Here is a 576,716-nt window from a genome sequence, read left to right on the forward strand (position 1 = left end):
GATGGTTTACAGTGATGAAATATTTGGGGGAGAAATAATAAATCAAATGAATGATTATCATAATACTCAGTGTAGAATGTTATGTGAACTGTAGCTCATGGACCACACTGATGTGAATTACAGTTTTTCCTTTCACCATTTCTCCACCGGGCAGCAGTGTTCACAGAGCAGACACTAACAAGATTTAGCAATAGCCACATTGTCTATAATTTTTGAGATATTATGGAAAGGGAAATGTTACCAAATTTAGAGGAAGGAAAAATAACAATTTCACTTTTTAAAAAGGCTTTCTGAAAATTGTGTCATTTGACTAAAGAAGGGTCTGGGTTTTGTTGTGAAAGGGTGGTTTATTCAGATACAGAAAAGTGTGCCTTTATTAGTAGGAGTTAGTATGTGGTGACTTAAAATAAACTTTGTCAAAAAAGCCCTTCAATTTTTTTTTTTTTTTTTTTTTTTAGGGAGCATGGGGTTTCTTTATTTCTTTATTGGGGCATGGGGTGCACCATTCCATATACACCTCTGTATTCAGCATCTGGTCAAGTTTGGCTGGTAAAGGAGAAATAATATAGCATGTTTTTAGTTCATCATTTAACAGTTTTTAGGATATACTTGAAGGTAAAATAGAGAAATGCAGAAAAGATGACTCTAAAGATGAGTAAATATATAGCTTGTTATATCAGTGGAACAGAAGATTTCTACATAGAAATTATACAAATAATTGGCACATTTCTCTTTGAAATTTATTAATGATTTAAGACAGAAGCATACTCATAAAACTGATCAGCACTCATCTAGCAGTGCAAAATTACAGTAATATAAAATGGAGAAAAATCAGTGTTTGGAAATGTCTCTAAAGTTGGAAATAATAGGTTGAATTTAATGAAAAGTATTTATTTGAAATGTCCAGAATAGGCAAATTCAGAGACAGAAAGTAGATTTGTAGTTACCTAGGCCTGGGGGAAGTAGGGAATTGGGAGTGACTTACTAATGATTAGTTTATTTTGGGAATGCTGAAATGTTTGGGAAATAGATAATGGTAATAGTTGCATAAACTTTGAAATGCACTAAAAACCATTAAATTGTACACTTGAAAAGGGTGAATTTTATGGTAAATGAATTATGTCATGATAAAAGTTTAAAAAGACATTTGTGGTTAATAAAGTGGGAATAGAAGAAAAATTTAGGAATAACAGAAGGAAACTGAACAGAGTAAAGAATTAATATCTTGCACAGAGCCAGTGAAACTAGTTGCATTCTCATAAACTCATGCAATAAAACAAGAATAAAAATTGTTGGAGTATCTATCTATATTGTTAGTAAGCATTGTTTAACTAGTCTAACATGATATATATCATATTTAAATACTGGGAAAGAGAAGGCAGTATTATATTCAATGTAGATGATTTGATTACTTATATAGAACACAAAAGATTTAAAATGAAAATAAATTTGAAAGAATTAAAAAAGGTGGTCAGATAAAAAAGTCCACAGCTTTCCCATATGTTATCAACAAACAGATATAACAAAATGAAATGGAAAAGAGAGCTCATTCACAGTAACAGTCTAAATGAATAAAGTACTCAGGAATTAAATTCATGAGGCATGTGTAAAGATGAAACCCTTATATAGGTCTCAGGGATGGGTAATTGTAGAGGATTGAATCAAAACAATTTTGTGTATGTGCACATATGCATTTTTTTTAGGTAAAAAATATAAAACTTCTATCAGATTCTTAAATGACTTTAAGAGACAAGAAAGTTTACATATCATTGCCCAGAAAGCAGCAGTAGCTAGAATAGTGTAGTAAGAATACATTACTAGGTAGAATAGGTTGATAGACAAATTAATTAGAATGGAAAGATAAGTGGAAGCATATAGAAAATAAACAAAATTAAACACCAATATATTTATGTACTGGGTGTATGATAAAGTGACATTTATAATAATAAGAGACAATGGATTATTAAATAGTTTTTAAGAAAATAGATAATTATTTAGAAAATTTTTTTTACTTCTTTCTACATACCAACATTCAGATTTATTAAAGAGTTATATAAAAATTAAATCTAAAAAAGGTATTAGAAAAAATATATTAAGAAATTAATATTCTTCTGAATACAGGAAAATATAAGAATATAAAATGCAAATAACAAACCAGGAAAAACATCACAATATAGTTGACAAGTTTTAATGTCATTAATACATAATTCTCTAAAAACTTCAAAGAGAAAGATCAAAAGAAAAAAATGATCAAAGGCCAAGAAAAAAGCAATTTCTCAGAAGAAATACAAATAACCAGTAGACATAACATGTTCAAATGTACTAGTAGTCAAAGATATTTAAATTTAAATAACAATGATATACCACTGGCTAATACTAAGAAGTCTGATAACACCCAGTGTTTAAACTGGAGTTAGGATAGGAGCCTTACCATTCATATACTGGTGGTTGGGGTTTAAATTACCATCATGTTCGTTGAATGGCAAAGCCTTAAAAATGTACATGGAATTTGACCTATTAATCACAATTTTCAGAATGTATCCTAGGGAAATAATTGCATAAATATTCACAAATGTATCTTTCTTTGAGAATTGTTTTTGCAGCATTCTTTATAGTGGTGGAAATTTAAAAAGTATTAAGTAGGTTCAATGAATGTGGCTGAGGTGGCAGTACTTTCCCAAAATACATGTAACAATATTTCCAGTCCCACATGCTCTTTCTTAACCTTGTCAATCCCCATTTAAGTTAGAGTCTGTTTTCCTTCCCCCTTGAACCTGGGCAGGACTTGGTGGCTCTTTCACTGAATAGAATATGTTAAAAGTGAAACTGGGTGACTTTTAAAGGCAGTATAACTGTCCACCTGGTTCTCTCTTTGGAGATTTTTCTCCCTTGAAACCCAGCTTGTTGTGAGGAAGCCCAGACCACATGGCAAGGTCACCTGCAGGTGTTCTAGCAGAAAGCTAAGGTCACTGTTAACAGCCAGCATGTACTAGTCATGTGAGTGAATACAATTTCAGATGATTCCAGCCCTCCAGCCTTTGAGCCAGTACAGCTGATTCTAAGTAGAACAGAGGCAAGTTGTTAAGCTCTTCAAAATTGCACATGTGTTAGCAAAATAACTATTGTTTTAAGTCACTATGTTTTGAAGTGGTTTGCTATACAGCTCTAGTACCTGGAACAATGTTTCATCTAAAACTGGAATATTGTGAAGCCATTACAAATGAAAATATAGATGAATAAATATGTATCTTAAAATTTTAGAGACATTTACAAAGTGCAACTTACAAAGAGATCATGAGGGCATATATAATTACATATGTCTGTGCACAAAAATGCACATAAATATCCGACAATCAACACATGTATGAACAGAAAAAGAGGTTGATAAAGTATTTACCAAAATATAAATGGCAGTTGTCTTTAAATGTTTGGAATAAAGGGATTATTTATACTTTTTATTCTTGTTTGTCTTGTTTATCTTGCTGTATTTTTTAATTTTTCTACAAGTGAACATTGATCATTTGTTCAGTAAGGATGAAACAAATTTAGACTTAAATTAATCAACAGGTAAAGTGCAAAAGATAGAGAAACCTGGCTCAGTAGCTGCTCATAAGAAAAAGGCAGGTGCTTTAGTTGATTATCAGTTCAAAATCATTCAACAGTGTGCTGTAACTGCCAAAATGTTAATGCCTGCTTACGTAGCAATCACAACATCTGAGAGCCCAGAGGACTAGAGGCAACAGTCTCTGATGACACACTGAATAGATCCCACTTGGTGGTATCATGGATTAAGAAGCTCAGCAACTAGATTTCTTCCAGAAGAGATTGACCCAGACAGTGGTGTGTTCTAAAACAGGCTTATATGGGGGCTATAGAAACAACAGAGAATCCAGTTGTGTTAGAAAAGAAAAGAAAACAAAACATAACAGATACAATTGTAGAGAAGTGGCGTTAGTCTCCATCTGGATACTTTTAAAGAGCAAGAATTCAACAATAAAACTTCAAAGGGACAGGTTTGGCTCAATTGAAGACAAAACTTCCAATTAATTTGAATTATTCAAAAATTGAAAGGACAGCTAAAGGATGTAGTAATAGTCCTCAGCTCTGATGTCGAGGCTGTCAGGGGTCAGTATGTTTAGAGAGAAACTCTGCACTTCACAGGAGGTCTAACTGGGTGTCAGTTAAAGTCCTGTTCCTGCCAGAAGCTACAGCAGTCTCTGTCACAGATCAGAGTCCCGGCAATACGCTCTCTGGGCAGTATTCCCATTTAGAAGTCACTGTATAGCATGCTTTTTTTTTTTTTTTTTTAGCAGCCTGATTTTCTGAATTTCTAATCTTTGATGATTAGCACAGCTAAACTAAGTTTGGCAGTGCAGAATTAAGGACTATATTTTTGAAGACGATGTGGGTCTTAATTAAATTTTCTTATTAAAACTCTCTAGCTTTGATGGTCAGTACCCGTCTCTGTCTCCACACAGCACAAAATACACTTTGGCCCTGTCTTATGTAATGTTATTAATGTAGACAGCTCCTCTTAGTCATTCCTCCCCACAAAGCAAATTTTTAGGCTTTTTTGTTGAGATGAGCTGAGTTTAGATCTGCCTCTTGGGTATTTCTTTTAAGTGAGGTTCCTGACATATGGGAAAACTCTGGTTAGCTATAGATAGAAGAGTTTATAAAGTTGTTTAAAGAAAAAAGATATCATTGCTTTTTTTCTTCTTACTAGCAATTATGAGGAACCGATTTAAATGGAGCATTTGAAAGAAACATAATGTCCTCTACAAGTTTTGTTATGATTCTTGCAATTTACCTGCCCTGAGAATTCTCACCTCAAGCTCTCACCTCTCACTCTGAGACTTAGCCAGGACTGATAGGTTTCAGGAGGCCTGTATGTATGATAAAACTTTACCCTACCTTTGTTAAAATGTAGGCACAGTTCTCTTACAAACTTGATATTTGGCCCAAATGATCCTTTGGTCTTGAAAACAGGAGGCAAGAGGGGTTATGAAATTAAGAGCATAGTCCCAGAAAACATGTACTTTTAGTCTCCTGACTTCCATCGAGACACATTCAAATAACTGGACCCAGAAAGTGGCACTGATTCATAGGGGAGTTTTATGTATTTAAAATAATTAAATTTGGTTTGTGAAGCTGTACTTAATCTAAATCGTTCTTAATGTAATTCACTCAAAATCTTACATAATAGCAGAGAAACTCTATGTATAACATTCAGGAGAAAATAAAACATATAGGATAGATATTTAAATATTCCATTTACTGGAAACAATGTCTCTTTGGGGTATATCTAATAAAACAACTTAAAGCATTTGCTGTGGAAATTTGAAAAGACAAATTCCCACTTCGAAAAATAAAAACAGAAGAAAAAAATACAGAGATATATGAATGCATGATATTTTTTAAGTCTTCATTAATCATTTGGAAATCTTTTTTTTTTTCAGCAAAAATTATAGTGCAAATTATGGTAAAATGATCTGCACTGACTATTTACCACTAGTTGAGACATAAATCACTTTCAAACACAATTATTCCTAGAAATACTCCATATATGGCTAACTTTTGCTTTATTAGTTGTGAAAATTCCTGAATTACTTGGTGAATTGATGAAATGTCTTTTTTCTTGCAGAAGATCCATATAATGGTATATGCGGAAGAAGGATTTTCATTGATTCCTCTTTGTCCCCTTGAATGGGAGCCATTCAGTTGAATCCATTAATTCCCACCAGTGACTTCTGTTCATTTGGTGGGCAGCCCCTGAATTCTATTATTTTTTATTGATCAAGCTCCAAAGAAACTTTGATCTCATTGATAGATAAGAATACGATAGAAACAAAATCAGGCAACACTGTCCCTAAAACACTCACATTTTAGCTTAGTAGTATTCTCTGAGTATAAAGGACTAAAAAATAAACATGTCATCAAACATGATGATTCCATCATTTTCCCCTGGGAGTAGTTAACATGTAACTGATATCTGAATTGTGGATTGATTATTGGATGACAGGCTCTCACATTTGGAAGTAAAATTTGTAGTCATTACTAAGCCTATGTTGAAAATCACGACCATGTTTTCAGATCTTGTTACCCTCTCTGCCACCTAGTGATTTCACTTTATGTCAGGTTGGAGGAATGGTAGAATTTATAGGTTTTGGGGTATGATAACCTGGGTCCTATCCCAGCTCTATCATTTATCAGCTGTGTGACTTAGACAACTTACTTATTATTCTTAGGCTCTGGATTCTTTATCTTTAAAATAGGGGTGGTACTCCTACCTCATGATTTTGCAAAGATTAAGTAGTCTAATGCAAGTAACGTGCTTAGGGAAAGATCTCGTGGAGGCTGCAGTGCAGGACTCAATGATTACAGCCATTTTCTCTGTTACCACTTTGACGGTGTTGTGCACCAAAGAAAGAAGTAGCAAACCTGCTCCTTGCTCTGACTTTGCTCTCCATTAGTTTATGTGTGATTGAGCAGAAATTTTCTTTTCTGTGTGCTCTGTGGTTGCTATTGTTTATTTTTACATATTTCAGCATTCTTTTCAGGAGAATAATGTGTAGTCTTGAAAATTGACTACATAAAGTGGCATCTGCCAACTACATCCTTAAGAAATGGTTCAAATTCACAGGAACCCAGGTGTCTGAAAGTCAAAAAGCCTACCACTACAAGAAGGGTATTTTAAATTTAGTAACACAAATACTTTTTTTCTAGTAAAAGTATATCAAATAAATAAGAAGCATGATTTGTCTTTTCCTGGAAAATAATTTACACATTATGATTTCTTTAGCTCCTAGACAGCATAAATGTCATTTGGAACAAGATTAAGTCAAGAATCTAGGTTCAGTGATAAACTTGTCAATTGCATCAGTGGTTCCCAAACCTGGCAGCTCATCAAGATCTTCTGGGAAACTCTTTAAAGTAAAGACTTCTATAAAATCTTTGTGCATTGAGAGATGGCTAGGTGCACGAGGAGGTGGGGACCTGATTACAATGTGGATCAGGGAGACCTTGCACTCTAGGTAAGAGGGGAGGAAGTACCAGAAGAGGGACTAAAACTAAGAACATATCAAATTATGAGACTCCTGAGGCTGGCACATAATTCCTGTTGCTCTGGTGCTCAGAGTTCCATCCTGATTCTTTTTGAATTTCCTTAGAAAATTTGGCAAAGTTACAAATTATTAATGGTCCAATTGTGACTTTTGTGACTGCCATCAACATGTCACCTCAAAGGTGAGAATCCTAGGGCTGTGTATGAGAATATTTTGCTCCAGGGCCAGCTTAAGAGACCAGGAAGTGTAGGACCAGGAATTGCAAATATCATCTCTGACCAATATATGCAGTAAATATGTCTGATTTAAGCATCTGCTTTAAAGATGCCTCTTCATTCTGAGAATATGAATGGTTTTACGGAGAGTTTGAAGCATTATTCTAACACAGAGGGTCCATCTTAGACAACCTTCCAGATGGTCAGTTTTTTAGTACTTTGAAGTCCTAGTATGGATTTTAAAGGAGATATTTACAAAATTCTAGGACCTGTGTATGGAGTCAGAGGGCAGCAGCATAGCCTTGTCTTGTGGTATTTGGAAAAGAGCTGTACTTTCTTTAGTTTTCTTCATTTCAGTAAATGCAGGGTGATCATACATGCCAGTGTGCCTGATGTTGTAGAGTTCAAAATGGCTTTAATACTGTGCAGTAACCATCACCAGGAGGTGACACCTGGTTCCTCACCCCTTAAATCTGGAGCTGGTCTTGTGATCCTCTTTTGAAACATTGAATGTAGTAGAAATGCTACGGAGTAGCATGAGTTAAGAGCCCAGGCCTCAAAAGGTCTTGTAGCTTCAACTTTTGTTGAACTCTGTTGCCACCATGTGGGTGAGCCATCCTGGTGGATAATGAGCAGCCCGTGGTGTGTTTGTTCCCATATCCCCTGCTTGATAACAGCCAGACATATGAGTCTAGAGAGAATCTGAAGCCATCTAGGTAATTCAGCCATCAGCTGGCCCTCTGTGTGTGAGCCCAGAGGAAATAAGCTAAGCAGGCACCTGACAGACTCATACACTCATGAGCTAAATCAATGTTGCCTAAATCCAATGGGTAGTATGCTATGTAGCAAAAGCCAACCGATAGACCTGGAGCTCCTAGTTTACACCTGTTGTCATAGTATAATTGTTAATAGCATCCTTTCATTCTCAAAACTATCCTTGTTTAAGTATAAGTTCTACAGTCCATTTAAGTAAATTGTGCCACCATCTAATTATTTACCAAGCAAATTTTATATTTAAAAACGTAGATTAGTTATTGTCTGGTAAGCCCCGTAAATGAATTCCTATGTCATTTAGAATAAAATTCAAACTCCTTTTATGATCTTATGTAATCTGGCCCCATTCCCATCTCTATAGATTTCGCTAATGCCATTCTCCCTTTTGTTCCCCAGCCCAGGTTGCTGTCCTCCTTTTTGTTCCATAAACATGGGAAGGTTTAAGTTTTCCTTTGAACCGCAGGAACTTTGTTTTTCTTTCTGCTTATAATGTTCTCACTCCTGATCTTCACATTTATAAGTGCTCAGCTCAGGGCCACCACCTCTGAGAAGCCTTCCTTGACTCCACCACTCAAAAGAACTCCACCTCAGCCTTCCTCAGCACACACTTTTCATTTCCATTATGTAATTTATCACAAAATGTAATTAAAAAAGTAAATTAGTTCATGTGACACCCACCATTAGTCTCTCCCACTGACAAGCAAGCTCTTTGAGAGAACTGCATCCCAGGAGAGACCTGCAGAGAGGAGGTAAGTAAACATGTGGCGAAATGAGTGTTGTCCACTTAGCTCCGGACTTAGAATCGAGAGTTCTGGATTTGAGGTTTATCTCTTCTGTTTCTATGGTGTTTTTTTAAACATTTTTTTTTTCTTTATTGATTTTTAGACAGAGAGGAAGAGAGAAGGAGAGAGAGATAGAAACATTGTGAGGGAGAACATTGATTGGCCGCCTCCTGCATACCCCCTACCGGGGATCTGGCCCACAATCTGGGCATGCACCCTGACTGGGAATCGAACTGGCAACCTCTTCATGCATGGGTCAATGCTCAACCACTGAGCCACATCAGCCAGGATGTTTCTATGGTGTTTTATTTGAATAAGTTAATTATCTTTATGGCACTTGTTTGTTATCTTGAACATTTAGAAAATGAGATATTAAATGTGATAATGAATATGAGTTCAAGGTTGATTGGAATGTGTTATTAAATGTCAGCTATTATTATTTGCCTTTATCTCATCAAATGATATGATACATCAAATATACATATGTATTTAAAATATTTTTTATAAAGATAAAGTGCTCCCATTCAGATTCAAGGTCCTTGCTTGCCCGTAACTCTCTCAAAGGGAAAAAAGCACTGCCAACCCCATTACATCCTGTTTTGTGCCCTGTGAGTTATTATTTTTGTTAAGTCTGATTGAGTTGAAGGCAAAATAATAGTAGTGGCTCATCCTACTATAAATCTTGTCTTCTGTAATTTATTTCTTGTCTTTCATATTACAGCTTTTTTTTAAAGCTCATTTTGAAACAGACATATCGACTAGTTCTCTTTACAGGTGCTTTTCATAACAACGGAAACAATATCTGAGACTGATATCTCATCATACCACCTCAGTATAGCTTTGAAAATGATGAGATTTGCTCCTAATTTGATGTTGAATGATTACAAGACTGGAATTATGGCGATCAAAAAGCCAGTGCTAATTTCAAAGAAATGCTTCTGAATATTGGTACATGTAGATAGATCATGATGCAATTATTCTATTAATGAATAAAATGATTAATGTATAGTTATGTATTACAGTAGGGACATATTTCACAATAGCTCTTTAAAATGAGTTGATATGTAAAACAATTCAAATAAAAGAAAACAAACTATATTTTAAATATACTTTTTCTCAAAGGCATGTTGGTAGCACCTACAAAATACATATTTTTATGTTTATAAATCACCCTAAGTGCTCTCTGTCAAACATTTGCCCAGGACGACGGTGACAAGACTGTGATATTGACAATTTGGGTCTTGGCTTTTTTCTCTTCACTTGGTATCTCTGGCCAAGTGGAACGTAAATAACACATTCAGAATAGGTAGTATTTTTCCTCTTTTTTTTTTTTCAAACTGGAAGTATAACATATACACAGTAAATCTTTCTGACAGTACAAAAGTGTTCATAGTAAAATATCAACCCTCCTGACACTGTAGATCCTTATTCCTCTAGTCCACCTGAAAGTAACCTCTGATGAGTTTCTTCTATGTGTCTGTTCTGTGCATATGAACACATATTTTACATACATGTAGATGATGTTTATCTTAAGCATCAAGAAGAATCTCTTCTCTCCCAATGGTTCTCTCTTTTGGACAACTTTTTAACCTTTGTTTACCTCAAATGCCTCAGCTATATAATTGAACTTTATAGAGTTCATCTAGGATTACCTGGTTATTTGCATGAATCCCCTGAAAGAGCATCTAACACAGGGAAGCACTCTGTGATACTTATTATTGTATCACATGTTTGCCCAAGATCTTGCATCACTGATTGACATAATTATATTTTAATAGGTGTACTTAAAATTTAAATCCAAATAATTTCAACTCAAGGAAATAGTTTTATGGTACAGACTTTAAAAAGCTACACACAAATTTTTGCCAAATTTAAAAGAGTATTAAATAATATTTTAAGCATGACTAAAAAATGGCCAAACAAAAAAAAGTAAATTAACATTGAAAAAAAAAATACAAAGCTTATTTACTACAGAGCCAAATTTACCTTTTCTTAGATACCTTTACTCTAATGCTGATGGCCAGAAGAAAATGAAGCAATACAAATAGGGCTTTTATATGTTTCTTTGCATTTACTCATCTGCTCATTTATTTTGTTTAAAATATACTTACCGTGCCTGTTTAAAAAATGTTTTTTCTTTTTTTTAAACTTATCTTTATTGTTGAATATACTACAGATGTTCCTCCTTTTTCCCCTGTTGATGCCCTCCTCCCCACTCCCATCCCCCTCCTGCCTTTTCCCACACTGTTATCTGTGTCCATTGGTTATTCATATATGTATATAAGTTCTTTGGTTTATTTCTTTCCACCCCCTACCCCCCTTCCCTTTGAAGTTTGTCAGTCTAACAACCAATTTTTACTTCTTAATCCCTTCACCTTTTCACCCATTCCCCCAACCCCCCTCCCATCAGGCAACCAACAAAATGTTCTCTGTATCTATGAGAATGTTTCTGTTCTGCTTCTTCATTTTGTTTGTAGATTCAATTCTCTATAGATATTTATTGCCATTTTGTTTGTTCATACTTTTGATCTTCTTTTTCTTTAAGAAGACCCTTCAACATTTTATATAATAATGGTTTGGTGGTGATGAACTCCTTTAGCTTTTTTTGTCTGGGAAACTCTTCATATGGCCATCGATTCTAAATGATAACTTTGCAGGATAAAGTGATTTGGGTTGTTGGTTCTTGCTTTTCATCACTCTGAATATTTCTTGCCACTCCCTTCTGGCCTGCAAAGTTTCTTTTGATAAATCAGCTGACAGTCTTATGGGAATGCCCTTGTAGGTAACTAACTGTTTTTCTCTTGCTGCTTTTAAGATTCTCTCTTTGTCTTGAACTTTTGCATTTTGATTATGATGTGTCTTGGTGTGGGCCTCTTGGAGTTCATCTTGTTTGGGACTCTCTGTACTTCCTGGACTTATATGTCTGTTTCCTTCACCAAGTTAGGGAAGTTTTCTGCCATTATTATTTCAAATAGGTTTTCAATTTTTTGTTCTCTCTCTTCTCCTTCTGGCACCCCCAAGATGCGAATGTTGGTATGCTTGAAGTTGTCCCAGAGGCTCCTTACACTATCCTCATTTTTTGGGATTCTTTTTTATTTTTGCTATTCTGATTGGGTGTTTTTTGCTTCTTTATATTCCAATACAATGGTTTGCTTCTTGGCTTTACCTACTCTACTATTGAATCTCTGTACATTATTCTCTATTTCAATTAGTGCCTCCTTCATTTCTGATTGGTCATTTTTTTATGTTCTTGAGGCCCTCACTAAGTTCACTGAAGTTCTCACTAAGTTCATTGAGCATCCTTATAAGCAGTGTTTTGAACTTTGCATCTGTTAGGTTGCTTATCTCCATTTCACTTAGTTTTTTTTCCTGGAGTTTTGTCCTGTTCTTTCATTTGGGACCTGTTTCTTTGTCTCCTCATTTTGGCTGCCTCCCTGTATTTGTTTCCATGCATTAGGTAGAGTTGCTACGTCTCCTGGGCTTCCTAGGGTGGCCTATTGTAGTAGGTGTTTTGTAGGATCCAGTGGCATAGCCTCCCTGATCTCCCAGCTGGACCCTCAAGGTGTACCCTTCATGTGGACTTTATGCCCTTCTGTTGTAATTGAGTCTTGATTGCTGTTCGTACATCAATGAAAGGGATTTACTTAGACTGATGAGCTGCAAAGACTAGCTGTGCCCACTGTCCTCTGACCTCTGACTACCTTGGAGCATCAGCTGTGTAGGGGCCCATCACACAGAGCAAGACTTACTTCAGCAGGGCTCTGGTACCCACTGAGTCCACTCCTTGAGTGTGTCACTTGTGGAGGTGGTTGGGTGGTGGTACTTTGCAGTGTTCTGAAGCTGTCCACTGGGTGTGCTGGCTCTGCGGCAAGGTCAGCCTCTGCCTGGTGTTCTACCCAGGGCCACCAGGTATAAGCTACAAAGCAGTCTGCAGACTGCTGCTTCTTGTGCTGGGCTTGGAGGTACCCAGGAAAAGCCAAGTTGTGAACTTAGGCTGGCTGCTTCTAGTGTCAGGCTAGGGCCACTTAAAAAGATGTATGGGGTTCGCTGAGACCAGATGAAGTTTGTTTGAAAGAATTTAGAAAAATCTGAAGCAGGATCCAAGACAGGCCATTCGTTTGATAAAGCAACTGGCAATGGCTTGGGTGGGCCTAAAAGTTGGGTGGGGCAGGGCCTCAGGGAATCACCAGGGTGGGATAAATAGTGTGAGCCAGGTTGCTGGAATCCCAGATATGGCGACTGTCTGCCTGCCCTGTGGGGGAAGGGCTCACCAAAGGAGCAAAGGCCTCTGACAGCACGTCTGTCCAGGAGAAAGCTGGCTCTCCAGCCCTTGCCCCAATGCCAGACAACTCAGTTCTTCCCCATATGTCTCTGGTACCTTCAACCTGCCTCCCCTACACTGGAGCCTGGAGGGCGCGAGTCCAAGTAAGTTCGTGTACGGGCCCTTTAAAAGGACCTGCCTGGGGCTCCAGCAGCCTCAGCCTCCCTCAGTCTGAGTTCCTGTTGGTTTTATAGCCAGAAGTGATGGGGACTTCTCTTCCTGGCACTGGAACCCTGAGCTGGAAGCCTGGTGTGAAATGGGGACCCCTCACTCCTCAGGGAGGACCTTCACAGCCAAGGTATCTCCTGATTTTTATTCACCACACATGGGTGTGGGACCAGCCCATCTGTGCCTCCGCCCCTCCTACCAGTCTCAGTGTGGCTGCTTCTTGAATTTCATAGTTGTAGGACTTCCATTCAGCTCAATTTCAGGTGGTTTTGAATGATGGTTGTTCTGTAGTTTAGTTGTAATTTTATGTGGTTGTGGGAGGATGCAATACTGTGTTTACCTATGCCACCATCTTGACCAGAAGTCAAAAATATTTTTTTAATTGATTTTTTAGAGAGAGAGGGAGAGAGAGAGAGAAACACTGATGAGAGAGAACATCAATTGGGTGCCTCCTGCATGTTCCCCACTGGAGATTTGGCCCACAACCTGGGCATGTGCCCTGACTGGGAATCAAACTGGTGACCTTTGGTGCATGGATCGATGCTCAACCACTGAGACACACTGGCAGGGCTTACTGTGCCTTTACTCTGTATCAGACACAAATCTTGATGCATAAGAGGCAAATAAAATAATCAGAGTCTTGATTACCATGAAGTTTATAGGATGGTGGGGAAGAAATTAATTAGTGAAATAATTACATAGGTGTTATTATAACAAAAGTAGAAATGCAAGATATGTTGGTCTGTGTGTATCACCTAGTCTTATGTAAGGGGTGAACGAGGCCCTTTCAATGGAAGTTTGAAGGAAAAAGATTTTGATCTTAGAATTTTATTTCCAGCAAATTTGTCATTCAATTCTGAAAGCAACTGAAAGTTATTTTCTGTTATTGAAAGGTTTAGAAAATATACCACTCATATATTTTTGTAAAGCACATTGTTGGATGATATATTCTAATAGAATATTTTTCTCATTCTCCTTTTCTTGACAAAGCTTTTATTCTTCCTGTTTATACAGAAATCTACAAACTCAATTTGAATGCTTACACAAGTTATTGTTTACTTTATTTCTTACTTTGTAGGGTTTGTACTAGTTTTTGCTACTGCACTTTTAATTTTAGTGTGTATTATTAATAATAATATAAAATTTATATGTAATAATAAACATTAAAAATGGTAGGTTTGTGTTGTATCTATGAAATAAAACAATTATTCCAATTCTCACACCAAAATTTATTTGATTTATATCATATTGATGCCTATTGTTATATTACAAAGGTGAGATTTTGCAATTAGACAATATGCTGCAATGAATGTGTACATTTTTTTTTTTTTTTTATCCTCACCCGAGAATATTTTTCCATTTGTTGTACAGATAGAGTGGGAGGGAGAGAGAGGAAGGAGAGAGAGAGAGAAACATCGACGTGAAGGGACACATTGAGTGGGTGCCACCCGCACAACCAACCAGGGCCGGGGACAAACTGCAACCGAAGTACGTGCCCTTAGCGGGAACCGAACCCGGGTCTCTCAGGACCGCAGGCCGACGCTCTAACCACTGAGCCAAACTGGCCAGGGCTAATGTGTACATTTTTTAACCTGTGCAAGTATATCTGAAAAACATGTCGTATGTTGGATTGCTGTGTCAAAGGTTTCTGCAATTTTGATAGTTACTGTCAAATTTTTGTACATAAGAGTTGCACCAATATATATTTCAACTGGCAATATGATGAAGTCTGTTTCTCCATAGTCTTACTAATAGAGCATTTTTCAAATTTGTACCTATAATAAGATAGAATAACATCTCAAAGTAAGTTTAATTTTTTTTCTGTTACAGATGAGTTTGAGCATCTGTATATATGTTAAAAAGCTACTTGCATTTTCTTTTCATAACCTTTTTCATTTTTATAATTTAAATTTAACAACTTATTCTTATAAGAATAGTCCTTTGTCTCTGTTAGAATTATAGTTTTTTGGAAGGCGATGCCTTGTGAGTTTGTTTATGGTCTCTCTGCACATGTAAGTTTTCAGGTTTTTCTTTGAGGACTGTGGATTTTGAATTATGGTTAGAACATCCTTTCCCACTCCAGGTTTATATACGAATTCTCCATAGTTTCTTCTAATATTTCTGTAGTTTCTCAATATTTTTTACAATTAATCTTTTGCTTATCATTATTAGTTGTAAAATGTGTCAGAAAAAAATCACTCCAAATTGTATTCCAGGTTTAAGGGAGAACAGAAGTTGGAGTTCAAGGCCCGGAGAGAGATTGGGCTCTGGTGGATGCCTATGAACTTGAGGGGTGTCAGCTAAGTACAAGGGTGCAATGGACATAGAAAGGCCTTGACGGAGACTGGTGTCAGCTCTGAAACATTTCAGGTCCTAGGAGTAGATAAAGCTAGTCCTATGTTTATAGTGCCCCGAAAGAAACTAAAGACAAATTACGTCTGGAGAAATCCTCAGATAAAAGTACTTATACAATTTTGCAAGTACTATATCTATGACATAATAAAAAATATTTAGCATATCAAGGAATATGAGAAACGGGCACTGATTGAAAGAAACCCAGCAGAAACAAGCAACGGAAAGGACTTATGGGGCTCAGGATCTTAGAGCCAACAAAGACCCGAAAACAAAAGTTTATTGTGTTGGGATAAAATGTGAACTTTAAAATTTGGTAGAGAACTGGACACTGTAAAAATGGAAATATATGAGTAAACAAATATAATAACTACACTTAGAAATAATTGGTAAAGCTTTAGAGGTATATTACATACAGATGAGGACAACATTTGTGAACTAATATATAGGTTAAAAGAAAAAATTTGGAAGGAGCATTGATAGGTCAAAACTAAAAATAAGTATCACAGCTTTTTTATCCACTCGTCTACTGATGGGCACTTGGGCTGTTTCCAGATCTTGGCTATTGTAAATAAAGCTGCTGTGAACATAGGGGTGCATGTATTCCTTTCAATTGATGTAAAAAAGTAGGAACTCTTACCCTTTGCAACAGCATGAATGGGCCTGGAGATTATTATGCTAGTCCAAATAAGCCAGTCAGAGAAAGACAAATACCATATGATCTCACTAATATGGAATCTAATGAACAAAATAAACTGATGAACAAACTAGAAGCAGAGGCATGGATACATGGAACAGACTGACAGATGTCAGAGGAAGGAGGGATGGGGGGAACTGGATAAAAGAAGGTGAGGAGATTAGCCAAAGAACATACGTGCATCGTAGCCCATGGATACAGACTCCAGTGTGGTAAATGCCATGGGAAGGGGGTGCAGGGGCTGGGGGGAGGTGGGCAAAGGGGGAAGGGGGATGGGAGACAATAAAAAAAAGAAATCTAAAAAAAGATTAAAAATAAGAAAGAGAATGTAAGATACACAGTAAAGAATTCTAATGTAAGTAGGGTTGTTGAGAGAAAGAGAGGGAATACAATAAGAAAAATGTTAAAATGTTAAATGCAGCTGAATAAAAAAAAATTAATTTGAAAATACTAATGATCACTGGCAGGTGACTTCTTGTGATCTTAAAGATATTGAGACAACATGGATAGACCTGCAGTGGTGGGAAACTTTTTTTCTGCCAAGGGCCATATGGATATTTATAACATCATTCACAGGCCATACAAAAATATCAGCTTAAAAATTAGCCTGCTATATTTGGTCAGGCCAATTTGGTCAGGTGTATGATGTTAGCTGGTATTGATTTTGAGGGTCTTCTGCTGCCTGCGGGGCGGACATTCCCCTCCGCTGAAGGGTATCATGCTAAGTAAAATAAGTTAGAGAAAGAAAAATACCGTATGGTTTCACTTATATGTGAAGTCTACAAAAAAATGAAACAAATAAACAAACAAAAATCCCAAAACAAACTCAGAAACAGACCAAAGGGATGGTTGCCAGAAGGGAGGAGGATGAAGAAAGGGGTGAAAAAAGTGACTGGGAATAGAGTCCATAGTATTGTGACACATTTGCATGGTGACAGATGATTACTAGAGTTAGTGTGTGATCACATTGTATGGTATAAAAATATTGAATCACGACATTGCATACCTGAAACCAGTATTAATACAACTAACATAATAATTTATGCCAACTATACTTAATTAAAAAAAAATGAAATGATTATCTCAAAATGCTAACCAAAAGTCTATTGAGTGAAAAAATTCATTGAGAATAAAGGTGAATTGAACACATTTTTAGATGAACAATAACTATGAACACTTGTCATCTGTAACATGCCACCAAGGAAAAATGCTAAAGGTTTTTTTTTTCCAATCCTCACCCGAGGACATTTTTCCATTTTTGTTCAGATAGAGTGGGAGGGAGAGAGAGGAAGAGAGGGAGAGAGAGAAACATCACCGTGAAAGGGACACATTGAGTGGCTGCCTCCTGCACAACCCCAACTGGGGCCAGGGACAAACTGCAACTGAGGTAAGTGCCCTTAGCGGGAACCGAACCCCGGTCTTTCTGGACCACAGGCCGACGCTCTAACCGCTGAACCAAACCGGCCAGGGCTAAAGGTTTTTTTTAAACTACATTTATTGGGGTGACATTAGTTAATTGGATCATATAGGTTTCAAGTGTACATTTCTATGATACATCATTTGTGTATTGCATTGTGTGACCACCACCCAAAGTCAAACCTTTTTCTGTCACCATACATTTGACCTCCTTTACCTTTTTCTAACCCCTACCTAACCCCCTTCCCTCCGGTAACCATCATACTGTTGTCTGTGTCTATGAGTTTTTTTTGTTTATTTTTCTTGTTTGTTCATTTTTTTCTTTCACTTTTATATCCCACATATGAGTGAAATGATACAGATCTTTACTTTTTTTTAATCCTCACCGGAGGACATTTTTCAATATTTTGTTCAGATAGAGTGGGAGGGAGAGAGAGGGAGTGAGAGAGAGAATCATTGATGTGAAAGGGACACATTGAGTGGTTGCCACCTGCACGACCCAACCAGGGCCCGGAACAAACTACAACCAAGGTACGTGACCTTAGCGGGAACTGAACCCGGGTCTCTCTGGACCACAGGCTGACGCTCTAACCGCTGAGCCAAACCGGCCAAGGCCAGTCCTTTACTTTTTCTGTCTGATTTATTTTACCTAGCATGCTATTCTCAAGATTCATTCATATTATTGCAAATGGCAGTATTTCATCTTTTCTTATGGCTGAGTGTATATGTACCACATCTTCTTTAACCAATCCTCTATCAAAGGACACTTTGGTTGTTTTCATGTCTTGGCCACCATGAACAATGCTGCATTTAAGAAAGGAGTGCATATATCTTTGCGAAGAAATATTTTCAAAATTTTCAAGTATATACCTAGAAGAGGGGTTGCTGGGTCATATAGTAGCTCTATTAATTTTTTGAGGAAACTCCATGTTTTCCATAGTGGCTGTACTAGTTTACATTCTCACCAGCAGTGAATGAGGTTTATTTTTTTTCCTTCTACAACTTCTACAACACTTGTTATTGCTTGTCTTGTTGATAATAGTCATTCTAACAGGTGTGAGGTGGTGGTATCTCACTGTATTTTTTATTTTCCTTGATAGTGTAGTTGAGCATCTTCTCATATTATCTATTGGCCATCTGTGTGTCTTCTTGGGAGAAGTGTCTGTTCAGATCCTCTGCCCATTTTTAAATTGGATTGTTGTTTGGAGTTGAGTGTATGAGTACTTTATATATTTTGTATGTTAACCCCTTGTCAGAGCTGTTATGGGAGATTCAGCTAATGGGTTTTAGTCAGGCAAAAGAGAAACTTTTCCATATGGAAACTCAGAGATATAGGATAAAATAAAGAACAATAGAAATAGAAATTATGTGATCAAACAACTTTAATCTTCATTTCTATTTTAATCTAAGTTCTACAGTTAGATGATTTTAGTCTGACTGATTTATTTTTTCATGATTTCTCCAGCAATTTCCTCAAGAAAGTTCATGGTATTTCTAGGACTAGTGTATGCTACATTTTCAGAACAGTTTGTCTGGATAATAAATCCTGGGCTTATACTTTCTCTCTTTGATGATCTTTTAGTATTGCTCCCCTCTATTATGATATTATCTATTGCTGCAGAGAAATTTGAAGCCTGCCTTATTCTATTTTTACTTTCTGCTAGTTGCGTCTTTATTGTGAAGGCATAATAACTTGACTGGGGTATATAGCTCAGTGTTGATCAGTCTGGCTCACTTTGATCTAGCTGACAGTGTGCTCGTCCAGGATTTATATTCAATGAATATTTTTCTGAATTTGAATATTTAAATATTACAGATTTTTGTTTAATTTTTTTCCCTTTGGAGACTTCAATTATGAATGCATTGACTTGTGTTGCCTGTATTCTGTATTTATTACAGTCTCTAAATTCTTCTAAACTTTAATTCCATTTGTTTATATTTGGTACTTAAATCTGTACTCTCTATTTTGCTTACTTTATTTTCAGCAGTTTCTGTTCTCCTTTTATGTTCCTTCAAAATTTGTCTTCATTTTTATGATTGATTTTTTTCCTTTGATTTCTTTTCCAAGTTCTAACAGCTTACACACTATTTCCCCTGAAATCTTTGTCCTGAGTTCTTTTATTTCTGCTTTGTGACTCCCTTCACAAAAGAATGACTGCACGGAGGTTTGTTTAAGTTGTGACAAAATAGCTGGTACACTTTTCATCTTGCCTATGGATTTACTTTCTGGTGAATGGTCTTTTGCTGCTATTTCTCACTCTTTTTTAAATTTATTTTTATAATATACTCTAAATACTTAGTTTAGATATGCCACTTCTGCCTGGTTTCTAGACCTTTTGTTGGCTTATTCTTATTTTTATAGTGCTGTCCAAAATAAAATATTTTCAAGTCAGAGTATCACTACGTGAATTTTTGTGTATGCTCCTTTTGAGTTTATTTATCATTTTCTTCCATATATTTGCAGTGTTGTCATTGTATGTTGACATGGCACTAAGCTCTGGGGTGTAATAATTAACAGTAAAGGCTGTTTTCATATAGCTTATAAGATTAGTAAAGGAAAACAAATAATTGAATTCAATACAGTGCATGCTATATGTACTATAAGAGAAGAAATGTAGGATACTATGGAAACACATATTGAGAATATGAAACATTTAGATTCTTATATGTCCTTGCATATTTTAGGAAGAATAACAGATTCTCCCATAAGTTTCTAATGTGAGGAAGAGTCATGAAACTATTCCTGGAGGAAGGAATATCTAAACTGAGTTTCAAATTGAACTAAGAGTGTTCTAAGCTGAAGTAACTACGATAATATATAGAGGCAAGTAAAAGCCCCCCCCCCCCCAAAAAAAAGCACAGTATTGGCAGATGAATGAGTTTCATTGCTCTGTTTCCATTTTATGAATCCACCAATAAACATAAGGAACTCCTCATTTTAGAAGCACAATTTGGATTTTAAATAGAATTTATCAATCCCTGTTAGAATTGTCTTCAGAACCAGGAAACAAATGCAAATACTTTTAAAAATTCTCCCCGTTTAAGAGGCTTCAGATTAATAGTTAATATTTAGAGTTAGCAAATTGTAGGTAAGCTAGGATCCTCTGGCTGAAGTTCCAATTAGGATTTGGAAATTTTTTTCTTTGGACAATCCTTGTTGGTTAATGCTCCTGTTGTTATTCTTAGTAGCTATCCTATTGTGAATCATTTTCCAGCAGGATCCGTGCAGTCTTTGCCTAGCACCTGCTCCAGCTGAACTTTGAAGTTTAAAATATCTGTAGACTGAAGGGAAAGCAGCTGCTAGGGCCTTCAGTATTATCCCTTTAAAAGCAAGATTTTAGGCCCTCATATGTGGCTTCTTGCAGTTTTACAACATAGGCTGCTATTAATCTTTGTTTATCTTCAGCATTTATCACCTGCATGAGACTGTATTATCTTTCCCAATGTCTATAGGGAATGATAGTGTTTTTGTCCAGGGGCTGTCAGTTAATTGCCACTATTATAGTATACATCTGGTGAATTTCCAGCTTGTCAGTTGCTGTGTAGAACTCAGGCTGGCTTGCTAGATACTTTAGTTTGTGTCTGGGTTTAGAGAAAGAACACAAACATTAACTAATGTATCATCTTTATGCAACAAATGTCAAAATCTTGTTATGATTAAATCCTTTGAGTATTCCTTTATGTATGAAAAGGAAAACATACTTGGGCAACTGTAAATGTGTGTTTTTTTATTTTTAGAGTGGAATCTACACCTTCTAAACAGAAACTACTTAATTGGTTTGGCAAGGAAAAAAAAAAAAACTGTTAAAAGAAAATCAGAACAACTGGTCCGTGGTCATTTCCATTTATTCTGTTTCCAAATAAAAGGGTTTGGGTAGAATTTTCTTCCTTTTTATGGCCGAGTAGTATTCCATTGTATAAATATACAATAGCTGTTTTATCCACTCATCTACTGATGGACACTTGGGCTGTTCCAAATCTTTGCGATTGCATGAATGGACCTGGAGAGCATTGTGCTAAATGAAATAAGCCAGTCAGAGAAAGACAAGTACCATATGTTTTCACTCATATGTGGAATCTAATGAACAAACTGAACTAACAAGCAAAATAGAGATAGACGTACAGATAGAGAGCAGGCAGACAGCTTGTGGGGATGGAAAGGTGTTGGGGGAGTGATGAAGGGATTGAGCAAATAAGAAAAAAGGGAGAAAGAACTCATGGACACAGACAACAGTGTGGTGACTGTGGGGGATGGGGGTGGGTGGAGGTGGAAGAGGGTGTACCAGTGATAAATGGTGATGGAAAAAAATAATAAAATAAGATAAAGGAGAAAAAATTAACTAAAGTAAAAAACAAAACAGCCCCCCCCCAAAAAAAACCCCACAAATATAAGAGTTTGATACTTTTTATACCTGGGGGCATATACCTGCAGAGACTAGAAACTTGCAAATTATAATGAACTGCAAATAATAGTGTGAATTCAGTAGATAAGAATACAATATTTTTATATTAGAATAAGAGACTAATCTGACAAACACGAGTTAAGCTGTTTTATAAAACTGTAATTCTGGTTAAAAAAGTATTGTGGGTGAATAAAGGAAAGCTAAAAAAGGTAATATTTCGTTCCCAGAAACAAATCCCAAAGCCCTTGAGGGTCAAACTTGGGAAAGAAGAGATAATAGGGGTACCAAATAAGTGAACTTATTAGATATTGTCATTAAATTTCTGTTTCTGAGCTTGTAGGTTGTTTGAAGCTATTTCTTTCATGTGTACTTTAATAGTGATATGGGAATAGCTTCTACCCTTCTTCTTCCCCATCACCTGGATTTTTAGAGGTCTATTTTACCTAGATTTTTATTTTTATTTTTTTTATGTTGCATAGTGTGGTGCTAAAGAAGCTCTTGAACTTGGCTGCCTCAGTTCAAATATTGGTCTGCCACTTACTAGTTGTGTGACCTTGGGCCGGTTAATAGCTCTTGTTTCAGTTTCCTCATCTTGTTGCCAGTAAAACTGATTCCTGTGGTGTCTTGAGAAAGGGATTTCAAAGGGAACACCCCGGGAGAAGTTTAAACATAGTGGCAGGATGTATTGGGGTAAAGGGGCATAATACTAGGGAGGTAGAGGGAGGGAGGGCTTTAGCAGCGATTGTTGCAAGACCCTTGATAACCATCCATATATTTTCTTGGTTTTCAGAAATAGGCAGGATTGTTTCTAATTACCCAATCTACTTCCTGTCCCCCCCCCCCCCATGGTGCTGGGCCCTCTGGGAAATCACTCCCTTTCCTTGACCTTCTGGGATTTCCTGCCATCATCCAATCTGATTCTTTTCCTATATTTTATCAGGTAAGGCTATATCCCTTTGCGTGGCCATTTAATGCATCCAAGTAGAAAGACCTCCCCCTGAGCCATATTGGCTTCTACTGGCCATGCACCCAACAGAGGAATTGACCCACTGATAATCCTGGTACCAAGCCAGTTGTTCCCTGGGGAGATGCTCCCAGGGATTGCTCTTGGATTAAATCCAGAGGGTGGAGAATCGGGTGGTCTCCTGGGGAGGCTTGACTGTTGCAACTTCCTAGTGACGCAGAATCCCTAGTAGATTATGCTTAATATCTCATTTAGCTCCCTAGTTTATTAGGCTTAAAGTCCAATCACTTTTGCTCCCTTCCTTTATTAATAATAACTACCTACCTATGCTAACAAACTGAAAGTGGTATGATAATAAATAGAACTGATTTTATAGAGCCACTGAGAATAAATTCCTTCCCTTCCCTCCCTCTCTTCCTCCCTTCCATCCATCCCACAGTAAACACACTGTAACTTTCATTATCATTATCCTTATTTTTCCTATAAGTGAATCTACAATGGTTTCAGATCAGCTTTCTCTCACATGTTCTTCTACTGATCCACAGGAAAGGTCTTTTTACTGAGCTGACTCTGGAGCTGTAAGTGATGCTTAACAAGGCCTTGCTCATTTTCCATTTTTGGCACAAGTATCTTCTGCCTCTGCCTTTTAGGCTTTTCAGTTAACTGTGCCCCCTCTAACCTCAGGAGACATATAGTTTTCTGGGTAGTGCTGTAGAAAACCTTTTAACTAGGCTTACGGTTAGAAGGCGGTCCCATGTGGTACTGGAAACCAGTGGAAGCTGCCTTAAGTTACAAGTATTGAAAAGGAAGAAGAGAAATCTGTTGTTATTTGGGATAGAATTTTTGTATACATAAAAACCTAAAACAAAATATTGAATAGAGAAGTACATTTAATATTTGTTGCCCTATTCCACTGACAACAAATATTATTCTGTTCAGTGCAATGTTGAGTAAGTGTGGTGATAGTGGAGTTACAAACTTTTCTGTCTAGATTTGTTTATTGTTTTCTAACTTTACAATTATGGATTCATTTACTTTAACAGGTAAGGACCTATTGATATTTTCAAAGTTGAATTTTAAAAATAATTTGTTCAGTTTCTCAAATTTTCAAAGTTATTGGCATAAAGTTGTTCTTACTATTTTTTAATGTTTGTGGGATATGTAACGTCCCCTTTCCATTTGTAATATTGTTATTATCTTTTATTTTCTTGAGCAGACTTGCCAGGGGTACATCATTTTATTAGCCTTTTTAAAGAACATGATTTCAGTGTTTTATTTTTCTATTGTATGTTTGTTTTCCATTTCATTGATTTCTGTTTTTAGTTTTATTACTTTTTTTTTTCTGTTGGTGATGTTTATTTTACTTACTTATTTGTTTGTTTTTTATCCCCACCTGAGGACATTTTTCCATTTTTGTTCAGATAGAGAGGGAGGGAGGAAGGGAGAGAGAGAGAGAGAGAGAGAGAGAGAGAGAGAAAGAGAGAAAGAGAGAGAGAGAAACATGAATGTGAAAGGGACACATTGAGTGGCTGCCTCCTGCACAACCCCAACCGGGGCTGGGGATATACTGCAATCGAGGTATGTGCCCTTAGCAGGAACCGAACCTGGATTTCTCTGGACCACGGGCCGACACTCCAACCGCTGAGCCAAACCGGCCAGGGCTGTTGGTGATGTTTAGTATGTTGTTCTTTCCCTCGTTGTTGATATAAAGGAATACAGCATTGATATTCAGCCTTTCTTCTTTTATAATACTTACATGGAAAGTTTATGAGTCCGTGTAAGCAATCCTTATGTGTTTCCCACAAGTTTTATTATTTCTCATTTTAAATACTTTCTAATTTCCTTTCTAACTATTTGATTTTTATGGCTGTTTTGATACGTGCTACTAAATATCCAAAATTTGGTAAGTTTTTATATATATTTTTAATTTTTTAGCTAATTTTATTCTAATCAAAGAATATATTCTGTATCTTATATATCAATTCAATCATGTGAAATGTGTTGAGTCTTGATTTGCATTGCGTTATATGGCCTATTATATAAAATGTTTCTGAGTAGATATAAATGAAGTTCTATTGTTAGGGGCAGTGTTCCATATCTGTTATGCTTTTTTCAATTGTGTTTTTCAAATCTGACATGTTTTTGGTTGTTTGGTTTTCTTTTCTATTAATTATAATGTGATTTATGTTAATACTTTTCACTATTTTTGGAATTTGTCTATTTTCTTTTTCAGTTGTGTAAGACTTTGCTGTACTGACCCAAGTTGGTGGATCCTTTGCCCACTGCATACAGGGAGGCCATATTTTGAAGCAACAGGTTTTCACAGAGAAAATTTTTTGTGTGTGAGGCAGTCAGAAGAGACAAAGAGAAAGCCCAAATCCATCTCCCTGAATAAAGATGTGAAGCAAATTTAAAGAATAAGGTGAAGAGGGGCTATGCATATTCATTAATTCTAATTCAGGGTGTCTGATTGGATAGTTTTGAACAAAGCCGAAGAAGGTAAGTATCGTGATAGAAGGCAGGAGAGAACTAAGTAACTTCCATCCGGCAGAGTTTGTTTGGTCAGTCCTGTATGTGTCTATATTTGTTGAAGGCACTGGATCTTCTTTATTGATGGACATCTTGCTCTTTAAAGGGTTCCGGATGGCAAACAGCAGTACTTCTATTACTTGAGTTCTGACAACCTTGGTTCTTTTATGTTCTTGAAGTTATTTTGGGGTCATTTGGCTGCTAACTGCACCTGTGCACCTGCTCAAGCTTCTGGACCAGTTTGATCCAGTAGGTCTGGTAGTCTCTGGAGGCTATGAGGCAACCTGGTCTTATCATTGGGAAAAGCACTAAAAACAAACAAACACACACACACAAAAACTAGAAAGAAAAAATTATTAAGGTCTGGTTTCAGTGTTAGGTCCCCTAGAGGCTACCAGTTTCAGTGTGAGGGCATTTTCATTGCCTCACCTATTTTGGTGTTATACTATTAAGTCCATACAAATTTATAATTGCTATCTCTTTCAGTTGAATTAATCTTTTTATTACTGTGATGATTAATTGTATGTATCAGCTTGACTGGGTAATGGGTGCCTAGTTATTTGGTCCAACATTATTGTATGTGTCTGTGAGGGTGTTTTAGGACGACATTGACACTTGAATTGGTGAAATGATTAAAGTAGATTGCCTTCCCCAGAATGGGCAGACTTCATATAATTAGTGGAAAGTCTCAGTAGAGCAAAAGTTTGACCCTACCCAGAGTAATAGGTAACTCCTCTTGCCTAATTGCCTTATAGATCTTTGCATTTGTCAGCCTCTCTAACTGTGTGAGCCAAATCCTTATAAATCTCTTTCCCTTCCTATACCCTCCCCTCTAGATAGAAATAGATGATATACATAGATAGATATAGCCATAGACGATTATATAGAGATATAGATATAGATAGATGATATAGATAGATATAGATATAGATATAGATATAGATATAGATATAGATATAGATATAGATATAGATAGATATAGATATAGATCCTACTGGTTCTGTTTCTCTGGAGAACCCTTTTTCGAAGTATATTTTGTCTCATATTAGTGAGCTTTTTTTCCCCTGGTAGCCTTAGCATGACATATTTTTTCATACAAACTTTTTATGTCCTTTCATATTTAATGTGTATCTATTGTGAGCATTGTATAGCTTGGTTTAATTTTTCTAATCACTCTTGACAATCTTTTAAAAAGTTCTAAAACATTAATCCACTCAACATTCATATAATCAATATAAATACTGTTTTATGAAGAATTTAAATCTATCTTACTTTTCTCCCTATTTTTCTATATAATTGTTTTTATTTTTTCTACATCTTTATTTTCCCTTGGAGTAGTCATAGAATTTAAAGATATTTATCTTTCTATTAGTTTTGTAATTATATACATATATTTATTGTTCTTTACGTGATATCTCTAGAGGTTTTACTAGTCTAGTTTTTATTAATATTTTTACTACTACCTGGATATTACAAAGACTCCCACACTTTAAGTTTATTTGTCTACCTCCTGACTTTGTGCTACTCTGTTATATAATTTAATGATATATAAAACATATGCAAATATATATACATACATATATATGTGTATGTGTGTATATATACAGGGTGGGACAAAAGTAGGTTTACAGTTGTTTGTATGGGAAGTAACACAATAATAATAAATAATAATACTAGAATAAACTTTGTTTCACATATTCACAACTGTAAACCTACCTTTGCCACACCCTGTATTTGTATATAAATGCAAATACACACACACACACACAGACTTAAAATTCCATAAGACATTATTATTCAAGACAGTTAATATTCATTTTGATTTATGCACAGTTCTGCCCTTTTCAAACTTATTCATCTTTTTGCATTATTAGGCTCCTACTTCCTAAAGAGCTAATTTATTATATCTTTTAGTACAGTTGTCCTTGAAATAACTTTTCTCAGATGTTATTTTTCTGAAAAATCGCTTCATCTCATCGTCATTTTAAGGATGTTTTCACTGGCTGAAGAATTCTAGATTGGCATTTTAAAAGTACTTTAAAGCTGTCATTTCATTGTGTTCTGACTTGGATCCTGTCTGCTCGGTGAGCTGTCAGCCCTTTACTCTTTTTCTTTTTACAGGTGTACAGCCCACGAGCCTAGGTGTGTTTTCTCTTATCCTCTTTGATCTCAGAGCTTTTAGATATCTTTTATATGTTTAATGTTGCTGGATAGTTTTATCAATCTTGGAAAGTTTTCTGTCTGATGTATCTTCAAATACTGCTTCTTCCCATTCCTTCTTGGACTCCAATTTGATGCATGTGAGACATTTTTCATGTACCCAGATGACTCTCTTTTTCTTTTCTATATTTTTAATTCTTTTTTTTCAATTTTACCCTTCAATCTGTTTATTTTTCCACTTATATGTTTGTTACTTAATAATATTCTTTTCTGCAATATCTATGTGTTAAACATAACTATTAAATTTGTAATTTAATTTATTGAATATTTCATTTTCTAGATTTTCCAGTTTATTATTTTTAACAGAATTTAGTTTCCTAATAAAACGCTCCATCTTATTATCTATTTTCTTGGACACGTTAAACATAGTTATTTAAAAATTTCTGTCTGGTCTGGATGGTGTGGCTCAGTGGATTGAGTGTCACCCCATGGACTGAGAGGTCCTAGTTCCATTCCTGATCAAGGCACGTGACTTGATCCCCAGTAAGGAGCAGGTGGCAGCCGGTAGATGTATCTCTCCCATGTCAAGATGTTTGTAGCTCTTTGTCCCTCCTTCTCTCTCTAAAAAATAAATAAAAGTTTTTTAAAAAATCCCTGTATACTACAATATGTAAATGAACTAACTACCTCTGAATTTTTTTTAATCATTTGGCTTTCTTTCTCTCTCTCTCGGTCATTTGTTTAATGCTATCATTTTGTAGGAAAAGTTATAGAAACACTAGATGGTATTTTCTTCCTCCTTTATCCATAAATGGATTGAAACCATTTCAGAATTTTTGAGTGCAGTTCTACTTTCATTTTGCCTGGACACTAGCGTACAGTCCTTTCAGTGGGAAGCCTCGAGTAATTGCCTGACTCCTCCTGAAAGAGCCTTAAATTCTAATTCTTATAACCTCAGAATTTTGAGATTGCTAAAATCTCCACATAGCTTTTGAGCCTTTTACAAAAGCTTTTTCTTGTTTTCCTCCACCTATTCAGATTAGTTACCAGCAAATGTATCAAGGAGAAATTGTATGCAGTCTATTGCCATTACTTACTTTCGGTTTGCATTTCTTTAGATCTTGATCTTTCAAATAATGGCTGCTTTGGTAGTCCTGTTGCCAGACAGCTTTCCAAATGACTGTACATTTGAGGAGGTTTACAATATTGTATTAGTTTCAAGTGTATAATATAGTGTTTCAACATTCTTATACCTTGCAATGAGATCATGTCACGAATTCTAGTAATCATCTGTCACAATGCAAATTTATCACAATATTATTGACTATATTCCCTTTCATCTTTTTCACTCATCCTCTCTCCCCTTCTGATAACCATCCCTTTGGTCCCTGTTTCTGTGGGTATATTTTTGTTTGTTCATTTGTGTCATTTTTTTTCCAGATTCCATGTAAAAGTGAAACCATCCAGTATTTGTTTTTCTCTGTCTGACTTATTTCACTTAGCATGATACCCTCTAGGTCCATCGATGTTGTTGCAAATGGCAAGATTTTATTCTTTTTTCTATAGCTGCATACTATTCATATATATGTATATGTATATATACATAAATATGTATATTTGTGTGTGTGTATATATATATATATATATCACTTTATCCTTCATCTGTTGATGGACACCTAAGTTACTTCCATGTCTTGGCTATTGTAAATAATGCGATAATGCACATAGGGGTGCATATATATTTTTGAATTAGTGTTTTTGTTTTCTTTGTATAAATATTCAGAAGTGGAATTGCTGGGTAGTATGTTAGATCAATTTTTAGTTTTCTGAGGAGTCTCCATATTGTTTTTCATATAGTGGATGCATCAACTTGCAGTCCCACCAACAGTGCACAAGGGTTCCCCTTTGCACCCTAGCCAACACGTTATTTGTTGACTGTTTAATAATAGCCATAATGACTTGTGTGATCTTGTATCTCATTGTGTTTTTGATTTGCATTTCTCTGATTATTAGTGATGTTGAGCATCCTTTTTATATGTTTGTTGGCCATTTGTATGTCTTCTTTAGAGAAATGTCTTTCCATGTCTTCTGCCCATTTTTTTTTTTTATCAGATTGTTTATTTATTTATTTTTGGTAATTGAGTTGAATGAGTTACTTTTATATTTTAGACATCAACCCTTTATTGGATATATCATTTGAGGATATATTCTCTCATTCAGTAGATTGTTTTGTTAATGGTTTCCCTCACTGTGCAAAAATTTTATAGTTTGCTGAAGTCCCATTTGTTTATTTTTTCTTTTGTTTTTCTTGCTGAAGTGGATATATCCATAAAGATATTACGTAGACTGATACCAAAACAACTTAGATTTTATCCTAGGAAATTATATGGTCCAGGCCTTACATTTAAGTCTTTAATTCATTCTGAGTTTGTTTTTGTATATGATGCAAGAGAATGATTCCATTCAGTTTTTTACATGTATCTGTCCAGTTTTCTCAACTCCATTTATTGAAGAGACTTACTTTGTGTATTCTTGCCTCCCATGTAATAGATTAATTGATAATTGACCATGTAGACGTGGACTTATTTCTGGTCTCTCTATTCTGTTCCATGGACCTATGTGTCTGTTTTTGGTGCACTTTGTTTTGTTTTGTTTTATTTTGCCTGTATCACACTCTTTTGATTATTATAGCTTCACAGTATAGTTTGAAATCAGGGAGCATGATACTGCCAACTTTATTTTTCTTTCTTAAGATTGCTTTGCCTATTTGTGGTCTTTTGTGGTGCCATATACATTTTAGGATTATTTGTTCTAGTTCTGAGAAGAATGTCCCTGGTATTTTGATAGGAACTGCATAGTATCTGTAGATTGCTTTGAGTAGTATGGTCATTTTAACAATATTAATCTTTCCAATCCATGAGTGCTGTACATCCTTCCATTTATTTGTGTCCTCTTCAGTTTCTTTCTTCAATGTCTTATAGCTTTCCAAGTGTAGGTCTTTTACCTACTTGGTTAAATTTATTACTAGGCTTTTTTTTCCATAAAATTGTAAGTGGGATTTTAAAAACACTTATCTTTCTTATTGCTATTAGTGTATAGGAACACAATATATTTCTGTATATTAATTTTGTATCCTGCTAATTCACTGAATTCTTTTAGTAATTCTTTAATTTCTGGTGGATTTACTATGGTTTTTATATATACTATTATGTCATATACAAATAGTGACATTTTTACTTCTTTCTTAATAATTTGGAGGCCTTTTATATCTTTTTCTTGTCTGATTGTTGTGGCTAGGACTTCTAATACTATATTGAATAATAGTGGTGAAAGTGGGCATTATTTTTACCCCCTGATTTTAGAGGAAAAAATTCCAGCTTTTCACCATTGAATATGATGTTAGCCCTGGGCTTGTCATATATAGCCTCTTTCAAGTTGAGATAAGTTCCTTCTATACCCACTTTGTTGAGAGTTTTTATTATAAATAAATGTTGAATTTTGTCAAATGCCTTTGCTAAATATGTTGAGATAATCATATACTTTTTAGCCTTGGTTTTGTTGATGTGATGAATCACAGTTGTTTTGCAGATGTTGAACAACCCTTGTTTCCTTAGTATAAACTCCACCTGATTGTGATGTATAGTTTTTTAAAATATACTGTTGAATTTGATTTGCTAATATTTTGTTGAGAATTTAGCATCTATGTTCATCAGGGATGGTGGCCTGTAATTCTCTTTTTTTTTTTTGTATCATTTCTATCTGATTTTGGTACCAGGGTAATGCTGGCCTCGTAGGATGAGTTTGGAAGCATTCCTTCCTCTTCGTTTTTCGAAATAGTTTCAAAAGGATAGATACTAATTCTTTAAATGTTTGCTTTGAAGCAGTCTGGTCCTGGGCTTTTGTGTTGGGAGCTTTTTGATTACTGCTTCAATTTCATCGCTGGTAAGTGATCTGTTCAGATTCTCTTTTTCTTTCTGGTTTAGTCTTAAAAGGGTGTATGTTTTTAGAAATTTGTCCATTTCTCATTGACTGTCCAATTTGTTGGCATATGATTGTTCATAGTAATTTTTATGATTCTTTGTATTTCTGTGGTGTTGGTTGTAATCTTGTCTCTTTCATTTCTGATTTTATTTTTGTTCATTCTTTTTTGCTTGGTAGAAACTTGTCAGTTTTATCCTTTCAGAAAACCAGCTCTTAGTTTTGTTGACCTTTTCTATTGTTTTTCTGTTTTCTATTTCATTTATTTCTGCTCTGAACTTTATTATTTCTTCTCTTATACTTTGGGATTTGTTTGTTTCTCTCTTCTTTAGTTCCTTTAGGTATAAATTTAGATTGCTTATTTGCAATAAATTTAGATTAGATAATCTTGTACTTTACATAGTAGTTCCCCCAATCTTTCAAGTAACCACCTGGCACCAAACAGTTATTACAATATTATTGACTATATTTTATATGTTATAATTTATTTATATCCTTGTGACTATTCTGTAACTACCAATTTGCACTTTTTAATCCCTTCACCTTTTTCATCCAGCTCCACAATTACCCTACCCTCTGGCAACCCTCAGTGTATTCTCTGTATCTATGATTTGGTTTCAATTTTGTTTGGTATTTGTCTTTCTTAAGTTTATTTCACTTAGAATAGTACCCAGTATGTCCATCCATGCTGTTGAAATGATAAGATTTTATATTTTTTATGGCTGAATGATGTTCCACATATTAGCTTGATTCACTAGGATTATTGTATATTTGCCTTTACCAATTAGATTTTTTTTCTTTCCTGTACTTTTAAAATTTCTGATTATGGCCTGTCCTTTCTGCATAAAGAAAAACCCTTTAACATTTCTTGTAAGACTGATTTAGTGATTGTGAACTCTGTTAGTTTTTGCTTGTCTGGGAACTTTTTCTCTTTCCTTCAGTTCTGAATGAAAACTTGCCAGATATAGTATTGTAGGTTTTAGATTCCTTTCTTTCAGCACTTTCAATGTTTTTGTCACTCATTTTTGGCCCGTAAAGTTGCTTTTGAGAAATCACCTGATGGCCTTATGGGTTTTTTTGTATGTGACTTGTTTCATTCTTGCTGCTTTTCAGGTGGTCTCTTTATCCTTAATATTTGCCATTTTAATTACAATATGTCTTGGTGTGAACCTCTTTAATTTCATGTTGTTTAGAACTCTGTGCTTCCTAGACCTGCATGTCTCTTTCATTTCCAAGATCAGGAAAGTTTTCAGCCGCTATTTCTTCAAATATATCCTCATTTTAAAAAATTCTTTTCTCATTTTGCTGTTCTGATTGGATGACTTCCACTATTCTGTCCTCCTTGTCACTGATTCATTCTTCTGTGTAAACTAACCAGTTGTTGATTTGTTATAATGTATCCTTCATTTCAGTTACTGTATTCTTCAACTCTGATTGGTTCTTCATTACATTTTCTTTCTCTTTGTTGAAGTGCTTTCTGAGTTCCTGTATTCTACTCTCACATTTCTTGAGCATCTTTATGACCGTTTCTTTGAATTTGTGGCCAGGAAAATTACTTATCTCCATTTTATTAAGGTTTTTATCTGGAGTTTTTTCTTATTCCTTTGTTTGGGGCAAATCCTTCTGTCTCTCTGTTTTGTTTGACTTTCTGTATTTGCCCCTCTGAGTTGGATAGAATAGTTTTTCTCCTAGACTGTTTTCTTTGTTCATGTGATTTGTGTAATAAATTATAACAATTCTTGTTATTTCTAATTTATTTTATAAATATTTCAATTTACTGAAACATAACCATAATTGTGTATTGCTATATATTTTATTATAAATGGAGATGCTTAGAACAAATAAAAGCACTATGTTTTAGACTAGGAAATATGTCAGTGTGAAATTTCAACAAAGTAGATTTTGAAGTCCTGCTTAAGCTGCCTACTTAATGTGTGGTTATTATGCAAATCTCTTAAACTTTCAGAACTTTAGTTTCTACATGTTTAATGTGAAAATATTAACTAGTATTATTTTATATATTTTTTATCTTAATGATTTTTATTATTATACTTTTAAAAAATCAAATGACCGGTGAGTGTGTGGGGTAGCTACTAAGATAAGGGCTTAGATAAGAGCTTACCTAAGAGTAGCCTAAACACACTTTAATGAAAGCCTATTCAACTTCCTTTTAGGTTCAGTGTCCTCCATCGGTGATTTTCAACCTTTTTCATCTCAGGGCACACATAAAGTAATTACTAAAATTCTGCAGCATACCCAAAAATATAGTTTTTATTAATCTGACAAAAATAGGTATAATTTTGAATCATTCACACTGGATGGCTATTATTGTATTGGTTGTTTTTTTTTTTTTTTTTTTTTTTAATTTGAAAATCTAAGGGAAAAGAGGTCAGTGTCCCTGACTAAATTGTCAGGTATTGCATGTTTTAAAAATTCTTGTGGCACACCAGTTGAATATTGCTGCTTTGCATAGTTTGTTTATTTATTTATTTATTTAATCCTCACCCGAGGACATTTTTCCATTTTTTTTGTTCAGGTAGAGTGGAAGGGAGAGAGGAAGAGAGAGAGAAACATCGACGTGAAAGGGACACATTGAGTGGCTGCCACCTGCATGACCAACCAGGGCCAGGGACAAACCGCAACTGAAGTACGCGCCCTTAGCGGTACCCGAACACGGGTCTCTCTGGACTGCAGGCCGGCGCTCGGACCGCTGAGCCAAATAGGCCAGGGCACTTTGCATAGTTTAGACTGAAGCTTTTCCACTCTGGGATGCAAATAGTAGTACAAAAATCAGGAAAGTTTTCATAAAGTTCAGTCATGTGATTTATAGACTAATTTAGATTTATGACCCGAGAAATACTATTGATATGTGAACACTTGAGAACAAAATGTCTAAAAAGTGATCAATAAAACAAATTTATTAAAGAAAGGTTATAGAAGATTACTTTTTTCTTCTTCTTTTTGCGATGATGGATTTATTAGATAGGGGAATACTGGGAATCAATGTGCTATATATTATAGATTTAATAAGTAGTTTGATGAAATGTCAGATGGCACAGTACCAAGAACATCAATTTTAAAGTGCCAGGATTTAAATGGTCTTAATTACAAAGTAGGCAGGGTCAGAAGGAAAGTGATCAGATATAAAAAGTTATGCTAAGTTTGTCTGGAAGATAGTTTCTCTACCTTCTGTGTGCTTCCTGACATATTACATGCAATTTTATTATGATATCAGTATAGTGAATTAGTTATTTGTCATTTTGCCCTCCCCACTAGGCTGTAAGATCTTTCAGATTAGAGAACAGTATTCATCTCTGGCTCCTCAGTATCTAATAACATGCCTAGCATATCTAAAGAATTTCTTTATTATTGGCTAACAATGGTCAATTTTTTAATTAGTAAAACATATTAATTTTTATCTTTAAACTGGGTTAAAAATCTTCAAATTTTTTTTGGTATGCAAGTTCCCATATGTGAAAGGTTGGAAATGATTTTTTTCTTTGAGAAAAAAAATATTATGAATGAAAAGATCTGGTTTCAATACATTTTTTCCCTTGGATGAGGAAAAACCAACAGGACAGAAGTCACTGTAGACAAGGCAGGTAGGAGTCTTCAGTTTTCTTATTTTCAAAATAGGTGGACAAGAGTTGATGCTTCTAAAGTGTTTTGTTTTATTTGAAAATACGTCTGTGTTATCACGTCTCCCAATTATAGTGTTTTAGCTACAGTTCTCAGGAACTGGGGTGTAGAGATGTCCTTACCAGCCACCCTATTCTGCCAGTTAGTGTGGGGATCTGTACTAAGATTAGACTTTAGGTAAAGGAAGCATTTGTTTACCTAAGAGTTGTGTCATTGTAAATCTAGTCATTGGAAATGTTCTATTACTTATTTAAAAGGAAAAAAATGCATTTTTTACAAAATATTGTTGGTTTCTCAGTGTGGGATTTCCTTAGAATTAAAAGTTCTCTTATACAACAATTAATTGATTCAGAAGGGTATATGTTGAATAAATATGTTTAATAAAACCTGACAATGTAATTTTGTATTAATTGCAAAGTTGCTTCAGGTATATAACTAATTTGACTACCAGCTGACAAAAGTTTTTTATATATTTTAGGAAATATTAGCAGCTCCCTGCAAATAATATTAGCAGCTCCTTGCAAATGAAGGAAGTAGAGCAGGGATCATGGGGCTAGGCTATTATATGAAAAAATCTCATTATAAGAAAATTTTGGAGAGTCTTGGATAGAAATAATAAAAATAGTACCTTTGCAATTCTTTCAAAACGTAGATGTATTGTGCTGAGAAATTAAACACCCAGAATTAATTGTAAGAACTTTAGTAGTCATGCACATCAGAAAAAGAGACTTGAAGTATTTAAAATTTTTCCACTTATTAAAACTTGTTTCCTAAAGCTAATTATTAAACAAAGTTTTGCCTCTTTTGACAGCATAAAGGTAAAACAAAAATGCAGATTTTACTTCTTTAATATTTTTCCATAATTATGAGTTTTCACTTACTAATACTGATCTTTTCTACATTCTTAACATAAAGTAGGGATATGCATAAAATAGTTAAAATGTGGAAATAGAAAATGTGAATGTTTATTTGCCAACGCAAGAAGTAGTCCAAAACCAGCATAAGAAGTCAGACAATAATTCAATGTGAACTTGAGATTACATATTTGCAGATACATTTTCAATATGATGGGGATGCTTGAAGATTGTCACCATATGGCAACTGACTTACTTGTACCTAAGATCTCTCAAGTAGAAAACTTAAAGTGGTAACTCTTTTTTAAAAACAATATTTTTTCTTTATTGATTTTAGAGAGAAAAGAAAGGGAGAGAGAGAAACATTGATGAGAGAGAACATTGATTGGCCACCTCCTGCATGCCCCCCACTGGGAATTGGGCCCACAACCTGGGCATGTGCCCTGACAGGAAATCAAACCAGTGACCTCTTGGTGTATGGGTTGACACTCAACCACTGAGCCACACCAGCCAGGCGAAGTGGTAACTCTTTGAAAAATTAATTCAAGAACTGATACATAACAAACAAGACTTTTTCCTTATTTAAACTAACTATAAACAGGCACTAAAATATATATAGACTTTTTCAACTCATTGAATCAAAGGTAGATGTGTTAAATATGAATAGAAAAGCGTAGATGAGTGACAATTTTAACAAAACAAAGTTTAGTTTCTCCCATTATTGGGATAAGAACTAACATGCTATTGGAGTCTATTTTCAGCATATTTGACTTTCATCCAAAGCTGGAGGTGAGGGGACAAAGCCTTCTAGGCACTGGCCAACAAGCCATAGTTCTTCATTAATAGGGACTTTGGCAGAGTCAGGAAGAAAAAGTAAGAAAAATGATAAGGGAAAAAAATGGGAGGAAAATGAACAAATAAAAATATGAACATTAAGTAGGAGACTTTTGAAGTAGATGGTATATATGAATGGGTAGCTTTTATACCTTTTGAGAAATGTAAAATATAGCTCAAGCTTCCAACAGAATTTGTGTAATTTTTTTTCAACCTCAGCCACCGTTATTGTGTCTTCTTTTGTTTGCTGCTAGTACTACAAAATGTCACATTGTAGGAACTCCTTAAAGAAATCAATAAAGCTTCCTCTATACAAAGCATGTATATGTGGGAAACTAATGAATATTGACTACCCATTAAATACTACTATACATTTATGTGTTTATCTCTTTTCTTTTTTTCATGAAAAAAACCTTTATTTTATTTTTAAATTATTTTAATTAATTTCTTTTTACTGATGTTTTTTCTTTTCCCCCCATTGACACCCTCCTCTCGATCCCCAGCACTGTTGTCTAATGTTCATTGGTTACTCATACATGCATATAAGTTCTGTGTGTTATCTCTTTTAATTTTTATATTTTACAATTAAAGAAATCAAGGTGATCTAAATTCAACTCCAACTGTAAGGCTTATGATATTTCTATGATTATCTACTCTGATGTTTGCTTAGTTGTTAAAGATAAATAATATTTAAAATCAAGAAATAAATGTCTCTAGTAAGGAACCAATGTTGAAATCTTGCTCAGACAGTTAATGTCGTAAGGCCACCATTATAAGAAAAGGCACATACAGAATATTGCAAGTTATCCAAGCAGTGATAGGGTATTCTTGGGACAAGTTTGGCAATGATGGTTGTATCTAAGCTGAATTCAGAAATGTTCTCAGGAGTACTTTATAAATGAGATTAGGATGCAGCTGTGGTATATTCACCCACTTAAATTCAAATGTAGTTTTTCATCCTGGCCTCAGTTAAAATTCCAAGAAGCATAGAACATTGTGTCTCTTCTACATTGCCTTTACATCGCAGAGTAAAGTAATATTAAATAGTAGATATTAACTTAGTATTTTTTAAAATTATAGTCATAACTATAGAAACTGCATTCCCCTGAGTATAATAATTATGCATAGTCTAGTTCTGCAATAACACAACATTTTAAATTCTAATCTCCCAAACCAGTTTTAAGTAATCCAGAAATTTCAGTAATCTTTATTAAAATGGTAAACAGGTGAAATTAGTATTTAGTGATTCTCTAAATTCTATCTTATTTGAGTTCATATTCAAAGGGTTTGTACTGTTTTGCTGATTATAAGAAACTCATTTTTTATACGTTAACATCTCTGAAATTGAGATGCAACTTTAAATTGATGTGATAAAAAATCATTACCATTGCCCTGGCCAGTTTGGCTCAGTGGTTAGAGTGTTGGCCCTTGGGCCAATGAGTCACGGCTTTGATTATGGTCAAGGGCACGTACCTTGGTTGCAACCCAGTCGATGTGTCCCTCTCAAGTTGATGTTTATCTCTCCCTCCTCCCTCCCACTCTATCTAAAGATAATTAGAAAAATATCCTTGGGTGAGGATTAAAAAAAAATCATCACCATTGTCAGAGTTAATTGGCATGTTTTCTTAGTGGTGCACAAAAATTGATGCATTTTACAATTAATGGAATCTTAGATTTAGTGAAATTAGATATAAGGTATTGCATTCATAAGGCAATTTCTTCCTGTGGGGGTGTCCAATAATATTTAGGTAAAAATCTTTAGGCATTACTTCTCTTAGAGATACATGTATGTTTAATAAACTTCTAAAATAAAAATAAAATAATTTACTGTAAAAAATGATTACTAAAGGCAGACTTTCAGTCATGGTGATAGGTGATGGCTGATATATTTTGGTCAGGGTCTATTTCTGGCACCACTGAGATCTGTTCTACTTGCTTCAATTTTAGCTTTTACACTTATTTGTTATGTGACCATGGCCAAAGATTTAGCCTCTTTTAATCTCAATTTCCTCATCTATAAAATGAAGATGCGTGCATCTACCTCCTAGAACTGTAAAGAGAACTACATGAGATGGCAGACATAGAGATGTAGCACAGTTTCTAACACAAAATGTTAATTCTTCTTTAAAGGGTAACCTTGAAATTGCATTCTGAAAAGTGAATTTGTCGCAAGTACTAGAAAGTCTTCCCAGTGACTGGTGTAGCCTGATTGCAGACTAGATTGAGAGTGTCTTTGAACTAGACATTGCCAAAACAGTCTTGAGGATAAATGTTCTCTGTTCATTTTAGTGCGTGGTTAGCAGCACACAATAGAAAGAAAAGCTCCTGTAATGAATTGATTGCATTAATCAATCAAAGGTCTATGCCTAAGTCTCTAAAACAGGTGTGAGCATCATAATGGGACCACTTACCTCACTGTGAGATGGGTAATGCGATTAAATACCAAGATACTTTTACAACATTTATTACCAGGTGGCTGTAGGCTTAATCCCTGATTAGGAGTATAGGTAACTATTTATGAATCAGTCTAATTATTTTCTCAAATTGTCTGTCTCAGAATTTATTTATTTATTTTAATTAATTAATTAATATTTGTTACAGATGTTTCTCCTTTTTTCCCCACTGATACCCTCCCCCTGCCCCTCTCCGCTCTGTCCCCAGCTTTGTTGTCCATGTCCATTGTTCATGCATATAAGTTCTGTGGTTTATTTCTCCCCCCCACCACACCCTCATCTGGGGATTGTCAGTCGGTACCACACTTCCACGTCTCTGGGACTACCCCATTCCTCAGGCTGTTATGTTCATTATATTCCACAAATAAGTGAGATCATATGATACTTGTCTTTCTCTGTTTGGCTTGTTTCACTTAAGATGATACTTTCCAGGTCCCTCCATGTCGTCTCAAAGGATAAGAGATCTTTCTTTCTTACAGCTGCATAGTACTCCATTGTGTATATGTTCCAAGCTTTTTTATCCATTTGTCTACTGATGGATATTTGGGCTGTTTCTAGATCTTAGCTTTTGTAAATAGTGCTGCTATGAACATGGGGGTACATATATTCTTTCTGATTAGTGTTTCAGGCTTCTTAGGGTATAATCCTATAAGTGGGATCACTAGGTCAAAAGAAAGTTCAATTTTTAATTTTTTGAGGAAACTCCATATTGTTTTCCGTAGTGGCTGAACCAGTCTGCATTCCCACTAGCAGTGTACTAGAGTCCCTTTTTCTCCACATGCTCACCAACACTTGTTGTTTGATGATTTGTTGATGGTGGCCATTCTGACAGGTGTGAGATGATACCTCATTATTGTTTTCATTTGCATCTCTCTGATGATTAGTGATGTTGAACATTTCTTCCCATGTGTCTCAGCCATTTGTATGTCCTGTTTGGAGAGGTGTCTATTTAGTTCCCCTGCCCATTTTTTAAATGGGTTCTTTGTCTTCCTTTTGTTGAGCTGTATTAACACTCTCTATATATTGGAAATTAACCCCTAATCTGTTGTATCATTGGCAATTATGCTCTCCCATACAGTGGGTTGCCTTTCCATTTTGGTGGTTGTTTCTTTTGCTGTGCAGAAGCTTTTGAGTTTGATGTAGTCCCATGTGTTCATTTTCTCCTTTGTTTCTCTTGCTTTGGTGATGTATCAGTGAAACTTCTGCTGCGTATGATGTCTGAAATTTTGTTGCCTACATTTTTTTCTAGGATTTTTATGGATTCATGAGTCACATTTAAGTCTTTTATCCATTTTGAGTTTATTTTTGTGTATGGTGTAAGTTGATGGTCTAGTTTCATTATTTTGCATGTATCTGTCTAATTTTCCAACACCATTTATTAAAGAAGCTGTCTTTACTCCACTGTATGCTCTTGCCCCCTTTGTTAAATATTAATAGAGCAGCCCTGGCCGGTTTGGCTCAGTGAATAAAGCGTTGGCCTGCGGTCCAGAGAGACCTGGGTTCAGTTCCCGCTAAGGGCATGTACCTTGGTTGTAGTTTGTCCCCGGCCCTAGTTGGGTTGTGAGGGTGGCAACCACTCGTTGTGTCCCTTTCACGTCGATGTCTCTCTCTCTCTTCCACTCTATCTGAACAAAATATCAAAACAAAACAAAACAAAATGTTAATAGAGCATATTGTCTTTGGTCCATTTCTGGGTTCTCTGTTCTCTTCCATTGATCTATTTGCCTGTTCTTGTGCCAGTACCAGGCTGTTTTGATTACAGTGCCTTTGTAGTATAACCTGAAATTGGGTAATATGATCCCTCCAATTGGTTCTTCTTTTCAAAGATTGCTATGGCTATTTGGGGTCTTTTTTGGTTCTATATGAACTTTTGAAGTATTTGTTCTAGTTCTGTGAAGTATGTCGTCGTTATTTTGATGGGGATTGCATTGAGTCTATAGATTGCTTTGGGTAGTATGGACATTTTAGTGATGTTAATTCTCTAATCCATGAACAAGCTGTGTGCTTCCATTTTTTTTTTTTTTATCTTCCTCTATTTCTTTTTTCAATGACCTGTAGTTTTCTGTGAATAGGTCCTTTATTTCTTTGGTTAAGTTTATTCCTATGTATCTCAATTTTTTTGCTGCGATAGTAAGTGGGATTGTTTTTCTTGTTTGTTTGTTTCTCTTTCTGTGAGTTCATCATTGGTGTATAAGAATGCCATTGATATCTTGAAGTTAATTTTGTATCCTGCTACTTTGCCAAATTCATTTCTTAAGTCTAGTAAATTTTTTTGGAGTCTTTCAGGTTTTCTACGTATAGTATCATGTCATCTCCGAATAATGACAATTTTACTTGCTCTTTCCAATTTGGATCCCTTTTATTTTGTCTTCCTGTCTGATTACTGTGGCTAAGACTTAAAGTACTATGTTAAATAAGAGTGGTGAAAGTGGGCATGCTTGTCTTGTTCCTGTTCTTAAGGGAAATGCTTTTAGTTTTTGCCCATTGAATATGATGTTGGTTGTAGGTCTTTGATATATAGCCTTTATTTTGTTGAGATATGATCCCTCTTTTCCCAGATTGCTGTAGTTTCCCATTTTTATCAGAAATGGATGCTGGATTTTGTCGAATGCTTTTTCAGTGTCTAATGATATAATTATATGATTTTTATCTTTCATTTTGTTTATGTGGTGTATCACATTTATTGTTTTGCAAATATTGTACCAGCCTTGCATCCCTGGCATAAATCCCACTTGGTCATTGTGAATAATTTTTTTTTGACATATTGCTGGATTCAATTTGCTAGTATTTTGTTCAGGATTTTGGTGTCTATGTTCATCAGGAATATTGGCCTGTAGTTTTCTTTCTTTGTAATGTTTTTCTCTGGTTTTAGAATTAGAATTATGCTGGCCTCATAAAATGAGTTTGGAAGTCTTTCTTCTTGATATTTTTGAAATAGATTGAGGAGAATGGGTATTAGTTCTTCTTTGACTGTTTGGTAAAATTCCCCCATGAAGCCATCTGGGCCTGGGCTTTTGATTGCTGGGAGAGTCTTGATTACATCTTCAATTTCTTTTGTTGTTATTGGTCTATTCAAGTTTTCTGTCTCTTCCTGGTCCAGTTTTGGGAGACTATGTGTTTCTAGAAATTTGCCCATTTTGCTTAGATTTTCGAATTTGTTGCCATATAATTGTTCATAGTAATTGTTAACAATCCTTTGTATTTCTGTGGTGTCAGTTATTATTTCTCCTCTTTCATTTCTGATTTTGTGTATTTGGGTTCTCTCTCTTTGTTTCTTGGTGAGTTGAGCTAAGGGTCCATCAATCCTGTTTATCTTCTCAAAGAACCCGCTCTTTGTTTTATTGATCCTTTGAAGTGGTTTTTTTTGGTCTACATGTCATTTATTTCTGCTCTGATCTTTACTATTTTCTTCCTTCTACTTGGTCTGGGGTTTTCTTTTTGTTTGCTTTCTAGTTCTTTAAGTTGTGAGGTTAGTCTATTAGAAATTTTTCTTGCTTCTTGAAGTAGGCCTGTAGAGCTATGAACTTCCCTCTCAGAACTGCTTTTGCTGCATCCCATAGATTTTGTGTTGTTGTGCATTCATTTTCATTGGTTTCCAGGAAGTTTTTAATTTCTTCCTTGATCTCCATGGTAGAATAACATGCTATTGTTCAATAACATGCTATTTAGCCTCCATGTTTTTAAATGTCTTTGCATGTGTTCTTGATGCAATTGATTTCTAGTTTCTTGCCTTTGCCATCTGAGAAAATACTTGATAGATTTCAATCTTCTTGAACTTGTAGACTTAGTTTGTGCCCTAACATGTGGTCTATCTTTGAGAATGTCCCATGTGCACTTGAGAAGAATGTGAATTTTGCAGTTTTGGGGTGTAATTCTCTGTAGTATTTACTAAATCCATTTGATCTAGTGCTTCTTTTAGAGTCTGTGTTTCCTTGTTAATTTTTTGTCTAGAAGATCTCTCCAGTGATGTCAGCGGGGTGTTGAAGTCCCCTGCTATGATTGTATTGCTGTTTATTTCTCCTTTGAAGTCCTCCAGAAGATTTTTAATATATGTTGGTGCTCCTATATTGGGTGCATATATGTTTACCAAGGTTATATCTTCCTGTTCGATCGATCCTTTCAATATTATGTAGTGGCCTTCTTTGTGTCTAGTTATGGTTTTCATTTTGAAATCTACTTTATCAGATATAATTATTACTATCTCAGCTTTTTGTTCTTTTTCATTTACTTGAAAGATTTTTTTCTGTTCCTTCACTTTCAACCTATGTGAGTCTTTTGTTGTGAGGTGGGTCTTTTGTAAACAACATATATGTGAGTCATGCTTTCTTATCTAGTCAGCTACTCTGTGTCTTTTTATTGGAGCATCAAACCTTTCACATTTAAGGTGATAATTGATATGGACTTATTTATTGCCATTTTTGTTTAGTGAGGTTATATTTTTCTTCCTGTTTCTTCTACTAATTACAGCAGTTCTTTTAGCATATCTTGCAGTGCTGGTTTGGTGTTAATATATTCCCTTAACCTTTTTTTGTCTGGGAAGCTCTTTATTTGACTTTCTATTTTGAATGATAGCCTTGCTGAATAGAGTAGTTTTGGATTCAGATCCTGGTTTTTCATGACCTTGATTACTTTATGGCACTCCCTTCTGGCCTGTAGTGTTTCTGTTGAAAGGTCAGCTGAGAGCCTTATAGGGTTTCCTTTGTAGCTAACTTGATGCTTATCTCTTGCTGCCTTTAGGGTTCTCTCTTTGTCTTTAATTTTTGGCATTTAATTACTATGTGTCTTGGTGTGGGCCTGTTTGCATTCTTTTTACTTTGGGCTCTCTGTGCTTCTTGAAGTTGAATGCTTTCTTCCTTCACCATGTTAGGACAGTGACAAAAAACATATATTCAAATATATTCTCTAACCCTTGCCCATTTTCTTCCTCTTCGGGGACTCCTAGGATGTGAACGTTATTATGTTTTCATTTGTCCCACAGTTCTCTTAAGCTATCTTTCTGTTTTTTAATTGTTTTTTTCTTTTGGATTTCTGATTGGTTAATTTTTTCTACCCTGTCTTCTAATTCACTGATCCGTTCCTCAGCTTCTTCTACTCTGCTGGTTAGTCCTTCCAATGTGTTCTTTATTTCTGCTATGTCATCCTTTATTTTCACTTGGTTGTTTTTCAATGTTTCTATATCTTTACTCATGGTGCTGTATGTCCTTACTCATGCTGTTGAGCTTCTTCACGATCATAGCTCTGAACTCTACCTCTGATAATTTGCTTAGTTGCATTTCATTGATCTCATCTTCAATAGAGTTCTTTCGTTCTTTCATTTGGGATTTGTTTCTTTGTTTCACCATTTTGGCTATCTCTGGGTTTTGGAGCCTGCCAAATTTTTCCTGTGGGTGTTGGTGTTCTGCTGTTTGTGGCTCCCTTTACTGGGTTTGGATGAGCCTGGGTGGGCCCATGTTAAACACCACTGTCAAGTCTTACTTTCCTGGGTATATTTGCAAGCCCAGGAAAGGTTCATTTATCCTCTAGCTTTTTCATAGTGGCTAGTTGTCTCAGTTACTCAGTGCCTTGGAATATAGCCCTGGTGTTCTGCATAAACCGATTTCCAGATAGATGCTGGTTGTTAATGTTCCTCAATTTGCATTTCTTTGCCTCGCCTGGGAAAGGCTGACTCTCTGGGGAGGCTGCTGCTTTTCCCCACAGCTCTGGGAAGGAGCGCACTGGCCACCGTCCTTTGTGGCTGCAACTCAGCAAAACTCTGAGAGCCCTCCAAATCCTGGTTGTCCCCACAGAGTTCCAGCCCAGTTTGCCCTCTCTCTGTCATAGCCCCCAGGTGAACGACTGTGGCTATTTTAGTGCTCTGTCCCGGCTCTCTGCACTGTGGAGGGGGCTTGGTCTTTATTCCTCAGGGCACTGCTCACAACTGAGACTGCTGCTGTCTGTGGGTTCCCAGCCCACCATCCTTGTGCCTCTGCAGATCTTAACAGTGTCCCTGGTTATATGGTCTCGTCCTGCTGCTTTTCTGTTGCTTTTTTCCGAGGATTTGTCTTTATTTTAGTTGTAATTCCTGTTTGGCCCTGGGAGGTCGTCTCTGTAGCTTCCATTCACTCCACCTCCATTTTCACATTCTGTCTCAGAATTTAAAACCTCTACCATTAGATCACTTTGGTTTAAATGCATTTTTTTTTCTAGAAGGACTTTGCACAAATGCACAAGGGGAGAGAGATTTTATAATTGATTCATTAGCATGTATTAGTGTTCAGATTAGATAAGAAAGGAAATAGAAATCATGCTACATAAGTTTGATGGAGATGAGAGAAGTTTAGATAGTCTTAGGAGGAGGGCAAACTCCAGCAGCAGACAAAGTGAATAGTCTGCCTAGATGGAAGGAGCTAGGAGCCTTGTTATTGGGAAAAGAATAAACATAAAATTATAGTTCTGAAAAACAAGAACTATACCAATATTTCACTGCTCTGTCTTCAGTTACTTGCACAGAATGTGGCACAGAATAGACCCTTGATAAATATTTGTTGAATAAATGAGACATTTGTAAATGAAATATATTTTTACTGTCAATATACTGCTAAAATATTACAGAGTGTAAACTGAATTGCATTTTTACGTGCTCATGTAAGGCAAGAGCATTGCAGAACATAAAAAAATCATGTTGTATCAGGTTTTTGTTGATTTTCAAGAAATGTAAGGTGATATATAAAAACACCTAAACCTGTGCAATAAAGAAATCCTTAAGCTGTCAAAATTTTTAGCAAGTGAACCATGCCTTCTTTCATCGTTAAAACCTCATTTTTTACCATTATGTATTGAATATGATAGGCATTCAATAAATGTTGGCTAAATTAATGGGATTCTAATATACATAGTTAATTATCCAAAGCTCTGCACATATTTAGTCTAATAATCCAGAAAATTGACTATATATTTACCATTCAGACATAGCCATTGGCATGCCTCTCTCATCTACCAACAAATTAAATTTGGTTCATTTAATTGTGTTTATGTTTTACTGTGTTAGGCTTTATTTGTGAGAATGTTTCTTCTGTCAAATTTTTGCTTAGCCATATTTACATGTGTACGGACAAATCAGTATATTGCAGTGGCATTACGTTTTTGTTGAACAGCCATGAAATAGTTTATTTGCAGCATCTATGTATTTAAAGATATATTTCTGTCTAGGAAATGCCATTTTTTTCATGTAGATGAAGATGAAAAATGAGATTAAAACACTGGTAAAAGTCAATCTGTAGGGTTTTCTCAAAACATGTACTCTAGTTTCTTCCTGAGGATTTGATTTTGTTTTGTGGTGGGGAAGGGCGAGGAATAGGTAACCAGGAATGCAGTAGGTGGTTTCAGCTTTGAACTTACACCTGATTTCTATCCCCATTTTGAAGCTGAATCCTATCATGTGGGGCTAACTGAAATCTGTGCTTCATAAATCCCCCCACCCACCCACATCGATTTAATCCATGCCTTCCCTTTCTCATGCCAGCGGAGAACTCACAATCTCTTAGTATTTACTAACAGTTCTTTGTGATGTAAAAATGTTTAAAAATGTCAATGAGCTCTATATTAATCGTTAGTGAACCTTCTCAAGGAGATTTCTTCTGTTATTATTATCTGGTTTCCAAATTCATTTGAAATGACTCCAGTGAATTTAAGGGAAGAAACAGTGAGAAGAGCTCGAAAATTTAGAAACCAGTGTGAATTGATAAAGGTCTTCCTGGGAAATCTGGATTAAGAAACTTTCCTTTAACCTAATTATGTCCTCATGGTTAAAAATAGACTCATACAGAGAACAAATTGTGCATTCACAGAGTTGAGATGGGTGGGGGTTGGGTGAAAAAGGTGAAGGAATTAAGAAGTATGGATTGGTAGTTACAGAATAGTCACAGAGACATAAGTACAATTTAGGGAATATAGTCAATAATGTCATAATAACTATGTGTGGGTCCAGGTGGATCCTTGAAATATTGGGGGGACCATTCTATGAAGTACATGATTATCTAATCACTGTCTCGTACATCTGAAACTAAAACAGAATAATATTGAATGTAAACTGTAACTGAAAAATAAAAAATAAACTGTCACAGACTTCTTTTCACCTCCAAGTTGTTAACACATGAAGACAAATGTTGCATGATTGAGAAATAGTGCTTTTCAGATTATCAGAGAACAAAGACCCTTTTGGTGAAGTCAATTAAAATGTATTTCTTTAGAATATTAATTGCAACCCATACTTAACCACCACTCTTATTATCTATTCTACAAAATCCAGAACAAATTAACTGGCCAGCGCAATATTATTATCTATAAATGATTAATGAGTTGAGTTTTAGTTTTAAGGAAGAAATGACTCAATTATTAATTGCTTCAAGGAACTACGATGGTCATTGTTGTAACAGAGGTATTAACAACATTGTAATAGGTTATCTTTGATGAAACAAATTTAGAATATAAGGGGGTTAGACATCAACTTCTTATAGAATATTCAGGATCGACTGACATTGCAAAATATTATATAATGGAAAAATTCAGGATTATTACATTTATTGAGAATACAAACTTATGTGCAGTTCTGGATTTTGATTTTTAAATAAATAGGCAAAAATGGAAGTACAGTGTCAAGTAGAAAGTTAGTGATCAATATATTGAATGAATACATTTACAATAGAACATTTTTGACAGGTTATAAACATTATAGACATTGCAAATCCAACATTTGTTATCTCCCATACATTGTACCCTGTACAAACCTTTTCCTCAACTCTTTACTCTTTTTTTTTTTTTTGTCTAGATGTAAATAAAAAAGAAGATAGAAGTTTGATATTTCTACAATGATTTCAATAATAATATTTTTGCTTTTGGCAATTTTGGGGCCCATATTCTAGTTACCTTAAGGAAGTTGTGTCAGTTCTGGTGATGATTAGTTCATATTTCTTCAATTACAGATACAACTTAGTTCCACTGGAGAGAGAGGGAGAGAGAGAGAGAGAGAGAGAGAGAGAGAGAGAGAGAGAGAGACTTGAACACATTCATTTATCAAACCAGTGATTATAGTAGGATGATTTTGTCTGATCTAGTGAGGAATTTTACCTCACTATTCAAGTTTGTTATCCCCAAATTTTACAAGCTTTCAATATACATATGTGAACCAAATTTGGTCCATGGCTTTTCTGAAAATCAAAGTCCAAAAATGGTGTTTGTGGAAGCTGAGGTCGTGCATGATTAGTATATGATTTTGTTCTTGATTTTATTTGGATACCCTTAAATTAGTGTTTCTGAATTGAGGTAGAATGAGTGGAAGGCAGAGTGTGGATTAAGTGTGTATCAACATTACTAGGCAATTAGAGAATTTTTGCAAAATTCCTGGTGATTGTAATGATTCTCCTGTGGTGAACAGAAGAGGGAAGATTTGCATATGACAATATGTTTTTGCTTTTTGTTTGTTTAATGTTACAAATGCCTCACCCACAACTCCTTTCTGGTTATAAAGATAACATTCTGAGGTGAGAGAACACTTTATAAAGTGTTCCATTGGTCCAGAAATAACACTGCTTGTTTTCTCCTCCACATGCTCAAATTATTCTTCCACACTTACAAGGCTTTTGGAAGTTTCTCTGTAGGTGTTGTGCATAAGGTATGCTGAGATAGTGATATTTCTTCATTATCTAAATGTTGCAAAAGATTCTGGGCCATGATTAGTGGGTTGGTTTCTAGCTCATATTCAGATAAGCAGAACAATTAAAACCAAGTCTATGATTCTTGGGAAGAAAATGGCATACAATAAAATGATTTTATCCTAAATAATATTGCATATAGTTTGCAAAAGTCTTACTTATGATTGAATGTGGCAATAAATCAATGAGGCAGATTTTATTGTCTGACTTTTAGAGTTTTTTTTTCTCTCTTTACTTTATGGTTATATTTCTGTAGCGCTTGATATTCCGGGGTATAAAATCGCTTTACCCTGTCTTTAACAGTTTTAAATACACATGTGTACCTGAGTAATAACATAGAAACACCACTTAAACCTTACTGGCATGTGTGGGAGACTGTTTGCATGGCATCCATTTTGCAAAAATCTGCTCTGCCATCTCCTGCCCCAAGGCAGGATATCTCTGTCTGCATCTCTGCATACAATGTTTCTGCATTCCTTTAAGTAACCATTTACTCAGCCAGTTATGCTGTTTGTCTTTTGTTCCACCTGTGATATTTACATGATATTTACTTGAAATTGCTTCGGGGTGGTCACCACAGACATGCTTGGCAACAAATGTTCTTGTTTTTCTGCTCCTTGCCCTATATATACTGTGGATCTCCCCAGAATAAACTAGACTTGATCAGAGCCCTGTCTTGTCTCCATTTCTCGTGTCTCTTGTCCCTCCTCATCCTCACTCCCCCTCTAGAGTCCTCGTTGCTCGACCTGCGGGACGGGTCAGGCATGGACATTGAGGCCCAGAGATCTTTTATGCCCTAATTCCCATTTCATTGCTGTGTATGCTAGAGTCTGACATTGTCTATCATTTTCACTGTAGGGATAGCTACATCTGTAAGAAAATAGAGTGGTTTGGTTACATTTCTCTGCCCATCCCCTATTTAAATCTTATTGGTATTATTTATGTCTTTCTGGTGCACTAAGGGTCACATAAGAAACCCTTCAGATTCATAGTCTTCAAATAATTAATGGTAGAAATTGAAATGTTATTATAACATATTATGTGAAATTATCTTCCAGGTAACATTAAAATATTAGTGTTCTTTTTATAAACCTGGATAGCCATTGATATCAGTCAACTTTTACCTCTTCAGTATCTCTACTACTTAACACATCATAGATTCTCTTTAGTTATTTGCTAAATAAATCAACTGATCATGAGCAACTTGATTATTTGATGCATAGTTTTTTGTCTTAATTTTGCGATGGTCTAAGGTAAGAAAACATGTATTTATACAGATATCTCAGAGTTTGAAATTACAGAGATATTTCACTATCACTGACACTCTATTTTACTGTGCAAATGCTGTTTATTTAACAAGTATTTCTAAGTATCTAGTCTATGCTTAACCCCAGGTGTCGCTAGATTAGCAACGACAGTCTGTGAAGCATGTTATTTTTCTTCACTGCCTCCAAGTGAAATCTATAACAAAACCAAAGCCATACTTGAGTTATTTCAGAGAAAAACTATCCAGAAAGATAGTTCCATATTTTCAGGCAACTTAACAGGTCAGATGCCTTTGGGTTCTTTGCATGACTGAGTTAAAGAGCTGGAATGTATATAAAAGCTTAGTGAATTGTGCTTGCAATTTCATTAAACAGCCATAGGTAAAACCAGACTTTGTTGGCGTTTCAGGTGTAACCACTAAAGTACTTGCTTGTGATTGAATTGCCACTCTGTTGAAATACATCATTGAAGTTGGACAAGTGGCTTCTGCGGCATTTGTGGGTTATGGTTGGTTTTGATGTTTGTCCACATAAAGACTCTCAGTTTATATATATCACACTCAAATGGAAAATTAAGCTATAAAATAAGATTGAATTGTTTTAAAGAAGGAAACTAACTGCTAATAATAATAATAATGATAAAAAAAAACCTTCTACCTATGACAAAATAAATCTCAAACCATTTTTTATTGGTAGAAAATTTCCCTTAAAAAAACCTTTTAAATGTACTATACTGATGAGCTAACTGTTAAATTAATCAGTAAGGAATCACTGTTATTAACTACTGACATTATTTAAAGATGTCAATTAAAGTGAAAATATTTAAGGCATAAATTTCCTAATTACTGCTAAAACCTAAATTAACATGAAATATTAAAGCCAACATAGCATCTGCTGATGTATCATTTGGGACACATTTTCCCTTGGCTATACTTCCTACCACTGCTAAATGAACAGTCAATAATTATTATTGGGTGTCATACATTTCATAGAAACTGTCAGAACATGCAGTTAATCATGAATGATAAAATGGTAATAAAAGAGTTAGGAATAATGAATTGCAATATAAGTTATCAATGCGGGATACATACATTTCTTAAAATGTTTTATAACCTACTGGTTATTAAAGTAATCATGAGTGGTAAAAGCAGATGGAATTTGTTTTAGGGAGAGTAAAATATCTAACTCTCACTTGAAAGTGGACCTCATTTATTTGATTATCTTGACCCTCACTATACCACAAACCACTATAGAATTGCCTACAAGGAAAACTGCTCTCGATCAGGGGCCATTGTCTGAAGGCATTCATCACAGAAAGTTGTCCAGATGCCTCGCTGTGATAGGATTTCACACATGAATGCAATGAGCAGAAATTCTCCAGAGAAGTTCTAACGCTGTTTGTGGCAGCTGAACTCTAACGTTAGAGTTTTAAGACAGAATTGGTTATAAAACTTTAACTTTTGCTATAACTTTTAACCTTTTGGCACACAAGTTTAGTTGTCAAAGAATGTTTACTTTCTTAGTTCCTGAAGATGAACATATGGGTATGTTCAGCAAAATGATGACCCTAAACACCCCTATTATTACCAGTACCCTCTCTCTCATATTTTCTATTTTGCAAAGTCATACATATATAGATACATAGCTGTAATTTAGACTGCTGCTTCTAAATATAGGCTACTGCAATTCTCATTTAAACTCACCAGGCATAACTATTTAAATCATTAATTAGTAAGAAGTGGTGAGCTGTTATGCTCCATTTCACCTTTGACTGCCAAAATCGTGCCCTAGAGATAACTATATTATTGTTATGGATGAAGTATTTGGGAAATTTCTGAGATTCAGTGCTTCTGGGATGCAAAATAATATTTTATAGGTGTGAAACCAAAGAGGAGTGGTTTAACATTATATTTCTCATCCCATAATTCATATTACATTGACTAGGGGAAGAAAACTGCTCAGTTATGAATTCTTGAACATGGTGACATCTGACATATATCTGAAATGGGAGACTGAATTTAATATCCATAATTAAGTGTCAACATTCCTGCTTCGCTCTCATGCTTGGCAATATTACACTGACACTGCAGAAGAGTGGTACAGAACTTGCTGTTATGTAGCAGAGTTTTAAATGAACATATTTCAAAGCTCCCTACGAAGTAATGAATGAGAAATTGGCTTTGAATTCAACTTGGTTGTCAGTTATTTGGTACATAGATCTCATGAGACAGTAGAGTGCAGTTATACAATAGCTACTCGGAATTCTGTGTAGCATTACATGGTCATATTAAAGGGGGGAAGTGAATTACATCTGTAATAATATCAACAATAAAAGTAAAGTAAAAAATAAATAAAAATGCAAAAAAGGTAATTCTTAGATTTTTTTATCCAAATAAAAAATTTTTGATGGTTTACTTTCACATTTATGATGTACAGATAAAACGTCACAGCACTGTTGTGGAGAATGCAGAATTCAGGATAGATGGGGTGTATTTTTGATCCTATCCAAGGGGATTTATTACTAGAAATACCAAAAACATCTCATTGTACCAAGGCTTCATTTATAATAAAGCCCCATATTATGGATCCTGGGGATAGCTATACAGTATAGTTTTAGGTCTCTAGGACAAAGAAAAGCAACTGATATATATTAAAAAACAAACAAACAGTATTTTTTAACACCGGTATTGGTTATGCATAGTAATATCTTATTAAGAGTGTTGATTGAGTTAAGATATCCTAAGCTCTACGTTTGATAAATATTTGTTACAAATAAACAACTTGGATATTTACCAGGCTGTAGCACATTCAGCATTCTGTTTCTGAGAGAGCTAAGAAGGTGGCTTCCCAATGATGTTTCATGCCGCACTCTCAAAAGGTTACCTCTGCTTCATAACCCATAATATACACTCACTGTTCATGATAAAGCTAGTGCTTATGACTGAGTTTTCCTTGAATTTTTACTCACTTGCCTGAAATTTTATTTTTAGCCTCTAACACCTCTTGTCTTCACCCACTGGGGGGGGTAAAGTACTATTTTCTTTTATATTACCTGACCCTATTTCATTCACTCATTATGGGATAATCCCCAAATTCTTTGAGCCTGAGTTTCTTCAGGTAAAATGTTAGAATATTAATAACCAGCTTTATTCTCAAAAAAGAATAGATTATAGCCCCGGCCGGTTTGGCTCAGCAGTTAGAGCATCAGCCTGCGATCCAGAGAGACCCGGGTTTGGTTCCTGCTAAGGGCACGTATCTTGGTTGCAGTTTGTCCTCGGCCCTGGTTGGTCGTGCAGGTGGCAGCCACTCGATGTGTCCTTTTCACATTGATGTTTCTCTCTCTCTCTCTCTCTTCCTCTCTCTCCCTCCCACTCTATCTGAACAAAAAAACAACAAAAAAAATGTCCTCGGGTAAGGATAAAAAACAAAAAATAGAATAGATTATAGTAAATACAATTTCCTAGTACATAGTGGGTAATGTTGTCCCATAACCTATGGCTTCTATGTTGTTTGCACCCTTTATTAGAATTCAATTATATTCCCTTTCTAATTTACTTCTTTGAGATTGATGAATCTCATGGTCTTACATGAAAATTTCTACATTCAGTAGTACTCCCTTATTCACAGTTTCACTCACCATGGTTTCAGCTTCCTGTGGTCATTGTGGTTCAAAAATATTAAATAGAAAACTTCAGCCCTGGCCTGTTTGGCTCAGTGGTTGGAGCATTGGCCTGAGGACCAGAGAGTCCCAGGTTCAGTTCCCACTAGGGGCACATACCAAAAACAAAAACAAAAGCAAATAAAAAAGTATTTTTTTGGAAAAAGTAAAAATATCTGTAACAAAAATAAATTAATTAAATAAAAAATAATAAAAAAAGTAAATGGAAAATTTCAGAAGTTTTAAATTATTCTGGTAGCGTGATGAAGTCCTGTGCTGTCCTGCTCCGTCTCAGTTGGAATGTGAACCATCTCTTTGTCCAGCCTGTTTATGCTGTGTATACAACACAGTAAGCTATTCTGATAGAGACCACATTCTCATAGCTTTCATCACAGTATATTGTTGTAATTGTTCTATTTTATGTAGTTGTCATTAACCTCTTCCTGTGCCTCACTTATAAATTAAACTTTATCATAGTTATATATGCATAGGAAAAAACATAAACTATGTTTGGCACTGTCTGTGGTCAAGTATCCACTGGGGATCTTGGAACATGTCCCCTACTGGTAAGAGGGAGAATACTATATTATTTTGGAGGGGTTATTATCCCTAAATTTTTAAATTAAAATATAATTACCATACAATATTACATTAGTATCAAGTGTACAATATGTTTATTCAACATTTGTATATCTAACAAAATGTCACTATAAGTCTAGTAACCATTGTCACTGTACAAAGTGACAGCAATATTATTTACTGTATTTCTTATGCTGCACATTATACCCCCATGACATATTTATTTTATTACTAGAAATTTCTACCTCTTATTCCCCTTTACTTTTTTTTGCCCTTCCTCTCCTCTCCCATATCTCCTTCCCTTCTGGCATTGGTTTGTTTTGTTTGTTCTTTTTTTAGATTCTATATGTAAGTGAAAACATATAGTATTTGTTCTTCTCTACCATATGACCCAGCAATTCCACTTCTGGGTATTTGTCTGAAGGCAACAAAAACACTAATTTAAAAGATAATTGCATACTATTTTTATTGCAGCATTATTTATAATAACCAAGGCATGGAAACAACCTATGTATCTAGATGAATTGATAAAGAATATATGATTTGATTGATATGATTGATATATGATGTAAGATGATGTACACACACATACATAGAATGAAATATTTACTCAGCCATAAAAAAGAATGAAATATTGCCATTTGTGACAACATGGTTCAACCTAGAGGGTATTGTGCTAAGGGAATACTGAACTACTGAATTCTTGATTTTAGCTACATTTTCTTATTCTTTTTTTGAACTCTATATTGTCTTTCTTTCAGAAATGACACCAGAATTTTACCCAAGAGTTCAGAGTTTTAATCAACTCCTATCAGCTTCCCCTCATTTTTATACATCCCCAAAAGAAAGTGAAATCGTGTAGAAACTGGCAGAGCAAAGAATTGCTCACTAGTCATATAACTGCTTCTCTGGTCACATAAGACTTGGAGTGGGATGGGAAGAGTGTCTGTGGTGGTTCATGGATGTCTCTTCCTAGTCAGCAGCATTATTCTCTCCTGTATTGTGGCAGATAAACAAAAGGAGTTAACAAAGAGAAGCATTGGGCCAAATAACCCAGTGCATTTAGACAGGCATTGTTTCCAAAGGCATGACCTCAGTTCATTTTGATGCATCATGCTATTAAAATCTTTTATATTAAATAATTCAAATTTTATTTAAATATACGATGTACATATTTATTCCTTTACTATGTTTCTTAAATCAACTCCCCTTCCCCCCTTTACTATTCCCATTGCCATACTCTGGGATATATGTATGCTTTTCCTCAAATTACAAAATTAGTTTTCTAAGTAGCTTCTATTTCTCTATTCTTACCCCCTTTTAATCATTCTACATATTGCTACTATATTAATCTTTATATAATGCCATTTTTGTCTTTATGCGGTTTGCATGCTCACGCATCCTTGAGAGTTTCTTAGGGACTGCAGCACGGGTCCCAAGAATTTCCGACCAAGTGGCAGGTGGAAGGGACCTGAAGATCCTGAGGGCTAAGAATTGGGCAATCCTCCTCAAATCTTAACTTGTATCTTTAAAATTCAAATTAATTTTTCATGCTTTACTACATACTATCAGTCTTTGTTTTAATGTAATTGAAAATACTTCCTGATTAAACAGACTAATGCTCCGTTCCAAATCTTGAAGTAATTTTGATGTCCAGGAAGATGTCCGTGTTATCCTGTGACTCTAAGTATCCCTGGCTCTACCCCATTTTCTTGGACGTACGTATGAGTACACTTGTGTGAGAAGTCAGGTTGATGCAAACTGTTTTGTTGGAATTTCATGATACTGCAGAGTCTAGCTTTAACTTCCTTTTAGAGTCTATCTTCCATCAATTCTCTACACAAATCCTACACTCCAGCCAACCTGTGGAACTTATTCTCACACAGACTCATCTCTCTTTTCTTGCTTTCCTGTCTTTGTTCACTATTTATTCCCTATCGATAGCTTCCTCCCTGATCTTTTTTTTGGTTTGTTTTTTTAATCCACACCTGAGGACATTTTTCCATATTTTGTTCAGATAGAGTGGGAGGGAGAGAGAAACATCGACGTGAAAGGGACACATCGAGTGGTTGCCACCCACACGACCAACCAGGGCCAGGGACAAACTGCAACTGAGGTATGTGCCCTTAGCGGGAACCCAACCCAGGTCTCTCTGGACCGCAGGCCGACGCTCTAACCGCTGAGCAAAACCGGCCAGGGTTCCTCCCTGATTTTATCTCTGCCTATAAAGTGCTAATTAATTTTCAAACTCATATTCATCTTTTCTTTAAATACATTTAAGCTGGAAGCAGACTATCCCATGACTGATTATTTACAAGCCTTTATTGGGTTTTATTGTGGTATTTAAATACTATTGTTTGTTTTGAATAGAACTCTGTCCCCATACCCTGCTCCTTCTTTCAGAGATTTGATTTTAGTGGTGACAAAGACCTTAACCAAACTTTAGTTTGTATACTTTGAGCCACTTCTTGACTAGACCTCTGTGGGCCCAGTCTTCAGCTTGTCTAGTCCAGTTGCAGCAAGAATCCTGCTGTTATTTTATTGATAATCCTCTACTGTTGATATCTGATCACCCTGTACAGACTTCAGCAGGAGTCCTGTTAAGGGGGTTTAGCACGAATTCCCTTACCCCTGATGTCTGCTCTTTGTAATTTTCCAGGGCGCATCCCTCTGCTCCTCAGCCGCACATCCCCAGCTGTCTGTGTTGCATTTGGAGTTGAGCCTGATCTCTCTCCTGCTGTGATAGTCTTGACATCTATTACAACAGTCCTGAATAAAGTCTTTCTTATAATTTTAAAAAGTGTCAGAACACGTATTTTTAACAATGGAGAGTGCCAATCATATTAATTCACACCCTGGGCTGCTACAGTGTGTGGATATAACATGTTTAACCAGTTAGAATATTTTTTAACTCCGGTTCTCTAAATGGAGTTACATGGCCCTAAGCTGCTCAAGACTGTTTCCTGCTACCACCATATGGAGAAGCTGACACTAGACAATAAAAATGTCACATGGACAGAAACAGAAACAGAGTCCAGATCTGTCTGCTTTGAAGTTCTTTACAGTCATACTGTAAGGTCAGCTCTATTTTTGCCCTTCTTAGTTGTACGGCCACATAATTTGCTTTTTTTTTTTTTTTTGCTTAAGTGCATTGAACAAAGTTTTAGATTCTTTTTTTTTTATCCTCACCCGAGGACACACCCGAGGACATTTTTCCATTTTTTGTTCAGGTAGAGTGGGAGGGAGAGAGAGGAACAGAGAGAGAGAGAGAAACATCGATGTGAAAGGAACACATCGAGTGGCTGCCACCCGCACAACCGACCAGGGCCGGGGACAAACTGCAACCGAGGTACGCGCCCTCAGTGGGAACCGAACCCGGGTCTCTCAGGACCGCAGGCTGACGCTCTAACCGCTGAACCAAACCGGCCAGGGCAAGTTTTAGATTCTTAAAACCAAGATATCCTGATTGATATATTTACACATATAGTAATTTTTATCTACTGTGCTATGCTATTGATTTGTATTCTTTGCTCCTCAATTATACTGTGTATAACTATAATTTGTGCTACTCCACAAACCATAGGCTCTTAACAAATATTTACTGATTTATCTCATTTTCTGTGTGCTTGAAAATTAAAGAATTATAATAATTTGTTATTTTAGTTCTGTTTTTCTAAATAAGTTATTATTTAGAGCATAAAAATATGGATTAATATAAAGATAAATTCATCTATAATTTCAACATCCAGAGATGATCCTGTGAATAACTGATGTACTTTCATCCATTATTATCATGGGATCATAATGTATATATTACTTTATTTTTTCTCTGAAAAATACATTGTGAACATTATCACATAAAGACACTGTACTTTACATACAACTTTTTATTTTTATTATTTTTTTAAATTTATTTTTTTAATCCTCACCCGAGGACATTTTTCCATTTTTTGTTCAGATAGAGTGGGAGGGAAAGAGAGAGAGAGAAACATCGATGTGAAAGGGACACATCGAGTGGTTGCCACCCACACGACCCAACCAGGGCTAGGGACAAACTGCAACCAAGGTACGTGCCCTTAGTGGAAACCGAACCCGGGTCTCTCCGGACCGGCGCAGCCGATGCTCTAACGGCTGAGCCAAACTGGCCAGGGCTACATACAACTTTTTAAAAGATTCCTGGATTGTTTCTAAAGATTCTCTATTTGTTTCTAAACATATTCCCTATGTTTGTGTATGACACAAACAAGCAAAAGTAGACTAAAAATGTTAAGATTTCTTTTTATGTGTTTCTCACGTTTGGCTATTTTCTGAATGATATATACATTAAAAAAATGTTTGGTGCGAATAGCCAAATTACTTTTCAGAACTATGGTACAAATTTGTGCTCCTAAAGTAATAAAGTAATGGTCTTAATTTTTTTCTCAAATTGCAGCTAGAAACTGGCATCTTGTTATTTCTAGCTTTACAGTTTTTTATATATGCATTTATCTTATTACATATAAGATATATTTATATATTAAATTATATGTTATATATAAAATACATATATTGTATATAACTTTATCTTACAATTTGATTTAATTGAATTTATGTCATGTTGTAGCAATTTGACAACTTTAAACTTGGAGAACTTTAGAAGTCAAGGTTATTAAGTAGCAAATTAATGTAACACTAAACTCTTAAGAGAGCCCTGTAGAATGCAATTTTGGACATTTGTTACAATGGATCAATTTTTCATTAAATTCTTCAAATTATTTCAATACTTTTTGGATACAAAACCAACTGCCATTCTTATTTTTTGCCAGAAGATGGCACTATAATAATAAACTAAGATCTCTGTGTTTTAGGGAATGCAGATAAATATTGTCAAAAGATTAAAATAAAAACAATTCCTATGGCTTGACAAATAACTTTCGAATGATATGCTCACCTTTGTCTTTAATGGCTATACCTTAAAATGAAAAGTTTGCTATACATTGAAGGAGGAGGGTTTAAAATATTTTACTCAGTATAATTTTTTTCTCAGATTTTACTTATCTTTCTGTTCAAGTTATAGGACAACTTGGGTATAAAAGTGTTGCCAATTAGTGGATTTTTAATCTAAAGTTATATTTGGAATCATCTGAAAGTTGTATGTTTACACAACATACACGCATACATACATACGCTAATGCAACTACTTCTGTGCTGAGACTGAAAAAATGGAATAAAAGAAACCACAGCTAAAGCTTAAAATTATGATGATTCCATGAGACAAACCACAAAATAGTAGCTTTGGTATGTATTATTATCATTATTATTATTATTTTTAAAGACTGTGGTTTACTAGGATGAGCCAAACACAGGAAACATCCATGGCTGAGAAATACCTATTTTATTTATTGTTTTACTCGAGGATTTTTCTTTCTTTTATCTTCAGATAGAGAGAGAGAGAGAGAGAGAGAGAGAGAGAAGGAGGAATACAGAGAAACATCGATGACAGAGACACATGGAGTGGTTGCCACCCATACAAACCGCCACCGGGCCAGGGACAAACCGCAACCGAGGTATGTGCCCTTAGCGGGAACTGAACCTGGGACTCTCGGCCCGCAGGCCCAAGCTCTAACCACTAAACAAAACCGGCCAGGGCGGTATGTATAATTATTTACATTTAACAACAGTCCACTAAAATTTACTTGGGGGCATGTTTATATTGCATTTTATTTATAGTAAGACATAGTCATTTATCAGAGTTTCTGTAACAGATCAAGGATCCCTTCAACCATTACTTTTATTCAATGACATTAAATATAGGTGTCTTTAAAACATTTTGTATAAACTGGAATGCCTCAATGTGTGCTAAAAATGGAATTTTTGTTCAGCATATAAAATGAACCTTAATAAACCTCTTTCCTTCTGTATTGCTCCTGGCTCCAGAATTTCCTAATGAGCAGCAATGGGAGCTCAGCAACCATTAAGATGTTTCTTAACCTGACAGTAATTATGTCTAATAAGTAGACAGACCAGCGCATACACCAAAAGTTCCATTGAGGTATCCAGTATTACCTTATTAATCTTTACTAATGACTGGGAAACAAATTGCATGCCTTGAAATTGTTCACAAAGCAGTGGTTCAGGAGAAAGAACCAAAGAGATAGGATGAAACTTTATTAATGAGCAGAAATAGCATCAATACACGTTCAATTTTGTTTCTGTTTTGGTATCATTCCTGTAATGCCTTTGAAATCTATATAAATACATAGATCAGCAATATCTCCCTTTTTTATATAATATGTAGCTCAATAGCTGTCCACCACATTTATTGCATTTCTTCTGTGGTCAGTGTCTTCAGAGTATTCAGAACTGATGAGTACCTTTAAAAAGAATCAGAAAGCAATGCTTTTTAAAAACAGCCATTTAAGCAGGGAGATAAAATAAACATATTTGTGTAGAAAATAGCAAAAAATACTTTTTATAAAACTAAGTAATATAGTGTAAAATTATGGAATTGATTAGTGGCTATTTGATTTCTGATCAATGCCTATATATGCTGTTTAATACTCATGACAATCTAGATATTTTGTTTTTGATAAATGAGTAAGTTAAGCCCCACTGAGGTTGACTGAGTTACCTACTCGCACAGCTGATAGACCCTGGGACAGGATGTGGACTCACCTGCTCCATCTCTGGAGCCTGAGCTCTCTCCAAAGTGCCGGAGTGAGTTCTGAATCCTCCCACTGAACACTTGCACCCAACTCAGGCTCACACTCACTTTGTCTGCCTCCTAACGTCTCCTTACTCTCTTCAAATGAAAATCCTGCAGAAGATTTTTCAGTCAGAGTTGAGATTGATTTCTGTGATTCATTTGTCACTGTGAAAAGAGATTAGAGCTGAAAGAAAAGTGACTCAGATGATGGCTCATGTTCACTGCTGCATGACTGGCAGCTTCGAGAACAGAGAAAACAGACTTTTCCTTTTCTCTGGGGAATAAGCAGCACAAGAACATTTCATTCAGCAAAGCTGATGACAATTTTTCTTTAAATTGGACACCCTAATTCTCCCAGGATCACAGTACAATAATAGTCCTAAGTCCATAAAATTTCCAGATCATCTTTTCCAAAGGGGAGTGCATTCTCTTCTTGGAACTGTTTGCATTGTTTGCTTCTCTTCTAATAATGTTTGCAAAATCATGTTATGTATTTAGGCTTTTAGAAAAGAGAAGTTGCTCTCTGAAGGCTTTGAAAGCAGAGCAATTAAATATTCCTTTACCTGATTGTCTCATTCCCTCTCAACCTTCTGATTAGATCACTTAGTTCTCAACTGTCCTCAGAGTGTGTGCTTTTAAATTCTTTAGAACACATTACTTTGCTAACTATATATAAAAAAAAGATATATCATTACTAGAAAGTGTTTTGCCTAGTTTGCATTTAATTTATCTAGATTACTTATTTTGATTCCTGATTTCTAGTAAATGGAGCCATAAACAATTAGGTGTAATAATTCATGATTACCCTAGAAATTGCATCTCCAAGTCATTGATGAAACTATGTATTAATCAAACTCTAGTCAACAAATGCAGAGGCATTATGAGTTATGAATAAACCTATATCGGAAGACAGTATCACAGAGGAGTTGAAATACACCTGTGGAGTCCGACAAACCTGAGCAGAAATCAGTGAAGGCTTGGATAAATAAATTAAATTCCCTCAGCAATGGTTTCTCCCGTTTCAAAGGTTTCTCTTAAGAATTAAATTAAATTGTGTGTGCGCATTATATTTTTATATGCATATATGTTATTTAGCACACTATCTAGCACTTATTGCTCAACATAAATGACTATGTTTTGCCTTTTTTTTTTCTTTGATAATTTTTAAGTCTTTATTCACAAATCAGACATTTTTCCCACTGCTTTCATCAAAGATGTGTTCAGTTTCTTATATATAAAGAGAGTGACCAATCATCTATTGCCACAATAATGCTGAATAACAAACAAGTAGAATCCTCACTCAATAAGATACAATAGCCCTGGCTGTTGTGGCTCGGTGGTTGGAGCATCAACTTGTGCACCAGTTCGATTCCTGGTCAGGGCGCAAGCCTGCATTGCAGGTTTGATACCCAGTCCGGGCATGTAAGGGAGGCAGTCAGTTGATCTCTCTCTCTCTCTGCCCTCTCTAAAATCATTTTTTTTTTTTTTTTGGTAAAGATAAAACAATAAATACTTGTTTTTGCTTACAAGCCTATGATTTGGTGTTTTTGCTGATTTGGACTGAGCTGGGCCAATTTCTGCTGTGTCTGTGGTCAGCTGCAAATTAGTTGACTTGTGTCTCAGCTGAGTCATCTGCTTTCTGACCCACATGGTCTCTCATCCTCCAGCAGACCAGCTTCTGCTGTTTTTTCCCCCCCTGGAAACAGCATAAGGAAGTATGTACTGTTATTGAGGCATAGGCTTGTAACTGGCACAGGTCACTTCTACTTTATTCTTGTAGCCAAAGTCTCTACCTTGTAGGAAGGAGCTGCTAAGTCATAGGACAAAGGATGTGGATATAGGAAAAGGTGAAGAATTTTTACAACTTACTATAAAGATAAGGTGACTAAGAAAGACTTCTTCCAGAAGATGCTAATCTTTTTTTTTTTTTTTTCTCTTTTGCATTTGTTGCTTTCTTTCTTTTTTTTCTTTTTTTTTTTGTGATACATGTCCCTAGCTGGAACTGAACCCGGGAGTCCCTGGTCCGCAGGCTGACACTCAACTGCGGAGCTAAACTGGCCAGGGCTGCATCTGTTGCTTTCAAGTTTTCATAATTTTTACCTTCATAGCTAATGCCAGTTAAAATTATTACTTTGTACAAGTAGTAATAGCTAATCATCATTGACCATATACTGCAGGCTAGGCATATTGGCATTTCAGATTCCTTTTCCTTTTTAACTTTACAAACTTCAAAATAGATATTATTTTTATTATCTCTGTTTTAGAGGAGAGTAAGTCTTAGAGAATTAAGCAATTTAATTATGGTCAGAATGCTAACAAGCAGCAGAGCCCAAATTTGAATACAGGATGGTTGGGGTACAGAATTTGCTATATTGGGGTACCACCTTCCTCTCTTCCTTCCTTAATTCTATTTTATTGACTCTTGTATGTGTCAGCCAAAATAAAGAAATAAACAAACACTGATCAGTTAGGTGATTTTTACTTTGTAATCAATACAAATAAATTAAATTATGCCAGAAGATAAGATTTTAAGACATATCTATTTTATATATAATTATTACAAGAAAACCAGAAAATACCTTTGAGGTCCCTTTTCCACCTGCAGTGTAGCAGACCCTATATTCTAATTGCTAGCCATGCTCCCATTGCAGAATGAGCCAATTAGCTAAGTTTCTATCCAGCTTCTTGCCAAAATGTCAAGACTAGAACAGGAGTCATTTAAAGGCATACACTAATAAATGGGGTCCATTTAAAACAAGATATTTTAGGCTGTATTCCTAATTAGAAGATTGAAATGATTGTTATCCTAGAAATTGTAACATATTCTTAGTATTTTCCTAGTTTTATTAGATGTTCTGATGTCTAATATTACCTGAGTCACTGAAACATTTTTGGAAGTTTTTTTTATATATGAAATAACCTTTACACAGGATAAAAATAATTGGCTTGGATGACTATGAACTATATAAATGGACAGAATAACCGTTAACCTATGTTACTTACAAACCTTAGAATCATCTTTGGTTTCTCTCTTCCTTTTACTTCTGTTGCTCCCTACCTGTACTCCCTCCTCCTGTGCCAATTTCTCAGTATATGTTTATAAATCTATATATAACATTTCTTTCATTTTTCCTCTGTGATCTCTGCTTCTGTCATGGTTTTGACTCATTATCTTTCTTTTAGAATGAAGAACAACCTAACAGGGTTTCTTGTTTTTAGTGCCTCTTTCACTCACACTGATTGCCATTAACATTTCAAGATAAGGATCCTCAATTTCCTTATTTTAACATGGTCTCAAGTACTTCTGTTATTGATTACCCTCATCTTTCTAGAATTGTCTCTCACGATATTAGGTGACTTGGAGAAATCTACATGTGTGAGGGAAACATCTCCGTCTTACTCCGATCATCTTTAGGTGACATTAGGATAGGCTGGGGAAGTAGAGCGAGGTAGGAAAGGGAAGAGGGCCTCACACATAATTCTGACCAAGTGTACAGGTGCTGACTGCCTCTCACCACATCATCATAGAGGGATTGCATGGCTACTGCAGGCCAGGTAAGCTAGAGACTAAGTCCAGGGAAATTAGTTCACATTTGGAGCATAAGTACCAGAAAACATACTTCTCTGCAGGACTCATGCAGTCGTCTAGGATGAATCAGCTCGAGAGGCACTAAGCATATGGAACTAATGCTGAGCTTCCCAAAACCTGAATGCAGAGTTGGGAATTCTCTTTGAAGATCAAAAAAATGATGTGGGAAGGTGGTGCAAATTATGCTGATTGTATGACCACAGCTATGCTGTCATGTGATCACTTCCTATTCATCACTGGCTTCTTCCAGTGGTTCACTCATTAGAGTCTTCCCATGTGAATTCAGTAGAAGAGAGTTGTATGTGGAATTTATTTCTCATTCTTATTGGGCAGAACCCCAGTGGACTTAACTTTATAGAAAATGACAAATAGCAAAGAAAATAACATGATAACCAAGAAGCTATTCAAATGATTATACTATGTGAAAAATTCTCAAGCTCATTAATAACTGTAATTTGAAATGAGATAAAATTTATCATTGATAAAATTGACAAATATAAAAATGTTTATAGTCAGTGCTGATAAAAATGGGTTGAGGTATATATTTTCTGTGATTTCAAAGAATTTTCTAACTGTCCTCGAGGATTCAGAGAGCTCAGCTTTTAGTATTACTTCCTACACTGCTGGAGATTATAGTACAAAATGTTAGAATTTGTTTTAATGATATATATTTAAAGCTTGCTTGCTTTATTATTTATTTATTTATTTATTTATTTATTTATTTATTTATTTATTTATTTATTTATTTATTTATTTATTTATTTTTATCCTCACCCAAGGACATTTTTGCTTTTATCTTCAGACAGAGTGGGAGGTAGAGAGGAAGGAAGAGAGAGCGAAACATCGATGTCAGAGAGACACATCGAGTGGTTGCCACCCACACAATCCCAGTCAGGTGGGGACAAACTGCAACCGAGGTATATGCCCTTAGTGGGAACTGAAGCCAGGACTCTGGTCCATGGGCTGACGCTCTAACTGCTGAGCCAAATCGGCCAGGGCTATATTTAAAGTTTTAAAATATCTATATTGTTAGACCTAACATTCTACTTCTCATAATTTAACCTACCAAAATAATTGAAAATGTTTCCAAATATATACAAATAAGAATATTTATCACGACATTTTGAGCAATAGTAAAATATGGGGAACTAGCTTAAAAATACAGCAATATGGTATTGGTTAAACAAATGCTTATGTATTACTGCATTGGGCAGCCATTAAAACTCATGTTGTAGGTTTATTTCTGGGCTCTCTATTCTGTTTCATTGGTCTGTTTTTATGTCAGTACCATGCTGCTTTGATTACTATGACCTTGTAGTATAGTTTGATATCAGGTAGAATGATTCCTTTAACTTTGTTCTTCTTTCTCAAGATTGCTGTGGCTATCCTAGGTCTTTTGTGGATGCATATACGTTTTTGGAATGTTTGTTCTGGTTCTGTGAAATATGCCTTTGGTATTTTGATAGGAATTGTGTTGGCTCTATAGACTGCTTTGGGTAGTATGGATATTTTAATGATGTTAATTCTTTCTATTCATGAACATGGTTTATGCTTCCACTTATTTGTATTTTCTTCAGTTTCTTTCTTCGGTGTCTTAAAATTTTCTGAGTACACATCTTTTATGTCCTTAGTTAAATTTATTTCGATGTACCTTATTTTTATGATGCACTTGTAAATGGGATTGTTTTCTTAGTTTCCCTTTCTGGTAGTTCACTAATGGTGTACAAAAATGCAACTGATTTCTGGTTATTTATTTTGTATCCTGCTACTTTACTAAATTCATTTATGGGTTCTAGTAGTTTTTTGTTTTTGTTTTTTTTGGTGGAGTGTTTGAGGTTCTCTATATACAGTATCATATCATCTGCAATTAATGGCAGTTTTACTTTTTCCTTTCCAATTCAGATGCTTTTCATTTCTTCTTGTTGTTTGATGGCTGTATTAGGACTTCCAGTACTATGTTGAATAAGAGTGGCAAAAGCAGACATCCCTGTCTTGTTCCTGATCTTAAAGGAAACACTTGTAGTTTTTGCCCATTGAGTATGATGTTTTTATGTGGTATATCAGGTTTATTGATTTGTGAATATTGTACCAATCTTGCATCCTGGAATAAATCCCACTTGGTCATAGTATATGATTTTTTAAAATGTAATAGTTAATGCTGGATCTGGTTTGCTAATATTTTGTAGAAGATTTCAGCATCTATGTTTATTAGGGATATTGGCCTATAATTTTCTTTCTTTCTTGTCTCTCTATCTAGTTTTGGAATTAGGATAATGCTGGTCTCATAAAATGAGCTTGGGGGTCTTCTCTTGAATTTTTTGGACTAGTTTGAGAAGGATAGGTGTTAATTCTTCTTTGAATGTTTGATAAAATTTGCCTGTGAAGCCATCTTATACAAGACTTTTGTTTGTCAGAAGCTTTTTAAAAATTATCGCTTCAGTTTTATTAGTCATAATCTGTCTATTCAGATTTTTCTGATTCAGTTTTGGAAGATTGTACATTTCTAGGACTTTATCTATTTCATCCTAATTGTTTAATTTGTTGGCATATAGTTGTTCATAATATTTTCTTACAAGCCTTTGTATTTCTGTGATGTTTGTTACTTCTCTTTCATTTCTGAATACATATATTTGGGTCCTCTCTGTTTTGTGCTTGATGAGTCTAGATAAAGATTTGTCAATCTTGTTTATCTTTTCAAAAAGCCAGCTCTTGGTTTCGTTGATCACTTGTATTGTTTTTTAGACTCTATTTATTTCTGTTTTTATTTTTATTATTTGCTTTCTTCTACTCACTTTTTTTTTTTCAAGTTTCTTTTTCTTTTTTTTAATATGAATAATATTTTATTTATTTATTTATTTTGTTACAGATATTTTACCTTTTTACCCCATTGGCACCCCCCACCCTAACCCCCCTCCACCCTGTCCCCGGCTTAGTTGTCCATGTCCATTGGTCATGCATACATGCATACAAGTTCTGTGGTTTATCTCTTCCCACCCCCCCACCCCCCATCCCCTCTTCTGAGGGATGTCAGTCTGTGCCCTACTTCCATGTGTCTGGGTCTACTGTATTCCTCAGACTGTTATGTTCATTATATTCCGTATATAAGTGAGATCATGTGGTATTTGTCTTTTTCTGCTTGGCTTCTTTCACTTAGGATAATACTTTCCAGGTCCCTCCATGTCGTCTCAAAGGATAAGAGATCTTTCTTTCTTACCGCTGCATAGTACTCCATTGTGTATATGTACCACTGCTTTTTTATCCATTCGTCTACTGGTGGACACTTGGGCTGTTTCCAGATCTTAGCTATTGTAAATAGTGCTGCTATGAACATGGGGGTACATATATTCTTCCTGATTGGTGTTTCAGGCTTCTTAGGGTATATTCCCAGCAGTGGGATCACTGGGTCAAATGGAAGTTCAATTTTTAATTTTTTGAGGTAGCACCATATTGTTTTCCATAGCGGTTGCACCAGTCTGCATTCCCACCAGCAGTGTATTAGAGTCCCCTTTTCTCCACACCCTCGCCAACACTTGTTGTTTGATGATTTGTTGATGGCGGCCATTCTGACAGGTGTGAGGTGATACCTCATTGTTGTTTTAATTTGCATCTCTCTGATGATTAGTGATGTTGAGCATTTCTTCATATGTCTCTTGGCCATTTGTATGTCCTGTTTGGAAAGGTGTCTATTCAGCTCCTCTGCCCATTTTTTTAATTGGGTTCTTTATCTTCCTTTTGTGGAGTTGTATGAGCACTCTATATATATTGGAAATTAACCCCTTATCTGATACATCATTGGCAATGATGTTCTCCCATACAGTGGGTTCCCTTTCCATTTTGATGATTGTTTCCTTTGCTGTGCAGAAGCTTTTTAGTTTGATGTAGTCCCATGTGTTCATTTTCTCCTTTATTTCTGTTGCCTTAGGTGATGTATCAGTGAAAATTCTGCTCCGTATGATGTCCGAAATTTTGTTGCCTACATTTTCTTCTAGAATTTTTATGGAGTCACGGGTCACATTTAAGTCTTTTATCCATTTTGAGTTTATTTTTGTGTATGGTGTAAGTTGATGGTCTAGTTTAATTTTTTTGCATGTAGCTGTCCAATTTTCCCAACACCATTTATTAAAGAGGCTGTCTTTACTCCACTGTATGCTCTTGCCACCTTTGTCAAATATTAATTGAGCGTATTGCCTTGGGTCCATTTCTGGGTTTTCAGTTCTGTTCCACTGGTCTATATGCCTGTTCTTGTGCCAGTACCAGGCTGTTTTGGTTACAGTCGGTTTGTAGTATAACCTGATATCTGGTATTGTGATCCCACCTACTTTGTTCTTCTTTTTCAAGATTGCTGTGGCTATTCGGGGTCTTTTTTGGTTCCATATGAACTTTTGAAGTATTTGTTCTAGTTCTATGAAATATGTCGTTGGTATTTTGATGGGGATTGCATTGAATCTATAGATTGCTTTGGGTAGTATGGACATTTTAATGATGTTAATTCTTCCAATCCATGAACAGGGTATGTGCTTCCACTTTTTTATATCTTCCTCTATTTCTTTTTTCAATGACCTGTAGTTTTCTGCAAATAGGTCCTTTACTTCTTTGGTTAAGTTTATTCCTAGGTATCGTAATTTTTTTGGCGCAATGGTAAATGGGATTGTTTTTTCAGTTTCTCTTTCTGTGAGTTCATCATTGATGTACAAGAATGCCGTCGATTTCTTGACGTTAATTTTGTATCCTGCTACTTTGCCAAATTCATTTATTAAGTCTAATAGATTTTTGATGGAGTCTTTAGGGTTTTCTATGTACAATATCATGTCATCTGCAAATAATGACAGTTTCACTTCTTCCTTCCCAATTTGGATCCCTTTTATTTTTTCTTCCTGTCTGATTGCTGTGGCTAAGACTTCCAGTACAATGTTAAATAAGAGTGGTGAAAGTGGACATCCCTGTCTTGTTCCTGTTCTTAATGGAAATGTTTTTAGTTTCTGTCCATTGAGTATGATGTTGGCTGTAGGTCTTTCATATATGGCCTTTATTATGTCGAGATATGATCCCTCTATTCCTACATTGCTGAGCGTTTTTATCAGAAATGGGTGCTGGATTTTGTCGAATGCTTTTTCAGCATCTATTGATATGATCATGTGGTTTTTATTCTTCATTTTGTTGATGTGGTGTATCATGTTTATTGATTTGCGAATATTGTACCAGCCTTGCATCCCTGGAATGAATCCCACTTGGTCATGGTGAATAATTTTTTTGATGTACTTCTGGATCCGATTTGCTAATATTTTGTTCAGGATTTTGGCGTCTATGTTCATCAGGGATATTGGCCTGTAGTTTTCTTTCTTCGTAGTGTCTTTTTCTGGTTTTGGAATTAGAATTATGCTGGCCTCATAGAACGAGTTTGGAAGTCTTCCTTCTTCTTGAATTTTTTGAAATAGTTTGAGGAGAATGGGTGTTAGTTCTTTTTTGAATGTTCGGTAAAACTCCCCTGTGAAACCATCTGGGCCTGGGCTTTTGTTTGATGGGAGAGTCTTGATTACCTCTTCAATTTCCTTGGTTGTTATTGGTCTGTTCAAGTTTTCTATCTCTTCCGGGAATAGTTTTGGGAGACTGTGTGTTTCTAGAAATTTGTCCATTTCGCTTAGATTTTCGAATTTGTTGCCATATAGTTGTTCATAGTAGTTGTTAACGATCTTTTGTATTTCCGTGGTGTTGGTTGTTACTTCTCCTCTTTCATTTCTGATTTTGTGTATTTGGGTTCTCTCTCTTTGTTTCTTGGTGAGTCTAGCTAAGGGTCCGTCAATCTTGTTTATCTTTTCGAAAAACCAGCTCTTTGTTTCATTGATCCTTTGAATTGTTTTTTTGGTCTCTATGTCATTTATTTCTGCTCTGATCTTTACTATTTCCTTCCTTCTACTTGCTCTGGGGTTTTCTTTTTGTTTGCTTTCTAATTCTTTAAGTTGTGAGGTTAGACAGTCAATTAGAAATTTTTCTTGTTTTTTGAGGTAGGCCTGTAGTGCTATGAACTTCCCTCTCAGAACTGCTTTCGCTGCATCCCATAGATTTTGTGTTGTTGTGGGTTCATTTTCATTGGTTTCCAGGAAGTTTTTAATTTCTTCCTTGATCCCGTCAGTGACCCAATCATTGTTTAATAACATGCTATTTAACCTCCATGTGTTGAAATGTCTTTGCATGTTCATGTTGCAATTGATTTCTAGTTTCATGCCATTGTGATCTGAGAAGATGCTTGATATGATTTCAATCTTCTTGAACTTGTAGAGATTTAGTTTGTGTCCTATCATGTGGTCTATCTTTGAGAATGTCCCATGTGCACTTGAGAAGAATGTGTATTCTGTAGTTTTCAGGTGTAATTCTCTGTAGATATCTATTAAATCCATTTGGTCTAGTGCTTCATTTATGTCTCTGTTTCCTTGCTAATTTTTTGCCTAGAGGATCTATCCAGTGCTGTCAACGGGGTGTTGAAGTCCCCTGCTATGATTGTATTGTTGTCGATTTCTCCTTGGAAGTCCTCCAGAAGATTTTTAATATATTTTGGTGCTCCTATATTGGGTGCATATATGTTTATCAAGGTTATATCTTCCTGTTGGATAGATCCTTTCAATATTATGTAGTGGCCGTCTTTGTCTCTAGTTATGGTCTTCATTTTGAAATCTATTTTATCAGATATGAGAATTGCTACCCCAGCTTTTTTTTGCTTTCCATTTGCTTGGAAAATTTTTTTCCATCCCTTCACTTTCAACCTATGTGAGTCTTTTGTTGAGAGGTGGGTCTCTTGTAGACAACATATAGATGAGTCATGCTTTCTTATCCAATCAGCTACTCTGTGTCTCTTTATGGGAGCATTCAATCCATTAACATTTAAGGTGATTATTGATATGTACTTATTTATTGCCATTTTTGTTTAGTGTGGTTCTATTTTTCTTCCCATTTCTACTGCTAATTACAGCAGTCCTTTTAACATTTCTTGCAGTGCTGGTTTGGTGCTAATGTATTCCCTTAGCCTTTTTTTGTCTGGGAAGCTCTTTATTTGACCTTCTATTTTGAATGATAGCCTTACTATAGAGTAGTCTTGGATTCAGATTCTTGTTTTTCATGACTTTGATTACTTCATGCCATTCTCTTCTGGCCTGTAGTGTTTCTTGTGAGAAGTCAGCTGAGAGCCTTATGGGGTTCCCTTTGTAGGTAACCTGTTGCTTATCTCTTGCTGCTTTTAGGATTCTCTCTTTGTCTTTAATTTGTGGCATTTTAATTACTATGTGTCTTGGTGTGGGCCTGTTTGGGTTCTTCTTACTTGGGACTCTCTGTGCTTCTTGAACTTGAATGCCTTCTTCCTTCACCAAATTAGGGAAGTTTTCTCTCACTATGTTTTTGAATATATTTTCTATCCCTTGCTCCTTTTCTTCTTCTTCGGGGACTCCTATGATGCGAATATTATTACGTTTCCAGTTGTCCCATAGTTCTCTTAAGCTATCTTCCTGTTTTTTAATCGTTTTTTCCTTTTGTTTTTCTGATTGGTTGATTTTTTCTACCCTGTCTTCTAATTCACTGATCCGGTCCTCAGCTTCCCCTACTCTGCTTTTTAAACCTTCCAATGTGTTTTTCATTTCTGATATGTCATTTTTTATCTCTTCTTGTTGGTTTTTAATTTCCAATTGGCTTATTTTCAGTGTCTCTATGTCCTTACTCATGCTGTTCAGCTTCCTCATGATCATGGCTCTGAATTCTAGCTCTGTTAACATGCCTAATTGCTTCTCATTGATCTCATCTTCGGTGGAGGTCTCTTGTTCTTTCATTTGGCTTCTGTTTCTGTGTTTCACGATTTTGGCTATCACTGTGGGCTTTGGAGCCTGTCAAGTTCTCCCTGTGGGTGTTGGTGTTCTGCTGTTTGTGGCTCCCTCTCCTGTGTTTAGATGAGCGAGGGAGGACCCACGTTGAACACCACTGTCAAGTCTTACTTTCCTGTTTAAAGTTGCCAGCCCAGGAAACGTACTGTTATCCTCTAGCTTTTTGCCTGGAGGCTAGCAGTCTAGGTTAATTGATGAGTTTTGGGTTGTCAGTTGATTGAAAAACTCCCTCTGGTGCTCAGCCAAGGGGCTTTCACGAGGGTGGGGCAGATGCTGGTTGTTAGTGAGCCTCAATTAGCACTTCAATGGCCCACAGGGTGGGGTTGGATCTCCGAGGGAGGGGCTGCTGCCTCTCTCAGAGCCCTGGGAAGGAGCAATATGGCCACCGTCCTGAGTGGCTGCACTCAGCCAAAGCTCTGAGCGCCCTCCAAACCCCGAGTGTCCCGACACAGTTCCAGTCCAGTCTGCCCTCCCTGCGCTGGAGCCCAAGGTGAGTGGCTGTGGCTGTTTCAGCCTCTGTCCCGCTCTGAGCTGTGGAGCCGCCTGGGAGTGTAACCCGAGGGCGCCACTTACAGCTAAGGCTGCTGCCGAGCTGCTGACCGTGGGCTCCCAGCCCCCTCTCGCGCCTTCGCAAGCCTACCGGGATGGAGTCGGTGTCCCTCGTTGTATGGTCCTCGCAAGCTGCTTTTCTGTTGGTTTTTCCCGTCGATTTGTCTGTGTTATAGTTGTAATTCCAGTTTGGTTCTGGGAGACGGTCTGTGTAGCTCCGTTCACTCCGCCGCCATTTTTTTTTTTCCTCAAGTTTCTTAAGTGTAAAGTTAGATGGTTTATTTGAGATTTTTCTTGTTTTATTTATTTGTTTGTTTGTTTGTTTATTTATTTATTTATTTATTTTTGAGGTAGGCTTGTGATGCTATAAATGTTCCTATTAGGACTGCTTTTCCTTTGTCCCAGAGATTTTGGGTTGTGTTTTCATTTTCACTTGTTTCAAGGTATCTTTTGATTTCTTCCTTGATCTCATTGTTAACTCAGTCATTGTTTAGTAAGATGTTATTTAGCCTCTAGCCTTTGTGGGCTTCACAGGCTAGGATGACAGAGTCCAGAAGGTGGGGCTACTGCGTTCCCCCCAGGCTGATGCCCTAAGGAGGGGAAGGCTCCACCCAAGATAGATGGCATCTGTGGTGTGGGAGAGGGACTTAGCACAGGATCCTGGTGGCTGTCCCTTTAGCTCTCTTTCTAGAGCCACAAACCCCAGCGTTTCCTTACATTTCTCTATTCTGCTCTGCCCTTACACAGGGTGAGTGCCTTCAAATGAGATTTTGTGCTATGGCCCTTTAAGAAGGCACCTGTGTCTGTAGCAGACAGTCTCTCCCTGGCAGAGTCCCCACTGATTTTCACAGCCAAATGCTATGTGGGCTCTGCTGCTCAGCTCTGGTGCTCTGGGCTGGCAAGTCTGACATGAGTCTGAGACCCCCATGCTCCTCAGAGTGAATCTCTACAGCTGAGCTATCCCTCTGAGATTTCAGCTACCACCTGTGTGAGTGGGACTAACCCTTTTTATGTCTCTGCCCTTTCCACTAGTCTCAGGTTGCTTCCTCTGTAAATCCTTGGTTATTAGACTTCTGTTCAACTAGTCTTTGGTTGGTTATTCAGGCTGATTATTCTATATTTCAGTTGTAATTCTAGTTTGGTGCAGAAAGGAAAGTAGCTTCTATTTACTGTGCTGCAATCTTGGCTCTAGGGTTCAATACATTCAATGGGTTTTGATAAATTGTATAATGTTATATATCTGCTGGTACAGTATCATATATAAAGTAGTTTCATTGTTTTGAAATTTCTCTGTGTTCTGCCTATTCATCCCTCCCTTGTCCCTAATCCCTGGCAACCACTGATATTTTCCACTGTCTCCATGCTTTTGCCTATTCCAGAATGTCATATAGTTGGAATCATATAATATGTAGTCTTTTCAGATTGGCTTCTTTTACTTTGCAAGATGCATTTAAGGTTCTTCCATGTCTTGGTAGCTTATTTCATGTTAACACTGAATAATATTCTAATGTCAGATGTACCACAGTGTATTTTTCCATTCACCTACTGAAAGATATATTGTTTACTAACAAATGTTGGCAATTAAAGCAGCTATCAACATCCTTGTGCAGGTTTTTATGTGGACAGAATTTTCAGATCTTTTGTGTGAACACCAAGAAGCACAGTTGCTAGATCATATAGCAAAAGTATGTTTAGTTTTATAAGAAGCCACCAAATTATCTTCAAAATGGCTGTACCTTTTGCATTCATATCAGAAATAAGTAAAAGAGTTCATGTTGCTTCACATTCCCCTCAAAATCTGGCATGTTGTTGTTCTGAATTCTGGTCGTTCTATTAGGGGTGCTGCAAACTTCCTATAGTCGTTTGTTACTACACATTACTGTTGTTGTTGATTCTTTTGGATTTTCTATAAAGATAATAATGTTATCTGCAAATAAAGACAGTTTTACTTTCTTCTTTCTAATCTGTACACATTTTATTTCCCTTTTATTTTTTTATTGCATTGACTAGAATTTTCTGTATTATATTGAAAGGAATGTTGGGAGAGGACATCCTTGCCTCATTCTTTTCTTAGCAGGAAATGTTCTAGTTTCTCACCATTGAATATAATGGTAGGGTAATTATGGCTTCATAGAATGAGTTACGATGTATTCCCTCTGTTTCTATTCTCTGAAAGAGATTATAGAGAATTAGTATAATTTCTTGCTTAAGTGAACTAAATTAAAATGAGAACATCATTTTGATACACTGGTGAATCATTCACCAGTGAACACATCCGGACTTAGAACTTTCTGTTTTGAAAAGTTATTAATTATTGACTCAATTTCTTTAGTAGATACAGGTTAATTCTGATAGTCTATTTCTCTTTGTGTGAATTTTTGAAGATTGTGTCTTTAAAAAAAGTTGTTCTTTTTTAATTGAGGTTTTTTATTTTGTGGACATGGAGTTGCTCATAGTATTTCTTTATTATCTTTTTAATGTCCATGAGATATGTAGTGATATTTTCTCTTTCATTTCTAATATTTGTAATTTGTCATCTCTCTCTCTCTCTCTCTCTCTCTCTCTCTCTCTCTCTAGTTAGTCTGGCTAGAGGCTTTTGACTTTATTGATGTTTTTGAAGAATCAGATATTGGTTTATTGGCTTTCTCTATTAATTTCATATTTTCAAATATATTGGTTTTTATTCTAATTTTTTTCTGCTTACCTTGGATTGAAATTGACCTTCTTTTTCTAGTTTCCTAAGGTGGAAGCTTAAACAACTGACTTTAGATCGTTTTTCTTTTCCAATGTACTCATTCAGTGTCATCCATTTCCTTCTAGCACTGCTTTTGCTGCCCCCGCCCAGGTTTGATGTTCTCATTTTAATTCAGTTCAAAATATTTTAAATTTGTTTGAGACCTTTTTTCTTTAATGCATACATTATTTAGGGGTATGTTGTTTAATCTCCAAGTATTTGGGAGATTTTCTGGCTTTTTGTTACTGATTTCTAGTTTAGTTCTCTGGTCTGAGAAAAGACATTATATGATGTCTGTTCTTTCACATGTATTGTGTTTTACAGTCCAGAATGTGGTCTGTCTTGGTGTATATTTCATGTGAGCTCAAGACAGTGTCTACTTCTCTGCTGTTGGATGAATTAGTCTGAGGATGTTTATTATATCCATTCAATTGATGATGTGGTTAAACTCAGCTATGTCCTTACTAATTTTCTGCCTGTTGGATCTACCCATTTATGGTAGATGGTTGTAGAAATCTCCAGCTATGACAGTGGATTTCTCTCTTTCTCTTTGAAGTTTTATCAGTTTTGTCTCATGTATTTTGGTGCTTGCTGTTAGGTACATAAGGGGGTCAGTGGGGGAATAAAGGGAGGATATCTGTAATACTTTCAATAATAAAGATAAATTAAAAAATAATTCTTATGTCTTCTTGGGAAATTGATTCCTTTACTATTACATAGTACTCCTCCTCCTTATGCCTAATACGTTTCCTTGCTCTGAAGTCTGCTCTGTCTAAAATTAATATAGCTCCTCAAACTTTCTTTTGATTAGTGTTAGCATGATATACCTTTCTTTATTCCTTTAACTTACATGTGTTTTTATATTTAAAGTAGATTTATTATAGTTGTGTGTTATCTTTTTTATTCTCTCTGATAATCTGTCTTTTCATTGGTATATTCAGACCATTAACATTTAAAATGTACGCTATAGTCAGATTAATATCTACCATATTTGTTACTGTTTTATATCCACTGTTATTGTTCTTTGTTCTTAGTTTTATATTCCACTCTTTCTCTGACATTTGTGGTTTTAATCAAGTATTTATATGATTCCATCTTTTCTACCTTGAAAGTTCAGACATGATGTACTAGGTGGAAGGAACTGCAGTAAACAGGCCGTTAGTGTTGAGCTGTTGTGGGGAGAGTGGAGCATTCTATAGTCCTATCTATGATTAGGTCTCAGGCTCACGTGAGCGTCACAAGTGCCTCTGAGGTGTTTTTCATACCTTAGGTGGACAGAATGGCTGGAAGATGCTGGGGTTAGGTATTTCCCTTCCCCCAAGTCAATTAGACTTTGACAAGACCCCAATAGGTTAGGCCTGTGGTAAGACATTTTCCTTTGAGAGCAGGCCTCGTCAGAAATAGCACAATGATCAGGTGTATTTCAAAATCACCCCCCACAATCCGAACCCCAAGGAGATTTTTCTCTGATCTTCACAATGAAAGATCTAATAGAACACCAAGTAATAAACTCACAAAAGTATAAGGGCCTCCTGGAATTTTTAACTCACAGCATTTTCCACCAGGAGCCTCCAATAATAGGTCAATTATAATTCAGGCTTTCCTATTTTGTTAGTGGTTTCTGCAGAGATTTCTGCTCCAGTAAATTGTTATTCTCTGTATTTGCCTGTCAGCCTCTCCAATTTTTGGAACAGTGATTTGCCCTGTGACCTCACTTCTCTGATGAATATAAGAAGAGTTGTTGATTTGTCAGTTTGTTTGGCTTTTTACTTGTTAAGACGGAGTGGCAACTTCCAAGCTCCTCATGTGCTGCACTGGAAACTGAAAGTCTAATGAGTTTTTTACGATGAAATAAAACATGTCAATTTTCAATAGCTTCAGTGTTTTAAATAGCAGAGTATTTACTAAATATGAGACGTAACATTTTAAAAATTTATATCTTTATAACCAGCAAGAAGAGTGTTTCTAATGTTTTATCAGAAAACATTTAAGGTCATGAACAATCATGTTTTTCCCATTAATCATTAAGTTCTTTGCACAGTTCAGTTTGCCTGATCATTTTTGCAGCTCCACAAGCAAGAACAGCCTGTACTTTTTTATCCTGTATTTTATTCCCCAAATATACACGAGTTCCTCTTCTAGTTCAATGCTATACTGATGCACTGCTACACCTTATTAGTTTTTAAAACTACTGACACTTTTGAGCATATTTTGATATTGGATATGGACACTTCTTTCCACATTCTGTGATTCTACTTTTATAAATCTTCTTTATGATAAATCATACTTGATCATAATGACTTTTAAAAACATATGTTACTGGAATCTATTTGCTGGTAATCATTAGAACTTAAGGTCTTAAAAGAAGTCTGCCTCTGCTCCTTGTTTATATATTTTTTTATGTATGATTTTTGTATTAGGGCTCTTCTAGCTTTTTAAATAAATTAGAAAGTAGCTGGTGTCTTTCCAAGATGTCGATCTTTGATTATGTTTTCTAATTTCATAAGGCCATTTCTATTTTATACTCAAAACACAAGTCAATTTTGGCTCATAGAATTTATTCAATAATTATCAATTTTTTGGACATTTTCAAATGTGTTGCATTAAAGTAAGCATAGTAATTTTTATTTAAAATAATCTCAGTGCTTTATAGCTAATCATGTTTGAATCATATTTGCCAAATATTGCTTATTTTAATGGTGTTTCTAAACAAGAAGTTTTTGGTTTTGTTTGTCAAATTTACTGCTTTTCTTCTTTATTTTGACTTTTACTTTTATTAATTTTGTTCTTCTAATCTTTTGGATTTACCTTGTTCTTTTTTTATGTCCACTGTCCAGTTCCTGTGGTTTTGAGAGTCATTTTCCACAAGTCAACCCTGCTCTGCCTGCTGTGTCATGGCCACTTCAGCCTCGGCCATTAAAACGTAATCTTATAATTTGAGTGAAGACTCAGAGACCTCATTCTGCTCTCAAAATTATTCCAACATCAGAAAGATTATATAGTGGACCTTCATGCTGTTTATAAAGCTTACCTCTTCCCGGGTTTCACAATATACTGCACACCCCACCTTTTTTTTTTGGTGTTGATCAAAAACTTAGCAAGACTTCTTTGCACTCTATTTGAATGAGAAAAATAAGCAAGTCTTCATTCACACAGGCTTACTGAAATCTCATAATTTTAAACTATGTACAAACCTGAACAATGCCTTTTCAAACACTGTATGGTCTTCCTTTCTTTCTCAGTGTGTATAGTTTTTCATTTATACTTCTTTTACACATGGTCAATTTACACATAGCCAAGGTCTGGAGAAAACCTAAGTGTCTGTTAACAGACAATAACATGTTTTTTACATAACGGTAACATTGAACCTTAAAAAAGAAGGAAATTCTGTCATCTGCAATAACATGGCTGAAACTGGAGGGCATTATGCTAATAGAAATATGCCAAACAGGGAAAGATAAAAACTGCATGGTATAACTTATATGTGGTTTCTAAAATAAGTAAATAAACAAATAACAATCTCTTCCTCCCCAGGCATTTGTTTTCTCAACAATATCTAACAGTTTGTACCATGGGTTACACGATTTTCTTTCTTTTCTTTTTCTTTTTTGTACTAGATCACACCCCATGGTGCCTGGGTACTGACTGGTATACTTGCATTATAGTTTACCATTGTTTTATTTTTTTTATCCTCACCAGAGGATATATTTTGATTGATTTTTTGAGAGAGGGAGAGAGAATGGATGAGAGAGAGAGAGAGAGAAAGAGAGAGAGAGAGAGAGAGAGAGAGAGAGAGAAGAAAGACATTGATTACACTCCCCAACCAGAGATCAAACCTGCAACCTACGTATGTGGCCTGACCAGGAATTGAACCTGCCACCTTTTGGTGTGCAAGATGATGCTCTAACCAACTGAGGCACCAGCCAGGATGGTTTACTATATATTGTTGTTTTTCTCTTTGTTATTCATTCATTTTCCTTCTGGCAGCAGAACCTCATTTTTGATTCGGAGAATTTCCTGTGATTCAGGTAAGTTACCTGTCCCCTTCCAACCCCAATGACCTCGAATATATTTTATATACACTCCATTTGTCTTAAGTACTTATGTCTCTTTTTTTACATCATTTTTTTTTTCTCTAAATTTTATTCTGGTTATTTTTTTTAATTGACTTTAGCAATCCTTTCTTATGTTTGACTAATGTAATGTACTGCTAAAGTAGCCTGCGGAATATTGCTTAGAGGTTCCAGTTTATTAGCAGAGTAAAGACAATTAGCAAGAGGAATACTGTGCTGCCCATTATCCTGGAGAGACCATAAAGTCTTACCTTCTCAGTGGACCATGCCCCACCCCCCCAGGATCCCCACAACCCGGCCCTGAGTCCCCCTCTGAGCCCTTGGCACAAATCCCTATGTCACCACTTGCTCTCTCTGGACCTGCCCCCTTCATATGGGAAAAAGGCCTGCTCTCCCACAGCTGGGTTAGGGATTATGAGATAAGATTGGTGATAGTAACATTGTTTGCTATGTTTTCTATCATTTCACCCCCTGATCTGACTGTATTGTCCTCATGTACATGGCTATCTCTTATTTATCTAATTAATTTGGGTTCCCCTTAGGCTGGTTGACTGTACATCCAGGGCCACTCCCCTTACTGGTCATTTCCGGGTCCTTCCACCCAGCGGGCAGTCAATACTTTAGGCTTTTGAGGTTTAGAAAGAAGTGGGCCAAGGGGCTGTGGAATCAGGCAGGGAGATCAAGAAATAGAGGGAGTTTGTTTAAAATGTCTTCAGGCCTCTCTAGCCCAGGGCACAAGTGGGAGTCGGTAGATGGTCTTTAGGAGAAAGAGGGCAGGACAGGCAGGTGGAAGCAGCCCACCCGCAGCCGGGCTGTGGTCCTCACTCTCTCTTCACCTCACTTGGACACACAGAGAACATCTGCCACCCCTTCCAACACCCCAGGCCCCCTGCACTCTGTGACTGGCCCCCACCCTGGGGTCCCGAGAGTGAAAGAGGATGAGTGGGACCACCGTGGCCTAGTCTGCAGCAACACCGCTGTTACCTCAGTATGTCATCAACCAAACATGTGCTCAGGCCCCACTCTCTCAGGCCTGGAAGACAGGTGGGTGGCTGGTATGAGAGACGGGAACCCCGAAATGAGCACATGCCCAGCCTAGTATCCTTGAGCAAAAGAAGAAAAACAACGGGCTCCAGGCGGCCTTTGAGCCTCACCTTCCTGGTCAGGCTCGGGTAAGCCCTTCCATTTGTAGATGGAGAGAGAACCTCAGACGCACAAACTTTAGACTCTCCTTTATAAACAAACATCTATCTGCCTTTTTAGGGGCCCTGGGGAAGGCCAACAGGAGGACTTCTTTCAAGTGTGCCATCACCTGCCTGGAACAATCCATAGAGATTTTGGAGAGAAAACCAAATATAGGGATGGCTTCAAGCTTCCTCCATGTCCCCTCCTCTCCAGCTCCCAAATCTAAGCTGCTGAGGTGGGGGAGAGAGCACCAGGTGAATTTAGGGATGTTTTTAGAGGCTGGAAGCAACAAGTGAGATTTCCTTAGGGCTCAAACTCTAGTGCTTCTAGAATTCTGCAATCTGGATGAGAGTGAGTGAGCAGTGGTCCTAAGTATATATTTTGGCCAGTTGCCCATGCCCTTCTCCCTCAATAAAGAGTAATAAATTCCAGGCTATGTCCCAACTTTGTTCCTCTTCTTACCCTCCCATTCCCAGGGTCTGGCATATAGCAGGACAGTAGTCAACAGCTGATGCAATAAATGCACAGGAATCATGACCATGATCACATTTTCTCTTTTTTGGGGGTTACTAGAGTCTAAAGATCCTTTCTGCTTCATTCATTCATTTATTCATTCCCACATGTGTATACATATGAGCTGTTTCTCCCAGAGAGACTGTTCAAGGGACAGGGAGTAGAGATATAAGGGATTGCTCTGACTCACCAGCACCTCTCTGGTGAAGGTTCAGTGATGCTACCATTCTCCAAGGCCAAGCAAGGTGCCTCGCCTTTAGGGGAGTACAGTTGACCCTTGAACAATGTAGGTTTGATCTGGTCCACTTATAAGTGGATTTCTTTCCAATTGACCAACCTATTTCAATTGACCAGTGCAGTTTAATTGACCTTTGAAGCTGAAACCCACATTGTTCAAGGGTCCACTGTACCCACAAGAAGCTTGCATAATGAAATTGGATCTTAAAGATTATAAAACCTGTGTCCATTCCAGCCCTCTTCTTCCCCTTAGCATCCTGGGGCACCACAGGCCAAAACTCTTGAGACAAAATGCTCCCAAAGAGACAGGACTGGAAGCACAGACTGTCTAGACAAAGGTGCCAAACAAAGATGTAGAGGGAGGAAGGGGAGAGGAGGAGGCTGGAGGGGGGGGGTGAGGGACACATCCGGGGGTGGCAGTAGTGGATTGAGGCTTATTTCTTCTTCTGCAGCAGGTCCTGCTCATCTGGGCTCTGAGGCCATGACTCCTGTCTCTGCAACCATCTACAGAACTTTCTCCACAGGCAGAGAATGAGCCCCTTCGCCTTGGGCAGCAGCATCTCCATGTTGTATAGGGTGAACGCCTGTGGGGCTGAGGCTGAGAACAGACTCTGACTGGACTCAACCCTGCGGCCACATCGGCCCCCTCAATGGCTGGCCTGCCCTGTCCCTGTAGAGGTCCCATCTCCTCCCTGACCCACCAGGTGTCCCGGGGAGGCGCCCCAGCCAGACCGCAGACAGGCCTCAGGATTTGTTACCCTTGGCGGAGCTGGCACACCCTCACTGGCCCCTCGGGCAGACAAACTTCCTCTCTCCTCCCAACTTACCTGAAATTTAAAGAGGTCAGGAGACCTGCATACTCTGGGACCTTGTAGAAACTCCTCCACCTTGGCCCTAACCCAGCCCCCAGGACAGTCCAGAACGGGGAGTTCTTCAAAGAGACTGGAGAGACCTCCCTTGGACTTTAGGACACCTGGTGACCTTTTATAGAAAGACCTGATGGGTCAGACTAGACTGAGAGACTCGGGCAGTGAGGGAGGAGGGAGGAGTCAGGCAGGCCTTTGGGTTTGAGGGCCCCTCAGTGAGCAAGTGAGCGAGCCCACCTTTCTCACAGGGCCTTTCCTGTCGGCCTCCCCCAACCCTTTTCTGTGTCTGCCCCTGCTGGGGACTCAGCTTTTTCCAAATCATCCTTTAATCTCTCACCTGGCCCAGAATGAGTATACAAGTATTGAAAACTTATTTTCCTCACCAACTGTGGATCAGCAAACTTTTTTTTGGTAAAGGGCAAGGATAGTAAAGGTAAATATTTTAAGCTTTTCAAGCTCTAACACACCTTTTTTTTTTTTTTTTTTTTACAACCTTTAAAGATGTAAAATACATTGTTAGCTCATGAGCTAAGACACAAAATGGAACTATGGGCAGGATTTGACCCCTGGACAGAGTTTGCAGCCCCTACTCTGGACCTCTAGAGACCCTCCCCAACATGACATACATGTAGTGAGGTGCCAAATAAAATGCAGAGCACCCAGTTCAATTTGTATTTCAGAGAAACAACAAAGAAGACTTTGGGTGTAAGTACGCCCCGAGTACCGCAGATGCTGTCTCTGGCAACGTCCAGGGGAGGCAGTGTCTACGCCGGCTGTGCCTTTAACAAAGTGTTCCCAGGTAGGCTTGTGTCATAAGGTGGGTATTTTCTGCATTTCACCGATGAGAGGAAAGAACAAAATGCAAAGTGGCAAAGTAAATCACCCAGGGCAGACTGTTCGGATCATCCTGTCCATTTCTGTACCTGATCCTCTTCCTTCTTTGCCATCTCTTTTGGAAGCTCTTCTTGGAACTTCGCCTCCACCTCCTCTGGGAAAGGAAGTGAGATGATGCTGGATGGTGCCAGCTTCACCACCTTGCCTACCTGCTCAGGTGGTGAACACGGGAGAGAAAATCCATGCCCTGGGGGAGGGATATTGATGGCTTTTGAGGGTCCGAACATCATGGTATTAGGAGCAGACAGCACGTGCTTGTGTGGATGGTCCTTCCAGTTCACCAAGGGGAGGCGCCCCAGAGGAGAGTACGAAGTGTCTGGGAGAGGACACCGCCTTCTCTGCTCGATGTAAGAGCCAGATGGTAAAGGTGCAGATCCTGGTGAAACAGCCTGTGACCAGGGCCCACAGCAGGTGCAGGATCAGCAGAGAGGTCCCGGCCAGGTGGGGCATCATCGCAGTCAACAGGGAAAACCACTGGGTGATGGCCACCGGACAAGAGACGGCTTAGGCAAAATGACAGATGAAACTTACAAAGCCAATTGTCCACCTACAGCCAGTTGTGTGCCAAATGAACCGGAGAATAGAGTAGAAACTGGGAGAGCTTCTCCTTAGCTTCCCACTCCTTGCAGCACTGAACTAATTCCAGCCTAACTGAACTTAACTGCTGCTCGGGGGCGGGGCTGTCGGGGGCGGGGCTGCTCAGGGGCGGGGCTGGCGGGGCGGGGCATGTGGAAGGGGGCAGGGAAGCACCAGAAAGTGGGCGATGGGGCGGTGCCTGCAAGTCCTGTGCAAGAAGAGAGAATGGTAAAGGATTAAGAACAATGCCCCAGTGGTTGACCAACCCTTTTTGAACTTTTTAGGGCCTGGGTGTTTGGCACTAGATGGGCTATCATGTGGGGGACTGCTCAGGACCCTGCAGGCCGGAGTTGCCAGACCTCACCCCACTTGGTACCAGCTCTGTAGGCCCATCGTCACCTTTCCAGTGGTCCCAGAAGCCAAAGATCTTAAAAGTCAAAGACATGAAAAGTAACGAAAATGCCCAGAAAAAATCTTCAGAACTTTAAAGTAGCATTTGAAGTACTTTGGGTTCTATCTCATGTTTAAATTTGTATATAACACCGTCTCGACCACTGAGGCCACAGTGCCCTATTACTTTTATTAAGCTGAATGACACGTTAAGGGAAAAAAAAAATAAACCATGAACAAATGATATTGCCTGACAAAAATAAATGTTGTATCTTGTGTGACCATGAAAAGACCTGGATAGTCAGATTTTAAAGGGGAAAGTCATAATACTAACAGACGTTCCCTCCCCCCCATTCAGTTTTGCACAATGAGCATAAATTTTATCAGTTATTTTAATCATGTGGAAATAATACCTTTGACTTAAGGAATGATAGAACATTAAAGTGTTCAATTTCATGGACACCCACAGATATGTTTTTCTTGACCACAAACTATATATTTCAGAGGTTTTCTAACCTTTTGGTTTACTGCTGAGATGTGTGTGTGTGTGTGCACATTCGCACTCACCTTACCACCAACTGCTGGCATTTATGTTACTATTCATCTAATTGTATTGAATCCCAAATCAAAAATGTTTAAAGCACTGAATGACTCAATCACAGAATTTTAGACAAGATAGCTTAGTGATGTTTTCTAAATAAACACAGAAATATTAGGCATATTTATCCCATTCATTCTCTAAAGACAACTATATATAAGCTGGATATCAATATTAAAGATTAGTTAGAAACACTAAAAGAGTAGAAATGTAAAATAGCAAAAACCTAAGAAAAAGTTCTTAGAAGTTAAGTGATCTGTAGGAAGTCAGTAAGTCACTAAACGTAACATGTAGGCAGGCTGCAACCAAATCAATCAGCCAAGCAGCTATGACACACAGATTGATGAGTTACTCTAAGTACTCTTTAGATTGTTTACCTTCTTTTTGCCAGCTAGTATCTAAGATTACTAAGGTGTCCTAATTAAGAAGATGACCCTGGAACTGTGAAGCCTGTATCCTCCACTATTTTCTATATTTTGAAGCCTATGTCTTTTTAAAAATATTTTTTCTTTATTGATTTTAGAGAGAGAGGAAGGGAGAGGGAGAGAGAGATAAAAACATTGATGAGAGAGAACATCGATTGGCTGCCTTCTACATGCCTCCCCCACCCCCCCTAGGGATTGGGCCCACAACCTGGACATGTGTCCTGGCCTGGAATCGAACCAGTGACCTCTTGGTACATGGGTCGATGCTCAGCCACTGAGCCACACTGGCCGGGCTAAAGCCTATGACTCTTAAACATGGTGTTGTTTTTGGTCTTTCCACAATGCCAACTTTATTAGGGGATACCTCCCCAGTAAGCCAGCATGTTACACACAGAGAAGGGGAGCCTACTCCATAGAAGCGAGCAGAGCAGTGTCCCCTGAGAAGTCCAGGTCACCAACAGTGTCCACAGGTGGAGAGGCGGGCATTGGTCTCAAATCAGTGGTGGCATGCGGCTGGTGGAGTGGAAGTCAGGCAGGGCTCTGAGCCTGACCTGTGGTATTGCCAAGCTTGAGCAGTAAATGGTCAAAGCTTTGAGTTCTTATATCCCACAATGAGCATTGGTCACACTCATATCTGTGTCTATGAGTCTTTATCAGAGTGTCCAGACTGTGGTTTGGGGTGTTTCCGTTACACCCCTTTACCTCAGTATTGACAACACTTGACATGACTGTCATGGCCCACTCCATATGGGATTGTCAAAGTGTTCGAACAGTCCACTCTGTCATAAATATGGTTTTTTAACTGTTTTAGAATGATAGTAATTTTTATGGTGGACATTACAAACATCTAGTGTACCTCAAGAGCTCTTTTTCATCCCTGGCTTGTTTGGCTCATTGGTTAGAGCGTTGGCCTGCAGTCTGGGGAGACCCGGGTTTGGTTCCCGCTAAGGGCACGTACCTCAGTTGCAGTTTGTCCCCAGCCCTGGTTGGGTCGTGTGGGTGGCAGCCACTCGATGTGTCCCTTTCACGTCGATGTTTTTCTCTCTCTCTCCCTTCCACTCTATCTGAACAAAATATCGGAAAAAAAAATGTCCTCGGGTGAGGATAAAAAAAACAACAACTCTTATTCAGATTACCAACTAAAAGGGGATCAACTGCTTAGTAGAGAATCACAGTGGCATCAAGCAAACATTTAATGGTATAAAATTAGAAATAAAGGTTATTAAATTCAACCCAAAATAGAATCTATTATTTACTTCAGCATAAGAGATTTTAAATTTTCCTACATTTATTTGCTTCTATTTCTCTACATTTATATGCTTGTGCAGGATCAAACATACGTTTTCAATCATTGAGATAAATAGAAGAACTGTGCTGTTTGCTGGGGGAACCATTAGACACGTGGCTCTGAGCTCTGGCAGAGTGAGTCGGATGTTTCAGATATCTAAAAGTATAAAACATACACTGAATGCCATAACGTAGTAAGGAAAAAATGGAAAATGTGTCAATAATTACATATTGAACACATGGTAAAAAGTATACAGTATTTTAACATGTTGGTTTAAATAAAGCATATTCAAATTCATATTGTTTTAGTTTTCCTGTTTCAATGTGGCTACTAGAAAATTTAAATGTACATGTGTGGTTCCCTTCTGTGTCCTGCAGTGTGTTTCCATTGGGCAGTGCTGACCTACAGTCTGGGGAGACAGGATTTTAGGAGACTCACTCGCAGGTTGTGCCCGGGATGCACGTTGTCTTTGTCATGAGCAGGTCAAACAAGTGGGAAACGTTTCCTGTGTCAAGCATATGCAAGTTATTTCATTTAAAATGTTCATTTTATTTATTGATTTGGATGAGATTAACATTTAAATCGATACATTGAGTAAAACAAGATTCCCCTTCCTAATGTGGATGGGCCTCCTCCATGCACTGAAGTCCTAAAGAGTACAAAACGGCTAACCTTCCTCGAAGTAAGAGTGAATTCTTACTGTCTAACAGCCTTCAAACTAGAACATTGGCTTTTTCCTACACACAGACTCAAACTGAAACATTGGCTCTTCCTGGACCTCTAGTCTGCCAGCCTTGAATTGGAACTATTCTATTGGCTCTCCTGGTTCTCAGGACTTCGGACTCAGACTGGCAATGCAATATTTGCTCTTCTAGGTCTTCAGCTTGTTGACTCAACCTGCAGGTCTTCCAATTTGCCAGTTTCCATAATCTCATAAGCTAGTTCCTTATAATAAATCTTTTTACATATAGACAGATGATAGGTAGAAAAGGAAGGAGGGAGGGATTGAGGAAGGGAGGGAAGGAAGAAAGGAAGGAAGGAAGGAAGGAAGGAAGGAAGGAAGGAAGGAAGGAAGGAAGGAAGGAAGGAAGGAAGGAAGGAAGGAAGGAAGGATAAATGCTTCCTATTGCTCTGTTTCTCTGGAGAACCCTAACATGGGAGTGAATACCAGAAGGAAGGGACCACTGGATGCCCTCTAAGAAGGCCACCTACCATACTCCTTGAATTTTATACCATACTGTCTGTCTACTTAGAGGATTATAATCTACAGTATAAGAATTTCACTGCAGCCCTGGCTGATTTGGCTCAGTGATTAGAGCATCGGCCCACGGACCAGAGAGTCCCGGGTTCCATTCTGCTAGGGCACGTACCTTGGTTGCAGTTTGTCCCCGGCCCCAGATGGAGTCGTGTGGGTGGCAACCACTTGATGTGTCTCTCTCATATCGATGTTTCTCTCTTTATTCCTCCCTTTCTTCCTCCCACTCGATCTGAAGATAAATGCAAAAGTGTCCTCAGTTGAGGATTAAAAAAATAAATAAAAGGAATTTCACTGCATATTCTTTTTTTCCCCCATTTATCGTTATTTCAATTTCTCCTCTAACATTGTATCACCATATTTAGAAAAATGTCCTGGGCACCAGAAATACAGTAAATCCTTATCATTACAATGCTAACAAGAACTAATTATATTTAAGGAGAAAACATACAATAAATGGGGTTGGGAAAATTTGATAGATATGTGCAATAAAATGAAACTAGACCAACTTCTTACACCATACACAAAAATAAAATTAAAATAGATTAAAGACTCAAAAGCATAAAACTTCTAGAAGTAAAAATAGGCAGAAAATCTCAAACATTTCTCCTAGCAATACTTTTTTCTGATAATAGCTCCTCAGTCAAGCATCCTAGATGACAAAACACAGTTTATTTCTTGTATTATTATTCATCAATTATTGTATTTTCCAAAGAAACAACTGCAAACCTACTTTTATTCTGTCCTGAAAAAAGATCTTAGTGATTATCATTGAGGGTGAGATTATTTAAGGATATTCATTTCCTTCTTTGTGTTTTTATACTTTAAAATGTTCTTTAAAGTTTCCTTTTGCAATCAGAAGAAACCATACATTTTGTTTTTTTAAATCATTGACTTATATTTGCTCTTATTAACAAATATAAAAAAATTCTTTTTGTTTATTGCTATTTATTTTTTAATACAATACATCTAAGTAGCAACATCAACACATAACATTTATTTAGGTGGTAACATAACCACAGAAATTCTTCACAGAGGATAACAAATATCATGAGGAAAGAATGGCTACAAGGGAAGTCATAATCATGCTGTTGAGGGCTTCTTAACTAACCTCCCAAGTTTCCCATCAATATCTGAAAATCAATTTCCTTACTCCCAGATCTCTTCTCAGTCTTACAGCTGAGACTAGCTTCAAACTGGATGAGTTTGGGGATTTTGAGGGATTATTTTATCAGGATAAATCTATCCAGTTGGTGATATGTGAATGTTTACAAAACTATACTGGTAGACTTGAAATTTAAAACTGGATAGAAATGCTGAACATTTATTAATTTAAAGAAAAGGCAATTATTTAACAGTTCTGTTTATACTATTAAAATATTTATATAGGAAAACTTTCCAGAATAATTTCAGTCATCCACAGTGCATTCCATTCAGTGGCACCTTCCACGCATATGGAGAAGCTGTATAAACAAAGGAACAACATCAAGGTAATTTTATCAGATTATGATTTAATTCTATCTACAGATGTGTCAGGTTTTGAAATTAGCTCCAATCTGATTTTGCATGGAGTGCACACCTGCAGCACTCTTTAGTGGTTTGTAAGAGGAGTCTGGAGCTCAGAATGTGACACTTGGAGGCAACACATTGAGCACAAATCACCTCCATGTCAGGCTCTCTGAGAATTAAAGGCAGAGATCTAGGTGGTATTCCTTTCCCAGTTTTTCCACAAACAGGACCAACTCTAAGCTTGGTGCATAAGTCTATGTAGACTGAGGGGTACCATGGGCAAAGCAAAACAAACAAAATCAACCAAGTTATTTGTGAAATAACTAAGATAAATAAATAAAACTTTGCTAGCATCTTTAGGCAAAGGTATTTAACAATTTAAATTCCTGTAATGTGATGCTGATTACGTCTAATGATTTACAATAAATCAATTAAATGATGAACTTATAAAAGACTTTTAAACTTCTGAAGCAAAGATTCATTTAGTTTGTATTTAGATATATATCAATAATATCATGATTAGCATAAACCTATCTGGATACTTAATATTGCTTTGACATTTTTACCTATCAATTTATTTGAATAAACAAATTTTATATAGAAAACATAAAGACAAAAGGTCATAGGTCTTATAGCCATGTCAGACTCCAGGTATATGGTTTAGTCCTGTGGTTCTAATAAGACAGTCACATAAAAGTCCTTGTTAACCTATCTTAAAGAACACCACGTGTGTTAAACACAGCCCAGGCCAGATGGGGATTGCTAAACTCAGTTAAATTCTTTTATAATGTCTTTTTATTGTTGATTTGTACACTTGAAATCCACATGGTTTTGTGGACTAGTGTCACCTTAATAAATTCAATAAAAAATGTCTTAGGATTATGGTAAATGGTTTTGGGAATATATACTACAATAGATAATAAATTTAATTGTCTTTAGGGGCTTGGCAAATAGTAAAAACACAAAGGTAATGTTGGACAATGGTTGTCAACGTGCAGTCCTGGGACCAGTAGCATCAACATCACCAGGGAACTCATAAGTAATGTGAATTCTTGTGCCACACTTAAGACCTGGCAAACCAAAACTTGGGGTCGGGCCATCAGTATGTGGTTTAACAAGCTGAACAGGTGATTCTGATTTATACTCAAGTTTGAGAACATCCAGTGTAGAATAGTGGGACGTTATCGACTATAGTGAACTATATAGTGAAAGTCATAAAGCATTCAAATTTAAGGTCAACACACTGAGAGCACCAAATCAAAATACCACATATAAGGGAATAATTTAATCCATGGGACACCAGATTATGTCCACAGTTTAAAGGGATTTTGATACATTTTATTTCTAGAATGGTCAGATTTTAATTCGTCATAATTCAACTATCTAGAAAACACTTTGCTGTCCCCAATTATACATACTCCCTCTGAAGGGCACAGTGTTATCCATCAAGTCATTTGGAGTCTATGGGACTTCGTATAATGACACTGGTAGACCATGTGTGCACATTTTACAGATTGGAGTGGTTTGTCACACGCTGTTTTCTTATTGAATTGATAAATCTGTAAATCTTGTAAGGCTTTCTGTTCATTTTATAGGTAAGAAAATAAAGTTAAGAGAGGCTGAACAATGTGTTAAAGATCAAACAGTGGTCCTGTCCAGGTGACTCAGTTGGAGCATTGTCCCATACACCAAAGGTTGTGAGTCCCATTCGTGGTCAGGGCACATACCTAGGTTGTGGGTTTGATCCCTGGTTGGGGCACATATAGGAAGTAGCCGATTGATGTTTCTCTCTCTCTCTCTCTCTCTCTCTTTCTCTCTCTCTCTCTCCCCCTTCCTTTCTCTAAAATCAATTTATGTAGTAGTGGTCATGTTGTAGTGGTGGTTATGAGGAAAAGGCTAATGAGTGTATACCACACATTGAAAAATCTATATGCTTTTTGAAATAAATGTTCATATGTATAAATTATGAATCTATAACATGTAGGAAACAGGCATTTTACATATAAAATTGTAATCAAGAGCAGTATGAAAATGATTTAGTATTAACTTCATAAAGAAATGGTATGGAAATTCTTTAAGCATTCTTAATATAATTAATGCATTTAAATATGTGTAATATGCAACATAACAAAATAACTCAAATTTATTTATTCTGTCTGATTCTTTAATTTATGGATCATAGGTTAGAGTGCCATATATATTTCGAGCTTCCTTCACTAAATGAAAGATTTATAAGAGAAAGGTTCCTTTTTGCCAAGTTCCTGTTGTATTCTATTTTCTAGAACTCTTGGCGCACTGTCAATACTCAGTAGTTGTTGTATAGATAAAAGCAAAGACAAGTCATTAAATCTTTCTGTCTATTCACATCCCTTTTTTCCTGAAATTATGTCCCATAGCCCTAATTGTGTAACAACGTAGCCTGTATTGCCACCATATTACCATGGCCTATATGCATAACAGGTAGGCTAGGACTAATTAGGTCAGTCACTTCTTTGCCCTGGAAATATGAAATTTAGATGTGAAGACTTCATGAAACTGTACTTGGCATTTGAACTGGGTGATAGTAGGTTAGCTATTTTATATAAATTTTTTAATGGGCAGGTAATGATTGTCCACCTACTATCTCAGGTGATATGAATACTTAGGTGACAAGTATAAAGCATGCCCTTATGCTTACATTTATTGGGATGTACAGATTATTAAAATAATTATATAAATCATATCAAGAAATTAGTGTTATGAAGAAAAATAAAGATAATAGATAGCAGAAGGAGTTATTTTATTTACTTATTTTAAATTTCATGTTATTTTTTTAATCTCTATTGTTGCAAATATTACAGATGTCTCTCCTTTTTTTCCTTAATGACCCCTCCTCCCCACTCTTGCCACCCCATAAGTTCACCAAACTATTGTCTGTATCCATTGGTTATGCACATATGCATATAAGTCATTGGTTTATCTCTTCCCACCCCCCATCCACCTTCCCTCAGAGGTTTGTCAGTCTGTTTAAATAGGGTAGTCAGAGACTGACTCTAAGCTGGTAACACTTGTTTTTTTAGCTGGGTGGAAAGGAGGAAGGGAGAGAGAGAAACATCAATGTGAGAAACGCACATTGATTGGTTGCCTCCTGCATGACCTGACTGGCGCCAAGTGTTAAACCTGCAACCCAGATATGTGCCCTTGACCAGGAATCAAACGCATGACCCTTGGGTCTGAGGGCCAATGCTCTAACTACTGAGCCAGAATGGATGGGGATAATCTGGCAACGTTTGATGAGAGAATTGAATTAAGTGAGGAAAAAATCATATGGATGGGTTGGAGAATAATGATCTAGGTAGAGAAAACAACAAGCACAAGAGTGCAAAAACAGGAAGACTAGTTTGGCTGGAGTACAATGAGCAAGGCTGATGATGGTAGGAGATGACACTGGAGATATAGTCAGGAACCAAATCCTTTGGGATTAAAGAGTCAACATAACATAAGGACTACAGAATTTTTCTAATGTCACTGTTAAACCTTTTAAAGGTTTTAAGAAGGGAAGTAATTTATGTTGTCAAAAGATCATTCTGTGTGACAAAAAATGAGAATAGGGAAACCAATTAATTCCTGCACTGGCCAAGGAGTAACGTGATGGTGGTGGATACGCTAATAGTTAGATTCAAGATATATTTTGAAAGTAGAGCTTAGAAAATATACTGTTGGTTTGTATGTGAGGTGTAGATAAAGAGCTTATTTACTGGATGAATTCATCAGGTAAATGTGGTGCTGTTTATGGAAATGGAAACCCTTGGGGGAAAGCAGGTTAGTTTGGAATTGCAGTGGCAACAGAATCAAGAGTTTGGTTTGGGCATGTTACATTTAGGAAGCTTATTAGACATGAGTGAATACAGCGAGTGGGTGCCAGGATATGTTATCTAGAGTTCAGCAGAGTGATTAACAAGGGCAGTTTTACTGCATTAGAGGGGACACAAAGATGTGTGAGGTGAGCTCCAGAGTGAATAAGAAACAATGAAGTAAAGAAAGTGGATATAAACAAGTGCCACAATGAGTTTTTGAAAAAAGAATGAAGAAATAGGGTACAAGCTATAAGGAGATAGTAGATCAAAGGAGTTTTTTTTATTATTAAGATGGATATTGTAAAATATTATAATTCAGATGTATATATGACTATGGGAATGCTCTATTAGAGAGTGGGAAAATAATATAAGAGAAGGGATAATTTTAGGTCTGACATATATCCTTGAGCAGGTGAGAGGTGGAAATGATCTACTCCATTGATAAAAGGGTTGGCCATAGACAGAGAACAATTTATCTACTGTAATAAGAATGATATCAGAGTGTATAGGGATAAACACAGATTGTTTGGTAGGTATGATGATAGGGAGAATGGGTAAGTACTTTTCTGATGATTTCTACTTTTCAGTGAAATAGGAAGTAAGATTATAATTGATAGTAATATATGAGCAGGAGTGTTAGAGACTTCAGGAGAGAAGAGGTATGAAATTGTCTTTTCAAAGTATGTAAGAGTAAATTAACTAGGAAATATCTTATGCATGAAAGAAGAGTAAAGAAAGAATGAACCTGAAATCTACAAAGAAGACCAAGTAGTGCAAGGGAGACAGGGTGATCTTGGTTCTGTTCCACTAAAGGCTCAATTATTCATGTTGCCCTTGGGTATGTCTCTTTTCTATAATCCACCAACCTTCCCTGCCACTTATTTTGCTGAAGCTAGTTTGAAAAAATTTCAGTTAATTTTCAACAATCATTGATTATTGATGAAGATACTGCATGAAGATAGAAAAATATTATTGTGATATACTAACCAACTTGTATTGCTCCTGACAGTTTCTTTAAAACCTGTTCCCATTCAGTTAGTAACAATCATTGCCCCATAAAAACAAATGAGAGAAGAGTGCATTTGTAGCCTTAGAATTATTAAATAAAATTCCAAAGGACAGAGAGAATGAAGTTAATTCTATTAGAAAATAATTTTGGAGAGCATGAGATCAGTCAAAGGCTGTTTTTATTGGCTAAGAAAGATGGAGACAATTGTGTATAAAGTGCTTCTAAACCTTTTATAAGTCATGACATTTATAAAAAATAATAGTATTTTAGAGGTACCAAATTGTGGGCCAATACCATGCCATACCCACCTATCTCAAGGAATGAGAGGATCAAAATCTTATCACACCTGGAAGCTACTTACAGCAAAGATGGGTTGTGATATTCCCCTTGGGAAGTTCTGGTAGAGGAACAAGGAAGGTACAGACCCTGCTTAGAATTCTTCCACACTTATGTTTCTGGCTTCAACGTTGTTTTTGTTTTGTTTTGTTTTTAAACAGAGAACATTTTATGTACAGAAAGGTGAGAGTATTTGCCTTCTTATTTCCCTCCTTTCCAATTGCCTCTATTTTAGGATTGGACATGAATTGTTTTGTTGTTTTTCTTTAGGGATGTTGTGTATTGATATATATTATTCTGTGCCACTGAAAAGAGAGTATTAAGAAATGTAGATAATGTATGAAATTAATTAGCCCACAGGTTGGGTACAATATTCACTATAGAAATTTGTTGAATGAATTGAACAACTGAAACTTTAATAAGTAGAATAGCTTAAAACTTCCTGATTGGGAGTGTATTGCATCTTTGAATCTGTTAACATGGGTTTCATCTTCTTCTTGTTGAGTATGACTTTTTGTTTCTGGGTGATTTAAATGAAATAATATACCTTTTAGGAATTCCAAAGCATGTTATTAATTACTGTTAATATAAAAATTACTATTTCTTTCCTGAGATGTTTTTCTTGGCTATGAAGTTGGGTAAAAATTGTGAACATTAGGAGTTAAGTTCACATTGATGCTACTAGTGCAGGAATTAACTTTCTTCAAGACCCATGATCAGTAACAGGGGATTCCCTAATGATTTACAGTGGGTGACCAGAAATAAACCACACTATTTGACTGGATGGAGTTCAAGTAAGAAAGAAATATACTTGGGTCAATACAATATTGGTCCCAATTTGGGGATGATAGCTCTTCTAAGAATTATAGTCTATTTTGTACACTAACTTCCTCAGAGGTAGTAGAAAAAAGGGAATACAATTAATAAGAAAACAGGCAAAAAAAAAAAAATCTGTGATTATCATTTTGTACTGAGTTCTTATTGTATATAAATTAGAAAACTTGACTGAAACTAAATGTGGAAAAGTTATAAAACAAAACAAAAATGATAGAGTTTGGGAGGAACATAGTTATGATTCCCAGAAGTGTGGGACAGACACTCGGCAGGACTTAGACACACATGCTGGTGTATAGTCAGATGATTACAGGGAGAAGAAACATGAGTATTTGAATTTGTGGGTATAAGCAGAGGCTGAAGTAGGATTAAGGGGAATATTCAAGTTTTTTTACATCTTGCTCTTTAAAATATATTCAATTTTTAAAGAAATTTTTGTCATATTTTCCCATTAATAATCAAAATAAAATTTATAAATATTCTTTATTTTTATTTATAAAAGTCATTTTATTTTTAAATTACAATTGACATGCAATATTATATAGTTGCATGTGTACACCCCAGTGGTTAGACATTATAAAACTTATTAAGTGATTATCCTGAAATATCTCATACCTATCTGATACCATACATAGTTGTTAGAATATTATTGACTATATTCCCTATGTTGTACTTTATACCCCCACGACTATACTATAACTACTAATTTGTGCTTCTAAATTCCTTCACCTTTTTCACTCATCTCCCCAATACCCTCCCATCTCACAACTACCGAAATGTTCTCTGTATCTTTGAGTCTGTTTCTGTTCTGCTTGTTCATTTATTTTAACTTTTACATTTAATTGTTGATAGATATGGATTTATTGCCATTTTATTGTTCATAATTTTTATCCTTTTTTCCTTCTTAAAGAAGACCTTTTAACATTTCACGTAATACTGGTTTGGTGGTGATGAATTCCTTTAGCTTTTTCTTGTCTGAGGAAATCTTTATCTGACCTTGAATTCTAAAGGATAGCTTTACTGGGCAGAGTAATCTTAGTTGTAGGTCCTTGCTTTTCATCACTTTGACTATTTCTTGCCACTCCCTTCTGGCCTGCAAAGTTTCTATTGAGAAATCAGGTGTCAGTCTTATGGGCGCTCCTTTGTTGCTGCTTTTAAGATTATCTGTTTGCCTTCAACGTTTGGCATTTTAATTATGATATGTCTACTGTTGATTCTTTGTTAATTAATCTTCATTTTGGTGAGTGTATCCTTCATGTCTGACTTCTCCGTTTGTTTGTTTGTTTTTATCCTCGGGTGAGGACATTTTCCCATTTTTTTGTTCAGGTAGAGTGGGAGGGAGAGAGAGGAACAGAGAGAGAGAGAGAAACATCGATGTGAAAGGAACACATCGAGTGGCTGCCACCCGCACGACCGACCAGGGCCGGGAACAAACTGCAACCGAGGTACATGCCCTTAGCGGGAACCGAACCCGGGTCTCTCTGGACCGCAGGCCGACGCTCTAACTGCTGAGCCAAACCGGCCAGGGCTGACTTGTCCGTTTTTATGTTGCTGATATTCTCACTAAATTCCTTGAGGTTCTCAGTAAGTTTCTTGAGCATTCATATAACTATTGTTCTGCTCTCTGTATCTGGTAGTTTGATTTCTTCCATTTAATTTAGTTCTTTTTCTAGAGATTTCTCTGGTTCTTTCATTTGCGACACATTTCTTTGTCGGCATTTTGGCTGCTTCCCTGTGTTTGTTTCTATTAGGTAGAGCTGCTATGTCTCCCAGACTTTGTGGAGTGGCCTTGTGTAGTAGATGTTCTATAGGGCCCAGTGGTTCAGACTCCCCAGTCACCTGACCTGGGCACTTCAGGTGTGCCTCTGTGTGGGCTGTGTGCACCATTCTGTTGCAGTTGGGCCTTGGTTGCTGTTGGCGTCATTGGGAGGGATTGACCTTCAGGCCAATCAGCCGTGAAGGCCAGCTGTGACTGCAGCAGAAGAGCTGCTGTGCAAGAGTCAACCCTATGGAGCAGGATTGCTTTAGTGGGGCTTTGGTGCTCATGGAGTCCGCCCATTGAGTGTGTCGCTCATGGAGATTGTAGAGCTATAATATAGAGTGATCTGAAGTTGACCACCAGGTGCACTGATTCTGGGGCTTCCTCGGGGGTGCAAGTCAGTCACTGCCTGTGCCCTTTATGGGGCCATCTGGCATCAGCTACAGAACAATCTGCAGATGGCTGCTACTTGTATTGGGCTTGGAGGTGCCCAAGAGAGGCTAAATTGTGAACTAAGGTGGGCTGCTTTTAGTGCCAGTCCTGGGGCCACTTAGTAAAAGGTATGGAGCATGCTGAGACCAGCTGCTTCTTGTTTAGGAAATTTTAGTCGAGTCTGAAGCATGAGGCAAGAGAGGCCAGTTGTATGGAAAAGCCACTGGAAACAGCTTGGATGAGCCTGCAGGTTGGGTGGAATGGGGTGCCAAGGAATCACCAGGGTGGGGCAAACAGTGTAAGCCAAGTTGATAGACTCGGATATGGCTCCTGCTTGTCAGCTCTGTGGCTGGAAGGGCTCAGCAAAGGGGAAATGACCTCTGCTAGCACTTCTTGCCCTGGTACCAGACAATTTAGTTCCTCCTGTATGTACGTATTTCCCTTCAAGTTGCTGCCCCAGTGCTGGAGCTCAGAGGGAGTGAGTCTGAGTAAGTCCGTGCGCAGGCCCCTTAAGAAGAATGCCTGGGACTCTAGCAGCCTCTGTGTCATGTAGCCACAATCCCCGCTAATTTTACAGCCTGAAGATATGGGGACTTTTCTTCCTGGCCCTGGAAACCCAGGCTGAAGGGTCTGGTGTGGGGCTGGGGCCCCTCATTGCTCAAGGGGAACCTCCGCAGTTGTCTATGCCTCCTGATTAAAAATCATCACATGTAGGTGTGGAACCAGCTTGTTCTGTGCCTCTGCCCCTCCTACCAGTCTCCACATGGCTGCTTCTTTAATTCCCTAGTTTTATGATGTGCATTCAGCCAGATTTCAGGCACTTCTGAATGACGGATGTTCTGTAGTTTAGTTGTAATCTTGATGTGGTGTGGGAAGAGGTGAGTACTGTGTTTACCTGAGCCAACATCTTGGCTGAAACTATACATATTTTTATATAAAGTCCATCAGGATAAACTTCAATAACTTACTTGTATTTTTTGTTAAATTGAATAATCTGTTGTAGTTTTTCTTATGTTCTGGTCATTTGCTATGAAGATGCAGACAGCCTTCTATTCTTCTGTTTACAAGGTCTCTGAATTCTGCTGCTCCCCTGGCAGTCATTTGTTTCCTTTCTTTTTGCTAAAAGTAACAGAGTTATAAATGTAAGACATTTATTTAATTTGTTTAGATTTATAAAACCATGCCCATTTTCTAGGCCTTTGGGGGCATGAACTAGATAAGAACATATGGTATAATCTATTATTTTCTCATCTCTAATTATGAGGTAAGGCATTGTTTACATGTCAATGAGGAAATCTCAGATTGCTCTCCTTGGAACAGTGATTTCTTGGATAATGTTCAGTTAAATTTAATAAGGGGACATTTTATTTTCTTTAAGTAGTCCACCAAGGCCATGGTTTTCAATCTTTTAAGGATAATAGAAAACATTCAGATTTCTTTTCTACTCCTGGAAGGCCAACTAAACCATTATTAGCCACTGTTGAGCATATTGTTACCAAAAATATCTTAGTAGCGTAGTGTAAGTAATTCATAATTTATTCAGGTTACTAACAGTCATGTATTTTTTCAGCACTTATAGTTTTAATTTCTAAATGAAAAGAAGTTTAAAATGTGGCAAATCAGAGAATATGCTTATAAAGTATTATTTCATTCAGAGTCAGTTTATGTTTCTGTGATTAATGTTGGCAGAATGCATGGATTATGTCAGGCCAGAGTTTCTGAAACCAAAACCATTTCCCCCCGCCCAGAAACCAAATCTAGAAAACATGTAAAACATGGGTTAAGGATCTACCTAAGTGGCCAGCATAGGAGGCAAAAGGATGTTTCACGTCTTTGGAGGGTTCTAATTCAATGATACCAGTAAGTAGTTGAAAAAAATTCTGAAATATTGGCCAACTTTTCTCAGTGTCTTTCTACTACTTTCCTCCTAAATTCCGACTGCTGTTTGTATATACACTCCTGTGCATGTGAAAACATTTCTAAGTCATTCTCTGGTGGTAGGGTGGGTGAATAACTGCTTTCTCTCCCAATTTACATCTTAATTTTTATTAATATTTTTATCAGAAAGGATCTACTGAACTCTTAAAGTTCTTATATGTTAAAGATTTGCATTTATTTTGGCTAGAAAAACTTAATACCATCCAGAATCTGAAATATATTAGAATTACATTCTTCTTCCTGTGCTCTCTTGGACAGGTCCAAATGGCTTATTGAACATATTTGAAGACATCTTATATTTGAAGAAAACTCCATATGTCATATACTGTTAACATAGAGCCTATCAAGAAATGTAACATAATTGGGATAATTAGTGCATTAGATCCTTGAAAATTGATCTATACACATTTTTCTCATTTAATAACCAGTACTATTAACATTCAGAAAAACATAAGTTGAAGTTAGGAGAAGAAAATATAGAAAAATTCAAAGAAACTGGAATAGACATTTACTGTTTCTAGTGGTTCATCTGTGTTCTACAATTTCTCACTAATGATTTTAAATCTATTTATTTGAATAACATACTCAACAAAAGATCATGATAATAGCTGACATTAAAACTAAATTTTATATAGGCTCAAAACATTTTATACCTAAAGAGTTACTTAACCAGTTATTTCACAGCAAAGGAATATATCTATGTAATGACGACTTCCTAAACACTGTCAGTTCATCTTAATCTATGGCCAAATACGCCACCAATTTCCCACGATTTTTTCTTTTAAAAGCAGTGTTGGGGAGGCTTAACTTCTTTAAAATATCTATTGGTGCCTACATATATTTTTGTTTGCCTTGTGTCAGTTTGGGTCTGTTAAGAGTATTTAGTTGGATTTGATACAAATGTTACTTTTGTCAGTTTGGGTGCAGGATTCATGTGATTTCAGACTTTATGAGTGTTATCTATAAACAAAGAAACCTGCTATTCCAAAGTTAAAGAGTTCAGGTTCCTCCATCTTTCTAAAATTGAAAAATTTTAAATTAGAAGAGAAAAATGTTATGCTTAGTCACAAAAATAATAAAAGAAAAGTTATGAAAAAATTTTCTTACTCTATGCAGCACACAATCTCTAACATTAAAAACATTGTTAAAAATCAAGAGTTTTGTATAATTATTTTATTAATATTAAAAATATGCATGTCTATATATAGACATAGTAGGCACAGTGCCATATAATAGTTCCAAACAATTGAAGCTTCTTGAAATTTCCAAAAATATAAAGCTCATAAATAGTATTGTCACATATTTGTCGCACAAATTCAGGAGTACTAGTACCTTTTTCCCTATTTCTTCAAATTCAAGGGGATTTATTTAGGACAAATAAATGAGCATAGTACTTTAGGCCATACACCTTTTGTGGGTAGCCCCATGGAAGGAAAACATTTTTTTACACATAACATCCTTCAATGTTTTTTTTTCCTCTTCCTTTCAGAAGATATTGTTGTTAATTTACAAATCTTTAAGTAGAAGTGTCTACTTGTATGTGTATATACACAACTTTATTAGCTTTTAAATTACAGTGAGTACTTAAATATAGTGATATCAAATACTCAAAAACTGTCACTACTAGCTATTCAATTTAGCTTGGATGATCTGCGGACAGAGTACCAGAAAAGAGGAGCTGCAGATATTTTACGTGGATTCCTTCAGTATTTCACTATATACTAAGCTGTGCACACCCAGGTGAAACTCCAGGAGGCTTAGCAGAGACTAGCTTCCAGGGGTATACTATGATTTGCCATGGGCACTCACACGTGGCTTCCAACAATATGTTAACTTTCCCACTGATATTCCTTACCTGCTTGTCTGGTAGCATCCATTCCTCTCATGCTCCACCTCTCATAAGCCACGCAGTATGCTGCTCCCTGGAAGGGCCATTTCTGCCTTGCATTCCATATTATTTGGTTGCCCTGTTGCTTCAGCTCTTTGATAGTACCAAGAAGTTATTACTTTTATGGTTTATCCAGCCATGTATAATTTTTAGAATGGAGAAGGTACTCTTTCCAATTTATATATGTGAAGCAGAAGCAGAAATATCTTGACTTTTGACAAAGATGCCAAAGTAATTAGATTGGAAAGGGAAAGTCTATTCAGCACATGGCTCTGGAATAATTGAATATACATATGGAAAAAGTGAAACCCAAGCTCTATTTCACATCATATAGAATAATTAATTTGAATTGGATCATAAACCTAGATATGAACATTAAAGATTTAAAACTTCCTGAGGAAAACAGATGAGAATATTTTCATGGTTAAAGGTTCAACATTGACTTCTTAGACTGAACAAAGAAAGCAAAGCCAACTTTTTTTTCAAAAGTTAAAATATACTTCATTAAAATAAAAAACGTATGCTCATCAAAAAGACACCATGAAGAAAGGTATTGGCAAGCCACACTGAAAAATCTTTTCACTGGGACAAATACTTACAAACATGTAACTGACAAAGGCATATATATTGATATATAATTAACTCCTATAATTAGGAACAACAAAAACTCAACAAAAAATGGGAAAAAGACTTGGATACTTAAAGAAGAAATATGATGACTAATAAGCACAAAAAATCTGATCAATAACTAGTCTTTAGAGAAATACAAATTAAAACACAAATGAGTTACGTATCAATAATATCCAATATGCCTAGAATTTAAATGACTGATAACAGCAAACACTGATAAATATGTAGAGCTATTAAAACTCATAAATCTGGAAAGAGGAGGGAATGGTACAAGTACTTGGGGAAAAGTTATAAGTTCCTTACAAATGTGTATACTGTGAGCCAGCAATTCTATTCCTAGGTATTTCCCAAGAGAAATAAAAACATCAACCTACAAAAATACTTGAATAAGAATGTTCATAGCAGGTTTTCTCATAATTGCCAAAAATGAAACAACTCAAATATTTACTACCATAAGAATAAACAAATTGTGGTATATTAATAAAATATTACTCAGCAATAAATAGAGTAAAATCATTTATATAATTCAACAAGATGAATGAATCTCAAGAACATTTTATGTAAAATAGATTGGACAAATTAGTGTTCATAGTATGTGATTTCCTTATTAAGACGAGAAATTTTAAACATAGGCTGTGGATAAGATGATAGTTTTGTTTCAATTCTGACTTTGAAAGTATGTGTTCTGGGTGAAAATGTCCTTTCTTTTAGAAAATACACTGTGAAACATTTAGAAAGTATTAAAAGAATATATTCTAATACACTCTCAAAAATGTAAGAAATAAAGGGTGTGTGAGAGAGAGAGAGATTACAAGAGAGAGAAAATAATAAATAATAGCCTTGACTGGTTTGGCTCAGCAGTTAGAGTGTTGGCCCATGGACCAAAGAGTTGGGGGTTCAATTCCGGTCAAGGGCACATACCTTGGTTTTGGTTTGATCCCTGACTAACTTATTAGTCTAAATGAGTTTGATGCTTGTTAGAAATTTTTAAAGAAAATCTGACTCACTTTAGTAGTTCCTTGAAACCTTAAAAATATTATCACTACACCCAGCACACCTGAAATATGCAATATAAACTTCTATGAATAATGTAAGCAAATAATTTATAGCAATTATGAATTAGAAAATGCAATACATTTTTCAAGCAAGGAAACTACTCTATTAAATGATTCCTGAGTTCAAGAAAGGAGCAAGACTACTGGGCCTATACATATTGGTTATGTATCCAGATAGCGGATTCATTGGAAAATTTGTTTTTACATATATTAAAAAAAAGTTTTTTTCTTATTGATTTTAGAAAGAGATGAAGGAAGAGGGAGAGAGAGATAGAAACATCAATTAGAGAGAACATTGACTGACTGCCTCCTGCATGCTCTCCACTGGGGATTTGGCCCACAACCTGGGCATGTGCTCTGACCGGAAATCGAACCAGTGACCTCTTGGTGCATGGGTCGATGCTCAACAATTGAGCCATATTGGCTGGGCTAAATATATTTTTATTAGTCAAACTTAAGTTCCCTAAAATTTTTTTAGTAACTCAGAAGATGGCAAATACATCCAAATTAACTTGTCTATCCTGCTGCAATAATATCCCAGTTCTAGTATGTGATTGTTTATATTAGAGTGCTCAAACCTTTGGAGTAAAATCTCACAACTTGTTAAAGTACATGGAAATAATTAAATAGGGAAAGTTGAAGAAAAGTAAAAATAAAGACTGACTTACCATTAAAAATACTATTGAAAATATAGATTTGGGGGGATGAACAACTACTATTAATATTATTTATTGAATATTTATTATATGGCACAAAACTTCACAAATACCAGAAATACTAGATTGTTATTTGGGCTATTATATATTAGTAAGTATAGTAAATTGAGCTTCTAGATAGACTAGCATGAGCTCCAAACATGATGACAGAAGCAGACTTAAAACTAGGCTTTCCCTGGCTGTTTGGTTCAGTGGTTAGAGCTTCGAGCCTTGGATCAAAGGGTTACAGATTTGATTCCCAGTCAAGGACACTGTTATAGTTTCCATGCTTGGCCCAGGTAGGGGTTGTGTGGAAGACAACAACCAATTGATGAGTCTCTCTGACATGGATGTTTCTCTCTCTCTCTCTCTCTCTCTCTCTCTCTCTCCCTCTCTTACACTCTATCAAACACTCAATGGAAAAATAACCTTGGGTGAAGATTAACAACAACAAAAAAAGTCTCGGCTTAGGGTAGAAAAAAATTGGGATAATTTTTCTTCTTCATTTCCTTTTTTCCCCAAATATTTCTACCATGAGGAGCTAGTGAGAATAATAAGATTGAGTTTAAATGAAGCACTCTATTCCAGATTGTTTTTCACCAACTGAGAAAAAGTAGAATAAAATTAAAACTCTCCATAAATTAGGAACAATTCCTCTTATTCATCAACCCTTAAGTTCCCTCACACCTTTTTGTCCATTTCTTTTCAATTCCATTACTCACGCATTAAGTTTCCATAAGAAGCTTAGGGAATATTAAAAATTTGAGGATATTATATGCCAGGATTTTTCATCCTCAGCACTATTAACATTTGGGGCCGGAAAAGTCTATGTTGTAGGGCTGTCCTTGCATTGTATGATGATTAACAGGCCCCTTAGCTCTGCTCACTAGATACTAGTAGCACCCCATAACTCCAGTGTGACAACCAACACTGTCTTAGATATTGCCAAATGTCCCCTAGTGGGTAAAATAATTCCCACTTGAGAATCAATGTTATGAAGTAAATGTATACAGGGTTTAAAATTTCCTCACTGACAAGAAAAAAAGCAGAGCCTTTCTATTTCCCCAGAAAAACAAAAAACAAACCCAAAACATTTTAATGGATGGTAGGAGACAAAGAATGATATAATTACATACATTTCACTGGTATGTTTGTATAGCATAGAACTAAGAAACTTAAGAGAGAACATAGCAACAAATATATATTGTTTAAGCCAACAAATATTATCCTGCATACTATAGTTTTTCGTATTAAATTTAAATTAGTTGTCAGAATTTAAAATGGGAAATATATTACTGAAATAATTGATGATGATATCTGAAAAGTCAGAAGTTGAAGCCAAACTATGTCCCAGTTCCCCCTAAAATAATTCACTAGATAATGCCCTCTTTAGATTGCACATGTGCACTCTAATTTATCACACCTGACCTATTTTTTAAAGTTTTACATTACCTACTTAGTTTCTATAATCATTTGAATTTGAAAATCTAATAAGTAGAAAATATAGTGTTTAATCAAAAGCTTTTAACTTTAAAGAATAAATTCCAAACTCTAAAAATTTGGAAGAAAAAAAGAAGCATTAAAGGAGAGGGTCACTTAGTGAGAGGAAAGAAAAGAGAGAATGATTTATTATTTTCATCAATGCAAGACCTGGTATTAAGTATTATTATAGTTCTTTAGCATATTAATAGCTTATTAGGAAATCACTTGAGCTTTTCAGTAACTTTATTTTAAAACTCAGTATGATAACAAAGACAGCATATAGGATCACTATCTAGGCTTCATTTATAATACTGAAAAAATCAGATGAATCAAGCTGTGGATAAGTCAAAGTAGAAAGTATTCATATTTTTCAAATAAATAAAAACTATGGGTTAATTCTCCATGTCACTCAAGCAAAAATGCATTTCCTGAAAATTTATACTGGAATTGTTATATTAAGGATGTATATTCTCTATCTAGTAATACATATGGTACAAATTACCACCAAAATAGGTAATCTATTATTTGTTATTTTATTTCATATACCTGTTGTGGAACATTGTTCCTAAATAACATACTTTCTTTATATAATTCTTTTGAAACCAACTACAGGTATTTGTATTTGGGGGGTATAGAGTTACAGGCTGGGGTTATAACCATTGTTCAAGTGTTTATTAATACTATCCTAGAAAAATGCCCCCCAAATCATAACAAACAGCAATTCTTCATCGACTGAGATGGGACAGGGATGTTCCAAATAATCATGAAAATGTTATTTAGAGAAATATTTTTAAATCTAGTTTTTTATGTATTAAATAACTGAGAAAATTATTACTTATATGAGAGGTAACTCTGAAACAATTCTTGTAATAAATAGAAGTTCTTACCTCTAAACTAAATATTAATTTTTGGATGTGTTTTAATTTTTTATTAACCTGCTCAAATAAAGAAAAAAACTGGGTGCTCTTTGGAATAATTTTAAAAACACTTTCAAACTGTTTGCAGCCTGTTATGAAATTTAATTTTAAGTAAGTGAAAGATATTTTGAAATGTTTCAAAATATTAATATTTTAAAATAATTTAGAAGGCAGAGGTAGTCATTCATAGTTAGCAAATCATTAACTCATTCACTATAAATATTTAAAATATGCATGCTGTTTATCAAACACAGATATTGGGAATAACCCATGAAACTTTTAGTGGAGAGAAGGAAATATTACAGTTTCTTTTGAGGGTCAAGCAAGACATTATTCTACATTAAGAGTTACCAGAGGGAAGGGGTTTGGGAGAAGGTAGTATAGGTTAAATATATGATAACAGGGTCAAATATATGGTAATGGGGTCAAATATATGATAATGGAAGGAAAATTGACTTTGGATGGTAAACACACAATGCAGCATATGGATGATGTATTATAGAATTGTACTCTTGAAACCTATTTATTAACCAATATCACCCCAATAAATTAAATGTAAAAAAGAATGGATGTTTAAAAAATTTTAATACATAAAGGTTTTATACATAACCAAGAAAAATAATATTTTAGATGAGTTCTTTAATATATATAATTTATAGCAGACTGAAACCTTTTCAATTAATTTTTGATTAGCATGTTTAGTTATCAGAACTTCTTTGATGTAAAGAAGGCACAGTATTCTAATCTGGTGTTTTTGGGTTTTTTTTTTTTAAATAAAAAGTAGCTTAATGTTAGTTAGCAATGGGTTCTCCTACAAGAAACAGAAACCTTAACCTAGTAGATACTTAAATAAATGAGGTTTTTTGTTTTTTTTTTTCCTTGTAAAAATAGTTTGAATAGTAGGTGGCAATTGCCTTAGTTCGTTTCAGTTGGTGACTTATTTGGAAAGTAATGGATCACTTCTGTATTTAAGGCACCACAAAGAGGAAAAGACAGTGCCAGCCACATTTCCCCCTTTTTGTTGAGAATATGAAAACCTTTTTAGTCTTCTTCTTGTGTCTCAGAAACCTCTCCGTGGCATTCCCAACTCTAAAAGTCACTGGGAAATTGAATATTTATATTTCTAAACCTTTACAGTTAGAGTCGAACAAAAAGGTTTGGAGGCAGTATTGGCCACAATCTATGCCTAACTAATAATTTAATTTGATCACGTAATGATATATCATGTTAATGGAATTGAAGAATCAATATTTTATAAGAAGTAAATTTTCCCCAGTAGACTTTAATAAAAATTCTAGCAGGTTTTTCCGGTGGAAATTGACAGGCTCTTTCAAATGTTTTTATGGAAAATCAAAGGCCGTGAATAACTAAGACATCTTGAACAAGAACAGTGCTGAAGGATTTATATACCAGATACAAGCTTTATTACTTAAGAAAGGTAGGCGAGACTAAAGGGGCCCTTACTAAACCTGACAAGCTCAGGGAAGGCCTGCGTAGCAGCCTTGCAAATGCACAGACATAAAATAACCTCAAAGGATGGTCCGAAATGAAAACTTTTAACTAAAAGCAGTTTATGCCGAGTAGTGCTGTCCTAGGCTGGTATCTTCCCTGACAAAAGTCAATCTTTACATTAGCTGAACCTGTCTATTGTCTTTTTGCATCCTCGATAATATATCTTTGGAATATCAAAGTGATTTTCCTTTTTCTGGACCCCTCAAAGTACAGGCACCGCTCTATGGAGACCACAGGTCCCCTCAGTTATTCATTGTTGACTGTTAACTATCCTATACCCACTTATGTAAAAGAAGTATGTGTCTGTCAGTTTACTTTTTATCCAATCTCAGAGGTTTCCCTGCTTTTCTTCCTCCTGCCTCCCTAGTCTATCACCAAATAAATTTCATGTAACACACTTATATCTGCGCTTTTGATTGTGATGTATAAAATAAGGTGTAAAACTGCCTTTCTCTGGAGCACTATCTCAATCCATTGAGATTTTGCTTCCCTGCAATTGTTGTCAATTTGGCTCAAATAAACTCACAAAACTTCTTCACAGATTTGAATGTTTCTTAGGTTGACAGGTGTTCACAGAAGAATAGATGAAATGAGCAATGAGGTAGAATAGTTATTTCATAAATCAACAACACTTATATGATGTCCTGATTTAGGGCAAAAGGGACAAGATAGTGTGAAGGGAAAAGGATGGTTATTTAACAGGAGTTAGTTAAAAATCTAGATAGAAATGAAAAATAAATCATAATTTCAACCTTATACCATACAAAGAAAACTAGTTCAAGATAAATTGTGGATTTAATATGAAATCTAAAATGATAAAGCTTTGGAAACTTTAAAATCTGTCTGTCTCTGGTCCACAGGCCGATGCTCCAACTGCTGAGCCAAACCGGCCAGGGCTCTCTGTTCTTCTCTGTCTCTTGCATTTAAGAAGTACCCCAAATTGAAGTCCCTATCTATTTTGTTAGGAAGAACTGGATTTCGTTTCTTGGATATTATGTAATTAACTGCTTGAGTGCTGAGAGCTGGCTAGGTCTGAGAGAGGAACGAGTAGAGAGTGGTTTTTTAAAGTCGATGTGTTGATTGCATGTAGAAAAGTCGCCTGCCACTTCCAGGCTTTTACATCCATTTCGGGTCCAGGGAATATGCAGGAGATTTGGTGTATTTGCGTGGCCCCAGGTGGTGACATGTCTGAAACTGGTCCGACAAGTGACTAAGAGGATGCAGAGTGACGAGTGCTGCTGTCTGGGTGACTGAGCTGTGTGCTGTGGGAGTTGAGCACAGCTGAGGGAGCAGAGGCTATGCTGTGGAGAAAGACATTTTAGTAGGGTAGGGCATCAGGATTTGGAACCACAGAGATGTAGTATGAAGCCTCCGCTGTTGGCAGTGGGAAGACAACAAGCAGAGTGATAGCATAAAATAGATATGTCGCAGTCACCGGGTATAATTTAAATAATGTGGTAAACTCATTAGAATGATTATATAGGAAGCCCATAGATTATAATAAGATTACAGGAACAAATGGGAAAGTTACTTTTTAATAATGGGAAAGGATTTAATCTATCTACAATCAGATGCCAGGCTGGAATTTGTGATTAACCTGATAAAAAATAAAAGTTCTCACCATCACAATTGTTAATACATAACAAACTGTTTAAAAATTATTCTTTCACATCCTTCCTGTTAAATAGACTATTCAATACAGAAATGCAGTACTTAAAATAAATATCACAATGAAAATTATACATATTTTTGTTTAGCTCATGTTTAAACTAGTATGACTATGTGCTCTACTTTCTCTAATAAGAAACCATTCAGAGCAGCTCCAAGCAAAAGAAGGTTGCATAGGATGAACAAGCCTTTCATACTGCTTGACATTCCTCTTTTGCAGTAATTCAATTTTATTTGATATGAAGTACATCGTTTAGTACAGATATAAACTTTCTGTTGTGCACTCTTCTTCCTTGACATCAATGTCAGATTACCTGCTTATTGTAACACTTTTTTCTCTAGTTCTCAACCGTTAGTCTGCTACCTGAAATTATGAAATTAAGTTTTATCTTGTATATTAAAGATTGGTACCAGAAATGGGTACTTACTTACCTGTACTAGTCTATTTTAATATTCAAAGACATCAAAAGGAATTTTCCTTTCTGCTTTTTATTTTGAGCATATTAAAACAACACATTTATAGCATTATCTCAATTTTGTGTTATGGGAAACATTATGTAGTAGGTCAAACAGGAAAGAAAAATAACTTGATAAACAATATAAAGATAATATTAGTTTAGTGAAGGAGAATTTGGATAGAATTGACGGAACATCATCTGTCATTGCCAACGATTTTTTTGTAGGTTTTCTCACCATTGCTAAATAAATATAACAAGGGTAGAAAGATTCTGATACTGACATACCCAGGCCAGATAGATGCAGTTTATTAAAACTATGAGGAAAAAGTGAGTTTGTGAAAGTATATCTTGGAGTGAGAGTCTAATGCAGATGCCATTTGGAGTTTAAGATTTTGCACGTTCTGTTTGTAGTTCTCATCTGTTGGAGAAGCCACAACAGGCCAGAAGCACAGGTGTAATTAGGAAATTAGTGGATGAGGCCAGCAAGCAGGCAGAGTTTTTGTCTGCAGCAGTAAGTCACATCAGAGCTCATGACATCGTTGCATTCTTTTTTTTTTTTTTTTTTTCTTTTGGTACGTGCCCCTAGCGGGAACTGAACCCAGGATTCTCTGGTCCATAGGCCATCGCTCCAACCGCTGAGCCAAACCGGCCAGGGCCATTGTTGCATTCTTGTACAGCTTTTTGTTTGCCTTGAGTTCAAAGATTGTCTGTCTTTTCTTTGTATAATTTTTAATGTACATACTACTTAATCATCTCTAAACTGTTTCCCAGAACTATCATTTTTTCTAAATATGTTTAAACTTTCAGGTTATGTGCTTGGAACCTCCCTTTCTCATCATCCTAGGTTTTTGCTTTCTTCTCTCCTTTGTGCTGTCTGTGGTATTCTGATCTTTTCTTGTTGTACTTCTTCATTTTATTAAAATATATTATTTTATGGCTTACTGAGAAGGGGCACTAGGGAAGTAAATCTTTTGAAAACATGAGAATGTACCCTCACACTAGATTGAGAGTGTGGTTCAGCACAGACTTCTAAGTTGACAATTATTTTCCTTCAGTGACTGAAAGCATACTCCATTGTTTTGCTTCTGATATGGCTGTTGGAGAATTCAGTGACGTTTCTTGAACTTCCATAACAACATGCCTCGCCATGAATCTTTTTTCATCTCTTTTACTGGACACTTGCTGAGTTTTCTAATCAGAAATCCTTGTGGAATCTTTTTGGAACTATTTTATTCATATATACAGTCGGCCCTTGTTTATCGCGGTTAATCATTTCTAGACTCTACTATGATAAATGATTTTCCGCGAAGTAAGATTCTTTACTTATACAGTAGTCCCTCACCACTTCGCCCTTCGACTTTCGCAGCTTCACTCTATCGCGGTTTTTTTCAAATATAGTATAGTATATATACAGCAAATATAGTATATGTTTTTATTGATTTTGTAGAGAGAGAGGAAGGCAGAGAGATAGAAACATCGATGTGAGAGGGATACATCGATTGGCTGCCTCTTGCACATACCCTACTAGGGACTGAGCCCACAACCCAGGCATGTGCCCTGACCAGGAATCGAACCAGGACCTCTCAGTCCAGGGGCAATACTCAATCCACTGAGCCACACTGGCTGGGTGGAACTATTTTCTTTATACTATATACTCTTATTTTTGTTTCCTGTTTCCAAAACTACTTATTCAGATGTTGCATGTTCTGGACTGCCCGACATCTGCCATTTTATTTGCCATCTTTCTTTCCCCTAACGTCTCTCCCTTGTGCTGTCTGTGGTATTCTGATCTTTTTTGTTTTACTTCTTCATTTTATTAAAATATATTATTTAATGGCTTACTGAGAAGGGGTAAGAGAGAAGTAAATCTTTTAAAAACATGTGAGTGTACCCTCACACTAGATTGGGAATGGGGCTCTGTATCTCAACTCAATCTCTGAAATATCATTTTCTTCAATTATAATTTTTAAAATTAGTCAGGGATATTGTGATTTTTTATCTTTTTGTTTTGTTTGTTTTAGATATTTTCTTTTGACTATTTCTATACCAAAAATAGAACAGATCATTAAAACATGGTGAATTCATATAGGTGAGGACTACACAATAATTAAATGTGTAAACAATAGCCAATGTAGCCATCATATGAAGATTTTGATATTTAATAACCTGGGCCTATTAAAAAAAATTGTTGTATTGTATAAAAGTCATATTTACAAAAGAATGCATATAATATAATTTTGTGTATATCAAGTTTAAGAAGGAGCAAAAGTTAAACCATAGATTGGTTTGGTAATTATTCGTAAGTGATGTAACAGCAACAACAACAAAAGACGGAATCATGAGCATACAGTTGTGGTGGGTGAGGTAATATGGCAGGAATGGGTACACAGTGGGCTTTAAATTACTGTTAACAGGGAGGTTAGTACCTGGGTATTCACCATATCCTTCTTACTGAAATAAATAGAAATGGTTTAAACATTTGTGTATATGATATATTTTCCTTCAAAATTAAAGAAAACAAAGAAACTGGGGCAAGGATGTTGGATGTTTCATGTGAGAGTAGACAGAAGGGAGTGAGTCCAGCCGGTGACAGGGGATTATAAGGAAGGGCGATGAGAAGGGAACTTCCAAGAGTGATGAGCCACCAAGCAGCAGAGGCTTATATGCGGTGGTCTCCACAATCGAACAGAAGGCAAGGATGTTGATCCCATCGCCTGACATGGGGTGAGAAGGAATAAAACACACTTGAAAATGCTATAGGAGAAGCAATGTCATCAGGGGTACATTTTGAAAGGTTAAGTCAGTTATTTGACTGGGTAGAACATAGGAGGGTAATATTTGGGGAGACAATCGATGGGAGGTATAACCATTGGTTCTGAAATGAGGTAAACAGGGCTAGTCTTTAAAATCTGTGCCAGGACAGTGTGCAATGGGCTCTAAGAGAGTTTCGCGTATGATTGGCAATGAGGCTGTGTTTAAGAGGTGGGGAAGGTGAACATTTCTTTCCTTTGTTGTCAGTTTGATGGGAGTAACTGGTAGCAAAAGTGACCTCTAATTGAATGATTCTTTTTATGGGGAAGAATGAGTTTGGGGTCAACTTCAAAGCTGCTGAGTTTGGCCCTTTGACTTACGTATTTATTTTTCATCACCAGTGGCCGGGAGATGCCAGTGGATTTCTGTTTCTGACACCGGTGTATCTCAGAATTTGTAATCAATGCACATGCAGTGCCTTTAGCTGACTTTTGCTGTCACAGCTCTCACATAAGCGACTTGGGTATCTCTAAGAGCACAATGGATTTGGATACTTTTCTGCCCTTTTGTCACTCTGTGTCTGAGAACAGAGGGAGGAATCATCAATAAAAGTTTTTCCTCTATAGCTTTACTTGACTATATCCTGTACTCCCTAGAGGTTCTAGTTTTGACATCACTTCATCAGGGACACCTATCTTTGTCTCTCATGTCTGATTTATATACTTCTCTTAACTTCTCCTTCCGTGCTCCGTCCTTCTGTCAGAACACAGATCTCACTAGACTGTCATTGCAGGCTCAACGGAAATTTCAGTGTTTAGTCAGTTTCCTTCAGAAAACTTAAAATATCCTTCTCCAGTAGCCCTGAACTTCAGCTGTCTCAGGCGATGCTGTTACCAAATATTTTATTAATGCCAATCTTTGCACAGTGCTGTATTCAGACAATTTTATCACATACCACTTAAAAGGTTTTCCTTTTATGATTGATAGCTAAAACCTGACAAGGGTCAGCCATTCCACACTGACTTAATGAAAGAATAACTTCATCTTGAATTGTTGAGAAGAGGTTATAGGAACGTGTTTCCACAATATTAGCGTGTTAAGAGAAGGTAAGTAGGATTTTCTTTCCACCTAAGACAATAAAATGCTGACTGTGCCAGGCTAAGCTAAACAGGAGTATGCTGGGTCAGGATTTGGTGATGTCTTCGAGGAGCACCTTCTATAGAATAGCAATTTAAAAAATAATTCAGCAACAACTATCTTTGAGTCACTTCTGAACCAGCCTTCTGGCCAGATGTTCAGGGAGTGCTGGACCAATGGAAATGCTGCCTTAATGATGCTTCTTACTTTGGGACTGTTATACTTGTGATTATTATTCATCACTAGAGACCCGACTTTCCCATGCAGGGTCAATCATCCCCTGCAATCCTAGAAGCAGTGGGGGCAGAATTAATGCTGCATCATCTTCCACTCTCCCAACACCTAAAATGTTCTGAAGAAGGGAAGATAGGCAGATAAGTCACTTACTTTATGCCTGAGGGGTCGGGGTATTTTATTAAAATAAAAAACAAATGCAAAACAACTGGAACGGTAAAAATCCACTAAGACTGCATATTGATATTTCAATGAAGAAATTAAGTGGATGAAAGCTTTGTTCTGAAAACCATTAATGGGGTATTTTAAAAGAACCAAACATTGAATAGCACACTGTTACAGAAACTGCATGGACTACTGTATTAAATAGTGATTTATATTTGCACGAGGGGGCAAAATAGTATATGTAAGTACTTAAAACGTTCACCCTCCTCACTCAGTAGGATTTCTGTATTTGCCTCCTTGACTCCAGTTTTATTGTGATTGGCCTGGATAATGGGTGAAGAGGAGGCAACATGATTATATCTGGACCAGCACCCATAAGCCAGTGGCAGATAACCAAGTGTTCCTTTCAATGCTGGCACAGATTCTAAGCCAAAAAATAAATTCATTGATGAGCATTAAAAAGAGAAGAGATTCTCTGCAAGTTGGGTACAGTGGGCAGGAGTGGAAATGAGAAGATGCATGGACATTGAACAGTGAGAATACCTACATGGCCAGGAAGTTAGGGAGACAGCAACACAGAGACTTGAGAGCAACTGCTATGATGAGTAAGTAACTTTGAGAGATAGAGATAATTAATAGCATCACCGTAGAATGCAGTTATGATAAATTTGTAATGCATTTTGGGTGTCAGACTGGTGGGTAGTCTTGTGTGTTTGTTTTTAAGCGAGCACTGTGTTGAGATTGGCTTAGAGGAAGTATAGTTATATTCAGGGGTCATATTTAAAATAATGCACAAGGGTACAGACTAATAAGACAATTACCTGACCCATAAAAACAGAGGCTAGTCGCCCTGGCCGGTTTGGCTCAGCGGTTAGAGCATCAGCCTGCGGTCCCGAGAGACCCGGGTTCGGTTCCCGCTAAGGGCACGTACCTCGGTTACAGTTTGTCCCCGGCCCTGGTTGGTCGTGCGGGTGGCAGCCACTCGATGTGTCCCTTTCACATCGATGTTTCTCTCTCTCTCTCTCCCTCCTACTCTATCTGAACAAAAAATGGCCTCGGGTGAGGATAAAAAACAAACAAACAAACAAAAAAAACACAAAAAACAGAGGCTAGTCATTATACTGAACTAATATGAATTTACTCAACATGTTACTATAATGAGATTATTAAGATATTAGTATCTTGTTCTTTGTTACTTTAAACAGAGTCAGATAGAATAATGAATATTTTTATTTCATATATCATATACTCTATGTTTTATATATTCATGTTAGTATTTTTCAATTATTAGAAATTTGAGGCCACAGAATTGAAAGAGAGTGTGTTATACCTTAGGTGCTATATTAAGGCACTTTACATAATTGAGAAAACATTTTAAAGAATCTGAAAACACAGATAATTGGACTTGAATTTTTGGAACCCTGATTATTTTTTTAGATACCAAAATATAAAAAAATTGAAAAGGAGAAAACTTATTAGAAAGGCCATCAATAGACCATAGCAAATAAAGATTTGCTAGTTTTTCTTTGCTATTTTAAATTGCAATAGTCTCTAAATAAAAATATATTTTTATTGCACTTAATTTAATGGTTTAGAAGAGAAGACTTTTCTGATTAACAACAAATAAATTAATCTGATAATTTAAAAAATATAAATTAGTTTGAATGAAAACTTTCCCTATGGTATTATGAATAGATTTCTAATTATGAAAAATCTCATATTAATACTACTTTTTGAGAAACAGTGACTGACTTTCTTTACTCAAATCAACTTGTAAAATTAGTATTAGAATAAAATTGGAATGACTAATAAATCAATAAAAGCCTTGAAAAGTACAAGGCCAGTCAGAAAAAACCTTTGACTTTAAAGACAGTTCTGTGGATTTTAGCATAGAATGTTTGGGTTGTATTTTACAAAAATTTAAGTTATTTTAATGAACTAGTAGACAATGATATTAAAATCTAACCTTTTTTTGTACAATGATAGAAAACATTGCTAAAGTATATTTTATGACAAGCTACAAATGGGAGTTGGGTTTTGTTTTTTTTTGTTTTTTTTAAAGGGAAATTATAATTTGAGGAAAGCAATTTAATATCTTTGGGTCTCTATTATCATACCTGTGCTCTAAGATTCTGTGGATATATAAAGTGATCCTAAGTGCCAAATGATCATTATAAAAAATTGGTAAATAGGGATAGTAAAACAATTTGTGGCCTTTGCTAACATTTATGTAGGTTTGATTAGTTTACCAATCCCCACAAATTGTTCTAATTTCAAGTACCAGGTAACCGAGGTTTGAGCAAGCCACACTGGGTGAAACGTGGTAGAGTGAACTGCTAGGTTTGGCAAACAGAGCAGTTTTCTCATAAGCCATCTTTAATAGGTTAGGGAAACGAATTCTTAAAGTATAACTATGAAATTTAAAAAGAATGTAGCTCTAAAAGCAAATTTCCTTACAGGGAGAGAATACCAAACACACAGTTTGTTTGTTTGACATTTGTACTTACCTTCTTTTATTTCTATGTGTATAAAAAGTAATAAAAGTCAGTACAACATTTCGATTAAACTCTTTATTTTGTTGTTTTGTTTTTTTAATTTTCTTTTTGTTACAGATGTTTCTCCTTTTTTACTCCATTGACAGCCTCCTCCCCATCCCCTCAGCCCCGTACGCAGCTTTGTTGTCCATGTCCATTGGTTATGCATACATGCATATGAGTTCTGTGGTTTATCTCTTCCCACCTCCCACCCCCTCTTCTGAGGGTTGTCAGTCTGTACCCTACTTCCATGTTTCTGGGTCTACCCTATTCCTCAGACTGTTATGTTCATTATATTCCACAAATAAGTGAGATCATGTGGTATTTGTCTTTTTCTGCTTGGCTTGTTTCACTTAGGATAATACTTTCCAGGTCCCTTAATGTCCTCTCAAAGGATAGATCTTTCTTTCTTACAGCTGCATAGTACTCCATTGTGTATATGTACCACTGCTTTTTTATCCATTCATCAACTGATGGACACTTGGGCTGTTTCCAGATCTTAGCTATTGTAATTAGTGCTGCTATGAACATGGGGGTACATATAGTCTTTCTGATTGGTGTTTCAGGCTTCTTAGGGTATATTCCTAGAAGGGGGATCACTGGGTCAAATGGCAGTTCAATTTTTAATTTTTTGAGGTAACACCATATTGTTTTCCATAGTGGCTGCACCAGTCTGCATTCCTACCAGCAGTGTATTAGAGTCCCCTATTCTCCACACCCTCACCAACACTTGTTTGATGATTTGTTGATGGCGGCCATTCTGACAGGTGTGAGGTGATACCTCATTGTTGTTTTAATTTACATCTCTCTGATGATTTGTGATGTTGAGCATTTCTTCATATGTCTCTTGGCCATGTGTATGTCCTGTTTGGAGAGGTGTCTATTCAGCTCCTCTGCCCATTTTTTTTTTAAATTTTTTATTTATTTTTTTGTTACAGATATTTTACCTTTTTTATCCCATTGGCACCCCCCTCCCCACCCCCACACGCCCTGTCCCCGGCTTAGTTGTCCAAGTCCATTGATCATGCATACATGCATATAAATTCTGTGGTTTATCTCTTCCCACCCCTCCCACCCCCTCTTCCGAGGGATGTCAGTCTGTGCCCTACTTCCATGTTTCTGGGTCTACTGTATTCCTCAGACTGTTATGTTCATTATATTCCGTATATAAGTGAGATCATGTGGTATTTCTCTTTTTCTGCTTGGCTTCTTTCACTTAGGATAATACTTTTCAGTTCCCTCCATGTCGTCTCAAAGGATAAGAGATCTTTCTTTCTTACCGCTGCATAGTACTCCCATCAAAAATCTACTAGACTTAATAAACGAATTTGGCAAAGTAGCAGGATACAAAATTAACGTCAAGAAATCGACGGCATTCTTGTACACCAATGATGAACTCACAGAAAAAGAAACTGAAAAAACAATCCCATTTACCATCGCTCCAAAAAAATTAAGATACCTAGGAATAAACTTAACCAAAGAAGTAAAGGACCTATTTGCAGAAAATTACAGGTCATTGAAAAAAGAAATAGAGGAAGATATAAAAAAGTGGAAGCACACACTCTGTTCACGGATTGGAAGAATTAACATCATTAAAATGTCCATACTATCCAAAGCAATCTATAGATTCAATGCAATCCCCATCAAAATACCAACGACATATTTCATACAACTAGAACAAATACTTCAAAAGTTCATATGGAACCAAAAAAGACCCCGAATAGCCACAGCAATCTTGAAAAAGAAGAACAAAATAGGTGGGATCACAATACCAGATATCAGGTTATACTACAAAGTGACTGTAACCAAAACAGCCTGGTACTGGCACAAGAACAGGCATATAGACCAGTGGAACAGAACTGAAAACCCAGAAATGGACCCAAAGCAATACGCTCAATTAATATTTGACAAAGGTGGCAAGAGCATACAGTGGAGCAAAGATAGCCTCTTTAATAAATGGTGTTGGGAAAATTGGACAGCTACATGCAAAAAATGAAACTAGACCATCAACTTACACCATACACAAGAATAAACTCAAAATGGATAAAAGACTTAAATGTGACCCGTGAATTCATAAAAATTCTAGAAGAAAATGTAGGCAACAAAATTTTGGATATCATACACAGCAGAATTTTCACTGATATATCACCTAAGGCAACAGAAACAAAGGAAAAAATGAACACATGGGACTACAGCAAACTAAAAAGCTTCTGCACAGCAAAAGAAACAATCATCAAAATGGAAAGGCAACCCACTGTATGGGAGAACATCATTGCCAATGATGTATCAGATAAGGGGTTAATTTCCAATATATATAGAGTGCTCATACAACTCAACAAAAGGAAGACAAAGAACCCAATTAAAAAATAGGCAGAGGAACTAAATAGACACCTCTCCAAACAGGACATACAAATGGCCAAGAGACATATGAAGAAATGCTCATCATCACTAATCATCAGAGAGATGCAAATTAAAACAACAATGAGGTATCACCTCACACCTGTCAGAATGGCCGCCATCAACAAATCATCAAACAACAAGTGTTGGCGAGGGTGTGGAGAAAAGGGGACTCTAGTACACTGCTGGTGGGAATGCAGACTGGTGCAGCCACTGTGGAAAACAATATGGTGTTACCTCAAAATATTAAAAATTGAACTTCCATTTGTCCCAGTGATCCCTCTTTTAGGAATATACCCTAAGAAGCCTGAAACATCAATCAGGAAGAATATATGTACCCCCATGTTCATAGCAGCACTGTTTATAATAGCTAAGATCTGGAATCAGCCCAAGTGTCCATCAGTAGACGAATGGTTAAAAAAGCTGTGGTACATATACACAATGAAGTACTATGCAGCGGTAAGAAAGAAAGATCTCCTCTGCCCATTTTTTAATTGGGTTCTTTGTCTTCCTTTTGTTGAGTTGTATGAGTAATCTATATATTTTGGAAATTAAGCCCTTATCTGATGTATTATTGGCAATGATGTTCACCCATACAGTGGGTTGCCTTTCCATTTTGATAGTTGTTTCTTTTGATGTGTAGAAGCTTTTAGTTTGATGTAGTGCATGTGTTCATTTTTTCCTTTGTTTCTGTTGCCTTAGGTGATGTACCAGTGAAAATTCTGCTGTGTATGATGTCCGAAATTTTGTTGTCTATATTTTCTCCTAGAATTTTTATGGATTCACGAGTCACATTTAAGTCATTTATCCATTTTGAGTTTATTCTTGTGTATGGTGTAAGTTGATGGTCTAGTTTCATTTTTTTGCATGTAGCTGTCCAATTTTCCCACCACCATTTATTAAAGAGGCTGTCTTTACTCCACTGTATGCTCTTGCCACCTTTGTCAAATATTAATTGAGCGTATTGCTTTGGGTCCATTTCTGGGTTTTCAGTTCTGTTCCACTGGTCTATATGCCTGTTCTTGTGCAAGTACCAGGCTGTTTTGATTATAGTCACTTTGTAGTATAACCTGATATCTGGTATTGTGATCCCACCTAATTTGTCCTTCTTTTTCAAGGTTGCTGTGGCTATTCGTGGTCTTTTTTGGTTCCATATGAACTTTTGAAGTATTTGTTCTAGTTCTATGAAATATGTTGTTGGTATTTTGATGGGGATTGCATTGAATCTATAGATTGCTTTGGGTAACATGGACATTATAATGATGTTAATTCTTCAAATCCATGAACAAGTTATGTGTTTTCATTTTTTTATATCTTTCTCTATTTCTTTTTTCAATGTCCTGTAGTTTTCTGCAAATAGGTCCTTTACTTATTTGGTTAAGTTTATTTCTAGGTATCTTAATTGTTTTTGCCACAGTGGTAAATGGGATTGTTTTTTCAGTTTCTCTTTCTGTGAGTTCATCATTGGTGTATAAGAATGCCATCGATTTCTTGACATTGATTTTGTATCCTTCTACTTTGCAAAATTAATTTGTTAAGTCTAGTAGATTTTTGATAAAGTCTTTAGGGTTTTCTATGTATAATATCATGTCATCAGCAAATAATGACAGTTTCACTTTCAACTTTCCAATTTGGATACCTTTTATTTTTTCTTCATGTCTGATTGCTGTGGCTAAGATGTCCAGTAGTACGTTAAATAAGATTGGCGAAAGTGGACATCCCTTTCTTGTTCCTGTTGTTAAGGGAAATGCTTTTAGTTTCTGCCCATTGAGTATAATGTTGGCTGTAGGTCTTTCATATATGGCCTTTATTATGTTGAGACATGATCCCTCTATTTCCACATTGCTAAGCATTTTTATCAGAAACGGATGCTGGATTTTGTTGAATGCTTTTTCAGCGTCTATTGATATGATCATGTGGTTTTTATTCTTTATTTTGTTTATGTGGTGTATCACATTTATTGATTTGCAAATATTGTACCAGCCTTGCATCCCTGGAAGGAATCCCACTTCATCATGGTGAATAATTTTTTTGGAGTATTGCTGGATTCGATTTGCTATTACAGTGATACCTCGGTTCTCGAACGCCTCGGATTTCGACCAAATCGGTATTCGACCAGGAGATTCGAGAAACTTTTGTCTTGGAATCCGAACAAATATTTGGAACTCGAACTTCCGAGATGAGCCGAGTTGAGCCGAATGGCGTTCATTCGGCCCAGTGCGCCTTGCTTGCGTCATCAGTGTGAGTGCAGAGAGAGAGTCACGCTTTGTGGAGAGAGTCACGCTTTGTGGAGAGAGTCATGCTTTACACTGAATTTAACCCTTAGACATACTGTACACTTTTATTTCTTGTTGAGACTTATGTTTTTCTACATATTATATACAAATTAGGCCAGTAAATAGGCATTTTCTGGGGCTGGGAACGAATTAATCCAGTTTCCATTATTTCCTATTGGGTTTCATTGCTTCGGTTCTCGAACAATTTGGTTCTCGACCGTCCTCCTGGAACGAATTATGTTCGAGAACCGAGGTATCACTGTATTTGGTTCAGGATTTTAGCATCTGTGTTCATCAGGGATATTGGCCTGTAGTTTCCTTTCTTTTTAGTGTCTTTTTCTGATTTTGAATTAGAATTAAGCTGGCCTCATAAAATGAGTTTGGAAGTGTTCCTTCTTCTTGAATTTTTTGAAATAGTTTGAGGAGAATGGGTGTTAGTTCTTTTTTGAATGTTTGGTACAACTCCCCCGTGAAGCCTTCTGGGCCTGGGCTTTTGTTTGTAGGGAGAGTCTTGATTACCTCTTCAATTTTCTTAGTTGTTATTAGTCTGTTCAAGTTTTCTATCTCTTCCCAGTCCAGTTTTGGGAGACTGTGTGTTTCTAGAAATTTGTCCATTTTGCTTAGGTTGTTGAATTTGTTGCCATATAATTGTTCATAGGAGCTGTTAATAATCTTTTGTATTTCTGCGATGTCAGTTGTTACTTCTCCTCTTTCATTTCTGATTTTGTGTATTTGGGTTCTCTCTCTTTGTTACTTGGTGAGTCGAGCTAAGGGTCCACTAATCTTGTTTATGTTTTTGAAAAACCAGCTTTTTGTTTCATTGATTCTTTGAATTGTTTTCTTGGTCTCTATGTCATTTATTTCTGCTCTGATCTTTACTATTTCCTTCCTTCTACTTGCAGCACGGTTTTCTTTTTGTTTGCTCTCTAGTTCTCTAAGTTGTGAGGTTAAATAGTCTATTAGAGATTGTTCTTGTTTATTTTTTTATTTTTATTTTTTTTGAGGTAGGCCTGCAGTGTGAACTTCCCTCTCAGAACTGCTTTTGCTGCATCCCATAGATTTTGTGATGTTGTGTGTTCATTTTCATTGGTTTCCAGGAAGTTTTTAATTTCTTCCTTGATATCCTCGGTAACCCATTCATTGTTTCATAACATGCTATTTAGCCTCCATGTGTTCAAATGTCTTTGCATGTTTTTGTTGCAACTGATTTCTAGTTTCATGCCATTGTAATCTGAGAAGATTCTTGATATGATTTCATTCTACTTGAACATGTAGAGACTTAGTTTGTGTTCTATCATGTGGTCTATCTTTGAGAATGTCCCATATGCACTGGAGAAGAATGTGAATTCTGTAGTTTTGGGGTATAATTCTCTGTAGATATTTATTAAATCCATATGGTCTAGTGCTTCATTTAGAGTCTCTGTTTCCTTGCTAATTTTTTATCTAGAGGATCTATCCAGTTGTGTCAATGGGGTGTTGAAGTCCCCTGCTATGATTGTATTGCTGTTGATTTCTTCTTTGAAATTCTCCAGAAGATTTTTAATATATTTTAGTGGTCCTATATTGGGTGCATATATGTTTACCAAGGTTATATCTTCCTGTTGGATAGATCCTTTCAATATTATGTAGTGGCCTTCTTTGTGTCTAGTTATGGTCTTCATTTTGAAATCTATTTTATCAGATATGAGAATTGCTACCCCAGCTTTTTTTTGCTGTTTGTGTGCTTGGGAAATTTTTTTCCATCCCTTCTCTTTCAACCTATGTGAGTCTTTTGTTGTGAGGTGGGTCTCTTGTATACAGCATATAGATGAGTCATGCTTTCTTATCCAATCAGCTACTCTGTGTCTTTTTATCAGAGCATTCAGTCCATTTACATTTAAGGTGATTATTGATATGTACTTATTTATTGCCATTTTTGGTTAGTTTGGTTAAATTTTTCTTCCTATTTCTTCTCCTAATTCAGCAGTCCTTTTAAGATTTCTTGCAATACTAGCTTGGTGCTTATGTATTCCCGTAGCCTTTTTTTTTTTTTTTTTTTTTGTCTTTAAAGCTCTTTATTTGACCTTCTATTTTGAATTACAGCTTGCTGGGTAGAGTAGTCTTGGATTCAGATTCTTGTTTTTCACGACCTTGATTACTTCATGCCATTCCCTTCTGGCCTATAGTGTTTCTTGTGAGAAATCAGCTGAGGGCCTTATGGGGTTTCTTTTGTAAGTAACCTGTTGCTTATCTCTTGCTGCTTTTAGGATTCTCTCTTTGTCTTTAATTTTTGGCATTTTGATTACTATGTGTCTTGGTGTGGGCCTGTTTAGGTTCTTCTTACTTGGGGCTCTCTGTGCTTCTTGAACTTGAATGCCTTCTTCCTTCACCAAATTAGGGAAGTTTTCTGTCACTATTTCTTTGAATATATTCTCTAACCCTTGCTCATTTTCTTCTTTGTTGGGGACTCTTATGATGTAAATATTATTACGTTTCCAGTTGTTGCACATTTCTCTTAAGCTGTCTTCCTGTTTTTTAATTGTTTTTTCCTTTTTGTTTTCTGATTGGTTGATTTCTTCTATCCTATCTTCTAATTCACTGATCCGGTTCTCAGCTTCCTTGACTTTGCTGTTTATACTTTCCAATGTGTTTTTTATTTCTGAAATGTCATTCTTGATCTTCTTGGTGGTTTTTAATTTCCAATTGGTTGATTTTTCAACATCTGTATGTCCTTACTCATGCTGTTGAGCTCCTCAAGATCATGGCTCTGAATTCTACCTCTGTTAACTTGCCTAACTGCTCCACATTGATCTCATCTTTGGTGGAGGTCTCTTGTTCTTTCATTTGGCTTTTGTTTCTGGGTTTCACCATTTTGGCTTTCACAGTGTGCTTTGGAGCCTGCCAAGTTTTCCCTATGGGTGTTGGTGTTCTTCTGTTTGTGGCTCCCTCTTTTGGGTTTAGATGAGCAAGGGAGGACCCACGTTAAACACCACTGTCTAGTCTTACTTTCCTGGTTAGAGTTTCTAGCCCAGGAATGGTACTGTTATCCTCTAGCTTTTTGCCTGGAGGCTAGCAGTGGAGGTTACTTGAAGAGTTTTGGGTTGTCATTTGATTGAAAAACTCCTTCAGGTGCTCTGTGCAAGTGGATTTTCCGAGGGTTGGGCAGATGCTGGTTGTTAGTGAGCCTCTATTTGCATTTCAGTGGCCTACAGGGTGGGGTTGAATCTCCGAGGGAGGGGCTGCTGCCTCTCCCTAGAATCCTGGGAAGGAGTAAGATGGCCACCGTCCTGCGTGGCAGCAACTCAGCAAAAGCTCTGAGCGCCCTCCAAATCCTGAGTGTCCCCACACAGTTCCCGTCCAGTCCGCCCTCCCTCTGCTGGAGCCCAAGGTGAGTGGCTGTAGCTATTATAGCGTCTGTCCCAGCTCTGCGCTGTGAAGCCGCTTCAGAGTGTAACCCCAGGGCGCTCCTCACAGCTGAGGCCGCTGCCGAGCTGCCGACCGTGGGCTCCCAGCCCCCATCTCGCGCCTTTGCAAGCCTACCTGGATCCAGTCAGTCTCCTTGGTTATATGGTCCTCGCAAGCTGCTTTTCTGTTGCTTTTTCCTGTCGATTTGTCTGTGTTTTAGTTGTAATTCCAGTTTGGTCCTGGGAGAAGGTCTGTGTAGCTTCCATTCACTCTGCCACCATTTTGGAATCTGATTAAACTCTTGATTCTTTTCTAAGGTATAGTAAAGCTCCTGCTATTAAATACTCTTAGATACTCACCTGCTCCAAGCTTCATGCAGGAAGTTGAAGCTTAGTCCTGCTGTATCTTTATATTTAATCACTAATTAATTAAATTTTAGATCAAGGCCAAACGTTAAGGGTTTCATAAGGAAAATAATATCATAAACTATATTTCCCCATAACATAGATAATTTTAAAGAATCACATTGATCTGGACAGAAATAAATGTAAAATAGTAGTCTAGTGGGTATTACATGCTCCATTTCTAATATTCTCTTCCAACTCAATCTTAAATCAAATCTCAACTTTAAACTGAATCGTAATGTTGTGGTTTTATGAAATAAACAAAGTAGAAAAGAGATCCCTATACCATCAGTTCAAACTGGGTTCCTTGGGAGCATGACTTGGGAACTTTTGGTGAGGTAGGAGCCCCTAGGACAGGTTCTGGTTTTCCCAGGTGAGTCATGCAGAGAACTCAGCCTTCCTTTTCCTTCCTAAAATATTCTTCCACCCTGTTAAAATTCTAGTTCACTCCCTTACTTTTAATTACTTGCGATGGGAAGGTTTGGTCTCATAGATCTTGGATGTAGGCTGCATGTTTTTTGATGCTCAAATGAGAGAAAAAGCTACAACTGTGACTACTTACTTCTTGCCTCCTTTCAGTAAGAAAAAAAACCACTAAAGAGAAGTGCGCACCCAGCTGGTGTGGCTCAGTGGATTGAGCATCATCCCATTCCTGGTCAGGGAATGTGCCAGGGTTGCAGGCTCGATCCCTAGTAGGGGGCACACAGGAGGCAACGATTGATGTCTCTCTCTCACATTGATGTTTCTATCTCTCTCTCTCTAAAAAAATTAATAAAAACATATTTAAAAAAATTAATTTCTTGCCAGGCCAATGTGGCTCAGTAATTGAGCGTTGACCCATGCACCAAGAGGTCATCAGTTTGATTCCCCATCAGGGCGCATGCCCAGATTGTGGGCCTGATCCCCAGTGGGGACATGCAGGAGGTGCCAATCAATGTTCTCTCTCATCAACGTTTCTATCTCTCTCTCCCTCTCCTTTCCTCTCTCTCTAAAATCAATAAAGAAAAAAAAAATTTTAATTTATTTCTTTGAAAATAAAGAGGAGAGCTCTTTGTTCTTACTATATTTTATACCATTTTCTTTTCTCTTAGTACATCCTATATTTGGGGAATCCAGTCTTGTACTTTTTGCATGCTGCCAGAGGCAATAGAAGATTATTGCAGAAGTTAATCACTGGCCTCTCTTTTATTATATAGTTCTCAGATAAAGTTTTTTGACCGGAAAATGAACTAAACCCACTTCCACTGAGAAAATTATTTTTACTTATTTCTTATAGCTGACACACATATGAACAATCTCTATCTATACAGGTCGGCAAAAGTAGGTTTACAGTTGTGAGTGACAATCTTTTGAGTTAATAAAGCTATTGTAACAATCATAATCTGCATGCCTTTTTTCATACAAACAACTGTAAATCCACTTTTGCTTACCCCTGTATAATAAGTTGTAATCTGGGCACATGATTAATAATTTTGCTATCACACATGCAAACAATATAGGAGGCATATGCCTGTACCTGATATACTATAAAAATGTAAAGGAATGGCCCGGCTGGTGTGGCTTAGTGGTTGAGCATCAGCCCATGCACCAAGAGGTTGCTGGTTCGATTCCTGGTCAGGGCACATGCCCAGGTTGTGGGCCCAATTTCCAGTGGGGTCATGCAGGAGGTGGCCAATCGATGCTTCTATCTCTCTCTCAAAATATCAATAAAGAAAAAAATTTTTTTAAATATATAGGTATGGTTACCACTGAAAACAGAAATTCTACTAGAATAATGTCAAATATATTGTAAATCCTACATTATGTGTCTGGGTTGGTTGTTCATAATAAACCATTGATGAGTATGGTGGTAAAGGCGGAGATAGAAGAATCAAAGTCAAAATTAAAAAGGGAGAAGGTAACAAGGTTGCAGAGTAAGTCGGGAAGGAGAATCTGCTGAGAGGGCTGGAGTTGGGGCAAGGCATACTGTGTGCATTCGATTGCGTGAAGAGTCTGTTTCCAGAAATCCTTGTATCCGTCCTTGAGTAGCTGCCATTGCAAAGAGATGCTTTTCATATAAAAGTTTTTGCTAAAGTCAGCCCTTTTGATTTAAATAAAAATAACATTTTCATTTAAATACATTCATTCAGTGTGGCTTAGTGGATTGAGCATCATCCCATGGACTGAGAGGTCCCAGTTTGACTCCCAGTCAGCGCACACGTCGGGATGTGGGCTCGATCCCCAGTAGGGGGTGTGCAGGAGGCAACCAATTGATATTTCTGTCTCACATCAATGTTTCTATCTCTCTCTTCCTTCCTCTCTCTAAAAAATCAATAAAAACATATTTAAAAAAATACATTTATTCAAATACAGTCATTTAAATACGTGAAAAAAATACTTTCACCTTGACCAAGTATGTGTGTAGTCACTAAGAACATTGCCATTGAAACATCCTTCACACCAAACTGTTTTATTAATTTACATGGAATTTACTTATATACATTGCTGAATTTATTTATTTATTTATTTATTTATTTATTTATTTATTTATTTATTTTATTTTATTTTATTTCTATCCTCACCCGAGGACATTTTTTTGCATTTATCTTCAGATAGAGCGGGAGGGGAGAGAGGGAGGAAGACAGAGAGAAAAACATCGATGTGAGAGAGACATATCAACTGGCTCCCACCCACATGACCCCATCGGGGGCCGGGAACAAACTGCAACCGAGGTATATGCCCTAGCAGAACGGAACCCGGGACTCTCTGGTCTGCGGGCTGACGTTCTAACCACTGAGCCAAACCGTCCAGGGCAGCTGAATTTATTTTAGAGTTACTACCTAAAATACTGTTTAGGTGGATTATTCCTGACCAAGTGGACAATATATCTTGGACATTTTTGAGTGAAATTATTTTAGCCTAAAACAAAAGAGAACTATTTCTTTAAAAACCCTTAAGGCAATGTTACAAGGGATGTTAGGATGATTGCAATGGATAAAGTCAGAAATACAGAGAATCTGAAAGGCAGAGGTTGCTTATGTCACCCTCTTTGCAATGGGGAAAATGTAAAAGCTAGAAGGTATATTGTTAAAGAAATGGATTCAAAAATACTTATGCACCAAAGAAATAGTAAGACTTGCCATGGAAAGATTTTTTTACCCCAGCAGGATCCAATTTTAAAATGTCTCCTACTAGATCCTGCAGCAGTGACTAAGTGAGCCAGAATAAGAAAGCAAACCGGAGGAGAAGGACAAGAAATAGATAAGACTAAGGAAAAATTAAAGGTAAAAAGACAGATGAAATGACAAGGTCAGGGGATGAGTGTGAGTGGCCACAATCTGTATCTATGCTGGGTGAACATAAGAAGCCTGCATGAATACTTGTCACTGATTCTTCCTAATTTATCACTTACTCTATAAATATAGACCTGTCTTGGTGATGAATAGCAGTTGTATTAATTCTCATAGATTCCTTCTCTGAGCAGACCACATCAACCTATTTGACCATGCCTAGATTTAATGATGCCAAATCAACCAATCAAATAACAAATATTTTAGGCAAATTGACCTTTATAACATTGACTTCATTGGTGGTTCTATGGCTCTTGATGTCTCTAACACACATAGGAGTCTCTTGGAATTTGCCCTGGGTGATCACCAGAGTGGGCTAGTGGCACACAGTTCTGAAAAGATCTTTTAAATATACACATGGATATAAATACACCCCAGCCATCATCCTGTCTTTCCACACTAAGCAATGGCCTTATTTTCATTATTTTACAGCCTTGTCTCTATTTTTCCAGTCAAAATTGACAGGTAGGAGTGTAAAATTTAGGACATTATGATCATGTTTTGTCAAGGACACCTTTGTAGGGAACTAGCCTTCTGTTCTTGGGAAACCTTGAACACAGAATTACTAGAGCCCGAGCTGGAGAGAATCAAAGATTACCCAGGCCAGTGTTTATAGTATTGGTGCCCATCCTCTTCTCCTCCCTGTGCCTTTATCACCTCGGTATTTAGTGCATACAACCTGAACATTCTTGTGGCACTATTCAGAATATAGCATTGTCTAACAATAACATCCTTTATACCATAAGAGCTCCAACCCAGGGAGCGCCACACTGTTCTCTGATAGTCGGGAAATAACCATGCAGGGGACCAGAGGGGAAGGGCATAGACTTTATTACTTACACAATGGGGAAGACCCGATGGTGGCTTTGGGGACGTTTCTGCACTTGGTCAGGGTCAGGCAGGGGCTTATCTAGCAGTGAGAAGGGCTTGGAACAGCTTGCTTACAGGCTAAAGACAGATAAAGACTTGTTGGCTGTCAAAGATGTGGGCAAACTCCCGGTTCTGTGCCGCTCTGTTCCTTGTGGGTGCTGGCCAGGCAGACATCGTCCAACTGCCTGGGAGGGGGAATCGGGCTATATCTTCATGTCACCCTCCAACCATTCAAATCACTCCCCATTTAATTTTATTAAACTTATGTAGCTCAGCCATAACACTCAAAGACCACACGTGATTATGACATTCTGAATTGTCCTTTTGTCCTTTTAGTTATACATGTAGTTTCTTATTTTAACATTTTAAATTTATGTCATGAAACCATTAAACTACTCCAGTGGTGTGTGGTAACATGCTCTGAGTAATACCTGGTTCATTATAATTTTTTAAATGATTAAAAGATTATAATAACTGTTATAAGTATATTTGCTTAAAAGAAGAAAATTGTAAAATTAAAAAATTGTAAAAATGTGCATGTAGTGCTATCAGATGTAAAAAATAGGGCTGTGAAATTTAAAGAAACCTTGCAGGATGAAAATATTCACAGTCAATGAAATGTAGTAAAGAGTGACCTAAAAATAAATACAAATCAGTGTTCAAGATGGAAAACCATCTGAATAAGATGACTTAAGAACCTAGAATTACTTTAGATGTTTGTAGAGCTGGACAAATTTACATAACCATATCTACCTGGTCAATTACATTATTTAATGCCTGTTAGTAACTCAACTAATTTACTGGTAGAAATTTAACTAGATATTTAAAAGCTAATAATGGAGAGATGAGGGAGGGAGAGGGGAGAAAAGGAAGGAAGAGACAGAAAAGAAGAAAAAGAAGAGGGGACAAAAGGGAGAGAGGAAGGAGGGAGGGAGAAAGAGAGGGGGAAGAGAAAGATTGTGGGTAAAGACCGACAAATAATTTGATTTATATTCAATCAGATCTGTTTAACCCCAAATAGACAATAATAATAATAATAATAATAAAACAAAACAACAAACGTGTGGTGAGTGATGAGACTTTTTATTTTTGAAGTTTTTATTCTTGGGTTTTGGAGACACATCCAGAGGAAAAGTCAAAAGACCAGAACCACTATCCTTAAAATAAGCTGTGGGTAAGCGTTTGGCTCTGAATTCTTACGAATTATTTTACCTTTACTTACTCCTTTCTTGATGCTCTTCCTTTCTCCACGTAGACTTAAGTTGCTGACCTATATTATTTTTCTTCTTTCTAAAGAGCTTCTTTTAACATTTCAGGCAGGTCCACAGGCAACAAATTCAATTTTAGTTTGAGAAAGTCTGTACTTCTTTACTTTTGAATGATAATTTGATAGGACTCAGAATTCTAGGTTAGCGGTTGGTTTTTTTCTCTCAATACTTTAAATATTTTCCTCCTCTCTCTTCTTGCTTGCATTGCTCCTGAGAAGTCAGATGTCATCCTTATCTTTTTTCTCTACAGGTAAGAAGAGGTCTATTCCTCTGGCTTCTGTGAAGGACTTTTTGTGTACTTTGACTTTCTGTTGTTTGAAGACAATATGCTGAGGTGTAGTTTCTTGTAGCATTTATTCTGCTTGGTGTTCACTGAGTTTCCTGGATTGGTGGTTTGGTGTCTGATATTAATTTGGAGAAATCTCAGTCATTAGTTTTTCCAGTATTTCTTCTTTCTCTTTCATCTTACTTGTTTCTATTCATTCTTACTTTGTCTTTCGTCTCCTTCTCATAGTGCCACTGTACAAATGTCATACCTTTTGTAGCTGTCTCACAGTTTTTGGATATTCTTTTCTGTGTTATTATTTTTGTTTGTTTTTCACATATTGAGGTTTATATTCAGATATCCCCTACTGATACCCTCTACAGCTTTCCTCAGCTGTGTCTAATCTTCTCTAAGCCCGTCAGAGTCATTCTTCATTTCTGTTACAGCCCCCCTCCCCACCTCCACTTTGGGAATTTCTCGCATATCTTCTTGATCGCCAGAAATGATGCCTGGCTAAAAGTAACTGCTGTGACTAGGCCTTTAATAATGTGGTAGTAAGGTGTGGGGAGCAGGGAAGTGTTCTTCAGTCTTATGATTAGGGCTCAGTGTTTAGTGAGCCTGTGCCTCTGGTCTGCGAACAGGCTGTTTCTCAGGCGTGCGCTCCCCGCCCCACCCCCTCCTGTGTGCGAGAGAATAGCTGTAGTGGGCAGGAGTTGGGTATTTGAGTATTTTTCCCCCACATGGAAGGCTAGAGTGAGCTGGAGTTGAGTGTTTCTTTCCCCAGGCAGTTAGGCTCCGATAGTACCCAGCCGGTGAGGCTTGATTAGTTTGCCTTGAGTGCAGTTCTTGTTAAGAACTCAAGTGGTCTGATGTATTTCAAAAAGGTTTCTTTGTCCTGGCTGGTGTTCCTCAGTGGTGAGAGCATGACCTGTTCACAGAAGGGTCTCAGGCTCAATTCCTGAGCAAGGGCATGCACCTGGGTTGAAGCTGGATCCCTGGCCCTGTTGGGCCGTGTGCGGGAGGCAGTCAATCAGTATCTCTCTCTCACATCGATGTTTCTCTCTCTCTCCCTCCCTCCCTTCCACTGTTTCTAAAAATCAATGGAAAATATATCCTTCAGTGAGGCTAAACAAAAAATAATAAAAAGGGTTTCTTTTTCCCTTTCCCTGCAGGAAGCCTGAGGGGATTTTTCTCTGATATTTACTGTGAGAACCTGGTCAAGCTCCTGAAGATAATGTCTCACAGAACAGTGGGAGTATCCCTGTGACTGGGTTTTTCTGTCGTTTTAGCTCTCGGAGCTGTCCACACTGAGTCTGCAGCAATTACCAGTTACAGTGTGGCCTTACCCCCCCCTCCCCCACGTTCCGGGGTCTGGTCCTAAGTCTCTGCTCGGGTAAGCCATGACACCGTTTTCATTCCTGGGGTCAGAGATTTGCCCTGTATCCTCACCTCTCTTGTTAATCCTAGAAGAGTTGTTAATGTGTCAGTTTGTTCAGCTTTGAAGAGCTGAGTGGTAACTTTCAAGCTCCTCCTATATGGAACTGGAAACTGGAAATTGGTTTCTTATTTTATATATGTTTTCTTTGCTTGTATTGGTGTTGAATTAACATTTTTGAGGTGATATGTGAAAATGCCATCTGCTATATAAATGTATGGATAAAGAAATGCTCTGTGGTTCACAGTGAACCGCTATCTCTTTGTAAAAACACCTAATCATTAATGAGAAATATGTTTTTTCTTCTGTTAGGAAAGGAACATTATATAGAGAGGAAATACAATAAAAGCAATACTGTTCAGAAATGTAGCCATTGATTTACTTGCAATGTAACCTTTTGTGTTATGATAAACAAAGACTATAAGTAGAGAGCATTTCCTTTGGGTTAAGACTTTTACTGTCATTTCAAAAACCAAGGTGAAGTTAACCATGGACCAAAAGTTAAGAGGACTGAAGTTATTGTTGATAACATCTTAGTTCTGCTGCCTCTTGTCTTTTCCCTTAAATGGCATCTCTACTCCCTGAGGCAAGATTCCTCTGTTCTAATGCTTCTATGAATATTCTACACCTCTCCTACAGGTCTAACCTCATTCCAGTACATTACCTGCCTCTATGTCTGTCACACTCGCTAGACTGTGAGCTCTTTGAAGACAGTAAATCCATAAGTTAAAACAAATTATGATTATATTTTTACTGTTTTTAAATACTACCAACTGAATGTAAAGTCTCTTTCAGCACCTCTCCACTTAAGTCAGAACTGTTCTGGAATGAAGGTTATACCACACAATAACCAAGTGTCAAGGGGATTTTCACAAGTTAACTTGCCCCAACCCAGCTTGTGCCAGCCAAATAATTTAAGTATTTATTGAGCTTCTACTTGAGTCAAGTACTCTTCCAGAAACTGGGAATATATTTGTGAATAAAATTGGCTGTGGTTCTGACCTCACTTGAGTTTTAGTAGGATGACAGATGAATAAATAAAGATAATATAGGCATGGGAAAAAGGAGGTTTACAGTAGTGAGTACACAACACACAAAGTTTATTCTTATATTATTTTATGAATTACTGTATTCTTTTTCATAAGAACAATTGTAAACCTTGTTTTGCTCCACCCTGGAGTGTTACAAGTACAAGAATAAACACAGAGCATAATAGAAATGCAAGTTGTGACGAGGGTAATATTTTGGTTATATAGTCAGGTAAACTTGAATGATCCTTTCTAGAATACTTGTATTTTTTTTTTTCCAATTTGAGGATTTGCCTTCCCATTTAATGTCTTGCATTTCCTCTGATTAAATGCTCATTTCCACACATTTGACCTCTTTTTGTTGCTGTCTTCTCACTCTTTTCTGGCTATTCGGTCTTTACCTGTAAGACAAACCACCATCAATCTAGTTTGAGCTGTCTTTAGGATACCATATTTCTAAATAAGGAGCTGGGGACTGTAATGATGAGGTGCATAGTGGCAAACTGTTTGTGGATATACCCAGTACTTCTTCCCCTTTTTTTGTGAGATCTCCACTTCCCTTTTAGAAACATGCTTTCCTTTCAACTTAAGTACAGCTTCTTTTAAAAACTGACTGCATTACATCTGACCTGCCCATATTAGTCGGAGGGAAATGACACAGGGTGAGCTAATCATAATAACTCATCTTTCTGGTTACAGTAATTTGTATGGGAGGGTGGGCATTTATACCAAACTGAGTCAGAAATCTTATTCAAGATTGTAAAACTAAAACCAGTTGTTAAGAATTTCTTCTCTCTCTATCTCTTTTTTTCCGATCACAAAGTCATATGGATATCATATCATTTAGGATTTAGTCAGAAAAAGTACATTCTATGTCGTCCAGGTGTTAAGGGCTTTAGTATAGAAAATTAGGAGCTTGTACCTGTTGGAAGAGCTGAGGGAATAAATTTCAGATAACCACCACTGACTCTGCAGCTGATCCAGAAGCCACTGCAATTGTGGAGAGTCCCTAGGAATTTCTCTTCAATTGCTGCAATCTGCAATTGGAGACTACATTTGAAGTGAAGAGGCAAACCAGGATTCCAATGTGTCTCATTCTGTTCATTCATGCTTCTCTCTTCCACTTTCCAAATTTCGTGTGAGTATCTATATTGGCAAATCACAACTCATAGTACACAGCAGAGGGGATCCTCAGAAATGTATTTCCTTTAATTTTTTTTCTGTGATCCCAGAGTCCTTACAAAGAGATAGTGGTAATGTACAATTGATGACAGAGAATCCAGCACAAATGTGATTCTTATGTTTCACTGGCCTTTACCCATCTACTTGAGAATGGGAAAAAAACCTGAATGAAGCAATGAATGAGAGATGGGGAAAGAGCAATCCAAGTGTACATATCTAATCAGGACAGATTTCCTGTTATTTTTGGGGGCATTTAATTCTTGTGAGTCTCCCTTAGTGTGCAGATTATCCTATATATATATTTTTTATTGTTGTTAGAATTTATTTATTCAAGAAATCCAGTAGATTTATTTGTGAAGTTCCCTACAGTCTACTTGGGTTTATTGTATCTGCTTGGGATAGTTTAATGTGCTCCTCTAGTCTCTATGTTACAAATTTTATCTTGAAGCTTGATACTACTTATGTTAAATTTATTTGGCAAGCGTACATCATAGGTGTATTGTATTTTTTCAGGAGACATAAAATATTTTATTGTCTCTCTTTTTGTAATGTAGTAGACATAGATGTTCAATGTCTATGACATTTACTTCAATAAGGATATTTATTTGTTAGTGTGCTATTTATTTAAAGGGAAACACCTCTCATACAGGAAAGGCAGAATAAATATGTGACAACTAAAAATTAACTTCTTATTTTTCTCCAAAAGAGATACCTTCTTTAAAGTATAATTTCTAAGTATAAATTTTTAAAGAAATATCTAAACAAAAGAAATATTGTATATATTATATGCAAATGTGTATTTAAAATCAGATAAACCAAAGAACTTATATGCTTATATGTGTAATCAATGGACGTAGACAACAATGCTCGCAGGGGTGGGGATGGATAGAGAGGAGGGTGTCTGGGGGGAAAAAGGAGAAACATATGTAACAAAAATTAATTAGTTAATAAAAAATGAGAATAAAAGATAAAATAAAGGCAGGTCAGAAAACCTATTTTGTTACTCTCTCTTAATTATTTATTCAATCTTTATTTTCACAGTCCAAATTTTAGTTCCTTAATTACGAATAGAGAATCCATCATGGGAAATAAGGTAATGAAAATGATAGTATAGAGGGAGAAATTTTTCTCATTATAAGTACTTGTTCAAAAACCTAAAAATTAACAAAAACTAAAAAAAAAAAAAAAAAGGCCAGCCAAACATATGAATTACAGTTGTGCTAGTTTCTCTGTTATTATCAATATGTTTCAATACACAAAATAATTTTGTACTTAATAAAAACATATTCCATTAAATAGTACCATAAAATACTTTTATAAGAGTGTTCCAGAGTCATAATTTTATTAATGAAATAGCATTGTGTTTCACTACTAAAAGCAATGTTATCAGGATAGAGAATTTTGACTCTTTGTGGTGATATGGAATTTACTTTGGCAGGAAGTTCCAATGGAGAATTTGTAGCAAACTATGGAGTATACAGACCATGTTTGTTGTTATTCTGACATTGTAGCATCTTGTAGGTCATCCTTAGACAAGGAATTGTGGCTATAGTCAGTGGTTGTGACTAAAAGCAACAATTCTATGTTATAAGAGCAGCATGTAATACAAGTTGCAAGGGCATTATTTTCTTTTTTTTGGTCTAGGATTTTTGGGTGACTTACTTGTTTCCATCCTAAAATCATGTTTAAGAGCTCTTAGGTAACAACAACTCTGCCCCACAGTGTCTGCTGTAGTCGTGTTTAATTGTTCCCCTCTCAACACCGCAGAAGGAAAAAAAAAAAAAAAGATGTAGATTAGAGGACATCTCATTACCTACTGCAATTCAAAGCAGTACATCTTAAAGAAGGTTTTGTAAAGGGTGTTAAAAAGTGAGGATCTAATCATCCACACAGGACTATTAGCCTATGTAGTTTACTACCTATTGTCAAAAAGTATACTGAAATGTTTTATTTAACTTGTTAAGAATTATTTACCTAAATCAAAAATTATTTTAACCTGTAAGAAGATGATAATTTTATTCACCAGTGAAACTTATTTAAAGGGTGGAACAACCCAACGGTGTTCAATTCCAGGTCAGGGCACATGCCCAGGTTGCTGGCTTGATCCCCAGTGCGGGGCATGCAGGAGGCAGTCAAACAGTGTTTCTCTCTCATTGATGTTTCGATCTCTCTCCCCCTCTTCCTTCCTCTCTCTCTAAAAAAAAATTAGTAAAATATATTTATAAAAAAAAATAAAGGGTGAGACAAACCAATTTATAGTTGTTTGTATGGGAAATAATACAATAATAAATAATAATACAAGAATAAATTTGTTTTCTGTACTCATAACTGAAAACTGACTTTTACACATTTAGAAAACAGCAAAACAGCACATTTAAAGGATGTGTAAATTTATATTCTCTTCAGATGTGATGAAGTTAACACTGAGCTATGAGTAAAGAATTATCATGTTACAGATATGCTACTTTTCAGGTATTTAGCTGCAATAATATTTATTTTATACATTTGAATATTAGTAATTTGGCATCATAAAGGGACTTTACTTCAAAATAATTTGAATCCTAAACATGTCGTAATCTCATTTTTTATGTGGTTTTTTTTTTTGTTTTGTTTTTTTCCCTCTTGTGGACAAAAACACAAATGGGTATTGATTTATATTTGAAGGCTTAACTAACACCTAGATAGGTGCTAATAAGCAGATTTTGCTTTATGCTTCTTATAAAAAAAAAATAAAGTCTTAGTTTTAACTCAGCACCTGCACATGTTCAGGCTGTTGGGTTGCTCGCCAGGGCAGAGCTTGCTCTAGTTGAGCTAGCATTTCAGGTCGCCTCGGAGAAGCCTGCTTTCCCGAGAGGCGGGTTCATGGAAACGCACTGTAGTATGACATGTTTAAGTGGATGCCATTCATTTGAGTTGCTTTGAGTTAAACAGTTTTATGCCATAAAATGTTTACTGCCTTGTGAATGTGAACGAAGACACTCAAGTCAGGTGAAGCTATCATCTGTCTGAACATCATCAATATAACTTGAAGCTATGTGGGAAAACAAGTCTGTCTAAAACTGAATCAAGTTTCAGGGTGGAGTCTAATTAAAAATAAAACTTTATTTTTTAGTAGGTAATGAAGATATTTGTTTCTAAGCTAGGATTTCAGTTTATTATATGGTCAATTAAGGTACAAATGTTTTTACAATACAAGCCCCATTTTTCAAGAAGAAATAGAAAACAAAATGAAAAAAAAAAAGTGGAGATGATTGTTTACCTTGCATAGTATAAGAATACTATGCTCAAATAATTTATTTTCTTATCATGTTTAAGGTAATAAACTGAAACTTAATTTAAAATAAATTTTCAGGAATTCAGTAATGAATTAAATAAAGTAGTCAACTAATATAATCAGATATCGATTTAAATAAATTCAAATAAGTTAGTTATGATGTCTGTGTTAATATATGATCAAACATGGAGCCTGACACAATTCATTCAAAGAATTACAAATTCAGTTATCAATAACTCAAATAGATTACTAGTTGTGTTAGACACAATCTTAGCCATAAGTATACTTTTAAACATGCAAAAGTTTTGCCCGGCTGGTGTGGCTCAGTAATTGAGCATCGACCCATGCACCAAGAGGTCGCTGGTTTGATTCCTGGTCAGGACACATGCCCAGGCTGTGGGCTCGGTCCCCAGTGGGGGGCATGCAGGAGGCAGCCAATCAATGTTCTCTCTCATTGATGTTTCTCTCACTCTCTCCCTCTCTCTTCCTCTCTCTCTCTTAAAATCAATAAAGAAGAAAAATAAATAAGCATGCAAAAGTTTTTTGTACAAAACTGAAATGTATTAATTCTTTGTTCATAAATTATGCAAGAGTTTCCATATGAATTTTAAAATCTTAAAATAATAGGTAAGAATATTATCTATCATCATCTTTGTGACAATTAATTATATAAAACTGAGAATAAAGTGATACACACTTGATTAAAAGAGCTTAGCCACAAAGGTTACAAAACAGGAAATGTGTGACTACTTTATAATGTACACATGTCTGAGGATTCCCAGCAGTGATGATGCCTGGGTTAAACACCATTTAAAATATTTCAGCAGATTAACAGATGAATGAACAGAATCATAATCTGTTTTAGGAATGAGAAAGCTATTCCATTGCATTGTATTGCTTCCCTGTGGTGTTTATCATAGGGAAAAAACCTTGGAGTTTGGTGAGTTCTGTGTCCACTCTTCCCTAAAATAAAGATTCTGTATTATTTATTGGATTTTACTACACTAGAAAAACAAGCAAAGAATAATCTAGAATGGTATAAACTCAGATCACATATCAAGTCCTCAATAAATGGTAGCTATGAGCAGTATCACTAAATGATGTATTTTTTTTTTAACCTCACCCAAGGACATTTTTCCATTTTTTTTTTTTTTGTTCAGATAGAGTGGGAGGGAGAGAGAGGAAGAGAGATAGAAACATCAATGTGAAAGGGACACATCGAGTGGCTGCCACCCGCACGACCCAACCAGGGAAAGGACCAAGCTGCAGCCAAGATACGTGCCCTTAGCGGGAACCAAACCTGGGTCTCTCTGGACCGCAGGCTGATGCTCTAATTGCTCAGCCAAACTGGCCAGAGCTGATGTAATTTCTTTAACACAACATATCATGGGGAAGGACAGCTCAGAAACAAAATGAATGGAGAATAAATAAGGACTAGAAAAATTTATTTGAGATACAGAGTACAGAAAAGAGATACATTTATTTTCCAATATCTTGGCTTCACCATCTAAACCATCTAACCTGGAAAGGAGAAATTGGAGAAGAAAAAGGTAGATAATTCATTGTAATATCCTGTTCACTACCAATAGTCAAATATGAAAATAGCAATTTTAGTCTCCTATAATTTTGAATAGTACACTAGTATACTTTATTCTTCTCTATGTGATAGATTATCTGCATGCACTAGAACTTGAACAATTCCATTAGAAAAAACAATGAAAATAGAATGAATAAATTACCTATTTTATTTCTGTATTTATGCTAATAGAGTTGTTATTTATTATGGATTTTTTTTTCTGTCCATGACTATAATCATCTGTGACTTCATTATACTTGACAAAGGCCAAGGACAATTTGATGCCGACTTTTCTTTTGGATCAGTTGCCATAAGTGACCAATAAATATTGCTAAATAAGTTACTATTACCCTGAGGAAGCAAGGATTTTATGACTCAGAATCCTTTTTTCTGCCCTTTGTCTCATCTCACCTGAGTAGAATAGAATGCCTCAGTACATTTTGTGACAACTTATATAGCTTGATGGGTTAGTTTGCTCACTGGGTAATACAGTTACAATAATTCATACTTCATATTGTCCTATAAACGTCCTGGCCCTGGGCTTCTTTACACATACACTTTTTACATGCACTTCCAAGGACAAAATCTATCTTCAGGTAGTCATCAGCAATCTCCCTAAAAATTATTAAACCAATATTTATTTAGGGTAAGGGAGTCTCTAAGGGTCTATTCACCTTTTCAAGGGGGGGAAATTGTGTGATAGTGATTACAGTAAATTTGCAAGTTGCTACCAAGTCAGTGCCAGCTGTCACATTGACAAGATTTTATTTGGGACCTGAATAATTTCTATTCAAATAAATAAATCAGCAAACACATTTTGATGCCTCCATTTTTCAAATGGGCATGCCACAGTAGTACGAAGGTTGCTTAGCAACTGCAAAATGGTAAGGATTGAAGAGGCCAATAAAATAAGCAGTTATATTTACATAGAATGAGAGGAATCATGCTGGTTTAGACGGCCTGATGAAATTTACAGCATTCATTGTTAAAATTGAGGGCCAATTTTACAACAGTATCCTTAGTCATCATGTCCAGTGGCATTACAGCTCTGAGGATACCATCTGCTGATTTCCTACACAGTCATTCATTGTCCTACCTCTCAGGCTGTATAAAGATTTCAGTGAGCAGTTCACTGTTAAAATAGGTAATGTATAAGAAAGATTCAAATAGCTTTCCCAAGTATCCTTTCCAACCATCTAATATTTTATGGCTATATGCAGATTTGGTCTGTTGTTGTTTTTTTTTTTTCTCTTTTTGTTTGTTTTAAGAATTCTGTCTCAATGAATTTAAGTGGAAAACACTTAATATAATTTTTTAACAAACACAATTGAAGTTTGTGTTTATATAAATAAATAAAATATACTACATCACTTGAAATAGTAAGTGCTCAATATATATGTTAATGTAATAAATATATGTTTAATTACTTTTAATCAGAAAATTGTCCCCCTTTATATTAAGAAATATACTTTGGAGATTTTGTAAGAATAATCTAAATACTACATATTGGTTTGCTTTCTGATAGTTAATAAATTTATTCATTTATTCATCTATTAAATGTTTATTGTAACCTATTATACACTGAGCTCTGCCCCAGGGAAAGAAAAGTAAGATCTGTGCCATCTTAGAAACTCACAACAGTGTAAGAGTTCTAATTTTAATTATAAAGTGATGCTAATGTAGAGGTACATCCAACACTTTGAAAATGTGGAGGAAGTAATAGCCCTTTCTGAAAGTCTGGGTGAATGCCATAGAGGAGTTGACATTTGTTCTGGATATAGGACCGTGACTAGGATCTAGCAGAGAAAGTGGAGCACACATGTCCTTGAGTGTGTTTGCTTGTGGATAGACAGTATGGAGGCGAACTCGGGAGAAGGCTTTTCCAGGGAATCGCCAGTGTGACCCAGTGTGCCTGACACCTAGATTGGGTCGTGCGGAATGGAAAGACACACCACCAGAGAGAGAGAGAGTTAGATTCAGTTAAGCTGGTCTTGAAGAGAAATTTATCCTGAAAAAAAAAAGTTTACATAGAGGAAAATAATATAAATAATAGGTCTAAGGAGCTGACTTTTCTCAAATCTTTTATTCAATGATGAGTTTTCCTAGTAACCGTCATTTGTGCTGCACTAAATACACTGAGCACTTATACAAAATTAGTTATACTTCATAGAATTTCTGAATTCTATACTTCATAGAATTTCTTTATTAGCAAAGACTTGATGAGTGTTAATTTTAGTGCTGCCAAAGCTAGCATCAACTCCTCAAGGAATATTCCTAAAATTTGTCTACCTCTCTTATCGAAGACTTGCATGGGTTGTCTTTCTTCATTGCTAGTGAGAGTGGAGTTCTTGGGGCACCACTGGAATAAGCATTTCTGGAGGTCCCCACTGGAGACTGAGATGGACTAGAAAGCTTTTTTTTTGTGTGTGTGGAATTATATCTCTTGGTTTGCAAAGTCCCATTTCCCTTAATCCAGTCCTTGAAGAGGTGTAGCTGGGGATTAAGCAGAGCTAGAAGCCAAGCCAGTGTCCCAAGTTTCTGCTCCATGGTGGAGTTAAGTCTGGCACAGCGTCATGTTAGTTCCAGTCCATTAGTTCATTCTGTGGGGTACACATGGCTGTGGGCCACGTGGGCAAATGCAGGAGCATGAGAGCTCTGCAGGCTAGGAGGCAAGCTCAAGCAAGAGAGAGGGAACTCCTTTGTTCAGGAGTTTAAATATCAAATCTTCCCATGCTTTCCACGTCTATTCTAGCTAATGACTCATGTCCAGGTGTGACTGACAGGTAAGTATCTTCTCTGTGTCATCTGGACCTTATTGGGCATGCATCTATTTGGCGTTCCCTTTTTTCCTTTCCAGTTAACTAAACACTGGGTTAGTTCCAACAGTATCGCCTCTACATCCCATATATTTCTATCTTTATAAGTTTCCCATTGCTGCTAGTTCAAGAAATATATAGCTAACAGCATATTAGAAACTTAGCAAGACTCAAAAAATTTTCCTTATTAATTGCATACAGGTTTCCTAAATTGATGCCAGAAAACCACATATGTGATTTTTGTTTGGGCATCAGTCAGGTCTGAGCAGAAAATAATGGCACAATCAACTGGGAGAAAGTTGAGGTGAATGTTAATGAAATGTTATTACCTAAGTGCAGACAAGATATAGGGAAAACACAAGGGTAGCTAGATCCCTGGAAATAGTAGGAAAAGGATGTCTGCCAACCCCATGCCTCAAGTGGTGAGGAGAGAGGGTGACTGTTTTAAGAATACATGGAGAGAAGGCCCTGTCCGGAGAAGGCTACATCACAGCAGCCACTGTGACAACCAGCCTAAGCTGAATTCACAGGGAGGGACCCCAAGAAACAAACTCCAACCATACTTTCCTCCTTCCTTCCCATCTTCCGCCAATCAGAAGCTAGAGTGTAAAGGGGTCTGGATGTATACCATAGAGGCAGCTACTCGTAGAGTGGGAGGGTGGAGCATGCGCAAATGGAAGATACCTAGCGGAGTCGATCAGCTAGATTAGTTTAGCTTACATTCACTTAATGCATCACCACAACACTAAAATGATAATATAAGAGGATTTGGGGGGACAAAAGTAGTGATCTGACATGTTCCCCTACTAACTGCAGAGAGGTAAACCCGAGGCACTGAGTTAAAGGTGTGGAACAGGAAACAAGTGAGGACAATAGGCTGTGATGTGGTAGGTAACTATTCTGACAGTTTTAGACTTGGGGCTTTAGTCGAATTTTTACACTTCTAAACTGACCAGGTTGTAATTAAAATAGAAATCATAATTCTAGTCACTGAAGGAATTAACAGTCTTACATAAATAGAAATAAAAATTGTTAGTCGTTTTTTCAAGTTTTTTTTTTTTTTACTACGATATATACAGTGATTTTGTCTTCATTCTTACCTAAATATTCAAAATTTTTCTAACCTCTTTCCAAATCTGTTTAATGTTTCTTATACAGTAAGTAACCAAACCTCATTTATATCAACATTGCCAGGATCATTGGATGCATTAATCACTTAGTATTTGTTCTGTTATAGTGTTTGTGATGACTGCAAATGTTATATATAGAGCATCTTGGAGTGTGTATGTCATTATCTTATTTTATTGAACTGATATTGTACTTGTCATCCATTAGCATGACTTAAAATCCCTCTTCTCTAAGACAAATTTTGCAGTCTTAAGGAGGATTTCATTCAATATAATTTGGCATATGAGTGTCTGGGATACAGACTTTTTTTTTTAGTATGTGCCCCAAGCGGCAACCGAAACTGGGATTCTTTGGTCCACAGGCTGACGCTCCAAACCGGCCAGGGCTGGATACATTCTTTAGAAGAATAGATGGCCACTTCAAGGAAAAAAAATAGTGAATAAATCAGTCATTTTGTTTTTGGACAAAACAAATCTGTTTGATTCAATGGTCTCAGTTTGTTATTTAAAATTAAAAATTAAACTGCCATTTGACCCAGTGATCCCACTTCTAGGAATATACCCTAAGAAGCCTAAAACACCAATCAGAAAGACTATATGTACCCCCATGTTCATAGCAGCACTATTTACAATAGCTAAGATCTGGAATCAGCCCAAGTGTCCATCAGTAGATGAATGGATAAAAAAGCTGTGGTACATATACATGGTGGAGTACTATGCAGCTGTAAGAAAGAAAGATCTCTTATCCTTTGAGACGACATGGAGGGACCTGGAAAGTATTATCCTAAGTGAAACAAGCCAAGAAGAAAAAGACAAATACCACATGATCTCACTTATATATGGAATATAATGAATATAACAGTGTGAGGAATAGGGTAGACCCAGAAACACGGAAGTAGGGTACAGACTTACAATCCTCAGAAGAGAGGGTAGGAAGAGATAAACCACAGAATTTATATGCATGTATACATAACCAATGGACATAGACAACAAAGTGGGGGAAGGGGTGGGGGGATGGGGAGGAGGGGGTCATTGGGGTAAAAAAGGAGAAACATCTGTAACAAAAATAAAATTTAAAAAATTAAAAAAAAAATTAGCCATGGATGCACAAAACAGGGCACAACAGAATAGGAACTTGGAGGGTTTGAACCAGAAAGTGCTGCTTAGAAATAGCTCTCCTAAAGATGGGGAACACCCTAGAGGAGAATCCTGGCTGCAGGAAATATAGAGTGTCAGTTGATAGACCACCCCGACAAGAGATTTCCTTTCATCAGGTACTTGGCAAATAGAATTGGTGACCAAGCCAGGAAGTTAGGCAGACAGCCAACACAGAATATTTAAGAGTAGATACAAGGCACCCAACCAGGGACTGTGGTTATAGAGGGAGCTCTCAGTAGGAGGAACCAGTGAAGACTTAACAAGAAGAAAGAGCTCAACTGGTGTTACTCAGTGATCGAGCATCAATCCATGCACCAAGAGGTCTCTGGTTTGATTCCCAGTCAGGGCACATGCCCAGGTTGTGGGCATGCTGGAGTTGGCCAACTGATGTGCTCTCTCATCAATGTTTCTCTCTCTCTCTCTCCCTCCCTTCATCTCTCCCTAAAATCAATAAAGAAAAAAATATATAAGAAAAAAAAAGAAGGTCCCAAGCTCCAAACTTTACTGAGAAGGGGCCTAAGGAAAGGGATCAAATCTGAAAATTTGGATAGGAAAATAGACTCTTTGGTATTCAAACTTTCATGTCACCTTCTGCCAATTTGGTCACACTCATTCCAACATTTATGCTGTTAACCTTGCTTTAAGTGCTTTATCTATTTCTTTCTATTCATCAAAATCTCATATTTACAGTCCTGTCTCTAGTCATATCCTTTTCATAAAATGGTCTCCCATTTTCAACTTTTTCTTTTAGTTAAGTATGTTTTAACTCTTTATTATAATATAATGTATTACTTATAAATTTTCCCATGATAAAATGTATTTTTCTCAACTGAATTGCAAGCTACTCAAAGTCAGGGTCCCTGTCATTATTTCCACTATTATCCACAGTGCTGCATTAGACCCATTCAGTGAAGATTCCATGAAAAATTGTAAAATTATGTAAATATAATAATATTTGCCATTTATCACTGAAAAGCTGGTTATTAATAAAATAACCAGCTTCTAAGATTGTTAGGTTAGAGGCCATGTTATATGTTTCTTTACTTACACTAATTATATTTCCCAACTGTTCGTGCCATGAGCCTCTGCCGCAATCAAGCTGGTTTCTCCATGTCAGAATTTTTGAGGGGGGAGGGGATACTTTACATTGTCATACAGGGATGGGCACATATAGAACACTCTACAAATATTTGCATTGATATTTACATTTTAAAATGGCTTTGAGTGCACAGTTTAGGGAATCATTTTACCTATATACACAAACCAATTCGTAAAGTTAGATTTAATCCTTCTGTTGTGTTTAGCTTTTGAGGTTGACTATTTCCTGTGTCCTGATACAGTTCTAAGGCAGGACCACTGGGCACTGAAGCTGTATTCAGACTGACTTAGCTCTACGAGGCTGAACATGTGAGAAATCAAATAGAAAAGATCCATGTAAGACAGGGGTTAGTCCGAAAGCTATTGACGTGGCAAAATAAAGACAGGTAACAACTGCAAGCAATTGAGCAGAATAAAATGGATTACAAAAATACCATGAAACACTTTATTACTTGTCTCCGAGTGAGGTTGCCATTTATTCTGAGGGAGTAAAAGAAATGTGTGGATCAACAGGGTCCTTCAAACAAATACATTGTCAAGCCAGGGAGTCGAGAGACAGCCATGGATGAGGACGACAGGAGTGAAGGCCACCCATGGGTTATTTTAGCCTCCCTCCTATACCGTGGAAACACTTTCACTATCAACAGTAATTTTGTAAATTTGGTAGCAGAGGTCAGACGTAGAATACTGACATAATCCTAATGAGTTCTTCTGAAAGAGGAGATATTGGATGAAATTCTGAGTAATTCATATTTCTTTATTTATATCCTGTATCTGAGAAGTAAATTAAAATGGCATCTGTCCCCTCATATATTTAATTTTTAAATAAACTTTTTATTTCAAAATAACTGTAAATTTGCCTGAAATAATAAGAAATACAGATTGCCTATATTTTTTACCATTTCCTCCAATGACAACACCTTGCAAAACTGTAGTGTCATAGGGCAACCAGGGCATTTATATTGACACAGCTGAGACGGAGAACATTCTCCTCATCACAGTAGTTCTCACGTTGCCCGTTTATCGCCAGACCCAGTTTCCTTCTGCTCTCACCTCCACCTTAACCCCTGACAACCACAGACCTGTTTTCCACTTTTCTAATTTTGCCACTTCATCAATGTCTATAAATGGAATCAGAGAGAAAGTATGTATGTTTCACTCAGCATAATGATCTAAAGATTCATCCAGATTGTTCATGTGTAAACAGTTCTATGGTATCAATGTACTGTTGTTTTGGGTTATTTTTAGTTTTGGACTGTTATGATAAAGAACTATAAATATTCATGTACAGGTTTTTGTTTTCATTTTCAGCTTTCATTTCTCTGGGATAAATCCTCAAGGAATGTAATTGCGGTGTCATATGGCAGTAGCATGTTCAGTTTTTGTTTTTTTTTTGTATTTTTTTTTTTAAAGAAATTGCCAAATGGTATTCCAGACTGGCTGTATCATTTTATATTTTCAGTAACAATGTATTTGTAATGCAATTCCCCTACATCCTTGCCAGCATTTGGTCTTGTCATTATTTTTACTTTTGCTATTCTGATAAGTGTTTAGTGATATTTTAGGAAAAGAGTTTGAATGTCTTTTCATGTGCTTATTTACCATCTGTATATCCTCTTTGGTGAAATGTCTCTTCATTATGTCATTGGCATATGACAACAGCAACATTTTTGTCAAGGCTGATGTTAGTGGTAACTCAAAGAATTGTGTACAAAGGAGCGCAGAGAAATGGCTGGAGCTTGAGATCCAGAAGGAATCAAGAAGGCTTTTGTGAGATGGAGGGTATTTGCATCGTCTTCTCTCTCTCCAGTGTGTCACCTCTCATCCTCCCTTCAGTCAGGAAATGAGGTTGCTGTCCTGTGGTGGACACTGTGCTCACCAAATATTCATATTCTCTTCTCTATTTCTCAATTTCCCTTCTCATATGATTGGACTTTGGCTAACGTGCATGGAAGTTATGTTAACAATTTCCAGGCCAGCTCTATAAAAATATACCATGCCATCTCTCACTCCCTTCCTCTGCTGTGACAAACCTGCAAGTCTTTGGTTTAAATTGCCATTATATAAGATGAATGAGGGCAGCTAAACTGGAAAGAGTTCAATCAATGATTGATCCCTAAACATTGCGTATTTAACAAATAAGCCTTTATTGGGTTAAGTTACTGATATTTAAGGTTTATTTGTTATCACACCATATCCTAACCATCTTTCACTAATATATATCTTTCAAAGACCCACTGAAATAGCTCTTGTCAAACTTACACTGCCTACCATCTTGTTTCTGTCCTCATTTTCTAGACTTCTCAGTGTTCAACACAGTTATATATGTCCTCCTCCTGGAACTAGTTTCTCACTTGACTTTTATGACACCATACTTTCTAGTGTTTCTCCTCTCTCACTGCTACTCTTTTTCAGCTGTCTTTGCTCTCTCCTTCTCTTGTGATAGACTTATCACTGTTGGAGTGACCCTGGGCTCAACCCTCTGTCATCTCTCCTTAGGTCATTATGCAGTCCCATGGCTTTAAATACCAGCTATATGTCCATGACGCTCACATTTATTTCTCTAATTGTTTACCTTTTAAACTTTAGCCCGATATAGCCCACTTCTTACTTAAAATCTTTAATAAATATCTTGTATGTCTAAGAACATCTCAAAGCTGACACAGACAAAGGAAATCTCTGATTCCTATATCCAACACAATGTGTGTGTGGTGTGTGTGTGTGTGTGTGTGTGTGTGTGTTTAGTTTTTTCCATCTCTTGCAATGGGTCCACCATCCACCCATTTCCTGAAATTAAAAACTTAGGTGTCATTTTTTGATTGATTTTTTTTCTTCTCTACATCATCTCCCAATCCGTGTGCAGGTCTGCATGAATTCCCATACTTCTGACCAGGTCCATTGATATTCTATCAGTCACCCACCATCATTTCTCAACTTGGGTTTGTAGGTTCCTTTCAACCACTCTCATCATTTCTTCTACTTGTTTATAGCCCGTTTTCCATTCTCTATCCACTTCTAGAGAACCGACTTCTACTCCTTTAAAAATAATTTTTTTCTTTATTGATTTTGGAGAGAGAAGAAAGGAGAGAGAGAGACATAGAAATATCAGTGAGAGAGAACATCAATTGGCTGCCTCCTGCATGCCCCCCACTGGGGATTTGGCTCACGACCTGGGCACGTGCCTTGGCCAAGAATCAAACTGGCAGCCTCTTTGTGCATGGGTTGATGCTCAACCACTGAGCCATAATGGCCGAACCCTTTATAAAGTATAAATAAATCATGCCAGTCTTCTGCTAATGATTCTACAATTATGTTGCAATAGACTTAAAATCTAATTTTTGTATGGTCTTCAAGTCTCTGACCATTTGTACTTGTCTATTCAACCTCATCTCCTATTTAATTCCTTTATCTTCTATACACTGGCGATCAGACTCTTTCTTGTTCTCAAACATGCCAAGCTGCTTTTTGTCTGTCTGAATTTCCCCCATGTACCATCTTCCCGTGTCAGTCTCCTGGGATAGTCATTTTTAGGCTCACATTTTACCTTCTCAGAAACTACTCCCAGAACCTTTTATTCTCTCTTCTCATTTTTTTTTAACAGTCTTCACAAGACTTATAATGATGTGAAATTATCTTGTCACTTAGTTATCAATACATTTGTATTGTCTATTTTATTTTCCTTCCCCTCCAAGAATACATAAGCTACATTGAGGGTAAGAAGTTTGCGTGGCCCAGCCAGTGTGGCTCACTGGTTGAGCACTGACCTATGCACCAAGAGGTCACCGGTTTGATTCCTGGTCAGGGCACATGCCCAGGTTGTGGGCCTGATCCCTGGTGGGGGGGCGTGCAGAAGGTGGCCAATAGATGTTCTCTCTCATAGATGTTTCTATCTCTCTCTCTTTCTCCCTTCCTCTCTCTCTAAAATCAATAAAGAAAAAATATTTTAAAAAATAAGGAATTTGCATGCTTTTTTTCCTGGAATAGTGCTGGCCACATATCTAGTACACAATAAATTGACAAACTGATGAGTAAATGAATGGAAGATTGAAGGAATGAATACATGTCATTATGCCCTGGCCGGTTTGGCTCACCAGTTAGAGCGTCAGCCTGCGGTCCAGAGAGACCCGGGTTTGGTTCCCGCTAAGAGCATGTACCTGGGTTGCAGTTTGTCCCCGGCCCTGGTTGGGTTGCGAGGGTGGCAGCCACTCGATGTGTCCCTTTCATGTCAATGTTTCTCTCTCTCTTCCTCTGTCTCTTTCCTGCTCTGTCTGAGCCAAAAAATGAAAAAAATGTCCTCGGGTGAGGATAACAAACAAAACAAAACAAAAAATAAATAAACATCATTATTCTTTGCAGAGAGGGGTTAGCACATTAGCCGGTTCTGTGGGGCTATACTAGGAGGCTTCAGCTGGTGAACCTTCTGCTGTTTCTCACTTGGTACACGTAGCGTCCATTGCTGTGGCAGGAGACTTCATCAAGTTCTTGGTGGCCTGTTCTGTGGGCAAAAATAAGCACTTTCCTTTTTTATATCTTTTTAAATTTTTTATGGCTGTGATATTACAGTTTTCTGACATTAGAAATGTCAGGGAATCTATCTCTTAAATCCTTACCTGACAGACACCATTTGTCAACACACCCCAAAGGGAGATGCTCTGTACGAGCCATCAGAGCTCTGTGCTCTCCTTAGTCTCTTCAGGAGTCTAATTCCTAAACTGTACCGAAAGAGAGCTATATCGCCACAAGCCAAGGAGCGCTGTGGACCTAAGAATCTGTGTGCTCAAAATTAAAGCTTCGCTTTTTAAGGTGCTCCCATGTGATTTTTATCTAATATTTACTAAAGAAACAACAGTGCTTGGAAAATAAAACAAGACATTTGAATGGTTTTTCCTTATTCATAAAAAAACAGATCTTTATCATTTTGCCATTTCTTTGCAGTGGCTTTTTTTTTACTTTTAAAATGAAATGCTCAAATATAAAAAAAAGTTTAATAGAAATTAGCTAAGGAAATAAACTATTATTTGGGATGAGTGACCATTTCTTTGATACATAGTAATTTTTAGAAGAATTTGTATATTCTACTCTGCTCCTCTGGAGGGAAGGTGCAGTACTGTGACTTGTGCATATTTTTTTCTAATTTTTGTCCCTAACAAATGGTTTTGTTGGTTTGATGACCTTTGCTGAGAGCCTTTGATAATAAAGTTGAGAATTAAGATATCACCAGACAGTGACACACAGATGGGCTTCAGCTGATACTTAAAAAAATAATATTTTCACCCTCCAGCTATTTCTCCATAAATCCAGCCATAAAAAGCCTAAAGTGAAAGTAACTGAAGTCTCATAAGAAGAAAACACGTTGCCTCTGGCCGGTTTTGCACAGTGGTTAGAGCGTCGGCCTGTGGTCCAGAGAGACCCAGGTTCAGCTCCTGCTAAGGGCACGTACCTCGGTTGCAGTTTGTCCCCGGTCCTGGTTCTGTCGTGCGGGAGGCAGCCACTCGATGTGTCCCTTTTACATAGATGTTTCTCTCTCTTTCTCTTCCTCTCTCTCTCTCTCCCACTCTATCTGAACAAAAAAATGTCCTCAGGTGAGGATAAAAAAAAAAAATTTTTCAAGAAGGCAACACTTTGGCCAGATCAAACATGCTAACTCTTCTGAGCATCACTTTAAGTGTTTGGAGATCTTCTTTACATTGTACTGCCACAGGTCTGAAAACGAATTAGTGGCTGCATTGAGTCTCCTCAGAAAATTAAGTTTCTGTGCTTGTGCTGTCTCTGGAATTTGAGCAATAGGTTTCATTTTAGTTAGGAGGAAACTATACTACCAGAAATAAGGTTCTCCCTACATTTTTTTTCCAGAGCTATTTCAGGTAATCAAAAATAACCAATATATTGGGAAAGAAAATAAAACTACCTCAATTGTTCAAGGCTGTAAAGAAATTAGGGAAGACTTTGGAAATCTGTCAGTGGGACTTAAAACAAATGTTCGAACCCTGCCCACTCTCAGTGCTGAGCAGGTATGGATGTGTGTGTATGTGAGTGTGTTTGTATGTTTTTACTATTAAAGAATCCATATGAGCCCCGGCCGGCGGTGGAGCAGTTGGCTCGGCATTCTGTGCACCAGATTGCTGGTTCCATTCCCTGTCAGGGCACCGGCCTGGACTGCGGGCTCAATCCCCAGTAGGGGGCGTGCAGGAGGCAGCTGATTGATGTGTCACTCTCACATAAATGTTTTTCTTCTCTCTCCCTCTCCTTTTTTCGCTGTCTAAAAATGAAATCAATAAAAAATATTAAAACTAAATAAAAGTATCAATGTAAATACCTTATCATATAGATAAACCTGGTCTCTCAAAATGACAGAATAAACAGTGATCTCTATGATTTGAGTTTAGAAGTTCTAGGTAAGACCCTCCTTCCCTTTTCCAAATCTCTCCTATCTACCTGCACCCTGAGTTCTGACACCTTTTTAACATGTGGCATGGTTTTAAATTTGCTCCTAGACTTCAAAATTAAAATGTAAAACGATATTGACTTAGGTTCAGATAGGGATAATAAAATAGTCTGTAATAATAGTAAAAGAGATCCAAAGGCTAATGGATTTCACATATATTTAGTGACAATTATATGATAGATATATTAACATTCATTATCTTCCTTAAGATATAAAATAACCTCAGGAATTAGATAGTATTATTATGTTTTTCTCCGAGACTATTAAGATGACAGGTTAAGTAATATTTCTACAATTGTAGCGAGTCAAGCATTGCTGAAACAGGAAATCAAATCTCAGTCCATCAGAATATAATAACGCTGGGCCTGTTGCCCCGTAAGCATGGTTAGAACAGAAGGGATAGCTATTGGAGAGGAAAGAGAAAAGATTGCTGAATTACAGATAAGCTGGGTATGCTTCACAATTTTAAATGCTCATATTCACTGAAGGTATATTTGCGCACTATAGGTGGATGTAGGAGGAGTTTAAATCCTCAGAAGCTGTGGGTATGTCTTCCACTGAAGGATAGTTTATAGCTCATCCCTCAGATTTTAGTGCAGCTTGTTACACAAAAGTTGTTTTCAAACATATTGACTTTATTTCGAAAAGGGTCTAGTTCATGGTCTTTAACATTGTAAATGCTCAATAATTTACTTAATTCTATTTGACACCTACTGCCATCCTCACACACACATATATTTGTATATATTATTTTAGCAACTTATTCAATATACATATATATTTGTACCTTTTCAGCAATTAAAATAGAACATTGTGACAGGTTTCTCCACTGGTATGTGTATCTCTTACTTTACAGACTCAGTTATACCCCGTTGCTCTGTGCTTCTATACTCCTTTGTGTGTTTCCTTGGTGACCCTCATTACACTTGTCATTACTGGTTTAACATCTGTTCTCTCTGTAAAAATGTCATTCTCATGAAAGCAAGTCTAAGACTGTCTTGTTCACTGTCATGTCGTCAGCCCCTAACAAAATAAATAGTATATAGTAAGGGCATAAGAAGTATTTAAGTATTTAATGAATTGAATTGAAATTGAAATTGAAATTCAGTATTCCATTTGCATAAGGCATTTCTCCCTGAGATGAGTGACACATTAAGTCATGTTAAACTAACAGTATAATTTTCAGGCAATATCCTAGGAACCAATGTTGAACAAGAAAGTTATATATAAATGGAATAAAGATGCTTCAAAATTCAATTTGCTGAAATCAAACTTTTGCTTAGGACTATCTCATATTTGAAATATTAGAGTAGCCTGTCAGCACTTTGCAGGGACTGATTTTGAGGGATGATAGGTAATTTGGACAGGAGGAGCAGAGGTGGTGTTTGAGAGAGGGGGTGTTCATGATTATTATGCCATCAGGTCTTGATGATTAGGAAAATCAGGGGGCAGTCTGAAAAAAGGAAGGATTAAATAAAATCCATAGTGGGACCTTGTAAACCAATGCAGATGTACTGAACTAGAAAAATTAAGGCCATAACCTACTATAAAATGTATGTTTAAAAACAGATCTCATATTTTCCAGCCCACACAATGAGTACCTCTAACTTACATTTTAATTATAACCTAAAAGTATTCATGGAAAAAAAATGTAACTAAGGAAAAGTGAAATTGCAGAACTTTGTCTTTATTAATTTTTTTTAAATGTTTTTATTTAAAAATAAAATTGTTTATCCTCACTCGAGGACATTTTTGCATTTATCTTCAGATAGAGCGGGAAGGAGGGAGGGGGAGAGAGAGAGAGAGAGAAAAACATCAATGTGAGAGAGACACATCTAGTGGTTGCTACCCACACAACCCCAACCGGGGCCGGGGACAAACTGCAACTGAGGTACGTGCCCTTAGCGGGAACCGAACCCAGGACTCTCCGGCCCACTGGCCGACGCTCTAACCGCTGAGCCAAACCGGGCAGGGCTATCTTTATTAATTTAAAATTTTTATTTTGATCAACTTTCTGCTTATAAAATGGGCTGATTTACCTTCTCCCTACCCCATGCACATGGTATTGTTTCCAGGGCTGATTACGCCACTGTACTTATAATGTATCTACACTGCGCTATGAGCAGGCTACCATTCTTAATGTGGTTTCGCCTCTAACTTCAATCATTGAAAAAAACCTTCATATTTCTTATATGTGACCAGACCAAAATGATCATTCTGCCTCCTCAGTTCATAAAACGTTAGTGTTTCCAGAAGCAACAAATGCAAATGCTATTTATAGGTCACTTATCAGTCATATCACAGAAACTTTTCTCACAAATCTTTTTTCAAAGTTGACCTTTTTCTGAATCCTGTGCAAATGAAAAAAAAAATAGGTAACAAGAAATTTTGTTATTTTTCATTCGTGTGCTTTAACATTGGTGTGATTTTAATAAATGCCTAAATAAAACGACAGAAATGTGATCTCGTGAGAAGCTCATGCTTATGCCCATGGAACATGTGACTTGGCCTGGGACTCTGTATTTTGCTTATGGATTTCTTAGCCCAGTGGTAGAAAAATGTCTTCTATTTCAGCACTTGAAACTCGGACAGCTACAGAGGAAACAAACAAAAGAATCCAGCAGAACATGATGATCAGTTTCACTTATTCAGAATCAAAGGTAACTTGGACAACCGTTTAGGAAAACAGCCTATCACCAGATCACTGACCCCAGAGAGACCCCGTCATTAGAACCTTAGTGCTGAGCCTGTAAGCCTCTATTCCTCTGGTTGGGCAATTGACTCTATTTCTATTCCTGTCTGCCAAAACATTCCGTTGGAAACTGCTTTCTAACTCCCTGGACTCATAAAATGTTGTTCGAAGGAGAAGAAAAAGAGAATGAATTATCTTATTTAGCAACTCATCATGATGCAACAAGAAGACATGAAGGATTTATAGATAATATTATAAAGAGACAAAGGCAGAAGATTGGGCAGAAGGTCACAGAGCCCTGCTGAGTCCTGGAGGCCAGAGGTACGCAGAGCCTTTGCTGCTCAGTGCTGATCAGAGTGACTACTCACATCAGTTAGCAACATGGTAGAGGGAACAGGCTGGGGCTGCGTTTTCACTAAGCTGATTATTGCTGAACTTCACAAAATATTTGCTTCTATTTTATTCCAATGTAATGTGTGACGTACTCTTCTTTATAATTTTGTTGTATCTACAGAAAAAAAATAGACTCAATTAATAAATGTTTAAGTGTGTTAAAATTCTAGACTATAATTTAGCATTATGATAACTAAAAATTTTCAGTTAGTGTACACTCACAAATAGTCATTGTGTCATTGTGTATGTTTGTCCCATAGTAGTATTAAAAAACACAAAAACTTCATTTACAAATAGATATATCAGTTTATGCAATTGAAAATATTTCTTAATTTCAATGACATTAAAAATTTATGCTTTTATAAAATGACTGTACAGTGCCTCAGTTTCCACATCTGCGTGGTATGAATAAGAATTCTTTTTGTTACCTTACATGTTTGTTTTGATCTAACAATTGATGAGGAAGTGTTTTGAAAAAATTTATATAAATAAAAGGATGCTATCTAACTCATAAATTTCAACTCTGATTTTTAATTCAGATATAGCTATTTTGAGGGATTAATATTAAGTATGGTCATCATGTGTTTATCATATTTCTTGTTTAAGGCTGATTAAAGAATTTCAGGGTAATATAGACTCATTGAAGTATTTTTATTCATATCTTTCATAAAAATTCTAAGAGACCACATGCTACTCTTATCAGGGATGATTGGGAACACCAGAAAAGACTGTTTTTCTTCTTGTCATATTTCTGAACCGATAAGGGAATTCCCAAATAGAAACACTAAAATTTTATGGGCTATAGAATCTCTTAGAAGTGTTTATTCCTCATCTGATTTAGAGTACCCCAAAACTTGCTCACAATTTGCCTCCTAGGTGTAATAGACTATTTATTTATTTGTCTTAAGAATGTAAGTAAAATCCATGAGTGTCATAGGTGTTAATCTGACTAGATGCCAAACCTTAGCTCTCCAGAGGTGCCCCACTGCCTGGAAAGACTAGGCAGCAGGGAAAGCGAAGAAGCCACATTGAAAAACATATAAAGCATAAATAATGAGCAGAGGAAAAACACAGTGGAGAAAGACGAAAAAGATATCACTGTGTGAAACATATTTTTCTTTCCTCAGACGAATGGTATTCTGAACTGTTTTATAAAACCCTAACCTTTTCTGCATCGGTCTCTGTAAAAGTAAGTGTTTTTGTGACCCTCATTTGTGATGATTCTATAAATCAAAAAAATATCTTCAACGATGGAACTGTCATATCTGCTTCTGAACCATGTTTAATGGAGTCTTTTTTTTTTTTTATGCTTTTTAAATCAAAGAGTTTGCTCCCCTCTCACTTGGCTTTGCGGACCATGAATACAACAGTACATTGTGAAATGTTAGGGAGGTTATTAGCAACTGTATTATTTTTAGAAGTACAATATTTAATGTCTTGTGACTGGCTCCTTCAGGTGAAATTTTAACATGAAACAAAATGCAAACATATACTGTATGTTAAAACTAAGAAATTTTAAGAGTGTGATTTGTTTGGTTTTAACAAAGTCGTAAATTGGCCTGCCTGCCAGTTGCTTCAAAAAAGCAGTAAGAGAGAGTGGGGTTCAGAAGACATGGGCATATCCTTAATAGTTCACCTGATGTACTCTTAGATTTTGAGTAAATTAGCATTTTCCTCCAGTGCCATATCTTCTGTACACTTGTATATTTTCTCTTTTGATACATTATATATACTGTGGAAGGAAAAGTTAAGATGTGAATACACATACCAAAGTGATGACTTTCTTTATTAATCCTGCTTACCTTTTACCAACAGTAATAAGCCTCCCCCTTAACGTGCACTTTCACATACATTCAGATGTTGGTGAGAAGATAATTATAAAGGAAATCAAAGAAGAGAATAAAATAAGACAGTCATGTTGATGTGGCAGCATTAAAATATATATAGTCCTAGACAGTTTGGCTTAGCAGTGAGCACATCAGCCATGGACCTAAGGGTCACAGGATTGATTCCGGGTCAAGGGATGCACCTGGATTGCAGGTTTGAGTCCTAGACCTGGTCCTGGCACGTGCAAGAGGCAACCAATCAATATGTCTCTCTCACATCAATATTTCTCTCTCCCTTCCTTCCACTCTCTCTAGAAAGCAATGGAAAAAAATATCCTCGGGTAAGTATTAACAACAACAAAATAATAATAAAATATATACAGATATACATATAAAAGAAAAAACAGAAAATTTTGGATAACATATATCAGCTATGGTATAGAATTTACCTTCACCCATAAAAACAAAATAAAAGACAAGACAAGGCTAACAAAATTTTTAGAAACATATTCAGTATCTATAGAACTTATATCCCTAGAATCCAAAATATAAATATGTTAGTCACTAACCAAGAGCAATAAATCACTTTTGGTATTAACAGCTGTGTAGGAAGAAATAGAAAAAATGAAAGTGACTTCTGATAACATTTATAGCACAAAAACCTATGTATTTAATAAATAACATGGGATGCAGCCCAGAATCCCAGTTCGCATGGGAAGTTTAATGGACCAATTTTGGGAAAGTGGCCTAAATTGAGAAGGTGGTTCTGTTATGTAGGTAGTTAGCCAGTTATTAATAAAGGAAGGGAGCAAAGTGACCCAGACATTATTAAGCATAATAAACTAGGGGACTGAAACAAATATTAAGCCTAATAAACTGAGAAGCTGAATCAGTTATTGGGCCTGCTTCAGTAGGGAGCTATAGCATTCACTGAGTCATTCACACACTTCAGGAGACCCTCGCATCCTCCGCCCTCTGGATTTAATCCTCGGATATTCCAGATATGTGTAATTCCCTAATGGGCAGGCAGAGTCTCCCCAGGGGATTGTTGGTTTGGTACCGGATTATTTGTTTGCTGAGCACATGCGCAGTAGAAACCAATATGGCTCAGGGGGAGAAAAGCATTTGTGCAGAATAACTCTTGACATGGGCAGTGGGAACCAAAATGGCTATGAGAGCAGGCAGAAGGTAGCCTGACAAAATCTTGGAAAATAATCAGATTGGATTGGGGGCATGGAACCCTGGTAGGTCCAGGAAAGGGACTGGTTAGGGGAGAGGATCCAACTCAAGCCTGGAAAAAAACAGGAAGTGTGTTGGATGGTTTGAATGACAGCTTGCTCATTACCGAGAACCAAGAAAATGTATGGAGGATTATCAGAAATCTCAGGGCAGCTGCTGCTCGTGTCTGTCCACCCTCTACACCCCCAAGGGTGTGTGATTTTCCTTCACCCCCATAAATCTTACTGCTGCATGTAAACTTCCACATGTATGCCCTCTGATGTTCTTTTCTTGTGCCGCTGCAGAAGAACCTATTTTCACCGGCAACAGTTCCGAAACTTCAATTCAGGAATGAACATGGACAGCAGAAAGGGTAGTTGTTTGGATCAGACTGGACAAGTAAATACTCAGACTGTTAGAGTAGCAGATGGAAAGATATGAGCTGGGAAAGGCAGTTGGGGCTTGCAGAGATTATGTGTAAGAGGGGACAAACCACAAACAGACGGTGGAAGCAACAGAGCCCTATGTGAGGAGAGCAGATTTAGAGCCTCTCCAGGATGTGGTCTAACCCCAGGCATAGCACCTAGGTGAAAGAGCCTTATAGCTTAAAGATATATATTTTAAAACACGAGGGAGGGGGGTGACTCTCTTCTTGCCTAGGGGCAATCTAGCCTAGGGTATAAATCCTCTAAACTCCCAAATATCAGAGCACTCAGTTCAGTCTCGGCCAGCTGAGCTGCCCGCTCAGGTTCTATCTGAGTGTATTTCTTTCTTAAAAATAAATCCTTACCGGCTTTTGCTTCTATTTGTTGTCTTTTGCTTGAATTTGTTCCTACAAGCAAGACAATAACTGGGGGTGCAGAGTACTATCTCTGGCCAGAGACCCCCTTGACCACCACTGACGAAACTCACCAGCTGATGCTCTTTCCCAGTGCCAAGCCCTACAATATGAAATACTACCAAGACTAGAACCTGACCTAAGAAGGACAGGGACAAAGGAAAGAAAACTTCCAGAAAAGATGGGACAAGTGAACAAAAGAGGCAAATCTCAATGCTGAAGATTATATTTATTAACATTTACTATACCAATAAGAGAGTCCAAAATCATAAATATTGGAAAAGCTATTCTGGCCCAATTTCCTCTCTTATTGGTGCAATAATCCTATCTTGCTGAAATATAAGCAACATAAAATAATTACAATAAAATCCCATTCAAAATAAAAAGGCAAAAGATCATAATAAGAATAAGATTTTATAAATAATGAAATAGTCTTTCAATATGAGCTAGAATAATTTAAGACAATGAAAACTAAAAGAATCAATCAATCAATCAATCAATCAATAAGATTTGAATAAACAAAGAGATACAAAGATGTTTAGAGAAAGGGAAGATTTTAAAAGTAATTTGCAAAATATATAGAGTACTCATACAACTCAACAAAAGGAAGATAAAGAACCCAATTAAAAACTGGGCAGAGGAGCTGAATAGACACCTCTCCAAACAGGACATACAAATGACCAAGAGACATATGAAGAAATGCTCAACATCACTAATCATCAGAGAGATGCAAATTAAAACAACAATGAGGTATCACCTCACACCTGTCAGAATGGCTGCCATCAACAAATCATCAAACAAGTGTAGGTGAGGGTGTGGAGAAAAGGGGACACTAGTGCACTGCTGGTGGGAATGCAGACTGGTGCAGCCACTATGGAAAACAATATGGTGTTACCTCAAAAAATTAAAAATTGAATTGCCATTTCACCCAGTGATTCCACTTCTAGGAATATACCCTAAGAAGCCTGAAACACCAATCACAAGTAATATGTGTACCCCCATGTTTGTAGCAGCACTATTTGCAATCGCTAAGATCTGGAAACAGCCCAAGTGTCCATCAGTAGACGAGTGGATAACAAAGCAGTGGTACATATACACAATGGAGTATTATGCAGCTGTAAGAAAGAAAGATCTCTTATCCTTTGAGACGACATGGAGGGACCTGGAAAGTATTATCTTAAGTGAAACAAGCCAAGCAGAAAAAGACAAATACCACATTATCTCACTTATATGTGGCATATAATGAATATAACAGTGTGAGGAATAGGGTAGACCCAGAAACATGGAAGTAGGGTACAGACTGACAACCCTCAGAAGAGGGGGTGGAGGGTGGGAAGAGATAAACCACAGAACTTAAGTGCATGTATGCATAACCAATGGACATGGACAACAAAGCCAGGGATGGGGCGGAGGGCAGGGGGAGGAGGGTGTCAATGGGGTAAAAAAAGGAGAAACATTTGTAAGAAAAATAAAGTTAAAAAAATAAAAATAAAAAATAAAAGTGATTTCATATAACTCATGAGACATTTAAAAATAAAATATAAACCATTTAGGAATGTAGGTCTAAACTATAATTTTTTAAAAAGCAAGCAAATAGCTTGGATTATGCCTTAAGATCAATACAAAATAAAATATGCAAAAATTTTAACAGAATTGGAGAAAAGGTATTAATGAGTGAGTGATAGATATAGAAGATTGGAAAGAACATAAAGCATGTGTAAAATAATTTTCCTTATAAGAACTCAAGCAATGGGCCTAAACAAATACTTAATCTTAAAATTCAAGAAAAAAATTCCTACAATATAAAGTATTGAACCTATATATTGAAAGGATGTACAGTGTAATTGGGGAAAGCAGTAACAACCACATTTGAGAAACAATCTTGTAAAACTTTTGTGCTTAAAATAAAAAAACATTGGTAATGAAGCAAAAAAGTTCAGGTCATTTACAAGAGAAAAATAAGCATTTATCAGACTTTTTAATATCATGTCGTGATACAAGAAAATGGCAAACCATTTTTTTTGTGATATTCAAAGGAAGGAAAATAGAAACTAAGAATTTTATATTTGACCAAACTTCCTTCATGTACAAAAACAATAAACTTCTAAAATAATTCAGGAAATAGAAAAATCTTGATTTTTTAAAAAATAAGACCTACCTTTAAAATCTACTAGAAAATGAACTCCAAAATGACTGGAGAGCATGAACATAAATTTTGATAGTGACTATTGAGTATACATTAACCTGCATGACTAAGACTGACATATGGATATGAAGGAGACAGTATAGGCAAAAAAAGGGCAAATATGAAATAAATTTATAAATATTTAAAAATATAACCATAATACAAAAAAATGAGAGAAGATGCAGACAGTATATGGAAAGTAAGATAAGCTCATTTATTACCTTACAGAAATTAACAGAGGTTGAAAGGATATTAGTATAGATTAAATGCCTGAAAGAGAAAAGATGGATTAATAGCTAATCTTCATGTTGCTTAGAGTAGAGAACTAATACAGAATATCTACAATAGAAGTCAGGAATGGTACTATATAAAGGCATGGATATAAACATAAAAACTGGAAGAGAAATAGATACCTTTGTAAATAAGAAAAAATCTATCTCCATAAAAGACAACAAATAAAACAAATTACATAAAGGAATACAACAGGGTAGAATGTGGTCAAATATGTCAAGAAACATAAAAGAGTCAAATAGATATACCATGCAAACAGTGAGCATAAAGAAGCCTGTAGATTAGCTATACTGATATCTGATCAAGTATACTGCAAAACAAGACATATTACCAACATAAAGAGGGATATTTTATAGTGATAAAGGGATCAACTTATAAATTGAGACACAGCTTTGCTAAATGCTTGTGTACTAAAATATCCTCAAAACACATAAGGAAAATGAAAAAAACAAAATCCAACCATATCAATAATGTATCAAATGAAAACAATCTAGGCACAAGTCTAAAATGTTCAAGATTTGAAGATTGGCTATAAAATAAGCCTCAACTATATGATATATACATGGAAAACACTACTAATATAAGGACAGAAAATCTGAAGTAAAAATGTAAGTAATATATATATAATGCAAACACACTAACTAAAAAAAAGATTCAGTGGTTATATATTAATATCAAACAATATAGAATTCAAGACATAGAGTATTACAGGAGATATAGAAAACTATTACACATTGACCAAAGCAAGTGCCTGGTTAAGTTTAAGTTTTTGATGGTGTTTTTGTTATATATAAATAAATAAATATATATGTATATATATATATATATACCCATATATATATATACCCACATATATATACCCATATATATATATACCCATATATATATATACATATATATATATATATATATATATATATATATATACACACACACACACACACACATGCGTACACATACACACACATAAAATTTCTTTTGGAACATATATATTTAAATGTATATTCACATTTATATAGAGAATATTAAATTAACTTAAATTTAGTAAAAAGCAAACATCCAAATAAAAATGTGCAAGTTCAGAATAGACACTATACAAAAAAAAGAGAAAGAAATGGCCAATAATCACAAGAAGAGATGCTCAATATCATTAGTCATCAGAGACATGCAAATTAAAATTGAGTTAGCATTTCACATTTTAAAATTGCTAAAATTTAAAAACTGACAGAGCAGCAAAATAATTCACAACGATCTCAAACTAGAACTATCAAAGTGTCCATCAACCAGTGATTGAATATATAACTGCTTTACATTTCATATGATGGAATATATTTCTACCATAAAACAAAATGATCCACTGGTATGCTTAATAAATTGGACATATCTCAAAGACATTATAGTGATTGGAAACACGAGACACAAAAGATTACACACTTTATAATTTTATTTAAATGACAATCTTAAATTAGCAGAACAAAGTAATGCGTTACGTCACAAGAATTCAAAGGCCAACATGTAGAGGGTTCCCATTAGCTAAAAATGGGCATCAGGGATAATAGCTGCAGTGGGTTGGAAATACATCAAATATGTTAATAATCAAGAGTTTACAATGACTCAAAAAATTAACTTGTTCACATATGGTTAATGCTTAGGAACAACAGGGAATCAAGATGTACACTGACTTTCCCATCCATCTGCACCAAACAGTTAGTAAGTTCCTTTTTATAAAAACATTCCAGATAAAATATGAAGAAAACGTGATAGAATTAGGCAAACAATCACCATTTTGCAATCCTTGTAGGAAAAACGAATCTTGCCATTGAGCATCATTGACAGCTAATGTCACACAGGCAAAAAAGAAGATGGACATCATGTGCCTCTGGTGGATGTGTACACCACTATAGATGAAGTAGCTTTAACAAAAATAGTAAATCTAAATCTGTGCAACCCTTATATCTAAGTATCAGTTTTCAGAAAATACAGCAACAGAGGAATATGTTAGATGACATCACAGGAATACTATCAGCAAAACTCAGACTGTGGGGTATTACAGGAAAAAAGACTTGGTTTCTTCTACACATAAATGTAAGGGTTAAACAAAGGTAGGAAGAATTTATAAATAAAAGGGACTTAAGAGACATTTTTATTAATTGCAGTGGATTTTATTTGGATTTTGATTTGAACAAATACTTCATTAAATTCTATGAGACTATCAGGACAGTCAGGAAATATGAACACTGGATATTTACTTATATTAAGGGATCTTGTCAAATTTCTAATTATTTTAATGATATTGTGGTTATAGTTCTACAATAATTTTTAATTTTTACAGAAAACTATTGAAATTGTTAAGTCTGTTCTGTTCGGGATTTGCCTCAGAGCATCTGGCTGGTGGGTACTGGATCTAGATGAAACAAGATTGGTTGCTGATTATGGAGGCTTGGTTAACGGATACCTGGGGTATTTTATACAACTTTCTCTAATTTTGGATGTAATTGAGATGTTCCACAGTAAATATATAAATAAAGAAAAACAGAATGTCATTCTAGTCCTCAAGTTAGGCATGAATTTTAGTCAGTGAGTCACTGAACACTATCAAAGCAAAAGGGTGGCTAGTAGATTACACTATTGCATATTGCCCTCCCCATGAACCGTCCAGCAGATACTTGACTGTCTTCACTGCATCCCCCAGGCTATTAAGCACTAGCACTTTTTGCATTCCAAGTTCCTATTTTCAGTTTAACATCTATAGAGACCTGATTTTAGTATTTTCAATTTTGTCTTCTGCCTTTACTATTACTTCAAAGATCACAGAAGGCATTCCAGATACCAAATTTATTTACTTCTTTGCAGAAATCAATCTACTTAATTCTCAACATCCCTTTCTTCTTTAAACAATCTTCTCTCCTTTTTTTTTGTAAGAAACTGTGTGTGTTCTAACTTAATAGCTCCTCATTTTTTATTAACCTTGAAATATGGGCATTATGTAATAGTTTATGTAGGCAATTTGATTGACTAAGTACTGCAAGATAATGGAAGCCAAATAAAGAGGTTGTTTCAGAAGGGATAGTTGTAAAAAATTTAAGATAACAGAAATGGTGTATTAGGTTATTTTTTTGGACAGGGAGGAATTCTTGGGAGTCCAGTCATTTCTCGTTATTGAAACCCAGCAATTTCCAGACATTCAATAAATAATTGTAGAATAAAAGAATAAAAACGCAGGATAATTAATAGTACTATCTGTTGAAGAAAGTAAATTTAAATAGAAATATTTATTGGAATATTTATTTAGCTGTTTCTCAAGTGTTTCAATAAGAATATATTGAAATGAACTGAAATCAGATCACTGTAAGTACAACAGTGGAGTGAAGATCTCATCACATCATAATGAAGAATGATAGGAGTTAAGAAGAGGCATTCAAAACAGACTACATCATCTAATGGGTCAGTTTCTCAAGCAAAAAAATATATTCTCTATAGATATTTGTTAAACTTACGTATAAACACCCAGTCCATTTTCATCGTGTAACTTTTTCACTCCCTGAGGCAGAACAGAATGTTTTGATCTATCAAAGATAATTGCTTATTGCTAGTTAGCCTTATTTCACTTTGTCTTACAATATGCTATTTACTATCTTACCAGAGATATTCTTTTTTGTTTTGTTAATCCTCACCCGAGGATATTTTAACATTGATTTTTGGACAGAGTAGAAAGGAAGGAGGGAGAGAAAGAGAAACATCAATATGAGAGAGACACATCGATTGCCTCCTGCATGACCCCGACCAGGCTGGGGATCCAACCTGGGATACATGCCCTTGACCAGGAACCAAACCCATGACCCTTGGTCCACAGAACTACACTCTAACTGCTGAGCCAAACCAGCAAGATTAATTCTTTTGTATGTTTGTTGTATTCATTTGACATTGTACTACATGGCTGAGGAAATATGTTCAATTAAAGAAATTTTATCTCTCTTAAAATTTCTGCTAATTTTAAGATTTCCTCAATAGAAGTTTTAGACATTTCCATAAAGAAAAGAAAATATCTAATGTTTCTCATTATCTACTTAGCTTGTTCACAAAGTTCAGTAACTGTTGGCGACTTTAGTCTCAGAGCCTGTAAAAGAGGCTGCTAGTTTCCTACTAACCACCATCCTTTCTTCCCTCCGGAACAGAACCTCTGCGTTTTGGTATGGCAACATACCCAGGAGACAAGAACAATGGCTCTCAGTTTCTTTTCCATAAATAGGGTTTGCATGAGATATAAGTAAAAGTCTGATGGCTTCCAGTTATAAGATAAAATGTTTTGGTGATTAATGCATGGCATGGTGACTATAGTTAACAATACCACATTGTATATTAGAAAGTTGCTAAGAGGGTAGATCTTTTTTTTTTTTTTTAATATGTTTTTATTGATTTTTTTTTTTAGAGAGAGAGAAAGGGAGGGAGAAATATAAACATCAATATGAGAGAGACACATAGAACAGCTGCCTCCTGGGGATCGAGCCCAAAACCTCAGCATGTACCCTGACCGAGAATTGAACTGGGACTTCTCAGTTCATAGGACGATGCTCAATCCACTGAGCCACACCGACTGGGCAAGAGAGCAGATCTTAAAAGGACTTGTTACAAGAAAAACAAAATTGTAACTATGTGATGATGCATATGCTAAATAAACATTGTGGTGATCAGGTCACAGTACACACATATATCAGATCATTATATTGTATGCCTAAAACTATTACTTAGTTATATGTTGATTATATATCAATACACCTGGAAAACAAAAGTCTGATGGAGCATCTAAGAAAACATTTTTTGTTTTCCTCCTCAACTGAATGTAAGTCCTGGCTAATAGACCCACCATATATTTAAAGATATTCTAAATCAATTGTATTTTTTGTAGAATAATTACTTTTAGTTTTTTAAATCTTAACTTTATGATTAATTTACTGGCAACCTGCATTTCTAGAACTGTGTTAGAACTGATGCAAATTTTTTATTTTGAGGATTGCTATATAGAGACAAAAATATCAGGAGTCTCTAAAATACTAAGAAATGAGGAAAACTGTTTGGTGAGAATTTAATTACTTTGGTAGGGATAGCTATGTTATTTACCATGGAGGAATACAAGAAACATTGTGTAACCCTTAGGGATGAGAAAATAATTAATACATTATTTTTAATATAATATCGTCAAAAATAACTATGCAATTCCCATGTAAGCATACACTGAGTCTTGGAGACCGAATGGAAGCAAAATGACTGTGGCTTATGGTTCCATATCTGCTATTATTTCCTTTTAGTTGAGGAGACCAGAATTCGAGCCAGACATTCTTAAATGTCTCTCCACACAAAGCATTCAGAAAGATTGTTGTATGAGTAGATTTTGTTGTCGTTGCTGTAGTTTGAAGTTAATATGATTTCTATACTGAAAAGTAATAAAACTGCATTCTGAAAATACATAATTTAGATTTTTTAAATGAATTCGGGCCAGCCAGCTCGTGGATTAGTTGGCATATAAGATATTTTATAAAATATAAAATATTATATTTTACACGAAGTATGAGAGAGAAAATGAGATATCGAGGAGGGAGCTAGGGAAAGATTTTTTCAATGCACCTGAGATGAAAATACATTCAGAAAAGAGTCAGTTTTATCAGTGATAATGCCTCCTCAAAATTAGATTTGCTTGTTTAGGTTCAATCTGCTTTTATAGGGTTATTGAGGAGTCTGCCAACAACTTTCATGCTTTTAACAAGGATGACATGATTTTATTTCTATTAGTGGTCATGCTTTTGGATTTGTATATTAAACATATTTTAATATCTCATTTGATGTAGGTCACTTAGGCTTCATCCTTTCAATTTGCAAGACAGTTTTCAGAATAATCCTTCTGAACCTTCCTCGACAAGCACTTTCTGAGAACTTTTTTAGTTCTTTGGTGGGCAGCATGGGTGATTTCAGCATTCTCATGGAAATGTCTTTTATTTTTCTGAAATTGTAGGTTTAAAATCTTTGGATGGGCACAGAAAGCGTATATAAAATGAGAGTTGAGGTTAATAGCTGGGGAAGTCAGGGGACTACAGGAAGGGGTCGTTCTAGGGAACTAATGCAGATAGACTTATGTTTTGTTATAGCTTTTTGTTTTGTTTTCACGTCAAAATTGAAACAGTTTTGGGTTTTTTCAATTGCAAAGAACTAGCCCACAAAACCAAAGAACTACAGGTTAAAGTGCATAGTTGTAGTGGTTAGTTTTACTTTTAATGGTTTGTACTTTTCAGCACTGGCTATTTGCTCAAAACTTATTCCTTCAACTATTGTATCTCTAGGAAGGGCATGTAGTGGCAGCTGCCTCCCCCCCACCCCCCCCTTCATGCAGTAATTCCCTAACAGCTCTTACTAGCAGTGGGGCTTGACAAAGTCACAACTGACTTAACAATCTGGGGACAATTCTGAAAGAATTTTGAGGTGTCTATTTTTAAGATAATGCATTAGTTTTACTTACATAGAGTAAAATTAAGCCTGAAAAAATAATCACTAAACATAAAATAGCCCAAAGAATCTGATATATTCTGTCAAATCAACCCAAGTAATTTTTGTCCATCACTTTATCAACTAATGGGGGTGCAGTAAGGAACTCTAAATTTGGAGCTTGGGGTTCTGGATTCAAGTTCCAGCTTTTTACTTACCATATTCATAACCTTTGGAAAGCCATTTAAATTCTTTGTTCAAATTTTTTAGTCTGTAAAAATTGTGAATTTCATAACTACATCATTGAGTTGTTGGGAGAATACTTATATAATTATCATTTATTACATTTATTGTCTTTTCATATGTCAGGCATAGTGATAACTGTGTCACATGACATATCTCAATCTCCGAATGCCCCTTTGAAGTAGATAGTGTAATCATTTACACTGAAAGTGAAAACTATAACTGTTAGAATTTAGAAAACTTTCACAAGATTCCAAAGATTCCAAATGCTGGAGTTGGAATTTGCCCAAGGAAATTTGTCCAATCTGTCTCCAGAACTTATGTTTTTAACTTGTATGTCACAAAATAATTTGTAGAAATATAAAGTATAGCATTTTTATTATAAAAACTTGAACTGTGTAATATCGTTAGTTATCAAGACTGCTTGATATAGCCCTGGCCGGTTTGGCTCAGCGGTTGGAGCGTCCACCTGCGGTCCGGAGAGACCCGGGTTCGGTTCCCGCTAAGGGCACGTACCTCGGTTGCAGTTTGTCCCCGGCCCTGGTTGGTCGTGCGGGTGGCAGCCACTCGATGTGTCCCTTTCACATCGATGTTTCCCTCTCTCTCTCTTCCTCTTTCTCCCTCCCACTCTATCTGTACAAAAGAAAAAATGGAAAAATGTCCTCGGGTGAGGATAAAAAATAAATAAATAAATAAATAAAAAAAGACTGCTTGATATAGGCAGGAAGATCTTGCATTAGAATGGCTTTTTCCTGTTCAACCAGATTTTTTCTTTTTCTTTTTTTTTTTTTATCCTCACTTGAGGACATTTTTCCATTTTTCGTTCAGATAGAGTGGGAGGGAGAGAGAGAGCGAAACATCGACGTGAAAGGGTCTCATCAAGTGGTTGCCACCCGCATGACACAACCAGGACCAGGGACAAATTGCAACCGAGGTACATGCCCTTAGCGGGAACTGAACCTGGGTCTCTCTGGACCACAGGCCGACATTACAACCGCTGAGCCAAATTGGCCAGGGCCAACCAGATTTTTTTTCTATTGCTCACTTAGGAAGCCAGGGGCAAAAAATGAATGGACTGGTGTACACTGAACCTGTTGATGACTCCACCTTGAAACCTGCTCTTATTCTTGAAAATATCAAGTAAAGTGTAAAAAATATTTTTGATAAAGATGTTTGATCAAAGAGTGTGGGGAACAGTTTTTTTCTCAGCAAAATTCCCATCTGAAAGGGAAAGATAGCATATTTTTATATTTTTATTGTTCAAGTATTTTGAGTATTTTTTTGTATATTACTATTAAAGATATTAAACTTTGTGTAACATTAAACTTAAACTTTCAAATTGCTTTCTGGGTTACACCTTAAGCTCTGGCGGCAGACACATTACAGTAATCTAATATCTATGTGCTAATTTTCTCACTAATTATGTTCTTGGCATCTGGCACCATATGCTGCAATGTTCCAAAAAAATTACAATAACATGACTTTATTACTACAAATCATAACATTGGTGGTGCATGACTTAGTAAGCACAGTGATATTGGACAGAACCTTCAAACAATTATTACAGCACATTTAGTATGCATTTCATCAAAGCCTGTGCACAGTCTCAGAGAAGGTAACCAGTAAATTATACAAAAAGGACCTAACGCCACAACAAACATGATCAATAACTTTAGTGAATAAGTATTCTCCATGTGATTTTTAAATTTTGTTCTTATACTCTTGTTATTTCTTGTCTTTTGGTAAAGCCATTCTAACAGTTGTGAGATGACATTTCATTGCGGTTTTGTTTGCATTCCTCTGATCATTAGTGATGCTGAACATCTTTTCATTTACCTGTTGGCCATTTGTATGTTTTGTTTGGAAAAGTGCCTATTGAGATCCTATGACCATTTTTAAATCAGGTTGTTTTTGCTATTGAGCTGTTTGAATTCTTTTCATATTTTAACAATTAACCCCTTATCAGATATGATTTGAAAATATTTTCTGCCATTCAGTAGGTTGTCTTTTCATTTTGTTGATGGTTTCCTTTGCTGTGCAGAGCTTTTTCGTTTGATATTGTTCCAACTGTGTATTTTTGCTCATTGGACCTCGTATCTAATTAGCAAGATAAGCAGTTGTGATGAGGCAAGAGTAATTGATGGCATTGTATCCCTACCACCATGCACATCTTTTGGACTAGTAAACTGTTTTAGTGTCTCAGTGACTTCAGCTTGTTTTTCAGCTAAAGTCATTCATTGCATGTCTGTCTATATGTTGTACTTTACCCACAATTTTATGCCTTGTTAGATTGGGAACAGTGTTTCTTTGTTGTTTCTGTATCCTAAGAAGTGGAACTCTTTATTCAGCAAATTGTAAATACAAAATCCTTAAAAAGAAGCCAACAATTCTTTTAAAATATATAATTTTTACAGAAGTAAATGTTTTTAGGAAATATGGAAGTGTCGTCGTTAATTTTACTGCTGAGAGAAATGAAAACCAATGATATCCAATGAATTGTCAAATTATACACCTTGGAATGACAGCTTTGGGACCAGAATCTGGATCTGGTGCATCTAAATTTACTTTTTGATGGTGTTGAAGTTGTATTATTTACTAGGGAATGGATGGGGTACAGATCAAGGTGATGGGCATGAATATTTATTTTCACCAGAGGATAATGGAACCAAAGACTCTGAGGGGATCTCTCCTTTTGACATGTACTGCCTGTCATTGGAATTCATCCTTTGAATAAGGTATAGGAATAGCAGTATATACTCTATTAAACTTTCTGGCTCTTTTAAAATAAATCCAGGTGTAGTAGCCTGTCTTTTCTGCCACACATTCGTTTGTGGGAAAACATAAAGATTCAGCACGATAGCAATCAAAATTCTATTAGCTATGTTTATAAAAATTTACATATTGAATAAATTTGTATTAGAAATTCAAAAGCTTAGCTAGGACCATCCCAAAGTAGAACTAATTTGGATCACAATATTTATTTTCAAGCTAAATGCAAAATTGGCACAATGATAAATAAATAGTCTAAAAGAATAGAACAGAGTGTAGGAATAATGAAAACGCATACGAAGACTTTATTCATGATAAAGATGTAACTACAAAATAGTGAGGAAGGGCTGATTCATCTCAGGGAACAGTGCTAGACCATGTGTGTATACCAAAAGGGTGAAAATGCTCAATCACTGCTTCACAAAATAGACAAAATTCAGTTTCGGGGGGAATATATGTCTAAATATGAATGGTAAACAGTAAAGCTTCTTGAAGATAACAATAGAGGGTGTTTAATGCAAGGTTTTAAAATAGGATACAAATATCACCAAAAATAAACTATTAGTAATATTATTTTATTAAGGTGTGGTTAGTAATATCTATTACTATCAAAATTCATGGCATCTATGATATTTGCAGCACACAGAAAATGTGAGTTTTCAAACATTCCTAGGAAATTTTTGCAATTATGTTGGTTAGGAAAAATATTATTTTTATACTAAATCATCTGTATGAGATAATTGAGGGCCTGGAATTTGATTAAGTCAGTTTGTTTGAATCCAATATATTTGGAGATCTGAGAGTGAGAGTCTTATTTGTAGCCTTATTTCTAAAAGGTTTATTAATTATGAGGCTCATTCTTGTGGGCTTGGCTGACTAGTTGGTATTGGGAAACTGGCTGAAGGAAATGGCTTTTATTTACTTCTGATCCATCTATCTCTAAAATGGAATTAAGATAATATCCTTTAGTATATTTTATATCTCCAGGCATCTGGAAATGATTTCTCTGAAGCAGCACCCAGGCAAAAATCAAATAAATGGTTTCTCTTTAATTTTTCCATTTCAAATAATCCAAATGCACACAACTTTATTGAGGGAGCCTAAAGAGATTATTTGTGTCATCAATTAATGTATGGATAAATTCTGAGTACCTGAAGCAACTATTTCCAAACAAAATAAGTTATCTTGGTATATGTTTCTAGTGCCATGGATGGATATTTCTAATTTTACTTTTATTAGTTCAGGGCAAGTATTACTTTTAATTTATTTCAATGCTTCACATTTGCTCTTGAAGCTGAATACAGTTTTATATTTGCTATATTTGGGGCAAGTATCAGAAGTAATTATTAACTTAATTTATATCGTGTAGTCTACTTTCTGTTGTTTTATATTTCACCCTGTAGCTCATTCCACCTGCTAATGTATACTGTGTATTTTTCCTCACTTTCTACATGTCATACCACAAAAAGTAGTATTTTTGAGAAAAAATAAAGGCACCCAATCAAGCTAGTATGTAACGATCAATGTTTGGTTTCTTTATTAGAAGTGGGGAGCAATGCACTATTCTTAATAAAAAATGAAAACTGTCTCAATATGTGTACTTGTAAATGTCTATCTGAGGATATGGATCTAACAAGTTTTTGAATATTGCAAATGGAGTTTTTATTAAATAACAAGTAAATTAGAATTGGTATGTAATACATATTGAAACCACATACACATAAATTATTATGGAAATGATTTCTGAGGAGGTTTTAAGAATGTAAATGTATTTAATGATATTACATTGTATTACTTTCCTGAAAAATACATGTTTTAGTCATTCATCTGACATATTGTCAGATGTAAACTACATGAAGGACAAGGAACGAGGAAGAGTAAGATGTATGTTACAGACAAATTCAATCAGGCTCTTCATGCTGCATTACCAATATATAGCCTTAGTCCAGAGTTTGAATTTCTTAGCAATAATTTGGGTAGGTTTCTGGTCTTTTTAAAAAAATTTCTTTCTTTATTAATTTTTTTTAGAAAGAGAGGAAGGGAGAGGGAGAGATAGAAACATCGATGAGAGAAAACATTGATTGGCCATCTCCTGCATAACCCCACTGGGGGCTGGGCCCACCTGGGCATGTGCCCTGACCAGGAATCCAACCAGCGACCCCTTGCTGCATAGGTCCACACTCAACCACTGAGCCACACTGGCCAGGTGGTTTCTGGTCTTTAACTTATTATTCATTTTACTTGGAGGAATTTTAATCATTGCCTACACTAAAGCATAACATTTAAAAAGACCATGATTTTAGACAAATATAAAATAAACATATGTGAAAGAATTTATTGAAATCATTAATAGTGAAGGGACCAGTAAGAGGCTATGACTGGTCCAAAGATTCCTTAAGAACTTGGGTATTTGAAGGCAATTTATCAAAGATAATTTAGGATAAGAATGCAGAATTGGAATAATACTCTTTAATATGCAGTAAGTCATGAAGCTTTAGAGTTATCTGTTCTGGCAAACAGAAATTGTTTTCACCTTTATTGGATAGAACCTACAAATTAACAAGTAAGTTTATTAAATATGGGACATTTAATTAATAATAAATAATGATCCCGGTTAATGTGGTTCAGTGGTTGAGCATTGACTCATGCACCAAGAGATCGCTGGTTCGATTCCTGGTCAGGGCACATGCTGAGGTTGTGGGCCCAATCCCCAGTGGGGAGCATGTGGGAGGTGGCCAATTGATGTTTTTTCTCATCGATGTTTCTATCTCTTTCCCCCTTCCTCTCTCTCTAAAATAAAGAAAGAAAAAAAATTTTAAAATAATGAAATGAACTAAGCACATAATCTTAAACAATTTGTGGGTAGCTTTTGTCCATTTGCAATATTGAAAGAATGTGTGTTCCAAATTATTTGCCTTATTTCCAAGTTTTGGACAATTTTTCTGATACAAAATAGATTTTTCATATAATATGGAATTTGATATTGCAAAATAGAATTTTCTCCACTAAAAATTATGTTGCACAAGGGGTAAAATTATTTCCTAATTCAAGTGTCAGGCTACAGGTTATTAAATACCATGAAGAAGGAAGAAGAAATGTGCTTTCAGGTGGTGCAAAGAATAGAGGTGGGTGTTTATATTTCCAGTAATACGGTGAAATTGACTGTAACTAATAGAGTGTGAAATAGTCTCCCAGGGAACATAATGAAGTCCTAAAGAAAATAGCTTAAAACAGGAGTGGATGGAGGTCTTGAAAATACAAGCAAGAAAAATCACTTCTGCTTTGGAAGGTGATTTTAAGTTGTTCTGAAGAGTTGCTGCCTCTAATTTTGTTATTTTCATTCATGATTGACCATGTGTCATTTTAGTATTGATTTACCAATTTATACATACACCAGAAATCAAAATGGAATAAGATAATCTAAAGCTTATTACTGTCACTATCAATAAGGTACAGCAAATATTTGCTATTTAGGTAGATAGTGCTCTCTGGAGACATGCATTCTGGGTAAGTTGCTAAGCTGGGTTCCCCAACAGATCTCATTACTGATTTTGTGCACCATCGATGATCTAGCCATGTATCTTGTTAAACATACTGAATGCCATATGGTTTGTGATGTGGACAATTACTTTTGGGGGTCCTCACTAAAAGCCTAAACTACTTTAGGAACTTACAGAGTTAGCTATAAAGGATTTTCCATTATAAAACAAATATGTTACATTAATAAAAATAAACATGGTGCATTTTAAATAAACATAGTTATAATAAATAGAAAGACTTTCCTAGTAATTTAAATACAAATGGTAAATTTTATATTTAGAGGTAGACTTCTTCATATTTATTATCATCACTTCACTAATGTTGTTTTTAAATACTAATACTGTCAGACATCAGTATCTTTTTAAAAAAATAAATGTTTTCATCAAACCATTTGTTCATTATAAAATTAAGAACTGTTTTTCATAATAAAGGCTTATCTCCAAAATATGGGTTTGATGGATACTAGCTACAATTTTTCTTACTTAGAACTGTTTTAAACATGACAAGTTGAATACCAACACACTTCAGAATTTTTAGTCAATGAATTTCTCGATTTTCTATATTGAATTCTATTTCACCACTGACGTTGCGATTTTGTAGTATTTTTGAGAAAGTTGATTGTTTTGTTTTCTAGGTTTGATTTCTGTAATTAAACCTATATTATGCTGATATTAACATAAATTTGTAGTCATTTAAAATTAAATGACATTAAAATCTACTCATTTTTAAGGAAATGTTTTATCTTATAAAGGAAACACTTTTGCTTGCGCCCCAATACTATATATTTTATTAATGTTAACTAGTCAAGGTATATGGAAGTATTGTTTAGAAATGTTTTCTGTATAGGAAGAAGGAACCACCATAAAATATTTTTGTTCTTAAAAATTATTATTTCAACATAAAATGTACTTTAAAATTTAACTTGTGATTTAAATTTTTTTAATGTTTTGTTCAGTAACTATATACAGATGCAGATACATTTTATTTGTCTACACAAACATAGACATTTATGTAGGTTTATTTTGTTTTATTTGTTAAAGTATGAAATCCAATGTTTTAAGATTATGAAAAGCATAGGTATTTTATTCATATTTAATAGTTTTTCTATTTTTAACATACTTTAACAGAAATACAGCTAAGAAATTTCCCATATTTGTAATTATCACTATATGAAATATCACTAATTTGAGATGACTCACCAAAGAGATGAATGTGAATAAATTGAGCCTGTCTTGATGTTATGTATCTATTAAAAATGTTTTTAAAAATTGGCTGCATACGCATTTGAACAAATTTTTAATTATTAATAACCATTAAAAATTTAAGAAAATTCCTAAATCCTTACAGAATCTCATGCACATTGTAAATGAATTGTCTATGAAAGGTTATCCTTAGAAAATGAATGAGATGAAAGTGTTAAGGGGGAAACACCTCTTCCCCATTGGGTGCTGAGGGTGGAGTCCTTACAATATCTTGATAAAAAGTATTTTCGGAGACTTGTACGGGAGGAAGAGTGATTTTTATTTTCATGAAATTACATTCTTGGGTTTCCAAAGTCCCATACTAGTCATATAAGTGTAGCTGGGGTTGCAGTAAAGCTAAAGGAAAAGCCTGTGTCCAGAGTTTCTATTCCATGTTAAAGCCAGGTCCAGTTCAGCATTAGGCTAGTCAGTCCATTGTGTATGGGGGTCCACATGGCCGTGGGTCATGTGCATGAAGGCCCGGAAGCAGGAGCAAGAGAGCTTTGAAAGCCAGGAGTCAACTGCAACAAGTCAAGAAGAGCCAAGAGCACAAGTACACAAGAGAGGACACTCCTTTGTTTAGGGAATTAAGTATCCCAAATATCCATGCACATGCGTGGCTGTGTCCATTCTAGCCAATGGCTTGTTCCTAGGTGTGACCGACAGGCAAGTACCTTCTCCACATTACCCCAACTTTCCTGGGGATGCATCTATTCTCCTCCCTGACCAGTCCCTTCCCCCAGCAATATGCCGGGAATAGATGGGTGGCTCCCTGGGGAGCGCAAAGCTGTAGCTTTCTGGTGAAGCTGTCCAAATGACATGCCTACAATATTTAGCCTTCCCTTTGCTCCTTCTCTGTTATTAATAACTAGGTTAATTACAATGGTATCAAAAGAAGTTTCTAAATTGTAATACATTAAACCATTGAAATAACCAATTATTTCTATACCCATTTGCAAATTAAGAGTGATAACATAGTTAAAAACAACTCTATAGACTAATTTTCAAACAGATTTTAATGGTTGGAGAGAACCTTAAAACCAGAGAAATAGATAAAGCAAATGTTCTTTCCAGCAATCACTGTAGATCTGTGCCACATGGTTGACCATCATTACTAAGTGAATAAGACACTATTTAAACATGCATTTTGCTACAGAATAGATGGGAATAATATTTTCCTGATTAATTTTTCTTTGAAACTAGCACAATTTGTATATGTCACCATGAGTAAAATAGTCCAGGATGATTAAGGGTCCATTGTGTATGAAAGATTTCATATGGCCCTGGCCGGTTGCTCAGTGGTTAGAGCATCGGCCTGCGGTTCAGAGAGTCCCGGGTTCGGTTCCCGCTAAGGGCATATACCTCGGTTGCAGTTTGTCCCCGGCCCTGGGTGGGTCATGCGGGTGGCAACCACTCGATGTGTCCCTTTCACGTCAATGTTTCTCTTTCTCTCTCCTCTCTCTCCCTCCCACTCTGAACAAAAAAATGGAAAAATGTCCTCGGGTGAGGATTAAAAAAAATAATAATAAAAAAATTATTTTTAAAAAAAGATTTTATATGTAGTGGTTGGGATTGGAATTTACAGAAAACCATCTTCCACAAGCGTTTACCCAGAACCTAGTGTTCGTGTGTACAGCACTATGTAACACAAGAACTAAGAGGAATACAAGATTTTGCCTTTATATAAAATATATTAGGCATATATGTAAATGAAACAGCTAGAAGTTTTATAATCATAAATGATAGAATAAGTACATTCATGAATACATTGTTAGGATAAAAAAAAATGTGACTTTGTAGTTTGAGAAGAAACAAAGCTACATTAAGCTATTTACTTTTCTACATTTTTTAGGATTTACTAATCTTTAAAATATCTTGCTGTTATCTACAGTAGACAAATATTTATATTAAAAAGGGATGAGGTTGAGCCCAGCCAGTGTGGCTTAGTGCGTTGAGTAGCATCCCATGAACCAAGAGATCACCAGTTCGATTCCCATTCAGGACAAATGCCCGGGATTATGGGTTCAATCCACACTAGAGGGCGTGCAGGAAGTGGCTGATTGATGTTCTTTCATTGATTTTTCTCTCTCTTCCTCTCCCTCTCTCTGTCTCAAAAAAAAAAAAATCAATAAAAATGTATTTTTTATAAAAAAGAGGTAAGGTTGTTATAATTATTTTTAGCCTAGAAGCCACAATGATGCATTAAACCTCAGGATCCTATAAAACAGGATTAGTACTACCAGTGGATGTTCCTAAAAGCATTTGTTTTTCCTTGACCTGAGAGAAACACCACTCCTTTTCACTTCCAAAAAATTGCAGATGCTTCAACAGTAGGATTCATGATATAAAGGGGAGAAGCAGAAATCTGTAATGAAGGGAGAGCAACTTAAAATAGCCCAAGACTTTTTACTTTCTTTATTAGGTTTTATTGATTACCTTTGATGTGCATAATACCAAGCTAAATTATTTAGTTCTGCACCAAGTACTGTAGCAACAAATCCCTGACCTTTAGAAGCTTTGAATACTTGTGGAACTAGGGAAGAGGTCTAGAATCTAATTTCTTTCCTACCCACTTATGTGGCTTAATCACAGAAAGCAGTGTTTATCTTCAGAAATTTGGGAATATGTACCAAGAAGGAATACAGAAATTGTGCCAATTACTCAGTGAGTTGTTCTCTGACTTTCATACCTGGGAAAATTCTCTCTTGGATCCTGGTGTTTCTCTTGGGGATGGATGTGATTTCAGTGTCTTTCTCGGCATCATGACTTGGCACTAGGACCTTTTTGTCCTATCACAGGGTAAAGTGGATTTAGGGTAGAGAAGCAGTACTGGGTCTCAAGATATCGTCCTAACAGGAAGAGATGCCAATTGTGGTATCAAAGCTTACACTTGTCACATGGCCCTGATTTAGCGATGTGCTGGAACTGGTTCATACCAGCTCATATTGCAAATAAACTATTTGTTGTATTTCCAGAAATGTTTTGAGCTAGCTGTTAAACACAGCCATTATTAAATGTAAATCAGATAAAGTCATAATTAAATAATTTATATTAAAATCAGAGTTAATAACTACTTAAATTTCACCCCATTCTGAATAGTTTTCCATATTTTACTATTATCTATGTGCAAGTTTGAAGTTATGTTTATTGTATCTGTGTAGTGGAAATATTACATATTTGTATCTTCCATATTCAGTGATGCAATATTAATAGCTAAAAATTGTTCATGGTAGGAGTATCTAGACACATAAATTAGCAAACACTACAAATCTTCAGATTTGTCATTATGTTGATTGTCTGGACTTAAGAAAATGATGGAGAAAATGTTAACAATGGAGATAAATTAAAATTGTGTTATATCTGTAGGTATTTGTGAATAGCACAAAAGTGGAGGAAATATTTGTTCATTACTTGAAACCTATGAAGGTGATTTATCAAAGTTGCTCATGTCATTGATGAATGAGTGACGTTCTGACATACATTTGTTTCATTTTCCTTTTAACTGGTCACATAAATGAAAATATCAACCAACATTTATGTCAGAACTAAACTTGTTCCTCAGTTGCAATCATGGATTGGATGCAGGTATAAGATTTTCTGAAATAAAAATTTAAAAAATTATTAAAGGAACTCTTTGAGAATCAGTTGGTTATATAGAATTTCTAATAAACAGAATGATGTATTTATTATTTGTAAATTGTTTTCAACACATCCTTTACATCAGTAAAATGTTATAATGAATGTTTTATGTGTGTGTGTATGTGTGTGTCTGGGTGTATATACCATTTTTTTCTAGAGAGCTGTTTGCTAAACATTTACTATTAGTTGCATGATATTGGCCTTTATTTTTGTCCATCAGAGGAAAAGTAGATTCTTATTGATCCCTCTCTCTAAAGCTTCTACTTTGGCTGGCAGGACTCATTTCTGGCTTTTTACCTACGAAAACTGCCATCATTTTCTGTTAATCTTAATAGCTTCCTCACTTGTCTTCCTTATTATTTTAGTTTCCATTCTCCACATAGCAGCCAGGGTGATCTTTCTAAAACATACAACAAACCACGTAGCTTCTCTAATTGAAATCTCTTAAGGGCTTCTCACTGCACCAAGAATATGACCAGAAATATTTACCCTGGTCTCCTGAAGTCTGCATGACCTCCTCGTACTCAGCTGTCCCACTTCCTCCCTTTGCTCACTGTGCTCCAGAATGGTCTCCTGCGGTTTGTGGGATACACCTGCCCTTTCGTTCCCAGTGCCTTCTGCTCCTGCTGTCTCAAATGCACTGTTGAGAGCGGAGCAGCTTCTCCTACCCTTCAGACACACCTCAGACAGCCTTTGTTCCGAGGCCCTCCCTAGTCACCCTCACTGGTTGAACTCCACGTTACTATCAGCTCATTTTGTCCTCTTTCTTTCTTTCATAGAACTGTTCTCATCTCATAGTTACATCACTAATATCTATATCTATTTACTTGTTTATTGTCCATATCTCATGGTAAGATGTAAGTACCATGAGTGCAAACATTCTGTATCTCGTTTTCCTTGTTATCTTCCCATTCCACTGACCATGAAGAGTTGGTGCTATTTGTTAAAATAAAGGGAAGAAAGAATAAGGAAGGAAGCAACGAAGGAAGGGAGGGAAGGAGAAAGGAAGGGAGGGAGGGAAGGAGAAAGGAAGGGAGGAAGGGAGGAAGGAAGGTCCAGACAGAAGAAAATAACTGTTATTACTATTAGCTCTACTATTTTATTTTTTTACAGATCAAGTTAAATAAATCAGATCATTCCTTTTCTTGGGTCATGCTCAGCATTGTAAATTATTTTTTATTTAGTGGTACATTTGGAGCCAAAATATTTCTATATTTTAAATATTAATAGCCTGAAAATTAATAAGTAATTTACCTTTATTTAATTAGGAGCAAAGAATGATATATAAAGGAAGAAAATCTCAGAACTGAGCCTGAATCTGCGTCATTTTTTAATGTGAATCCACAAATTTAAATAATCACAAATAGAGCTTTGAGAACTACTTTTTACAGACATATGCAAGGTATGACTATTTAAGTAAAGGTTATAGGGTTAATAGGAGTGAATGTTAACATTCCCAGAAAGAGTTAAGGTATGCCTTAAGGATAAAGGAGGGGAACAGGCTCCTTGGCAGGGGTAGCTACATGAGTAATGAATCCCAGACACTTAGTAATCATCATTCTCTATAAAAGAGATTTAATCAAATAAATTATTCTTATTCTCTACTCTCTTTATATAACATTTTTTAATTTTTAAAATATATAATATTGACGCAATCTTCTGGCAAAAAGAAATATATATTAGCTTATTCCCCACTAGTACTTTTCAAACCAGAAACTTTTTTTCTAAATATGGATTTATGCCCAGAGTTGAATGTAGTCATAAACTTCATCATCTATTTAGTTGTTGTCTAGGGTCCTATGCCCAAGAAGCAAAGCCCCTTCAATTTCATTGTAACTATTAATTTAAGCATGGAGAAACTGCTATCCTACGTCACATGCTCTTTCTACATTGAGTTCTTGCATTTGTGAGGGAGATCATGGCAGAGGTAACCCTTCCTAAGACTTCTAAGCATTATTAAAAACAAACCAAAAAACTTTGGAGTTTTATATTTACTGCACACCCATACCTAATATTACTTGGATGAGAAGTAATTTTTGAAAAACAAAAGATCTATATATCATGTAAATATTGGGTGATCTAGTTTTTCACCAAAATCATAAAATTATCACCTCTTCCTATGCCCCTATGTAAGTCTCTATGTTACCCTAGTTAAATAGTGACTCAGTAAAACCCAAAAGTGCTTCTCATCTCTATTAAGTATGATCAACACATTTTTTTTTCAAATAGAAAACTTACTAAAAAGATACTCAATATGTAGAAAAAATAAAAAATTCAGAGAACAGTGGGCCTCTGCTTTTTTAGAATTTTCCACTTGTTTAAAACATTTCTTTTCTTTATTGATTTTTAGAGAGAGAAGAAGGGAGAGGGAGAGAGAGATAGAAACATTGATGAGAAAGAATATTGATTGCCCACCTCCTGCATGGGTATCGGGCCCACAACCTGGGCATGTGCCCTGACCAGAAGTCGAACCAGTGACCTCTTGGTGCATGGGTTGATGCTCAACCACTGAGCCACACCGGTCAGGTGAATTTCCACTGTTTTAAGAACTTTTGTCTAGAGTGAAGCTATATTGTACTATTGGAAGAAATTCACCAGCAATACACACCTTCTAAACTTCTAAAACAAAGACATCCATAGTAAGAAGGATAGCAGCAATGTGATTTCAGTATTGGAATGCTTTTAAAATATATGAGTCCTTGCCTGGCTGGTCAAGGAGGTCTTAGAGTTATATTCTAATTACCATAAATTATATTTTTTGTGGGATAATTTGGCTAGCTAGTTGCCTAAGAGATTATTATTAAGAAGGTAGTATGATATCACAATATTTTAATTACCATGTTGTTACAGTAGAGTGGAGACAGTTGGAGAACCCAGGGAGTCTCCCCTATTGGCCAACATGGTGGCAGGGTGAGGTTCTTTTACCAAGTACACCAAAAGCTAGAAGTATGAGTGGATAGGGCCTGGAGCATGCCAAAAACTAGCAAGATAATTGGATGGGGGAGGGAGCCCTTCCTTTACTATTCCTATAATAACGGCAGGCTTGGTCAGGAAGAGACATTGTTCTTTGAGATGGACGTCTGCCATTCTCCCAGGTTGTGTGGCTGGTAATCAGCACCTGTCTCACAAGTTTCTTTTTATTGTGGCAGGAAGCTGAACCTCTGTTTCTTTGTTTAGTTACAATTTTTGATGACTATACCAGGACATGATGGATCTTGGTAAGTCCTGGAGGGCTTAGGCGGGGGTCCCAGCTGCCTGTGGCAGGCCAACCCTGGGAGAGTAGACTGTGGAGATTTCCCAGCAGCTGCCGAGAGCTTTTCTTGTAGAAGTTGCATGCACCCCTCAATGCATCAGCTGCCTGAAATGCTTGGCTGGTGACAGGAAACAGGTTTTTGGAAAGCAGATGAACCCCAAGACTGGTTAAGTCAAACCAATGTGCACACCAAGGGTCCTCTATCCTTCCACTCAGGTTTTGTGCCATTTTGTGTTTGTGTTGTGTGGGTCTAGTTAGGACTGCTTGCAATATCTGTTGACGGGAGATATGTTAAGACTTGCTTGAGAACATTCATTTGGAATAATGGAATTATGGATCCAAGTTTTATTTATAAGTTTCCATTTTGTCTGGTGTCTTTCTATGGTTATGGTTTGGTGTTTGTACTTTCATGCCATCAGGGATTGTTCTGTTTCCACTCTTGAAGGGAGGCCCCTGGGCTGAATTTTAGCAGCTTGGTCCATGTACAGCTATGATTCAATGAAAGGAATTTGTTTTCTATTGTAACACTGCTTGGTCTAGGTATAGGTTAGACCATGGGGGAAAATGACCCCTTAATGGTTCCCTAAATGACTATACCATCATAAGGATTCAGCAAAGAAAGAGAACCTCCTACTGATGCAGAGAAGGAAGTGGAAAATAAGGCATAAAAAGCAAAGGAAAATGAGGAGTGGACTCTCTTTAATGCCCTGAACCCAGAGACCCAGGACTAGCAGCAGGAGGATTTTTCCCACCACCACTCCTACTGCTACATACCCCTGAAATAGGGCCCAGAGGGAGGCCTGGCAGGACACCCAATTTGGAGACCTGGCCGGGCACCCAACTGGCCGGGGAGCATCCTTATCCAGAGCACAATAATTCCCTTTGAGGTGATTACCCTACAGATGGAATAAACTGGGAGGGCCAGTGTGCTGGCTACTGTTGGGCCCATACTCCATTTTCTACTTCAGATTTACTAAACTAGAAGAACTCTAACCCCTCATATTGGGAGGATCCTCAGAAAATGGCAAATCTCATTACCTTCATTTTTGCCACTTGCTACCCAAACTGGGCAGATGTACAGGTTCTCCTTAACATCCTGCTAATGGGAGATGAAAGGTGTTTGCTTATAAATATGGCTAGTGAAGAGGCCCATTGCTTCCATCAAGAGAATTTGAATGGGACCCCAAATGAGACCAGGGCAATTCCCTTGACAGAGTCCAAGTGAGACCCAAGTGGGACCTAGCTTCCCTAGAACATTACAAAAGGTGAATATTGGAAGGGTTTAGGAAAAGAGTGCCTAAGCAAAAGAGTTGGAATATGAGATGTGCCGTTCAACAGAAACCAAAGATCCTTTTATTTTTTATTTTTATTGTATTGTATTTATTTTATTTTATTTTTTCCATCACAATTTATCTCCTCTATGTCCTCTTCCACCTCCACCCATTCCCTTCCAAAGCCCCACCCCCCAAGTCATCACACTGTTGTCCACGTCCATGAGTTCTCTCTATTTTTTCTTTTTCTTTTTCTTTTTTGCTCAATCCCTACACCTTTACCCTCCCCACACATCTATCAGGTCTATGGAGAGCACACTGATGCTGACCCATAGGCACCAGAAAATGTATGGATAGTAAACATGACTTTTACTGAGCAAAATGCCTATATATCAGAAGGAAGCTCCAGTGTTCAGATGGGGCATTGGGAAATGTATCCCTCCCCGTTGGTGGATATACCCTTTAAAGTTCACCATGTTCAGGAAGCACTAAAATTAAAGCAAGCTACTCTTTTTCTTAGAAACAGTGTAGTGGGACCAGGAGAGGTGGGACCCAAGAGGAAAAAGGAAACACCCAGTGGGTGCCAATCAATGTACCTGTTGCAAAGAGGAAGGCCATTGGATAAAAGACATTGGAGAAAACTCAAAATTAAAAATAAAAAGGATAGATATTCTCACCAAGAAATGTTAGAAAGGAAGGCAAATCTGGAAGCCCAAGTGCCTCCCCCTCCCCCCATTTCTGCTGATGTATCACAGGAGCCCTGGGAAATAAGCTAATTGACTTCCCTGTAGATATGGGAGCTACATACTCAATGCTAAACACAAAACAAAGAAAAGTTTAGCTGTGGTGACAGTTACTGGAGTGACTGGACAATTACAAAAATAGGCATTCCTTCAACCTCTAGAGTATCAGCTTGGGGATAAAAAACTTATGCATAGTTTCTCTACTTGCTACACTGCCTCATACCATTGTTGGGTCAAGATTTAATTTGTAAATTACATGTACAAATAACTCTTTCTCCTGAGAAGCAGCAGTTATGTTTACAAGTCCTACTGGAACATGCTCTCCAGCACCAGGTGCTCCTGATTTGTCCAGAAGGAGCAGGAGGTGAACTGTTCACACCTGAGATCTACATGCAGGTTGATCTAGCTGTTTGGGCTGATGGAACCCCAGTAGGAGAGTTAACATCCAACCCATAAAAATTAACCTAAAAGATGGAGCGCAGATCCCAAAGAAGAAACAATACCACTCAAAAGGAAGTTTTAGAGGGAATTAAACCAGTATTGCAGAAATTCTTAAAATCAAGATTTACTCAGACATGCCAGTCTCCTTTTAACATCCTCATTTTGCCAGTCAAAAAGCCTTACCTCTGGCCCTGGCCAGTTTGGCTGAGTAGTTAGAGCATCAGCCCTCAGACCAAAGAGTCACAGGTTTGATTCTGGTCAAGGGCACATACCTGGGTTGCAAGTTTGATCACAAGCCCCAGTCAGGGTCCTGAGGGAGGCAACCAACTGATGTGTCTCTTTCACATTGATGTTTCTCTCTCTCTCCTTCCCTCCCTCCCTTCCCCCCTCCCTCCCTCTCTTTCCACTCAATCTAAAATTTAATGGAAATATATCCTTGGGAGAGGATTAAAAAAACAAAACAAAAAAAGCTTCACTCTGATGAATATTGATTTGTACAGGACCTTAGGGCAATAAACTATGTTGTACAGGACATTCATCCTATGGTGTCCAGCCCTTATACTTTGTTGAGCACGGTGCCTGGGGACAGAAAATGTTTTTCAGACCTAGACTTGAATGATGCTTTTTGTCTGCATCCCAATATATGAACAGGCTCAACTATCATTTGCCTTTGATTGGTAGGACCCAGAAACTGAAGTCATGCTCCACTACTGTTGGGCTGTTTTGCCACAAGAACTTAAGAATTCCCCAACCACATTTGGGGAAATATTAGATTTAAGGGATATTCAATTGAGATTTGGAATTCTTCTATAATATGTAGAAGACTTAGTAATAGGTAGCAATACTTACAAAGATTGCTCAACAGTATTACAGTCCTGAATCATTTGGCAAAAAGAAGATATAAAGTACCACTTCACAAGGCCCAGCTATGCAAACTAGAGATGGCATACCTGGAGTTCCAACTGAAATATGGCGCAGGAGCTTGATGGGTGATTGAAAACAAGCCACTGCTACATTGAAAATCCCAGAGAACCAGAAGCAGCTTCATAGGGAATTCATGTAATTCCTAGGGATTACAAATTTGCTGAATTTGGATTCCAAACTTTGGTCATGCATCTTGGAGACATGTATACAGGGAAAACTGAGAAAATAAACCATGAAATAAAGAAGACCCTGGGGAAAATATGCAAGGAAACACATTTGAAATGGGACTAGGCACTCCCTATTGTCTGTGCTGGATTAGGGCTTAAATTAGTTATTAACTATTAGTTTTGACATAGTTTATGAGAGACTCTTCTAAGTTTCTGTTTTAGGAACATCCCCTTTAGATTTAGAACATGAATCAAAAATCAAACAATATGTACAACATTTAGGGCAACCACTAACAAATTTGCAAAAGTTTGCTCATTGTAGGTCTACCTACCTATCTGAGGAAACTTTTTACATGAATTCCAGCCAGGAGACCAAGTCTCATTGAAGACTTGGAAGACTCAAGGTCCTGAACAGCAGTTAGCCAAACAATGGACCAATCTTTTTGATGTCTTGCTGACAACACACTCTTACCTAAGGCTCATGAGAATCAAGCTTTAGATCCACCACACACAGATAAGGGGAACACTGCTTGAGGAGGACTCAGAACTTGCTGCTGCTTTTGATACTGCAAGAAATAGCTGGACCTACACTTCTGAAGAAGATTTAAAATTTCTCTTTCCAAGAGGGACAATGCGTCCCAAAGCTGAATGACAATGTTACTTTTTATTTTATTCTGTATTTCCCAGCCAGTGGATTCCTCAGCAAATTGTTCAGGGTTAGATCACGGGGAGCATTCAGTTTCTCCAGTTTCTGATTTCACTATCATTTTCCCTGCACTACTAGGTATAACCCTCACCAAACACTTGATAATTTGTCTGCATAATAGTATTACTTTGGAAACCCATCTTTTGAAATAGAAGCTACCAGCTTCACTTGTTCAGCAGAGCCATTCTCTATGCCACCTTCCAAAGACCAATCCTCTTCCCTCGAGTAAAGGCCCCCCTCCAATCTTGGCCCACCTCTTCTTTCAGTAGATAGTAAGAATCTCTGGGCCCTGGGATAGGTAAGACTATGCCCTTAGACAGTAGGAAGAAACTACAGAAGATGAGACCATCATCTACTTACCCTTGTAAGATTACAATGGTCTAGAGTTTGAAGGAGACTTATTACCATAGACAGTCAGTTGGAGCACGGGGAGTCTCCTCCACTGGCCAAGATGGTGGCAGGGGGAGGTTCTTATGCTGAGCATGCCAAGGGCTAGAAAGATAATTAGATAGAAAAAGAAAAAAGCCCTCCTCATCCTATTCCTATAAGATTGGTGGGCTTGAGCAGGAAGAGATTGGTCTTTGAGATGGGAATCCACCATTCTTCCAGATTGAGTGGCTTCTAAATAAAAGCTCTTTCTTTATACACTAGCACCTGACTCATCGGTTTGGTTTTCATTGCAGGAAACAGCTGAACTTCCATTTTTGTTTTTTTTTGTTTTTTGCTGTTGTTGTTGTTCAGTTACAATGTTTTGTTTTTCATATTCAAAGAGTTAATTCATATTATTTTTATATCTCTTACATAGTCATAATTAGGCAAAATTATAAGAGCACTGATTCTGGAATTAAACGCTCCAATTCTGAAACAAACTGGCTCTGTTGCTTTAGGCAAAAAAAAAAAATAAATCACCTTTCTCTGTCTCATTTTTAATCTGCAAAATAACAGAGTCGGATTTAATAACCTTTGAAGTGGTTCCCCTTCAGCTTTAAGTGTAATATTTTATTCATCTCATGCTGCTCTCATGGAATAGCCTTTAACCACTGAGATATGTGCTAGAATATTTAGGCAAAGGTATCATGATGTTAATAATTAACTTCAAATGCTTCAGGAAAAATGTGTGTTTGTATGCATGTGTATGTATGTATATATGTATAAGTACCTATCATGTATTTATGTGTCCATCTATCACCTATATAAATCTATCTAAATTCATCCTTCCATCCATCTGTCCACCCATCCATACACCCATCCATACATTTAGAGACAAGGATATATAAGAGAGAGACAGAGAATGGAGTTAAAAACAAATGAGAGAAAATGTTAACAATTGGTGAATATCAGAGGAGGGTATGAGAATGTATAATATTCTGAAAACTTTAAAACATTTTAAACTATTTAAGAGAAAATATAAAAAAGAACAAATAATTCAAAAATATTGTATATGAGGATTAATGACAAATATTCCTTAATGTATGACTCTGATCAAACCTGGAGGATGTGCAGCTTTCTGTCTATGATGTTGTGGAGGCTAAAAAATATATACTTTTTCTCCTACATTCTAAGTTCTTCTAGCTGGGCTAATAACCAAATTAATAGAGAGAGATTAACAGAAGAAAATGTACAGAGTTAATTATGGATGTACATGCTGAGGGTGTCATAAAATATGAGACCCCAAAGGCATTGGGCAGTTCATGTTTATATACTAGTATGAACAAAAATGAGAAAGGGGGGCAGGGGTCTGAGATACCAAAGGTAATAGGCAATTTACAGGTAGCTGAGCAAGAGTGGAAAACACATGGCAGGCAAATTTTTTCCAGGCAACCCAGAAACAAAGAGACGCAGTGGGAGAATCTTGCTGCCAGGCCCCAGACTTGCAATCTAAAGCTAAAGGTGAATTAGGTTAAGATTTTTTTTCTAGAGCAGGCCTTTTCTTTTAAATCTTAGGCAAGAAAGGAAGAGGGTCAAAGGTTCTCTCTGAGTCTTTTGTTTCTTAATAGGCAATTTAAAATCAATACCCCAAAAGGCACAGTTTTGGGGTGGCAAAGCTTTGATTCCCTTCAAGATCAAACCCACATGATGAGTCTTACTACCTTCTTGCTATTTATATGTATGGTAAGGATTCAGCATGACGAGAGGGCCTGCTGGTGGCATGTCCTGCCTTGTCCACTGGTCATATGCTAGGGGGGGCCTTGTCCACTGGCCATAGTAGAGGGATCCAGAGCATATGTGCTTTACTTTTAAAAAAAGCATGTCTCCAATTGTTAACAGATTCCAATTAATATTTTTCATTACATTAGCATTATCAGCCCTTGGGGAGGAATGGAGAATGGAATAGAAACAAGGGAGCAGAGACTACCTTCTCATTGTATAGAGTCAGCACGGGTACATAATCTATTACATTAGTGCCATAGTAGGTATAGTAGTCTGAAGGGTACTCAGTGTATGCGAATATAACCTGAACATTGCAAACATCGCATAACTTAGCACTTTATGGTTTCTACCTCAGCCTTTTATTTTATATATTTAGTATAAAGTCAACTTTAAGTTTACAGTTTTAACTCCAGCTACTCCAATACATTTAATTCCTATTTAGATGCCCCTTTATCTTTTATAATAACCACTGTGGCTTCTTAGTAAGTCTAATTATAATTTGCTTCTAAAATATATTTCTAAGAATTCTGAAGATTTCTGTTTCTCTGCCTTTGTAAAATTTTTGGGAAAGATTATATCTGCCTCTGGCTTAATTCTGTTTGGGAAAAAAAATCATTAGAAACAACTTTAATAGTACATTTTTAATGAAGTCTCTTTGAAAGTATGTTGTTACAAAGATTGACAGACCAGTTATAGATTATAAATGCTTGATTGCAAACGTTCTATATTTCCAAAACTAAATAATTTATAGATATACGATTAAAACTCTCTACTCAATTTTTCAGCAGTAGTTTCTGTTATTTTATTTTGACTTCTCAAAACTTTGAGAAGTATTTAGGTTAGTCTCATAAATAGATCCATCCTAGCCCTGGCCAGTTTGGCTCAGCCGTTAGAGCATCGGCCCATGGACCAGAAAGTCCTGGGTTTGGTTCCTGCTAAGGGCACGTACCTCAGTTGCAGTTTGTCTCTGGCCCCGGTTGGGGTTGTGTGGGTGGCAACCACTCGATGTGTCTCTTTCACATTGATGTTTCTCTCTCTCTCTTCCTCCCTCTCTCCCTCCTGCTCTATCTCAAAATCAATGCAAAAATGTCCTCCGGTGAGGATTTAAAAAAAAAAAAAAGATCCATCCTAGGCTTTAGGTATAGTTAGCTGAGAGCTACTTAATATGTTGACATTTCTGCAGTGAGATTTTATTTAAACAGGTACCCTTAAGTTAATATTTCAAGAACTGAAATAGAGGAAATGAATTATAATGTAACTAATGTCAGGTTAGATATTGGTTCAGAAACCTAAAATTTTTGTACAAACTGTGTTGAGAAGACTATTGTCAGCCAAAGTCTGGAAAGAGCACTAGAGTAAAAGAGATGACATTCGTTTGAAGAGCTGGAGCAAAATTCTGACGGGTGAGATTCCACATTAAGGAAAGAAGAATAAACAGGAATGTAAACATCTAAAAGTGTATGTTAAAACTAATCTATGTCTAGAGGCACAATTGCAGAATTGAAGGACTAAATTGTTACAAGTGTAGGTTGGGAATGACCAACATGGATGCAAAATTTTATGAGTATGGTAAGATTACTAAAGTTGCCTATAGCTTCCTCAGAACTGGCAGAGATGGAGGACTAGATCTGGCTTCCTTAGTCTTAGACTGAGGACCGATCTGGAATGCTCTCTGAAATCTCTGAACCCTGTGGGAGCTCATAATGACCACGGTAAATAATGATCCAGGTGGACAATAAATATCTTGTAACGCATTATCTTCTTTGACTGTATACTCAAACAGTAACATTTGGAAGCAAGTTTCTATTATTTAGTTATTTAAATTTATTTGTAGTATTTTTTTTTCAAATGGCTACTTAGTTTTTAGGATACAACTATTTATAAAATTGTTGGACTACAATACTTAATAAGTGGAACTGGTAAGCATTTCTTTCGACCTAGGACAACTGAAACCATTGCCTGGATACTCATGGTGCTGTGAACCAAGAATGTCCCTGGAACCTGTTTTAGGGCGTTAATAGAGTTACAAAGCCACTTGTTTCCATGTTAACATAGGTGGTATTTTAAAAAATTTTGTCTAGAATAAAAACCCCCATTTACTTTTTGAAACATAGACTTTTCTTTTTTTATTTATTTTTATTTTTTAATACTTGATTTATTAATTTTTTTTCTTATCACAGATGTCCCTCTTTTTTGGAAACAAGTTTTAGTAGTGTAGTTTTGTGTATACAAATATTTAGACTTAAAGGTGGTAAGAGACTTACCAAATTTATACAATAAGAAGGCGTCAGGCCTAATGTTCAGACTCACAGATTCTAAGTCCAAGTTCAGTGCTCTTTCTACTACGTCAGGAGGGAGAATTATTACTCCTAGATATTTCACGCCATGTGTGTTTCAGTTTTCAATTAGTCAAAATACTAAATCAACCAGAATGCTTCATTTTTTAATAACCTTGTTTAATAAAAATAATTATAGTTTTTATTGGTAACTACCCAACTTTCATTTGAGGGCATCTTATTAAGGTATTATCTTTGATTACACTAACCATAGCGCTACCTGTCGGTTCTCCAAGGCCAGGCATCTGAGCCCCCCTACCACGTGTGGAGGAAAAGCATTCGGGACAGTGGTAGTGTTCGGAGGACCTAGGTTCTTTTCTTCTGCAAAGAAGAAATTCTAATGAGAACAACATAGATAGCAAAGCAAGCAGCAGTTTATTAGCAAAGGGAAAGTACACCTAGATTTCCCAGCGGGCACTCAGACCGAACTGAGTACCGCCTCTGGTTACAAACTTAGAGCTTTGAGGGTGCTCGGAATTCCTTCCGGCCTCCTGGCTCCTGGCCCCGGGCCTTGGGTTCGTCCTGTGATCGCAGGCGCACAGTCTGCCCCTAGCCGGCAGGCTACACCTGCGCTGTTCATGTTTTGAAGCCATGCGCATGCACTTTTTTTTAATCATTTTGCCTCTCCTCCGTCAAGCGGCCCTCTGTGGAAGGTCATATAGCGGTCATTACCCTGTTTTTCAGTCCCTTTGCACGTGCTCCTCACAGCTGAGCAACTGGCCTAGGCCATATGAGGAACTTAAAAATCACAGTCAGCCACCTGGTTACCAGGGGATGGTTATGATTAAGGTTGATGTATCCATTCTTCCTCTGTGCCCTCACCCAGCTCATGTCTAGCTACCTGCTCGAACATTGGTGGCAACGTACTTGAGTTACATTTAGGAAACAGTCCTGCAACCTCGCTTTCCTTCTCATTACTGTTCCCAGCACATTAATTCTGGTCTACTTTTTAATTTAAACCAGCTGTAGGGAACTCTTGTTCATTACTCCAAATCCTCTTGGATGCATCTCTGACCACGGTCACTACCGTAGTGCACAGTTTCTTGAAGTCTCTCAAGTCTAATTTGACAGTCCCACCTTGGGCAAGGATTGCTTCTAGCTTCCTGCTTGGACACAGCTTGGCACTCTTGGAGGGATCTCATGGACACTCATGATTGGGCAACTGGGGTTAGAGTGTCAGTGTGTGGGGCTACCATTGGCCAATAGGGGCAAAAAGCTAATGGATAAACACTCTCCATATTGTTCTCTGGGCTGCAAGTTCTACATGTCCTGCAAGATCAGACACTGGTGCCCTAGCCTGGTCAGTAATGAAACAACGCATCTTTAAATTTGCTTTCTTTATTTTCTTGTTAAACCCTCTTCACCTCCATCTTTGTGGGATCAGAGTTGCGTTGCAAGTCTGTCTTCTGCTCTGCCTTTGAGGAAACTCAGGCTAACAAAACAAACAGAGAAGTAGCTTAGTTTTCTTGAAATCTAGTGCACTATTTCAATTGTACTGAAGAGAAACCCAGAGAATCAGGAAACTGCAGCTTGCAATAAACCTTTAATGAGCCCTGGCACCCATTTAGACACGGAATCCCAAGAAGAACTAGCTGAAGTTTCTGCCCAATGGGATCACAAGCTGGCAAGTTTCCTGGCCCAGCATTAAGCATCTAGAGGGTAATAGAATGAGTATCAGAGGTTTGTATTTCCTCTTGTCTCACAGGCACCTGCTCCTTCCCTTGCCCCAAGCCTCCTAAGATTGAATTGTCTGACTCTGAATTTAATGGAAAACTCTGCCCTTGGAACTGTATCTCAGACCCCAAAGCCAAGTTAGTAATGAGCCCCAAGTGGTAAGTCCATTTGCTATGCTGTTTTACGAGTTAACTATAGCCAAAGAATTTTAACTTGTGCTCTCATGATGCATTTGTAAAAATGTAGATTTACTTTATAACTAAATTCTAAATATATTTTTCTATATATGTTTCATATGTAATTATGTGTGAAATTATTTGTTTTTCCTATAAAGACTCCTAATGTGCTTCCAAACTTCCACTTTAACGACCAAAATAATGTTCAATTTCATAATAAGCAGCAATTATAGTACACGCAATGAGGGAATATACTCAATTCATCTTGCAGACGCACTTTAATTTTTGCCTTTAAGAAATTGTAATTCGTTTTATTGGAGATAACAATTGTTTCCAGTGTTCCAATTGCTAATAAAATATCAAGTAGCAAACACTTTAAATGGTATATTTTAACATCTCATTTCTTTTTTTTTTTTTCTTTCTAGAGAAGTGAATTATAAACTAAACTAGTGTCATTTTAATGGACCAGATGACAGAGCATAAAAATGTTTTAATATTAAAATCTTTTTTCCCTTCAAATGTGCCTATGTAATGTAGTTAAGGCTTATTACAGAGTAAAATTGTTGATGAATCTATTTTTCACTTTTTCTGAGCACTAAAGTACCCTGAAGGTAGACTTTTTGATATAAAAGCCATATCTAGTTGAAAGCTCTGTTTTGTGTGTTTGTTTGTTTGTTTTTTATAAGCTGGACTTCAAAGGAGAGAAGAGAAATTTGCAAATTAATTTATTTAGCTTAACTGCATTTTCAATGTCATAAGCCTTAAAAATGTAAGTATTTCTCTGAAAATGTATGCATAATTAAGCTGCATATGTATTTGCTTAGTATCAGTAAGAAAAAACAATAAATTGAAATATTTTAAATTTAAGATTATATTTTACTTATCAAAGATTAATGTTAGCCCTGGCCAGTTTGGCTCAGGGGTTGAACGTTGGCCTGCGGACCAGAGAGTCCCGGGTTCGGTTCTTGCTAGGAGCATGTACCACACAAAAAAAAGATTAATGTTGGGGGGGTGCACTACCTTTTTTAGTCTGTCCTCAGGTTGTCAACACTTTATTACCTTATCACTCATTAATACACAGAGTATTACTTAACCTAAAAATGTTTTTGACTTTCAAAACAGAAATAAAATAGCCTTTGACTTTTATTCATGGATTTACTTACAGTGCTTCTTCAGTGTTCCTGTTTGCTGTTCTTCGATCATTTTCTCTTAAGATCCATATATATGTAATCAACTTTGAGCTTGAAGGCTGCATAATATTAAACTATGCAATATTTACATTCTTTTTTTACTATTTTATTGTTGAAAGTATTAAGATGTCCCCATTTTTCTCCATTGATCCCCTCCTTCCCTCTCCTATCCCTCTCCTGCTTTCCGCAACCTAATGTCGGTGTCCATTCATTGTACATATATGCATATGAGTCCTTTGACTTATTTCTTCCCACTGTCCCCTCCCCCATCCCTCTGAGGTTTCTTAGTCTGTTCCCTACTTGAATGATTCTGGATCTCTTTTACTCCACAGCTTATTTTGTTTATTATGTTCCACAAATAAGTGAGATCAAAATACAATATGTAAGCCATATATAGTTGAAAGCTCTTTTTGTTTTGTTTTGTTTTTATAAGCTAGCCTTCAAAGCAGAGAAGAGAAATTTGCAAATTAACTTATAGATTCATCAACAATTAAAAAAAAATAGATTCATCCACAATTTTACTTGTCTTTCTCTGACTGGTTTATTTCACTTAACATAATACTCTCCAGGTCCCTCCATGTTGTCTCAAAGGGTAAGAGATCTCTCTGTCTCACAGCTGCATAGTATTCCTTTGTGTAAATGTACCACAGCTTTTTTATCCACTCATCTACTGATGGGTACTTGGGCTGTTTCCAGATCTTAGCTATTGTAAATAGCACTGCTATGAACATAGGGGTGCATATATTCTTCCTGATTGGCATTTCAGGCTTCTTAGGATATATTTCAAGAAATAGGATCACTGGGTCAAATGACAGTTCAAGTTTTAATTTTTTGAGGAAGCACCAAACTGTTTTCTATCGTGGCTGCACCAGTCTGCATTTCCACCAGCAGTGTGCTACCGTCTCCTTTTCTTCACATTCTCACCAGTACTTGTTATTTGATGATTTGTTGATGGCCGCCATTCTGGCAGCTGTGAGGTGGTATCTCATAGTTGTTTTAATTGCACGTCTCTGATGATCAGAGATGTTGAGCATTTTTTCATATGTCTCTGGGTCATTTGTATGTCCTCTTTGGAAAAGTGTCTATTCAGTCCTATGGCCATTTTTTAATTGAATTCTTCATCTTCCTTTTGTTAAGTTGTATGAGTACTCTATATACTTGGATATTAACCCCTTATCCAATGTATCATTGGCAAATATGTTCTCCCAGAGAGTAGGTTCCCTTTTCATTTTGATGCTGGTTTCTTTTGCCATGCAGAAGCTTTTTAAGTTTAATGTTTTATTAATTTTTTAATTTTTTCCTTTGTTTCTCTTGCCCTAGGCAATATATCATTGAAAATTCCACTACATATGATGTCTGAGATTTTTCTACCTACATTTTCTTGTAGGATTTTTATGGTTTCATGGGTTACATGTAAGTCTTTTATCCATTTTGAGTTTATTCTTGTGCATGGTGTAAGTTGGTGGTCTAGTTTCATTATTTCGCATGTTACTGTCCAATTTTCCCAACACCATTTATTAAAGAGACTGTTTTTTTCTCCATATTTTGCTCTTGTCTCCTCTGTTCAATATTAATTGTGCATATGTCTTGGGTTAATGTCTGGGTTCTGTTCCATTGATCTATATTCCTGTTCTTGTACCAGTACCAGGCTGTTTTAATTATGATGCCTTTGTAGTATAACTTGATATCTGGTAATGTGATCCCTCCTATTTTGTTATTTTTCAAAATTACTGTGGCTATTTGGTGTCTTTTATGGTTCCATATAAACTTGTGGTGTATTTGTTCTAGACCTGTGAAATATGCCATTGGTACTATAATAAGGATTACACTGAATCTATAGATTGCTTGGGGTAGTATGGGTATTTTAATGATTTTGATTCTTCCAATCTGGGGACATCATATAGATTTTTACTTTTTTATACCTTCCTCTATTTCTTTTTTCAATGTCCTGTAGTTTTCTGAGAACAGGCCTTTTACCTCCTTGATTAAGTTTATTCCTAGGTATTTTATTTATCTTTTTGTTGCCATGGTAAATGATTTTTTAAAAATATGTTTTTATTGATTTTTTTAGAGAGAGAGGAAGGCCAACAGATAGAAACATCGATGTGAAAGGGATACATCAGTTGGCTGCCTCCTGCACATCCCCTACTAGGGATCAAGCCCACAACCTGGGCATGTGCCCTAACCAGAAATCAAACCAAGACCTCTCAGTCCATGGGACAATGCTCAATCCATTAAGCAATACTAGCGGGGTTGGGATTGTTGTTTTTTTTTTTTTTTTAGTTTTGCTTTCTAAGTGTTTCTTATTGCATAATAATGTCATCATTTTCTGGATGTTAATTTTGTATCCTGCTACTTTGCCAAATTCATTTATTAAATCTAGCAGATTTTTGATGGAGTCTTCAGGATTTTCTATGTACAATATCATATTGTCTACAAATAATGAGTTTCACATCTTCCTTTCCAATTTGGATGCCTTTTATTATTTTTTCTTGTCTAATAGCCTTCCAGTACTATATTAACAGTGGCAAAAGTGGGCATTCCTGCTTTATTCCTGTTCTTGAGGAAAATGATTTTAGTTTTTGCCAATTGAGTATGATGTTGGCGGTAGATTTTTTACATATGGCTTATTATGTTGAGATATGATCCCTCTATTCCCACTTTGCTGAGCATTTTTATCATTATTGGTGCTAGATTTTGTCAAATGCTTTTGCAGCATCTATTGATATGACCATATGGTTTTTCTCTTTCATTTTGTTCATGTGGTTTATCACATTTATTGATTTGTGAATATTGTATCAGCTGGACATCCCTGGTATGAATCTCACTTGGTCATGATGAACAATTTTTTCACTATGCTGCTGGATACAATTTGTTAATATTTTGTTAAGGATTTTGTGATCTATATTCATCAGGGATAGTGGCCTGTAGTTTTCTTCTTTGTAGTGTCTATATCTGGTTTTGGAATTAGGATTATGCTGGCCTCATAAAATGAGTATGGAAGTTTTCCTTATTCTTGAATTTTTTGGAATAGGTTGAGGAGAATAGGTGTTAGTTCTTTGAATGTTTGGTAAAACTCCCCTGCGAAGTCGTCCGGACCTGGGCTTTGTTTGCTGGGAGAGTTTTGATTACATCTACAATTCCCTTAGTTGTTATCGGTCTGTTCAAGTTTACTATCTCTTCCCAGTCCAGTTTTGGGAGACCATGTGTTTCTAGAAATTTGTTTATTTTGCTTAGATTGTCCAATTTGTTGCCATATAATTGTTCATAGTATTTGTTAATGATGCTTGTATTTCTGTTGTATCAGTTGTTACTTCTCCTCTTTCATTTCTGATTTTGTATGTTTGGGTTCTCTCTCTTTTTCTCTTGGTGAGTCTAGCTAAGGGTCCATCAATTTTGTTTATCTTTTCAAAGAACCAGCTCTTTTTTTCATTGATCCTTTTAATTCTTTTCTTGTCTCTATGTCATTTATTTCTGCTCTGATCTTTACTATTTCCTATCTTCTACTTGCTCTGGGGTTTTCTTTTTGTTTGCTTTCTAGTTGTTTAAGTTGTGAAGTGAGATAGTCAATTAGAAATTTTTCTTGTTTTTTTGAGGTAGGCCTATAGTGCTATGAACTTCTCTCTCAGAACTGCTTTCACTGCATCCCATAAAATTTGTGTTGTTTTGTGTTCATTTTCATTGGTTTCTAGGAAGTTTTTAATTTCTTCCTTGATCTCGTTGGTAACCCATTCATTGTTTAATAACATGCAATTTAGCCTCTATGTGTTCAAATGTCTTTGCATGTTCTTGTTGCAATTGATTTCTAGTTTCATACCATTGTGATCTGAGAAGATGCTTGATATGATTTCAATCTTCTTGAACTTGTAGAGACATTGTTTCCTAACATGTGGTCTATTTTTGAGAATGTCCCATGTGCACATGAGTAGAAAGTGAATTCTGCAGTTTTGGGGTGTAATTCTTGGTAAATATTTATTAAATTTATTTGATCTAGTGCAGCATTTAGAGTCTCTGCTTCCTTGTTAAATTTTTTTGTCTAGAGGATCTATCCAGTTATGTCAGCAGGGTGCTGAAATCCCCTGCTATGATTTTATTGTTATTGATTTTTTCTTTGAAGTCCTCCAGAAGTTTTTAAATATATGACCTTCTTTGTCTCTTGTTATGACCTTCATTTTGAAGTCTATTTTAGCAGATATGAGTATTGCTACCCTAGAATTTTTTTTTTCCTCTTTTTCATTTGATTGGAAATTTTTTTTCATCTCTTTACTTTCAACCTATGTAAGTCTTTTGTTGTGAGGTGGGTGTCTTGTAAACAACATATAAATGAGTCATGCTTTCTTATCCACTCAGCTACTGTGTGTCCTTTGATTGGAGCATTTAATGCATTTACATTTAAGATATTATTGATGTGTACTTATTTATTGCTATTTTTATTTTTTATGACTATGTTTCTTTTTTTTATTGATATTAGAGAGAGATAGAAACATCAATGAGAGAGAACATCGATTGGCCACCTCCTGCATGCCCCAAGCTGGGGATCAGGCCCATGACTTGGGCATGTGCCCTGACCAGGAATCAAATCAACATCTTGGTGCATGGGTCAATGCTCCACCACTGAACCATACTGGCTGGGCATTGGGATATTTCCTTCTGTATTTATTCTGCTTATGATAGCAATCGTTTTAACATCGCTTGCAGTGTTGGTTTGATGCTAATACATTCCCTTAGCCGTTTTTTGTCTGGGAAGCTCTTTACTTCACCTTCTATTTTGAATGACAACCTTGCTGGATAGAGTAGTCTTGGATTCAGATATTTGTTTTCATTACTTTGAATACTTTTTGCCATTCCCTTCTGGCCTGTGGTATTTCTGTTGAGAAATCAGCTGATAGCTTTATGGGGGCTCCTTTGTAGATAACCTGTTGCTTTTTTTTTTTTTGCTGCCTTTTAAATTCTTTCTTTGTCTTTAATTTTTGGCATTTTAATTATGATGTATCTTGATGTGGGCCTCTTTGGGTTCTTCTTACTTGGGGCTCTCTGTGCTTCCTGAACTTGTATGAAGTTTTCCTTCACCAAGTTAGGGAAGTTTTCTGTCACTATTTCTTCAAATATAGTCTCTAACCCTTGCTTATTTTCTTCTTCTTCTGGAACTCCTATGATGAGGATGTTGTTACATGTCATATTGTTCTACAACTCTCTTAAACTGTCTTCCTGTTTTTTAATGGTTTTTTCTTTTTGGTTCTCTGATTGCATGATGTTTTTCTACCCTGTCTTCTAATTTACTGATCCAATCCTCGGCTTCTTCTTTTCTGCTGGTTATTCCTTCTAATGTTTTCTTTATTTTGTTATGTCTTTATTCATTTCCACTTGGTGGTTTTTCATTTTCAATTGGTTGATTTTCATTGTTTCTATATCTTTACTCATATTGTTGACCTTTCTCATAATCATTACTCTGAACTCTACCTCTGATAACTTGCTTAATTCCATTTTATTTATCCCTTCTTTTGTTGAATTCTCTTGTTCTTTTGCTTGGGATTTGTTTCTTTGTTTCACTATTTTGGGTGTCTCAGTAGGTTTTGGAGCCTGCCAAGTTTTCTCTGATGTTGGTGTTCCACTGATTGTGGCTCCCTTTACTGGGTTTGGATGAGTTTGGAAGGGACCAGGTTAAAGACCAATGTCTAGATTTACTTTTCTGGACAGAATTGCAGGCCAAGCAAAGATTCAGTTATCCTAGAGCTTTTGCCTACAGGCTGACTATTAGTCTCTGTTACCTAATGAACCTCAGGTTATAGCCCTCAGCTGAATGAAAAATCCCTCAGATGGACAGGGTAAGAGGCTTTCCAGTGGGTGGGGCAGTTATTATCTCTTGGATTAAAGTTACTTTGAGAAGAAAGTGGGTTCTGAAGTGTGGGTTATTGGCTCAGTGCAGGGGTCCAGGCTTCCACCTTCAGTGCTTAGTGCCTAGAATCAGGACACCCAACACTGAGGGTTAGGCCTAAGGCTCACAGCCATCACAATTTCATCTCTGCATACTGGCTTGCTGGTAGTTTTTGGCTGTTAATAAGCCTCAGGTTGCACTTCTCCAGGCTGGGTGATGTTAAATTCCTGAGGGAGGGGCAGTTGCTTCTCCTCCAGGTTAAAACCACTCTGATGGGAACACTTGATAGAGGTGGCTACTGAAGGATGAGGGAGTGGCTCAGCATAAGAACGCAAGCCTCAGCCCTCGAAGTCTAGTCCCCAGAGCCATGACTCCCAACACTGAGAGCCAGGTCCAAAGCTTAAAGCTTTCAGAGGCTTTTCTCTGCCTACTGGCTGGCTGGTAGTCTCTAGCTGCTAATGAGCCTCAGGTTGCACTTCTCTGGCCTGGTGGTGTTAAATTCCTGAGGGAACGTCAGTTACTTCTTTCCCAGGCTAAAGCTCCTCTGATGGGGCTACTTGACAGAGATGGGTACTGAAGAATGGGGGAGTGACTCAGCATAGGGGCTCAGGCCCTTGCCTTCACAGCTCAGACCCCAGAGCCAGAACCCCAAATTGTTCCACCCCACCCTCCAGACTACAGCTGCTCTGGGAAGGGGCTCTTTGAAGAAAATGGCTACTGTTCTTGGGGGAGTGACTCAGTATAGAGCTCCTGATGACCTCCTTCTCAGCTTTCTCCCAGTGCCACTAACCCTCATCTCTCCTCACACATTCCAGTCCAGTCTGCTCTCTCTCCTCTGGAGCCCAGGGTGAGTGGCTATAGATGTGGTTTAGTACACTGGCCCTTCAGGTAAGTGCTAGTGTTCCCTACACCTCTCCCTGCTGGACAAAACCTCTGCCTCAGGGAGTTTCACAGCCAGCTGTTATGTGGGCTCCTTTCCCTGTTCTGCCATTCTGTGCTGGAGAGCCAGCTTGGGGTTTTAACCCCCGACTTCTCAAAGGAAACTGCTCACAAATAAGCCCCCAGCTGCTGCATGTGGGCACTCAGCCAGCCCTCCTGTATCTCTGCAGCTCCTACCAGTCTCAATTTGGGGTCCTCTTTGCATCTCTGGTTATAAAGGTTCTCTCCAGCCTCTATTCCATTGGTTTATCCAGATGACTTGTCTTTATTTTGATTTTTCCAGTTTGGTTCTGGGAGACAGTCTGTGTAGCTTCCATTCACTTGGCCCCATTTTTCTCTCCAATATTTATATTCTTATGGAAATTCCTCTCAAGTTATTTCAGTCATTTTACTGACACAACAAAACTAGTCCTAGATTCCATACTTATTTCCCTAATATAATTTCAGTCACAATCAAGGATAGTGCTATGAAATTAACATCACACAGTCAGTGCTCAAGATGCATCTTTACACAGAGAAAAGCTTTAATTCGCAACTACCAAACATGCCATCAGCTTCCAAGGTGTTAAAAATACACTACTGCTTATAAAAAATATTGGAAGAGTGGACTTGTGGAGGATAGTTTTACTGTAGAGTTGCTTGAAGATACACCAAACTTTTTGAGAGAGGAAAAGAAATTCTTTTTTTTATAAGACACTAAGATTGGGGCCTATTAGTACAGAATAATCGAACCTATACAGATAAATTCTGATGTTAGAACCCACATTGTAGAGCTTCTGTAACAAGAACCTAAAATCTGGGGCAGTATGAAAGTGATCTCAAAACCTAAAAATGATGATCTTTACAATAGTGAAATATTTGCAAAAGCACACCTGCAGGGTTTGAGGAGTCAGATTATATACCTAAACAAAATAAAAATACCACTCCCAAAAACAACAACAAAAATGTGTGGCTTTAGGAAAAGAGAGGTTGAAATTTTTAGAATTTTGAGTACTTATAAATGGATGTATTTGGTAAGCTACTACAAGGAGGTTATGATTCTCGTAATAGTTGGCTGATTTCTAAGCAAATGTGGAGAATAGACAAAATTTGGATCTCTTGGGATTATGAAAATCCACTGTTTCTTGACTCCTACCAGCAAAAGATAAGACTAAGAAACCTTTGAGGAATAAAAATACAGAAAAATTTTTAATTGATTTCATTGTCTCAGCAGGGAAAAAAAATCAGGCTAAGGGTATGGAGTCAGTAAATACTTTCAACTGAATAAAATGACTTCAGCTAAAATCTGATAGGGGTGCAAAAATGTTCACAGCCTCAAAATATCCACATTCCAAATCACATAGATATATGGGGCCAAGAAAGCAAAAATTATAGTGAATCTAAAACTTTTCTTGGAAAGAGATTGAACATACAAACTAATTGGAATCAAATGTACAAGAAGCGTAGATTGGGGCATGCATTACATCTTAGAGAATAAAGCTCGAGACTAAGACTCTAAATCACTTTTAAGATCCCAACATTTCAGATTAAGGAAATGAGATAGATATCTCTTCAGCCACAAACATTTGCCTCAGACATGGACAAGGAGGATAAAGACAGATACAAGGTCCACAGAGAACACTGGATGACAGTCACTCCTTTCGTAGAGCATGGTCAATAACTAATCTGTAACATTTTCTATTTTCATGAGATGAAATCCCTTACAGTGCCTTCCCAGTGTGTTTGCAGAATGGATGTGTAGCAGACATCCTCTTATGTATAGAAATGTAAAGGAACAAATGGAATAATTAGTAATCATATCGCCTCTCACATTTTTACATTCTCAGTTTCTCAATAACATAAATAGACTACATCACTGTCTCACCTATTCTTCCTTCATCAAAAAGGTAGTGATTTTTTTGCCCTGGCCAGTTTGGCTCAGCGGTTGGAGCGTCGGCCTGCGGTACAGAGAGACCTGGGTTTGGTTCCCGCTAGGGGCACGTACCTCGGTTGCAGTTTGTCCCTGGCCCTGGTTGGTCGTGCGGGTGGCAGCCACTTGATGTGTCCCTTCACGTCGATGTTTCTCTCTCTCTCTCTTCCTCTCTCTCCCTCCCGCTCTATCTGAACAAAAAATGGAAAAATATCCTCTGGTGAGGATTAAAAGGTAGTGATTTTTTTCTTTATTCTGTATAAGCTATTTTTTTTTTTTAAAAAACAACTTATCTTTATTTATTGAGTGTATTACAGATGTCCCTCCTTTTCCCGCTATTGACCCCCTCCTCCCCGCTCCTACCCACCTCTTGCCTTTCCCCACACTGTTGTTTGTGTCCATTGGTTAGGCATATATGCATATAAGTTTCTTAGTTTATTTCTTCTCACCCCCCTTCCTTTTGAGGTTTGTCAGTCTAACAACCAATTTTTACTTCTTAATCCCTTCACCTTTTTCACCCATTCCCCCAATCTACCTCCCATCTGGCAACCAACAAAATGTTCTCTGTATCTATGAGAATGTTTCTGTTCTGCTGGTTCATTTTGTTTGTAGATTCAATTGTCGATAGATATGTATTTATTGCCATTTTGTTTGTTCATATTTTGATTTTCTTTTTCTTCAAGAAGACCCTTCAATATTTCATATAATACTGGTTTGGTGGTGATGGACTCCTTTAGCTTTTTCTTGTCTGGGAAACGCTTTATATGTCTATCAATTCTAAATGATAGCTTTGCAGGATAGAGTAATCTTGGCTGTAGGTGCTTGCTTTTCAGCATTCTAAATATTTTTTGCCACTCCCTTCTGACCTGCAAAGTTCCCTCTTATTTCTTATCTCCCAATGTCCCCTGTGGTTCTGATAAAAACCACTTGCCTGTGGCCACTTAGTGATGTTGGCTGATGGAGAATCTGGACATTCAGCTTTTTAGTCAGAGGAAGAAAAAATAAAAAATCACACCTGCCTATGATATCAATTTCTCAGTGATACAGATCACTTTTACTCTCAACTCATTAAAAACATTACTCCTATGGATCTGCTTAACTGCAAAAGGAATGGATAAGAGAGAGAAAAATGGTTTATTGAGTGGCCAGTATATCTCTGCTTTAGTTTGCCCTTTTGTCCTCCAAAGACTATTTTTTTTTTTTTTTTTATCCTCACCCGAGGACATTTTTCTATTTTTTGTTCAGGTAGAGCGGGAGGGAGAGAGAGGAAGAGAGAGAGAGAGAAACATCGATGTGAAGCGACACATCGAGTGGCTGCCACCCGCACGACCAACCAGGGCCGGGGACAAACTGCAACTGAGGTACGTGCCCTTAGCGGGAACCGAACCCCGGTCTCTCTGTACCGCAGGCCGACGCTCCAACCGCTGAGCCAAACCGGCCAGGGCTCCAAAGACTATTTTCACATGGAATTCCTCCTCAAGGGAGATAACCCAAGTTCTGTCCCTTCAGTGCATCCAGTACAAAGGCTTATCTCCAAGAGATATGCAGTACTGTCTACATAAGGTCAAGGAATGGCTTTGCTTGATTTGAACATTACATTGGATGTGAAAGGGAGTTAACTTGCATTTTTAATTTGGTGGTCTTCAAAACCCATTTCTTTGGCAATTAAGCAGATCCATAGGAATCATGTTAAATGATCTATATCACTGAGATGATATGTATGTCCAGATTCTCCATTAGCCAACATTACTAAGTGGACACATGCAAGTTGGTTTCCATCAGATCCACAGGGGACACTGGGAGATAAGAAACAAGAGGGAATTATTTGTTATTACAGAACTACCAGACCTTTTTTGATTGAAACATGGATAATTTATTAGTCATCCCCTAAAAATATAAAAATGGCAAGAAAAAGTCTTTTTTATTGCATTGTACTTTTATCTTGCCTTTAAGATTAACAAATGCAAGACCATTGGCAGTATATTTTAAAGGCATGGAATGCCTTTTGAAGATGCATTCATTGCTACATTTTTTTACTCTAAGTAACCTTATTGACATAAGCATTTTAAACTGATAAGAACAGATACTAGGTCAAATGGCAGTTCAATTATTTAATTTTTTGAGGTAACACCATAGTGTTTTCCACAGTGGTTGCACTAGTCCGCATTCCCACCGACAGTGTACTAGAGTCCCCTTTTCTCTACACCCTTGCCAGGACTTGTTGTTTGATGATTTGTTGATGGCGGCCATTCTGACAGGTGTGAGGTGATACCTCATAGTTGTTTTAATTTGCATCTCTCTGATGATTAGTGATGATGAGCATTTCTTCATATGTCTCTTGGCCATTTGTATGTCCTTTTTGGAGAGGTGTCTATTTAGGTCCTCTGCCCATTTTTTAATTGGGTTTTTTGTCTTCCTTTTGTTGAGTTGTATGAGTACTCTACATATTTTGGAAATTAACCCCTTATCTGATAAATCATTGGCAATTATGCTCTCCCATATAGTGGGATCCCTTTCCTTTTTAATGGTTGTTTCTTTTGCTGTGCAGAAGCTTTTGAGTTTGATGTAGTTCCATGTGTTCATTTTTGTTTTTGTTTCTGTTGCCTTAGGTGTTGTATCAGTGAAATTTCTGTTGTGTATGATGTCTGAGATTTTGTTGCCTACATTTTCTTCTAGAATTTTTATGAATTCACAAATTACATTTAAGTCTTTTATCTATTTTGAGTTTATTCTCCTGTATGGTGTAAGTTGGTGTTCTAGCTTCATTTTTTTGCAAATAGCTATCCATATTTCCAACATCATTTATTGAAGAGACTGTCTTTACTCTACTCTATGCTCTTGCCACCTTTCTCAAATATTAATTGAGCATATTGTCTTGGGTCAATTTCTGGGTTCTCTATTCTGTTTCATTGATCTATCTGCCTCTTCTTGTGCCAGTACTAGGCTGTTTTGATTACAGTGGCTTTGTAGTATAACCTGAAATCTGGAAATGTCAGTGATCCCACTTCTAGGAATATACCCTAAGAAACCTGAAACACCAATCAGAAAGAATATATGTACCCCTATGTTCATAGCAGCACTATTTACAATAGCTAAGATCTGGAAACAACCCAAGTGTCCATCAGTAGATGAGTGGATGAAAAAGCTGTGGTACATGTACACAATGGAATACTATGCAGCTGTAAGAAAAAAAAATCTCTTATCCTTTTAGATGGCATGGAAGGACCTGGAGAGTATTATGCTAAGTGAAATAAGCCAAGCAGAGAAAGACAAATATCACATGATCTCACTTATTTGTGGAATTTAATGAACTAAACAAACTTCTGAACAAAGTTAACCCAGAGACATAGAGGTAGAGTACAGACTGACAAACTTCAGAGGAGGGGGGATTTATTGGGAATAGATAAACCACAGAACTTACATGCATGTATGCATGACCAATGACCATAGACAACAAAGCTGGGAATGGGGTGGGGGGAAGGAGAGGAGGGTGTCAATGGGGGAAACATGAGAAACATCTGTACAAAAACAAATTAATAAATAAAAAATTTAAAAAAAAGAACAGATGCTACACTTGATGTTAGCCAAGAGGCTGAGAAGCAATCACATAAGCATTTTAATTGTCCATATGTATACTAAGATTATAATGTATAAAACAGTTATTTTATAAGTTGATGGACAAAATAGACCCAGAGACATAGAAAGGAATACGATTCAGACTGACAGACCTCAGAAGAGGGAGGTGGGGAGGTTGGATGAGATAAAGAAGTTATATGCATGTATGGGTAACCAATGGACATAGACAACAATGCTGGGGTGGGGGTGGGTGGGTCGAGGAGGACAGTGTATAGGGGGGGGAAAAAGGAGAAATATCTGTAACAAAAATAAATTAATAAAAATTGGAAAAAAACAATTATTTTTTAATGAACAAAAATTTCTCTTAATTATCAAATCCATAAGCATTTTCATAGCATTTCATACACCATGTACATTTTCAAGCACATTTACATGTAACTATTTATTTAATCTTCAAAACTCTGTAAGGAGATACTAAATTTCTTTACTGAACAGGTGAGAAATGTAATGTATAGAGTCCAGGTAATTTGCCCAAGCTCACACAGACAGTGAGTGGTGGATTTGGAAAATAAACCCAGTCAGTTGTAGTCCAAAATCCCTGTTTTAAATACTCTGCATTACTGCCTCAAGTTAATTTCGAGACTCAGTTAATTAGAGTGAGATCATAAAACTTTTAAACTATTAATATACAGGTTAGTGCCTCTTTAAAAAACAGTTATTCACAAATACGATTTAGCAAATAACCAAGTGATGATTTTTATTTGGCATCACAAAGCATATTTTTATTTACTTTTCTATTTTATCTTTTTTGTTATCCTCATCCGAGGACATGTTTCCATTTTTTGTCCAGATAGAGTGGGAGGGAGAGAGAGAGAAACATCGACGTGAAAGGGACACATCGAGTGGTTGCCACCCGCACAACCAAATCAGGGCCGGGGACAAACTGCAACCGAGGTACATGCCCTTAGCAGAACCGAACCCGGGTCTCTCTGGACCACAGGCTGATGTTCTAATCGCTGAGCCAAACGGGTCAGGGCACAAAGCATATTTTTAAATAAAAAGATTTTTAAATAAAAAGATTCTCTTGAGTCATTTAAAGTGTGATTTTATTTATGAAAAATCCATGCCTGAGTTTAGAAAGTCAAGTCTACCTGACCTGTGTGGAGCATAGCAATACCATTTGTCATAGTGGATTAGTGGGTTATCATCAATAGAGACCATAATGAATAGTTTTATCATTAGATACCTGATCTCCCTTTTTATTATGCCAAGAATAGAAGTGTAGTTTGGTATATTTTTGTGCAAAGATGATAATTTATTTGTAATGATTATATTGCTTTTCATTTTCATCTATAAATTATTCAACTGCTTTTTTAAAATCCTTACATGAGGATATTTTTTTCCATTGATTTTCAGATAGAGTGGGAGGGAGGGAGAGAGACACTTCGATGTGAGACACATGGATTGGTTGCCTCCTGCATGACCGCAGTGAGGGCTGGGGATCATACCCTTGATCGGAATCAAACCCACAACTCTTTGGTCCATGGGCTTACACTCTAACTGCTGAGCCAAACTGGCCAGGGCTGCTTTTTTTGTGATCAACACTTGTGTTTAAAATTTGCATTTTGAGGACATTAGTTAATTCATCATATGCTTTCATGTAATTATTTATATTTATCCAATGCTCTGAGTTCTTTTTATATGCTTTTGGCACAGGTACCCAAGAAAAATTAGAGAAATTTCTAAGAATGATTTAAGGTATACAATTCTTAGAGATAATCCTCTGAGTAACTCTCTGTTTAAAATACAAATTTTAATAAAGCGTTGAACATAGTAATAATCTTAAAAAGTACTGTTAAAGCAAAAATTGAGCCAAAGTTAAACAAGCAAAGAAGACTTGATTCAAAGCTATTATAATAGGTTAGCAAGTTCAGAGCTCAGTCTAAGCTCAACTAGAGCTTTTAAGAGTTGGTGTGTGTGTGGGTGTGTGTGGGTGTGTAAAGGGAGATCAGAGGCCATCTGTGTTTGCTCATTGGCCTGTGAGTTAGAGGATTATTTGCATTTCCAAAAACAGGGTCTCTACAGACTGCTGACTTGATTATTTTTATCTTTGAACACATTCTTGTGGGGGGAAAGATTCTTGTTGGGAGGGCTGAAAAAGTGTCATAGAAGAGGTGTGGATGAGGGAGACAGAAAAGTAAGACTAAGGCAGATTTGGTTTTTTTCCAAGAGAAAATGCAGTCTAAATCATCATATATTCTTCAATATTCCTGTTGTGCATCAAAAAAGAAAGAATGTTTGCATTGAACTCTAAGAAAGATCTACACTATAAGAAAGATCTTCTTTAGGGAAGGTAGAGAATATAGATGTTGGGTATTGATTGTTGGCACTTGTGTGATAGAAGTTTTATGATATTGATATTTAAACTGTCCTCTTCCTACTAAATTGAAATGGCTGATATGCCCCCAGCCTCCAAAGTACTTTAACTCTTATATGCCTTACATGAAAATCTTATATATAAATACAACCTTCTCTCTAGGAAGACATTCTGTTTTTCTGTAAGGTTCCCAACTAATTCTCTGTTTGGGCAATGTTTTTTATAGATCAACTTTACCTCAGCATATCTGCAATGTTAAAGTATATTCCCCAGTGTAAAAATAATATTATAGTTTCTTTACTTGACTTAGGTATATTTTCTGCCATGTATGAAGATGGGTACTTTCCCACTAAAACAGGACCACTTCTGTTCAACACTGTAATAGAAGTTCTAACTAGAACCATTAGGAATAAAAATAAGAAAAAGAAATAAAAAGCATGTAGATTGAACAGAAAAAGTACCCTGGCTGGCATGGCTCGGTGGTTAGAGTGCTGGCCAGCACACCAAAGGGTCGCAGGTTCAATTACTGATCAAAGTCAGGTACCTGGATTGCAAGTTCCACCCTCCACCCCTGTCAGGGCTTGTGTGGGAGGCAACCAATCCATGCGTCTCTTTCATATCAAAGCTTCTCTCTCTCCCCCTCCCTTCTCCCTTTTACTCTTTCTAAAAGTCAATGAAAAAAATATCCTTGGGTGAGGATTAACAAATAAATTAATAAATAAAATAAAATAAAACTACATCTATTTACTGATGACATGACCTTGAACATAAAAAATCCTAAGGAATTTACAACCCTAAAAATACTATGAAAAATAATAAATGAGTTACGCAAATTTGCAAGACACAAGATCAATATAAAAAAATCAATTGAGCCTGGCTGGTATGGCTCAATGGTTGAGCATTGACCCATGCACCAAGAGGTCGCTGGTTCAATTCCTGTTAGGGCACGTGCCCAGGTTGTAGGCCAGATCCCCAGTGGGGAGCATGCAGGAGGCAGCCAATTGATGTTCTCTCTCATTGATGTTTCTCTCTCTCTCTCTCTCCCTCTCCCTTCCTCTCTCTCTAAAATCAATAAAGAAAACAAAATCAATTGATTTTTTTTACAGTGACAATAAACAATCATAATACGAAATTAGGACAACAATTCTATTTATAAAATCATCAAAAAATAAAATACCTAAGAAAAATGTAACAAAAGTAGTAAAAAAGTTACATTGAACAATAGAAAATGTGATTAAAATAAATTTTAAAAGTTCTAAAGCATGGAAAGACATCCCTTGTTTATAGTTTGGAAGGCTCAATATTATCAATATGGCAATTCTATCTAATTTGATCCACTGGTTGAAAATGTCTTTAATCAGAATTCTAGCCAACATTTTGTGGAAATTGAAAAGTTGATAAAATTTGTGTGGAAATGCAGGTGATTCAGAATAGAATGAACAAACTTGAAAAAGAAAAAGAGCAAAACTGGATCACAACCTGATTTCAAAACTCAATATAGGCATAATTTCAATTTATTGTGCCTCACTTTAATGTGTTTTGAAGGTATTACCTTTTTACAAATTGGAAACCCTGTGTCAAGTTGGTACTATTTTTCCAACAGTGTTAGTGTTTGCTCACTTCATGTCTGTCACATTTTGGTAATTCTTGTGCTATTTTACTTCATTATTATTATTATTATTATTATTAAAGTTTCTATTGATTATTTTAGAGAGAGAGGAAGGGACAGGAAGGCAGAGAGAAACATCAATGTGAGAGAGAAACATCAATGTGAGAGCGAAACATCAATTGGCTGCCTCCTGTATGACCCCTACAGGGGAATAAACCCAAAATCCGGGCATGTGCCCTGACTGAAATCAAACCAACTTGTTTTAGTGCATGAGACAATTCCCAACCAATGAAGCTACACATGCCAGAGCTTACTTTGTTATTATTACTATATTTGTTATGGTGATCTGTGATATTTCTATTTTAATTATTTTGGGGCACCATGAACCATGCTCAGGTGAGATGGCATATTTAATAAATGTATCTGTTCTGACTGCTGCACTGACTGGATGTTCTCCCATCTGTCTTTCTCTCCTTGGGCTTTCATTTTCCCTGAGACACAACAATGTTGACATTAGACCAATTAATAAACTTACAATCACCTCTAAGTGTTCAAGTATAAGAAAGAGTCACATGTCTCTCACTTTAGATATAAAGCTAGAAATGATTAAGCCTAGTAAGGATGGTATGTCAGAAGCCAAGCTAGGCTGAAAGCTAAGCTCCTAGTGTCAAACATTTAGCCAAATTGTGAATTCAAAGGAAAAATTCTTAAAGGAAATGAAATGTACTACTCCAGTGGACACACAAATGATAAGAAAAGAAAGCAGCCTTTTTGCTGATATGGAGAAAGTTTTAGTGGTCTGGATAGAAGATTAATCTAGCTACAACATTCCCTTGAGCCAAAGCCTAATCTAGAGTAAGGTCCTAACTCTCCTTTAACTCTGAAGGCTTAGAGAGGTAGGAGCTGCAGTAAAACGGTTTGAAATTAGGTGCCACCCAGGACTGTCTAAAGAGAAGTCAGTGCCTGGCTTCAAAGATTCAAAGGACAGGCTGACTCTCTTGTTAGGGGCTAATGCAGCTGATGACTTTAAATCGAAGCCAATGCTTATTTACCATTCTGAAATTCCTAGAGCCCTTAAGAATTATGGTAAATCTTATCTCCCTTGGTCTACAAATGAAACAAAAAAGCCTAGATGACTGCACACTGTTTACAACATGGTTTATGGACCACACACACACATATACACATATTCATACACACACACATACATATATATGTTAATCCTCACCCAAGGATATTTTTTTATTTATCTTCAGAAAGAGTAGGAGGGAAGGAGAGAGGGGGAGAGAGGGAGAGAGACAGAAACATTGATGTGAGAGAGACACATTGACTGGCTGCCTTCCGCATGACCCTGACATGGGCCAACACTCTAACCACTGAACCAAACTGGCCAAGGCTGGTTTATGGAATATTTTAAGCCTATTGTTGAAACCTACTACTCAGAAACAGAAAAGAATTTTCTTCAAAATATTTCTGCTCACTGACAATGTACCTAGTCACCTAAGAGCTCTGATGGAGATGTGCAATGAGATCAATGTTGTTTTCATGTCTGCTAATTGAACATTCATTGTGAAGCCCTTGGATCAAGAAGTAATTAGTGATTCTGCTGATCAATCTGGCAAAGTAAATTGAAAACCTTTTGGAAATAATGCACAATTTTATATGTCATTAAGAACATTTGTGATTAATGGAAAGAGGTAAAAATATCAACATTAATAGGAGTTTGGAAGAAGTTATTTTTAATTCTCATGAATCACTTTGTGAATTACTTGCTATTTTCTCCACATCTACAGTTACTTGAATGGAAGAAGTAACTATAGATGTGGAGAATATAGCAAAAGAACTAGAATTAGAAGTGAAACCTAAAGACATAATTGAATTGGTACAATCTCATGATAAAACTTTAATAGATGAGGAGTTACTTCTCATGGATGAGTAAAGAAAGTGGTTTCTTCAGATGGAATCTATTCCTGGTGAAGATGCTGTGAAGATTGTTGAAATGAAAACAAAGAATTTAGAATATTACATAAACATGTTTGATAATGCAGCACCAGGATTTGCCCCAATTTTGAAAGAAGTTCTATTGTGGGTAAAGTGCTTTCAATTAGCATTACATGTTACAGAGATACTGCTGATGAAAGGAAGAGTCAATCAATATGGCAAACTGTTGTCTTATTTAAAGAAATTGCCACAGCTACGTCAGCCTTCAGCAACCACTACATTGATGAATCAGCAGCCATCAACATCAAGGCAAGACCCTCTACCAGTAAAAATATTAGGACTTGCTGAAGATTCAGACTATGGTTAGCATTTTTTAGCAATAAAGTATTTTTTTTGAAGGTGCAAATTCTTTATTTTTTTATTCTATTAGTTTCAGGTGCACAATCCAGTGATTAAACATTATATAACTTAATAAGTGCTCATCCACTAAATTTAGTACCCATCTGACATCATACATAGTTATTACAATATTATTGACTATATTCCCTATGTTATACTTTACAATTCTGTGACTATTTTGTAACTACCAACTTGTACCTTTTAATTCCTTTACCTCTTCACCCCCTTCAACCCCCTTCCACCTGGCAACCTTGACAATATTCTCTGTATCTATTACTCAGTTTCTGTACTGATTGTTCACTTATTTTGTAATTCGAATTTCACATATAAGTGAAATCATCTCACATTTGTCTTTTGTTGTCTGACTTATTTTACTCAGCACAGTACTCTCTAGGTTTGTTCATGTTGTTGTAGATGGCAGGGTTTCTTTTTCTTTCTTTCTTTCTTTTTTATGGCTGAGATTTAGTGCTATATGTCTCCTGCTTCTTTATCTATTCATTTATTGATGAACACTTAGATTTTTCCCATATATCTCGGCTATTGTAAATAATGGTGCCATGAACATATACATATATATGTCTTTTTGATGTAGTGTTTTGGGTTTCTTTGAATAAATATCCAGAAGAGGAATTATTGGGTCCTTCTTTGTCTCTTGTTATATAGCCTTTGTTTTAAAATCTATTTTGTCTGGTGTAAGTATTGCTACACCAGCTTTTTTTCTTATTTCATTTTTGTTTTCATGAAATGTCTTTTTCCATACTTATGCTTTCAGTCGTGTGTTTCTTTGCATCTGAAGTCAATCTATTGTAGACAGTATATGTAAAAGTCTTGTTTTGTCATTCATCCAGCCTTCATTATGTCTTTTGTTTAGAGCATTTAATCCATTTGGATTTAAGTAATTGTTAATAGATATGTATTTATTGTAATTTTATTATTCATATTTATCTTCTTCTTCTTCTGGAAGACTAATTAACATTTGTTGTAATACTGCTTTGGCGATGATTAACTCTTTTAACTTTTTATTGTCTGAGAAGCTTTTTATCTGTTCTTCAATTCTAAATGGTAACTTTTCTAGATAGAGTGATCTTGATTGTAGGTCCTTGCCTTTTATCACTTTGAATATTTCTTTCTAACTTCATCTAGCCTGCAAAGTTATTGTTGAGAAATCAGCTGACAGTCTTCTGGGAGCTCCCTTGTAGATAACTAACTGCATTTCCCTTGCTGCTGTAAGAGACTCTCTCTTTGTTTTTAACCTTTTGCAATGTGATTATGATATATCTTGGTGTGAGCCTCTTTGGGTGTATCTTGTTTGGGACTCTCTGAACTTTCTGGACTCATATGTCTATTTTCTTCATCAGGTTAGGGAAATATTCCAACATTAGTTTCTTACATAGTTTTTCAATTTGTTGCTCTTCTTCTTCCATCTTCTCCTTCTAGCATCCCCATGATGTGAATTTTGGTACACTTGAAGTTGTCCCAGAGGTTTCTTATACTATCTTCATCTTTTTTTTTTTTTTTTTTTGTAATCTTTTTTTTCTGTTCTGATTGGATGTTTTCAGCTTTCTTATATACCAAATATCTGACTTGATTCTCCATTTCATCTACTCCACTATTGATTTCCTGTAATGTATTCTTCATTTTAGTTAATGTATTTTATATTTTATTTAATCTTTTTCATTTCTACTGGTCCTTTTTTATGTTTTCTATCTCCATTTTTGTGTGTTTCTTATCTCTTTTTTAAAGCTGTGACTAAGTTCATCTACTCTTTACCTAAGTTCACTGAACATCCTTATAGGCAGTGTTTTGAACTCCACCTGGCATATTACTTGTGTCCATTTTGTTTAGTTCTTTTTCTGGAGTTTTGTTCTGGTCTTTCATTTGGGACATGTTTCTTTGTCTCCTCATTTTGGCTGCCTCCTTGTGTGTGTGTCTATGTATTAAGTAGAGCTGCTATGTCTCTTGGGATTGGTAGAATTGTTTTAAGTAGTATGTGTCCTATAGGGTTCAGTGACACAGCCTCCCTTATCACCTGAGCTGGGCACTCCAGGTGTACCCCCTTTGGGGCTGTGTATAACTTCCTGTTGTAGTTGAGCCCTGATTATTGTTGGCACATAAATTGGAGGGATTTACCCTCAGGGAAATTGGCTATGAACACTGGCTGTGACCACTGTGGAGAAGTAGCTGTCCCACATAGCAGGACTTACTTGAGTGAGACTCTGATCCAACTGAGTGCGCACCTTGAGTTTATCACTTGTGGAGGTTGTTGGGTGATGCTTCAACTTGGTCTTAAGCTGTCCACTGGGTACACTGTCTCTGAAAACTCCAGTTAGGTACAGGCCAAGGTCAGCCTCTACCTGTGCTCACCTGGGGCTACCTGACATGAGGTGCAAAGCTATCTGTGGATGGCTGCTACCTGTGCTGGGCTTGGAGGTACCCAGAAGGGGCCAAGATGTGAACCAAGGCTGGCTTCCACTAGTGTTACACCTGGGACCACTTACCAAGAGGTGGGAGGCATGCTGAGGCCAGATCCTGCTTTGAGAGATTTTAGGAAAGTTTGAAGCATAAACCAAGATAGGCTATTTGTATGGAAAAGCCACTGGAAACAGCTTGGGTGGGCCCAAAATTTGGGTAGGGCAGGGTCTCAGGAAATCACCAGGATAGGGCAGTATTTGCCAGTTTGATGGAGACTCATATACGACACCTGCTTGCCGGCTCTGTAGGAGGGTCTCAGAAAAGAAATAATTCTTCTAACAATTGTGTTAGTGAGAAAGCTGCCCTTCTAGCTCTTCCTGATGCCAGACAATTCAGTTCTTCCCCATTTGTCGTTTTTGAGCTGCTGTCCCAACACTGGAGCTCAGGGTGAGTGCATCCAAGTAAATCCCTGTACAGGCCCTTTAAGAAGAATGCCAGGGACTCCAAATCCCTTTGTCTCACTCAGCCACAATCCCCGCTGGTGTTTAAAGCCAGAAGTTATGGGGACTTCTATTCCCAGCACTGGAAACTTGGGCTGGGGAACCTGGTGTTGAGCTGGGACCTCTCAGTCCTTAGGGGGTTCTCTGCATTCAGGAATCTCTCATAACTTTTATCTGCTACATGTGGGTGATGCACCCATCCTGTGTCTCCCCACTTTCTACCAGTCTAGAAGTTTATGTCCTTAGTTACAGAACTTCTGTTCAGCTAGATTTCAGGTGGTTCTGAATGATGGTTGTTCTATAGTTTAGTTGTAATTTTGATGTGGTTGTGTGAGGATTCAAGTACTTCATTCACCTATACCACCATCATGAATGGAAACCTCAACATTAAAGTTTTTTAAATGAAAACATGTACATTTTAAAAATCATAATTCTGTTAGACACTTAATAGACTACAGTATAGTGTAACCATAACTTTTATTCACACAGGGAAACAAAAACAAATTTATGTGACTTGCTCTATTGTGAAATCTACTTTATTGAGGTGTCCTGGAACTGAACCTGCAGTATCTCTGAGGTGGAGAAATGAGATTCCTCATACATTGCTTGTGGAAATGCAAAATGGTTTAGCTGCTTTGAAATGTAGTTTGGTGGTTTCTCAAATATTAAACATAGATTTATCATGTTATCTAGTAATCATACTACTAAGTATATTCTGAAGAGCAATAGAATTATATGTCCATGTAAAAACTCAACTATAACTATTCAGAGCAGCATTATTCATAATAGCCCCAAATAAGAAACAGTACTAAATGTCCATCAAGTAGTGAATAGAGAAACGAAGTGTGATATATTCCTATAATGGAACACTATTCAGCCATAAAAAGGAATGGGTTATTAAAACATGCTACAATATGGATATACACCAAAAAAATTACACTAAGTGACAGAATTAAACTACAAAACCTGCATACTTTATGATTTCATTTAAATAAAGTGTTCATAATAGGCAGCATAGGAAGTGACTGATAATGGATACACGATATTCTTTTTTAGAGTAATGAAAATGCAAAATTAAATTGTTGTGATGATTGCAAAACTTTGTGACTATACTAAAGCCACTAAACTGTAACTTTTAATGGGCGAATTTTATGGTATGTTAATTTTGTCTCAATAAAGCCTTTTAAAAAAGATAAGCAGTTAGCTTATGTTAACTATTCATTAGGCATTTTGATGGTTAGCTCTTTTGAGTGACTCATCCAACTATTTAAACATAATTTTTTAAAAGCCATATTGACTTCATGTTTTACTAGGAATGTGGCTGTAAGCAAGAAAATTTAACCAATTAATGATTAATACTATGACATTCAGTAATAATAATAAAAACCACTTTTTAGTTCTTTGTTTTGTTGTAAAAAAAACAAAGTCATCTACAAAAAGTATGCCTTCTTTATTAATTTTTTTGCTAATAAATTGTTATTATGTACTTAATTTAATGTATGTTTTTTATAAACTGGCATATCTAAAAATATTCTTTTAATTTCACTGTCCTTTTCATGCCCAGAGGTGAGCAAAGAAGGAGCTTCTACAGAAATCAGTTGGAAATGTGAAGTATATGAAAAAACAGAATTTTAGCAGATGAAAATAAAACAAAAGTATATTTTGTTTCTTTAATACGTCATTAGTTAACTGTCTTTGTGGATAGTAACCAGTTTTAATAACTAATTGTATGAAAAGATAATAATATAGATGAGGTTATTCTAACAAATATTTATTTAGATCATTCTAAATGCAAAGTGTTGGGCTAGTAAATGTAAGAGGGAAAAGGGCACAATTGTTATTTTCAAGGAAATACTATTTATTCAGGGGAGACAGAGTACAGACACATAAATAAGATAAAAATCTGACTATATTTGGCAAGTGTCAAGTATACAATGTCACTCTGGCAGTCAGAAAAGCAGTAGATTACTAGGAGCAGAACTAGTTTACACAATCTTTGGAGAAAGAAGAGGTGAAGGTTTGAACAAAACCTTGAAAGATAGTATTGATCATTTATGAATATTAAAGCAGAGGCTCAGAGGGTTAAATGACTCACCTAAAACACTGTAGTAAATCATGTATCTGTATTTGGTACAAACTTTTCAAATTCCCAAGTCTAACATTATCCTATTATTTCCTACTGGCTGGAACTTTTAACTAGTAGTTATTAAGGCATAGTTATGCACAAGAAAACGCACACTGGCAGCATTTAGAATTACCAGCTGTTAATGAACTACATTAGATTGGAAAGGGAGTCACTACAGCTGGGAGCTCAAAGGAAGATGAACCCATTAGAGTGGAAGGCTGAATCCCAGTTAAAATCATGCTGCCATACCAAATGCCAAGAAAAACCCACTTGGCGTAGTCCTGCAGCGGCCTGCTTAGAGGCTGTCCCCTTCGGGAACTCTGTCTCTACTTCCCACAGGTAAACAAAATTCTGAAGTGACAGAAACCCCTCCCAAATGCACCAGGCCAGGAGCTGAGTTGATGGCTATCTGCTGGACTGTAAGTGAGGGCAAATCTCGACCTTGTCAATCATTTGGAAATGTACATTGGGAGACAACTGTAGCAGGGGCAGAGGGTTTGCTAAGTAGATAACTATAACATTTTACTAAACTCATAAAAAGGCTGAACTAAAGAAACATTACATTTTTATTGATGGAAGTAAGATATTGTAGTGATATAATTTAATTTCCTCCACTAATTTATGAGTTAGAATCAACTGGAAATAAAATATCTTTGGGTTTTTTTTTCTTAGTTTGGCAAAAGTTCTTAAAATTTTTATGGGAGAAAAAATGAGTAAAAATAACCAGAAGCATTAGGAGAAAGGAAAATAATGAGATGTTTTTGCCTCCCAGATATTAAAATATATATATTAATACTATAATAATCAAAATCAGTGTAATGTTGCTACCAAAATGAGAACAGCCCATAGAATATTTTTGAGTGAAAAAATAAATTACAAACTAGTGCCTATTGTATTAATATTCAAACTTTAAAAAAAATTGCCTATAATATCTCATACAGACTTGTCTATAATTTGGTGATATTAGAGAGGCTTATATGTTTGCTGTGTAAACTGATCTTTTGCCAGCCTCTATTTGTAACTAAAATTCCACTAAAACAATATTTTAGTTAATGAGCCATTTCAAAAATTCTTTATTAAAGTACATGTTAACAGGAAGGAAAGGGTTTTCAATAGAACATTTGCATGAATCAGAGCCCTGGGCAAGCTACCAAATTTTAGGAAGTTGAAAGTTCCCCATTGCCTAAAATAGGTTAAAATTTTTTTGGAGCTCAGAAGAATTCAGAAGAAGTTCAGAACAGGCAGATGCTTCACTATTAGTATAAAATCAACTGGGATTCGGAAGAGGCTAGGGGCCAAAGCGCTGGATGACTCTGAAGGAAAGGGACCATCTGATAGCTAAGAATCTAAGTGACACTGAACACAGGGTCATGGATGGAACCATCAACCTACGGAAGGTCCTTTCAGTCACATGATCCAGAGTTTAAGACTCACTAAATGTTAAGAATTCTGCTTATATTTTATGAAGATATTCATATTAATGCTTCTTATTAAAAAAAAATATCTTTGCTTTAAAAAACAAACCTCAGACAAATTGCTCCATAAAAAAGAACTGTATCGTTTCATATATTAATTCCCTGTATTGATTGTCACACAATTTATATACTCTGAACTTATATTAAGATTTATTGGCCATATGCACCCAGTTTTTAAAAGTGCTATTTTAAAAAGTTGTTATTATCTGGAATATATATTAATTGTACTATTTAGTTAAGCCTCTAATGAGCCATAAAAAAATAATAGTCTATTGTTATCACATCTGTTTGCCAGAAAAGAAAGATTTTCACATTTTCTATTTAGTTAGAAAAACTGGAATTTTTAAAAAGTTATCTTGATCTTTTCACTTTCCCCACTTTTCATTTATTAATTTGTGCTGTTTTAAATATAGAATTATCATCTGGAATTGATGCCTCTCCTTCACAATCTAGACTTGTAAAAGTTTTGCACTGAGCTCTGAGATAAAACAACAGTATTTTACATCTTATGTACTTTATATTATATTTTCAAAATTTTTAATGTTAATATTATTGAGGATACACTTATATATGGTATTTAGATTGATCTTTGTGTTAAGAGAACTCTATATCCAGAACCTGTAAAAAAGAGCATGGTGTATTAAAAATAACAAACAAATAATAACAACCCAAAACCTTCTACTAACAATGGAGTGGAGACAAGAGACCTGAGTACTAGTAATAATTGTGTTATGAACATCCCATGAGCCTCAGGGGTCTCAGGTATAATATGAGAAAGTGGATAACTCAAGAGCCAACCTTGGAGGATCTTATGAAAGCTGTAAATTATTAATTACACGAGGGATTTCACCTACAAATAAGCAGGACCTGCGTCGCGGCATGCGACCTGCAGACTCAGTTGTGTGGGGCCTGGGCTCTTGCTTTACAGCTTTACTCTCACCATCTTGAAACTCTTTCATTTTAAACAAGTGGCTCCAAATTTTTCCTGTGTACCTCAAATTATTTAGGTGGTGCTACCTGAAGCTCTTGAATCTGATTATAAAGCTTTGGTCGGTCTCACAAAAGTCTTTCAAGTTTTGATCCACTCTCATACCATTAATCTTTACTGATGTTCACGGTTGCTTGAATATGGAAGGACCTTCTTTAACCTTATCCCTGAAAAAAAGTGTGTCCTGTGTGTCAGAAAACATTGAATTATGAAGACGATAATATTCTTTCAATTATGTTCATTGGTTTTGAATCAGAATTTCTCAGAATGCTTCACTTTGTGGTAATTTACTTACATAATAGCTGGTATTAAACTTAAAGTGAAAAGACAATTTTTTTCAAAGAGTAAATTTGATGATGAACCATGCCAAAAATCATGTCATTGTATTTTCTCTAAGAATCAAATCCAAAGAATGCATGTTTTTACAAAGAAGAGAGGACACTCTTGGGCTTTTAATGATTAAACGAGCAGTTTCCTTTTTAGAAAAATTGTTTCTACTTATTTCCAACTATATGTCTCAACCACAGTAATCTTCAAGAACACATATAAAAAGTGTGTGACTATTGTAGCTATGGTTTGAGATTTTTTATTTTAATTTTTTCAGTAGTCTTAGACCCCAACTAAGTTACTACTAAAATATAAAATTGCATACAAGAAAATGGGTACCAGGAATCCATTTTTTATTAACATCTTTTGGACATAGCTGGAGAAAGAACACATGGTTGACAAGTTTAGGAAGAGATTAAAGGAATGTGTTTTTCTGTCTGTCACTCTGTGTTGAATTATGTGGGGCATTCAACTGAGCTTTGAGGAAATATTATGTTCATAGTTTGCTATCTAAAGCACAGTGGTCATATGACGGGCTTGCCACTGTCGACCTGGAAAGTGGTCTGACTACTACTGTTGCAGGAATAAGGAAATTTTAAGTTTTTGTCTATTCTTCAGAAATGAGTTTCCATGGGTTTTTAATATTTTGGATGCATGTTTATGATAATGACATGAGAATTTTTAAATAGATAAATGATCCAAACTCCAGTTTTAATTTTTTTATTTCACTTTTAAAAGTTCAAATTTAGATTCAATAAACTTTCATATTTCTACTTTCCTAAGGAAACCTCAGTCTTGAATAAATGACTTGCTAAATTTGAAAAGGTTTTTCTAAAGGACAAGAAGATAAAGTTATCAAGTTATGTTTGCCATCTAGTTAATTTATGTTAAATCTAAATCAGAACAGATATTTGAGCTGGTTGTACAATTTTTTTAAGAAAACATGAGTGAGAACAGCTATTTAATTGAAATAAAGATAGTTCAAGTAAATTTTCTAGACAAAATGATCGTAAGAGTAGCCTTTATTAAGACAGATCTAACCTCAATGCGTTGGCTTACTAAGAAGTCAATTTCCCATCAAATGTTATTTCTTATGAACTTCACACTAGAAAAGAGATCAGCTTGAGTGTACCCTTGAGTTATGTCCATATTTTCACATATGAGTAGTTACCATTTCAATAGAAACCTTTTTATGATTGACTATTTGACTAGAAAAGAGGTCATTCTGATAAAAATTTAAATTTTATTATTAAAACAATTCTATGAACTCTCCTCCCCTGAGTGAGAATTAATAGACTTACAATATTGTAATTCAGGAACACTAATGCTCCCCACTTAGAGGGTTAGCTCATCTTATAATAGAAATTCATTACAGAATAGTCTTCTAAGTGCCTTCAATTGTTTTTCTTATATTTAAGCAGAAGAATGTAATTAAGACATAATATTTGAAAGTATAAATATGCTGTGATTAGAGTACTCATTTTTGTCCATTTTCATAAAGTAAAAAGATGAAGTATTCTTACTTTTTGAAGCATTTATATTATCCAGTGTATATGTTTAGAGACACTGTGACTCTAATATCTAATCCAGTTATCGAAAATTTTAGAGGTAAAAACTAAAAGTATAGCTTTATATAAAACCAAAAGTTGATATATATATATATATAATATATATGTATAGGCATACATGTCATTGGTTTAGACGTTGGGGATTAAAGAAAGATAAAACAGAGAATGTTACACTTATGAAGGATACCCGTTATCTGGTTACTAAATAATGGTAATTCAGGGATGCACAATGTTTTCTTTTATCACCAAATTACACTAATCTTCTAACTGATTATATTTTTCTAAGTATGACCTGTATTTAGCCCTGGATGGTCTGGCTCAGTGGTTAGAGCGTCGGCCTGTGGTCTGGAGAGACCCAGGTTCAGTACCTGCTAAGGGCATGTTCCTTGGTTGCGGTTTATCCCTGGCCCTGGTTGGGTTGTGTGGGTGGCGACCACTTGATGTGTCCCTTTCATGTCGATATTTCTCTCTCTTTCTCTCCCTCCCACTCTAGCTGAACAAAATATCAAAAAATGTCTTTGGGTGAGGATAAAAAAAAATAAGTATGACCTATATTTTGAATATACACTTCAAGTTCATGTTGGAATTTAAAACAAAACAAAACAAAACAAAAAGTGGTATACAGTGGAACCTAAATTCTTGAACTTAACTTGTTCAGGAAGGCTGTTGAGAAGAGATTTGTTAAAAAACAAAATCATTTTTTCTCATTAGAAATAATGTAAATTGAACTAATTTGTTCCAGATCCCCAAATGATTCCTTGTTTTAACCTTTCTTATATATAGTACATATCTAATATACTATTTAATCTATAAACAAACACTTCTTTCCTTAAATTTATCAAACCATCCCCTATTAGCCTTAAATGAATCACTTTCAGTGCCCTTTCCAGGGCTGTCTTTCAGGAACTGACGCATGTGATATCCTTGCTTGTTTATATATCATTGCCTCCAAATTGCTGTCAAAAGTTAACTGCTTTTCATTAATCCCAACCAACAACAGTTTTTCTACCTCTTCAATTCTTTTTATCATTATTTCTTTCACACCCTTGGCAACATTAGCACTCTTGATGACCTCTTTATGTTTAAAACCAGAAAAATATTCATAGCACAATTTCCTGAGATGTTAACAAGGCAAGGTTTATCAATAACTTGACTCATAGAGGAACAGTTTCTTCTTTGTCACCTGGGAGATGCTTTTTGTCATGCTGATGTATCAGCATAAAAGCATTGTCAGGTTGAGAACTGAAGTTTTGTTCAAAGACCAAGACAGTTTTTCCATGAGCAACTTGATCAAGAACTGAATTGTTCGAGATAGTAGAGATTTGCGAACCAAGGTTTGACTGTCTACTGGCAATCAGTGAGTGGATCCAATTAAAAAATCAGGCTGAAATCCATATTTTTTTCTATTTTTTTCCCTGTGATACTGCCATAAGGATAGACACTTCAGTGGATTAGAAGCTTGATTCCAGAAATTTCTTGATATGTATTTAGTTAACTTATTTTCACCAAGTGTGCCACCGTCCATCAAGAAATGAGTGGTCTCTTCAACAAATGGTTCTGGTACAATGGATATCTACATGCAAAAAAGTGCAATTGAGCTTCTACCTCACACCTTGTAAAAAGATAAACTCAAGACTGACCAGGGGTATAAATTTAAAAATAAAAAACACTAAAATTAAAAAATGAAAAGCACTGGTTTCATGGGGGAAGTGCTGGCTGTCATTCTGCTTTAGGGCTCAGGAGCTGAAACACAATTTAGGTCATAATATTATCCTTGGCTTAACAGAGACCCATACCTTGTGACCCTTAGTCAAAGGCATTGTTTCTGACTGCCTCGGGGGTTAATAACTAGCAAAGGAAAAGACTAAAGTTTACAATGCATACTGTGAAGAAACAATAAAATTCGGGGGCTACATATTGAAACAAAATTATACATGAAATCAAGGCCCTTAGTTTCATAATTACGATGAGGTCTGATGTTTTAGAATTTTCTTCAAGTACAAGTAGAATATTACATTAGTTATCTGTAGGTTACAACCTGCAGACATGTCATCAAAAACATTGTTTAGCAAGACAAAGTCAATTTGTCTTGCTATTAAGCAGGGCAAATATTCTCTCATTTGTCATGGTTCACACCAACAGCTAGTATAATAAGTGAGACATGTTTTATTCATTCTGAGGAGGAAAAAATGCTCCCCTTCCCCACTTGATTCTTATGACCATAAAATAATTAAAATGACATACGCATATAACAAGAGAAATGAAGTTTCATTTGAGACACTCAGGTAATTTATGTAGGCATAAAGGAGGCACACATGTTATTCTGGACTCAGGAGAAGGAGGTAGGGACTTCAAAGGGAAATAAGGCAATTCACAGAGAGATGAAAAGAGTTGATGTTTAGTAAACAAATGTTCTGGGTCATCTGGAGACAATGGAACACAGAGAGAACTTTGATCAAATTGGTCTTGCTAGGTTTCTCCCTGTGGACCACACTTAGTTCAGATGAAACTATAGTTATCTATGGTAATAGCTTCTTCCTGGAACAGGCTTTCAATCATAAGTACTTTTAGGCAGTTGGCGGAAGGTGAAAGGTTCTTACTGAGACTTCTTGTCCTTAAAAATAACCAGCTTAAAATAATTAATATGAGGCACTTTTGGGGGTGGCATATTCTGTTCCTCTTCAGTTTGTTAATATTTCTGTAGCTGGTCCACAAATTCATTTGAGTTTCCTTAGTTCAGTAAATTCTAGCATTTCACTGTAATGTTGCCAGAACCCCAATGTCTGTGGTTTTTATTATTTTTTAATCCATCTGCTTGCACCCACTGTCCCCCCTCACTCCCCCCCCCCCCGCCCCCGGAAAATGCATGAGCAGGAGTTTTCAGTATAGAAAGAAAAATAGTTTAATATTGAATTGGCCAATAAGGAGGTGGGGACTTTACTGTCTAAAGACTTGACTCCTTGATGGCATGTAGATTATAGATTATATAGAGCAAAATCACTAGATACCTTGAGTTGGGGTTTCAGGTGATGCTGGGACCTCATTTGTCAGAGCCAAGGTAAAGGTAATAAATTATTTCTTCAAGTCTTGAGGACAATTCTGAAGTCTGCTCCAGCTTCTCTGTCTTATCTCAAGGAAAAGTAGCCAGGAGGTTGTTCCAATTTAGGGCTCAGTAGCTGAAATATAACTTAGGTCAAGATGTTATCTTTAGTCAGCCAGAGGTTTGAAACTTGCAAACATCAGTTGGGTCTGGGCTACTGTCTTCTGCTGCCTTGGGAGTTGCTCATTATCTGGGGGAAAGGCTAGGTCTCTGAGGTGTATAGACAAAGAGAGATGATATGATTTCCAGAGCTAAGATTTGAAACTAAATGTAATCAGCCCTGGCCGGTTTGGCCCACGGACCAGAGAGTCCCGGATTTGGTTCCTGCTAGGGGAACATACCTTGGTGGAAGTTTGTCCCTGGCCCCGACTGGGTTGTGTGGGTGGCAACCACTCAATGTGTCTCTCTTGCATCAATGTTTCTCTCTCTCTCTTCCTCCTTCTTTCCCTTCCACTCTATCTGAAGATGAATGCAAAAATGTCCTTGGGTGAGAATGAAAAGAAAAATTTTAAACTAAATGTAATCAAAGTCACAATAACCTTTTGAAACCAAACACTAAATGGGTGCAAGGCTGCCTGTCACGACTTGAGCCAATTTAAACAGAGACAAGGTTGAATTATATATGAGTGCTTATTCTAATAATGCCAGCAATATGGAGAGATCAGCAGGTCATCCTGAAGATTCTTCTCTCCCCATTTTTTCTGCCAGCTGGCTTATTATATAGGAGAGAGGGAAAATATGCAGCTGGAAGTGTAACAGCAGAAGGGGAGTGTAGGGGCTGTAGTCTGGCCTCCAGGAGCTCAAAGTCCAATGACAAGGTGGCTAATCTTCTTTGATGTTAAAAACAGCTCAACCTGCTCCTAGAACTGAAGAACAGTTAGTATTCCTGAAGCAAACTCCTGGAGAGGATCAGGGTCCAGGCACAGCAACCGAATCAAAACATGTCCTGTCCTTGGCCTGTTCTCAAATGTATTTTCTTTTCTGAGTAATGGATCCAACTGGGCTCTGAGACATCTTATCTTTTTACAGCTCGGTTTTTCTTCTTGTATTACATCCTCCAGTTTCCCAGGTCTGTTAGAAATCTTCTTATCTATAGTTATTAAGGTGAATAATCATTAAACAACTGTGGACCTATTCCTATTATATGCCCATCCCCTATTATTTCTCCCGTTAGTATTATCATCTTACATCTATAAGATTAGTTTTGTTTGTTTTTTTGTGGCACGTGCCCCTCACAAGAACTGAACCCGGGACTCTCTGGTCTGTGGGCTGACGCTCAACTGCTGAGCCAAACTGACCAGGGCGAGATTAGTTTTTTATGGAAAGTATCTTGTTGTTTAATTGTATTATTCCTGGCCTATTGTATTTTCCCCTTATGAATATTTGGCTCTGAACCCTTTCAGGGCAAGGGGCATTAAGACTTCTATATCTGCTTCTCGCTGAAGGGGGTAAGGCTAGAGTCCTGAGGTTCTCTCTGTGTGATAAAAGGAGAGAGTCAAAAAGGGAAGGGGTGTCTGTATGCAGGGAAGAGCAATTTTACAAAGTCAAGGTCAATCTGGTGTCCCTGGGAGGTAACAGGCCATGTCTAGGAGTGTGGTGTGTTGGACATGGGATCCTAATTATATTCTAAATATGACAAGAAGATTAAAAGCCAAAATTCAAAAGTGTGGAAACTTATAGCAACTCAAAGTCTAATGAGAAATGAAAACCCATGTGATAAAGGGAAAGGCTAATTCAACATTGTCTCAAATTAATTTGGAGGAATAGTTTCCCTCGAAGCAGGTGTGTCGCATATGTGTGAACCATTTGTACTGAAAAGGGAAAGTATTTTAATCAAATCTGATAGACTGTCCATGTTTCACTGACTTAATCATAAATCCAAACTGTTGAGTCTTATATTTCAGGAGACAGTGATGCAGATGGCTTCTACAGTGAGGACTATATTGTATAAGCAAGTAATCAGGTAAGTAAAGACATAAGCAAATATTCAATGAAAACAGAATCAAAAAAACAAAATATGCCTGGCTGGTGTGACTTAGTGGATTGAACATCATCTCATGGACTGAGAGGTCCTGGTTCAATTTCTGGTCAGAGCACATGCCCGGTTTGTGGGCTCAATCCCAAGTAGAGGGCATGCAGGAGACAGCTGATTGATGTTTCTCTCTCACATTGATGTTTTTCTCTCTCTTTCCCTTCCTCTCTCTCTAAAAAAATCAATAAAAACATATTAATAAAAGAAAACAAAATACAAAGGTCAATGTATACAGCAAATCATAAATCAGTTGAGAAGATTTCCAGATGTAAGGCTTCTGCCGGAATAAAATTGCACAGTGAAAATTTGATAAGATTGCCTGCAGTTAGAACATTTCTGGTGATGTCATCGGGTGCTGAGGCATGTATGACACACATAGACATAGCCTTAAAACAAATCTTTGAAGACAGTTAACTGTATTGGAGTGCAGTATCTACAATTGGACATGGTGATTCTTTTATTGAAACACATTTTTTTCTCCCTAAAATTACCTCATTTTTAAGGAGATTACATCAAGTCCAGTTTTAGTTTGGCCTGATTATTTGCATAAATACCATAAGAATAAAAACTGATCAAATAGATCACATATGCTCTATAAATTGCTTTGCAGGAATTTCATGAGGAATCTTCAGATTGAGCTTTGGTTTATTTTTTATGTCTGGAAAACAAAAGATAAAAAATCAGTGATACTTGTAATAAAAGCTTTTAACAATTATAATTATTTTTAGTTCATTTAGTCTCATAAACAATTTTTGTTTCTTCTAATTTTTCTTGCCAGTATTTCTGTAAATTCAGATACTCTATAGAGTTCTAATAAGTTTCCTCCAATTCAAGAGGATGCCCTGAAAATTCATCCTCAGAGATATGTAATTTAAAATAAGGCAAAGTCCTTTCCATGTATCTCTCAGAAAATGTAACATTTTTGCAAATACTTTATAACAAAACAGTGACTCTCTCTAAATGACAAAAAAAATGAAACTCAAAATGACATGGTTAAAGATCCAATTATAATGTAAGTGACACAGAACCCTGTTCTTTCTGTTCTTTATGTGAGACACAACATTCTAGAATAGCAGTCAGAACTATAAATGAAAGTACATTAGAATTTGTAGACTTCTGGAGATTTTCAAATAATATCCATAACATCCATTTTAATACTATGTGTATACAAATAGAATATAGTTATCATTTTCTTATTTGACAAAGCTATCTATGTATTATAAACATATTAAATATGCCTGATTAGTTTAAAATTTTTTCTTCATAAGGAGAGAGAACAAATACTTGAGGCACTGCAGGAGCCTATTGGAACTACACAAAGCCAGTTCTGGTTCAAAAACTGTCTCCTGAATTCAAACCATGGGACAGTTGTCAAACATATTTGATTAAAAGATCATATGTTGCCCTGGCCGGTTTGGCTCAGCAGTTAGAGCGTCAGCCTATGGTCCAGAGAGACCCGGGTTCGGTTCCCGCTAAGGGCGCGTACCTCGGTTGCAGTTTGTCCCCGGCCCTGGTCGGTCGTGCGGGTGGCAGCCACTCGATGTGTTCCTTTCACGTCAATGTTTCTCTCTCTCTCCGTTCCTCTCTCTCCCTCCCACTCTACCTGAACAAAAAATGGAAAAATGTCCTCGGGTGAGGATAAAAAAAAAAAAAAAAAGATCATATGTCATTATGAAATAATATTAAATTATTTATTCATCTAACGTGACCACAAAAGGTATTAAAGACAAATACCAGCTAGCAAAACTTGAGTTTTTAGGATTAAGGAGGTGGGTTTTTAAATAGTTCAGCATCTGATTAACATAATATAAAATAACTATTTTCATTACATATAGACAGACCTTTGCTTCCTAGGCAAATATAAAAAAAAAAACTTTTTCCTATTTAACAGACTGGAATGGACCAAATAAATTCTGTATTAGTTTATTTTTTATTCATTTACAAAATTAAATGTATTATTCAGTTTATCTATATGTCTCTTTTTGCTTCTTCCATATATACAATCTTTTTTTCAACTTGCACAGATCTTCTGCAATTTTCCTAGTCCCCTTCAGTTTTTTTTCTTAACTTATTCAGAAACAACTAACTTTAGAATAACCATCTTTCACTTCTATATTACCCAAACTATATAATCTCTTTCCTATTTAGTTATCATTTTTAATTCTTAGAAACCTGATCTTTTAGTGACAAGTAAGTAATTAATATGCCTCAGATTGGCAAATTTATGAACACGTTATAATTTCCAGAAACAGACTTTTTCTATTGGAAAATACACTTACATTTTTAAGAGGCATAACGGACACATCATGATCTTGACAACTCCTAGGAGTCTGACGAAGTGGCCGGGGGAGAAGGGAAATATCAGGTCCCTTGCTTATTCCCAGGACGCAGCTACCCCCTTGCTTCCAGGGGCTTCAGTGTAAAAAGTACCTTTTTTTTTTTTTTTTTTTTTTTTTTTTACAAGCAGGTAGGGGCCACCCCTCTGTCACTTTTGCAGCCTGTGTAAAGTCACCTCTGCAGCTCCAGCCCTCCAGGGGAGAACTTGCAGTGTGTAAAAGACTTATTTCTCAATATTTTTCTTTCTGAGTAAAATTCTGATGATGTAACAACATGAAAGCTTGTACATAAGAGATCTCATCCCATTCAAAACAGAATCAAAAACAACATTTGAAGCCCACAAACAAATACTCTCCAAAGAAGGAACTGGGACACTAGTCCTAGAATCTTATCTCATACCAACAGGTACAGCAAATGACCTTCACAAGGCCCTAACAGTGCAGACAGAGAATTCCTTGTGTCTATGAGAAAGCAGATGGCAAAGAACATCCCCCAAAGATAAGAACACTATGAAGGAATATCTGTAATCAAAGTTTTATTTCAGACAGATGTGACCTCTCCAACTAAAACTGGGTTTCTCCTATGGAGAAACTGGGATTAAAGTGAGTACAGTGATACCTCGGTTCTCGAACGCCTCGGATTTCGACCAAATCGGTATTCGACCAGGAGATTCGAGAAACTTTTGTCTTGGAATCCGAACAAATATTTGGAACTTGAACTTCCGAGATGAGCCGAGTTGAGCCGAATGGCGTTCATTCAGCCCAGCGCGCCTTGCTTGAGTCATCAGTGTGCGTGCAGAGAGAGAGTCACGCTTTGTGGAGAGAGTCACGCTTTGTGGAGAGAGTCACGCTGTACACTGAATTTAACCCTTAGACATACTGTACACTTTTATTTCTTGTTGAGACTTATGTTTTTTACATATTATATACAAATTAGGCCAGTAAATAGGCATTTTCTGGGGCTTGGAACGAATTAATCCAGTTTCCATTATTTCCTATTGGGTTTCATTGCTTCGGTTCTCGAACAATTTGGTTCTCGACCGTCCTCCTGGAACGAATTATGTTCGAGAACCGAGGTATCACTGTATTATTCCCTGTCCAAACAGTACTGCAGACGATTTATTGCTGAGCACTAGATGGCCAAAATACTTAGGCAGCAGTGATAGGGGACTCCCAGCAGTTTTACTTACCCAGTGAGATTTGGCCTCCATTACTCCCAGAGAACTCTTTCCTTTCACTAAGCATTTTTGGTGGCTGATGCCTTGAGAGGGAGCAGAGGAAGGGTCCCGAGATAAAGAACTCGGCAGCTGCTAGGAAGTTTCTGCAGTCCCTGCCATGGTTTCAGCCCACCACCAGCAGCTGAGGCCCCCAGCTAAGTGGGATACACCCCCATCTTCCAACAAATTAAACCAAGCAACAAAGAAACACAACCAACATAGATGCTCTTATGTGTACTCTTTACAGGTGCACACAACAGACAGACAAGAGTTTTAAGGCTTACAATGCGCCCTTATCTGTACAGCCACAGACTCTGACAGAATGACTTGGGTTAGGAAGCCACTAAAACAGAGCAATATCTCAACGCAGAGTCAGTCAGGGTCAGAGGCTAGGCAAGGACTGGGGGCGTGAGGGGAGGGAACAGGGTGTCTCTTGCAACCTAGAGCTGATCAGGCTTAACCCAGATAGAAGGCAGCAAATGCTTCCCATATGCATACAAAGACTTGCTCGATTCAGTTTAAGAAAAACAATGGAGATTGTCAAAACTGAAAGTGGAACTAATCAAAAAAATTTCTGGCTGTGCTGTAAGTAAGAAAAGGAGCCCCAATTTCAGCTCTGGGAGCCCCTAGTCCAGACAGCCAAAGGGATATACAATACTTACCCAGAAAAAAATCTCACTTGCTGTCCCAGCTGTGTTGTCAATTTTGAAACCGCACACTAAATGGGTCCGAGGCCACCTGTCACCACATGAGCCAAGCTAAGCAGAGACATCATTGAATTGTATATGAGTGTTTATTACAGTAATGCCAGCAGTATAGAGAGCAATAGGTCATCCTGAAGATTGTTCTCTCCCCTTTATCTGCCAGCTGGCTGATTATATAGGAGAGAAGAAAGATAGCTACATGCAGCTGGAAGTGTAACAGGAGAAGGGGAGGGGAGGGTCTGTAGTCTGGCCTCCAGGAGCTCAAAGTCCATCTTTAACAAGATGGCTAATCTTCCATGATGTTAAAAACACCTCTCTGGTTAAAAAAACCAGAGAATGGTCAGTATTTCTGAGGCAAACTCCCAGAGGGGATCAGGGTTCAGGCACAGCCACAAAATTAAACCATTTCGTCTTTGGACTGTTCTCAAATGCACACATTTGGGCTCTGAGGCGTCCTGTCTTTTCACAGCCCTGTTTGTCTTCTTGTATCACATCCTCCAGTTTCCCAGGGTTTGTTAGAAATTCTGTTATCTATAGTTATTAAAGTGAATAAACATTAAACAATTCCAGTCCTAGTTCCCATTATGTGCTCTGCCCATATTATCTTGGTTTTACTGTGTTGGGGAGGAAGAAACTTTCCTCTACCTTTTAAGGTTTTTTCAGCTGTTCTGATAATTAAATCTACATGAGACAAATTTTTTTATTTTTTTATTTTTTTATCCTCACCCGAGGATATTTTTCCATTTTTGTACAGATAGAGTGGGAGGGAGAGAGAGGAAGAGTGAGAGAGAGAGAAACATCGACGTGAAGGGACACATCGAGTGGCTGCCACCCGCACGACCAACCAGGGCCGGGGACAAACTGCAACCGAGGTACGTGCCCTTAGCGGGAACCGAACCCGGGTCTCTCCGGACCGCAGGCCGACGCTCTAACCGCTGAGCCAAACTGGCCAGGGCTACATGAGACAAATTTTAAGAGAAAATAACCAAACTTAATTTCATACATATGTATGGGAATTCCACATACATGAGTGAGTTAAAAACCCCATATACATGAGAGATTCGGGGACATAAAGGAAAAATGAGGGTTATATGACATTCTGAGCTAAGAATATGGTAAGACACCTCGGGGCTTCATAAGGGAGGAAGGTTATTCTGAGGAGCACAAGAAGAGTAGAGGGCCCTGGCCAGGTAGCTCAGTTGGTTAGAGTGTTGGCCCTATATGCCAAAGTTGTGGGTTTGATCCCTGACTAGGGCACAAACAAGAATCAACCGACAAATGCATAAATAAGTGGAACAAGTTGATGTGTCTCTCTTTCCCTCTCTCTTAAATCAATTTAAAATAGAATAGATATTCACTGATTAAAAAATTTCTCTGCCCCACAGGTAGGTTATAAAAAAAAAAAGTTATTTATGATGATAATTCATTATAGGAAAGTTCCCCATGTTTAAATTCTTTAAAGGAAAGGTAAACTTTTCTTGTGAGCCTGCAGAATCTCAATCACCTTCAGCTCTAAATAAAGTAGCACATCTTGGGAAGGCCTGTTTTTAACCTCTTCAGATTTCATTTTATTGTCCCTGATTCCTTTCCTCTTCTATAGAAATGAATATATTCCATTAGACTAAAGAACATACCCAGACGTCTCCTCTCTCTTTTAATTTGTATTTGTAGGGCAGCAGAATTCGTCACCCTAAAATATGTATCTTTTAGCATATTGATTATATTTAAGAAACAGCAGACACAGGAGAACATCTGAAAACTAGGTAGAAGATACCCTTTTTAAAGAAACATTTACATTTATAAGGGAAATTTACCTCTCTGTATCCAGAAAAGGATGACTCCAAATCTCTAGAAACTCTTATCAGTGGAGAGGCAAAAACTCATATCTGTACAACCTTACCCTTGCATACTGTGCTTTTCCTCATAATTTGCCATAACGAAAGCACATCCCCAATATCTTTTTTGTCTTTAAAGATGGTATTTAAGATTATAGTCTCTGCCATTTTGGAGAATTATTCATTTTTTTTTCTGTGGGTCTCCTATATATATAGGAGGTATACATGTTATTAATCTTCTGTTTGTTTTTCTCCTGTTAACCTGTATTATATAAACTTAATGATTAGATAAGCCGAAGAACCTAGAAGGGAATAGGGAAAAGTTTTTCTCTTCTACATAGCCTTTATAGTTAATGCAGCTTTGAACTGGGCAAAACAATTATACTAACCATTTAATGTCTTTTCAGCATATCTATAAAGGCTGTGGTACATCCACTTAATGTTATGCTTTTAAATCCAGGTCTATGAAAATTCATAGAAAATAATGTTAAGCAGAACAAAAAGCAGAATGTAAAATTATAGATTGAGCATTGTTGTTTTTTCTATAAAATATAAATAAAATTATTAGCAAAAAATATATTTGCAATGGATAAATTATTATTTCAATATTTCTACATTGACCTTATGATTTTTAAAAACATTTTTTATTAATTTATTTTTGTTACAGATGTTTCTCCTTTTTTCCCCCATTGAAATTCTCCTCGCCATCCCCCCTATCCCATACCCAGCTTTGTTGTCTGTGTCCATTGGTTAGGCATACATGCACATAAGTTCTGTGGTTTATCCCTTCCCTCTCCCCATACCCCCTCTTCTGAGGGTTGTCAGTCTGTACCCTACTTCCATGTCTCTGGGTCTACCCAATTTTTCAGACTGTTATGTTCATTATATTCCTCAAATAAGTGAGATTATGTGATAGTTGTCTTTCTCTGCTTGGCTTGTTTCGCTGAGGATAATACTTTCCAGGTCCCTCCATGTCGTCTCAAAGGTTAAAAGATCTTTCTTACAGCTGCATAGTACTCCATTGTGTATATGTACCACGGCTTTTTTATCCATTCTTCTACTGATGGACATTTGGGCTGTTTCCAGATCTTAGCTATTGTAAATAGTGCTGCTATGAACATGGGGATACATATATTCTTTCTGATTGGTGATTCAGGCTTCTTAGGGTATAATCCTAGAAGTGGGATCACTGTATCAAATGGCAATTCAATTATTAATTTTTTGAGGTAACACCATAGTGTTTTCCATAGTGGCTGCACCAGTCTGCATTCCCACCAGCAGTGCATTAGAGTCCCCTTTTCTCCACACCCTTGCCAACATTTGCTGCTTGGTGATTTGTTGATGGTGGCCATTCTGACAGGTGTGAGGTGATACCTCACAGTTGTTTTAATTTGCATCTCTCTGATGATTAGTGATGGTGAGCATTTCTTCATATGTCTCTTAGCCATTTGTATGTCTTGTTTGGAGAGGTGTCTATTTAGGTCATCTGCCCATGTTTTAATTGGGTTCTTTTTCTTCCTTTTGTTGAGTTGTATGAGCACTCTCTATATATTGGAAATTAACCCCTTATCTGATATATCATTGGCAGTTATGCTCTCCCATACAGTGGGTTGCCTTTCCGTTTTGATGATTGTATCTTTTTCTGTGCAGAAGCTTTTTAGTTTGATGTAGTCCTATGTGTTCATTTTCTCCTTTGTTTCTGTTGCCTTAGGTGATATATCACTGAAAATTCTGCTGTGTATGATGTCTGAAATTTTGTTGCCTACATTTTCTTCTTGGATTTTTATGGATTCACGGGTCACATTTAAGTCTTTTATCCATTTTGAGTTTATTCCTGTATATGGTCTAGTTTCAAGTTTTTGCATGTAGCTGTCCAATTTTCCCAACACCATTTATTAAAGAGGCTGTCTTTACTCCATTGGATGCTCTTGCCTCCTTTGTCAAATATTAATTGAGCATAATGTCATAGGTCTATTTCTGGGTTCTCTGTTCTGTTCAACTGGTCTATATGCCTGTTCTTGTGCCAGTACCAGGCAGTTTTGATTACAGTCACTTTGTAGTATAACCTGATATCCAGTATTGTGATCCCACCTACTTTGTCCTTCTTTTTCAAGATAGCTGTGGCTATTCGAGGTCTTTTTTGGCTCCATATGAACTTTTGAAGTATTTGTTCTAGTTCTATGAAATATGTCGTTGGTATTTTAATGGGGATAGCATTGAATCTCTAGATTGCTTTGGGTAGTATGGACTTTTTTTTATTTTTTTATCCTCACCTGAGGACATTTTCCCTTTTTTTTTTTTTTTGGTTCAGGTAGAGTGGGAGGGAGAGAGAGGAACAGGGAGAGAGAGCGAGAAACATCGATGTGAAAGAAACACATCGAGTGGCTGCCACCCGCACGACCGACCAGGGCTGGGGACAAACTGCAACCGAGGTACATGCCCTTAGTGGGAACAGAACCCGGGTCTCTCAGAACTGCAGGTCGACACTCTAACCGCTGAAGCAAAATGGCCAGGGCAGTATGGACATTTTAATGATGTTAATTATTCCAATCTATGAACAAGGTATGTGCTTCCACTGTTTTATATCTTCCTCTATTTCTTTTTTCAATGTCCTGTAGTTTTCTGCAAATAGGTCCTTTACTTCTTTGGTTAAGTTTATTCCTAGGTATCTTCATTTTTTTTGCTGCGATCATAAATGGGATTTTTTTTAGTTCCTCTTTCTGTGACTTCATCTTCGGTGTATAAGAACGCTATGGATTCTTGACGTGAATTTTGTATCCTGCTACTTTGCCACATTCATTTACTAAGTCTAATAAATTTTTGATGGCGTCTTTAGGGTTTTCTATGTATAATATCATGTCATCTGCAAATAATGACAGTTTTACTTCCTCCTTTCCAATTTGGATCCCTTTTATTTTTTTCTTCATATCTTATTGCTGTGGCTAAGACTTCCAATACTATATTAAATAAGAGTGGTGAAAATGGGCATCCCTGTCTTATTTCTGTTCTTAAGGGAAATGCTTTTAGTTATTGCCCATTGAGTATGATATTTGCTATAGGTCTTTCATATATGACCTTTATTATGTCGAGATATGATCCCTCTATTCCCACATTGCTGAACATTTTTATCAGAAATTGGTGCTGGATTTTGTCGAATGGTTTTTCAGCATGTATTGATAAGATCATGTGGTTTTTATCATTCTTTTTTTTTATGTGGTGTATCACATTTATCGATTTGAGAACATTGTATCAGCCTTCCATCCCTGGGATGAATCCCACTTGGTCATGGTGAATAATTTTTTTGATGTATTGCTGGATTCGATTTGTGAGTATTTTGTTCAGGATTTATCTGTCTATGTTCATCAGGGATATTGGCCAGTAGTTTTCTTTCTTTTAGTGTCTTTTTCTGGTTTTGGAATTAGAATTATGCTGGTCTCATAGAACAAGTTTGGAAGTCTTCCTTCTTCTTGAATTTTTTGAAACAGTTTGAGGAGAATGGGTGTTAGTTCTTCTTTGAATGTTTGGTAAAACTTCCCTCTGAAGCCATCTGGGCCTGGGCTTTTGTTTGTTGGGAGAGTCTTAATTACATCTTCAATTTCCTTAGTTGTTATTGGTCTGTTCAAGTTTTTTATCTTTTCCTGGTCCAGTTCTGGGAGACTATGTGTTTCTAAAAATTTGTCCATTTTTCTTAGATTGTTGAATTTGTTGCCACAGAATTGTTCATAGTATTTGTTAACAATTCTGTGTATTTCTTGGTGTCAGTTGTTACTTCTCTTTCATTTCTGATTTTGTGTATTTGAGTTCTCTCTGTTTTTTGGTGAGTCTATCTAAGGGTCCATCAATCTTGTTTATCTTTTCAAAAAACCAGCTCTTTGTTTTATTGATCCTTTGAATTTTTTTTTTTTTTTTTTTTTTTGGTCTCTAGGTCATATATTTCTGCTCTAATATTTACTATTTCCTTTTTTCTACTTGCTCGGGTGTTTTCTTTTGCTTGCTTTCTAGTTCTTTAAGTTGTGTGGTTAGATAGTCTATTAGAAATTTTTCTTGATTCTTGAGGTAAGTCTGTAGTGCTAAGAACTTCCCTCTTAGAACTGCTTTCGCTGCATCCCATAGATCTTGTGTTGTGTGTTCATTTTCATTGGTTTCCAGAACATTTTTAATTTCTTCTTTGATCGCTTTGGTAACCCATTTATTGTTTAGTAGCATGCTATTTAGCCTCCATGTGTTCCAATGTCTTTGCATGTTCTTGTTGAAATTGATTTCTAATTTCATGCCATTGTGATCTGAGAAGATACTTGATGTAATTTCATTCTTCTTAAACTTGTAGAGACTTAGTTTGTGTCCTAACATCTGGTCTATTTTTGAGCATGTCCCATGTGCACTTGAGAACAATGTGAATTCTGTAGTTTTGGGGTGTAATTCTCTGTAGATATCTATTAAATCCATTTGGTCTAGTGCTTCATTTAGAGTCTTTGTTTCCTTGCTAATTTTTTGTCTAGAGGATCTATCTAGTGATGTCAGCGGGGTGTTGACGTTGCCTGCTATTATTGTATTTCTGTCAATTTTTTCTTTGAAATCCTCCAGAAGATTTTTAATATATTTTTGTGCTACTATATTGGTGCATATATGTTTACCAAGGTTATATCTTCCTGTTGGATTGATCCTTTCAATATTATGTAGTGGCCTTCTTTGTCTCTACTTATGGCCTTCATTTTGAAATCTATATTATGAGATATGCATATTGCTACCCCAGCTTTTTTTCTTTTCCATTTGCTTGCAAGATTTTTACCATCCCTTCACTTTCAACCTATGTGATTCTTTTGTTGTGAGGTGGGTCTCTTGTAAATCACATATAGATGAGTCATGCTTTCTTATCCAATCAGCTACTCTGTATCTTTTTATCAGAGCATTCATTGCTTTTACATTTAAGGTGATTATTAATATGTACTTTTTAATTGCCTTCTTTGGTTTAGTGTGGTTATATATATATTTTTCTACTTATTCTACTAATTATAGCAGTCCTTTTCATATTTCTTTCAGTGCTGGTATGGTGCTAATGTATTCCCTTAGCCTTTTTTTTTTGTCTGGGAAGCTCTTTATTTCACCTTCTAATTTGAATGATAGCATTGCTGGATAGAGTAGTCTTGGACTCAGATCCTTGTTTTTCATGACCTTGATTACCTCATGCCATTCCTTTCTGGCCTGTAGTGTTTCTGCTGAGAAGTCAGCTGAGAGCTTTATGGGGGGGGGGGTCCTTTGTATGTAACCTGTTGCTTATCTCTTGCTGCCTTCAAGATTCTCTCTTTATCTTTAATTTTTGGCATCTTAATTCTTGCTGTGGGACTGTTTGGGTTCTTCTTACTTGGGGTTCTCCGTGCTTTTTGAACTTGAATGCTTTCTTCCTTCACCAAATTAGGGAAGTTTTTTGCACTATTTCTTCGAATATATTCTCTAACACTTGCTCATTTTCTTCTTCTTCAGGGATTCCTATGATGCAAATATTATTAAGTTTCGCATTTTCCCACAGTTCTCTTCAGCAGTCTTTCTGTTTTTTTAATTGTTTTTTTTCTTTTAGTTTCCTGATTGGTTGTTTTTTTTCTACCCTGTCTTCTAATTTACTGATCCGGTCCTCAGCTTTCTCTTCTTTGCTGGTTATTCCTTCCAACGTGTTCTTTATTTCTGCTACGTCATTCTTTATTTCTTCTTGGTGGTTTTTAATTTCCAATTGTTTGATTTTCAATGTTTCTATGTCTTTACTCATGGTGCTCAGGTCCTTACACATGCTTTTGAACTTCCTCAAGATCATGGCCCTGAATTCTAGCTTTGTTAACTTGCTTAACTGCATTTCATTTATCTCATCTGGCTTAGAGTTCTCTTGTACTTTCATTTGGGATTTGTTTCTTTGTTTCACCATTTTGGGTATCTCAGTGGGTTTTGGAGTCTGCCAAATTTTCCCTGTGGGTGTTGGTGTTCTGCTGTCTGTGGCTCCATCTACTGGGTTTGGATGAGCAAGGGAGGTCCCACATTAAAAACCACTGTTAAGTGTTACTTTCCTTGGTAGAGTTGCAAGCCCAGGAATGGTTCAGTTATCCTCTAGTTTTTTGCCTGGAGGCTAGCAGTCCAGCTTACTTGAAGAGTTTTAGGATGTCAGTTGATTGAAAAACTTCCTCAGGTGCTCAGCATAAGGTGATTTCCTGAGGGTGGAGCAGATGCTGGTTGTTAATGGGCCTCAATTTGCATTTCAATGGCCCACTGGGTGGGGTTGAATCTTTGAGGGAGGGGCCGCCACCTCTCCCAGGAGCCCTGGGAAGGAAAAAGATGGCCACCGTCCTGCATGGCTGCAACTCAGCAAATTCTCTGAGCGCCCGCCAAATCCTGAGTGTCTCCACTCAGTTCCAGTCCCGTCTGTCCTCCCTCTGCCAGAGCACAAGGTGAGTGGCTGTGGCTATTTTAGCACTCTGTCCTGGGTCTGCACTGTGGAGCGGGTTTGGGAGTTTAACCCTGAGAGCGCTGTCCGTGGGCTCCCAGCTCCCCTCTCACACCTCTGCAGTTTTACCGGGATTGGTTCAGTGTCCCTGGTTATATGGTCCTTGGAAGCTGCTTTTCTTTTGCTTTTTTCCGACGATTTGTTTTTATTTTAGTTGTAATTCTAGTTTGGTCCTGGGAGATGATCTGTGTAGCTTTCATTCACTCTGCCGCCATTTTGGAATCTCTACCTTAGGATTTTTATTCTTTTTTTGGTACGTGCCCCTAGTGGGAACCGAACCCGGAACTCTCAGGTCCACAGGCTGACACTCCAACTGCTGAGCCAAACCAGCTAGGGCTCTACCTTATGATTTTTGAAACTATATAGAGTTAATAAAGATCATTTTGTATAAATGAATATAAAACATTTATTCTATAAAATACAAATTGGAGGTAGGATCAACAGAAGAATTCTTTAAAATAATATGTCAAGCCCTGGCCAGTGTGGCTCAGTTGGTTGGAGCATCAAAGGTCATGGGTTTGATTCATGATAGAGCACATACATAGATTACAGGTTTGATCCCTTGTTGGGGTGTAGTCGGAGTGCATGTGGGAAGCAACCAATTGATATATCTCTCTCACATTGATGTTTCTCTCTCTCTCTCTTCCTCCCTTTCTAAAATAAATAAAAAAGGAAGGAGGGAAGGAAGGAAGAAAGGAGGGAAGAAGGAAGGAAAGAAGGAAGGAAGGAAGGAAGGAAGGAAGGAAGGAAGGAAGGAAGGAAGGAGGGAGGGAGGGAAGGAGGGAAGGAAGGAAGGAAGGAAGGAAGGAAGGAAGGAAGGAAGGAAGGAAGGAGGGAGGGAGGGAAGGAGGGAAGGAAGGAAGGAAGGAAGGAAGGAAGGAAGGAAGGAAGGAAGGAAGGAAGGAAGGATGTTTATTCCCATTATGGTTAATAGATCAACTATTAAGTAATGAGTATATCTCACTTACATAGAGCATGATGTTGGAGAAAAGTCACTCTTCAGTGACACCATTACTTGTGATTCTGTACCCTACCTCATCTGGGCAACAAATAGTTTTTCTGTGATCTGATGAAGGAAGAAAAATAATTTTCCCTCTACCCCTCTAGGTTTTTGGCTGAGACATCCCCTTATATTAAAAGGACAAATTAACAGAAGACAAACAAACAGAAGTTTATAACATGTATACTTTCTGTTCACATAGAAGAAACCCAGGAAAACTGAGTAACTACTCAAAATGGCCCAAGTTGTTAACTTAAATACCATTTATAGCTAAAGACAAAAGATGTTGGGGGTGGTAGGAAGGGAGAGACATTTATGTGAGACCATTATAAAATCCTCTGTGAACAAGGTTATGGGGTTGTTATGTGCAGATTTAAGTTTCTGCCTTCTCCATTGATGAGAGTTTCTGGAGATTGAATTAATCTTTCTATTCCTTTGTACAGAGAGGGAGATACTCTTACTAATGGATATTTATAAATGTAAATGTCTCTTACAAAAAGGGAACTTCTACTTGGTTTTCAGATCTTCTCCTATATCTGTTATTTCTTAAAAGTGATGAATTTAAAACAATCAATGTACTAGTAAAACATCTTTTGGGCTGGCATATTCTTTTCCCCTTTGATTTCATTCTAAAATTGTTTGTATGCAAAATATTCTAAAATATTTTAATACTCCTCTTTTGTGAGGGGGCATAAAACAAATTATATATATAGATAATGACTTATTAAGTAAAAAATATATTGGAATATTATATCTCAAAAATAATATAATTATTAATATTTTCATTGAGCATATATAGGGTATGTGATAAATCAAGTAGAACCCTTACTTTATTCAGAGTTATTAAAATCTTTACATTTCTATCTACTTGGGCATGCAAATAAAAGAGTTATTAATCTGATAATCAAAATAAATTACAGTTGACCCTTGAACAACACAGGTTTGAACTGAGTTGTTTCACTTATACATGGGTGTTTTTCAATACATACTGAAATTATATTTATCTTGCTTATGATTTTCTTAATAACATTTTATTTATTATGAGAATATATAACACACAAAATTTGTGTTGAGTATTTTTGTCATCAGTATCCCGTAAACCAAAATTAATTTTAGACTGGCATAAAAACCAAAAAGCATTTATTTGAGCAAAAGGAGCTGTAGCCTGGGAAACACAGAGTCAGGTAGCAATCTAAATTGCGTTCCACTGAGACAAAAAGGAGGCCACTTTTTATATCAAAAGTTCCTACTCATATTCCAATTAAATACATTTTATGTAAATGAGGTATCCAAATTCACATAATTCTGACTGATCTGAGGCTCACTGTCCCTATGGGCCAGCATTATACATCCTGATTTGTTGTTATGGAGCAGTTGTGCTTGGACAGGACTGGTCTTAGTCTACTGGTCAAAAGACAGAACCACAAACCTTCTTATAATAATTGATTCAGACAGCAAAAATGAGCAGGCAATAGTTAGGGAAACTAAGAGTTCAGTTTGAGGCTCCTCCCAGTATAAAGAATATGTGAGCGTGGCCAGTGTTTCTCAGTGGTTGAGCATCAAACCATGCACTAAGAGGTAGCTGCTTTAATTCCTGGTCAGGGTACATACCCAGGTTGTTGGCTGGATCCCCAGTAAGGAGCATGCAGGAGGCAGCCAACCAATGTTCTCTCTCATCAGTGTTTCTACCTCTCTCTCTCTCTCCCTTCTTCTCTCTAATATCAATAAAGAAAAAACATTTTTTTTTTTTTTAAAGAGTATGTGAGAAGCCCCTGTCAACAAATGGCTCCTAGGCTTTTATAAAATTGGAACCCTCAGTTGACCATGGGGAGTCTATCTCAACAGATAAATTCCTTTTTGAGGTACACATCATATGAGGCTTTCTTCTCAGGGTCCAGAAGCCTATCAGTAGATAAGTTTTCGGAGAGTCAAAATTATACCCAAATTTTCAACTGCAAGGGGGGCGAGCAACCCTAACCCCACTTTGTTCAATGGCCAATTGTACATCTTTTACTCAATGTATGATGCTAATGAAACACATAAATATCTTTTGATGTCACAAGTGGAAGAGAAATAATATACTTCATCCTACAGAAATAAAATGTATCAAAAGATTTCTAATGAAATGTCTTTGCTTTCTCATCCATTAGTGAAAATAATTACTGAGCAGGGAAATATACCAGCCTTCTCCCTGAACTTCTCCTCATGAAAACATTGAAGTCTCCCCAGGGTTATCAGCCTCACAGTTTAAGAATCTCTGTCCCAGTTAGATAGAAAATCAGATAATTGCAAAAACAATTTGCAATCTCCAGGTAATTTAGAAAACAGAAGTAGACTGTAGGCTATATTATTATGTAAAGTGACAAAATATAATGACTGCATAGGAAGTCTTTGTTTTTTGAAGCTGCAATATTTATAAATACAAGGGTGAAGTGAATCACTCTCCATTTGCTTTCTATCTGCTCCTACACTGGGTTAAAATTCTGTAATCAGACTGAAGTTGAGAAATAATATTTGGTTGTTTTTTAATAATCTGAGACAGGAATAAAATTAATATGAAAAATAACTTATTGTGGCAGTAAATCTTTTGGAAAATTATATTCTTCATGAGAAGGAGAATTTGTATGTTGCTAGTAACTTTGGTGAAAAAAAGAGGTCATAAAAATTAAAATAATCACAGGAATAAAAAAATACTTCTTGGCTATTCAATAACATCTGTCAATTATGATGTTTAATATTCTGACTCCAAATTTTACTTTTAGTTTGAAATTAAGCTGTTTTAGAACTAAAATCTTCTGGTTTAGCCTGTCCTGTCATTTCTTTTTCTTTTTTTTTTAATAATCCTCACCTGAGGATATTTTTTTTTCATTTATCTTCAGATACAGTGGGAGGAGGGGAGAGAGAGAGAGAGAGAGATATTGATGTGAGAGAGACACATCAATTAATCGATTGGTTGCCTCCCTCACAACCTAAACCAGGACTGGGGACTGAACTGAAACTGAGGTACGTGCCCTTGACTGGAATTGGACCTGTGACTCTTTGTTCTGCGGGCCAACACTCTAACTGCTGAGCCAAACTGGCCAGGGCTCTCCTGTCATGTCTTAACTTTTCCTGTCATGTAGCTTTGGCCTGGGGATTTATATATGAAAGAAGTTTGTTTTATTGTTATAGGTTCAAGGTTCCTATGCTGGACTCTTTAAAGGTCAACATTCAAAATGTCAGAGTTTGGAGTAATGAAGTTTTATTGATAGAGAAGGCAACAGTTTGAGAAGATAGGGGGCCTTAGGGTTTCCTCAAATCAATCTTAAGAGATCCCAGAATTCAGGCTTCTTTGATGTCAAGGAAAGGTAGAATGACGGCGGGGGGGGGGGTGGTCAAGATCTATGTGTGAATCACAAAAGTATAGGTGCCTACGGGGATCCAAGGAAGAGTGCAAAATCTCTAAATCTCTTTTTTCCTGGTCCTTTGACCCCTGCCCATCTAAGTCTTGTCTTGATGCTCCTGCAAATCTTTGCCAAAAACTCAAGTCACAAGCATAATCCCTCTAATAATTAGCATATCTACAGCAGGAGCTGTTTGCCTGCTGGCCATGGGAAAAATGCAGGCTAGAATTAAAATAGAGTCAGAGAGACTGAGCATTTCACTCTGTTACATTACATAAGGAATTGAGCAATGACTTACAAGAGAAATCATTGATGTATTATTCATGGTATTTATAGTTTATGTAATTGCTCTAGCTTAATTTATTTTTTATTATTTTTATTTTCTTAGAAAGAAACTTTATTGTTGAAAGTATTTTAGATGTCCTTCCTTTTTTCCCACACTGACACCCCTCCTCTTCACTTCTGCCCCCCCCCGCCCCACCATTACTGAACTGTTGCCTGTGCCCACTGGTTATGAATATATGCATATAAATTCTTTGGTTTATCTCTTCCCGCCACCCCACCCCCCTTCCCTCTTAATTTGTCAGTCTGTTCCCTACTTCCATGTCTCCAGATCTGTTTTGTTTGACAGCTTATTTTGTTCATTATATTCCACAAATAAGTGAGATCATATGGTACTTGTACTTCTCTAACCAGCTTATTTTGCTTAGCACAGTATTCTTCAGGTCTCTCCATGTTCTCTCAAAAGGTAAGAGATCTTTCCTTCTTACAGCTGCATAGTATTCCATTGTGTAAATGTACCACAACTCTTTTATCCACTCATTTGTTGATGGACACTTGGGCTATTTCCAGATCTTAGCTATTTTAAATAGTGCTGCTATGAAAATAGGGGTACATATATTCTTTCAGATTGGTGTTTCAGGCTTCTTGGGATATATTCCTAGTAGTGGGAACACTGGGTCAAATGGTAATTCCATTTTTAATTCTTTGAGGAAACATCATATTGTTTTCGATAGTGGCTGCACCAGTCTGCATTCCCACCAGCAGTGTACTAGAGTCCCCTTTTCTCCACACCCTCACCAGCACTTGTTTGATGATTTATTAATGGTAGCCCTTCTGGCAAGTATGAGGTGATACTTCACAGTCATTTTAATTTGCATCTCTCTGATGATTAGTGACATTGAGCATTTTTTTATATGTCTCTTGGCCATTTGTATGTCCTCTTTAGAGAAGTGTCTATTCAGATCCTCTGTGCATTTTTTAATTAGATTGTTTCTCTTCTTTTATTGAGCTGTGTGACTACTTTATAGTTAACCCCTTATCTGCATATCATTGGTATATATATGTTCTCTCATAGAGTAGGTTCCCTTTCTACTGTGATGCTGGTTTCTTTTGCTGTGCAGAAGCTTTTTAGTTTGATGTAGCCTCACTTATTAATCTTTTCCTTTGTTTCTTTTGCCCTAGGCAATATATCAGTGAAAATTCTGTTTTGAGTGATTTGTGAGATTTTGCTGCCTACAGTTTCTTCTAGAATTTTTATGGTTTCACAAGTCACAGTTAAGTCTTTTATCCATTTTGAGTTCATTCTTATATATGGTGTAAAATTGGTGGTCTAATTTCAATTTTTTGCATGTACTTGTCAAATTTTCCCAATACTATTATTGGAGAGACTGTCTACTCCATCGTAAGCTCTTGCCTCCTTTGTCAAATATCAATTACACATAATGTCTTGTGTTGATTTCTGGGTTCTCTGTTCTATCCCATTGATCTATATACCTCTTCTTGTGCCAGTACCAGGCTCTTTTCACTACAATAGTGTTGTAGTATAATCTAAAATCCAGAATTGTGATCCCTCCAACTTTGTTGTTTCTTTTCAAGATTTCTGTGCCCATTCGGGGTCTTTATTTGGGTCCATATAAATCTTTGGAGTATTTGTTCTAGATCTGTGAAATATGAGTTTGGTGTTTTAATTAGGATTGCATTAAATCTATAGGTTGATTTGGGTAGTATGGACATTTTATTTTATATTTTTTATGTTGTTATTGATGTTTTATAGAGAGAAGAAACGAGAGTGAGATAGAAACATCGATGTGAGAGAGAAATATCAATTGGTTGCCTTCTGCATGTTCCCACACTGGGGATTGAGCCTGCGACCTGGGCATGTGCCCTGACCAGTTATTGAACTGGGACCTCTCAGTCCATGGGGATGACACTCAATCCACCGAGCCACACCAGCCAGCCAGTATAAACATTTCAATGATGTTGATTCTTTCAATCCATGAATGTGATATATACTTCCATTTCTTTTATATCTTCCTCTATTTCTTTTTTTAATATCTTGTTGTTTTCTGAGAACAAATCTTTTACTTTATTGGTTAAGTTTATTCACCAGTATCTTAATTTTTTTTTGTTGCAATGGTAAATGGGGTTGTTTCTTTATTTTATCTTTATGAGTGCTCATTGTTAGTGTATATAAATGCCACCAATTTCTGGATGTTAATTTTGTATCCTGCTTCTTTTCCAAATTCAATTATTAATTCTAGTAGTTTTTTGGTGGAGTTTTAGGGTTTTCTATGTACAATATCACGTCATCTGTGAATGACAGTTTTCCTTCCTCTTTTCCAATTTGGATGCCTTTTATTTTTTCCTCTTGTCAGATTATTGTGGCTAAGACTTCCAGTACTATGTTGAATAAGAATTGTGAAAATTGATATGCCTGTCTTGTTCCTGTTCTTAACAAAAATGCTTTAAGTTTTTGCCCATTTTGTATGATGTTGGCTGTAAGATTATTATATATGGCCTTTATTATGTTGGGATATGATCCCTCTATTCCCATTTTGCTTAGTTTTTATCAAAAATGGTACTGTATTTTTTCAAATGTATTTTCAGCATCTGTTGATATGATCATATGATTTTTATCTTTCATTTTGTTTATGTGCTGTATCACATTTATTCATTTGTGAATATTGTACCAGTCTTGGATCCCAGTGACAAATTCCACTTGGTCAAGGTGAATGATTTAAAAAGAAAACACCAGATCAGTTTTGCTAATATTTTGTTTAGAATTTTGTCATCTATGTTCATCAGAGATATTGGTCTGTAATTTTCTTTCTTTGTAGTGTCTTTATCTGGTTTTAGAGTTAGGATTATGCTGACCTCATACAATTAGCTTGAAAGTCTTCCTTTTAAATTTGTTAAAATATTTTTAGAATAGGTATTAGGTTAGGTCTTCTTTGAATATCTGGTAAAACTCCCTTGTGAATCCATCCAGACCAGGGCTTTTGTTTGCTGGGAGAGTCTTGATAACATCTTTAATTTCCTTACTGTTATTGCTCTGTTCAGGTTTTCTGACTGTTTCTGGTTGCATTTTCAAAGATTGTATATTTCTAGGAATTTGTACATTTTGCCCAGGTTATCCAATTTGTTGACATATAATTGTTCATAGTATTTTCATACAACCTTTGTATTTCTGTGGTGTCAGTTGTTACTTCACCTCTTTGGTTTCTGGTTTTATTTATTTGGGTCTTCACTCTTTGTTTCTTGGTAAGTATGGCCAAAAGTTCATCAATCTTGTTTATCTTTTCAAAGAACCAGTTCCTTGTTTAATGGATCTTTTGAATAGTTTTTTTTAGTCTTTATGTCATTTATTTCCATTGTGATCTTTATTATTTTCTTCCTTCTACTTACTCTGAGTTTTTCTATTTATTCTCTTTTTAATTCTTTAAGTTGTAAGGTTAGATAGTTTATTAAAAACTTTTCTTGTGTTCTTGAGTTAGGCCTGTAATGCTATGAACTTCCCTCTCAAGACTGCTTTCAATGTGTATCATAGATTTTGTGTTGTTGTGTGTTCATTTTTATTAGTTTCCAGGAGGTTTTTGATTTCTTTCTTGATCTAATTTGTAACTCATTTACTGTTTAATAGCATGCCATTTAGCCTCTATGTGTTTGAATATTTTCGATGTAATTGATTTCTAGTTTTGTGCTATTGTGATCCAAGAAGATGCTTGAAGTGATCTTCTTGAACTTGTAGAAGCTTAGATTGTATCCTAACATGTGTTATATCTTTGAGAATATCCTGTGTTCACTTGAGAAGAATGTATATTCTGTAGTTTTGGAGTAAAATGTTCTGTAATTATTAATTCAATCTGTCTGATCTAGTGCAGTGTTTAGGATCACTATAACTTTATTTAAATTTGGAGCCCCATTGCTGAAGTTTCTTTAGTGGCCCAATATGACTGTATTACTGGAATGCTCTCAAAGTATTAGGGTTAGGTATAAGATTTATTATTATTATTATTATTTTTTTATCTTCACCCAAGGACATTTTTGCATTTATCTTCAGATACAGTGGGGAAGAGAGAGAGAGGAAGAGAGAGAGAAACATCAATGTGAGAGAGAGAAAGTAACTGGTTGCCACCCACACGACCCCAACCGGGGCCTGGGACAAACTGCAACTGAGGTATGTGCCCAAACCTGGGACTCTCTGGTCCACGGGCTGACGCTCTAACCACTGAGCCAAAGCGGCCAGGGCTAAGATTTTATTCTTATTTAATTTCTTATATCCTTTTACTTTATCTGAGTGTCCCAATTTACTAACAGAAGCAATCCCATATTTGAATATTTTAGTAATTTTCCTAGAAAATTAAATACATTGTTTTGAGTAAACAAACTATTTATGTAAAATAAATATTTAAATAAAATAATTGAAGATTATGTCTACGTCTTTCTTCAGTGTGACAATTTATATGCAACTTTAATGAAATCTTTAAATTGAGCAAACTGACAAAATTTAGTAATAGATAGAATGGGATAGCCAAAAAATACAGAATTGTAGAATTAACTAATTATAATAAGGTATGCTACCAGGTTGAAATAAATAAGAAAAAAATTAAATAACTTTCACATTGTTTTTATTTTTAATTTTTAATCTTTGCATTTATACAAGTGCATAATTTTAAGAGTTAAAATGCCCCATAAATTTTTGAACAAAGAACTGTATTCACCCTGTGCTTCTCCTCACCCCAGGTTTCTGCCTTGCAGAGCCTGACATTTTCAACTCTTTAACTATATCTTCTTTTATTTACTTTTATATACATGAATAAAATACTTATATTACTATTTATTTTTATTTTTTTAATTTTAAAATAGTATTTACTTAGAATTATTCAGAATATCAACAAAATAGTTGCTTTTTGTGTGTGTGCAATTACAGAGTGGCTTTCCGTTAATAGAATAACAATAGTTCATATTAGCTAACATCAGAGACAACTGAAGATGAAAAAAGTACCATTCCCATATATAACTAATTTGTGCTGTGCACAATAAGAATCTGCTTTAAATTTACATGCCAATTTACAATCCCTATGCTGTACCAGGCAAGGTTAGTGGCTATTGAAAATACCACCAGGACAGCGCTATCTAAAGACACATTTGATAGTGTGTTAACTGCACAGAAAGAGACACTGTACAGTTTAAAAACAAATTTTACACAGCCTTACATTTCAATATTTTTCTTTAAAAGCAGTGAGTTGTGTATAAGAGGTTAAATATTTTATAGACAAGGAAAAAACTGCATTAGAACCAACTTATTTATCATTAACATTTTCTTCATCTTCCTTCTTATTTTTTTTGCAATTTTTATTCATTTATTTTTGTTACAGATATTTCTCCTTTATTCTCCCCTAGACATCCTCCTTTCAATTCCGCCGCCCTCGCCCCCCCCATCTTCCTTCTTTATCTTGTTTGTTTCAGCCTTGACAGCTCCCTTTTTTGCACATCAGACTTTCCTGCAGCTCAGTATGCAGCACTGTCCTTTTCGTATCTCTCCTTCAGCTTAGCAGCCTTCCTTTCATGCAGCTGCTTGTCTTCTGCAGCAGTGTTGCTCCGCGTCTCTCCCAGCTTCTTTGCAACATCACCAATGGAGAGGCTGGGGTGTTCTTTGATTTTAGGGAGATACTCAAAACAAAACAAGAAAAAGGGCAAAGGGGGCCTTTTAGGTGCATTGAAATCCTTGAATTTATTTTTTTGTTTTCCCTTTAGGAATGATATAGGTTTTCATTCCTCTTTCATAGCTATTTCTTGATTTTTAAGTGCAGGTAATATACAATTTTAGTTGGAAGATGAGGACTTCTCTCTCTTGCATCTTCACCTCCCTACACTCTTTTTTCTTCTTCTGTCCCTCAATATAGTTATGTTACAATTATTTGTCAAACTAGTTTTCCCTGCTTATGTTAATCTGATTTTGTAGATATTGTTCACATAAATCTTACAATGTATTCTGATTATTTTGTCTTTCTTGTGTAGCTCTTTGCTTTTCTTGGTGTTAATAACGACTTCCCTTTCCTTTGCCTATATGCCTGTTTATCTTTGAGAACCTTTAGGGGCTTTCTCTGGTATTTGGGGATATTTGGCACCCACTCATATTTAAGGGTGGAACTGAAATATTAATAAGAAGCCCTGTACAGAACTGGGCCTAACTGATGCTGAGCTTTACCAGAAGTTGATCAGGTGTACACCCAGATGTTTTGTTGGGAGTTTGTGTTGTATAAGGCATGGCTAGCTTCTGTAACAAACTGAACCTGAAATGTGTAAAGGCTCCAACACAATAGACATTTTTATTTTTATTTTTTCTGGTTAATGGGTGATTTTTCTCTCTTGAGAAATTTAGAAACACAGTCTATCTTTATCTTGAAATTCTACTTTCCTACATGGCAGAAAGGGAAAGAGAATGTTAGAGACACCACGTTGCTTTTTAAATCCCTGATCCGGAAGTGACACACATCATGTTTGCTCAAACTGGAGTGACTAGAACTAGTTCGATGCAAAGTGGGACAGGAAATGTAATGTCAGGCTCGACTACTGCTTCTCAGTGGCAATTCAATTCTATAGATGGAGGAATATTAATTTTGATGGTAGCTGACTATCTCTGTCCCAGGAAACCTCCCTGAAACATCAGCATCTGAAGGTCTTTGCTGTGGGGCTTGTCTGGTGAATATAAATAGGATCACTACATTCTTTAATTAATACACGTCATGGCTTCTTAAACTTTAATGTGCACATAAATATACAGTACGATACAGCTTCTGATTCTGTTGGTCTAGTGTAAAATCTGTTTCTGAGTTTCTAACAAGATCTCAGATTATAAAATTCCTTTTAGTCCATGGGCCACACTTTGGGCAGCAAAGATCTAAATTACAACACTACTTCCATCTAATCTGTCCATTCCTCAGTCCAGATCCTTTTTGATTAAACTTCTCCAGAGAGTAAACATCTTCCCTAGTGTGTTTGTGTGAGTAATTTCTTGGTGGAAAGGGGTGGGGAAGATCTGTAGTAATCTACTGGCTTTTTATGTAGCTTTTCATAGTGAATTTAATGTCACTAAATATTAAAAAGAGATAGTTTTGAGGAGTGATAGTGGCTCAGGTATCAACTCTGCAAGGAATGTGTAAAAGTGATGCAGATCATTTAAAATAATGGTCTTTAGAGAGGAAGAGAAGAATATATGTTGGAAGTGGCAATTAGAACAGAATATATACCATATCTCCTGGTCTGGTGGTTAGAGTGGGTAAGGAGACAAACACCAATTAAATAAGCTATATCAGAAGTCTGATTAGAAAAAGGAAGTGGTGGGAATACTCAGAGAAGAATTTGAGGATATAGTGACTTCTAGAGACCAAAGCAGAAAAATTCTGGAGTTGTAGAAAGGGAAAGGTAGGCAAAAAAGGGTCTTTAGAACATTCTGGGAATTGAAAACTGAGGAATGAGGAATATCTTTGGGACCTGAGGTTCCTGTGGTGATTGATATAAAATGAGATAAAGGTTATAATTAGTTTAGGTCTGATGACTGCAAACACATAGTGGGAGAGTTCAGAGAAAAGGGGCATGGGTTTAGGGTCTGGGTCATGATAGGAGCAAGTTGTGGGCCTCCTGACTGATCTCTTTTGGTAGAGATCTGCAGAGGGGGAATGTCTAACCCCGAGTGTGTCAAGGAAGTTTACAAGGAAAATGAAATAATGTACCTGGCAGGGGAAGGATAATGTAGGGAGCTGTACAGTGCAGAAATCCCTCATATTGTACTCTTATTGTTTAATTACACATTTTTGTTTTCTATTTAGCATGTTTTCTGTAAAAGTTGGATAATGTCACAACTTGATTTTTCATTCATATTTCCTAAATATAGCTAATTGTTTTACCTGATATATGTGTATGATTTTGAAAATAATATCTGTAAGGGGTATGTTATTCTGTATAAAATATAGACTTGAAAAATCTCCTGAAACTTAAATCATAGGCAGATATGTTAGTGTATGCTATGTGAGTTGGTTATTAAAAAATAAATGAATCATAAATTCTATGAGCAAAGTAAATAACAAACATAAAGGCTATGGCAGGAGCCAGACCAGCCTCTTTTCTTCTGATTAACTGAAAGCCATTTATTTAAAATTGTTGCTCTGAAACAAAAGGCAATTTCTGTATTATCCTTAGGTAGTTACACATTGGTGAGAAACACAGTCATGTACCACATCTCTCCATTATGTATACTTATCTTCAAATTGTTGGTTCATTTCATCATCAATCATCTACTTCTTCATTCAGGAAGCATAAGCTAGCACAGTAGCTCATTTATGGAACAATATTTTCATACTTAGCAATGTGTGAAACTGAATTCTTCATGTTGTTAAATCCAGCACTATTTAGTACATAGGAATTATAGATATGTGTAGGGACAGACACCAAAAGGCTGAACAGGCAGAGGGTAAACAAAGACATATTTCTTTAGAATCTTCTCTAAACAAAAAGCTCTGAAATGATGATTTTTAGCTGTCTTTATTTTCCCCTAATGTAAAGGAGGCTAAGACCAGATTCCCTTCACATTTAAGACAGGAAATTGAGATATTGCAAAAGAAGTAATATCTTGTTTCCTCTTTATCATTTGTAACTAATTCTATATTCAGTTTTGTGACAGATTTCCAAAACACATAAATAAATAAAATGAGAGTTTATGCAAATTCTGGAACATTTAATATCCTGGTAAAGGTAGAATATTTTAATTATGTAAATAGTTCCTATCATTTGAGGCTCGATGGCTTCTGGGAAGCTTCTTTATCAAATGGCCCTGGCTTTTAAAAAATCTCAAATGATTTGTATACTTGTAAATTTAATAACCAGTTTGACAATAAAAAGGAATGAAAGAATAAAGGCATAAAAGAGGAATAAAAACTTGGATGTGTGGGCGGATGTTTCTGAAGAACAACAGAGCGATTTTTTTCTTTTTAACAATTACTTTATATTGAAATTCTTTCCTGTATTGAATTTTCTTTTCTGTGTACTGCTGATCTAATCATCTGCTGACATATCCATTATCTTTTATAGTCATTTCAAATAATTAAAGGATTAGTTGCATATGATTGTTACCACTTCTCTTGGACTTACTACCAGTTCTCTACGATTGCTTCATTTTAATAGCCTACAAGTTGGAATTAAAAAGCTCTAATGTCACATTGGATATAAGCTGGCTGTGGCCAGTAGAGAGGCAAGTTAAAGACCTTGAAAATGATACTATGTATTTAAATAAAACTACTTTCCTTGAGGGGAAAACATATATAAATAAAACCACAATGTTTAGAATATAGGAAGGCATGTAGGGAGAAAAAAATTGATTTTTTCTTTTTTTATCAAGACATATGCTATTAAAAAATTTCTGAAGTTTCTTTGTCAGCCACATAGGTGAGATTATCAAACACATTTTTAATCGCAGAACATTTGGGGGCATATTTTTCTATTTGAATATAATGGTATCTCAGTAGGCACACCTTTCATGATTCTAAATTGTAGAATCCAGAGAAAGATGCTTCTCAAAATAATAATTACATTTATACACCCCATATCGCTTTTTTTAAAAAGTAGAGCAACCTCAATAAAATATGTCTTCATGAAACCAAAACAAATATTTTTATATTTTTAAGATTGCCAAGAAATAAGAATGTTTGATATCGTGCAGACATTTGGAGATTGGTGTTGTCGTTGTATCTTATCCCTTATTATTTCCTCCTTCCCTCTTTCTTTCTCTCTTTCTTTTTCAAATAAAACATCTAATTCTTGGGGAAATAATTAAAATAGTCCTTCTCTTGGTGAGATGCTAAGTCTTCTGTGAGATAAAGTATTATATACTACTTTTTCCTCAAATGGCTTAGATAATGTATGGAGTGTAAAACAATACACTAGCTTTCTTTACATGCAAAATAACTTAAAACTGGCTTATGACCACTGGAAATCAAAGCCTATATCAATTACTGAAAGGCTGTTTATGATGGTTAATTTTATGTGCCAACTTAACTGGGCAATGGTTTGCCCAGGTTAGTATTATATCAGGGTGTGTCTGTGAGAGTTTTTGGGTGAGATTAGAATTTGCATTTGTGGACTCAGTAAAGCACATTGTCCTCCCCAGTGTGGGTGGTATTATTCAATCAATAAAAAGGGGAGGAAGGGAGACTATATGTATTTCTAGTTCTATTGGTTCTGTTTTTCTGGAGAACACTGATTAATGCAGAACATTTTTTATTTCTAAAAATTTTTAGGGATAACACTAAATCCTGTATTTGAAACCTCAGAATAAGAGGACTGAATTTGATGATATGATCTATTTTTATTAAGGAAGGTTGGGAATTTTTCAGTCTTGATGGCCAGGGGAAACCCAAAAGTATAGGTTGGGGAGGAAGAAAAAGAATAAAAACAAAATTAGAAGAAAGAGAATAAGGAAAGAAAAAGAGTAAAGGACATTTTCAGTATTATGGTGAATGGATGACAAATAGCATGATGGGCCTTGGGAGGGAACAACTGATATCACCTCGTGCATTTCTCTGTGATAGCAGCTCATTTGCCCACAAGCATTTATGGTGGAACCAGTATTTATCAACCTCTTTACATTAATGGGAGGAGCTTGGTTTCTAGGCTTTTTAGTTATTGCTTGGTAAAATTTTAAAAATACAAACAGCCCTGGCCAGTTTGGCTCAGCAGTTAGAGCGTCGGACTGCGGTCCGGAGAGACCCGGGTTCGGTTCCCGCCAAGGGCACGTACTTCGGTTGCAGTTTGTCCCCGGCCCTGGTTGGTCGTGCGGGTGGCAGCCACTCGATGTGTCCCTTCACGTCGATGTTTCTCTCTCTCTCCCTTCCTCTCTCTCCTTTCCACTCTATTTGTACAAAAAATGGAAAAATGTCCTAGGGTGAGGATAAAAAAAAAATAATAATAAAAAATACAAACACAAAATTACTAGGGTAGGCAAGAGCAGAACTTAATACAGGTAAAAATACAAGTGGCATCAGTTATTGAAGATCTAATTTAGCATAAGAATTAATGTAGACACAATGAGGAGTCCTCAAAGTCAAAATATAAAATGCAACCAGCAAAGAAAAAGGACCAACTCTGAAAAGCCCCATGAAACGAATAAGAGCTCTTCAAACTGCGTGACTTTTTTGAACAGCAAAGGTTAGCCTAAGAAGTCTGTTAGAAAAGTTGAAATTCATTATTCATATTCCACCAGCTATATTTCTCGCAAGAAATTAGAAGATTTAAAATAAATAAAAAGGATTCAATGATAGTGAAGTGAAGGATTCATTTGACTCTGTGATAATACCCGATGGCTTAATTAGAAAATAGAAAAAGGAACCTTTAGTTTTAGAACTGACAAATAATGAATTACCTGATATTTTTAGAAAAAAGTGGCAAATCTCTTCTAATCTCATTTAAGAAACTCTTTTCGATCCAAAGATCATTTTAAAGTCACCATTAAAATGTTTTAATATGGAAGAGTGGTACAGTTTAACAGAGAGCAAAACTTAGAGACAAGCTAAAGCAACTTATCAGTACAGTATTCATTAGATATCTATCTCTTCCCTTGAAATTATAAAACAATTGAACTATTTTTCTGAATTCCAGGAAGGTAATAGTGGATCTATAATTTTGTTTACTATAAAAATGAGTCAAATATTTCAAAGGAATCTTTTTTGTTTAAATTGTAAGTCTCAAAACTGATTTTTAAAAGAAATCAATAAAAATTTATAAAAATTTTCATATTGAATCATTTCTGAGAATGTTATAGTTGAAGTCCTCACTATATTTGTAATTTTATTGTATGACACAAAGTTCTAAAGATCTAAGATAAGACATGAGTAAGAAACAAAAGCCCCATATATATCTTTACAAATTTTGTTAAATGCATTGGGCATTGTAAAAATGCTCTCATTTCATGACTATCAGTTTTAAAGACCATACATTGTCGTACGTGGATGAATTTTAAAATGGCTCTGTCTACACTCAAAGTGTCTCCCCTGCACAATTGTAAGTAATCTACCGTTTACCAGGCAGAAGAATATGGTGTTTAAATATGCAGGCTGTGCTGTGATCATTTTAAGTGAAATCCAACTTTGCTCTTTTTTTATCTTCTCATTTGTCTCCTTTATGGAATTTGAAACACAGTGGAACTTTCCTTGTAGTCTTATTGTGATGAATAAAGTGTATAGTTAGAATGGTGAACCAAGAAATTTCTCAATAAATATTTAAATATTATTAAGTGAGGTGGCAAAGCCATGCTATGAGGGGAAAGGGAATTGTGCAAAATTGTTACCTCTCTACTATATTATTACTTATATGTTCTCTGTAATATGATATATAAGTTCTACGTTTCTCCAATTATTGGCCTTGAAATACTGAAGACTTCTGGTGTAAACTTACTGTAATTCAGTGTTAAGATACTCTTGCAGCTTCAGTTCCTCTTCTATTGCCATCAAAAGTTTAGAATTAGGTTTCATTTCCTAGGCATTCTTGTTCAGCCCATAATGCTGAGACAGCAGCATAGTCACTTGGGGAAATTTAAATTTCAGGCATTAAGTTCTATGAGATTAAACATTTTTATAGTTTTGAACTGTCTCCTATTAGCAAATCTTCCACAGAAAACACAATGTCATATTTGAATAATTTTAATATATTGAGAAAGTGCCAAGTTAAAATATTTGTCATTATTTTGAGTAAAAAATAGCTGGCATGTGTCTTAACTGTGTCCTCCACACAAACACTTAACTAAATTGTGTTGTCAGCAAGTCTGTTCATGCCTTTGTGCAAATGCTATGGCAACTTCTCAAACCACTGTTATATTGCCACTCACAAGCCACAATTTTAGTAACGTATTCAGAGAGACAGGAATTATTTTACTGTATCTTATAAGTCATCCAGTGTCCTTATCTTTCCATCAAAAATTGATATGAACCTATTATCTGATATTTACAACTTTGCTTTTTTTGCAAGACACAGTGTAGAGCAGCAGATTAATTATGAAACACAGCAAAACTAAAAGAAGCTTGTAAAGAAAACTTTTACTTACTAGATATGCTTTGTCATGTGTTGATTAGAGTCACTTATAATGAGAAATGTCTATACAGTCTAAAATTTATTTGCTCTTAGATCAAAGCTGTATAAATCCTCTATAACATGCCTATAATACATTATAAAAGAGAGTTGCTGAAATTTCTTGTCTTTTACTAATAGGAGGCAGATTTAGATTGGGAGTAGTTGGTTGTTTTAGCACAGAAAGTGATCCTGGCAATCTGTTTACGTATTGACACATAATTAGTTTGTACCTTGATGATGACTAACATGGCATGGCCTCTGCTGTTTCCAGTAGTGTACCGCATCGGTGTCATGACTATCTTTAAATATTTAATAATGAGATATATCTATGCCTAGAAAATCTAATCCTCACTCTTAATTTTCACTTTGTTTTAAAGCGGCTGCTCAGAATAGTTCTGTTCTAATTTACTTCTACATGAGCCAATTTACCTAAAAGAGTCAGTTAAGCACCTTGGGGTGGGGAAAAGGGTGAGCAGAGGTGTGTCCCTTTCTTGAGATTTCTGAAGACTTAACACAGTGATTGTCACAATGTATTGTTCAGACCAATTAAGAGCTACTTATAAATACTCCTTTCCATATTCTCACAGTGGGGCTTGGGAGTCTGCATCACACACACACATCAGGATGTTTTGATGCAGGTGGTTCAAGGATAACACTGAAAACATGGTGACATCAAGGGTGACCTGGGCTAGGGAGTACAGGTGATTTGCATGATATGATATCAACCGATAGCAGAAAATATTTACTGAGGCCTGATATTGAGAGGGGACCTAAACTGTCTGAACTGGAAAGGATGAGAAGACTCAGTATATATTGAGGCAGAAGATGGAAACCAGGAATAGTACCAGCAACTAGCAGAAGATAATGTAGAAACAGTTTTCAAAAGAGGAGAGTAGGTAGCAAAGGCTGCTGTGGGAACCCCAGCTGGAAAGGGCGGGTGAAAGAGTAATGGGGTTCGACTGAGCCAACATTCAGCATTTTCCTTCAGTCAGTCTCTAGAGTGGCTGGCAGTCTTGGACATCTAATATCCATTGCCCCCATAATTAATTCTATGTAATAGTATATAGTTGATTTGTTCATAAATTTTAACTAAATAAAGCTATTATTATTAGTACATTATTCTAATTCAGGTCAAAACCTGTCTTTACCTTTATTTTTTTCCTCTTTCCTTTAACTTTTAATTTTCCTCGCTCTGGATAATCTTTTCTGGTATTCTTTCCAAATGAGCCCCTGTTAGAACAGTCTTTAGTCACTTCCTTTATTGGTCAAAGGTAAAGGCGTAGTCTGAGCCCAGTGTTCTGTCAGTCTTCACTCCTGCTGAAGACGGCTGGTGCACTGCTTGGCATGGAGGAATCAGTGCAGGACCGAAGCCCTCCTGGACTGCTAAGACGCTTGACCGTCTCGGTTCTCACACCGCATGAGTCTCTTGCTGGGTCTTACTGGAGCACCAAGTCAGTTCCGTGTTTCACCGAGTGGATGCTGGTTCTAGTTCACTGGCAAGTATAGTTTCATCTACACAAAACATACTGGATAAGATACCTGAAATGACATTTCCTCTAGAAATGCATAATTTTCATGCTTGTAGTTAACTCTTTAGGGTATTCTTGTACAAATGTCTCTGAGAGAGCCAACTGAGAGCTTTCCTCCTGAGTTCTTCTGAAGGATCCCATTCAGGTATCTGAATACAATGAAATCATGTGTTTGAACTCATCCAAGAGTAGAATTCAGAGTAAATCAGAATGATCTAGGTTCTCACAAAAATAACTTACTTACTGAAATATCAATATAATTTCCTATGTGTTTCTCCTATTTGATGCCCCCCAAAACAGATAACTTAGGGCACTGCATTAGAGTGTTCAATATTTTGCTGTAGCACCAGTTTGCTGATCACTCTGACTGTGAGAGAGCCCTTCTGTATGTTTATTTGTGATTTATGTAAACTGATAAATTCAGAATATAAGCAAAATGAGACACAAAGTCATAAAGAGAATGTTAAACAAACAAACAAACAAACAAAGACTGCCTAGACACAACAAAAGTGGCTCAGTGGATTGGGCGATGTCCTATGGATTGAGAGGTCCTGGTTTGATTCCGGGTCAGGGCGCATGCTGGGGTTGTGGGCTCGATCCCCATCCAGTAGGAGGTGTGCAAGAGGCAACCAGTCAGTGTTTCTCTCTCACATCAATGTTCCTATTTTTTCTCTAAAAAATCAATAAAAATATATTTTAAAAAATTGTTCTCAGTTTGAGTAATGTTTTTAAAAATCTTTATTGCTATATACATAACCAATGTACATACAACACTGCTGTTAAGGTGGGGGCAGGGAGTGAGGAGGAGGGAATCAATGGGGGAAAAAAGAAGAGACATCTGTAATACTTCCAACAATAAAGATACATTTTAAAAAATCTTTGTCGAATAACTAAATACTTGGGTCACATTATGAAGCATTAGCAGTAAAAATATGTGACTTAACTACATAAATTACAAACTGATTTAGCTGAACCAGATCTAGCTGTAATGTCCAGCACACAGGAAGTGCTGAGGTGTGTAGTGGCCCATGCACAGATGCACTGGAGGAGGATTTTCACAAAATAGGCATTGGCTTTTATTAGATCTCACATGGTCAAATCCCTTCTGATGTGAAGAAGGAATTTACTGAATTATCAAAACCAGCAGAAGCTTTTTTTGTGTCTGTAAATCTCTCTGAATTTATTGAAGAGCTCATTGGAGAACATGGCAACCTTTAAAATTTTGCTGCAAGGTGAGAAACTATCAGGCAGAGACAAGTTATTAACAAGAGAGGATACATCACTTTGAACTCCAAACACTTGTTCTTAACACATGATGCCTCTTACAGAAACAAATAAGATGACAAATGTATATGATTTATAAAACATCTTCTTGTTTAGAAAAACAAAGTGATAAAATTGAGTTGATGGATATAGTAGCTGTGAGAGAAAATCACTCTGTGTCTATGTAAACTGCATGTAATAAAAACTCTAAAATAATATTCTCTATTCCTTAACTCAGATGCTGCTGCCATTTATATTATTCAGTCATCTGGCAAGTAAATCTTCTCTCAGTACTCTGAAAATCTAAATGATTACTGTAGATATGTGGGAAATTGAGAAGTATGATTGCTAGCTCAAAGAAAGGTTTCCGTTGTATTTTTTGAGTGTGAACAGCAGAGCACTGTGGTGGGTGGAAGAATGACCCTCGAACATGTCCATGTCCTAATCCCTGGAACCCACGAATATGCTGCCTCACATGGCAGGAGGAATTTTGAGGACATGATGAGTTAAGGATCTTAAGATGGAAAACTTCTTCTCCTTTATCTGGGCAGGCCCAAAATAATCACAATGGTGCTTATAACGACATGTAAGAGAGGCGACAAGAGAAGCAGAGGTCAGAGTGATTTAATTGCTGGCTTTTACTGAAAATGGAAGGGAACCAGGAGCTGAGGACGGGGCTCCAGAGCCTGAAAAGGCAGGGGAACTGGTTCCCCCGGAGCCTCCAGAAGGAATCCAGCCCTGCTGACACCTTGAGTTAAACCTCGTAGAAATCATTTCAGACTTCTAATCTGTAAAATAATATATTTGCACTGTTTTAAGCCACGAACTTGGTGGTAATTTGTTTAAACTGCAATAGGAAACAAATATAGTTTGTTGCCACTGTTGGGTATTGTCTAAAGACAAGATTCCTATCTTTGTGTCACTGTCCTGAAGTACTTTTAAATATGTGGAGAATTATATTGTCTGCACTCGAAGTCTCTATTTGAGACATATCAAGTCTAAGCTAAGGCAGTTTTTTCAGGTCCCATAATATGAAGCTCAATGAATGCTCAGCACAACCAGCGGAAGCTTCTGTTCCTGGCTCTTGAATATTTTTTCTTCAATTAGTGAAATAACTCTTCTGTGGTCAACAGTTGGACTTATGGGTATACTGACAACATTCCCCAAATATGATAATATAGAAACCAATAAAATCTGTTTTAGATGGATTAATGTTCTCCAAAAAATAAGTAATCTTTGCCTACTTAAAAAATATCAACTCAAAAGTAATTTTAAAAAACACAACCAAGTATAAGTGCAAATGTGTATTGTCTGAGGCTTAGCTAAAAAGTAGATTGCAATTGACTGGAAATAAAATATTGTTTTTCTAAATGATTTTATAAGCTTTACAACACTTGGCAATATAAATGAAATTCTCTGAAAAATAATTTGATGAGTGCTTCCTAAAGTACCTTAAGAGAAACTAGATCCAGGAAGCTCCCCTTCAAATAAAAGTGTGAGGCGAGGGACTTGATATTTGGCAGTCACTGCTTACTGACTTGACCTTCTTCAACTTCTGCACTGGCACATGATGAAAGCCTGCCATAAAGAATCATATTCACATTTATCTAAGCTTTTCCTTAGATATTTAAATAGGCAACTCTTTTATTTATTAACTATAAAAATGTTGAGTCAAATAAAGATCAAATCTATTTTATAAAACCAATGGTGGTCCTGATTGGTATGCCTCATTGGTTAGAGCATCAGCCCATGCACCAAAGGGTCACGGATTCAATTGCCAATCAAGGGCCTGTACCTGGGGTGCAGGTTCCATTTCTGGCCCCAATCAGGGCACATGCAGGAGGTAACTAATCTATCTCTCTCTCCCCCCCTTTCTTCCACTCTCTCTAAAAATCAATGGAAAAAATATCCTCAGATGAGAATTGACAACAACAACAGTGGTAAATAATACAATGTATTGATCAGCTTTTAATTCAGGGAGATGCTCTTAAAATTATTGTGATGAGGCATAATAATCTCTCTTATTTCTACCTTTGAGATAATCTTCTTATGCCCATTTTATAGGTGTGAAAATGGAGACCAAGTAGGTTATGCTATCTGACCTTGATTACATTAAATTTAAGTGATAGGAATAGAATTAATGGAAATTGAACCTGTCTATTCTTTGTGTTCTATAATACCTTATTTTTCTGACATCTTGAAATTTTTACTATCTATACTACTGCATTTTTAAAAAAACTCATATGAGTAAGAGACTTTCATTCTAAAGCAAATTATTTATTTATATATATATATATTTTTTTTTTTTCAAGGAGACCAGAAAGGACTCATATTGTGTTTCTGGTGGTTTATTTATCTACATATTTCCCCCAAGTATTTTAAATTAGAGAATGTGATGAATTTTTGGTGACATTGAATAGAGAATGAATAGCCTATTAAGCAATAATAATTCATAGACTCTACAGAACTTTCAATCTGATAATAGCATCCTCTCTGTGTATCTGTTGATACAATTTCAGTGTTTCCCAATTAGCTCTTTATAATCAAAATAAATTTTTATTAGCATCTTTTGATTCCATTAAATTTAAAACTAAATTGCTCAAGGAAGATTGTGAAACTCCAATACGATATGTCCCAAAAGTGAAACTGTAACTTTCATATAAAAATAATTTTTCTTTGGTTTAAGATAATTAAAGCTAAACCTTATTCACAAAAATCAAGTATGGACCACAGTTTTAAATCTGTTTTCTTTCAGGTCCATCATATTAAGTCCAAAGATGGTTATGACAGATAAGATTGTTTGACAATGGGGAACTATTTTTCTTATAAACAATAAGCTTAAAAATTGAGCCATATTTATAGAGTCCAGGGAAATTTGCATAATTGTTAATTGTAAATGATAATTTTTATAAAGTACTATTTTCATGGTTATGGTATATAAATAAATATAACATATTCTGTTCACAATAAGCTCAAACAGAATTGCTGAAAATGACCCTGGATACAAACTTTGCATTGCCTGTACTTTGGCTAGCTGTTACCAGAGTTCCTTCAACCAAGTTTATCTCTCCATAGGACTGGGGCTTCCTCCCCAACAAGGGAATTGCCCAAGATTTAGGATCTCCAGGTTTTGAAACACTGTTACTTCCAGAACACCTTTACAAATAAATGCACCCCCCCCCCCCAATCCAGCAGTTTGTTTATTCCCTCAATGACAAATCTATTTTCCCATGCTTGTCATATATAAAAAGGAGACTCATAGTGAGGTGGGCTCAATGCTTCTGCACACTTGTCTGTGGAATGATGGGAAGATCAGGGGCTTCTGCAAAATTGCTTGTTGACTTTGGCCCTATGTAAGTTTTATCAGTAAAGCATATTCCTTAACCCATGTCATATATTATGAAATTCATTTTGAGTCTGGTGCACAGCAGATAAAGACCGAGAAGGGATATGATTTGCATGCAAGACTCTTTATGATATTTCAAAACTTACTTAAATTATAGTTCCCAGGTTAAGAAATAATTATATACTGACTTTTATATAAAAAGAAATCAATGAAAAATGATAGTTCATCATTTTTAGCATGAGGTAAAATGAGGCAGTTAAGGGAAAATCAATATTTAACAATAGCACTTTGTCATTTTATTCAGAAAAAAGAAACATAAAATGAAATATTGTGACAACTATAGATTCATGAAATTCACAGAATTATAATATGCTTCATTTATTAACTAAAAGCATCCAATATTTCATTTTTCAACATAAAATTTATAATCACAGTTTCAAAGCTTGTAAAATCCTCTTTGTCACTTCATGTAAATTATTCTAAATATTTTAGATTATGTGTATAATGTTGGCTACCCATCTTACAAAATTAAGTTAAGATTTTGAAAGCACACTATTCTAGATTCCACCATATTATATGTAAATGACAAAGTATGATGTGATGCTTAATATGGTAGAGTACATATTCTGGTTTGCCTGGGATATTTGTATTGTTCTGACATTTATCTAGTTTAGTATTTGTCCTAGAATTTTCATTTTTTAACCAGGTATTTTTATAAATAGTTGTAATTCTAAACAGCATGGGTATGGTAAAACAAAATATTTTATTTCTAGTTACAGTAATAAGTCTAAAATCTACTTAAATATTATGGTTATTTAAGATGACAGTGCTACAGAGAATGCATTTATATATTTATGTATTTTTTTGTAAAGCATAATTTTTCACATAAATCAAATGACTCTTCTAAATTAATTCACTTGATGACTGAATTCTAGTTTTTTGTTTGTTTGTTTGTTTTTTACACACCATGAAGAATGAAGTGATAGATGTTATAGTCTTGGTTTTATTAGGAGTGCTTCAAAAATGTGTCAGTTTTTTTAGTTTTTAAAAAAATTAATAACATCAAATGCTTCTTTTTGTTAGCCATTAATTGAGAGAAAATATAGCCCCAGAAGTTTATTTTGTTAAAAAATGAAACATCTAACATGCTTTTGGAATTTCAATTAAAATTTGTCATGAATGATACTATTTTACCAATTTTGGTAGAGCAAAGCTGTTTTAAAATTTTTTATTCTGGAATTTAAATTTCTTTTTAATTAAAATATAAATAACATAAAAACATTGCAGGCCAGAGTGGCACAATATATTTAACATGATGAAAGAAACAAATCTACAACCAAGAATACTTTATCCAACAAGGCTGTTATTCAGAATTGAAGGAGAGATCAAGATGAGATTAACCAAAGAATTTACATGCATATATGCATAATCCATGGACACAGACAATAGTGTGGGCAAGGCTGGGGTAGAGGCAGGAGAGGGTTGGAGGAGGTCACTGGGGGGAAAGGGAGGCAGGAGGCACCTGTAATACTTTCAACAATAAAGATAAAACATAAATAAATTTTTCCAGACAAGCAAAAGCTGAGTTAGGTCATAACCACTATATGGGGCATTACAAGAAATGTTAAAGGGAATTGTTTATGTGGAAAAGAAAAGGCCAAAACTTGAAATAAGAAAATATTTAAAAGAAAAAAAATTTTTCTCTAGTAAAAGCATATAGTAAAGGTAGCAGACCAACCCTTATAAAGCTAGTATGAAAAAAATTAAAAGGGCAATGACATTTCTATCAACAATTGCTTTAAATATAAATGGACAAAGTCCTTCCTTCGAAGACATAGGGTGGGGTTGAAAGGATAATAAAAACAAGACCATTATATATGCTGACTACAAGTGACTCACTTCAGATTGAAAAACACACAGGCTGAAAGTAAAGCGATGAAAAAAGATATTTTTTGAAAACAGAAATAAATGAACAAAAGGCTGAATAACAATACTTATCCCAGGCAAAATAGATTTTAAAACATGAGCTATAATAAAAGACAAAGGACCCAGGGATTTCACCTCTGGCTGCTGATCTGAAGGAAATGAAAGACTAATTTGAAAAGATATATGCACTCCTATGTTCATTACAGTATTATTTACAATAGACATCATATGGAAGCAACCTAAGTGTCCATTGATAGATGAATGGATAGAGAAATTTTATATATGTATAATACACACACACACACACACACACACACACACACACACACACACCAGAGCAAAGCTTCAGGATAAGAACAATATTTGCACTAAATTAAGAAACTTGCAGAGCAGATATGTACTTGGAATTGGTTTAGGAATACACACACATTATAATTATACTGAAGCAAAATGGCTATTCTACTAATGGCTATCGAAGCTTGAAGTAAAAATTTACAATGTTTACCAAGGGAGAAAAAAATGGTAGCAAATTTAATGGAAGGTAGACTGACCTTTTCACAGGACCAAACTAAAATTACAACTAAAATATAAAAAAAACACACAGCTAGAATAACCAACTGAAGACCAGCAGGAGGGAACCTTTATAACCAAGGATGTAAAGAGGAGCCCACATTGACTCCGGAGGTATGAGAGTGCTGGCTGGGCTCCTACAGGCAGCAGATGAAGTTCTGGAGGGATAGCTCAGCTATGGGGGGTGTCAGCTGAGAAACCTGGGGTCTAACCCCCAAGTTGGGAAAGGTGTCCACATAACACCTGACTGTGAAAAGCACCAGAGGTTCTGTCTGGCAGGGAGAGGTGGATGGAAACACAGATACCCTATTGAAGGGCCAGTGTACTAAATTCATCTATAACCACTCACCTTTAAGGGAGAGATTGACAGCAATACAATCATAGTAGGGGACTTTAATACCCTACTGACATCTCTGGAGAGATCTTCTAGACAAACAGTTAACAAGGAAAGAGACCCTAAAAGTTGCATTGGATCAGATGGATTTACAGAGCATTTCACCCCAAAAGTGCAGAATATACATTCTTCTTGAGTACACATGGGACATTCTCAAAGAGAGACCACATGTTAGGACACAAACTAAGTCTTTATAAATTCAAGAAGATTAAAATCATATCAAGCATCTTCTCAGATCACAATGGCATGAAACTGAAAATCAATTACAAAACACACAAAAACATTCAAATGCATAGAGGCTGAATAGCATGTTATTAAACAACAAATGGGTTACCAAGGAGATCAAGGAAGAAATCAAAAGCTTCCTGGAAACAAATAAAAATGAACACACAATGACATAAAATATATGGTACACACTAAAAGCAGTCCTGAGATGGAAGTTCATAGATTTACAGGCCTATCTCAAGAAACAAGAAAAATTTCTAATAAACTATCTAACCCTACAACTTAAAGAATTAGAAAGAGAACAAAAATAAAAACCCAGAGTAAGCAGAAGAAAAAAAAATAATAAAAAATCAGAGAGGAGCCCTGGCCAGATTGACTCAGCGGTTAGAGCTTCGGCCTGCGGTCCGGAGAGACCCGGGTTTGGTTCCCACTAAGGGCACGTACCTCGGTTGCAGTTTGTCCCCAGCCCTGGTTGGGTCATGCGGGTCGCAGTGATTCAATGTGTCCCTTTCACGTCGATGTTTCCCTCTCTCTCTCCCTCTCACTCTATCTGAACAAAAGGTGGAAGAATGTCCTCGGGTGAGTATAAAAAAAAAAAAATCAGAGAGGGAATTAATAACAGAGACTAAAAGAAAAATATAAAAGATCAGTAAAATCAAGAGCTGATTCTTTGAAAACATAAACAAGAGTGATAAACCTTTAGCCAGACTCACCAAGAAACAAAGAGAGAGGACCCAAATTAATATAATCAGAAACAAAAGAAGTGAAGTAACAACTGACACCACAGAAATACAAAGGATAGTAAGAAAATACTATAAACAATTATATGCCAACAAATTGGACAAACTAGGAAAAATGGACAAATTTCTAGAATCATACAATCTTCCAAATATCAACCAACAAGTGTCAGAAGACCTGAACAGACCAATGACAACTCAGGAAATCAAAGCAGTAATCAATAAACTCCCAGCAAAAGCCCAGGTCTGGACAGTTTCACAGGGGAATTTTACCAAACATTGAAAGAAGAAATAATACCCACTCTCCTCAAACCATTACAAAAAATTCAAAAGAAAGGAAGACTTCCAAGCTCTTTTTATAAGGCCAGCATAATCCTAATTTCAAAACCAGGTACAAACACTACAAAGAAAGAAAGTTACAATCAATATCTTGGATGAACACAGATGCCAAAATCCTCAACAAAAATATAATTTTTGTCCATACATATCCAGAATGAATTAACAAAAATTTTTATGGTAAACCAATGTTGAATACGCAAACAAACAATAGTTCAGTCTAGCAGTACTTATTACCTTCTTGCTTTATTTTCTGTAATATGCTGTAAGTCAACTTAAGTGCACTAAAATATTACTGATTTTTTGTAAATATTTCTACATTGAGAGGGAGAGGGAGAGGGAGAGGGAGAGGGAGAGGGAGAGGGAGAGGGAGAGGGAGAGGGAGAGGGAGAGACATCAATTGCCTACTGCCTCCTGCACTCCTTTTACCAGGGATCTAGCCCCACAACCCAGGCATGTGCTCTGACCAGGAATTGAATCAGCAACCTTTTGGTGCATGGGACGATGCCCAACCAACTGAGCCACACCAACCAGAAAGCATAAATAAATGACAAATTTTTAATCAGAAGAATGAACTGCTAGAAAAATCATAGATAAGAGTTTAGCAGATTGCAACTGTTGAAACAAAGATAAACAGGAAGACACTAACATTTATTTCTTTAGGCAAGAAAAGAAGGGAACAAATTAAATGACAATTCAAGCAATTTACAATATTCAATTTAGAAATTCTATAACTATACTTTGGAATATCTCATCTAATGGATAGAATGTTAAGCGACTTCTACTTTTCATTGGATGAATTGATAGTCTGTACCTTCTTACTTTATCTTCATGTCTTCATGTCTATTTTTATTGATATTTTTAAAATTGACATTTATTAAAATAGTCAAAATAACTTTAGATAAGAACAACTAATTCCATGAGTTTTGTCTTGTGAAAATATGTATTAATGAATAAACTCTGGGGTAGAAACACAATACCTAAAAATATCCTGTATTTAGTAGAGTTTTTTTTTTCCACCTCATGAGGAACTTCAGCATGTAGAGTTGTTTCATGATAAAAAATATGTAGAAAATCTTTGGCAGAATTTGTTAACAATTTCAAATATATTGACTTTAAAATGTAATTTTAGGAAAACTATAGACAATTATAAAAATTAAAATAGGATCATATTTAAAATTTTTATTTTGCAGACAATCTATTGGCATAGTTTTAGAAACAAATACAACTAAGAAACTGATTAAATATATGAATATATGCCAAAACTAATTTATTTTATTCTTTTTAATGGTTCAGAAAATTAATTCAATAACAAGACATTTAAATTTGCTTAAATGTATATGGATATACATTTCTTAATTTTATAGAAATAATATTAATTTGAAAAATTTCTTTAAATATAAATCTTATAAAGTTCTACCAATATAATAAAATGAATAGTCAATAAAATATTTATTAAAATTATATTTTAATATTATTTTTAGTCACTACATTTACTGTAAAAATATTCCTAGTTTGGCCCTGGGCAGTTTGGCTCAGCAGTTAGAGCGTCAGCCTGTGGTCCAGAGAGACCTGGGTTTGGTTCCCGTTAGGGGCACATACCTTGGTTGCAGTTTGTCCCCGGCCCTGGTTGGTTGTTCCGGTGGCAGCCACTCGATGTGTCCCTTTCACATCGATGTTTCTCTCTCTTTCTCTCTTCCTCTCTGTACCTCCCACTCTATCTGAATGAAAAATGGAAAAATGTCCACGGGTGAGGATAAAAAAAAAAAAAAATTCCTAGTTTGGAACAATAAATTATATAATCACCCCTTGTTGTGCATTCTTGTAATTATTTTCAGCCAGATTTTGATCATTTGATTGCAGAGCACTTCACTGCTTCTCGCATTCTGCTTCATCTCACTGATTTGAATTTCTTTTTTATTGAGACACATTATTTCTAATTATTTCATCAAGTACATGTTAATGATAAACTTTTTCACTATTTGAAAGAAAATGCCTTTACAGCACACACACTATTGAATTGGGTACAGAATTCTTATGTGATATTTATTTCCTGTCATTAAGTTCCATTGTCTTTCAGTCTCCATTGTTGCTATTGAAATCTGTCAGTCTAATTTTTCTTTTTAAATAAGTCATGTTTTTTTTCTTTATGGTTGCTTACAACACCTTTTTGGCCTTTTTTCAGGAGAAATTTAGCTTTTAACTCGATGAGAATTTCTTCTTATTTATTTTGCTTGAAATGAGTGGCCTATTTCAACTTGATAGCTCATGTCTTTACTAAGCTCTGGATGATTTCAGCCATTATTTTGTCAAGTATTACCTCAGTAACAGTCCCTCTCTTTCCTGTTGAAACCCTTAATAATGAATTTGGCTAACGCGATGGTCTGACGAGTCCATACCATTCCAGACTCCTTGTTCTTACAGACGTACACTGGGAAGACTAGAGCTGCTAAACACTTATTTTCCAAATCTTTTGAAACTAGAACTTGCTAAGTGGCAGATTTAGCCAATGAGATGTTAAATGGAATTGTGTTTTTGGCCTTTCTGGGGAAACTCTTTCATGATAGAAAGGGAAATTCAGCTTGTGTTTCTCCTTTCCCCTTACTGCCACAAACCGAATTGCAATGAGAGGAGCTTCAGTAGCTTTCATTTGGACTTAAGTAAAAGGTTGACATATTATCAGAAATGGCATCTGTAACATACCTGAGGCACAAGTGCATTGTTTCTTACCTGCCTTCCTCCAAATATTTAATTATTTTCCCCCTGGATGTTTTAGTTGGTATGATTTATTTGGTGTTTTAGTTGTTATGGCACTTGGATAATTGTTGCATTATTTGTATGTAGACTTTTCTTTTTACATTATATAGCAATGTACACTAATCTGCTACATATAGTGCACAAAATAAGTTCCTTTGGAACAGTTATGCACAAGACGTGCAATATTGGATTTATACATTGGATGCCAGGATGTGATTGATTGAGGAAAAAAAGTTGGACTAGGCATGTTGGATAAAGGAACCACAAGTTACATAACACACAGTGAACACATGTAGTTTGAAGGGCAACATTGGCAGTGGTCCTTGGAGGAAGTGGAGCTACTTCACACTAACCAGTTTAGGGTTACACAAGGTAAGTGTCATCAGGCTACAGAGGCAGGGCTTCATGAATCGTTACTATTTCTAACTTTAGGAAATTGATGTTTTAAGTCACAGGTCAGATAAAAAGGGCAGTATGCACAATCTCCAACTAAAATCCTGAGGTAGCCTAGACAGTGAAGTGGTATGACATCAGGAGACTTTAAAACTGAAACTCTCTCTGGATCCCCCAAAGTCTATCTGCACTCTTCTTCAAATGGGCCTCTTCCTCAGGTCAGAGTCACCTTCACAACCTGTGAGATTTCGCAAAGAAGTTTGTAAACTTCTCTCAATTGTTCCTTATCTGCATCACTGCCTAAATCGGGGTACAGTTCTCCAGGGAGACACCAGCAACATCCATTCCAATGCATACAGGCACACTGGAGTCTCCATGCTCACCCAGGACCCACCTCTGCCAGCTTAGTCGGTGAACTCTCAGCCTCTCCTCTCTTTGGTAACGGGAACAGGGCTGAATCCAGACTGCAACCATTTCCAATAACACAGATTTTGGGAAAGCTGTTTATCTTCCAAACCACATAGGTCAAAACATTCACTGGATAGGAAACAATAAGCAATTTACAGTTGGGACTGTATTTAACAACTTGAGGAATGATGAATTTAAAGATGTTCACATTACCGCTGCACAAATTAAGAGGGCTCTCTCCTTCTTGGTTATTATCACAGCCCCAGGTGGGGTTTTTTCCCCCGAGGTTTTCTTTTTTGTTTTTTTGTTTTGTTTTGTTTGTTTGTTTGTTTTTTAGTTTTCAGTTATATTACACTCATTACCAGAGATGATTTTTGGTGTTCTAAGGAAGAGGCTGCCATGTTGGAGATCCATCATCTCTCCCTTTAATTTGACTTCCATGACTTCAACAACAGCAAGTTCATCTGCCCAGTCCTTCATTAAATTACTGATGGCACAGGGCATACCAACAGCACCAACCCCAACAACTGTAATGTTATTCTGGGGGGTTTTGTTCCTCCTTAAGAAGATTCACAATCAGCGGATCCTTGAGAGCTGCCATAATGGACTTAGAACCAAAAGGAACCTGGAGTGCATGGTGGGTGGGCATCGGGGGTGCGCCCAGTTGGATCTGCACTTGGCACAGCTGCTTCGGTCCAAATCTCTAATTATTGTATAAATTAACTTCAGTTTCTTTAAACAGAGTCCGTGGAAAGGGCTTAAATGCTGAGGATTTAGGTACTTTGCTTGAGAGCAACATGCTCAGGGTGAGGGTGAGGGAAACATGAAAACTAAATAAGGAAAGATGCCAAGCAATGTATTATAATACTTTTACTACCTGGGCACCAATTGACACAGAAAGATTAAAACAAAATCTCAGTAAGTTAATTTACTATACACTTCAGATGTTTTAAAAACATTGTAAGGAGACACTTGACACTGGCTATTTAACTGGAGAAATATTTAACTGCTTCCTATGAGATCACATGATGGAAATGCATGTGGGGGATAACCTGGTGGGGATCTCTTACACTTCCATGTTGTGAGGTCCAGCCCCTGCATGGCCTTTTATTAACTACATCCCATACCCTGTGGTTTGATATTTTATCCAGGTCTAAAAGAGAGGAGATCTGAAAAGTGAGGTGCAGACCAAAAGAGAGAGGAAAAGAAATATTTGGTAGCATCTAAGAAAATACAGAATTTCTTTATTTAAAATTCCAAAACTTATCCTGATACTTCTCATACATCTTTCTTCCTTTATTTTCTTTGATAGATGATACTATGGTGATATATTTATATTATGCATTTGTCTATTATATTTTACTGTCTAATAGTTATAAGCTATTTATTGGTATTTAATACACAAATGTAGAATTGTAGCCATGATGCCTTTCCCTACCCCCTTGGATATTAATATATTTTTGGACAAGGTTTATCTTTTGGTAATATGCACAGTTTAGACTAATCTGTAGTGGATGGTCTTCATCTGACAGTTAATGAGAACGATTTTACCTAGTATTCTAGTGGTTAAGAGCATTACTCTTAGGGTCATATTGCCTGGATTTAAATGATAGCTCTGCAACTTATAGTTGTGTGACCTTATGAAAATATTTAAAACACTCTAACAGGAAATTTTCTCCTCTTCCAAATGATACTACTAGTGATGCCTATTTCTTATGGACATTGTAAGGAATATATGCAGTATCACATTTTCGTGATGTCTGGCACCCGATACGCCCTTGGTATTTTATCCTTAGGGTCTAACCAGAAAAACAGAAAACATTCAAAATATTTAAAATAGAGAAACGTTAATGTACATAACTTGTTACACAGGTGATGGAACATTGAAGAAAATAAACAGAAAACTGGTGAGACAGTCCACCAATGAGCAAGAGCATGACGCTCCTTCTATCTATCTCTAGACATTAGGCACAAAGCGGTAAGGTAATGTTGTGAGAACTCAGGGGCCAGAGTCATGTGACTGAAAGCTGATGACTTGAAGGAGATGCAACTACTGCCTGCTAGTCAGGGGTAAGATGATGCCAAAGACTGCAGTTTGCTTCCTTCCTTTTTTCACTCTTTCATCCTCCCTCTTGTGAAGTCAATTGATTAGAGATCCTTGAAAACACAGTTTAGAGGAGAATATTACCAGTTTTTCAGAGCATAAAAGAGAAGTGCAAGAAATAGATTGGAAGGCAAACAATTCCAGGTTCTGCTCCATCTTATCTATCATTATTGGAATCATTATTGCTGATATTTCAGCCTTTCCCAGCTCTATTGTTCAATGTTACTCAAAGTTTTTGTTGTTATTGTTTTCTCATTTAGGATTACCTACAAATTACTATTGCATTTTAGAGCAGAAACCCTGTTAGGGTAATGCAAGTGCCTTGTTCATGGAAAATACTCAGGCATTCAAGGAATAAATGAGATTGATTCTCTAAATCCATATTAGGATTTTATAATCAAATCTTGACCAGATAATCCATTTGAAAGTTCACCGATATACCTCTAATTTTATTTTCTGCTTCCCTATTAGAATAAATCACAATTTTTATGCAAAGCAAAATTCCATTACTAGTTCTCCATACCAGAGATCAAGAGTTACTATCATGGTAGTTTCTAATAATTTGTTTCTTTATGCTTTTCATCAGTTATTATCAATGAATATATAGTGATTGATTTTAGTGTGTTTTTCAGAAGCCAGATCATTTTAACATTAAGAGTCATTTCTTAATTTCATTTGAAATAATATCTGCAAATCTAAAATCTGTCCATTTCGTAAATAGAAAGTTTTAAGAGTGCTTCCCTTCAAATGTGTTTAATTTATTAAATTTCATGTTGCTTTTACAAAAAAAAAAAAAAAAACCCAAAAAACAACAACAACAAAAAAAACAACCACCCTATTTTCTAACTTTGGAATCTCTTTCTTGAGAATTTTCTTAAACTCATATATTTTCAAAAGCAATCTCATTTGTGTATAGGACATTCCATTATAAGTTGTTTACTTTTCCAGCTGTAAATACAAATCAGAACTAGCAAAAATACTTTTATTTATTATCTTAATTTACTCTATTTCTAAAATGTTGCTTTTCACAGTGAATACTCCTATGTACTTAAAAGTTTTAAACTTAAAATCTATATAATGTTGTTTTTATCAACATAGTGCATGTTCCCTCTGGCATTTACATATCCTTTATCTTACTCATTGCACAAATACAGTGTTTAGAACTGTGAAACTTTTCTGTTATGCACACACACACACAAAATTTAAGGACAAAGGAGATATAAATAGAAACCCCAATTTCTCATATTAAATTGAATTTAATAGTACTGATATTTTGTTAGAACAGCTACAACTTCTATTCATGCACTTATTATAAATGAATCTCCCTCTAAAGTAATTTGTAATCCCCATGTGATGTCTCTCTTTCTTTCTCCTGAGATATTTATAGACCTTGATATGTTTTGACTAATTCCTGAAAATTGTCCCATGTTTTAAACATTACTGGTAATTAGTGGTTTATAGTACAGTATATTTCATCATCCTTTAACCACTTCAATTACTATAGCTGTATTCATAAAATCTGAAATATGCCTACACCCAAATCTAGTACTGAGTGGGGATTAGGACTACAGTTAATAAAGACATAGAAAAAGGAACTGAATCCAAATGGAAGGCAAAGCAAAGTCATGCACATAAATCAGAATTAAGGTTTATGTCCCCCAACTTTCCCCCAAAAGGACAGTGAAAAAAAGAAATATGAAGTAAAATCTAGAAAGCAAATGATTATGTATAGTTTAAAATCAACAACATGTTCAGAAGTCAGAAGCACATCAGTAATATTGAAAGAGGATGTAATGGACTAGACGTTGATATGTGACTCTGGAAAAAAGAATTTTTTTCTGCAGTTTTAAGCATGGCTAAAATTCTTTCTAAATCTATTATAGATGAGCATAAGTCTTCAGAATGATGACATTGTATATATCAAATTGACATAATTAAATAGTTGTTAACTTGCAAATATTTGGAATATGGTTTATGCAGATCCTGCCAGTAAGAGGATGAAGATCCAGTTTATCCTGTTGCTAGTTGAGGAGACTCAATCTAAACGCTAAGGAACCAATTGTATGTTTTATTTTTATTCTTTTGAATCAGATGCTCTAAAGTGCTATAGAAATACTATAAAGTGCAATAAGAATATAATATGAGCCACATATTTAATTTTAATTGTTCTTGTAGGAGCCATCAAAATATTTTTTTAAAAATTTAAGTTGAGTTTTCTTATTGCCTGTTTTGTCATATAGATATATTGCAAATATTTTTTTCTATTGTGTGATTTACTCTTTCATTTTCTTTCTTTCTTTCTTTCTTTCTTTCTTTCTTTCTTTCTTTCTTTCTTTCTTCTTTCTTTCTTTCTTTCTTTCTTTCTTTCTTTCTTTCTTTCTTTCTTTCTTTCTTTCTTTCTTTCTTTCTTCTTTCAGAACTAGAATTAGAAGTGAAGCCTGCAGATGTGACTAAATTGCTGCACTCCCATGATCCAACTTTCATGAATGAGCAGTGCTTCTTTTTTTTTTAATCCTCACTCAAGGACATTTTTGCATTTATCTTCAGATAGAGCAGGAGGGAGAAAGAGAGGAATAGAGAGAGAGAAACATCTATGTGAGAGAGACACATCAACTGGTTGCCACTCACACAACCCCAACCAGGGCCGGGGACAAACTGCAACCGAGGTATATGCCCTTAGCAGGAACCGAACCTGGGACTCTCTGGTCTGCGGGCCGCCGCTACAACTGCTGAGCCAAACTGGCCAGGGCTCATTTTCTTAATGGTATTCTTTCAGCAGAAAAAGGTTTTAAAATTGATAGAGCACAATTTATAATTTTTAAAGACTTACATTTTTTTACCTGTCTCCCCAAATTTTATAAAATTTTCTTCTATAACTTTTAGAGATTTTGTGGTTAATTTACTTCTGTGCTTTAATTTGTGTTATTTATTTATTATAATGTAGGTAAGGTCAATATTCAATTTTCTTTTCCCCCAAATGGAGATCCAATTTTTCCAATATCATTGTTTGAAAAATATTTTTTTCTTTTTCCGCTGAATTGGTTTTGCACCTTTGTAGAAAATTAGTGAACTCTTTATGGTTACTTTCACTTTGGACTCCTTTCTTGTTTATCTATCTATCTATCTATCTATCTATCTATCTATCATCTATCTGTCTATCTATCCATCTATCTATCTAACTATATTCCAAATATTAGCTTTATATTAGGCCTTGAAATCAGGGATTGTTCTTCTATTCTATACCACAGTTTGTTTACCTATGCATCCATTGACGACATGTGGATTAGTTCCACTTGTTGGCTATAATAAATAGTGCTGCTATAAACATTTGTGTACAAGTTTTCACAGGGACATATATTTTCATTTCTCCTGGAATAAATACCTAACAGTGAAATATTTGAGAAACAGTCAAATGTTTTTCCATACTGGGTGCATGGACTTACATTCTCACGAGTAATGTACAAAGGTTTCAATTTCTTCACATCCTCAATGACATTTACTGTTTTCTGTTTTTTAACTTGCTTTTGATTGTAGTTATCCTAATGGGTGGAAACTGCTATCTTTGGTTTTTATTTTCATTTTCTTAATGACCAGTGGTGGTGAACATCCTCTCATGTGCTTATTGGCCATTTGTCTCTCTCTATTGGAGAAATTCAAGTCCTTTGCCCATTTAAAAACTAAAGTGTATGTCATTTTGTTGTTGAGTTATAAGGGTTTCTTATATATTCTGGATACCAAACACTGATCTGGTATATAATTCGAAAATATTTTATAGGTTGTATTTTTTGCTTCCCTAGTAATGTATGTTAAGGCACAAAATTTTTTAATTTTGAGCAAATCATATATGTGTGTGTGTATAGATTCATATATATATACATATATGTGTGTGTGTGTATGTGTATACACACATACACACACACACACACACACACATATATATGTTTTTTGTTGTTTGTGCTTTGTGCTTTTGGTGTCAAATCTAAGAATACATTGCCAAATCTGAGGTCATGAAGAATTAACTCTGTGTTTTCTTCTAAGAGTTTTATAGTTTTAGCTTTTATATTTAAGTCATTGATCCATTATGAGTTAATTTTTATATATGATATAAGATATTTATGCAGTTATCTAATTCTCTCAGTACCATTTGTTGATAAACTATTATTTTCACATCCAGTAGTCTTGATCCCTTTGTCAAAAAGTGATTGGCCAGGGGTGTATGTGTTATTTCTGAACTCTCAATTCTATTCCATTGGATTATATGTCTATCCACATGCCCAGAGACACATATTTTCATTTATCTTGAGTAAATACCTAGGAGTGTAATTGCTGGGTTCAATAATACAAGCATTTTTAACTTCTTAAGAAACTTGACGGTCTTTTCTTCATCATGGACAATATCCTGTAGTTAGGTTTATTGCCCCTCTTTACAAAGCTAGGATTTCTGTTGCTGAGGAAAAAATGAAGAGTGGTTAGTGTTTTGTAAATAAAATTCATGTGTCCCAGTGTATTTAAGCAAATGCTGATATAGTCTAAGTGAAAAACTTTGAACTACCATAGAGTATTATTTTTCATCTGTAGATAGTATGAGATAAATATATATTAATTTGCTGGGCTCTCATTCTCTCATTTTTTCACTATTACATTTTGATCTTCAGAGACTCCTTTTAAAATATATATATTCATGACATATGTACACAACTGAAATATTGCATTACAGTTTATTTTAGTGACATTTTATAATGACTTTCATTGATGATTCTGTGTGTTTTCAAAATTAGGTTGTCAACAAATTTTTATGTGTTTCACTTCTAGTTTTAAAAGTAGTATTCTCTGATGTTCTAAAAGTATGTGCTCTGCAGGTTACTATACTGCTCTGTATTATATACAGATGATTTGCAATCCAGTAGGTGAGAAAATCCACTGTGTGATTGATTATGCCTATATAGGGGAACTATCATTTAGCTCATATTTTCAGTAGAAACCAGCTCTACTCTACACTATCATGTATTAATGTAGTCCTTCTAAAGATCTGGAGCTGACCCTAGGAACAAAGTGAGTGACTTCTGTTCTCAGTCTGTATTTCTTGAGTTATATTTACTTTTTTTCCCCTCATGAAAACCTGTCCTGGAGAAATACTCTGAGGAGCTTATCAACACTACTTGTTTAAATTATTATTTTGCCAAGGGGAATGTACATTTAACAGAGTTTAAGGGATTAAAGCACTGGTAAGAGTATAATTTTAGCACCTGAAAATTGTTTGGAGAAGTGGTCTTAGGGGAAAAAGAAGTACAAAGAAAGGAAAGATGATGCTTTTAGAATCATGTCTTTCAGGAAATTCTCCCATTCTGACTAAGCCAATTCAAAATGACCCCTAAATAGGGCCACTCATCTCAAATTTCTTCTTGACTTAAAACAAAAACAAAAACACAGAAACTGATAAATGCAAAATTACATGGAATACACAGCTGTAGGGCATTTTTATTTATCTGTAAATGCTCTTGTGCACTATCATTTGATTATAATATCTCAGTCAGCATTTGCATCTGATACAAGATGGTTAGCTCTTTCTAGATTCAGGGTAACCGGGAGCTGGTTCTGAATTAGATAGAGTAGACTTATGAAGCTGAGAATACAAAATAGAGTTCCAATAATAATGTACTGCTTTAGTAAAATTCAATTACATATTCCTTTTACCCAAGAAGAGCTTGATAAATATCAACTGATTTATTTTATAGTCTTTGAAAAAGAATTTGGATATATTAGTATTGAAGCTTCTGACATTGGTAGGCAAAGTAAAATACTCCATATTAGAAACCAATCTTTTGTATTATGTTTACCAGACCACTGAGGAACTATCGGTTCATTAATACATGAGTTTCAAAATACCAGAATAAAGCACCTGGAATATATGCTGTCCAGGTAAAAAATAACTTGCCAGGATACCAAATATATAGAATTTAATTGAAAATGTAAGGGTCTGGTATATCATTCTTATTTTCTTTAAGAAATGATAATGTTAATCTGAGATTAATCCAGTTATCTCAAAATACACATGGATAGATCATGAGAACAACACAGTGACCCAGTTATACAGTATTCGGATAATGTCCTGTTGTTGATCATAATATTGTAAACTCCTCAACGAAACTGAAATATACTTATTATATATATATATATAGCAATATAAATAATATAGATATAACAGTATATATTGTTATATATAAAATTGTTGACCAAAGAATAAAAGAGTTACTGAGTAAAGTGTTTATGCTGTTTTCTATGTCAATACACAAGAATGTGTAATATTTTGCTGATGGCAGAAAAAGTACCATCATGGAATTTTAAGGATAAATTAATCTATATTAAGTATGCATCATTTATTCTTTCTTGACTAGTTCTTCCTATAAAAAATCTTAACCACTTTAAATCCAATAGAGAAATGCACATAAAAGTTATTATTTATATGTGGTGAAAGGATACAAGTTAAATTAGACCATACTAAATCATTTATGATTAATTTTTAAAAAGATGATGGTTGCTTACTTAGCTAGATGGCTTAGTTAGTTGGAGTGTCTTCCCATACACCAAAGGGTTGCAGGTTTGATTCCCGGTCAGAGCACATACCTAGGTTGTGGGTTCAATTCCCAGTTAGGGTGGGTATGGAAGGCAACTGATCAATGTTTTTGTCTCACATTGATATCTCTCTCTCATCAATAAAAATTAAAAAAATATATCCTCGGGTGAGGATAAAAAAAGACAATGGCCTTTACCGATGCCCAATAAAACAAGTGAATGTAAAAGGGATCAATACTGCTCAGACCTGAGTTTTGGCAGTTTGGGGCAGTGATTTCAGTGCATTAGTAAAGGAAATGACCCCCAAACCAGGGTCCTGTCAACTACGTAAGTTCTAGTACGACTATTGTCCACACCACTACATTGTTGTCATGTTCAATTTGGGTATGTAATGTTTTTAGTGCCAAGATGGGGAGCTTGGAATGTCCACTTAGAGACAACAATTTTACAATGACTCAAAAACCAAAGAGCAATGATTAATAGAAGAACACTGCCTTTGGGGGGGAAAATAGGCTCATCTTTGTTCTTTTTACTTCATTGGTTCAGATTATTTTGGCAAATAAAAAATAGTAATCAATCTGTCAGGAAAGAAAAAGCATACTGACAAATACACTCTAAATGGGGAGGTTTCTCCCCTCAGCTAATCCTGCAAACTTGCTGCCCGAATAGAGAAAATATTCAGAGTGTAAACTATCTAGTTGCCTGACTGGTTATAATTTATATGAAACCTGGATATGTTTAGTTACTATAATTCATTGCACACAGGATTCCCACTATTCTGAGAACACTCTCTAAACTGGTATTTAGAGGTAATCGTTTTGAATCAATTACCTGATATTTCTGAAGCACTGTGGTGTAAAACCAACATAAGGCTTGAACTGTAGCATTGATTCTTGAATTTACCATCAGTTCAACTTGGAAATGTTTCTATTTCTCACTGTCTGAGTCCCCTCGGCTGTTATACATGGATAATTTATATTTCCTTTCCTGAGGATAAAATATGAGATAAGATGTAAAACTGCTTTTTAAACTGTAAAGTGATGCACAAATATGAGATCTTATCATCATCATCATCATTGTCCTGGAATAACATTTTATTTAAGCCACACAGTGGCTGAAAACAATGGTCTTCTTTTCCTTTATATTGGTGACAGAATGCTCATGTCTAGTGGATGGTTTCAGGGCTGTCACATGTCAGGCATAGAGTTGAGACAAGGTGATATGACATGGTCTAAAGGATAAGCTTTATGGTTAGAGCTAACCATGCACAGAATGCAGACAGTCCCCAGTTTTCCACCATCCTATGGAGTGTGAGAGCCATTCCATGAGTAGAGGAAAAACCCTCCCACTTGTGAATCTCTTCATATAGGGTAAGTTTGAAGAAGGGATCTGCTTAGGGAAAAACAAGCAGGCTGTTTGGCATAGACAGTTTCTATGAGAAGGTGTCACTTAAAGAAGTATCTGGGAAAGCCAGACACCCTGCACCTGTTGACCAGGGGAAAAAGGGGAAACCAAGCCCATGGATGGTATATGCCAGGTGGAGAGAGCCACTAATCCTGTGGAAGACTGAGCTTGGTTCCCCCTCTAGCTGGAGCTATAAGGAGTGCCCTGAGACACAGCTGAGTGAACAACCAGGATTGTGTACAAACCACACCAATTCTTGTGAAATACTGACTCGCACCCATTATCCTTTGTGAAAAGACCATTTTATTCCTTTGTAATTCCCCAAAACTGGATCCACAGGAAAATCTTTCTGATTTCTGCATCATGACTAACTTTTTCAATTCTATCTACTTTTCAAATCCTAGAAAACAAAATAAAGCAAACAACAAGAATAGCTCAAACCTGTGGCATATAGAGTAAAAGGTCCTCTGCTCATGAGTTCCATGGCCACCTGCATGTTAGTATCTCTGGGCTTCAGTTTACTCACTTGAAAAATTCAAATAAGAGTAATAACTATTCTAAAAATTTTTTATGAATATTAAATGACATAAAAGATTTAAAGCACTGAGTAAAGTACCTCCTATGTATTAAATACTCAATAAAAGTTGCTATTTTTATGGACCTATAAAATTAGATTGCTAAGCACTAAAAGTCTTCCAAGCAACTGAGGAAAGGGTAGGAACCTTCCATTTATTGATCCAATTGATCCCCTATACTGTGGGAGGCACTTAATCTTCAATTAATAATGGCTTCTATGTTTGTAGATGAGAAAACTGAAGCCCTGAGGGACTGGGATAGCAGGTAGCAGACAGAAAGAGTTCAACGACCATCTAACTCCAGTGGTCTTGCTGCTTTCTCTACGTCAGAATTTTTGTTCCCCCTTCAGCTTTTTTTCTTACCCATGACCCAATCAGAACAATTTTGAAGCACATTTTATATGGTTCCCACATGCATGCCCAGAGGCCCTCTTAGAAAAACACAATTACCCAGAAATAGTTGTGCAAATCTTCTTTCTTATAATCCTCTGTACAACTACAGCAAAAAAAGCTCGCTGTGCACACATACTTCTTTCCATGTTTCAACTCCGATAGCAGATGTTCACATAGAGATACACACTGATATCCTTCAACTCACTAAAATGCACTACACGAAAGCACATTGGAAATCAGGGTACGGGAAGGACTGGCAGATAAAGCAAAGGTGGACATAGCATGTGCAGGGAACGTTTGAGGTAAATTATACAACTCAACTTTGGAGGGTAAGACTTCATCAACACAGAAAATTAGCTTTGAATCTAATATGCTGCTGAAATTTTGATAGAAGTAGTGGACAAATAACTAGGAAGTAGAGAATCAATTGGTTTCTAGGAGAGCATGAGAAGTTGCTTCTTGTTCTAGTAAGGTGCCAGAATTCAACAACAACAACAACAACAACAACAACAAAAGTGAAATCCTAGAAAACAAAATAAAGCAAACAAGAATAGCTCATGTCTGTGGCAAGAAATGGCCTCACCTGGGCATTTGGTCTTAGCAGTGTAATTTCTTTGAGAAGGAAAATGTGGTTAAGGGCACAGAACCTTTGTTTAGGGAATGGGGTGTGACCCATCCTAGTGACTCCATCCCAGCAGGACACCAGTCTGCTACCTTAGGGCCAGTGAGCTAGTGTTGCAGTAGGAATTTAGCAACTGTAATGACCAAAACAAGAATTAGCCCTCCTCATAGCCAGCAGCATCCTTGGAGGGCTAACATGACACTCCATTGAGTGCTACCTTTCAGTTCATACCGCACCCAGAGGATGATGGCTTTTAAGAAAATAGAGTGACTCTCGACTTCCGGTCAAGATGGCGGGTAGGTAAACGCGGTATCGCGTCCTCCCACAATCACATCAAAGTTACAACTAAACTACAGAACAACCATCATTCAAAACCGCCTCAAATCAAGCTGAATGGAAATCTTACAACTACGAAATTAAAGCAGCAGCCACATCCAGACTGGTAGGAAGGGGGGAGGCACGAGGGGCGGGCTGACAGTGGCAGCGGCGGTGGCACCACGGGCTGGTCCCACACCCACGTGTGGCTGATAAAAATCAGGAGGCTCCTGCAGCTGGGAAGGTCCTTCCTGAGGACTGAGGGGTCCCCGTCCCACACCAGGTGTCCCGCTCAGGGTTCCAGTGCCAGGAAGAGAATCCCCATAACTTCTGGCTGGAAAAACCAGCGGGAACTGAGGCTCAGGGAAGCTGAGGTGGCTGGAGCCCCAGGCAGATCCTTAAAGGGCCCGCGCACGGACTTATCGGACTCTCTCCCTCTAAGCTTGGAGGGGAGGCAGCTTGAGGGATGCCAGAGACATACAGGGAAGAACTGAGCTGTTTGGCACTGGAGCGAGGGCTGGAGATGGGGCTTTCTCGGGGACAAACGTGCTGTCAGAGGCCTTTGTTCCTTTGGTGAGCCCTTCCCGGGGGCAGCAGACAGACGCCATATCTGGGACTCCAGCAACCTGGCTCACACTGGTAGCCCCGCCCCGCACCCCACAACTTTCAAACCCACCCAAGCTGTTGCCACTTGCTTAGCCATAGGATTGGCCGGTCTTGGATCCTGCTTCAGGTTTTTCCTAAATTCTTTCAAACGAGCAGCATCTGGTCTCAGCGAGCCCCATACCTCTCATTAAGTAATACAATGAAACAAACACAGGGAGGCAGCCAAAATGAGGAGACAAAGAAACAGGTCCCAAATGAAAGAACAGAACAAAACCCCAAGTAAAGAACTAAGCGAAATGGAGATAAGCAACCTAACAGATGCTGAGTTCAAAATACTGCTTATAAGGATGCTCGATGAACTTAGTGAGAACCTCAGTGAACTTAGGGAGGGCCTCAAGAGCATAAAAAAGGACCAGTCAGAAATCATGGATACACAGTTAGAATTGAAGGAGGCATTAACTGAAATAAAGAATAATTTACACAACTTCAATAATACAGTACGTAAATCCAAGGAGCAAACCATCGATTTGGAATATAAGGAAGCAAAAAATGCACAATCAGAACAGCAAAAAGAAAAAAGAATCCAAAAAAATGAGGATAGTGTAAGGAGCCTCTGGACAACTTCAAGCGTGCCAACATTCGCATCTTGGGGGTGCCAGAAGGAGAAGAGCGAGAACAAGAAATTGAAAACCTGTTTGAAACAATAATGGCAGAAAACTTTCCTAACTTGGTGAAGGAAACAGACATACAAGTCCAGGAAGCACAGAGAGTCCCAAACAAGATGAACCCCAAGAGGCCCACACCAAGACACATCATCACCAAAATGCAAAAGGTTCAAGACAAAGAGAGAATCTTAAAAGCAGCAAGAGAAAGGCAGCTAGTTACCTACAAGGAAGTTCCCATTAGGCTGTCAGCTGATTTCTCAAAAGAAACTTTGCAGGCCAGAAGGGAGTGGCAAGAAATATTCAGAGTGATGAAAACCAAGAACCTACAACCAAAATTACTCTATCCTGCAAAGCTGTCATTTGGAATCGATGGACATATAAAAACTTTCCCAGACAAGAAAAAGTTAAAGGAGTTCATCACTACCAAACCGTTATTATATGAAATGATGAAGGGTCTTTTTGAAGAAAAAGATAAAATGTATGAACAAACAAAATGGCAATGAATACATACCTATCAACAATGGAATCTACAAACAAAATGAACAGGTAGAACAGAAACATTCTCGTAGATAGAGAGAACATTTTGTTGGTTGCCATTTGGGAGCGGGGTTGGGGGAATGGGTGAAAAAGGTGAAGGGATTAAGAAGTACAAATTCATTGCTAGACTGACAAACCTCAAAGGGAAAGGGGTTGGGTGGGTGGGAAGAAATAAACCAAAGAACTTACATGCATAACCAATGGACACAGACAATAGTGTGGGAAAAGGTGGGAGGGGGGCGGGAGTGGGGAGGAGGGGGTCAATGGGGGAAAAATGTGGAACATCTGTAATACATTTTACATCCAACAATAAAGATTTAAAAAAAAAAAAAAGAAAGAAAATATAGTGACTCTCTATGCCCTAAGTCATCCATCACTGAACTAAAATAAAGGAATCACTATGTAGGGCTGGTGTTTCTGGGGCCAAATACAAAGTAAGGTTTTTCTTTTTTTTAATTTGCTTGTAGACTGACTACATATCCAGGTTCTTATATACTGAGGGACCAGTTTTTATGAACATACAAACACACTACTCTTATAAACATGCTCTGCCAGCACACACACATACATACAAGATGAAGTAAAAGTAGGTTTACAGTTATTTGTATGGAAAATAATATAATAATTAATGGATAATAATATAAGAATAGAACCTATGTTTTGCATACTCAGAACTATAAACCTACCCTTGCTCAAACTGTACATGTGTGAATGTGTGTATCTGAGTGTATCTGAGTCAAGGGTCAGAGAGTTGGAGAAGTCTTGTTCTACAATGTAGAAATCATTCATGGGAGGCTGATAATAAAGGACTCTACTGAGTTCAATGACTAAGGTTAAAACTACATTTTGACATAAATGTTTTTCCTTATAAATCTATGCATTTCATTTTATTCAGTTAAAGTCAATATTCTGAGAAGGCATCCATAGACTTTGCCCAGTTATCAAGGGTTAATGACTCTAAATGTGTTAAGGGTCTTGCTCTAGGGGATCTTGGTGAAGGCAGGAATAGAATTGGCAGGATTACAGATGCAATCAAACCACAGAGCTCTAGATGGGGTAGATAGGACAGTATCCTTGACCATGGGGGACACATGTCATATTAATATAATTTTTCCTTTGAAAGAATGATTGGTCCCACTATAAATATTAAAGTATTCTCTATTATTTTTTAAATTATTTTTATTAATCTGTTTTTGTTACAGATGTTTCTCCTTTTTCCCCAATTGACACCATTATTTAAAAAAATATGTATGTCATGTTTACTGTGATATATCTTAAATACCTTTTGTAAAATGGATATCTATTTCAAATATAAAGCTTTTAAAATTGTCATCACTTATACTAGCATATCCACTTATTAAATTTGTAAGACCTCTCAAGAGGTAATTGAACACATGCTATGATATTAAATTAAGCATCTGTCTTTTTCCACACGTCAAAATAAAATATGTCAGAGACAATAATGCGCATTTCTTACCCGATTATAATTTCGATTTGTCATATATTTTCCTCAGTGAATACTAATTGATAGTAACTGACATCTGATTGAAGTGGTAAGAAGGTGGATCCATTCTGTTTCACTAATTGATTCAAATTAGATTGCGGCCAAGACTTATAAGATAACTGTCCAGTAATAAGAAAATGATTAATTGAATCTTAACACATCTATATGACACAATAATGTGGTCCATTAAAATAGGATTTCAAAAGAATACTTAGTAAAATTGGAAAACATATATAATAAATTTACTATCAGGACATGGAAAATAAAATCTAGATTCATCATTCTGGACTCCAAAGTCTTAAATAAACGAACCCTCCCTAACTATACTACTCATCTTAAACACCTGTCTCCTTTAGTGGTCAGTGATGTTTATTCCATTTCTGAAACTTTCCAAGACTATTCACTGTCAGGTCTTCATAGTAGCTGTTTCCATCACTTGGAAGCCCTTCCTTGTATCTGCAGATGAATATCACCTTGTCCCTGAAAGAGCCTTCTCTGACTACTTATTTTTTAGTACAGTATTCATCACTTATCGATGGTTTCTCTTTCTGCAGTTTTGCTCACCTGTGGTCATTCACAGTCCAAAAATATTAAATAGAAAACTCCAAAAATAAATAATTCATGAGTTTTAAATTGTGTGCCATTCTGACTAATGGGATGAATCTCATGCCATCTACTTTATTCTACCCAGATGTGAATCATCCCTTTGCCCAGTGTATCCACCCTGTATAAGCTCCTCATTTACCCCCAACTACTTAGTAGCTTTTGGTTATCAGACTGACTGTCCTGCTATCACAGTGCTTGTGTTCCAGTAACCCTCATTTAACTTAATCATGCCATATCCATATAACTTTTAATATACTATTTTGTAATCGCTCTCTTTTATTATGAAGTTTTATTGTTAATATCTCACTGTGCCTAATTAAACTTTATATAGGAATGAATGCATAGGAAGAAACATATGGTTCAATAGTATCTACCCTTTCAGGTATCTGTTGGGGGTCTCGGAATGTGTTCCCAGTAGATATGTATTGCTTTGTTATAATGCTTATTATTTATCACTATCTGATATTGTCTTATTTCTTTTTTTACACGTCTTTCTAGAATACAAGGTCCTTGGAAACAAGAGCCTCATCTGTCTTGTTCTCTGTTTCTTTCCATTGCTTTGAAAAGTGCCTGGCACTTGGTCAATGTTCAAATATATTTGCTGAATGAATAAACCAGTAATCTTTTTTTCTAAATGTCAAAAGTAAAACATACTTATTTTAGATATCTTTAAAAATGAAGAAGAAAAAAGAGAACATAAATTAGCGATAATGACCCCATGCAGAGCTAACTATCACGGACATATTAAGGCACAGACATGTGAATATATGACCGATGGGGTTATCTAACTGCACTCCCTCTTTGGTTCTCCCCCTTTTCTTCACGTTTCTCTCTTCTTCCTCTGAGAAACAAATTAAGTTTTAGTCATAGACTCCTGTATAAAAGTGTAGTGATCATTTTAATTTTCTAGAAATCATTCTGCATACCTTATCAAATAGTGCTCTCCCAAAAAGGAAGACTTACATATTTTACTTATATTTTTTGCACTTCCAAAATGTGGAGTGGAACACAATGATGAGATAGTGCTGAGTAGTGTGAGATGTGTAGGAGACATGCCACTTTTTTCTTCGTGGTGGGTCAGAAAAGACCTCAGGAAGAAGTGACATCTTAGCTGAGACGTGAAATGCATGCAAACCAGCCATCCTAAGTTTATATAATTTATGGGGCTGGAAACCTGAAGGGTGGGAGAGGCAGAGAATCCCAAACAGAGAGCAGCACTGCATGTGCAAAGGCCCTAAGTTAAGAGACATTGAACTTCAGGAGAAACAGAAGTTGTCCCATGTTACAAGTAAGTGCATAATGTGTGAGGGGACTTTTTATACTGGAGATAGAGGCAGAAGTCAGATAATGAGGCTCTGTATTAAGCATTCTAGCTTGATGGCAATAAGAAGCCTGCTACATTCTTTCAGCACAGAAATATCATGATGAGTTTTATATTTTACAAAGATCTTCCAAACTGCTCATGAGAAAATATGGAAAGAGAAAAAATTTTTAACCTGTGTGCCTATGCAAACATGTAATGAATATTTCTTTGTACCTTAATGGGAGAAGACAAGAAAGTTTACATGTATTATGGACGTACTTCAACCATCCAGGCATCAACCACAGAAAAAAAGGAAATAAGGGCAGTGTCCTTGGTGGCTACTTCTAGTGTGACTCCTATTATCTGTGTCAAATTTATCTTTACTGGTTATTATGTCATCACAAGTTCGGTGTGAAGGGTCACCATTATTTAGCTGGCATGGTGGCTATCATTAGGGGGCTGTAAAATACTTTCTTTATGTATGAAAGGACCATGTGCAGGTTCCTTCTATAGATGGTCTTCACATAGTCAAGAAGGACCAGCAGGATCTCTGTCAGCTACCTCACCAGTTTGCTCCAGAGATACTAGATACTAATGCTTTCTTTTGGTTCCACGTGCTGACCAGAAATGGTCTCCTGCACACAAGACCAGTAACAGATGGGTTGGCCTTCCCTCCATTCGCCATTCTCAGCACTATATCTTTCAGAATTTACTTGTTATCTCCAGCATGTGGATGGTGCCCTTCTCTCTTTGTTGTTACTTATTTGCATCTCCCTCCACCCTATTTTTACAAGTATTCCTTTAGTCATTTCATAAATCATGTTGGTAGAAGCAAGGATTTAAGGATAGGACAGACAAATCAATGTGAGTATACAAGTTAAAAACATGTAGTTTTTCACACTACAAAGGTCTATTATTTGTGGGACATTTTAAGCTTTTTATAATCCACCAACTATTTATTGAGTACCTAAAATATGTATTAATAATTAATTAGAATCAAATATAAGAAAAAGAATCTCTCCCTCAAAAAACAACAACAACAAAAGCCATCCTCTTAGCCTGTTGACCATTCCCTCACAGCTACTCAAAGACTTTATTCTTTTCGGTATTCTTCCTATCTTTTCTATTAGTTTTCTATTGCTGCTATAACACATTACTAACAACTTAGTGGCTGAAAACAACATAAATTTATTATGTCATAGTTCTAGAGTTCAGATATATAAAGTGGGTCTTATGCACTAGAATCAAAATGTTATCAGCAGTGCTGCATTCTTTCTGGAAATTCTAGAGAAGAACCCATATCTTGCTCTTTCTAGCTTATAGGGGATGCCCACATTTCTTGGTTTCCGGTTGTATTTCTCTGACTTCTGCTTTTTCAATAACCATTTCTCCTTCTGTGACTCTCACTGTCCTCTCTTCCTTTTAAAAGAACTCTTGTGATTACATTGAGCTAACCTGAAAAATTCAGAATTATCTCAAGACAGTTCAACTTAATCACATGTGCAAAGTTTCGTTTAACATGAAAGGTGATATATTCATGCATTCTGGGGATTAGGAGATCAATTTCTTTTGGGAGAGGATGTAATTCTGCCTATCACACTACTGTATCATCAATCTAGATATATTGTACTTTGTCTCCATTTCTTCTCAATTACCTTTATGGTTTTATTTTCTCATCTGTAAAAAGTAATAAAAATAGTACATACTACATAAGATTATTGTGAAGAGTAAATGCTTAGAAGAGTCTGGCACACATCACACACTTAAGAAGCTATTATTACTATAGAGAATAATATAATTTTACAACCATCCTTATGAGGTTAAAATTTCACCATCGACTTACTAATGGTAAGTGGTAGGACTTATGAGGCGATACATGAGAATTTAATAAGATATAATACTTTAGTAATGATTCAAGGAACACATGTATTCACATTATGAACAATACAGTCTTTGAATTACCCTTGAAGAACTATCAATATTTTAGCAACTCTAGCAGAAAATTATGAACAGGTTATTTGCAACATTGGCTTACTTTCTCATCCGTGACAACGTAAAAACATCTACATTTTAGTATTTTCAGTCTTCTTCCTTTGGGGATGTTCAAGATCATGATTGTTTCTACTGAGATTCTCCACCCCACCCACATCTAGTGAGTAGTATTCTCTTTGTATCCTCTGTTTCTTAGGTTTCTGTGATACAGTTTTAAGACAACAAATAGAAGTATCTCAAATAGAACATTATGAATTTAGGACAAGTAGAGAGAAAGAGACATAAATTAAATATCTCCGCATGTCTACTTGAGAGTGGTTAGGAAGAATAGTGGTTCAAAGAAAGAAAAGGTATGGATTAAGAGTCACAGTGAGGAGAGAGATTTTGAGGGAATCAGTTGTAATTCAATAGTAGGATATTGATAAGGACAGAAATGGAAACATTTTAGAGATTTTCAGCGTAATGAGAATGTTTCTTAACTTTTGACATTATTTGAAAGATGACAGTAAATAGTGACTTCTTTTCATTTCTTTCAGCTGCTAGATTCTATTTCTTTCAATCCAGTTCCATGTTTTGACTGTCATGTGAGGTTTAGTGTTTGTTTAAATTATGTATCACTCAGTGGATATGTTCCATTCTCTTTAAACTTCTTAACCTCTCCATGTTGATCATACTCATCAAAACATTCACCGCCTGTCTGTCTTCTCCTCCAGCCATCTTTAGCTCTCTAGCCCTTTACCCTCAGAGGAGGAACTGGTCCTTCTTCAGTTCAATTTCACCCTTTCCACCTGTTCTAACAATTTTTACCTTCAGTTTACAAACAAGTTCTCAAAACACACTATCACATATACTTCATCAATGCTTCATCTTCACAAGTAAATGCCCTCATTCTCTTCCCTCTACAAGCTTAGTTAAAGAGTCAACAGAAATATTAGTTCTTTTATGTCCTGTTTGCTGCTAAACTCACTTTGACCTGATTTCTCATTTTAATATGATAAAAATGCACTTGTCATCAAATCCAGTGACTGCCTTTCATTTAATTTGACTACTCTATTGCATAATAATATTAATTATGCTTTTCACTTTTCTCTGTAGTACATTATTTTTATTTCCCCCTTTTAGCCCATTAGTATTCTCTTATGGCTTCTCGCATGCCTATTCCTAACTATTGGTAAATTTCATGATTCTATCTTTGACCTTTAACCCGTTAGACATACTTTTTTGCGTGATATTATTTACCTCTACAATTTTTATTAACACCGATGGACATTCCCAACTAAGCAAAATGTAAAAGGCCAAATTAAATTAATCCCTAAAACCACCCATATTTCCTTTTTTAAAAAAATATGTTTTTATTGATATTTAGAGAGCGAGAAAGGGAGAGAGAGATAGAAATATTGATGTAAGAGAGAAACATTGATTAGCTGCCTCTGGCACACCTCCTACTGGGAATCCAGCCTGCAACCTGGGTATATGCTCTGACCTGAAGTCGAACCTATGACCTCTTGGTGCATAGGATCATGCTCAATGCACTGAGCCACACCTACTGGGCCATATATCCTATTTTAAAAACAATTTTTTTTATTAAGTTTTTTGGGTGATATTGGTTAACAAAATCATGTAAGTTTTAGGTGCACAATTCTACCACACATAATCTGTACATTGTATTGTGTGTTCACCACCCCAAGTCTTCATCCATCATCATTTAAGTTAATTCTGTGGCATTATTATTAATGGAAACATCCCAGCTTGAAAACTCAAGTATCTCTGATATGCCTTCTTTCAGCACCATATCATATAGGTACCAAGTCACTCACTGACTCTGCCTTGTTAACTATGAGATGCCTCCCCTCTCTTCTACAGCTCTACCAGTTCAGATTTCCTTTCCCAATTTGTAAATTATTTCAAGTCACCAAGCCTTCCTGTAATATTTCTTACTCCTTGATTCATCTTTTCCACAGACTTGAGCATGGGACTGCCTATTTGAACACTTGTTTTAAACTTGACCAGAGAAGGGTAATGTAAGTCCTTTACATATGACCACCAACTCCTTTCATTCACTTATCAAGCCATATCTCATTTTTAACTATATTAGCTCATTTAGAAAATGATATGCAGGGCTGAGATTACCACTATCAGAACGTCGAGAAGAAACTCTCCAAAGGCTCGCTGGGCACAGCTTTGGGCAGGGTTCCATGGCTGGAAAACTGGAAAGAAGCTCTAATGGGCAAAGCACTTGAGCACAGACAGTAAGAAGAGGCCAGCTGAATCTGTGGCACCCCAGAGGCAGGTCATAAACATCTGAGAAGTGCTGATAGTGGTTCATAAAAGGCTGACCGTGGTTACTTGGCATCTTTATAGCTTCCATTAACATTTCTGAAACCTTCTTCTTTTTCTGCCACCTCCCCTTTACTCTTCTCTCTCCCGTAACAGATATGCATAATATCTTTTTATCCAGGAGATTATCACTGGCCCAGACTTTTCCTGATCCGGAATTTTTGCCCAAACTCACTCACATAGGAAAAGCAGAATAATTTCTGGGACAGAATACTCAACTGGGGTTTTTCTTTTTTCTACTTTGTGATTAATGCTTTTTTCCAAAGATGGATACATAGTATCTCTCATCTCATGTGCCTTTGTAGAACATTGCCACTCCCATATTAAAAGGTGCTTGTTAATTTTACCCCTCCTAATTCTGATCAGATTTGCCAAAATTATGTTATGTTTATTTAAACGCTGACCCTAAAAGGTGCAGCATCAGTCTTGTTAGCTGAGGTACTCACCTTTTGAGCCCTAGGCTTGGATATGAGCATTCTAGCTACCTAGGTTGCCGTGCTGTGAAGAAGCCCCAAGTAGCCTATGTGGAGAAACCAGAGAGAGGGGCCTTGAGAATTACATGAAGAGGGATGTCTGTTTAGCTTGCAGCGAATTTAGTATTTTGCTATTCTAGCTTTTAAATCTGTGCCTAATTACAATTACATAATATATCTTAAAAAAGAAGTGTCTAGTTGATCCCAAATTACTGACCTACAAAATGTAAGAGATAAAAACAATTTGTTTTCTTTAAACAAGTAAATTTTGGCATGACTTGCTATAAATCAATAATAACTAGAACCCTGGCCGGTTTTGCTCTGTGGTTAGAGCATCAGCCTGTGGACCAGGGAGACCTGGGTTTAATTCTGGCCAAGGGCACAGACCTCAGCTATAGTTTGTCCCTGGCCCCGGTTGGGGCCATGGAGGTGGCAACCAATTGATCTCTCTCTCTTACATCAATGTTTCTCTATCTATCTATCTATCTATCTATCTATCTATCTATCTATCTATCTATCATCTATCTATCTATCTATCATCTATCATCTATCTATCTATCTATCTATCTATCTATCTATCTATCTATCTATCTTTCTCTTTCCCTCCCACTCTGTCTGAAGATAAATGTAAAAATATTCTTGGATGAGGATTAAAATAATAATAATAATAAAAATAACTAGAACACTGTCCAAACACCAATTATGTTCATGTCTTCACCCTTCTACTCCATATTCAGAATAAACTCTGTTTTCCAATTTTCTGATTTGGTTCAAGAATAAGCATGGTTTATGAGTGACTTGGTTCTGGCTAATAAGGTATGGGGCAATATTTGCTGGGGACCACTGAGAAAGGAATCATACATGTAACAAAAGTGCATTTTCTTCATCACATATATTCTCTAGAAATGGTGCTAATATATAAAAAGCACAATGAGGGTGACAGAATGATAAGGGAGAAGGAAACTGGGTCCTTGATATTGTTGATCAACTGAATTAGTCAAACTTGTAAATTCTGACCTGACTATCTCTTGAATATGAAGGAATATATTCTGATTTAGTTAAGAAATTTGACTTAAGTTTTCTGTTGATTGCTGCTTAAATCATGATAACATTTTAACACCTCAATATAAATGCATGTGATAGTCAAGGATTATCATTATATCCCTTGCATGTTGACTTCGGAAAAGGGATGCTCAGAAGAAGCAAGGTAAGAGAAACAATAAGAAGTTGGCAACATAATCTAAAACCAGGACAGGATCTATTTGATTATAAAAATTGACCAGGCTGCCCTGGATGGTGTGGCTCAGTTGGTTGAGCATAATTCCATGTACCAAAAAGTTGCCAGGTCAATTCCCAGTCAAGGGCACAGGCCAAGAAGGGGGTGTGCAGGAGGCAACTGATAGATGTTTTACTTTCACATCGACGTTTCTCTCTCTCTGCCCCCCTTTCTCTCTCTCAAAATATCAATACAAAAATCTTAAAATATTTTTTACCAGGTTGTAAACTGACTAGACATAATAGGCTAGAACCAGGATATCTGAAGGAAGGCAGTATTATTTAGAAAAACCATCAGGAATCATCTAAGTAATTAGCCCCCAGGGCCATGGCCTTTTAGAGTATCCGGAGTAATAGGGAAACTAATCAAATAAAATACAAACCACACAGAAAGATAAATTTTTAGCCCATTTCGGTAAACACATAGGAGTGAGATTGTTATATTATAGGGTAAGATTATGTTTAGCTTTGTAAGAAACTTCCAAATTGTCTTCCCAAGTGACTGTACCATTATGGATTCCCACCATCAATGGATGAACATTCTTGTTGTTCCACATCCTCACCAGGATTTGCTTTTGTCAATGTTTTGGATTTTAGCTATTTAATCTCACTGTTTTAATTTGCATATGATATTAAAAATCTTTTAATATACTCATTTGCCATCTGTATATCTTTTTTGTTGAGCTGTCTATATAGACCTTTTGTCCATTTTATAATTGAATTATTTGTTTTCTTATTGTTGAGTATCAAAATCCTCTGTATACTTTAGATGTGAGTTCCTTACCAGATACATTTTTTGCAGATATCTTCTCCCAGTGTGTAGCTTGTTTTTTCATTCTTGTCTAGTTTTATTTGAAGAACAGAAGTTTTACATTTTAATAAAGTTCTATTTATCAATTTTTTAGAAATAACGATTTTGGTATTAGTTATTATCTTTTGTTAATAATTCAAATGATGTCATTAATAATAATTAAATTATTGATTTTCTACCATGGACCAGTCACTTATAGAGTCATATTTTCCAGTCATCAGCCTCCTTTATTTACACTGATATATTTAATCAGTGAAGGATTTAGACATTGATTAATTTATATTATTAATGGATCTATTAATAAATGAGTTTTTATTTTTGAAATAACTGCAGATCTACCTCAGATAGCATAGAAAAAATTATCTAAGAATTTGTTTTTATTAAAAAAGAGGGTGCTTCTTTTTTCATCTTCAACATGAAAAAGCTTAGATGTCATCACTCCTGTTCTTACAATAAGAAAAAACTTGAAGAACTGAAAACCAATGACTTTTCTTAGACCCATTAGAGAATTGAGGTTTCAGAGCAAACCACCAATCCTAAATCTTCAGAGATCTGTCTATCTTGAGAGTCATAGTGATATTTACTTATTGGGTGCAGAAGCTGTTAAAGTTATAAAATATTCCCAGTATCTTATGCAACATGTCTTGCTGTCAACAAAAGGTTATAAGACATGCCAAGAAAATAGGTAAAAGTATCAAAAACAAATGCTGGTCCTTTTACTGGATAAATACAATGAATAAATCTGTAGTTGAACTAACCGAGGAAAAAGAAGATATAAACTGCCAGTATTAGGAATGAAAGAGGGGCCATCAATACTGATCCCACGGACATTAAAAGGGTAATAAATTTAATTAATACTACTAACAATTCTGTACCTTAGATCTGATATTTTAGTAAAAGGGACTGATTCCTTAAAATACAATATATCATAACTGACATGGGAAGAAATAGTTAACCTAAATAACTCTATTTTTATAAAAGAAATTTTATCAATAATTAATAACCTTTCAAAAAACAAACAAAAAAAATATCAGTCCCAGATTGTTTCACTGCTAAATTCTACCAAGATTTAAGAAGAAAATAATGTCACATTTTCATAATCTCTTTCCGAAAATTATAGCAGAGAAAGCAGTTCCTCACACATTCAAGGCCAGCATTCCTGTAATACCAGATAAGACATTATGAGAAACAAAGACTACTGAGCAAACTCTCATGAACAAATATTAGCAAATAAATGTCCATAACATATTAAAAGCATTATACCAGGTACTGAAGGCTGACTCAACATTCAAAGATGTAATTCGTCACATTTAGAAAGTGGGATAATGCAGAAAATGCATAGGACCATATTACTTGAAGCAGGAAAAGAATTTAACATCTGATACCTATTCATGATAAAACAAAATATCAGCATATTAGGAGTAGAGGGGAAATTCCTCAACATGATAACAAATATGCAAAAAACCAATGACTAATGTTATACTTAATCATGAACACTTTTTTCCTAAGACCAAAGGCAAGGCTGTCTTTTCTCACCACTCCCATTCAGCATTACCCTGAATGTTCTAGTTAGTACAATAAGAAAAGATATAAAAGGTTGGAAATTGGAAAAAGGAGAAACAAACCATCTTTATTTGCAAACAGCATAATTAGTTATATATTAAATTCCAAATATATATATGTGTGTGTGTGTGTATATATATATATATATATATATATATATATATATATATATTTGGACTAATAACTGAGTACATCAAGGTTGCAGGATATAAGGTTAACACTCAAAGTACAATTACTTTCCTATATACAAACAATGAACAATAGGAATTTAAATTTAAAAAACAGTATTTATATTAACACACAAAAAAATACTTTTATACAAATATAAGAAAATATGGACAGAAGCTAAATGGCAAAAACTAAAAAAAAAAATTGATAAATAAAATCACAGAAGATCTCATAGATTCAATGCATTCTCAACCAAAATACACCAGCAACTTATTTAACAAACTAATTCTAATGTTTATATGAAAAGGCAGTTGAGCTAGACTAGTCAACAAAATACTGTAGAAGATGTTGGGCAACTCATACTACCCAATTTAAAAACTTTTTATAGCCCAGATGGTGTGGCTCAGTGGTTGAGCATTGACTCATGCACCAAGACGTCACTGGTTTGATTCCCGGTCAGGACACATGCCCAGGTTGTGGGCCAAATTCTCAGTGAGGGGCATGCAGGAGACGGCCAATCGATGTTCTCTCTCATCAATGTTTCTATCTCTCTCCCTTCCTCTCTTTCTAAAATCAATAAAGGAAAAATTAAATAAATTAAAAAAAAACTTTTATATATATTTGGTTAAAATTTTGTATCTAAAATATACAAATAACTCTTAAAACTCAACACTAAGTAAATGAACAACCCAGTTTAAGAAAAGGGCAAAAGATCTAAAGAAACATGCAAATAACAAATAGGCATGTGAAAAAATGCTCAATGTCATAGTCATTAGAGAGTCACATATTATTTAAAAAAAATAGATAGTCCTATACACCTATTAGATTGACAATTAGATTTTTTTAGATTGACAATGATAATTGCTGGTGAGGATGTAAAACAACAAGAACTCTTATATATTAATGCTGAAAATGAAAGATAGTGTAGCCATTTGCAAGACAGTTTGTTAGTCTGTTATAAAGCTAAACACAAACTTACCATATACACATATTCCTAGTGTTAGAAAGGGTTATCATATCTTCTAATTAATATTACTTCTATCTCATTTTAAATGTAGACCTTTTGTCACCAGCTTGAGTACCAGCAAGGGAGATTCTAGTCTTGGCAATAATGTCAAGTCCGAGTTTAACATTGCCCAAATGGTGGTGATGTTCTCAGCCAATGAAATTTTCATCTGTTTTTAAAACAATGTACAGAATATTTATGTCTCAGCTTGCTTCAGAGAAAAGACCTCCTCCCAACGAGGCAAAATGAATCATTTTGTACTACCACCGTGAGATTTAATGACATTTTTAATAAATAACAATATCCTGTTTACACATAATAAAGTATTACCATTTATAGGAGTTCTGGTTTAGATTTACAAAATGTACCAAGTCAGTGATGAAAATAGGGATTTATAATTGTTCTGTATGATTTCTGAAACAATTTATGGTAGGAAAGGTTAGTGACTGCTGCTGGCACTGTGGCAACAGGAAGTTAACGATCCTCTTGTCTTTCAGTAGAGTGAGACTGTGGTTCATGTGCAAAAAAATACCTCAAGGCTGTGCTTTACATGCTTAGCGCATTTATCTCTCATCGGTTAGGAAAATGAGATGTGGAAGTGGTTCCTAGTTTCTAAATAACACCACTGAAAGCCTTAAAGGTCCTAAAATGCTTTTTCTTGTTAATGAAATTCCACTCTCATAATCTGTTCCTCACTCTAGAAGACTCATTTTTAAAGCCTGCAGGCAGGCTGCTACATTTACGCTCAGTCTGCCAATGCTTGGAAGCTCCTTTTTACTATGTATTCACTTGCATATGGGGATAATTTGAAAATATATGTACCACCGTTATGTAAAATGTTAACATTAGGGATAGATAAGTGAAGGGTTTACTGAAACTCTCTTGCTATCTCTCTTTGCAATTCTTTAAAATTCTTTGAAAACAAAATGTTTCTTAAAAAGATTACACATGCCTGGCTGGTGTGGCTCAGTGGATTGAACGTCGTCCCATGGCCTGAGAGGTCCCAGTTCGATTCCCAGTCAGGGCACATGCCTGGGCTGTGGGCTTGATCCTCAGTAGGGGGTGTGCAGGAGGCAGTCGATCTATGTGTCTCTCTCACATTGATGTTTCCATCTCTCTCTCCTTTTCCCTTCCTCTAAACAATTCAATAAGCATTTTAAAAATAAAAAATAAAATATTGCACACTAAAATACTTGTCTTTTACTCCATAAAGATTATAATATATGTCTGTTTAGCATAAAGTTTGAAATGTATAGTCAAAGAGAAATTGCCACAAAATATAATGCTTAATGAGTAGTAACAGCTTAGAATTTCATCTGACATCATATATTTCTTTCTCACAAATCACTACTAGTATCTTGGTAGATGAAAAAATAGAATAAATAACATTGTGTTGAAAGTCTCTATACTCTATACTCTATAGTAGGATCTTCATCAGCCATTTTTATTATGACAGATACAGTTAATTCACAGAAAGACAGAAGTCAGATTCTTTTGTTGTCTTATTGCTTGTCCTCAACCTTTTGGTGTTACTTGTGCCAGTGAAAAAAACTCCTAAAATTGTTTTTCTGTCCTTCACTCAGGTAAGTTCTTAGGGACAAAGTAAATAGTTATGATTTTTTTTTTATAGATCAGTGACTTACTATAAATGATTGAGCTATACCTTTAGAAAAATAAGACACAGTTCTCGATTTAAGATTGATCTCTACAAACAGGCAATAAATATTTTTGATTGTTGTTGATGTTGAATGTTTTGTTTCCTGGAGGATGTTAGGGAACATCCCAGTACTGAACTATTTATTTTCTTATTATAATATTTTCTTATTTAACTTATTTAAGAATCCCATTAGTTAGATAAAAATAACATTAAGCTTTTTTGGTATATGATACTTAAATATATTTTGAATGGTTATGGGCCTAAGATTATATTGGACTTTTCATCAAAGGTGAATTCCAATTTAGTCTGTGTTATGGTTCCTTTGGGAATGTGTTATGCTATTGATTCAGTTAAATAGTGAAACTTACTCTTTATCCCTGGTCAGGTGTTTCATGACCTTTCCATCTTTGAATTAATTATAAATTGCTTTGTAACTAGTTCTCATCTTTTTTTTCTTTCTTTTACTTTATCCATGGTCTTCCTTTGACACAGCTACAATTAATGACTTTCCCCCAGTTTATCTCTTGACTCTGTAAATTTTGTGGACAGTCTTGCTGATTTCCATGTTAGATTTTGGTGCTCTGAAATTGCTAGTCTAGGTTCCCACATCAGTCACCCTGTTCCCTGCAAGGGATTCAGAAGTTATCATGCCTGCAAAGTTATCATGTATTCTTTTTTGTTTCACCATTTCATTCACAGTAGGTACTGACTCAATCAGCCTGACTTTTCTTACCTCTTTGCTTGAACACTTTTCTCAGGAAAGGAGTAACTCTGACATGAGCTGAAGCCCCAAGGCCAGAGTAAGTGAAAGTTGACAGAGTGGATGGACCTGAAGTAAAGAGAAATTAATGTCAGATAGGCAACTATGGGATCTTGCACCAAGAAAGACTCTTAGAAGTGACAAAACCAAAAGTTAGAAGCACAGGATAAATACCAAAAGCTGACTTAGATAGAGCTACACAGGATTTGCAGTGACGTTTAGTGAGATTGATCAGAAAGGATCAGGAGCATCTAAAGCTGATTAATTGGTATTATCTGACAAGCAAAGCCTCTTGCTGGACACTTTGGCTCTTATCTATGCATCATGGGTGAAAAGGTAAGGTTGGCTTTGAAAATAATTCTGTTAAATACTGACCCTTTTAAAGTCATGCAAGCTTCATTATGTAGCTATCAAATAGCAATTTTTTGTTCATATTACTTTGACTATATCTCCTTAGGCCTTGCAAGGCATTTCTTCCTGCCAAGAAACAAATTAAGCATTTATTAGAGGGTCTCTAAGGCATCATTACAGGAGTAATAGCTCACTACAGGTTCTTGTCATTAGTTCATTTGTTACCTTCTCTGTCTCTTGCAAGCTTTATAGAATCATAGATTTTTAATGTCTTGTGCTCTGTGGTGATCTCAGGTTTGTTACTGCTCATAGAATTTGTTTCCTGTTTGATTCTGACAGCTGGTTGTTTACAAAATAAGTTCTCCATCCTATAAGAAATCCTATAAAGTGGATTGAAAGATGCTATAAAATTGACAATTTAATGCAGAATGTAAATTAATGATGATACTGACTCTTCATCATTTGTGATTAAATTACTTTCTTTCCTGTCTTTATAGTTTGTAATTTCCAGTGTTAGGTATATTGTGTAGTTCAATAGTTAAATCCCAGTGAAATCTAAAAATAATGTCATGGAGAGGCTCATGCTGTAAAGCTTCCTCTTCCAGCAGTACTCCAGCGTGAACACCGTCCGAACCGGAGCTCTCCATCTCTGTGCCTCAGTAGCAAAGGCCCTGCCATTGTGGTTCAGACAGGCCTTAGGACACTACAGCACTGACCCTAAAATAGAAGCGGCAAAGCAGCACGTCCTGAATGTACCCTGATGTTCCCCTTCACTCTTCTGAAAGGGAAGCTCATTGCTTCTGCTTTCACATGCAAGGCTCTAATTTTGCAACTAGTTTTTATATGAGAATGATCACCTTTTGATATAGTCAAGTCTTTTCATACAGATTTAAATAACTGAGGTAAAACTACACTCTCATTTTCTAGGCATTAACAATATTGTGTGATAATGCCATTTTATATAAATATTGCAATGCGTAAAAATGATGTTTTAATGAATTTTTATAAAATCCTTGGTATATGAGACCAGCTGTAATATAAAAGAAATTCAAGTGTGAATAGAATAATGAATTTTTCATTAAAATTCAGTGTCTTTCCGTACAAGGAGACTCGTTGCTGTGTTCTGTATTTCCAAGCACTACCCGCTGGAATGTTACATTACCAGTTGTAAAGATTTAGAGGTTATACTGGCATCACAACTTTGATTCAAATAATGTATGTAGTTAGTGGTCATAAGTGGGGTTCACCAATTATGCCTGATTCTCCTTCGCCGCCACCTTGCAGTTGAGAATGGCCCGATGGACTGCTTTGGACAATGGGATGCGAACAGGAGTGGCTTGTATTGTTTCTGGAATGAAACATTTCTGGACTAAGCCAACCTACGATCCACTATGTTTGATCTTCTGTTTGCCACAGTGACTGGCATTACTTTAGGAAATGACTTCTTTGCCAACCTAGGCTCCAGAATAAGGATGACTCCAAACAAAACCTCCAGCTGACCTGCAAAGGTCACAGGTTGTGAATGAAAAATTAACCTGTAGTGTTTTAAGTCATTAAGGAGTTTGAAGTAGTTTGTTCTGCATTTTAACCTAGTATCCTGACTAGTATAAAAGTGAATGCTGCCATTAGGGGAAAACACTTAAATATGTAGGATCTTTTTAGGGTCTGCCTGGCAGATAGGAAATAAGTGATACCTGGACGTTGGGAAACATGGCATCTATGAGTGTAGCAGCGAAACAGGGTGCAATTGTGGCTGGGATCATTTGGAACATGGGTTCGCCCCACTCAATCTGCAGACTTATAGGAAGAAGTTGGAACACACAGCGTCAGGAACATGTGTTGGTTGTTGTTGACTATATTTGGCAATGTCTTACAACAAAAAGATGAGATGAGAAAATAATTAATTTGCAAAGTAAGAGAATAGGGAAAACCCACAAAAACATGCTTGCAGTTATGTTTATATAGTTTGCCTTTTTCATATTCAGTTTTCTTACTCTGTGTGGTTGACAGCATTTGTAGAATTTACCTAAATAAACATTGTTATTAATAAATATAACCTACATGGAATAATTTTAGATGTATCCTATTTTATCAAAATGTTATCTTTAATATATTTTTCTAATATAACACAAAACCTGCTTTCTGTTTTCTCAATTAAATTGATTATTTTTGTAAAATGTATTTTTATTTATTTCAGAAAGGCAAAAATTACAACATATATATTTAGCTATAAAGCAACCAGCGAGCCTACATTTGTGTTTCATAAGTATATTTGATTTCCATAATATGCATTTCACACCAAAGAATTCTAGATTTAGAAAATACAATTGGGCTGCTACCATTGATAAACGCTGACAGTTTAGATAATTGAATGTTAATTTTTAGAAAACAGGTGAAATAACAGCATAACTTAACTCAATGTGCCCTCTGCTACAGTGATCAGTGTAAGGTACATGTGGCTTTTCCATATGGAACTGTGATAGTACTTACCAAGATGCATTTTTGCTTATTTAGATGTTCACATTTAACTACCATTACTTTATAGTCATCTCATTGGAACTCTTAGTACAAGTCCAAATAAAATGTGCTGTTAAAGCATTGAATTTCTTTATTAAATTTATTGAGGTGACATTGGTTAAAACGATCATATAGGTTTCAGGTATATCTTTCCATGTTGCATGATCTGTATATTGCAGTGTGTGACCACGATCCAAAGTCAGCTTCTGTCACCGTACATTTGGCCCCCTTTATCCTTTACTGCTTCCCACCCCCTTCCCTCTGCCAGCCACCATATTGTTGTCTGTGTCTATGAGTGTTTGTTCGTTTTTCTTTTTTGTTCATATATTGCACATATGAGTGAAATCATATGGTTCTTAACTTTTTCTGACTGACTTATTTTACTTAGCATGATATTCTCAAAGTCCATCCATGTTGTCACAAAGGGCCGTAGTCATCTTTTCTGATGGCTGAATAGTATCCCATGGTGTATATGGACCACATCTTTATCCAATCATCTATTGAAGTACACTTTGGTGGTTTTCATTTCTTAACCACCATAAATAATGCCACAATGAACACAGGAGTGTATATATATTTTCAAATAAATGTTCTCAAGTTTTTTGAGTAGATAACCAAAAGAGGAGATGCTAGGTTATTTTTTTATTTTTTTGAGGAGCCTCTGTACTATTTTTCATTGTACTGGACTGGTTACAGTGATTTAAAATATATAAATATATTTATAATGCCCAACGACTCACAATCATTTATATTTCCCAACTCCTCAATTCTGAAAAGAAATTACTGGTCTGTTATTATCTCTACAATCTCTTCTGTGTTAAAGATACTAATTGACTGCTATGGATTCAAATTATTACTTAAAAATGTGTGATTCAACTCTCTGTTTCCCCTTACCTCCAGCTTCTGACAACTACCATTCTGCTCTGTTTCTTTGTGTTCAACTTGTAGTGTATGGAAAGTTGCTATTCAATGGATATAAAGTTTCAATTATACAAGATAATTAAGTTCTGTATGGAACATTGTGCCTATATTTAACAGTACTGTACAGTACACTTGAAAATTTGTTAAGAAGGTAGATTTTATGTTAAGTATTCTTTGTAATAACAGTGTGATTGAAATGTTTAATTTTTTATTTGTAGAGTTAATATACTTTTGAGATTAATTTTAGTAATAATATTTTGAGAAAAATCTTAGATTTAAGTAGTGGTGACAAGATTTTATAAGAATATTTCTTATTCTATATTATCTGAAATATATTCTTAAATATGAACTACATAATTTAATATATTTAATATCAATCACTATTATTAGAGTATTACATCAGTTTATTATGAACTACTTTATTTCCAGAGGTTCTGACTTAGTTTCATAATAACTAGTAATTCATAAGATTCTAAATTTGTCCTGGTAGATTTTAACGCTTTTTAAAAATAATTAACATTCCACTTATTTGTAGTACATAATACTGTGTTTTGAAGACTTCCTTAAGAGTATCAATAATAATCATAATAATAACGAACAAATAGCATGTATTGAATGATATAAATATATATACCAACTTATTCTTACACAGAAATAATAAAGACATCTGAATTGCTAGAAAGTCTTAATTTTATAATTAAAAGTTAATTTCTTTAATTAAATTTATAATTCTAGTTTGACCAAATTAGTATTGATAAGGCTTCAGGTAGAAGGATGTATAAATTCATGATTAGCACTTCAAGTGATGAAATATAAATGAATCATTCAAATATGCTTAAAAGCCATATTTTACTAAAACCATTGAATCCTTTCCTCTAAAGTTCTGTTTTATTTGACCAAATCATATATTTGATGATTATTTTTAATGAATAAACTGTTGCTAGAGTGTTGAATCCAATAGAGTGTGCAAACTATCACTGTTTTTTATATCTTTTATTTTTAAATAAAAATTGTGTGTGTATATATATATATTTATAGTATAACAGTGAGTATATATATATATGTATAAATATGCATGCCTCATGAAATGATTACTACTGTCAAAGTAATTCACATGTTATCTCCTCACATAGTTACCTTATTTTTTTTTCTGTGTGATGAGAGCATCTGAAATCTACTTTTTCAGCAAGTATTCAGTATTCAACACTGGATTATTAACTTTAGTCATAATGCTGTACATTAGAACTTCAGGCTTACTTATTGTATATAACTGCAACTTTTTGCTCTTTGACCAACATTTTCCCATATCCCCTAATTACCCTAAACCCCTGTTAACCACCATTCTATTCCCTACTTCTACATATTTCAGCAATTCTGCTTCTGGGTATATACCCAAATAATATCAAATCAGTTCCGCAAAAAGATATTTACACTATCACATTTATTGCAGCATTATTTATAATAACTAAGATATGAGAACTATTTAAATTAATGTCCCTCAGTGATTGAACGGATAAAGAAATTGTGGTATATATATAAAATGGAAATTTATTTTGTATGTGTATGTATACACACACAAACATACATACAACTTGGAATATTATTTCACCTTTAAAGGAGGGAGATACTACTATTTGCAACAACATGGGTGAACCTATAGGACATTATGCTAAGTGAAATACACCAGACACAATTTAATGGTCTCTCTTATATGTGGAATGTAAATCATTGAATTAACAGCATTTCTTCATAAAGAAATTTTAAACTATATCATCTGAATTAATATATATACATATATATATTTTTGTTGTTGTTGTTGTACATGCCCCTAGTGCGAACCGAACCCGGGACTCTCTGGTCCACAGGCCAATGCTCAACCACTGAGCCAAACTGGCCGGGGCTGAATTAATAAATATTTTAAATCAGCATTGCCTGAATAGTTATTTTAATCTGAAGTATTGCAATCAGAGAAAATAATCAATAACGAGTATCTCAGGAAATTTTTAAATTGCAGGTTTCTACATTGATGATTAAATTGGCATCCAACCATAAAACTTCCATGAAAACTTTGTTTCAATGTCATTCAAGACAATGAATATACAAAACATAAAGATCTTTATATTTAAACAATTATTTATAAGGAGGCTGGGACTGACCTTTTTCATGGAAACTAGTATATTCAAGATTGAGAGATTTAGACATTTTCCTTGAATTAACCAACATATTAATTTATGTATTCAAACTCTCATTTGGCAGTATCAGAACATATTTTTATACAGTTCTGTTATTAGTTAGAACATATTTTGTGTAGTAAATTATAACTTTTAGAATGGAAGATTCAAGATATGTAATTTTTATTATTCTGTAGAAAACTGTAAGGTCCATGTATGTAGTAAAGTATAATTTTGAGGAGGTGATGAGGTATAAATTTAAGTAATTTAGTGTTTAATTTTTTTTTCATTTAGCCAGATAGTGAGCTTTTATAGTGTCCTATAAGCACATCTCAGTACACCTTTCTTGACCTTGTATAGACTGACTCAATTAAAATAAGAGCTTTGCAGATTATACAATTTCCTTGACTAATGTTCCCAGAGAAATAACAAAATTTCATACATTATAATTTAGTAACAAGATTTATTTTATAGTTTTATACATAATTTTATGTGACAGGGTATAAATGTTAAACTTATTTTTTTCAAAAACATTTGCTGCCCTCTCTCTTCCCCTCCCCCATCTCTTCCACTCTCTCTAAAAATCAATGGAGAAAAATATCCTCAAGTGAGGATTAACAAGGAAAACACCACATATATTCCTGGCCAGCATGGTTCAGAGATTAGAGCATTGATCCCTGAACTGAAGGGTCACAGGTTTGATTCCCAGTCAAGGGCACATGCCTGGGTTGCAAGTTTGATCCCCAGCTCCAGTTGGGACACACGTGGGAAGTACCCAATTGATGTGTCTCTCTCACATTGATGTTTATCTCTCTTTCCCTCTCTCTCTTCCCTTTTCCCCATCCCTTCCTCTCTCTCTAAAAATCAATAGAAAAAAATATCCTCAGGTGAGGATTAACAACAACAAAAAATATTTTCTGCCTTTGTGAGAAAAATAATAAATCATACATAAAATTGAAAATATTTATTCTTTCTATATGGAAACTTCCATATAGAAAATAGATATAGAACTTTTTTTTTTTTTTTTTTCATTTTGTCACAGATTGTATTATGAAGCAGTCCAACTCTTAGAAAAAATTATGTCACATAAAAATTGTTCTTACTTTATGTATGAATGATGTTCAGAAAGTTCTTTATAAGATATTTATGAAGAATTCCAATTGTGTGTTCCACAAGAAAGAGTAGTACTTATGGTAGCTGGTAAGCAAAGGTCTCAGAACAGCTTTCTAAAACTTTTCCTCAGACCATTAGTGTTCCCAGAGTTATTAATATGTATTCCCCAAAAAAGTAGAATTTCATAAGTAAATACATTGGTTAATGCTGGGGTTGAATAAATTTAACAAATATTCTTTTGTTTGTTTGTTTATTTTTTATTGATTAATTTTTGTTACAGATGTTTCTCTTTTTTCCCCCACTGATTCCCCCCTCCCCCTCCCTCCCTGACCCTTCCCCAGATTGTTGTCCATGTCCACTGTTCATGCATACATGCGTATAAGTTCTGTGGTTCATCCCTCTCCCACCTCCCCACTCCTTAGAGGATTGTCAGTCTGTACCCCGCTTCCGCATCTCTGGGACTACCCCATTCCTCAAACTGTTATGTTCATTATATTCCACAAATAAGTGAGATCATATGAAACTAGTCTTTCTCTGTTTGGCTTGTTTCACTTAGGATGATACTTTCAAGGTCCCTCCATGTAGTCTCAAAGGATAAGAGATCTTTCTTTCTTACCACTGCGTAGTACTCCATTGTGTATATGTACCACTGCTTTTTTATCCATTCGTCTACTGATGGACACTTAGGCTGTTTCCAGAACTTAGCAATTGTAAATAGTGCTGCTACAAAGATGGGGGTACATGTATTCTTTCTGATTGGTGTTTTATGCTTCTTAGGGTATATTCCTAGAAGTGGGATCACTGGGTCAAATGGAAGATCAATTTTTAATTTTTTGAGGAGACACCATATTGTTTTCCATAGTGGCTGCACCAGTCTGCATTCCCACCAGCAGTGCACTAGAGTCCCCTTTTCTCCACACCCTCGCCAACACTTGTTGTTTGATGATTTGTTGATGGCGGCCATTCTGACAGGTGTGAGGTGATAACTCATTGTTGTTTTGATTTGCATCTCTCTGATGATTAGTGATGATGAGCATTTCTTCATATGTCTCTTAGCCATTTGTATGTCCTGTTTGGAGAGGTGTCTATTTAGTTCCTCTGCCCATTTTTTAATTGGATTCTTTGTCTTCCTTTTGTGGAGTATGAGCACTCTATATGTATTGGAAATTAACCCCTTATCTGATATATCATTGGCAATTATGCTCTCCCATACAGTGGGGTAGCCTTTCCGTTTTGATGATTGTATCTTTTGCTGTGCAGAAGATTTTGAGTTTGATGTAGTCCCATGTGTTCATTTTCTCTTTTGTTTCTATTGCCTTAGGTGATGTGTCAGTAAAAATTCTGCTGCGTATGATGTCTGAAATTTTGTTGCCCACAGTCGCTTCTAGGATTTTTATGGATTCATGAGTTACATTTAAGTCTTTTATCCATTTTGAGTTTATTCTGGTGTAGGGTGTAAGTTGATGGTCTAGTTTCATTTTTCTGCAAGTAGCTGTCCAATTTTCCCAGCACCATTTATTAAAGAGGCTGTCCTTACTCCACTGTATGCTTTTGCCAACTTTGTCAAATATTAATTGAGCATATTGCCTAGGGTCCATTTCTGGGTTCTCTATTCTGTTCCACTGGTCTATATACCTGTTCTTGTGCCAGTACCAAGCTGTTTTGATTATAGTGGCTTTGTAGTATAACTGAAATCTGGTATTGTGATCCCTCCTACTTTGTTCTTCCTTTTCAAGATTGCTGTGGCTATTCGAGGCTTTTTTTGGTTCCATATGAACTTTTGAAGTAATTGTTCTAATTCTGTGAAGTATGCTGTTGGTATTTTGATGGGGATTGCGTTGAATCTATAGATTGCTTTGGGTAATATGGACATTTTAATGATGTTAATTCTCCCAATCCATGAACAGGGTATGTGCTTCCACTTTTTATATCTTGCTCTATTTCTTTTTTCAATGACCTGTAGTTTTCTGCGAATAGGTCCTTTATTTCTTTGGTTAAGTTTATTCCTAGGTATCGTAATTTTTTTGGAGCGATGGTAAATGGGATTGTTTTTTCAGTTTCTCTTTCTGTGAGTTCATCATTGGTGTATAAGAATGCCATTGATTTCTTGATGTTAATTTTGTATCCTGCTACTTTGCCAAATTCATTTATTAAGTCTAGTAAACTTTTGGTGGAATCTTTGGGGTTTTCTGTGTACAGTATCATGTCATCTGCAAATAATGACAATTTCACTTCCTCCTTCCCAATTTAGATCCCTTTTATTTTTTCTTCCTGTCTGATTGCTGTGGCTAAGACTTCCAGTACTATGTTAAATAGGAGTGGCGAAAGTGGGTGTCCTTGCCTTGTTCCTGTTCTTAAGGGAAATGCTTTTAGTTTTTGCCCATTGAGTATGATGTTGGCTGTAGGTCTTTCATATATGGCCTTTATTACGTCGAGATATGATCCCTCTATTCCCATACTGCTGAGTGTTTTGATCAGAAATGGATGCTGGATTTTGTCGAAGGCTTTTTCAGCATCTATTGATATTATCATGTGGATTTTATTCTTCATTTTATGTATGTGGTGTATCACATTTATGGATTTGCAAATATTGTACCAGCCTTGTAACCCTGGAATGAATCCCAATTGGTCATGGTGGATAATTTTTTTGGTGTATTGCTGGATTCGATTTGCTAGTATTTTGTTCAGGATTTTGGCATCAATGTTCATCAGGGATATTGGCCTGTAGTTTTCTTTCTTTGTTGTGTCTTTTTCTGGTTTTGGAATTAGAATGATACTGGCTTCATAAAACGAGTTCCGAAGTCTTCCTTCTTCTTGAATTTTTTGAAATAGTTTGAGGAGAATGGGTATTAATTCTTCTTTGAATGTTCAGTAAAACTCCCCCATGAAGCCATCCGGGCCTGGGCTTTTGTTTGCTGGGAGAGTCTTGATTACATCTTCAATTTCTTCTGTTGTTATTGGTCTGTTCAAGTTTGCTATCTCTTCCTGATCCTGTTTTGGGAGACTATGTGTTTCTTGGAATTTGTCCATTTCGCTTAGATTTTCGAATTTGTTGCCGTATAATTGTTCATAGCAGTTGTTAACGATCTTTTGTGTTTCTGTGGTGTCAGTTGTTATCTCTCCTCTTTTATTTCTGATTTTATGTATTTGGGTTCTCTCTCTTTGTTTTTTGGTGAGTCTAGCTAAGGGTCCATCAATCTTGTTTATCTTTTCAAAAAACCAGCTCTTTGTTTTATTGATCCTCTGAAGTGTTTTTTTGGTCTCTATGTCATTTATTTCTGCTCTGATCTTTACTATTTCCTTCCTTCTACTTGCTCTGGGGTATTCTTTTTGTTTGCTCTCTAGTTCTTTAAGTTGTGAGGTTAGATAGTCTATTCGAGATTTTTCTTCTTTTTTTGAGGTAGGCCTGTAGTGCTATGAACTTCCCTCTCAGAACTGCTTTCGTTGCATTCCATAGATTTTGTGTTGTTCTGTCTTCAATTTCGTTGATTTCCAGGAAGTTTTTGATTTCTTCCTTGATCTCCTCGGTGACCCATTCATTGTTTAATAACATGCTATTTAACTTCCATGTGTTCAAATGTCTTTGTATGTTCTTCTTGCAATTGATTTCTAGTTTCATGCCATTGTGGTCTGAGAAGATGCTTGATATAATTTCAATCTTCTTGAACTTGTAGAGACTTAGTTTTAGCCCTAACATGTGGTCTATCTTTGAGAATGTTCCATGTGCACTTGAGAAGAATGTGAATTCTGTAGTTTTGGGGTGTAGTTCTCTGTAGATATCTATTAAATCCATATGGTCTAGTGCTTCAATTAAAGTCTCTGTTTCCTTGCTAATTTTTTGTCTAGAGGATCTATCCAGTGCTGTCAACGGGGTGTTGACGTCCCCTGCTATGATTGTATTGCTATCGATTTCTCATTTGAAGTCCTCCAAAGATTTTAATATATTTTGCTGCTCCTATATTGGGTGCATACATGTTTATCAAGGTTATATCTTCCTGTTGGATAGATGCTTTCAATATTACGTAGTGGCCTTCTTTGTCTCTAGTTATGGCCTTCGTTCTGAAGTCTATTTTATCAGATATAAGTATTGCTACCCCAGCTTTTTTTTCATTTCCGTTTGCTTGAAAGATTTTTTTCCATCCCTTCACTTTCAATCTATGTGAGTCTTTTGTTGTCAGGTGGGTCTCTTGTAAACAACATATAGATGAGTCATGCTTTCTTATCCAATCAGCTACTCTGTGTCTTTTTATGGGAGCATTCAGTCCATTTACATTTAAGGTGATTATTGATATGTACTTATTTATTGCCATTTTTGTTTAGTGTGGTTCTATTTTCCTTCCCATTTCTCCTGGTAATTACAGCAGTCCTTTTATCATTTCTTGCAGTGCTGGTTTGGTGCTAATGTATTCCCTTAGCCTTTTTTTGTCTGAAAAGCTCTTTATTTGACTTTCTATTTTGAATGATAGCCTTGCTGGGTAGAGTAGTCTTGGATTCAGATCCTTGTTTTTCATGACCTTGATTACTTCATGCCATTCCCTTCTAGCCTGTAGTGTTTCTTGTGAAAAGTCAGCTGAGAGCCTTATGGGGTCTCCTTTGTAGGTAACCTGTTGCTTATCTCTTGGTGCTTTTAGGATTCTCTCTTTGTCTTTAATTTTTGACAGTTTGATTACTATGTGTCTTGGTGTGGGCCTGTTTGGGTTCTTCTTACTTGGGGCTCTCTGAGCTTCTTGAACTTGAATGCCTTCTTCCTTCACCAAATTAGGGACGTTTTCTGTCACTATTTCTTTTTATATATTCTCTAGCCCTCGCTTACTTTCTTCTTCTTCAGGGACTCCTATGATGTGAATATTATTCCGTTTCCAGTTGTCCCACAGTTCTCTTAAGCTGTCTTCCTGTTTTTTAATCGTTTTTTCCTTTTTGTTTTCTGATTGGTTGATTTCTTCTAGCCTGTCTTCTAATTCACTGATCCGGTCATCAGCTTCCCCTACTCTGCTTTTTAGACCTTCCAGTGTGTTTTTCATTTCTGATATGTCATTCTTCATTTCTTCCTGTTGGTTTTTCATTTCCAACTGGTTTATTTTCAACATTTCTATGTCTTTACTCATGGTGCTCATGTCCTTAACACATGCCGTTGAACTTCCGCAACATCATGGCTCTAAATTCTAGTTCTGTTAACTTGCTTAACTGCACCTCATTTATTTCATCTTCTGTAGAGGTCTCTTGTTCTTTCATTTGGCTTTTGTTTCTGTTTCTCACCATTTTGGCTATCACAGTGGGCTTTGGAGTCTGCCAAGTTTTCCCAGTGGGTGTTGGTGTTCTGCTGTTTGTGGCTCCCTCTCCTGGGTTTGGATGAGGCATGGAGGACCCACTTTAAACACCACCATCAAGTCTTAGCTTTTCTGGTTATTGTTGCATGCCCAGGCCATGTTAGTTATCCTCTAGCTTTTTGTTTTGCCTGCAGGCTATTAGTAGAGGTCACCTGCAGACCCTTGGTTTCTGAGTTGCCTGAAAAACTCCCTCAGGTGCTCAGTGTAAGAGGATTTCCTGAGAGTGAGGCAGGTGTTCATTGTTAATGGGCCTCAATTAGCATTCCAATGGCCACCAGGTGGGGTTGAATCTCTGAGGGAGGGGCCATCGCCTCTCCCCAGGGCCCTGAGAAGAAGTAAAATGACCACAGTCCTGAGTGTCTGCACTCAGCAAAAGCTCTGAGCATCCTCCAAAACCCGAGTGTCCCCACACAGTTCCAGTTCAGTCTGCCTTCCCTCTGCCGGAGCCCAAGGTGAGTGGCTGCTGCCAATTTAGCCTCTGTCCGGACTCTGCATCCTGGATCCGCCTGGGACTTTTAACCCGAGGGCGCTGCTTCTAGCCAAGGGCGGCTGCGGCTGTGGCACCAGCTGAGGGGGTTGCCCTCAGCAGAAGCCCCAGGACTGAGCCGCGGTAGCGGGACACTGCAGAGGTGGCAGTAGCATCCAGCATAGTCCCCTGGTCCCCGTGAGTCTGCGCGGCGCCTGCCGAGGGTTTAGCATGCAGAGTTCGCGGGACTCAGCCTTGGTAGCAGCATCCCGCTGAGTCCCCTGGTGCCCGCGAGTCTGTGCGGCTCCAGCCGATAGCTTAGCAGGCTACAGAGTTCCCAGGGCCCATGCTGGGTGGCAAGGGAGGCGGTAGCAGTAACTTCCCTCAGAGTTCCCTTTTCCCCGCCCAGGCCGCTGGGGACCGTGGGCTCCCGGCCCCCATCGCGTCCTCGCAAGCCTACCAGGATTGAATGGGTGTTCCTGGTTAAGTGGTCCTCCAAGATGTCTTTCGGCTGCCCTTTCCTGACGATTTGCCTTTATTTTCGTTGTAAATCCAGTTTGGTCTTGGGAAATGGTCTGTGTCGCTCCATTCACTTCGCCGCCATTTTCCTCATTCTAACAAGTATTCTTACTGTAAAGTTTGTCAATGTCTTTAATAATAATGTGTATTAATATGCATTGTAAGATAGAGCATAATATGTTTCTGAACTGTATTTTACCATGAGGTCCTAATGCTTTTGGAAAGCTCCCAGGACATTTAATTTTCTTTAAGGTAACAAATAGTGCTTATTAGGTCAAGCACTATTTAAACTACCTCATATGTATTAACTTTAAAAATATATATTTTTATTGATTTTTCTAGAGAGAGGAAGGGTGAGGGAGGGAGAAAAACATTGATGTGAGAGCAGAACATTGATTGGCTGCCTCCTCCATGCCCCCTACTGAGGATAGAGCCTGCAACCAGGGCATGTGCCCTGACCAGGAATCAAACCAGCAACCTTTTGGTGTGCAAGATGATGCCCAACCAATGAGCCACAAAGGTTAGGTCTGTATTAACTTCTTAAAATTTTGTATGTAATATGGAAAAAAATGCAATTATCCTTGCTACATTCAAATATGCTTTAAAATTTAATGTACAAATAATATTTATTTATTTGTTTAATATTTTAAATTAAAAATTACAATCAACATTATTTTGTATTAGTTTTAGGTGTACAACATAGTGGTTAGACAATCATACTTTACAAAGTGTTCTCCCTGATATTTCCAGTACCCACTTGACACCATACATAGTTATTACAATATTATTGACTGTATTTTCTATATTGTACTTTATATTCCTATAACTATTTTGTAACTGCCAATTCATACTTTTTAATCCCCTCACTTTTTTTTACCCTGTCCATTGAACCCCTTCCCCTTTGGCAACTATCAGTCTTTTCTCTGTGTTTATTAGTCTGTTTCAATTTTTATTGTTTATTTTGTCTCTAGATTCCTCATATAAGTAAAATCATATGGTATTTGTCTCTCTTTGACTGACTTATTTTTCTTAGCATAATGCCCTCTAGGTTCATCTATACTGTCACTGATAGTAAAATTCTGTTCTTTTTTTACAAACCAGTAATATTCTATTGTATAAGGTAACACCACTTTTTTATCCACTAATATATTGATGGGCACTTGGGTTGCTTCCAAATCTTGGCTATTATAAATAACGTTGCAGTGAACATAAGGGTGCATATGTTCTTTCAAACTAGTTTTTTTGGTTCCTTGGGATACATACCCAGAAGTGGAATCACTGGTTCATAAGGCATTTCTATTTTTAATTTTTGAGGAACGCCCATACTGTTTTCCATCCAGCTGAACCAATCTACATTCCTCAACAGTGCATAAGGGTTTCCTTTCCTCCACATCTTTGCCAACACTTCGTGAGTGCTGACTTTTTTATCTCAGCCATACTGACAAGTATAAGGTGATATCTCATTGTGGTTTTAATTGGCATTTCCCTGATAATTAGTGACATTGAGCATATTTTTGTATGTCTATTGGCCAGCTGTATATTCTCTTTGGAGAAGTATCTATTCAGGTATTTTGCCCATTTTTAAATTGGATTTTTTAATGTTAAGTTGTATGGGTTCTTTATAAATTTTGGATATTAACCCTTTACCAGATGTATCATTGGCGAATAGGTTCTACCATTTAGTAGGTTATATTTTCATTTTGTTGATGGTGTGCTGTGCAAAACCTTTTTAGTTTGATGTAGTCCAATTTGCTTATTTTTCCTTTTTTTTCCTTGCTCAAGGAGATATATCAGAAAAATATTTCTAAGAGAAATATCTGAGATTTTACTGCCTATGTTTTCTTCTAGGGGTTTCATGGTTTTGAGTCTAAGATTTAAATCTTTAATCTATTTTGAGTTTATTCTTGTGCATGGTGTAAGAAGATGGTCTAGTTTAACTTTTTGCATATCTTTGTCCAATTTACCCAACACCATTTATTGAATAGACTGTCTTACTCCATTGTATGTCCTGCCTCCTTTGTTAAATATTATTTTAAATGAACTTTACTCGATGGACATGTCTCATATTTATCCTGTATCTTTTTGAACTTCCCCACATGTAATTATGTCTCTTCACAAAGCCAGTTTGAAAGTGTATGAAATGTGTCATTTGCTCTTTATTGTAACTTTCTAAAGTATGAAGCTGAAATTCAGAAAGATTCACTGTCTCCAGTCATGGAAGCCTATAAAGGGAAGAGCTGAGGTTAGGATTTAGGATCTTGTGGACAGTGGTACTAGTGGTAATGCATTCAATGTCTGTGTAATGGGATGGTATAATATTCTCTTGGAAATCTGTTTCTGCTTTCAAGTCTTCCATATTTTTTATATTTTTCTTTTGCTCTCTACCTTCTTTGTGTTTTATCCTTATTATCACTTTAAGAGTTGCCTTCTTCTTTTTTCTCTTTCTCCGTGGCTCTTTATCATTTTGGACCTTCTACAGAAAACAAGTCTTAAAATATTTAAATGCTCCATCTCCCAGTCACCAATAAAGCCTACTAGCTGGTAGTTGTATTTTTTCTCTTAATGGGTGTAATTAAAAGCTACAAAGAAAAAGACAGAATTTAAAAATCTCCTTCCTTTAGTTCTCCCATAGTTATCTCTTGGAATTAAACTCAAAAGTGATGAAATAATTTAAAATTACAGATTTTTTTTGAGTATGTAAAAGTATGAAATAAATTTCTTTTTCAATCCATTTTTAGGGAAAACCCTAAACATACTAGTCATTTGCTCAAAGTTGCTATGTTTCATCCAAAATTAGTCATTTGGGGCTTGCAATAGACAAAGTGAGAATGACCTACTTTGATCTTCTCTCCTAGGACACCTTACGTCGACAGTCAGGACAGCGGAGAGACAGTTAACAAGCGGAGAGAGTCAGGCAAGATGAATGTGGTGGATGTGTTACAGTTGAGAGGAGTTCAGGAGCCCAGCCTAAAACACTGGTGAGGGATCCTGGCAATGAAGAATGTGGCCAGTAGAGAAGAAACATGGTGTGATAGGCTTTGGAAGAGAAAGTAATATCTATAAACATGTTACCAAAGCAGATATTTCCTATGATTATCTATCAAGATTATCTTCTCGATTTACCTATAAATATATATAAATAGAAGTGTTACAAATGTGAAATTTAGAGTTTACCATATGAAATCCAAGTCCCAGTTCTGCCACTTACTAATGAATGATATGACATGAGCAAAAAAATTTAAACGCATATAAACCTAATTTTACTCATCTGAAAAATGGGGATATAAACTATCTACACATAGGTTCTCATCTGTTTGTTAAATGTGGTAATTCTTGTAGAGGGCTTGACACTAAAAAGTTCTCAAGAAATGCTAGCTAAAATTATTGGTATTAGGGAGGCTGTACACAGAAATCTGGGACTGCCTGAATATGTGCTTCAAGTTTTTCAGACCCATTTACAGTTGTAAAATCAACTCTTTCCTGCTGGTGGAGATGATTAGTTTATCAACTAACTTTGTAATAATTGCCCCTCCTGCTGCAAAGTGCAGCTTCGGTAAATAATGACCCAAGAACAGATGTTAGGAAATGTACTAACTTTTCAAACTGATTTCTTTGATTCTGTCAGCAGCTATTAATTAGACTATGTAAATAAATTCTAAGAATATAACTTCAGCACAATTGGATACTGTACTACTTTCAGTTTGTATTTTTTGGAAACACAACTGTCCCCAAACAATGAACAATTTGACTTCTTTTATCACAACCAAATTTAGGAATAAACCTATGTAATGAAAAAAGTAAAGTAAAGACAGCAACACAGCAGCCCATGAAAGATCATTTTTCTGTTGTGGCCCAACATAAAATAACTAATATGCTATTTAAACCATTAGTAAATCCTTGATAAAACATTTATGTGCCCAGAATTTGCTATTTGTCTATTTTCCTGTTATCACTTTTGAATCTTTTATCACAAATAACATTTAGAAGGCAATAATTAGAGTTAATTAGAATTGTTAAACAAAATTTTCATATTTGCTGAGTTTCTACTATGTTTCTGGTAGTACATTAGTTTCTTTATATTTATAATTAATTGAATATAAGTTGTTATTGATATTATTTTATTCAGATGCCAAGAATAGACTTATAAAGCTAACTGACTTATTCAAAGTCACACAGTTATTAATATGATAAGTCATGGAGCTAGAATTCCAACCATTTGTCTTATTCAACTGTCATACATTGCTGACTCCTTTATCATTATTCGAAAATAAGCTTTCTTTGAGGTAACTCCATAATGCTTTCACAAAATGGAACTGTTGTGTGTCCCAGTAATCCTACTGCTTGGAATTTATCTGAAGAAACCTGAAAAAATAATTAAAAAGAATATATGTACCCCTATGCTCATTGTAGCCTCATTTACAATAGCCAAGATTTGCAAGCAGCCCAAGTGTCCATAAGTGGATTAGTGGATAAAAAAGCAGTGGTATATTCATAGAATGGACTACTACTCTGCTGTAAAAAGGAAGAATATTTTACCTTTTGAGACAGCATGTATGGAGTTGGAAAATATTATGCTAAGTGAAATAAGCCAGTCAGAGAAAGACAACTACCATATGGTTTTACTCATATATAGAATTTAATGAACAAACTGAACTACCAAGCAACATAGAGAGAGACTCATAGACAGAGAGCAGGCAGACAGCTCTGGTGGGGTGGGGTGTTGTGGGAGATGGAACAAAAGAAAGAAAGAAAGAGAGAGGGAACTCGTGGACATGAACAACACTGGGGGGATTGTGGAGGGGGTAGAGGTGGAAGAGGAAAAAAAGGGGATCAATGGTGATGGAAAAAATTAAATTTAATTAAATTTAAAAAATAAGCTTTCTTAACTATTAAAAACTTTGAAGTGTTATTAATACCTCAAAATGCAATTTCTGTCATATTATGTCAATATGAAAGTCATATGATTGGCTATGATAATAATAATAGCTACAATTTAGTGAGTAATTAATAGATTTCAGGTTCTCTATTATGTGTTTTAATGTGAAGAGTTTAACTTAATATTTATAACTACCATTTGAAGAAGTAATTGTTTTTATTCCCATTTAATGATAAAGAAACAGCCTTAAGGAGGCAAATGTGTTATACAAAACTTACATGTAACAGAAATGTGATTTAAATTCAGGTATGTCTGATTCTAAAGCCATTTACCACGATACTCTATTGTATCATGAATTATATATAATTTAATAATTCTTATAATGAGTAAAACATATTTCAAGAACTGAGAAATTTTTAGACCTGAAATAATCTAAATACCCTGACAGATAATTACTAATAAATGAAAAATTCTCGTCAAGATTCTAAGAGTTTCTCAAGATTAGATATGATAGGTACATTTATACCATAGAATTCTCAGCCATAAGAAAAGATGAAATCCTGCCATTTGCATCAACATGGATGAAATATCGTGCTAAGTGAAATAAGTCAGATAGAAAAACTTACGAACCATATGATTTCACTTAATGTGGGCGATAAAACTGAAAGCAAGAAATTAACAAACAAGAAAAACAAAACAAACTGTATACTTACAGACACATTCTGGTGGTTATCAGAGGAAACGGGGACGGGGGGATAGTAAAGGGTACAGGGGTCAAATATATGGTGACAAAAGTAGATTTGACTTTGGGCGCACAATACAATATAGATGCATCACAGAAATGTGCACTTGTGTGTAATCTCATTAGCCAATGTCACCCCAGTAAGTTTAATTAAAACAATACAAAATTAGAATGAGCCCTGGCCGGTTTGGCTCAGCGGTTAGAGCGTCGGCCTGCGGTCCAGAGAGACCCGGGTTCGGTTCCCGCTAAGGGCACGTACTTCGGTTGCAGTTTGTCCCCGGCCCTGGTTGGTTGTGCGGGTGGCAGCCACTCGATGTGTCCCTTCACGTCGATGTTTCTCTCTCTCTCTCCCTTCCTCTCTCTCCCTCCCACTCTATCTGTACAAAATATGGAAAAATATCCTCAGGTGAGGATAAAAAAAAAAAAAAAATTAGAATGAAATCAAAATGACATACCCCCACCCCCCCCCAAAAAAAAGAAGAAGAAGGAGAAGATTCAGGTTAAAGGGACTTGAACATTTAAGATACCTGTGGATAGGTGGGATTTTGTTCATCTATAAATGTGTGGGTGCAAAATTACACACAGCTGTATATCTTTATGCTCTTCTAGACAACTGAGCTATGATAGTCACCTGAAGAGCTGTGTCCTTTGCTTTCCTGCCATCACATAAGCTGCTTTATCTCCCAGAATACTTCCTGTCTCCCACTCACAGACTTTGTAATACAGTATTCAGAAGGGGTGGCCCCATGGCTCTCTCCAGGAGGCAGCTTTGTGCATGTAGTGGTTTAGAAAAGGAATCTGAAGCCAGAGTACCTGGTTTACATGTCTTTCCAGGTATATGATTTTGTTTAATTTTTTAACCTATTTGTACCTCCACTTTCTCATCTATAAAATTGAAATAATAATAATATGTTTCACAGAGGGTTGTTATGAGAATTAAAGGAGTAATATTTGGAAAAGATGTAGAGTGATGTCTGGAACCAAGTAAGAGGTGCATACGTGTTTGCTAAATCAAGTATTGGAAGTGTTCTGTCTGTCCCATTTTCTGATGTTTGATTGGCTCTTAGGGCTCTTGCCACATTGCCTTCTCTTACATAGAATGATTTATTTGCATACTTTTTTTTTACTAATAGCAGACTTTAAGCTTCTAAAAAAGAGGGACTATTTCTTCCATTGCCTCAGGATATTATTCTGTAGGACTCATGCATGAGTAAATCAATGACTCTCTAGAGACAGACAGGCTAGTGACTTCCTTTGTTTCCTTCCACCTGAGAGAACACTGCTGATGATTATGACACCATTACACTGTCTGTCACAAGATGGCAGTTAGTATTGGTGGAAATTATTAGCTTCAGATATGATCATTTGGTACCTTCTATCTTACCCATGGGCAGAAAATAAAATATGGATTGTTGGGGACAAAATTTTAAAACAAGTACATTATGTATCTTCTTCTGGGAACTTTGTGCAATTTTATATGAAAATTACCATGAGCAAGACATTGTAAGGGTGGGGGAATATATATATATATATATATATATATATATATATATATATTTACATCGATACCTTTATTTTTTAAATGCAGGTGTCACAAACCATGTGCAGGGTTTCTTTTTATAAACTCAATCTTTGGAATGGTGAATACAATTTTGAAACTTATTTTCTCACAAGCAATAATACTGGTACCACTCATGCCTCTGTTCCCTGGCTCGTTCATCTCCTATCCCTGTTTCTACTTCCAACCAGAGTAGTTGCATTCAGGGTAGTAGTGAGAGAATGAGCAGCAGGGCCATGAAGGGGATGATACGTCAGTCTGATTTTAATGAAGAGTGTAGAGAAAGGCTGAACAGAAGCCTTAATAGCATCCCTGGCAATAACCACCCCTGCTCCCCATGTATTCTGAATCAGATTTAATTTGAATTAAATAGAAATAAAAACTCTTTACCATTGCACCCTAATGACTCTAATTTTCTCTCAAGCTGTTACTTACAGACACAGTATGCTGCACCTTCAACAGAACATTCTTATCCTTTTTTATTGAGTTTCAAGGCAAATATCTTTATTTTAAAAACTAACTTATTTCTTAAGGATAACCTTTGATACTGTGAATTATTATGACAAATAAACGTTCTGAATTTTCCACACTTAGATGTCTTCCTTTTGTTACAAGAATTCTCACCAGCCCAATGATACCGCCCGGTTAGTCTTTTTCAGGCTGTAATACTCCTGTCAGCAGCTCTGCACGGAGCATTTAACTCACCACTAGTTGTAACCCTAATTGCCAGAGCCAAAATGTCTCCAATATGACTTTAAGTAGCTCAACTCTCTGGTGCCAGATGGCATGCAAATTGGTCCCTTTTCACAGATACAGATGTCACTGTGCCCAGAGTGTCTACATCTACTCCTGCTGAGAATATAATTTGTAGAAAAACTCGTTGGCCTACCTACCCATAATGTATAAAATATAGACTCATTTCCAGATGACAGCATTAAATTGTGCACCCTCCTATTAGTCAGAAAAACAAAGAACCAAATTGCAAATTTGGGGATATGCATATACTTTTGAAGCTGGATGAAAAGAGAATTTTGCTAAAAAAAAAAAAAAAAAGAATGATTACTAAAAGATTAAATTTCACTGAACGAGAGATCTAATTTGTCATTGCCTTCTCCCCCAATTGTAAATGCTGCCAAAGATAACCACACACTGTTTAGAACAAATGGGGAAGGGGAACCTGTGTGCTTCCAAATATCACTTCTTTAATATCCAAAGGAAGGCGGAAGTAAATGGAAGGAATATCAGGTGAATACAGGCTACTTGAACTAGATAAAGTTTTCAGAATGAATAACTCAATCCTAAATTTTCTCTTTGTTAGTATCTGATAGTTATATTCCATTTTGAAGGACTTTTGTTCCACTTCTACCTCATGGAGTGTTGGAATGGGATTATTTTTCTGTTTTTTTTTTTATGCATTTTAGAGCATCTTATGACCTAACAAGTTATTCAATTTAAAGACTGGGAGAAAATTATAACCTAAGACAAGTATAATTGGGAAGATAAATCTGCTTTAAAATAAAATTATTTATTCTATGGCCCAATTAAAAGATTTTGATATTGTTTGTGATTTAAAATAGACATATCGCCCAGCCTGTGTGGCTCAGTTGTCTGAGCTGCATCCCATGTACCAAGAGGTTGATTCCGTCAGGACATGTTCCCAGGTCATAGGCTTGATCCCTACTAGGGGGCATGAAGGAGGCAGCAGATCAATGTTTCTCATGGATATTTTTCTTCCTCTCTCTCTAAAATCAACAAAAATGTATTTAAAATAAAATAGCCATATATAGATACTCTTTTTATTTGAAAAAAAAAATGTATAAAATCTAACTGTATTTTATATACTCAAGCATAATCTTAGGAATGAAATGTAAGTTTTCACAGAAGCCTAGTACATATTTCCTATGGTTTTATTCCATTGCTACATGTGTTGGACGTTAGTTTTTAGCATGAACAGACAAAAATAGAGAGTTTTTGCTTTTGCCAGAATTATGAAATTTAATATACCACCAACATATTTTTAAAAATCATCCTAGAAAAAAACTCAACAACTATATCTTATGCCTAAGCCAACAGATTGGTTTGTAGACATGTCTTTGTAGAAAGGATGTGCTAGCTTGAATCTGAGACAGAATATTTAGTGTTTAGGAAAGAATGAAAAATGACTGTTTCATGTAAACCCTAAATATAGAGCTATTATATAAAGAAAATGTCTAAAAAGAATTAATGGAAGAACATTATATTTAAAAATTTTCTAAGCAAGCAGTGTTCTTTTAAGAATTTAAAGTACTGGATTGCAAAATGGCAGTGGAGTGAATGGAAGCTACACAAACCGTCTCCCAGAACCAAACTGGAATTACTACTAAGACACAGACAAATTGACAGGAAAAAGCAACAGAAAAGCAGCTTGCGAGGACCATATAACCAGGGACACTGACTCGATCCTGGTAGGATTGCGAAGGCACGAGATAGGGGCTGGGAGCCCACAGACAGCAGCGGCCTTATCTGTGAGCTGTGCCCTCAGGTTACACTCCCAAGCAGCTCCACAGGGCAGAGCTGGGACAGACACTAAAATAGCCACAGCCACTCACCTTGGGCTCCAGCAGAGGGAGGGCAGACTGGACTGGAACTGTGTGGGGACACTTGGGATTTGGAGTACACTCAGAGCTTTTGCTGAGTTGCAGCTATGCAGGACAGTGGTCATATTGCTCCTTCTCAAGGCTCCAGGGAGAGGCAGCAGCCCCTCCCTCGGAGATTCAACACCAACCTGTGGGCCATTGAAATGCAAATTGAGGCTTACTAAAAACCAGCATCTGCCCCACCCTCAGGAAATTCCCTTATGCTGAGCACCTAAGAGAGTTTTCAATCAACTGACAACCCAAAACTCTCCAAGTTACCTGGACTGCTAGCCTCCAGACAAAAAGCTAGAGGATAACAGTACCATTCCTGGGCTAGCAACTCTAACCAGAAAAGTAAGACTTGACAGTGGTGTTTAACGTGGGTCCTCCCTCACTCATCTAAACCCAGGAGAGGGAGCCACAAACAGCAGAACACCAATACCCACAGGGAAAACTTGGCAGGCTCCAAAGCTCACTATGATAGCCCAAATGGTGAAACACACAAACAAAAGCCAAATGAAAGAACAACAGACCTCCACCAAAGATGATATCAATGTGGAGCAGTTAGGCATGTTAAAAGTGCTGGAATTCAGAGCCATGATCTCGATAAAGCTCAACAGCATGAGTAAGGACATAGAGTTGCTGAAAATAAACCAATTAGAAAATAAAAACCACCAAGAAGAGATCAGGAGTAACATATCAGAAATAAAAAACACATTGGAAGGTCTAAAGAGCAGAGTAGAGGAAGCTGAGAACCAGATCAGCAAATTAGAAGACAGGGTAGAAAAAATCAACCAATCAGAAACCCAAAAGGAAAAAACAATTAAAAAACAGGAAGACAGCTTAAGAGAACTGTGGGGCAACTAGAAATGTAATAATATTCACATCATAGGTGTCCCCGAAGAAGAAGAAAATGAGCAAGGGTTAGAGAACATATTCAAAGAAACAGTGACAGAAAACTTTCCTAATTTGGTGAAGGAAGAAGGCATTCAAGTTCAAGAAGCACAGAGAGCCCCAAGTAAGAAGAAACCAAACAGGCCCACACCAAGACACATAGTGATTAAACTGCCAAAAATTAAAGACAAAGAGAGAATCCTAAAAGCAGCAAGAGATAAGCAACAGGTTACCTACAAAGGAAGCCCAATAAGGCTCTCAGGTGACTTCTCACAAGAAACACTACAGGCCAGAAGGAAATGACATAAAGTAATCAAGGGCATGAAAAACAAAGATCAGAATCCAAGACTACACTACCCAGCAAGGCTGTCATTCAAAATAGAAGGTCAAATTAAGAGCTTCCCAGACAAAAAAAAAAAAAAAAAGTCTAAGGGAATACATTAGTACCAAACCAGCACTACAAGAAATGTTAAAAGGACTGCTATAATTAGTAGCAGAAATAGAAAAAATTATATATATAACCAAACTAAACAAAAATGGCAATAAATAAGTACATATCAATAATCACCTTTAATGTGGACTGAATGCTCCCATAAAAAGACACCAAATAGTTGATCGGATAAGAAAGCATGACTCATCTATATGTTGTTTACAAGAGACCCACCTCACAACAAAAGACTCACATGGCTTGAAAGTAAAGGGATTAAAAAATCTTCCAAGCAAACAGAAAAGAAAAAACCTGTGGTCGCAATACTCGTATCTGATAAAATAGATTTCAAAATGAGGACCACCATTAGAGACAAAGAAGGCCACTACATAATATTGAAAGGATCTATCCAACAGGAAGATATAACCTTGATAAACATATATGCACCCAATATAGGAGCAACAAAATATATTAAAAATCTTCTGGAGGACTTCAAAGGAGAAATCGATAGCAATACAATCATAGCAGGGGACTTCAACACCCTGTTGACAGCACTGGATAGATCCTCTAGACAAAAAATTAGCAAGGAAACAGAGACTCTAAATGAAGCACTAGACCAAATGGATGTAATAGATACCTACAGAGAATTACACCCCAAAACTACAGAATTCACAATCTTCTCAAGTGCATATGACATTCTCAAAGATAGACCACATGATAGGATACAAACTAAGTCTCTACAAGTTCAAGTAGATTGAAATCATATCAAGCATCTTCTCAGATCACAATGGCATGAAACTAGAAATCAATTGCAACAAAACATACAAAGACATTTGAACACATGGAGGCTAAAAAGCATGTTATTGAACAATGGATGGGTTACCGAGGAGATCAAGGAAGAAATCAAAAACTTCCTGGAAACCAATGAAAATGAACTCACAACAACACAAAATCTATGGTATGCATCAAAAGCAGTTCTGAGAGGGAAGTTCATAGAACTACAGGCCTACCTCAAGAAACAAGAAAAATTTCTAATTGACTGTCTAACCTCACAAGTTAAAGAATTTGAAAGCAAACAAAAATAAAACCCCAGAGCATGTAGAAGGAAGGAAATAGTAAAGATCAGAGAAGAAATAAATGACATAGAGACCAAAAAAAACAATTCAAAGGATCAATAAAACAAAGACCTGGGTTTTCAAAAAGATAAACAAGATTGATGGAACCATAGCTAGACACACCAAGAAACAAAGAGAGAGAACCCAAATGCACAAAATCAGAAATCAAACAGGAGAAGTAACAACTGACACCACAAAAATACAAAAGATTGTTAACAGCTACTATGAACAACAAATTGGCAACAAATATGGCAACAGATTTGACAATCTAAGGGAAATGGACAAATTTCTAGAAACACACAGTCTCCCAAAACTGAGCTGGAAAGAGATAGAAAACTTGAACAGACCAATAACAACTAAGGAAATTCAAGGGATAATCAAGACTCTCCCAGCAAACAAAAGCCCAGGCCTGGATGGCTTCATGGGGGAGTTTTACCTAACATTCAAAGAAGAACTAATATCCATTCTCCTCAAACTATTTCAAAAAATTCAAGAAGAAGGAACACTTCCAAACTTGTTCTATGATGCCAGCATAATTCTAATTCCAAATCCAGAAAAAGACACTACAAAGAAAGAAAACTACAGGCTAATATCCCTGATGAACATAGATGCCAAAATTCTGAACAAAATACTAGCAAATCAGATCCAGCAATACATCAAAAAAATTATTCACCATGACCAAGTGGGATTCATTCCAGGGATGCAAGGCTGGTACAATATTTGCAAATCAGTAAATGTGATACACCACATAAACAAAATGAAGAATAAAAACCACACGATCATATCAATAGATGCTGAACAAGTATTTGACAAAATCCAGCACCCATTTCTGATAAAAATGCTCAGCAGTGTGGGAATAGAGGGATCATATCTCGACATAATAAAGGCCATATATGAAAGACCTACAGCCAACATTATACTCAATGGGCAGAAACTAAAAACATTTCCCTTAGGAACAGAAACAAGACAGGGATGTCCACTTTCATCACTCTTATTTGACATTGTACTGAAAGTCTTAGCCACGACAATCAGACATGAAGAAAAAATAAAAGGGATCTAAATTGGAAAGGAGGAAGTGAAACTGTCATTATTGGCAGATGACATGATATTATACATAGAAAATCCTAAAGACTCCATCAAAAATCTACTAGACTTATTAAATGAATTTGACAAAGTAGAAGGATACAAAATTAACGTCAAGGAATCAACAGCATTCTTATACACAATTGATAAACTTACAGAAAGAGAAATTGAAAAAACAACCCCATTTACCATCACAGCAGAAAAATTAAGATACCTAGGAATCAACCAAAGAAGTAAAGGACCTATTTGCAGAAAACTACAGGACATTGAAAAAAGAAATAGAGGAAGATATAAAAAAGTGGAAGCACATACCTTGTTCATGGATTGAAAGAATTAACATCATTAAAATATCCATGTTACCCAAAGCAATCTATAGATTCAATGCAATCCCCATAAAAATATCAACGACATTTCACAGAACTGGAACAAATACTTCAAAAGTTCATATGGAACCAAAATAGACCCCGAATAGCCACAGCAATCTCAAAAAAGAAAGACAAAGTAGGTGGGATCACAATACCAGGTATCAGGTTATACGAAAAAGCGAGTGTAATCAAAACAGCCTGGTACTGGCACAAGAACAGGCATATAGACCAGTGGAACAGAATAGAGAACCCAGAAATGGACCTAAGGCAATATACTCAATTAATATTTGACAAAAGTGGCAAGAGCATTCAGTGGAGTAAAGACAGCCTCTTTAATAAATGGTGTTAGGAAAATTGGACAGCTAAATGCAAAAGAAAAAAATGAAACTAGACCATCCACTTACACCATACACAAAAAGAAACTCAAAATAAATAAAAGATTTAAATGTGACCTGAGAATATATAAAAATCCTAGAAGAAAATGTAGGCAACAAAATTTCAGACATCATACACAGCAGAATTTTCACTGATACATCACCTAAGGCAACTGAAACAAAGAAAAAAAATGAACACATGGGACTACATCAAACTAAAAAGCTTCTGCACAGCAAAAGAAACAACCACCAACATGGAAAGGCAACCCACTGTGTGGGAGAACATCATTGCCAATGATACATCACATAAGGAGTTTATTTCCAAAATATATAGAGTACTCATACAACTCAACAAAAGGAAGACAAAGAACCCAATTAAAATATGGGGAGAGGAGTTGAATAGACACCTCTCCAAACAGGACATACAAATGGCCAAGAGACATATGAAGAAATGCTCAACATTACTAATTATCAGAGAGATACAAATTAAAACTACTATGAGGTATCACCTCACACTTGTCAGAATGGCCGCCATCAACAAATCATCAAACAACAAGTGTTGGCGAGGGTGTGGAGAAAAGGGGACTCTAATACACTGCTGGTGGGAATGCAGAGTGGTGCAGCCACTATGGAAAACAATATGGTGTTACGTCAAAAAATTTAAAAATTGAACTTCCATTTGACCCAATGATCCCGCTTCTAGGAATATACCCTAAGAAGCCTGAAACACCAATCAGAAAGAATATATGTACCCCTATGTTCATAGCAGCACTATTTACAATAGCTAAGATCTGGAAACACCCCAAATGTCCATCAGTAGATGGATGGATAAAAAAGCAGTGGTACATATCCCCAATGGAATACTATGCAGCTGTAAGAAAGAAAGATCTTTTATCCTTTGAGACAACATGGAGGGACCTGAAAAGTATTATCCTAAGTGAAACAAGCCAAGTAGAAAAAGACAAATACCATATGATCTCATTTATATATGGAATATAATGAACATAACAGTCTGAGGAATAGGGTAAACCCAGAAACACGAAAGTAGGGTACAGACTGACAACCTTCAGAAGAGTGGGTGGTGGGTGGTGGGAAGAGATAAACCACAGAACTTATATGCATATATGCATAACCAATGGACATGAACAACAAAGCCGGGGATGGGGCGGGGGGGAGGGGGGATGAGGAGGAGGTGTCAATGGGGTAAAAAAGATAAACATCTGTAACAAAAATAAAATTAAAAAAATAATAATAAAAAATAAAAACAATTAAAAAAAAGAACATACATATAAGGCTTTATGGAGGAAAAATAAAATAAAATAAAATTTAAAAAAGTAGTACACTGCATCAATGATACAAATGATATCCAATAAATGAAATAAAAATTTAAACAACAGAACTGATCTAATATAAGAAGCCACAGTTAAGCAAGAGGTTAACGTTTAAAATATTTGCCAAGGTCATTCTATTGACTGATGAGGCAGAAAAACTGAGATTCAAGACTCATTACATCTGACTCAAGGCAAATTATTTTATTTTACAGTGAGGCTGTGGAAACTCTTACAGCCCTAACTTACTGATGTTTACATTTTAGAGAGTCGCTGCCTTGAGGAACTGGTGGACATCAGTACAGTGTTATGCTTGTGGTAGGTACTCAATGATTTTTAGCTATGAAGATGTTAATAATATTGATTAGTATTATAGATATCTAATAACACTGAAGCTATAACAGATTATCTTGTCCCCTTGACTTTAATATACCAACCAGGCCTTCACTGCACAAATTCAATTATTTTGCCCCACGATCCCCTATCAGAGTTACAATGTTATTTTTAAACACTATTGTCACCACCATCATCAGAAATTCTAAAATTTATTTAAAAAACAATATGGAAAAAGCAATTAAGAAAAACAAAAACTAGGTTTAAGTTTTTTTAAAAAATTAGTTATATGATGTACTTATTAAGAAAATTAGCACTATCATGTTCTGTCAGAAAAATGAGAAAAGAGGGTTTCTGTTGCATTTGTACCATCAGTTTCTAATCATATAGAAGAGTATGCTTCTTCTCCCTCTGTTTCCCCTTGTGTACAATTGCTATTGTATCCAAAACGAAGGCTTATGGAAGTACTTGTAAATCAGTAGCAGTGAAAATTTTTTTTGCCTTGTTAAATCATGTAATTATGATTCAGATCCTCTATAGCTCATGTGTAGCAAAGATGGGTTCCACATGCCTATATTGGCATTGAAACAAATAAATGTTTACGACTCTGTAATGAATGTTGGAAAGAAATTTCAACTAGTTAATGTAGACCTTGTGGGAAAACTATTTGGAACACAATTGTGGCCGGAAAGCAGGATTTATACTTGAATTTTTACTTCTATCACCTTAAAGCAGTAAAGGCAAAGTTTTTGAAATGTGGTTTTTTTGCGGGGGGAGGTGTCTGACTAGTTTGGTATTATTGTTGTGTTTAGTTTGGAGATACACCCTTAAAACATGAGTCCTCTATAAAGCACATTGGAAGTGAAGTTCTTCAGAGCATGTCATTTTTATCTGAGCATCCTGTTTTAGGTTTCCTCTCAGGGACACAATGATACCACATAAAATAAATTAACAAATTTTACGACTGTATGCTTACAGAAGAAAAGGAATGGTGGTAATGGTGAGAGATCAAGGGAAAAATATAATAAAATAAATTCAAACAAGAGTAAAATCTTGTAATAAAGGTGGCATGTCATAAACTAAGGAATAAAATTGATTTCATGCACATTAATTTCAAATGAATAGTAAGTAAATAAGTGCCCTCAAGTGGGTAAAGATAGCACTTGAACATAAACAGGCAGGACACATTATACCCGTATATAGGGGTCAAATCACCATCACCGCAATCAAACCTCAACCATGATTGTATAGGCATCTCAGATAGTAGGCCTCCCTCCAAAAAAAAAGATTAGTGGTACATGCCATCCAATTAAAATGTGGGCATTTTCACTTACTCAATGTGCTTATTTCATTACTAGTTTATATATTATTTATTTATTTATTTATTTATTTATTTATTTATTTATTTCAATTCATTTTTGTTTCAGATGTTTCTCTTTTCTCCCATTGACACCCTCCTCCTGTTTCCACGACCTCCCCCCCCTCACTGTCTAGCATTGTTGTCTATGTCCATTGGTTATGCTTATATGCATATGAGTTCTGTGGTTTATCTCTCCTTCCCCCCACTCCCTCCCTTGAAGTTTGTCAGTCTGAGCCCTACTTCCATGTCTCTGGGTCTACTTTGTTCATCAGTTTATTCTGTTCATTATATTCCACAAATAAGTGAGATCATGTGATATTTATCTTTCTCTGACTGGCTTATTTTGCTTAGCATAATATTCTCCAGGTCCCTTCGTGTCGTCTCAAAGGATAAAAGATCTTGCTTTCTTATAACTGCATAGTGTTCATTGTGTATATGTACCACAGCATTTTTATTCACTCCTCTATTGATGGGCACTTGGGCTGTTTCCAGATCTCAGCTATTGTAAATAGTGCTGCTATGAATGTAGGGGTACATATACTCTTTCTGATTGGTGTTTCAGGCTTCTTAGGATATATTCCTAGAAGTGGGATCACTGGGTCAAATGGCAGTTCAAGTTTTAATTTTTTGAGGAAACACCATATTGTTTTCCATAGTGGCTGCACCACTCTGCATTCCCACCAGTAGTGAACTAGAGTCCCCTTTTCTCCACATCCTCGCCAGCACTTGTTTGATGATTTGTTGATAGCAGCCATTCTGACAGGTGTGAGATGATACCTCATAGTTGTTTTCATTTGCATCTCTCTGATGATTAATGATGTTGAGCATTTTTTCATGTCTCTTGGCCATTTGTATGTCCTTTTTGGAGAGGCGTCTATTTAGGTCCTCTGCCCAGTTTCAATTGAATTGTTTGTCTTCCTTTTGTTGAGTTGAATGAGTACTCTATATATTTTGGAAATGAACCCTTTATCTGATGCTCTTACATACAGTGGGTTCCCTTTCCATTTTGATTGTTGTTTCTTTTGCTGTGCAGAAACTTTTCAGTTTGATGTAGTCTTATGTATTAATTGTTTCCTTTGTTTCTTTTGCCTTAGGCATTGTAAAAGTGAAAATTCTGCTGCATGTGATGTCTGAAATTTTGCTGACTACACTTTATTCTAGGATTTTTATGGATTCACAAGTCACATTTACGTCTTTTATCCATTTTGAGTAAACTGATGTATGAAATTTCAAGATTGATATCTTCTGGAATACGTTATACCTCAAACAATGAACATAAGTTTTGAGAATGACCAGAGTAAAAGAAAAATGCCATGAACCCAGGAATGTGTTCATGAAGGCATGAATAGCCTTCTCTTCTCTCTGAAAGGTGGGTGCTGCATGGCAGACCATGAGTTTCAGAAAACTTTATTTGTTTTGAAATTTTACAGAAACTTTGGGAGAGTAGAAGAGGTGGGATCAGGGAATATTTATGTACATTTTCTTTGGGCCTGCAGTAATTTATAGAATTTGGTGTTACCTTTTCTATTATTACAGTGATGTTCTTACTAATGATAACTATCTCCTCTCAGTGAGGGGCTGTCTACACTTTGAATTAATTAATATGGAAATACTTCAATAATCATTGCCTAGGAAAACTTCAAAGAGTGAAAGTAAGGTAAGAAACTAGCTGTCTAGTAGAAGCTGAACAAATAAATATATGACTTCCTGAAAATTTAAATAAATACTTGAATAACAAAATATGGTTTAAAAAGAAATAAAGAAAAATACTGCTGTAAGCATCACTGCAACCACGATGCCCAATGAAGAAGCTGACACTGAACCCCACTGTCAGAACTGGAGGAGACTGGAGACAGAAGCAAGTCCTGTTGTTCTCCATAGAGGACCTCCAAGATCAAGGGCACCAGTGATTCCTCCAGTGCTGAGTGTCCTGGCTCCTCCCTAGGGTAGAGGCCCAATTTGGAAAGACATGGGTCCCAGGTGTGACCTACATGCTCGTGGTTGGTGGGGGGATAGGAATGGTGAACCTAATTTTGTGGACCAGTCCATGGGGTTCCTTCCAAGGAAGACTTTCACAAAGAGCAGAGAAAATGCCAAATCTCAAAAGCTGGTCTCTTATCAAGAATACCTGCCCAGCCCTGGCCAGTTTGGCTCAGCGGTTAGAGCATCGACCTGCGGTCCTGAGAGACCCGGGTTCGGTTCCCGCTAAGGGCACGTACCTCGGTTGCAGTTTGTCCCCGGCCCTGGTTGGTCATGCGGGTGGCAGCCTCTCGATGTGTCCCTTTCACGTCGATGTTTCTCTCTCTCTCTCTTCCTCTCTCTCCCTCCCACTCTACCTGAACAAAAAAAATGGGAAAATGTCCTCGGGTGAGGATACAAAAAAAAAATACCTGCCCACTCAAGGATGCACTCCAGGTTATGAAAAACAAACCTGACTATCCTGTCTGCCAAAAAGGGCCATTGTTGATATCAGGAAACTGTGGACTTTCTCTATGAGACCGTGCCTTCCCATCCCGGCTAAAAGGAGTCCTCCGTGGCCTCTGTCACATTTGCTGATGGCTCTAGGAGAGCTACTGTGAGGCTGTTCCAGCCACCACCTCAGTCAGTGATGTCCACCCTCATCCCTCACTGCCTCATTTGGTGTCCAGAGTTGTGTTTTCACCACTGGTGCAGTGTACACTCTTTCTTCTCATCCAGTCTTTATAGCTTTGCCTTCAGGACCCCATCTGTGCTCCCTTCAGCTGCTTCATGGATCCTCTTCTCCCTGACCAAATGACTGCTGAACCAGAAACCTCTTTGTTGCTGTTTCCTGTGCATCTCCATGTTAGCCTGCAGTATTGCCATCAATTCCTGAGAGGCAATACTGTTCCCCAGAGCAGCTGACCACAACTCTTTTTTTCTAGCTGCTTGTTTTACATTTTTTATTTGACACCCTCTCCCCCCCACCCCGTATGGTCAGCTTCTCTGTGAAACTCACCAGGTTATCTGACCTGAGGTCAAGTTTAGATAAACGATACAGTCTCTCCCTGAAAGTTCACTCTCCCTGGTTTTGGATTTCACAGTTTCGGCATCAATAACATGACCCCCACTGCTATAGTCTGTGATCATAGTGCTTTATGAGACAGTACATCCCCTGTGGCTTTTCTCAGTGTCTGTGGCATTTTTGTGACTTCCTAATACTGGAGTAGGTTTTTATGCTAAAATGAGTAAGGCAATTTGTACCTTATAGACTTTCCCCACCCACCAACGTGGGAGAATTGTGAAACGTTCCACGAGATTGCCTCCTTGTGCTCCCCATTTCTCTCCTGGGGTTTGACACAGGCCTATGAGACATCTTATAATGCTTCTGAGGGGCCGGCTTTATCTCCTCTCCAGCCCCTTTTAGTTAGACTATGTTATTGTGAGACCACCAGCCTCTATTTAAACTCTGGGATGCTCTACATGACCTACTTCTGGATGGAACCTGGATGGTACTGTGGTCCTTTTCTAACCTTCTTCCCATACATCTCTGGCACTGATGGTTTTCTGTCAAAACACCAGTGAACAGGTTCAGTTTGGAACTGATCTTGAGGACATGGGTCAGGAGTCGTGTGGGCAAGAGCGAGGGATGAGAGTCACTAGAGAATTGAGAATGAATTTTTTTTTCTTTTGAACATTTTTTTAATTTCAGTAAGAAATGTGGAAACAATAAATAAATAAATAAGTAAATAAATAAGGAATGCAGGACAGAATGAGGAAAGAAAGGAAGGAGAAAATAACTCATAGATGACAAAGACTATACTTCTAGTGGTAAAGCATAAGAAGGAAGGTTTACTTTTAAGCCCTGAAAAAATATGGCACATCTAAGTTACAATTGTAAGAATGTCTAAAGCTGAATTATATAGAAATTGACTCTGCATTTGAGGGAACCTAAATATCTCAAGGCCAATTGTATATTCCATGTTTCTATTCAATTAGAAGAAATATACTTGAAACTTTAACAAGCAGTATTAATTACCCTTTTGCATGTCTACCATGTGTTTTACAAACTTTAAATGTTTAAATCTTTTATGCATGAGGTTGAAATTATTATTACTATCATTTTACAAAAAAAAAAAAAAAAAAAGGAAATTAAGCACAGTGAAATGAAATAAGTTCCTGAAGCTCTCACCGATAGAAATTTTTGAGGACTGTTAGATGGTTTCAGATTGAGTCATTTAATTACAGACCTTGTGCTTTTTACTGCTATACTATTGTTCTAACAATTTTGTTCCTTTTAGCTTTACAGACCTTCTTGGGTAGCTTCAACTATGATATCCCAGTGTAAAAGGTACACACGTGAAAACTACATCTCTACTCCTCAGTGACCTAACAGCTCAGAATTTGATGAAATTCAAGTGTAATTCTTATGTTATTTTTTCTAAATAATACCTATTCTAATAGCTAAGGTGTTGAAAACAACATTACAGATCAAAATTTCCCCAAAATACTTGAATATATTGTCATAGAGGATATTTACCCTTCTTAAATCCTTATAACATTTAAGTTTGACTACTTTGTGTTTCTAATTGAATATGTTGAATAATGGATAATCAAATAATAATAATTACTGAACAACTGGATTTGAAAATTTTCCACATGTGAAAGATAAATTCTAGCTTTATACAGTTTTAGCCACCCTCAAAATATACTAATATTAACCTAAGACAATATTTATTTATTTATTTTTATTCTGTATTTTATCTCTAATAATGGAGACAGGGTAGATATTACGAAAAGGTGGCAGTAACTCAAAAAGTCATCAGAGAGACAACACACACACACACACACACACACACGCACACACACATTTTACACGTTCTTGCAAATAAAGAATGAATGTCCCTTCAGTATGATTTGGGTCTTTCATTTTTTTATATTAATTTCTCTCCTCTGAGGTCTTGTGGCTCCTTATAGTTAAAATCCAAGGTTTATTTGGTTTCTGTTTATTTATCTTCTTTGAGGGAAATAGCAAGAAGATGGACAATATATGAATGTTTAAGGAAACTGAATTTTACTCTTGAAATTCTGTTGTACAATCAGAAACACAGAGTTATTTTATAATAATGATATAGAAAAAAATGGATTAGTTGAAAATTTAGAAAAATTGTAGTGGCTCTAATTTCTTGAGTACACCAATATTAATAAAATCGTTGGTACCAGAGTGCTTTAGTGGGGACAGACTTGAGGGTGAGAATCTGGAATTGATTCTCTGATCTAATTAGATTTAAAGGCTTTAATTACCCCATTGCCAGTGTAGGACACAAGAAGGCCAATACTAAAAAATATATATTTGAGATATCAGAAGATCTCTGGATGCCCATCGCTTAAAGAAATAGAAATGATAGAGAATGTTTTGTCACCTGTTTTCTCTCACCCCCTAACTAGGTCAACTGAGAGGATTTAAAGAACAACCACTTCACACAGCTTTGAGAGATACAGTATGAGTGTTTTTTCTCACTAGGGATGCCATAAGAAATTACCTAAATGTGGTCGTTTAAACAATATAAATGTGTTCTTTCACAGTTACGGAGGTGAAAAATCTAAAATCAAGCTGTTGACATGCTCCCTCTGAAAACACCAGGGAAGAATCTTTCCTTGTGTCCTCTAGCTTCTGATGGTTAGTGCCTGGCCTCTCCAGGTGTGCTGTGTTCTCCTCTAGGACCTGTAAGAAGCTCTGTTTTTTTCTTTTCTTTTTTTAATTAATTTTTGTTACAGATGTTTCTCCTTTTCCCCCCACTGATTCCCCTCCCCCTTCCTTCCTGCCCTGTCCCCAGCTATTGTTGTCCATGTCCATTGCTCATGTATACATGCATATAAGTTCTGTGGTTTATCTCTCCCCCACCATCCCCTCTTCTGGGGATTGTCAGTCTGTACCCCACTTCCACAACTCTGGGACTACCCCATTCCTCAGACTGTTATGTTCATTATATTCCGAATATAAGTGAGATTATATGATACTTGTCTTTCTCTGTTTGGCTTGTTTCACTTAGGATGATACTTTTCAGGTCCCTCCATGTAGTCTCAAAGAATAAGAGATCTTACTTTCTTACAGCTGCATAGTACTCCATTGTGTATAAGTACCACAGCTTTTTCATCCATTTGTCTACTGATGGACATTTGGGCTGTTTCCAGATTTTAGCTATTGTAAATAGTGCTGCTACAAACATGGGGGTACATATATTCTTTCTGATTGGTGTTTCAGGCTTCTTAGGGTATATTCCTAGAAGTGGGATCACTGGGTCCAGTGGAAGTTCAATTTTTAATTCTTTGAGGTAACACCATATTGTTTTCCATAGCGGCTGCACCAGTCTGCATTCCCACCAGCAGTGTACTAGAGTTCCCTTTTCTCCACACCCTCGCCAACACTTGTTGTTTGATTTGTTGATGGCGGCCATTCTGACAGGTGTAAGATGATACCTCATTGTTGTTTTAATTTGCATCTCTCTGATGATTAGTGATGATGAGCATTTCTTTATATGTCTCTTAGCCATTTGTATGTCCTGTTTGGGGAGGTATCTATTTAGTTCCTCTGCCCATTTTTCAATAAGAAGCTCTATTTCAATTTCTTTCTTGGTCTGTTGTTGACCAGTGACTCACCATTCACCACCTATGCCCCACTTACACAAATGTCAATTTAACAATCTCATAGCAGTTTGTTAGGAAGATTTCATACCGATAAATGTTTTCCTGTCTTTTCTCCTTGTATCATGCAGCATAAAGTAAGTGATAAACACAGGGGTGAGCAAAAGTGGGCTTACTGTTGTTTGTATGAAAAATAATAGAATAATTAATAAATAATAATACAAGAATAAAATATGTTTGCATACTCACAACTATAAACCTACTTTGACTCACCCTGTATTCAGTGGCATGGATTCTAGAACTTTTATATCATGACTATAATGTACTACATTCTACATAATTGAACTTTATCATATCTTTAATATGTATTATGTACAAAGAATTTTTTAAAAGAAAAAAATCTTTCCATATTTTATTGCACCAATATATCCCATGGATCATATTATGTTCATTAAAACAAACACTGGTAAAATGTCATCTGGGCGCCAAATTCAGTCACCTGCCTGATATATGTAGTTAAAATTTGTTGGAATACAACCACACCCTTTCTTCTATATGTTGTCTATGGCTGTTTTCACATTATAGTGGCAAAGGTGAATAGTTGCCACAAACACTATAAGGCCCATAAATCTGAAGACATTTATTATCTGGCTCTTTTCAGAAAAAAAAATATCCTACTCCTGCATTAAAATATAATTGGGAGTACTAAAACATTTCATTGTACACAGTCTGCGTAGAACATGTGCTACTATTTCACCATTATTAAAATAAAAACATGGCTTCATTGTGGTTTCCTTTTTTTATTTTTTGAGAGATTGTAAATTGGCTTTGGGAATTGATTTATCATTGTCCCACAATCTTCATCTAATTACTATAGTTCAGACAGTAGTTGTAGATAAATGTTTGTTGAATACTTATTTAGTATACTCAATCAGAAATTTGTCAGCTGTAACATATGGTTAAAATGTTAGTATTAATTATATACTGATGTGTTAATTATAGGTTTTCAACTGTACCATTACCACTAGCATAAACATATTAATTGCAAAGATTCTTGATGACTCGGTTGACAGAAATGTGAGGATAGAAGCTGTTAAATCAAGATGTCTTGATGCTAGTGAAAGTAAAATCAAAGATTCTAGCTTGGTTGCAAACAGGGATTTGAAGATGAGAACTACTGGGAAAGGAGAAAGCACATTTTCAGATACCTGGAATCTTTCCTTGAAAGAGAAATGAAAAATAAAAATAAAAATCACATAGAGTAAGATATCCAAGGTACAAAACTGAGAAGAATAGCTACGACAAATGAGAGGCATTTTTAGTGGAAAAAACTGGTGAAATGAGCTTTCAGCTCTAGATAAATGGACAGAAAAAAATAGAGGCAAGATGGGTTAACCCTGATTGTGCCAGCCTAGAACAAACAGGCTGAAAACATTAGAAATACCTTTCTTTATCTGTTTTTAATTTGTTTGTTTTTAACACAGATTCCAAATCTTTGGAAGTAGGATTTGATATTTGTATTTTCAGAGACAATTTGAAAATCATTCAGGTTGAAGAATCACTGAACTAAGGTATAAATGAGTTATATATTGGGTTTCAATTCCTGTCAAAGTAGTCCATTTAATGCTTGCTCCATTTTTGGATTCTGGCTTTGCCTTTGTCTTTTCTCTCTCTTTTTTTGAACTATGATTTTATTGATTTTTTTAGAGAGAGAGGAAGGGAGAGAGAGATAGAAACATCAATGCGAGGGAGAAATATCCATTGGCTGCCTCCTGCATGCCTCCTACTGGGGATTGAGCCCACAACCTAGGCATATGCCATGACCGGAAATCGAACCAGGATCTCTCAGTCCATGGGATGATGCTCAATCCACTGAGCCACACTGCCTTTGTTGTTTGTCTTTTCTCCTCATAAAATTTTTCTAGCCATGACATGGCACTAAAGCTATTGTTGGCTGCAGGTAAACTTCTCTGACACAACCTGTTGGCATGGGCTTCTGAGTGGCTTCCGTCCCTGGGTTTCCCTGTTGTCCACCTACTCGTCCTGTTTTCTATTCTTATTTACTATGCCCTTCAGGCGATGTTTTCTATAAATGGTTCTTTCTCCTAACAATCTCCACAATAGGTCAGGTCCCTCGGAGGCTAAATTTATAGACTCTCTTCTGACAACTGCCCAATCAACCCCTTTCTCTCCTTTTCCTGTAACTATTGATCCCAAACTTGCTGACTTTCTACCTGAAATTCTAATTTCAATTTAAAAAATAATGATTTTTCAAATACCACTGATTAATATAGTTCTGTGTCATATATTTTAATATAGGTATAAACAAAATAATGAAAGAGTAATTATTTTTGCCTGCCAATGGAAATCTTCACAGAAAAAGTGACATTTGACCTGATTGTTTAACAGATGTCAACAATAACAATAGCAAAAATTAAAGGAAGGATCTTTTAATAGAGTGGCAGGAAGACCAATGTAAAGTAAATATAAGTCACAAAAGTTCTTGGCACATTTACAAACAAGTCAACAAATAAAATATTATGGTAAAGGTGAAAGAAGAAACAGATTACAATCAGATTAAAAGCCATGCAAATAAATTGAAAAGTTTTCGAAGCACAGTAGATAGCCAATAACATTTTGCTTTAGAAAATGATATCATCATGTTTTCATTTTAGAAAGTGATGAAAAAAATGAAAGATAACTTTTAATATTATTGTATTTTCATTATTTCTCACCTACTCAATCTGGCTTATTCTGTTTTTGTTTCTGAAGTGGTCAGCCCTTAACTTCACTTAGCCTTGACAATTGCTTAAAATATTTTTAATTTACTGACCTTGGTGTCTAAAATATTCTTGTTGATTTCTGGATTTTGCATTATTTCTCAGAAATAAAGTTTTGAGAGCTATAAATCTGAAATTCCAAATCATAATTATTCTGATATGTATTCTTCATCTGTCTATTGATTGTTCTGTTGTTGTTTTTTCCTGGTCATTATATATCTTGAGTTGAAATAACTCAATGTGGGGCAGATACTTGCTCAAAAATAACCTTGGACGAGACCAAAGAGTGTGGCACATGTAGGGATAACTGGCTGCTGTGCGTCTGAAGTGGAGGCCACTAATGTGTTAGCATTTTCCATCACTTTTAGAGTGAACAGGATGTTGTCATGACTCATATTGTGCCTTATGTCACAACCTCTGATTTGGAGTTATCTCTTTTCAGCGGATTCTGATCAGTGGCAGAACTCCCTCCCCTTACCCCACTCTTTTCTGTATTTGTTTCCAGTGCCAGTCATCTGAGTATTGACAACTACAGGGAAACTTCTCATTTTTTCATGGCCTATCCATCCATCACCATTTATCCCCTCTATACCCTACTCCACCTCACCCGAAATCATCCTGCCCTGGGCATTCACTACACTGTTGTCCGTGTCCATGAGTCATTCTCTTTATTTTTTTTCTCAATCCCTCCAGCCCAGCCCCCAACCAATGACAGCTTTTAGCCTGCTATTTATGAGTCTGTCTATTTTGCTTGTTAGCTAACTTTTTTCATTAGCTTCCACATATGAGTGAAATCATATGGTACTTGTCTTTCTCTGACTGGCTTGTTTCACTTAGCATAATGCTTTCCAGGTCCATCCATGCTGCTGCAAAGGGTAACATTTCCTCCATTTTTAAGGCCAAGTAGCATTCTGTAAATGTACCACAGCTTTTTATCCACTGATCTACTGATGGACACTCTGTTTCAACGTCTACATCATCCTTTGGGACAAACATTCTCCACAGTTTTGAAATGAGGAAAGTGAATCTTTACATATTTAGTAACCTTCTGAAATACTAGTTTTTATATGACAGAGCTGCAAATTGAACCGACTCCTTAGTTCCAGTTATTTTGTTTTATTTATTTATTTATTTATTTATTTATTTATTTATCCAAGTCCACATCAATTTGGTTTTTAAAAATCCTTGAGCAACAGGACAGTTCACTGACTGATATTGTTCTGAGATCATCAGAAGAGTATTCTGATCTTTGGGATGTCATATGACTTCCAGGTTCTACATGAACTATCCTCAAATCACCTTGTCCCTGCCCTTTGGCACCCTGCCATTCTGACATCTCTCTAAGGGGTACCAATCATTGATGCCTTGTCTTGCTTTACTCTGTGCTTATGCATTCTTTATCCTCAGATATATCAAAGTGGACAGGAGGCAAGATAGATTAATGAAAAAAAAAACAAAATCAGAAAGAAAAATTTCAAGAAGTAGTATCCACTTTACCCTATGGCCTATGGTGCCTTCATATATGTTAACATATTTCTACCCCTTAAATATTTTATTGAATGTAAAAACAGCTCATCATTTATAAAAATAAAATATAGCCCGGCTGGTGTGGCTCAGTGGTTGTGCATCAACTTATGCACCAAGGGGTCACCAGTTCAATTCCTGATCTGGGCACATGCCCAGGTTATGGGCCAAATCCCCAGTGAGGGGCACATAGAAGGCGGCCAATCAATGTTTTCTCTCATTGATGTTTCCATCTCTCTCTCCCTCTGTCTCTAAAATCAATAAAGAAAAATAATAATATTAAAAATAAAAAAATAACACGTAGCCCTAGTCAGTACGGCTCAGCTGTTAGAACGTCGGCCCACAGACCAAATAGTCACAGATTTGATTTCAGTCAAGGGCATGAGCCTTGGTTGTGGTTTGGTCCCCAGCCATGGTCAGGGTTGTGTGGGAGGCAACAAGTTGATGTGTCTCTTTCACATCAATGTTTCTCTCTCTCTCTCTCCCGCCCCTCTATCTGAAGATAAATGGAAAAAAAATATCCTCAAGTGAGGATTTAAAAAAAAGAGAGAACATATAAATTATCATGAGTAGTCTCATACAAATTTTTAAATCCAAATATTAAAAATAAACTTTCCGCCCTGGCCGGTTTGGCTCAGCGGTTAGAGCGTCGGCCTGCGGTCTGGAGAGACCCGGGTTCGGTTCCCGCTAAGGGCATGTACCTCGGTTGCAGTTTGTCCCCGGCCCTGGTTGGGTCGTGTGGGTGGCAACCACTCGATGTGTCACTTTCACGTCGATGTTTCTCTCTCTCTCTCTCTCTCACTCTATCTGAACAAAATATCGAAAAATGTCCTCGGGTGAGGATTAAAAAATAAATAAATAAATAAACTTTCCATCAAATTAAATATCTAAAATGATATCTACATGTATATCCTACTGTGTAATTCCAAGAATAACATACTAATATGTATAAAGAAGTATTTAGTAACATTTCTAAAAATAGCAATATGTCAATATTAACTTTTTTTGTTAATCCTCACCCAAGGATATTTTTTCCATTATTTTTAGAGAGAGTGAAAGGGGTGGGGGAGAGAGAGAGAGAGAAACATCACTGTGAGACAGGCATATCGATTGGTTGCCTCTCGCACGCATCCCAACCAGGGCTGGGATTGAATTGCAACCCAGGTACATGTGCTTGACCAGGAATTGAACCCAGAGCCCTTCAGTGCATGGGACGACACTCTAACCACTGAGCATACAAGCAAGGGCTATCAATATTGCCTTTAATAAAAATTAATAATAAGTATTATTTTTATTAATGATAGTTTTTATTCTCAAGGTGAAAGCAGAACTTGACATGTTTCCAGAGCACTCATGACTACTAAAACATCATTTACTTCTGAATTACAATTCCATGAGCTCAAACTTTGAAATGAGGCAGATGTGACTTCAAGGACTTAGTCTATCAGTGTTAACTTGTAAATTAATTTAATGTCCCTATTTCCTCAAATGCAGAGACCAGAGTGTAATGGTATTACAAGGATTATAGAAAGTATGTTTATGAAATAAGCATGGGTTTTCATTCTCTGTATGTAGTAGGGATGCAACAAAGATTGCCTCCTTTCTCCTTCACTATACCCTGTTATTTTCCCCTTTATTCTATTATTTGTGAAGGAAATCTGCTCACTAGGTGATACCCCCAAGGTCATACAGGTGTGCACTTAGCTATACTTTAACTGCTCCATCCCCTCAGCATTCACCACAGACCTCAACTGTACCACTTTTACACTTGAATCCTGTCCTTCAAAATTGCAGAGGGCAGAAGAAGGGCTGGGCAAATGACACCCATGGAGCAAATATTGGATTTGGGACATAACTTATAATTATTCATCTTGATCTTTTATTTCTTTCCCTAGTATCACCTACGTTTTAATCACCACTCTATCTCAAATTCTAAAAAATTTAACTGATTAATTTGTGCCTTATGTCCTGTAAAGCTAAAATCAGGAAGTATTTCATCATAAGAAATGTTTTCACAATAAAAGTGATTACTAATTAAGTTAACTTAATTGGTTCAAAAAATCAAAGGAAGCGAAGAATATATATTTGAGCAAAGCCGTCTGTAGGACACCTGATATTATCTAATACCAACTGGCTTCTTGGGATCAGTAGTCCATGCAGTGGTATTGTGCTTGGTCTGTATCTCTGTGATTCATTCAGCAGGATTTGTGCTGCAAAAAGAAAAATCCGGTTATGGTAATTCCACACTTAAATCTTTTAAAAGCTTCATGTGCCTGGCTGGTCTGGTTCAGGTGGTTGAGTTTCATCCCATGCACTAAGAGGTCACCAGTCCAATTCCCTGTCAGGACACATGCCTGGGTTGCAGCTTAATCCCCAGTGGGGGGTGTATAGGATGCAGCCAATCAATGTTTCTCTCTCTCAAATTAATAAAACATTTTTTTTAAAAAGCTTCCTACAAGGTACAGTAGACTATAAGCTTCATGAAGGTATGGAATTTTGTCTGTTTTGTTCACAGATAAAACTCCAGCATCTAGAATCCTGCCTGGTATAATTCCACAGTGTATATTTGTTGAATAAAGTAATTTCTTCTAAGATGTAGATATATATGCATGGATATGTATGTATATATACAATACAAATATATATACACACAGACAAACACACTTAATATATAGTTTCTGTCACATAGTGTATGCCATATATGGGTTAACTGATAAATTAATAAAAAACACAGGTGGCCCGGCCAGGTGTGACTCAGTGGATTGAGTGTTGTTCCAAGGACTGAGAGGTCCTGGTTGGATTCCTGAACAGGGTATATGCCCAGGTTAGGGGCTCAATCCCCAGTAGGTGGCATGCGGGAGGCAGCTGATCAATGTTTCTCTCTTACATTGATGTCTCTATCTCTCTCTCCCTGCCTCTTTCTCTAAAAAATCTATAAAAACATAGGTAACTTCCAGGGTTTATTAGGGTCTGAAACAATGGGCATTCTTATATAGTTTTGGGGAAGTGCTAATTGTAACATCAATTTTAATAGCAAAATATACAAACAACTTAAATACCCATTATGGAGAGATAGACTAAATAAATTATAACATAGGTCTACATTATGATAGTATATAGATTTTAATAAAATTAAAATAGTTTTTACTTGCTAGCATATAATAATATTTAAAGTGTATTTTAAAGTGAAAAATATACAAAATCATGCATATAATTTATTCAGTTTGTCAATAAAATAAAGGCATCTATATGCAGATATCTGTTTATATCCAGTAACTAAAATGTTATGGAAGGGAAATAAACTGTGGTTGATAGGAATCTCTAGTTCAAATGAGATCCTGGATAAGAGAAGATTCAATGAACTTTTTATACCCTTGTGAATATATATAATACAGGGTGGATTTAAAGTAGGTTGACAGCCCTGGCCAGTTTGGCTCAGTGGTTAGAGCGTTGGCCTGCGGTCCGGAGAGACCCGGGTTCGGTTCCCGCTAAGGGCACGTACTTCGGTTGCAGTTTGTCCCCGGCCCTGGTTGGTCGTGCGGGTGGCAGCCACTCGATGTGTCCCTTCACGTCGATGTTTCTTTCTCTCTCTCCCTTCCTCTCACTCTCTCCCACTCTATCTGTACAAAAATGGAAAAATATCCTCGGGTGAGGATAAAAAAATAAAAATAAAGTAGGTTGACAATTGTTCATATGGAAAATAATACAATAATTAATAAATAACAATACAAGAATAAACTGTGTTTCGTGTACTCACAATTATAAATCTACTTTTGCCCCACTCTGTATATATAAATCAGGTAAAATATTTATAATTAAATAATTTCAATTTTAAAAATAATGCCTACATTAATTTTAAAAACAGTTTAAGAGCCTCTCAGATGAATACAAGTGTAATATTCAATCTGTGTATATTTTAACACACATTTAAAACACAGACTCATATAGACTCAAGACTGTATTTAAATAGAATTGTGTTTAGTTGTTCTAGAAATTGAATAATTATTATATCTCATCAAATAGATTATAAGGTTAAATATTTATAATAGGGAAATACTATTGCTACTCTGCCTATTGCTACTCAGATTTCCTTCTAATAGGATTCTATCTTAATTTCAAGAACATGTGAGTTTGAGTAGCATTAAGCTGACAATAAAGCCTGCAACAAAACAGTACTTTATTTTTGCAAGTAAGTATAATCTAAATTACTACATCCATAGCTACAGCAACATACCTGTTCAGGACTCTCTTTGAACTATCATGTAAATTAGTAAGAAATCTAGGTGGTCCTCAATGGAATTTCATTCTGAGTAGTGATGGTGTTTTTGGTCCTGGAGCAACAAAGGAAATAGAGACTGAAGGATCAAATAATCTTAGGAAATTTTAGCACAGTCATGTTCTTTCACTAAATAGTTTAGAAACAAAACGTGAACAATTTCAGTTAGGCACTAACCGTATATAGTCTTTACCATAATGAACACTAAATCTGGAGTCTAGACAGGCATTAAATCAAAATAATAATAAAAAATAACACATTATATTTTGAATAGCTGCAGAGAAATATAAAGCTTTTGAGAACCTAAACTATTTTGGGGGGGGGGTGTAGAAATCTTCTGGATGGAAGTAACATTTAGATTGCTATATAAATAATTCATAAAAGGGGTTAAGTAAGTGGAAGGAACAAAATATGTGAGGAATCAGGAACCAAAACACATTAAAGTATGTGAAATAAGGCCACCCTTTCTGAAGCATAGAAATCTGGGGACACGGAAGAGAGCAGGACTAGATGAGAATGGACGGATAGAAGAGACACCCTTCCAGTGACGTCCCCACTCTAAGCTCAGAGATATTTGCCTTATCTCTGTTATCTCCTATTTTGTGTGAATTCTTGACTACTTGTAACACTGGTCTAAATATCTTAGTGCTTGTGTTTCCTTCATGTTTCTGTTAGTCTCTAGGGCAGCTGTGGTGAAGTCCCACAAACTTGATGGCTTTATTGCCAGGAGTTTATTGTCTTATAGTTCCTCTGGCTAGCAGTCCAAGATCAAGATGTCTGTAGAGCTGGTTCCTTCTGAAGGCTGCGAGGAAGAATCTGTTCCATGCTCTCTCCTAGCTTCTGAGGTTTGCTGACAATCTCTGACATTCTTTGGTTTGTAGATGCATCACCCAAATCTCTGACATTATCTTCACATGGCTTTCTTCCTGTGTCATGCCTCTGTGTGCATATTTGCCCTTTCTATAAGGACACTGGTCATATTGAATTAGGATCCTCCCTAATGACTTCGTCTTAACTTGATTATCTCTCTGAAGACCCTCACTCCAAATAGGTCATATTCTGAGGAACTGGAGATAGAATTTTCTTTTTCTTTAAAAATTTTTTTTCTTTATTAATTTTTAGAGATAGAGGAAGGGAGACAGAGAGAGAGAGAGATGAAAACATCGATGAGAGAGAATATCAATTGGCCACTTCCTGCATGCCCCCCACTGGGGATTGGACCTACACACTGGGGATTGGACCCACAACCAGGGCATGTGCCCCAACTGGGAATCGAACCGGTGACCTCTTGGTGCATGGGTCGATGCTCAACCACTGAGCCGCTGGGCCAGGAAAGAATTTTAATACATCTTTATTAAAGTGACAAAATACAACCCATTACAATGTTAAATCTTAAAGTGTTCTATGAATGTTGAACATTTCCATCAAATAAGAGAAAACTGGTGGCAAGATGTTTTAAGGCAAGGGGGGCTGATGCTTTATTCTGGGGGAAAAACTCAACCAAGAGCAGTGATTGTATTCCTTTTCCTCTACCTCTTAACTGAAAGTTTGAGACCTTCTTCGTTCTGATCAAACCTAGAGTTGAACTACTGCTGTTGCTTTGTGATATAATAAATACATTTTAGTAAGTTTTCTAAATTAGCAAGCAACTGCTATTAAAGAAAAAATTAAAATATTGACAATAAGCCATGTAAAAGTTTAATATATATCAAACTTATTTTCACTATGTTAGTTAAAGTTTATTTTATGCTCAAATGTGAAGTAACATATAGACCTTAGTGATCTAAGGAAAAATTAAAACAAAGTGTATTTATTTATTTATTTATTTATGTTAATCCTCACCAGAGAATATTTTTCCATTGATTTTTTTAAAGAGAGAGTGGAAATAAGGGAGGGAGAGAGAGAGAAACATCCATGTGAGAGAGACACATTGACTGGCTGTCTCCCGCACGACCCCAACCAGGGTCGGGATTGAACCTGCAACCCAGGTATATACTCTTGACCAGGAACTGAGTCTAAGACTCTTTGGTTCTCAAGCCGACTCTCTAACCACTGAGTCAAACTGGCAAGAGTGAAAACAAAATATTTTCTTTAAATCTAAACTGAAGAAGATTAATAGTGGAATATATGAGGTTTTTTGTTTCTTTGTTTTGTTTTTATTCTGCTGAGAATGCCTTCTGAGAGTGTCCTTAGATGGCTAAATTATGTGTCTCAAAAATATATGTTGAAATCCTACTCCATGGTCCCTCAGAATGTAACCTTATTTGGAAAAGTCATTGCAGACATAATTAGTTAAGATAGGACATACTGGAGTGAGGTAGGCTCTTGATCCAATATAGCGAGTGACCTTGTAAAAAGAAGAAACACATAGGAAGAAGGCAGCCCTGTGAAGAGAGAACAGGGATTAGATTTACACTGTTACACATCTGGGACTGTCTGGGGCTAGTAGAACCTGGAAGAGGCTGGAAAGTATCTCCTCCTAGAAGATTAGAGGATAGGAGGATGGCTCTGTGAACACTTTGATTTCCAGTCTTGAGATCTGTGAGAAAATACATTTCTACTGTTTTAAGATACCTAGTCTGTAGTACATTGTTATTACAGGAAACTAAGAGACCCTCTACCTAATTTTTTTCTCCTGAAAAATCTCATCTATCCTAGATCCAAATGAAGATTTATTCATTCCATGGAGACTTGTATGACTCCACCAGTGCATGAATACCGATTTCTCTATCCTCTGTATTTTTTGTCTCTTTAAACACTCTTTGACGAAACTAATTACTTTGTAATATTTTTAGAAATTTCTGTAGTGGCCTCTATTCTGAACTCAGATTCTTTTGTGGGTTAGATATATAAGCTCAGATATTTTTCATCCAAGTTTGATTAATATTAGAGTTGATACCTGAGGCCAAAAATGTCAAGCTAATATTTGGTGATAAAAATTTAATGGTAATATTTAGGAAGCTGTTCACACAGTGTTTCTGATCTTGTAAAGCAATGGATTATCTATCACTTTTATTTATGTAGAAAATTAATAAAGCCTAGCAAATATTTGCATGGAAGTCATCATGAAAATTAAGGAGAATCAATATTATTCTGCATCCTTTTTCTTTTTAATATTTTTTTCTTTATTGATTTTTAGAGAGAGATAGAAACATCAATAAGAGAGAACATTGATTGGCCACCTCCTGCATGCCCCCCACTGGGGATCAGGCCCACACAATGAGCATATGCCCTAACTGGAAATTGAACCAGTGACCTCTTTGTGCATGGGTCGACACTCAACCAGTGACCACACCAGCTGGGCTGCATCCTTTGTCTTAAGAAAATATTTTTGTAGAAAGAGGGAATGATATTTTTCATAATATTGAAACATTTGATAGATCCAAGGGCAAGTAACTTGTGACCTTGAGAGACAGACTATTTGTTTTAGGAAAGAACAGCCTGTAGAATTATGGGAAACTATTCATTCAAAATGTGATAAGTTTTCTTTGACATATGAGGTTGATTTTCTCAATACTATTGTGTTAAATAACCTGCTGATTCTGACCTAATTCATCTGGTTCCAATGAACTCTACTATTCTAAAGAGCTATTAGTCAGGGTTCTCCAGAGAAGACAGAACAAATAGGCTTTATATAGATATATAGAAAGCAATTTCTTATGAAGGATCGGCTCATGTAGTAATGGCTAAGAAGTCTCATGATCTCATGGAGGAGCAGGAAAGCTGGTAGTGTAGTTCCAGACCTAACCTGAAGGCCTGAAAACCAGGGAAGCCAATGCTACAAGACCCAATCTCACTCCAAAGGCCAAAGAACCAGGAGCACTGACGTCCAAGGGCAGAAGAAGTTGGATGTTCAGCTCGAACAGAAGGTAAATTCACTCTTCCTTCACATTTTTGTTCTGTTTGGGCTCTCTGTGGATTAGCTGATGCCCACTTGCACTGGGAGGACAATCTTCTTTACTGAGTCTACTGACTGATATGTTAATCTCTTTCAAAAACACCCTAACAGACACATCTACAAATAATGTTTTACCAACTACCTGGTCATCCCTTAGCCCAGTCAAACTGACACAATTAAACATCAAATAAAAATTAATAGTATTTTATAACATGTTTTATTTTCCAAGTAAAATAAATGTGACTAACAAATTCAGCTTTAAAACACATTGGTGAACAGTGATTTTTCATTGTATTGTAAGGGTTGCATCATAGATATGCTCATTTTGCACCTGAAATATACTGGGCTTTTAGTAGATATATTCTAAATGAATGTATAAATGGCCATATGGATATACAAGAAATAAAGGGCTAGGGAAAAAGAGAGACCATTCTTTTTCAGACACATAGGAATAGGTTTAAATTGCTGAACAATGACTAATTTTTATTAGGATTTATAGTTCATATTTGTAAACTGCAATGATTTTTGTTGCCAACATGCTGGCACATCAGTAGAGGGTGAAATAATCAGTTGAGTCTTCCAATAATCTACAAGGAGCTGTTAAAGTCTAGAATGTAAAGAATGACAAGTTGTTCTGCTTTTGAAGCCTGATTCTCTCTACATGATGAATATTAATCCAGTTTAGAGTATGCAGCTACTGAATCTAATAGATGGATGAGAAGAAAGTCATTCCTTGAAAAAATAAGGCATTCATCAGAATATCCAGCCAAGATTCGTTTTAATTATTAATGGCAGAAATCCAAATGCAACACACTAACTCAGAGAGTGGCATTTATGGTTTGCCTAACCAGACTTCAGGAATCACCAAGCATTAGCTATTCTCAGAAATGAAAGAGAATGGAGTTGGAAAGACATCAGGTGTTGCTCATTCTATGCATCTTCCCTCTTGGTATTTACTCTCAGGCTTTTTACCGCCGACTATCTAATACTCCATGGCTTTGGCAGACCTCGGGCTAGTATTTTTTTCAGTTTTGCTATGCAAGGGATGTTGTACATACTTCAGTTCTCAGATTTAAAATGTTGTAGAGGGACATGCTAATTAGAATAATTTTGCTCAAGTGTTCAAAAATACCATTTGAGTTCTTGAGCACAATGGTTGGTAATTTTCTCTACAGCAACATGGTTGTGTCAGGGAAGGAACAATTCACTCAAATAAGAGACCACTATGCTATTCCTGGACATTCAGTAAGTCATCAAATTCATCGGTCTGAGACTATTAGCTAGAAACTGGTTATCACTTAACAAAAGAAAACTAACAGACTTTGTAAAATTCCTGATAGCATAAATTGATCAAAAATGAAAAGATTTTCTGTGTGTGTGTATGTGTGTGTATGAGAGAGAGAGAGAGAGAGAGAGAGAGAGAGAGAGAGAGAGAGATGGATTTTGTGTTGTATAGTTCTGAATATAATCAATTTCATTTCTTTTTTTTGTTTTTAGAAAATAAAACTCAATAGCTAATGGTTGAGACATCCATGTGAGATAGATGTTAGCGGTCTCCTCCAAAAAAATTGTTAAAATAACAATTAAATGATGAATATACAAATAATAGGCAAAACAGGACTCACAAGTTGAATCCTTGATGTGATATCAGTTTGAAAGTGGTTTTTCTTTTTACTCTTTTTGCATTTCCTGACCTTTTCTATGCCCCTCTGAAACTGACCGCATCAGTAAATGTTGGAGTTGCTCCTCTCCTAGTCACCAGATGAACAGTTGCATGAGCCTGGGCAAGATCACACAAGCTCCAGAAGATCATCAGAAGCACCCAGCCCAGCCCTACACTAATGAAAACTAAAATAAAAGCTCTTTAAGCTACTAAATTGGGAAATGTTGGTTATAAAACATTATCATGACACTAGATAGGGATAAAAACATTAGTTTGGTATTCATTCTCTGAATACACAATGTTGAATAAAAGATTTACTTAACTTCCCTAAGCAGCTTTATTTTTTATTTCTGAAAAAAAATTTGTAAACACTGTGATTCTCTAATTAACAGAATATATGTATGTGTGGGTATTTTTAAGGAGGCTATAGGGTGGTTATCATTTCTATTTTTTAAAAATAAAGAATTTGAGCATATTTTTATATATTTGTCACCCATTTGTATGTCTTCTTGGGAGAAGTATATATTCAGGTCCACTGTCCACTTTTTAATTGGATTTTTAAATCTTTATTATTGAAAGTATTATAGATGTCTCTCCCCTACTCCCCACATGGTCCCCCTCCTCCAGTTTCCCACGTTTGGTTGGTGTTGAGTTGTATAAATTTTTAATATATTTTGAATATTAACCCTTTGTTGGAGTTGTTGTTTGCAAATATTTTCTCCCATTTGATTGATTATCTTTTTGTTCTGTTGGCAATTTCTTCTGCTGTGCAGAAGATTTTTAATTTGATATAGTCCCATTCATTTATTTTTGCCTTTACTTCCCTTGCCTTTGGGTTCAAATTCATAAAATCTTTTCTAAGACCAAGGTTCATAAGTTTATTACTTATGTTTTCTTTTAGGTAATTTACTGTTTCAGGTATTCAAACTCACTAGCTAAGGGAAATTCAAATCAAAGCTACAATGAAATACCACCTCACACCTGTTAGAAGGACTATTATCAACAACACAAATAATAAGTGTTGGAGAGGTTGTGGAGAAAAAGAGACCATCATTCACTGCTAGTGGAATGTACACTGGTATAGCGACTATAGAAAACAGTATAGAGGCTGGTTAAAAAATTAGAAATAGAGTTACCATATAACCCAGCATCCCCTCTTCTGGGTATGTACTTGAAAAATTTGAAAACATTTGTTCACAAAGATACATGCACCCTTATGTTCATGCCACACTATTCACTGTGGCCAAGACATGAAAGCAACCAAAATGTCCTTCCCTAGATGACTGGATAAAGAAGAAGAGGTACGTGTATACAATGGAATACTACTCAGCCATAGACAATATGAAATACTACCATTTGTGACAACATAAATAATTCTTAAGAATATCATGCTAGGCTAAATAAGTCAGACAGAAAAATTTAAGAACCACATGATTTCACTTGTATGTGGGATACAACACTGAGAGCAACAAATGTACAAACAAGAAAAGCAAACAGAAACCTCTTAGACAAAGACACCGTGGTGGTTACCAGAGGGAAGTGGTGTGGAGAGGTAATAAAGGGTAAAGGGGGTCAAATAAATGGTGACAGTGTTACAGAAAAGACTCAGACCGAACACCAGAGGAAGTGAAAAGGTTCCTTTATTCACACATGAGGACCCAGAGGAGTCAGTCTCCAAGTTCTGGGCCCTGAGTTGTAGGGCGCGCCTAGCTTATAGTGGGCTGGGCAGACATTCTTTAGATGCGAGAGCGGTAAGCAGTTTATAGAAGCAGGAAGCAAAAAGGTCTGATTATCTCTAGGAAGCAAAAGAGTCTGGTTATCTCCTGGGTGCATGCTTTTTCTATAATAGTGACTTACTTCCTCTATCAACAGAAGAATATTTGACTTTGGGGATGGGCATACAATGCAATATACATATGATGTATCATAGAATTATACACTTGAAACTCATATAATCTTATTAACCAATATCACCCCAATAAATGTAATTAAAAAAATAAAGAATTTTCTACCCATCTGTGTGGCTCAGTGGACTGAGCATCGTTCCATGGACTGAGAGGTCCCAGTTCGATTCCTGGTCAGGGCACATGCTTGGGTTGCGAGCTTGATCCCTAGTGGGGGGTGTGCAGGAGGCATCCGATCAATGTTTCTCGCTTGTATTGATGTTTCTACCTCTCCCTTCCTCTCTCTAAATAATCAATAAAACCATATTATAAAAAATAAAGAATTTTGGATATTGATAATTTTCTAATGTAAAAAAATATGAGATAATACAAAATTTAGAACCTCTCATGAAAATAAAACAAAAAGTTGTGTGTCTTTTGTATGAGTTAAGGCCACATATTAGAAAAACACTTTGTCTTTCTAGTTTGCAAAAAAAAAAAAAAAATACCAAGAGACTTAACCAAGTGATTTTTTTTAGAGATTGTTTTAAAAAAAAAATCAGATGGTTTTATCTGATCAAGTAGGTGCATCCAAGAGAAGCCATATATAGACTTTACAGGATTTTGCTTCGAAAAACAAAAAATTGTATACTACCCTTTATTTCAAGTGTGAGCATATTTCATTTGTGAGTTTCCCTTAGTCCTATAGAAGGGAAATGGATGAAAAGTATAGGTGCAAAGTAAAGTAGAAGAAAGTAAAAGCAGATGGGAAAGATAGAGGGATACTCGTTTCAGAAAGACTGAAGCCAAAGAAACAGACAATAAGAAGTAAACATTAATGACTTTCAGCCTTGGGTTCTAGTATAGTTTTGAGTTAATGTATTATCATTTAGGATGCCTAATTTCTTCAAATAGACCTATAGAGATGTGGAAAATCCTAGCACAGGAATGTAAGTATTCATATATACTTCAGTGTGTGTTGACTTTCACTGATTCTCATACACTTAGGAAGGCCATCCATTTCAGTGGTATATATGGCTTTTTATTTTATTTTATTGAGATTAAAAGATATAACATTAAATTTATCATCTATGCATAGTTCAATAATGAGAAGTCTATTTACATTGGTGTGTAACAGATTTCTAGACTACTTAGCTTTAGAGTCTAGCAAGGATTATAGTTCCTGAAAATTAGAATTATGTTTCTGAAACTTCGGATGAACATACGAAAATTCAGCAGACCTGTTTTTTTAGAATGTGATCCCAAATGTTACACTACAGTTGCGAATTATTGGAGCTCAACTCCTTTCACCCATTGCCATGGATATTAGTTACTCAAAACTGTAAAGACACATTCCCTAAGGAGGTTTAACCATGAGTTTATATGGTTAAGTGGTAAGTAAAGGAACAGAAAAGGGGAGTGTTGGGTTGACCAGAGAAGTTTATAAAGCAGAGTTTTTGGGTTTTATGGTTTGTTATATTCTGTTCCAAAGTAATAGGCAATGTATAATGCTAATTCAGGTTCTCTATTTTGATAAAGCCCACTAGGATTCATAATGTAATGAATAAATTGATGTAAGTCAGTTTTTATTTTCTCAAGCAACTTTTTAAGGTTTGTAGTATCCTCATTGCAAACAGTTTTTTTTTTTTAAATTGAGTTTATTGGGGTGACATTGACTTATAAAACCATACATATTTCAAGTGTACAACACAACAAAACATCATCTGACCACTGCATTGTGCACCCATCGCCCCAAGCAAAGTCTCTTTCCACCAACGGGTTAAATTCATTTAAGAATGGTAGCCTCAAATGGCCCCTCTCCCAAAAAAGCAAAACAAAACAGAAGATGGTGTTATGTGTTTGTTATCCCAGCCAAGATGTAAGATGTGGCTTTCAATGCTAAAGCAAGCTTTTCACTTGAGGGCAAAGACAGATAGATTATGAGTCAACAAACTTTAGTTCATTTATGCTTAATGGGATCTTCCTTTAGATCATTTTGTATGAGAGAGAAACATATTTTGGAATCAGGGGTTTTCTGAGTATTCACTTTACCTGGCATAATTTCACTCCTGAGATAATAGAAAAATATTTTTTCTTAAGAAAAAGCAGAGTAGCCAGAATTTAAAAAAAAAAAAAAAAAATCAGTTTCATTGAGCTAAATTTAAACATAATAAAATTTACTAAAGTGTATAATTTTCTGAGGATTGACAAATGTATTGGTTGTGTAACCACCACCACAATTATGAATTTTTTTATCGCCTGTGAAAGATCCATCCCTTGAGACCTTTCCAGTCAGTCCTCTTACCTACTGTCTTCTGGAAAACACTGACCTGCCTTCTGTCGCTAGTTTTGCCTCTCCTAGAGTTTTAAAGAATGGACTCAGTTCAGTACATCGTTTTTTTGTCTGGCTTTTCATTTAGCATAATGTCTTTAAGATTCATCAATATTGTGTGTATATTCGTAACTTGATCCATTTTATTTCTGACTAATATTAAATTGTATAGATATTCTGCAGTTTGTATTCACCCAGCATTCTCCCATCAATGGACATTAGCTTGTTTCCAGTCTTTGTTTACTATAAATAAAGCTGTCATGGAAATGTAAATAGAAGCCTTTATATAAATGTATCTTTTTTTTTTTTTTTTTTTTTTTTTTTATCCTCACCCGAGGATATTTTTCCATTTTTTGTACAGATAGAGTGGGAGGGAGAAAGAGGAAGGGAGAGAGAGAGAGAGAAACATCGATGTGAAGGGACACATCGAGTGGCTGCCACCCGCACGACCAACCAGGGCCGGGGACAAACTGCAACCGAAGTACGTGCCCTTAGCGGAAACCGAACCCGGGTCTCTCCGGGCCGCAGGCTGATGCTCTAACCGCTGAGCCAAACTGGCCAGGGCTAAATGTATCTTTTTATTTTTCACTTAATTTAAGAGCCAGCTGTATGGGTCAAATAGTAAATGCATACGTACCTTATTTGAAAATGCCAAACTGTTTTCAAAAGTGTGCCATTTGACATACCAGAAGCAATGTATGCGAGCTCCAGTTGCTACAGAGAGTCAGCAACACATAATAATCAACCCCATTACTTTCAGCTATTATAGCGTGTGTACACTGTAATCTCACTGCAGTTTTAATTTGCTTTTCCTAATGACTAATGATATTTATGTGCTAGTTTTCCATGCTACAGCTTCTTTGGTAAAGTGTTCAAATGTTTTGCCCTATTCTTATTGTCGTGTATGTCCTATTAAAACATTATTGAGCTGTAGAATATTGGTATATATCCTGAAGTTTATCATACATTTTTATAAATACTTTCTCCTAGTCAGTGTCTTATCTTCTCTATCTGTATATAATAAAAATGGGCCCATACTGGCATCTCTGACTTGAATATGGTACCATTGAATTCATCTGAACTATTTACCCTTGCTCATCTGTAACTTCTCTTGGCAGTGAGGAACCTGCTTCCCATTATCACTAATTTATTTGTTTATTCATTCGTTCGTTCATTCATTCCACTCTAGAATATATGTAAATGATTTGCATACTTGCTAGCCTGTACCCTATGAGATAGAATTAACCAACCGGAGTGTAGTAGAATAAATACATCCTCAGCCCCTACTATGGACCTACAAAATAAGAAACACTGGACTTTGGCCAAAGGATTTCTATTTAGCAAGTCCTCCAAGTTATTCTGATAAACCCTAAAACTGGTGAACAACCACTTCAGGATTTATAGTATATATTTTTCACTTATCTCAGTCTACTTTCAAACAATATTATACATATATATTTGCCATTTCTAACACTCTTTATTCCTTTTTGTGAACCCTATTTTTAATTCTAACAATTTTTCTTCTACCTGAAAAACTTTCTTCAGCATTTATTGTGGGGATAATCTCTTAGATTTTATTTGTCTGAAAAAGTATTTTTTTATCTTTGATAATTTTATTATTAGTCATCATAATATATACATTTTTATTAATTTACTTTATTTCTAATAAACTCCTTTTATGGTGGTAGTTATACAACATTGACTATAGTTTCTCTGTTCACGAGTGTTTAATTTATAGAAGGCTGTTATGAGAAGGTTTCCCCAAAGACCAACATAGACATTGAGGCTCCAGGTCTTTTCCTGTACAGCCAAGTCCCCTCTTGTGGGTCACAAATACTGAAAGAGTCCAAGTACCCCGCTGGAGGCATGAAACTGCATGTGTTAGCAGGGTAGCCACAGGGAGGAAGCTCTAGACCTGTTCGAGTCTATAGAAAAATTAACCAAATATCCTCAGAGGACCCAGATCCTCTTGTATTGATGTGGAAGAACCAGAGAAAGGTCTTTGGTCTGCCTGAGTCACCACAAAGTCCCTGGAACTGCTCTTGCCTTCCTGGAGAGTTCACTCCATCTGCTCTGTCTCAGAATGTCCCCCCTGTCCTCAGAACCCGAGAACCAACATGGCTGAAAGTTGAGGCTCAGTGAGAATGCCAATGGCCTGGCTGAGTATCTAGTAAAATTGTCAGTCTCGTCCAGGGCCTAGTCACCCCTAGGGTGGTCTGGAAGACCCAGAGATACTAAAACATTTTCTAAGTCTCCTTGGGGGTCCAGGAACCGCTTTAGCCTTCCTGAAATTGTTAGAGAATGCATTATCCCCTGCCCAAGTGTCCTTACATTTTTAACTTCACCTCAGAACCCGGAGCCATTGTCAAAGATTGAGGAGGTCAGGCTGGCTGAGTCAATGGAAATATTCTAAGGCCCTTCATTGTCGCAGGAAAGGTTTGTGCTGCTCTGGAAGGCACAGAAACCTTATTTTCATCTTTAGTTGTGAAAGCTATTTTTGCTGACCACAGAATTCTAAGTTGACAGTTTGGGTTTTTTCTTCTTCAAGATTTTAAAGGTGACACTACACTTATGGCACACAAAGTAACCTGAAAGATCTGTTGTCATTCTTATATATCTGTTCCTCTGTACATGATTTATCGTCTGCTCCTCTCTGGCACCTTTTAGACTCTATTGCTGGTTTTTAGTGATTTGTTACATTATGACTTGTTGTAGTTTGTAGTTTAAGTTTCTTTGAGGTTCCTGGATCTGAAGTCTTATATCTCTGAACTCATTCATAGTTTCCATCAAATTAAAACATTTTAGATATTTTTACATTTTTTTCTGCTGTCCTCTTTCCCAAACTACAACTGTACATAGTTAGACATCTTAGATTAGTATACTATTTTTTTAATCTTTTAAATTCTTTATTTTGGAAACTTTCTATGTCTTTCATTGATCCTTCCATCTCTGCGGGCTCTAATCAGTCGCTCATCCCATTCACTGTAGTTAAAATTTTAGATATTTTAATTTTTATCTCTGAGAGCTCCAATGAGTCTTATTTATATCTTCCACTTTCGTTCACATCATATTATGTTATTATGTACATTTAGAGTATTATATATGTCATATTCGCAATTGATTCTTTAAGGTTTTTTGTCTCCTAATTCTATCATCTATATCAATTTTTTGTATCTATTTCTGTTTACTGATTTTTTTGTGGTAATGAGCCATATTTTCCTATTAATTTGCACTGCTGATAATTTTTGAATGGATGCTATACTTTATGATTTTTACTATGTTAGATGCTAGATTTTGTTGTTTCCTAGGGCTGTATTCCAGGGTGTTATGGTAGTTAAAAGCATTGAGATTGTTTGGATCTTATAAAAGCTTGCTTTTCAATTTTGTTAGGTTGGGTCTAAACCTTTAGTTTAAAGCTAATTAGGAATCACTCCTGAAGTAATTAGCTTCTCAGTACCCTACTCAATGTCTTATGACATATGAGGTCTCTCTACTCTGGCTGGTGAAAAGAAAACTATTCTTAAGTGTTCTCTAAAAATCATTTGGCCAACCTCTTCCAGTGGTACTTGTCCAAGCCTTATGGAGAGTCACTTCAAATGTGTACAAGTCAGCATTTAGACAGATATATAAGGGTAACCTGTTAGCAGATTTAGAGTTCTACCTCTCTTAATACAACTCTGTTCTCTCTGATAGTTTGTCTCATGGCTCTGGTCAGACCTCCCTTTCCAAACTTCAATATTTGTCTATTTAACTTGAGACTACTGGACCGTGTTTGGATTTCTCCTCTCTCTACAGGGACCTGGAAATGGTATCTAGGCTGTAAATGAGTTGCTCATCTCATTGTTATAGTCTTGCACTGACTTTTGTCAAGGACTAAAGAGTTGTTTCAGATTGTTGTCTGTTTTTCTAAGTGTCTATGATGGTAGGGCAATCCCTACAGCAGTTACTTTTTCATGGAAAAAAAATTTCTTTTTATTGGGGACAATAAACTACTTTTTTCATATTTTATCGAGTTTAAAGGTTTTCCTACTATGCTAGTTGTGGGTGATTGTATTTTAGTATAAGCTGGGGTTCTTGCTCTTCAGGAAGATTGGAAGGATAAATAAATGTATAAAGATTCAGTCGTGTTGACATTGCTGGCAACTGATTTAGTACAAGTCAAACAGAACTTCAAAGATTTGAGTCTATCTAAATTAATCTTTCCACCCTGGCCAATTTGGCTCAGAGGTTAGAGTGCCAGCCTATGGACCAAGAAGTCATGGGTTCGATTCCAGTCAAGGACCCGTACCTCAGTTGTGGTTCATCCTTGGCCCTGGTCAGGTCCTGTGGGAGGCAACCAGTCGATGTGGCTCTATTACATTTATGCTTCCCTCTGTCTGTCCCTCCCACTCTATCTGATGATAAATAGACAAATATGCTTGGGTGAGGAATAAAAATTAATTAATTAATCAATTAATCTTTCCAGTATGTAATTTATTTTTTAAATGAACTAGATTGTTTTTTTTTTTGGTTGAAAGTCACGCATTGATTATGATTATTGACAATATTGAAGATTGACTATCCACCCTAAAATCCCTTATTATGTACTTATAAGGAATATTTTTTAAAAATCATTGTAAATTCTTGACTTTGTTCATATAAATTAAGAAAAATTCTAGGTGCCTCAAAAGAGCCCTGTGGTTGCTAGCAATGATGCAAGGGTCATTCTGGAGGCATTTTTTTTTTGTTTGGGGAACCACGTGTCTTTTTTAGTGTTGAAATTGCTAGCTAAGGGAGCAAAGATAAGGTTCAGACTACAGAAGATGCAGAACCAGAATCAACATGCCCTGGCATAGACTAAAAACACTCAAAGGTTTATATAGTCAATGGAATTCTGCCCATAAGCAAAATGACAAGTCAAGAAAATGTTTGGTTTTTTGAAAGCTAGATTTAAAAATCATCTTCTTTTACATGGATTTGGCATTCACATTTATACTAGCCATATTGTCTGGAAAACTGTCAGCCAAGATATTAGTATATAGTGGTGTAAGCATTAGGAAGCCCATTGTGTGTGTGGGAGGAGCAAATGTAAATTATGTCTAGAGGGAAAAACTCTCCAGTAGGCTTCACAATGACATACACAAATATATAATTGTTAAATATAAGCTCAAAAATCATGACTGACAACATAGAAGGACATAAATAATTTTGTGCAAGGGTTAGAAAAAACAGTACATGCATGAATGAGACTTTCAAGAACTTCAAATAATGAGCAAAAGATTGAGAATATAAAAGAAAAAATTGAGAATATAAAAGCTTCTGAACTTGGGAAATGGAAAAGTGGGAACAAAAACCAATTCAAAATAAGTTAATGAAGGCTTGCGAGAGAGAGAGAGAGAAAATAGGCTAAATAAAACACAAAATAAGATGCTGAATAGTAATTATGATAAGCATAAGAGGAGCACATATGACTGTTAAATAATTGTCAGAATTGATTTGAAAATTTTAAATGTGCTGTTTATGAAAGCTATCTCCAAAATATAAGGACATTATATACATGAAAGTAATAAAGTAGTAAAGGACAGATTTTTACTTGATAATCCTGAAAAGAAAAATCATGAGAAAGTTATAATGGTTCTAATATTATGCAATTCTCCAACTTCAAAGCATATAAAAGAAATATTGATGAAATTTCAAGGAGAAATTTACAAACCTACAATCATAGTAGGGAATTTTATCACAAATTTAGGAAAAGAAGTAAAAAAAAAATGACAAAGGACACAAAATATTTAAATAATACTACAAATTAGCCTCACTTAATAGACACACAGGAACTTATACAAAAAAGCTAGGTAATATATATTCTTTGCAAGACTACACAGACTATTTATGTATGTAATTGAGCCATAAAACCAATCTGAACAACTTTCAAAGAACTTGTGATCATACTAAATGCAGTCTTTAAAAATAACCACATTTAGATATAAATCAAGGGGAAAAAAAGCAAAAAATAGATCACATTGGTATATTATAAAGAAATAAAAATTTCAGCCCTGGCCGGTTTGGCTCAGCGGTTAGAGCGTCGGCCTGCGGTCCCGAGAGACCCAGGTTCGGTTCCCGCTAAGGGCACGTACCTCGGTTGCAGTTTGTCCCCGGCCCTGGTTGGTTGTGCGGGTGGCAGCCACTCGATGTGTCCCTTCACGTCGATGTTTCTCTCTCTCTCTTCCTCTTCCCCCTCCCACTCTACCTGAACAAAAAATAGAAAAATGTCCTCAGGAAAAAAAGAAATAAAAATTTCAAAATAATAAGAGCCAATTAAGAAATAATGGCAGAAATCACAAAATCTAAAAATAAAGATGTTATATCTCAAAATATGTGGGTGCATATAAATTAATAACTTAATGGAATTTTATAATTATAAATGACTATATTAGCTAATAATGCTTAAATGTTAAAATGCTAAACATTCAAAATTTTTAAAACTCATATTTTAAATATTTGAACATATAACAACAAGCTATTCTAAAAGATACTACTTTTTGCCCTGGCCAGTTTGGCTCAGCGGTTGGAGCGTCGGCCTGCGGTCCGGAGAGACCCGGGTTCAGTTCCCGCTAAGGGCACGTACTTCGGTTGCAGTTTGTCCCCGGCCCTGGTTGGTCGTGCGGGTGGCAGCCACTCGATGTGTCCCTTCACGTCGATGTTTCTCTCTCTCCCTCTCTTCCTCTCTCTCCCTCCCGCTCTATCTGAACAAAAAATGGAAAAATGTCCTCGGGCGAGGATAAAAAAAAATAAAAATAAAAGATACTACTTTTTACATTTTCGAACCATAGTTTGAGGCGTATGTAATTAAATTTTATTTTGCAGATGAAGATTCTGGGGCATAGGGAGAGAACATAGCATGCACAAGGATAGACAACTCGGTAAATTCAGAGCAAATTCAAACAAATAAGCTAGTTGCAAAGACTATGATCTTAGACTAATGCCTTCATGCTTTGGTAAAAAACAAAAAACAAAAAAAACACAAAACAAATTAAGTCTTTGAATAGTAAAAGCAAATAAACAGAAAATTAGAAAGAAACACAGATAAGGGGAGAAATTAATAAAACACAAAGCAGATGTATATAACAAAGGTAACAAAGATCAAATATTATAATGATATAAATACCATATGCCTTAAATTAATTTTCATGAAATTAACATTTTTGGGAAAATAGCTCATTTTCACTGAGTCAAGAAGAAATAAAAAAACTGCATACACCTACAGTCAGCAAACGAAACATAATTGTAGCACACATTTACACATAAACAAAGATAAATTTGAGAAACAACTTTATAAAAATTTCTATTAATTATAATCTTTTACTGACTTCCAAGGAAGAGAAAAACAACATATTCTGTGAGACGTATAACCTGGATACCAAATGAGAAATGTACAATATAGAAAAGAAACATTACAAATAATTCTCACAAATAAATAAATGAAAATTCTTAGAATTTTAGCTATCTTAATTTAGTAGTTCAACAAAATACATAAAATGACAAACTGAGTTTATCCTGTGAATTCAATAACATTTAAAAATTATAAATCTAGCAATGAGATAAATGTATTAATAGATTAAGGGAAAAAGTAAATAATCATTGAAAATTTCTAGACAATTATTTAATAAATTAACTTCAATTTATGATAGAACTCTTAAAATAGAAACTTCCTCATGAAAAAAAATTATACAAACACAAAATAAGATTCATTCTATAAAATAAATTACTCTCTAAAAGTATCAGATCATTAAAGACAAGGGAAAACAGGAATTTGACTGATTGGAGGAGACTAAGGAGGTGCAAGAAAGAACTAAACATAATATTGACATTAGTGGCAAATTCATATACAATCTATAGTTTCATATACAATCTATAGTTTCTATAGTTTATTTAATAGTTATGTACCAATGTCAATTTCCTTATTTTGGAAACTACTATCATTATGTAAGGTCTTACCATTGGTTTATACTGGATGAAAGATATACAGAAACTTTCAGTCTATTTTTGAAAGTATAAAAATTAACCCATTGTCATTAATGTAAATATATTTGGTATCTTTTTATAATGCAAAAAAATTAAACTTATGTATTATCTAGTTTCTACCTTTATTAAATTTTATCAGCATTTTATTTATTTATTTTTTAAATCTTCACCTGAGGATGTTTTTCCATCTATCTTCAGATAGAGTGGGAGGGAGAGAGAGAGAAATATCGGTGTGAGAGAGACACATGGACTGGTTGTCTCCCGCACAACCCCTACTAGGGCTGGGGACCAAACTTCAACCTGCAGTGTGTGGCCGTGACCAGAAGTGAACCCGCAACTCTTTGGCCCAAGGGCTGACACTCTAATCACTGAGCAAAAACAGCCAAGGCTGTTATCAACACTTTAAAAAAAGACTTTGAATGCTTTCTTTTCACTCTACTTTTTGGAAAAAATTAAATTTCATCCCTGGCCGGTTTGGCTCAGCGGTTAGTGCTACGGTCTGCTGTCCAGAGAGTCCCAGGTTCGGTTCCTGCTAAGGGCACGTACCTCAGCTGCAGTTTGTCCCCGGCCCTAGTTGGCCGTGCGGGTAGCAGCCACTCGATGTGTCCCTTTCACATCGATGTTTCTCTCTCTCTTCCCTCCCACTCTATCTAAACAAAAAATGGAAAAATGTCCTCGCATGAGGATAAAAAAAAAAAAAAATTTAATTTAATTGAAGTTATCTGTTCATCTTATGTGGGAAGTTTCACTCATGCCAATGTTTAAAATTTATTTGTGTTATATTTAGCAAAGTAATTTCTTGTGATCTTTTTTCTAATATATTCTGTAAAGGTATTTTTTCATTCTCCTTTGTTCTCTTCTATATTTCCACTGAATTAACTTAGGTAGTGATTTATTTTATTTATTTTTCAAAGAACCACATCATTGATTTGCTTATCAGTTCTTATTTTGTTTCCTAGTTCATTAATTTCAGCTTTTATGTTACTTAGTTGTTTCATCCAACATTTATAGTTTTATTTTTGTACTTTTTCTAACGTCTTGGGTGTAATAGTCAATGCGTTTGCATCTCTTCTTATTTTGTGTTATAAACATTTCAGGTTATATATTTGCCCTTTCCAGACTACAATCCATTATTCTAGTACATAATACTTTTAGTATCAATATTTCTAAGATATTCTCAGATTTTGATTTTGATATATTATTTAAATGTTTTAGTAAGCTATTTCTAAATTTTTTATTGTTTTGTTTTCATCTTTGTTATCGATTTCTAGTTTTACAGCACTGTGAATAAACTATATGATTTTATTTTTTAAAGAAAATATCTTAGTTCCTTTGTATTCAAGTGATTAAGATTACTTTTACCCCTGAAAAGAAAATCTCTTTTAAAAAACAGTTCGATTTCTATTTTACTTATCTGTGTTTATTTATTTGCTTTTTATGTGCTGATGGAAATAAATGCCTTCCAATTAATCCTTGTTTCAGTGTTTCTCCTTGCATTTTCTATACCTTTTTATAAATTTTAAAGATCTACTGTTTGCTTTTAAAGCCATTATAAAGTCTCCTTCCTCCTCATCGCACCTATCATGATTCTATCTCAACTTTCAGATTTTTCTTAATTGTTTCAAATTAGTTTTAATTAATATTGATATCAGGATACTTAGAAGAAAAATACTCTTATGATATATTTTCATGATTCAGTTTGCTCTTTAATGTCAGTGTACCATTCTACATCTTGAGAAAAGTGTTTTTTTTCCCTTAAGTTTAAACTATTGATGTAAGATTATGCTTCTTGTTTTTGTTGTTGTTGGTGTTGTTGTTTTGTACTTGCATTTTCTGGGTATATCTTTGACCATCCTTTTCTTTTCAGACTTCTTGTGTCAGTTTAGACTATATCTCATATTTGACAAATATTTGTGGGATTTTCTTTTGTCCATTTGAACTGCTGATTACAAACATACAAATGAGTCTGTGTGTGTGTGTGTGTGTGTGTGTGTGTGTGGTGTATACAAATGTATATTCTTGTCCTGATGTGCTTGGCCTTTATTATATCACTTAGTTTTATATTGTATTTGGATTATTTAATTTTGTCTTGTTTACTGTATATATGTTCCCATTTGAGGAGGCTTCTAACCATTTGAGGGGGCTTCCACATGTACTAATTCTTGCCATGATTATATTTATTATTTTCTATATCATATCAATTGTATATAATGCTACATATTAATGTTTCATGTAAATGATAAGGACATATAAAAATTAATAATTTCTATTTTCTCCTTTCCATTCTACCCCTATTTTTGGTTGACTCTATTGTTTTGTTTTGTTTTCATTCTAGCATATTTATATTTAGCTTCACATTAGAATTTTCAAGCGTGGAGTATAAAGGCAGGAACTTTTAAAACATAGTGATGTCCGGATCTCACCCCCAAAGATTCTGATTGTCTTTGTTGGAACCTGTGGATTATTATTTATAAAATTCCTGGTGATGCTAATATGTAACCACAGTCAATAGATAACTTCAGAGACTTTGCTTTGGGCGGTGGACACACTCTGCAATGTGCAGATGATGTATTGTTGAGTAGTGCCCTTGAAACCTGTATAGTTTCTGAACCAATGTCATCCCAATAAATTCAATTTAAAAAGGCAATGAGTTCAATTGAAAAACAGAACTTTAATTCAAATGTGTCCTCACCAGCCTCTGTTCTTGAATGTGGCTCTGTTTGCCACCTTTGCAAGTGGGAAATCTGTCTAGTCCACAGTGAAGCCATGACCGCGGTGGCCGTTCATTTCTGCCTGTGTGTGTCTGCATGTCTGCGGGCATATGTTTTTTTGGTATGATCTAGCTGTTAATGCTTATCAGATGACAAAATTTAGCAGGTTCAAGGCATTTTGCTGCTCTGTTTCTTTTTTACTTTGCAACCTCCAGCCTGCTTTTTGCAGAAGTAGTTTGTGTGTTTGTTCCTACCGAGACCTCCAGCCCAGCCCATTTCTCAGTACTACTAAGCAATTTCACAGAACTACCACAGCAAGTTTCTCCTACATCCTCGGAATCAAGCATGAAACCCCTGGTTTTGCCTCTGTTTTTGGAGGTCTGTGGTCTATCTGACCTGAAGGACCTACTCGTGTCCTCTGTGCAGTCTCTCTCACTTAGTACCCTTGGTGGCCCTTTTCATACAGTGTGCCTGGGGTTATAGATATTGGCTTGATCATTACAAATATTTTTTCTCTTTCTCACTTACCTTTACTTATTTATTTATTTTCCTTTATTGATTTTAGAGAGAGAGAAAGGGAGAGAGAGAGAAAGAAACATCGATGAGAGAGAACATCGATAGGCTGCTTCCTGCATGCCCCCACTGGGGATCAGGCCTGTAACCTGGGCATGTGGCCTGACCGGGAATCAAACCAGCGACCTCTTGGTGCATGGGTCGATCTCAACCATGCCCACACGAGCCAGGATGCCTCACTTACCTTTATTCCAGTTGGTTTCAAATCAGGGTGAGAATGAAGATAAGAAAAACATCATCTGAAAGTATTTAATAATTCTAAACAGTGATTTTTAAAGTAACCCTAACTATATAATAAATTCAGAGTATCTTCTTTCTCTCTCTCTGTTTGACAACTGGGTAGTATTAAATATCTTTTTCGTGACTGATAACTGGTGGATATTGCCAGGGTTCAGGTATGGGATATGATCACTTCCAAATCCCTGTAAACATTTGTCTAATTTGATTTTTATATCAATGCTGAACACTCTCTACTTAGGAAATTATGAAAAAGAAGGTTGTAAATCGGTTTTGTTTGTTCAGTATAATTTGCTAATGTTATTCCTTAAGAATAATGTTATTCCTTAAATTCCTTAAATTCCTTAAATTTTCTCCATAACATCAACTTTCTACAATATAGAATACAAGATTAAGATATTTTATATATAAATATACTTTCTCATAAGTTAAAAAACATTGGTGGAGGAGGGTATATAGGAGATAAGTGGTGATGGATGGAGACTGGGGTGGTGAACACATGAAACAGTACAGATGATGTATTGTGTTCAGAATTGCACACTTGAAAACTGTATAATTTTGTTGACCAGTGTCACTCCAATGAAAAAAAACCACTTTTGTTCTTTATAAATTATACTTTATTTGAAACATATCAAGTACCACTGACTTTCATCTTTATGAGGGCAAGTATAGCAAGCATCTCATGAATTGTATTTACAGAAATGAACAGGGTCATGGAGATGATGATAACAGTATGATATGCAAAGTTGCTAGCAAATGTAGATTACCTAATATATGCCGGACAATATATTTATTATATTTTGTTTGACCCTCTCCACAATTAAGATAGATGTGTTTTTTGCATCTAACAAAATAATGTAAGTACTGTGCTGGGGAGATATTAAAGATAAAAACAAGGATTTTAAACAAGAAGATGGAATGAGCTTTCTTTTAGTTGAAGAATATCATTTTGGCTGTTGAATGATATCAGATGAGGAAGGAAGAAACATATCACACAGAAGTTTAACCAAGATAAAGAGTTAGATTTTTTTGAGGACAACTGGAAATGTGTTTTAAATGGATTATGAGGAATAGATTGATGTAAAACACTTTTAAAAAGAGTATTATTACCACTGTTTGGGCAATCTTTCTTGAGGGAGAAGGAGTAGAAAAGGAGAGATGAGTGATGATGCTGTTGTCATGTAGTGATGCCGGTGAACCGCACTAGAATCAAGACAGAGACATGGAGAAGAATTAATCACACATATACAGTCAGGAAAAAAGATAAATTTTGAGAGACATTTTATGTTAATAACAAGCATTTTGGTAAGAACTTTACTGCTGTGTGAAAGACTGGGATTTAGAGACAAGGAAATATTATTTTCAAGACATGTGAAATACATATGACTGTGTGACTTCCAACAGGAAATCTTAAGTAGCAAGTTTGACATGTGGAGTTTACAACTCAGAAGACTGAGTTTGGCTGGAGATACTTATTTTGGAACTATTAAATGGAGACAATATATAGAAAGAAGAAAGGAGACTTTTGAGTTGGTCCCTTATAACATGATTATTTTGTTGCAATCTTTATTTAACTTGTGGAAAATTATTTTCTTGCATTGTACATTGTTGTGTTTTTTCATAAATAACCATTACCCTATTATCAAATTTCTTGAATGTTAGATTCTGCTGTAGCCATTTCAAAAGTGCTCAGAATAAAGTTTTGGTTACCATTTTAAAATTGACCGTTCAAATGTGTGAGCCTCTGAAGTCAAAATGTGGGGTGAGATAAGTAATATGTGATGAAGACCTTCAAAGGACTTCTTATGGACAGGTGCTCCAATCCTTAAAGTTATACATAACTCTAAGTTATATATAATGCTCTCTCTATATATTATTTATAATACCCTAAGATCAAGTCACTTCATATTGATTGTTTTCTTTTTAATAACATTATTCAACATTCGGCAATGGAAGCTATATTATGTTTTTGGATATTAACAAGGAATTTAACAGATATTTCATGCTATCCTTGCAAGCAAAACTGAGACATACATACTAAGTATTAGTATAATCTGATGCCTTTCTAACTAGCGAGTAAACACACCAGAAATGTGTATAATTCTCTGTCAGTATCAACAAGGAAGGAGTATTTTAGTAGAAATGCCATTGAATTCTGTTATGAATTTTATTAGCTGTTGAACTGTTTACTAATTTAATAAAAGGTAAAAATAAACCTGAAAAACATTATTTGAATTCATTTTCAGTAATAAATTAATTGTAGCCAGGAAAACTGTGAACTACTAAACATTTTTGCCCACTAAATACTCATAACTGGGTATGTTTCTGTGTATATATGCATGTTTGAATGTGACTTAACATTTCTAGCTGAAAGCTCACTAAAAAAACTGCAAGAATGTTCACTGTTTTCTAAAGACAACGATATATATATATATATATATATATATATATATATATATTTACTCTAGAAGTATCAAGGTAAAAGAAGTGTGATCCACTTGGAAATAGAAAGCAAAGAAGACATGTTGAGTCGGTGAGTAGATGATGCTGTCCAGGCTGTAGGACTTTCTTTACTGATGGACAGTGTAATAACCCATGTTGTAGCTATTGAAATGCAGGAACTACCTCCACTTGGCTGTCTCACAGGCATTTCAAATCAATGTCTACAAAACCCATCTCAATGTCCACTCCATGAGATTCTCTCTTAATTCTGTGTTGCAAAGCCACCCCGTAGCCTGAGCAAGAAATGGTCATATAACATCCTATGTTATCAGACAAATCCCTTGATTTTATTAACTTCTATTTGCACCCATTTTCACTATCTCATATTGTAGTAATATTATATAACAGTTGCAAATAACCTCTTCACCAATGTTCCTGCTTAGAATCTTTAATTATCCAACATATAGCCTGAATACCCTTCAGAGTAATTTGAAAATGCTTATCTGATCACCTCTTTCCCATGTTGACTTATTGATATTGGGATAAAGTTAAAGCTAATATTATTACTCACTAGGAAGTTTATTATTAGGCAGGCTGTACTTATCCTTCCAAATGCATTTATTTATATTTTTCTAAGAAACATTCTGAAGTCAGTACTGTTTCATAGACAATGGTTATGAAATTTAGAAATAAAAATGTTTGCCCCCAAAGAAAGAACAATGCAAGTAGATCATCAGAGAAACAACTATATGAGTATTTTTTATTTTTGTGAAATGATAAAGGTAAAATCCAATTTTAACAAACACTACACCAATTATAGTCAAATTTCATTATAACCTATAATGAACACATTGTAAAAAATCACATTGATAGTTATAGCACCTGCTGATGAAATGTAGCTCAGACTAGCTCTTTATAATTGATTAAAATAAAATTGCTTTTATCTTTAGAAGAAATGCAGTATCCATTTTACCAAAGAGGGGACCTGGCCCTCGGTGGGTCTGCCTAGAGCCAGCCAGGTAGTGTGTATGTTCTTGGCTTCGTGCAGGGAAAGTTTCACAACATGAGTCCAGGTGAATTTTAGAGGACATTTATTAAAGCTGGGACAGTGAAACAAGGAAGGACTGAGGAAATGAGCCTAGGCTGGTCAGAGAAAAGGGGGCCTCGGGGACAAGTTCAGGGGTTTGTCTGGGAGAACTGCTGCTGCCCATCGCTGCCATTGTTGTAAGCCTCGTGGGGGCCCCTGGAGTCAAGAAGATGCATGCCTGTGAGGGAAGAAAAGAAGGGGGTTTGGGCGTCCTCCTAGGAAGAAAAGTGAGTGCTGAGTTCGTTGTCTTGAGGCTTTTATTTCTCTCTTGCAGGCTGGGATCTTAGGGGAGGTCTGAAGGGATGGTTTCCGCAGAATACTCATCATTTTTCTAGCTGTGCTCCTTCAGGTCATGGTCCTCACTGATTGGTCAGTGTCAGGGCAGGGGGGGTTAGTCATTGCAGCCAGTACTGGTGTTGTCCATCTGGTTTTGCTGCTTTTCTGGGTCTGAAGCTGAAACACAACTGAGGCCTAGATCTTATCTCTAGGAAGGTGACCTGTATCTGCTGTAAATTGCTCTGTCAGTTTGTTCAGCTGTCTGACTCTGTTTCCCTTTTCCACTTGTCCTGGCTTACTGGCCTGTCTCACCCATACATAACCTTCATTCTCTAAGATCCAGAGCTATTACGGGGCTTGTTTTATTTTGCTGGGTAATTTGTGAATTTGTTTTTTAAATGGGTTGACAGATTTTGGAATTTTGGAGCAAGGAGTAAGATTGAAAGGTAATGGCATTTTTATACGAAGTTAAATAAGTCAGATTTAGAGTTCAGTTTACTTTTGCTCTTTGCCTTATCCAAAATTCAAAACGCCATATGTGTAATCATCAGCCAACAAAACACTTTTTATAAAAAGAAAATATCATACTGAGATTGACAGAGGAATCGAGTTATGCTTTGAGTGGATTTCCTTCTCACCTGATCAAAAAAAAAAAACATGTTATATTAAGATTTTATTTGTAAGTTTTATTAATGATAATGAAAGGGGGAAAGACTTTACTTGTACCATACTAAAATATATTTATTGTCTTCTAACAGATGAAATATTCATGGCAACACATAATTTTCAATTATATAACTTATGTTATACATGGGATCTAGGTCATAATCCCAGTGCTGCTATCAACTGATTGTGACCTTGAGAAAATACATATATACTCAAATTGCCTTTTTAAATCAATTCTGTGTTAATATTTGACACTTAGTGGGAGGTCTCTGTAAAGATATTGTCTGATATATGTATATGCTACAGGATGGGTATTGTGTTTCCTGTCAGAATTTGTAAACCGGCCATGCATAGTTTTATCCTTGGATGGAGATTTTTCCGTAACTATCAGTTACAATTATTAGTAGTAAACCCTAAGGATATATTTTCACAGTTGAGTGTAATGTGGCTCCAAATTCTGTGCATCCTCATGAATATCTTCCAACATCACTAAATCTTCATACACAGATCCGCAAGCTCTGGTTTCCTGTCTTCACAAGTAGTCACAATACAGCTCTCGCTGAGGCGCAACCAGTTCTTTCGCAGCCAGTGAGCTACAGAGAAAAGACGGTTCATCGCGCTTCCTTTTTATCCCGTAGATTCTTCAGAAACAATTTTTGTAGATTAAAATTAGAGTGTGAAAATATGTCTATGTGCATATATTTAACTTCTCAAAAAGGCACTGCTGTATTCTTGTACAGTAAGTATTCACATATATTAACTTGAATATTTGTTCTGATAGTCCCTATTCTTTTTTGAATTTTCATCTTTTTGTTTGTTTGTTTCTAGGGTCATTTTTCTTGTGCCTGCAGAACTCATTTTAGTATTTCTTTTAATATTGTGTGGTTGCTAGAGGCTTTGGGTGAAGAATGAGTTGATAATAAATGAGAATAAGGTTCAGGTGAACATAATTTCTAGATATTTGATGTACAACAATGTGCCCATAGGTAACCACTGTATTGTACATTTAAAGATGTGCTAATATTGATTTATTGGCCAAAAAATTATTTTTATTTACCTTATTTATTATTATTTTTACTGGAAACAGGATTTAATTTTTTTCACTTTTGAAGGAAATTTTCACTAGATCTAGAACTCTGGGTTGGCAATAATTTACTTTCAGCATGTTAAAGATATCATTTTATCAGCTGCTAGTTTAATTGCATACCTTTGAAGAAACCATATTATTTTCCTGCCTGTGACTACTTTTACAATGTTTTTCACTGTCTTTGCCTTTCAGTTTCTTACTTATTTACTAGGGTTTAGTAGAATTTCTTTAATTTGTGGTTTGATGATTTTTGTCAGTTTTGGAAAGTTCTTGACTGTTAAGTCTAAATATTTCTTCTTCCTCTTTCTCTCTCTTCTCTTGTCTGGGACTGTAGTTACACTATGTTAGACATTTAAATGGGTTCCTACATTTTTCTCTAAAGATAATTTACACCATCATTTGCCAGAATCAGAGTTGCAGGTCACACTAGCAAATTAAAGACAGAGACAACTGTTTTCCTTCCTTCCCTCTCTTTTCCTTTTTCTTTCTTCTTTATTTATCTTTTCCTTCCTTCCTTCCTTCCTTCCTTCCTTCCTTCCTTCCTTCCTTCCTTCCTCCCTCCCTCCCTCCCTCCCTCCCTCCCTCCCTCCCTTCCTTCTTTCCTTATTCTCTCTCTATATATATATTGTTTTTTATTAATTCTTAATTCTCCCTGCTTTGATTTCTACTCACTCCTGTATTGTAAACCTCCATTAGTTGCAAATGTGCATTCCAGGATTTTCATAGGATCTCTCATATTTGGTGATTTGGGGATCTTAATTTTTGTGTCAATGAGTTATCCAAAATCTCTCCTCTGCATTTCATATATTTCTGTTTGTCTACTAAGTCCCTTACCCTTAATAAATATCCTAAGGGGGAAACCAGCACAAAGAGTTTCACTTCTCTGTATTACATATTCTGGGATCTATTTTGCCAATTTCTGGATACCTTGGCAATCTCGGATTTAGTGTTTGTGTGTGAGCTCCTCAGAGACTGCTTCAGATTCTGCTGGATTTTCTACGTGTTAGCAGGGGCCCTCTGTGTAGGACTTCTCAGGCTTCTGCCTTGTTTCTTGTTCTGAGACTTGGTAAGCATCCCAAGGGCAAAGTAGCATGCAGAAAGCTGGAGTTACCTCGATGTGCTCCCTAGTTTCTAAGATCCGACTCCTCAATTTCTGGTTGCATTAGTAGTTACACAATGCTTGTAAACCAGGCTGGGCTGATTTTAATGGGGATGCCACACTGAACCTTGAACATGTAAGGAGTTTTATGTCATTTTAAAAAGCTAACATTTCCCCCTAAGCCTTCTCCAGTGTTTTGTATAGAAATGTTAGTAACCTAGCGTCGCCTCTGAATATGTGCTCCTGCGCTGCCTAGAACACTCTCATCCCCGCCCCCTTTTTTAATCATCTCAGTCTCTATGTTGCTCTTCCAGCAAGTCTTTGCTTCAGGTATCGAAGTCAAGTGCATTAAATTAGTGCAAAAAAATCAAGAAGTAAAATATGAAAAGAAAAAAGAAAGAAAAAGTCATTGCAGGAGAGTAGTTTATGATTTTTCTATTGCATGTTAGCCACAGGCATCACATTTCAAAAATTTTGGTCATATTTTAAGCTTCATTATTTATTTCACTTAAAAATCTAACAGTAGAGTAAAAGTGTAAATTGACAGCTTATTTATGCATGTAAGGCATATAAGACAATACAGATATAGTCTTCCTATTAAATACTATTATTCTGTAAACAGGAACTCTTTTCTGCTTCTGCTCAGTAAACAAATTAATTTTGTTTTTCCCTGGCAGGTGTTTTTAACTTTTCTCAGTTTAGTTGTAAACGTTTTAGTTGGTCAATATGTAACTTTCTAAACTTAATAATACTGGTTTCCATTTAAAAAATAACATATAAACCATATAAACACTGGCATTCAGAAAATGAGTAATGGAGAACTAATATTATATTTTTTTAGTTTATACACCCTGTAATTCCTCAGAAACTACCACAAATCCAAATCCTGTTTCTCATTGTTAAGTTGTGTGCTGAAAAATCATTTGTAGTAGATTAAAGAGCTATAAACTTGCAGGCTGTAAAATGTCTCCCTAGAGGACATGAAGCAACAGGTGCTACAAAGCAAAGCATAAGCTACCCAGATTTTTTATTGCATTATATGAAAATGGTCTCTACACACTTCTCTCCCCGATATGAGGATGTTTATGGTCACACTGTTTGATTTCCACTTATTTTTGTTCAGATTGCATAATTTCAGGGATATTATACTTCAGAAGGTATGTTTGTAGAGTTACACTTTAAAAAGTACATCATGGCAGCATAAGCAAGCTGCTGAATGTCCTATAGAATCTTCTATAAAGTACATAATTACTCTTGATTTCATGCAATTCTCTCTCATGTTCTGCGGGTTATGTAAATACTAGCAATGCTACTTTTGAATAATGAATGCCATGTAAAACCATGCTAAGTTATACTTTAAAATATTTACCTGAAAACACTAAATAAAAATCTGTATTTGATTTTGAGCTTAAACGTATTTACCCTAATTTTAACTTTAGAAAATTTTTTTTTCTTTTTTTTTTTTAATTTATTGTTTTATCCTCACCCGAGGACATTTTTGTGCATTTATCTTCAGATAGAGCAGGAGGGAGAGAAGAAAAAAAAGAGAGAGAGAAACATCTATATGAGAAAGACACACACCGACTGGTTGCCATCCACACAACCCCAACCAGGGTCAGGGACAGACTGCATCTGAGGTATGTGCCCTTAGCAGGAACCGAACCCAGGACTCTCTGGTCTGTGGGCTGATGCTCTAACTGCTGAGCCAAACTGGCCAAGGCAGGAAATATTTCTTAATAAAAAAATTGTTAATGAAGAATAAAGGTACATGTCTATAAAGTTATCACCAAAGAAAATGCAAGTTAATATTAGATTAACTTTTTATCTGTGCTAATTTATTGAAATGAATAATTTTTCTTCTGTATAGACTATATATATTTATTTATTTATTTATTTATTTATTTATTTATTTATTTATTTTTAATCCTCACCCGAGGACATTTTTCCATTTTTTGTTCAGATAGAGCGGGAGGGAGAGAGAGGAAGAGAGAGAGAGAGAAACATCGATGCGAAGGGACACATCGAGTGGCTGCCACCCGCACGACCAACCAGGGCCAGGGACAAGCTGCAACCGAGGTACATGCCCTTAGCGGGAACCGAACCCGGGTCTCTCTGTACCGCAGGCCGACGCTCCAACCGCTGAGCCAAACTGGCCAGGCTATACATTTATTTTAATGTAACTGTCATACTGTAACTTACATTTTTATTGTGTGGTTTAACTTAACTCCTAGCATTTACATTTCTTCATGCCACTGAAGCTGAGTTTGTTAATATCATCTTACAATCATATGCTTTGCATCATAATTATTTACTACAAATTATTTAAACATTTTCTGTTATTGGATATTTAGTTTTTTGTATTTATTATTATATAATTAATTGTATAATGAGCATCTTTGTACATTTAGCTTTTTATATATCTCTTGTCTGTTTATAATAAACTACATGTAGAATTGATTTTTAAAAGTTTTCCTTGATATTTTTAACACAATGTACATAATTAAACTGGTTTGTACCAATTTAATCAACTGTGAACAGTGCATAAAAGGACACAGGCCTTGCTATCCTTGACTTGGAGCTTTCACCCCTCTTGTCTGTAAATACAGGAATTCTTCTGTGGATGTTTCAACTTCATTTAGAAGAAGTACCTATTATTGGCTTCATATAAAAAAGGATGTGTCTCAAATTCTGTGCTATTGAGTTATCTAGCCCTCAACAATGGCTAAGGCTTTGAGCTTTGGGGGGATCTGGTGCTTTGTGGCCTGAGCTTCAGTATTTCCACAGAAGATGTAGGACACCCCATACTTCAGAAAAAAACAAAAACAGACCTGCTGTATTCAATATTTAGTAGATATTATGTCATAGCCATTAAAATCTTGATGGCATTTAGTGTCTCAAAAGGCCGACATGGGGCTTCTCTACATGGGCCTGGTGTTCTTTGGGGTGCCTTGGAGATAGAGGTTACCCACCCAGAGTCTGTTTACCAAGGGAGAAGCACCAGTCAGGAATGTCCCACCTGAGCCCCAAGGCAAAATGCCCTGGCAGCTGCTTCCTACTCAAGGAGGGGGAATCACTAGCTGGGTGGTCTCCTGTATACTGTGGGCACTAGCTCCTGGCTAAGGCTCCCCAAATTATTACCACCCCAAATTGGTGTGCCTAACACTTCAAAAGCCAAAATTTAAAATGTCAAAATTTAAATTTAAAATGTCAGATATTGGAGTAAGGAAAGATTTATTGATAAACAAGTTGCCAACAGAAAAAAATGGGAACCCTAGTAGTTCCTCAAATCCATCTTAAGAAAGTGCAGAATTCAGGCTTCTTTCATGTCAAGGGACAGAAAAGTGGGGGACGGGGGCTGTTTTTGTAATAACTCAAGCCCCAAGCAGAATTCTTCTAATGATTGGCATGTCTAAAGCAGGAGCTATTAGCCTGAAGGCTATAGGAATAATGCTGGCTTGAACAAGATATGGAATCAGAGAGGCTGAGCATTTCACTCTGTTATATAAAGAGCTTTTCCCATGTGATAGTTAAAATTATCAGAACTGGCCTCAGGCTATGAAAGATGCACTGGTGCTGATGACAAAGTATATGACGTACCCACAGGCTCATCTTTTTGTCTCTGTCCCACCTAGAGGTGCTATGATTATCACCACCATTAAAGTGGAGGAGAGATTCAGAATACAATGAAAAGAGGGATGTTAAAATCTATCTGTGAAACATTTTAAGAGTTTCCAAGTATTCTTTCTGACTTTTTTTAACATTCATTCTGAATATATTTTTTCTTATCTTTCTTACTTCCAATCCTCCCTTAGCCATAAAAACTAAATGCTAGCTATGTTAAAGCCAAGCATAGAAATCCCGAAGTGGAGGTCTTGTAGAAAAGCCAAGGAGAGGGGATAGTGTTCCTCAGGGCACTTACCTTCATCCCCACCACCCACATATTCATTGTTCAGGGCAGGGTTATGGCAAATTATACCCATAGATTTTCTATTTACACAGTGTACTCCAAAGGAACAAGATGGATTCTGAGCATAGCCATTAAATCATTTTACTTAGTAGTCAAACTTTAATATTGCTTCAAATAATGATTACTGGCAAGTACGTTTACTAAATCACTACTAAGATTTTGGAAGAAGCTCCTAAAAACTGCTTTACTGTACATAAATTAAGAGGGTGTAGTATTTTCAATATTTTTAGAATGCGGATTTTCTTTGGCAGGGCTTGTCATCTCTTTACCTAAAAAAATGACTCTGTCTTAATCATTCCCTTCTGAAGGTAAGCAACAGCAGTAGACATTCCATTGTTATTCTACTCAGGTGTAGCGTGTTTTTATTCCCCTTTACTTAAAAAATTTTATATTAATAAGATCAAACTGAAATAAAAAATAAAAAACCCCACAAAACTGTGACATAAAATAAGCATTGCAGAAAACACCACCACGATCATTTCCAGTTCCCGTGCGCATCTCCTTACCATCACACAAACAATGCTGCCCTGTTCCAACGCCTGCCTCCCCTTTAGTCTGGGTTTCTTGACAACAGGAATTAGCCTTTATGTCTGTATTCCCAGTGCCTAAAACAATACTCACACCCTGGCCGGTTTGGCTCAGCAGTTAGGGCGTCAGCCTGAGAACCAATGAGTCTTGAGTTCGATTCTGATCAAGGGCTTGTATCTCGGTTCAGTCGATGTGTCTCTCTCACATTGTGTCTCTCTCACATTGATGTTTCTCTCTCTTTCTCTCTCTCCCACTCTGTTTGAAGATACATGGAAAAATATCTTCAGGTAAGGATAAAAAAAAAAAAAAAACTCAGTAGATGGGCTTGGAACAAAAGGAAGGGAGAGTAAAAACAAGGAAAGTTTTTGATTGAAAGAAAATCATTTACATTAACATTCCAAGAGCTAATGCATTAGCATTCTCATGGTTTGAGACTTGTGCTTTTTGTTGTAAAATCCCCAACATTAAATTTAGAAATTGGGCATGTGTCATTGACAGAATAATATTTGTGAGTTGGGAAACTGGATTTAGGTACCATTTAAATATCTAAGCACATTTCAAGTTCTAAAAAGAATACTATTTTCTAATTTCATATTTTGATAATAAGAATAAAAATATTGGATACACTGTCTAAAATCACAAAGATAAGAAAGGTTTAAATTAGTTCAGTAGGTATTACTTGTGCCTGGCAACGGTGTCAATTCATTACATGCATTATCTCATTTAGCTTTGCCCCAATCCTTATGTAGGTATTAGTCTTAATGACCTTTTACCATTAAGATACAAAGCTTTTAAGTAACAAGTAGGTGATGGAGACAGGCGTTGAATCTGAGCAGTCAGAATCTAAAATCTATACAATTTGATTAGATTACTATGTTATATAAATAAGAACTAAGCCTTAAAATATTTACAGCAGTAAAAAGTAATGTAAAAAATATCAAATTGTCTTTTAGTTCAAAATTTAATCATTGGGTTTTAAATGTAATGTTTTCTGTGTTTTCAGTTATTGAAATGTAAAATTTTAAGAGTGAACAGTGTATAAAAACTAATGTTTGTAGTATTCAAATAGGTTCATGAAAATGAGAACTTTTAATTGATAATTTAATAATTTTTAATCATGTAAAAATTTGTGAATTACCCAATTAATTATCTTTATTTAAAAGATAAATACAAGTTCTCTGGGAGGGTGTCAATGGGACAAAAAAGGAGGGACATCGGTAATGTTTTTAACAATAAAGATAAATTAAAAAAAAAAAAAAATAAACAAAATACTTTACTAAATGTGCTCATGTTAGGCATTACCTAATATTTTAAGATGATATATAGAAAGAAAAAATCTCCCTGTTGGTATAAAAAGGGATTTAGAAAAACTTTTGACTTCTTACTGTGATGATCCAGCTTTCAGTAGACCACTTCTCTCAGAGTACAATTAGAAAAACTAGATGCTACATTCAACACAAAACAAATAAGAATCTATTTTAAGGCACTGGAGAAACAAGTTGAAGTGAATCAGTCAGCCAGTTTTTGATATCTAAACAGCAAAGTTGATGAATAAGAGAAGCCAACATGCAATTCTGGGGCTTGGAGGGTAGGGGGGAAGCTGTGCAGTTTTCTGTGTGATGGTCTTTCACAAATTTCCTTAGATTTATTCATAACTATTTAACACTGTTCATTGTGATTACAATTGATATCTTAAAATTTTTATTTTTAAAGGCCAGCAATAGAAAATAATCATTTTTTACATGTCAACCTGTATTCTATAATTCTGCTGACCTCACTGATTTTTAATACTTATCTCTAAAAGCTTTCCTACTATGTTGTAGGCATAAAAAAAGTCTATTTCTTACTTTCCAATCATCATATAGTCAGCCCTCGTTTATCATGGTTAATCAGTTTCAGACTCTACCACGATAAATGAATTTCCGTGAAGTAGGATTCTTTATTTATAAATCAAATATTTTTACAGTTAGAGCATAGAAAACCTGTTTACAACCTTCTAAATAAATATTTTAACATTATTAGATTCCTCTAGACATGAAATAACACCCTTTAATCACCATTAAACTCATATTACCCAATATATTAGACAAAATAAGAGAAAATAAGACATATTAGATATTACAAATATATTATTATTATTGTACACGCACACACAGTTCTTACACACAACCACTAACCTATGAAAATAGTGCAATTTGTTCAATGATGAAGTGATGAAGATGAAGAGATGCACTGCACGGCAAAGAAGAGGAAGGTTACTGCTCCTCTGAAGGCACGACCTCAGTAGGAGAGTCTTCAGGTGGTGCAGTATCTTCAGCAGCGGCGCTGTCATCTTCTTCCGCTGAAGGAGCACTGGGAGTAGGCAGTGGGTGTCTGGGTGCGTGGCTGAAGAACATTATGATAGGCAGTTGCTGACACTGTCTTTTCATATGTGTGAGGAGGCTTTTGTAGGGTTCTATCGCTCCATCACGTGCATTCCAGAACCACAATGCATGCATCATTTGTGGGTCCCATTTGCCGATCATGTTCTGTACTATCTTAATAGTTCTCATGACTTGTGAGAATCACTCAAGTGTAAGGCCAACTTCCTCCTCCTGACCCGCAGGCACTTCTGGCTGCTCTTTCTCCTCCTCACTTGCAGACTTAATCATCTCCACCAGATCCTCATCAGTCAAGGGATCCGAATGTGTCTCCAGAAGCTTATCTACATCATCACGGGTCATATCCATGAAACCTTCCCCTCCCAGCATCCAGGCCTTATCCACTGCTGAGTTGCTTATATCCTCTGGGTTGAATCCTCTGTAGTCCTGGACAATTTCAGGCCACGACATCTTCCAGCTAGCCTTCATGGTCTTCGTCTTTCTGACCTTCAACATGGCCGGGATGTTCTTCAGACAGGTCGTGATGTTATACTGCCACCAGTACTTCTTCAGCAAGAAGTTCTCCTCAAGGTCCATGCCTTCGACGAGGTGCTGCAGGGTGTTTTGCATGTAGAGGACCTTGAATGCATTAATAACGCCTTGATCCATGGGCTGGATCAGTGAAGTGGTGTTGGGAGAAGGAACTTGATCCGCACACTGTTGTAGGATAGGTCTTGCGAATGACCTCCAGCATTGTCCATGAGGAGAAGGACATTAAACTCAAGTCCCTTCTCTGTGAGATACAGCTTGACTTGGGGGATGAAGTACTCATGGAACCAGTCTGATGACAGCTGCTTTATGATCCAGCCCTTGTCATTGTGCATCCAATGCACTGGCAGCAGGTTCTTATTCTCATTCTTCTGGGCCTTAGGGTATTTGGCCTTCAAGATAAGGGCAGGCTTGAGAAAAAATCCCTCAGCATTTCCACACATAACGATAGTCGCACAATCCTTATACGACTTAAAGCCATGGACTTGATCTTATCCTTGAAAATGAATGTTCAGGAAGGCGTTCTTTTCTAGAACAGCTTTGTTTCGTCCATATTGACCACCTGTTCTGGATGATACTCACCCTCCTCAAGGATCTTCTGGAACATGTTGTTCACATAGTCCTCTGCTGCAGGCTTGTCAGCAGAGGCAGCTTCTCCATGGAGCACGACATGCTTCAGATGATACCTCTTCTGGAACTTCTCAAACCAACCCTTGCTCACTGTGAAATCCATGAACATTGCAGAAGAGGGTCCTGGTTGAGATTCGTCCACTGTAAAATGCTGATAGAGCTGCCTCGCCTTCTCCCAGATGACCAGCGAATCCAACAGAATGTTTTTCTTGCAGCTGTCACTGATACAAATGGCTAGGGCAGTAGTAATATGTTCACTATGAACATTTTACGACTTATCACAACATGCCTTGCTTCCTTGTTGAAAGAGACAGTAGCCGTTGCACGGATGTTCTTTTCATCTTTACGGATAGAGCAAACGGTAGACTCATTCAAGTCATAATGGAGGGCAAACTCTACAATTTTTTTTGCCATCTTTAATCATATCTAAGAGTTTCACCTTTTCCTGGATGATAAGTATCTTCCACCAGCGCTTAGTTTCCTCATCAGAAGGCTTAGAAGAAGCAATACGTTTAGGAGCCATTGTGGGGCTTAGATAAAAGTTCTCAGAAATCGCAAACACTTACAAGAGCAAAGATGCTTCTGATGTGTAGAGATGTAGAAGCATGTATGAGAGAAACAAACTTGCATGAGGCTGAGCCAATGAGTGGCCAGGATAGGAATAGGATAGGATAGCCATTCAGTGAACAGTATGCTCTGATTAGCTTGGTTTTACCACACCCAATTTTTTGGAAAAATTTATTGCCCACACACAAGGAGTGGTCAAACGGTTGCACCTGGCATTGAAGAATTCCTGGGGTGCTCAAATACATGGGCCTACAGTCCGTATGTACAGTAATTTTAATTTTAACTGTAATACAGGGGTGTATAATTGATTCAGACAACCGAGCGCATACTGTATCATTTTCAGTCTTGATCAACTTTTTTTTAAAAAGTTAATTAATTTATTTTTGTTATAGATGTTCCCACACACACACTGATACCCACCTTCCCCTCCCTCCTTGCCCTGTCCCCAGCTTTGTTGTCCATATTCATTGTGATGCATATATGCATATAAGTACTGTGGTTTATCTCTCCCCCCAACCCCCTTTTCTGGGGATTGTCAGTATATACCCCACTTTCACGTCTCTGGGACTACCCTGTTCCTCAGACTTTTATGTTCATTATATTCCATAAATAAGTGAGATCATGTGATATTTGTCTTTCTCTGCTTGGCTTGTTTTGCTTAGGATAATACTTTCCAGGTCCCTCCATGTCGTCTCAAAGGATAAGAGATCTTTCTTACAGCTGCATAGTACTCCATTGTGTATATGTACCACTGCTTTTTTATCCATCCGTCTACTGATGGACATTTGGGCTGTTTCCAGATCTTAGCTATTATAAATAGTGCTACTACAAACATGGGGGTACATATATTCTTTTTTGATTAGTGTTTCAGGCTTCTTAGTGTATATTCCTAAAGGTGGGATAACTGGGTCACATGGAAGTTCAATTTTCAATTTTTTGAGGTAACACCATAGTGTTTTCCATAGTGGCTGCACCAGTCTGCATTCCCACCAGCAGTGTACTAGAGTCCCCTTTTCTCCACACCCTCGCCAACACTTGTTGTTTGATGATTTGTTGATGGCGGCCATTCTGGCAGGTGTGAGGTGATACCTCATTGTTGTTTTAATTTGCATCTCTCTGATGATTAGTGATGTTGAGCATTTCTTCATATGTCTCTTGGCCATTTGTATGTCCTGTTTAGAGAGGTGTCTATTTAGTTCCTCTGCCCATTTTTTAATTGGGATCGTTGTCTTCCTTTTGTTGAACTGTATGAGCACTCTATGTATATTGGAAATTAACCCCTTATTTGATGTATCATTGGCAATGATGCTCTCCTATAAAGTGAGTTGCCTTTGCATTTTGGTGGTTGTTTTTTTTTTTTTTTTTTTGCTGTGCAGAAGCTTTTGAGTTTGATGTAGTCCCATGTGTTCATTTTCTCTTTTGTTTTGTTGCCTTAGATGATGTATCAGTGAAAATTCTGCTGCGTATGATGTCTGAAATTTTGTTGCCTACATTTTCTTCTAGGATTTTTATAGATTCATGAGTCACATTTAAGTCTTTTATTCATTTAGAATATATTCTTGTGTATGGTGTAAGTTGATGGTTTAGTTTCAATTTTTTTTTTTGCATGTAGCTGTCCAATTTTTCCTACACCATTTATTAAAGAGGCTATCTTTACTCCACTGAATGCTCTTGCCACCTTTGTCAAATATTAATTGAGCATATTGTCTTGGGTCCATTTCTGGGTTATCTATTCTGTTCCATTGATCAACTTTTTAATGAATATATTTGACAAAACTGCGATAGAGTGAAACTTCAAAAGTCAAATTTGAAGTGCGAAGTGGCGAGGGACGACTCTACCATTATTTTTTTCTTTCCTCTTATTCCCTAAGCTTTGACTTCTAGTCCAATGTTCAGTAGTAGTGGTCATAGTCAATACCCTTTAATTCTTTTTTTAAAAAAATTATTTTGTTTATCCTCAACCAAGGACATTTTTGCATTTATTTTTAGATAGAGAGGGAGGAAGAGAGAGAGAGAAACATTGATGTGAGAGAGACACATCAACTGGCTGCCACCCACACCACCCCAACTGTGGCCAGGGACAAACTGCAACTGAGGAACCTGCCCTTAGTGGGAACCGAACCTGGGACTTTCTGGTCCGTAGGTCGATGCTCTAACTGCTCAGCCAAACTGGCCAGGGTGATACCTTTTTATTGTTTAGGAGAAAGGATTTCAATGTTTCACCATGAAATGTGACGTATGCTATAGTTTTGATTTTTTAATTTTATTTTTATTTTTGTAGATACCCTTTACAGGAACACAGAAGGTTTCCTCTATCATTAATTTACTACAGGCATTTATAAATAACAGATGTTTCATTTTATGAAATGCTTAGATTACATGATTTTTCTTCTTCATTCTGTCACTGTTTTTAAATTACACAGGTTAATTTTGAAACATTAAACTCCAATACACATATAAAATAAACACAACTTGGTCACAATATATTTGTATATTACATAATTTGGGATTTCAATAGTCAATAATTTGCTTTGGATATTTGCACTTCAGTTCTTGAGAGAATTGTTTTGTTTCTTTTATCTTGCAATATTCTTTGGTGTTTGTATCAAGTTAGGCTGGCTTCAAAAATAAGTCAAAAAGGTCTCCTTTTTTGATTCCTTTGGAGCAGTGTATGTAAGACTTGTTTCATTTTAACATTTTATAGTTTGATGAAATAACCACTAAAGCCACCTGAGGATAAAGATGTCTTTGTTGGGAAGCTTTTAGTACAGATTTATTTGTATTTAATAGTTATAGCTTTTCTCAAACAGTTTGGGTCAGCTGAAAGAGTCCTGAATACATCTTCAATTTATTTTGTTGTTTTTGGTCTGTTCAAGTTTTCTATCTCTTCCAGGTTCAGTTTTGGGAGACTGTGTGTATCTAGAAATTTGTTCATTTCGCTTAGATTGTCGAATTTGTTGCCGTACAATTTTTCATAATATTTGTTCATAATCCTTTGTATTTCTGTTGTGTCAGTTATTACTTCTCTTTCATTTCTGATTTTGTGTATTTGGGTTCTCTCTCTTTGTTTGTTGGTGAGTATAGCTAAGGGTCCATCAATCTTGTTTATCTTTTCAAAAAACCAGGTCTTTGTTCATTGATCCTTTGAATTGTTGTTTTTGGTCTCCATGTCATTTATTTGTGCTCTGATCTTTACTATTTCCTTCCTTCTACTTGCTCTGGGGTTTTCTTTTTGTTTGCTTTCTAGTTCTTTAAGTTGTGAGGTTAGATAGTCAATTAGAAATTTTTCTTGTTTTTTGAGGTAGGCCTTTAGTGCTATGAACTTCCCTCTCAGAACTGCTTTCACTGCATCTCATAGATTTTGTGTTGTTGTGTGTTCATTTTCATTGGTTTTCATAAAGTTTTTAATTTCTTCCTTGATCTCCATGGTAACCTATTCATTGTTCAATATCAGGCTATTTAACCTCCATGTTTTCAAATGTCTTTGCATGTTCTTGCAGTTGATTTCTAGTTTCATGCCATTGTGATCAGAGAAGATGCTTGACATGATTTTAATCTTCTTGAATTTGTAGAGACTTAGTTTGTGTCCTAACATGTAGTCTGTCTTTGAGAATGTCCCATGTGCACTTGAGAATTCAGCAGTTTTGTGGTGTAATTCTATGTAGATATCTATTAAATCCATTTGATCTAGCACTTCATTTAGAGTCTGTGTTTTCTTGTTAATTTTTTGTCTAGATGATCTATCCAGGGATGTCACTGGTGTGTTGAAGTCCCCTGCTATGATTATATTGCTGTTGATTTCTCCTTTGAAGTCCTCCAGAAGATTTTTAATATATGTTGGTGCTTCTATATTAGATGTATATATATGTTTACCAAGGTTATATCTTCCTGTTGAATAGATCCTTTCAATATTATGTAGTGGCCTTCTTTGTCTCTAATTATGGTCTTTATTTTGAAATCTACTGTATCAGTTATGAATATTGCTACCCCAGCTTTTTTTTCCTTTCCATTTGTTTGAAAGATTTTTTCCCACCCCTTTGCTTTCAACCTACGTGAGTATTTTGTTGTGAGGTGGGTCTCTTGTAAACAACATATATATGAGTCATGCTTTCTTATCCAGTCAACTACTCTGTGTCTTTTTATGGGAGCAATCAAACCATTCACATTTAAGGTGATAATTGATACATACTTATTTATTGCCATTTTCGTTTACTGTGGTTATATTTTTCTTCCTATTTCTTCTACTCATTACAGCAGTCCTTTTAGCATATCTAACGGTGCTGGTTGGTGTTAATATATTTACTTATCATTTTTTTGTCTGGGAAGCTCTTTATTTTGAATGATAGCCTTGCTGGATAGAGTAGTCTTAGATTCAGATCCTTGTTTTTCATGACCTTGAATACTTCATGCCACTCCCTTCTGGCCTGTAATGTTTCTGTTGAGAAGTCAGCTGAGAGCCTTCTGGGGGTTCCTTTGTAGGTAACCTGTTGCTTATCTCTTGCTGCCTTTAGGATTCTCTCTTTACTTTAATTTTTGGCATTTTAATTACTATGTGTCTCGGGGTGGGCCTATTTGGATTCTTCTTAGTTGGGGCTCTGTGTGCTTCTTGAACTTGAATGCCTTCTTCCTTCACCAAGTTAGGAAAGTTTTATGTCACTATTTCTTCAAATATATTTTCTAACACTTGCCCTTTTTCTTCCTCTTTGGGGACTCCTATGATGCAAATGTTATTGCATTTTCAGTTGTCCCACAGTTCTCTTAAGCTATCTTCCTGTTTTTACATTGTTTTTTCCTTTTGGTTTTCTGATTGGTTGATTTTTTCTACCCTGTCTTCTAATTCACTGATCCAGTCCTCAGTTTCTTCTACTCTGCTGGTTAGTCTTTCCAATGTATTCTTTTTTCTGCTATGTCATTCTTCATTTCCACTGGTTGGTTTTCAATGTTTTTATATCTTTACTCATGGTGCTGATGTCCTTACTCATGCTGTTGAGCTTCCTCAAGATCATGGCCCTGAACTCTACCTCTGATCATTTGCTTAGCTGCATTTTATTGATCTCGTCTTTGATAGAGTTTTCTTGTTCTTTCATTTGGGGTTTGTTTCTTTGTTTTACCATTTTGGCTATCTCAGTGTGTTTTGGAGCGTGACAAATTTTCCCTGTGGATGTTGGTGTTCTGCTGTTTGTGGCTTCTTCTACTGGGTTTGGATGAGCCTGGGTGGCCCATGTTAAACACCACTGTCAATTCTCACTTTTCTGGGTAGATTTGCAAGCCCAGGAAAGATTCACTTACCCTCTAGCTTTTTCCTGATGGCTAGTAGTTTCAGTTACTCGGTGCCTTAAAATGTAGCCCTGGTGTTCTGCCTAAGAGGATTTCCAGAGGGTGGGATAGATGCTGGTTGTTAATGAGCTTCAATTTGCATTTCTTTGCCTCACTTGGGAAAGGTTGAATCTCCAAGGTCGGGGACTGCTTCCTTTCCCCACAATTCTGGGAAGGAGCACACTGGCCACTGTCCTTTGTGGCCACAACTCAGCAAAAACTCTGAGTGCCCTCCAAATACCAGATGTGCCCACAGAGTTCCAGCCCAGTCTGCCCTCCCTCTGCAGTAGCCTCCAGGTGAGTGGCTGCGGCTATTTTAGTGCTCTGTCCCAGCTCTCTGCGCTGTGGAGCAGGCTTGGTCTTTATTCCCCAAGGGTGCTGCTCACAGCTAAGACTGCTGCTGTCCGTGGGCTCCCAGCCCACCATCCTTTCGCACCTCCACAGTTCCTACCAGTGTCCCTGGTTATATGGTCCTGTCCTGCGGCTTTTCTATTGCTTTTTTCCAAGGATTTGTTTTTATTTTAGTTGTAATTCCTGTTTGGTCCCGGGAGATTGTCTTTGTAGCTTCCATTCACTCACCCTCCATTTCACATCCTCTAAGCCTGTCTTGTGGGCAGCTGGGTCGCACAGGCCTTTCTGGTGCCCCCACACTCTGCCTGTCTCACGAGTAACTGGATGGCACAGTCTTTTGGGGGACCAGGCTCTATGCCTATGTTATGGGCTGCTGGGTCTCACAGGCCTCTCTGGAGCTTCAGCACCCCGCAGGTCCCACAGGTAACTGGATTGCACAGTCCCCCTAGGGCTCCTGCTTCCCACTGCTCTTGTGATCTGCTGGGCATATGCCCTGACTCAGAATCAAATCAGCGACCTCTTGGTGCATGGGTCAATGCTCAACCACTGAGCCATAACAAAAAACAATTTTAATATTAAATATTTTTGTCAAGGCTACAGAATTTTGCGTAATTTATATAAGTATTTCATTTTTTAGATCAATAAAAGATTGTATCTTAGTAATGCCATTCAGAGCCTGAAAATACACCACATATAATAGACAAACACATTATATAAAACCATTTATATCATTTGAATTAATTTTTATAGAGAAAACACAGACTATTTTTTTCAACTCCACTTCATAATTCTTTTTTTTTGGCACGTGCTCTAGCGGAAACCGAACCCGGGACTCTCTGGTCCATAGGCCGACGCTCCAACTGCTAAGCCAAACCAGCCAGGGCATGTACTTGATAATTCTTAAGAAGACTAGAAAAGGGAAAGGAAAGTGATAATTATCAGGCAGAACGACTTGTAGAGACTTTTTTTTTATTTTAATTTTTTTTATCCACACCTGAGGACATTTTCTGCATTTATCTTCAGATAGAGCGGGAGGGAGAAAGAGAGAGAAAAACATCGATGCAAGAGAGACACATTGACTGGTTGCCACCCACATGACCCCAATCGGGGCGGACAAACTGCAACTGAGTACATGCCCTTAGCGGGAACCAAACTCAGAACTCTCTGATCCTCGGGCGATGCTCTAACGCTGAGCCAAAACAGCCAGGGTTGTTGAGACTTTGAATAAAAGCCTGAAGGGCTGTGAATGAGTGGTAGAAACAAAGAACATCTTGTCTCCAACCTGATGAACTAAGCAACAGGAGAGAGCCAGGCTGGGCTTTTGTTGTTGTTCTTTTTTCATAAAAACTTAAAACTTTTACAAACTTGTATAGCCTTCACAGTCATTTACAAACCTTTTTACAATTTTCATAAACCTGTATATCCATGCAGAAATAACTATCCTTAGAATTACTCACTTTCTGCCCTTTCTGTCAAAAATGAATCTCCCTACTTCATGCCTTCTATTACCAAAATCATATAATTTCCTTCCAATTTAATTAGAATTTCTAACTTTTAAAAATTTTAATCACTAGTAATAACCAAAAAAGTAAGCAACCAGTACTCCTTATATTGACTTTTATGAACACATTTTATGACTTTTAGAAACATAGTTTCTTCTATTGGAAAACACTTTGAAGAAACACACCTTGCCTGGCTGGTATGGCTCAGTGGATCGATCGTCCTCCCATGGACTGAGAGGTCCTGGTCCTGGTTCAATTCCTGGTCAGGGCACATGACCAGGTTTCAGGCTCGATCCCCAGTTGTGGGGTGTGCAGGAGGCAGCCAGTTGATATATTTTTGTCACATGATGTTTCTATCTCTCTGTCCCTTCCTCTCTAAAAAAAATCAATAAAAACATATTAAGAAAGAAAGAAAGAAAGAAAGAAAGAAAGAAGGAAAGAAAGAAAGAAACACACCTTTAACAAAGCATTAGATGTTTATTAACAACTTTAAATCTATTCCACAGCCTTTTTGCAACAAAAGTAAAAAGCAGGCAAACCCAAGACGTGTCTAGCAGTTGTCATAGTATCTCATGTTATTTCAAAATATTTAGATAATTGTTAACTTTTAGTTACTAATTGTTAACTTTTAGTAACTCAAAGTTACTAATTTTGGAAAGTAATAGCTGAAAAAAGTTAAATTGATTTGTTTAGATGGCTAAGGATTTTTTTCCTTTTGATAAGATTTATTTCTCACATATTTGCATTTTAAAAGATAGCCCAGACAAAAGTTCTTGAAGAAAACCAGATATTTGCATTTCTTTTTTCCCCCCCCAACTTATCTTTATTGTTGAATGTATTACAGATGTTCCCCCCCCTTTTTTCCCCATTGACCCTCTCCTTCCCAATCCCACCCCCCACCTGCTTTCCCGATGCTATTGTCCGGTGTCCATTGGTTATGCATATATACATAGAAATCCTTTGGTTTATCTCTTCCCCCCTCCCTCTCCCCTTCCCTTTCAGGTTCATCAGTCTAACACCTAATTTGTACTTCTTAATTTCTTCATCTTTTTCATCCATCCCCCTATACCCCTCCCATCTGGCAAGCAACAAAAAGTTCTCTGTTATCTATGAGTCTTTTCCTGTTCTACTTGCTCATTTTGTTTGTAGATTCAGATATTTCAAAGGTCCTAAGATTTTGTTTTCATAAAGCTGACCATCTATAAGCCTTTTAAGATGAATAGGGGAGGTCTGGGAAAGGTAAAAGGATTTGATGGGCTTCTGATGATCTGGAGCCACACCTCAGGCCCTGTTTAATACTCATTTGGGTTGTTATCCAAATGTTGGCAACGAACTGATAAATCAATTCACCCATTTCTGGAATATTTTTCCCATTTTGGTATATTTGTCTGATTTACAGACAGCACATATCCTAGGGTCACCTTTGAAAGCCATAAAGACCAAATAGAACCCCTGCCCATTTCCCTTGGGAATGATAAAGCAGCCCTCGCTGTAGCATTAGCTAAATAATTTCCTTTTGCTTTCATGGTAGCAGCTTTAGAAGATCCTGGAATTTTGATAATTGCCAATTGTTTAAATTTCTGTATGATATCAAGAAACATGCCTTGCCTGGCTGGTGTGGCTCAGTATATGACATCTAATAATTCTACAACCTATTTTCCATTCTTTATGGACTGCTTTAGATAATTAAGAAGGCTTGCTGCTTTTGTAACATTCTAAAGTTGTGAGTTATGCCAAAAGCATAGCTATTATCAGGGTAAATATTAGCTATTTGATTTGGGTCAATTAACAAGCCCGAGTTAAACAATTAGGCTGTTGGGAAGATTTTATTCAAGTAAATAAGAACCTTTAATTATGTCCACCATGGAATTTCTTTCATATTCCGCTGAGTAACATTCCTGGTATCCTTTAAAGGCCCATCTGTAAACCAAATTAAGTCAGCATTATTAAGGACTTTCCTATAAACCATTTCTAGGAATAAGAATGTGGTCAGTAAGCAAAACGTAATCCTGGATGTCTTTATCCTGCAAAGAAAGTAGCAAAGTTGCTGAGTTAAGAATGTTACTTTTAGTTTAAGTGAAATTAGTTGCAGAAGGCAAGAGCCACTTGGCTGGCAGGAGTGTTGAATGTGATAAGAATTTAGTGGAGATTTAATAAAATGACAAACATAAACAAAAAAAAGTACACAACTATTTTTGTGTTTGTTTGTTTGCATAACGTGTCTATAGCAGAGATGGCTGTCCTGCAGGGAGGGAGCCCTTTGGCTATGGACTCTAGTTGCTGACTATAAACGCCTATAGGTCTATGATGATCTATATTTGAGTTAAAATTTTTATAAAGTGTGCCAGGTGGAATCTTTAGCGATTTTATATCTTGTTTCCCTTTTGGGTTCCACTGAATTCGATCAGGTCAATTTTATTTTAATAAGACCTACAGAGGCTGGGCCATTAATGAAAAATGTGGAACTCAACTGTGACAAGAGCCAGGATGATATGTTCTAACTTTATTTGCTAATCCCTCAGGGTCCTGGAGAACATTGGGAACAGTTGTTGGTTTCTCTCTGGCTGACACCAGCTTTTCTCCCTAGGGAGCTGTTAGAATTCCTATTCTTATTTTCCCTTAAGTCAGGAGGGAGTGATAGTGGAGGAGACAGATGAGGAAGGAAGAAGGGAGGGGAAGGGCAGGTATGGACCAGGAAACTCAGAGAGCAAAAGGTATGGTGGAGGAGCTATAGAAGGACAAATGGGGTATACGCATGTATTAGCTTCAGAAGAGTTCAGAGATAGTGTCTACGATTTCTTATTAATTTCTTTTAAAAAAAGAATTTATCTGTGCTTCGCCTAGAAGTTTCTAAGTTCTAAATCAACATACACTTCCCATTCATTTATTCTTAATTTTAGAGTTGGCATTTTTCTAATTATTGCATGTAAAAAATTAAGTTAGGTACCCAAAGACAACTGCATTTTGGCCATTTTAAGTTGATCTAATTTCTAGTTAAGTTTTTCCATTTCTGTAAATCACTTGCAAATAAAGACTACCTATCAGGGGTATTAACAAGGGCTGGGGTCTGGGAGTTCCCGGCTTTGGAGGCACAGCTTCTCATGTTAATTTTTGGGTTTTTTGTTTTGGATATCTTCAGAGTCTGAACAAATTTTCTAGGGATGTTATGTAGTGGGTCGAAATGAGAAGAAAAGCCAGGTGCAGACAACTCCCTTAGCTTGTGGAGCAGAGATTCCACCCATTTTTGTTTTTGTTTTGTAATCCCCTTACATTGCCAACCACCTAAACTGTAGTGGAACTGGAAAGCCCCAAATACCTGGAAGTTTATCATGTACAAAAAGCAGCTGGAATCTGGGTGTGAGGCTCAGCCTTTGGAGGTGATTCCACTGGGCCAGCACCGGTGCACATCCAACAGTCATTTTTCTAATCCTCTGAGTGCATGCAGTCTGTCTCTTCCACTGACCAAATTTCTGCCACAACAGATGTATGCTGCTTATGTGTTGATCTCCACGAGGCTCTCACCCCTTGAGTGACATCCAACCCAGCCATCTAAAACAACTGGAAGGGTTTGGGACACTGGGTGATCAACCCTCACAGGTGTTACCCTGGATGAGCCGGTCAGTTTAATTACAGATGAACTGAAATTTCCTTATGGAGCTCCTGCAGGTTGTGAGGAATGGCCTCTGACACCTCCACAAGAATTCTTCGTTGCCTAAGAACACCTGAGATTCAGGATGGAGGGAGGACATGCCCCTTATCTTCAGAGTTGAACAAGTTCATCTCTCATTTATACAGTGAAGATTTTTATTCAGACTCTCAGAAAGCAACTCCAATTGAAAAGCCAAAGTTAGGATGTGAGGGTGATCTGGCTGCGACATCTGTCACCCCATTGATCGCCAGGGTTGATTTGGCTGATCTGGCCGGCTAGGCGGGGGTCCCTCTCCTCCCTCATCTGGTCCATGTGGGTCCCTCTTGAAGCTGCGCGCTCGGTTGAAGAGGACAAACTTCCCCCAGAGGAGAGGACTGGTCTTCGGTCAAGGGTGTATGAGTAGCTGCACTCCCCTGCTAGAACCTCCAAACAAGCTCTCAAGATCCATTTGTAGGAGAACGTAGGGTAGTCAAGTTTCCAAGACTCCAGACATCCAAATGAGGCGCTGTACATGGCAGACTGCCTTTCTTTAAAAAAAAAAAAAAAGGAAATAAAAGAAAAGAAAAGCCAAAGTTAAAAACCAGCCACTCATTTTTTCTTCTGTCTCACCTTAGCCTGGGTTCTGTCATCCTTGAACTTTAGTTACACTTTGTGGATTTAAAAATATAGCTCAAATAAAGTCATACCCTCTACCATAACTAAGGGAAGGTCCTGGATTCCAGAGACAGCTCACCCAGGCTCACTTAATGGGGTGGGGAGCCTGTAGGCTCAATGGGTCCTTTGCTGGATCCTAGCACCGAGGCCAGGTCTTCGGGTGGTTTGGGGTGAGCTTCTTTGGAATCCTACTGACTATTCTAAGTAAATATCAATATAAGAAACATTAAACCTATAGAAAATTTTTGTGAGTTTATTTGAGCCAAATTGCCAAGAATTATCAGGATGCAAAATCCCAAAGGATTGAGATGATGCTCCAGAGAATGGCAGTTTTTTATTTTATTGTATACATTACAATCAAAAGAGAAGACACAAGTGGGTTACATGAAATCCATTGGTGACAGTGTAGGGAGGTGGGAGAAAGCAAAGCAACGAAGCCTCTAGGATTGGATGAAAGGTAAAATGATAGACACATACTTATTTTACATAGGTGGGTACAGGATAGTTACCAGTCAGCATTTAACATAACAATAACAATGAGAAAATTTATGGTCTCCACCCTGGGGCATTGATTTTAGCCTGAGGGGACTGAAAAAAGGGGAGTTACCCTGACATTCCAAATGTATGTTATGGTAGATGCAAAAGACAATAGACAGTCTCAGTCAAGGAAAAAGTCAGGGAATATTCTGGCCTAGGACATGACTACCTGATATAAACTGCTTTAGTTTAAAAGTTATAATTTTGCCCTGGCCAGTTTGGCTCAGCTGTTAGAGCATCCGCCCACAGTCCAGAGAGACCTGGGTTTGGTTCCTGTTAAGGGCATGTACCTTGGTTGCAGTTTGTCCCCAGCCCTGGTTGGGGTTGTGTAGGAGGCAGCCACTCGATGTGTCCCTTTCACATTGATGTTTCTCTCTCTCTCTCTCTCTCCCTCTCTCTCTCTCTTCCTCCCACTCTATCTGAACAAAAATGCAAAGATGTCCTTGGGTGAGAATAAAAAAAAATTTTTAATTATAGACCATCTTTTGTGGTTATTTTGGGTCTCTGAGTTTGCAAGGATGCCACTCAAATCTTCCTTGAACTTGTCAGGTTAGCATGTGGCCCCTTTTCATCCACAACTTACTTTTAATTTTTTGAGATTTGCTGATATTAGTATTATGACATGGTATATAGTTAACTTTGGTAAAGTCCCACATGGAAGTTCTTTCTATATTTTCTAACATGATCATATTTCTTATTTTGTCCAATTTTCTATTGCTTATGATATTTCATCTTTATGTTTTATCAGATACCTGGCCACCTTGAGAGTGTGTCTATTATGTTTTTGGATATTTCTACCTCTCTTTAGTTCTGATAATTAATATTCATGTCTAAAAATTTACAATTGTCAAATATTAAAGTCAATTGTGTCTATTAGTATAGTTAAACAAAATTAATTAGTGTTCATATGTTATATATTTTTCCAACCTTTAATTTTCAACTTTTTTTTTAATATACTTCAGGTGTATTTCTTGTAACAGAAATGAAAATCAAGTCTTCAAAACAACAGAGCACCACCAAACATTTTGGGTTTTGTGCTTTTCGACTTATGAATATCCTACAATGCATAAGTAAGAAAAAAGTCAATGTTGTATATTTATAAATAGAAGTTGTATAATATGATTATTTATGGAAATTGGAAAGTATTATTTCTAAGAAACTCTTTGTTTTCAAATTGTATACCTCTCTGGATTTTTTAACATTTCCTTTCTAAAATACAATGAAACATGAGATTCTATGCATAGTGGAGAATGTGACATATTTCAAATAAAAATGCTGACCACAATCCCCAAAAGAAGCAAATAAGAATTCCACACTGGCAGGTCACTGGGAACAGCAAACAAGACCATGTTGTATTTTATAGTATTGTATCGTGTAGAAACATCACTTGCTGTCTCCAGGACATTCCCACTGGGATAGAGCATTAATGGCATGTAAGATATCTTATAAAATGATGGGATTATTTTAGGTTATTTCCAGTTGTTTATAGGCATCATTTAAGGTATTGCAGATATAGTTGCACTTGCATTTTCCTCCTTTCATATGTAATTGCCTTAAAATTAACACTCTAAAAGGAAGCTAACATTCTTAAGAGATTTGGCCACAAATTAGCCACAGATGTACATAAAGGTGTCCATTTCCCGTTAAGAAGAGAGCCATAGAGGATTGCTCCTCTGCTCTTGGCAGATGGTAACAGAAACGTCATGTTGCTCTCAAGTTGCCTTGCTATAATCCTCGGGGAAAATATTTTTATCACCTACAGGTTTAATCTATAGCACTTAAATTATGATGTATTTTAAGTAAAGGCCAGAACTATCATCAGGGGAAGATAGATGAACTGTGTTATCCATTATGTCACCACATGACGAAGGTGAACCGTTGCATTTAGAATTTCAAATGAAATAAAGAAGCTTTGGATTTAGGTTTCATTTCCCAAAATTATCCAATAAACTCATTAAGCCTTTTGAGGAGGGGGAAAGTATAAATAGAAAGGCAGACTGGCAATGATTATAGCTTTATACTTATACTTAATTGGAATGAAACTCTCAAATCAGGCATCATAAAGTAGTATGATTTAAGAATTTCATTCCCATTAAATATGTATTTTAAGGTTTTTATTTTAAGTGTGAATGTTAAAGCTTAGTTAAATGTTATGATTTACCACGAGAACAAAAATAGATAAAATGAAAAAACAGGCCAAGATCATGAAGAGAACGCTCTCCTTATTGCTACTTTAGTTTCTAAGGCAGATGGTTGGAAAAACAATTTTCCTTAATACATACATATATTTTATTAAAACTTGTCAGAACCTTTTCTATGAAAAATAAGTTATCTAGCTATCTCTGTAAATATATTAGCCTATATTTCCAATTTTGTATTATCTTTATTCTATAATCTAGAACTAAGGTATGAATCAACAATTTTTAAATTCATATTCTCTACCAGACACATTCTGTCTTTCTTTTGATCTTTCATTTCTTCACTTTGTCTAGTTCTGGCAATCATTTCCCCTTCAACCACATAAAGACAGTGTTTCCCAAAGCTCAGTAGTCTCTAGTTACTCTCTTTATATTCTCCCCTTGAAGATTTTAATTTTATTTTTGTCACAGATGCTTCTCCTTTTTTACCCCATTGACACCCTCCTCCCCATTCCCCTCACCCTGTCCCTGGCTTTGGTGTGCATGTCCATTGGTTATGCATGCATGCATATAAGTTCTGTGGTTTATCTCTTCCCTCCCCCACCACCCACTCTTCTGAGGGTTGTCAGTCTGTACCCTACTTCCGTGTTTCTGGGTCTACTCTATTCCTCAGACTGTTACGTTCATTATATTCCATATATAAGTGAGATCATGTGGTATTTGTCTTTTTCTGCTTGGCTTGTTTTGCTTAGGATAATACTTTCCAGGTCCCTCCATGTCGTCTCAAAGGATAAAAGATCTTTCTTTCTTACAGTTGCATAGTACTCCATTGTGTATATGTACCACTGCTTTGTTATCCATTCGTCAACTGATGGACATTTGAGGTGTTTCCAGATCTTAGCTATTGTAAATAGTGCTGCTATGAACATGAGGGTACATATATTGTTTCTGATTGGTGTTTCAGGCTTCTTAGGGTATATTCCTAGAAGTAGGATCACTGGGACAAATGGAAGTTCAATTTTTAATTTTTTTATGTAACACCATATTGTTTTCCACAGTGGCTGCACCAGTCTACATTACCACCAGCAGTGTACTAGAGTCCCCTTTTCTCCACACCCTCGCCAACACTTGTTGTTTGATGATTTGTTGATGGCGGCCATTCTGACAGGTGTGAGGTGATACCTCATTGTTGTTTTCATTTGCATCTCTCTGATGATTAGTGATGTTGAGCATTTCTTCATATGTCTCTTGGCCATTTGTATGTCCTGTTTGGAGAGGTGTCTATTTAGTTCCTCTGCCCATTTTTCAATTGGGTTTTTTGTCTTCCTTTTGTTGAGTTGTATGTGTACTCTATATATTTTGGAAATTAACCCCTTATCTGATATATCATTGGCAATGATGTTCTCCCATATAGTGGGTTGCCTTTCCATTTTGATGGTTGTTTCTTTTGCTGTGCAGAAGCTTTTTAGATTGATGTAGTCCCATGTGTTCATTTTTTCCTTTGTTTCTGTTGCCTTAGGTGATATATCAGTGAAAATTCTGCTGCGTATAATGTCCAAAATTTTGTTGCCTACATTTTCGTCTAGAATTTTTATGGATTCATGGGTCACATTTAAGTCTTTTATCCATTTTGAGTTTATTTTGGTGTATAGTGTAAGTTGATGGTTTCATTTTCTTTGCATGTAGTTGTCCAATTTTTGCCACTTTTATTTAACATAATACTGGAAGACTTAGCCACAGCAATCAGACAGGAAGAAAAAATAAAAGGGATCCAAATTGGAAAGGAAGAAGTAAAACTGTTATTATTTGCAGATGACATGATATTATACCTAGAAAACCCTAAAGACTTCATCAAAAATCTACTAGACTTAATAAATGAATTTGGCCAAGTAGCAGGATACAAAATTAAAGTCAAGAAATCAATGGCATTCTTATATACCAATGATGAACTCACAGAAAGCGAAATTAAAAAAACAACCCCATTTACCATCACAGCAAAAAATTAAGATACCTAGGAATAAACTTAACCAAAGAAGTAAAGGACCTATTTGCAGAAAACTAGAGGACATTGAAAAAAGAAATAGAGGAAGATATAAAAAAGTGGAAGCACATACCTTGTTCATGGATTGGAAGAATTAACATAATTAAAATGTCCATATTACCTGAAGCAATCTATAGATTCAATGCAATCTCCAGCAAAATACCAATGATATATTTCACAGAACTAGAACAAATACTTCAAAAGTTTAAATGGAATCCCCTTGGAGATTTTATATAATAAATATAACCCTCACATTTACAAGGACAATATGAATTCTGCAATGACATATTCAACAGGTATCCATCATCAATCAAACTCAATTTTGACAAAGAGGCTGATCTATCTAGCTTATCTATTTTTATCAATGGCACCAAAATCTATCATGAAATTTTGAGGATGCTGAAGACTAATCAACATTTAAACATAGATCAATTAAACACATACTATTTTGCTCTGTTAAATACAATAGAATCCATCTAAGAATGGAAAAAAAAAAAAAAGACTCATAAGATAACTCACAGAATCTGGTTTTAGTAACTTACTTTTTTTTTTTTTTTTCTTGTAATCCTCACCCAAGGAAATTTTTTAAATATTTTTGATAGAGTGGAAGAGAGGGTGGGGGAGAGAGATATAGAGAAAAAAACATCGATATGAGAGAGACACATCAATTGGTTGCTTTCTACAAAATCCCAGCCAGGGCTGGGGATGGAACCTTTAACCAAGATATGTGCCCTTGATTAGGAATGGAATCTATGACCCTTCAGTCCATGGACTGACACACTAACCACTGAGCGAACCAGTCAGGGCTCAACTTACATTTTAAGAGATTTAAATAGATTCCATGGGAAAATGGAATAGAAAATGTTTAATTGGGACTCCTAAAATCAAATGAGGCTCCATAAAAATACATTATTTGAGTTTGGGTTGTAAAAATTAAGTTGTAACAATCAGGCAAAAATATTTCAGGTAAATAGTGTGATAGCAGCAAAGTTGAGAAGAGTCAAGGGATCAGGTATACACTAACTAGAGCAAAGGGTTATTGTAGTCAGAAAATGAAGTGAGATAGATGGATTGGGAGTAGAATGGAAACAGCCCTAATTCTATCCTAAGAAAGTGAACTTTATTCAGTAGTCATGAAGAGCTAAGGCAAGAACAGATATGCCATGACTTCTTCTATAATAATGCCTTTTGGAATGAATTGTGTTTCCCCAAAAATGTTTAAGTCCTAATCTCCAAAATCTATAAATGTGATCTTATTTGGAAGTAGAGTCTTTGCAGACGATCAAGTTAAGATGAAGTTATCAGGGTAAACCCTAATACAATAGGACACCCTGATAACTTCATCTTATGCTGTCCTTATACAAAGAGGAAATTTACACATAAACAGACACATACAAAAAGAAAGATGATGTGAACAGTCAGAGAGAACACCATCTGCAAGTCAAGAAATGCCCGAGGCTACCAGAATGTAGGCGTGAGGTAAAGAACTGATTCTTCCCCTCACAGCCCTCAGAATAAACCAACTCTGCTGACACCATGATTTTGTACTTATAGCCTTCAGAACTGTGAGGCAATACAGAATTGGTTTAAAAATTCTCTTTTTTAAGCGACCTAATTTGTGGTACTTTGTTCTGGAAACTCTAAGGAACTAATACAACAATACTGTGCACTGTGGATGTAAGGGTCTGAAGCTGAAGGCAGAAAGAAACAGAGGTAATCACAATAGTTTGCGAATAAGTGATGTTGTCTCAAGATGTAGGAATAGAAAAGTTGGTCCATATATAAGAAATATCTTAATAAAGAACATTAAGATTTTCATTAAATTTTAATTGTAAAAAGAGACAAGAGAAAGGAAGAATAAAAATAACATATTTCTACTTTGATCCTGAAAGTTCAGTGTTGAAAGAGGTGAAAAAGATGAGATATTCAGAAGAAATTACCTTGAAATGAAGGCATCAATGTCGTTTCAGAAATGTTTGGATTTGAGCTTACTCTGAAATATTCAGTTTGTGGTTTGAAAAGAAAACTTGAAATCAGATCTTGGCCATAGAGATTTGAGTTTGTTGACATCTGAAGTAATGAGCTCATCTCATGTGGAGTGGACATAAAGGTGGCTGAGGCTAGAGCTCCAAGGAACAACAATCCTTCAAGACCAGCTGATAGTGCAGGGATTTGTGCAAAGGTCAGAAGTAGTCAGACAAATAGAGGAGTTCCACAAGAGAAAAGTATTAGAGTCCAAGGAAGAAAACAAGTCTTAAGACAGATTGAATGGAGAACATTTTAAATGCTAAGAGGAGATGAAGACAGAGAATTATCTATTAAAGAACATTATTGGAAAACATACACTTCTGATGTCAGATATTAGATTAGCATATTAATCTAAGAAATAAGTAAGACAGCTATCTCAGAAGAGCAAAGAATGTGATGTAACCAATAGATACACCAAATTTCATAATTTTGAGGAGCAATGTTTTTTAACGTTTTAACATCTTTGAAATTGCTTTTACGAACTAAGCCATTTTATAAACACTGCTGGCCTGGATTAGATCTACATTCTTCTAGAGACAATATGAGTTTGCTTATGCAAGTCAGGAGGGGTCTTACCAACCTGAGATTATTTTAGATTACATTTTATCTCTGAGAATTTTTTTTGTACCACACTGGTAGCCTGAATTAATTGTATGTGTACTGACTTATAATTCATTTCCTCAGAACATATTTCATTTTCCTCTTTTTTCCTAAACTTAATTTTAGACTTCTAGATATTCTTATAACCACTTTTTGGCTGGTACATTTATAACTCATTAAAATATGTTCTCTGGGTGTACCTCTTTGGTGACACAATTATTTAAATGTGAGCCAGAATCTTATCTTACACAGTGATTCCATCTTGGATCTTGCCCCTGTTCTTTCTAAAGACTTTATTTTAGGTGTATGGTAAAATTAAGAAGAGGTACAGAGAATTTCCATGTATTCTCTGCCCTACTCACACCCCATGCATAACCTCCCTCATTATCAACATCCTCTACCAAAATGGTACATTTCTTACAATCAATGAACCTACATTGACATCCATCCATCATTATAGTATGATACAAAGTATTTTGACACCTCTAAAAATCTTCTGTACTCTACCTATTAATCCTTTCCACTCCCCCGACCCCTAACAACCATAGCTCTATTTACTTTCTCCATAGGTTTTACTTTCCCAGATGTCATAAAGTTAGAGTCATATAGTATGTAGACTTCACATTGGCTTCTTTCACTTAGTGATATGCATTTAAAGTTCCTCCATGTCTTTTCATGGCTTCATAGATCATTTCTTTTTAGTGCTGAATTCATTCCATTGTCTGGATGCATTACAGTTTACTTACCCATTAACTTACTGATGGACATCTTGGTTGCTTCCAAATGTTGGCAATTATGAATAAAGCTGCTATAAACATCTATGTGCAGATTTTTGTGTACATATAAGTTTTAAACTCATTTGGGTAAATATTGAAGAGTACAATAGCTGGGCCAAATGAAAGGAGTAGCTATAATTTTGTAAGAAACCACCAAACCATCTTCCAAAGTGACTGTATTATTTTGCATTCCCACCAGCAATGGATGAGAGTTCCTGTTGTTCCACATCATGGCCAGCATTTGGTGTTGGCAGTGTTTTGGATTTAAAACATTCTCATAGCTGTGTGGTAGTATCACATTGTTGTTTTAATTTGTAATTTGCCGGTGATATATGACATGGAACATCTTTTCATACTCTTATTTACTATCTGAATATCTACTCTGGTGGACTGTCTGTTTAGAACTTTGTGTTCACCCAGAAACATGCACACATGTATATAGTAGCTTTTTTCATGATTGCCAAAAATTAGAAGCAATAAATATGTACCTCAGTAGATTAATGGATAAATTATCTTAGGTATATCCACACAATGCGATATATTTCAACAATAAAGAGAAATGAGGTCTCGAACCATGAGAAGACATAGAAAGACCTAAAGTACATATATATATTCTATCTGTATGCTCATATAATAAATATAGATAAGTAAATAAATGTTCATATTATACACATGATGTATAAACTTACAGAGTGGAGTAAAAGTAGATTTATAATTATTCACATGGAAAATAACACAATAACTAAAAAATAATAATACAAGAATAAACTCTGTGCTTCCCATACACATAGCTGTAAACTTATTTTTGCCCCATCTTGACATGCCTGTAGACTTAGATATTTGCCTATAGAGAATTTAAAAGTGACAGGAAGAGAAAATACTTAATCATTAAATATTTGTAAAACTTATTTGGAGTCATTATCAACATATTACTGCTTGAAGAACTCACCTCTGGGGTATCTCAGATACCCAAAGAGAAGATTTCAACTATAATTAATAGTTAAAACAGCTGAAGACAAAGAGGTCAGGAACACTTGGACTTTTTCCTGTTCTGAGGAGATGGCTCGTCTTTGAAAACAGTGCCCATCTTAAGATGGATTGCTTCATTTGGCTTTTCCTGTGGACTCCAAGGTTAGCTGGAATGAAGGGCATTAGAAAATTCATTTGTTGCAAAGTTTATAAGAAAAGTAAAGAATATGAATGCTAAGATACCTATTATTGAAAAACATTAATCAACTAGGAATTGAACGTTCATTTAATAAAATATTTGTGGAATACTTCCTTTTCTAGGTTCAGTAAAAGTCATTGGATATGTCTGATTTTGTTTTGGTTCTTAATAACCCTGGATGCTTTTATATGTTTCTCCTTAATGGGCTGTAAGCCAATAAATATCAGTGGGAGGCACAGTACATGTATCAGCATTATCCATGAAAACTTTATTTTTATTTTTTTATTTTTTAAATCCTCACCCGAGGATATTTTTACATTTATCTTCAGACAGAGTGGGGGGGTGGGGAGAAAGCCAGTGTGTGAGAGAGACACATGGATTGGTTGCCACCCACACAACCCCAAGTGGGGCCAGGGAAGAGCCACAACTGAAGTACATAAACTTGGCAGGAATCAAACCCAGGACTCTTCAGTCTGTGGGCGATGTTCTAACCACTGAGGCAAACTGGCCAGGGCTATCCATGGAAACTTTAGAAATATATCAATACTTGGACCCTACTCCAGACCTACCAAATCAAAATCTTCAGAAGGTATTTTAAACAAAGGCTTAAATATTTTTTAGCTTTCTCCCCCTAATGAATAACTTAATTGCTATTGTTGCTGATAACTTTATAGACCTCTAACAAAATGATGCTCAAGTTAGTCAATCACATGAAATAATACAGAAAAGAAGTACAGAAAGAATAAATTATTTTGGAAAACTTTGAGAAAATAAATTAGACCACCTTTGTGTGTTTGTAATTAGAGGCCAGTCATTTATTTTAAAAAGCAATATAGGATTCCAAAATGGCAGCAGAGTAAATGGAAGCTACACAGACGATCTTTCAGGACCAAACTGGAATTACAACTAAAATAAAGACAAATTGTGGAGAAAAAGCAACAGAAATGCAGCTTCGAGGACCATATAAAGAGGGACACAGAATCCATCCTGGAAGGATTGCGGAGGCGCGACAGGGGGGTTGGGAGCCCACAGACAGCAATGGTCTGAACTGTGAGCAATGCCCTTGGGGTTAAACACCCAAGCCGCCTCATAGCACAGAGAGCAGAGACAGAGCATTAAATAGCCACAACCACTCACCTTGGGCTCCAACAGAGGGATGGTGGACTGGACTGGAACTGTGTGGGGACAGTTTTTGGAGGGCGATCAGAGTTTTTGCTGAGTTGCAGCCATGGAGGACAGTGGTCATCTTACTCCTTCCCAGGGCTCTTGGGAGAGGCAGCAGCCACTCCCTTGGAGATTGAACCCCAACAGGTGGGCCATTGAAATGCAAATTGAGGCTCATTAACCACAGCATCTGCCCCACCCTCGGGAATTCTCTTACCTGAACACCTGAGGGAGTTTTTCATTCAACTGAGAACCCGAGGCTCTCAAGTAACAGAGACTAATAGCTTTCAGGCAGAAAGCTAGAAGATAACTGAACCATTTCTGGACTTGCAATTCTACCCAGGAAAGTAAGGCTTGACAATGGTGTTTAATATGAGTCCTCCCATGCTCATCCAAACCCATAGTGGGAGCCACAAACAGCAGAATAACAACATCCACAGGGAAAAATTTTGCATGTTCCAAAACCCACTGATATAGCCAAAATGGTGAAACACAGAAACAAATCCCAAATGAAAGAGCAAGAGACCTCTACCAAAGATGAGATAAATGAAATGCAGTTAAGCAAGTTAACAGAGCTAGAATTCAGAGCCATAATCTTGAGGAAGCTCAACAGCATGTGTAAAGACAGGAGCACCATGAGTAAAGACACAGAAATGTTGAAAATCAACAAGTTGGAAATTAAAAACCACCAAGAAGAAATGAAGAATGACATATCAGAAATAAAGAACACATTGGAAGATCTACACAGCAGAGTAGAGGAAGCAGAGGACTAGATCAATGAATTAGAAGACTGAGTAGAAAAAAATCAACCAATCAGAAAACCAAAAGGAAAAAACAATTGAAAAACAGGAAGACAGCTTAAGAGAACTGTGGGACAACTGGAAATGTAATAATATTCGCATCATAGGAATCCCCGAAGAAGAAGAAAATGACCAAGGTTTAGAGAATATATTCAAAGAAATAGTGACAGAAAACTTCCCTAATTTGGCAAGGGAAGAAGACATTCAAGTTCAAGAAGCACAGAGAGCCCCACATAAGAAGAACCCAAACAGGCCCACACCAAGACACATAGTAATTAAAATGCCAAAAATTAAAGACAAAGAGAGAATCCTAAAAGCAGCAAGAGATAAGCAACAGGTTACCTACAAAGGGAACCCCATAAGGCTCTCAGCTGAATTCTCAACAGAAACACTACAGGCCAGAAGGGAATGGCATGAGGTAATCAAGGTCATGAAAAACAAGGATCTGATTCCAAGATGACTCTACCCAACAAAGCTATCATTCAAAATAGAAGGTTAAATAAAGAGCTTCCCAGACAAAAAAAAAAAGAGGCTAAGGGAATACATTAGCACCAAACCAGCACTGCAAGAAATGTTAAAAGGACTGCTGTAATTAGTAGAAGAAATAGGAAGAAAAATATAACCACACTACACAAAAATGGCAATAAATAAGTACATATCAATAATCACCTTAAATGTGAATGGACTGAATGCTCTGCTCTGGCTGGTGGAGTGCCGGGCAGCAGGAGGAAGGTGAGAGATGCCAGCTTGGAAGGGATTCTTCATATAGTGGAATGTTTCAAGTATGAAGCTAAATTCACTAAGTGAGCTGGAGCACCCCTCTTCTCAGAAGGGCCTGGGGATTCTCTTTTAGTTTCCCCAACACAGATAGGTATGTTTCCTGAGGAGAAATAGACTGAATGAAGATGAACCAAAACTGGTATGTAAAGCCTATGGGATAGAGCTAGTCTTCCCACTTTGAAAGAGACCGCTGTGCTCATGGAGCACAGGAATATTAAATGTTCCCATGGGTTGGGGTGCAGGAGTCATATTTTTTAAAAATCTTCACCCACGGATATTTTTTTCCATTGATTTTTAGAAAGAGTGGAAGGGAGGGAGGGGAGAGAGAGAGAGAAACATAGATGTGAGAGAGACATATCCATTGGTTGCCTCCATGGGCGACACTCTAACCACTGAGCACACTGGCCAGGGAAGGAATCATATTTTGTAGGAGGGGGAAGTTCATGGGAAAAAGGAAGCTTAAAATGGGAATAATCAGTGACAGAGCTTTTTGTGTGTTTGTTTTTTTATTTTGAAAAAGCTTTCAGACATGTTGTGGGAAGTGTTGCAGAAGCAATGACTTTGCATGAGCTGCTGTGAGTATAGAAATGAAAAAATTCAAATTTAATAAATACATGATGGGGACACTACTCACAACCCAGGAAACTTCAGAGCACATAAATAAGAAAATGCGTTTATCATAATCAATTTGAAATCCAACCTTATTTTGGTCATTAATTTCATGATCTCGTAACACTTCCTTTAAAGGTATCAGTAGTGTTTGAAGCCCTACCTTCCTTCTAACTTATGGTAGGAAGTAAAGATCGACTTTCTCAACATCCAATCCACTGCTCCGGAGGATGGTAACTGAAATATCCTACATATTTCCCAGCCTCTTTTGAAGCCACTGTTCCGCGTGTGGGCTGGAATCCTGAGTCATATTTGGAGGCAATAGTAGTAAAGCCACTAAGATAGCAGCTGTGCACAGACACTGTACCCTCCCTCACACATGATGGTAGGTGCAACTGGTTGTTATATGGCAACTGTGTTGGAATTTCTTTCTTTTTTTTCAAATCTTCATCCAAGGGTATTTTTCCATTTATCTTCAAATAGAGCGTGAGGGAGAAGGAGAGAGAGAGATCCATTGGTTGCCTCCCGCATGACCCCGACCAGGGCTAGGATGAACCACAACTGAGGTGTACGCTCTTGACTGAGATCAAACCCATCACTCTTTGGTCCTCAGGCCAATGCTCTAACCACTGAGAAAAACTGGCCTGGCTGTGTTGGAATTTCTTGATATTTAGTCATAATGTTGTAGAAGTTAAGCTCCAAATGGTAGTAGCTATGGTATTTCTGATTATGTATTCTGCTCAATTCTTTAAAAATATAAAATTGCTACAAAAATTAAGTCTAGTAATTAAAAAGAAATACTTTTATAACAAAAACATGATCTGACTGATTCTCGTCTGCTTCCCTGATGCTCTCTTAGTCTCGATCACCATCATCTTTCGAATTGTTTGGCCCTGCTCCTGTACCAGGTGCCCTAAAAGCAGAGGCCAGAAGGATCCACCTGAAACATGTCTCTCCTCTGAAACATCATTCCATGGATTTTAACTCAGAGTTGGATGGCCCACAGCTGCCTAAATGACTATATACGATTTCACACCACACGATTCTACATGCCTTTAACTTCTGACGTCACCAGTTCAACTTCTTCACTCAGTTCACTCAGCTCTCGCTTCATCTACTTTCTCTTTTTTATTTTTATTTTATTTTTTTTTTATCCTCACCTGAGGACATTTTTCCATTTTTTGTTCAGGTAGAGTGGGAGGGAGAGACAGGAACAGAGAGAGAGAGAGAGAGACATCGATGTGAAGGGACACATTGAGTGGTTGCCACCTACACAACTGGGGACAAACTGCAACCAAGGTCCATGCCCTTAGCAGGAACCAAACCCGGGTCTCTCAGGACCGCAGGCCGACGCTCTAACCGCTGAGCCAAACCGGCCAGGGCTCATCTACTTTCTCTTTAGAGAACACATACATCATCCTCCAAAAGATTTTCAGACTGTTTCCTTTTCTTGGTATGATCTTTTGCCAGATATCCTAATAAGGCTTATTGCCTGTATCCTTCAGGTCTTTTCTTTTTTTTTTAAATGTATTTTTTAATCCACACGAGGACATTTTTGCATTTATCCTCAGACACAGTGGGAGGGAGAGAGGGGGGAAAAGAGAGACAGTGCCCTTAGCAGGAACCGAACCGGGACTCTCTGGTCTGCAGGCTGACGCTCTAACTGCTGAGCCGAATAGGCCAGGGCTCCTTCAGGTCTTTTTAATGGTCACCTTTTTAATAAATAAAGCCCTCCTTGATTGTCCTGTATAAAACAGCCAACATCCCTTCCCAGCCCTGTCATTGCTCTTCCCCTGCTGGGTTTTTCCTTCATAGCACTTCTCATCATCAGATCCGCCATCTGTTTTGCTGCCTAACTATCTGCACTAGAACACACAGGGAGAGACTAGGGGTTGGGAGAGAGGGGGAAGAAAAGGGGAGAAAGAAGAAAGAAAAGAAAAACAAGAAAACCAAATCTTAGAGGAAGCATGCTAAAGTTATCACACAGAGTAGTTGCAGAACCAAGATTTAGTCCCACATCCAGTGAAATGTGACTAACCCAAGAATTGTATATGACAATTTGTATACAATTTAAAAAAAAACTTTTTTGTCTTTATTGATATTTTTTTTGAGAGAGGAAGGGAGAGGGAGAGAGAGATAGAAACATCTATGAGAGAGAACATCGATTGAACGCCTCCCGCATGCCCCCCACTGGGGATTTGGCCCACAAGCTGGCGTGTGCCCTGACTGGAAATTGAACTGGTGACCTCTTGGTGCGTGGGTTGACATTCAGCCACTGAGCCACACTGGCTGGGCTGCACACAATTTTGATGCTTATATTAATAGCTCCTACCTGATTTTTTAAATCATGATAGCATCTTAGAACATATTTCTTTGGTAACAATCATATAATTTTATGAGTGGAACTATATGAATATGAGAGAAATGTGTTAATTTAAGGCATGAAGATAATGTTATATTTAAATAGGGGAAGAATGTTTTTTAAATAGAAGACTCGTATTTGGTTTCATCATGATTGACCCAACAAAAATCTTTGTATGTATTTTTAAGGGTTATTTTTAAATGGGACTGTCGAAAAAGAACATTTCAACAATGGAGTTATCCCTACAGCATTTTAAACCTGGGGGTGAGCTATTTCAAGTTAGAAATGAAAACATCCCATTATCTATCTACCAAATGGAGTTCAGTGCTTTAGGCATTTGAACTTGTCTAAAAGTACTGCAAAGAGTACCTGTTTTGTAAATGTCTTTTATAGTGAAGTATGAAGGGGCGGGTATAACTGTTAAGGCAAAAGAACTTAGGCATAGATGACTAATCAACCATAAAATTAAGGTCACAACAAATAGCATTTCAGCAAAGAGAAGAACCTTACTTTTGAAAGATCAAGAAAAGTTGTAATTTAATTTAGGGTATGTTTTTCTGTGTGTTTTCTTGTTTGCTTGTGTGCAATTTAAGAAGGTCAGCTTCTTCACGCCATCAGACTGCAATGTTATGATTTTTGTTTTTGCAATGTTTAATTTCTTTTTGGATGAACAAATTATCCTTGTGTCCCCTGCAGCCAACTGTAATGATTTCCACTGACTGCCATAATGAGGGCAGAACTTATTCACTTTAGACCTTTCTCCCACTAAACTCAGTAAACAAGTTACCCAGCAAAATATATATTTTGTATATATATATATACATATATATATGACAAAAGTATTCTTGTTAAACAAATGATATGTTCTTATCTTCCCTTCTGGCAAAAGGGGAAGAAAAATCAGTGAATCCATCAACATAGCAATTGCCATTTTGCCAGAGGATAAAGTCACTTGCATGTCCTCCCTGGGCACACAGAGGGCATTTGCATACTTGGCTTCATTTTTGTTTTGAAGGACAGCTGTGCTGGTGACTGATCTCAATGGGATGCAGAGGAACTGTCATGAATAGCTTACTTTTAACCCACTTTAAACAAAGAGTTAAACTGGAATTTATAGAACTCTTTTCAGGAATAACGTTATATATCAGATGTGTAAAAGCTAAAATAGACCTTCTTTTACCCATATATTTAAAACGCATACCTTTTTATTTAACAGTCTTTGATCATTCAACATTTACTTTGCTTTAAAGAAGGAGGAATTATGTCTGAACACACCTACTACATTGTGAAGAAGAGGCCACTCTTTTCCAGATGTTTATTTTGTTCTTTGCAATAGAGCAAAGAACTTTTTACTAAGAAGTTTTACTCAGAATTTACCTTTGTGCCTCCACTGGAAATTGCATGTCAGTTAGTTACACAGATCAGAACCTCTAAACTTCCATGAGTATTTTGGACTATCATTATATGCCTTCTATTTTTCTTGGTACTACAGGGGCACCAAAGAAGCAAAAGAAACATGTCCTACCCTAAGGAATTTTTCAATCTAGTTGTTGAGCAAAAGATATGTAAAATTATGCATTTACTGTGTGGGGTACCTATAGGATCTTATACATACTTCTTTTAGAACATCTGTTACACTTCAGAGTAGTTATTTACATAATCATCTCTCAAGCTAAGGAGTACCTTTTAGATATCGGCTATTTCTCATCCATATTTTTAATCTCAAAACAGTGACACAAAATCTAATTTTATAGTAGATATTTAATAATAGTTTTTTATATGAGCAAAATATTTTTAGTTGTTGTTAATCCTCTCCTGTGGACATTTTCTCCATTGATCCTCAGAGAGAGTGGAAGGGTGGGAAGAAGAGAGAGAGAGGAAAAAACGTTGATGAGAGAGAGACACATTGATTGGATGCCTCCCGCATGACCCTGATCAGGGGGGAGGATTGAACCTGCAACTCAGGCATGTGCCCTGGACCAGGAATCAAATCTGTGACCCCTCGGTGCACTGGTAAACTTTCTAACTGCTGAACTACACCAGCCAGGGCTATGAGCAAACTATTTTAATTCTACTAGGAGAGGTTTGATTTCTTTCATGTTAGATATATATTTATATGCAATATTTATATATTCTTAAATCTAAATATTTGAGCCCATTTTAGTTAGAAGGCCAACCAAAGAACTAAATTTATCTTTTATTATCTCTTTCTTTCATTCATATATTCAATCCATTATTAGGTCTGACAGATCTAGCAAAATATATATTAAATCCATTTACTCCTGTTTTCTCCACTGTCATTATCAAATCCATAGCACCATTATCTATTACTTAGAGTTCTGCAATTCTATATTTTCACTTTTGCTTCTCCACTCTCCAAACAGAGGAATCAGTGTGATTTCTTTAAAATGTCAGTCAAGGGATATCACTCCCCAGGTTAGAACACTTTCATGGTGCCCATACTTTTAGAATAGCATCAAACCCCTCATCCTAACAAAGCCCAACAGTGTGATCCAGCTACATCTATAACCGCCTCTTTGTTACTCTCATCCTTCCCATCAAGCCCCAGACACATTATGTTCTTTTTCAGAAGACTTATTCCAGCAGACTTATACATTCTTTGCACCAGCTGTTTTCACTGTCTGAAATATACTTTTTTAAAAACTTGGTTATAGCTTGATTCTTCTTTGTCAATTGTACTTCAAACTTTTGTACCTGTTAGAATGTTTATACTGCAATAAAAGATGCACTTATCAGTAATCTTAAAATGGGTTTCATTTTTTTCACTTGCAAGATGTCTGAAGGAGGATTATCATGATGTTAGTTAATGAGGAGTCTCAGTTATATCAAGGTACATGTGCAGTTTCTCTGCTCATTCTCCTTACATTCCTTTAAAGATTATGATGCCTTTCAAACATTATATCTGAGAGTGAATGAATGAAAACAACCAATACATTTTCAGGAGAAAAGTGTCAGGGGAATGACCATTAAATTAGCAACTAAGGATGCTTGTTATGCTTCCTCAGAGTGATAATCTCTGATGACTCAGTCTATAGGTACCACACAGTTATTTTTTAACATATCGCTTGTTTTCATTTTATGCATAGCATTTATGATCATCTGATATGTTTTTTAGTTTTTTATATTTTTTGTTGCTTTAATCATTATCAGTCCCCCTTTACTAAAATATATACAGTGGGTTTTCTATTTTGTTCAAAGTTAAATATCCAGAATCTAGACTCATTCCTGGTGCATAGTAAGTACTCAATAAATAATTATCAAGTAGACAGGCATGGCTAGCATTATAATAAGGAAATTATACTGATAAATATGGGTGGAGAGCTATCAAATATTACATAACTGGCATAATTTTAAAATGACTATACTTGAAAAGCACTTTTAAGATAAGAAAAAGTCTAATCCTTCAAAATTATAGTAACAAAAACATAAACAGCAAAAACAGTGGAAAACATCAACCCAGTGCTATATTTATAAATCAAAAAGTGTCTTAAATGTAGTTACATAATAGTCAATTGGATTTTCTTACAAAATCAGATGTCAAATATATGCAGAAACCTGAGTTCCACAATGTCAATTTCAAAGTATCTATCAATAATCTGATAAAATATGAATGCTTTTTTCAAGCCTTTATTTGATTTTCAGCTGAGGTTTGTTGAGTGGAATTGCATTTTTTTTTTTATTGGCTTTTTAGAGAGAGGAAAGGAGAGGGAAAGAGAGATAGAAACATCGATGAGAGAGAACATCAGTTGGCTACCTCCTGCATGCTCCCCACTAGGGATCAAGCCCACAACCTGGGGATGTGCCTTGACTGGGAATCAAACCAGCAACCTCTTGGTGCATGGGTTTATGCTCAACACTGAGCCACACTAGCTATGGGAATTTCATGTTTTAATGAGAAGAGTTATAATGTAATACCATGTAGCAATGTGTGTGTGTGTGTGTGTGTATATATATATATATATATATATATATATATATATATATCAAGGGTCAACAAGGAAGTTGTATGGGGTCCTATGACACTTGCTTTATGTTATGTGCCTTAAAAATTAGTCACAGTGACTGCCATCAGATAATGTTGGCACATGAATTTTGTGGCAGGTATTTAATTTTATATTGAAATTCTAATAAAATAGTTACAAGTATTCTTTCTCACTAGAAGCCTTCCCTAAATTCATGTGCATATTTCCAATAGTTAATTCTTTATAAATGATTTTGTACGGTGTTCACATAACAACATCTATTTCTGTAACCTAGCTGCCAAGTCATTGCTTATGTAGACATTGCTAACACATTCCCACAAATTATTTAGCTTGTATTAGAGAGATGGACAAAACCTAAACATTATGTGTTAAAATTATCTCTGACATTAAAAGTTGGTTCAATATCTAAAGTGTAGCACTTATTACAGCCATATTGAGCTATAGAATGGCCTGTGGATTTGATTTCAAAATCAGTTCATGCATATAAAACCATGTTTACTGCAGTTAGAAAATGGAGATTTGTTACAACTGGACTTCTAATAATCTTTTTCTCCCTTAAGCCTCTTATTTAATAAGTTTTTAAAAATAGGGCTTATATTCCATCAGGCTTCTCATCTATAGTTTATTTCCTTCATAAGAAAAGTATAACAGATCCAGCAAAAAGAAACTAAATAACAATATAAAACAAAAGTTGTAGTAACATTGTTCTTATTCAAATTTGGATTCAATGTCTCTTTAAAACACAGATTTTCAACTGGTGTGCCCCAAGAATTTTAAAACATGCAATATCTGACTATTTAGACAGGGGCACTGACCTCTTTTCCTTTATATTGTCAAATGAAAAAATGACAACAGCCAATGCAAAAATAGCTGTCTGGTGTGAACAAATCCAAATTATACCATTTTTGTCAGATTGGCAAAAAAATATAGCATAGTTTTTGGCATGTGGCAGAATTTTAGTAGTTAGTTTGTGTGTCATGAGACAAAAAAAATAAAAGGTTGAAAATTATTGCTTTAAAGAAATGAAGAGGATTCTGCTCTCTCTCTTCTATTATCCTTGAAGAAGCAAGGCATCCATGAGTTCTACAGCTACAAGGAATTGAATTCTGCCAACAATCACATGAACTTGGAAGAGAATCCTGGATTCTGCTTCAGAGACAGGTATTCCAAAATGGTGGCAGAGTGAATGGAAGCTACACAGACCATCTCCCGGAACCAAACTGGAATTACAATGAAAATAAAGACAAATCATCAGGAAAAAGCAACAGAAAAGCAGTTTGCAAGGACCATATAACCAGGGACCCTGACTTGATCCTGGTAGGTTTGCAGAGGCGCGAGAGGGGGGCTAGGAGCCAAAAGACAGCAGCAGCCTTAGCTGGGAGCAGCACCCTCAGGTTAAACTCCCAAGCGGCTCAACGGCACAGAGAGCAGGAACAGACACTAAAATAGCCTCGGCAACTCACCTTGGGTTCTGGCAGAAGGAGGGTGGACTGGACTGGAACTGTGTGTGGACTCTCAGGATTTGGAGGGCGCTCAGAGTATATGCTGAGTTGCAGCCATGCAGAGCGGTGGTCATCTTACTCCTTCCCAGGGCTCTGGGGAGAGGTAGCGGCCCCTCGGTCAAAGATTCAAACCCACCCAGGGGCCATTAAAATGCAAATTGAGGCTCATTAACAACCAGCATCTACCCCATAATCAAGAAATCCCCTTATGCTGAACACCTGAGGGAGTTTTTTACTCAACTGAGAAGCCAAGGCTCTTCAAGTAACTGCTACTGATAGCCTCTAGGCAAAAAGCTAGAGGATAACTGTACCATTCCTGAGCTAGCAACTCTACCTAGAAAAGTAAGACTTAACAATGGTGTTTAATGTGGGTCCTCCCCACCTCATTCAAACTCAGGAGAGGGAGACACAAACAGCAGAACACAAACACCCACAGGGAAAATTTGGCAGGCTCCAAAGCCCAATGTGATAGCCAAAATAGTGAAACACAGAAACAAAAGCCAAATGAAAGAACAAGAGACCTCTACCAAAGATAGATAAATGAAATGCAGTTAAGCAAGTTATCAGAGGTAGAATTCAGAGCCATAATCTTGAGGAAGCTCAACAGCATGTGTAAAGACAGGAGCACCATAAGTAAAGACAAAGAAATGTTGAAAATCAACAAGTTGGAAATTAAAAACCACCAAGAAGAAATGAAGAATGACATATCAGAAATAAAGAACACATTGAAAGGTCTACACAGCAAAGTACAGGAAGTGGAGGACTAGATCAATAGATTAGAAGACTGAGTAGAAAAAAATCAACCAATCAGAAAACCAAAAGGAAAAAAAAATGATTAAAAAACAGAAAGACAGCTTAAGAGAACTGTGCGACAACTGGAAATGTAATAATGTTCGCATCACAGGAGCCCCCGAAGAAGAAGAAAATGAGCAAGTGTTGGAGAATATATTCAAAGAAATAGTGACAGAAACTTCCCTAATTTGGTGAAGGAAGAAGACATTCAAGTTCAAGAAGCACAGAAAGCCCCATATAAGAAGAACCCAAACAGGCCCACACCAAGACACATAGTAATTAAAATGCCAAAAATTAAAGACAGAGAATCCTAAAAGCACCAAGAGATAAGCAACAGAATACCTACAAAGGAACCCCCATAAGCCTCTCAGCTGACTTCTCAACAGAAACACTATGGGCCAGAAGGAAATGGCATGAGGTAATCAAGGTCATAAATAACAAGGATCTGAATCCAAGACGACTCTACCTAGTAAGGCTATCATTCAAAATGGAAGGTCAAATAAAGAGCTCCCAGACCAAAAAAGGCTAAGGGAATACATTAGCACCGAACCAGCACTAAAAGAAATGTTAAAATGACTGCTGAAATTAACAGGAGAAATAGGAAGAAAAATATAACTATACTAAACAAAAATGGCAATAAATAAGTACATATCGATAATCACCTTAAATGTAAATAGATTGAATGCTCCCATAAAAAGACACAGAGTAGCTGATTGTATAAGAAAGCATGAGTCGTCTATATGTTGTTTACAAGAGACCCACCTCACAACAAAAGACTCAAGAGGTTGAAAGTGAAGGGATGGAAAAAAATCTTCCAAGCAAATGGAAAGCAAAAAAAAAAAAAAAAGCTGGGGTAGCAATACTCATATCTGATAAAATAGATTTCAAAATGAAGGCCATAACTAGAGACAAAGAAGGTCACTACATAATATTGAAAGGAACTATCCAACAGAAAGACATAACCTTGATAAACATATATGCACCCAATATAGGAGCACGAAAATATTAAAAATCTTCTGGAAGACTTCAAAGGAGAAGTCGATAGCAATACAATCATAGCAGGGTACTTCAACACCCCACTGACATTACTGGATAGATCCTCTAGACAAAAAATTAGCAAGGAAACAGAGACTCTAAATGAAGCACTAGACCAGATGGATTTAATAGATATCTACAGAGAATTACACCCTAAAACTACAGAATGCACATTCTTCTCAAGTGCACATGGGACATTCTCAAAGATAGATCACATGTTAGGACACAAATGAAGTCTCTACAAGTTCAAGAAGATTGAAATTGTATCAAGCATCTTCTCAGATCACAATGGCATGAAACTAGAAATCAATTGCAACAAGAACGTGCAAAGACATTGGAACACATGGAGGCTAAAATACATGTTATTAAACAACAAATGGGTCATTGAGGAGATCAAGGAAGAAATTAAAAACTTCCTGGAGTCCAATGAAAATGAATACACAACATCCCAATATCTATGGGATGCAGCAAAGCAGTTCTGAGAGGGAAGTTCATAGCACTACAGGCCTACCTCAAGAAACAAGAAAAATTTCAAATAGGCTTTCTAACCTCACAACTTAAAGAACTAGAAAGCAAATAAAAAGAAAACCCCAGAGCTAGTAGAAGAAAGGAAATAGTAAAGATCAGAGCAGAAATAAATGACATAGAGACCAAAATAACAATTTAAAGGATCAATGAAACAAAGACCTGGTTTTTCGAAAAGATAAACAAGATTGATGGACCCATAGCTAGACTCACCAAGAAACAAAGAGAGAAAACCCAAATACATAAAATCAGAAATGAAAGAGGAGAAGTAACAACTGATACCACAGAAATACAGAAGATTGTTAACAACTACTATAAACAATTATATGGCAACAAATTTGACAATCTAAGTGAAATGGACAAATTTCTAGTCTTCCAAACTTAGACTGGGAAGAGATAGAAAAATTGAACAGACCAATAACAACAGAAGAAATTGTAGATGTAATCAAGACTCTCTTAGCAAACAAAAGCCCAGGCCTGGATGGCTTCACGGGGGAGTTTTACTGAACATTCAAAAAAGAACTAACACCCATTCTCCTCAAACTATTTCAAAAAATTCAAGAAGAAAGAAGACTTCCAAACTCGTTCTATAAGGCCAGCATAATTCTAATTCCAAAACCAGAAAAAGACACTACAAAGAAAGAAAACTACAGGCCAATATCCCTGATGAACATAGACGCCAAAATCCTGAACAAAATACTAGCAAATCGGATCCAGCAATACATCAAAAAAATTATTCACCATGACCAAGGGAGATTCAACCCAGGGATGCAAGGCTGGTACAATATTCGCAAATCAATAAATGTGATACACCACATAAATAAAATGTAGAATAAAAACCACATGATCATATCAATAGATGACAAAAAAAGACTTTGATAAAATCCAGCATCAATTTCTGATAAAAACCCTCAGCAATGTAGGAATATAAGGATCATATCTCTACATAATATAGGCCATATATGAAAGACCTACAGCCAACATCATACTCAATGGGGAAAAACTAAAAGCATTTCCCTTTAGAACAGGAACAAGGCAAGAATGCCCACTTTTGCCACTCTTATTTAACATAGTACTGGAATTCTTAGCCATAGCAATCAGACAGGAAGAAAAAATAAAAGGGATAAAATTGGAAAGGAGGAAGTGAAACTGTCATTATTTGCAGATGACATGATACTATACATAGAAAACTCCATCAAAAATTTATTAGATGTAATCAATGAATTTGGCATAGTAGCAGGATACAAAATTAACATCAAGAAATCGATGGCATTTTTATACACCAATGATGAACTCACAGAAAGAGAAACTAAGAAAACAATCCTATTTACCATTGTGGCAAAAGAAATTAAGATACCTAGAAATAAACTTAACCAAAGAAATAAAGGACCTATTCACAGAAAACTACAGGTCATTGAAAAAAGAAATAGAGGAAGATATAAAAAAGTAGAAGTACATACCTTGTTCATGGATTGGAAGAATTAACATCATTAAAATGTCCATACTACCCAAAGCAATCTTAATGCAATCCCCTTCAAAATACCAACAACATACTTCACAGAACTAGAACAAATACTTCAAAAGTTCACATGGAACCAAAAAAGACCTCGAATAGCCACAGCAATCTTGAGAAAGAAGAACAAAGTTGGAGGGATTACATTACCAGATTTCAGGTTATACTACAAAGCCAATGTTATAAAAATAGCCTGGTACTAGTACAACAACAGGTATATGGACCAGTGGAATAGAACAGAAAACCCAGAAATGGACCCAGGGCAATATGCTTAATTAATATTTGACAAAGGTGGCAAGAGCATACAGTGGAGTAAAGACAGCCTTTTTAATAAATGGTGTTGGGAAAATTGGACACCTACATGTAAAAACATGAAACTAGACCATCAACTTACACCATACACAAGAATAAACACAAAATGAATAAAAGGTTTAAATGTGACTCATGAATTCATAAAAATCCTAGAAGAAACTGTAGGCAACAAAATTTAACACATCATATGCAGCAGAATTTTCACTGATACATCACCTTGAGGCAACAGAAGCAAAGGAGAAAATGAACACATGGGACTACATCAAACTCAAAAGCTTCTGCACAGCAAAAGTAATAACCACCATAATGGAAAGGCAACCCACTGTATGGGAGAACATAATTGCCAATGATATATCAGATAAGGGGTTAATTTCATATATAGAGAGAGTGCTCATACAACTCAACAAAAGGAAGACAAAGAACCCAATTAAAAAATGGGCAGAGGAGCTGAATAGACACCTCTCCAAACAGGACATGCAAATGGCCAAGAGACATATGAAGAAATGCTCAACATCATTAATCATCAGAGAGATGCAAATTAAAACAACAAAGAGGTATTACCTCACACCTGCCAGAATGACTGCCATCAACAAATCATCAAACAATAAGTGTTGGTGAGGGTGTGGAGAAAAGGAGACTCTAGTACACTGCTGGTGGGAATGCAGACTGGTGCAGCCACTATGGAGAACAATATGGTGTTACCTGAAAAAATTAAAAATTGAACTTCCATTTGACGCAGTGATCCTGCTTCTAGGAGTATACCCTAAAAAGCCTGAAACACCAATCAGGAAGAATATATGTACTCCCATGTTCATAGCTGCACTATTTACAATAGCTAAGATCTGGAAACAGCCTAAGTGTCCATCAGTAGACGAATGGATAAAAATATGGTGGTACATGTACACAATGGAGTACTATGCAGCTGTAAGAAAGAAAGATCTCTTATCCTTTGAGACGACATGGAAGGACCTGAAAATATTATCCTAAGTGAAATAAGTCAAGCAGAAAAAGACAAATACCACATGATCTCACTTATATACGGAATATAATGAACATAACAGTCTGAGGAATACGGTAGACCCAGAAACATGGAAGTAGGGCACAAACTGACATCCCTCAGAAGAGGGGGTCTGGGGGTGGGAAGAGATAAACCATGGAACTTATATGTATGTATGCATAACCAATGGACATGGACAACAAAGCTGGGACGGGTCAGAGGGTGGAGGGTGGAGGGTGTCAATGGAGTGAAAAAGGAGAAACATCTGTAAAAAAAAATAAAAATTAATAATAATAAAAAAGATTGTTGATTTTAAAAAAATATTGTTGAAGAAAACAAATGTAGAGAAGCAGTATAGACAAGTTAGAATGAGGGTTAAAATGATCACTCCCTGGTGGTGTGACTTAAAACATGTAAAATCTGTCAAATAGTCTTGAGTCAAATAATCCTGTCTTAGAAGTATTTTGATGATTTACTGTAAAAATATATGTCAAATACTTAAAAGCGATTGGGCATGTGGTAAATGCTTATTAAATGTTAGCTATAAGTATTTCTTAAAATGCTTTGAGTACTTAATTTTAGAGGGGTGAAATGGTGATCAAAAAGAACATTGATTGAGGTTATATATTTGCTGAGAATATAAATAGCCTTCACTTAAATAAGTGCATAGGAAATGGTGTGTTAAGGAAAACTCTTAAGAAGTTTCAGGAATATTAGAAATAATATGCTGAGACCACAGACTGTGGGGGTCCCTTTTTAATGATGTGAATGTTAGAGCAGCCACAGTGTTTGGATTTTTGTAAGCAGCAGAAGTATTGAGCTCTGTTTTAAAGACAAGCAAACTCATGCCCTGTGGTAATGACAGCACATTGCAGGGAGTTGTTCTTTAGGAGCTGACCAAGGAAAGTGGCATTTCAATCAGAATGATAATTTCCTCTTCAGTATTTTTTTTTTTTTTTTTTGAGCATAGTGGTCATTTGAACTTTCTATATGAGGCCATGAAGAAATGTGCCTTGAATAGAAGTGGAAATAAACATTTTCCCTGATCTATAGGTGTTTGCCACAGAAATGGACCCTGTAGTAGCTGGAGGCAGGGAGTAAATAAGCCTGAGAGCATGTGGTCTGAGTTGGAGACCAGTTGTTCCAACAATGTTAAGTCTGTATTTGATGTCTGGTCAGCAAACTCTTTACTAGCCCTGAAACTAAGTCCCAGGGTCTCCATTTAGAGAGGAATTTAGTTATAGTACCCTCTTCATAGTATTTAGAATTGATTAAATGAGTTAAAGTATTAATACACTGAAAACAATGCTGGACTATAGTAACCTGTGAATAAAGCAAAACATGTTCCAATTTTATTAAAAATAACATAAATGCAAAATAGATTAAATGTGCCTGTCAGATACCACCAGCAGAGAACTACAACCTTTTAAAATATAAACTTTCACCTTGACCAGTTTGGCTCAGCAGTAGAGTGTCAGCCTGGGGACCATAGAGTCGTGGGTTCGATTCTGGTCAAGGGCATGTACCTTGGTTGAGGTTCAGTCCCTGGCTCTGTTTGGGGTATGCAGGAGGCAACCAATTATGTATCTTTCTCACGTTGATGTCTCTCTCTCTCTCTCCCTCCCTCCCACTCTATCTGAAGATAAAAATGGGAAAAAGTATCCTCAGGTACTTTAAAAATAAATAAGTAAATAAATAAAAATACAATATTTTCAGAAATGTCAGAATACCATACCAAAAAGAGCACTATTTACTTTAAAAAGACTTCTGTCTTAACCCTATGTCCAATTTTGAATTTGAGTATGATCCTGAGCTAAGAAATTTGAACTCTTCCGACTTTAGTTTCTCATGTGTGAAATGTCAATTATCATATGTGCCTACTACTTCCTGAAGAATTGTCAGGGTAAAAGAGACTTATAAACTGTTAAGTTTCATTTATTAAATATAGTTGAGTTAATGCAATATTATTGTTATAAATTTTTATTTAATAGAGATATTTTTTTTCTTATCTCCCTCTGAGTAGTAGAAATGGTAAGTAAACTATTAGATTAATAAATAACTCATTGAGAAGTATAACTGAGTAAAAATAACTAAAGACTACTATAAAATGTTTTCTCTTTCTTATATTTATATATTATATTATATATATTATATTATATGGTGCTTTATAATTTTATTTCTACTAAAACTTTATTGGTTTTCTATCTGTTCAAATGTCTAGGGTTTCTATTGTTGTCAACAAACAATAGAAACTATGTAAAGGGAAAATATGCAGGATAAATATTGATATTATTGTGTATTTATAATCCTGTTTATAGCTTCTTGCAAGGTTTTGTAGATGTCTTACACTATTGTAAAATGTCAGTGGAAGTGCTTACTTAAATTAACATAACTTTTACTCAAGTTTTTGCTTAATTCCCCCTCATTCTATCAGAGAGAGGAATTGAAAATATTCAGGTAGTTCTAAGATAAAGAAGAAAACATTTTTAAGAAGGACCTCTGAAATGCATATCTGCTGTTTCCCTAGGAAACGCCAGGGATCTTAGCCAGAAGAGGGCATTTATTTGAAGAAAATTACTTGGATTTTTTGAAGGTCATTTCAATGTATATCTTAACTTAGATATCAATTCTGATAAAAGAAAAAAGAACAAGAATAGAAAAGTAGTGGTCTCTGCTAATCACAGGGGGTATTTAAGTGTAAGCCTGATAGAATGCTAAGCTCACAACATCATATCATGCAAAACTGTAGAAAAGCAAAAAAATATCTTCACACAGGTAAATCACAAAAAAAATGGATAAAGAGCAAAACTTGTGAAAAATAAAAGTAGCCTTTCGAGGATTTCCAGTCAAGACAGTGACAAAGGTAAATGAGGCACTTGAATCCTCCCATAACCACATCAAAATCACAACTAACCTACAGAACAACTGTCATGCAGAACAGCCTGAAATCTAGTGGAATAGAAATCCTACAACTGGGGTTTTAAAGAAGAAAAAGCCACATTGAGCCTGGCAGAAGGGGCAGAGACCTGAATGGGCTGGTCCCACACCCACGTGTGGCAGATAAAAATCGAGAGAGATATTTCAGCTGCAGAGGTCCCATATAGGAGCAAAGGTTTTCAACCCCACAAGAGACACCCCAGCCCAAGATTCCAGTGTCAGGAAGAGAAGTCCCCATAACTTCTGGCTATAAAAACTGCTGGAGTTGTGGTTAAATGAGAGGGAAGGTTGCTTGAGTACCATGCAGTTCCTCTTAAAGGATCCATCAGATGCACTTCCTCCAAGCTCCAGTGCTGGGGCAGCAGCTTGAAAGGAACCAGGGACATATGGGGAGGAACTAGATGAACTGAAAGAGGCCCACACTAAGACACATCATAATTAAAATGCAAAAGGTGAAAGATAAAAACATCTTAAAAACAGCAAGAGAAAAATCATTAATTACCTACAAGGGAGCTCCCATAAGACTGCCAGCTAATTTTTCTCAACATAAATATTTCAGGTCAGAAGGAATTGATACTAAATATTCAAAGTGATGAAAAGTAAATTATTCTATCCAACAAAACTATCATTTAGAATCAAAGGACATACAAAGAGCTTCCCAGACAAGAAAAAGCTAAAGGAATTCATCACCACCAAACCAGTATTACATAAAATGTTAAAGGGTCTTCTTTAAGAAAAAGAAGAAAAAAAGAGATAAAAATGCAAACAATAAAATGGCAATTAATGCATATTTAACAGCAATTGAATCTAAAAAAAATCACAAAAACTAAAATAAACAATCAGAACAAAAATGAACTTATACAGAATATTATGATGATTGTCAGATAGGAAGAAGTGTGGGGGATGGGTGAAAAAGGTGAAGGGATAAAGAAATACAAATTGGTTGTTACAGAATAGCCATGGGGATGTAAGGCACAGCATAGGGAATATAGTCAGTAATATTGTAATAACTATGTGTGGTGTCAGATGGGTTTGAGATTTATCTGAATGATCACTTAGTAAGTTATGTAATGTCTAATCACTAAGGCATATATATACCTGAAACTAATATCATATTATGTCAACTATAATTGAAAAATTTTTTTTAAATGATTTTAAAAAATGTTTGTGATGTTTAATAAGTGAAAAATAAGTTGTATAAGACATCTGGAAACAGCCCAAGTGTCCATCAGTAGATGAATGGATAAAAAAGCCATGGTACATATACGCAATGGAGTACTATGCAGCTGTAAGAAAGAAAGAGCTCTTATTCTTTGAGATGACATGGAGGGACCTGGCAAGTATTATCCTAAGTGAAACAAGCCAAGTAGAAAAAGACAAATACCACATGATCTCACTTATTTGTGGAATATAATGAACATAACAGTCTGAGGAATAGGGTAGACCCAGAGACATGGAAGTAAACTGACAACCATCAGAAGAGGGGGTTGTGGGAGGAGGGAAGAGATAAACCACAGAACTTATATGCATGTACACATAACCAATAGACATGGACAACAAAGCCGGGGACAGGGTGGGGGTTTGGGGGTGAGGTTGTCAATGGGCTAAAAAAGGAGAAACATTGGTAACAAAAACAAATGAATAAATAAATAAATAAAGGTTAAAAAAAAGACAGGAAATAGGACAGCCAGAGACAAGGCATGAACGACTCAAGAGATGGGTCTGGTGCAAATTACACCCATCACGTCCATTCTGAGGTGAACTTCCTACAAACTGCTCTGAGCACTTGGAAGGGCTGGGAGTGTTCTTAAAAGGACTGTGCAGTGCTGGGTAACTTGTTCCAAAATGCCAGAGAGACTGTACTTCTGTCATCAAAGATACTCTCCCTGGACTCTCCCTGGCAGCTGAGCAGGGATACACTCTGGAGCCAACCCAACAGAATGACATGCTTCCTCATTTATGGAGTATGATGGACACTTTTTTTTTTTTTTTTTTTTTATCCTCACCCAAGGATATTTTTCCATTCTTTGTACAGCTAGAGAGGGAGGAGAGAGAGGAAGGGAGAGAGAGAGACAAACATCGACGTGAAGGAACACATCGAGTGGCTGCCACCCACACGACCAACCAGGGCCGGGGACAAACTGCAACCGAAGTACGTGCCCTTAGCGGGAACTGAACCCGGGTCTCTCCGGACCACAGGCCGACGCTCTAACCGCTGAGCCAAACCGGCCAGGGCTGATGGACACTTTTAAGATTCTGTTTCTAACCTTCCAGCCTCAAGCCAAAAACTTTAATTCTGGAACAATGACTCCAGTTTAATAAATGGAATGGACTCTGGCAAAAAAAAAAAGACACAGGTAAGCTCAATAACACCAAAAATCAACTGGATATAATTAACATTTATAAACTACTTCTCCCACTAACAGCAAAATACATATTCTTCGTAAGCTTACATGGAAATTCACCAAGATAGACCGTATTATGCACCATAAAACACACTTTAAAAATTTTAAAACAATAGAAATCATACAATGTTGCCCTCAGACCACAATAAAATTAAACTAGAAATCAATAACAGAAAGATAATGGAAAAATCCCAAAATACATGGCAATTAAGCAACACACTTCAAACAACACATGGGTCAAAGAACTCTCAAGAGAAATTAAAATTTTGAACTAAATGAAAATTAAAACACAACTCACCAAATTTTGTTAGATTCGGTGAAAGGGGTGCCTAGAGGGAAATTTATTGCATTATATGCATATATTAGAAAAGGAAAAAAGATTGAAAATCAGTCATTTAAATTTCCACCTAAGAAAGCTAGAAAAAGAAAAGCAAATTAAATCCAAAATAAGCAAGAAAGAAGAAATAATCAAAACTAGAACAGAAATTAATAATATTAAAAATAGGAAATTTTTTTAAAGGTGTTTCTTTAAAAAGATCAATAAAATAATTAAGCCCCTAGCCAGGCTAATTAAGAGAAAAAAAGAGAGGAAACAAATTATATATCAGAAATAAAAAAAGGTGTCATTACTGTGGAACCAATGGATACTAAGAGGATAATATAGAAATATCATGAACAACTCTACCCCCACACACATTTTATAATCTACATAAACTTAACTAATTCCTAGAAAAATACAAGTTGCCAAAAGTCACACAAGAAGAAATAGACAATCTGAATAGGCCTCTATCTGTTAAAGAAATGGAATCAATAATTAATAACCTTCCAAAACAGAAATGTACCAATTATGTAAAAACAAAATTATACCTGTTTTCTATAATCTCTTTCAGAGGATAAAAGAGGAGGGAATACTTCTTAATTCAGTTTATAAGTCTAATATTACCCTAATAGCAAAACCAAACAAAATAGTACAAGAAAAAAAGGCTAAAGATAAATATCTCTAATAAACATAGATGCAAAAATCCTCAACAAAATATTAGAAAATCTACTCCAATAATTTATAAAAATAATTATATACTACAACAAATTGGGATTTATCAAAGGTATGCAAGGCTAGTGCAACATTTGAAAATCAAATAATATAATTCCATCAATAGGCTAAAAATGAAAACACATGATTATACTAATATATGCAGAGAAAGCATTTGAAAAATTCAACACTCATCATCATAAATTGAATAAAATAAAAAAGTACTAAATAAATGGAGAGATATTACATGTTTATAGATAGGAAGACTCATTGTCAAGATGTCAACTCTTCCCAACTTGATCTAGTCAGTGCAATCCCTATTAAAATCTTACCAAGTTATTTTGTAGGTATAGATAAATTGATACTACGGTTTCTATGGAGAAGTACAAGACCCAGTATAGCCAACATAGTATTGAAGCAGAAAAACAAAGTAGTAAGACTGACACTACCCAACTTTAAGGCTTACTAGAAAACTTAAGTAATTAAGACATGTGATGTTGGTAAAACAATAGATAAAGAGATCAATAAAACAGAATTAGGGGCCCCAGAAATAGACCCACATAAATATAGTCAACTGATTCTTAACAAAAGAACAGAGGCAATACAATGAAGTAAAGACAGTCTTTTCAATAAATGGTGCTGGAACAACTATATATCCACATTCAGAAAAATGGATCTAGACACAAATATTACACCTTCACAAAAATGAATACAAAATGGATCACAGATCTGTATGTAAAAGGCAAAACTATAATACTCCTAGAAGATAATAACATAAGAGAAAAGCCAGGTGACTTTGAGTATGGCAATTAACTCTTTAGATACAACAACAAAGGAACAATTCATGAAAGAAATAATTGATTAGTTGGACTTTATTAAAAGTAAAAACTTCTGCTCTGCTAAAGACAATGTCAAGGGAATGAGAAGGCAAGCCACAGACTAGGAGAAAATATTTGCTCGAGACATATCAGATAAAGGACTCTTAAACTCAACAATTAATAAACAAACAACCCAATTAAAAAACGGGCCAAAGATCTTAAGAGACAGCTCATCAAAGAAGATATACAGATGGAAAATAGGCATACAAAAAGATGTTCTACATCATCTGTAATCAGGGAAAAACAAATAACAACAGTGAGATACCACTAAACACCTATTAAAATGGTCAAAATCTGGGTCACTGACAACATGCTGGTGAGGATGTGGAGCAACAGGAAGTCTCATTTATTGCTGGTGGAAATGCAAAATGGCACAGCCACTTTGGAAAATGGTTCGGTGTTTTCTTACAAAACGAAACATGCTGTCAACCATATAGTCCAGCAATTGTATTCCCTGGTACTGTATTTACCCAAGGAGTTCAAAGTTTATGTCCACAAAAAAATGGCACATGAATGTTTATAGCTGCTTTATTCACAACTGCCAAAATTTGGGGGCAACCAATATGTCCTTCAGTAGGTGAATGAATAAATAAATGTGTGGGGTACATTCAGACAATGGAATATTACTCAATGCAAAAAGTAATGAGCTATTGATCCTGAAAAGACATGGAGGAAACTTAAATACATATTAAATGAAAGAAGACAATCTGAAATGTTATATATTGTATGTTTCCAACTATGTGACATTCTGGACAAAGCAAAACTATGGATACGTTTATAAAAAGCAATAATAACCAGGGTTTGGAAGGGGGGAATAGAAAGGGTAGGATGAAGTAGGAAGGGGTAGAATGGAGTAGGAGGATGAATTGAATAGTCAGAGCCCAGAGGATTCTTAAGGCAATGAAAATATTTTGTTCAAAAAAAAAATAGCCCTGGTCGGTTTGGCTCAGTGGCTGGAGTGTCGGCCTGTGGACCAGAGAGTCCTGGGTTTGGTTCTCGCTAGGGGCATGTATTAAAAAAATAAAAAATAAAATAAAATAAAATATATGTGTGTGTGTGTGTGTGCGCGCGCGCGCACGCACGTGCGTGCGCATATGTTGAGTGGCCTCAACATTCATTTTAAAAAATGTATCTGGAAGACAAAATGACCTCTATGGCTCATTGGTCTTCCTCAGTAGGTTCCCACCCTGTGCAGGAGTAAAGAAATTTTTACTTTTCCAAATTGCCTCTTTTTCTGTTGGTAAATGGTTTCATTTCACATTCCATATTCAATCTATTCTAAAATTAAATACACAGGTATTTTGCATGACTTCTTCACTTTAATTAAAAGCTCAGCATAGTTAGAGATGGGATCGATGTGTATGAAGAGTGAGTCTTCCAGGGTTCTGGTGTTGGGTGGGGGGACGGGTTCCTTAAGTCAACTGCTATCTGTGCTGTTCATAGGCCTCAGCAGTATATCTCATCTGCCTGATCATTGCTGGCAGTTGCTGTTAGAACCTGTAGCTGATGACTTTATGAGGTCTTTCTTCTCTTGCCTATATTTTCACTCTTGAACTTTGTTAGCATAATTATTTTAAAATCTGGTTCTGGGAAGTCTAAATTTGGGTCCTCTATGGATTGGATGGCCAGATAAAATAAAGAATGCCTAGGTAAATTTGAATTTCAGATAAACATCAAATGGAATTTTAGATTAGCAATGAATAATCTTTTGGTATATGTATGTCTCAAATATTGCATGTAATATTCAATATTTATCTGAAATTCAAGTTTAACTAGGTGTCTTCTATTATATATGATACTTATGATAACCTTGCCCATGAGTTTATATTTCTGCCTATTGATTCCCTTGGTTTGCATTACTTTATTGTATTGTCTTATATTGTCTTCTGTCCTCAGGTATGTTGTGGTAGTTTTCTTTTTTGTTTTGTCTTGTTTTGGTTTGGTTTATTTGTTTCTTTTACATTTTGTGTCCAATACTGTATCAACCATATTGTTTTCAGAAGTAGAGTATGGTCTTATATGAAATTATCATCTTTCAAAATAATACCTATTTGTTTCTGCCAGGCGCTTTGATATACTAGCAATCCAGGATCAATTTAATCAAACTTCAAGGATTGAGTAGATTTAAACTGAGCCTCAGCTCTCGTGATTTCCAGCTACTTATTGATCATACTTATCTCAAACCAAGATGGGTTCACCAGGTTACCATCTCTGACCTCCAATTTCTGCCCCCTAGCACAGCAAGACCGTTCAAGTTTTTTAGCCTCTCAGCTTTTCTGCTGCTTTTTCTTGAAAGAGAAAATACGTAGAAGAAACTGTAAGCTTTCCTCTCTAGGTTTTCATGCTTCCATAGATCTAGGCTAACTATTCTTTCTAATCTTATATCTTTTAGGTGTTTCTGTCTAGATTTTCTAATTGTTCTCTGCAGGAGGTTTAGTGTAAAGCCGGTTTCTTTAACTGGAAAGAAGTCTGATTGTCACTATTAAATGCTTCTTAAGGATGAGAGGCAAAATTGCATGAATGTAAAGTAGAAGCAAAAGCGGTGTTTATTCCTTGACCACCCTAAATGTCATGGAAGAGATGGTAGCTGATTCAATGCTACATGTTCTGCTCATCCAATCCTGAGAGACAGTGAAGACTAGCAAACAAATCCCATTCATTTACAGGTTTCAGACTTCACAGGCACACGGTGTGGAAGTTTTCAAAAGATTTTGTGTTTTAAAATCCCCTTATAATTCCTGAACCATTAATTTGGGATATTTTAAATACCTCCAAACAGGCCATGAATCTGTCAGTCCTGCAGCTGGTTTGTTGATGAAGAGGCAGTGTTTATAAGGGCTTTGTTTAATTCTGTTAAACCTGGTTGAGTAAATTTTCTTTGTTAGAATTTTGATTGATTGCTTCTACTCTACACAATGTCATTTTATATCTCTTATGAATTACCGATTTTATGTTCATTAATATGCTATGAGCATAAGTATTTATTATATATATATATATATAGTAAAGGTTTTCTATATAATCACTTAAAATCTGAAATGTTAGCGTCAATGAAGGGAATAGAGCAACTTTTACATTCAGCTCTTCACTTAAACATAGTGAATGTGTTTAAAAAAATTTAAGCATATTTATATTCATCTTAAATAGAAACCTGAAATTTATAAATGCTTCTGTTCTTAAAAATAATTTACCCATAAATTGAAGCAAAGCTATGTGTCCATGTATCAAAATAAATCTATGAGAAGCAAAGCTCTGCCTCGTTAATCTGACAGAAGCATTTTTAAGTATCTTTCATCAAAATTTAAGATATGTCCTTTCAAACCAATAAATTAATTCAAATGTTTATTATATAAAACCTAGATCACCACCTCCAAAGAGAACAAAGTGTTAATATTTGAGGCCTTACAATAAAAATGGGAACAGATTATATTATCATTTGAAAGCAGTATAATATTTGCATGCAACAGAAAAAGAACAGATTTGAATGCAAAATTCATATTGTAGCTTCTAGCAAATGATAAGGATAATAACCTCAAAGAAGAAGGAAATTCCAGAAATAAACACAATAAAAATAATAACGATCAAAATGCCTATCATACCCTAAGGCATTGGGATAAGAAATAATACCATTTGTCTGTCTGGCAGAAGGTATGTTTTTGGTAATAACTTTTAGAGGCTGAAAGCAAGATGATTATTTATCCAAAAAAGATATTTGTTTTTCAAGCTCCATTGGTGGAAATGACTAAACTTTCAGTTGGAAAGATACAAGAATTATGTCTTGTATGTTAAAAAACCTTCAGACAAGCTCAAGTAAATAGGAGTAACTCAACTGAAACCCACTCTTATCTCCACAATAAATCTCCATTTTCTATAAAAGCCTGTGATGGGGTAGTGATTTTAAAGGTAAAGTTTTGGAATCAGACTTCTTAGGTTCTAACAGTGATTCTACCTGTAACTAAATGTGTGTACTTACTATCTTAGAATCCCAGTTATCCCATGTGTTAAATGTAGTGGTTTAGAGGATTGAAAGGAGCATTAAATGTAAAGGATTCAAAAGAATGGCAGGCTCAGAATTAGATTTGACTGCTAGAATTACTTATAATGACTGTTATTAAATAGATATAAATATAAAACCATGCCTATGCAATTTAGTAAGGAATTGTTTTTTTTTTTCTCCAAGATTTCATTCCAAATAAAATCTTGAGTGTCTCCGGGATTATTTTTGCTTGTTTTTGAACCAGTCTTCTCAAGTTCACATACAATAACCTTCACCAGGTGTCCTGATTAGCCAAAAGTCAGAAGACAGTGGCTGGCTGGTCACTGTTTTCCTTCATCAGCTGGTGTTATTCTCAGGACAGGACCAGCCCTTACCTCTGCAAGCCCAGTGGGTCCTTCATGATGGCCACTTCTATGTGCTTATTTATGCAGACCAAGATGGCTCTTTTTCAGTATAGTACTCAGTGAAGGTCACAGAGATGTCTCGTGTGATCTAGCTTATTATAATTTACCTTCCTCAAGTCCTCTCAGTGGCACTAATACTCAGATGAAGATTTTTATTTATTTTTTCGTCTGGGGTGGGAGTTGTTTTGCATTAGCGGCACAGCATCATCACTTGATTTTGATATCAGAGGTTCTAAAGTTACATTTGATTCCCAAAAAAGACCCATTTTCCATATGGTGAGTTTCCTTTTTGGAACTACTATTACCTTTTATTTTTTTCTATATCTGACTTAGGCTATATCAGGCAGGTTTAAATAAGTGTTTGAATATTGATAATTCTATTCCACATTAATCCTCTGCTGAGGAAAGACAGATGCTTCACCATATTGCCTCCAAGTCAAAAACCCAGTGGTTGTATTTGGGAAGAAAGGGCACCTGGCTGAGGGCAACTCCTCCTGCTGATGCAACTAAAACTTTTAGTATATAAGGGCATTCACTAGAAACATTATTCACAGGGCCACTGTGGCTCAAGTTGTCACATAAATTTTGGTATCTTAAATTACAGATGACATATTGTGATATAAGCATTTATCTAGGAAGAAAATTTTAAACTGAATTTAAGAAATAATTTTTTTAAAAAGTGCTCTTAAGCTTTGTATTTTAAGGAATTACATTATTTCATAAAGTGCTATTTTATTATTAAAAAGGAGTATCATTTATATCTATAGACATCTGATAGAAGGATTTTAAAACATTACATAGATTAATAAACATGTATGATTTTACTGATAGCAGCATGCAAATGCACTTAACATGTGAATAAAAACTGAATCAAGCCTGGCTAGTGTGGCTCAGAGGTTGTGCATCTACCCATGCATTAAAAGGTTGCTGGTTCGATTCCCGGTCAGGGCACATTCCCAGGTTGTGGGCCTGATCCCCAGTGGGGGGTGCAGAAGGCAGCCTATCGATGTTCTCTCTCATTGATGTTTCTATCTCTCTCCCTCTTCCTTCCTCTCTCTAAAAAAAATCAATAAAGAAAAAACAAATTTTTAAAAACCAATCAATCTGGAAAAAAGACTATTACTTAAATATTAACAATATTTACTACAAAAATGTAATCTTTATTTCTCTTGTGCTTTTATTTACTAAATGTGGTGATAAATTGTCTCCTACATAGTATATTTTTTCAAATACATTATTATTGTATTAAAAACAAATATATATATATATATATATATTTTTAATTCCTTCTGGTTTTCAGATTTGGAATACATTCAAATAGATGTTATGAATGTAAAAAAATATATAAGAAATAGCAGGTGTTTTTAGTGAATTTCATTGTGTGTTACATGCTCTGATTCCTGGTGACCTTTTGAACGAGTGATGCCCACAATGTCCTATCCTCAACAGCTCTGCTCAGCTCCTGTAGAATCATGCCTATGTCTTCTTCTATGGAGTCAATCCATCTCATATTTGGTCTTACTCTTCTCCTGCTGTCTGTTATTTTTCCCAGCATTACTGTCTTTTCCAACAAACTGTGTCTACTCATGATCTCAAAGTCAGACAGCTTCAGATTTGTCATTGTTGCCTCATTATATTTCAGGTTTAATTTGCTCTAGAAATCACTTGTTCATTTTTCTAAAAATCAGAATATTACCTGATTTTTCTCAAGTATGTAATATGTATATAGACAGTTAGACTGATTGATAGATGAACAGACAGGCAGATGGATACTTTACTTTGAGTCCTAGGTTCTGAAACTTAGAATTGTTCTTATAGACACCTCTAATGTTTACACAGTAAGACACAGAAAGAAAATTTTTATAAGGTCCTATTGATCTTAATTTAAATTTGTTGGATTTTTTTAAGGAAACAAATTATGTATAATTTATATTTATTTATGAATTTTTTCAAAGTAATCTATTGAATGCCTATATACTCTATTATCTATTACAACTACTACAATAATAATAAAGTATGTTCAGGATGTCAGAGTCCTTGGCTGAATGTATAACATACTGGGTAATTTTCAATTTATTCATCTAGCTAGCTAGGTATCATCTATCTATAAATATGTGTCCAAATAAATACATATACAAAGAGCTGTATAAAAGGACTAGAGAGCCACTAACTGAAGCTAGAAATTAAGAGAAATGTTCAACCATTCAGTACTTGGGCTGCACTTTGAAGTTTACTTTACATGCAAATATCCTATTTTGGTGATAGTTTTTGTTACAGAAAAATGATATACATGCTATTTTTTGCAGTATCTTCAATAAGACTAAATTCAAGTATGTCATGAAAATGTCTCTATTTTTATATTTTCTTTTCACGTATTTTGTTTAAAATTGTTGAAGCAAATGACACCTCTAAGCCAAATCTGCAAATTGGAACTGGTAATGTCAAGACTTCTGGGGGTATAAGCAAAGCAAAGCAATTCATCATTTTTAATGCTCTCTGAAGATAGACTACACAGTAATCAATAGTGATATTTTCTCCAAAGAATTAGGCTATGTAATTTTTTTTACCTTTTCATTGATGGGTAGCAGAACTTCATTTTCATTATCTTACATGAAGGTGTAACATGACATCCAGAAGTCAAGACCATACAACTCCAACAAAGGGCTCCATAAAACTGAAACTACATAGACATCTGCTCATGATAAGCCAGAATGACTCACCTCGTATTGGGGCTGATTGCTTCTGACATAGTAGGGAGTTCAGGCTTTTTATCATTATTGTTTATTTCAATAAGCTCTCTATTATATATAATCAGAAAACAGTCAATACTGGCTTTACCAATAAGGTTCAGGAAGAATATCAAGAATAATTAAACCTATCAGTCCTGGCACAGAACTATTACATGTGATAAGATATAAAAATAAATATTAGGCATTTAACAATAAAAATTTAAGAAGGATAATAATAGACAAAATCAATAGTGAGAAAGAATATGTAATGGTTGGTATTCGACCTTGGCCTTTGGTATCAGAGACAGGAGGTATAGAAGGGATCCTCTCATCTCAGACTTCTTGCTATTATTAAGAATATCGGTATTATTTTAAGAGTAAAGGAGAAAATGAGAAGCAGCTGAAATACAGATAGAAAGTTACAATTGAACTCTGGTTTGTGTTTGTTTATAGGCTACTGAATATTGTGGAGAGAGATCTGGGCTTCAAAGGTGGACTAGAGAGCCCTGAAGTGACTGACTGGAACCAACTGGGTATGTTACTCTGAGACTCAGATTCATCACAAACAAAAGCCAGTAATTTTACTTGTTCTGTCTGCTTTAGAAGAATCCTTAAGCATTAAGTAAAATAGTTAATGTGAATATAGTTTTTCAAGTATTAAATTGTATGAAAATAAGTATCACTCATAATTATTTCAGTGCATGCTTATTCTTCTGTGTAGATTACACCGCAGTGTTTTTCAGAGTTATTGCTTTTTTTCTTCTTCCTCCCTGTGACTCTTTTCTCTCCCTCCTTGTCCCTTTTGCTCCAAAATCATCAGGTGGTCAAAGTGCCTGTTTAAGATGGGCTGTTGGTAAAATGAGTCTGAAGGCCACAGTCGAAGTTAGTATTTCAATAACTTATACAGTTAAAAAGGAAAGACTGGCAAACTATTTATGGTTGTGGTCTTAAAGCCAGAGAATGTCAGAAAACAAAAACAAAACCTCCAAATCCTCTGTTCTCACTTGTGTATATGAACCTTGGTATTTGCTGTTCACCTGAACAAGGTATCATATGCAATATGTTTATTTTACAAATAAGCAGTTTGTTTGGTGAAACTAACATCTGGACATAAACATTCTCCCCAGGCAGTGTTTCGACAATAATAGAATGAAGTGACTTTTAAAATTAAATTCCTTGGAATGATCAGTAATTTAAGTAACAGAGGCCAAAATCAAATCAAATCAATGCTTCATTCTTTCTTAAATGACTTTGCTTGAGCAGGAATAAATAACTCTGAGGAATATGTATCATGTATTATTTTCCTCATAGCTTTCATTTTTATTGGCCTTTTTTCTTTAACATATCTTAATTTCGATACTATTATACTTCAGAAACTGATAGGGGATGAGTGGTAGGGTCGGAGTTCGTGTTCTGAACCATGAGAGTGATTTAGGAAGAATATATACAGTTCCTATTTCCTTTCCCAATGTTTATAAAGAATTAAAACAACAAATGCTTAAAAATAGAAACAGAGGTAGTCTGTAAAGACATTTAGCAGCTTTAGCAGAACATAAAATTACCTTAAAAACAAGAAGTGATAATTGGCTAATTACAAAAAGATTGGCAAGGTATTAAGAGATTTCTGAGAAGAAAGCATGAACATAAAGGAATAAAAGCTAAGCTCTAAAGATCATTCTTCTTTTTAATGATTTTAGAAAATAACACCATGTAGAAAAGAGTCAAAGTAATTATAAGAAGATCATTACAGAGCAGCATGAATAGTTTGCTTTATTCACTGATGATCCACCAATTAAAATAATGCCGAATAAAAAGTGATTTTAGTGTTGACATTCTCTAAGCTGGTGTTATTAATAGCTCAAAATTCTATTTATTCAAATGATGTAGTAATCAGCATTAAGAGGATGAGCTGTGTCATGATGTGGGAAGGGGATTATCTCTTTACAAAGGAGAATTGATCTATATATCCTAAAATTTTTATTACTCATTTAGTTATAAAATTAATTTCTTGCTTATAATAAAATAACTTTTTTGGTGTACATTATATGTTTTGACAAGTGCATATAGTCCTGTTGCCTCAACCATAACCAAGACACAAAAGAAGGCCATCTTTCCAAAGGACTCCTCATATTGTCTCCTTGTAGCCCCTCCTCCCTTAAACCCTGTCAACTGCTGAAATGTTCTGCCCTTACGGTTTTTCCTTTGCCACATTACACTGGACCAAGGGACACCCTTTACGTAAAAGGCTATGCAGCAGTGGGGACATTCCCTTGAGATAACTTGACCTATCTGATGTTGCACCATGAAAGGCATCGTGAAGCCCTGGCCGGTTTGGCTCAGCAGTTGGAGCGGCAGCCTGTAGACCAGAGAGTCCCGGGTTCAGTTCCCACTAAGGGCACATACCTCAGTTGCAGTTTGTCCCCGCCCTGTTGGGGTCATGTGGGTGGCAACCACTTGATGTGTCTCTCTCACATCGATGTTTCTCTCTCTCTCCCCCTCCTCCCACTCTATCTGAAGATAAATGCAAAAAAATAAAAATTAAAAATTAAAAGAAAGAAAGAAAGAAAGGCATTGTGAAGGTGGCAGCTTGTGGAAGAAACTCTGCATTGATGGGGTGTCAGCCTCTATAATGAGTTTATACTCTAAATAAACAGTCACTGCTTTATTTTATTTATTCTATTGGGCTTGTGGAATTAGGGCTAAGCTACTTGTGAAAACAGATAACAAATGGGTCTGGGCTACCTGTCACTAATGAGCCAATTAAGCAAAGACACAGTTGAATTGTACATGAGTATTTATTCCAATATTGCTGGCAGTATGGGAGAGCTGCGGGTTATGCCATAAAATCTGCTCTGCATCCCCTCCATAACTGGTCACTTATAGTGGGTATTACATAGGGAAGTAGGAAAAAGGAGTATCAGTGGGTAAAATGGTTGGGGAAGTAGGCAAAGGGAATATCAAGGGGTAAAACAGTTACAGATTACAGGCACGGGGAAGTAATGGGAGCTGGGGAATGTGGGCAGTCTCCAGGGCACCTATGCCAAGACTCCAAGGTTGTTTGTCTTTTCATAATTGGGGAATTGTGGAGGGGTGTTAATTCTTAGGTAAGGAGAATGCACTGCATTCCCGAGGTAAACATCCAGGGTGTACAGCTCCCAGCCAGGTCAGAATGGGCTTTCTTTAATCAGACAAAGCAATCACAATAAACAGAATAAGGATGTTCAACATTTCTTATAACTATCGCCAGCACTCCATTATGATTAGTTCTCTATCATTCTATTATTCTCTCCCACCCCTTTCATTTGGATATGAGAACTTAGAGGAGTAGTAGGAATGGCTGTACTTACTATCCACAGGCTCACTAGGATAAATTTATTTCCCATCCTCATAACTCCGGTCTCTGCAGTCTTTTAGGGCTTTCAGAAGGGAAATGCTTTAAATAGAGCATGTAGACCCTGGCTGGTGTGCCTCAGTGGACTGAGCGTGGTCCCATGGACTGAGAGAACCTGGTTCGATTCCCAATCGGTGTTTCTCTCCCACATCAATGTTTCAATGTTTCCCCTCCTCTCTCTCTAAAAAGTCAATAAAAACATATTTAAAAAAATGTTTAAATCATTTAAATAGAGGACATAGAAAAAGTCTCATTATATTTCAAGCTCTTTCTAGCCAATTGCTTTACCCAAAAAATATTAAGCAAGAAAGATATTTGACATGATCACCAGGATATTGTAGGGCTGTTGCTAATCAATGGAGAAATATATATATGACTTTCAAAAACTGAATTTAAAAAATTTTAGTCACATAATTATTAAGATATAATCCAGTGAATGTAATAGCATAGTTAATGCATGGAGCCAATCATGCTGATGTTATACATAGAAATTTTTAGACTTTTATAAATCTTAATTCAATGATGTTTATTTCTTTGACTTTCTATTTTGACATATTATTTTTAGTTCAACCATTAATTTTGCAGCTTTTATATGCATATTATCTGGAGCAAATTATTTTACTTTCTTAACACAGTTATCTATATCTGGAAATGAGTAACAATGGCTGTAACTCACAAATTTGGAGGGAATGGATGAATAGTTTTGAATCAGGACAGTACACTTATTAACTGAATGTGCATTGATAATTTATTTAAAGTCTTTGAGACACATATTACTTATTTGTATACTAAAAACCTTAATAGTGTTTAAAATAAATTAACATTTGAAGTAAAATGCTTAGTTTAGTGCCTGATACAGTGATTGTTGCAGTATTTTGTTGCTGTGGTTATTATTGTTCTGAAAATTCTATTTGATGCAGATTCTACTTTTTCTTGTAATGAGCAAAGTTATCATAATGGTAAACATAACAATATGGGAATTTAGCATTTTAAGTCAATTTTTTGAAACAGGTGTTTCCTCAAATGTGTGTTGTAAACATTAAAGTTATACTAATTTAATTGGAATTCCAAAAAGTGATAACATGAATCTCATCAGTACAGTGGCAGTCATTTACACTTCAACAGCTTTGGCTTAAAATGACACTTGATCTCTTTCCACATGGCTGGCTATTTAAATCTCTGTCCTCTAAAGGATGTGAAGAGCCAATGTCTTACTACAATAAAATAATGATGATAACAAAACTAATAGTGACCAAATGGAAGTAAATGTTAATTCTTTCATACCAGGCTTCAGTTAGTTCTTATGAGACATTGCATAAAGAATATATAGTTTAAATCATGTAAAAATATAATTAGGCTTAAAGATACAACCAAGTATTCTCCAGCATCAATTGCCCTATGTGGCTTTTTATTTAATTTTATATAGTTTATTGATTTTTAGAGAGAAAGGAAAGGAGAAGGAGAAAGAGAAAGAGAACAACATCAATCAGCTGCCTCCTGCACATCCCTGATCAGGGATCTAGCCTGCCACTTGGGCCAACCTGGACCCAACGACCCTGCAGTGCACGGGACAATGCCCAACCAATAGAGTCACACCAGCCAGGGCTGTCCTATGTGTATTTTAAAGCTTAATACCCCCTTTAAGTGAGACCACAGCTATGACATCCTCTGAGCCAAAGATGTAATAATTAATACAAATTAAATTTTATTTTAATTTAATATTAGATATTTTCTTCTCATTTGCCATGACTTTCCCTTATTTGTATCCCTAGGTGCATCATGTTTCATTCAGAATGAGAACAATAGAAATATAGATTTGCATATATTCTCTTTGATTTTATAAGATCAACCATAATCCTAAACACTGCTTGTGCTGTTAAAAAATAAATAAATAAATAAATAAAAAGTAAAAGTCTTAGGTAATAGGGTCAGAAAATTTACTCATGTGAAAACAACATGTGAAAATCATTTTAGATAATATTTGCCTCACAATTGAAAATACGAGAAGAGAAGATCAAGTAAAATGTAAAAGATAAAACAAGTTTCAAATTTAGTATGGTATTTGTATAAGGATGACAGAGGTGACTTATTAGTAAATTTATCATTTTTGGAAAGTATTCCAATATATAGGCCTAAAGTGGCAAATTAGCATTCTGTCTCATGTCTCTTGATTCTTTCTTAGTGTAGTAACCTTGAATAGTGTTTAGGTAAGATATTTGGCTCTGTTGGACCCTGCCTTCAAAATGTGAAGTGTTTTTAGGGGTATCTCTAACTTTACATTTTTGTGTTCTAATTTATGCTGCAAAACATACACCAAAATTGTGTAAAATCAAAGTTTCAAAAATTATTATTTAACAACCCCTCCAATGCCCTAATTAACAAAATAAAAAAAAGTAATGCCTTTATTTTTTTAGGATTTTTATATATCAATAGATGCTGAAAAGCTTTAATAAAATCCAGCACTCATTTTTGATACAATCTCTCAGAAAAGTGGGAATAGAGAGATCACACCTCAACATTATAAATGTTGTATATGAAAAACTTACAGCCAAGATCATGCTCGATGGGAAAAAACAAATGTTTTCCTTAAAATTAGGAACAAGAAAGGGATATCCCCTTTCACCACTCTTATTCAATATATACTGGAAGTCCCAGACACAGTGATCAGACAGGAAGAAGAAATAAAAGGCATCCAAATTGGAAAGAAGAAAGTAAAACTGTCATTATTCATAGATGACATGATATTGTATACAGAAAACCCTAAAGACTACACACACACACACACAAAAATACTAGATCTCATAAATGAATTTAGCAAAGTAACAGGATATAATATTAATATTCAGAAATTGGTGACATTTTTACACAATAATAATGAACTATCAAAAGAGAAACTAAGCCCTGGCTGGTTTGGCTCAGTGGTTAGAGTGTCGGCCTGCGGACCAGAGAGTCCTGGGTTCGATTCCTGCTAGGGGCACATACCAAAAAATAAAAATAAATACAATAGTCAATAAAAAAAAGAGAGAAACTAAGAAAACGATTTCATTTACTATTGTAACAACAACAACAACAAAATAAGATACCTAGGAATAAGTTTAACCAAAAAGGTAAAAGACCTATATTCGGAAAACTATATGACATTAAAGAAAGAAACTGAGGAAAATACAAATAAGGGGAAGCATATACCATGTTCAATGAATGGCAGAATTAACATCATTAAAATGTCCAAACTACCCAAAGCAAATCTGTAGATTCAATGCAATTTCTATTAAGATATAAATGGCATATTTCACAGATCCAGAACAAATATTCCACAAATTCATATGGAACCCAAAAGACCCTGAATAGCCTTAACAATTTTGAGAAAGAAAATGTTAAAAGTATCACAATAACTGATATCAAACTATACAACAAGGCCATTGTAATCAAAACATCCTGGTACTGGCTTAAGAACAGTCATATAAATCAATGGAACAGAATAGAGAACCCAGAAATAAACTCACACCATTATGGTCAATTACTATATGACAAAGGAGGCAAGGGGATACAATGGAGTAAAGACAATCTCTTCAATAAATGGTATTGAGAAAATTGGACAGATACATACAAAAAAGAAAAAAGAAAGAAAAGAAACTAAGCCACCAACTTAAACCATACACAAGAATAACTCAAACGGTACAAGATTTAAATGTAAGTTGTGAAACCATAAAAATCCTAGAAGAAAACATAAGCAGTAAAATCTCAGACACCTCACGTAGCATATTTTTCACCAATTCATCTCCTAACACAAAAGAAACAAAGGAAAAAATAAACGGGACTACATCAAACTAAAAGTCCTCTGCACAGCAAAAGAAACCATCAACAAAATGAAAAGGGAACCCACTGTATGGGAGAACATATTTGCCAATGAGACATCTGATAAGGGGTAAATTTCCAAAAAATATAAAGAACTTATACATCTCAACACCAGGAATATAAACAATCAAAATAAAAAAATGGGCAAAGGACCTGAAGAGACACTTCTCCAAAGAGGACATATAGATGGCCAATAGACACAAGAAAAAATGCTCAACATCACTAATTATGAAAGAGATGCAAATTAACACCACAATGAGATAGTATTTCACAGCTGCCAGAATGGCTACCATCAATAAATCAATAAACAACGAGTGCTGGTGAGGATGTGGAGAAAAGGGAACCCTGGTTCACTGTTGGTGGGAATGCAGACTGGTGCAGTCACTGTGGAAAACAATATGGAATTTCCTCAAAAAATTAAAAATAAAACTGCCTTTTGACCTAGCAACCCCACTTCTGGGAATATATTCTAAGAATCCTGAGACACCAATCAGAAATAGTATATGTACCCCTATGTTCGTAGCAGTGCTATTTACAGTAGCCAAGATCTGAAAACCATCCAAGTACTCATCAATAAATGAGTGGGTAAAAAGTCCGGGTACCTTTACACAATGGAATAATACATGGCTATAAAAAAGAAGAGACTTTTACCTTTTGTGACAGCATAGATGGACCTGGAGATTATTATGCTAAATGAAATAAATTAGTCAGAGAAAGACAAACACCATATGAGTTCAGGATATGTGAACACTAATAAACAAAATAAACTTACTAACAAAGTAAGGACAGAGGCATGGATACATGGAACAGACTGACAGCTGTCAGAGGAAAGGGGGGAGGAGGTACTGAATGAAATAAAATAAAGGGATTAGCCAAAGAACATAAAGCATAACCCATAGACCCAGGCAACAGTGTGATGTTGGCCAGAGAGAAGGCGGGGTGAGGGCTGGGTGAATGTAGGCAAAGGGGTGGGGGGGGGAATGGGGACACCTATAATAGTGTAAACAATTTTTGAAAAAGAACTGTATTTCATGAAAATTAAGTAACTTGCCCAGTCAGCTCTAACAACCAGCAGACAGCACAACAGAAGATTTAAAAAATTAAGACTCCACACCAAAGCGCAAGTGTTCATGCTATGGTGTGCTCCTCTTCTTGTTCACAGATTGTTTAAATATTCTCTGATAGCTACATTCTTAGAAACCTTTCTCTAATCAGAAGGCCTGTAGCATTTGTTTTCTGTCATTCTTACTCATGAATCTGTCATTAATAAGGACTCATGAATAAGGACCATTATCTCTTGAAATACACAAAGAGACAGCAAAAAGCCAAAATTATATTCTTTTTGCTTTATACACATTATAAGATGGTTCAATTATGTCGGTGAATAATTTATTCTATTCTATATTGATTGGCAAATATTTCTTCTTCATGAAAAATAGTTAAACAGATTGGTATACTTATAATTTTGGATCTTAAAGACAAAAAGTTGGTTCATAGACATTTAAGTTGTTTTCAGTTTAAGGATGTTTGAACATTACTCTATGAACAGAGTACGTCTTTATTAAATATAGGCATGTGTTTCTGTTGGGTGTATAACTAGAGGTGCTTTTACTGATTCGTAGGTATAAGAACATTAAACTATAGTTAGGAAAGGCCAAGGGTTTTCCAGAGTGGTTGTACCAATTTGTATTCCCATCAGCAATGCTCAGAATTCTTGCTGCTTCACAGCTACTTTTTTTAAACTTCTGGCTCTGTAGTGAACATTTAATGATCTAATTGTTGATTTAATTTGGATGTTCTCCAATGACAAAAATTCAGACACCTTTTTATTTGGAATTATCATTTTAAAAAATATAATTTAATACAATAACTTATCTAATATACTCTATTCTATTCATATGTTTTAAAATGTAAAGAAAGACCATTTGAAATGTCTTTAATATTGCTGTGATCAGTTAATTTACATTGTCTTTATTTTGTTTTAATTTGGGGAATATGTTTGTACCTTCAGGTTGGTAACTTACATTTTTAGAACCTTAAAAGTCATCTTTTATCCTCTTTCATGTTTTGTGTAACCTAAACCAAATATTATCAAATATCATTTTACAAAAATGAAGAGTATATATGCGCATATACATGCACACACATGTAATATAATTTACTATTTCCATGGAAATTTAAATAAATATATTGCCTTATCACAATACATTCTTTTTGATAAGGTTGTTATGTGTTCCTTCAATAGGTAAAATGACTCTAGGAAGCAGTGGTAAAATAAATATCACACCAAAGAAAAAACATATCTAGATAAAAAATAGGCTTAAGAAGTCTATTTGGCAGTCTTTTTACTTGAATAGATCAAGGACTTATCATTAGCTTGGTGTCACCAATGTACACTATTTTATATAGACTAAACTAATTTATTTATGACTTTTTATTAAGCTCTTTTTTATGATCTATAGATTTTTAGAATGATCTTTAATAAATATCACCTCTGAAGTAAACTAGGTTATGGTTCTTGTCATTTAGATATCTTCTTATAAACTCAAGAAAGGCATTGAATATTGGCTTAAATTGCTAGGTTATATACGATTCTATAGCCTATTGGCTATGCTAGGATTATATCAATTGCATCCAACAAACCTGTCAGATTTAAAATGTATATTAAATCTCAAAGACAATTATTGTACAAGCCTGACTTTAAAAATAAAATCGTCTAGTTCATGTTCCATTATGGAGCATAAATGTCTATCATTGTATCACTTCTGTTTCCATTTTTGTTGATTTAATTTCTAGTTTGTCAAATATTTCTATTTTATAAAATGAATATTTTATTGCTTTAGGATATATGTTGCTTGTCAATTTATTCTGGGTATCTGTGTTAAATATTTGTGAATTCTGATTTAGGTCTAATTTATGTATAATCAAAGTTATGAACTTCTCTTTGTATTTAAACTTAAGATACCTTTGTCAGGAAAATACAAGCAAAGCTCTTCCTGGAGGTTTGCCTATTACTTAATGTTCAGAATACAGACTATAGTAAAGTACAAATTTAAATAGCAAAACATATAACCTTTTTATTGATGATATTTTTTTAATTGTTATTAATATTTTGGTTAAGATCTACATTTAAAAGTATTTTATTTCCTACAATTTTCTCTGTAAGCAGAGCATGTTGAATTACTTTTATGTGCTTAAGGAATTGGTTGATATCTGCTTCAATCTACTAATAGATATTAAAGCCCTATTTGAAATTCAAAACTTTTATCAGCAGAAAATATGATGGAAAGCAGAGGAAAATGTAAATTAGTTGTAAAGCCCAGGAAAATATTAAATTAAACTTTAAAAAAAATATTACCACTGTGTGTTTTCCTCCCTTGAATAATTCTGATAATACACATTGAAATAGGAATCGCAAATAACATTTTCCCTTTATCCACTGGATTTAAAAAAGAATGCATGTACAACGTTAAAATATTATTTACTGTTGCTATATTAGCTATAAACTGAAATATTGACCAATACTGGCCCATAATCAGAAAGGAATTAGGACAGGCTTACTGGAAATTAACAAGTGAAGTAAATTTTACATTCAGATTCTTTATTTTACTGTTGTTGTTCTCCATTTTAAGGAAATCTTGTCTATAGAGACAATCTGAATATATTTACTTCAGGCAGGTGTTTATATTCTTTTAGCTTAGCAAATCTGGAAATAATAGAAGAAGGGAGTGTGCAACAGCAATGAATATAAATCGTTGAACCAAGATATAATTTTTGAGCAAAAAGAAACAAATGCATACCCATTGGTGTGTGAATGTAACTTAAAAATTATTAGCCAATCTATATTTTAACAAATTTTAAATTCATAACAAAATGTCATGACAGAAGTACTCCAAGAGATACTTTGTAAAGACTAAATGCTGTAACTAGAAAATTATAGAAAAATAAAGTGACCCAGAATTCCAGAATGCTAACACAGAATGAGCCACTACAAAGATGTGGCAAGATTTTCACTCTATTTGAATATTCGTATTGATAGTGCCACGCACCGTGTGCCATGCCCAGTGTCCCTCTCCATATATACTTATCTGTCCTGTATTCTAGATTTTTAACTCTATATACTAACATAAATAAACATATCATTTAAATACATATATGCATGAGTATGTTTATTTTACATGTTTGTAATGCATATATATATGTCTTCTTTTCTTCTTCCTTTCTCTCTTCCTTCCTCTCTTCCTTCCTCTCTTCCTTCCTCTCTTCCTTCCTCCCTTCCTCCCTTCCTCCCTTCCTCCCTTCCTCCCTTCCTCCCTTCCTCCCTTCCTCCCTTCCTCCCTTCCTCCCTTCCTTCCTTCCTTCCTTCCTTCCTTCCTTCCTTCCTTCCTCTCTCTCTCCCCCTCCCTCCCTCCTTTCCTTTCCTTTCCTTCCTTCCTTCCTTCCTTCCTTCCTTCCTTCCTTCCTTCCTTCCTTTCTTCTTCTCCTCCTCCTCCTCCTCCTCCTCCTCCTCCTCCTCCTCCTCCTTATTTTTTAATCCCCACTCAAGTACATGCTTAGAGAGAGGAAGGCAGAGAGAGAGAGAGAGAGAGAGAGAGAAACATCAACCAGTTGCCTTCCATATGTGCCCTGAAACCAGATTTGTGCCCGGACCTGGAATCGAGCCAGCAACCTTTAGATGCACAGGACAACACTCAACAAACTGAGCCATCTGGCCAGGCACTAGTGTATTTATTTATATAAACTTACATATGTATAAATGCATTTATATGAATACATAGAAGTGCATATATAGTAAGTATGTAAATACATATTGATATATTTCTAAATACCATATCCTTCAATCTCTGACAGTTTTAAATTTTGCTTTTAGTATTATGAACTATACTTGAGAATGCTTTTAAGGGTGATTTTGACAATGAGGTTACAAATTAAGTGATATCTAATTTACCAAAATCAAATGCTGCTTTAAATTTTATCTTATAATTTTTAAAGAACATTGCAATCTGATTCTGCGTCATTTATCACTATGTTTCTTAAATCATTCTAGGATTCTCCTTTGCTAAATACATGTCATTTTATAAGAAGGTATTTAAAGTACTACCTTTATACTGATAACTTTCTTTTTATTAAATTTATTGGGATGACATTGATTAATAAGATTATACAGGTTTCAAGTATACATTGTACTATGTGCACACTACCCAAAGTCAAATCTTCTTCTGCCACCATATATTTCACCCCTTTACATTTCACCCCCTTCCCTCTGATAACCACCATATTGTTATCTGTGTCTATGAGTTTCAGTTTTATATCCCACATATGATCATTAGGTTCTTAGCTTTTTCTGACTGACTTATTTCACTTAGCATATTATTCTCAAGATCCATACATATTGTCACAAATGGAAATGTTTTATCTTTTCTTATGGCTGAGTAGTATTCGACTATATATATGTACCATATCTTCTTTATCCAATCATTTATCAAAGGACTGCTTCCATGTCTTGGCCATCATGAACAGTGCTACAGTGAACATAAGGGTGCATATATCTTCCCTCTTCTGGGTATCTACATGAAAAATTTGAAAACATTTACCCATAAGTTTCTATATAAGCCTTACCATGGTCTAGATTATTAACAATACTGAATAGCAACCATCTCTATTTAAGCACTTTGAGGAAAATGGGACAAATATTCTTCTAGATGTTACTAGACCCGGGTTTTCAATTCTACTCTGGTAATTATAAATAGTTTATCCTTGGGCTAAGGGATTATTAAAAAATGTTACAGAGATTAAGTACACAGAACACACAGAAGTTAACATGATTAAAATATATGTGTTCTATCAATAGAACGTTAAAATTAAAAGGTTTAAGAAAGGAAAAAATTATAATACAATAAGGTAGAATTTTATTCTCATATAATAATAAAAAAGATAAAATCTAAAAATATATTTAAAGATCAAAATTTACTAAGCAAATTGAAGTTCTTGTTAATTCTATAGTTATTCAGAGATCATCAGTATCTAGATATATTATCTAATACTTAAAAATATTCAATACTAATTTATAACAGCCTTTGGTGTTGTAAATGAGGTCAAGAAAAATTAATTTGACTATTTGTCCAAACAAATAGTCCCATTTGCTGTTCCATAATCCCATTGAAGACAAACAGTGGTGTTCAGGTCCAGATTCGTTGTCTCACAAAATCAAAGAATGAATTCACAGACCAAGGGGCAAGCGAAAGCAAAAATTATTTGAAAGATAGACAAACTCTCTGCAGTGGGGAGGGGACCCAAGTGGATTGCTGATGAGGCTTCTTTATCTAGGGGTAGACATATGCCTTGCTAGCCTCTGATTTGTCCTTTCAATGAATTCTGCCTTAGCAACATTCATACATTCTAAAGCTGGAGTTTTCTGCCTGACTGGGTTCAGCCCTAGGTCATCTAGCTCTAAATTCATATTACTCTTCTGGAAAAAGCATATGTGGGCATCACTGATTTAAAAAAGTTTGCTCTATCAGATGAATTGGGGCAGATTTGATTAGCAAATACACACACACACACACATACGCGGTCCCATAACGTTCCCTAGTTGAAAGTGGACAGGTTCTGATTTAAAAACAGACATTGATTAACTGCTGATATTTGCACAGAAGAGACAACCTGGTTGGGTGTGGTTAAGAACAAATAAAGTAACCCCAGGAATCTATAGGAGACTTAGTGGCTTCCCTTTTTATGATAATTTCAATGTCTCCCAGACTATTCATGAGGAGGAGGGGAAACACCCTTGGAACAACCCTATGCTTGCTTTTGGTTTCTTTTCTAAATACAATTTTGGTTTCCTATAATCCTTTTTAAGGTAACCTGGTTTTCTGCAATAGAAACACACTCTAGAGTTTTGTAGCAGAACTCATTCAGCAATCCTATTTCCTTGCTCCCTGAAACCAGTAGGTATATTAATTGGAATAGGTCAGAATCACCAGCACTATGTTCTTTAATAGTAAAGAACGTAGGGTCCCCAGAGAAAGATACTATACAATCAGTTGATGTTCCCCTATTGCCTGAAACCAGCCTTTCTGGTTTTTTTGTTATGTAATTGACCTGTGTTTCTTCCTGGAGCTTCTAATTTGCATTTGTATAAATGGGGGCTGGTAGCTTCAGACCTTGGAGGCACAATTTTCCATGTTGATTTTAGTTTTATTGTGAGATCTGTAGAGTCCGAATAAACCTCCAGATCTATTGTGTACTGGGTTTAAAGAATGTTGCCTTTGTGCTGAGCTCCAAATCCCCGCAATCTCCCCATGTGTCTCAGCCTTCCCTTTCCATGGTCCTGTGCTTCACTGCTTAACCTGCCTCTATCTCCTTACCATGATATTTTCTTCGTTTCAAGGCTCTTTTAAAAATAGTATCTTTGCCTGAAATTACTTGGTCCTTTGTTAGACTGTACTCCTGAAAAAAATATAGCCCTACTTTAGATATCTGAAAATCATCCTATTATACCAGCATTGCAAAGCTGCCTTAAAAGTATTACTCCAAAGACCTTATTTTAAAATGAAAAGCAACTGATCTTTGAATGCATTGAAATATCTATTTGCAAAAAATTAGTCACTTGGAGGTTCCTTTAATAATAGTAATGAATTATGTAGTATACAGGCACATTTTAGCACAACAGGTTCAATGAGAGAGTTCAAATCAATAGGGATTAATTTAAAGAAGACAGATAAAGGCTACTGCCTTCAATAGATATAACAGTTTTTTATTTATTTATTTATTTTATATTTTAACTGGAGTATACTTTTCTCCATGTTGGGGAATAAATCCACATATAAAATTTTTATTGTACGTAAATGTCATCATTACGTTGTCTGATCAAGCCACTAAGAAAGATACTATATATCATCATTGGGATCATTTTAAATCTTGTATGCTTAACACATTTTAAAAAATAAAATACATTTTATTATAATTCCTTATGAAGTTAAAAACAGAGACAGACCCTTCTAAATAAATAACAAAGGGCCATTCCATTAAAATTCAAAACATCTAGCCCTGGCCAAGTGGTTCAGTTGGTTAGAGCGTCACCCTAATATGCAAAGGTTGTGGGTTCAGTCCCCAGTCAGGGAACATATAAGAATTAATCAGTAAGGCATAAACAAGTGGGACAACAAATTGATGTTTCTCTTTCTTTCTCCCTCTCTCTCTCCTCTTTCTTTCTTCCTCTCTCTCTAAAATCATTTAAAAAAAATAAAATCAGCCCTGGCCGGTTTGGCTCAGCGGTTGGAGCGTCGGCCTGCAGTACAGAGAGACCCGGGTTCAGTTCCCGCTAAGAGTACGTACCTCGGTTGCAGTTTGTCCCCGGCCCTGGTTGGTCGTGTGGGTGGCAGCCACTTGATGTGTCCCTTCACATCGATGTTTCTCTCTCTCTCTCTCTTCCTCTCTCTCCCTCCCACTCTATCTGAACAAAAAATGGAAAAAATGTCCTTGGGTGAGGATAAAAAAACTAAAAAAATAAAAAAAAATAAAATCATCCAAAACATTTAAAAAGGGAAGATAAAAACATGATCTTCAGAGAGCAGTCCAGTTTCTAACACTTATTCCTCCTATAGTCACTGCTATAGGGATTACATGAGCTTCTGAATTCTCAGGTGGAAAAAGATGAGTCATGTGACTTTTTAAAATAGCTAAACTGATTATTCCTCTTAACCTTTTGGTTGATTGTCTCTCCAATGTGTAAATTCCTGATCTTTTGGGGAGGTTATCTTGTTTATTTGCATCATTTCCTATGCTTATTCTTAGAGGAGCTGGAGGTAGAGGACAGCACAGGCTACAGATATTGAAGCTTCAAGAGTGGAGAACTTTACGTAAAGATGATTTCAGACAAAAAGGAGATGATCCCCTATGAAGACTTCAATCCTAATGTTACAATCAGTGGGATGGTATCAAAACTCATAAAATTTTTTATAAACCAAGGTGACAGGACACTGTATTTTTTTAATATTTATAAGCCTAAATGCAATAGGACAAACCTGATCACATTTCAATCTGTGTTTATTGCATAGGTATTTAGTTGATATATTGTTATATTTGGAAGTACATAGTAAAAATAAACCATCGAACCAACATTGCTATTGAATTTGAGATCAATTATAACTCTTAAAATAACTCAACTTTAACAAAAAGCTTTGGGGACGTAACATTGAATTCTAAATGTTGCTGGATCATCTAAAATATTACTATGGTATATTTTATAAGCATAGTACAACTACATTTTATTTCCACTTTCACTGATACAAATAAAAGAATAGGAATCAAAATGTATGTGCTACATAGAAAATTTGGAAATTTTCATTTACATTATTCATTAACTGCAGATGTAGCAATATAGAAGAATTTGAGATATGCCACTGAAGTTATATTTCCCATATGTATGTGTGACTACCAGCTATTTAAGCAGCATGCCAGTGTTTTCTGTAAAAGAAAATGAAAATGAACTGAATGTTCAAGGTTGGGCAAACCCTGTAATTTGTCCTAAAGCCTCAGAAATTCATTCACTGGAAAACAATTATAAGATGAAAAGCCTTTGACATTTTGTAAAATTACACAATTCCTGTTGCTTCTAAATTTATTTTTTGATATGAACTTTACCCTACAATAGATCAAATCATATTTCATTTTCATTTTTTTATTTTTCAGATGATTTTACAGGAGAGTATGTTTTCAAATAAGGCTAGCATTTTTTTTCTGAGAGGATGGAAACGTCAATTAACACATGTCATCAAACAGTCTTGCTCATGCTATATCAGATCAACTTAGGCAGAACTCATATACTACCATGAAGGTGAAAAGAAAAAAAACAACATTGTCCTTTTCTTCAAGAAGCTACTATCTTTCTGATAAGATTATATATATTGTCATTCATAGCTCCGCCCCACCTTCAGTTTCATAACTATTTTAAAAATTATAATATTTATTAGTAATTTCAAATTAGAATTATAAGAAAGAATAAAAATGGCTCACAGTCCACTAAATGGTAATCAGTATTTATATTTTTTAAAAATTAGGATATAAGTATGATTAAAACATCCAAGTTAAGAAAAGTTATACATTAGCAAATCTCCCTTCTCCTTCCTCAATCTCTTTCCTTTGTCCAGATATAACTATCACTATAAGTTGTATATGTGATTCAAGAATTTTAAATATATGCTAACATATACGTATATGTATATCTTGATATGTATTTTTAATTTGCACAAAATTAATTATATACATTTATAGTTTTGTACTTGTTTTTTCCACTCAATTAATTAGATGATTTTTCTATATCAAACATATAGTTTTCCACTTTACTAGTTTATAAAAATATAATTCAACAGTTTGTGTATTTTCTAGATTTGCTGTGACAAATATCATTGAATGTTGACTTAGGTTAAATCTCACTAGGTGTTCTTTTAGTACAAATGCCACCTCAGCTCTGGACTATTATAGTATAAGACTGAGACTCAGTCAAATCGATTTAAGCAAAAGGTGAGTTTACTGAATAATGTAATTGAAAATTCTAAGTGTTTTTTTTATCTTAGGCATAACTCCATCAGGTATTCAAATATACTATCAAGTTAGTTCTATGTCTTCATTTCTAGAACAAGTTGTCTCCATGGTGAGAACATGATATTAGCTGTAATCCAGTGGCTCATCTTATTAGATATTTCCTATTGTAAAAAGAAATTATTCCTTTTTTAAATAGTTTAAGCAAAAAAAAAATCACAGAAAGGAATCTTATTGTCTTTATATAGTTTTCTGACCTATTGCTGAACTGCTTCTGACATCCAAGTTCATGAGAGTAGGCCTCCATCATGTGCTTGAACATATCCAGGGTGGGTAGGTGTGGTTAGGCCCATCTGTGCTAAAAAAAATGTTCTGCTTCCCCAATAACAACAAAAAAAAATGCTAAGAAAGAAAACTCTACATATGTCTAGTACAGCAGTAATACATTTATTTGAAATGGTATACTTTATCAGGATAAAATGCTTTGCCCCTAAAAATATGCCTTTAAATCATGTTTAGTATTAATATCATGAGCTCGTCTTTTCTTACAGTTAGCAATTTTGGGGTATATATACTGTAAATGGGAAATAACTATTTCCATTTTGAAATTTCCACAGAGGGAAGTAAAGCTCCATTTTACTCATCAGGAAGGAAAAATCATGAGAGGAACACCTCAACACAAGGATGGATATATAGGATTAATTGATCCAATTGGTAAGATTGGTAGAAAAATAGTAAGCATGCTGTAGACAGCTCCGCCCTCTGTTTTTCACAGGTACCTAGACTTTGAAAGCTTGAATTTTCTGTTTTCCATGTGGTAAGCTGGGTCTTTTAGTTTTGTGTTTTTAAATTCAATATAAGGGGAAGATAATAGAAACCCATTGGACTTCATATTAAACTTCATCCTCATACGCAACTTTTATCAATAATAATGCAATATTTGATCTTTATTTGTCTGAAGCCTGGGTCTTATTTCTGAACTTGGGACAAACCCTGAAAATAGCAACATACAGTTTTTTCTTTAGAAATGTTGAGAAATAATAACAGATACCTCTTTGAACACTGAAATATGAGGTGGAAAGTTGGACTTGAAATACAAGTCCATACCCTTAGATTAAGAGGGTTTGTATTGAAATAACTCATTTTCTGCAGTTGGCTATAGCAACTCCACTGGATCACAGTCTAGTTGCAGTTGGTGAAGGAATCCCAATAATATTCAGGCATCAGAATAATATTCATCTGGCTAAGACTGAGCATCATAAAAAAAATTAACAATATGATTTTTAGATTATAATTTCTATAGACTGAATTTTAGTCTTTGATTTCTTTATCATTTAAATTAAAAGAAGCAAGCCATCTGATTTACAGCCTTTAATTTCAACTGGACTACAATAATGTGAGGGAATAATTGGTTCAAACTTAGCATGTTTTAGTAATGCTGATACTTAATTATTTGGACTAAGTTTCTATTGGCATTTAGAGTTATTGCATAAAACCCATGGGCCATCTCAGAACACATGGCTGGTATATTTGCTATAAGAATTAGGCAAGGTGAATTTAACTAGAATTAGGCTAGAGAATATTTTGGCTTAAACTCCCTGAGACAGCTTCCCTTCATCTGCTATTTAAACTTCCTTGAATTCAGACAGTATAAGAAACATCACTGATTAAAAATTAAAATGTGTTTAAAACATAAAGTTGTAAAATATTCTGAGTTGTTTGTTTCATGTTGGAATACACTGAGTATAGCCAAGCCATCCTGCAATGCAGAATCATCCTGGCTTGGGACTTGTAGAGTAGTCACAAACAAGCTACTCTTCAGTGAACTGAGAGGGTGTTTTGGGCACCTCCTTGCCCATGTCCCTGTAAAGATCTTAGATACATGATTTTGTTTCAAGCTTTACATTATCATGTATTTATTTCTTCCAGAGTTTGATCTATCTCATTGGTAAACTTGGACCTTCACCACTGCTATGTGTTCCCAGAAAATTAAAGCCTTTTCTATGACAACCTACCATAGTTTTCTTCCAATTCATATTCCCACACATCACTTTGCTTCCTAGGCAGCCAATACCACCAGCTCCCTACATCCCTCCCGGAGTCTACTAGAGCCCATTATGTATACAAACAACATACACCTGACTTAAGTGTTTTGAATATAACTCTCAAGATTAACATTAGGATTTTCAGCACAAAAAAGACTTAACAAAATATATTTTTCATTTAACAATGTGATTTTTTTAAAGTATTTCATTTCTCTGCCACTCCTTTATCTCTCCAGCAATGTATTTCTCAGTAATATCAATGTATTTCGCCTAAAATAACAAACTGCAAAAGTAACCAAAGATAAATGAATATTACAGTGTCTCTAGAGTAATTTATAAACTTAAACAAGAAGAAAACATTACTGGAAAGAAATGAAATGTCAGAAATATAGTGTGCCAGTTTTAAATGACCACACAGTTAAGACTGAATCTATTCCTCTGTTTTTACTATTTGCATTTCAAAATGTAACTCAATTTTTTTTTTTCCTCTGTAGAGAAAGAGATAATAACATCATAGTGAAAAAAGTCTAACTAAAGCAGCGGAAATCACAAGCGCGTGACAAGTTTTCAAAACTGATACAAGTTTTCCTTTGATCTTTTGCCCAGCCTTTCCTGTAAAAGTCAGCACGGGCCCAGAGCTGATCACTTGTCTAGTCCTTACAAACCATTTCCTGAAAAGGGTGAAAATTATCAGACAGATGCAGCAGTTCAGCTTACAGGGGAAACGCAGAATGTCATTTTCAAGGTAAGTATGCAGCTGTCTTTCTGTCACTTAAGATTTTTTAAGACAAATCTAATTAAATGTCTACCTAAAAAGCTGACAGAATAATTCTTAGCACACAAATGAAATTTGTCATAAGGCAGCACAACCACAATTTTATTTCTCTGTTTTGCTGCTGGCTTGCATACCCAGAAGCCATTCTTATTTGATACAAAATATATAGCTGCCTTTGTGACTAAGATGATTATGGTATATATTAAATTAAATTGTATTTAATTTTTTAATCGAGCTTCCTTCCTCAATAGGAGATAGAACATGGGTCAGGATGGGAAATGTTTAATATTTCCTGACTGAAACAGGAATATTTTTAACTTAGTCTTGTGAATTAAATATTAAATTTTAACTCCCTGGTCTCTACCTTCTTTTTCTTTTGTAACATGAGAAAAGTGTTTTGAAAATAGTTAAATGAGCAACTGAAATCAAGCCTATCAGCATCATTTGTTTTTCTCAGTATGCAGGTAGATTTTTTTTCCTAATTTTGAGTTATATAGCTGGTAAGAACTCTCCAAATTCCAAGCTTTTTATTTTTATTCATTCATTTATTTATTTTTAATATTCACCCGAGGATATTTTTCCATTTATCTCAAATAGAGTGGGAGGGAGGGAGAGAGAGAGAGACATCAATGTGAAAGAGACACATTGACTCGTTGCCTCTGGCACAACCCCGACCAGGGCAGGGGACGAGCCACAACCAAGGTACGTGCCCTTGACTGGAATCAAACCCACAACTCTTTGCTCCAAAAGCTGACACTCTAACCACTAAGCCAAACCTGCCTGGGCTCAAGGTTTTTAATGGAATATAGTTCTAACAAGCTTCCTTTCTCATCATTAGATAAGTTTGTATCCAGGGTCTATATATAATAACTTGATGACGATGACTAAATTCTTGACATAGTTGCATTTTATTATGCAACTGAGGCAAATGCCTCAGTTGAATACCATTTATTATGAGTTTGCTTTGTTTGTTTATTTATTTGCATTCTTCACAATTCAAATGGAACTGTAAATTGTCACTGTTTTGAAAGATAGATCCATGTCTGTGAATTGAGCTGTAGGACATGTACTAAATCTGGTGTTGGCTAGTGTTTTCCTTATTTCAGGTTTACAGTCAACATTGCTAATGTGTGCAGATTAGTACATTTACCACTGCATTTGTGCAGGCCTGTATGTCAGTTCTTACAAACATTAGTCTATCAATTGGTTCACAATTTAAATATTTTGTAAGTACTATAGTATAAAGCAGGCCAGTGAAGGTGAGTCCGAGGCATACTTTCCTACTGAGTAATAGAGATGAGAAAAAATTAGCTCTAGGGAAACGTTGTTTAATTTAAATGCGTAAGAGTCCATATCCATAGTATCTCGTTATCATACTGTTTAATGTTGGTTCTTAACAATGGAAGGAAACTTAAAATACACCTGTGTAGCTGTGAGAAAAGAAGAGTGAGAGCCAGCTGTGTTCTGTGTATTTGAGGTCATGTAGAATCATTAGAAATAGACCCTGATCCCTGCCTCCTACTAAAATGTGGTCCCTTAACATTGGACTTTCATATACATATAGAATTCTTATTTTCCCAGAATTCATATCCTTATAGTTATGATTGCCTAGGAGAGAAAAAAGTTAATAAATGTGAAAATATTCACTAATAAATGGAAAGCTATAAAATTCTGTTTAAAACTGACTTTTTTCCTTGCTTTTTCAACTTCATTATCTACCTCTTAACCCACTTGCAATATAATGCAAGTAGATTTTAAAGGACTACTTCAAATTCAGGGGGAGACTGAAGAATTGATCAGGTCAAAGAGTATGTGAAGGTACCAAATTTTTAAATGTTAATAAGTTAGATAAGTGAACACCTACAAAAGAAAAAACCTATAAGGATGATAAAAGAATATGTTAAAGAAAATAATTCTAATTATTTTGAACTTTATAAGAAAATTGATGTAACACTTTATATTTTGGAAAAAATGGTTTAATGTTCAAATCAAATATGAGATGAAGAAACCGCATCATAATATCATACATTTAATCAAATATGTTAAAAATCTATATCTGATTAATTTTTACTCAGAAATGTTGTATAGTTTAAATACAAACCAAGCTTTCCTACTTAATAGAAAAAAAAATGTGATTTTTAAAGAAAAATATTAAAAATTTCCACCTCTAGGGTGGTGGGGAAGAGATAAACCACAGAACTTATATGCATGTATGCATGAACAATGGACATGGGCAACAAAGCTGGGGACAGGGCGGGGGGGGGGGGTGGAATCAGTGGGGGTAAAAAGGAGAAACATCTGTAACAAAAATAAATTAATTAATAAAAAAAATTTCCCCCTCTATTTACTGTGAAACATTGTTCTACATTTAAATAAATTTACTATAAGTTAGCTTTATTAGATTATAAAATGCACCCATTTTAAATACAGTCATTGATGAGTTTTGATAAATGTATCTATCTGTGTAATCACTACCCCAATCAAGAGAAAGAACATTCTATCATGTTATATCCATAAGATATGTTTCTCATTTGCTTTTGCAGCCTATTTCCCCTCTAGCTCCTGGCACTAGGCAATTACTGTGATTTATTTTTAAATTTTTGTTTATTTTGAAATGATTGCAGATTCACAGGCAGGACCTGTTGGAGGACGCCGTGGAGAGGACGCCATCGCCCGTTGACATAGGAGGTAGATCTTAGGAGGTAGATCTGGACAATCCGAACTTCCTTACACTCCCTGTCCTCCTTGGAATGTATGCTCCACCCACTGGACGAGGAGCCTCTTCAGAGACACAGCTTTGCGAGAGTAATGTGTTATCCAGACCATCTGGACAGATACATAACTGAACCCAGTTAAGGCCTCTGTATTCCCTCTTAATAAGATTATGGTGCTCAGCGTGGAGATCTACTCTTCCTGTGGCCACCAAAGACAAGCCTCCTCAGCTCCATTGCGTATGGAACCTGCCACCTACCATTCTAGAATGGGCTACCTCTTTTTTTCTGTCTCCCTTGCTCTGCTTTTGTAGGGGCCAGTTTCTTTTACTTTTTTAAAATTAAATTAATTGGGGTGACCTTAGTAAATAAAATTATATAGGTTTCATGTGTATAATTGTATGATATATCATCTGTATATTGTGCTGTGTGCCCACCACCCAATGTCAAATCTTCCATCCCCATATATTTGACCTCTTTTATTTATTACTACCCTCCCCCCCACCCCCCCACCCCCCCACCCCCCGTCTTTCAGCTTGGGCAGTCGAGGTTGTAGGGCAGCAAACCAACAGTCCACAACATCAACTGGTAACGCTGGCTGATAGTGGAAGTTGAGATTCCTGTTCAACTATGCAGCTGTAGAAGGAGCAAGTCTTCCTTTGCCCTCTGGGTGGCCTAGGGTACATATTATTAGGCCTCTCTTTTTCTGATCCTTTGGCTAGAATGAGCAGGCTTTTCTTGGAGTTCTGATCATCTGTTTCTTTAGGAATGTAGTTTCTTATATGAACTTCATATACTGCAATCTGGATAAATCACATTCATTATGAATATAGACAATTTTACTTCTTCCTTTTCAGTTTTGGTCTTTTATATTTTATCTTTTTCTTTTAAATCCTCATCCAAGATCATGGCTATTATTATTTATTTTAAGGAGATAGGAAGGGGGAGAGGAAGGGAGAGAGAGAGAAGCATTGATGTCAGAGAGAAGCATCCAGTATTCATCCTCATCTGAGATTGAACCTGCAACCTAAGTATGTGCCCTGACCGGGAATTGAACCCGTGACCCTTTGGTGCATGGGAAGTTGCTCCAACCACTGAGCCACACCAGCCAGGGATATGTCTTTTCCTTTGAACTGTCTAGAACTCCAGTACAATGTTGAATATAAATGATGGCAATGGATTTCTTTGTGTTGCTCTTTTGTGTAGAAAGCATTTCATTTTTGCTTTTGCTTTTAAGTATAAGGTTAGCTTCAGGTTTTTTCTTAAATGCCATTTATGAGCTTCAGAATGTATCCTTGTGTTCTTTGATTGCAGATATGTGTTGTTTTTGTTGCTTTTCCCCCTTATAATGAAGAGTGGATGTTTTTCTGTGTGCATTTGAGAGTATATGGTTTTCCTTTTTTAAATTGTTATATGGTGAATTAGATTGAGTAACTTTCAAATATTAACCAAATTTATATTCCTGAGATAAACCCCAAAGTCATGAGGTATTATTATATGTGCTTTTGGAGTTGATCTGTGGATATTTTGTTTAAAATGTTTACATCTATGTTCATAAAGGAGTTTATAGTTTTCGTTTAATATATAGAGTAATTATAGTATCTTTGAATGGATTAGAAAATCTTTCATACTCTTCAATTATCTTGAAGAATTTGCATAAAATTAGTATTATTACTACTCTACATACTATTTTTAGAATTTACCATTAAAATTATATGTGCCTGGGGTTTTCTTATGGGAAGGTTTTTAACAATAAATTTAATTTCATTAATAGATATATAACTCTTCCTGTTACCTATTTTTTTAAGTGAATTTGTGCTGCTGTTGTTTTTTTCAGTTGATAGGGAAAATGATATCATGATTTCATTCCTGTTACTTCACCTTAGGATGTAGCAAAATCCTCTTTTCCTTCTTTCTAAAGACCTCTATTAGATATTGCTAAAGGGCATAACTACCCGATGCAAGGAAATACCATGTCTAACAAAGTGCAGGAGGAAATGTAGATTCCAAGGGCAAAAACAAAATAACATAAAAGATTAGATTTAAATATGGCCTAAACATTTTAAAATTAGGTGATTAAAATCATAACAAGAAAAAAGTTGTTTTTTAATGTTTTTATAGGATATCACTACTGAAATAAGTGGTGTTTCACCTGCTTAGAAAAATTATCTATCTTAACTAAAATATATATTTAGCAATCAAGTTCTGAGACCTGAAAATAATAGAGATACATTTCTTGACACATACATGCACCTGGAAAATTATTTTGAACTTTAGAAACTTTGAGGAAGAATATTGGACAATTAAAAAAAAATGTAATACCCACCTTAAAAGAGAAGATGGGATTTAAAATTGTTACTAGACTTACAAAGATGTGTTGCTATTATGCATATTTAAAAATATTTACAGCTCATAAATATACATCTAGAGAAGAAGAGTGTTCAATGATACATTTAAAACCATGACAGTGGTTAACTCAGATGAGAAGGAGAGACAGGGAGAAAAATCATATTAGGGAAAGTTTACCAAGCGACTTAAATATATCAGTGTTATTTTATTTAAAGCACATCTGACTCTAATATGACAAACTAAAATTTTCAAAAAATCCTGTCTCTTTTATTACACTTATTTTGAGACTGACATCAAACATGAGGGCAGAGTATATTATAGTATGTACATTGCTCCAGAATATTTTTAAATAATATGATCCAAATATCTAAAAATACCTTAGTTGGAATACTAAAAATTTCACTTGTTGGTTTCTTTAAAACCCATAAGATGTAAGAAAAAAAAAGTATATGAGTGTGTGTGTGTGAATTAAATAGTGTACACGTAAAGAAGGACAGCCAAAATTATGTGTGTTCCTTTTCAAACAGTTGATGCAGATATTTTTTAAAATGTACTTTAATTTTGAGGGTATTACAGATATCCCCCATTTTCCCCCTCCACCCATCTCCCACCCCAACCCAGTCCTTCACCTGTCTGTTGTTTGTGTCCATGGGCTATGCTTATATGCATATAAATTATTTGATTAATCTCTTTCCACCTTCCCTTCCCGCTTCCCCCTGAGATCTGTCAGTCTGTTCATGCTTCCAAGTCTATGGTTCTATTTTGTCACTTTATTTTGTTCATTAGATTCCACATATAAGTGAGATCATGTGATATTCTTTTATGTTGACTGGCTTATTTCACTAAGCATAATAATCTCCAGGTCCCTCCATACTGTCTCAGGATAAAGGATCTTTTTTCTTTACAGCTGCATAGTATTCCATTGTGTGTATGTACCACAGCTTTTTTACTACTCATATACTGATGGCCACTTAGGCTGTATCCAGATCTTAGCTATTGTAAATAATGCTGCTATGAACATAGAGGTGTGTATATTCCTTCTGATTGGCATTTCAGGATTCTTAGGATATATTCTGAGAAGTGGGATCACTGGGTCAAATGGCATTTCCATATTTAACGTTTTGAGAAATCTCCATACTGTTTTTCATATTGGCTGCACCAGTCTGCATTCCAATCAGCAGTGTACTAGAATACCCTTTCTCCACATCCTTGCTAGCACTTGTTTGAGGATTTGTTGATGACTGCCATTCTGGCAGTGTGAAATGATACCTCACAGATGTTTTAATTTGCATCTCTCTGATGATTAGAGATCTTGAGCATTTTTTCATATGTCTCTTGGCCATTTTTATGTTCTCTTTGGAGAAGTGTTTATTCAGGTCATCTGCCCATTTTGTTTGTCTTCCTTTTGTTGAGTTGTATGAGTTTTTATATATTTGGGAAATTAACCTCTTATCAGATGTATCATTGGTGCACATGTTCTCCCATCAAATTGGTTCCCTTTGCATTTTGAGGATGATTTATTTTGCTACGCAGAAGTTTTTTAGTTTGCTATAGTCACATTTGTTTATATTTTCCTTTGTTTCTCTTGCCCTAGGAAGTGAATTGGTAAAAAATATTCTTTGTGTAATGTCTGAGATTTTACCAAATATTTGTTTTCTTCTAGGATTTTTGTGCTTTCATGACTTAAATTTAAGTCTTTTATCCATTTTGAGTTTATTCTTTTGTATGGTATAAGTTGGTTTTCTAATTTCAGTTTTTTGCATGTACCTCTGCAATTTTCCCAAGACCACGTATTGAGGAGACTGTCTTTACTCCATTGTGTGCTCTTGCTTCCTTTGTCAGATATTAATTGAGCATAATATTTTGAATCAATATCTGGAGTCTCTGCTCTGTTCCATTAATCTATATGCCTGTTCTTGTGCTAGTACTAGGCTGTTATGATTACGATGGCTTTGTAGTATAACTTGATAACTGGTATTGTCATCCCTTCAACTTTGTTCTTCTTTCTCAAGATTGCTATGGCTATTTGGGGTCACTTTTGGTTCCATATAAATATTTGGACTATTTGTTCTAGTTTTGTAAAATATGCTTTGGTATTTTAATAGGGATTGCATTGAATCTATAAATTGTTTTGGGTAGTATGAACATTTTAATTGTGCTAGTTCTTCCAATCCATGAACATGGTATATTCTTCCATTTGTTTATATCTTTCTCTACTTTTTTTTTTTTTTTCAGTGTCTTGTAGTTTTCCAAGTATAAGGCTTTAATTATCTTGGTTAAGTTTATTCCAAGGTATCTTTTTTTTTTTTTTTTTTCAATGATAAATAGGATGGCTTTTTCAGTTTCTCTTTCTGAGAGTTCATTATTGGTGTATACAAATGCTGTTGATTTTCAGATGTTAATTTTGTATCCTGATTCTTTGCTGAATTCATTTATTAAATCTAGTAGATATTTGATGGAGTCTTTAGGGTTTTCTATGTACAATATCATGCCATCTGCAAATAATGACTATTTTCTTGCTGCCTTTCCTATTTGGATGCCTTTTATTTTTTCTTCTTGTCTGATATCTGTGGCTAGGACTTTCAGTACTATGTTGAATAAAAGTGGTGAAAGCAGACAGCCCTGTCTTGTTCCTGCTCTTATGGTAATTGCTTTTAGTTTTTGCTCATTGAGTATGATGCTGACTGTATGTTTGTCTTATATGATCTTTATTATGTTGAAGTAAGTTCCCTGTATTCCCACTTTGCTGAGGGTTTTTATCAAAAGTGGGTGCTGGATTTTGTCAAATGCTCTTTCTTCATTTATTGATATGTTCATATGATGTGTCACATTTATTTATCCATCATTTTGTTTATGTGATGTGTCACATTTATTAATTTGCAAATATTATATCAGCCTTGCATCTTTGGATTAAATCCCAGTTGTTCATGGTATATGATCTTGTTAATGTACTGCTGGGTCTGATTTGCTAATATTTTGTTGAGAATTTTAGCATCTATATTTATTAGGGATATTGGCCTATAATTTCTTCCCTTTTTTTTTTTTTTTTTTGTAGTGTCTTTAACTGGTTTGGGGATTAGGATAATGCTGGCCTGGTGAAGGAGCTTGGTAGTCTTTCCTCCTCTCAAATTTTCTGGAATAGTTTGAGGAGAATAGGTGTTCATTCTTTTTTAACTGTTTGGGAAAACTTGCATGTAAATATATCTAGTCCAGGACTTTTGTTTGCATGGAGTTTTTTTTTTTTTGTTTTTTTTTATTAATGCTGAAATTTCATTAGCTGTTATCAGCCTATTCAGGTGTTTCTATTCTTCTTGTTTGGGAAGATTGTATGTTTATAGGAATTTGTCCATTTAACCTAGGTTGTTCAGTTTGTTGGCAAAGGCTGTTCCTATGATTACTTACAATTTTTTTATTTCTGTCGTGTCTGTTGTTATATTGCCTCTTTCTTTTCTGATTTCCTTATTTGAGTCCTCTCTCTATATTTCATGATGAATCTGGCTAAAGATTCATCAGTCTTTTTTTTTATCTTTTCAAAGAATCAGCTCTTGGTTTCATTGATCTTTTTTATTTTATTATTTTTTTTAGTCTCTATATCATTTATTTCTGGTCTGATCTCTATTATTTTTTTCTTCTACTTCCTCTGTTTTTTTCTTGCTATTCTCTTTCTAATTCTTTTAGGTCTAGTGTTAGATATTTTATTAGAACTTTTCTTCTTATTTATTGAGGGATTCCTGCAATGCTATGAGCTTTCCTGTCAAGATTGCTTTTGCTGTGTCCCACAGATTTTGGATTGTTGTGTAGTCCATATAGATATTAAAAATTCTACCAGAAGTACAATAATCAGGACCCTATTTCTTTCCATCAGCAGAATAGCTTTATTTTACATATTTTAAACTATAATAAATTAATACTTAGGGTTACACTTGGTAAAAATAACAGAACAGACTTGTTTGTTTGTTTTTTTAATTCATCTTTATTGTTGATGTATTATAGATGTCCCCCTTTTATCCCCATTGATGCCCTCCTCTTCAATCTTGCCCCCCTCTTGCCTTCCCCACACTATTGTCAGTGTCATTGGTTATGCATATATTCTGCCCTCCCTCCCCTCTTCCCTTTGAAGTTCATTAGTCTAACAACCAATTTGTACTTCTTAATTTCTTCATCTTTTTCATCCAGTCCTCCAGCCCCTGCCCATCTGCCAAGAAACAAAAAGTTCTCTGTATCTATGAGTCTGTTTCTGTTCTGCTTGCTCATTTAGATTATAGATTCAATTGCTAATAGATATGTATTAATTGCCATTCTATTGTTTATATTTTTTTTCTCCTTCTTCTTCAACAAGACCCTTCAACATTTCATATTATACTGGTTTGGTGGTGATGAACTCCTTTAGCTTTTGCTTGTCTGGGATACTCTTGATATGTCCATCTATTCTAAATAATTGCTTTACAGGGTAGAGTAATTGTGGTTGTCGGTTGTTGCTTTTCATCACCTTGAATATTTCTTGCCACTCCTTTCTGACCTGCAAAGTTTCTTTTGAGATATCAGCTAACAGTCTTATGGGAGCTCCTTGGTAGGTAAGAAACTGCTTTTCTCTTGCTGATTTTAAGATTCTCTCTTTGTCTTAATCTTTGGCATTTTGATGATGATGTGTCTTAGTGTGGACCCCTTTGGGTTCATCTTCTTTGGGACTCTGTGCTTCCTGACTTGTATGTTTGTTCTCTTCACCAGGTTAGGGACGTTTTCTGTCATTATTGTTTCAAATAGGTTTTCAATTTCTTGCTCTCTCTCTTCTCCTTCTGGTACCCCTATAAGAATGTTGGCGTGCTTGAAATTGACCAGCAGCTCCTTACAATGTCCTCATTTTTTAAATTTTTTTGATGCTTTTTTCTTTTTGGTGTTCTGATTGGGTGGTATTTGCTTCTTTACATTCCAAATCGATGGTTTTCTTCTTGACTTTACCTACTCTACTATTGATTCCCTATAAATTATTCTTTATTTCAGTTAGTGCATCCTTCATTACCAAGTAGTTGTTTTTTATGTTGTTGATGTTCTCACTAAGTTCCTTGGAGGTCTTAAGTTCCTGGAAGGTCTCACTAAGTATCTTGAATGTCTCACTAATTTCCTTGAGCAACTTTATAACATGTGTTCTGAACTCTGCATCTGATTGATTGCTTATCTCCATTTTGTCTAGTTCTTTTTCTGGAGTTTTGTTCTTTTCTTTAATTTGGGACATGTTTCTTTGTCTCCTCATTTTGGTTGCTTCCTTGTGATTGTTTCTATGTATTAGGTAGAGTTGCTATGTCTTCTAGGCTTCTTAAGATGGCCTATTGTTGAAAGTGTTCTGTAGGACCCAGTGGCACAGCCTCCCTAATCACCCCAGCTGGGCCCTGAGGTGCACCCCTAGTGTGAGCTGTATATCCTTCTGTTGTAATTGAGTCTTGATTGCTGTTGGCATATCAGTGGGAGGGAATTACTCAGGCTGATCAGCTGTAAGGACTGTCTGTGACCACTGACCATTGGCCTTTGACTCCCTTGGAGGATCAGCTGTATAGCAACACACAGAGCAAAACTTACTTCAGCAAGGTTCTGGTACCCACTGTCTACACATTGAGTGTGTCACTTGTGGAGATGGTTGGGTGGTGGTGTTTCAGTGTGGTCTGGAACTGTCCACTTGGTGTGCTGGTTCTGGGGAAAAGGTCAGCCTCTGCTTGTGTTCTACTCAGGGCCACCCAGCATAAGCTACGCAGTGATCTGCAGACAGCTGCTGCTTGTACTGGGCTTGGAGGTGTCCAGGAAAAAACAAGTGAACCAAAGCTAGCTGCTTCTAGTGTGTGCCTGGGGCCACTTAACAAGAAGTATGGGTCTCGTTGCAACCAGATGCTGCTTCTTTGAGAGATTTTAGGACACTCTGAAGCAGGAACCAAGACAGGTCAATTCTATGGTAAAGCCTTTGAAAACAGCTTGGGTGGGCCCAAAAGTTGGGTAGAGCAGGGCCTCAGGAGAACACCAGGGCAGGGCTACCAGTCTGAGCCAGGTTGCTAGAGTCCCAGATATGGCACCTGTCTGCTGCCCAGGGGAAGGACTCACCAAAGGAACAAAGGCACAAAGGCCTCCACCAGTCTGTCTGAGAGAAAGCTGCCTCTTCAGCCCTTGATCTGAGGCCAAACTGCTCAGTTCCTGCCTATATGTCTCTGGTGCCTTTCAAGCTGTCTCCCCTTTGAGCTTAGAGGGAGCAAGTCAAAGTAAGTCTGTGTGTGGGCCCTTTAAGAGGAGCTGCATGGGGCTTCAGAAGCCTCAGCCTCCCTCAGCCTAAGTTCCCACTGGTTTTACAGCCAGAAATTATGGGGACTTCTCTTCCTGGCACTGGAACCCTGAACTGGGGGCCTGGTGTGGGATGGGGACCCCTCACTCCTCAGGGAGGACCTTCTCAGCCAAGGTATCCTCCTGATTTTTATCCACCATCCGTGGGTGTGGGACCTGCCCGATGTGCCTCCACCCCTCCTACCAGTCTTGATGTGGCTGCTGCTTTAATTTCATAGTTGTAGGACTTCCACTCGGCTCAATTTCAGGTGGTTCTGAATGATGGTTGTGCTGTAGTTTAGTTGTAATTTTGATGTGGTTGTGAAAAGAGGTGATACTGTATTTACCTATGCTGCCATCTTGACAGGAAGTCAGAACCGACTTGTTTAGGGCAAATTTTTAGACAATATTGATATAGTTTCAGTTCTCATTCTGATTATTAAAATAAAAGCTGCACTCATACAAAAACATACTAGCTATTTTGCTTCATTTAGAAGTAAACCTCATCTAATTTAGTTACAATACACTTCAAATTTTTGTTTGTATTATAAAATTTGAAACACAAATAAGTCATGGGTGTTACCCAGCAACTGAAGTTTCCATTATATGAATTGCATGTTTCTTCCATTGTATTTTTTTCATAGTCTAATATAGTACTAGAAATGTATTATTGCTTAATCACTATTTGTTGATTCGCTGATTATAAAAATAAAGTGACAAGTGATCCACTGTCTATGCCGTTTAATCTAATTAATTCTTTCTATATATAAGAGCATTAATTTCTAGTATGTAAATAATGCTTATGTTTATCAAAATTTAATGATCTATTCTTGGTTTTAAATGCATAAAGTGTATGAATTTCAATTTTTTAAAAAATTTGAAGGCCCCAAATCTAATTCAAAATCCTAAATCTGTGATATGGTGTTTGTTTAGCTAAATCACCATTTCTAATGATACTAATATGTAATCAATATGTAACTAGTTTTTCTTCCTTTGTATTAATTTAGTTGCTTCTTATTACTGTTCAACATTCTCATATGTGAATGATTAGTTAAAAAAGGAAAGATATTCCTGTTACATGTCTTATTTTAGATTTAAAAAATATAAAAAGTTGTTTTAAAAATATTACTTTCCAATGATTCAACAATTACCTTTAATTATCCAAAGCCATAACATTTTGGGTAAAAAGTATTTGTCACCTAAATTTTTATATCATCTCACCAGTTTGATTTTTAGATTTAACACATCCAATGATTAATCAATATGTCTGTGACTAAACTTTATCGTACCGTTATGAAAAATAACAAGATTTTTCACTCCTCTGAGAGACAATTTACATTTGATCCAATTCACATGAGAGAATTCTAAATTGATAAATTCTTGAAGAAGTTTGAAGAAGACCATGGATACCTTTTCTGGAACATGTGGTTTCATGTAAAACATATCGTAGTAATGGGTCTTCTTCCACGATTCATAGCAAACTATTAAATGATTTAATACACTTTTGGTTTTTATCTACTGTGCTATGAACTACTTCAGTAATAAACATGCTGCCTCTTCAGGCATTATCATTCATTCTTTACACCCTGTCTCTTACCTCACCCCTGTGCCTATTTATCTTTGGAACAAGCAGCCCTTTCTGTGTCTTCAGTCCATTGGTCTTCATTAGTGCATTTCTTTTTCAGACATAACCAATTGCCACTTTAACTTTCTAAGTCTTCAAAGTGTGCTGTATTTTGATTTCTGTCTTATGAACTTTGTTTTCCTGCCCCTTCTTTTTATAGCTCAAATATATCTTTTCATTTTTTGCTGTCAACTTGAGCTTCTTAATCACTGTTTCTGAAACACTGCTATTTGATGTATCCAAACATGAAATTTTTTCAAAACTAGACGATATGTATTCTAATAACTTTTTAAAGTTGGCATACTCATTACTTGAAACTTTAAAAGGTTGATAGAAATTAAAATAGCATATTTTTCTCATTTGACCTCTGAATATTTTATCTATTTTCAATTAATAAAAACTATTTTTGTATAGTTTCTTTATCAACTTCTTGTTTCCTTTCAGACATTGATTTTTTATAGAAAACATTTTATTAAATAGATTTTCAATTCAATTTTGTATTTCTATTCTTAGAAGAATGTAGCAGACATTCACTAATTAAGAAATTGTTCATATTTTCAAAGTAACCAGCAGCTTGTATTGTCTCCTGAATCTGAAAGAATTACACTATAAAGAATAATTAAACTTGTAATTGATATAGTATTAAAACTTATAGATTCTAAAAATTATAAGAAGAGATAAAACTATGATGATTATTTTTGTTGTCCATCATGAAAATAAAAATACTATCTCCCGTGTTTTCTCTTTCTGGCTTTTAGATTTATAGCATAAAATCAGTGACCCTTAGAATTAGAATGAATCATTAACAAAATACAACCAAACAATATAATAAACCCTTCTGCATCATCTCAAATAGGTGAACCTCCAGCTTCTCCTTAATTGAGTGATAAAGTACTCACCAGCTCAAAGAATAAGCTGTTCTGGTTTTGGTGGGACTTTTTTCTTATATAGAGGTCAAATCTTTCCTCTTGCAACTTCCGTTTACTGGTCTTAGTTTATTCCTATGGAGCTTAGTAAGGGAGCGTTAGAGATCTGTAAGTAGTCATCTAATTATTTAAAGAGAAGAAAATCCTCGAATTTCTTTTCTAAGTTAAATATTGTGTTATTCAATCAAATGCTTATTTGATGAGTTAGTTCAAGTGCCCTCATTTTTAAAATCAAGCTTACTGAGTTATAATTTACATATGGTAAAATTCAGTCATTTAAAAAATACGGTTCAGTGAATTATAGCAAATTTTGTCTGTCATGTAAACACTAGAACCTCAAGGCTAAGAGCAGTTCCATTATTCCTTTGCAATAAATCCTATTCATATTCAGTCAGTGACAAGACACATCTCGTCTCACTGTCTTATATTTAAACTCTCTCTGTTTTGGACATGGGGGTTGTTTCTTATTCTGAGCGATTATAAAGGTTCTCTACAAATCCTTGTGCAGGTCTTTGTATGGACCTGTGTTTTATTTCCCTTCTAGTAACCTAAAAGAAGAATTGCTGCACCTTATGGTAGTGTATGTTTAATTTTATACAAAACTCACAAGTTGTTTCCAAGGTAGTGATACAACTTTACCTTTCTGTCAAAATGTATTCAGTTGCCTACCCATATTTCTGTTTATATTTTTAATTTGGTGTTGCCCATCATTTTATTTTTTACTATTTTTTAAATGTTATTTTTCAGTTACAGTTAACATTTAATATTATTTTATTTTATGTTTACATTTATATATTATATTATTTATTTATTGTTGCAAGTATTACAGATGCCACCCCTTTCCCTCACGAACCTCTTCCTCCCCACTCCCACCTTCCTCCTGCTTTCTCCAAACTGATGTTCGTATCCATTGGTTGTGCCTATATGCACATAAGTTCTCTTCCTATCCCGGTACCCTCATTCCTCTGAGGTTTGTCAGTGTGTTCCCTACTTCCACAACTCTGGATCTATTTTATGTTAATTTCAGGTGTATGCATAGTGGTTAGATCATGTAATGTAAAAAATGTTTCCCCCAATATTTCACGTACCCACCTGGCACCATATGTAGTTATTGCAATATTATTAACTGTATTCCCTATGCTGTACTTCACAACTCCATGACTATTTTAATTTCCAATTTGTATTTTTAATCTCTTGATCTTTTTGACCCATTCCTCCAATTGTCCTCCCCTTTGTGGTGCCTTGGGCCATTTGTGAACTTGCCCCAGGCCTTCTACTGGTGGCAGCCAGCCCTCAGGATATAGCTTGGTCCCTCCCATGTTCACCCAGGCCCAGTACGAGCAGCTGCCTACCATGGATTATTTTGTAGCTCCACCTAACAGGTAGCCCAGGACTGGTAACAGGCAGCATCTGACATTGACCTGCACCTGAGTCCTTCCCAAAAGGCTCTAGAACCAGCACACCCAGTGGCTGGCTTCAGCACACAGCAGAGCACAACCAGGTAGAGTCCATCTTCTTGATTGTGGCTATTGCAGCAGTGTCTTCTCTCACTGTCATTTACCTGCACTTCAATGATGACTAATGTTGTGTAGAAATGTTTGCTTTATTTGTAGTTCTTATTAAATATCTACACAATTTTTTAAATCATTTTTATTAATTTGTTTTTGTTACACATGTTTCTCCTTTTTACTCCATTGACACCCTCCTTCCCATCCCCCAAACCCCACCACCAGATTTGTTGTCTATGTCCATTGCTTATGCATACATACATATAAGTTCGGTAGTTTATCTCCCCCCCCCCAACTCCCTCTGCTGAGGTTTGTCAGTCTGTACCCTACCTTTATGTCTCTGGGTCAATTTTGTTCATCAGTTTGTTTATTTCATTATATTCCACAAATAAGTGAGATAATGTGATATTTGTTTTTCTCTGCTTGGCTTGTTTCTCTTAGCATAATACTCTCCAGGCCCTCTATGTCATCTCGAATGATAAAAGATTTTCCTTTCATACAGTTGCAAAGTATGTCATTGTGTACATGTACCACAGCTTTTTTATCCACTCATCTACTGATGGATACTTGGGTTGTTTCCAGATATTAGCTATTATAAATAGTGCTGCTATGAACATAGGAATACCTATATTTATTCTGATTGGTGTTTCAGGCTTCTTAGTGTATATTCCTAGAAGTGTAATCACTGGGTCAAATGGCAATTTAATTTTTAACTTTTTGAGGTAACACCATAGTGTTTTCCATAGTGGTTGCATCAGTCTGCATTCCCACCAGCAGTGTACTAGAGTCCCCTTTTCTCCACATCCTCGCCAACACTTGTCGTTTGATGATTTGTTGATGGCGGCCATTCTGACAGGTGTGAGGTGATACCTCATAGTTATTTTAATTTGCATCTCTTTGATGATTAGTGACATTGAGCATTTTTTCATATGTTTCTTGGCTATTTGTGTGTCCTGTTTGGAGAGGTGTCTATTTAGGTTCTCTGCCCATTTTTTTGTTGGGTTCTTTGTTTTCCTTTTGTTGAGTTGTATTAGTACTCTATATATTTTGGAAATTAACCCCTTATCTGATGCATCATTGGCAAATATGGTCTTCCATATAGTGCGTTCCCTTTTCATTTTAATGGTTGTTTCTTTTGCTGTGCAGAAGCTTTTTAGTTTGATGTAGTCCCATATATTCATTTTTTCCCTTGTTTCTCTTGCCTTAGGTGTTGAATCAGTAAAAATTCTGCTGCATGTGATATCTAAAATTTGTTGCCTACATTTTCTTTTAGGATTTTTATGGATTCACGAGTTATATTTAAGTCTCTTATCCATTTTGAGTTTACTCTTGTGTATGGTGTAAGTTGGTGGTCTAACTTCATTTTTTTGCAAGTAGTTGTCCAATTTTCCCAACACCATTTATTGAAGAGACTATCTTGACTCCACTGTATGCTCTTACCACCTTTGTCAAATATTACTTGAGCATACTGTGTTAGGTCAATTTCTGGGTTCTCTGTTCTGTTCCATTGATCTATATGCTTGTTCTTGTGCCAATACAAGGCTGCTTTGATTACAGTGGCTTTGTAGTATAACCTGATATCTGGTAATGTGATCCCTCCCTCTTTATTCTTCTTTTTAGATTGCTGTGGCTATTCAGGGTCTTTTTTGGTTCCATATAAACTTTTGGGGTGTTTGTTCTAGTTCTGTGAAATATGTCATTGGTATTTTGATGAGGATAGCATTGAAACTATAGATTGCTTTGGGTAGTATGGACATTTTAATAATGTTACTTCTTCCAATCCATGAACATGGTATATGCTTCCATATGCTTTATATCTTCCTCTATGTTTTTTTTTTTTTTTTTTGATGACTTGTAATATTCTGTGAAGTGGTCCTTTACTTCTTTGGTTAAATTTATTCCTAGGTATTTTAATTTTTTTGCTGTGATAGTAAATGGGATTGTTTTTTTTTTTTTAGTTTCTCTTTCTGTGAGTTCATTGTTGGTATCTAAGAATGCTGTCAATTTCTTGGCGTTAATTTTGTATCCTGTTACTTTGCTAAATTCATTTATTAATTCTAGTAGATTTTTGATGGAGTCTTTAGGGTTTTCTATGTACAATATCATGTCATCTGCAAATAATGACAGTTTCACTTCCTTCTTGCCAATTTGGATCTCTTTTATTTTTTCTTCATGTCTAATTGCTGTGGCTAAGACTTCAAGTACTGTTAAATAAAAGTAGCAAGCACTGGCCAGTTTGGCTCAGAAGTTAGAGCTTTGGCCTATAGTCCAGAGAGACCTAGGTTTGGTTCCCATTAAGGGCACATACCTCAGCTGCAGTTTGTCCCTGGCCCTGGTTGGGTTATGCAGTGGCAACCACTTGATGTGTCCCTTTCATGTCAATGTTTCTCTCTCTCTCTTTCTCCCTCCCATTCTATCTGAACAAAAGATGGAAAAATGTCCTCAGGTGAGAATAAAAAAATAATAATAATAGTGGCAAAAGTGGGCATCCCTGTCTTGTTTCCATTCTTAAGGGGAATGCTTTTAGTTTTTGCCCATTGAGTATGATGTTGGCTGTAGGTTTTTCATATATGGCCTTTATTATGTCAGGATATGATTCCTCTATTCCCAGATTGCTAAGCATTTTTATCAGAAATGGGTGCTTGATTTTGTCAAATGCTTTTTTTAGCATCTATTGATATGATCATATGATTTTTATCTTTCATTTGGGTTATGTGGTGTATCACGTTTATTGAGTTGCGAATATTGTACCATCCTTGAATCACTGGGATGAATCCCACTTGGTCATGATGAATAATTTTTTTTTGACGTATTGCTGGATCTGATTTGCTAATATTTTGTTAAGGATTTTGGCATCTATGTTCATCAGAGATATTGGCCTGTAGTTTTCTTTCTTTGTAGTGTCTTTATCCAGTTTTGGAATTAGGATTAGGCTGGCCTCATAAATTGAGTTTGGAAGTATTTCATCTTCTTGGATTTTTTGGAATAGTTTGAGGAGAATGTGTGTTAGATCTTCTTTGACTGTTCAGTAAAACTCCCCTGTTAAGCCATCCAGGCCTGGGCTTTTGTTTGCTGGAAGTTTCCTAATTGCATCTTTAATTTCTTTTGTTGTTATTGGTTTGTTCAAGTTTTATTTTTATCTTCCTGATTCAGTTTTGTGAAACTATGTGTTTCTAGAAATTTGTCCATTTCTCCTCGATTGTCCAGTTTGTTGGCATATAATTGTTCATAGTATGTTTTGATGATACTTTGTATTTCTGTGGGGTCAGTTGTTACTTCTCCTCTTTCATTTCTGATTTTGTTTATTTGGTTCCTCTCTTTTTGTTTCTTGATGAGTCAGGCTAAAGGCCCACTGATCTTATTCATCTGTGCAAAGAACCAGCTCTTTGTTTCATTGATCTTTTGAATTTTTTTTAAATTCTTTATGTCATTTATTTTTGCTCTGAACTTTACTATTTCCTTTCTTCTACAAGCTCTGAGTTTTGTGGGGTTTTTTTGTTTGTTTTTTGTTTTGTTTACTTTCTAGTTATCTAAGCTGTAGGATTAGAAAGTCAATTGGGCATTTTTCTTGTTTCTTGAGATAAGCCTGTAGTGCTATGAACTTCCTTCTGAGGACTGCTTTCTCTGTGTCCCATAGATTGTGTGTTGTTGTGTGTTTGTTTTCACTGGTTTCCAGAAAGTTTTTAATTTCTTCCTTGATCTTGTTAGTAACCCATTTATTGTTTAATAACATGCTATTTAGCCTCCAAGTGTTTTTCTGTATTTTTATTGAAATTGAGTTCTAGTTTCATACCACTGTGATCTGAGAAGATCCTTGATATGATTTCAATCTTCTTGAATTTTTAGAGACTTACTTTCTGTCCTAACATGTGGTCCATCTTTGAGAATGTTCCATATGCACTTGAGAAGAATGTATATTCTGTTGCTTTGGGGAGAAATGTTCTGTAAATATCAATGAAGTCCTATTGATCTAGTTCATCTTGTAAGGATTCTATGTCCTTGTTGATTTTTTGTCTAGAAGATCTATCCAATGGTGTCAGTGGTGTGTTAAAGTCACCCACTATGATCTTGTTGCTATTGATCTCTCCCTTGAAGTCCTCCAGAAGATTTTTAATATATTTTGGTGCATATATGTTTACCAGGGTTATACCCTCTTGTTGGATTTCTCCTTTTAATATTATGTAGTAGCCTCCTTTGTCTCTTATTATGGCCCTTGTTTAGAAGTCTATCTTGTCAGATATGAATATTGGTACACCAGCTTTGTTTTTATTTTCATTTTCTTGGAATTTTTTTTTCCATTTCTTCACTTTCATCCTGTATGAGTCTTTTGTTTTAAGGTGGGTCTCTGTAGACAGCATATATATGGTTTGTGTTTTCTTATCCAATAAGCTACCCTATGTTTTTTAATTGGGGCATTTAAGCCATTTACTTTTTTTTTTTCTCTCTCATTTTTGTTATCAAGTTTCTTTTTTTTTTCTTTTTTTTTTTTTATTAATTAATTTTTGTTACAGATGTTTCTCCTTTTCCCCCCACTGATTCCCCCCTCTCCCTCCCTCCCTGCCCTGTCCCCAGTTTGTTGTCCATGTCCACTGTTCATGCATACATGCATATCAGTTCTGTGGTTTATCTCTACCCCACCACCCCCCTCTTCTGGGGAATGTCAGTCTATACCCCACTTCCGTGTCTCTGGGACTACCCCATTTCTCAGACTGTTATGTTCATTATATTCCACAAATACGTGAGATCATATGAAACTTGTCTTTCTCTGTTTGGCTTGTTTCACTTAGGATGATACTTTCAAGGTCCTTCCATGTAGTCTCAAAGGATAAGACATCTTTCTTTCTTACCGCTGCGTAGTACTCCCTTGTGTATATGTACCACGGCTTTTTTATCCTTTTGTCTACTGATGGACACTTGGGCTGTTTCCAGATCTCATTTAAGCCATTTACTTTTAAGGTTATTATTGATAAATAGTTATTAGTTGCCATTTTAATTTTATTCTTGTGTTCCCCTTTCTCTCTCTCTCTCTCTCTCTCTCTCTCATTTCTTCTTCTTCTTACAACAGTCCCTTCAACATTTCTTGTAGTGCTGGTTTGGTGGTGGTAAATTCCTTTAGCTTTGTTTTAATCTGTGAAGCTCTTTATTTCTTTCTTCATTTTGAATGATAGCCTTGCTGGAGAGACTAGTCTTGGATTCAGACCCTTGTTTTGCATTACAGTGATACCTCGGTTCTCGAACGCCTCGGATTTCGGCCAAATCAGTATTCGACCAGGAGATTCGAGAAACTTTTGTCTTGGAATCCGAACAAATATTTGGAACTCGAACTTCCGAGATGAGCCAAGTTGAGCCGAATGGCGTTCATTCGGCCCAGCGCGCCTTGCTTGCGTCATCAGTGTGAGTGCAGAGAGAGTCACGCTTTGTGGAGAGAGTCACGCTTTACACTGAATTTAACCCTTAGACATACTGTACACTTTTATTTCTTGTTGAGACTTATGTTTTTCTACATATTATATACAAATTAGGCCAGTAGATAGGCATTTTCTGGGGCTTGGAACGAATTAATCCAGTTTCCATTATTTCCTATTGGGTTTCATTGCTTCGGTTCTCGAACAATTTGGTTCTCGACCGTCCTCCTGGAACGAATTATGTTCGAGAACCGAGGTATCACTGTACTTTGTATACTTCATGCCAATCCCTTATGGCCTGCAGTGTTTCTATTGAGAAATCAGCTGACAGTCTAATGGGAGCTCCCTTGTAGGTAACTTTCAGTCTCTCTCTTGCTTCCTTTAAGATTCTTTCTTTGTCTTTAATGTTTGTCATTTTTATTGTGATGTGTCTAGCTGTGGGTCTTCTGGGCTTCATCTTTCTTGGGACTTTCTGTGTTTCCAGGACTTCTGTGACTTATTCCTTCACCAGTTTAGGGAAGTTTTCTGTCATTATTTCTTCAAACAGGTTCTCTATCACTTTCTCTGATTCATCTCCTTCCGGTATCCCTACAATGCAAATGTTGTTATGTTTTGTATTGTCCCACAGCTCTCTTAAACTCTCCACTTGTTTTTTAATTTTCCCCCCCATTTGCTGCTCCATTTGTGTGTGTTTTTGTACCTTGTCTTCTAATTTGCTGATTTGGTCTTCAGTTTCTTCTAATCTACTATTAAATCCTTCTAAGGTATTTTTCATAACAGCTATATCATTCTTTATTTCCTCTTGATTTTTATTCATAGCTTCTGCCTCTTTTTTTAAGCTGAAGTAGTTCCCAGTGAGCTCATATTTCTTATTAAGTTGCTTATAGTTCTCACCAATTTGTTTGAACACCCTTGCAATCATTGCTTTGAATTCTTTATTTGACAAATTGCTGTCTTCTGAAAACTTACAGTTCTAATACATTTTGGCTTCTGATCCATTGCAACTTAATTTTTCTGCATGGTGCCTAGAAAGAGTAGTTCATTCAATTTTTATATGTAGATACCCAAACATTCTAGAAGTATTTGCTGAAAAAAGTATTGTTTTCTCAATAAATGACCTTGGCAATGTTGTGGAAATCTATTTCTGGACTCATTATCTTATTTATATATTTAATTTTATGCATATACTGTAGTGCCTTCATTACTATAGCTTTATTGGTCTTAAAAATTATCTAAAGAATATATATATTTCTTTTCCAGAATATGTTCCATAATATAATATTCTAGATTGACAGTTTGTGTCTTTTTCCGCTCTCTGGCTATTTTTAAGGTTTTCTTCATTTTTAGTTTTAATCAGTTTGATGATGTACTTACATGTGTTTTTTTTGCACTGACCTTCATAAGGTTTAATACATTTCTTAAGTCAGTAAGTTAATATTTTTACACTACCTGTCTTACTTTGGTCATTACTGTTTTAAACATTTATTCTGTTTCTTCTAGCTACCCTGCTCTTTTGGTATTTTATTTCCATGTGGTACTGTTTTCATGTAAGACTGTTCAATTATTTTTCCACAGATACCTGAAGCTATTTTAAGTTTTCAGACCTTTTTATTCCCACTTTTCCAAAATGAATACTTGCTGTTCATCTGTCTTTGGTTTGGCTAACCTTCTCTTCTTCCATATAATCTGCTGTTAAATAACACAAGCTTATTTCTAATTTTAGATATTTACTACTGCAATCAGCAACTCCATTTTTAAGAGTCTATTTTTTTTGTTTGTTTGTTTGTTTTTACCTGTTTATTTATTGCAATTATCTTTACTTATATGTCATTTAATATATTTCTAATTGCCTCTTTAAAAGTTCTTTCCTGCTCCCTGCTCTTATGGGACCTGGGCACATCAGCCATGCTCCTGCTGGACCCTTGCACCCTGGCCACACCCCTGCGAGACCTGCACACCCCAGCAATGCCCTTACCAGGCCCACTCCATTAGTACCTCCAATGACACATGGACAAGAGCCACCAGTCATCAGTCCTCCCAGATCCACAGCAGATGAGAGGTGCTGGTCCCAAAAGCCCTTCACCAGCCCAGAGACACTGGCCCCACAGGCCCTGTCATAGCCAAGAGCAAAAATTTAAAAAAAAAATGACATAGCTGAAATAACAAATACCCTGGAAGGATTCAATAGTAGAATAGAAGATGAGGACCAAATCAGCAAGTTAGAAGACAAAATAGAAAAACACACCCAATTAGGGCTGCAAGTGAAAAATAAATAGCTGGAGGAGAGTTTAAGGGAGCTTTGGAAGAACATGAATTTATCAGCATTCACATCATAGGGGTACTAGAAGAAGAATCAGAGAAAGGAATAGAGACCTGTTTAAAGAAATAATGACAGAAAACTTTTCTAACCTGGTGAAGGAAAAAGTCACACAAGTTCAGGAAACACAGAAAGTCCCAATCCAGATGAACTGAAAAAGACCCACACCTAAACACATCATAATTAAAATAGCAAACATTAAAGAAAAAGAGTCTTAAAGGCTTTGAGAGAGACAGAAACTTACCTACAAGGGAGTTTTCATTAGACTGTCAGCTGATTTCGCAATAGAAACACTGCAGGCCACAAGGGAGTGGCATGAAATATAGAAAGTAGTAAAAAGCAAGGGACTGAATCCAAGACTACTCTATCCAGCATGGCAATCATTCAAAATTGAAGGTGAAATAAAAAGCTTTGCAGGCAGAAAATGACTAAAGGATTTTATAACCACCAAATCATCACTGTAAGAAATGCTAAAAGGAATGTTGTAAGAAGAAGAAGAAGAAATGGAGAGAAAGAGAGAAGAACACATGCATAAAAAATAAAAATGGCAACAGATAAGTACTTATGAATAATAACCTTAAGTGTAAATGGCTTAAGTGCTGCAATCAAAATACATAGAGCAGCTGATTAGATAAGAAAACATGACCCATATATATGCTTTCTACAAGAGATGCCCCTCAGAACAATAGACTCACACAGGATGAAAGTAAAGGGATGAAAAAAATGTTCCCATGCAAATGGAAACTAACAAAAAGTGCAGGAATAGCAATAAATATCTGATGAAATAGATTTTAAAACAAAGCCATAACAAGAGACAAAGAAAGGACTCCATAATATAAAAAGGATCGATCCAACAAGAAAATATAACCCTGGTAAAAGCATATGCACCCAATATGGGAGCACCAAATATATTAAGAAAAACTGCTGGATGTCTTTAAGGGAAAGATTGACAGCAATACAACCAGAGTGGGGATCTTAACACCCCACTAACATCACCAGATAGATCTAGACAAAGAATCAACAAAGAAACAGAAACCCTAAGTGACACACTAGATCAGATGCATTTAATTGATATTTACAGAACATTTCTCCCCAAAGCCATAAAATATACATTCTTCTCAAGTGCACACAGGACATTCTCAAAAATAGAGACAGGACACACGATAAGTCTCTACAAGTTTAAGAAGTCTCTACATCATGTCAAGTAAATTTTCAGAGCACAGTGACATAAAACTAGAAATCAATTACAATAAAAGCACTCAAAAACATTCAAACACATGGAGGCTAAATAGCACATTATTAAACAATAAATGAGTTACCAATGAGATCAAAGAAGAAATAATAAACGCCCAAACACATACAATGAACACACAACAACAGCAAAAGCAGTCCTGAGTATGAAGTTCATTGCATTACAAGCCTATCTCAAGAAACAGGAAACATTTCTAATAAACTATATAACCCGACAACTTATAGAATTAGAAAGAAAATAAAAATAAATACCCACAGTAAGTGGAAGGAAGTAAATAATAAAGATCAGAGTAGAAATAAATGATATAGAGACTAATAAAAGAATACAAATAATCAATGAAAGCAAGAGCTAGTTCTTTGAAAAGATAAACAAGATTGATTAACCTTTAGCCAGACTTACCAAGAAACAAAGAGAGAGGACCAAATAAAAATCAGAAACAAAATAGGTGAAGTAACAACCAACACCACAGAAATATAAAGGATTGTCAGAAAATATCATGAACAATTAATTATATGCCAACAAATTGGACAACTTAGGCAAAATGGACAAATTGCTAGAATCATACAAGCCCCCAATATTCAACCAGGAAGAGTCAGAAAACATTAATAGACCAATAACAACTAAGGAAACTGAAGCAGTAATCAAAAAATTCTCACCAAACAAAAGCCATGGTCCGGAATGCTTCAGAGGGGAGTTTTACCAAGCATTCAAAGAAGAACTAACACCTATTCTCCTCATACTTTTAAAAAAATTCAAGAGAAAGGAAGACTTCCAAGCTCTTTTTATGAGGCCAGCATTATCCTAATTAAAAATCAGATAAAGACACTACAAAGAAAGGAAATACATAGGCCAATATATCTGATGAACATAGATGCCAAAATCCTCAACATATATTAGCAAATTGATCTAGCAATATATTAAAAAAATTATTCACTATGACCAAGTGGGATTTATCCCAGGAATGCAAGGCTGGTACAATATTCATAAATCAATAAATGTGATACACCACATAAACAAAATGAAAGATAAAAATCATATGATCATATTAATAGATGCTGAAAAAGCATTTGACAAAAGCCAGCACCCATTTCTGAAAAAAATCTCAGCAAAGTGGGAATAGAGGGATTATATCTCAACATAATAAAGGTCATATATGACACACCTACAGCCAACATCACAGTCAAAAGGCAAAAACTAAAAGCATTTCTTTTACTAACAGTAATATAAAAGGGATGTCTGCTTTCACCTTCCTTATTTAACACAGTACTGAAAATCTTAGCCACAGTGGTCAGAGAAGAAGAAAAAATAAAAGGCATCCAAATTGGACAGGAGGAAGTGAAACTGTCATTATTTGTAGATGACATAATATTTTACATAGAAAATCCTAAAGACTTCTCCAAAAATCTACTAGATTTAATAAATGAATTTGGCAAAGTAGCAGGATACAAAATTAACATCCAGAAATCCATGGCATTTTTATACACCAATAATGAACTCTTAGAAAGAGAAACAAATAAACAAACAAAAAAACCTAATCCCATTTACCATTGCAATAAAAAAATTAAGATACCTAGAAATAAACTTAACCAAGGAGATAAAAGACTGGCTCTCAGAAAACTAGAGGATACTGAAAAAAGAAATAGAGAAAGATATAAAAAATTAGAAGAATACACCATGTTCATGGATTGGAAGAATGTCCATTCTACCCAAAACAATTTATAGATTCAATGCAATGTCTATTAAAATACCAGAGGCATATTTCTCAAATCTAAAACAAAGACCTTAAATGTTTTTCTGAAACCAATAAAATCCCTAAAAGCCACAGCAAGCTTGAAAAGAAGAAAGTTGGAGGGATCACAACACTGGATGTCAGGTTATACTAAAAAGCCATTGTAATCAAAACAGCCTGGTACTGGCACATGAACAGGCATAAGGTCAATGGAACAGAGAACCCAGAAATCGACCCAAGACATGATGCTTAATTAATATTTGACAAAGGAGGCAAAAGCATACAATGGAGAAAAGACAGTCTCTTCAGCAAATAGTGTTGGGAAAATTGGACAGGTACATGCAAAAAAATAAAACTAGACCACCAACTTACACCATACACAAGAATAAACTCAAAATGGACAAAAGACTTAAATGTAAGTTGTGAAACCATAAAAATCCTAGAAGAAAATGTAGGCAGCAAAATCTCAGAAATCACACATAACAACAACAACAAAAAAAACAAAAAACAAAGAAAATAATTAATAGGACTACATCAAATTAAAAGGCTTCTACACAGGAAAGAAAACTAGCATCAACATGAAAACATATATGCCAATGATACATAAGATAAGGGGTTAATTTCCAATATATATAAAGCACACATACAACTCAACAAAAAGAGAAGCAATCCAATTTAAAACCAGGCCAAAGACCTGAATAGAAACTTCTCCAAAGAGGACATGCAAATGGCCGAGAGATGTATGAAAAAGTGTTCATCCTTAGTAATCATCAGATAGATACAAATTAAAACCTCTATGAGGTATCACCTACACCTGCCAGAATGACTACCATCAGGAAATCACCAAACAACTGCTGGCGAGGATGTGGAGAAAAAGGTACTCTATTACACTGCTGGTGTGAATGCAGACTGGAGCAATCATGTGAAAAACAATATGATGTTCCTCTTAAAAATTAAAAATTGAACTTTCATTTGACCCAGTGATCCCACTTCTAGGTATATATCCCTAAGAAGCCTGAAACACCAATTAGAAAGAATATATGTACCCTCATGTTCATAGCAGCACTATTTCCAATAGCTAAGATCTGGAAACTGCCCTAGTTGCCATCAGTAGGTAAGTGGATGAAAACTCTGTGGTACATTTACACAATGGAATACTATGCAGCTGTAAAAAAAACAAAAATTTATTGCCCTTTGAGACAGCATGGAGACATCTGGAGAGCATTATGTTAAGTGAAATAAGCCAGTCAGAGGAAGGCAAGTATCACATAATCTTACTTATTTGTGGATTATAATGAAAAAAATGAGCTGATGAACAAAATAGATCCAGAGATATGGAAGTAAGGAAAAAACCAACAAACTTTAGAGAGAAGGTGGGATTGGGGGGCAGGAAGAGATAAACCAAAGGACTTATATTCATATATGCATAACCAGTGGTCATACACAACAGTGTGGTGAAGGCATGGGGGAACATGTAAGGGGAGGAGGGTGTCAATATGAAAAAAGAGTAGGCCATTTGTAATACATTCAGCAACAAAGATAAATTAAAAAATAAATAAGTATAAAATAAATGTTGTATCCTGTAATACCTAATGCTGAATCATGTGGATTGTTTTTTCCTGGCTAATGTTCATTATTTAGATCACATTTTTCTATGTCTTTATATTTTTAGTAATTATTAAATTTACTAGATTAGTAGTAATTTAATACTTTTTGTAACTGCATGTTAAAACTTTTTACCAATATCTTTTATAGAATTTGGTGTCTATTATTTCTCTTATTTTTTTCTGAACTCCCTGAAATGTAATATTTTTTTCTATCAGGTTTTTTATTACCTTAGAAAAATTAATTAAACTAGTGGAGTGTTGTTTTAAAATTTGGTTCCTGCAGATATGTCTAATTTTCCCTTTATCTTACAGTGAATCCTTATTCCTGGCACATAGCTTAAGCATAAACCTGCTGTGATTTCAAGTTGTTTACTGACACCCTCTCTGTTAGTGGGAACCAGACACTGTACTCTATATTCCTTGCTGTATAATGCAGCTAAAATCTATGCTTAGTTTTTAATCTCCTGCCCCATACACATGCTGTTCATGAAACACCAGGAATTTGAGGAGGGTTTACCTACATATTTGGAGACACACTCCCACCTATCTGCAGCTTTCTGTCTTGATTTTCACCCTTTCTGACAGCCTTAATCTCCATCCTCTATCACTTAATATTAATAAGATCAATACTGATTGCATGCTAACCATGATCTTCCATGTGGTCTACAGAGGCCTCTTAGAAGAAGAGCAATATAAACACATATCTCACTCTTATTTCAAAGGTTCCTTTCTTTCAAGCATCAAATATCCTCCAGTCTCTGCCTACTTTGATCACTCTCAATTTAATCATTTTTTTAATTAAAGACATATTTAACCAGAGTTTATAATTAATATCTGTGGTACAGTTAGTCCAAAAAAAAAAAAAAAAAAGCCTGTAATGTCCAGTAGCTAAACCTCTTTTGAAAAATCTTTTATTATTATTATTTTATTTAAAAAAAAAAAGGAAGAGCCGAGAAATCTTTGTTGAGGAAAATTATATTCTCATTATATATACATATTTCTCATTATATATATGAGTTATCTATTTCCACATAACAAATTTATCTAAAACTTAGTGGCTTAAACCAACAAAGTTTTATTATCTCACAGTCTCTGAGGGGCAGAAATACAGGTGCGTCGTAGCTGGGTCCTTTGCCTCAGGGGCTCTCACAGAGCCACTACTAAGAGAATGAGCAAAAAACCCACAGTCATCTCAAGGCCCAACGGAGGTACAATCTGCTCCCCAGCTCACTCCGGTGGATGCTGGCAGGCCTCAAAGATTATTTTCAAGCTCACACACATGGCTGCTGGCACCTGTGACTTCTCTCTGTGTTTGGCTGGAGATAGCAGTGCTGTGTCGCATGGCCTCTCCTCCAGGTTGCTCGCAACGTGGAAGCCTGCTTCCTCCACTGAGAGTGAGCAGCATGGCAGCCAGTGTTCCCGCAGTCTGATCTCAGAATTGACACTGCTCCTTTTGCCATATGCGGTTCGTTAGAAGCTGTCAGTAGGTCTGGCCCACATTCAAAGGGAGGAGTTCACGTAATAACATGCATACCAGGAGACAGGGATCCCTGGAGGTCATTTTAGGAAAGATCGTCGGAGGAAAAGACATGTAAATGTTGCATTTATGTTTTTTTCTTTATTGATTTTTTTTTTTTATCCTCACCCGAGGACATTTTTCCATTTTTTATACAGATAGAGTGGGAGGGAGAGAGAGGAACAGAGAGAGAGAGAGAAACATCGATGTGAAAGGAACACATCGAGTGGCTGCCACCCGCACAACCGACCAGGGCCGGGGACAAACTGCAACCGAGGTACATGCCCCTAGCGGGAACCGAACCCGGGTCTCTCAGGACCACAGGCCGACGCTCTAACCGCTGAACCAAACTGGCCAGGGCTTTATTGATTTTTTTAGAGAGAGAGGAAAGAAGAGGAAGAGAGAAATAGAAACATCAATGAGAGAGAACATCGATTGGCCGCCTTCTGCATGCCCCACACTGGAGATAGGGCCCACAACCTGGGCATGTGCCCTGACCTGGAGTTGAACCTCTTGGTGCATGAGTTGATGCTCAACCACTGAGCAACATGGGCCAGGCTGACCCTATGACTTTAAAAAATTATAGTCCCTAGGATTATCATGTTGAAGAAACTTCCTTTTTTTAGCTTTGAAATATACATTCAATTTTCTGTTCAAAGAATTATTGGAGAGTAGAACCAACTCATCATTAACCCTGAATGACATTGACTAAAAGGTTCATCAAAACATGGTTGAAAATACTTTTAATGTATTTAATGAAAGTAACAAATATGTCAGGAACGCGTTTATCATCATGTAGATAGTATCCAAAGGTATAATGATTCTAGTAGAAATTTGATGCATTATGAGCAAAACTATCACATTAGTTGCTTGCCTGGGAACAATCAAAACGTTACTAACTGTTAATCTGTTCTTTGTCCACACTTAACCTTAGGACTTAGTTCTATTTCTGTCTTACTGTACACACTAAATAAATCTGTTATATAAATATTAAACAAATATCAATTTGTCATCACTGTGCCATCCTTCATAAGTAGTCAAGTAGATATAGTCAAAGTGACTAAGCCTTTTGTGTTTCATGATCCTGTCTCCCTGAGTGGCTCTCTCACTAACATTAGCATAATTCTCTTCATATCCAAACAACCCATAATACCTTCAATGCTCAGTGATTCAGTCTCTGATTCACAAGCATAAGAGCTAAACCACATGACTTCATATTTAAATTATCCACTTCTCTATCGTTAGGACCTTCAAATCTCTTTTCCTTGTTCTCAGAACATCCTTTAGATTCTCCATCAGATGAGCCCTGGTGTACATTTGTGTGGAAATAAAATATTTTAGAGCAAGGCTTGTCATTTCCAGTTCAGGTATTTTTCATCAGATGCCAGATGTGATATATACTGTGTTCTCTATGCCATTTTCCTCCTATGTCCCTTTGTCATGATAAAAATATATATGTATTTTCAAAGCTTTAGGAAGAGGAGAAAAAAAAAAGACAAAAGTCTTAAAATTTCTCAGTTGCCTGAGAAACATTCAGCATTTTGAATTGAAATATCCAGAAAAACAAGTGTGACTGATTGACTCTTTCTAATTTCCTTTATACCATGAGGAGTCACTAATGAGAGACTTAAAAGCATACTCTGTAAGAGGAGGGTGGGCATTAGATTTAACACGGTATGTTTTCTTGTTGTTTTATGTAGTTCTAAAGAATAGAGGGCCTTCTAATAATTAGGTGTTTTTTTTGATTCATAGTAACTGATTTTAATACATACCTCTTTTATTATCAGTAGTATAAAATTTCTACTTCTATTACTCTTCAGAAAAATCAAGTGTTAAACATATACACATCTATTTATGTATATTTGTACATAATACATATTTTTAAATGTTATTTGCATTAATATTATCAGCATATTAACAGGCACTAATATTATTAACATAATTCATATGGCAGTAGACATTGATTTTTAGGTGATGCGCAAAACACTATTATTTTATTCTTCTCTAAATAAATAAATTCATCCAATTTTTTTTTTTCTGTATGGCCACTGTGGCTGGCTTGCTTATTTATTTATTTATTTATTTATTTATTTATTTATTTTTTCTTTATTGATATTAGAGAGAGAGAAAGGAAGAAGGAGAGAGAGAGAGAAATACGATGAGAGAGAACATCGATTGGCCGCCTCCTGCACGCCCCACACTGGGGATTTGGCCTACAACCTGGGCATGTGCCCTGACCTCTCAATACATGGGTCAATGCTCAATCACTGAGCCACACTGGCTGGGCAATATTTATTTTTTAAACACACTATATACAGCATTATAATTTAAGTAGTTAAATTTTGACTTATTTTTCTTGACATTTTCACTGAATTCACCAAATAGTCAAGATTTTGAGTTCCCTTTCCTTAGGAGTACAAAAAACAAAAGTTGCAAGTCACTTACTTTTTTCAGTAGCATGAGTTATTTGGAAGGTTTATGCAGTGTGAGGACATCAGTATCTTTAAAGGTAGGATGTTGAGCCCTGGCTGGTTTGGCTCAGTGGTTAGAGTGTCGGCCTGTGGTCCAGAGAGACCTGGGTTCGGTTCCTGCTAAGGGCATGTACCTCAGCTGCAGTTTGTCCCCAGCCCTGGTTGGTCGTGCGAGTGGCAGCCACTCAATGTGTCCCTTTCACGTTGATGTTTCTCTCTCTTTCTCCTCCTCTCTCTCCCTCCCACTGTATCTGAACAAATAATGGAAAAATGTCCTCAGGTGAGGATAAAAATAATAATAATGATGATGATGATGATAATAATAATAATAATAATAAAGGTGGGGTGTTAAAGGTGTTCGAGAGCTGTAACTAATGGAAGTGTTCCTCCATGGACTTCCTCATAAGGACCCAAGGTAGGCTACCATCAGTCTAGGGATTATGTAAGGTAGAAACCAGGGGCCTTTTTCAAGAACTGTTTCCTATGTCCAAGACTGCACATAAATAGTGAAGTAGCTAGGTTTAAAATTGTCATAAAACCAGACTACCAACATCTCTTTTGTGACTATAGTGAACGGATAACTAGAGAGGATTTCCTGAGTATTCTGCTCAGACTCAGATCTGGGCCATCACACGTCTATGAGAAATGTGGCAGGAAGTTAGGTTAATGACAGAGATTAAATTCCCTGTCATCTTGCATGATAGAAATCATTTGTAATTTACTTTAAAGGGACATACAAAAGTAATATTTCTTTTCCATTTGAATTTATAGTATAAGGTTTTTATTCACATCACTCGTTCCTTTATATCTCAAAACTTATATCATTGTCTGTCTGGTTCTATATCTTCACCCAGCTACTTTATGATCTTTACTTAATGTCACTTCCTCAGGAAATACTTTTGTTACCCTTCTTTCAACACTAGGTCAGTTTCCCCATTACAATATGTACTGGCCATCTGTTTTTCCTTTTGTGTCATTTATCACAATTTATATAAATAATGAATACTCATTGGTAGTTTAATGCCTGCCTTGCCCCTTCCCCCTGCAATAATAATGCCAGTTCCAGAGCGAGAGGGTTTGGTCTGCATTATTATTCTCTCCCTGAACACCTAGCATAGGTTGTATAATTGTGTAGAGCAGGCACTCAATGCATATCGATTGAATAAAAGAGTGAATATAGATGTGAATTACTTAAAGTAAATTTGACTTGGAGATGAAGTCATGTCTGAATGATGTAATTTAGGGATGGTAAGAAAATACCTAAGGAAGCTTTCAAGACACAGGTAATACTGGGTTGGCACTGAACACTTACCAATTTTCCACCAAGGGTTCCTGAGAGGGGTGTTTCTCTCTTGTAGATATTATAATCTGAAGCCTAAAAAACTCTTGAGTCCTCAAGACCCATATATCATGCACACACACACCCCACACACATGTACACACCACTATCACCATTATCTCAAGGATAAAGAGTGATAGTCATGTAAAGAACATAAAGGAGAGACTTAAATCATAGATGGTGTTTATATTACTTATTTTTGTGACCATTTAAAAAATGTCTTTTCTATCTTATTGTAAAATAATGATCAAACTATACAGGGACTATGTAAAATAGTTTAGAAACTATGTCTATTTTGTTTACTGTTGCATTTTTATTAGTTGATACATAGATGACATCAATAAATAAATGGATGGAAATTTTTAAAAAATGACTAGATGAATGAATTTGCTAATAAAACAGGTTGGGTAAACTAATACTCATAGGGAAAACAATTAACAGAAAATACACAGTAAGCAACTTAAGAGACAAGATGCTTCTAAGACAAAACTAGCAGTGATTGCAAATTGATAAGTTGATGTTAGTTATATAAATATATTTTGTGACTAAGTTATTGCTACTTTGAAAGAAAAACACACTTTAAAATCAGTTTTGTATTCTCAGTTTTCAGCATTGTGTTTACCACATGAAAAAGACTTAATGTTTTTGTTGAACTGACATAACAATAGACAATATATCATAATCCTTTAGGGTCAGACTTGGCAAAAATCAAGCGACTCCCTACTTACCACCCCATTGCAAATCTTTACATTGTATTTTCCATTCTTTTCTCTCCTTTGCAATTTTTATTCTCCATTCTTTCTGATGCCCTCAGGGTCTCTCTCATAGGCACACTCAAAGCCCTGCCATTGGTGTTGCCATAGCAACACCTAAACTGGAGATCTGGTACTCAATCTTGTCCACTGTATTTCCCCCTCTCCAGAATGTACTTTCTTTCCACCCTTTGTCACTGACATTCAAATAGGTCCTACTCCAAATTTAAAGAAAAATAGAGTGTGTGGAAAGGATAATCAGTAAATTGGACTAATCCCAGTAAACCAGAAAAAACAATATAATTAAAATCTCTAACAAATTTAGCTAAATTGTTTTTTTCTAAACATTGTTTAGAAATTGTTCCAAAGATTTTCTCTGTCAACTTTAAACTACTTTTTTTTTTTTTTTCAGCATTGAAATATGTGTGTTTTAAAGAACCAGAGAGAATAGAGGCACTAAGGCTAAATTTTCAAACAGGAAGCAGGAAACTCAAGGTCGATGGAAGGAGAGGATAAACCACTCAGGGAATTAGAAATACGGAGCCTTCCCAGACTAAGCCCATCTCAGCTGCTGCCATCCCTCTAACAATTCCCTTCAGCACTTGGGTATCTCTGAACAGCTGAGGTTGGCCTTTTACTTTTATAACTAAAACAACAAATGACAGAAATATCTCTTCATTGTCTGATGTTAGTCCTGAGTGAATTGTATCCTCTGGGAAAGCAGAGACTATGTCTTCTATGTTTCATGAAACATTTCATCACTTACAGTAAAAATTAGATTAGGCTTCTGTGTACATTGAATAAAATAAAATATTCTGGGAAGCACCCATCCCTTTGACCAAAACCCTCATAAAATACTAATGTTGCTGACTCATTCTTTGTTCCTCATTACTACAAGATGGAGACACAAGGGAAAAAAAAAATGTCCTCTTTTAGGTCTTCCATCACTTTTCATTGTATTCCTTGAGAGCCCACTTTTTATTATGTATATTGAGGTGATGTTAGTTAATAAGATTATATAGGTTTCAAGTGCACATTTCTTTTTTTTTTTTTTTTAATCCTCACCCGAGGACATTTTTCGATATTTTGTTCAGATAGAGTGGGAGGGGGAGAGAGAGAGAGAGAGAGAAACATCGACGTGAAAGGGACACATCGAGTGGTTGCCACCCCCACAACCCAACCAGGGCCGGGGACAAACTGCAACCGAGGTACATGCCCTTAGCGGGAACCGAACCCAGGTCTCTCCAGACCGCAGGCCAACACTCTAACCGCTGAGCCAAACCGGCCAGGGCTCAAGTGCAAATTTCTATATACATGATCTGTATATTGCATTGTGTGCCCACCACCCAAAATCAAATCATCTTCTGTTGCCATATACTTGGCCCCTTTACCCTTTTCTATCTCCCAACCTCTTTCCCTCTGGTAACCACCATACTGTTTGTTATCTGTGTCTATTAGTTCCAGTTTTATATCCCACGTATTTGTGAAATCATATGGTTCTTAGCTTTTTCTGACTGACTTATTTTGCTTAGCACAATATTCTCAAGGTCCATCTACATTTTTACAAACAGCACCATCTCTTCTTTTCTTATGCCCGAGTAATGTTCGGTTGTGTGTCCCACCCTGATGAGCAAATGGTCAGGATCCGTGCTCTCGCTGAGAGTCCACTTTCTAGGCGTAGGTGTCCTGTCCTCTAGTTGCCTCCTTCCATCTCTTGGCTATCAAGCGCAGGTCCCTTCCTGTGTTCTGTAAACTCCAGCTTTGGGCGTCAGGTGTCTATCGGCAGAAGCTGTCTTAGTTCGGGCTCCTCTTAGACACGCTGTTTAGAGGAATTAGGTTGCACCTTCATTGATGACAGACAAGATAGCAGCTGAGTGTTTTTCAATTCTAGTTTTTTCTCTCTATGTAGGTATTTTTCACTAGCAAGAGCAAATGATGATTTTTGACACTGTATTTTGTGACAGCTACCCTACTGAGGACTAGATTGAGGTATAGTGCAAAAACAAACTTCACCCCTGACCTTCAAACAAAGAAATCGAGGAGAGGATGAATACATTAAAAATTACATGTAATATTATATGTCCAGGATGATTCTGATGGAGGTGCTCCCAGGGTCTGCAACTTCTGGTGGCTTCTTGGCTTTGCTCAGGAAAGAATGACAATATGAAATAGCATAGATTTTAAAGTGAAATGAATTTATTAGTGAAGCAATGAAACAGAATAGTCTACTCCACACACAGAGCAGCCCTTCTTTGGTGGGATTTGATTTGATTATTGAGGTTCATTTAATCAAGGGGAGAGGTAGAGTGTTTAAAGAGGGGCAGGAATATTCAGAGTCTTCCCAAGAAAGACTCCAGAAGATTTCTTAGAGGAGCTCCATTGGCCATTTTGTGTCCTTAAATGGGCTTTTCATTTCCCATCATGGTGGCACCAAGTATGTCATTGCGCTTGCTAACGTATTACAATGAGTGTACAATACGATTAGGGGTTACAGGTAGGTGAAATTAGTGGCCATGTTGGATCAAGCCATAAATCTGGTGGGGGTGGTCAGTCTTGTTTTTGACAGCTCCTGTAGCTTTATCAGTTGCAGCTATTCTGCCACATGCCCCATCTTAATTCCAGCTGTAGTGTTTTTAGTTAATTGGTAATATATAACCTTTTTAAAAACCCTGGTCAGGAAGTATTTAGGCTTTAGTGTAGGAGACTAGAGATATGCTCAAGTATCTTTTGTTATCACAATAACAATCAGATCTACATTAATTCTAAATCCTTTTACTGGGGTTGTTCCATTTGACAACAGAAGAGCTTGAAAAAAGTTGTCCTTAGTTCTGTCTCTAATTCCAATCCCTACACTCTTCCCTCAGTGTTTTCCAGTCAGGTGTGCGTTCTCACCCTGCCATTAAAAATACCTAACACCTTTACCTCTATGGGGCTTATCCCGATGGTCACTATAGGCTATCCTATTCTCTTGTCTGAAATGTTGAACAGATTAATTAGCATAGAAAGAAAATATGACATATTTAACTGTGTTTCAAGAGGAAACGCAGCTTACAGTTGTAATGAAAGTTGACCCCTGACAACTTATTTTTCCTCATTTCCAGCTCTATAAGAGAAAAAAAATAGTGTAAACACATTAGATTGTAAATCATGCCCAAATTGGAAATAAAATTTTCCTGATTATTTTAATCTATCACTCTTGGCTTACTATGAGGAGGAAAAGGGGAGAAAACATAATAACAATCAAAGTGTTTTAGCACTATTTTCCCCATTTGTTTATTCAGTCAGTCATTATCTATGCCATCATAAACTCATCGATATTAATTTTGTAGTTTGGAATATCATCCAGTCTTTCTGTCTCTTCGTTTTTCTGTCTTCTCAAACAAATTCATCTTTAATTACTGGGAGCTCTTTCAATTGACTTCAGTGTCCCTCTGACATACCCTCATCAGGTATTTTTTAAATTGTATTTTTACTTTTTTTTCTCTATTTGTATTTTGCTTTGTTTTAGCATTTACTTAATTTCTGGCACTACAAAATGCTCTAAGTTCATCTTTTCTATTATGGAGTTTTATAGACAACAATGGTTTTCAAAATTTGAGAATAGTATTAGAAATCAAGAACATGCCCTGGCCGTTTTGTCTCAGAGAGTACCAGGTTCGGTTTCCGCTAAGGGTACTTACCTCGGTTGCAGTTTGTCCCCGGCCCTGGTTGGGGTCGTGTGTGGCAGCCACTCGATGTGTCTCTCTCATGTCAATGTTTCTCTTTCCCTCTTCCTCCCTCCCTCCCTCCCGCTCTATCTGAAGATAACTGCAAAAAAAAAAAAAAAAAAGAAAAAGTCCTCAGGTGAGAATTAAAAAAAGAAATCAAGAACTCTATGCTAAGTGTGTTCATTGTTACAGGAACGTAGTTACTTGCTCTTTTACCTGACATAGAAAGTATATATATATATATATATATATATATATATATATATATACACTAACACATATATTCATGAATCTACAAATATTTCTATGTATAACCGTTTTTATTTAATTTAGGCTGAACATGAGTTCATATATGTCTCCAATTCTGATCTATTACCACATGAATTATTGTACATTTCCTCCTTGTTTATCTGTAACTTCCCTCACCAACAGTGAAAACTCTGGCACCCACCATCTACAGAACATTTACTGAATTGTTCAGTTCTAGTATACATATATGGTAGTATTAGTTACTAATCTAAACCTTGATGGGAAATAGCTGTATCATCTAGATACATAAAGTTGCTTTTGTCTAGAGTCTTAGATACTCTATTCATTTCCAAAATTACTTAAGCCAGCTCACCCTTATGAGTCAAGTCTTTTCATAGATTTGTAATATAGTTAGATGATTTTGCTACATTCTTCATTCTATCTTGGGATCCCCTGACTTAAATAATTTTTTAAATAAGCATATGTTAAGATTTACTCTCTGTGCAGTAAAGTTCTATGGATTTTGACATATGTATTGTTCTGCATGCATCATTACATTCTCATACAGAATAGCTTCACCACCCTACATTATCTCCTGTAGTTCACTTACTAACCCTCTCCCCTTCCCCTGACAAACTCTTATAAACCAGTGATCTTTTTACTATAACTTGAGTTTTTCTTTTTCTACATTTCACATAATTTTCTAGAATCATTAATTAAAACCACATAGTATTCAACCTTTACAAACTGATTTCTTTCACATAACAATATGTTCACTTAAGGTTCATCCCTGTAGTTTTATAGCTTGATAGCTCATTATTTTCTTTGTTGAATAACATTCCATTGTGAGGATGTACTATCTGTGTTTATCTATTCATCAGTCAACATCGTGTTTACTTCTAGTTTTTTGGCAGTTGTAAATAAAATTGTTATAAACATTTGCTTGAAGTACAGACTGGTGGTGATATAAAATTTGAATAAAAGGTGAGCAAAATAGGGCCTAGCGCCAAGGAACACAGAAAATTAAAGGAACATGTTTAGAGATACCTAAGAAACTGAGTATACTGTTCGGAAGCTACCCGGTTCTTGGAACACAAATGTTCAAGATGAAGTTTTGTTGAAATAGAGCGTATATTTTAACACTTGGGCTTTCAGAAAAACCTTAGAAGGATTCCATTTTAGGAATAAAAAGCACACCCTGGCAAAAAAAGAATTTTCCTGGAACTAACTGTAAAAGCAAAATAAATGCACCCAGGGCGGATGTAAAACAAAATCGCTGCTCAATCAAAGTGAAACATTAATAATGTAATTGCCTGGTGAAAAATATTCAGTAATCTTCAGAGGAACATAAAATAATTCAGAATCTTTACCATGTCATTTTGCAATGTCTAGAATATGATAAAAATTACTATACATAAGCAGGAAAATAAAGCCATAATCAAGAGGGATTAAAAAGTAAGAAGAAAGGGCAAACAAATGACACAGATGTTGAAATTGAAAGAGAAAAACTGTAAAAATAACTATGTAAAATATGTTTCTACAGTTAAAAATTATATATAATGAGATGTAGATAATAATATGCAATATATTAGAAATGGCATAAAATCTCTAAAAGAATGAGATGGGAACTGAGAAATGAATTATATAATATTAGAAATAAAAATAATTTACTTGGTCAGCTTTACAGATCAGACATAGTAGAAGAGTCTATAGAAATTATACTAAGTAAAGTGACATAGAAGAACGAAATCAAATACACTGAGTCTAAACTAAACTAAAATATTATGATATTAAAATTTATTTTGAGAATAAATATAAAAATAAAATAAACATTCTCAGTGTTTTATGACCTAAAATTAAACAAATAAGCAATTTGAGGCACACAAGAAAGGAATTAGAGAAGGGGAAAGAAGAATTATTTGAAAAATTATAAACGTTTTTCCAAATATTTTAAAAAACTAAACCAACAATCCACTGATTAACAAATTATAGTCAGGGTTGTATGTTTTTATTTTATTTTATGTTTATTCATTAGTAGGTCAGGACCAATTTCTCTGTTATAATTAGATATGAATGTTCAGATATATTATTTATCCATACTCATTAATATCTGATACCAGTTTTTCACTAACCAACAAAATACAGAGCGTATTTTAATTTAATAAATTGATATTATTTATTGAGATAAGTAAAATGTGTGCGCATATTCTAAGCACCCGTATTTTACTTACACTATAATTAATCTTCAATCTTAGAAGGGTCACATTGTTCTTGATCGCTTCGTATGAGAAAACTGAGGTATGAAAACACACGTGTAGTTAATCGCAGGCCTGGGATATGAATCCAGACCTGCCGGAGTAAAAGCCCATATATTTCCAGGTCTATAAAGTGCAAGCAATTGTCAACACTTATTACTGTTACTGTAGTATTCTCTAATGTAGGCATCCGTATCCAATGGACAAAACTACATTTCAAATACTTGATATCTTACCATGAGACTATATTCACTAAGTCAGAAAACCACAGGGAAATGTTTGTGATCCCCTCAGAATCAATATATCCACCTCAAGTAAGTCAGTGTTCACAAAAATATTTTTAATCATAATCATTCCCAAATATAATTGGTAGGAAAGATTCAGAATTTAGACTAGAGTAGAATTATTACAAAGTTATTCAGTAATGATAATTTATTCCAAATTACATTTCTTTTAAATCTTATAAAGATATGTGTTTAGGGAGTAATGTCCAGTGTTAAGCATAATTGAACTATATATAAATTTAATGTGGACTGAAACTTAAAGTAAATTTATTCTTCTAGTTTTAAATGCCAAATATGAATTATAGTATTGCAGTAAATATCATAAAACCTTTCTTCAATATAGTGGTGTTTTATTAAGTCAATACTAAAATCCATTATTTTGAAGCTACTTTTGCCTATAAAGTTTAGGTTTATGGTTTGGCTCACCGATTGTTAAATCTCAGTTACTACAGAAGGAAAACTTTTAAAACTGAATTGTAGAAAGCAGACTCTGACATTTACAGCATAACTTGTATAGCCAAAGAGTGATGGAGGAGAGGTAGGAAAAAATCTCTACCTCCTAAGCATTCATTTGCCATGGAATTTTATAGTAACGTCCCAGCCAATCTTTATAAAGTGGGCAATGCATACAAATCCAAGATATGGTACACCGTATAGTATCACCCCAATTTTGAAAGATATGGGAGAATTTTTAACATTAAAAGCAAGATCGATTTTATTCAAATATAAAATTAGCCCTATAGGTCTTTAGGGAATAGAGTTTATGGTAAAATGTCAATCTGAAAATGAACAACTGATTGAAACTCAGAGATACAGAAATGATAAAATAAAGCAACCTCAATTTTTGTAACTGCTGTAATCTGTAAATGTGTTAGTTTACATGGAAAATGGGAATTAAGATTGCAGGTGGAATTAGCATGTAATTAATTTACCTTGAGGTGAAGTTATCCTGGATTATTTTAGTGGGCCTGATGTAAGCTTTTATTTCCTTATAAATAGAAGAGGAAGTCAGAGAAATATTTGAAGATGCTTTGAAAATGATGGAAGGGGTCACAAGTCGAGGAAAGCAGACCAACCTGACTCTTGAAGTTGCAAAAGTCAAGGAAGCAGTTTTCATAGAGCCTACAAAGACTGCAGACATTTGACACCTTGATTTTAGCTGGTTTCGGACGTCTGACCTCCACACGTTAAAAATAATAAATTTGAGTTGTGTTAAACCACAAAATTTGTGGTAACTGGTTAAGCGGCAATTAAAAACTAATACAGTGGTTTGGTACACTGACTAAATTAATTTCAATTTTGAACAAAATCCAAAAATTTGAGTTTATTTTTTCTAGATAATCAACTGAATTTAAGTAAGAGAATATTTCACAGAACAGAATATTTTATGGTGCTGGTTTATTTGAGATTATGAATATTAATGAAAGTTTAAATAGTCAAATGTATGGCATTCTGAAGAAAGTATGACTGCAAACATTTCTGGTCTGTGGAAAGAGGTAAGGATCATGCCAAGGATTTCCACTCAGTTCCAGTTTTAAATAAAGTACCCAACTATTTAAATCACTTATCAAATAAAAATGTGGAGTCAATAGGTACTTGCATATTTTGTACTTTTTAGGTAAAGAATATATTGCAATTAAATGAGCTAAAGATTTCCATTCATAGTTAACATTTTAAATGTTTCTAATACATCTAAATTGTGCTCTTCGAGGTACCACTTGATGAGTTGTCAAAACTATGAAAATTCTCTTATAAAATTAGTTTTTATTTAACAATTTTACCAGTTCAGTTTTATTCAGAAAACTTGCCGATTTTATTCATATTTTACCTAAATGAGAAGTTTTTCTTTAGTCATGGAAACATATCTTCGGTGTGTATGTTGAATCTCCCATAACATATCTAGAAATATTTAACTTTTGTAAATTATCTTATTTTAATTAGACTAGGGTTTTATCCGCATTTTTAAAAAGGCATACTTTAAAATTTAAAAGATAGCTGATTATTGCATTATTACAGAGAAATGCAGATGTACCCAAGACCTTAAGCTTTTTTCTTTTTACTCACCTTAAAACGGTGCATCAGCACTTTCTATGTTTTTAAAAATTTAATGAGTTATATGATAATTTATTAAAGGTTTTGTGGAGTGATTAAGGAAGGAACATTACATTTTGCCCCCAAATTTTCATTTTGTTTGCCATTTATTTTTTCTTTTTAACTTTTTTGTTTCATAGATTTATTCCCCCCATAATTTGATTGTTTATGTATATCATCTTACTCAGTAAAAATATTCAAGTTTCCATTCTCCTTAGAAAACAGTAAATATTTGTAAATAAATATCTTTTTACCTTAATTTTTTTTTCATTTTCTGTCACAGCAAGATACTTTGAAATCATTCAGCTTAAAGGCTATATCATTGGGAAAATAATTACCCTTTACCTACAGATAATCACTTAAATGTAAATCAAGAAGTGGTGATTATTTATGTAATTATAATTATAATATATTATATAGCATACATACGCTATACATACGTTGTGCAATGTACTAAGCTAAATTGGATGTTATTAGCCTCTCTGTTGCTAATGGCTGCATGGCCTTTTGAAAGCCAGCTAACTACTTTAAGCCTCAGATTTATCAGCTGTAAAGTGAAAGGATTGACCTAGTTGATTTTCAGGGTCGTTTCCAGCCATAGGTTCTAAAACACATGGAGTATGTGGCCTGACCCTTGCCACTGAGACATTTACTTTCTCAAGGGCGAAGCAAACAATAAAAACTCTTATGCTAGTACACGATTAAGTGATGCCTAAATGAACAAAATTGGTAGTATTATAGTAGACGTTTTAAAAACTGGACTTAACCCTTTTTGAATGATAAAAACTCAAGAGGAAAAGGCTTTCTTGGCAAAACAGAGAAAAGGAGTGTGGCGTAAGCATGCCGTCTGGAGAGAACTCTCAGGGCTGGCTTGGCTAAGGCAGTTTATGCTGGGAAGCTGTTAACAACGGGTTTTAATTGTGAGGCCTGACTTTGCCAAGATGAAAGACTAAGCAGAGAAATTTAGATTTACTTTCATAGGCAGTAGGAAACTACTAAAAGTTGTTTAAGAAAGAAATGTATGATGAAGACACAATCAACTCTGGCAATACCATACAGAATCTAAATTTGGAAGAGAAAGAACAGAGAGGAAGGAAATGGGTATAGAAAGGACAGTTCGCATTTTTTAAATGGAGGATCTCCTGAATCTAAATTATAATGTTTTATTCTGCAGGCTACACTGTACCTGTAGGAAGAATCAGCATATAGCATAGACACCCTCAATTTGAAATAATAAGTTCTAATTAAAATGAGGGCAGGGAAAGAGAAAAAAGAGGTAAATGTGAGACATTTCTTGAATTGACTCTAAAAAAAAGATTTGGTATTTCACTGAGTATGAAGAGAGAGCTATCGTATACATTGTGGATATATGGAATTGGGATTGGTGGAATGGTAGTGGTAATAAAGCTGGAAAAAAAACTTGAAAAAGGAAAAAGTTTTGAGAAAGAAGATAATGATTACATTTTTATAAATTAGTCTGTGAAAAGTAGTATTTTAGGAAACAAAGAAAAGGACAGTTTAAATTACTGATCCAAGAATCTGGTGTTAAATATTTAATTTACATCTAATTATATTCTGTACACTGGGAGAGATTATTTTACTTCTGAACTTAGTTAATACTCCCTAATAAGTTTCTAATAAAATTCACACACATACACATACACACACACACACACACACACACACACACTGGTTATTGTCAATATCCAAGTCATGAAAAAAGAACAATTATTTTTTGCTTAAATTGATAATTATAAGTACTTGCTAAGCTGTTGCATACTCAGGTTCACTGCTAAAGCCTAAAACTAGCTTCAGCATAGACATGAGTTCTGAGAGGGTCGCAGGTGGAGGAGAGTAAAGGTGGCAAAGTCAGGAAGAAATCTAACTCCTGTGTTTAATTCCCACTAACAGAGTCATCTTCAGTACTCTTCTCTCTTGACCCTGAAGCATCAAGTATTTAAATTTACATTTTATGAACTCCAGTGGAATGGAACTAGAAATATTTTACATGAAGTTACCAAAGTGTTTTATAACTAGAATTTATATCCAGAAATTTCTACCTAGACTCTAGTTCTTGCCTGCATTAAAATTGGTACTCACAGAGGACATTGTGTAAAATTAAGCAATACCCAATATGCTTCTCCTTATAACACCTACCTCCATTCCACATGTCTTTTATTTGTTATAGGCAAGCAGCATCTTTAAAAGTCACGGTACTCTTGCTTTGGCCAGTTTTGCTCAGTGGTTAGAGCATAAGCCTGCAGTCCAGAGAGACCAGGGTTCAGTTCCTGCTAAGGGCACATACCTCGGCTGCAGTTTGTCCCTGGCCCTGGTTGGGTCATGCGGGAGGCAGCTGCTCAATGTGTCCCTTTCACGTCAATATTTCTCTCTCTTCCGCTCTCTCCCTCCCACTCTATGTGAACAAAAGATGGAAGACTGTCCTTGGGTGAGGATAAAAAAGAAAATTCATGGTACTCTTGGAGATCTGTTTGATTATCATAAGGCTCATTAATAGAGTTGGGCAGCATCATGGTCAAGAACCTAGAACATACCCATGACCTAGAACATACCCATGATGGGAAATAGGGACCCCAGCTTAGCACATGCAGGATTCCATGAACAAAGTCATAGAGGCAATGGGACACCTGAGAGAACATTGCCATAGGTGGTGGGGGAGAGGGCTGGTAGGTAGGCTATCCTCAGCTGAAGCTCCCGGGGCAGAGCAAACAGTGCTGACCATTCTCCTCCTTTTTCACTCCACACAATAATGAAGTGATAGAAGCCAATACAGAAAATCTAATGGTAAATGGAGAGGCCATCCTGATGGTGACAGAAGTGAGAACAGAGTTCAGTGCTTCTGCCTTTGCTTCAGGGAACCATCAGCCAAAGAGTGTGGACTGTGGGAGGGATTAACGTTGACTGACATGTAGGTTATCATCAAGATTCATGAAGAGATTAATGGAACGGTAGGAGAAAACAGCAGAGGAACCCGAGGATCACTGCTGAAGTAAATGGTTTATGGAAACATAGACCACATTTTGTATTTTCAGAAAGTCCTAACAGGAGAACTGAGGTTCTGCCCTTGGCAAATGGGTGGCGATTGATTAAATGTCTCTATGAATAATCTGTTTAAGTGACTTTACCCCTGTGCGAGGGCTGACCTAATGGTTCGTATTCTTTGTTCCTCCTACTTAAACACTTAAATCTATATTGCATACTTTATTCCTTCTGTCCATATCCAGAAACCCAACTACCATGTATATTTTCATGCCTAAAAACAGTTGTATACTCAGAAAACCTGTCTTTGCTTTTCATTAACTAGAATAAAAATAGCATGAAGTTATAGTTGTGTGACTATAAAATAACTAAATTGGATTTATTAAGTCATATAAGGACATTAATCTTATTCCTTTAGATTCATGGCATATAATTAGCGGACTTTTTCTGAGTTACTCGGATATTCACAATACCCTTCTGTTTAATGTCATCCATTGTTCATATTTGTTTTATATGTACATTTCTATCGTATGAAGATGCTTTCTACACAACCTTAAGTTCAGCTGCCAGGATCAGAAGTTACAAATGGACACTGGTGTTTGCAGCTTTCCTTTTGAATAACAATGCTTGGCTTAAATCAATGAAACACTAATAGTTGCAGCAAAAATTGCATTAAATGACATGGTGAAATGTAGACTTCAAGAAAGGTTTAAGGGACCCTCATTTGCTATTATTTGTATTAACTGTTTGTTCCAGACAAACTAAATTTCTTCAGTAAGTGTTGTAACTACGTGGCAGCTGTAGCTCTCACTGTGTACAGCAGACTTTTCAGGCTACATGGTTGAGATTGGGAGGACAGAACAAATAAATAATGATTCTTATTATTTCTTATTCTATTTTTGAAATGCTTCCTTTCCTAAAAGCAAGAGATCACAGCCAACATTTATTCTTCTTTATCCAACTGAGGTAGCAGATAAAAGTGTATCTAAAAGAAAAAAAAAAACCCAGAAACTAATACCTTGAGGTGAAAACAGACTTTTTCTATAAACACACACACACACACACACACACACACACACACACACACACACACAGAAACGCGCATGGACTTCTTTCAAACAATGTAAACTGTTCTAGTTATGGCTGTTTTAGTTGCAAGAAAGAGAAACTTCCACAGCTAACTCCAGCAAAAAGTAAGGAGAGGTATATTTTCTTATAAAGATATAATAGGCAATTGTATCTGAATATAGGAGACAGTCCTAGGGGAAATGAAACTAAGAAGTAGGAAATCAAGGGTTCTCTTGTCATTTCTTAGGAGCTACATGGAACCCCTAATCTCTGCATCAGGCTCTTTGCTCTTGTCTCTCCTTATTCCTAATTTATTATTCTAATTAGCCAGTCTCGCTTATAGCTGCTTTCGTGTTGTGTATGTTTGTGGTAGTCCTATCTTCTCTCAAGGGTGAGACATTCCTCTAATAAAATAGAAAGTAATAAGTTTATATGCCTAGTATAATTTATACAGATCTTTTAAGATGTTTGAAGAGGTAACCTATTTTATAAATAAAATAGTACTTTTAACCTTGATAGAAGATACTAATAATATTATTTGAAAACTAGCCAATAATATTTGCTTGCGTTTTCCAGTTTTTGAATATTTTCTATAGAATAAAAGTTTTGTAAATACTACTAAATAGTATTTTCAAAATAGTACACATTTAAACTATAATAAGGAGTAAAGACTATGAAGAATGCTGGTAATTGATGAATAAGGTATGATTTAGGGAATTCTCATTTTTTGTTTCCAAATTCCAGAGATTAATATCTCTTGGGAATATAGAAATACATATATTTCAAGTAATCCCTACCATATCTTCCTTGCCTCAAGGTGCCTTTTCTCCCATTTTCACCAACAATATTCAATTGTTGATTTCCGTCACCTTTGCCCTTCTCACCCATAGCTACTTTTCTGTTTGCCAACTGGTAGCTATTTTTATGATCATTAACACCGATTTGTTTCACAAGACACTAAAACTTTATCCAGAGGTAAGGAGAAAGGACCTCATTCTCTTCTGGGGATAAATTTGCTTACAGCACTCTTAGAAATTCTCAGTTATTAAACTATTTGAGATTTCCCTTGAACTGCCAAGACTGTACTGCTTTGTGTTATATAAACCACTTCCTTTTTGTTCCTCTCTCAGATTAGTCACAGACACTGGGCACTTGCTGTATGAACAAATGTGTTCAGTTATTTTCTCACTGGTAAGATTCAAAGTTCTTTCATGACAATAGGACCTCCCTTGAGGGGACATCAGCTGTGTAGACTTGTCCTGGAAATGCCAGATTTTATAGCTCTCTGTTTTTTGTGTCTTTATAGAACTCTCTCTCATTTATATTAGAAAAATGGTGAACAATATTATTGTACTAAGGGCAAATATGTTAAAAATAAAAGTGTTTGTACATTAATTGTCATTTAAATAGAAAGTGTTATTGAATATCTTGAAAATAAAACCAAACAATTGTTAGATAAATCTAACCATGTATGTTCATGTGCATCATCTCATTTTATTCTTGGGGTAAAATTGCCAGGAGGTAGTACAATTATAATTTCAGTTTTCAGATGTTGAAACTGAAACTCAGAGAGTTGAAACAACTTGTGCAAGTTTATAACAATAAAGGGATTCTAATTAAAGTATTCAATGCAATCTAACATTTAATGACTTTGTATATGTGAGCTTTAATGGCACCATGCTAGGAATGATGAAATAGAAATATGAATAAGTTGGACCCTCTAATCACATGTACTGTTATTTTTTATGTTGCTTTTCAGTTTGTATGAAGAAGCAATGATCATACCACATGATTTGGGAAAACACCAGTTGGACTGAGGGCCACCACTTTCTGGTTTCTCTGGACCAGTACTTGATGCTTAAGGGCACCTTGGCTCCTGAAGGCAAGCCTAATGCATGTGAGGGCAGCCTCACTGTCAGCCAGGTCCTGATGAACACCACCACAGTGGTCTCATTTGTTAGAAGAAATGTGTCAGGTCCTTAATGAGTCTTAATTGTCTTTGTTCTTGGTCTCATGTGTTTTTTCTGCTAGTTGTTTTATTATTGATGGATTGCTGATTTGTATATTTTACCATTTAATTTTTTAATGTATCTGTTCATGTAGGTTGTGTTTGAACTTATATCAAAGCCAGATTGAAAGCCATGGAGCTTTCATGAGACTCAATGCCTAATGTTATTCATTATTTTACTGTGTACCCTCTTTAAATATAAAATCAACAAATAACTTTGTTCAAATCATCCCCTTATTTACATTTTATGGCAAAGACATTTTCTGTGATTCACAATGTACATATGGCAGATGCTTGATGAATTCAGGCAAAACGATATTTAACAATTGGATTATCTCATTAGAATGATAACATCACAGTGTTGTATTTTAGGTTTTTTTCTATTTTTGTTAATTATATAAACATTTAATGAGTAAAATATAGCCATATAAAGGAGGACTGCTTTGTGTGTATGTATTATGAATTGTTTTTCCTGTTATTTTTGTTTTTGTTGTGTTGTTGAATTAATGAATTCTACATACACAATCGTGTTTGCAAATTAAAGGGTAGCTTTCTCCAACTATATTATAGATTAATTTATTTTCATATACTGCATTGCCCATACGAAGGCAAAGTAAATATATTTTCATTTTACTTTTTTAAAAGTAGCTTAATATGAAAGGTAATAAAAGATGCTAAGGGTTCTTAGAAAATATTTCTGAGTGCTTGGAATATGTATACTTCTACAAGTCATGAAATAATAGATAGACTTCACATGAGAAAGTGAAATTTCTGTATTAGCACTAGTTTCAGGCAGTTTTATGTCTATCAAAGGCTATTCAGCTAATAGAAATATGCTTTTTCATCACGGAAACACAGACTTAAAGCCCCTCTTGAGCCTATTTCATGAAATAATGAACCTTTTAATGTGAGGTTGGCAGATGTGCATCAAATGATTTAGATACAGAATTTACTTAGCACACAGGGCTTATTCATTGTTAGCATAAACTGAAAAGATAAACTGGGGATGCTAAAGTAAATTTTGTTAATGATTTAAATTTAAAAACTCAACTATCAATTCCCCTACAATGTGTTCCTCAACTATGATAGACTTTGATTTTATTGTCTTGTATTTATCTTCTTCATTTCCACTGTTTGTATGAATCTTCCTCAAAAAATACATTTAAAAAAACAGAATTACGATAAATAAATAACAAAAACTCATATTCCTGTTGACTCATCTCATACTTGAATTCTGGATGGTCAAATGCATATTTTGTTAAGGTAAAAAACAAATGAACATAAAACCTTGACTGGGAACTGGAAGACTGGTTGGGCCTCATCTCTTTAACCAATTAGCTATGTGATTGGGAAGAATACTTCATATTTTAGGATCTTGTTTTCATCATGGTTAAGTGTACAAAACTTCTTTTCCATTTTAACAGTCTATCATTCTGCATCTCAAGAAATCTCAGTCCTCTTGTGTCTATTTCCACAGAAACAAAATATGGGTAGGGGCCTGTAATGTCCAGGAAATAGATGGTATTCTCAACAAAGGTGACGGGACAACTCAATGAAGGGGTTACATACAATATGTAAGCAAAGGACATCAAAGAAAGATAATAATGTATCCTGAAGCTAACTCCAATTTGAAGACATTGCTACCACTAGGCTTCATTTGGTAAAGAGAAGAAGCAGTTACCAGAACTTGTGAAGAATGAAAGCTATGAGAAAGGGCGGCCCAGCCCTGGCCGGTTTGGCTCAGCGGTTAGAGCGTCGACCTGCGGTCCTGAGAGACCCGGGTTCGGTTCCCGCTAAGGGCGCGTACCTCGGTTGCAGTTTGTCCCCGGCCCTGGTCGGTTGTGCGGGTGGCAGCCACTCGATGTGTCCCTTTCACGTCGATGTTTCTCTCTCTCTCTCTGTTCCTCTCTCTCCCTCCCACTCTACCTGAACAAAAAAATGGGAAAATGTCCTCGGGTGAGGATAAAAAAAAAAAGAAAAAGAAAGAAAGGGCGGCCCAACAGGCACTGTGGACTTCAGTAGAGGGATACAGATACTGCCAACTAAAACCTAGCAGAGATAGATTTGGGACCACATCCCTGACCTCTCTCTCTTTCTCTGAAATCACCTGCCAGTGCTTCTCAATGGCAAAACCTAATGAAATTTGTAAACAAGGGATTTTAGTTAATGTAGTCCATATGGGTCTATTTTCTGAGGCAAACTGCAGGGCAAAGAAGGGTGAAAAATAGATCTGGACTAACATGAAGAACATTCAACTCAGAGTTATCCCACTGAAAGATGGAAGGAGAAGCTGGATACAGTGATGACTAAACAATCCTTTATGGCAAATCCTCCTCTTCTGGATTTTAGCTGCCAATTCTTAACATCTGGAAGCTTTCACAGGAGACTCACATATGACTGAGAGAGGTTGTTCTTATAGAATGGAGAGGGTGATGAAAGGAGGGGACTGGAAATCATTTATTAAGTAAGTATTCCATAATAGTCCCTTTTATATGTAATGCATCACTTCTCACTTGGAAAGATTGAATACTCTGACGATTGCTATCATAACTGATATATTTGATTTTCCTTGTATTTTTCCCCTTAAAATGAAGTGAATATAAAATTATCTGGACAGGATAATTTTGTAATGAAGAAAAAATTTCATGGGGCATACTTTCCCATCTGTAATTATTTTACAAATGTCGATTTTACATAAAAAACAACAACACAGTTGTAAGGCATGTGATGCTGTGTTAATGACCAGCTATTATTTCCATAAAAGCAGATGCCAAGAAAGCACAGTAAGGAAGTAAAACCAAATTGAGCTTATAATGAACATTGAAACAGGACTGTCTACTTTTGAAACAAATAAGCAGATTGTGCAAAATAAATGAATAAATATGCACATAGTTAACAATAGTTTATACCAGAGAGCTAATTTTCCAGAAATTTCTTTATTTCTATGTGTTTTTATCTACTGGCTTAACTAGAAAATGCTGTTATTTTAAATACAGATGCCTCAGAAGATCTTTTCTGATTGGATTTTCAATATACCCAAAATTGAATGTACATTTGTAATACTGATTGAGTTGCAGGAAGATGCCTTAATTGATAATTTTGGTAGAAGCAATATGTGGTTTCAAATCAAGTGGGTGAGCAAAATAAAGATTGGAAGAAATTGATTACCTCTTGCATTTCTTTATTTCTCAGGCAACAACATTCACTGCTTTGCTGCCAAACTTACTCTGACTAAAACTCATCTGATTTCTAAAACAACCTTTCTTTATGTTGTGAAATAATCAGGGATTGTAATTTGGTTAACCCTCTGCTGAACCAGAGTGATTAGAAAACACTCCAAGTAGCATTATTAGGGTATAGGAATTCTATTAAGGTACTGAGGACACATATACTCCAAAATCACAGTGGCAAATGCAATAAACTTTGTTTTACACTCTGATTATTTCATTCATATGATAGGCAGATAAACTTCAGTCATTCTTCCTAGTATACTCCCAAAGTTTAATTAACTGGGTCATATTAAATGTGTTTACATATTTTTATCCTCTGCTCTCTACTTGGGCTGCATAAATATATCTTTCAATTTATAATCATTGTTGAATTCTTTTAACAGTAGCCCATTTGGTTATATGACACCATCTTAATGTTTAATAGTAAAGAAGGAGGCAGTTTACACAGTCATCTATATATAGCTTATCTTGTTCTTAAGTTTTCATCTATTTATTCAAGTGACACAATCACTAACTACAGTTCTTGCCACATAAAGTGCAATATCTTTAAAACACTTGCTTGACCAAACAGTAGTACTTCTAGATGACCTAGAAGAATACACCTGAAAAATAAGAATATGTGTTTTTCTATTCAGTCTCTTGTGTTATAGCATCCTGCATTCTTTAATCTTGTTTTACTCCTCAATTATTGCATACATTGATCTTACTTCCAAAATACATTGTGGTAGTTCTTTAAGTGTCTTGAAACTTCTAATATCTATCTCTATCTATCTCTACCTCTACCTCTACCTCTACCTCTATCTCTATCTCTATCTCTATCTCTCTCTCTCTCTCTCTCTCTCTCTCTATCTCTATCTCTATCTCTCTCTCTCTATCTACCTATCTCTCTCTCTATCTATCATCTATCTATCTATCTATCTATAATGTTTTTTTATATTGGTCATATATATTTTAATGTGTTTTTCATCTGGCCTTTCCAATTGATAAAAATTTGAATGTATTAATAACATTTTTCCCTTAATGCAATAATTTTATTAAGGATTTGAATTTTTTCCTCTTTAAAATAGCTGACACTAAACTCTAAGTTTTGCATTTATTGACAGAAGCCTAAGAATGTTAGGCATCTTCAACATGTGCTGAGCTCTTTAAAACTTTCAGGGAGAAGACCAAACCTGGCAATGATTCATTGTGATAATTCTCATTGTCTTGGCATGTTATTATAAAATGGTACAGAAAAATCTAAACTTCTTTTTAAATTATGCTATCGTTTGTGGGTTGGTAGATGCATGTATTCTAAAAATAGCTTCTCAGAGAGGGAAAAGGCATCACACAGTACAACACGTAAGTTAAGAAAGGATAATCTTCTGACGTGTTTAAATTGACTTCTCTGATTGCACTGACTCCATTATGCAGGAGTTTAGTAGAGTCTCAGAACATAAGTTTCTGGATTGGCAGCCAAACTCCATCCACTGAGGCTTAACTATAGGAGAAGGCCAATTTTCTTGAGTATTAGTCATGGCAAATTAGCTCACTATTAATATCCCAAAGATATGATATAAATTTCAGATGTGCCATTTTAGGCATGTGGGATCCTTGCCTTGGAGTGAAGAACTAAGTCCTCACATATTGCAGATAATTCATAGAAACTGTCTGGTTATAACATTAAAAATGGAGTTCAGTGAGTACTGAGTTTGGTCATTGGTGGACCCAGTCAAAATGTGAACATGTTGGAAACTGGAAGAAGGGTAGGCAGAGATGATGCTAAACACATCAGAAGTGGAACTTAAACAATTAGCCTTTTGTGTAGTGACTAACATGGGCAATATGGAGCTCTGAGGAGTGATTCTAAATTTTAGTCTGAAGACAAAAGCCAGGATAGCTGCATTTAAATCATTTGGAAATAATTTTAGTAAATATTTCCTGTTGTCAGCACCATAGATTTTTATTCACTAAGTATGGAATAAGGAGAGAGACTCCTCATTTTAATAAAGATGTAATGACTGGCATAGAGAACTGGAAGGCATTTTTACTAAACATTTTATCCATATAAAAGAATAGGACTTTGACTGACAGGGATAACACTTCACCATTGAAATAGCCAAAGGGAGGTTTTTCCAAAAAGGCAGTGGAGTGCATGGAAGCTAAACAAACAATCACCCAGGACCAAACTGGAATTACAACTAAAATAATGACAAATCGTCGGGAAAAAGCAACAGAAAAGCAGCTTGAGAGAACCATATAACCAGAGATATTGAATCAAGCCTTGTAGGTCTGTGGAGGCGTAAAAGGAGGGCTGGGAGCCCATGGACAGCAGAAGTCTTAGTTATGAGCAGCACCCATGGGGTTGAAATCCCAAGCCAGCTCCATATCACAGGGGGTTGAGACCAAGCACTGAATGCGCTACAGCCACTCACCTTGGGCTCTGGCACAGGGAGGGCAGACTGGACTTGAACTGTGTGGGGATATTCAGGAATTGGAGGGTGCTCAAAGTTTTTGCTGAGTTGCAGCCATGCAGGATGATGACCATCTTGCTCCTTCCTGAAGCTCTGAAGAGAAGCAACATCCCCTCCCTCAGAGATTCAACCCTATCCAGCTGGGCCATAAAATGCAAATTGAAGCTCAAGAACAACCAGCACCTGCCCCACCCTTGGTAAATCATCTTATGCTGAACACCTGGGGAGTTTTTTATTCAACTGAGAACCCAAGGCTCTTCAAGTAATTGAGACTAACGTGAGTCCTCCCATGCTCATACAAACCCAGTAGAGAAAGTTACAAACAGCAGAACACTAACACCCACAAGTAAAATTTGACAGTCTCCAAAACCCACAGAGATAGCCAAAATGGTGAAACAAAGAAACAAATCCCAAAATGAGAAAACAAGAGACCTCTTCCAAAGATGAGATAAATAAAATGCAATTAAACAAGTTATCAGTGCTAGAATTCAGAGCCATGATCTTGAGGAAGCTCAACAGCATGAGTAAGGACCAAAACATCATGAGTAAAGATATAGAAACTCTGAAAACCAACCAATTGGAAATAAAGAATGACATAGTAGAAATAAAGAACACATTGGAAGGACTAAACAGCAGAGTAGAGGAAGCTGAGGAATGGATCAGTGAATTAGAAGACAAGGTAGAAAAAAATCAATCAATCAGAAAACCAAAAGGAAAAAGCAATTAAAAAACGAGAAGACAGCTTAAGATAACTGTGGGACAAAAAGAAAGATAATAATATTTGCATCACAGGAGTCACCCGAAGAAGAAGAAAATGAGCAAGTGTTAGAGAATATATTTGAAGAAATAGTAACAGAAAACTTCCCTAATTTGGTGAAGGAAGAAGGCATTCAAGTTCAAGAAGCACAGAGAGCCCCAAGTAAGAAGAATCCAAACAGGCCCATACCAAAACACACAGTAATAAAAATGCCAAGAATTAAAGAGAAGGAGAGAATCCTAAAGGCAGCAAGAGATAAGCAACAGGTTACCTACAAAAGAACCCCCATAAGGCTCTCAGCTGACTTCTCAACAGAAACACTACAGGACAGAAGGAAATGGCATGAAGTAATCAAGGTCATAAAAACAAGGATCTGAATCCAAGACTTCTCTATCTAGCAAGGCTAACATTCAAAATAGAAGGTCAAATAAAGAGCTTCCCAGACCAAAAAAAAAAAAAAAAAAAGAGTAAGGGAATATATTAGCACCAAACTAGCTGTATATTAGTTTGATAAAAGGACTGCTATTATTAGTAAAGGAAACAGAAAGAAAAATGTAACTACAGTAAACAAAAATGGCAATGAATAAATACGTATGAATAATCACATTAAATTTTAGTGGACTGAAGGTTCGATAAAAAGACACAATAACTGATTGGACAAGAAAGCATGACTCACATATATGTTGTTTACAAGAGACTCACCTCATAACAAAAGACTCACATAGGTTGAAAGTGAAAGGATAGAAAAAACTCTTCCAAGCAAACAAACAAACAAAAAACTGGGGTAGCAATACTCATATCTGCTAAAATAGATTTCAAAATGAGGCCATAACTAGAGACAAAGAAGGCTACTACATAATACTGAAAAGATCTATCCAACAGAAAGATATAACCTTGATAAACATATATGCATCCAATGTAGGAGCACCAAAATATATTAAAAATCTTCTGAAGGACTTCAAAGGAGAAATCAACAGCAATACAATAATAGGAGGGGACTTCAATAGCCCGCTGACATCACTGGATAGATCCTCTAGTCAAAAAATTAACAAAGAAACAGAGACTCTCAATAAAGGATGAGATCAAATTGATTTAATAGATATCTACAGCTAATTACACCCCAAAACTACAGATTTCACATTCTTCTCAAGTACACATGAGACAATCTCAAAGATAGACCACATGTAAGGACACAAACTAAGTCTCTACAAGTTCAAAAAGATTAAAATCATATCAAGCATCTTCTCAGATCACAATGGCAGGAAACTAAAAATCAATTGCAATAAGAACATGCAAAGACATTTGAACACATGGAGGCTAAATAGTATGTTATTAAACGATGAATGGGTTACTGAGGAGATCACGGAGAAAATTAAAACTTCCTGGAAACTAATGAAAATGAACACACAACAACACAAAATCTTTGGAATGCAGCAAACGCAGTTATGAGAGAGAACTTCATACCACTACAGACCTACCTCAAGAAACAAGGAAAATTTCTAATTGACTATATAACCTCACAACTTAAAGAACTAGAAAGCAAACAAACAACAAAACAACAACAACAAAAAACCCAGAGGAGGTAGAAGAAAGAAAATAGTAAAGATCAGAGCAGAAATAAATGTCATAGAGACCAAAAAAGCAATTCAAAGGATCAATGAAACAAAGAGCTGGTTTTTTAAAATGATAAACAAGACTGATGAACCCTTAGATATACTCACCAAGACACAAAGAGAGAGAACCCAAATACACAAAATCAGAAATGAAAGAGGAGAAGTAACAACTGACACCACAGAAATACAAAGGATTGTAAACAAATATTATGAACAATTGTACGGCAACAAATTAGACAATCTAAGCAAAATGGACAAATTTCTAGAAACACATAGTCTCCCAAAGCTGAACCAGGAAGAGATAGAAAACTTGAACAGACCAATAACAACAATAACAACAAAAATGAAGATGTAATCAAGACTATCTCAGCAAACAAAAGCCCAGGCCCAGAAGTATTCATGCAGGAATTTTACCAAACATTCAAAGAAGAACTAATATCCATTCTCCTCAAACTATTTCAAAAAATTCAAGAAGATGGAAGACTTCCAAACTCCTTTTATGAGGCCAGCATAATTCTAAATCCCAAACCAGAAAAAGATACTACAAAGAAAGAAAACTACAGGCCAATATCCCTGATGAACATAGATGCCATAATCCTGAACAAAATACTAGCAAATCGAATCCAGCAATACATCAAAAATTTATTCACCATGACCAACTGGGGTTCATCCCAGGGATGGAAGGCTGGTACTATATTTGCAAATAAAAAATGTGATACACCACATAAACAAATTGAAAGATAAAAATTATATGATCATATCATTAGATGCAGAAAAAGCATTAAACAAGATCCAGCACCCATTTCTGATAAAAATGCTCAGCAATGTGAAAATAGAGGGATCATATCTCAACATAATAAAGACCATATATGAAAGACCTATGGTTAACATCATACACAATGGGCAAAAATTAAAAGCATTTCCCTTAAGAACAGGAACAAGACAAGGATGCCCACTTTCACCACTGTTATTTAACATAGTACTGGAAGTCTTAGCCACAGCAATCAGACAGGAAGAAAAAATAAAAGGGATCCAAATTGGAAAGGAAGAAGTAAACTGTCATTATTTGCAGATGACATAATAGTATACATAGTAAACCTCAAAGACTCCATCAAAAATGACTAGACTTAATAAATGAATTTGGCAAAATAGCAGGATACAAAATTAACATCAAGAAATTGATGGCATTCTTATACACCAATGATGAACTCACAGAAAGAGAAACTAAGAAAACAATCACATTTACCATTGTGGCGAAAAAATTAAGATACCTAGGAATAAACTTAACCAAAGAAATAAAGGACCTATTCGCAGAAAACTACAGGTCATTGAAAAAAGAAATAGAGGAAGATATAAAAAAATGAAAGCACATACCTTGTTCATGGATTGGAAAAGTTAACATCATTAAAATGTCCATACTACCCAAAGCAATCTATAAATTTAAAGCAATCCCCATCAAAATACCAACAATATACTTCAAAGAATTAGAACAAATACTTCAAAAGTTCATATTGAACCAAACAAGACCTTGAAGAGCCACAGCAATTTTGAAAGAGAACAAAATAGAAGGAATCACATTACCAGATTTCAGGTTATACTACAAAGCCACTCTAATCAAAACAGCCTGGTACTGGCACAAGAATAGGCAGATAGATCAATGGAACAGAATAGAGAACTCAGAAATGGACCCAAGAAAATATGCTCAATTAATATTTGATATAGGTGGCAAAAGCATATGGTGGAGTAAAGACAGCCTCTTAATAAATGGTGTTTAAAAAACTGAAAAGCTACATGTAAAAAAAATAAAACTACTTACATCATACACAAGAATAAACTCAAAATGGATAAAAGACTTATATGTGACTCATAAATCTAGAAGTATCCTATAGGAAAATGTAGGAAACAAAATTTCAGATTTCATATGCAGCAGAATTTTCACTGATACATCATCACCTAAGGCAACAGAAACAAAAGAGAAAATGAACACATGGGACTACATCAAACTCAAAAGCTTCTGCACAGCAAAAGTAATAACCACCATAATGGAAAGACAACCCACTTTATGGGAGAGCATCATTGCCAATGACATTAGATAAGGGGTTAATTTCCAATATCTATAGAGTGCTCATAGAGCTCAACAAAAGGAAGACAAAGAACCCAATTAAAAAATGGGCAGAGGAAATAAATAGACACCTCTCCAAACAGGACATACAAATGGCCAAGAGACATATGAAGAAATGCTCAACATCACTAATCATCAGAGAGATGCAAATTAAAACAACAATGAGGTATCACTTCACAACTGTCAGAATGGCCACCATCAACAAATCATCAAACAACAAGTGTTGGCAAGGTTGTGAAGAAAAGGGGACTCTAGTACACTGCTGGTGGGAATGCAGACTAGTATAGCCACTGTGAAAAACAATATGGTGTTACCTCTAAAAATTAAAAATTGAAGTGTCATTTGACCCAGTGATCCCACTTCTAGGAATATACCCTAAGAAGCCTGAAACACCAATCAGAAAGAATATATGTACCCCCATGTTCATAGCAGTATTATTTACAATAGCTAAGATCTGGAAACAGCCCAAGTGTCCATCAGTAGATGAATGGATAAAAAAGCAGTGGTACATATACACAATGGAGTACTGTAAGAAAGATTTTTTAGCCTTTGAGTCGACATGGAGGGACCTAGAGAGTATTATCCTAAGCAAAACAAGCCAAGCAGAGAAAGACAAATATCATATGATCTCACTTAACTGTGGAATATAGTAAACATAACAGTCTGAGGAATGTGGTAGTTCTAGAGACATGGAAGTGGGGTATAGAATGACAATCCCCAGAAGGAGTGAAGGGAAGAGATAAAGCACAGAACTTATATGCATGTATGCTAACCAATGGACAACAAAGCTGGGGACTGGGGGAGGGGGGGAGGATGGTATCAATGGGGAAAAAAGAAAAAATATCTGTAATAGAAATAAGTTAATAAAAATAAATCAATAATAAATAAATAAATATACAAAGGGATAAAATATCTTTGTGTCCAAGGAAAATGTCATTTTGGACATGAGTAAGAGTAAAGCATATGGTGTCTTAATAGTGTATTTCACTTTATATCCATGTACTCAAGAACCAAGTTTTATAAATGATATTAAAAAATGAAGAAATGTTAAAGTTATGTGTTAGATTCATAACATGCCCATACTCATGCTTCAATCTGCTTTACTATTAGCTTTAATAACTGTTAGATAAAACACTGCCTTCTGGTTTAAATTATTAAATATCAGCAGACTGCTGATATAAAGGAATTCAAAGGCAGGATTTTTTTACTTATCTCTTTTTTTTAATAGTGTTTTATTATTTTTTAAAATTTATTTTTATTGTTGAAAGTATTATAGATGTCCCTCCTTTCCCCCCCATTGACACCCTCATCATTGACACCCTATTCTCCTCATCCCAGATCTGACAGACCATGACATTTTTTGGTCTCATTGATTCTCTCTTTAAAGATTTCTCTGCTCTCTGCCATAATTTCTAAGCTCTATTGCTTTCTCGCTACAATGACATTTACTTTTGCAAGTGGGAAGTTTTTACTTTGTTATAAATGTTCCATCATTTTTCTGGCTATGTTATTAGTTGGGTTGTTGTATTAAATCTTAATTCTCGTGATGGAAATTTTTAAATGACTGAGAACTTTTGCTTTTGTCTGCTACCTTACTACTTATGTTTCCTTGTTTTTTTCCAGTTTTTTCTCTCAATTTTTATCTCCTTTCTCCTTCTACATTTCTTCCTCAAGCAAAGGTGCATGCATGTGAAATTAGGCATCATTGAGTTAATATTTTTCTTTGTAAGTAGTTCAACACAATTGGTCTCATTCATTTCTTTAGCAAAGGGCTAAAGTCGTTTTGAATTAAAGTACATTAGAGTTAGATCAAAAGCTAGGATCAGAATATTGTCCCCAAGTTGCTCATCGCCTTAAGTTTGGGGTACTCTGGTTGTAAAGTTTAACTTGTATACAGTACTTATGCACCTCTGACTGTGGTTATGCAGCCTAGTGTAGGGACAAATGATGTTCCCAGTGGAGAGGCATTGCACAGTGAGAATCTATTTAGTGCACTGCTGTTGTAGAATGGAATTCTATGGTAAATTTTATTGAAGGGAAAGTTGTTCCTGTAGGTTTCAGTGGGTGATGCATAATTGCTACTAGTTCCAGGAATATGCATGATGCTGAGTGAATTTAAACACCAAATAGAAGTTGAGGATAAAACGCTAGCTCTAACTACATCATAAACGTAAAATCAACCAATTCAGAGTGCTGGAATATTCAAAAAATTTGGCCAGGACATTATGTAGTTTTCTCAGATTTCTTCACAGAACAGTGTCATAATTCCAGAATAGCTTTTTGGAAATGAACCAATGTGTGCTACAACGGCTCACTGTCTCTTTCATCTATCAGACTTTCTGAGAGAATATCATGAGTAGATATTTTATTGCATTGGTTAGTGCTTCTGGAAATTCCAAATTGTCATCTAGCAGTAGAATATTTATGAATGGAAGAGGCATACATTTCCTTCTCCCCATTTCAATAGAAACCTGAAAATTAGAATCCCCTAATATAACTAAATATGTTGGAGACATACAGCAGGTGCCTCAGAGTCTAATGAATGCTCCCAAATGACGAAACATCCTTGTTGTTGGCTGTTGGTAAATGAGAGTGCTGGGTGCTAAGATTCAATTATTTCTCCATTACCTATATCCCATTGCTTACAGCTGGAGGCTGCTCTTACAAGAAAGAGGAAGAAACTATCACAGTGATCTCCATTCTTGGCCCTGCAGTGTCCTGTGTGCACTCCTTTTGTCTATGCAAGATGCAGAGTTGACTGTAAGCTTTTATAACAAGGTTCTAAACCTGAGTTAATGTTCAAGGAGAAGAAATTGGTCTTGTATGTGACAAACACACTACAAATTAGCAAGGTGAGGGGAATCCTAGAGGTTATATCTGTCATAATTCTAGTTTCAAGTTAGCAATCCAAACTAAATATGCAGCTGATGGAGCTGGGACAATTGTAACAGAATGAAAAGCTCTCGCTCTCTCTCTCTCTCTCTCTCTCTCTCTCTCTCTCTCTCTCTGTGTGTGTGTGTGTGTGTGTGTGTGTCTTTCTCTGTCTCTCTTAATTCAACTTGTATTTTTCTCATGGCCTTCAAGCTAATAGCTCCTGCCTTAGATATGCAAATTAACTAGAGGAATTCTGCTTAAGATTGTCAGAGGGCCCTTTCCAGGAGAGGTGGGGAAATATGCACAAAGTAATGACTGTTTAGTCTCCAGAACTGGACTCAGAACAATGTGGGGGTGGGAGGTGCGGGGCAACAAACCACCAGGGACAAAGGGATTTAGAGTGTGTACTCTTCTTTCTCATCCTAGCATCCCTTCAGGCATACCTAGCTGCCTAGCAACCTGTGACCCTTACCCACTTCTTGCATCATTCCTCCTTGTTTTGACATGAAAGATGCCTAAATTCTAGACTCTCTTAAAATGGATTTGCAGAAGCCACCGGATATCCCCATCTTCTCTAGGTGGGCCTTCAATCCGTAAACCTTTTCCTATTTAAATTCTTTAGTATTGAATAGTTTTTCTTTTGAAGCATTGGGTACATAAACCTTGTACCTGTAACATGTACCTGTAAGAAGCAGAAAGTAAATCTGTAGCAATGGGAAAACTAGTACCAGGAATAACACCTATTAGGTAGATCCTCAGAAAATAATATGAAGGAAGGGAAGAGGATGGTACCTGCAAGACCATCCTTCAAAGATTTTGCATAATATTTTATAACTTACCCCAAAACAATAAAGATTTTGATATTTGAAATTTTTTAATATTATGTTTGAAAATGAAAACATAAAAGTAACCATTTGTCCCATTCATTAATAACAATCAACAAATGTTGATAAACTTCCACACATATTTTATTTATTTATTTTATTATTATTTTTTTTTAATCCTCACCTGAGGATATTTTTTTCATTTATCTCTAGATAGAAATGGAGGGAAGGAGAGAGAGACAGAGAGAGAGAGAAAGAGAAACATCGATGTGTCACATTAACTGATTGCCTTCCATGCAACCCTGACCAGAGCCACCACAACCGAGGTACGTGCCCTTGGCCGGAATCGAACCTGGTCTCATTGGTACACAGGCCTACACTCTAACCACTAAGCCAAACTTGCCAGGGCAACTTCCACACTTTTTTTTTTTTTTTTTAATTAGAGAGCTGAAGATGTAGAAGGCTAGGAAAATTCTCAAGTAAGTGGACTATCTTTCCCAAACAACAATGCTTGAGAACAAATGGTTGATACCCGCTCCTCACTAACCAAAGAATGTAGGAAAGGAGGGGGAAAGGAAGGAGAGAGAAGGTGAAGATTTAATGCCTCTTCTCCCTAACCAGAAAATACATAGTATAAATCACCCTAGAACTGCTAAGGCAGCAAGAGGGAAGGAAAGAAAGGAGAGATTGATCTCACCTACTAAACAAAAAAGTTCACGATAAGTGGCCTTGAAGACCATTTGGAGACCAAATGGGCCCATTGCTCAGAAGATAAATCCTGAGAGAAGATCAAGGACAGAACCTTTCTCAAAGGAGACAATGTCTTGGGGCTAATCTTCAGAGTTCTCTGGCTAATCTTTGTGAGGATAATGATAGAAAGCAGACTCTAAGAACTCACATAGTTTTTAGATTCTTTTCTTTTCCCCCAACTTCTAACCCTCTATAAACGTCTGGCTTGAGAGGAGATGCTGGAGTGGTTTTTCTAGGTATTATGCCTGCCACTCTCTTGGATCACTAGCCATCTAAATAACAAAAACTCACCACAAAGATTCAACCTTGTTTCTACTTATTGACTCTGGTAATGACAGGCAGCAGAACTTCAAAAGGAAGTTCTAGCTAGGCTGGGAGCCCTATCTTTATGGTTTGCCACTTTCTGAAATTTAGTTTATTTATTTATGTTTGTGTATTTGAAACCTGATGAAGGGTCTGCTGCCTTTCATTACCAGGGTCAATAAGTAGAAAGAGGCTATAACCTTGGTAAATGTATATGAACCCAATATAGAAGTACCAAAATATATTTTAAGACTTCTGGAGGACTTTAAATAGACAGCCATACAATTAACTAGAATATTTCAACACACCACTGATAACACTGGATAGATCTTCTAGGAAAAAAAAAAAAAAAATTAACTAGAAAACAGAGACCCTAAATGATGCACTAGGTCAAATAGGTTTAATTGATATTTACAGAGAATTTCACCACAAAACTGCAGAATATACGTTCTTCTCAAGTGCACATGGGATATTCTCAGAGGTAGACCATATGTTAGGACACAAACTTAGTTTCTACAAGTTCAAGAAGATTTAAATCAAATTAAGCATCTTCTTAGATCACAATGACATGAAACTAAAAATCAATTACAGTAAAAACACTCAAAAACATTCAAACACATGGAAACTAAATTGCACATTATTAAACAAGGAATGGGCTACCAATGAGGTCAAGGAAGAAATGAAAAACTTCCTGAAAATTCATGAAAATGAACACACAAGACAAAATATATAGGACAGAACAAAAGTAGTCCTGAGAGAGAAGTTCATAGCATTACAGGCCTACCTCAAGAAACAAGAAAAATTTCTAATAAACTGTCTAAAACTACAACTTACAGAATTAGATATGAAACAACAACAAAAAAAGCCAGAGTAAATAGAATGAAGTAAATAATAAAGATCAGTGTGGAAATAAATGACATAGAGATAAAATAAACAGTACCAAAGATCAATGAAAGCAAGAGCTGGTTCTTTGAAAAGATAAACAAGAGTCATGAACCTTTAACCAGACCCACCAAGAGACAAAGAGAGAGGACCAAATAAATAAAATCAGAAACAAATAGGTGAAGTAACAACTGACACAACAGAAATACAAAGATTGTAAGAAAATACTATGAACAATTATACACCAAAAAATTGACAACCTAGGCAAAACAAACAAATTTCTAGAATCCTACAAGCTTCCAATGCCCAACAAGGAAGAGTCAGAAAAGAATAGACCAAAAACAACTCATAAAATTGAACCAGTCATCAATAAATTCCGAGCAAACAAAAGCCCTGGTCTGAACGGCTTCATAAGGGAGTTTTACTAAATATTCAAAGAAGAACTAACACCTATTCTTCTCATGTTATTCAAGAAGAAAGAAGACTTCTAAGTTCTTTTTATGAGGCTAGCATAATCCTAATTCCAAAACCAGATAAAAACACTACAAAGAAAAAAAAAAAAAATAGAGGTCAATAATCTTGATATATATAGAAGCCAAAATCCTTAATGAAATACTAGCAAATCAAATCCAACAATATATTAAGAAATTATTCAACAGAACAAAGTGAGATTCATCCCAGGGATGCAAGGCTGGTACAATATTCACAAATCAATAAATGTGATATACTACATAATCAAAATGAAAGATAACAATCATATGATCATATCCATAGATGCTGAAAAAGCATTTGACATAATCTAGCACCCACTGCTGATAAAAGTGCTCAACAAAGCGGGAATAGAAGGATCATACCTCAACATAATAAAGGCCACAATGAAAAATCTACAGCCAACATCATACTGAATGGGAAGAAAACTAAAAGTATTTTCCTTAAGAACAGGAAAAAGACAAGGATATTCACTCTCACCACTCATATTCAACAAGGTACTGTAAGTCTTAGTCACAGCTATCAGACAAGAAGAAAAAATAAAAGGCATCCAAATTACAAAAATGGAAGAAAAATTGTCATTTACAGATGACATGATACTGTACATAGAAAACCCTAAAAGCTTCATCAAAAATCAGATTTAATATATGAATTTGACAAAGTAGCAGGATACAACATTAACATCCAGAAATTGATGCCTTTCTTATACACCAAAATTAAACACTCAGAAAGAAAGAGTAAAAAAACAATCCCATTTACCACTGCCAAAATTTTAAAAAAATTAAGATACCTAAGAATAAACTTAACCAAGGTAGTAAAAATACTATTCTCAGAAAACTAAAGGATGTTGAAAAAAGAAATAGAGAAAGATAAAAAAAAAAGTGGAAGAATATATCATGTTTGTGAATTGGAAGAATCAACATCATAAAAATGTCCATATTGCCCAAAGCAATCTACAGATTCAATGCAATTCCTATTAAAATACCAATGGCATATTTTAAAAGTTTATATGAAACCAAAAATGACCCTGAATAGCCAGAGCAATGTTTAAAAAGAACACAGTTGGAGGATTCACAATAAGGGATATCAGGTTATATTAAAAACCATTGTAATAAAAACAGCCTGGTACTGGCACAAGAACAAGCATATAGATCAAAGGAATAGAACAGAGACCCCAGAAATCAACCCAAGACATGATGAGCTATTAACATTTGACAAGGAAGTAAGATCATACAATGAAATAAAGTTTCTTCAAAAAATGGTGTTGGAAAAATTGGACAGGTACATGCAAAAAAATGAAACTACACTACCAACTTACACCATACACAAGAATAAACTCAAAACAGATAAAAGACTTAAATGTAAATGGTGAAACCATAAAAATCCTGGGAGAAAGTGTAGGCATAAAATCTCAGACATCACACGTAGCAGAATTTAAACTGATACTTCGCCTAGACCAAGAGAAAAAAATGAAAATAATTAATAAATGGACTATGTCAAACTAAAATGCTTCTGCATGTCAAAAGGAATCAGCATTAAAACCAAAAGGGAACCTACAGTATGGGAGAACATATTTGCCAATGATACATCGAATAAGGAGTTAATATCCAAAATATACGAAGTACTCATACAGTTTCAAAAGGAAAACAACCAATTCAATTAAACAATGGGCAGAGGGTCTGAATAGACACCTCTCCAAACAAGACATAAAATCACCAAGAGACATATGAAAATATGTCCAGCATCACTAATCACCAGAGAGATGCAAATTAAAATGACTTTGAGGTATCACTTCACCTTTACCAGATTTACTGCAATCAACAATTCATCAAACAAGTGCTGGCGAGGATGTAGAGAAAAGGGGACTCTAGTACACTCTTGGTAGGACTGCAGACTGGTGCAGCCGCTGTAGAAAACAATATGGTGTTTTCTCAAAAAATTTAAAATGGAAGTTTCATTTGACCCAGTAATCCCACTTCTAAGAATATATCCTAAGAAGCCTGAAACACCAATCAGAAAGAATATATGCATCCCTATGTTCACATCAGCGCTATTTACAACAGCTAAGATCTGGAAACAGCCAAAGTGTCCATCAGTAGACGAATGGATTAGAAAGCCGTGGTACATGTATACAATGGAATAGTACACAGGTGTAAGAAAGAAGGCTCTCTTACCCTTTGAGATGACATGGACGGAGCTGGAGAATATTATGCTAAGCAAATAGGACAGTCAAAGAAAGACAGGTATCACATGATTGCACTTATTCGTGGAATAAAACTAACACAATAGGCTGTAGAACTAAATAAATCCAGAGACATGGATATAGGGAACAGATGACTAACTTCAGAGGGAAGGGGCTGGGGGAGGGGGTGAGAAGAAAAAAACCAAGGAAATTATATGCACATATGCATAAGCAACGGACACAGACAACAATGTGGTGAAGGCTGAGGGGTGAGCAGGAGTGGGGAAGGGCATGTCAGTGGTGGTGGCAGGAACGGAAGGGCATCTCTAATATTTTCAATGATAAAAATAAATAGCATATACCAAAAAATAAAATCGTGTTGTGTAAAAAAAAAAAAAAAAAAAAAATTGGTGTTCCCACCATTGCCAGTACATCTGACAAGCAAGCAAAGATTTATGATTTGCAAACACAGTGAATAATATATTATTAAAAATTAGCACATTTTCCAGAATGTTGTGTTATATGCTTTCTGAGAATTGGGGACTCTGGCTTTTTTCATTAATCATGATTATTTTGAGATTCATCTACCTTGTTACATATCAATAGCTTGTTTGTTTGTATTGTTGGGTATTATTCCATTGTATGAATATAACACAATTGTTTTTTATCCACTGAGCTGTTAGTGGGTATCTGGGTTGTTTCCAGTTTGGGGCTATTACAAATAAAACTGCTACGAAGATTTGAAAAAACAAAGTTAGAGAGATAGATACACCTACTACCTGCTTCCAGATTCTCATTGCTTCAGCTCTTAGATCCTCTGCAGTCTTCATAAAATACAAATTAAGCCATATGTGATCACTGCTCTTATGGCCACATTTATAGAGCAATTTTCTTTGAATGATATTCATGCCCTTCTGTGAAACACCCCAGGAAGCTGCCTGTGTGAAGAAGCAGCCAGACGATAACATCAGAGACCAAGAGAGTGAGAAAAGCTTCCACAGTGAGGGGTGACCTGACACTGGTGGTAATAGTGTGATTAGGGTGAGGAGGTTGTCCATATATATAAGACAGGCAACCCAGCACCTGGTGTGGGAGCCCCTGTGGCTGAGAGAGCAATTTTACGGTGTGGGGTTGGTAACAGTGACTGAAGAGTGGTTATAGGGAGAATAATTCAAATAAATAAACATATTAATGCAAATAGAAGGTAAGCTTCTCATTGTCAGATAAGTGAGTATCAGTAATTGAAATAGCAAAAGGAATAGAATATTTGTTGTTGAAAATTGGGTTTCTTTAACCCAATGATCAATTGATAAATACAACTATAGCTGTAAGTGTAGATGTAAACTGTATATGTGTGTGTACCTGTCTGTGTAGAATGTACAAACATAAATGTACTCTATTGCTCTGTCCACTGTGAGGGTTTGTGAGCTATTATACCTAACATGCGGATAGTGGACTGTAAATATTATTTTCCACTAAAAGAAAAATGGCTTTTTTGGAAAAAATGGCTGATTCCACAGCTGGAGTAGCATAAAATGTATAAGATGAACTTGCATCCTGTTTTGTCAGAAAGCAAGAAAATGCTCAAAAAATGATGCCAATATGTCAAAAGGTCAAGGGAGCTAGCTTAAAGGGGCTTTCACTGACCAAATCTTGGAAATTTCATAGCATAAATAGTGGCAGGAACACATTTTATTTCAGTAAATAAAATAAAAAACAATTATATCCATAGTAAATTAATTTATTAATTAAAATGGTGATGAGGAATATTTACATAGCTTGAAATACTAATTAATTACAATGCAAAATTAGTAACTTGACGGGAGAAGCTTGGTACTTAACACCTTAATTTAATCAAAGTAGACATCACCAATAATGAAACAAGTAAAAATAGTATGTACAGTACCACCTGATCAGAAGCAATAAGAATTACACAGCAACCTTTCTGTGATATTCCTGCCAAGGATGCATAAACTAAATCTATTTATGAGGAACATCAGATAAAACAAAACTGAGAGACATTCCATTAAATATCAGGCCTATAATTTCCAAAATATCAAAGTTGTGAAAATCAAAGAAAAACTGAATAACTGTTCACGGAAGGAGCCTGAAGACATGTCAACTAAGGCAACACATGATTCTGAACTAGATCCTTTCTTTATAAAGAACACTACTGAAGAATCTGGCAGAATTTCACCCAGGTATGAGTATCATACCCCAGGTGGTAGTAATGTATCATTGTTAAATTTTCTGACTTTCATACTTTGTATTGTGGTTATGTAGGAGAATGTCTGTGTGTGTGCAGAATGAATACCAATGTGTTTGGGTGTCATAGGGTATTATATAGGAAAATTCTTTTCAGATGGTTCCGACAAAAGTAGTCTTTGAACTATTTGAAAATTTCCTAAGTTTGACATTGTTTCAAAAATGAATTATAGACTTCCAGTCAAGATGGTAATGTAGATAAAAAGGGTACTTGCCTCCTCCTGCAACCACATCAAAATTACAACTAAACTATGGAAAAATCATCATTCAAAACCGCCTGAAATCAAGCTAAATGGAAGTACTACAACTATAAAATTAAAGAAGCCACATCATTGAAACTGATAGGATGGGCGGAGGCAAAAAGGGCCAATCCCACACCCACATGTGGCAGATAAAAATCACCAGAGATACTATAGCTACGAAGGTCTTCCCTGAGGAGCAAGGGGCCCCTGTCCCACATCAGGACCCGCAGTTCAGGGTTCCAGTGCCAGAAAGAGAAGTCCCCATACCTTCTGGCTGTAAAAATCAGGAGAAATTGGGGCTGAGGAAGGTTGAGGGGGGCTGAGGCTTCTGGAGTCCCAGGCAGCTCCTCTGAAAGGGTCCATACACAGACTTACTCTGATTCCCTCCCTCTGGGTTCCAGCATGGGGGAGGCAGATTGAAAAGCACCAGAGACATACGAGGAAGAGCTGACTTGTCTGCCATAGGGGCGAGGTACTGGAGAGGCAGCTTCTCCTGGACAGAAGAGCTAGTGGAGGTCATTGTTTCTTTGGTGAGCCTTCCCTCATGAAGCCTGCAGATAAGTATCATATTTGGGACTCCAGCAATCTGGCTTATACTGTTTGTTCTGCCTTGGTTATTCCCTGAGGCCCTTCCACACTCAAATTTTGGGCCACCCAAGCCATTTTCAGTGGCTTTCCCTAGGAATGGCCTGTCTGGGTTCATGCTTCAGATTTTCCTAAAATCTCTCAAACAAGCAACATCTGGCCTTATTGAGCACCATACCTCTCACTAAGTGACCCCAGGGCCAGCACTAGCAGCAACCAGTCTTGGTTCACAACTTGGCCTTGCCTGGGCACCTCCAAGCCCAGAATAAGAAGCAGCTTTGTAGCTCATGCCTGATGGCCCCAGGTAGAACACAGGCAGTGGCTAATCTTGGCCTGTGCTTCCTTGGAGGCCCCTGGGCCAGCACACACAGTAGACAGCTTTAGAATACATTGAAGCACCACCACCCAACCACCTCCACAAGCAAGACACTCAAGGTGTAGGCTCAGTGGGTACCAGAATCCTGCTAAAGTAAGTCTTGTTCTGTGTGATGAGCCCCTGTACAGCTGATCCTCCAAGGTGATCAGAGGTCAGTGATCAGTGGGCTCATGTAGTTCTTGCAGCTGATCAGTCTGAGTAAATCTCTGCCATTGATGTGCTAACAGCAATAGAGACTCAATTACAACTGAAGGGTAATACAGTGAACACAGGGGGTACACCTCAAGTGCCCAGCTGAGGTGATCAGGGAGGCGATGCCACTAGACCCTGCTATAATAGGTCACCCTACCAAGCCTAGAAAACATAGAAACTCTACCTAATACACAGAAACAAACACAGGTAGGCAGCCAAAATGAGACAAAGAAACATGTTCCAAATGAAAGAGCACACACAAAAAAAAAAAACAACAACAAAAAAAAAAAACAAAAAACAGGAAAAGAACTAAATTAAATGGAGATAACGAACCTAACAGATGCAGAGTTCAAAACACTAACATAAGAATGCTCAAGGAATGTAGTGAGTACCTCAAGAGCATAATAAAGGACCAATCAGAAATGAAGGATGCACTAAGTAAAATACAGAATAATTTACAGAGTATCAACAGTAGAGTAGGTGAAGCTGAGAAAACATCAATTTGGAATATATGCAAGTAAAAAACACCTAATCAGAATAGCAAAAAGGAAAAGAATGCAGAAAAAAATGAGGATAGTGTAAGGAGCCTCTGGAACAACTTCAAGCATACCAACATTCGCATCATGGGGGTACCAGAAGCAGAAGAGAGTGAGAGCAAGAAATTGAAAGCCTATTTGAAAAAATAATGACAGAAAACTTCCCCAACTTTGTGAAGAAGACATAGAGATCTAGAAAGCACACACAGTCCCAAACAAGATGAACCCAGAGGACCACACCAAGACACATCATAATTAAAATGCAAAAAGTTAAAGACAAAGAGAGAATTTTAAATGCAGCAAGAGAAAAGCAGTTAGTTACCTACAAGGGAGCTCCCATAATACTGTCAGCTGATATTTTCAGGCCAGAACGGAGTGACAAGAAATATCCAGTGATGAAAAGCAAGAACTTAGAACAAATATTACTTGATCCTGCAAAGCTTTCATTTGGAATTGATGAACATATAAGAAGCTTCCCAGACAAGTAAAAGCTAAAGGAGTTCATCACCACCAAACCAAATTATATGAAATGTTGAAAGAAGAAGAAGAAAATAAAAAATATAAACAATAAAATGGCAATAAACACTTATCTGTCAACAATTGAATCTACAAACCAAATGAACAAGCTGAACAGAAACAAACATAAATACTGAGAACATCTTTATGGTTGCCAGATGAAAAGAGCAGTGGGGGATGGGCAGAAAAGATGAAGGAAAAGATGGGCAGAAAAGATGGGGGAAAAATGAGAAACATCTGTAATACATTCAACAATAAAGATTTAAAAATATTTTTTAAAGATAGTTGTCACAAAAGCAGGAAGAGAATAAAGAAAATAACTGACTAAAGGTCTTGGGTAAGAGATGGGGTAAATGAAAGCAGCAGACTGAAGGTGCTTCTCCTCCTTCATGATGGAGCCAATTCTTAGAATTCAGCGCCAGAACAAGCTCTATAATATCTAATGACACACCTTAATAGAATCATCAAATCATGGGACTGAAGAATTTAAGTTTTTTTCTTATTTGTACATTTTTCACTCTTTAAAAAAACTACACTACATTTTTGTTCTAACACCTTTATAATACGAAAGATGCATAAATAGAATTATAATATTTATTGTTAAGTTATAATTAATTACTACTGTTAGACTAGTTGTGAGTTGCTTAGACCAGATACATTGATCAATAATAATTAAGTTTAACTTTCACTGATTATTTTACAGGTGTCTATAATAGGGTGGCATACATAGGACAGTTTGCATCCTATTTATTTTAGTGCACTGTAGAAGAGAAAAAGCTTTTTAAATCAGGACATTTAGTGTGTATTAGTCATTAACATTAATACTTTTCTTTGATATTATTGAAAGTTCAGGGTTTTTTAATGTTTCATAAAATATATGAAGAGGTCAGATAGTGTTATTTTGTTATTGGCTGTCACAAATGTAATGTTTACTGACTTACTGACTTACTATCATCACATAAGTCATACTCTCCTATAAATCAAGTTTCAACAAATCACATTATTGTATTTACTGAGTTGTCATGGTCCCGTGTGGAGATCTGGAAAGTACTATACATAGCAATACGTGAAGAAACTAAAGTTCAAGAAGCTTAATGGCACTTCTTTGTCTCAGTTGCCACACTGCCAATACAGTTCAGTTGTCTGGATTTAGTAATTGATTCTTCGTTGCTTATATTATGACATTTCTCTGCCCCCATGAACTTTTCCATTGAAATACAAACATCCATTCCTTTTATTTATTGAATACTTCAATAAGCAAAATACTCTGTGATGGACAACAATGATGTAAAATCCATAAGACATAGATCATACTCAAAATGCTTTAAGAGAAAAAAAAAGCAGTTTGTAAATTTAAGGCAAGAATAGATTGTTTTCAGATGATAGTTTACAATAATCACATGGCATACAGGTGATATTAAAGAACAGATAAAATGTTAACATGCAAGGTTGAGAAAGTTAACGTAAGTGGTAGAAATAAGAGTAAGAAAATTGAGTTGGAAAAAAAAATATTCAGCTACAGTGAGATAACAATTTGTACTCCCATATGATTGTTAGGGTGCATGAGAGACCAGTAGGAACTATGTCTAGAAAGTTATATTCTGATCACATTTTGGAGGGTGTTAAATGCTGAATTACAAGATTTGAGTTTATTTCCAATATTTTTGGAAGCCATTATTATGACATAATTGATATCTTATTTTAGAGGGATCAATTTGGCAGCTATAAAATATGTGGGCAAAGGTAATACACTAAACAGAGAGAACAGTTGGGATATGCTTGCAGTAGTCCAAGTGTGAGATACTAGGCTTACTTGAGTTATAAACATTGTTAATAAAGAGGATGGAGCAACTAAAACACATCACTAATATAGGTTAGACAGGATATAACAACTGCTTGGATGTGGAACCAATGTAAAAGATATGTCAAGAATTTGTAGGGACTTTGTACATGACTGTTTAGGACAACGGTGATGTCATTTAAAAAATAGGTTTAAAGCAGGAGGGTATTGGGAGAGAAGATAGTAAATTCAGTTTAGAATATCACTGCTGATTTATTTATCTAGAATATGGTGTTCTGACCGTCCTTAAACAACAGTAATCTTCTATAGCCACCATCTTTTCCCACTCCAAAATCTGAAAAAGGATGAGTTGAAAGGTGATTTCTCATAATAAATGATGGATTGCCCTAAACAAACAAGAACATCTCATTAAGTCAAGTTCATGACCAACATTTCATAAGATAACTAACTACAATTCAGACATTTCCATTTGGGGACTGAGGAAAGCAAATAAAAATGCACATTGTAATTCTTTGAATAATGTATAATAGTAACGTTTTAGGTATACTGTTAAAAGACATTGGTTTTAGAATGAACAATTACATTTTCCTTGGGATTACAGTTAAATTTTTTTCACTAACAGTATTGGTCTTTGCTTCAGACTCTTATAATCAGGAGAGTCAGAACAATTTTTTTATATCGCCCATGAGTTTTAATAATATAAAGGTTGGTGTGGATTTTGCCTTTGGATTATATTTATATATGCATCTTTAATTGGAAAATATGAAAATATACGTTATTTTATTTTATTTTATTATTTTTTTATGCTTTGTTTAGGTGGCGGTTTATTTTTTTATTTTTTATTTTATTTATTTTTATCTTTATTGTTGAATGTATTACAGATGTTTCTCATCTCCCCCCCATTAATCCCCTCCTCCCCACGCCCACCTCCCTCCTGCCTTTTCCCACACTATTGTCTGTGTCCATTGGGATATGCATATAAGTTATTTGGTTTATTTCCTCCGACCCCCAACCCCCTTCCTTTTGAGGTTTGTCAGTCTAGCAAGCAATTTGCACTTCTTAATCCCTTCAACTTTTTCACCCATTCCCCCAACCCTCCTCCCATCTGGCAACCAATAAAATGTTCTCTGTATCTATGAGAATGTTTCTGTTTTGCCTGTTCATTTTGTTTGTAGATTCAATTGTCGATAGATATGTATTCATTGCCATTTTGTTTGTTCATATATTTCATCTTTTTCTTCAAAAAGACCCTTCAACATTTCATATAATAACGGTTTGGTGGTGATGAACTCCTTTAACTTTTTCTTGTCTGGGAAACTCTTTATATGGCCATCGATTCTAAATGCCAGCTTTGCAGGATAGAGTAATCTTGGTTGTAGATTCTTGCTTTTCATCACTCTGAATATTTCTTGCCACTTCCTTCTGCCCTGCAAGGTTTCTTTTGAGAAATCAGCTCACAGCCTTATGGGAACTATCTTGTAGGTAACTAACTGCCTTTCTCTTGCTGCTTTTATGATTCTCTCTTTGTCTTGAACCTTTTGCATTTTGATGATGATGTGTCTTGGTGTGGGCCTCTTGGGGTTCATCTTGTTTGGGACTCTCTGTGCTTCCTGGACTTGTATGTCTGTTTCCTTCACCAAGTTAGGGAAGTTTTCTGATGTTATTGCTTTAAATAGATTTTCGATTTCTTGTTCTCTCTCTTCTCCTTCTGACACCCCAACATGCGAATGTTGGCACGTTTGAAGTTGTCCCAAAGGCTCCTTACACTGTCCTCATTTTTTTGGATTCTTTTTTCTTTTTGCTGTTCTGATTGGGTGTTTTTTGCTTCCTTATATTCCAAATCGATGGTTTGCTTCTTGGATTTACGTTCTCTACTATTAAATCTGTGTAAATTATTCTTTATTTCAGTTAGTGCCTCCTTCATTTCTGATTGTGCATCCATCATTTCTGACTGGTCCTTTTTATGGTCTTGAGGCCCTCACTAAGTTCACTGAGGTTCTCACTAAGTTCATTGAGCATCTTTATAAGCAGTATTTTGAACTCAGTATCTGTTAGGATGCTTATCTCCATTTCGCTTAGTTCTTTTCTTGGGGTTTTGTTCTGTTCTTTCATTTGGGACCTGTTTCTTTGTCTCCTCATTTTTGCTGCCTCCCTGTGTTTGTTTCTATGCATTACTTAATGAGAGGTATGAGGCTAGTTGAGAGCAGATGTTGCTTGTTTGAAATAATTTAGAAAAACCTCAAGCAGGGTCCAAGACATGCCAATCCTATGTTTAAGCAACTAGCAACAGCTTGGGTGAACCTGAAAGTTGGGTGAGGCAGGGCCTCAGGGAATCACCAGGGCTGCGCTACCAGTGTGAGTCATGTTGCTGGAGTCCCAGATATGGCAGCAGTCTGCTGCCCCAGTTAAGGGCTCACCAAAGGAACAAAGGCCTCTGACAGCACTTTTGTCTGGGAGAAAGCCCCCTCTTCAGCCCGCACTCCAATGCCAAACAGCTCAGTTCTTCCCTGTATGTCTCGGGCACCCTTCGAGCTGCCTCCCCTCCAAGCTTAGAGGGAGTGAGTCCGATGAGTACATGCGCAAGCCCTTTTAAAGAAGCTGCCTGGGGCTCCAGTGGCCTCAGCCTCCCTGAGCCTCAGTTCTCACTGGATTTTCCAGCCAGAATTTATGGGGATTTCTCTTCCTGGCACTGGAACCCTGAGCTGGGCACCTGGTGTAGGACAGGACCCCTCAGTCCTCAGGGAGGACCTTCCCAGTAAATGTAGCCTCCTGATTTTTATCCATCACACATGGATGTACGACCAGCCCGTCCATCTCCCCCCTCCTACCAGTCTCTATGTGGCTCCTTTTTTAATTCCATAATTGTAGGACTTCCATTCAGCTTGATTTCAGGCGGTTTTGAATGATGGGTGTTCTGTAGTTTAGTTTTAACTTTGATGTGGTTGTGGGAGGATGCAATATCGCGTTTACCTATGCCGTGATCTTGACCAGAAGTCTTCTAAGTGGCTGAAAAATTCTCCAGGTGAGGAATCTCTCTGACCGGCCCTCCCACAATGTTAGTTTATTTTAGTATTCAATATAAGATTACCCTATCAGCTCACTGAATGAAAAATTAAATTGATTTTATTCACAAGTCTATGTTTTTTCAAATATTGCTGTTGTCTTATTCTTTTTTTAATGAATGTTTCTCTCTCTTTCCTTTTTTTTTTAATTTTATTTTTGTTACAGATGTTTCTCCTTTTTTACCGCATTGACACCCTCCTCCCCATCTCTCCCATCCTGTACCTGGCTTTGTTGTCCATGTCCATTGATTATGTGTACATGCATATAATTTCTGTGAATTATCTCTTCCCTCCCCCCAGCAACCCATCTTCTGAGGGTTGCCAGTCTGTACCCTACTTCCATGTTTCTAGGTTTACCCTATTCCTCAGACTGTTATATTCATTATATTCCACAAATAAGTGAGATCATGTGGTATTTGTCTTTTTCTGCTTGGCTTGTTTCACTTAGGATAATACTTTCCAGGTCCTCCATGTTGTCTCAAAGGATAAGAGATCTTTCTTTCTTACAGCTGCATAGTATTCCATTGTGTACATGTACCACCATATTTTTACCCATTCATCTACTGATGGACACTTGGGCTGTTTCCAGATCTTAGCTATTGTAAATAGTGCTGCTATTAACATGGGGGTACATATATTTTTTCTGATTGGTGTTTCAGGCTTCTTAGGGTATATTCCTAGAAGTGGGATCACTGGGTCAAATGGAAGTTCAACTTTTAATTTTTTGAGATAACACCATATTGTTTTCCATAGTGGCTGCACCAGTCTGAATTCCCATCAGCAGTGTACTAGAGTTCCCTTTTCTCCATACCCTCGCCAACATTTGTTGTTTGATGATTTGATGGTGGCCATTCTGACAGGTGTGAGGTGATACCTCATTGTTGTTTTAATTTGCATCTCTCTGATGATTAGTGATGTTGAGCATTTCTTCATATATCTCTTGGCCATTTATATGTCCTGTTTGGAGAGGTGTCCATTCAGCTCCTCTGCCCATTTTTAAATTAGATTCTTTGTCTTCCTTTTGTGGAGTTGTATGAGTACTCTATATATTTTGGAAATTAACCCCTTATCTGATGTATCATTGGCAATGATGTTCTCACATACAGTGGGTTGCTTTTTCATTTTGATGGTTGTTTCTTTTGCTGTGCAGAAGCTTTTTAGTTTGATGTAGTCCCTTGTATTCATTTTCTCCTTTGTTTCTGTTGCCTCAGTGAAAATTCTGCTGTGTATGATGTTTGAAATTTTGTTGCCTACATTTTCTTATAAAATTTTTATGTATTCATAGGTCACATTTAAGTCTTTTATCCATTTCGAGTTTATTTTTGTGTATGGTGTAAGTTGATGGTCTTGTTTGTTCAGTCTTATTCTTAACTGCTGGCTTTCTTTTTTTCTTATTTTTTGATCAATATTATAGAGGATAGGTCACATGCTTTGAAATAATATTAAAAAATATTTAAAATTCTTTTTTCAAAGCCCAAATGCTTGATAGTCATTTTTAAATACATGAACATATCAGAACATAATAGAAAAATAATCTTCAGTCTTTGTAATCTTCTTATAACAGCAGGGTTTGCTAAATGTGTGTATATATATATATATATATATACACACACACACATATATACACACACATGTATATATGAATATATATACACACACACATATATATATATATTTTCATCCTTATATATATTACATAATTAAAAATTTCATCCCACAGGATATTAATTATTCAAATCTGGCTTATTCAAATGCTATATCGGCCCATCATTAGCTCTGTGACATTGCAAAAGTTACCCAATCTCTTTACATATAATTTTTCTCATTTAAAAATTAATTCAAAAATATTAACTCTTTCATGGAGTTCTAAAAATTAGATTAAATAATATAACATAATATGGTGCTAGATCATGGCAAATATAAAATTAATGTCAATGATTAGATCTGAATTTGGTTGTTATTAGTACTATTTCACATATTATTTGAGTACCATATTTCTGAGAGTCTCTTTAAATTATGTCTCATCTTTCCATCAACATACACTAGGATATTATGTCCTAAATCTTAAATAATTATCAAGTATTTCACTCCATATGTTGTTGCTGCTGCCTTATGGGAGGCTATAATCTCTCATAGATATTCGAAAAATAGTCTCCAAATTCTATCTCACAATTATCTAAACCTGACATAGAATTTTATCTCCACATCTTTGCCCTAGGAGCATGTTTGGACATCATTGTTTCAATCTCTATTGTATGGCTATATATGATTCAGTCCAATTTATAGAAATAAATGTAAAAACAGAAAAGATAGATATAATTTAATTTCTTATACATAAATGTTAGAAGTTTTTTTTTTTTCAGAGAAAACTCCAGAAATATTCTTTTTGAAATAAAACTTATCCTTGTGAAATTCTAACATTACTTGTTATTTATTTATTTATCCTCATCTGAGGATATTTTTCTATTTATCTTCAGATAGAGTGGGAGGGAGAGAAAGAAACATCAATGTGAGAGGGACACATTGACTGGTTGCCTCCTGCATGACCCCAACCAGGGCCAGGGATGAACCACAACTGAGGTATGAGCCCTTGGCTGAAATCGAACCCATGATTCATTGGTCTCCAGGCCAACGCTCTACTGCTGAGCCAAACTGGCCAGGGCAGTTGTTATTTTTTTAGAAATCATGATTCTGTTTATTGATCAAGATCAAGATTCAACTTTAATACCACTTTCTTTATAGGTTTTTTCTGCTAACCTCATATTGGACTATGCACTTCTTCTTGTCCCTGACCCCAATTGACCATAGAAGCATTAAATGTTATATTATACTTGCAATTAAATTTTACATGTTTGTAATAAGAATAATAACTTGCTTTTGTATTTTTTCATGTTGAATAATATTTGGCACAGTGTAGATGTTTGATCAAATGAAAACTTAACTGATAAACTTACTAATTGTAGTAAAAAAAACCTTTCCCACAGTGGAAGGATCAGGGAGGGCAGACTGTAAATCCTGACAAATAGTTTATGTTAATTAACTCTAAGTCACAGAAACTCTAAGTCACAAACAGAAAATTGAAAAAAAAATGATATGTTTTCTATCTGTGTTTTCTTAGAGATTCAGTTGATCCTCATTACTCTTGGATTCCACATTTGTAAGTCAGTCTACTCACTAAAATTTATTTAAAATACATATTTAAAATAAAAAAAATATTTATTTAAAATCAAAATTCCCAACACTTTCTTTGTCTTTCCTAGACATACACACAATTTGTGTGTGTGTGTGTGTGTGTGTGTGTGTGATTTCACTGTTTAAAATGGTTCCCATGTTCAGTGCTGAAGTACTACTGTCTAGCATTCCTAAGTGTAAGAAGGCTGCAATGTGCCCCACACAGAAAATATGTGTCAGATAAGCTTTGTTCAGGCATGCATGATATTGGTTATGAGTTCAATGATAATAAATCAAATGTATATATAATATATTATGAAACATGACAACCACTGCCCCCAGATTAGAGAAACAGACAGATTAAATCAGGGAATCATGGTTTATCAGAGCAGAAGCCCTTGAGGATAAATCATTGCAAAAACCAATGGCAGAATAGGAAAACCTAAACTGTAATCGAGAAATTGCTGGAGGCCCATTTGTGGATAATTCTGAGAATTAAAAACTCCTGGAAGATCAGATCATAAGGGGAACCACAAAAATATTGTAAGATTTACCAATAGGAGTTCACTGAGGTTTCCATAGTAAATATCAGATAAAAATCCTCTCCTTCTCTCAGGAAAAGGGGAAGGAAGAATTTTGCAACATGCCAGAGCACTCTGTTCTTAACAAGCCTGCCCTCAGGAAAAACTAGTTACTCAAAGCCTAATGTGCTGGGGTATTAGCAGAGTGTAACTGACCTGGGGAGGGAAAATACCCACTCCTGACCACTGGAGCCATCCCCCCACTTAAGGGGGAGGGAGTACCAGAGAAACACTTGTAAAGTACACAGTCAGAGGCACAGGCTTCCTGAAAGACTGAGACCTAATCATAAGGGTGTAGAAGGCTTCATTTGCCTCCACACTTCACCATCACATTGAAGGCCTAGTCACAGCAGTTCCTTTTAGCCAGCACATCAACTCAAGCTATCAAGAAAATATTATAAGGCATACCAGAAGGCAAGAAAATAAATAAATAAAACCGACAATTTGAAAGGGCAGCATCATAATAAATACGGTAGTGTGTTGGAATTATCAGACTAGAAATTTAAAACAACTATGATTAATATGCTAAGAGCCCTAATGGGCAAATTAACATGAAAGAAAAGATAGGCAATGTAAGTAGAGATTTAGAAATAGTAAGAAAGAACCCCCCCCAAAAAAACCAAATGCTACTAGAGATAGATAAAAAACAACACTGCAAGAGAATAAAAACATGCATTTAATCAGATTACTGGGGGCTGCAAATGGTGGAGAAAATCTCTTAGCAAGAGAATACTTCAATAGAATCCTCAAAACCAAAAAAACAAAGAAAAACTACTGATAAAAACAGAATATCCAAGGATTGTGAAACAACTACAAAAGGTATAACACATGTGTAATGGGATTACCAGGAGAAGAAAGAGAGAGGGAATATCTGAAAATGGCTAATATCTGAATAATGACTAAAATTTTCCACAAGTTAATGTCAGACATCAAACCATAGATACAGGAAGCTTAGATAACACCAAACAACATAAATGCTAATAAAACAAACAAACAAAAAACTACACCTAAGTATCTCATTTTAAACTATAGAAAAATCAAAGATAAATACATAATCCTGAAAGAAGCCACGGGGGGGGTTGGGGGGGGAGAGCGGGGGCACTTTATTGTACCAAGGACCAAAGATAAGGATTACATTTGACTACTCATAAATCATGCAAGAAAGAAAAGAGTGCAATAAAATATTAAAGGGTTGAAGAAAACCCACAAACCTAGATTCTGTACCCTGAAAATTTATCCTTTAACATTGAAGGAGAAATAAAGACTTTCTCAAACAAAAATTGAGAAAAATTGTTACCAATAGGCCTTCCTTGAAAAAATGTTTTAAAAAAGCTTTTTAGAGAGAAAGAAAAGAATATAAGTAAACCAGCAAGCCTTCAGGCAGAGACTGGTCTCTGGGTGATTTGAGCCTAGGGCCTGACTAATGGTTGTTGGGTTTGATGGCTCTGGAGATCAATCTGTGAAGGAGGCTGCCTAGGTCTCTGTGCGGAGACATTAACCTATTCTGTAGAAACCATCTTTCTCAGGCAGATTTTTCCTCACAAAGCAGTTTTAGCCCAGGGGGTAAGCAATTGCCCCACCCACTGGAAATCTTCTCACTCTTTCCACAGGGGATGGAGGCTTATTAAGTGACTGAAACTAACAATCATGCTGCAGGCAGAGCCAGATCTCTGGGATATTTGAATCTTTGCCTGCACACTACCTGGGAAACTAAGACCAGATATTAGTGTTCAGTTTGCTTCCTTCCATAAAAAAACAAACTCAGCAGAGGGAATCACAATCTGCAGAACATTTATACCCACACGGAGATTTTGGCAGGCTCCAAATCCCGCTGAGATGGCAAAAATGGTAAAATAAAGAAACAAGTCTCAAGTGAAAGAATGGGAGAATTCTTCAGAAAACAGGCTAAATGAAATGGAGAGAAGAAAGTTGTCAGATACAGAACTCAGAGTAATAATTATAAGGATGCTCAACAGCATGAGGAAAGATAAACAATGCAAAATGACCAATCGGAAATCAAGAATGACATAAGAGAAATAAAGAACACATTGGAAGGAATAACAAGATTAGAGAAAGCTAAGGATTGGATCAGTGAATTAGAAGACAGGGTAGAAAACAATCACTCAATCAGAGAACCAAAAAGAAAAGAAAATAAATAAATAAATAAATAAGAGGACTGTTTAAGAGAGCTGTGGTACAATATGAAACGTAACAACATCTGCATCATAGGAGTACCAGAAGAAAAATAAAGTAAGCAAGGGTTAGATAATCTGTTTGAAGAAATAGTGGCAGAAAACTTTCCTAACGTGGTGAAGAAAAAAAGCATACAAGTTCAGGAAACAGAAAGTCCCAACCAAGAAGAACCCAGAGGCCCACAACAAGCCACATCATAATTAAATAACAAACATTAAACACAAAGAGAGAACCTTAAAGGCAGTAAAGTAAAAGCAACAGGTTACCGACAAAGAAGCTCCTATAAGGTTGTCAGCTGATTTCTCAACAGAAAAACTACAAGCCAGAACAGAATGCCATAAAATAGTCAAGGTAATGAAAAATAAGAATATGAATCTAAGACTACTCTATATAGCAAGGCTATCAATCAAAATAGAAAGTGAAATAAAGAGCTTACAAAAACAGGGTAAAGGAATATATCACCACCAAACGAAAATTGCAAGAAATGTTAAAGGGACATCTGTAATAATAAGAAGTAGAGAGACAAACATAGGCATAATAAATCAAAATGGCAATAAAAATCAATAATAACCTTAAATGTAAATGGATTAAATGTTCCAATCAAAAGACAACAAATAGCTGCATGGGTAAGAAGCATGACCCATATATATGCTGTCTATAAGAGACCAACCTCAGAACAAAAGATTCACGCCAAATGAAAGTGAGGGGATGAAAAAATTTTTTCAAACAAATGGAAATAAAAACAAAAGCTGCGGTTGCAATACTCATATCTGATAAAATAGACTTCAACGTGAAGGTCATAACAGAAGACCACTGCATAATATTAATGGAATCAATTCAAAAAGAGTATATGACCCTGGTAAACATATATGCACTCAATATAGGAGCACCAAAATATATTAAAACTTCTGGAGGACTTCAAGGGAGAGATCAACAGCAATACAATATAATAGTAAGGGACTTCAACACTGCACTGACATTCCTAGATAGATCCTCTAGACAAAAAAATTAACAAGGAAAAAGAGACTCTAAATCATGTACTAAGTCAAATAGGTTTAATTGATATTTACAGAGAATCTGACCCCAAAACAGCAGAATATATATTCTTCTCAAGTACACAAGTGATGTTTTCAAAGACAGATCATATATTAGGACAAAAACTTAGTCTCTACAAGTGCAAGAAGACTGAAATTATATCAAGCATCTTCTCATATGTCAATGGCATGAAACTAGAATTAAATTACAATAATAATGCTCAAAATCATTCAAACACATGGACACTAAATAGCATGTTATTAAACAATGGATTGGTTACCAAAGAGATCAAGGAAGAAATAAAAATCTTCCAGGAAATATATGAAAATGAAAACATGATAATACAAAATCTATGGGAAACAGAAAAAGCAGTCCTCAGAAGGAAGATTATAGCATTGCAAACCTACCTCAACAAACAAGAAAAATTTCTAATAAACATCTAACCCTACAACTTAGAGAATGAGAAAAAACAAAAAATAAAAATAAAACAGAGTAAGTAAAAGAAAAATAATAAAGGTCAGAGAGGAAATAAATGACATAGAAATTAATAAAATAATAATAAAGATCAATGAAATTAAGGTCTGGTTCATTGAAAAGATAAACAAGATTGATGAATGTCTAGCCAGACTCACTAAGAAACAAAGAGAGAAGACCCAAATAAAAAAAAAAAAAACAGGCCCTGGTTGGTTTGTATCAGTGGTTAGAGCATCGGACCTCAGAACAGAGAGTCCCGGGTTCGGTTCTTGCTAAGGGCACATATCTCAGTTGCAGTTTGTTTATGGCCCTGGTTGGGGTCATGTGGGTGGTAGCCTCTTGATGTGTCTCTCTCATGTTGATGTTTCACTCTCTCTCTCTCTTCCTTCTTCTCTCCCTTCCATACTAAATGCAAAAATGTCCTCAGGTGAGGATAAAAAAATAAAATCAGAAATTAAAGAGAAGTAACAACTGACACCACAGAAATACAAAGGATTGTAAGAAAATACTATGAACAATTATACTCCAACAAATTGGACAACCTAGGTGAAATGGACAAATCCTAAAATCATACAGTTTTCCAAAACTCATCTGGGAAGAGTCAGAAAACCAGAACAGACCAATAATAACTAAGGAAATTGAAGTAATAATCAATAAATTCCCAGTAAGTAAAAGCCTGGGTCCAGACAGCTTCACAAGGGAGTTGTACCAAAGAACTAAAACTTATTATTCTCAAATTATTCCAAAACAATTAAAGAGGAAGGAAAACTTCCAAGCTCTTTTTATGAGGCCAGCATAATCCTAATTCCAAGACCAAATGAAGACACTAAAAGTAAAAAAAAATTAGAGGCCAATATTCCTGATGTATATAGAAGCCAAAATCCTCAACAAAATATTAGCAAATCAGATCCAGCAATATATTAAACATTTATTCACCATGACCAAGTGGGATTTATCCCAGGGATGCAAATCTGGTATAATATTCATAAGTAAATAAATGTGATACACCACATAAACAAATGGAAAGATAACAATCATATGATTATATCAATGGATGCTGAAAAACCATTTGACAAAATCTAGCACCCATTTCTGATAAAAATGCTTAGCAATGTGGGAATAGAGGGATTATATCTCAACATAATAAAGGCCATATATAAAAAACCTACAGCCAACATTATAGTCAATGGGCATAAAATAAAAGCATTTTTCTTAAGAACAGAAACTAGACAAGGATGTCCCCATTTGTACTATGTCCCCAACATAGTACTAGCCACAGTGATTAGACAAGAAGAAAAAATGAAAGGCGTCCAATTTGGAAAGGAGGATGTAAAACTCTCATTATTCACAGATGACAAGATATTGTACATAGTAAACCCTAAAGACTTCATCAAAAAATTACAAGATTTAATAAAGGTATTCAGCAAAGTAGCAGTATACAAAATTAACATTCAAAAATTTATGCCATTCTTATACACCAATAATGAATACTCAAAAAGAAAACCAAACAAAAAATAATAATTTTTAAAAATCCCATTTACCGTTGCAAAAAAAAAAAAAAATTAAGATACCAAAGAATAAACTTAACCAAGGAGGTAAAATATCTGTTATCATAAAATTACAAGACATTGAAAAAAAAAAATAATGGAAGATATAAAAACATGGAAGCATATACCATGTCCATGAATTGGAAGAATCAACATTAAAATGTTCATACTGCTCAAAGAAATCTACAGATTCAGTTCAATCCCTACTAAAGTACCAATGGAATATTTCACAGATCTATAACAAATATTCCAAAAGTTTATATGGAACCAAGAAAGACCCCAAATAGCCACAGTAATCTTGAAAAAGAAGAATAAAATTGGAGAGGTCACAATACCAGATATCAAGTTATACTACAAATCTGTCATAATCAAAACTCCCTAGTACTGTCAGAAGAACATGTATGTAGATCAATGGAACAAAATAGAGAACTGAGAAATTGATCCAAAACATCTACAGCACTCCCGGTCAAGATGGCGGGTAGGTAAACACAGTATCGTGTCCTCCCACAACCACATCAAAGTTACAACTAAACTACAGAACACCCATCACTCAAAACTGCCTGAAATCAAGCTGAATGGAAGTCCTACAACTACGGAATTAAAGCAGCAGCCACATCCAGACTGGTAGGAGGGGCGGACGGGCGGCGAGGGGGGGTGAGAGGGTGGCAATACGAGTTGGTCCCACACCCACGTGTGGCGGATAAAAATCAGGAGGACACCTCGGCTGGGAAGGTTCTTCCTGAGGACTGAGGGGTCCCCGTCCCACACCAGGTGCCCCGCTCAGGGTTCCAGTGCCAGGAAGAGAAGTCCCCATAACTTCTGGCTGGAAAAACCAGCGGGAACTGAGGCTCAGGGAAGCTGACGTGGCTGGAGCCCCAGGCAGCTCCCTAAAGGGCCCGCGCACGGACTTATCGGACTCTCTCCCTCTAAGCTCGGAGGGGAGGCAGCTCGAGGGGCGCCAGAGACATACAGGGAAGAACTGAACTGTTGGGCACTGGAGCGAGGGCTGGAGAGGGGGCTTTCTCGGGGACAAACGTGCTGTCAGAGGCCTTTGTTCCTTTGGTGAGCCCTTCCCTGGGGCGGCAGACAGTCGCCATATCTGGGACTCCAGCAACCTGGCTCACTCTGGTAGCTCCGCCCTGGTGACTCCCTGAGGCCCCGCCCCACCCCGCCCCACACCACCCAACTTTCAAGCTCACCCAAGCTGTTGTCACTTGCTTAACCATAGGATTGGCCTGTCTTGGATCCTGCTTCAGGTTTTTCCTAAATTCTTTCAAATGAGCAGCATCTGGTCTCAGCGAGCCCCATACCTCTCATTAAGTAATACACTGAAACAAACACAGGGAGGCAGCCAAAATGAGGAGACAAAGAAACAGGTCCCAAATGAAAGAACAGAACAAAACCCCAAGAAAAGAACTAAGCGAAATGGAGATAAGCAACCTAACAGATACTGAGTTCAAAATACTGCTTATAAGGATGCTCAATGAACTTAGTGAGAACCTCAGTGAACTTAGGGAGGGCTTCAAGAGCATAACAAAGGACCAGTTAGAAATCATGGATGCACAGTTAGAATTGAAGGAGGCATTAACTGAAACAAAGAATAATTTACACAGCTTCAATAATAGAGTATGTAAATCCAAGGAGCAAACCATTGATTTAGAATATAAGGAAGCAAAAAATACCCAATCAGAACAGCAAAAAGAAAAAAGAATCCAAAAAATGAGGATAGTGTAAGGAGCCTCTGGGACAACTTCAAGCATGCCAACATTCGCATCTTGGGGTGTCAGAAGGAGAAGAGAGAGAACAAGAAATCGAAAACCTGTTTGAAACAATAATGGCAGAAAACTTTCCTAACTTGGTGAAGGAAACAGACATACAAGTCCAGGAAGCACAGAGAGTCCCAAACAAAATGAACCCCAAGAGGCCCACACCAAGGCACATCATCATCAAAATGCAAAAGGTTCAAGACAAAGAGAGAATCTTAAAAGCAGCAAGAGAAAGGCAGCTAGTTACCTACAAGGTAGTTCCCATTAGGCTGTCAGCTGATTTCTCAAAAGAAACCTTGCAGGCCAGAAGGGAGTGGCAAGAAATATTCAGAGTGATGGAAAGCAAGAACCTACAACCAAGATTACTCTATCCTGCAAAGCTGTCATTTAGAATCAATGGACATATAAAAACTTTCCCAGACAAGAAAAAGTTAAAGGAGTTCATCACCACCAATCCGTTATTATATGAAATGATGAAGGGTCTTTTTGAAGAAAAAGATAAAATGTATGAACAAACAAAATGGCAATGAATACATATTTATCAACAATGGAATCTACAAACAAAATGAACAGGTAGCACATAAACATTCTCATAGATACAGAGAACATTTTGTTGGTTGCCAGTTGGGAGGGGGGTTGGGTGAATGGGTGAAAAAGTTGAAGAGATTAAGAGGTACAAATTCATTGCTAGACTGACAAACCTCAAAGGGAAAGGGGGTGGGGGAGTGGGAAGAAATAAACCAAAGAACTTATATGCATAAACAATGGACACAGACAATAGTGTGGGTAAAGGCAGGGGGCGGGAGTGGGGAGGAAGGGGTCAGTGGGGGAAAAATGTGGAACGTCTGTAATACATTTTACATTCAACAATAAAGATTTAAAAAAACAAAAACAAAACAAACAAACAAAAAAAACATGTACAATTAATATTTGACAAAGGAGACAAGAACATACAATGGAAAAAGACAGTTTCTTTAATAAATGGTGTTGGGAAAACTGGACAGGTACATGCAAAAAAATGAAACTAAATAACCAATTTACACCATGCCCAAGAATAAATTCATAATGGATAAAAGACTTAAATTTAAGTCATGAAATCATAAAAATTCTAGAAGAAAATGTACACAGCAAAATCTCAGATATCACTTGTAGCAGAATTTTTACTAATACATTGCCGAGGGCAAGAGAAACAAAGGAAACAATTAATAAGTGGGAATACACTAAATTAAAAAGCTTGTGCATGTCAAAAGAAACCAGCATCAAGATCAAAAGGGAACCTACTCTTTGGGAGAATGGGTGGGTATTTGCAATGATAAATAGGATAAAGTGTTAATGTCCAAAATATATAAAGTATTCATACAACTCAACAAAAGGAAGACAAACAATCCAATTAAAAAATGGACAGAGGACCTGAAGAGACACTTATTCAAACAGGACATACAGATGGCCGGGAGATATATGAAAAAAACCTCAGCATCTCTAATCATCAGAGAGATGCAAATTAAAATGACTATGAGATATCACCTCACACCTGCCAGAATGGGGGCCATCAACAAAGCCTCAAACAACAAGTTCTGGTGAGGATGTGGAGAAAAGTATATTCTAGCACACTGCTGGTAGAAATGCAAACTGGTGTAGCCACTATGGAAAACAATATGGTGTTTCCTTAAAAAATGAAAAATTGTACTGCCGTTTGACCTAGTGATCCTACTTCTCAGAATATATCCCGAGAAGCCTGAAATACCTATCAGAAAGAATATATATACCCCTATGTTCATAGCAGCACTATTTACAACAGTTAAGATTTGGGAACAGCCCAAAGAGCCCATCAGTAGATGAGTGGATAAGAAAGCCGAGGTAGTCTTCCAGGATCTTTGCTGAAAGGAACCGAAAAATGGCGGCGGAGTGAACGGAGCTACACAGACCATCTCCCAGAACCAAACTGGAATTACAACTATAACACAGACAAATCGACGGAAAAAGCAACAGAAAAGCAGCTTGGAAGACCATATAACGAGGGACACTGACTCCATCCCGGTAGGCTTGCGAAGGCGCGAGACGGGGCTGGGAGCCCACGGTCGGCAGCTCGGCAGCGGCCTTAGCTGTAAGCGGCGCCCGCAGGTTACACTCCCAGGTGGCTCCACAGCGCAGCCGGGACAGAGGCTGAAACAGCCACAGCCACTCACCTTGGGCTCCGGCAGAGGGAGGGCAGACAGGACTGGAACTGTGTCGGGACACTCGGGGTTTGGAGGGCGCACAGAGCTTTGGCTGAGTGCAGCCACACAGGACTGTGGCCACATTGCTCCTTCCCAGAGCTCTGTGGAAAGGCAGCAGCCCCTCCCTCAGAGATCCAACCCCACCCTGTGGGCCATTGAAGTGCTAATTGAGGCTCACTAACAACCAGCATCTGCCCCACCCTCCTGAAAGCCCCTTGGCTGAGCACCAGAGGGAGTTTTTCAATCAACTGACAACCCAAAACTCATCAATTAACCTAGACTGCTAGCCTCCAGGCAAAAAGCTAGAGGATAACAGTACGTTTCCTGGGCTGGCAACTTTAACCAGGAAAGTAAGACTTGACAGTGGTGTTCAACGTGGGTCCTCCCTCGCTCATCTAAACACAGGAGAGGGAGCCACAAACAGCAGAACACCAACACACACAGGGAGGACTTGACAGGCTCCAAAGACCACAGTGATAGCCAAAATGGTGAAACACAGAAACAGAAGCCAAATGAAAGAGCAAGACACCTCCACCGAAGATGAGATCAATGTGGAGCAATTAGGCATGTTAACAGAGCTAGAATTCAGAGCCATGATCTTGAGGAAGCTGAACAGCATGAGTAAGGACACAGAGACACTGAAAATAAGCCAAATGGAAATTAAAAACCAACAAGAAGAGATAAAAAATGACATATCCGAAATGAAAAACACATTGGAAGGTTTAAAAACAGAGTAGGGGAAGCTGAGGACCGGATCAGTGAATTAGAAGACAGGGTAGAAAAAATCAACCAATCAGAAAAACAAAAGGAAAAAACTATTAAAAAACAGGAAGACAGCTTAAGAGAACTGTGGGACAACTGGAAACGTAATAATATTCGCATCATAGGAGTCCCCGAAGAAGAAGAAAAGGAGCAAGGGATACAGAATATATTCAAAAAAATAGTGAGAGAAAACTTCCCTAATTTGGTGAAGGAAGAAGGCATTCAAGTTCAAGAAGCACAGAGAGTCCCAAGTAAGAAGAACCCAAACAGGCCCACACCAAGACACATAGTAATTAAAATGCCACAAATTAAAGACAAAGAGAGAATCCTAAAAGCAGCAAGAGATAAGTAACAGGTTACCTAAAAAGGGAACCCCATAAGGCTCTCAGCTGACTTCTCACAAGAAACACTACAGGCCAGAAGAGAATGGCATGAAGTAATCAAAGTCATGAAAAACAAGAATCTGAATCCAAGACTACTCTACCCAGCAAGGCTATCATTCAAAATAGAAGATCAAATAAAGAGCTTCCCAGACAAAAAAAAGCTAAGGGAATACATTAGCACCAAACCAGCACTGCAAGAAATGTTAAAGGACTGCTGTAATTAGCAGTAGAAATGGGAAGAAAAATAGAACCACACTAAACAAAAATGGCAATAAATAAGTACATATCAATAATCACCTTAAACATAAATGGATTGAATGCTCCCATAAAGAGACACAGAGTAGCTGATTGGATAAGAAAGCATGACTCATCTATATGTTGTATACAAGAGACCCACCTCTCAACAAAAGACTCACATAGGTTGAAAGTGAAGGAATGGAAAAAAATTTTCCAAGCAAATGGAAAGCAAAAAAAACTGGGGTAGCAATTCTCATATCTGATAAAATAGATTTCAAAATGAAGACCATAACTAGAGACAAAGACGGCCACTACATTATATTGAAAGGATCTATCCAACAGGAATATATAACCTTGATAAACATATATGCACCCAATATAGGAGCACCAAAATATATTAAAAATCTTCTGGAGGACTTCCAAGGAGAAATCGACAACAATACAATCATAGCAGGGGACTTCAACACCCCGTTGACAGCACTGGATAGATCCTCTAGGCAAAAAATTAGCAAGGAAACAGAGACTCTAAATGAAGCACTAGACCAAATGGATTTAATAGATATCTACAGAGAACGACACCCCAAAACTACAGAATTCACATTCTTCTCAAGTGCACATGGGACATTCTCAAAGATAGACCACATGATAGGACACAAACTAAATCTCTACAAGTTCAAGAAGATTGAAATCATATCAAGCATCTTCTCAGATCACAATGGCATGAAACTAGAAATCAATTGCAACAAGAACATGCAAAGACATTTCAACACATGGAGGCTAAATAGCATATAATTAAACAATGAATGGGTTACCGAGGAGATCAAGGAAGAAATTAAAAACTTCCTGGAAACCAATGAAAATGAACACACAACAACACAAAATCTATGGGATGCAGCGAAAGCAGTTCTGAGAGGGAAGTTCATAGCACTACAGGCCTACCTCAAAAAACAAGAAAAATTTCTAATTGACTGTCTAACCTCACAACTTAAAGAATTAGAAAGCAAACAAAAAGAAAACCCCAGAGCAAGTAGAAGGAAGGAAATAGTAAAGATCAGAGCAGAAATAAATGACATAGAGACCAAAAAACAATTCAAAGGATCAATGAAACAAAGAGCTGGTTTTTTGAAAAGATAAACAAGATTGATGGACCCTTAGCTGGACTCACCAAGAAACAAAGAAAGAGAACCCAAATACACAAAATCAGAAATGAAAGAGGAGAAGTAACAACCAACACCACGGAAATACAAAAGATCGTTAACAACTACTATGAACAACTATATGGCAACAAATTCGACAATCTAAGCGAAATGGACAAATTTCTAGATACACACAGTCTCCCAAAACTATTCCCGGAAGAGATAGAAAACTTGAACAGACCAATAACAACTAAGGAAATTGAAGAGGTAATCAAGACTCTCCCAGCAAACAAAAGCCCAGGCCCAGATGGTTTCACAGGGAAGTTTTACCGAACATTCAAAAAAGAACTAACACCCATTCTCCTCAAACTATTTCAAAAAATTCAAGAAGAAGGAAGACTTCCAAACACGTTCTATGAGGCCAGCATAATTCTAATTCCAAAACCAGAAAAAGACACTACGAAGAAAGAAAACTACAGGCCAATGTCCCTGATGAACATAGACGCCAAAATCCTGAACAAAATATTAGCAAATCAGATCCAGAAATACATCAAAAAAATTATTCACCATGACCAAGTGGGATTCATCCCAGGGATGCAAGGTTGGTACAATATTCACAAATCAATAAACGTGATACACCACATAAACAAAATGAAGAATAAAAACCACATGATCATATCAATAGATGCTGAAAAAGCATTCGACAAAATCCAGCATCCATTTCTGATAAAAACGCTCAGCAATGTGGGAATAGAGGGATCATATCTCGACATAATAAAGGCCATATATGAAAGACCTACAGCCAACATCATACTCAACGGACAGACATTAAAAGCATTTCCATTAAGAACAGGAACAAGACAGGGATGTCCACTTTCGCCACTCTTATTTAACATTGTACTGGAAGTCTTAGCCACAGCAATCAGACATGAAGAAAAAATAAAAAGGGATCCAAATTGGAAAGGAGGAAGTGAAACTGTCATTATTTGCAGATGACATAATATTGTACATAGAAAACCCTAAAGACTCCATCAAAAATCTATTAGACGTAATAAATGAATTTGGCAAAGTAGCAGGATACAAAATTAACGTCAAGAAATCGACGGCATTCTTGTACATCAATGATGAACTCACAGAAAGAGAAACTGAAAAAACAATCCCATTTACCATCGCTCCAAAAAAATTACGATACCTAGGAATAAACTTAACCAAAGACGTAAAGGACCTATTTGCAGAAAACTACAGATCATTGAAAAAAGAAATAGAGGAAGATATAAAAAAGTGGAAGCACATACCCTGTTCATGGATTGGAAGAATTAACATAATTAAAATGTCCATACTACCCAAAGCAATCTATAGATTCAATGCAATCCCCATCAAAATACCAACGACATATTTCATAGAACTAGAACAAATACTTCAAAAGTTCATATGGAACCAAAAAAGACCCCAAATAGCCACAGCAATCTTGAAAAAGAAGAACAAAGTAGGTGGGATCACAATACCAGATATCAGGTTATACTACAAAGCGACTGTAACCAAAACAGCCTGGTACTGGCACAAGAACAGGCATATAGACCAGTGGAACAGAACTGAAAACCCAGAAATGGACCCAAGGCAATACGCTCAATTAATATTTGACAAAGGTGGCAAGAGCATACAGTGGAGTAAAGACAGCCTCTTTAATAAATGGTGTTGGGAAAATTGGTCAGCTACATGCAAACAAATGAAACTAGACCATCAACTTACACCATACACAAAAATAAACTCGAAATGGATAAAAGACTTAAATGTGACCCGTGAATCCATAAAAATTCTAGAAGAAAAGGTAGGCAACAAAATTTTGGACATCATACGGAGCAGAATTTTCACTGATACATCACCTAAGGCAACAGAAATAAAGGAGAAAATGAACACATGGGACTACATCAAACTAAAAAGCTTCTGCACAGCAAAAGAAACAATCATCAAAATGGAAAGGCAACCCACTGTATGGGAGAACAGCATTGCCAATGATACATCAGATAAGGGGTTAATTTCCAATATATATAGAGTGCTCATACAACTCCACAAAAGGAAGACAAAGAACCCAATTAAAAAATGGGCAGAGGAGCTGAATAGACACCTCTCCAAACAGGACATACAAATGGCCAAGAGACATATGAAGAAATGCTCAACATCACTAATCATCAGAGAGATGCAAATTAAAACAACAATGAGGTATCACCTCACACCTGTCAGAACGGCTGCCATCAACAAATCATCAAACAACAAGTGTTGGCGAGGGTGTGGAGAAAAGGGGACTCTAATACACTGCTGGTGGGAATGCAGACTGGTGCAGCCGCTATGGAAAAGAATATGGTGCTACCTCAAAAAATTAAAAATTGAACTTCCATTTGACCCAGTGATCCCACTGCTGGGAGTATACCCTAAGAAGCCTGAAACACCAATCAGGAAGAATATATGTACCCCCATGTTCATAGCAGCACTATTTACAATAGCTAAGATCTGGAAACAGCCCAAGTGTCCACCAGTAGACGAATGGATAAAAAAGCTGTGGTACATATACACAATGGAGTACTATGCAGCGGTAAGAAAGAAAGATCTCTTATCCTTTGAGACAACATGGAGGGACCTGGAAAGTATTATCCTAAGTGAAAGAAGCCAAGCAGAAAAAGACAAATACCACATAATCTCACTTATATACGGAATATAATGAACATAACAGTCTGAGGAATACAGTAGACCCAGACACATGGAAGTAGGGCACAGACTGACATCCCTCAGAAGAGGGGATGGGGGGTGGGGGAGTGGGAAGAGATAAACCACAGAACTTATATGCATGTATGCATGACCAATGGACATGGACAACTAAGCCGGGGACAGGGTGGAGGGTGGGGTGGGGTGGGGGTGCCAATGGGGTAAAAAGGTAAAATATCTGTAACAAAAAATAAATTAAAAAAAAATTCATAAAAAAAAAAGCCGTCTGATATTACACAATGAAATACTATACATGTGTGAGAAAAAAGATATCTTACCCTTTGAGATGACATGAAGGGACCTGGATAGTATTATGCTAAGTAAAATAAGCCAGTCAGAGAAAGACAAGTACCACATGAACACACTTATTTATGGAATATAATGAACAAAGTAAGCTGACAATCAAATTAGGTCCAGAGACGTGGAAGTAGGAAATAGACTGACAAACCTCAGAGGGAAGCGGATGGGGAGGTGGGAAGAGAGAAACCAAAGAACTTATATGCATATATGCATAACCAGTGGACACAGACAACACTATGGGAAAGGCAGAGGGGCTGAGGAGTAGGGAGAAGGTGGTCAATGGAGGAGAAAAGGAGGTTATCTATAATACTTTCAATAGTAAAGATTTCAAAAAAAGAATATGTCAGAACATCATATCTATATAGAGTAAGGACAAGTAAAGGTAAAATAAAAACGTTTCTTTTTCTTACTCTTAATTGCTTTAACAGGTACAATTTGTTCAACCAGACATCCTTACCTTCAGTTTGACTATTTTATAATTTCAATGTGCTTGCTAAAATTTACCATTTTCTTCATGTTTTATTTTTTCTGTTTTCACCTTAGTAATGCAAATGTAATAATAAATAACTTAGTAATGAGAAATAATTTAAACATTTGAGCCTAGTCTGCATTTGCTTCTATCAACTGTTTTCTCTCTTGAAAACAGATTACATTTTCATGTGCATCATAATCTTTGATTATATGCCTGAAGTTTTAACTAAAGGAACAGTAGATACTGAAGTAAATAACATTTACCTTTGAAATGTGGTTCTACTCTTTTTATTCCATGGTGCTAGATTGGTTGCTGAATCAATATTCATAGGGTCTCTGGGCAGCTGTAATTTGACTGACTGTACCCCTGGTGTTACAATTTTTGTGGGCTGGATCAGTTTGTTTCCTTCAGGGGAGTCTGAAATCTAGTACTGGTGAGATTCTAAAAATCTTCATTTGCTTCACATGCTTTTGTGAGTGTGAGCTCTCTGCTGTCCAGCTGTGCACTTTGGAAAATTTCTTTTAGCTCTTACCCCTCTCACAACTTCCACAGCCACCACTCTGTCAAATTTTAGAAAGACTTTGGAGTTGCTCAACTTAGCTTTCCTGTCCTGTCTTCAGTCTTTTATAGTTGAATTTCTAAAGTGCCTGGGGGCAGCGTTTTCTCCTAGCTCTCTTACCCTCCCTGCACTAGGAAAGACACTGGAATGAAAATAACTTGTAGTGCATCTAGTGGGTTCCTCTCACCACTTTCATCCTGCCCTTGCCATGGGGAAAAGGAGGAGCTTGCACTTGGGTGAAGCCCCACAGGCCTCATGGGAGATCTTTCTTTCTCAGCTCTCTTTTTCTGATCCCTTTTTATATACATCTACCAAAATTATATAAATACCCATGAATAAGAGTTGTTGAGTGACTGCAGGCTAGTCTGTTGGAGGAGCTCCTCTGATATCCAATTTGGCAAACAAACTCACTGGAGACTGTTAAAAGCTTTTCTAATGTCATCTGGTTGCTACTCCCCCTTTGCTGCCCTTCCCCCCAGAATTAATGGTGGATTCCTCTTTCTTTTGAGTAGCTTTCTTATCCCTTCAGCTACTCCATGTCTTTAATTGGAGCATTTAAGCCATTTATATTTGAGGTTATTATTGATTCGTACTTATGTTTTGCTATTTTGATTTATTATGCCTCTGTTCCTCTGTCTACTTCTTTTTATTATTACAGAAGACCTTGAACATTTCTTGCCATGCTGCTTTGGTGGTGATATATTCCTTTAGCCTGTTTTAGTCTGGGAAGCTCTTTATTTCATCTTCTATTTTGAATGATAGCCTTGCTAGATAGAATAGTCTTGATTTCATATCCTTATTTTTTATTATCTTGAATATTTCATTGCATTCTCTCCTTGCCTATAGTTTTTCTGTGGAGAAATCAACTGACCATCTTATGGGAGCTCCTTTGTGGGTAACCTGTTGCTTTTCCCTTGCTGCCTTTATGATTCTCTCTTTTTCTTTAATTTTTGGCATTTTAATTATGATATGTCTTGGTGTAGGCCTATTTGGGTCTTCTTGTTTGGGTCTCTCTGTGCTTTCTGAACTTGTATGAATTTTTCATTCACCAAGTTAAGAAAGTTTACTGCCTTCCTTTCTTTCTTTCTTTCTTTCTTTCTTTCTTTCTTTCTTTCTTTCTTTCTTTCTTTCTTTCTTTCTTTCTTCTTTCTTCTTTCTTTCTTTCTTTCTTTCTTTCTTTCTTTCTTTCTTTCTTTCTTTCTTTCTCTATATTGATTTTTAGAGAGAGAGGAAGGGAGAGGGAGAGAGAGATATAAGCATAGATGAGAGAGAACAATGATTGGTCACCTCCTGCATGCCCCCCACTGGGGATCAGGCCCACAACCTGGGCATGTGCCCTGACCAGAATTGAACTGGTGACCTCTTGGTGCATGGGCCAACACTCAACCACTGAACCACACCAGCCAGATTCTGCCACTATTTCTTAAAGCAGGTTCTCTAACCCTTGCTCCCTTTCTTCTTTTTCTGGTACTCCTTTGATGTGGATGTTGCTACAGTTTATATTGTCCCACAGCTCTCTTAAACTGTTTTCCTGTTTTTCAATTGTTTGTTTTACTTTTGGTTCTCTGATTGAGTGATTTTTTTTTCTACTTTGTCTTCTAAATCACTGGTTTGGTCCTCAACGTCCTCTAATCTGGTGGTTATTTCTTCTAGTGTATTCTTTATTTCGGCTATGTCATTTTTCATTTCCACATTGTTGTTTTTCATTCCAGTTGGTTGATTTTCATTGTTTCTTTTCTCATGCTGTTGAGTATCCTTATAATCACTATTCTAAACTCAAAATCTGATAACTTGCTTATCTCCATTTCATTTAGCTCTTCTTCTGGAGAATTCTCTTGTTTTTTCATTTGAGACTTGTTTCTTTGTTTCACCATTTTGGTTGTGTCAGCAGGGTTTGGAGCCTACCAAAATATCCTTGTGGTTATCAATGTTCCACAGATTGTGGCTCCCTCTGCATGGTATGGATGTGTATGGAAAAGATCATGCTGAACTCCAATGTCTGGTATTATTTCCTGTGCAAAGTCACAGGCCAAGAAAAGACTAGATATCCCAGCGAATGGCCTCTGCCTGCAGGTTGACTGTTAATTTCAATCACTTAATGAACCTCAGGTTATGGTCCCCAGCTGGACATAAACTCCCCCCAGAAAGCTGGTAGAAAGATTTCCAGTGGGTGGGGCAATTGCTCCCTCCTCCCACCAAAGATGCTTTGAGAGGAAAAGTCTGCCTGAGAATGATGGTTTTTTGTTTTTTTTTAATCCTCACCCGAGGACATTTTTTGATATTTTGTTCAGATAGAGTGGGAGGGAGAGAGAGAGAGAGAAACATCGATGTGAAAGGGACACATCGAGTGGTTGCCACCCATACAACCCAACCAGGGCCAGGGACAAACTGCAACTGAGGTACGTGCCCTTAGCGGGAACTGAACCCGGGTCTCTCCAGACTGCAGGATGATGCTCTAACTGCTGAGCCAAACCAGCAGGGCGAGAATGATGGTTTTTGTAGTGTGGGTTAATGACTCAGCACAGGAACCCAGGCAGCTGCTTTGACAGCTCAGTCCCCAGAGCCAAAAATCCCAATGACCACAAACCAGGCCAACGATTCAAAGCACCCAGAGATCCATCTCTGCCTGCAGGCTTGTTGTTAGTCTTTAACAGTTAATGAGCCTCAGGTTGCAGTTCTGCACTAGGTGCAAACTTCTCCCAGCATGCATGTGAAAGTAACCCCAAAATGTCGGGCCATTTATTCACCCCTGAGCTCTCACTGCTTTTATGGGAAAACTGCCTGAGGAGAAATGGTTTCTACACCATGATTTAAGGACTCAGTACAGGGACCCAGGCAGCAACGTTCACAAGTCCATCCCCAGAGCCATGAATCCCAATGACTACAAGCTAGGCCATAGATTCAAAGCACCCAGAGTCCTGTCACTGCCTGCAGGCTGGTTGATAGTCTCTGACAGTTAATGAGCCACAGATGGTACTTCTGTGCTAGGCACAAACTCCTCCTGACAGGTGGGGAGAAATTTCAACAATTGGGGCAGTTGCTCCTCACCCCCTGGGCTGCTTTAATGGGAAAACTCTGCCTGAGAAAAATGGTTTCAGTAGCATGGGAGAATGACTCAGCATAGGGCTCCTGATGGCCTGCTTCCCAGCTCTCTCCCCAGTGCCACAAACCCCCAACTCTTTTCACCCAGTTTCAGTTCAGTCAGCCCTCCTTCTGCTGGAGCCCAAGGTGAGTGGCTGCAGCTGTAATTTAGTGTGCTGGTTTTTCAGTGAAGTACATGTTCCCAGTGATCTTGCTGGACAAAACCTCTGCACTGGTGTTTTTTATAGTCAGGTATTATGTGGGCACCTTCCTCTGTTCTACCACTCTGTGGTGGGTGCTGGGCTTGGGGTTTAAATCTCGGACTTCTCAGGGGGAACTTTTTGCAAATGAGATATCCCTCAGCTGCTGCCTGTGGGAGCCCAGCCAGCCCTCTTTCACCTCTGTACCTCCTATCAGACTCAATTTGGGCTCCTCTTTATGTTCTTGGTTATAAGGGTTCTCTTCAGTTGGTTATTCAGGATGACTTTTCTTTATTTTAGTTGTAATTCCAGTTTGGTCCTGGGAAACGGTCAGTGTAGCTTCCATTTAATCCACTACTATTTTTCCTCCTAGATAACATACTTTAAAATTTTTCCTTCTCTCCAACTTTATGTCCCAGAATATCTTCATAGAAACCTAGACTAGTCTACTACCCTCTTCACAAAACATAAATAACATTTCTATTGTGCTTTGCCCCATCCTGCAGCAATGTCCACGTCATTCATTTCTGCCTGTTCAGTTCAATTCTTCTTCAAGAACAACTCAACTATACATACACTTATACTGAGCTGTCCTCTCATGTGGATGTTCTCATTCGGCATTCCCCCTTCTGTAATTAAAAAATTAATTTAAATTGCCAGTCACTTCATGATCCCTCCTTGTGAGCTTCTAAATCACTTATTAGTTAAATCAATTATTGGATGTCCTACCTATAATGTTGCCTTTATTTCATTACAAATGTCTTATCATTTTGGCTATTCCATAAGCTCTTTGTGAACACAAATCCTGTGTAATTATTATTTATATCCCCACAGCTTAAAGTAGATTGCTTTATATTCATGAGGTCCTTGAAATTCTTGCAAATGAAGTGAAAAATATCCATTGTTATAACTATTTCAGTCATAAAAGAAATCCCTGAGAGTCAGAATGATTCTCATTCAAATGCTATTGGAGGACATTTAAAAATTAAGATTGAACAGAAAAATATTTTAACAAATGTGGTACAAATTGAGTTGCTGCTTTTTGTATGTGAAAGATTACTTGGCTTAGAAACACCTTGAAAATATGGTAACACTTGGAGTTAGTATCTAACAAGGTAAAGGCCACTGTCTAATGGTAGAAAAGAGAGCTGCCAGTATATATTGGTCTTTCAGTAAATCTGTAGACTAATGCTGCTCACCTAACAACTTTTGACAAATAATTACATAGATGTGAATAAGAGAAAAAATAGAATAAAAAACTCAGACATCAAAATGACCATCTTTTTGAAATAGTGTCCTGAAGTTCAATGGAATATGTTCCAGTTTATCATTCTTCCTCAATGTCATTTAAACTTATAATCAAACTCCAGAAGCTAAGCAAAATTAAATTGAAGAACTCTAAAATTAACTATGAGACCTTAGAGAAACTACTCCAAAAATGTTGTGCTGTTCTTTAGAGAGGATTTTAGAGTTAATGTGGGAAAAGCTTTTATTGATTAGAATGTAATGGGTGAGAAAGAAATTGGAAAGGATCAATGTAGTCATTGAGTTTTGCTCAGCTTGACTTTGCACACAATATATTTAAACATTAAGAAAGACATTCAGAGCTTTCTAGACTGGTTCTTTTCAAACCAAATTGATTGTAGTATTGAATAAAATTTGAAGAACCAGTGTTCTCTAGTGCAACAGACATGTGGTCAAATGGTGATGTAAATTCAAAGTGCTGCTTCCCTAGCATTTTCTTTGACACATGTAGTTATCACTTTATACTCTCACAATTTATCTATATATGATCACAAAAGAGGTGCAAACTGAAAATTAGCAAAAGAGTTTGATAAATAGCTGGAATGTCAGGGAGAAGAGCAGCAAATAATCTGTGGCAACAACTGAGTATGAAGGTATTGATGTTGAAAAGGATAGTATTGCAAGGAACACATAACACAACTGATTGCAGAGGATTGCAGATAAAGCATTACAACATGTGGGTAATAGGAAGCAGCAAAGATGAAAATAGTACAGCTGAAATAAGGCAATGAAGAAAGGGGCTCTAGCTGGGATAAGGAGCAAAGAACCCCAAAGTGCTAAAGCATAAGCAAAGATTTGTGTCAAATGTAGAGAATATCAGGAGAGTTATAGTAGCCCTTAACATATAATCTGAGGTTATAAAATAATATTTATTGCATAAAGTGAATACAATTTATTCAAACATAGCTATGAAATGTGCCAAACTACAGCGTTAGCTCTGAAGACATTTTATTTAAAAAAATGCTGCCTTCATGGAGCTTAAACACTAGTGTACCAATAGGAGAAAGAAAGACAGTAAATAGTTTTTTTTTAATCCTCACCTGAGGACATTTTTCCATTTTTTTGTTCAGACAGAGTGGAAGGGAGAGAGAGGAAGAGAGAGAGAGAGAGAGAAACGTTGATGTGAAAGGGACACATCGAGTGGCTGCCACCCGCATAACCCAACCACGGCCAGGGCCAAACTGCAACCGAGGTACATGCCCTTAGTGGGAACCGTACCCAGGTCTCTCTGGACTGCAGCCCGACGCTCTAACTGCTGAGCTATACTGGCCAGGGCAATAGTAAATAAATTCAAAAAATCTTTTAAATTAAATGAACCCAGTGATGGAAAAGCTGTGGAGAAAGATAAAACAGAGAAATAGGAAAGTTAATGAGGGAATGGAGAAGGTGTGTTAAAATGTTCAATTCAGTAGTCAGGAAGGACAATCACCAGAGATAAAAAAAAAAAAAAAAAACAAGATGGGGTTCAGGTGAGGAGCAGTACCAGAATAGGAGCCAGCAAGTTCAAGAGTGCCAAGCAAGCATATCTGCTGTTCAGGAAATATCATCAAGTCCAGCAGTCAGTAGTCCAGTGTAACCTGAGCAGAGTAAGCTCCATTTTTATATGCATGTTGTATATCTGGGTGTGAAATAATGATACCCACAATACAAAGTAGTACTCATTTAGTACTAATTCTGTACAAGGAAAACTTATGTTAACAAGAATTGAAAACAGAATGTAATGAGTGCTAAAGTCGCCCCCCTCTGCACACGTGCAGACATAATACACATGCAGGAAATAGTTTTATATGTTTCTCTAAAACAAACACAGTTAGAATTACTTTTGTATATAATATTTAATTTTAAGAGAAATAATAATCCTTAAAGATTATATTAAGGAAAATCAATGTTCCTTACATTGTCAAGTTGTCTATTTTATCTAAAAGAATCCATGTGCCACACTAGGTTCCACACAGTAGTCAGCCTATATAGTGTGCCAGTTTAGCTCTGAGTCAGTTTTCTATCCAAAGCAGTGAAAAGGATTATGAAATAGGGAGTTCAAATTTTCAATTAATATTATAGTTTTCTAATCTAAAAACAACAACAAAAATGAGGGCAGCCAGCTAAAGAGATCAAAGAACCATGGGGTGGAAGTGGGCACTGCATTTAATCCTTTGGCCTGTGCCTGGATTTTATCTAGTTCTGTCTCTACTATGTCAGAGGTGTTTACCCAAGTACATTTTGTGTAGCCAGGATATAATCAATAGCAATAATTCTATTGCCTCTGATCCTGGCACTATAGCTTTTGATTTTATTCCAAATTTAGGGATTATTCAGTCAATAATTGGGCAATAAACAGTATTTATCCTGCTGATTTTTTTTTTTTTTTTTTTTTTTTTTTTTTTGGCGTGTGTGTGAGAAGACACCTCATCTCACACATTTCCAAGGCATTGAGGAAATAACTCAATTTTAAGATAACTTTAATTGTTGATGTTAATATTCCAGAAACTTAAAGTTTTTCTCTCCAATGCTATGTGATAGAATACATTGGAGAAACTCCTGAGAACAAAAAGTCAGTTACTAGAGCTGTAATGAGGTTTCATATAACAATATTTGTTCTGTTCTATTCTGTTTTATTGGCTTACTATGAAAATTTTATCATGTTTTATCTTCATAGTATAGATTGTATTAATTTATCTATGATCTGTTTTGCTGCTAGACTGTTTAAACAAAAGGTCTTTGTTTGACAGAGGTATCACAATCACAATCTGATTTTATTTCAAGACCAAAATAAGCACAGCTAATAATTTCTGCTGCAGTTGAAAATTGACCCTGACATGGGGATGTCTAGCTCTACTCATAGTGTATTTTTATGAATGAAAACTGACATTAAGAACCTTGGATATGCCCTGGCCTGTTTTGCTCAGCAGTTAGAGCATCAGCCTGTGGACCAAAGAGTCCTGGGTTCGATTCTGACCAAGGGCACATACGTCGGTTGTGGTTTGTTCCCGGCCCCAGTTGGGGTCATGCAGGTGGCAACCAATCAATGTGTTTCTCTCACATCAATATTTCTCTCTCTCTCTGCCATCTTTCTGAAGATAAATGTAAAAATATCCTCAGGTGAGGATTAAAAAAAAAAAAAAGAACCTAGAATATTATACACTTAGAACATGTATAATGGAAATAATTTTGTCTTATCTTTAATAAATTTCTTATTGTCACTCTGATGTCTACTTCTTGGAAGTATATAATTTGCTTACCTAATGCAGTTTTTTGACAGTCATCAAATATTCATTGATCATAGTCTACTAGACATTTTTTTCAATGTTGGGTATACCGTGTCAAATAAAACAGAACATGTTCTTGACCTCATGGATCTTATAGTTCTATAGTTATTGATGGTGGGTGAACGGATAAATGAATGAATTAAACAAGCAATGGAAACATGGTGGTATAAAAGATGAGAAAGAGAAGAGGTGGAAAGGAGTCCTCTGTTTTCCTCGAGCTTATTAACAATTGTAATCAATGCTGTGGAATCACTGTTTGCTTGTGACTGTTGCAAAACAACATTGTTTTCTCATTCTAGAAGCTTTGATCACAAAATTATCTAGTTAAAATAATAAATTTATCCTTTGACTTTCACCATTAATATATTTCTACAATTCCCAGACATGTATATGAATTTTCAAGTTTCTAAATGGAGTCTGTGATTTACACTCCAGTAATTGTTTTATTTGCTCCCAGGCAATAATGGATGTAGGTGGTTGTGTAACTATTTACTTCTTCTACTCTTTATTTCGATCTCCAAACCTCTTGGAGGCAGATTTTTTGTGGTACTCTTTTTTTTTCACCTGGCTTATAGTAGGTTCCAATCAAATGGAGCTTTCTTCCAAGAAAGATCTCTCTGAGGGGTGAGCCATCAGGCAATCTGGATCAATTTTTAAATCTAGTCAATGTCTATAATCCCAGATGACAGGTAAGTTTCACCTGTAATATTCTTTTACTTATTAATAATAACTACCCCTTCCAACTTTTCTTTCTCTAGCCTATCAGTGAACTGCTATTAAATGCAGATTTTGTCTGATGTGATATAAAAACGAGTCATGAAAGTGGAAATCTGTAACTGCTTAGGGAAGGTGAATCGATTTTGAGTTCAGCATTCATCATAGTGAACATGGGTGGAGGTGGGCGGGTCGTGGCTGAAATGCCACATTCATTTGCTGTTCTTACCAAGAGTTGGTAGATTTTCTTAAACAAATGTTTCTCTGTTTGCTGTATGCCCATATGACACATGTCAGAGACTGTGGGTCTTTCGATAATTTTCACCAGTTATTGTTTCACTGGAGAAAGGATCCATGAAGATCCTACCACCACCATTCCAGCAATGAGACCCCTCCTGTGGCATTTTCGGTACAGGTAATGAATGCTGGTCATCCGCTGTAAAGCCAAGTTCTGGTAGCAGGAACACATTCAGTGTTCTCTGGGAAACATTAAATAGGGAGTGGCTCCCAATGGTAGAGCGGAAATGTATCAAAGATGTTGGTGAAAAGCTCTGGAATTAAGTCAAAAGCTGAGTGATCCTATAAAATAGAGTACCAGGCAAGATTCTCATGAAGGATCCAGCAGAGTATTTTCACATTCAGTGCTCTCATTATGTTTTTCTTTTCAGGAGAAATGAAGAGGTAAATAGCTATGTTCAGTAGCACAGGCTTGAGAAAATTACATTGAAAACTTTTGTTTCCTAAGAGAGAATGTTGTCTCTGCTAAAACTGTATCATTTCTGCAGTAATGTCTCTTTTAAAAAAATGTCTTCTACTTATTTTCTACTAAGAATAAATGATCATCTATCTTTTTTGTGTATGAGAAATAATCTGTCATATATTTTTGAAATTACTCCTACAGCAAAGAACAGAAGATTGACGCTAATGCATCCCTATTACAGTGTGTTAAATAGAGACCATTAAAAACGCTTTCCTGATATTATTCTATAATAGGAAAAAATGTAGCTAAATAAACTAAAATTATCTTTGTTTGTTACTTATAAAAACCATGGCCTCTACTCTAGTTTTTCTATTGTAAATCTCGAATTAATTATGATTGATGTAACTTAGTCATTTACTCTTGTTTCTTTTCAAACATAAAGACTCTGTTTATACTTTTCCTACTAAGAACTAACTATTCAACTGCTGAATAGAAATCATTAGGACAACTGAAGTAAGAAAGACTGAGAAAAGGTTCTGGCAAGTAATAAACACTCAAACATCAGTGACTACAAAGAAAGCCTGATTACTTTCCTTTGATTGATTTTTCTGACTTGTGTACTTTGTCATGTGCCATAGCATTTTCCTCGGCCCCACAATATACCATCTTTGCACAGAATTAAGGTGCTAAACCTATTCCAAATTAGTTATTTGGTCCTTAACAATTTAAAAACTTTTGCAGCCCTGGCCAATATGGCTCAGCGGTTAGAGCGTCGGCCTGTGGTCCAGAGAGACCCAGGTTCAGTTCCTGCTAAGGGCGCGTACCTCAGTTGCAGTTTGTCCCTGGCCCTGGTTGGTCATGAGGATGGCAGCCACTTGATGTGTCCCTTTCACGTCGATGTCTCTCTCTCTCTCTCTCTCTCTCTCTCCTCCCCTTCCTCCCTCCCTCCCTCCCACGAACTCTGTCTGAACAAAAAATGGAAAAATGCCCTCGGGTGAGGATAAAAAATAAATAAATAAATAAATAAATAAATAAAAATAAAAATGTCTGCAAATGATGGCATTTCTTATTAAAATCATGTGTTGTTTAACTACATATTCAATAAAGGCTAATACGGTAACCAGAAAAACTTAATTCAGTTCCTATTGTGCCTAATTGCATGCTGAATATTTCTTTAGTTACTCTCTACTTTGAAATTAATTTTAAAAATTAGCTTTTTTTCTTTCATTAAAAAAATTACCATTAGAAGGTAACCAGTACCAAGATCAAGAAATGGAATATTGCCTCCTTCCCAAATGCCCACCCCATGCTTTCTTGTAGCCATAAACTGCTCTCATGAGCAATTCCTCATTTTTAACACTACAGATCAGTTTAGTTTAGATTTTAACTTTTTAATACATGTAGATATATAGTATTGTCTTTTCAAATATTTTTAAATTTTTCAAAATTTCAGTGAAATTAATCTGTTTAATGTAGATGCTGTTTATTCATTCACATTTTTACATAGTATTGTTAGGCAATGTATATTGTGTAGAGGTATAGAACATTGCCAGTATTATTGCCCTTAGAGGAACATTTTTGGAAGAAAAAAAAAATAACACCTACCAATTCAGTCTGCATATTCACTAGTGATGTATGCATTCAAGGTGACAGTTTTTAGAGAGGTATCACAGGACATCAACACAATCTTGGAACTTGCCAGTCACTCAGGGTCTTTGGCTCTCAGTCTGGTACCCAGGCATCTAAGAAGTGACAAGTCAGCTCACTCAATATTGGAAGGCTAATAGAATAGGCTGCCTGTGGATATAGTTGTTCTCATAAACTTTCACAAGAAGAAAAAATGAAAGAAGAAGGTAAGATTATTAAGAATACATTTTTTTTTTAAATGAGCTTCTTTAAAAATGTGGTTCTAAAAAAATAATAAGAATCCCAGAATTCTAAAAGGACTGCTCTATTGTTCTTACTTAAGGAAAGGTGTTCATCTATAAAAAGGGTTTCAGAATTGCTTTCTTCAGAAAACACTGACAGTTGAGTAGGAACTATCAGATTGATGAATGGACATTTGTCATGTCATGATTTGCTGCTTAGTAGCACTAGATTTCAGAGTGGGGTGATTTGAGTATTGACAGCAAACTCTCAAGGAGAACACAGTGAAGTAATTTTGGAAGGGTCATGAGTGAATCTCTGGGGGAAAAGCAGTCTAACACTGCAAATCTTCCAAACATTATGTTTCACTTTCAGTATAGAAAATAAAAATCAATGTAAATATATTGTTTGAAAGCCTGCCAAATGCTAGGAACAAAGGTATATTACTTTACTCTGTTAATGTCAGTATTACTAATGGAATCTTGGCAGAAAAACTAATTTATTCATTCTTTAAGGTTATGTTTATAATCAAGAAATTAAATATTAATGTGCTGTCTTAACACTATTGTATAATTGCTTTTTAAAAAACTATAAGATATGAAAACAAGAAGAAGCAATTAACATTGAAAGTAAGAATAATATTGTGTCATTAATCTTAAATAATTCTGTCACTGTGTTTTTTGGTACTTGAAATGGAATACTAAATGCAATTAATATTTAGCTTTGCTTCAGATAATTCTTTGGTCATGTGTGTGTGGGGGGTATAATATTAAAGAAATAAAATTTACAGATATTTTGGCTGAGGTATCCAACTGATCCTAGAGTCTTTATTCTTTGACTTTGAAAATATCCATATTCTAGCCAGTGGTTTCTTGAACATTCCTTTCCTTCTATTGTGTTGAAAGTAAGAAAGTAAGTATATTTAAATTGTTGAAAATGTCATATTTAATGATAAGTGAAATGAAGAAAATAATAACCATTCCCACATAGGCACTGGAATCTTGGTGCTAAAAACCATTTCATCTAACATGGGATTTATAATGTGAAAAGCAGAGAAATTGCTTTTGCTGTTTTTCCCTTTGATGTGTGTCCACATGTGAGTGCTTGTGCTTTGGTCCTCTTTGTGTCCAGTTATCGGCACCCTTAGGTACTAAACTTCAGTGCATCTCAGTTCCATCAATGAGAACATTCACTGGCAGTTTTGTGTTATTCCTTGATATTACCAGTGACGGTTTTTCCCTGGCCACTCTCCTTTGAGATTTTTACCATTTACTCCCTCTGTAATAGAGGCGATTTAAAACTCACTAAAATCTTTAACAGGAAACAATTGGTAGTCTCAGGCAGAAGGGATTTGAAGTAGGGCTGTGGGGAAGTTATCCAGAAATGCAATAAATGTCTGGGGCAATGGTCTCAGAGATTAACTAGATTACAGCTGGGATTCTGAACAGCTGAAGTGAATAATAATGGACTTTTAGGCCCCTATAATGTAATATTATTTTGTATCTAAGTCTTAGCATTAGCATCTATATATTTTTTTCTTACAGAAATTGTTCTAAGGTAGATTAGCTTCATCCATAAATAATATAAACAATTTCAATAAAGAAATAGATAAGTAATTGATTTTAGAGGGTGAATATTATTAAAGATGCCAGTCTCTTCAAAGTTTGTAATTTTCTCTCTTAAGACCACCCTTTTGGGAAAAGGTGATTAAATATGTGTGTGTGTGTGTGTGTGTGTGTGGTGTGGTAGAGAAGTTGGAAGAAAATAAGGTAGATGTTACCTTCAAAACTTGTTGCGAAGTACATTCACGGGCAACATGGAGTTGCCATATTTTCAATGTCATGTATGTAACGGGAAGAATGTGTGTTCTGCAGTTTCAGGTTCACTTTGTTAATCACATTGCCCAACTTTCTTATTCTTAATGATATGTTGTACATTTATCTATTACTCCTTATAGGTTTCTCAATATTGTATACATTTTAAGATATCATTAGGTATATACAGATTTAAAGTTGTAGTTTGCATTTGAATTAAACTTTTGACCATTATAAAGTATATATCTTTTCTGTTAGAAATATTTTTTGCCTCTGTCTCTTTTGTCTGATATTAACAGAGCAACAACAGTCTTCTTTTAGTTAGTATTAGAATGGGATATCTTTTTCATTATTTTATTTCCAACAAGATTTGGTTTTACTATGAGGAATCTAATCTCTGTGTGGTCTCCTCTGGAGACATAGGGAAGAATCTTTATTTTTTACCTTCTACCAAATGTATAACATTCTGGCCTGGACTGGGGTCATCCTGATGTGGTATTGAGGTTCCCAGCCAGCTGGACATACCTATTGTCCTGGTCCCCAGTGACAATCTGCCCCTAGTGGGCTTTATTGAGCATTTGGGACCTTAAGTTTGCTCACAAGAAGAAATCTGAATGAGACCCTGCTAAATGGCTGCCTGGGGACCAGTAAGACCCAGGCTGCAAACCTAGGTTCCTTTGTAAGGATCAGCGGAGATCCTTTGGTGGTGTCAGCAGAGAAGAAGGGGTCAGGACACTCACGAAGGGCTGAAGGTCCCTGAGAGCTCAGCCCCGGCACAGATAGACGCACACTTGTGCCAAAAATAGCAGAGGAAGTTTCACATGTGGCAGTTGTGCTACATGGAACAGTGAAGCTAAAATTTTTATTTTTGAAACTGTTAATAATCACAACAACCATGCTAGTGTAAGATGAAATTAGCTATTATTTGTAATATAATAAAAATAAATTATAATACACAGTAATTTTTAAGATGATAATATACTATTTCCCTGATTTTTAATGTTTGCAAATGTTAAAAATCTTTAATTTCTCACTCTATACAAGTATTCATGTTTAGTCCTAATGCTACTTTGATCATTTTTATTATTTTTCTTAGTGATTCCTTCACTGGTATGTGTTCCAAGACCCACAAAACATGGACCTACCTCTGCCTCCAGATATTGATATCATTATATTTATGATGTATCTTTATAAATATACCATTATTTGAATATTCTTATATTCATTCTGACAATTTCTTGACTATTTGGTTATCTACAAGTGGTATCTAATCTTTGTTCTTCCTATATTTTTTAAAACTTTATTCACATTTCTGTAATGTATTATTATTGTTCATTGTTTGATTTTTTACTCTTCTACTGTACCTGTTATATGCTGTATTTTATTCTTTCCTTTAGCAGTTGCATTAGAAATTACAACATGCACAACTTACTTACTAGTGTGCAAATTAATCAATGGCATTATTATTCTTTTAGGAAAGGAGGAAAAGTTAAGACAGTTTAAGTTCATTTATCTTTTTCTCGAATTACATTATTTTGTGATTTTTAATGTTACCTTTCAATTATTAATTGTTAATAAAGCTTAAAATACCATTTTTTCAGAATAAGATCATTTTTAACTTTTCATTTTTTGTTTTAAACATGCAATTTTTTATATTTAAAAATATATCTATTTATTTATTTTTATTATTTATTTATTTATTTATTTTATCCTCACCTAAGGACATTCTACTATTTTTTGTTCAGGTATAGTGGGAGGGAGAGAGAGGAAGAGAGAGAGAAACATCGATGTGAAAGGGACACATGGAGTGGCCGCCACCCGCACAACCAACCAGGGCTGGGAACAAACTGCAACAGAGGCACATGCCCCCAGCGGGAACCAAACCCAGGTCTCTCGGGACTGCAGGCTGATGCTCTAACCACTTAGCCAAACCAGCCAGGGATATTTATTTATTTTTTAATTAATTTATTTTTGTTAGATGTTTCTCCTTTTTCCACCACTGATTCCCCCCTCCCACTCCCTCCCCACCCTGTCCCCACCTTTGTTGTCCATGTCCATTGTTCATACATACATATATATAAGTTCTGTGATTTATCTCTCTCACCCACCCCTATTCAGGGCATTGTCAGTCTGTATACCCCACTTCCACGTCTCTGGGACTACCCCTTTCCTCAGACTGTTATGTTCATTATATTCCACAAATAAGTTACATCATATGATACCTGTCTTTCTCTGCTTGGCTTCTTTGATTTAGGATAATATTTTCCAGGTCCCTCCATGTCATTTCAAAGGATAAGAGATCTTTCTTTCTTACAGCTGCATAGTACTCCATTATGTATACATACACTGCTTTTTGATCCATTCGTCTACTGATGGACTTTTGAGCTGTTTCCAGATCTTAGCTATTGTAAATAGTGCTGCTATGAACATGGGAGTACATATATTCTTTCTGATTGGTGTTTCAGGTTTCTTAGGGTATATTCTTAGAAGTGGGATCACTGGGTCAAATGGCACTTCAATTTTTAATTTTTGAGGTAACACCATATTGTTTTCCATAGTGGCTGCACCAGTCTGCATTCCCACCAGCAGTGTACTAGAGTCCCCTTTTCTCCACACCCTTGCCAACACTTGTTGTTTGATGATTTGTTGATGGTGGCCATTGTGATAGTTGTGAGGTGATACCTCTTTGTTGTTTTAATTTGCATCTCTCTGATGTTTAGTGATGTTGAGCATTTCTTCATATGTCTCTTAGCCATTTGTATGTCCTGTTTGGAGAGGTGTCTATTTAGTTCCTCTGCCCATTTTATCATTGGGTTCTTTGTCTTCCTTTTGTTGACTTGTGTGAGCACTCTATTTATATTGAAAATTAACCCCTTATCAGATGCATCATTGGCAATTATGCTCTCCCATACAGTGGGTTGCCTTTCCATTTTGATGATTGTATGTTTTGTTGTGCAGAAGTTTTGAATTTGATGTAGTCCCATGTGTTCATTTTTTCCTTTGTTTCTGTTGCCTTAGGTGATGTATCAGTGAAAATTCTGCTGCATATAATGTCTGAAAGTTTGTTGCCTACATTTTCTTCTAGGATTTTCATGAATTCATCAGTCACATTTAAGTCTTACTCATTTTGAGTTTATTTTTGTGTATGGTGTAAGTTGATGGTCTAGTTTCATTTTTTTTGCATATAGTTGTCCAGTTTTCCCAACACCTTTTATTAAAGAGGCTACATTTACTCCACTGTATGCTCTTGGCACCTTTGTCAAATATTAGTTGAGCATATTGCTTTGGGTCCATTTCCAGGTTCCCTGTTCTGTTCTCCTGGTCTATATGTCTGCTCTTGTGTGACTACCAAGCTGTTTTGATTACAGTGGCTTTGTAGTATAACCTGAAATCTGATCATGTGATCCCTCAAACTTTGTTCTTCTTTTTCAAGATTGCTGTGGCTATTTGAGGTCTTCTTTGGTTCTGTATGAACTTTTGAAGTACTTTTTCTACTTCTGTGAAGTATGTCGTTGGTATTTTGATGGGGATTGCATTGAATCTATAGATTGCTTTGGTTAGTATGGACATTTTAATGATGTTGATTCTCCCGATCAATGAACAAGGTATGTGCTTCCACTTTTTTATATCTTCCTCTATTTCTTTTCTCAATGACCTGTAGTTTTCTGCAAATAGGTTCTTTGTTTCTTTGGTTAAGTTTATTCCTAGTTATTTTCATTTTTTTGCTGTGATGGTAAATGGGATTTTTTTTTTAGTTTTTCTTTCTGTGAGTTCATCATTGGTGTATAAGAATGCCATCGATTTCTTGATGTTAATTTTGTATCCTGCTACTTTGTCAAATTCATTTATTAAGTCTAGTAAATTTTTGATGGAGTCTTTGGGGTTTTCTCTGTATAGTATCATGTCATCTGTGAATAATGAGTTTCACTTCCTCCTTTCCCATTTGGATCCCCTTTATTTGTTCCTCCTGTCTGATTGCTGTGGCTAAGACTTCCAGTACTATGTTAAATAAGAGTGGCAAAAGTGGGCATCCTTGCCTTGTTCCTGTTCTTAAGGAAAATTCTCTTAATATTTGCCCATTGAGTATGATGTTGGCCATAGGTCTTTCATATATGGCCTTTATTATGTTGAGATATGATCCCTCTATTCCCAGATTGCGGAGCGTTTATATCAGAAATGGGTGCTGGATTTTGTTGAAGGCTTTTTCAGCATCTATTGATATGATCATATATTTTTATCTTTCATTTTGTTTATGTGGTGTATAACATTTATTGATTTGCAAATATTGTACCAGCCTTGCATCCCTGGGGTGAATCCCACTTGGTCATGGTGAATAATTTTTTTGATGTATTGCTGGATTCGATTTGCTAGTATTTTGTTCAGGATTTTGGCATCTATGTTCATCAGAAATATTGGTCTGTAGTTTCCTTTCTTTATAGTGTCTGTTTCTGGTTTTGGAATTAGGATTATGCTGGCCTTATAAAACTAGTTTGGAAGTCTTCCTTCTTCTTGAATTTCATGAAATAGTTTGAGGAGAATGGGTGTTAGGTTTTCTTTGTTTTTCTTTTGAATGTTTGGTAAAATTCCCCAGTGAAGCCATCTGGGCCTGGGCTTTTGTTTGCTGGGAGAGTCTTGATTACATCTTTAATTTCTTCTGTTGTTGTTGGTCTGTTCAGGTTTTCTATCTTCTTCTGGTTCAGTTTTGGGAGACTATGTGTTTCTAGAAATTTGTCTATTTCACTTAGATTGTCAAAATTGTTGTCATATAACTGTTCATAATATTTGTTAACAATCTGTTGTATTTCTGTGGTGTCAATTATTATTTCTCCTCTTTCATTACTGATTTTGTGTATTTGGGTTTTCTCTCTTTGTTTCTTGGTGAGTCTAGCTAAGGGTCCATCAATCTTGTTTATCTTTTCAAAGATCCAGCTCTTTGTTTCATTGATCCTTTGAATTGTTTTTTTGTTCCCCATGTCATTTATTTCTGCTCTGATCTTTACTATTTCCTTTCTTCTACTTGCTCTGGGGTTTTCTTTGTGTTTTCTTTCTAGTTCTTGTGAGGTTAGATCTTCTGTTAGAAATTTTTCTTGCCTCTTGAGGTAGGCCTGTAATGCTATGAACTTCCCTCTCAGAACTGTTTTTGCTCCATCCCATAGATTTTGTGTTGTTGTTTGTTCATTTTCATTGGTTTCCAGGAATTTTTTAATTTCATCCTCAATCTCCATGGTTACCCATTCATTGTTCAACAACATGCTATTTAGCCTCAATGTTTTCAAATGTCTATTTGCATGCCATGGTAATCTGAAAAAATGTTTGATATGATTTCAATCATCTTGAACTTGTAGAGACTTAGTTTGTGCCCTAACATGTGGTCTATCTTTGAGAATGTCCCATGTGCACTTGAGAAGAATGTGAATTATTCAGTTTTGGCGTGTAATTCTTTGTAGATATTTATTAAATCCCTTTGATTTAGCACTTCATTTAGAGTCTGTGTTTCCTTGTTAACTTTTTGTCTTGAAGATTTATGCAGTGATGTCAGCGGGGTGTTGAAGTTCCCTACTATGATTGTATTGCTGTCGATTTCTTCTTTGAAGTCCTCCAAAAGATTTTAATATATGTTGGTGTACCAATATTGGGTGCATATATGTTTACCAAGGTTATATCTTCTTGTTGGATAGATCCTTTCAGTATTATGTAGTGGTCTTCTTTGTCTCTAGTAATGGCCTTCATTTTGAAATCTATTTTATCAGATATGAATATTGCTACTCCAGGTTTTTTTGGCTTTCTGTTTGTTTGAAAGATTTTTTTCAGCCCTTCACTTTCAACATATGTGAGTCTTTTGTTGTGAGGTGAGTCTCTTATAAACAACATATATGTGAGTCATACTTTCTTATCCAGTCAGCTATTCTGTGTCTTTTTATCGGAGCACACAAAACATTCACATTTAAGGTGATAATTGATATGTACTTATTATTGCCATTTTTGATTAGTGTGGTTTTATTTTTCTTTCTATTTCTTCTACTAATTACAGCAGTCCTTTTAGCATATCTTGCAGTGCTGATTTGGTCTTAATATATTCCTTTAGCCTTTTTTTGTCTGGGAAGCTCTTTATTTGACCTTCCATTTTGAATGATAACCTTGCTGGATAGAGTAGTCTTGGATTCAGATCCTTGTTTTTCATGACCTTGAATACTTCATGCCACTCCCTTCTGGCCTGTAGTATTTCTGTTGAGAAGTCAGCTGAAAGCTTTATGGGGTTTCCTTTGTAGGTAACCTGTTCCTTATCTCTAGGTGCCTCTAGGATTCTCTCTTTGTCTTTAGTTTTTGGCATTTTAATTACTATGTGTGTTGGTGTGGGCCTGTTTGGATTCTTCTTATTGTGGCTCTCTGTGCGTCTTGAACTTGAATACCTTCTTCCTTCACCAAGTTAGGAAAGTTTTCTGTCATTGTTTCTTCCAATATATTCTCAAACCCTTGCCCATTTTCTTCCTCTTTGGGGACTCCTATGATGAAAATGTTATTACATTTTCCGTTGTCCCACAGTTCTCTTAAGCTATCTTCCTGTTTTTTAATCATTTTTTCCTTTTGTTTTTGATTGGTTGATTTTTTCTACCTTGTCTTCTAATTCACTGATCTGTTCCTCAGCTTCCTCTACTCTGCTGGATAGTCCTTCCAATGTGTTCTTAATTTCTGCTATATCATTCTTTATTTACACTTGGTTGGTTTTCAATCTTTCCATATCTTTACTGATGGTGCTGATATCCTTACTCATGCTGTTGAGCTTCCTCAAGATCATGGCTCTGAACTCTACCTCTGATCATTTGCTTAGCCTCACTTCATTGATCTCATCTTTGATAGAGTTCTCTTGTTCTTTCATTTGGGATTTGTTTTTTTTGTTTCACCATTTTGGCTACGTCAGTGGGTTTTGGAGCCTGCCAAATTTTCCCTGTGGGTGTTGGTGTTCTGCTGTTTGTGGCTTCCTGTACTCGGTTCAGATGAGCCTGGGTGGGCCCACATTAAACACCCCTGTGAAGTCTTACTTTTCTGGGTAGATTTGCAAGCCCGGGAAAAGGTTCAATTATCCTCTAGGTTTTTCCTAGTGGCTAGTAGACTCAGTTACTCAGTGCCTTGAAATGTAGCCCTGGTGTTCTGCCTAAGAGGACTTCCAGAGGGTGGGGTAGATGCTGGTTGTTAATAAGCCTCAATTGGCATTTCTTTGCCTCACCTGGGAAAGGCTGAATCTCCAAGGGGGCGGAGCTGCTGCTTTTTCCCTCAGCTCAATGAAGGATCACACTAGCCACTGTCTTATGTGGCCGCAATTCAGCAATAACCCTGAGTGCCCTCCAAATCCCTGGTGTCCCCACAGAATTCCAGCCCAGTCTGCCCTCTCTCTTAAGTAGCCCCCAGGTGAGTGGTTGTGGCTATTTTAGTGCTCTGTCCTGGCTCTCTGGGCTCTAGAGCAAGCTTGGTCTTTATTTTCCAAGGGTGCTACTCATAGCTAAGATTGCTGCTGTCTGTGGGCTTCCAGCCTGCCACTCTCTTGCACCTCTACAGATCCTAGCAGTGTACCTGGTTATATGGTCCTGTCCTGCTGCTTTGCTTTTTCCCCACAATTTGTCTTTATTTTAGTTGTAATTCCTGTTTGGTCCTAGGAGATTTTCTGTGTGGCTTCTATTCACTCCACCTCCTTTTTCAAATCCTCTAACTTATCTTGTGTGTAGCTGGGTTGCACAGGCCTTCCTGGTGCCCCAGCACCCTGCAGGTTTTGTGGGTAACTGGATGGCACAGTCCATCTGGGGACCCGGCTCTATGCCTATGTTATGGGCTGCTGGGTCTCACAGCCCTCTCTGGTGCTTCAGCACCCCACAGGTCCTGTGGGTTACTGGATGGCACAGTCCCTGCTGGGTCGCACAGGCCTCTCTGGTGCCTCAGCATCCCACAGGCCCTGTGGGTAACTAGATCATGCAGTCTGCTGGGTTGCACAGGCCTCTCTGGTGCTTCAGCACCCTGCAGATCCCCGGGGCAACTGGATGACACAGTCCCTGGTGGGTCGCATGGGCCTCTCTGGTGCTTCAGCACCCCGCAGGACTGGCGGGTAACTGGATGGCACAGTTCCTGGTGGGTCACATGGGCCTTTTTAGTGCTTCAGCACCCAGCAGCTCCCACGGGATATTGGATCGCACAGTCCCTGCTGGGTGGCACAGGCCTCTCTGGTGCCCCTGCATCCTGCAGTTCCCACAGGTGTACAGATGAATTGCACCAGTCTCTCTGGGCCTCCAGCTTCCCACTGCTCTTGTGAGCTACTAGACTGCACAGGCCTCTGTGGAGCCCCAGGTCCTGCCGCTGGCAACTGGGGAGTGCTGCTGCCCTGTGGGGCTCAATTCCTGCTCAGCTTTTGCTGTTGATTTTGGGGATGGGTCTCATCTGCTGGTTTGTGATTCTGTTGCCTGGAAATGGATGTCTGTTCCCCAGCCTCTGTTGCTGCGGGTATATCTGGACTGTGATCAGGCTGCTACTGTGGGGATGGTGCTGGGCTCTGGGCTGTTTGCAGCTTCCAAGTTGGGCACCTTGGGAGCTCCGCTACGTGCACCGGTCTATTGACACAGCGTGTCCACTGGTCCAATAGTGCCAGGTATGCTGGTGGGCTCAGGTTGCTGGGCCTTAGCCACTTCCACTGCCTCCTCCCAGGGAAGACCCAGGATCTTTCAAAATGGTGGGACCTCCCCATGGGGCAGGGATAAGTGCCCTGAAGGGCCACTTACCATGGTAGCTGGTTCTTCCCATCCACAGCACAGGAACCTTCTGCTCCGTGGCTCTGCACTGCAGGTCTTTGGTCGTCCACCTTTGTATCCACTCACACTCTCTCACACACTCGCTCACTCTCTCGCATATTCTCCCTCCCTCTGTTCCTGCCCACCGCTATCTCTAAAAATCTATTTAATTTATCTTCATATATTCTCACATCTCATACCTTCCATTCTGAAAAACTTCGTTCATCAAAGAAGTTTAAAAAGATTTTTTTAATAAGTGCCTGCTTGAAGCACACTCAACTGCACTTTGTCTCATAATAACTTTGTTTCACATTCTACTTAAAAAAACACACAATACTAGGTGTACAAGTCAAGATTGGTAGTTTTCTTTAGTAAGTTAACTTTTTTCATGCTTTGCATTGTTTTTCTTTTCTTTTTTATTGATTTTTAGAGAGAGAGGAAGTGACAGGAGAGAGAGATAGACACATTGATGAAAGAGAACATCAATTGGCCGCTTCCTTCATGCCTCCCACTGGGTATCGGGCCCACAACCCGGACATGTGCCATGACCAGGAATCAAACTGGTGACCTCTTGGTGCATGGGTCATCGCTCAACCACTGAGCCACACCAGCTAGACTTATTTATTTATTTATTTTTTTACTTATTTTTTATTCTCACCCAAGGACATTTTTCCATATTTTGTTCAGATAGAGTGGGAGAGAGAGAGAGAGAGAGAGAGAGAGAGAACTACCGATGTGAAAGGGACATATCGAGTGGTTGCCACCTGCACAACCCAACCAGAGCTGGGGACAAACTGCAACTGAGGTACATGCACTTAGTGGGAACCAAACCCGGGTCTCTCTGGACCACAGGCCGATGCTCTAACTGCTGAGCCAAACCAACCAGGGCTGGACTTATTTTTTAAAAATATTTCATTATATCACTTTATTTGATCATCATAATGAACCTGTAAACAACTTAAAATAGGCATTCGTACTCTCAATGAGGAGTTTGTTGAGAATGAGAAGTAAAGTAATTTGCAAAGGGTCAAATAAACCTGCCTACTACCCAGATCTCTTGATTCCTATAGCCACATTATTTATTTTATTTTATTTTATTTTGTTTTATTTTATTTTATTTATTTTATTTTATTATTGTTACAGATGTTTCTCCTTTTTGCCCCCATTGACACCCTACTCTCCCACCAGCATTGTTGTCCATGTCCATGGTTACATATAAGTTCTGTCCCCCCCCCCCCCAACCCCATCCCCTTCTTATGAGGTTTGTCACTCTGTACCTTACTTCTATGTCTCTGGGTCTATTTTGTTCATCAGCTTGTTTTGTTCATTATATTCCATTAATAAGTGAGATCATGTGATAATTATCTTTCTCTGATTGGCTTGTTTTGCTTAGGATAATACTCTTCAGGTCTCTCCATATTGCCCCAAAGGAAAAGAGATCTTTCTTTCTTACAGCTGCATAGTATTGCATTGTGTAAATGTATCACAGTTTTTATATCCACTCATCTATTGATGGACTTTTGGGCTGTTTCCAGATCTTAGCAATTGTAAATAGTGCTCCTATGAACATAGGGGTACATATATTTTTTTCTGATTCGTGTTTCAGGCTTCTTAGGGTATAGTCCTAGAAGTAGGGTTACTGGATCAAAGAGAAGTTCAATTTTTAATTTTTTTTTTTTATCCTCACCGGAGGACATTTTTTTATTTTTTGTACAGATAGAGTGGGAGGGAGAGAGAGGAAGAGAGAGAGAGAGGGAAACATCGATGTGAAAGGGACATATCGAGTGGCTGCCATCTGCACGACCAACCAGGGCCAGGGACAAACTGCAACTGAGATACACGCCCTTAGCGGGAACCAAACCCGGGTCTCTCCGGACCGCAGGTGGATGCTCCAACCGCTGAGCCAAACCGGCCAGGGCCAATTTTTAATTTTTTGAGGTAACACTGTATTGTTTTTCATAGTGGCCACACCAGTCTTCATTCCCAGCAGTAGTGTACTAAAGTCCACTTTTCTCCACACCCTTGCCAGCACTTGTTGTTTGATGATTTATTGATGGTAACCATTCTGGCAGGTATGAGGTGATACCTCATAATTGTTTTAATTTGCATCTCTCTGATGATTAGTGACCTTGAGCATTTTTTATATGTCTCTTGGTCATTTGTATGTCCTTTCTGGAAAGGTGTCTATTTAGATCTTCTGCCCATTTTTAATTGGATTCTTTTTCTTCCTTTTGTTGCGTTCTATGAGTACTCTATATATTTTGAAAATTAACCCCTTATCTGATGTATCACTGGCAATTATGCTCTCCCATATAGTGGGTCCCCTTTCCATTTTGGTGCTTGTTTCTTTTGCTGTGCAGAAGCATTTTAGTTTGATGTATTCCCATGTACTCAATTTTTCCTCTGTTTCTCTTGCCTCAAGCATTTTATCAGTGAAAATTCTGCTGCTTGTGATGTTTGAAATTTTGTTACCTACATTTTCTTGTAGGATTTTTATGGATTCATAAATCACATTTAAGTGTTTTATCCCTTTTGAGTTTCTTCTTGTATATGGGTTAAGTTGGTGGTCTAGTTTTATTTTTTTTCATGTAGCTGTCCAATTTTCCCAGCACCATTTATTAAAGAGGCTGTCTTACTCCACTGTATACTTTGCAACCTTTGACAAATATTAACTGAGCATAATGTTTTAGGTCAATTTTTGGGTTCTTTGTTATGCTCCATTGATCTATATGCCTATTCTTGTGCCAGTACCAGGCTGTTTTGTTTACAATAGCTTTGTAGTATAACCTGATATACAGTATTGTGATCCCTCCTATTTTGTCCTATTTCAAGATTGCTGTGGCAATTACAGGTCTTCTTTGGTTCCTCATAAACTTTAGAAATGTTTGTCCTAGTTCT

At 36.2% G+C, this 576,716-nt stretch overlaps 1 pseudogene; it reads right to left on the minus strand.

The window, feature by feature from the left end:
- Positions 1–207,213: 207,213 nt before the first annotated feature.
- On the minus strand, positions 207,214–207,332 carry LOC118620640 (annotated as a pseudogene).
- Positions 207,333–576,716: the final 369,384 nt, after the last annotated feature.

Source organism: Molossus molossus, unplaced genomic scaffold, assembly GCF_014108415.1.
Source record: "Molossus molossus isolate mMolMol1 unplaced genomic scaffold, mMolMol1.p scaffold_m16_p_7, whole genome shotgun sequence".
Lineage (NCBI taxonomy): Eukaryota > Metazoa > Chordata > Mammalia > Chiroptera > Molossidae > Molossus > Molossus molossus.